Source organism: Gobio gobio (assembly GCF_949357685.1).
Source record: "Gobio gobio genome assembly, chromosome: 8".
In the NCBI taxonomy this organism is placed as follows: domain Eukaryota; kingdom Metazoa; phylum Chordata; class Actinopteri; order Cypriniformes; family Gobionidae; genus Gobio; species Gobio gobio.
The window spans coordinates 32,052,907-32,629,622 of NC_137114.1; the positions used below are offsets into that span (position 1 = coordinate 32,052,907).

Here is a 576,716-nt window from a genome sequence, read left to right on the forward strand (position 1 = left end):
ACAAAGGCAATTTGCAGTACCTGCGAAACAAAAAGAAGTCGCACAGTCTCCGAACGCAAATAAAATATGATGATAAAGTAATCAGAGCTTTAAAAGGTCTAAGAAAACATCCTCGCTGCAGTCTACCGGGGCCTGATTTCTGCTGGGTGATACGCTAAGAAAGGTGAAAAACTCTTTTCTAGACTCAATAGAGTGTGTTGTGTTTACTTCAGTCAGGGAATGTAAGATTGCTCCAGTCATTTACATCCGATTGCTTCACAATTGTGATAAAAACAAGCTGTTATTTTTAAGCTGCTCTTATTGCTACCTTAAGAAAGACCTGTTGTGAATTAGAAAAAGCAGCAATGGTTTTGTTGAGTGTTGTTGAAAGTAATAGTGATTGCTGTGGCACTCCAGTAACTTTGAGTGTATCTGAATAGCTCTAACCGTTAAGTTCTATCTTTACAACGTGATGACAAGTAATACAAGCACAACACTTGTTCCAAGATTACTGGCGAAATCTGGTTGTACATATTCTCCAAGGTCTGTTCATATTAAAGGCTCTATCAGTGCTTTGGTTATCAATATCATAAAGAGAGTTTATCCTCGCTATTTGAACTGTAAGTGATGGGCTTCAACTGATTAAAAATGACTGACTAAATTAATCAAATAACTAAAAGAAAACTAAATACCTAAATAATTGACTAAATAATACAAATAAATCAAAAAGTTAAATATATATATAAACATAATTGTGTGTGTGTGTGTGTGTGTGTGTGTGTGTGTGTGTGTGTGTGTGTGTGTGTGTGTGTGTGTGTGTGTGTGTGTGTGTGTGTGTGTGTGTGTGTGTGTGTGTGTGTGTGTGTGTATGTAACACTTAATAAATAAAACTTTGTCATTTTATTTTTTTCAAATATATTTAATCAATTAATCAATTAATAAAAAACATATATTCTAAAATCATCAATTTTAGTAAAATAAATGATATAGCTTACCATGCGTATGAATGGATCATAATTTGGCAACAGGTATATTAGGCCGGTGTCACTTTAAGACCTGATGCACGGATCCATTACACTGTTACACATGCGTTTCTGTTTATATTCACTTAAAACTGGTGCTGGGCAAACTAACGCGTTAACGCGGGCGATTCATTTTTTCAGTTTAACGCATTAAAAATATTTAACGCAATTAACGCAGCGTCTGTTTTTATATCCATTTTTGCCCAGCGAGTTCTCTTTCGTGCTTGAACAAAAAATAACAACAACACAGAGAATTTTGCCAAAATGTCAGTTTTGTTGAGTATTCTCATATTAGGAGTCTTAAATGAGTTAAAGGATTAGTTCACTTTTAAATAAACTTTTGCTGATAATTTACTCAACCCATGTCATCCAAGATGTCCATGTCTTTCTTTCTGCAGTCGAAAAGAAATAAAGGTTTTTGATGAAAACATTCCAGGATTTTTCTCCATCTAATGGACTTCAATGGGCTCCAAAGTGTTCAAGGACCAAATGACAGTTTCAGTGCAGCTTCAAAGGGCTTTAAACGATACCAAATGATACCAGACGATGAATAAGGGTCTTATCTAGCGAAAAGATCAGTTTCTATTAGAAACCAAACAGTATTTATGCTATTATTTTACCTCTTATCAGATGAACGTGATCATCTCTGAGCTCCGCCATAGCTTCCGCTAAGTGAGGTCAAAATACGAGCGTGCTAATGAGGCATCTACGTATACATCTATGACCACGCTCGTATTTTGACCTCACTTAGCGGAAGTTATGGCGAAGCTCAGAGATGAAAACGTATCGTTTAAAGCCCTTTGAAGCTGCACTGAAACTGTCATTTGGACCTTGAACCGTTTGGAGCCCATTGAAGCCCATTAGAAAAATCCTGGAATGTTTTCATCAAAAACCTTAATTTCTTTTCGACTGCAGAAACAAAGACATGGACATCTTGGATAACATGGTGGTGCGTAAATTATCAGAAAAAGTTTATTTAAAAGTGAACTAATCCTTTAAATAACGTCTTAAATGAACTTGAAAATTTAAAGAAAAAACGAGATGTGTGGGACAGCGCGTCAGATCCGTGATCCGATCTTAAACTGACAGCAGCACTGATGAAACAATTGTAGCTTTAATGATGATTAATCTATATTCCCTTTATTATTTATGCAGTTAAGAAAGGTGTTGATAACTTTATTCAATTTCTGCATGTCTAATAGGGAAGGCTATGGGTAAATATAACATTTATTATAATGGGTTTATGTAAAGATTGCTTTAAGTTCAATTAAATTAAAAGTTGTTATTTTTTAAAGCCTAATAAATGTTGAAATTGGCAGCTTTCAGTTATACTGTAATTTAACGTCATTAATGTTTCAGAGACATTAGTATCAGTGATACTGGCCTTCATTCATAAAATGATGCCATAACAACAAATTTGGAGAGTAACTGAAATTATTACAATATCAAAATATTAAAAACTCCAATGTTTTTTTTTTAATGCGATTAATCATGATTAATTACAGAAAAAAATTGATTAAATTCGTTTTTTTTATTTTATCGATTCACAGCACTACTTAAAACATAACTGACTGTGTTTACATGAATACTCTGCAAAACTGGCATTATGACATTATTTTGTGTTTTAATTAGGGTAACTAATCTGTAACCTATTACATTTCCAAAGTAACCTTCACTGCGAGTGAGTGAGGGGAGGCAGGTTTTGTGTGTCAATTTGCTGTGGGAGAGATGAGAGAGCAAGAAAGCGCAGCTAGTATCGTGTATCTATTCTGCAGAAAGTGAGTATTGGAAGCATTTCAGATATTTCACTATCAATATGTATTCGAAAAATCTTAAATTTTTGACAACACTACATTGCACTTACTTAGTTTATTATTTTAGATGCCTTTTTAAAATACTACATTTGAAAAATGTATATAATATAGATAGCCTAAAGTTCAACCCACCAAAGTGGCTAGTAGGAGTGACTGTCTTACACGGCACTGCTGAAATCCAACGGCGTTTGGCGGGCTGGCGGGTGTTAATGTCAAGCCCTGCTTACCAAGTAGCAAAAGTAAAGTACAAATCTCTCTGTAAATCTCTGCAGAGCAATAGCTATAAATCTATACTTATACATATCACAGTTCTGTCTTCTAGCTTCTAACTTTCTGTCTTCATCCATGATTTAGAGTCACTGAACTGACAACTGTTCCACTTTTTACTGTCACTTCCCCTTGTCACTTCTGGAGATGTCTGAGGGTTCACCTGTGTGCTAGATCTAAAGGTAAAGGCTGTGCCCCTTGCTACACACAGCAGCGCAGGTACCGCTAGTCCTCTGTACTTGTCCTTTCTTCCATTCTGCACACCAGAGTGGAAAGGTCACTCTCACATCTCCATAATGACCAGAGACAAAGAACAAGCAGGGCGGATCAATGCAAGGACACCTGCTATCAGTGGCTGCTTATCGACCAGCAGCCAAGAGGAGCCAGTGATGCACTCAGGCAGGCATCACCTACTCCGTCCCAGCGGAGAAACAGAGAGAAAGACAGAGAGATAGAGCACTACCCAGCCGATGTATTGATCTCCTTCCCCTTACCATTTGTAAAGACAATCAACAAACCAGAGCAGAAAGTGAGAGTCAACGTATAAAGTGACAAACAGTGTTAAGTAGGAACACACAGCTTATAAAATTAACAAAATACTGTCACGAGATACTGACTTTGACTTATTCACCTATTTGAACTTGTAAGATTAATATTTTGCTTCTGAATTACGTAGCACAGTAGCATTGCTTTGTTACTAGCTGGTTCATAAAGTACCAATATTCCTAATATAATATAATATAATTAATCTAATATAATATAATATAATGAATATAATATAATATAATAAAGCAATAATTTTATGAAAATAATTATACAAATTGCTCATACATTGAGAACTTTTCTTAAGATTACTTTTATATTATGCTTTTGAATGAACACAATTAAAACTATACAATGGCACAAATTATATTTTTATTATTATTACAATATTCAATAATTTCCCAAAAAAAGATTAAAGAATTTTTTCACTTTAGTTAGTGTGTAATGCTGCTGTTTGAGCATAAACAACATCTGCAAAGTTACGACGCTCAAAGTTCAAAGCAAAGGGAGATATTTTCTTTTAAAGAAATCATTTTTTAAGGACTACAACAAACGGCTGGTATGGACTACAACAAGCTTATTCACGGGTTAGTGACATCACTAACCCTAAAATTGACATATCCCCTGCCCCCGGGAACACGCAACAAAGGGGGTGAGGCCATGTTGAGAAGAGGAAGAGTTGTTGAAGGCATCTTACAACAGTTCCCACAAGAGCGATTTATAGATTATCATGACAGAATATGCTAATAAATGACTTGAAGATAGTTAGCTGAACATCAGCTACATAAATTCATCAACTAATCATTCAGAAACGTCCTGTTGGCTTCTACATGTTGTCACTTCTTCTTGAGTCTCTCCATCACTATGCGACTATGGTTTGAACATAAAAGGCTGAACAGTTTCTGACACTTTCTGTGTGTGTCTGCTTGAGATAATCGGAGCTGATAACTCGAGCTCCGCCCTCTTCTTGACAGGGGGTCAGGAGCAGCAGCTCATTTGCATTTAAAGGGACACAAAAACGGCGCATTTTTTGCTCACCCTCAAAAAGTGACAATTTTAACATGCTATAAAAAATTATGTGGGGTATTTTGAGCTAAAACTTTGCATACACACTCTGAGGACATCCGTGATTTATTTTTACATCTTGTAAAAAGGGGCATTCAATAGATTGGATCATTACAAGCCAGGCACAAGAAAAAATAATAACGTAAATAAAAGTATGTTAAATATGTTAACAGCATGACAGAATTTAAACAGTAGCCTAGCCTAATCTTAATTTTAATCATTTAAATTCTACAAAAGCAGGGAAATGTCTTTGACTGAACTGTTATTCCAGAGGTATGCATTTGTTGCATGGTAGAGCTAATTTGTCCATACTGAACAAAGCCTGGCTGATTTTCTTCTAGGGGTCTGTCCTTATGGTATCCCTCAATCTAATTGTACTTGTAGTTTATCCTGTGAGCACTCTAGTTTTTGTCCGTAACAAAGTAATAATCTTGGCACAAGCATGGCTGCGATACAATAAACAGAATCTGATTTAAAGGTCCCGTTCTTCGTGTTTTTTTGAAGCTTTGATTGTGTTTACAGTGTGCAATATAACATGTGTTCATGTTTCGCGTGTAAAAAAACACAGTATTTTTCATACAATGTACTTATCTGTGTACCGCTGTTTTCACTGTCCTAAAAACGGCTGGTGATTTCCTCTTTCTATGAAGTCCCTCCTTCAGAAACACGTAACGAGTTCTGATTGTGCAAGCGCTTACCGTGTTGTAATTCGACCGCAGCTTAGCGCACGTGCCAGCAGTTCCTGTGTTGTGATTCGACAGCAGCTTAGCGCATGTTGGAAAGGTCACGCCTCTTAACGGAGAGATGTATGCGTTCAATAATCTCTACAGCGTCCCTGGGAAAGCCAAACAAAGGTGATTTGACTCCTGGATGAAAATAACAGCGTCTCGACGACATGGCGATAAACACACTCAACGCAACAGTTCCTTTTCTCCACGCGACACGTCCGCTTCTCCACGTGGGACAGCAACAAGACCGCGCCCCCTTTTTCGCGTTTCTTTGTGGGCGGAGGTTAGTCTGTTCTACTGCTCTACTGACGTAATTAAAGAAGGAAGTACCAGGATGTAGTCCAAGCCAGCCGTTCGCTGTAGGCTTTGAAAGGGAACTTCTGTTAAATAAAATATCTCGCTTGGCATTGAACTTTGAGCTTTATAATTTTACAGGTATTATTTATGCTCTAACAGCAACATTACACACTAACTAAAGTTTGAACAATGGGATCATGCGGAATGGGACCTTTAATGCTTGGCCATTGCTTATAAAAGAGTCTTTTCAGACCAGCTCCATTGTCAGTAGAAACTTCATTGCAATGACTGATGGGAATGTGTCGTCTGCAAATGCTACAGATGCACTCATCTCCCTAGTTAGTTCTTCAAATGGGGAGAGAAGAGAAATTATGTTCTCAATTAAACCCCAATGGAGGGCACTGAATGTCACAGGCTGATCATAATCTGCAGAGTAAACCGTGTGTGCTCATGTTTGCTTTAAGAGGCTTTTCAGCACACAAAACATGCTGTTCCACCTTGTTGTGACATCTTGCTGTAGCATCATTGGTGACATTCCCAAATAAATGTACGGAATGACTACAAAGAGTAATGGAGCATGCTGTTCAGGGCTCTTTTCAGATGGCAAATTGAATTTGAGGGGTTGAATGTGTTTACTATACTGTGTATACTGTATAACTGTATATACAGTATATGTATATATATATATATATATACACACACGTTCATATATACACGCGTTGTTCACCCGCCTATAGGCGCATATTACTATCGCACCCTTTAAATAACACAAAAAATACTGGCCTATTGACTTTAGACCAGGTTTTTATTGGTCAATGGCGCAGTCGATTTCAGTTGGCTCAAAATAGCAACGCGCCTGAACACACCTTGTTTTCAGACCAGCATGGCCATGGGCGAACAGATGGGCGCGAGTGCCTTTGCTATTTAAACAATGATAACTGCGTCAGGCTAAAACTAGCAAAAAACACTTGCATTGCACCTGGTGTCTCATTGCGCCGGGTGTATGATAGGGCCCATAATGTTCAAAGTACAAAGTGACAAATGATTGCATTAGAAAGTTACCAATTCTAATCTGTGTCTACTAATCTCTAACTCTTCACAGTCTTTAACTTCACCAAGAGACAAGAAACACTACCCACCAAAGCCAACCCAGAGTGTGCATATCTATTCTAATACTGCAACTGAGGCAACAGAAGTACAAGATATAAAATATCAGCATCAGACATCATTTTGAGGTACAAGACCTCAATATGTCACATTTCTGAACACGGCAGCCTTGAGCAGATCATGGTGAAAATTTGATGTGCTGCCTAAATAGGAATAAACAAACTGTCAGTGAGTCAAAGAGTCTGTCTAAGCTCACTGACCTGATAAAACCCCAAATCAGAAGTGTCCTGACCACAGCGTGTTCGTACACAAGCTTTCAAAACAAACAGCTCGGACTGAGAAAGCTCAAGGGGGACAGAGATTCCAGCCAAAGTCAGTGTTGTTGTGTCAGACTGGGGAAAAGACGGAAAACTGGATTTGCTCTGCTGGGATATAAAATATAAAAATTAAGCCCTTTAGAGGCAGTCATGAGGGCTTAAGAAGGGTTTGCATGAGTTGATCCTGGAATTCGAGAACATAGAAACTGCATAATCAATATAGTATAATAATGCATGGATCATTCCATTGTTTACCATCTAATATGTATCTAATCTAGTTGTATGCAACTGTACCGTCTCTTTTCCAGAGTCTGAATTTTAAAAAAGCAAGATATTTGATATTATCAACAGAAATAAAAATCCTCGCTTTGTGTTTTGATGCTAAACATGCTCCTTAACAAGGAAGATGCCCTATTTACACTACCTGACCAGTCAAATGATGAGCATTAAAACTCATAAACAAAAACAGCTGTGATAAATGGCCCCCTTTCTATCCAATTAGCAGCCCCCAAACAAATCACTTTCTTCACCCCATTCACTCAGCTCGTGCATCTCCCTTTGCACCCCGGAGACTTTCGTTCCAATTTATTTAGACCCTTCCTGGAATACAGGTCTTTTGTATTCCTGCTTAAAAACTGCCTTTTGTTTGGATGCAGAAAACATTCACCCTTGAGCAACAGATTAGCAGTGCTGGCTCTTTGTGAGGCTGTACAAAGCCAGAGCAATTAAGACTCTTCTTCCCCTTAACAAGCTTTAATCCAGACATGCTTTCATTTCATTTCATCTTTCTCTGCTTGTGCCAGCAAGACTGGGAGATGTTCCCCTGTGCTTCATATACAGTGCCAATCGACAGGCGCTGCTCTCAGAGCCTAATCCGTGTCATCTGTGTGCCGAGGAAAACTGCGTTTCATTAAACCGAGACATCTGATGCTGTAAAGTTTTACCACAGAAACTGTCATGGTTATTACATGCTTTACAGCCTATTTTATGGAAGTTTCTTATTGGTATATTACCTTGAAATGCATGATTTATGGGTTAAATCTATACTAATAAATAATACTTTGTATTATTATGGTAGTAACCAAACCTTAAGAACTACATTTTAATTTTCAGACTAATTAGAAGAGGTATTTTTCTAAAAAATATAAAAATATATTATCAAAAGTTCAAAATGTAATTAAATTGCATAGAATTACACTACCGTTCAAAAGTTTGTGGTCTGTGCGTGTTTTCTTTTGAAAGAAATTACTATTTTTATTCAACAAGGATGCATTAAATTGATCAAAAGTGACAGTAAAGACATAAAGATACAAAATATTTTTCTAAGTCTAAAGTCTAAGCGCTGGTGTAGGCAGAGGACCGGCCGGTGAAGATGAATACAAAATAAACTTTATTAAAATGAAAAAGCAAACCATAACTAAACTCAGGGCGTATATGTTAACGACAACCGACAAACAGAACTGAAAACTGAAAACAGGAACAAACAAATGACAAACAGCTGAACAGAAAGACTAATAGCATCAGTAACCATGACAACTCATACTGTAAGTGGCGGGAAACTAGAACAAAGGAAACATGTGACTGAAGATAAACAAACTAAACAGAACCGTGACAGAAGAAATGTTTCTTGAGCACCACATCAGCATATTATAATGATTTCTGAAGGATCATGTGGCACTGAAGACTGGAGTAATGATGCTGAAAATTCAGCATTGCCATCACATCAATAAATTAGGCCTACATTTTAAAATATATTAAAATAGAAAACCACTACATTAAATTGTAATGCTATTTCACAATATTACTGGATATTATTATTTTTGATCAAACAAATTTGGTAATTTGGCCTTGGTAAGTGTAAGAGACTTCTTTTAAAAACATAAAAAAATCTTACCAACCCCAAACTTTTGAACAATAGTGTAAGTATTATAAAAAAGAAAATTCATTATTCCAAGACCAAATTATCAGAACTATTCAATGTCTGTAACATTGTGGCTGTGGCAGTAATAATCGCACAAGGAGGGAGAATTCAACAAGAACAATTTTGAACTCAGGAACACTCATAGGCAATAAAGCACAACCACATAAACCAAAAGAGACGGAACACTGAACAGAGAAAACACACAAATGAATTAACAGAACTAAGAATAGGTGTGGAACTAATGAGTAACTATGGAAACTAACAATGACCAAGAGCACAGGCAAAACGAGAACAGGGTAAACGAAACTAAACATAACCCGGACAATGTCAACAATTCAAATCAATAAGTCTCATGTGTATCTATTTTTGTTTATCCTAGAACTTTTATGATAAATATCTTAGATAATATTGATACACATTCTGTACAGCTGGCTTTGTTATACCAGTTTATTTCAGCAATTATAAGATGCAACCCCTAAAAAAATCTGTAAAATCCTCCAGAGGTTTATTATGGCACAGGCATGATCCATGAAGTCATTTTAAAATGATCTACATAATACTTAAACATCCAGTGCACTACATCTACATATTTTACAGTATATACTTTAGACAATGTTTTTAAATGGCAGCTGGTGTCAAAGATTACAACTATGCCTTAACAATACCAACATTATGTATATTTGTGCACAGTAGGTTTCCACAAAACACTAGCAGCATATCAATGGAGTGCTGGAACACTTTGCGATGGAAAACAGGCTAATCAGCCTCTTCAGGCAATACACAGGAGGAGACGTTGAATGACATTAGACTCTAATTTCCAGCCGTCATTATCTCATTACTCTGAGAAGGCAAAACAGAAAAACAAGATCCAATTTCTCTCCAATCCAGGGTTACGAATGCTGAATGTAGCACTATCTGCTCCAATAGCTCATCTGCACTTTCTTTGGACTTTGTATCTGAGGGGTGAATTCACTATACAGTTGCATCACATGCATCATCACTAATAGGGCTGAATATCAATACAGATTTCCTGATTCAATTTGATTCCACTTCACAAGCTCTCAATTGGATTCATTTGTGTATAAATCAGTTATGTCCACTTTGCTTATATATGAAAAAAATATCTCAGCTAAAGCTGTAAATTATAAAGTGGAACCTCCCATAGTGTTTATTTAATAATAATAATAATAATAATAATAATAATAATAATAATATAGTACAAATTAATAAAAAATGAACAACATGGCCCAAACTATGCAACTGGTAAATGAAAGCTCTAGCGTAAGTTCTGCCAGGAAGATTCAATGTTACGTCACTTATTACATTCATACCTAACCAATCATGTCCTAATACTCGGAGTATAAAAGATCGGTATTTACACATGTCTGAGTTCGCAGATGCTGGCGCCAACATTTAGTCCTGGCTGGAACCAATTAATCTTATCTATTTCAGTTCAAATACACAGCTATCATAGCTCATGCTAACATAGCTGATTTAACATGTATATTTAAGATATTGTGTCAATGTAGTGTTCATGTATCTACCCTTTAGCACAATGGTAACCACAAAAGCTTCAACATAACAGAAACTCTTTTAAATGTCAAACATGACAGCATTAAACACTAACAGATCTTTCCCTTCACTAAAAACAACAAATGACTTGCAAAATGTATTTTTCCTTATCCAGTCCTATGCAAAGCATGCTGGGAAATAGAAATCCACTGCCTAATTTCCGAAGTTATCTAGACAATTTCATTACGTTACAACGTAATAAAAAAGCCAATTACCGCAGAAATTTGAGTTTAAATTACAGACGACATTAAGTTGATGTAATGATGAACATAATTGTGTCAACACCACAAAATTATGTTTTCAACTTAAAAGGTTTAATTAAATTCGTTTTTTTTTATACTTGCAACCATGCATTTGTTATTGCACAAGGAAGTTTTTATGCAGAAGTTGTGGTAACAGGTCCCCTGAATTACTTTTTAGAGTGTAAAATTATAATCTCATGAACACTTTTTGAATGATTAATTAGAAAAAACAGCCCATAGGAGTCATTTGTACATGAATCTGTTTTGATTCACCCATGTTTTGATTCACCCATTTAAAAATAACCCATTTAAAAGAGTCATTTGTTTGTGAATCAGACTACACTAGTATTACTGCATGCTTTTGATTCACTAAAAAGAACCACTTTAAAAGAGTCATTTGTTTGTGAATCAGACTACACTAGTATTACTGCATGCTTTTGATTCACTTAAAAGAACCAATTTAAAAGAGTCATTTGTTTGTGAATCAGACTACATTAGTATTACTGCATGCTTTTGATTCACTAAAAAGAACCAATTTAAAAGTGTCATTTGTTTGTGAATCAGACTACACTAGTATTACTGCATGCTTTTGATTCACTAAAAAGAACCACTTTAAAAGAGTCCTTTGTTTGTGAATCAGACTACACTAGTATTACTGCATGCTTTTGATTCACTTAAAAGAACCCATTTAAAAGAGTCCTTTTGTTTGTGAATCAGACTACACTAGTATTACTGCATGCTTTTGATTCACTTAAAAGAACCCATTTAAAAGAGTCATTTGTTTGTCAACCAAGGGTGTGTTTCCCGTACAACGACGTAACTCACTGCTTAACTACCATAGTACTATGCATCGTTGACGAAATCAACTAGCTACTGACGACTGTTTCCCGAAACCGTATTGTCGCAAATTTGTCATTCAACCCCGTTGGTTAATGATGTCACGCAGGTGGTGGAGTAATAACTTATTTGAATGAATCTGTTTAAAGGTGCCCTAGAATGATTTGAAACATAATTTCAAATTGTTCTCTGATATCTACATAGAGGGTATGGGGCTTATTTGAGGTCAAAAATTGTCAAGACACGGTTTTACAGGTCAATTTACAACCCTAGAAATTGTCCCTAGAATGAAATGGTCTGTTTTTGCCTTATTTGGAAGGGTCATGAATATTAATGCGGAGTTCTGCTCTGTTTCACTGCGCGCTCATTTCAGTAGCAGCAAACACATCTATACTGTCCGTCATGACAATGGAGAGATTATGCATCCAACCTTATATGTTTGATCCTGTTTCCGACGAAGATGCAAATTTTGAGGAACAACCAATTGTTTTGAGATTGGAAATGGATGCTTCTGAGTGGTAAGTTCAATCTTTATTTTCAGTAAGAACCTGCAAAACGTAACGTCAGTGGGCTACTATACCTTCAGCCTACATGTGAACTAGCATATAACGTTAACTTTACACGTTAACTCATAACGTCAGCAGTCACAACTTTGTTTTTAGCATTGTGAAAATATTTGAATCATTGTAATGCGTCATCGTATGATTTTACAATGATAGCTTCTTCACTTTGAATCACGAACTCTAAACAGCGAACTGGGTAGCGCGTAAATATGTTGTTTGTACAGTACAGTAACATTTTTTTTTTTAACAAATTGACTAGAATCCTTGTCAAATGACTATCGTTTCAACTTAAGTGGTAGAGAAGGTGCTGTTAGCTAGAAGGATCGAGTGAGCTATCTTTAAGCAACTAAAAGTAGTTAGCTCCTGAGTTATGTGTTGATGATGAAATATAGGCTAAATTATAATTCTATCCGATAAAAGGGATTGTCATATGTATACGGTTGTATTTTGTAGATTTATATGACAACACTGGCAGGAAATAATATTAACATTTGTCATACTGTTGTATGCTACTTGGAGTTTCCTATTGTTACCGTATAGCATCTTGCGTTGGATCTAGACAACTCAGGGGATATTATCGTTAATGTTGTCTCACTAAGAAACTTTCAATTTAATTAGAAATTGTTTATACAGTCAACAAGTGGATAAAATCACTACTTACTGCTTGCAGGAATAAAGTTGCAATTGCCCCTTTCTTCAGTATCAGACGCTGAGCGAAGCCTGCTTGATATTAGGAAAACTGTCCGTGGTGAAATGGGCCGAGCAAACGAACATCTTTGAATTAATTTGGTGCGGTATCCGGTTATAGATAAACATCAACCATGCCTGTTGACAGTTTTGTGATGTGAGAAGTGTATGAAAAGTCCTCACGTCCCCTGCACAGCCTGGTACATAACATTTATTTCCATGATCTGCCATTTTCACTATCCTCGCGTGACACTTGTTCACAATACCTGCAGAACTTCCGATGATTCGGCTGTGCAGTTCTGCATGGCCTTGAACATGCAAATGTTGAGGGCGTACATATTAATGATCCCGACTGTTGCGTAACAGTCGGTGTTATGTTGAGATTCACCTATTTTTCTGTGGTGTTTTTCACAAACGAGATTTACATATGAAGGAGGAAGCAATGGTGTTTGAGACTCACTGTATGTGATGTCCATGTACTGAACTCTTGTTATTCAACTATGCCAAGGTTAATTAAATGTTTCATTCTAGTGCAGCTTTAAGGTTGAATTAATGCTAGATTTTTTTTACAATAAATTATCTGAGGACTAATTCTAATTTTTCTCAGTTATTTTGCTTTATTTCCAGATTCAATCATTGGCTCGTCCTTACGTACTAGAGCACATGCGCACTCTTTAAATTTGCTTTAAATCTCTTGACAAACTAAAAGACGTAAATTACATTTGTATGTATTATAAATAAAAGCTGTAGGTTGTACCGAATGTCAGCTTGCTTATGTTGCTCAAGATAAGGATTTCTTAAGTCCACATGTTATGCAAACAAGAAACTATGCTTCTAACCACAGGTCGAGAGCTGTCGTTCCAACCACTCAACTTTGCGATGCTGTTTGCGAACGTTCGTTGAAACTATGGTTTCGGGAAACACTGACTCGTTGAACTATGCTGATAACGACGGAACTTGCGACCATATTTGTTGGCTAGCGATGCTTTCGGGAAACGCATCCCAGACTAGTCTCACTGCATGCTTTTGATTCACTAAACACTAACAACCAATTAAATAGAGACATTTATTTCATGAATCAAATTGCATTGGTCTTGCTGCATGTTTTGATTTATTAAAAATAACCTATTTACGGTATAGGTAATTTTTCCGTGAATAAGATCTCATGCCTTTATTAAAAAAATAAATGGATTAAAAGAGTCACTTGTTTTGTAAATGTGACAACACTGACTGGTTGTGCTGTATGTTTTTATTTTCCCAAAAAGAACAAGTTTATTAATTAGTTTGTGAATTGGACAAATCTACCCTTTTTTTTATATTGGGAGTCCTTGTGTTGGAATGGGTGGGAGTCACTGGGCCTGTAAAGGTCCACAAATCCTGCTTTAGTGAATCGGGTACTAAAACAAATGCAGATAGGTAAGAAATGGCACATTCTTAGCGAATTCCCCCCTGAATATGCTAAAACTGTTCATGGATGAAAACACATACGGCTGCATTTAATTCCTCTTTCCTTGTATTTTAGAGCGCAATTAAGCAAAAAGCCACAGAATGCAGCATCTATTACATGATGACTAATGAGAATGTCTATTCTGCCTCCTTTGGTTTGCAAAGGTCTTTGGATTTTGCCAGGTGGCTAGTCCGTGCCACCTGACGCCATGTTGCCTCAGTCAGCACACTCATTTCCCTTCATTAACAGCTGCTAAAACAGCACTTTACACTCCGTACGCACACTTCTCATTCCAGCTCACTAGCACGGCTCTTCAGGGACTGACAAATAACTGCATCCTAATGGTTCCAATGTGCTCATTTTACATGACCTTTTGTTAATGCCAGGAAACCACCTCCTAAACGCACATTAGCATGATGCAAGTTGTCGCCACTGCTACCCTTCAAAGCCTGCCAAATATCCATCCCCACGGAATAGCTTTTACTGCTGCTGTTAATGAAGATGTCCTACTAAAAATCATCGTCTCAAGCAGGGTGCCGAAAAGGTAACGAAATGTAAAAATACTGCAAAAGAATCGCATCCTTTCGAGGCCTAAAGCTGTGGACAACCAGTTCATTCAAACGTATCTATAATGAAGTTATAACAAAACAGCTCTGGCTTCAAAAGGACTACCAGCACATTCACAAATGCAGAACAATAGCGCAGTTGCATATATGTATCAAACTCAGCAATCATTGGCAGATCGTCCTCTTCTCTCCTCCGTTTCGGTCACAGTCCAGTGGCCAGGCCACAGAGATCAGCCATCCACCTCATATGAGTATCTCACGCTTATGCTTCAGTCATCGCCTCTGTAAAAGTTAATGAGTTTATTCAGAGAGGGCTGCCAAAACAGCATTTATGTTTTAATCAGGATTAACAGTGGCATGGACTCCTGCACTGATTTTTTATTAATCGCTCTCTTTACACTTCATTACCTTCTCCCTGGCTTCCTTTCAAAAGCTCATTTTCCCTCCCAAACCCACAACTACACAACAGAGATATTTGTTAGAGGACTTGGGAGAATATGGAGCTTTGGCCTTAAAAGCCAATTTGGAAAAATGAATTAGCTCGCGTCTTCTGAATGTTTCAGAGCACAGACAAATTTAATTATATTCAATACCAAATTTGACAAAAAACATGAATCTACAAATTACATTGTTTTCAATTTTTTGAAGTGCATTTCTGAAAATTCATCTAAAGAAAACGCTGCAACTCAACTATGTTATCCACATTTTGAGGAAGCCCGTTGTAATTTTGTTTCATAAAAGCAGCATGTTGTCTCCTCAATCGTCCATATTTGTTGTGAGATGGAATTTCAACATTTAAAAACCATAAAATTTTGGTACAATTATAGAAAATCTAGCGCATAAACACATATCAAGCAATTCTGGTCACTGTTCTATATTGACTATTGCATTTGCATGATAAAACAAAACGGTTTGCTCTGTATTATTTTCTCATTAAAAATGTATACCTCAAAGAAATGAATAGTACTTTTAAAAACATGTTTAAAAAGTAGTACACTCATGAGATGATATGAGACTCCAGTCAGTAGACTAATAATAAGAACGGATCGCCTCATAGATGCCGCCATACTGAGATCACATGACCGGCAAACGCTACTCTATTTATCTCATTATCTAGTCCTATTATTGTACACTTTTGCTTACATAAATGAATTATGGCTGATTGGTAATTGCACATTTCTATGCAGACCTAAACATAAAGCATTGCTTTTGTATTATGCTACATCCACACCACTAGGTGCCAGTATGTCCAAGTTGACCGTCAACCAATGCAACACAAACAAAAAATGACAGAGTATGCCTTTAAGTGATATGCAAACAAACAAAACATTTATGCATTATGCATAGTCACAGTCTGTAAGTGGTATGCCTTGTTTTCTTTCTGACATCGGCTCTCTCACCTCTCCTCTGATACAGACATGGATTCTATCAGCAGGGCCCAAATAAAAATGAGTCTTCCCCTCTCTTGAAAGCTCATTACTTATGACAGCGTATGCCCAGACACTTTAATGCTGATAAACACGTTAGCACACGCTGCTAGCGCTGCTGAAACATAGCCAAGCAGACGGCAGATGGAAAGTGTCAGTGAAGGAGTGGGATGCTGGAGGTAAAGGCAGCACAATGCCGCTGCCTGTCAAAATTACTACACACATCACATATCACACTGCACAAGCTCTCTCGCTCTTCAACCACGCAATGACGGCATCCTAAACACACAACGGCACAATGCTAAGAGACAGAAATATGCACGCTGTCAATTTGAAAGGGAAATTACCCCGGTGGTTATTCAAAGTTATTGTAATGGTTTGTTTTAAAAGTAGTCATGTTAAACTGCTGTGTTTTGCCTTGTCGCTTTCATGTCTCCTGAAAGAGCAGTTCCGCTGTAAATAATGTTTAAGGTAATGTGCTGTGAAAAGACTTTAGTAGCATCAAAATCGCATAATTGTCACAGCACACATAGCGTCCTTGCTAAAGAAGAAAAGAAAAAAACAGCTTTTGCAGGCTAGTCCAGGCTGGTTAATACTTGCTAGTTAAAAAGACTGCAAGGAGACCAGCACACCAACATTTCTAGGTTGTGATTTGTTTATTGTTATATTAGCTTAGCCTACTTGCTAAAAATACAACTGCGATTGTTGGGCACTGAGAATGAACATGTTTGAATATAAAGTATGTGGTTAGTGTGAGAACTGAACAGGTAGTCAATCACAACACTTAAAGGGTAACAACAGCGTCAGATTATGGTACTTTCCCCCCTCATATCCCCCCATTTTATTGCTGGATAAAATCCTCCGATGACGCAAATATCGTCATTTTGCGTCATCAGAGGATTTTTTGGCCAGAGGCTAAAAACTATAGCCAGTAGAAGGAGCTGTTCCGCATGTTTTCAACCCGCCCACAGGGGAGGGATCTCACTCACAGAATGTAAATGCGCTTGGCTCGGCCTCGGGCATTCATAATGGAGCGCTGCAGAGCAAAGTGAGTGTTTCAACTTTCCAATGAATTCCTATGAAAGTTTAGCTTCCACATGCGATCAGAAAACGCACCAGACTGGACACGCACTGAGAATGACTGCCGTGCTTACCTCAGCTCTGCTCAGCTCTTACTTCCCTCTAGTGCTGCGTCTATGCCTGACTTTCGTTGGGCTCACTCACACTTTATTGAAAAGACAAGGTCAGTTTTTAATTGTAGTGTTTATTCTCTAACTGAACGAAATGATTGTATTATTATGAAGATCAAAACGACGCTGGGGCGGTGTAGGGAGTGGCCTCGTAGGGCAGCGAAGCAAGTGCATTCTGGGAGTTGTCTTTCATCCACATGAGACAAAAAAATTTTTTCTGTCTTTTCTCAGTCTAGAAGGCACCAAATTCAAAAATAATTTCACATTTCTACTACATAAATGACGCAGTTTAAATACGCATTCATCTTCCCAGCGCTGAAGTGCCCCTTTAATGCTAGCACATTTAAGAGCTAACTTTTGTGAGGAGTTTAAAGAGAGGAAAATAATTTTGTACAATCTTGAAGATAATTCTGTGGAAAATTATACATTATAACCTTTAAAACTAATGTGCTTTAAATGGCTGTGAAACATTTATGCTATATTCAAGAGTGGGCGAATCATTAACTGCATTTTTTTCTGGCTGCTAGATAGATGACTAGCTGCTATATTGAAGCAGAAATAAAAGAGTGTGTGTCGCTGGGTGAACACAAATCAGTCTGAAAACAAAAGTACATTTTTGAGCATCATCTCAGATCCCTTGACAACTTTTCAAAAACTTGACTCAAACACACCTGAATTTCAATATGGGATTTGGAATGAGCGTTCTCATATGCATACTAACAAAGGAGGTTTATTCACAAGGCACTCGAGCTCTGAAGAATTCTCAGGGCTGTAAATCTCTTCATCGGTTCAGTGGATTATAGATGGCAGCTTGTGTTATATAGGAGTGATAATGTTAATGTACTTACATTACTGGACTATAATATCAGAGGCTTTTAGGATTACAGATCACCTCAGCAGAAAACCGTTCCTCAAACCACCAGAAAAATTAAGTGCATTTTGAATATTCATGTACGATTAGTTTAGAACATAGTATGATTAAAGTCTTAATGAATTCATGCAAAAGTTTAAAGAGTTGCTTTCAACTTTTAAACTGCTTTCAACATGAAATGAAAATGAATTTGTATGTTGTTTCAAGGGGGAAACAAGCGCTTTGAAGGAGTATCAGAGAAGTAACTTCCAAAGCATATTTTACGCAACACAAAATGAGACTTGCTGCCATTTTTCATGTATTCAAAATATTATAAAACATGAACTGTCATATGTTCTCTGTGTTTGTCTATGGGCTTTTGTTATATTTCCTGTTCTCTGTTCCATGTGCCTTTTTGTAGTCAGTTTGTAGTTTTTCCCCTTCATTGTATCTTGTTATGTCGTTACCTTGTTAAGCTTGTTACCCCCTGTGTATATATAGCCCTTGTGCTTCCCTTGTTCTTTGTCAGTTGAAGTTAGCTGTTCCGTGTAGATGTTTCCTGTTTCCTCAGTGTTCCTTCGTTATTGGTTTTTGTTTATGTTTGTTTGTTCAATAAAACACCTTGCAAATAGATCGGTTTCTCACCTGCCATCTCAGACTGGACGAACGGAATTACCTAAATATTTTGAAAAGGACAATAGGGTGATTGAAAATAAATATGAAATGGTTCATGAACTAAATCAATTCTTTGTAAATGTAGGACCTAGCTTAGCAAATGAAATACCAATACCTAGTGATCAGCTAGGGGGAGTCTGGAAAAGGGAAAATAGGATTATGCAGTCAATGTATCTAGGTGAGGTGACTGAAAATGAAATATTATCTGTGGTTTATAAGCTAAAAAACAAGACCTCAACGGATAGTGATGGTATTGACATGAAAATAATAAAAAACACAATTGATTGCATTATTAAACCATTATATTATATAATTAATTATTCTTTTACAGAAGGAGTTTTCCCAGATAGTATGAAAACAGCTAAGGTAATACCTTTTTTTAAAACTGGAGATAAACATATTTTCAATAACTATAGACCAGTATCTCTCCTATCTCAATTTTCCAAAGTGTTTGAAAAACTCTATGTTAATAAATTAGACAACTTTATTGAAAAACATGAATTATTAAATGAAAATCAGTACGGATTTAGGTCAAATAGGTCTACAAGCTTGGCTAACATGAAAATTATTGAAGATATTACAACCGCAATAGATAGAAATAAATACACAATAGGAGTGTTCACTGATTTAAAGAAGGCATTTGACACTATAGATCATCAAATTCTCATTTCTAAATTATATACTTATGGAATTAGAGGAGTTGCACTGGACTGGTTAACCAGCTATTTACAACAACGACAACAATATGTTGAGTTTGACGGTTATAGGTCAGAATGTATGAATATAGAATGTGGACTACCACAAGGTTCAATTTTAGGACCCAAACTTTTTATTTTATATATAAATGAGATTTGTGAGGTTTCAAACATGTTACACTATGTATTATTTGCAGACGATACAAATTTATACAGTTCAGGAAATTACTTGAAAACCTTAGCTAATAATATTGAAGATGAAATGATTAAATTAAAATTGTGGTTTGATATAAATAAATTATCTTTAAATTTGAATAAGACAAAGTTTATGATATTCAGCAATAAAAAAAGGAGGAAGTCTTAAAGCTTATCTATAAACAATGTAAACATTGAGAAGGTGTCTGAAATCAGATTTCTAGGAGTCACCTTAGATGAGAAATTGACGTGGAAAAGTCATATATTGCATGTAAAAAATAAGATGGGAAAAAGCTTATTTATCTTGAATAAGGTTAAATACAGTTTACCATATAATACAATGAAAATGTTATATTGTTCAATGATTTTGCCTTATTTAAACTATTGTGCAGAAATATGGGGAAATACATATCATAGCAACATTATGCCTTTACTTATTTTACAGAAAAGAGCCATTCGCATTATTTTTTTTAAAGCAGGATATAGAGACCATACAAATCAATTCTTTATTAGGTCAGGATTATTAAAACTTAAAGACATTATAGAATTACAAACTCTATTAGTGATGTTTAAAGCTAGAAGCAAAGCTCTTCCACATGACTTACAATAGTTATTTATTTTTACTTCTGAAGATGAAAATCACAGACGGCCGTACGACTTTAAACATCAAATAGCAAGAACAAATTTGAAACAAATTTGTCTGTTGCTGGAGTAAAAGCATGGAATTCTTTAAGGAAAGATTTAAAAAGCTGCAAAAATATTTTGGAGTTTAAAAGGAGTTATAAAAAGAAACAACTTGAATTATATCAAACTGAATTTTGACTTGTTTGTATGTGGTCATTGTAAAACGTTTAAATAAATATCAGATATGTTGGAGTGTGGGTGATGGTGGAGGGAAAAATGCTAATGTTATCTACTATTTATGTTAATACATTTTTGTGATGCTAATGTCATCTATTATTTAGGTTAATAAATTTTGGGTGGTGGTGGAGGGAACAATGCTAATGCCATCTACTAGTTATGTTTATAAAGGGGGCAGATAAATATAAGAATATTATTCTTCCATCTGCTCCTTTCTGATCATGGAAATGTAAAGGGAAACTTCAAATGAATTTTATGTGCCTTGTACAAATAATCCATTTTCATGAAAGGAATAAAAGAGAAATGAATGAATCTCTTCAGCTTCCTGCCTCATTACATGAACAAATCAGTAAAAACTGAAATATTACTGCAATTTAAAATAACTGTTTTCTATTTTATTCCTGTGATAGCAAAGCTGAATTTTCAGCGTCATTGCTTCAGTCTTCAGAGTCACATGATCCTTCAGAAATCATTCTGATATGCTGATTTGCTGCTCAAGAAAAATTTCTTATTATTATTATCAGTGCTGAAAACAGTTTTTATGGAAACTGTGATATATTTTTCAGCATTCTTTGATGAAAAGAAAGTTAAAAAGAACAAATATAAAATAATTCAAAATAAATATTTTGTAACATTATAAATGTCTTTACTGTCATTTTTGATAAATCCAATGTCCTTGGCAAAGAATTTAATAAATACATTTCTTTCCAAAAACAAATCTGACCCCAAACTTGTGAACAATAGTGTACATTATAATGTTGTGATGCCTAAATTCACTTGTACCGCTTACAGCAAGTATAATTTAAATACCAACCATACCATAAAAAATAATTATCAGTTTGAAATTGTAATATCTACGCATCCCTATAGAAAATGAGAAAATATAATATCCTCACAAAATTGCATTCCAAGAACCAAAGCCATGCTGTCCTATCTAGTGAGGTACATCAGTCATGCCACAACAAATGACACTATGTAGCAGGTCAGTGATGATCTACTGTCTGTGACTGAGTCAGAGAAAAAACAGTAGGCCATGCATAAATACCAGCATAGCCTGTCTACCACCATTCCATTCTGTCAGCTTCAATACCAGCTCCCCTTATCACTGCTCAGCAGAGGGACATCCCATAATGACAGAGTCCCATCACCAGCTTTACATGCCTCAGTAAATGGACAGAGTTGGCAGGATGTGGCAAGGCCACTGGGCTGTGTCCACAAACAACTACATATATATACAGTGGCCTCTGCAAATGAAGAAAACTGGCTACCTCAGGACTCGGGCTCTGGGGGAGATGTTGCCTGGGCTACAAATTGGATCCTGACAGGCCACAATCCTATTAAATGAAGAAATATGGAGGCAGGAGAATGGAGATGCAGTAGTGGCTGGCAGCTTCACGGAAGATCAAGCAGCCACGGCTCCCTCTGCTCGCTGTCCCCTCCCTATTCCATCCAGGCGGTTGATGAATTGTCTAAAGACGCCACTCTGTTTTGCTAAAATAAATGGAGGTGCTGTCACCAAACACGGGATCATCAGCTCAGAGAGACATTATATCTCAGATGCATTCAGATTCAGTGCATTTCAAACGCCTTGATTGGCCGAAAAAAAAACATTTGAAAGCTTTTGCATTATATAACAAAATAAAACTTAAACCAAGTGGAATTTATTTTAAAGATTTACGAAAGAAGAAAAAAATACGATTATGGAATGACCTCTTCAGGTTTATACAACACAGCACTGTAATGGCTTGTTGTATGTGCATATGCATGTGGTCATAAAAAGTATTTGAAATAAAGGACATAATACATACTTAAAAACCTAAACTACAATGTTAGAGAATCACAGTGAAAGGTGCCACAACATGAGACACGAACAGCACAACATAACCTTTAACCACTCGAGTTAGTGCTCAGACTGGATTCTCAAGTGAGAGCAGGAAAAATTCAATATGGGGCTTCCACACAACGTCCAGCACTCTTCACGTTCACCGTAGTGTGATAGCACAAGAGTCATTAATTTCCAAGAAAGAGTAGGAGATGAGAGAAGGAGAGAGTGGCCATCTTGCCTCTCCTCACCTGCTCCCCGCGCACGCAGCCTCTCCGACTGCCGCACAACCAAAAGATAGCATCTCTGTGCCACTGAAAGCAATTTCTCCCTGCCATTAGGAGATGGAATGGAGGCTTTTGCCGAGGCAGAGGCCATTGGAGTGCATCTATACTTTGGTGTTTGCTGTGGCCGTCCTGTGAAAAGGTTCAAGGAGGGACTGTGCAGCTGAGCCATATTTTGGCCAAGATGAGGAGATTCACTGAAGGACTGGGGCAGTGGAAGCATGAAACTGATTCTGAACACAGAGTTTCTGTCAATGATATTTTCTGTCAATGCAATTTTTTTTACTTTATAATTAAACTAAAACGTTGAATTATATATATACACACACCGATCAGGCATAACATAATGAAGTGAAGTGAATAACACTTCCTCACGGCACCTATATTAGGCAGCAATTGAACATTTTTGTCCTCAAAGTTGATGTGTTAGAAGCAGGAAAATGGCAAGCGTAAGGATTTGAGTGAGTTTGACAAGGGCCAAATTGTGATGTGGGGTGTTCCTGGTCTGCAGTGGTCAATATCTATCAAAAGTGGTCCAAGGAAGGAACAGTGGTGAACCGTTGACAGGGTCATGGGCGGCCAAGGCTCATTGATGCACATGGGGAGCCAAGGCTGGCCCGTGTAGTCTAATGAAACAGACGAGCTGCAGTAGCTCAAATTTCTCAAGAAGTTAATGCTGGTTCCAATTGAAAGGTGTCAGAATACATTGTTGCGTATGGGGCTGCATAGCCGCAGACCAGTCAGGGTGCCCATGCTGACCCCTGTCCACCGCCGAAAGTACCAACAGTGGGCACGTGAGCATCAGAACTAGACCATGGAGAAATGGAAGAAGGTGGCCTGGTCTGACGAATCACGTTTTCTTGGCCGGGTCTGTCGGAAACTAGTTATTTTAGTTTAAAAAGTTTTAAATAAGGATATTTTTCGTACACAAATGCATCGCTTCGCTTAAGAAGGCCTTTTTTAACCCCCCGGAGCAGTATGGATTACTTTTATGATGGATGGATGCTATTTTTTGGACTTCAAAATCAGGACCGCCATTCACTACCATTATAAAGCTTGGAAGGGACAGGACATTTTTAATATAACTCTGATAGTATTTGTCTAAAAGAAGAAAGTCATAGACACCTAGGATGAGTAAATTTTTGGGTAAACTATAGTTTTTCCAAAACTATATTTAAAAAAAATAAACAACTGCACTTGAAAAGCAGTTATGCAGTTATGTTTTGTTGGGTCTCAGCTGCAGAATTCTACATTCTTTGAGGAATAAAGGTAAAATGGTTAAAATCATTGTGTGAAAAAGTGTGGCAGTATTCAGTACTGAATTGACTCATTCTGTATAGTCCTCTTCTTTCCTTTCGCATAAACATGTCAATTGTCTACTTACACATAAGCATTCTTAAATAGGATAACCAACACTTTTGGCTAAACAGCACACAAGTCTCCTGTAGTTTTGTTTTTGAAAGCTTGCTGCTGTGTAATTTGCACTCCTGTGCTGTGAGACCACCTGGATTTAAGTGCTGCTGTTACAAAGGAGAACAGAACTCCACTCAACACTGCAATTTTTTCCAGGTCCAACAACAGGCTGGAGGGAAGAAAATGAGTGTGAGACTCCATACTCCGTAAACAGTGAACACTGAATCAAATATAAATTCCTTTAAAGTTCCAAGAAACAGACATCAATATCTCAAACCGTATGGACCATGAAAGGACAATGAAACAAACAAAACAAATAACAGCAGCATACCCTTCACGTAATCACAAAATACACAAGATCAATATATGGTACAGTGTGACAAAAATTGTTGTGCTTTTTGATGTGGTGGCACATTTAAACAGACTTCAGAAAACAGACAGCCACGGAAAATGAAAATGTATTGCTCCAGGTAGAAGTAAAATCAAACCTGCAGATGGCTCTCTGTATTCTAATAAAAAGTGGTGAGTAAAAATATAGAAAAATAAATAAGTGTTGTGGGTGCCATTTGTGCTATAATTCCTTTTGAAAAGGATACTGATAGCTAGATCTACAGATGGAGATGAAATCATAAAAAGCATAACATCCTGTAATATTAGGAAGCTAAATGTAGTATTCTGTTAATTATATCAGTAGCAAAGCATCATTTAACTGCCCTTTCTAAAATAAAAAAAGGGAAACACGTGAATGGGTTGCTATATTACAATACAAGATCATTTAAAAATAGCCTAGAGGTAATGGTGTTTCACATTAAAGTAAAAACGGCATGAGCAAAACTGCTAATGTTCTCAATATTGGTAATATTAAACATGCTGAATGTAAAGGCGCAAGGTTACTTTACATTTTATAATAAGCTATTAAATGACAGATAGCCAAAGCTATGGTTTGTCGCATGTCAATCAACCTTTAGCCAGCCTCTCCATACATGGCTAGCCTCAAAGGGAGGCAGTGAGATGTGTTAGCACTCTGTGTCCACCTTACAGGGGTGGCAGGTGTGAAATCTGTGTGTGCAGTGGAGTGGAAGGAGGGAATATCAGGGAGACGTCAAGTGAAATGACAGGGAGACAACCTGCAGTCTTTAAATATGAGCAGGACAGCAACCTTTGAACTTGAGGAAGTATCAGAAATATAAGAGTCCAACTGAGAAGGAAGGAAGCTGCTTTGTTTCTTCTTTCTCTGTCCTTTCAAATTTCTGTCACTCTTTTCTTCCTTTTGTTATTTATTTTCTTCCATTCTTCCTCTTTCCTTTCTTCCCTATTTTTGCTTTTTTCCCCGTTCTTCCTATTTTCCTTCCTTTCTTACTACCTTCCTTCCATTTTCCTTCCTGGACAAGAAAGCAAGAAAAGAAGAAGGAACGATGGAAGGAAATAAACTGGGAGAAATGGAAGTAAAGAAACATAGAAGGAAGAAAGGAATGGAACAATAAAAAAGAAAGAAAGAAAGAAAGAAAGAAAGAAAGAAAGAAAGAAAGAAAGAAAGAAAGAAAGAAAGAAAGAAAGAAAGAAAGAAAGAAAGAAAAGAATGGAAAAGAAACACTGTAACAAATTTCTGTAGTTTTCACAGCATTATTACTGTAAAATGAGCAAATACTTACTGTAGAACCTGTATACAGCATGTTGCTGTAGATCTGCAAAGCATCATGGTCTTTTTTCAACGGTGGGTAAATTCTACAGTAATTTTTTTTTCCCTGTGAATCACAATACAGCAATTTCTAGAAGATTTTTTTTCAGCCAAGGAAAGCTACGAGATTTCCCACTTTCATCTGCATTTTTTACTTCAGAAAGGTAACATAATTTATTTCCAAAGTTTATTCTTGTAAAGTCACCTGTTTGTTCAACTTTAAGAGTGCACTGAGAGAGAAAAGAGTAATGAGCAGCACACTTCGTAGTAAACGTCTCATGTTGTGTGCATTTTATAATTTTATTACCACAAATATATATTTCTGCATGATTTCGATATATTTTCTAGTCTGGCAACATTTGATAACGTCATTAGTTTATAGCATTGTTAAATAAAAATTAAATTGGAATTGTGTATGTGATCTCTTTTGGTACATAATATGATCACTTTTTTTTCTGTCACCACTTGCGCGTGAGGCTGCGGCAGTGAGCCTAGCCTGCCGACTCTCGACGGTCTCGAGCTGAAAGAAAACGCAGCTGAGGTACGTTAGGCCTAATACTTAACCTATTTTTCATAGTGATTCATCATGATTTTTCTGAACGTAAACCAACGAGATTGGTGAAATGCTTTTCAAACTTGTGGGAGCATGGCATGGGCTGTACTGTATTAAGATTTGTCTTATCCGGCAACATTAAATTTTTAACGTCTTTAATTTGATTAAAGTCTAACGTTAGCATTGTGAAATGACATTAATTTAAAATGGTGTAATTTTTTGTATTTATTGGCGCGGTAGCCGTTTAATAATCTCTCGTTTTTTTCTCTTGCTTGCTGTTGCCGACTGAGGAATCAGACATTGAAGTTAAGCGGGCCGAGAAAACGCAGCTAGAGGTAGCCTAACGTTAACGTAGCAGCTAAGTTACGTTACTTAACATATTTTTAATAATTTCATGATTTTTCTGAACTTCATTGCCTTCAAGCTGCAGAAACTATAACGTTAGATTGTTAATAGCCTAATTAGAAGTGCCATTCCCGACTTTTGGGAGCATATATTGTATTAATATTTGTCTTATCTGGCGAAATTACATTTATAACGTCATTTTTTTTTTTTTTTTCAAAGGTCCAGATTAGCAGACGAACTGGGAAGGTGGTCTAAAAAAAAAAACGATTGCCTCAATCCACACGTGGCATCATTCATCAGGGACTTCATTGAGTATGACTGGCAGAACAACTAATACCAGGTGAGACTTTTAATTGTTACCTTGGAATAACTGGAAGCCAGTTTGGGTGGGTAGTTGGTGGTTGAAAGTCAGAGGTGGCCCGCAACTTGTCTATTAAAGGGATAGTTCACTTTAAAATTTACTCTCAAGTTGTTTCAAACCTGTATGAATTTCTTTCTTCTGCTGACCACAAAAGAGGATATTTTGAAGAATGTCGGTAACCAAACAGTTAACTGGAGCCAGTGACTTCCATAGTAGGAAAAAAAATACTATGGAAGTCACTGGCTCCAGTTAACTGTTTGGTTACCGACATTCTTCAAAATATCCTCTTTTGTGCTCAGCAGAAGAAAAAAATTCATACAGGTTCGAAACAACTTGAGGTTGAGCTGAGTATATGATAATAGCATTTTCCTTTTAAAGTGAACTATCCCTTTAGGCCTGCCAAGCATCATTTTCAAATCATGCAGTTTTACAGCGTCAACACAAGGTGATTCAACAACACTGACATGAAAAACAGGTGGAACATTGTGTGACAACACCAGCCAGTTAGAATATTTTTCCATTCACAACTCACAAACATTTACCATAAATTTCACAGTTTTATCTCTAACTGTAAACATGGTATTGTGGCAGAAATGTGGGATATTCATGTACAATTTTATAATATTAAGACAGTTATTAAATATTAAAGTAATGGCAAATGACAGAAACCAATACTGTCTAATAAGAGTCGAATATAAGAATATTTACATTTTATCTTTTAAAAATAGGTTGTTATTTTTACAGATGTTACAGTTTGTGTTAACGAAAATAAATTTACATTTTACATCTTTATTCAAGCTATAAAATAAAGATGTGGGGGATGCTACTCCACAAACCACCAACAAAGCATATAAAAAAATACTAATATTTATTTAAAACTTTTATGTATATGTCATCAACCCATCTGTCTTGCTTTTAAACTTTTATATTAATAATGAATTTCTTCCTCTACAGGGTAGAAGACTCCAGCCCAGGAAGTCCAGGTCAAGTTTTAAAAGAATAATAGTTATGAAGAAAAAAAAAACTTCTTGGAGAAAAACAATATTCAGGTTTGAAATCCTGCTATTTTTAAAGGGATAGTTCACCCAAAAACGAAAATTGTGTCATCATTTACTCACCCTCAACCTGTATGAATTTCTTTCTTCTGCTGAACACAAAGAAAGATATTTTGAAGAATGTCGGTAACCAGACAGTTGATGGGTCCCATTGACTTCCATAGTAGGAAAAAAAAATACTATGGAAGTCAATGGGACCCATCAACTGTCTGGTTACCGACATTCTTCAAAATATCTTTCTTTGTGTTCAGCAGAAGAAAGAAATCCATACAGGTTGAGGGTGAGTAAATGATGACACAATACAAATTTTTGGGTGAACTATCCCTTTAAATCATTTAATTTTTATAGATTTGTAATTTTACCCAAACATTTGAATACATATTGATTGTTTTGTTTGCTCAGAAAAGCGTTGAAATGAAATGAATTGTTCACAGAGAAATGTTAACTCATTGAAAAAAAATTATATGTTCAGAAAATATATAGGTTTGAAATCCTGCTGTTTTTAAATCATTACATTTTTATACATTTGTAATTTTATCCAAACATTTTAATAAATATTGATTGTTTTGTTTGTTCAGAAAAGTGTTTTTTGTATGTTCAGAAAAATGATTAAATTAAATGTTCACAGAAAAATTGTAACATTGAAAAAAATGATGCTATACTATTTTTATTTTATGAATTTTTGAAATTAAAAGTGAGAAAATAAATGGCATTTGTGACAGTGTCTTTATTTTACAGTACACAAAATTAATGCAGTAATCCCCATTACAGTAGTAGTTATGAAATACAGTACTGTGATTATTACTGTAAAAAAATTTACAGTAATTTTAAAGTTACTGCGATTACATTTACAGTAAGAATACTGTGAAATGAAATACAGCAACTTACTAGCTAATTGCTGCCAGCAAGTTACTGTATTTTTCACAGTAATCTTTTTACAGTGAAGGAATGAAGAAAATTAAAGTGGAGGAAAGGGGAAAGGAAGGAGGGAAGGAAAGTTGGAAGGAAAGAAAGAATGGGAGAAAAGAAACAGCAAGAAGGTAGGGAGGGAGGAATGAAGGAAAAGGGAATGATTGAAAAAATCTAAATCAAAGAGAAGGAAGAAACAAAGGAGGAAGAAAATAATAAAAAAAGAAAGAATGGAAGGAAACAAAAAGATTCAAGAAAACAAGGGAGGGGTGAAGAAAAGGAAAGTGGAGGAGGAGGGAAAGGAAGGAGGGAAGGAAATATAGAAGGAAAGAGAAAGAATGCAACAAAAGAAACACCAAAAAGGAAGGAAGGAAGGTAGGAAGGAAGGAATGAAGGAAGGAATGAAGGAGAAAGCATGGAAGGAAAGAAACACCAAGAAGGAAGGAAGAAACAGTAGGAAGGACAGAAAGAGAAATAATTAAAGAAAAGAAACAAAAAGGAAGGAAGGAAGGAAAAACAAAGAAGGAAGAAAGGAATATAAGAAGTAAAAAGAAAGAATGGAAGAAAAGAGAGAAATATAAACAAAAGAAGAAGGGTATGAAGAAAATGAAATTGGAGGAAGAGATGAAGGAAGGAGGGAAGGAAAACTGGAAGGCAAGAGAATAAATAGAAGAAAAGAAACAGCTAGACGGACGGAAGGAAGGAAGAAAGGAAGGAAGGAGAAAGCATGGAAGGAAAGAAACACCAAGAAGGAAAGAATAAACAGTAGGAAGGACAGAAAGAGAAAGAATGAAAGAAAAGAAACAAAAAGGAAGGAAGGAAGGAAGGAATAACGAGAAAAAAGAAGGAAGAAACAAAGAAGGAAGAAAGGAATGTAAGAAGTAAAAAGAAAGAATGGAAAAAAAGAGAGAAAGATGAACAAAAGAAGAAGGGTATGAAGAAAATGAAATTGGAGGAAGAGATAAAGGAAGGAGGTAAGGAAAGCTGGAAGGCAAGATAATAAATAGAAGAAAAGAAACAGCAAGAAGGAAGGAAGGAAGGAAGGAAGGAAGGAAGGAAGGAAGGAAGGAAGGAAGGAAGGAAGGAAGGAAGGAAGGAAGGAAGGAAGGAAGGAAGGAAGGAAGGAAGGAAGGAAGGAAGGAAGGAAGGAAGGAAGGAAGGAAGGAAGGAAAGCAAAAAGATGGGAGTGATGGAAAGTTGAATGAAAAGACACATCAAGAAAGAAACGAGGAAGAAAAGAAGGAATAATGGAATAAAAGAAACAATGAAGAAAGACAAAAAGAAAAGTAATGGAGGATGGAAAAGAAAAGAAACAAAGCAAGCAAGAAAGAAACAAAGTTGAAGGAAGGAATACACCGAAGAAAAGAAAGAAGGAAGGGGAAACGGAGGAAAGGAAAGAAAGAAAAAGGAAAGAAAGGGAAAGGAAGTTTTGTCATTTTAATCCGGTGTTTTGTTTTCCTGTCACAGTTTTGCTTTCTCTTGATTTCCCAAGTGGAAGTTTAATCAGTACAGTGTGAAGAAAGGAAAATTGACCATGGGAATAATCCAATAAACACGCAGCAACCCCTCCCCAGAAACTACAATGTCTGAGGGCGCTTTATGGAAGGCTGATGATTAGAAGAGAGAGAAATAAAGGAAAAAATATTCCAGAAATGTGATTAAAACTCCTGCTCAAAGTTTGCCATGCATCAGAAATAAGAACTAAATGACAAACAATATGCTGGAACGGTAAGAGCACACCCTCGGGCGGGTATTACCGCTGCCGTAATTTCGGCGTGACTGTGTCTGTGTGTTATCTGCATAAATTCAGAACAACATTCCTCTGCACGTCACAGGAAAAACTGACTATGAGAGGGGATAAAACTGTTGAAGATCAACTTATCATTGATTAAAAAGTTTTCTGAATGCAGCACTTAATATCTTGTCATCCGTCAGGAGATGAGGGACAGGGTCCCATCGATGTGGTGAGGTGTAATTGTGTCATGTGGCAGGCAGCCGTGCTTTATCTGGCAGACAGACATGAAGGACAAGCGACACCTGCGAGGAGAGAGGCCGCGTTTCCCCGACACATCTAGATAACCATGACAAGCCCAGAACTGATTCAATCACAGATTTCCTCACAGTCATCACCGCAAACCTCTATCCTTCAGACGTCTGCACACCCATGGGTGGCAAAACACCTGCAGATGAGGGAGCTCTCGACTGGAAGGAAACTTTTCCCTCTCGCCGCGGTCGAAAAACATCAACCGCCGTGATATCTCCCAGTTGGAACGCAAATTGACAGTGCATCTGATTATGGATGCCAATCTGCTGAAGTGTCAGAACAACAATATAGGCTGTTTAATTCGCCGGCGCTCCTGGCTTCGGCAGAATGCCATTCATCTTTATGGATTGGCTTTGGACTCACTGTTAATTTGACACAAATGAAACTCCAGGGACAATTTCTCAAATAAGGCAGTTGCAAAACGCAGAGCCTCTGGTGACATTCACTAAAGGGCCCCACCTGGATGTAATCCAAATGTCATCAGAGCGCGATCGATGGTTTAGCCTGCCCTTGCCGCAGCACGGGGAAGTCACAAGGGAAGAGACTCGTCCGGAGAAGTTAGAATATCGGATTTAAAAGCGATGCTGCAGAACTGATTGTCAGAAGCAAATGCGTTCTTGCACCATAAACACGTATTAATCGTGTTATGCTTGCAGTCAGCCTAGATAAGGATGTATTTAAAAATGTTCCAGCCAGTCTGTTTCTGAAAAGAACCCACCGAAAAGTTTCACCAACCTTTTGATAAACCCACTGAACCATTAATGTTTGCTACAAACGTCAAGAGAAATAATTGAAGTAATCTTGTTTTTAATGAAAGTGCTGGGCTTATATCTACTAGTAATTATTCTAATGGGAAGGCATAAAACTCAAGTGCCACTTCAGCAGACCAAATTCCTTACTAAAAAGCATATTATGACTGAAGGTACACTCTAAAAAAAAAAGGTTCTATATGGCACCAAAAATGGTTCTTGGCTCGTAATCATAGGGGAACCTTTTTTTAGTGCTATATAGCACCAATTTTGGTGCTTCAGTGGTTCTTCAGAGGTGCTATATAGCACCTTAGTCAAAGAACCGGTGAAGAACCTCTGAAGAACCGCTGAAGAACCACTGAAGCACCAAAATTGGTGCTTTATAGCACTAAAAAAGGTTCCCCTATGATTACGAGCCAAGAACCATTTTTGGTGCCATATAGAACCTTTTTTTTTTTAGAGTGTATGGCGAGAATTTTTTCTTCTTGTGAGTATAGCTATGTTTCAAAAAAATTGAAACATGTATTCAAGTACTGTAACAAAAGTATTTGTAATTAGTTACTTTCCACCTCTGCATTTATGAAATGGAATGTTTGTAATGTTTGCTAAATTGGCAAATGGCCTGCCCGTTGTAATGAATCACAATCTTATCAATCAACCCATCAAATTTGAAAACCAAATATATATCATCACAACTCTGAACAGCAGCAGCTACATCAGTACTGTAGAAACACGTTTGTATTTTTACAATACTTTGTTTTTTATTTGTAGAAATGTGTTACATGTAAACTGAAAATTCTCATCATGGAAGAGCAATAGGAAGATGTGTAAGAATATTATGTATGTGTTAGAGAAAGAAAATAGTCAAAGAGTGTTTAAAAATGAACAAGCAACTGTAAAAATATTGTACTGTATAAATACACATTCATTTTCTTTTTGTGTACTACAGTATTGACTTTTCCCAGAACCTGTCTGATCTGTATTTTAAATTTGTATTTTAAATCTGTATTTAACCCTTAAATCCATACCTCGGGTCTTTAGCGACCCGAGACGTCATTCACTACCCTCCTCCTCATTCATTTTTTAAAGTTAGACATCAACCTTCTTAATATTCTTCAATCGATCCATTTTAAACAATATAACAAGAAAAAAATATATATAATTGAATGCTTATTTTTCCACAAGTTTTTGGTCAAAATTGTATAAGGTCCCTAACGACCCGAGGTGTGTAAGATTGTACGTGTTTTTTTTTCTGCACAATAATAAATGAATCTATAATGACGAAATAACTGCAATTCACCTTTATTCCACAAGGTGGCAATGTCTGATATGATGAAGTGACGTTTCACTCACACTTACTGCAACTGAAAACGAAACAATAATAATTATAATCTGCAAACTTGAAATGGCTCTGCGATTTACTGCAGAGCAAGTATTGAACACATTCAAATATTAGTGTCACTGTCACTTGATGATGGATCTGGTGAAGGAAGCTGTCAGTGATCAAAATATTTATTTTCAAGACGTTGAAAATGAGTTTTGAGAAAATGCGTGTGATCGCGAATATGATCCAGATGCAGAATGTACTGGGAAATTAGTTCTGATGAGGACAGTGATGATGGTATAAAACATCTGCTCAAACTGAACCCTTCCAAGCTCCAAAAGTTGTCAGGAGTTTTATATATTATCGCGACAGGTATAGATCTATCCATGTTAGATGTAGATCTGGGTCGCTAAAGACCCGAATATGTAAGAATGTTTGGCGAAACAGTCATGCATTTAAGGGTTAAAATGCTCAGTGATACACAGACACAACTGACATTCTTGTATAGCATAGGAAGCAGTTGGTCAACAAAAAAGTCGGAAAAAAACCAACATTTTTATAAAACAAACATTTCCATGGTGAAAAACATCTAAATATTTTGTTACAACAGTTTAGCAAATGTTAGTGAAGTTCCTAAACGTACACTCAAAAAAATGACTTGTTGAATTTACTCAAAAAAGCAGCGTCAGGTGGTTCCACACAACTATATTGTTATTTTTACAAATAACAATTTAGTTATATGAACAAAAGAAAGTCAAGTAAAGCTGACAAAATGTCTTTAAGTAAATACAAACCATTTGAATTTGTCACTGTTACATACTATTTATATGTGCAGTTTACTTAATAATGTTATGTTAAATTGATAAAAGTTTATTATTTTAGGTGAACACATTTATCAATTTAATTTACCTTATTAAATTAACTACTTGCTCTACAAGTGTAAGTTGAAAACTAACTTTAAAGAAACAAAAGGCAAAAATAACTTAATGGAGGGTAGGAAGTCCATCCAATAAATGTGTGTATGTGAGTGCCCACAGCCTAAACACAGGCACCACTCTTCTGCATAATGGTAACCACACAATTACAGAAACTCTTCTAAATGTCCAACATAGCTGAAAATTAAACACTAACATAAACTAACAACATCTTTCCCTTTACTGAAAAACATAAAATAACACTTTAATTCCTAAATTACTCTCCTAATGCAGTCCCTTGCAAAGCATGCTAGGAACTACAGATACACTACCCAGTTTGTTCGTTTCACTCAGCAATGTTAAGTTGACCGAACAAACACTTATTAAGTAAAGCTGACAATACTCATTTTTAGTAGAAACTCAGTCAATTTAAGTTCATTTAGTTACATGAGTTTTTTAAGTAATGTGAACAAGGATGATTTGAGTGCAACTAACAACAGTGAAAGTTCATTTTTTGAGTGTAATTAAGGGAGGAGCGAGCCCATCTAATCGTCCAATCAACAGCCAACAGCCAGAGTATATAAGCAGCTGCTTACCTCTCCTCAGTCTCAGGTGTTTCAGCATCCCACCACCTCCCCAACTCCACCTTTATCTTTTGGTACCTACCCTACATAATCATATCCTGTATTTAGTCACTATGGGGGTATATCAGAGCTCAAGTTGAAGCTACTTCATCGAGCCCCTCATCAGTGGACAGCAAGCCAAATAACTTTAACCTAATATCTTAAATCTTAAGATTATATTTACTAAATTTTTAATTCTTACACTACGTCTGACGACATTGCACACCAGTTACGCTCTTCAGACGTAGCGTAAGCATTTTGAACTACGAGAGGCACTACACTTTTTCCGTTAATTGAATACAGAAGACGGTCCGCCGGAAGCTAAATATTTTACTTTATAAAGTTTTAAATATGGATATTTTTCTTACACAAACGCATCGCTTCAGAAGGCTTTTATTAACCCCCTGCAGCCGTGTTGAGCAGATATGATGGATAGATGCACTTTTATGGATGTTTAATGGAACAGCAAAATAGCACCAGGGATTGTTTGCGCCGGAACACGCCTCCTTTTTTGCGCTGAACCGCCCAGGGAGCGCAAGTTCATTCACTAGTTTAGCGACGTGCTTCTGTGGAGGAAAAGGCGCGCTTTGCGCGGGTGCAAAATAGGAATGACACATGCGTCGGTGTACAAAGTCAATTGCGCTGGGTGCAAGATAGGGCCCAGAGAAAAAGAGAGACAGAGAGATGAGGCACTAAACTAGAGATTATAGGAGCACAAACACTTCTCACACACGGACACAGGCCCATTTCACTGGGAAGATTGCGCGTCACCTCCTGTTTGTGCGCGTGCCCTTACCTACGGCCTCAATTAAAAGCGACGGAGGGGAAACTCTCCGCGGGATTGTTCCAAACATCACGGACGGAGCGGGAAAAGAAGGCTGAATAAATAAACAGAGGGAGAGGGGTGATGGAGGAGCAGCGGCGGGAGCTGGAGCGCTGACAGTAAGTGATGTGTGGTTTACTCTCCACAAGCGGCTGGGAGAAGAAATCACTTCCCAGGAAATAATAAACATGATCTGCAGCCCCCAGTGCCACTTCTGCAGCTGCCCTCTCCCTCTCGCCAATAGAAATGTCAAGATGTCCAGGCAGGGGAGGTTATTCCAGAATAGAAGTGCACGGGTCTCACCTCATCACTTTATTACAGCATACACACTTAACCCAAACGCCTTTGTCTTTCATCGGCAACACAGCTGTCTGCGCCTCTATGGATGCATGCTAATTCATATTCCTGCTGTCTTGTCTTAAAACTTTTACTAAGAGGAAAAAATTGTCCACTACAAAGTACAAAACAGTCAGCCTATAGCAACAATACTGCAAAAATATTACAGTAATATTACATGAAAGTAGTGCAGGTTTCTGAATGATTCGATTGATTGATTTTCGGTTCTCTATAAAACCTTATAGACCTTATTAAACCTTTTCTCTATAAAAAAAAATATGTAATTTTAGCATAATTTATATACTATTATAGTTTTTGTTCATATTTTGAATTAGACTTTATTTTTATTATATTTTGTTTTATTTTTATTTGAGTCATTTAGCTTTTTGTGTGTTTTGTCATTTTTATATTATTTTTGTGAAATATGTCTATATAGTTTTAGATTTTAATTTTGTTTTATTTTGTTTTAGTTATTTCAGTAGCAATTATTTTGGCAGTAATTAGAAATGTTGCGGAAATAAAATGTAAATATACTTATTTTTATTTCAGATAATGATTATATTTTATTATATTATACTATAAACACGGTATGTGACACGGTTATGGGGACCAAATGTTCCCACAAGGATAGTAATACCAGTTCCTTTTTACCTAATGGGGACATTTTCTTTTGGTCCCCATAAGGAAAACAGCTTATAAGTCCATGGGAAGTCCCTATAAAACATGGAAACTTGTGTGTGTTTGTATGATCAATTATTGGCTACAGAGAGCATAAAACAATCTAAATTAATTGTTCATTTATTGCTTATGAACTATGAACCGTCTATAGCAGGGGTTTTCAATCTCTCTAATCACAAGGATCCCTAAATATGGCAATTCCCCTGTGTGATAAATTCTTTAGTAATATAATATCATATAATATAAACGGACGAATGCGCCAATTGGCCAATCAGTATCAAGTATTCCAGAGCACGTGTAATGAGACACTATAACCATTGTGCTCTACTAGTGGATAATGAAGCCTAAATGTCATACAAGGATGATAAGACTCTGATTAGCTTAAATAAAAGGCTCATTACGGTAATGATCTTTCTGAATGGCGAAAGTCTTGTGAAATCATTAACAGCTAATAAACAACACACTGTGATGATGGTTCTAAATTATAAACTATTATCTTCACAGTGTGTTGTTTATTGGATGTTAATGATACAAATTTCTTGACAAACATCTATTGTCCAAATACAAAACTGGTGGCGTTCACACACACAAAAATGACTTAATTCTCAAATGTTACTGCGCAATATGAGGCTAAAAACCAGTGGAGTACCTGGAGTTTTGGTCACATGTAGGCCTTGTGTTGTTTACCCATTAGTAAAAGCAAATAACGTAATTAACAATCCCAAGGTTTAGCTCAAGACAGTAAACATAGTTACAAATCCATTTAGTCACTCCGATTAGCTCTGATTCGTAATTACCCAGCTTTGCCCTGTCTCCATGTTTAGCGTTTATTCAACAAAAGTTTTTTGTGAGAGCTGACTGACAGATGGCACTTTGCAGTTTGGTGGCAATACAGGTGCACAGCCTTGAAAATGTGCCACATGCCTCAACACTTTCACTTTATATATCGCCCTTCAAAATCTTCTCACAGACCTGTTGGAACTCTCCTAGCACGATAATATGATCTTGTGTGCATTTTGCAGTGGATTTAAGACTGCATTATTCTCCCTCTGTCTCAGAAAGCTTAGCATTTGTATGACCTGTAGCTTTATTCATGAATTTTTAAAAGAAAAAGGTTAAAGTTGGAGAGAGAGAAGGAGAAAGAGACACGGAAAATAAAAGCAAGACATCCAGACATGCGAGCGCAAAGTTTCCTTCGCTCAGCAGGCCTCATCTCGCTAGCATGCGTGATTATGTGCGCAGGGCTGGAGTTTAGTTTTCAGTTAGGAGATTAAATTGTTGTAGCACTTCCAGTGCCGTCCTCAGCTGTCAGCGATAGCCGTGAGCTGCCAGCTGAAGGTGAGGCAATGATTTGTGGTTTAAGGGAAGTAATTTCATAGAGGGCCGAATCAGGATTCTTCAGAAAAGCATAGGCACAGACGCAGAGGCCCCATGGCAACCATTTGATTAGTTTTGCCCTTGATGTGGCATTTTATACAGCGCATTCTAACCTCACTATCGTGTGGATGGCCAAAGTAAGAAAGGCGGGATAAATATGGAAAATGTGGCATGTACTGTAGATGTTTAAATTATAGGGCAGTTTGACACTCTGACATTAATTTAATAAAAAAAACCTGTAGATGAAAAGTTCTGGAAAGACGAGGTGTGAAAGTTGCAATTCAAAAGAATTTGTAATGAATTCACTCACCTGCTAAGTTGTGTCCGCAGGCATTCATGAAAAGAGAGGGAGAAAAAGAGAGAGATCTTATTAGCTTCCCGAATGCTGGTGGAGTCAAAAAACTGAATCTAGTTTATATTCAAACAAAGCAAAAGGATGCTTAATGTACCCAAAGAAGGCAAGCGTGCTGCTCACATTACAGTAAACACTCCCTCAATCGAAGAAAGGCAACATATATTTAACTCCTCCATAAATCATCTCATATTGTGGATTCAAGCACTATTACCATCATTTGTGATATTGGGAGACTAGACGTGGTGAGCCAATGAGGTGCAAAGAGCAAGAGCACAATTGAGCCAGAGAGGAGGTGCGTCTCATCTTTGTGCTTTTCATTGTTCTGAGGAATGCCATCTTGAAGCAAAGAACTTTAAAGGGGTCATGAACTGAGAAACAAATTGTCCTTGAAATTATGACATATAAGGGGTCATCATACTATAAAAATATCCTGCAAGTTTCAGAACTGAAACTTCCTTGTTAGTCCAAAAACAGCTTTTATCGTTACCAAGCCCAGCGACTCGTTGTGGAATCTGCCTATATAAGTGAAAGACTACTTCATCATTGCAACTTTGGCTCCGCCCACTGGCATGTTAGTGAGATGACAAGGAGAGAAGAGCGATCAGTGGTTCACTAGGCTAAAAATAGCATTACCTTCCAAACGATCCTAATGCTAGGAATGTGGTTATTTATTTTCAATAATGTAAATGTCTCAGTTGAGCATTGTTTATTTGCATTCATACATTTCACTGTGGATTCTTTGGTAAATCAGTCGGAATTTCGGCACAGGCTTTGCAAACAGACTTTTTTTACGATATGGACTCGACAGTAATGTGACAACATGCAAGTAACCGTGTTAATTCTAATGCCTGATCTGTGATCAGTGATTTCTGATGTGTAATCATTCATGTACAGTCAGATGTTGTTTGTCTACAGTATGTGTCAGTAAATCAAACCAGTGACTAAACGTCAACTTCACATAGTTTCTCTTAGTAGGATGAAAAGAATCTGGTATTTAAACTGATTAAATTATACATAGAAAGTGATCAAAGAAAGCTCCCTTTACATTTGCTGGAGCTGTCAATCAAACAGCGTGAGTTCACTGGTGACTGAGCTCTGGACTTGTGCCAAAACTCCCGTAATAATCAACTAATCTCTTATTTACATTGTTATTCTCACATTCGTGAGAGTGCAGAAATCGAGTTGCAATGACGAGATCACTGCATTCATGCGCTCAACATGTCTGTGATCGGCTACAATGCTCATCACTGCAACTTTTCATGCCACGATCTGAATATAATGCCATAGATATAAATATAATGCTATAATCAACACTTTTCACGATTGGTTAACCTTGAGAGCTGTAATAGTAAAAATGTGCTAATACTATAGCTATTTCATATGCAAAGACATTAGTAAATCCCAGCAGTGGGTGTTTACAATGAAGTCTCACAGCAGCCCCTTCAAACTGAGCGTTCAAATCAGAGGGCTAAAATATAGAAAAATGCCTTTTATTTCTAAATTATGATTTTTTTAAATGTAAAAATCATACTAAGTGCACCACAGGAAACATTATAAAACAATGCAGTTCATGACCCCTTTAACATACACGTATGAAAAATATCTGTCTGCATAATTTTGTCGGACTGCAAATGAGTCTTTCATATAAATAAATATTTTTCTGCAAACAAGAGCAGGACAAAAGGACTTTAGCTGCTAAAATGTTTTTTAATTTGTTGTTGTTGTTGTTTTCAAAGAAATTACAACTGGGTCATTCTTTGTCAACTCAACCAGAGGTTCTTGGCTAATTTTAATTTTGATTAAAAACTTCTGCAGAAAGAGATACATAAATGAAGAAAAAAGCTGAAATATAAAATGTCATGGATGTATATATTTATTGAGTAATCCAATGTTTAAGCCAAATAACTGGGGATGACATTAGAAAGACTTTATGGCAGCATTATTAGTGGGTTACTCAGTAAATATACATCCATGATAGGACTGGACGATTAATCGAAAAGTAAAACGAAACCGATACAGAAATTCAGAACCTCTAACCGAAGTCATTTTCCCATGTCGGTTATTTTGGTTTTTTTTATCCTGCCAATACTTTCCCCTAATGAGCAGTTTGGATCGCCAAATTTCAGCAGTTTGGCGGTTTGACACGCGATCCGAATCATGATTCGACTCACTGATTCATAACGCTTCGAAGCTTCATGAGGCCGTGTTTTGAAATCGTCATCACTATATAAGTCGTTATTTAGGGTTTTTTTGTGCACAAAAACTATTCTCGCCAATTCATAAAGTTATTGTAGAACCACTGTAGTGAGATGGACTTTGTAACGACGTCTTTAGTACCTTTTAAGGGTCTTGAGAGTGAACCGTGCATTGTGCCAATGCAGGCCTTTCAGAGCCATCAGATTTCAACTAAAATATCTTCATTTGTGTTCCGAAGATGAACGGAGGTCTTACGGGTGTCCAACAACATGAGGGTAAGTAATTAATGACAGAATTTTCATTTTTGGGTGAACTAACCCTTTAAAAACATACTACTGTGTGTGTAGTCAGCTCCATGGAAGCAACATGGAGGCTAACTCAAACAGAGTCAACACACATACAGTGAAGTTCACGTGTGCAGAGAAACATTCAGGAGCGCAGAAAGTCAATGCTGTCATGATTTATAACTAAAGTGGCGTAGAAATTCAACATAGCATAGGTTTTTCTACTTTAGAAGTAACTACAACCCACAGCTTCAGCCACAGAGCTGTTAAGTACAAACCTTGTCAGTGAATGAGGGCAAAAATAAAGAAAAAAAATTTGATCATTAATCGTAATCGAGGTAAAATGTTTTGATTTTAGGTCATATCATCCAGCCCTAATCCATGACATGTAATATGTTAGCTTTCATCACTATTTGTCTTTCTTCAGAAAAAAAATTAACAAAATAAAAAATTTGCCAGGGAAGTTTCTGAAATTTGGTTTATTTCACACAGAATGACCCAACTATTATTCTGCAGGGATGCATTGAAATATTATTATTTTTTTTTTAATTGTTCTTTTGAACTTTCTATTAATCACTTTCACTTTCATCAAAGAATCCTGATTTTTTTTTTTTTAATCAATCCACAAAAATATTAAGCAGTATATATTAGTATGTTAGAGTTATTTCTGAAGGTCCGAGTTAAACGGAAGACTTGATATTTGCCATCATATCATATTTCACAACATTAATGCTTTTTCCCTCTATTTTTGATCAAATCAATGCAGCCGTAGTGAGCATAAAAAACATCTTTTATGGACCCCAAACTTTTGAACGGTAATGTATATATCTTTTAGAAATAGTTATTGTTATCTGAATCACAATTCTTTTTTTTTTTTCAGAAAAATCTTCTTCCAAACAACCCTTTAAAAAAAAAAACGAGGCAGTGACATTTGAAAGTGGGAGATGAAACCAGAAAGCATGTGATAAGGCTCATATGAGTTGGCGAGGCCCTTGTGTCAGGCTGGAAAATCAGACGTGGAGCCTGAGGAAGTCCACATGTGTTAAGCTTGAAGTAAATGAAAGTAGCTGAACTGATAAGCTGATCGATTCTCCAGATACACTGACCGGCAGATGCCCTTGAGTGATGTGATTTGATAACCAACGTATTGGATTTTCAAGGTTCCTGATGAAAACAACCTGACACACTGAGTCAGTCTAGAAGCAAACAAGTAACAATGAGATGAACATGGCCTGTTTAGACAACCATGAACAGGATTGTAGGCTTTGAGACAGTGCTTCTCTAAGATTTTAGGCAAAGCATCAGTACAAGCAATCAATGTTTGTTCTAATTGTAAATAAAAACTGAAATAATTTCTTGTATAGATATGTACATCTTTTTCTTCTATTTTTTTTTTGCCAGACAATACAATGTATCATTTCAGCATCCTACTCATTCACTTCAGTGTGTAGTACAGTACATTTGAGACATTCTGCAGAATCTGATGTGTAACTAAAAAAGAGAAACTGTGCTTTTCATTCACCCTCTGATGTGTTTAAAAAACCATAAAGTGAGACCTCAATAATCTCTGACCGTCCAGAACAGCTCAAGTACTTACTAATAGTTCCTGTCAGGGAGGCAGGAGATAATTCACCCTTTTAACCTTTTCAAATGCTTTAAAAATGAGTACAGCACTCAGTTTATAGAATGATGATCTGCTGATTAAAAATGAAAGTATATGGTCAGCAAAAGCAGATTTTTATTTAGCACTTTTTGGAGCTTGTCAAGGTAATAAACCAAACCAAAACATTAAAATGTGCAATAAAATAAAATATGCAAGTTCAAACTAAATATTCTCAAACTGACAACAATCTGCTTCAAATCTTAATATACAAAAAAATATTCAGATATAAAAATAAAAAAACACAAATAAAAAGCATAAAATAAAATACAAAAAAGCAGGTTAACTACCTGCAAAATCTGCAAGCTTTTAACCAAATACGATTGTCCTCAAACCTGCTTCAACTTATTCAATTGTGATTCAGTTCTGATGTCCTTGCAGTCTGCTTGAGCATTTGCTAGCATTTTTTGTTCTGTTTTTCTAAACAAAGAACAATGACTTTCCGCTCTCAGTTTGTTTGCTCAGAGATCAGAACAGACTTTGGGAGGATGTGACCTGGAGCTTCACCTACTTCGGCCGCTTCACCCCTTCTGGGGATTTTAATTTCTCCTCTAAGATTTGTAAATACATTCCCTCTCCTTGGCTTGAAGCAATTATGTTTCGTATTAACCCACACCCTGTAAAGGCTCAGAGACAGCTGTGTGGGTCTAGAGGCAAGAAGCCGTTGCAAGAAGCGAAATTAATTAACACGTAGTTGCTCTGCCATTTCTACGCTTATGTGACTCACTGAGGCTTCACGTCGCTGAAAAACTCAAGTCATTATAAACTAAGGGGAGATGCCATTAAATTCAATAACCAAGGACAATTTGTTTCTTTACTTAACCTTTTCCCTGCTAATGTTAGTAGGTCTCATAAAATGCCATTTATACTGCCCTCCACTTCATGACAAAGTTAGAATCTAGATATTTACACTGTGTGGTTTCTACTAAAATGTCACTAAGGCGCAAAATGCCCTTCCCTCCAGAGTCCATCAAGGGTGTGTTCAAATCAGAAGCATAAATTTCGGTGACACTACCCCTCCCCAACCAGGGTGCCGTCCCTGAGGTGGTAATGGAGGCATTACAGTGAGTAATGGCCCAGCTCACTCTAGTACGTCATATTCATCATTATTCCGACAGACTCAAACGTCCTGTATAGGTGTCTTCGTTTACTCAAGCTAACCTTCCCTATCCCAGCATTTGGAAGTTTACTTAGGGGTTTTAAATGCAAATTCTCCAGTTTTCCTGAGCTGAACCACCATATAAGAGTCACAAAGACTGGAGGCCAAGCACCTGGCTGCTTCCAACCACAGCTCATCCCATTCACTGATGCAAATATGAATTTCTTCCAGACTGTGCAGGAGATTACCAGACTTATACCATGTAGCAGTTCATAAGTGTGTGGAGTTATGGGATCTGAAGCGCTGCCAGTGTGTAAATCTGCTGTAAATAAAGGATCGAGCCCCAAATGTTCACCCACAGAACCAATCCAATCTGATTTGCTCCGTTTTGCTTCTGGTATTCAGACCTTGCTAAAAGCATTGCATTATTATTTTTTCAAACCACAATTATTAATTGAATTTTTGTAAGAATCTATAGGAAACAACAACTGAGAGGAGAGTCTGGTACAATGCAGTTAAGTGGGGTATAATGTACAGTCAGGCAGTCATTATCGCAAATTAAACCCAGACAAAGTGGTCTTGTATTATTCTGAAAGGGTTTATTTTGCAAAAAATACTGGCTGGCTATACATTATCCTCTACTACACTGCACTGCACCAGACTCTCCACTCAGTTTTTGTTTTCTAGATTCTTACAAAAAAGAATGTATTAATGTTATGATATAACTAATAATAATAATGCAATGCCTTTACCTATATCATGCAATTTTAAAGAAAAAGCAAGGTCAGATAATACATTTAATACTAGACATGTGCCTGTATGCGGTAATATGATATATCACAATAATAAATATGCACAATATTGTTATCGTGGGCAGTTAAAAATACTGTGAATAATTATAATTTCAAAATTATTTAGATTTTCTGAATACATTTTTAAGAATACTTTTCCCATCAACTGGTTAAAATACACAACACCCCCGCTGTATGCTGCGTGAAACTGGCATGCGTGCACTCTGATGTGAAAAAGCCTAGCAGGGACGAGAAGCGCATGGCGGAAGGAATAAAGGAATGCACATTCACTCACTGACAACAGATGGCACTGATGGAACTACAGAAATGCAGCCGTTACCCGGTAACCCTGTAAACAAAGCTGCTGCACTATTTTCTGTTTCTGAACAGATATTTAAATATTTCCAACAGCCATTCACATTTTTGTATTTACAATGGTGTTCATCACAGCACCAAATACTTAAATACTTGAATTTTGTTTTTTTTATTCTTTATGGTTCGGTCACACTTAAACTTAAACCTCCATTATTAATTAATATCAGTTAGTTAAAATAAACTAAAAATAGATAATTTCAACATTTAACTATTAAAATCAAAAGTTCTAACTGTATTTAATGGACCTGAGCTAACATGAACTAACAGCTGTATATGTTAATAATAATTTCTGTAACAAGCTAATGCATTAACTAACATTAACTAACAAGACCTTATTGTACAGTGATACCTATAGTTCTTTATCATTATTTTGCACTTTACTCCATTTGAAACATTTGTTTACTTTATAAATGTTTTATGTATTGCTTTTTTGTATTTAAATGTTCAGTTCTTTATGATATAAAAAAAAGTTATTAAACCTGTTATATTATGACACTTAAGAAGTAATGACACTTGAAAATCAATGCCTATTCAATACATGAATACATAGCAAACAAGTAAATAAATGAACATGAAACATTCTTGACAAATTAACTCCATCAAAAATCATTAATCGCAATATTTTAGAAAATAGATTTGCAAATAGTCCTTTCTAGTCATAGAAACTTCAATGACTTGGTCAAAATTTTATAATTTCCATGATTTTTCCAGGCCTTGAGAACAAAAATTAAGGAAACGGAAAAAGAATGCATTAAATTGATCAAAAGTGACCCTGATAATAATAAGAAATGTTTATCGAGCTCCAAATCAGCATATTAGAATGATTTCTGAAGGATCATGTGATAATGAAGCTTAAAATTCAGGTTTACCATCAGAGAAATAAATACTATTTTAAAATATTTTCATTAATATTTCACAATATTACTGTATTTTTTATTAAATAAATGCAGCCTTGGTGAGAAAAAAAAGAGACTTTCAAAAACATTCTCAGATGAAGTTGTTGATGAAGAGATTTTCCCATTTCCACTAAATGCCATAATCCTCAACATAAGGAGAGCCTCATAAGCGCTGAGGTGTCTATGGGGCTGTCAAGGCCTTGCCGTGGCAACGCGCATCATATCCAGTGAAGTTTGTGAGTGGGATCAGTGATGCAGGCTGAGATAATGTATGAAGTCACACTGTGATCGATGACAGCGTGCTAATCTGCTTGTGAGATAGTAAGCCCGCTGCCTTCCCTCACACCCGCTCCCTCTCTTCCACTCCCTTTGTTTGAGGATCACATTATCTCCGAGGGCTTATTGCATCAAGACAGAGGATACAAAAACATGTCTGATTCTATAGAGAGATTCAAAGGTTGATTACATTAATTTCTCAAAGTTTTTTTTTTTTTCCCAAGGTCCTGCGTTTGAGATTTATCAATATGAAGAGGTGTACTTCAGTACTCATTTTCACAGGACGATTTGACACAAAAGCCCACCGCAATCATCTCAGTCAATTACATTGACCGTGTCATTTTACACGTTTGGACTGTGAGAGAATGAGATCGATTAGATATTATAGAGTTCTTCTGGTGAATATGTATACATTTCAAAGCATTTCCTAAAACTATATTGGCTGCACAAACTACCCAGCCCTGACACCTTGCTGAAATAAACTAAGCAATCTTTGAAAGAGAGATTTTCACTGAGCAGCTCTCCACTTCATTTGCACCTGACACAGAGAGACGCCACACTGCTGGCTTTGATTATCCACATCTCCTCCCACCGCTGTACCTCTGACCTTGTGCCGTTCACCCTCTGCATACACAAGATGCCTCCTGATGTCTATCAGATCGCTGCAGCGCACTCTACGCCTCCACAAGCAGGAATGATAGTCCCAACTAGCACACTTGACACCAAAGGCTTATTAATCATAAAAAGGAAGCAGATTGCTTTCATTTGTAAATGATTATAAATGTGCTCCAAATCACAAAAAGCTGGGCATTTAAAACGTGATGAATTTCTACCTCAAAGACTTGCACCTTCTAATGTCTAGCTTGACCCACAGCAGGAATGATTCCTTCAATGCAGGTCCCAGTGAATGATTTTTTTTTTCAGCAGCACAAGTCCAGACACTATGCCAGTATGCCTTATTTAATCCCCATTTACACTGTTAAGAGAAAAAAAAATTGAGCGAGAAAATTTTTTGGATAAGCTCTTCTGCCCTGGCTTATAGTAATACCAGTAAATATACACAAACACGCTCTATGAGACGGAATCACGAAACTGCTGCATCCAATTATTTACTATATTGCCAAAAGTATTGGGACACCCCTCCAAATAATTGAATTCAGGTGTTCAAATCACTTCCATGGACACAGGTGTATAAAATACTGTGAAAGAATGGGTCGCTCTCAGGAGCTCAGTGAATTCAAGCGTGGAACCGTGATAGGTTGCCACCTGTGCATTTGTGAAATGTCCTCACTACTAAATATTCCACGGACAACTGTTAGTGGTATTATAACAAAGTGGAAGCAATTGGGAACAAAAGCAACTCAGCCACGAAATGGTAGGCCACTTAAAATCACATAGTCAATATCTACAGACCTCCAAACTTTGTGTGGCCTTCAGATTAGCTCAAGAACAGTGCATAGAGAGCTTCATGGAATGGGTTTCCATGGCCGAGCAGCTGCATCCAAGCCTTACATAACCAAGTGCAATACAAAGCGTCAGATGCAGTGGTGTAAAGCATGCAGCAAATTCCCATAACCACACTCCTAAACCTTGTGGACAGCCTTCACAGAAGAGTTGAAGCTGTAATAGCTGCAAATGGTGGGCCAACTCCATATTAAACCCTACGTATTAAGAATGGGATGTCATTAAAGTTCATGTGCGTGTAAAGGCGTCACAGAACTTTTGGCAATATAGTGTATAAAAATAGAACAAAAATTATTTGTAATTATATGTCACAGTGTTACTGATTTACTGTATTTTAATCAAACGAATTCAGCCTTGGTGAGCTTAAAAGACAAAAAAATAAATAAACAAATAAATAAATATATATATATATATATATATATATATATATATATATATATATATATATATATATATATATATATATATATATATATATATATATATATATATATATATGTATGTATATACTGTGTGATGTGTGTGTGTGTGTGTGTGTGTGTGTGTGTGTGTGTGTGTGTGTGTGTGTGTGTGTGTGTGTGTGTGTGTGTGTGTGTGTGTGTGTGTGTGTGTGTGTGTGTGTGGAGTGTGTGTGGAGTGTGTGTGTGTGTGTGTGTGGACTGGTAATCCCTACGTTATACAAAATGTCCCCACAAAGATGGCAATATCCGAAATCCTCGTCCTTGTGAGGAAAACAGGAAAACATCTTATAAATCAGACTAAGTGATGTTTTTTGAAAATGTAAAAATGCAGAATGTCTCCTGTGATGGGTAGGTTTAGGGGCAGGGGCAGTGTAGGGGGATAGAATATACGGTTTATACAGTATAAAAACCATTACGCCATAAAACATGAAAACCCTACATGTGTGTGTGTGTGTGTGTGTTTGTGTGTACCTGGTATTCCCTACATTATGGGGACCACAAGGATAGTAATACCAGTAAATATTGACGTTATGGGGACATGTTTTGTCCCCATGAGGGAAAACAGCTTATAAATAAAAATCATACTAAATAAAGTGTTTTGAAAATCTAAAAATGCTGAAAGTTTTCTGTGATGGGTAGGTTTAGGGTTAGGGGATAGAATATACAGTTTGTACAGTATAAAAATCATTACGTTTATGGGAAGTCCCCATAAAACACGGAAACCAGTGTGTGTGTGTGTGTGTGTGTGTGTGTGTGTGTGTGTGTGTGTGTGTGTGTGTGTGTGTGTGTGTGTGTGTGTGTGTGTGTGTGTGTGTGTGTGTGTGTGTGTGGGCATGTTTTCGTGAAATATCAGGACACAAATGTGTATAATGACATGGGTATGACATAGGTATTACAAAAAGAGGGTGAAATATGAGGACGTTCCCCATGTCCTCACTTTTCAAAATGCTTATAAATCATACAGAACAAGTTTTTTTTCACAGAAAGTGAACTGCACAGTCTCCTGTGAGGGCTAGGTTTAGGGGCAGGGGCAGTGTAAGGGGATAGAAAATACGGTTTGTACGGTATAAAAACCATTACGCCTATGGAATGTCCTCACATTTCACAAAAACAAACATGTGTGTGTGTGTGTGTGTGTGTGTGTGTGTGTGTGTGTGTGTGTGTGTGTGTGTGTGTGTGTGTGTGTGTGTGTGTGTGTGTGTGTGTGTGTGTGTGTGTGTGTGTGTGTGTGTGTGTGTGTGTGTGTGAGTGTGTCTGTGTGTGAGAGAGAGAAAAATATAAATATATTTGAGAAACATTTCCCATAAGGGATAAAATTACAGCTGAAAAAGGAATACATTTTAAGGAAATATTTATCAAACAGCATGGTCTTTATTACATTCTTTCTTCCTTTTGTTAACGATTCACAAATCTAGCCTGAGCCCTTATCTACACTGGAAAAGCATTTAGAGATTTTTAAAGTGACTGAATTCCAGATCAAGATTACAAAACTCATCAAAGATTTAAAGTCCAGGGCCCGTATTCATAAAGATTCTAAGAGTCCTCTCAGAAAACTCCTAATTTAGCTTAAAAACTTTTGGAGTCTTAGCTAAACAGCTATTCGGGACCGATCTGAGAGCAACTCTGAGCAAGGAAAATACAAAAACTTTTATCTTAGTGAAGAGGCGGGGCTGACCCCGTTGCTACGTATGACACAGTCTTTTGAAGACTGTGATTGGTTGGTTGTCCAAAAAGGTGAAAAAAGGAGCGCTTTTAAGTATAGGGTCTATTCTAAGCCTTCACTTTGAAATTACATCGCAAATTGTCCTATTTTACCGTTCTCTCTCACTCACACACACACACACACACACATTATATATATGTACACTGAAAAAAATGATTATGGCCCGATTAAATTAAGCATAATTAATTTGTGCTCGTTTAAATAATTTAAATGTAGTTTTTTGATTTTAATTTGAAAAAATTAATTCGTTTTATGGGAATTGCATGTGTTTTTGTTTAAATTGAGATCAAATAAATTGATTGTGACCACTTACGATAACATTTTTTAGTAAATTCAACAAATAATTTTTTTCAGTGTATATAAATCCTTTTATTATTTACCAAGCTGTTAATTTCCTATAAGGTATTTGATTGGCTTAGAATTATAAACATTGTTCCACTCTCTCCAATTACACTGATTGCTGGCATGTCTATTTAATTGTTTGTTTGAAAGTTGGGTTTAATGCAACAAACATGATCCCTGCACGATCTAATCTATAGCGTCTTATTAAGTCACTGTTATCCATTGTCTGCAACACATTTCTTCTCCCTCTTCGTCTTTCTGCCATTTTCTCCGCTACTAAAGAAACTCTTAAGCCTCTTAAAAGTCCCCATCTGTGCTCTTAACAAATTTGACCTTAAGATCTCTTTTAAGGGTTAAGATGCTTTCTGAATTACTTTTTTCTTTACTAGGATTTTTTTGTTAATTTTAAGAGTAAACGAATTTTGTCACTAGGAGCTACTCTTTGCATTAAGATTCTTTATGAATACGGGCCCAGGTCTAAAGCAGCTAAGTGACCTAATTACCTCTAATAAACCAGCTGATCAAAGGGCCTTCTTAAGCAGATGGATTGAACTTTGGGTTCCATAAGGAACCCTATCTCCCATCTAAAAGATTAAGCAATTAAGGTAACACATTCATTTTCAAATCAGAACTTGTTCCCTGTGTTTTTTCTGAGAGTCGAGCCGCCATATAAAGGCACAGTTTCTATTGTAGTGTATCAGATTGTGTTTGAAACTCACTGAGAGCCTCTGAAGAGGGAGGAAATTCAGGCTCTTTCAACTTCCACACAATTATAATTACAGCCTTTCAGCTCCTAATCCACACCACTACAGGATTTGCCTTCAAAACTGATGAAGACACAAAAGTATAAAGCCGAGATAAAGCAGAGAAGTCTGAGAATGGGGCTAGAATGGGAAGGAGCCCAACAGTCCGCTACACTTTGGCTAATTATCTCAATTATTACTGTCTGCTTGGGTAAATATTGCAGTCAGACTGTATTTACGCCACACATGGGCCTTTCTGTCACATAATTGGTCTACCTTTCTCAGGTCAACAGGCAATCTAATACACCATTCCATATAATGAGATCTGAGGCGTCTGTCAAGAAGGGGCTGGGCCTGTCATACAAAGGTGAAATAAATGCAGTTCATTAAAATTATACTTCAGAGAGTCACTACAAAGCACAATATTAACTGCCTAAAAATCTCTTGCCCTGTTTTTCTCTTTTAACTGATTGTCAACACACAAGCAGCTTGAATTCACAATGTGTAACCCTGGGTGGCACATCTGTACGGGCTTTTAGCCATCTCAGCGAATACAAGGAGGATCTGAGCCTAAACACAGCAAAGCGTTGAGTTAAGAAAGTGTTTTGTCTCAGGAAATATAGGCGGCTTAATGGGATTTTACAGTTATTCTCCTGGGGCAGATACTGCAAATCTCCTCCACACCCCTGCGGCAAGACCCAAATGATAATGACTCGACCGATGTGACTCTAGCTGCATGCAAAGACTCACTTGAGCTGTCTAAGCCAAAAGCTAACTTTATATGCTTTTTGCTAACACTATGATCATTATGAGTCATTACAGAAGTGTACATTTTTGAACAACAGCATAATTTATCTTCATCGATCCCATGAGGGTAAAAATTGAGAAATCTTTCAGACAAGGGGAAGAAAATCAATTGGCATCATTCTGTGTGCTTTATTGCACACTGCAGCCGTTCACTGAATTATAATCAAAATTTGTGTTCTCAAGAAAGCCACTGGGAGATGTATTTCTGGTTTATGACTCATTGTTTTTAGAATTGTCAATTTAAAGGGATAGTTCAACCAAAAATAAACATTCTGTCATCATTTAATAATCCTCATTTTTCGTTTCAAACCTGTATGACTTTCTTTCTTCTTAAGTATAAATGTCTTTTTATTCATGTCCATTCAATGAAAGATGTTGTTTTTCCCCATTGACTTTTATTGTATGGTCAAAAACAGTCAATATCAATATCTTCTTTTGAGAAAGGGTGAGTAAATTATAACAGAATTTATTTTTAAGTGAACTATCCCTTTGAAATCCCACACACACACACACAAAAAATACATATCTGTGCTTATAAAAGAACGTATGCTTTTTTTTACATGTCCAATAAGTAGCTGTGTAAATGATTGGATTTCCTCTGTTTGTGCTTCACCGAGCAATAACTTGTTGGGCGTCTCTGCTTGGCTATGCTAATTAAAGCATTAATGCATGACTTCAGGATATCCGCTCCAGTGGAGTCTCATCTCATTATGTATATAGCGAGTGCTACAGGGTTCCACTTCCCCCCTCTATTTGTTTGCCTAACATGCTTAAAAAATAAGACAGCGCAGAGCCCTAGCTGTACACTTCTCCCTTTCTGGCTGCATGAACATGTAAGAGCAGTACGCTAAAACTAATGCTCTCATTGCTGGAGAGCTGCAGTGATGATGATGATGAATTATTCTCATTTTCGTGCCTTCTCAGAGCAAAGACCCAGGGATAGATGGGGCTCACGCCTCACACTGACATCTCCAGTCCTCACTGGGATTAGCAGAAAGGCACTACGGCCCAGCCTGGGCACGACTGGCCTGCTTCTGCAGCTTAATCCTGCTGACATTTCAATGGGCTCCATCCCGACTCAGGCCCTTTTGTCAAAAAAAAGATTAATCATTAGGTTGTCGCCTGTCAGTGGTGCCGGCTGTAGTTGAGGTCTGCAATTCACTGTAATTCTGTTTTCCAGAGGTGCTTTCTGTCATTATTCACCACGAGCGACACCAGAGAGGCAGATTAGAAGTGGGCCGGCTGAGAGATATTCTTAATAGAGGCAGATTTCTCAATCGGCTTTGCTGGTCGGGGGGTAAGATGACTTACTCATATCGTCAGCCTCTGCTGATGATTAAATTCTGCGGCCGGGGGAAGAGACTGAACATAAAGATGCATTACACAGCAGATGTCAGTGTTAAAGCGTGCTTGTGTATGGATGTGGGACTACTCATCTCCGAGGGCAGATTCATTTTAGCAAATCATTTAAAGGGATAGTTCACCTAAAAATTAAAAATCTTGTCGTTCCACATCTGTATGACTTACTTTCTCCTTGCTGAAAGCATCTCTCTCTTTGTCCCAGAGAGATATCTCAAGGCTTTATAATGATTAAAACACCTTCGATAGAAGTTAGAGGAGCTATCATACTCTAAAACATTAAGTAATGACTTCCGGCTCGCTCTGCTGGGCAATGATTTCCCTTAATTAAACAACCTCTGGAACCGGCCGTGATTCCCTGGGGAGGCTGGTCTTTGCCGACTCACACGGAGGCATAAGGCAGAGATCTCTTAAACTTTATGAATACAGCTAAGTCATTTCCTCATCTCCCTGAGGGCTATTAGGATTTAGCTATACTTATTTCCCCTCACAGTCCTATTCAGCCTCAGGATAATCCAGCAGGATCCGGCTGCCCTCATGACTATACAGATGGGAGCTTTTGGTGTCAGTGACAATGATCCGGAAATATAAGAATGTGTGATTAGTCTTGGTCAGCGGGTGGTCCATGGGCGTGCTGTCCGAGTCTGTCTTATAACGCACACAAAACTGTAAAGCGTTTTCTTGATCTGGCAAGCTCTAATCTGATTGGTTGATATTACGTAAAGTTATCTAAAACCAACCAATCAGAATAGAGCTCGGAAAGAGGAGGGCACTGAAAAAAATGTGGTCTAGAAACAATTTTCACTCGCTAGTAAAAAATTGCTAGTAAATTCCACAATTACAAAGAAAGGACAAGTAACACACTGAATGAAATTTTGAAGTAAAAAGAGTGAAATAAATATTCACCCGTTTCTGTTTGCTTTCTAGTTTCTGTTTATTAACAAAAGATCGGTCAATGTATTTATCTGAAATATTGTCTGAAATATCTTACCCCATATTGGGGGGAGGGGTGGGGGCACATAAAAAAAACTGTGATTGTTCACTACACACCAATTAGATGGCTCTTCCTTTCTAAGTGATTCTTAAGATTCTAAGTGATTCTTAAGTGGTTCTTAAGTTACAATGTGGACTAGATATGGACAGCGAAGTTCAGTCAAAGGTCTGGCTATGCGAGACTAATCAGATATTGACCTCTGTAAAGACTATTAAAAGCCTCAGAAACAGAGATCACATGTGAGGAAACAACAAGTTCATGTTTAAATGGAGATGCCCTTTCCTCTAATCAAGCATGGTCTGGGCTATACATCATTCCTCAGGGCATTCAGACAGCTCAGCTCTACCACACAGACACACTTGGAAGTCTCATCCACCCCCTTCTACTGCCTCAATCAAATTCCCAAGCAGCTGTCAGGACCTGTTCAGAGGGGCAATGAAAACATCTGACCTTCAGCTGGCAGTTCCAACTAACGCACAAGAGAGGGGCAGGATGAGATTCCCCTCCTATAAACCTCCTCTCAAGGTCTATAACTGACAGCCCTCTGCATACGTGCCTGTGCAAATGGACTAGAGAAAAAAAAGAGAAATCATTCAATAAAACCTCTATTGACACCACTGGAGGAATAGTGATGTTTTATTTTTGATAATAAGATTCCCCTCCTTATAAGCAATATCCTTGACAACACTATCCATTCACTATCCATCCATTAATAATACACACATACATTATATATATATATATATTAAATCAATATAAAAAAATTATAATACAGTATATAACCATGTTGCCAGGAAACTGGAGACAAATACAAAATAAAAATCTATAAAAAATAGAATACAGGAAATTATTATTATATAGTTGTAATACAAGTACAAATACTATATTATAATAACTCAAATATCAAATAAAATGAGCAAATAACTAAAAGTAAAAATTTAAAATAAAGCGTGTGTGTGTGTGTGTGTGTTTGTGTGCACATGTTTTTCTATACCAGTGGGAACATATACCTGAATGCACACAGATGCATGGGGACTCATGTCATCGTGGGGACCTAAATTGAGGTCCCCATGAGAAAACAAAATTATAAATCATACAAAATGAGTTTTTTGAAAATGTAAAAATGCAGTGCAAATTTTCTGTGATGGGTAGGTTTAGTGTAAGGGGATAAAATATACAGTTTGTACAGTATAAAAACCATTACGTCTAGGAAGAGTCCCCACAAAGATAGCCAGACGTGTGTGTGTGTGTGTGTGTTTGTATTTGTGTCTAAAATTGACCCAATTGTTATTTGCTGATAATTTTAACACGATTTTCAGTTACTTTTAAGGAGAAGAGATAAAAAGCCAATAATCAAAGGAAGCCAATCTGACCATCGCTATATTAAGAACCACTCATTTTTAGATGGAGAACATATCGATATTAATATTCAGAACCAAAGCCAACTGGAAGAAATTGCTACTAACGTGGCCTAATAAATCTAATACGGTTCATTTGATTTCATTCAGAAGCAATAGTGCAGGCCCAGCAATGGGATGCTGCTAGATTTGGACAATTTTCTCATATCAAAAGATCTTCAAATTTAAATCCAATTCAAATCACTGTCTCAGTAATTGTTCTTCCACAGTACCCACAGCATGCAAAACATTTTAATTGCCTGTGGAGAAAGCAAAATAGGGCTTCATTCCTCACTCGGTTCATGCGCACATCCCAGCTTGGAGCCGCTCATGTATCACCCTGATGGAAACGAATGCCGTCGTGGAGTATTCGCCATCTTCAGCGCAAATTGGAACCCCCCTGCAGTTATTAATGAAATGCCCCGTAAATATGCAGCATTACTTATGCTCAACATATCATAATCAGGATGTCGCTGATTAAAAATGCGCTGCTCCTTTTGAAATGAGGTCCTCAGGATTGCTTGAATAAAATACGTGCTGCATGCTGAAATGCAATTATGTTTGTTGTGACTCTCTTAGCTTTTTCGCAGTATAATGACTCCACTGAAACTGCAATTAGGTTTAATCTCTGAAAAGCCTAAAATGACCCACTGTGCAGTTTAAAAACACTCATGATCGCTATGGTGTCAGAATTACAATGTTTATATTATTAATAATAATAATGTTACATATTTTCTTTATTATTTATTATATTTTATTTATTTATTTACTGAAGACAAGTATACAATGATAAAGAAAGCAAAAGCAAAGAAAACAAACTACAATAGAACAAAACACAAATTAAATAGACCTACCTGAAAAACTTCAAGCACTAGAAATAAGAAATACTAGGCTACATAAAATGTATTGAGTAATCAAATGTATAAAAAAAAAACCACAAAAAAAAACACTGCATTAAATATTAATGTTTTCTTATTAAAGGGTTAGTTCACCCAAAAATGTAAATTCTGTCAGTAATTACTCACCCTCATGTTGTTCCAACCATGTAAGACCTTCGTTCATCTTCGGAACATAGTTCGCGGGAGTGCCACGACGCATGCGCGAGAACTGAGATTACGGCGTTCTTCTTCTACTACTACTTGTTACTGGCTGCTCACTCTTTCGGAGTAGGGTTAATCTCAGTTCTCGCGCATGCGTCGTGGCACTCCCGCGAACTCTCGTCAGAGGCTCAAATTGAACAACAATAATAGTGGTATAAAGTCGTTATTTTTGTTGTTTTTTTCCGCTCAAAAAGTATTTTCGTCGCATGATAGACTTAATACAGAGCCACTGTAGTCATTTGGACTCCTTAAATGACGTTTTTACTTACTATTCTGGGCCATCAAGTTTCATTCCCTCTGAAAGCCTATGGAGGAGTGAGACAGCTCTCAGATTTCATCAAAAATATACTAAATTATGTTCCGAAGATGAACGAAGGTCTTACATGGTTGGAACAACATGAGGGTGAGTAATTACTGACAGAATTTTCATTTTTGGGTGAACTAACCCTTTAAAGGGGTGATGAATTGAGAAATCAACTTTCCCTTGAGCTTTTGATATATAAAAGGTCATGGTAATATAAGAATATCCTGTAAGTATCAGAGCTGAAAACTTCCTTGTCAGTCAAAGAAAAGCTTTTATTGACACCAGGCTCAGCAAACGCTCGATCTCAGAATGTGCCATTTTGGAATGTGTATTTTTAATGAATATCCAGCTCACGTGGGGAAGACTTTGTGCGTTTGTTCCTTCATTTCTGATCACGGATTCATTTGTAAACAAGAGACTGGATTTGCAGACAGGATGAGATTACATGAATGAATGAAGCAACACACTAATGTGAGTAGAACATGTTTTTTTATATGTGATAGTATTGCATTGTTACAGATTGTTTGATATAGATCTATTGATTGTGTACGTGTCTAACATACCTTAGCACGCTGTCAAAGGCTGGAGAATCCTTTATTTGTGGTTCTTGATGTGCGTTGTTCACTCTCTTGACTTGATATTTGAAGGAAAAATTAAATCGCGGAAGTTTTGATCATGCAGGCTGCAACGTACTTGGCGCGTGCCCGCATGCGTGTGTGTTTTAAGTGTGTGTGATGCACGGTCCGTGCTTATATCCACCGATCGGGCAGGCCAAGTAATAAAAAAAAAACATTCCAATCAATTGCGGGTGGATGAGAGATAAATCATTGTGTTTGTTTGATAAAGACGTTTTGCGAGCCCTGTGGGACGAATTATTCCGGTTCCCATTTTCCCACATGCTTCAAAACAATCCCTCACAGTGTACTCCCGGGGAGCCGAAGCTCATTAAATATGCAAATCTTATCCAATCCTAGCCGTGGGCGTTTACTTCCAAGTCTTCAGTGCGGCACACCCATAAAATCCGAGCGTGCAGAAGAGAGCCTCAAAACCAGGGTAGAAAATAGCCTATTACTTATTCATTATGATGTTTTTGTATGTAAAAACCACGCGAACGTCATAAGTTGACCTCAGACAACAGTATATATATAAAAAAAAGCCAGTTCATGACACCTTTAAAGTTACAAAAGTGATTCAGTAAAGAGCAGTGAGAGATTTTGTCTCTTTTGTTGTTTGATTAAAAATAATGACAGTCGATAAAATTGGATGCTGTCATTTTAAAACCGACTGCACAGATCCATTGTCCAATAAAAAGCACTCAGTTCAGTTATCACGCGCTCTATGAGCAGCGGCTTCATGTGCATGCGTCTCTCAGACAGCGCTGAGAAACAGTCTTTAGCACACGCATATACTGAAATGAGGTCTCTTTCACTGCTAATTGCATTTCAACCAAGGAGCAACCTCCCGCGGTCTCTCTTGAAGCCAATACGGAAGTGACTTAAACTGCAATTCATTGACTGGCCGCTAGAGACTGGCTCCAAAAGGGAGTCAAATCTGTATTCCTCCCATGTTAAAATGTCCAACTTTACAGCCTGGTACAAAAAGTGGTTTTGGTCTGTACAGCTAATTTTGCCCTTCATGAAAACTGTGAGGGGGTGAATTTTTTTATAACTCATCCGTTGAAATTATATTAAGCCTTAAAGTTCTGCATAATTAAGGGTGTGGTCACTTGAGTGACAGGTGGATTGCCAATATGGTCGAGCTAGGCGGGCGTGGTTTCAGCAACCAGGTAACTCAGCACCACCCATGGTCCACCTCTTTGCCCATTTTCAGTTATCCGGGAGTGACACGCTACCAAAATGCAGATGGTCGGCTCCGCCCACTTTAGGCTTCAAAAATTCTCTTCAGAAACCTATAGGTGACGTCACGGACACTACGTCCATATTTTTTTACAGTCTATGGTTTCAACAGTTTGAAATCACCTGTTTTAAAACCTAATGCTTAAAAATGCATGCAATTGTTAGTGACCGCACAGCAATGTCACATGAGCCTAACCGCGATAGAGGCGATAGCCCACCATGCCTACCGGTATATCGCCCACCCCTATAACACACTGATCCGACAAAACTCGATGAAGTGTCTGTAAACTACGAAACTACAGTGCCTTTCGCAATCACTTTCACTAATATCTCTCAATATTTGCAAATAAAACCATTCCTGAGCCTTTCTTGAGTTTTCTACAATCACTTAATCTCTGTGGATTCATTTCTAAAGGCACATGCATGCTTTTATAAAGGTTTCCCAGGGCTCCAGACTGTGACCAAATGGTTGCATTTTGCGACTAAAATTTGAGAGTGTGCGACTGAATTTTACATCCAGTCACACATGTGCGACCAGTAAATTTGCCTGCTGTCAGTACTGGAGAAATTAAGAAAATACACGTACTATTTATAATTGATAGACGTTATATCTGGCAAATTCTATCTTTGCCATCCGTTTCTATATGAGATAATATTAAACCATTTGTCCGTGATGCATTTTTGGAGAGAGCTCTTTCACGTGGAGCTACAGCGAACACAACACCACAGTAAGCTTAATGAGGGACGATGGCCAAGAGAACTACACAAAAGTTTAGTCTGCTTAAACTTTACGGATGTGCTGTGATATTAATCTAATTTTATTTTCGATTTCGGCTTCCAAGAAGAATTATAAAAAGAAGATATGAGGTAAAACTATTCCTTAGCCGTGTTCGTCGAGCTCATCCTTCCCTTCACAGCTGCGCTGTCATTTCTCCCTAAAATTAAACTTAACGTCAGAATCAGTGATTGTTGTAAACTGCAGTCTCTACTGTTGCTAAACTGCGGGATGTGTTTGATAATAAAGAGCTATTAAATGCACAATAATCCGCGCAAGAGACGCTGTTTCCAACTTCAAGGCGGCTTATGTGTGTGTGCTGCGAAATGGACCGACTTGCACTTTATATTTTAGGCTTCGTGTGCGCGTCTAAACCATCAAATAAACAACAAATAGCTTGTGTCAAAATGACCGGATTGGAGAGTAGTTACTTTAACAGTTTATATCTTAAATGGGCGTAAATAGTTTGGAGAAATAGGAGAATATATTATTAGTTCTGCATTCGGTCTTAAAGGGGCAGCGTCTAATAAACCTGCTGACGATTGAGCCATTAATGTGAATCAAACAAAAGGCAAGTAGAAAATATTCACATCTCTTGAATGAATAACTTTAGCTTTTATAAGCATCAATCTATCAATTTATACAGTGAAAACTATGCAGTGTTATTTTACATTTCATTACTTTATTAGATTTCTTTGTAGGTTTGTTCTTTCTAAGTAATATTAATGTTAGCAGACCTTCTGAATGCCTGCACACTGGTCCATTTACAAATAGATGTTTTATATTTTTGTTAAAACATTGTTTCTTTTGCTATAGATATTTTACTTTTCAGATTATAAAGCCATGTTAATTATGTTCTTAATTGTTTTGTTTTTTTTCATAAAAAAAAAAAAATACAGTATAATAAAAAGAACCGATAAAAATACAGTTAAAGTACCGGATCGATAAGCAGTATCAGTAAGAGTAGTAATACAGTTAAAACCTTAACGATACCCATCCCTATTAGTAATACAGTGGAAATTAGTAGATTTGGTTAGCATGTTGATTTATGGTGTGCGCCCCTAAATTTTCTGGTTGTGCCCCTAAAATTTTCAGCTGGGGGCCATTGTGCTCCTAGTGAAAAAAGTTAGTCTGGAGCCCTGTTTCCTGCTTTGTAGTGGCTGCGTAGACAAAAGCAGACAAAAGACTCTACTCCCCTGTTGTAGGCCCACTGTCGTCATGGTGGAGTGGGTGGTATACCACACTCTACAGTAAGTGTGTCAGATCCCTGCAATAAAATCTAATTATAAGCCTGTGTGGATGTGTATGTGTGTGAATGAACGTCTCTAACACAGATGTGTCTTCACTGCCAGAAGCTGTCTCGGTGGGACGTGGCCCACTGAAGGCATTTTGATAAACGGCCTGTTCACTGGGCATCCGAATCTCTGCAGGGGACTCAAGAGACCATGTCTGTCTCGAGGGGTGTGTAGAGACATCTGTGTGTAGACGGAGAGGGAGGGAGGGGGACGTCTCCTCCGCACCGTACCACGCCTTTGTCTTGATTATAGCCTTAAGACAGAAATTACTCTGAGGTACAGTACGAGGGAGGAGTGGATCAGTCTCTTTTTCAACACAAGAATCTCATTTACAAATTCAAGTGTAATATGTTGCTACTCATGAGAATGGCTCTTTAGGTTTGTGTCTCCTTGTACATCATTTGCAGCACCAGCCAATCTCAGATGCTCGGAATATCACACTACTCTTACTATACACTTACTGCAGTATGTAGTATGTAGTATGAATACTGTGCATACTATGCAAATGTTTTGTATGACCTGGATAATATACTTCATTTTAAAATAACAGAACAAACTGCATGGAATACTGTATTAGAGATTATAAATGACCAATATTTTTTATGTTCACACTTTTTTTTATTATGGATTATTTAATATCTAGTCTACCAAAATGGGTCCATCTGGTGGGTCTAAAGAATAGCATTATATAATGTAATTCACATGTAAAGTAACTAACCCTAAACATAAATGTGGTGTAGCTTAACAATTAAATATAGCCCAAAATGAAGATAAAATAATAAAGTGTTACAGCTGAGGGAATTTTTTTAATATAATTTTAATATAATATAATTAATATAATATAATATAATATAATATAATATAATATAATATAATATAATATAATATAATATAATATAATATAATATAATATAATATAATATAATATAATATAATATAATATAATTAATATAATATAATATTATATTATATAATATTATATAATATAATAAAATCAATATGTTCTTTATTAATATCTTATTTATGGCCTGAACACTACACTACATTTAGATCGCAAAACAAACTTGTATAAATAATAACAATATTAAATACTACTGATAATAATACTTAATTTAATTTTAAGTTTAGTTAAATTGTTATTATTATTTATAATATGAATGACATAAATAACAAATATTCATATGCATTTTTTTATTGTAGTACTAATTTTATTGCTGTTATTATTGCATCAAAATATAAAATAGCACCTAAAAGTTGATTTTGCATATCAGTTGCATATGTTTTGGTATTGGATATAAAAAAAAATTCACAATATGGCCAATCAATATACTGTATTCCACAATGCAACGCACTCAGTTATTGAAATGGTTGAACTTTACACATTTCCAAAGTGATAAATGAATCATGTGTGATAAACAACTCTTGTTAACTCTTCTATTTTGCATTTATCATGCTGAACATGTGAATCTGTCATCTGATGTGACAACAATGTAGTATACTACAGTTTGAAATATTAACCTGTGAATTGTACACTATTTTTAAAACAGTTGGCAGAATGCAGTGTATACAGTATTTAGAAAGCACTAAGCTGGTATGCAATTCCGAACACAGCCAATGTCAAGACAGACACATCTTTCCATGTGTAGACGTGGACATAGGCATCCCAAGAAGTAGATTAGCTGACAAGCGACATGAGTATGCTTTCATGATAGCATGATTGATGTAAACAGAGGCCTTTGACATTCCTGACATTGAATTAACGTTCCTCGTCATAGGGATTCAATTTTGTTCTGCTGCGTTAATGGACAAGGCTCATTTTAGCAACAGCCAACAACATTAAACTGCCAATACAACCTGTAAGCGAAGATTACACCCGTAGATGTTGTACCATTATTATGAAGCTCATTAATTAACTACAATGGCCTCACTGTCCATGAAATGTGCACATTCAAGAGCGCATGTTCATTGAATCGCATGTTCTCCATCGCACGGTACAAACAATACGCTGAGAGGATGTCATTGCCCATATCTCTTCGCCTCTGTAATCATGCTGTTCAGCGCTATATTAAGAATCAGGCAGACTCAAATGCTTTGTTCTTACTACAAAAGAACAAAACCACTGTCATCCATTAGATATAAATTCATATACTGAGGACAATGTTTAATAATTCCCCTACAAACCTAAAAAAAAAACAACCCTCAGTCTTCTCCGTAACCATGCACTATATCACATTTACATTTACATTAAAAAACAACATCCAAATCTATAAGCAATCATTTTCTGTGGTCAGCGAGCTTGACCAGAGTGAATTAGATTCTCAGTTTTTTCCCCATTAATTGAATTATAAAGGCCATTTTATCTCCATCTCTCATTTCCTCTAAAAAGGTTTTCCTATTATAGATAAAGTGCGAGGTAAAAGCCCAGCTCCCTTGTTTGCGAAGTCGGGCACCTTGACTTCAATCAGGCAGACTGCCGCCCTCTCCAAGCGATAAAGGGGTTATTTGACGATGTTAATGTTCCAGTTGTGTTGCGGTCTTCTGCAAACATGCTGAACTGAACACTGCATTGAACACTAAAGTGGAGAGGAGAAAAGGGCAGTAAAAACATATTATGCTAAGACGTGATGCTACATTAACCTGCTATATTAGCACAAACGCGCTGTGCTAGCAGCTCTTCGCTCTGCTCAGTGATCTGCAGCAATCATTCTTCCAAAATAAGATAATGTATGTGCCCCTTATTTCTCCTCAAGTGTGTGTTTTACCCGAAAGCTTTACTCCTGAGAGTGTAGTCAACACAGTCCATTCAGCCGCGTCAGATTGAATTAGCTCTAGGACGCTATTGTCCAAAACTATAGCATCGGTTCTTGCTTGACAGGAAGTATCTGGATCCAGTGTTGGAGTTTGCAATATCTGCACGTAGAAGTAGCTAAAGTAGTCTAAAACAAATGCTATTAGATACGACAGAACTGCTGTCTTTCTATTATTTAATTTATATTAATTAATATAAATAATTCAATGCCCTAAAAAATCTGCAAAGATGAATGCTAGCACTGCCGCACACATCCAATTTCTTGGTTATATTTAAATTGTGCAAAAGAAAGTGAAATGAGGAATTGAAACTAGTTAGATTGAAGTGATGTTCTATCAAAAACAGAAATCCTCGAGGTCAGTTAATGAACTTGAAGCCAATGAAGCCAAATAGTTATAACTCATGAAAGTGTTGACATAGTAGCGCGTGGGCATGCAGAATAATGACCTTTTAATTATACATTTCACTGACAGTGTTTTAGATTTATAAGTCTAAACAGAATGATGCCGTGTAATTACATCCCCATTCATTATATATAGCTTGAGTGCATCCATTTACGTGAATTAATTTGAATCAATTTCCTTCCAGCATCTGGTTATTTTACCATTATAATTGCAAGCTTAAGGAATCAGATAAATGACTTAAATCATCCCATATAAAATGACTAGATTAGTGGAAAGCAGCACAAGAATATTATTACACACAAAAAAATAAATCATTGACACAGATAATCTGTAATTTCAGATATTACAGACAATACTTCAAGTTCAAGCTTTAAACCTGATCAAAACCCTTTACGATGTTATTTAATTTAGCAATAATGTACACGAGGCTGTGCTATATATATATATATATATATATATATATATATATATATATATATATATATATATATATATATATATATATATATATATATATATATATATATATATATATATATATATATATATATATTTATTGAAGTATCTTATGATCACCACGACTACATTTATTTAATCAAAAAGAAAAAACAGTAACAGGAACAATACTAGGGTACAATGGGGTTAAAGGCTCCACGGGATAAAATGGCGCCTTTGATTTTATTTTCTTCTAAACCACTAGATGGCACAAAAACTTGCAGCAAAAATTTCCAAAACACCCGCTTTTCAAGATGCACGAGGAAATTTGGCTGATCCTTGACGTGATCGCCGGCAGCAGCGCAAAGTTGATTCTGTGCTAATTTGATCTAATATTTGATGTTTTTTTAAAATGTTGTAGATTTAAGTAGCAAGTGAGAATATTAATCTGTACGCCTGCTTCTGTAGCCCCGCCCACCGACTCGTGGAGCTAAACGGATCGCTACCAAGCAATAAACATGCCGAAGAGAGTAGTATATTGTGCAGTGCCTGGGCTCGACAGTAATGCAACATGTAAGCAACTTTTTTCATTCTAATGCCTGATCTGTAGTGGTGCAACGGATCACAAAACTCACGGTTCGGATCGACTACGGATCATGAGTCACGGATCGGATCATTTTTCGGATCAGAATAAAAGGGGGAGGAGACTATTTTTATTTGCTTTCCATTTATTCCATGAAAACTTTTGGTGGTAACATAACCTATATGGTTTATAGGTTAACAAGGAACTTTTGGTGTTAACAAAAATAAAATAAATAAATAACCATCTGAATAAAGCAAATTTGACTAAAAACAACCTGAGACTTTTTTTTTTTAAGATTAGGATGTCAACATTCTCAGGGAGAGTAGACCTCTCACACTTGTCAGCATTGCAATTCTCTTTGTAGGCCTATACACTATTTTATAGATATCATGTTTAAACGCACTACACTTAAACAATGTTTTATTTAATTCATTACTTTGTATTTATATAGCCTAATAACTATTTTAGATATATATATTACGTTGCTCATGCAAATTGCAAAACAGACGATAGACTATGTTAAAATAAAAAACATTTTAAATTAAAACTACGCTTTTCTTTTGTTTTTAAATCTTTTGACAAGAAATCCTGCAGGTCATAAAATAACTTTGTTTTCCCACCTCCAAGAAAGGACAGGTACTCTCCATTATTTCTCCTTGTTTACTTAAAGGCCGTTTTCCTTGCTTTACTCGAGGCAAAAAGCCATGTGTTGACTTTAAAACCGAGTGGAATTACTAGATTTTCGCATCGATACATGTTTGTTTTAATTTGGATGCGCTGTCACTTTAATTCAGCGCCAGCACATCAAACAATAGACTCTGTGCGGAAATGACCGCAGCACAGCTGTATGGCTACGCGCTCCTGCACACACTGACGGACCGAAGCCGCGTGCAGTGAAAGCTGTATCCGTTAAAGGTGAACTATGTAGGATTTTTGCAGTAAAATATCCAGAAACCACTAGGCCAGTGTTATATATTTTGTTCAGTTGAGTACTTAGAATATCCCAAATGTTTTCAACTATTTGTAAATCGTGAGAAATTTGCTATTTTAACCACGGAACCGGGACGTGTGAGCTATGGGTGTGAGGGAGTCGCCTGTCGATTGCGTCATATCTGCGTCACCCTCGGTCTCCGGTTTTATTCAGTGAAACACTTTACTTTCACTGCAGTGGAACAAGTGTCACAGCAGCCGCCGAGCGAACGTTATAACTTCCTTTTCAACACACTCAGATATATCTAATACGATAAACAGAGTTGCGTTACCTCAAACTCATAACTGGAAGTGGCTCCGGCAACCGTGTCATAATAAAAGTCCCGCCAGCGACTATGCCATAATAACAGTCCCGCTCTTCAATCGCTCCTGCGGCCTTGCTCAGCTCCACAACACTCGCTCCTGCTCTGCTTCAGACTACAGTAATGTTAATAATCGCATCCATGAACATGATTTCTGCCCGAGTCCTATCCTGACTGTTTCCCACCGGCTGTGAGGTGAAGACCACATGTCCCGAGATTCTGCGCTCAAACGTGGCGTCATCAAACTACGCCTTTGTTTTGAACAGGCGACCTCTAGTGGACGGAAAAGTTACATAGTGTAGCTTTAACATGGGTACGGAAAAATACGCACCGCATACGCACTGCAAACGGAGTGAAACGGGCGTCAGCAGGTGCCATGCTCGATGTATGCGCCACTTGCATACGGCTTTCTCGTGCCACAGCATGGGCGTGGTAGTGGGGGGAAAAGCGGACCTGACTACCCAGGGCCCCGTCTAGGGAGAGGGCCCTTTGAAAAGTCTGGAATATATTTTAAAATGGAACATGGGGGCCCATCAGGACTGCCTATGCATAGGGCCCAGGATTTTGTGCTACACCCCTGTGCCACAGTGCCTACATAATGTTACAATTTTGTCCACACCTTTCTTCCGTCATCATTATATTTTACAGGGAAGCCAAAATGCTCCCATACACGCGATTTGAATGATGCGGGAGGCTTTTCAAGTTCTTCTGCTTCTCCGACACTGTTGACTGATTAACATGCCCTGTTCACGTGAACGCATGTGTTTCTCTGAAACTCTGCATCGAGTTTAAAGGAACGAGATTACTTAAAAAGCAATATCGGCAGAAAAACTGTATTTAAGTCTGTGATCGCTAAACAATTCAGATTAATCCACAAGTTTAAAAAAAAAAATAAAAAAAAATCTGCGGGTCATGTGCGTGCCGAACCGTAGGTGGTGATCCGTACGGATCACGGATCAACTGCGATCCGTTACACCCCTACTGATCTGAAATGTAATGATTCATGTAGTCAGATGTTCTTTGTCTGTGTGTCAGTAAATCAAACCAGTGACTAAACGTCAACTTGCGTTGTTTCTCTTAGTAGGATGAAAATAATCAGTTATTTAACGGTGATTAAATTCTATAAAGAAAGCGAACAAAGAAAGCTCCCTTTGCAATCATTGGAGCGAGTGCACGCAGGAGCTGTCAATCAAACAGCGAGAGTTTATCAGTGACGCGTTTATCAGTGACTCCCGTTTTATTCAACAAATCTCTTAACTATACCACGCTTGCACTGTCAGTGAAGATGAAAGCATTTGTTAGTGTACAGAAACTGAGTTGCAATGATGAGATCACTGCTTTCATGCACTCAACATGTGTGTGATCTAAATATAATGCCATAGATCTAAATATAATGCAACACTTTTCATGATTAGTTAACCATGAGAGCTGTAATAGTAAAAACGCGCTAAAAGAGAGAGTAATACTATTTCAAATGGAAAGACATTAGCCAATCACAGCAGTGGGTGTTTACACTGAACTCTCACAGCAAACACGCCCCTTAAAACAGAGCGTTCAGAGCAGAGGGCTAAAATCAGGGTAGGAAAATGCCTTTTATTTATAAATTATGACAATTTTTGATGTAAAAAGCATTCTAACATTATAAGTGCACCCCAGGAAACATCATAAAACAATAAAACAACGCAGTTCATGACCCCTTTAAAGCAACAGTTTCTCAATAACGGAAGAATAGGTAAAAGTATAGTATTTGGGTTAAATACACCCCTGCTGCGGAGAAAGGCACAAAAATTAACATGACAATAAATATCTGGCTGACTTTTCCATTTGTTCAAATGACATGGTTAGATTCAGATGGTAAATATCATATATTAAGTTAAGAGATAATTGCCATATTTATAATGAAACCATCATATTTAAAAATATGACATTAATCATAAAAAAATATAATTTATTGTTAATACTGTAAATCTATTTTAATATGGGATCTCCGCCAATGCTTTCAGAATATTTACTTTTTAAAATATATTTTTATATTAACATATTTTAATGACAGGACATTTAGAGAACAAAAATTATTTTACTTATCAAAATACACCAAAATAGTACAACAAACTTAGCTAAAGTGATTGTTTTGAACAAGACATTATTAAAAACATAATATTTAACTAAAGTATTTGTATCAATAATGTGTGCCTTTTGCCCCAGGCTGGTGAGCTTTTGTATGTGGGGTAAAAGGCTTAACACTCTTATGATTTATTTTCACACAAAAAATATGCTGCTCTATAAATGTTAAATTAGATCATTTTCTGCAATCATACACAATGGGAGTAGTGAAAAGCACAATTTTTATAAAGGTGTGTGTTTAGGCCCATTGTACCCTAATTTTGAGAAATATTGTTACAATTTAAAATCAATGTTTTCTATTTTCAAATATTTAAATGTCATTCATTATCCAAAACTTTTGAATAGAAGTACTGATTGTACTAGACTGTACTATGTTGAAAATAATGCAGATGCATTTATCAATAAGACAAAGTCTTATAAAAGCAGATGACCAGGACTGTGAATTACTATTTGTGTAATATCCTGAGATATCATAGTTCACAGATCCAGCTGAAAATCTAAAGACCACCACATCTCTAACGATCATTTCTAAATGTGTTGTTTCAACCCAAAAGAAGCACTGCTTGACCATTTTCAGCTGAATTTAAAAGTAATGCATATCTAAAACAGAACAGCAAGAACCTGAAAGCTAAAAAAAAAATTGTGTTGTTTTGCTCGTTTTATTTACAAAAAAAGAACCTGTGAGCATACAGCTCAGGGGTCTAAAATCCATGCCAAGCACACGATAAGTGGCAGACATTAAATGAGGTCCCTGTAGACTGGCAGTGTCACAGGAAGGCCATGAGGGGGCAGCCTGCAGAGGACCAACATCACTTAAGGTCCACGTAGGAATGTTGAGCACTGGCTGATTGCTGCAGTTGACAGGCTCGCTCTGCACCTCAGGTGCTGCCATGAATCTGTCAGCTGTCTCATATATCCAGTGCCATCACTTCACACCTCATACATTAAATTGTAGCCATAAGCACTTCCATGATCTACAGTAAATAATTCAGATGCCTCTGACTCTGGGGAACAGAAATCCTGAGCAGTCAGCAAGCTTAAGTGGCGAGCCATCTCATGTTCCAGATGCTCAAACGGCACTGTAATAGATTGCGTATGATCACGGTACACCAAACTGCCTCCGTTTGATCAGCGCTGTGGGTAAAGCTCCAGTTCAAAGAGTTGGGTTATACAAAGAAGTCATTTCTATGTCAGTCTCTCTGCCCTCCCTCAGACTGTCCTCCCCTTCCCAGTCTCCCAATCCACAGCTGCTCTGAAACCAGCCGCTTTGATCTAATGGCCAACTTGATCTTTCCATAGTGGGGCCGGCACCACAAATGGAGATCAAGAGTCAGCTTTACCTTGAAAGTCATTGAACCAGCACAGGAGCCACTGAGACTGTGCGCAAAGCTCTGCTCGCTTTGATAAGACCTGATCTGTTCCTTGGGACCTTTTCCTCCAATTACGCTCATCTAAATCTGAAAGGACAGACAGTTAGGATGACATGCTTGTTCTAAGGCTGATAAATAATAACCAGGATTTAAAAGTTGACAGCCATGGAGAGTTGACACTGTATTGATAACCTTAAGATCAAGATCATATCCTCCCATAGACTGCTATCCTCCTCAACGAAGCCATTGCTTTGCCTGAGACAACTATGGGCACTTGAAAAAGCACTTGACATGGTGCATTTATTTGTAATCAGAAAAATAAATGAATTTACAGTGCAAGTTGCTTTCGGTTAAACCAGCTCAAACTGGCATTTTAGTCTGAGACTAGGTTTCAAATAAATAAAAAAATGTGTCTATTCATTTAGCTTTCTGTTAGCAAGCTAACAGCTTAGTCGAGCTTAACCTTTTCAATGACCCATATCATGTTATATTATAAAGTTAAAAACGAGTCACGCAATTGACCTATTCTCATGCTCTCATACTACACTTTTTTTTTTACACAGTATAAAAATTTTGGACACTGAAAACGGACCTACAGACAAGCCGGTGCAGGTTAATTTTGATATAAAACAAAGTCTCAGCTTTCAAATTCTGTAAGATTTATTATGAAATTCAAATTATAAATACGATTTTGCCACTCTTTAAAGTCCCCATGAAATCAAAAGTTTTTTGGCTAATAGTGTGAATATTTTAGCCTCAAGGTTATCTATAACTAGTGTGCTCCAAAACAATGACAAAATTCACATTAAGAAAATGTAGGCATACAAAACTTACAGTCTCTCTTCTGTCAATATGGATCATTGATTGTGATGACATTCAGCACTTCAGCTTCTAATCAGATTTTCTGTCCACTCAAATGCTTTCTAGAACCTGAAGCGTCCCGCCGCCTACACTATAAATAGATGCTGAAGCTGAGGCTGAAACTGGTCACTTGTTCACACAATTACTAATTTCTATATGATGAATGGAACATAACGCACTATATAGGGGACAGGGAACGATTCAGTGTAAATATGCTTTCCATTGGGGAGAATAAAGTCTGGTTTCACGTTTAGTGTCACCACCACGGAGTGCGCACAATATGCTCCGGACCAGAGACACAATAGCACAGAGCGGATCATATGATCGAGTGGCACAGACCACGAAACGTATAAGACCCATTTGAATTCTACACAGAATGCTATGTTTTAAAGCAATATGTAGGAGATTAGGGGGAGAAACGGTTAGACTATGCATTAGAAACAGCACTGATGAGTAGAAGAGATAACACCAGTGCCATGCACCAACATAAATTACACACTTTTCAAACTACACATCCTCAGCATGATTATTTTCACGGTTTTGCTTTAGTAACAGTATCATATTAAATCTAAAAGGGAAATCTATTAGACTGTGGCTGTCATAAGCTGTCAAATGCGGCTTTGCCAAGCTGTGATATAAACAAAAGGCTATAAAATATATAGATTTATATCATACTATATATTTAGGAATATATCCAAATGAATCATATTGAAATATGAATTATTATTTCCTCTGCAGGAATTATTCTCACTCCAAGTTGAACTCAAATGTTGGCAGCCCTGAAAGTGATCAAATCAACATGTCCCTTTATTTTTGTTTTCAGTTAGCCTTCGGTTAGCAAGCTAACAGCTTAGCCTAGCTTAGCCTTTTAAAATAAATTACATATCATAAAAGCTAAAGAATAGACAAATTAAACATGTCCCCTTCCTTGTTTTCAGTTAGCAAGCTATATAGCCAAGCTTAGCATTTATACCACATATTATATTATGAAAGTTAAAAATAGTAAATTGAAACATTTTACTCGTCCTGTGTTTTACATAATATTTAATTAGCAAGCTAACAGCTTAGCCATTTAAATTACCGTTCACATATCACTTTATAATATGAAAGTTAAAAATGATTAAGCAAAATGTATGTTTTTCAGCTTTTAGTATGAAAATGTTAGCATTAAGGTTATGAATAAGCTGGTGTGTTCCCAAACAATGACAAAATTCGCATTTAGGAGATATAAGCACTCAAAACAGTCTGCTCCGGTTCAGAGACAAGATAGCAGATCACATGCACGAGTCAGCGCAGACAACAAAACATATCGGACCCATTTGAATTCTACACAGAATACTGTATAGAGGAGATTATGATGAGAAACTATTAGAGATTAGGAGGAAACTGTGGCTTTACCGAGCTGAAAGGCTCTAGTCAAACTGTGATATAAACAAAACGCTATTGGCTGTTTTAAAAAAGAGGAGGAGCTGCTTGATATGTCCCGCCCTGTCTTCCTGTTTCAGGGAAAATTACGTCAACACATTAAATAAAGGCAATTCATTTTGAATATAGTTTTGAATTACATATCACATTATGATATGAAAGCTACAAAAATCGTCAAATGAAACATTTTCAATTCTTTGGGGTTTCTTTTATGTAACCGGGGCAGGAATAGCCTGATATTTGATAAATTCTCCTGGTGATTTGCCCTTATGTTTGCTTTGATTCAGCCGTGCGCTGTCCCCTTTAAGGGTGTGTGCATGCGCAGATGAGTGGGAGCGCGTCAGACTGAAAGAGAGCGCAGTTTGAGACAGAGTCACACAGAGGGAGTTCACACAGTTTAAATAGTCGATTAAACTGTTAAAGAGAGAACATTTCCAGTTTGATATTGACTTGTGAATCTGTGGTGATAACAGTCGTGTGATATTGTCGAGTGTATGGTTGATTTCGCTGCTCATACGAGTGTGGTGTTCCTGCACGTGAGAGATCTTCCGTGTGAAAGGAAATACAGAGACGTTGGGGAAGATTGAGCGTGAGTTACTCTGTAATATGTTATAAAAAGTTGTTGAAAGGTTAAATAACACGGTTTATTTCATATATTAATGCAACTTTGAGTAATTATTGTTCTTTATGCCGTGTTAGAGGGGAGAACAACCACACGTGATATTGCACGTGCACCAGCTGCCACGTGAGCTTTTTCTGTGCTTCAAAGTCTCAATAAAAGTGAGTTTTGATTATTTTATTTTCCTAAAGTGTTAATGTATAAGTTATAAAGAATATTTGTGCCTTTGTTCAAGTGTATACTATTTTTCTTGAGTGTAATTACTGTTTGATTTGAACAGAAGGGGTCAAACTGTGGATTATAATGTATTAATGTGGTGAAATGTGCAGATTTCTCATGTATACTGTTTTATTTCTTTCATTAGGCACATACAGGCCACTACCGTTGTTTTTGGCACTCATTTAGTTTGTTTCTGAGATTATCAATGTGAAAACCACCTTTTCATTTGTTTTGTTTTGCAAGACTCTTATTATTTTGTTTTCTGCACTCATTGGAGTCACTTTGATAGTTTATTTTATGCCAATTTTACTTATTAATTGGAATGTTTTTCTAAAACTGCTTTTCTCTTGAACAAAAACATACATTAACGCTGTGTCTCATTTGAGGCTCAGTCAGGAATAAAAGAACCCCTTTTCTTTAGATGTTATGGCTGTGTCTTATTTGCTGACATAACGTTTGAACGGCCACATCTAATTTGGTACCAGGAGTGGGGTTTCCGTTTTTTTTTGTTTGGGGATTGGTTTATTTTTGTGATAAGAGTGCTAAAATAGTAGGGTGCAAACAACGGTAGTGGTTAAGGGCGGCTGAGTGCTATAAGGACCTGCAGAATATTGTGTGCCATCCTGAAAAGAGCTGCAGGAGGACCAAGGGCCAGCAAACCTGGACTGCTGCAACGGAGGAGATTGTGAAGGACGGTGCTTATTGAACTGTTTGAGAACTGAGACTTTCTGCAACTGTGAGTCATGGACGCTGAGGACAGGGACGATGCAGCCTCCCAGGGTGAGGACATTCAGGGTGCAGGTGCTGCAGCTCCGGAAATGGACATTGAGGGAGGTAACCCCATCTCGCAGCTACAGTCACAGATACTGGAGTTGGGACGTAGACATGACCAAGTAATGTCAACGCTTTCTAACATGACTAATGTACCTACTAGATCTTATGTGTATATCCCAAGAGAGAGACAGATTGTACCTTTCAGTGGGGATCCGGGTAAAGATTGCCAAAATGTTGATGAGTTCATCGAGGAACTTGAGAGAGTAATCAGAGTTAGGGGTTTAAATACAGAGGATCAGGTGGATTTTATCCTCTCCCACTTAAGGGGTTCCGCTCTAGATGAAGTCAGGTTGTGTATGGGAGGGGAGGATAAGTTACCTCAAGACATGTTCTCCTACTTGAGAGCAGCCTTCAGGGAAAAGCGAAGCACCCCCCAGTTGTTACATGCATTTTATGCACGGAAACAATTGGATGGTGAAGATTTCCGTGATTATTCACACGCCCTGTCCTTGCTGCTCAATGCTGCACTCCAGCAGTCACCCCATATTGTTCCGAACATGCAGATGGCATTGCGAGATCAGTTTATAGAGGGGGTGAGGGATTCAATTCTCCGTAGGGAACTGCGTAAGGTGATTAGAGAGCGACCTCACGCTACATTATTTGAAGTCCGTGAGGAGGCCCTTATGTGGTGTTTGGAAGAGAGACCCCGTGCAGCTAATCTTGCTAGAAACCGAAATCTAGTGGGTGTGGGGGAAAATGTAGAGCATGCGAGAATGTCTGCGACCGTACCAAGTGACTTGAGTGTAGCCCTGCAGGAAGTAATTAATGTAATTACACAACAAGGGAAAGCAATCGGGGAACTTACCAATGCTGTCCGTGACCTCACGATCCAGAGGTCTGACTCAAGTGGTGAGAAACCTAGTAAGGCCAGGTTTAAGCCAAAATATACCCGTGATGGCCAACCCATTTGTTTAAGATGCGAGGGTGTTGGACACATAGCCCGGCAATGCACTGTGCCACGCTTCCGTGAAAACCCTGTGCCAGCTACGCCAGAGTCTCAGAGTCTTCAGGGAAACTGTGCGCCTCCATTGCGAAGAGCCGAGCAATGAGAGGTGGCACTGATGGCTCAAACAGTGGCACCCTTACCAAAGAGCGATTCCTGGAGCGTGCAGTGGGCAAGTGCCCAGAAGTCGAAATTCACATTGGGGGGGTAGCTGTCAGGTGCCTATTGGACACTGGCAGCAATGTGAGTACTTTGACAGAGAGTTTCTTTAAAGAGCATCTTCATGGAGAAGATAAAGACATGCATTGTACGACCAAGTGGTTGAAGATTACCGCTGCCAACAGGTTGCCACTTCCCTACCTTGGGTATGTCGAACTTGATATCCAGGTAATGGGTTTGACTATACCTGGGTGTGGGTTCCTGGTGATTCGTGACCAAGAGGAAGGGGCAACCGACTCAGCGCCCCCAGGCATACTTGGCATGAACATAGCGCAGCGCTGTAAACAGTTGATTCTGGCTGAGTTTGACAATGCTTTGGAAGGGACGTTGGATGCTGACTGGAGAGCCGCCTTTAACAAGGTGCAAGAGGCTATCCCAGTGGAGGCGACCTCTATGGTTCGGACAATAGGCACACATAAGCTGTATGTACCTGCAGGCTCAGTTGCTACAATTCAGGCTAAAACACACAAGGAACTGATTGGAAATGGGGGCTTAGGATTGTTTGAACCAGGTAATACATCATTGCCAGGTGGCCTGGTCCTGGTTCCTACATTGGTGTCACCTGGTAGTCGAGTGTTCCCAGTGCAGGTAGTAAACTTGTCACCAGAGGATGTGTGGTTGCCGCCTAAGTTGAAACTCGGGATACTTACCCAGGGTCGTCGCTTTGAGGGTAGCTCCTGCGAGGTTACATTCCATCGTATCTCCGCAGATCATGAAGAAGTTACCGTCTACCAGAGATCAATGACAGGGGTTGGGAGTGACCTGCAGTGTCCATTGGATAAAGTGCGGATAGGTGGTACCCCTACACAGCAGGCAGAGCTGAAGGCACTCCTGATGAAATACTTGGATGTGTTTGCCACCTGTGACGAAGACCTTGGTTATGCTGACCTGGTAAAACATGAGATTCCCCTGAAAGATGACCTCCCTGTCTCACAGCCATACCGACGAATACCCCCAAACCAATTTGAGGAGGTAAAGGACCATATCTCCGGATTACTTAAGAAGGGTGTCATCCGAGAAAGCTCCAGTTCGTATGCTTCTCCGGTGGTGTTAGTTCGTAAGTCTGATGGGAGTCTCCGACTATGCGTGGATTACAGGAAGCTGAACTCTAAAACTAGACGTGACGCATTCCCATTGCCACGAATTGACGAGAGTCTGGATGCTTTGAGCAAGGCCAAGGTGTTCTCATCTATTGATCTTGCGAGTGGCTATCATCAGGTGGCAGTTCATGAGAAGGATCAGAACAAAACAGCCTTCATTACACCATTTGGGCTGTATGAGTACCAGCGAATGCCGTTTGGACTCTGTAATGCGCCTGCGACATTCCAGCGTCTCATGCAAAGCATAATGAGTGATCTGGTCTTTCAAATGGTACTTGTATACTTGGACGATTTGCTTATCTATTCAAGTACATTTGAGGGACACTTGGTGAGGCTCGAGACTGTGCTAAAAAGGTTGAGGGAGGCTGGTCTAAAGGTAAAGGTGGAAAAGTGCCATTTTCTGCAGTCCGAGGTAAAGTTCCTGGGGCATGTTGTATCAGCGCAGGGGGTGTCTACAGACCCAGACAAAGTGAGTGCAGTGAAGCAGTGGCCGATCCCTAACACTCTAAAGGAGCTGCGATCTTTTTTAGGGTTCTGCAGTTACTATCGAAGATTCATTGAGGGTTTCTCTAGAGTGGCGGGTCCGCTTCATGATGTGGTTAACACTTGTGTTCACCAGGGGAGTGTGGTTCAGGCCAATAAGTTGTTCAAGGGCTCCTGGACAACAGAATGCCAACAGGCCTTTGAGCACCTCAAGGAGAAGCTTACCTGTGCGCCAACGCTGGGCTATGCGGACTTTACCCTACCGTTTGTGCTGGAGACTGACGCCAGTAACCTGGGATTAGGCGCTGTGCTATACCAGCAGCAAGGAGGAAGGAAAACCGTGATAGCGTATGCAAGTCGGAGGTTGAGGGGTGCAGAGCGAAATGACAGGAACTACAGCAGTATGAAGCTGGAGCTCCTGGCACTCAAGTGGGCAGTGGGGGAGAAGTTCAGGAGTTACCTGCTGGGATCGAAGTTTACTGTCTTAACAGATAACAACCCTCTGTGTCATCTCAACACGGCCAGGCTGGGTGCAATTGAACAGAGGTGGGTTGCACAGCTTGCAGTCTTCGATTTTGACGTGCAGTACCGTCCTGGTCGGTGTAACACTGCAGCCGATGCTCTCTCTAGAAGACCAGGGCTAGAGGGAATGGAGGTGGTAACTGAAGATTCGGAATACGACGGCTGTGTGGCTATTTGCAGCGGGCTCCGCACCGGAACGGCAGTGGAGGCTGATCTGTCAGGGCTAATGGAAGGGCCTAGAAATGGAGGGACGATACAGCTACAATCAGCCATCGTTGATCAAGGGAATGAAGAGGGACAACTCCTGGAGAATACCCCAACGCTACCTGGATATACGAAAGATGAGCTCCGTCAGTTCCAAGAGGAAGATCCGACCATCAGCACGTTTAAGTGTTTCTGGGACAAGAAGAGGAAACCCACAAAGCAGGAGAGAAAAGGCTTGTCTCGATCTGTGCGCTTGTTGCTTAAGCAGTGGGATAGAATCCAAGAGAGAGAGGGGCTGTTGTTTAGAGTCATTGACGATGTGTTCAATGGGGAATGCCGGCAGTTGCTGCTCCCTGCATGTCTGGTCAAGCTGGTGTTGCAAAGTGTCCATGACCAGATGGGGCATCAGGGCATTGAGAGGACGCTGGGCCTGCTCAAGCAGCGTTGTTATTGGGTTGGGATGAGTGATGCTGTGGATAAGTGGGTGAAGGAGTGCCAGCGGTGCGTGTTAGCCAAAATGCCGCAGCCGAAGATACAAGCACCTTGGGCCCCGTTCTTGGCGTCACATCCATTAGAGGTGGTTGCGATGGATTTCACCACACTAGAGCCTGCATCGGATGGGCGGGAGAATGTCTTAGTTGTAACCGATGTATTTACTAAGTTCAGCCAGGCGTTCCCCACCCGCAATCAGAAGGCAGACACTACAGCTAAGGTCCTTCTGAAGGAATGGTTCCTTAAGTATGGTGTGCCACAGCGTCTTCACTCAGACCAGGGGAGGAACTTTGAGAGTGCCGTTATTGCAGAACTCTGTAAGCTGTACGGGGTAAGAAAATCCCGCACTACGCCACATCACCCCCAGGGAAATGCGCAGTGTGAGAGATTCAACCGCACTCTGCACGATCTCTTGCGTTCATTACCACCTGAGAAGAAACGGAGATGGCCAGAGTACTTACCTGAGCTGGTGTACGCCTACAATGTGACTCCCCATTCTTCCACCGGTTACTCTCCATATTACATGCTGTTTGGGATGCAGCCACACTTACCAGTAGATGCTTTGCTGGGTCAGGAGACAGGAGGGGAAATAGAGCCTACCTGGTTGTCTGTCCATAAGGAACGGCTTCAGGATGCACACTCCAGAGCACGAGAGTATGCTGAAAGAAAGGCAGTGGACCGTGTTGCCAAACGTGAGAATGTGGTGTATTGTCCAGAGGTAGCAGTGGGTCAGCATGTGTATTTACGATATCGTCCTCCAGGAAGGAACAAGATCCAGGATGCCTGGGCTCCCACGGTGTATACGGTAGTTGAGGTGCATGGAACAACCTACACCGTGGAACCGGTGGGAGGTGGTCCTGCAAAAAGAGTGCATAGGTCAGACATCAGGCCCTGTCCAAGATCAGTCCCAGTGCCGATGCCTAGGAAAAGAGTGACACCTGTAAAAGTTCCTACCTCGGAGTTGGTGGAAGGAATGCCTACACTGGATGCAGAATGTGTGCTGGTGGAGGAAACCAGATGGACTAAGGAGGATCCAGTGGACGAAGTGCTTGGGAGATTGCAGCAGCCAGTGGTGCAGCCAGAGGATGATGCTGAAATAAGAGAAGTGGAGGACAATGATGGAGTGCAAGTAGATGATGAGGCGAGTATTGTAAGACAGTTCCCTCAACCCAAAACAGAAAGAAAGGATTCAGCATTGGATGTGGTGGTGAATAAACCAGTTCCTGTTCCCCGAAAGCCCAGGGCAGAGAGTGCCCAGGTGGATGTACCCTGTCCTTCACCACGCAGGACCCAGCGGCCTACTGCTGGGGTTCATAGCAATCCAAACAGGCTGCCTAAATCGGCTTGCAATTCTGTGTCTTTTAGTCCCGATGTTCTTTCCCAAGTGTTAGCTGGGATAGTTTTGTATACATCTGGAAAACTACAAGGAGTAGTGGATGATTAAAGCATGTTTGAAGTCATCGAGGACGTTGACTGTAGGCAGGGGAGAGTGTAACCGGGGCAGGAATAGCCTGATATTTGATAAATTCTCCTGGTGATTTGCCCTTATGTTTGCTTTGATTCAGCCGTGCGCTGTCCCCTTTAAGGGTGTGTGCATGCGCAGATGAGTGGGAGCGCGTCAGACTGAAAGAGAGCGCAGTTTGAGACAGAGTCACACAGAGGGAGTTCACACAGTTTAAATAGTCGATTAAACTGTTAAAGAGAGAACATTTCCAGTTTGATATTGACTTGTGAATCTGTGGTGATAACAGTCGTGTGATATTGTCGAGTGTATGGTTGATTTCGCTGCTCATACGAGTGTGGTGTTCCTGCACGTGAGAGATCTTCCGTGTGAAAGGAAATACAGAGACGTTGGGGAAGATTGAGCGTGAGTTACTCTGTAATATGTTATAAAAAGTTGTTGAAAGGTTAAATAACACGGTTTATTTCATATATTAATGCAACTTTGAGTAATTATTGTTCTTTATGCCGTGTTAGAGGGGAGAACAACCACACGTGATATTGCACGTGCACCAGCTGCCACGTGAGCTTTTTCTGTGCTTCAAAGTCTCAATAAAAGTGAGTTTTGATTATTTTATTTTCCTAAAGTGTTAATGTATAAGTTATAAAGAATATTTGTGCCTTTGTTCAAGTGTATACTATTTTTCTTGAGTGTAATTACTGTTTGATTTGAACAGAAGGGGTCAAACTGTGGATTATAATGTATTAATGTGGTGAAATGTGCAGATTTCTCATGTATACTGTTTTATTTCTTTCATTAGGCACATACAGGCCACTACCGTTGTTTTTGGCACTCATTTAGTTTGTTTCTGAGATTATCAATGTGAAAACCACCTTTTCATTTGTTTTGTTTTGCAAGACTCTTATTATTTTGTTTTCTGCACTCATTGGAGTCACTTTGATAGTTTATTTTATGCCAATTTTACTTATTAATTGGAATGTTTTTCTAAAACTGCTTTTCTCTTGAACAAAAACATACATTAACGCTGTGTCTCATTTGAGGCTCAGTCAGGAATAAAAGAACCCCTTTTCTTTAGATGTTATGGCTGTGTCTTATTTGCTGACATAACGTTTGAACGGCCACATCTAACTGGTTAAGAAAAGCTGTTTTGATTAGTTAGAACATGATCCGATGTTTTAGATCAGGAATTGAGGAAGTTTCTGTAGCCATAAGCCAAAAATCTCTCAATTGAACGTATTACAAGAGATGAGTATAAAACTGAAAAAATTGTCCAGAATAGAAGTACAAAACGACAGAAAATGATATCTGAGGGAGTATCAGACCATATGAGAGAAAACATTATAGCAGACTACAGCAAGAGCTGCCCCTCCATTTCCTTGTTAGGTGTAACAGATGAAAAGAAAGTGATACGAGTAGCATTTTCGGACAAATGATTTTGTAATGGGGAATTGATGGAGCTGTTTGTCCCCCCAATCTGGGTGGAGTACATGTTCCCAGAGCCCTCCACCCTCGTATAAGCACGGAGCCAATGTGGCGTGAAATGCAGGCTAATTGCCGTTTGGATGCAAGTGGGTAAAAACAGCCATTATTCCGCTCCGTCCTCCCTTCAGCACTGAGCTGAGGGTTAAATGTGCCGTGTGCCAGATGACAAGAAATGTAGCATGAAATACAAAGACAACTTGGCCATCATCCCTCAGACGAACCAGCACCGTCGGAAAACATCTCCCTTAAGACAAACATAAGCATCATAATGTTTTTGTTAAACAGGCAAACTGTCTTAGTCATTCTTAAATTATGATGCTATATCGTTCATTCTGAACATACGTATAAGAGGCGGGAAAGCATCCCATTTTATTCCACAATATACAAATCAACCGAAAGAGCAGTTATGTCAAACCAATATTCTACAAACATTTCATTTCCAGACAGGTTTACATGCATTTTGCCTACAGAAAAAAATTTTTTTACACACTATGATTATTTTATGCAAGCAGCTTCTATCAAACTCACATGAGCATTCAGAGCAGCGTAGCATCAAAGGAGCCCACATGAAGTGAGTTTGTGTTATAAACGGATTGAAAGCTTGCGTTTTGACAAGCTTCGACCCTGAACATCTTGAAGACTGTGTAGATAATAGATGTGGAAACCGCAATCTGTACAAACGCGTTCTTTTCACAGATATTGCAGTAGATTAATATTTATTCTTATATGGCAAACACTAGAAAGCATGAAGAATTCCACACCGCATCAGCACTCCTAGACTCGCGTGCTTTCCCATGTCCAATTTGCAGATATTTCTACCAGGCTTGACAAAATACCTGTTCTGTACTTTGCATATGGAGTACTCTGGGGACCATATATTTATAGGCTGGTGGCAGGCGGGAAACTCAGTTGTTTTAATGTAAAAAAAAAATCCTTCCTGTGCATTTCATACTTATGGAGACTCAAGCTGTTTTCATTATACTATTATTACAGCCACTGTAAACAAGAGTCACAGGGTAAACACCGCAAGATGAACTCCACAATCAGCCACTGGAAAAACCAAAGAAAAGCAGTACCTGTTTAAGAGAATGCTTGTGGGTTTGTGTCTATAACTGCTAACTTTTGGACGAGAGAGTCTTTGTGTGTAGTAGGGCTGTTGTGATCGTGACATTTTGACTTAAGATTAAATGTCAAAAAATTTGTTATGAATCTTTTCTGTTAAATTCACTTACAGTGTTAAAGCTTAATACACATACACCTTAGGAAGAAGTTATTTAAATTCACATTAAATTTGGATTGTATTTGGCTATTACCAGGGCTTGACATAACCTTTTTTGCTCACCAGCCAGGCAGCCACTGTGGCTAGTGGTTTTCCAAAGTTACTAGCCAATCAGCATTTTCACTGGACACAATTTTGATTCCGATTCCATGGGGAAAAACTGCCATTAAGATATTTTAGTAACACTTTGGTATGAGGAAACCCTTTTTCACTATTAACTACGATTTTTGCCTCAATAAACTCCTAATTTACTGCTTATTAATAGTTAGTAAGGTAGTTTTTGTAGCGTTTAAGTTTAGGACTTCGGTAGGATTAAAGGATTAGTTCACTTTTAAATAAACTTTTGCTGATAATTTACTCACCCCCATGTCATCCAAGATGTCCATGTCTTTCTTTCTGCAGTCGAAAAGAAATTAAGGTTTTTGATTAAAACATTCCAGGATTTTTCTCCATTTAATGGACTTCAATGGGCTCCAAACGGTTCAAGGTCCAAATGACAGTTTCAGTGCAGCTTTAAACTATACCAAACGATACCAGACGATGAATAAGGGTCTTATCTAGCGAAAGGATCCGTTTCTGCGAGAAACCGAGCAGTATTTATTCTATTATTTTACCTCTTATCAGATGAACGTGATCATCTCTGAAGTCAGCCATAACTTCCGCTAAGTGTCTTCGCAAAAGCTTAATCTCAACAGTCTTGTAGTCTCTTTCCTCGTCAGGTCAGAAACTCAGGACGTGATGTGTCTGTTAGTGTCTCCTTCCCCGTCGGGTTAGAAACGCAGAACAAGGGTGTGTCTACCCGGGGGACATATTTATCCCTTTCCGATGAGGAGGAGATTGAAATCCGGCGCCTTTCCGATCCTGGAGTGTGATTGGCTACTGATGTCCGAAGTAGCCCCGATGTTTCCCACCCTAATGTGGAACTCATTTGTATAGCATAAAGTGGCATGTCAAGACAATGTCTTTAATGTTTTACCCATGCATTATTTCTTTACCAAACCTCTTTTAAAATATAAAAGGCATCATATGGAACAGATAGAGACCAAATATGATAAGAAACGGTTAAGTCATCGTCCACACATTTGTTTGTCTGTTAATGGATCTGTCCCTTGGACTGTTGTGTTTACAGTCTATGACCCTTAACATAAACAGTGTTTGGTGTGAAGATGAAGTGGATGAGTTGCAGTTTATATACATTTAAGGCCTCCAAACATGTGTATGAATGGATTTAGATAGATCTCTGTGGCCTCTCTTTTGCTGCTGCATCCAGGAGGTCCTGAAGGAATTTTTATGGCAGCTCTTGCCTAAACCTTAGGAATGAGTTTGGTGGTTAAAGTCAACTTTTAGACCAATGAGAGTCCTCTCCTTGGTGGTGGTGGGTGCAGAAGGTCCCCCTTCCTGCCCAGTAAGAGGTGTCTGGCAGTTGTCTTGGCATCTTATCTGATGTTGCTGAACATTTGTTTATGTTCATTCACCAAGGGTCCAATCACAGTGTGGCACATCTTCCGCCACACCGGTAGTTAGAGAGGGGCCTTGCCATAAACTGATCTCTGGAATGCCATCCTGCCTAATGTTCACCACAACTGCCTGTGGTAGACCACCTAGAACCTCCGCGTCCCGTCCAGGGACCAGACATGGAGTTTCCAGAGGTCTGGACGCGGGTGCCATAGAGTGCCCCGTCCCTGAGAAAGAAGGTCCCTCCTCAGGGGGATCGGCCAAGGAGGGGCTGTCGCGAGGAGAGTTAGTTCTGGGAACCAGGTCCGGTTGGGCCAGTAGGGCGCAACTAACAAGACCTGCTCCTCGTCCTCCCTGACCTTGCACAGGGTCTGTGCAAGAAGGCTCACTGGGGGAAACGCATAATTGCGCAGGTCCCGGGGCCAGCTGTGCGCCAGTGCATCAGTGCCGAGGGTGCCCCCGGTCAGGGAATAGTACCACTGGCAATGGGTCGAGTCCGGAGAGGCAAACAGGTCTACCTGTGCGGCTCCGAAGAGATCCCATATCAGCTGGACCGCCTGGGGATGGAGTCGCCACTCCCCCGGAGGTGTCGACTGGCGAGAGAGCTCGTCGGCTGTCTGGTTCAGCGCACCTGGGATGTGAATGGCACGAAGCGACCTCAGATGCTTCTGACTCCAAAGGAGGACGTGGCGGGCGAGTTGGAACATGCAACGGGAGCGTAGACCACCCTGACGGTTGATGTACGCAACGGCCGCAGTGCTGTCCGTACGGACCAGTACATGCTTGCCACGTAGCGGCCCCTTGAGGCGGCGCAGTGCCAAGTGTACCGCTAACAACTCGAGGCAATTGATATGCCTATGCAATTGAGGTCCCGTCCACAGACCTGAAACTGCATGCCCGTTGTACGTGGCCCCCCAGCCCGTGGAGGAGGCATCCGTGAAGAGCACAGCATGCCTGGACACTTGTTCTAAGGGCACCCCGGCCCGGAGAAACGAAGCGTCGGACCATGGGCTGAAAGTTTGGCGGCAGTAAGGAGTCACTGGGACCCGGTACTGGCCGCTCTGCCACGCCCACCTCGGGACTCGGCCATGGAGCCAGTGTTGAAGCGGTCTCATATGAAGCAATCCGAGCGGCGTTACCGCGGATGCAGATGCCATATGCCCCAGGAGCCTCTGAAAAAATTTCAGTGGGACCGCTGTCCTGCTCTTGAACGAATTAAAGCAGTTCAACACCGACCGGACCCGCTCTTCCGTGAGGCGCGCAGTCTGGCTGACCGAATCCAGCTCCATACCGAGATAAGAGATCCTCTGCGTGGGACAGAGTTTGCTCTTCTCTCGTTGACCCGAAGGCCCAACAGGCTGAGGTGACTGAGCACCATGTCCCTGTGTTCGCACAACTGCTCTCGAGACTGGGCGAGTATAAGCCAGTCGTCGAGATAGTTGAGGATGCGAACGCCGCGTTCTCTGAGCGGAACAATGGCTGCCTCTGCGACTTTCGTGAAGATGCGAGGCGACAGGGACAGCCCGAAGGGCAGGACTTTGTACTGATATGTCTTCCCCTCGAACGCAAAACGTAGGAACGGTCTGTGTCGAGGAAGTATAGAGACATGAAAGTACGCGTCCTTCAGGTCGATCGCTGCGAACCAATCTTGGGGACGGATGCATTCGAAAATGCGTTTCTGCGTTAGCATCCGGAACGGGAGCTTGTGCAGGGCCCGATTCAGGATACGCAGGTCCAAGATTGGCCGTAACCCACCCCCTTTCTTGGGTACAATGAAGTAGGGGCTGTAGAACCCCGCCTTCATATCGGCTGGAGGAACCGGCTCGACCGCGTCCTTCGCCAGTAGCACATCGATCTCTGACCGCAAGACCTGGGCATCGCTGCTCCGCACGGAGGTGAAGAGGATGCCCCTGTACTTGGGAGGCCGGTGAGCGAACTGAATCGCGTAGCCGAGTCTGATGGTACGGATGAGCCAGCGAGACGGCCTGGGGAGCTGAAGCCAAGCCCCCAGAGACCGTACAAGCGGGACCAACGGCACCACAGACGTACCCGGGGTGGGGCAGCGAGGTGGAATAGACAGACCCGACTCGGGAGGCCCGGAGGCGGCCCGGAGTGTTGTCTGAATATTCCAGGGTGGGGCAGAGTGTGGGTGAGAAGGCCCGGGGGCGTTCTCGGTGCCCACACTGCTGCCCCTGGCGAGGGGGAGAGGGGAGGAAAGGAGTGGCAAGGCCCGGGGGCGTCGCGCACTGCCAACCTAGCCCTCTTGGGGCCCAGGGAAAATGGAAACTGCTCTTTTATTGAAAATGTGGGTACCGCTGGACTCCGGATGGCCAGCGGCAGAGATGTTATACCAGTCGGGGCCCCCCGGTCCTCCTCCGGGGGGTGGGAGAAGGATGCGGACATCATCTCCCTCAGAGCAGCTCCCGTCTTCCCTGGGCTGCCCGTCTCAGGGCCGCTTCCCCTTGCGCTTGCCGGCTGGTTTAGCGGGGCCCTGAGCGGGTTGGGCGCCTCCCTTACGTCCGGCACCCTGCTTTCCCGGTGGAGGCTGCTGCTTGGGTTTCGCAGGGGCGGAGGCGGATGCAGGGGGACGCCCTCGGCGACGAGCAGGCGGAGGTGCTGCCGACGACGACTGGGTGGAGGCAGCAGCGGGTCGTCGGGGCAGGATGTTCTTGATGGCCTCCGTCTGCTTCTGGGCCACCGAGAACTGCTGGGCGAAGCTCTCGATGGCGTCGCCGAAGAGGCCGGCCTGACAGACAGGGGCGTTGAGAAACCGGACCTTGTCGGAATCACGCATGTCTGCCAGGTTCAGCCACAGGTGGCGTTCCTGGACCACTAGTGTGGACATCGCCCGACCCAGGGAGCGTGCAGTGACTTTCGTCGCCCGAAGAGCGAGGTCAGTCGCCGCACGCAGTTCCTGCATAACACCCTGGTCGGAACTACCCTCGTGCAATTCCTTTAGCGCTTTGGCCTGGTGGACCTGCAGGAGCGCCATGGCATGCAGAGATGATGCGGCTTCCCCACAGGCGGTGTAAGCCCTGCCCGTGAGACCGGACGAGAACTTACACGCCCGGGAGGGGAGACGCGGGGCACCCCGCCAGTCTGCAGCGGTCTTGGGACACAGCTGCATCGCCACAGACCGCTCGACTGGGGGGATTCCCACGTAGCCCTTAGCCGCACCACCATCGAGGGTAGTGAGGACGGAGGAGTCAGTCGACCGTGAGCGAGCGTTGTAAGGCGCTACCCACGATTTCGTGATCTCCTGATGCACTTCCGGGAAGAAAGGAACCGGGGCGGGGCGCTGAGAACCAGCACGGGCCGTCCCGAGAAACCAATCGTCCAACCGCGAGGGTACGGGACACGGTGGAGGGTTCCACTCGAGCCCGACACTCGCGGCGGCCCGGGAAAGCATAGCCGTAAGCTCTGGGTCGGACTCGGGCAACGCTGTCACACCCGAAGGGGGCAGCGCAGCCGAATCTTCATCCTCAGAGCCCATTAGCTCGTCCCCCGATGCTGCAATCGACAGCATGTCCTCAGCCGGAGCCCCAAAAGAAACGCCTGGGACCTCCCGGGGGAGGCCAGCGCGCTCTTCTGGAAGCTCCACCGGCGCAGCGGAGGGGGGAGGGGCCCGAGGAGCCATTTGACCCGTCGGGGAAGCCCTCACAGTAACCCTCAGGTCCCCACCAAGGCCATCAGCCAAAGTAGCAGCCCTCTGCTTTGCAGCGGGAGGACCACTAGATCGGGGGATGCGCAATGGTGCTCCGCCTCTTTCGAGGTAATGGAGTCTGGACCGTAAAACTGCGATGGTCATGTTCCCGCAATGGGAACATGAGTCATTCACGAACACAGCCTCAGCGTGCTGAACGCCCAAACACGTGAGACAACGAACGTGACCTTCAGCTGGGGACAGATATCGACCGCATCCAGAAACACACGGTTTGAATGACATCTTGAAAAAGACGCAGGGTCAAACCGTGTTGCTCTTTTAGAAAGGAAAAACTGCTCTTTTATGTGCTGAAGCACTCAGGGAGATGACCGCGGCACCACACAGTACAAAGGTGCAAGCCTGTGTGTGCACTCAGAATGGAAACGCCCAGCGAACCAACAGCTGATCTCCGTCTGAAGCGGCACTCGCTGAGACGCGCTGTCACACCCGCACTGGAAGCAGTAGATCCTCTCACGAGACTCGTCTTGAAAACACTCTTCGTAGAAACAGGAAACATTCGCTGTTCGGCTCCGAAGTAGAAAGCAATGATCAAGCATTCCACTTCCTTATTTATACCCGCGCTGCGGGGCGGTGCGTGGAATGCGTGGATCGCATGCCAATCTCCATTGGCTCGTTTTTAACACACTCGAAGTAGATTGGTCTCTGAGATCAGATCCCAATTCGTCGGTCAGTTCTGACGTACGTCGAACGTGACCGACTGAAAGGGAACAAAGATATTTATTCACATCACTTAAAAATATAAGTGACGTGATCACAATGCATATTAAAATATTGAAGCATTGGTTTTTATTTCTGCATGCTTATCACATACTTTAGAATTTCATTTGGAGCTCTTAAAATGGCGATATGTGGCTGAAATTTAAAGTGCACAATAATCGCAGTTATCACAAATAATCATGATTAGATCAAATAATCGCGACAGCTCTACTGCGTATGGCACGTAATGTGTAAATATATTTCCTCAGCCAGAGGCAGCAGTCCTCAGATGCTGTCGACAGAATCTAATCACAGCTGAATCCCGTCCTTTTTTAAATTAACAGCTCCTGGTAATTGCTAAAATAATGGAGTCAGTGCTCTCTGGGCCTCGGGTTAACTTCCGCTTTGTGGCCCGCTCCTTTGGCTCTCTGACACACCGATGGAATTAACAGCCGCTCAGCTCCAGCTTAAAGGTCAGGCATGGGCGCTAGTTGTGAGAAACTGCTGATAATACAGAAGCATTCTTAGCTACAGTTCACAGGAGGATAAGAAGTGCCAGACAATAACACAGACCCTCAGTTCATTAGTTTCATCGTGCCTTTTCCATTGTTCTATTATGATGATGCTCCCACTCGGGAACATGAACATCGCAGCATTTGACTCTCATGAACCGCATAATGGTGATCACCTCTCTATGCAAAAGCATCTTTTGTAACGTCAGTGTCACTTTCCAAATGCTCCTCTTTTTTGCCAAGGGGTCAAGTTTTAATTGGTTAGATGGTATAACTTCACCATTTGGAATGAAAAAAAGCATCTTTCTACATGAATGGTCCTTAGCTGTATTTTTTGTAAGCAACATTTAAATCATAATATAATATGAAATAAATTAACATATATATTAAAATATGTAAAACATATAAAAAAATTATTATAAACATTTTTTATATTCTAGTAAATATTTTGGCAGTAAAAAATAATATGAACATAAAATTGACTTCCAGCGTTCTCTTTTTTTGCCCACTATGAGCAGTATTCCTCTAACAATGTATATTTATTTTCTTTTACAACTGGGCAAATGCCTGAGGTGTGAAGGGCTGAGATTTATTTAAACATAAAATACCCTGGACACTGTCTGGCTAACTGGTATACATACTAACCTGCGATGTTTGGAGCCTCTTGACATTGCTACCTTAATTCAGCAGGAAGCTATTAATTTAAATGACATTATGAGGACAGTGTTGGCACGCTGAGTAAGCGTGTGCACGCTTTTCTCTATCATTATGAAGTGCTTTCAGAGCTGAAGAAGAGAAAAGGGATGTGCTGCTGTATTAAAGTCTCATCCTAGATTAACCATCAAGCTACTTGGAAATCTTGTGGTTTATCTACAGCCTAAACCCCTTGTGTTAGACATATCTACTGTCCATTGTTAGAGAAAAGACAGCGTTCACCACAGCAGGGATATAGCTCCATGGGACTGGACCACTGTCAGGATGGGATAAACTACAGCTCAACAAAGAACCACTAATCCGCATCTCTGGCAGCTGTTGGCCTTCAGAATATTAACTGCTTCTCAGGCTTTAAATAAAAAATAAAAAAAAACGTACACACACCAGCGTCAAATGCATGTCCGCAAATGAAAGCCACAATATGGAGTGTGAAAAAGTTTTGCACACAAGGTCAGCAGCTCGCTCTCGTATTCCCCCCACGCACCGTGATAATCCTCCACTCTGAGTGGGGTCAGAGGGTGAAATGGTTGTGTAGGGTGCAGAGGCAGGGCTACAGGAGGAACCAATACTGCCTGGACTACACAAGCTTAAGGCCAGCAAGGCTAGGCCAAGGGCCAGGGAACTGCTAATACCACCCCAAATTGTCTGCTGCTCCAGATGCTTGCATTTCAAGGCTAGAGAAGAGAGGTGAAGAAGTCAAGAGAGGAGGAAATGGAGAAGTTCAGATCAGGAATTAAAGAGAAAACTTGCTCATTGCAGAAAATACTTCCACTAAAATGTCATTAAAAAAATGTGGTATACTAACAAATAATCAGTGTGTTCTATCATTTTTGGATACTTTCATAATATCACATGGCGGTATGTGTTTGTACAATAAACAATAAACATAAGCATAAAATCCTCTAGATGCACAACCAGAACCCCAAAAAACATATTTAATCAGAAATAATATTACGGTTTTTCTCAGTTGCTTTGGTGCATTTCTCTAGCCTGGCAATTTTCATTTTCCTTCAGTACTCCGTCTGGGACTGCGGAATATTCTTAGGTTTTCTCCGAACAAATTTTGACCGGTCCAATCAGCGAACAGAGGGAGTGGCTGAGAACGATGACGTTGATGTTGTGCGCTAGTTTGAGTTGTAGTTCAGTAATGGCGGTGGAGAAAGATGCGAGCGAAGCCATTCATTCCGTTGTGGCACCGCTGCCGAATATCCAGAAGATAAAAACCTTTCCAGCTCGCTCCGTTAGTGGTGAAGGAGTTGGCTGAAGCCCTATTCGGACAGTGATTGTTTCTCGTGGGGTTGGAAGGTATTGTCATCATTTACAGGGGCTAGTCAGTGATTTTATTGCCGTATGTCTCCCACCAACCGCGTAAAAATCCCAGGCCGAATTACCTACTGTTTTAGGCAAACACCAAGGTCGTGTGGTAATTTAATTGCTGTCCGAATCCACATCTTGAGTTTTCAAGAATATATCACTTAAAAATTCACTTTTATATCCTTTTTGACCACTGCAGAGCACCGTGCGTTGCGCTTCGCTGTAATTTGGATGCATTTCTAGACTTGTATTTCTTTAAATGCTGGCAAGTATTTACAAGAGCAATATATTTAATCACCGCTCAAAAAATAAAAAGAAGAAAAGCACGTAAACATTTGAATTGGGCTGTTAATTACGGCAGCATTTATTCTTATTATACCAAGCATTTGACATTTTATTTACAGCAATCATGTTACGGACCACGTGAGCAGCGCGTTCCCGATCACAAAACTCTCCCCTCCACTGTGAATAAATCACAATCCGAATGCACAAGTTTTAGGTTTTATCACTAAGGTGGCGTGCAAAATCTGCACAGTTATTTTTACGGATTTCCATGTAAGAAACAGAGGCGAACGGCGCATGACATACGTCGCGACCAAACGTTAGCGATTGGTTATGGCAGATCCAGACTGGCTCTGGGCAGATCCAATAGTTTAAAACTTCAACAGAGTACCCGCCTTCAAGGAAGTAAACGCTTGTCAATGGAGAGTGGCCAGACTCTCTGTACAAATGAAATGTACGAGAGTCTGGTAAGAGCAGGCTGGCATTTCTAAGAACACAACTGAAATTCTCGAAACTACTTCTTTAACCTCCACATCATCTAGTCACTTGAGCACATCATAAAAGCAATTTCTCAATCTTTTGATCAAACTGCAAATGCTTGGGGGGGTGGGGTTTATTCCACCAGCGCCGTTCGGTGCATAGGGCAGTAAAACTTTTCCATCGACTTCGATCAGCAGCGTCGATTTTAGACTTGGGAGAGTGCTCGGCAGGTGATTTTAGGTCATCCTTGTTTTTGTTTGCCTTGTGCCGCCAGAGCAGGGCTGTAACCACCATAGACACTGAGGGGGACAAGTCCCCCCAAATAATTAGAAATTACCAAAATCCCAGACGATACACCTTTGCCACGGTTCGGTTCATGTCACGGTTTTGGAGCCACGGTTCGGTTTGGTTCTGTTTGCTGTGGAGTCATGGTTCATGGAGGGCACCAGCAATAATAACACTAGATTCACTTTTAACTTAATAATAACAACAGCAATAATTTAACTTTATACATTGGCTTCACGTTTTCTTTAGAGCAGTTAGCATACCTGGGTAAAATGAAATAAATGAAATAAATGTCTGCACTGTAGACTAGTCAGAAATAATCTACAAATTTTACCATTTACCATAATGTTAAAAAAGCACATTTATTATAAAGCCGTCCTTCTCCCACCACCCGCGTAAAAATCCCCGGCCAAATTACTACTGTTTTAGACAAACACCAAGGTCGTGTGGTAATTGAATTGCTGTCCGAATCCACATCTCTGTGTTTTCAAGAATATATCACTTCAAAATTCACTGTTTATATCCTTTTTGACCACTGTAGAGCACCGTGCGTTGTGTCTGCACTGTAGACTAGTCCGAAATAATCTACTCATTTTACCATTTACCATAATGTTAAAAAAATTAATGACACACACAAGTAATGTCCCACTGTAGCCTACTTAACAAACACATTAATTGTATGAATATGACTAATACTGATTAATAAATAGGTCTATAAGTTAAAGATATTAAATAGCAGTTTTTGTTAATACTATAAAGTAGCCACCACACTAATTTAAAAATAAATGAAATAACATAAAGTGAAAATAAAGTGGCATTTTGTGGTTGTGCAAACAACAGTTACCTTGGCGAATACACAATACTTCATGAACTGTTAATGAAACATGAAAACTGCTCCTGATAAACAGAATGCACATCATAACTGCATGCAAATCCTTCCCAGCTAACACACGTGGTACCAGTTACATGATTTATTGGTACTTTACTTTTATTTCATGACTAACTGACATCGTAACGTTGCGTGCTCGTAGTTTCTCTTGTGCTTATAATATACGGCGTGATAGGCCGCGCTAAAGAGTGTGTGCTACGAGTGCAGTATAACGGCTGACAGGACAGGAAAGCGTTTTTCTCAGGTGAGAGAGATTTTTTTATTTTGTAACAAGCTACGAAAATGACGATGTTGCTGAGACTCCAAGGTAGCATTTTGCCTACCTGGCTAAATGGGGAAACTGGTTCTCTTTGCCCTTCCATGAAGCTTGAGCGATCGCCCAAGTCACGTGACATGCACTTGGAAGACAAAAGTTAGTGTATACTTAGTAAATAATATTATTATAATAATATTTAGTAAAAATACAGCTCTTATTAGTTGTTAAAAGTGTACTAGTTAATATTTAATGTAATGTCAAGGAAGAAAAAAAGAATTTTGTGGCATAAAGGGAAGTGAGAGCTGGGCTGGGGCAGCAGGGGGCGGGGTGCGTTCGGTTCGACATGAGAGTATCGTGGTTCATACCGTGGGTAGTGTATCACGGTTTTTCGGTTCGGTTTGAATATCGTTACACCCCTACAATATATTCAATTATTGCACTGCTCTGCTGCACTTCATTACGCAGCACTCTGTATGTTAGGATGACATTTTTTTTTTTTTTTGGTCTGCCTCAGTGGTCTAACAGCGCTCGTCAATGTCAAAATAATTGAGATGGCCAATCAAATCAAAGTAGGCGGGTTTACGTTCTCTTTTGCCTCGTGCATGTCATCACAGACGTCAATCTATCGCTTAATGCCATTGTGGAGACTCTATTCTTTCCTGTGAAATCACAAAATAAAACAAAACAAAAAACCTTTGACACTGTTTACATAACAAAATGTTATGACAGACAGACAGACAGACAGATAGAATAGATAGATAGATAGATAGATAGATAGATAGATAGATAGATAGATAGATAGATAGATAGATAGATAGATAGATAGATAGATAGATAGATAGATAGATAGATAGATAGATAGATAGATAGATAGATAGATAGATAGATAGATAGATAGATAGATAGATAGATAGATAGATAGATAGATAGATAGATAGATAGATAGATAGATAGATAGATAGATAGATAGATAGATAGATAGATAGATAGATAGATAGATAGATAGATAGATAGATAGATAGATAGATAGATACTTATTAAATAGTATGATTCTCTGAAGGTTTCATGCTAAAGAGTGCACAAGGCTTAAAAGACAATATGCTGGGTCTGAACATATTTTATTTACTCAGACTCTCAACACTGCTGGATTAAGCCAAGCTGAGAAGATTTGTACTCGCCCTGTCTAAGAGGAGCTCATGGAGGGCAGGGAAGAAAAAAAACCCCAAAGAGACAGAGAGCACGCAAGCGCCAGAGTTCAGGAGCCCAACACACAGCTGTCTCTTCTGCCTTCACCTCCAGCTCCCTGCAGAAAAACAAGAGGCTGCTGGTCCAGGGCCAAGAGCAGCTCAGCAGGTAGTGTACACTTCATCAAGCTCACTTATCTCTCATGAGCACACCCATTCACCTCAGCTCTGACAAAGAACCCAGCTACAGATTTAATGAATTTTGGATAATGTTTTGCTATGTGTTGTATGGCAACTTGACAATGCGGCTCTAATACATAAGTCCCAACAGCATACGGTACCTCTATAAATAAAGAGACAAGTACGCATATACTGTATGAGGTGAGATGGCAACAGAAAGTGACAGTGAGCAAAGGAGAGAGAGAGAGCATTAAAAGACTGTCAGTCTTCTTGTAATGAGTTTTGTACAAATGGCAGTTATGTCAAACGTACGAGGTTGTTAATTAAATGTGAATGGTTGACATCCATCCAGGCTGCTCCGCGGCCCAAGCCATTCACCAACAAATCCCTCTAGCGAGTAAAACACTGGAGTATTTCAAAATGAAGCGTACAGTAAATCAAAACAAGTCTGTGAAGGCTGAGGGTGAGCAGAGCGGCATAGTGGGTCAGTTTCTGGGTCGTCTCACGCTCAATGACTGTCTCTTTAATCTGCCCCACAAACAATAGAGAGAGGGCGATTTTATGGAAGCAATTGCTGAGATGAGCTGCAGAAAAGTTGCCTGAGAAATACATTCAGCTCTTTCTTTCTTTCTTTTCTTTTTTTTTCTCTTTCTGCTGACCTTCTATGTAGGAGGCACTGCCTCATTCTCCTCAGTAAGATTGCTTTTGGCCTTTCACAAATTGATTAAAACCTGCCCACTCAAGAAGGGCAGCCTGGCAGTTTTCCCCTGCTTTACAATACAGAACAGTGTGATGGGAGAAATTCTATAATTTAATTAGGGTTTGGCATTGTTTTGCTTCTAAAAGCTGTAAAACTACTTTAAAATCATATTTTTAAACATGCGAGACATTTAACAACTACTCAAACAAATATTTAAAAGCCATTTCAGCGTAACTTAAATTTACAGTAAAATAATTCATATTTTATTATCTGATATAATGTTAAAATACCAAAGTCCTAAAACTTGATGTATATAAAACCCTAATTTACTAAACTGATAATTTTTTTTTTAAATAAAACATGTAAATAAATAAAAAACAATGTAAAGTGTCACAAAGGGAATTTAATTTACAATTTTCGCTGTAAATTCTATGACTTGCTATTTTTCACTTTCAAAAACTATACATTTAAAAGTATTTTACTGTAAAATTACATGAAATGTCCCATTAGGTCTATTATAGTTTTTCATCGTATATAATATAGGTTACCAAAATTAGGTTTTTACTGTAGCATTTTTATAGTCTTTTAAGTGTACACTGAAAATGACCCCATAATGTGTGTAATTGTGTATTCATTTCTTGTTATTTATTATTAGAAGTGTCCTAACCAGTCATTTGTTGAAATAAATACAAAAAAAAAAACAGTGTGTCGATCTCGGTCTGCTGAATGTGACCCTCTCCGATTCTCCTCCGTGGCCATATGGGAAAGTGAATATTTACAATGACAACAATAAAACTTCAGTTACATTTCACCTTTCCAACAAAGAAATGGATCTACTTCTGTCGGCTTGTTGAACACATTTTTATCTGGACATTTCTACCTTATGATGGCTGAAGCACCAGCGAGTGCCCAGTGACATTCAGTACATTTACATGAACAATACTCCGATATTAACCTGATTAAGACAATATTCTGATTAAGAATCTCCCATGTAAACAACGATTTCTAATTACCTTAATCCGGCTAAAGTCATACTCAAAGTAAACACTAATCAAATTAAGACATGTGGAGTATTCCTATTTAAATCGCATTATCGAAGTGCATTATAGACATGTACACTGTAAAAAAAAAAAAAAAAAATTGAGAAAACTTAAAAGTTTAAGGCAACCAGCTGCAGAACATTTTTGAGTTTTCTCAACTTAGGGTCAATTAGTTGTACAAACTTTTTTCATGTTAAATAGTTGAATAAACTTTAAAAGCTGAATTTGTCATACAAAACATACGTTTTTTACAGTGTACACACCTTAATCACACTATTAACGTTGTGTAGGAGTTTTCGCTGCATTTTGCGACAGGACACACGACAGGAAACACCCAAAACTGTATATGGTACCATAACGAAGACAAACTGCTTTTTAGTACGTGAAATTCTGGAGGGAACGCTGAACTGCGTAGCATGGAGACGCAATGACGTGTGCCATTAATCGATCTATGTTCTATAACATGTAAAACAGGGAACATGAATGGAATATTCTAAAAGCAACTCATGTAAACACCTTAATCAGAATATTGTCTTATTCAGATTAAGGTCAATAATTCGATTACTGCTGTCCATGTTAGCGTAGTCACTGTTTTCACGGTAACCAGATCAACATTGTGAACAGAATTCTACGAAACTTCAGTGAAAACATCAAATGATCATGCAATGGGATAAAATAGCTTCTCTTCCCTGCAAATGATAACATGAAGAATGTGAATATTTAACCATGTCAAAAACAAAACAAAAGGTAAGCAGGTATCCATATTAATTTCAGTATCAGCAGATGCAGAACCCCATTAAAAGGCAACAACTTTTAAAGTTAAAAAACTATAAAAGTTATGTAAACGATAAAAGCTCCTTGTGGTTCCTCAATTTGATCAATTTTAGCAACCATAAACAACGCAAAATTAGCAGTATGAGTTTGTGATAGTGCTTCCTATGTAGAAAATCGTCTCCTGCCCTCCAACTGCATTTTGCGCCACAGCAATGCAGTACCGTGACGTCACGTGCAAACAAGCTATTTTGTGGACAGACACATTTCTCATAGATAGACTGCTGTATCATGTCTGGTTGAAAAAAACAGAGTAAAGCGGTGAAACACCAGGCAAAACAAGACAGTCAGTGAGGAGACGTTATATATTAGTCCCGATTCAGGAGTTCTGGGCCAGTGAACAAACTCTTAAGGGCAACGTGTCACCTCATTTCCTCTCTCTCATTCTAGCCCATTCAAAGCCATGTGCTCCAGATCCTCTGAGCATCACTCTATGTGAAAGACAAGCTTTGTCTCATCCTCTCAGGTACAAGGACACAGCCCACCGGGGGGACGCTGCACAAGCAAATATGTGCAAGTACAAAGACAAAACACTTAGTGAATTTGCTTCTAAGTGCTTTTAAACACAGCCCGGCCCACTCAACCAATGCAGAGCGGCAGGTAAGCAGGCAGAGACGGTGTGCCTGTGAGGACAGTGCAGAAGGCAAAAGATATGAAATATTTAGAGAAAAGCAGTATTTTTCGCTTGCTTTCTCTGAGTCATTCCTTTGAGTGCAGGAAGAAGGGTTGTGAACCTATGTTGTTCGGTTATACTGAAGGTCTAAGCCTGTTACGGGGGTGTAGTGTTGGATTTTCACCTCGGGTGAACAACATATTTTATTTTTACACTATTATATATGAAGTATATTATACTTGTCGGTTAAAGAAAGGAAACGCAATTTCTGAGAGGCTTGCAAGTTTCAACCAGTATAATAAAGTTTTTATGTATATGTATATGAAAAACTTCAAGGTCTTTTAAAAGTTAAACTTATCTTATTTCTCGAACACCGTGCCATGCACAAGAAGCTGAAAAAGACCAGTCAAACGCGTCCATCTAGCGTTTTTACATAGAAATCCATTCCACTGTGGTAATTTTCCATCATTTTTCTACGTAAGCACGCACTAGACGAGCGCGTTTGACCGTTACACTCACATTTACATTTATGCATTTGGCAGACGCTTTTATCCAAAGCGACTTACATTGCATTCAGGGTACACATTTTAAATTTTTTCAGTTCTTGCTTTCCCTGGGAATCGAACCCATGACCGTGGTGTTGCTAGCGCCATGCTCTACCGTTTGAGCTACAGGAAAGATCACATCTTGCATATTTTGCAGCGCCTTGAAAAACCCACTCTGTGTGAACGGCCCCTACTAGTTTCTTATATATCAGCACCAGTTTAGAGACTCAATGTGTTCTTATGAACTGTTGAAATAAATACCATCTCTCTCATAGGCCTGTCTCGTGCATGTGGTACAGCTTTATTCCAGGTCTCCCTGATCTCGGCTCTGGTCTAATCTCAAATTAATCCTCAGATCCAGCCATACTGTCATCCTACAGTACTGGCCTGTTCTCCTGAGCCTCAGAGCTTTACAGACCCTCTGCACATTCTGAAGAACTCCATTCTCTCTTCTTATTACAGCAGCTGAGAAACAGAGAGAAGAGGAGAGCGAGAGCAGGAGAAAGCAAAAACTGTCGTGGCTAAACCCACACAGAATCAGTCAATTTATTCCTGACTTTTTCTAAGAGAAAATCAACAAAAACTAAACGATACATTCTTATTTTAGCTTATACTGTAAGTATTGTCAAATAAGCCAAAAAAATGTAATAAATGAAAAAACACGAAGGGCGGAAGATATGCGGCACTTCGTGATAGATGGCCACTCAATTTCTGTGGAAATCTGCTGAGCTTTTCGTGGAATTCTGTGGGCAAAAACTGTGCAATGGCCTGTTGTAATGACCAATTTATTACTTTGCGTGCAGTCTAGACATCAATTTAGACAGTCCAGATCGGTCAGCATGACATTTAGCGAACCACATCTGCCAGAGCAAACCCTCCAGACAGCAATAAAGCTAACTGTGGCAATAATCTCAACCACAAAACTGACAAGACTTAAAAAATCATCCACTGTACTGAACGCCAGAGAGAACGACAACCCTACAGCGTCAGCCGCCCCCTCTGTTCGTACTGATTACGCCAACACAATTGGGTTTGGCGGGGGTCGCTGCAGAGATGGCTAAGGGTTGACAACGGACACATTGTTTAATGGAGGTTCTAGTGGGGCAGGCCTGGGGGGTCTGCAGCAAGACGGCCAATTTCCCTGTGAGCTGAACTGTTCAGCCCCTGCATTTCCAAAAGCTGCCCGGGGTCAGCTCCAAGCCTCCTTTCCTCCCAGCGCACAACAGTGTTACAAGCCCAGTGCAACATATCTACAAACTCAAATCACACATGCATTATAACCCTCCGATCTGAAGGTTTTCATCAACCACTTTGTGCTGTAATGATTTCTCCATTTTCGCTACGGCGCGCTGTCAAAGTGAGTCATATTTAAGCTGACGTATGGAAAAGCAGTACACGACAGTAATAGGATTTTTAAAAAAACACACAACACAGCAGTGTGGTGCTCCAGACATGAACCGTTCATGCATTGAATATCTTGGGCATCTCGTTAATGTTAATATGAAAACATCCCCATCCGATGCAGCGTCATGATGTGGAAGAAAGGAGACAGAGGGTGGTGGAGGGCAGCACACAACACAGTGATCTACATACTGCCATCATACCCTGAAAGTCTTCCTTTTTTACCCATGAGTGATGGCATGTCAGTCAGAATACATAAGACTTCTTGAATATGGCTGATTTATTCAGACACAGGGTGTTGTCAATCAGCAAAAAAACTTGTCAGACATCTTCCTTCAAAAAAATATGAGGTAACATTCTTGCACCAGGCAAATAAGCAAACGATTGCTGGAGAATTGCACACAATATCCAGCATAACAGCAATTAGCCACTGCTGTGTAAGTGAATATACAGAGATAAATGGGTGAATCTCACAAAACATTTCACAAATAAAAAAAAATGATGACAATTAAAGGGGTACTTCAGCGCTGGGAAGATGAATGTGTATTTAAATTGGGTCATTTATGTAGTAGAAATGTGAAATTATTTTTGAATCTGGTGCCTTCTAGACTGAGAAAAGATGTGGATGAAAGACAACAACTCCCAGAATGCACTTGCTTCGCAGCCCAACTAGACCACTCCCAAAGCCACGGCCACTGGTTATCACTTGCCCACCATGACACCGCCCCCACCGTCATTTTGATTTTCATAGTAATAAAATCATTTTGTTCAGTTAGAGAATAGACAATACAATTAAAAACTGAACGTGTCTTTTCAATAAAGTGTGAGTGAGCCGAACGAAAGGCATGGCACAAACACAGCAGGAGTCAGATTTCATTCATCACGAGAGCAAAGAGCGGAGCAGAGCTGAGGTAAGCGCGGCAGTCATTCTCGGCACGTGTCCAGTCTGGCACATTTTCAGATCATGCCTATGGAAGCTAAACTTTCATAGGAATTCATTGAAAAGTTGAAACACTCGCTTTGCTCCGCACCATTATTAATGCCCGAGCCGAGCGGCTGTACGAATTTACATTCTGTGAGTGAGATCCCTCCCCTGTGGGCGGGCTGAATGCGGAACTAGCTTCTTCTACTGGCTGTAGTCTCTAGCCTCTGGCCAAAAAATCCTCAGATGATGCAAAATGACGATATTTGCGTCATCTGAGGATTTTTTCCAGAAATAAAATGCATAATTCTCTCGTCTCAGGTGGACCTCAGGAGGGGGGAAAGTATGATCATTCGAATATACTACCGGGTTTCTACTGATACAAAGCTTAATGCTAATCGCTGAAGTAACCCTTTAAGAACTGAGAAAAGTTATTTTCAAAATCAGCAGCACCTCAAACTCACGCACACTATTCAGAACATTCAACTCTCTGCTCTGTCCTCCTCCTCCACCCCCCACCACCTCCCTATCTCCAGACGACTTTGCACAATTCTTCACAAACAAAACAACAACTATCAGCAATCAGTTCTCACCCCCACACACTGTGGATTTTAGATCAGCCACTTCCACGACCGAACATACTCTCTCCTCATTTTCCACACTCACTGAGGCCGAAGTATCTAAACTTCTCCTCTCCAGCCATCCTACCACCTGTCCTCTCGATCCCATTCCCTCACACCTCCTTCAAGCCATCTCTCCTACTCTCCTTCCTGCACTCACACACATCATCAACACATCGCTCTGCACTGGCACTTTCCCTACCACTTTCAAGCAGGCTCGGGTAACTCCACTGCTTAAGAAACCCACTTTAAACGCATCACTCATAGATAACTACAGACCTGTCTCTCTCCTGCCATTCATAGCAGAAACTCTTGAACGAGTTGTTTTCAACCAGGTTTCATCCTTCCTCTCACAGAATAACCAGCTGGACTCGAACCAATCCGGTTTCAAAAGGGGCCACTCCACAGAGACTGCATTACTGTCGGTCACCGAAGCCCTGCGGATAGCTAAAGCTGAGTCCAAATCATCAGTCCTTGTCCTCCTTGATCTATCTGCTGCCTTTGACACGGTAAATCATCAAATTCTTCTGTCCACCCTCTCATCACTAGGCATCACAGGGACTCCGCTCCATTGGTTTGAGTCTTATCTCACAGGTAGGTCCTTCAAGGTTGCCTGGAGAGGAGAGGAATCCCAAGCGCATCAACTGACCACGGGGGTTCCTCAGGGCTCAGTGCTTGGACCTCTCCTTTTCTCCATTTACACTACTTCATTAGGTCCCATCATACAGGCACATGGCTTCTCATATCACTGCTATGCTGATGACACTCAGCTCTACCTTTCATTCCAACCAGACGACCCCACAGTAGCTGCACGAATCTCCGGCTGTCTGGCTGACATCTCTGCATGGATGAGTAAAAATCACCTACAGCTCAACCTGGCAAAGACTGAGTTCCTCATCTTTCCCGCCAGTCCCATTATGCAACATGACTTCACCATCCAGCTAGGTGCATCCCTGATCTCCCCTTCAAAATCAGTCAGAAATCTTGGAGTTACATTTGATGACCAGTTGTCCTTCAGAGATCACATTGCTAAGACAGCTCGCTCTTGCAGGTTTGCGCTCTACAACATCAGGAAGATCAGACCGTTCCTAACAGAACACGCAACACAGCTTCTTGTCCAGGCCCTGGTTATTTCAAGACTTGACTACTGCAATGCGCTTCTGGCTGGACTCCCCTCTTGTGCAATCCAAACACTTCGAATGATCCAGAATGCAGCGGCACGTCTGGTCTTCAACGAGCCCAAAAGGACCCACGTCACACCACTCTTCATCTCTCTGCACTGGCTACCACTCGCTGCTCGCATCAAGTTTAAGTCGCTGATGCTTGCCTACAGAGCCACCACGCACTCAGCTCCTGCATACTTTGACTCAATTCTACGTCGTCACACCCCCACCAGAAGCCTTCGTTCAGCTAAGGAGCGAAGGCTTGTGGTACCATCACAGAGAGGCAAAAAATCCCTCTCCAGAACATTTTCATTCAACGTTCCCAGCAGGTGGAATGATCTGCCCACCGCCATCCGAAATGCGGATTCATTGACAACATTCAAAAGTCAACTAAAAACTCATCTCTTCCGTGAGCACTTAACCTCCTAAAAAAAAAAAAAAAAAAAACTTTCCTTTCCTCTTTTCCTCCTCTTTCCCGCCCTACTTTAGCCTGTGCTACACTGAGAAATGTACACGGACCAAGTATTTCAGGCACTTGTTGCGCTCACTCGACTCTTCACGACCAATCGCTTATTGTACCCCCAAGTTGTAAGTCGCTTTGGATAAAAGCGTCTGCTAAATGCATAAATGTAAATGTAATGTAAATGTAAAGAACATCCACCCCAAATTCTAAGTACTGTAATGGCTTAATGGCTAAGGATATTTGAAGTGTTTTTTAAATGGGGATTTAAAAAAAAAAAAAAAAACACTACTATGGTAGGCCTACTATGAATAATTTAAGAATATATAATTGTTTATATCTTTTTCACGTTACAAGAGAAGAAAGATTTAATTTGCACACAAAAAAAATCAATTTGCATAAAATCTCAATGGTCCTAAAATTTTGTCTTGAGTAAAATATAATTTCTTATTTCATTCTTTTTATTTTTTAGGGTTAAATATAACCCGTACATGTTCAGTTTTTATGATAGTTGCCCATCTATACTGTATACGTCCAAAAACATAGGAAACACAACAGGGAAACAAGAGAGTGAGGTTGAAACAGAATGAATATTTTAATCAGGTCAATATTTCACTGGTCATATTTCCATTTTAGAAAAAATCTAAGACAACCATTTTAGGTCCTGAGACATTTTTCACAACAGAGACTAATTATAAAGATCTCCGAAGCAGAGACAAAAAAAATCCTCAAAGCACAAGGGCTCAAGGACATTTCAAAAACAAAATAAAAACTATTTCTCCCTCTATCCTGGTTGCACACAGTCATTCTCTCTTTACTTTTAAATAGTGTCATTTTTAATAGTGTCTCTCTGCATTTGTTTGTGCCAGTGTGGCATATTATGTGAAAAGATGCATCACCCTCACAGATTTTATTAAGTGCAGTGTCACCAGAACTAAGCGGTTCACTCTGATAGCTGTCATCCTGATACATTGCACACTGTTCAATATTATTGCATCAGCAAACACAAAACAAAGTGCAACAAGGCTAAGTGCTAACCCATCCATTCAACTTGTTTTGCTCCCTTAATTCCATCAAGGCCTTGCTTATTTAGAAACAAAACAATTCATACACCATTTACTGGATTATCTGTACTGTATCTGTAGCAACTACAGACGCACTACACTTACACAACCCTGTTGTCGAGTTCATCAATATATAGGGCTGCATCTAGACTGAGCTTCCCAAAGGCTAAACAGCTGAGATTTCTGTGGAACATGACTGGCTCCCACAGAAAGGGCAACTACACCCACAGGAAATACCAACCACAGCCTGCTGTTCCTCTGTGAGTCATTAATTACACTTTCGCCAAGACAAAAATGACAAATAAATGGCAAACACCAGGATTAATATTAATGTAGTCATTACTGTCAATGCCACTTCATCATGCCGCTGTACTTACTGCCATTTTACAGTTTCTGAACAACAAAAATGTCTTCATAATGCTGGGATTGGAACAGCGGTGTGAAAACATTGATTGGAGCAGCTCACTGCTCATGAATAGAGGCTGGCAAACCTTCAAACTGTAAGTCATTACATGTGAGATCAGAGCTGCTGGCCACTAACACAATAAGAAATGAACAGCATGGGACGACAAAGGTAATCAATGTGACCATCACTGGTCTGTGGTCTCCCTCGATTCATTAAAAGTCTATAGGAGCCGTGATGTGCTCTCTGGACTCTAAATCTGTCAGCACGGAAAAAGAGTCTGCCATTTTGTTTATTTCCCCCCAATCCGAGGGTTGTCTTGCCTTTCCTGAATACAAAAATGTTAGTTTTCTAAAGTGTTAAAAAGGCCATTCTACCAAATGTTCTTAATCTATTTTGATATCTATCGTTATTACAATTCGAGTGTATACAGGTGACAATAATCTTTGTTATGGGCAAAGTATAGGAAAAGAATAATGTTGTCTAAATAAATATATAAAAAAAACATTGAAATCTGAAATAAATAAATAAATAATTTTAAATTACGGCATCACAGCATGTAAAGTATGAAATTTTTATATATATATATATATATATATATATATATATATATATATATATATATATATATATATATATTTATATATATATATATATATATTTATATTATATATATATATATATATATATATATATATATATATATATATATATATATATATATATATATATATATATGTGATGCCGTAATTTAAAATCATTTATTTATTTGATTCCTTTTTTTTTTGGAGATTTGCCTCCAAACAAGCAAAAATACTGCTTTCAAACAACAGATAGTCCCATCCCAAACTCACACCATTGGTTGAACCAATTTTGCTGTCGGGATAGCATAGTTTTCATAGTGCTTTTAGGAAGAAACAACCTATAAATGGCTTACTTCCAGTTCAATATTAAGATGCCATTGTTAAACGCATTCAAATTCAAATAAAATGAATAAACATAAACATCACTATTAAAGATGCATACATAGTGTCTGTATAGATCAGGCACAAAATGGATACATCAAAACCACTGATTAACAAACATTTAATTGGCAAACGATTGCCCACACGGACTGTGTCCAAGATCTGTCCCCTTCTTGCAGCCAGAAATTTCAACGATTGATTTCAGGAACCGCACATCCCTCACAGGGTAAGCAGAAAAAGTGCCCATAATGAACGGCTGGGTTTGAATGCATCAATCAATCAATGAATAAGTGCTCTAAAGCAGAAAAGGCTCCAATCAGGGCTCACCACGCTGCAGCTGGTTGTACAGTGCAGAGCATTTGCTCTATTCCAGTCTCACATCTGCTCCTTCACAGACTGCACTGCCTGCCGAGTTAATATGGCCTCGGTAAGGGGCAAATAACGCCATTCACCCATCTTCCTGTTTCCTGCTATCTCCTACATAACATAAAACCCTTTCTATTCCTAGTATGCTCAATGATGTGTTGCCTCCCAAAAACTTCTGACACTTGCAAACAAAAGACGTGTTCAGCTGTAATCATTAGAACCGTAAATGGCAGCCAATGCTGCAACCAAGGCTGTTAGTCCTACCGTGCCACAGTGTTTCCTGCTAAGAGTAACGCAGTGGGAGAAAAATCACTGAAGAACTGTCAGATTCGAAGACTTGGTCCAGTCTATCCTTCGACATTTTGCTTTTAAACCTATGTGCAGAAAGTATGTGTTAAAACAGTATGCCAGGAAATTTGTCTTACTTTAATAACGCCATCCCCTCGAAATCCATTTATTTTGCTTTGGCTGCGATGTGGCATCGTTCCCGACAACATAGTAAAGGTAAATAATGAGCGAAGTGATTCACAGCGACGGGGTCCTGTGCAAACACTCCAGATTTGCATGATTTATCTTTATTATGGAAATGTCTGGGACTCTTAAGGGCCTGACACTGGCTCGGTACATACACTAAGTTCATTAGCTAGAGCTCCGCAGGACGAGCTCTATCCACGATCTACAGCAGGATGCTCATTACGTTAGGCTAAAGAAAAGGACTATATAGAGGAGTGAAAATAGACCTTGAAAGCTATTTATATTTGAAAGAGTTTAGAGGGATGATTCACCTCTGCATAGTGCTAGCACACAATATGGTTTCTATCTTCTAAGTAAATACACATTAATGCAGAGAAAAGTAGTGCATTCGGGATTTGCTTCATCTGTGTGATAGATATGGGAGCAGAGGGCAGGATTTATATGCAAGAGAAGAGCGGTTTCGCCTGTGATCTAATAACTTGTTTTAACTGACAGGCATTTTGTTCAGTCGCTGCATCGTTGATGGTGTTCAATATTTTGCGCCCTGGAGCACATCTTGTTACCACCTTTAAATCATCCTGCTAGTGCGAGGCCTGTGAGAGCAAGGGCACAAAGCGATTTGAATATCCTTAAGCACTGGGGGTGCATGCTAGGCACAATCCCTGGCAAGCCATCAATCAGTCCTTTATGGGGAATGAGAGACTTTATGGTAAATGCTAAATGTGATGGGAGGGAAATTACTTTGAGGTCTGCCGTCACCCATGCTAGCTTATAGTTCAAATCCCTCCCTTTCCCTCTTCCTCTCCGTAGAAAAACTCAACTAATGACATATCATTTGTGCCGCATAGATGATCCAACATTTTGAAATCCTGTGAGTGGCTGGCAACTTATGTATTTACAGATATTTTGGGGTGGTTTTACTAAACTGTTTTTACACACAATATTTCAGCACTGAAACCTGGGTCTCATTTACCAACCATCCGCAATCCAGCCTAACCAGAGACAAAAAGCACTGAAATAATGCCATTATGCATTTAAATTACATTTTTATTTTACATTATTCTTTTCGGCACCAACACACCTCCTTTCTTGCAAGTTTGGCTGACTATAAACGGCTTCACAAAATTGCAGTTTGTGCAGCTTAGTAGTCATGGCAATAGTAATTCAATTTTAATAGAAAAAGATTAATCATGTTCATTTAGGGCAGAAAAAAAAAAGAAAAATCTGTCATTTACTCACCCCTTTTTAAAAGAATAAATTATTTTATTTAATAAGGATGCATTAAATGTAGCTTTGCCGAGACATCTTTCAAAAATATACATTTACAAATTTAACGACCACAAAATTTTGAATGGCATGCACTATACCGTAGCAATATACACTAGCAGCCGATATATTTTAGGATCCTTGACATCAAAAAGTTTGAAAATCCCTGTTCCAAGTTATAATTTGTTTCAGAAAATCCACACTCCTATCACAATCAGTTCTCTACAACAGTGTCCACATAAATAGGATGTATGCTAAGACACGTTCTGTTCGATGCTTTGATGCGGAGAAACCAAGGATGCACTCCTGCTCCGCTCCAAATGCTCCTCTTGTGATTACCTGCCGTCTCCCTAACTGCTGCACCCTGCTGGGGAACGCTCTAGATGAAGTAGCTCCTAGATGGGAGCTGGCACTTCAAACGGAGGGAAGGGACGGGAAGGTTGTCGGAGACTTAATTGTGGCGGAGAGCCTGTGGTTCTGCATGCGCCACAGACGCCAGGCCCAATTAACCAGGTGTACACAGTCTGCCAATCCAGGAGGGACAGGAAGCAGCTGATCCGCCGTTTGCTCTCCTCTGACTAATAAATCGATATGGAGACAGGGCCTGGGAGACATACGTGCGGGGGAGAGGCTGACGCACCACCTGACGGCATCCACATGCATGTCACTCCTTTTTTTCTGCTTTATTTTTTCCCACCTCTCACTCCGGCCGGCCTCATTCTGAAATAACTGCAGTGATGACCTTTGTGAAAAAGAAGTGTGCTTAACTGTACTGAAAGTGCACTTGTATTGTACTTCCAGATAATATAAAGCATAATTAACAGTCCATTTTAATGACTGTTTCTTATCACACTTACGTACAATATTAAAAAAGTGCACTTTACAATGTCAAATTAAATGTTGCAGATAATATAAATGAAATAAAAGGCCACCTAAGTGCACTTAAGAGTTCACTTTCATGATTTTTAACACACTTAAGTATAATGTCAAATTAACACATTTGAAGAATTTTGCTTTAATATTTTTTGTCATTCTTTAAAGTACACTTATTTTCATGTGCGGATTGATATACTAAAGCCTAAAAACTGTAGTATGTTACTAAATATATAAAATGTACTAAATTGCAACTTCATCATTACAATTAAATGTGTATTTAAATACATGACAAAAGTTTCAATATAAATGACACTGAAGTATATTTTAGTTTACTGTGAATGCTTGTCAGTATATTTGGCAGTACACCAATCATATTTCAAATAGAAGATATTAAGAAATTACATAAAAAGATGTACTTAAGTGTGTTAAAAAAGCACTCTTAAGTTCAACATACAGTAATTTATTTTTTAAACTATAATGCAAACCATTTTCATTTAATTGTAAATAACATACAATTAAGTGTCCAAAAACATTACATTCAGTCTGCACTTAAGTATATTCTGTAACAGTTTATGATTTCAATAATACATACTTTTGTTTTTTTTTAAGTATGCTAAAATGTACTTCTTTTGCACAAGGGGAGGGAAGGAGAGAGGTGAAGCAAAGGTCTGGATCAATCTCACAGATCAGAGATCAGCGGACTCTCTGTCCGTCCATCAATACTGCTAATATAAAACCTAGAAGCAAAGAACCACAAAATTTATGAGTGCAATACATCACCAGCATAAGCCAAGCGGAGATGGGCTGAAAAATAGAGTGGTGGACACCAGCCGATGGCGTGGGAGATTGGCTTATTGATTTGTAATGAATATCCACCAACTTTCCTTCCTCCCCTCAAGTGGCTTGAAAGCCTTTATTGTGGAGTTACAAATTAATAGCATCCCGCTAATGTCCCACAGTCCCTTTACAGGCGTCACCGGCGGCTTTGGTGAGACACCAGCTGTGCGTCTTGGTGGACAAGGGAAGAAATCTAAATGAAAGGAAAGCAGCGGCTCTGAAAAGCGGTATTGACACAGAGATGGCATTTTGCCTGCTATCAAGACTGCCGCAGATGGGGAGGTGGCCATTCATAACCTGCCCTACTGGAGAAGCGTAATCATTTCACGACGTGAGCTGCTGGTTCAATGATATTCAGTTCGGGCTTTTTAAAAAAAAAAAACAGTGGAAGTGGAGATCAAATGAAGTGGAAGCTTGTCAGAATACAGAGGCTGAGCGGGCATGCAGGTGCTTTTGAGCACGGCAGATGTTTAGCGCATCAGACAAGCTCTTGAGTGAGATGAGGAGCAGGAGCGAAAGGGGAAAAGGCATATATACACACATGGCAAAACGCAAAAGGGCTTCTGAAGCGAACGAACACAACCCGAGAGAAGCGGCGCTGGGGAAAAAGCAATTGGGATACACACTTCACAAGGCTGTGGAACCGTCAGCCATGCCTCAGAGACTGGCAGAGAGAAGGAAAGAGAGAGAGAGAGAGAGCGTGTTAAAGCTTTACCATCGCCTCGGCACCTGGAAACTGTCAAAGCCTGATTCACAACTTCTGTCCTAAAGGAGGGGCAGACACACAGGCACAATAACACTCATTTTCATGCGAGCGCTGGGTTTAAGGAGGGTCTTCATGCACTGAATGGCTCTTGATGAGAGTCTGAGGCACACTGCAATAGGTTAATCACTGGTAATCAAAAAACAGGTGTTGAATATTTGCAGTTCCTGCACATGATCATCAGAACTCGGGTGTGTGCGGTTTAATTAATAGTGATGTCCCTCTCTCGCAAGTTTTTTCCCTCTCCCTTCTGTTTATTTTTGCTTTTTTTTTTCAAACTTTTTTTCTGAAAGCCATGAAGCACAACTGATTGCATCGGATCACCAAGAGCAAATTGCTTTTCCTCGGCAGAAGAGACAGGCGGAGGTGGGGGTGATGGGGGGATAGAGGGAGTTTGTCGTTTATCAGCGGCTCAAAACATTTGGGGGCCCTTCAGCTAGGTTTGGGAACGGCAGTAAAGACATATTTTACGTCTAAAGCCCAAACACACTCAAAGGTCACTTTTCAAACAGAGAGGAAATACTGGATATTACACAAACAGAAGTTTCTGAACGTGTTCGCAATATATATTTCACACGGCTCTAGACCAAAAACAAAATGACTATGGAGTTATTGGCAATGTATAGGAGCCAAATTACAGATTCACTCGATATCCATGCGGCCTGTTAGAGAATTTTCTTTTTTAATTTTTCCAACAAGTATTGTGACTCCAACATGCCTCCCTTACAGTTGATTCAAACGTACAATTGGACGTTCTGTACAATAAACAATAATATGCACCTGAATATCAAAATATCATTATTACTTTATACAACAAAAATCTGCTGTGAATATCTATCACTGCCATTTAAAAAGAAGTCACTAAACAGACTAATTGAAAGTCTCAAAAACCTTATACAACACAAAAATGATTCCTGGTTCATTTCGAATCGGACGTAACCAACAAATGACTCGTGGTTCAGTAAAAGAGTCAGTTGTGAACACCTCTTAATGATTCACAAAACTAGTTCAAACTGCTAACTAAATATAAAAATGACTCACCAAACAATAATTCACCAAACAAGTCTGATTCAAATTCCTAACAAAAGGCTGTTTAGCAAAACTTTAAACTGACTCTTCAAAAAAACTGCTTCATAAGAGTCATTTGCTCACCTGGATATTGCGGCTCATGCACACGATGATATCTCGATGAAAGGGCATTTTAGTCAGTCTGGAGCCCTGTTTCACTGCATAAATACAAATGACACCATATTTGATACCTAATATGATATCTAATATAACATTTCAAAATCTATTTAAGTTTAATGTATCTAAATATTTCAGTTGAAATCTGTCCTCATCTGTCTCATAATACATCTGCCATCCACGGTTAATCTATACAAACATAATCTCGCCACCCATGACATATTACCATGTGTGTATAATAAAAGCTGGGGGAGGGGGTCCATGAATTCAATCAGCTATGAATAAGACTCTGGATTTATTTAATAAGAGGTTTAATCTATAAAACATGCTCTCGTTGGCAATTTGCACCCATTCATTTTCTGGAGAAGGACAAGACTGAATTAAATTGTAAACCATAATGTGCTTCCTAGAATACCGAACATGATGTAAAAAAGCGGGGCGGGTTGAGTTATGGAAGGGGCAGGACAAGCACATAAAGCACCATTACACCCCATGCTCCTGCCACGGCCAGAGATTAAAAAGGGCCGTAAAGACAAACACGCATACAGTGTGGGTTAAAGGACGAGAGAGCCACAGCAAGGTCTCCCATTTTTATCAGGGCTAATGGGGAAAACAGCAAAAATGGGCAACAACATTTTCACTCCTTTTTTATGTCAAGCAAGCACGATGTGCGTGCAAGCGCAATGTTGCACTGCAAAACAGCACGGGAATCATTAGGAAAAGATATAGACTATGGCATATTCAGGTCAAGAGCAAACATAAAGACTAGACTGCAAAAATACGCACTTTATAATTAGACTCAAGCCTGTCAGACTCCTGGGCTACATTATGCCTTCTTCTCATCCGTATATAGCCCAGATCTATTATAGTATGACGAGTTCAGTAAGGCAATCGCGTTATTTCAATCCCATCTCTACATCTGAACTCCCTACTTTTCCATCTTTACCATCTGGCCTCTGGAAGCCTGACAAAGTCATTGATCATCTCGGCTGCACAGATGTTCAGATGTAGCCGCTACAACAGAACTTCAAATGCTCTTTAAGTGGGTTAGTTACTATATGATGGTAAGAGGTCATGTAGCACAGGAAGTATTGTGTGTGCATGTGACACGCGGTGTTTTTTAATGTAAATTAATATTCCAGTTAATGTTGACACATTTTCAAGGTTAAATAACTTTACCTGCACTTTCAAAGAAAAGTTTTAAATTTACATTTTCAATTTTACATGCATTTTTGGGGTCATCAAAGCTCTGTAAACACAGGTGTCATGATGGACACACGCAACACACACACAATTTCAGAAAAGCTGATTGTTCACACAAAAAAAACCCTTACAGGTTGCGTTTTCAATTCATTTCAAGTTTCTATGTGACAAAGCTGTGATATCTCTGTGGATGAGTTTATAACTGTATAACTTGTCTTCCCATTAACACCATAATTATATTTATTCATTCAGACCAATGTGCGGCTGTGGGAAACACACGAAAATGCGCAATAGGGCAATCATAGCACAATGGATGACATTGCTTCCTCTCACGTGTTGTTCCCCCCATTCATTCTCCACCAAACCCGAAGCACGTACACCGTTTATGTTACATACGCTGCAACTTAAACCACTGCTGTCGGATAGTGTCACTTTTGCTTATCCACTTTTTAATACTATATTATGCGTTGTTTTATTTTTGTACTTAAGATATTCTTTTACGGATGCATTGCCTCCTGTAAGTGCCAGTTGTGCTGACAGCAGGAGGCTAGGCACCCTGGCAGCATCCAGATTTCTCCCAGCATACTGTCTGTGGAGTGCCGTCCCAGCTGACCATTCATCAGCATTACAGGAGTGGCAGGTCTGCCAGTGTGGCCGTAGGAGGCCATCCAGCCTGGCGGCCGACTCATTTATCAGGGACGTAATAAAGACTAGGAGAGCAGACGCTCCACCTCATAGCTCCTGCTGAACCGAGTGTGCGTGTGGGGGTCAAGGGGTCAAGCTGACAATCACTCCCTCCTCCATCCTTCTTCTCCAGCACTGCCTGGGCCGACACAGGGCACTGATAAATTGCTGATTGAGTGATATTGCTTGATCCTAAAAGACAGGGTGCGAGCCTAATGGCTTATCGGAGCAGGATGAGGTGCTTTGGGAGGAAGTGTGGTCGAACCCTCCCCCTGGAGCTTCAGGTAATGGAGTCAGGCTGTGGCACTCACCCACCTCGAGGGCTGATCTCGGCTGGGTAGACTAGCACGTTGTTTAAGTCGACCCATCACTGACACTCTTATTCTCTCAGTGGAGACCTGGGATGTCTGATCTTACACACTGCCAGAGCACAGACAGCGGCTCAGACGACTGTGTTGTTACTTAGGCTGCTCTGAGACAGTTCGGCATAGTCATTCCTCAAATGTAGATTTTAATGCTGCTGTGTTTGCTAACAAGTGGCTAAATATGGACTACAGGCTTGATGAATGAGACAACTAGTATTGTAGGACTTATACACTGTAAAAAAAAATTTTAAAGTTGTAAATAAAAAATATTGGAGTATGTTTTACAAGAAAATACTATTTATAATACAAGCCTTTTTACTTCAACAATGCAACGTAGCCTACTTTTTAATAATTTTAATTAGAAATGCACAAATTCAGATACAAAACTGGCTGTTATTTTTATGTTATGGCCAATAGCCAGTAAATGGTCAATGTTACAATTCTAGTATTTTGACAAAAAAAAGTATTAAATATAAAACACCAAAAAATAAAATCAATCATTTTAAATGCTAATGCCTAAAAAGTGAATTTAGGCATCACAACATTAATGTGCGGTATGAAAAATGGACATCCATTGTGTATGTTTGAAATTTGCTCAAGATTTCAGTTAACATTGTAATTAAATTCTTAATGTAAGATAATGGTAAAGGTAATCTAAATGTAAAATTAAGGGAAATATAAAAGGGAATATATTTTATATTTAATAGCTATCGATAACCAGTATGAATATAGACTACATCTACTACAAGGACGTAAGTTTACATGTTTGATGAATAAGAAAATCGCCGCCCGTAGTCCTTCTATAGCAACTTTGTTAAAGGAACACTCAACTTTTTTTGAAAATAGGCTAATTTTTCAACTCCCCTAGAGTTAAACAGTTGAGTTTTACCGTTTTCGAACGGTAACACTTTTAGCATAGCTTAGCATAGATCATTGAATCTGATTAGACCGTTAGCATCTTGCTCAAAAATGACCAAAGACTTTCTATATTTTTCCTATTTAAAACTTGACTCTTCTGTAGTTACATCGTGTACTAAGACCGACGGAACATGAAAAGTTGCGAGGATCTTACTGCCATGCCATGGGTGCAGCAGGCGCAATGATATTACGCAGCACCTGAAAATAAGCGAACTTCCATCAACATAAACAACGTGACAACCTGCTTGCACAGGGCGCGTGCTGTGACTTTTTCCAAGGCGCTGTGTAATATCACCCATGGTACGGCAGCAAAGTTCCTTGATTATTACGCAGGAACAAGAATATAGTTCCTAGCCATAGAAAATCGTCTTAGTACACGATGTAACTACAGAAGAGCCAAGTTTTAAATAGGAAAAATATAGAAAGTCATTGGTAATTTTTGAGCGAGATGCTAACGGTCTATTCAGATTCAATGATCTATGCTAAGCTATGCTAAAAGTGCTACCGCCAGACCCGGAGATCGGCTGAATGGATTCGAAAACGGTAAAACTCAACACTCTAGGGGAGTTGGAAAATGAGCTATTTTCAAAAAAAGTGGAGTGTTCCTTTAACAACTTCAAAAGTCATGTTGGAAGTATGAATTTATTTTGTAGAATAAATATGTGCAGCATCCCTAATTTTTATCATCATTATGTCTTTTTTTCCATCCTCTGTTCAAATATTTCAAATAAGAGATTTCTGTCAAAGTGTAAATTTGCTGTAAATGAGAGAGGCCATTCTGCAGCAAAGTTTCTAGAATGAAGCTAGATTACAGAGAAGCAGCTGGTGACGCTGGTAAAGGTTCCCACACCATCTTTACACCAGCAGCTCTGTCATGAGTCATGACAATCGCACTCTAGCTTTCTGTCCATTGTGTATGCAAATCAACATTCATTGAATTATACATGGCGCTGCAATAAAAAGTCTTTGCAAATGCACCATATGCTTAGATAAGCTACTGTACGTAGTGTAGAAACTGCTCTACATTACAAATGTAACCATGAGGGAGCCGTGAGGGTGTCTATACACCAGTCAATCTCATTTAAAAACATTTGTACTTGCTAATGCACCGTTGCTTTGTTCAAAACATCCGTAACATGATTCACATATTTTTTACACATTAACATTTCCTGTGCGCAGGCACTAAATATGTATTTACATCTGCGTCTATCACAGCAGGACAGCGCAGACCCGGGCAAATTGACCCGCTGACCTTCCTGCGTTTCTTGTATAGCCCATCATCCATTTGTGAGTGGTGGGCCCTGCTTTTAGCCTGCTGTCTGTGCTCAGTGTGGAATGATGGAGCTGTGCATTAGTCAGAGTGCTTTTCAAGGTAAGAGCCATTCAGCGCGCAGCCCTGAAGCCTCATCACACCCGTCCTGAAGGTGACTGAACACTCATACACTCATAGCATAAGAGGTCAATGTTCCAATCACCAATATATAATCAATACAGCACGAGACGTAAGATGAGGCAAGATGAGTCTGAGACAAGAGACGGGATGAAAAAGCTCAGATTCTTTCAATCAGTCTCAACTATGGAGAGCAATTTATATGCTGCCACCTAAAACTATGAAACGTATCACATTTGCAAATGAAAGATTCTTCTGGAATGATGAGGAGCTTGTGAGATGATTGCTTTGCAAGTGTCTCCGTAGCAGCAACTGACAGGTGAGTAAAAGTGTAAAAGTACTCCAAGACGGAAATTAGGCATACATTTAAAAACATAACTTGGTTGGCTTGGCACGCAATCAAATTCCTGTTGTTCCTTACATTTTTAAAGATAGAATATTTACGCAGAAAACAGAGTGCTGCACATCTCTCAAAAGAATACTGCATCGAGCTGCTCTTGACAAATAACGCAGGATTATCCCTTGTATTGCTCGCAGAGCTTTTTACAGTAAGACAAAAAGAGTGAGGGGAATTGTCAGACAAAAGCTAAAAACAACACAGAGCTCTGAGGTAGCGGTGTACAACAGCTTTGAGTGAAAATGAAGTGCAACATGGACTACACTGTGCCGGAAAAATGACTGTAGCAGGTTTCAGTGAGCTATGGAACATACAGCAAACTGCAGAGCTACAGCTTTTAGTATCATATATGTATTGGTTGAATTGAAATCAGTGTTTAAATGATGAACATACAGATATAACCTTCAAAATGAATGCAAATCGTGAGACGCCAATGTCAAATGGCAATGTGTGTGTGTGTGATAGTTTGTTATAGAGTTAGGTCCCCTCATTTAAGTGACAAATACTAGATGTAAACTGTACTTATTCTTATTCTATCAAGTTTGTGGTGTAAAGAAACACAGGCCTACAGTTTATACTAGAACTAGGCTAATACTCATCTTTTTTTCTCTGAGATTTAAATAAGATAACTTATTTACAGCGACAGTTACAGTGAAAAAAATGAAGATGCATACCCAATCTTTATCATCACTGAAAGGGCATTCCATTTCTAAATCAGTGTAAATAAACACTGTTACTAAGTCACACCACACAGTGACCCCCAAATTAAAAACCTGTTGAACCTCAAAGTTTTCACCTATAGTTGTACATAATCACATTTAATATACTGATGAGATAAATCTCCAACCAAAGATCTGGGATGCGTACTAACTTTACGTCTAATAAAACTGAATGAGAACAAACTGCTATTATTACACATGAAAAAGGGAAAATGAAAACGAGAGACTGAAACAAAGAGCTCTGGCTCGTATATAAAAAAATAATGCAATGCTTTAAATAAAAAGGAAATCAGAGCGTAAAGCAAATTAAAAAATACACTGTCACGCGCTGTGCTGTCCATCTTATGCGTGCTTTATCATAATTACGCCGATTACTTTGTGACTTGCGAGTCCATCTGCTGTGCAATGTGTGATGAGAGAACATATTTCTGCTCGCGTGCAACCAAAGTACTAGAGAAACGTCTTAAAAAAAACCTCCTCGACACAAAGATGTTTTCTCAAACCGGAGTTTTTTTTTTTCTCCGCCAACAAATGTACAATACAGTGAGAAATGGGTCTCGCGCTCACATCATCTACCCGTCGGGGTCTGTGGAGCTGCGCGTATCCTCTGCCGCTAATCGCGTGGACGGCAGAACAAGTATTTCTGATGTTTAGAATTTTAAATATGAATTCTTACCTTGCCCTCGTGTCATCCCCACGCCAGCAAATACGGCCAGAATCAGAATGACCATGTTTGCTTTGTAATTTCTTGTCGAGTTCATGCTCGCGGCAGTGGGTTCCTATCACAGAATATGTCCTTGTATTAAAACACTTTCCGAATAATTAAAGAGGAGCAGGACACAAACGTTCCGCGAGACCTCCGCCGCACGCGCCGTGAGGGACGAGGTCGCTGCGCGAGACGGGAGCTCTGGTCAGATTTATAATTGTGAACGGAGGAGAGCCAGAGAATGTTCAATTTCTGTCAGCACCTCTCAGACTGAGTCGAGCCGTTTCAGTACCGCGGACAGCTCCTAGCGTCAGCAACTGGAACAACTTCAGGCTTCGCGCAAAGTTTGTACCGTACATAATCTAATAGTGCCCTCAATTAAATGGCTCGAGTATTACCATTTGTATTTCATTCCATCTGCTAACTGAGGCGAAGGGAGGAAGTGGTCGACTGTGCTCTACAAGATCAAAGTGCTCGGATTAAACTGCTTACTGCTATCTAAAATAGTGTGCATGTGTTTTTGCTCTATTCAGTTAGTCAAATATATATTTAATATATAAAAATGAATATTTTTCATACAAAACATGTTTTTGTTTCTGTATTAAAAGTCATTCTGATATATTTTGTGGGTTGTTGAGTGTATGTTTATAACTGTAGAGATTGAAACAAGAAAAGCATCATCAAGAGGCTTTTTTATTCCATAAAAACAAAATTCTTTCATAAATGTTAAAACGATATGAATTATTCGTGCTTACAAACTTTTGTCTGCTAAATCAAAGTCAGTGTTGCATAGCAAACATGAAAGTCAAGTTTTTCGGGGGGGGGGGGGGGGGGGGGGGATATACACGACTACTACCATTCAAAAGTTTAGGGTCAGTAAAAAAAATCCTGAAAAAGATGCATCACAACTGTTTTCAACATTGATCATAAGAAAAGTCTCTTGAACACCAACATAGCATTAGAATAATTTCTGAAGTAATGATGATAAATATTCAGCTTTGCAATCAGGAATAAAAGGAGTCATGACATGAGAAACCAAATTTGCCTTGATCTATTGACATACACGAGGTCTTTGTACCATTAAAACATCCTGCTTTTGAGTTTATAACATCCTCTTCATTATAAATAAAGCATTTATTTAATCAACCTCCAGGGCAACACATCAACGAATAGTTTTACATCGTCGCACCAGAGGCCACGCCCACTTGTGTTCAGTCGCGTAATAGAACACATCATATTCAAGCCCCGAGCACCCAGGGAAAAACTCAAGATATTCTCCATTCATTTTATCCAATCAAAAAAAAAATCAAATGAGATTCTGGAACCTTTCTTATTGGTGGATCTCACATCGGGTCCCGGCGGGTCATACTACACATCATTTTAATTTTCCATTATATTTAGCATAACAACATAACCAAAAAAGCTTGTGCCTTCTGTTTCTTGCACAATGATAAACTGCATTTTATAGGTCCTGTTCTTCGTGATCCCATTTTTCAAACTTTAGTTAGTGTGTAATGTTGCTGTTAGAGCATAAATAATACCGGTAAAATTATAAAGCTCAAAGTTCAATGCCAAGCGAGATATTTTATTTAACAGAAGTTCCCTTTCAAAGCCTACAGCGAACGGCCGGTTTGGACTACATCCATGTACATCCTGCTTTAATGACGTCAGTAGAACAGTTTGTTGACTAACCTCCGCCCACAAGAATACGCAAAAAAGGGGGCGTGGTCTTGTTGCTCTCCCACGTGGAGAAGAGGAAGTGTTGCGTTCGGTTGCGTTTGTAGTGCGTTTGTCGCCATGTCGTCGAGACACTGTTATTTTCATCCCAGAGTCAAATCACCTTTGTTTGGCCTTCAGGGACGCTGTACTTTGAGCACATGCATCTCCCCGTTATGGTAAGAGGCGTGACCTTTCCGGGCAACGTGCGCTAAGCTGCTGTCGAATCACAACACGGGAACCACTGGCAAAATCAGAACTTGTTCATAGAACAGGGAAATCCTCAAGCTGTTTTTAGGACAGTGAAAACAGCGGTATACAGATAAGTAAATTGTGTGAAAAATACAGTTTTTTTTACACGCGAAACATGTTATATTGCACACTGTAAACACAATCAAAGCTTCAAAATTGGAAAAACGGGACCTTTAAGTAATTAACTCCAAAATCTATCAGCGAGAGAGCGACTTGCCGAAAGAATATGTGTTTAAGTTTAGATGGTAATGCATTTGCAGTCCGTGTTTCTCTTCGCGAGGCACAAATAACGCTTGTGTAATGAATTCATCAAGCGCAGAGAAAGACAGAACTCTTGAAAAACGAACACCAAGTATAATTGAGTAATGTTAAAATATTTTATGGGGCATTTACTGTGTATGTGTCCCCTTGCTTAGCTCATGGAGTGTGGGCACACACCGGCAGAAACAAATTGGCACCTATGACTGACGCTGTCTACACTGGATACAGTATACAGATGCCTGCTCACTTTCTGATGTACTCCACGTGCTGGAGTCTGCTGACAAAAGCACAACTGAAAGAGTAAATGAAAGCGCATTGACGCGTCCTGTTTAAACAGCTCATTTGCTCATTTCTGTAGAGACTTCAAACGGATACCAGCGTCAGGAACAAGTGGATGGTTTATGCATAATGAATTGTCTGTAAATGACAGTTTTGTATGGATAATGTTTTTAAAACACTTACGTGCAATAGCGAGTGGGTGCTGATACTGTTTCCTATACAATGACGTTAGCCAATCATAACAGCAGCCGTTTACTGTCATCCCTTGAAAGAACTGCCCCTTAAAAACAGATGATTTCAGACAGAGGGTCAGAATAAGGATTGAATCCTTGGTCAACTGTATACATTTTTCCACATATACACTCACCTAAAGGATTATTAGGAACACCATACTAATACTGTGTTTGACCCCCTTTCGCCTTCAGAACTGCCTTAAATCTATGTGGCATTGATTCAACAAGGTGCTGTAAGCATTCTTTAGAAATGTTGGCCCATATTGATCGGATAGCATCTTGCAGTTGATGGAGATTTGTGGGATGCACATCCAGGGCACGAAGCTCCCCATCCACCACATCCCAAAGATGCTCTATTGGGTTGAGATCTGGTGACTGTGGGGGCCATTTTAGTTCAGTGAACTCATTGTCATGTTCAAGAAACCAATTTGAAATGATTCGAGCTTTGTGACATGGTACATTATCCTGCTGGAAGTAGCCATCAGAGGATGGGTACATGGTGGTCATAAAGGGATGGACATGGTCAGAAACAATGCTCAGGTAGGCCGTGGCATTTAAACGATGCCCAAATGGCACTAAGGGGCCAAAAGTGTGCCAAGAAAATATCCCCCACACCATTACACCACCACCACCAGCCTGCACAGTGGTAACAAGGCATGATGGATCCATGTTCTCATTCTGTTTACGCCAAATTCTGACTCTACCATTTGAATGTCTCAACAGAAATCGAGACTCATCAGACCAGGCAACATTTTTTCAGTCTTCAACTGTCCAATTTTGGTGAGCTCGTGCAAATTGTAGCCTCTTTTTCCTATTTGTAGTGGAGATGAGTGGTACCCGGTGGGGTCTTCTGCTGTTGTAGCCCATCCGCCTCAAGGTTGTGCGTGTTGTGGCTTCACAAATGCTTTGCTGCATACCTCGGTTGTAACGAGTGGTTATTTCAGTCAAAGTTGCTCTTCTATCAGCTTGAATCAGTCGGCCCATTCTCCTCTGACCTCGAGCATCAACAAGGCATTTTCGCCCACAGGACTGCCGCATACTGGATGTTTTTCCCTTTTCACACCATTCTTTGTAAACCCTAGAAATGGTTGTGCGTGAAAATCCCAGTAACTGAGCAGATTGTGAAATACTCAGACCGGCCCGTCTGGTACCAACAACCATGCCATGCTCAAAATAGCTTAAATCACCTTTCTTTCCCATTCTGACATTCAGTTTGGAGTTCAGGAGATTGTCTTGACAAGGACCACACCCCAAAATGCATTGAAGCAACTACCTGATTGGTTGATTAGATAATTGCATTAATGAGAAATTGAACAGGTGTTCCTAATAATCCTTTAGGTGAGTGTACATGTACATTGTACATGAATGTTTAGAGCCAATTTGATTTTTTTTTTTTTTCGTTTTCATCAACTTTACTGTCTCAGAATCACTCAAATGTGTATTAATGTCTCAATTTACCAGTGTGAGTGCCCGTGATCACCACCAGAGGGCACTCCAACCCGGACAGCCATTCTATCATAGACTACATTACCCACAATCCTTTGCCTGGACTCATTAGCACTCACTGTTTACACCTGTGTCTCATTACCTCATTACCTCTGCCTATATATACCATGTTCACTCTATCATTCATTGCGAAGTCTTGTTTTGTTCACACTGCAATTCTGAGCGTTTTCCCTGGTTTCTTGTCTCTTGGTTTTGGATTTTTTTTTTGCCCGTTCTGTGGATCACCCGTTTGCCTTTCTCTCTTGTCTTGTTTGACTTATTGGACTGATTACATGTTATGACCTCTTGCCTGTTTGATGACTACGAGTGTGGATTACCCTTTAATAAAGCTGCGTTTGGATCCTCAACCAGTTAAGTCTCGGAGCAGTACGTGACAATTAATAATGATTACTGATGCCTTTGTTGAATTGTTTTCATAAAATGTTGTTCTCGGCAGCAACATGTCTTGCAGGTAATGGGGGTTGAGTAATGCTTATGTGCAAACTTAATTAGGTACATATTAAAATAATAATAAAAAACATGTCATGACCCCTTTAAAATATATTTAAATAGAACAGTGATTTTAAATTGTAATAATATTTCACAATATTACTATATTTTTGGTTAAATAAATGCAGCCTTTGTCAAAATCCTAAGTTCCTAACAACTCCAAACAGTACAAACAATTCTGAAATGGTAGTGTACATCCCAAACTTAAACCTTCTAATCAAAAAACAACTAGTTCAGGTCAAATTGCTTAGTTCTACAACTCACCCTTATTTTCAAGACTCAAAAATCCAAATGTTTTGACAATTCTATGAAAAATCTTTTTTTTCATGTCAAATGGATTAATTTCAAGAAAGCATCTTGAATGTTCATGGCTCAGAAAGTAGAAATATTTAAATAAATATTTTTGCCTTGAAATATATTTAAAAACAACAATTACTGAAAGTGTAGGAACGGTAATTTAGGACCTTTTACCTGACAGTTACACAGCTTGTTATACCTGTCTCTAACAATAACTTTCCAATTACAGCAATATCACAGCTATTTGTAAGAGACACTGTTAAGACTTTTTTGTTTTGCTGCATTCTTTCCCTTTGGAATGGGTCATTCTGGGGAATAAAAACATCTAATTATAAGCAAACTGCCTCCATTTATAGTGATAATTTAGAGGAATCTAGAGTGGAAAAGGGAAAGATGAAAATTTGAAAACAAGCCTCTCCTAAAAATTACCCATACAATGACCTGCTCATCAGTTCCCAGTATTTGCAGTCCGCAAAGAACTAAATGGTAAGGAAAAGAGCAACACTCATGAAATATACATGAGGTGAGACAGAGGACTTTGTGGCAATAATATAGAAATGTTAAGTGATGCCGCAGAGCGAAGAGTTATGAACGTTAACCACCAAATGTTAATGCAGTCCTCATCTGCTGGCCAATATTGGAATTATAGGAAGCCATCATCACCTTTTCATTTCATTGTATTTCCCTCGGAGCACACTCATGTTTATGTGGAAATGTTCTCTGTCTGTCTGTGTAATAATTACTATTCCAAGCTCAGTGGCGAGACGGAAACTGGTAATTATAATTGCACACTGCAAAAGTAAGAATGCTGAAATTACAACCTGTTTAGACAAACTTAACAAGGAGAAAATGACTGATTTGTCGATTGGAGCTGTGCAGCCTTAACCAGCTACACTGCATGCTGTCTGTTTGAGCGCATATGTTTCACAAGAACGGGGTTATTCCCATGAAGCTAGACTGGGCCTGGGTTCACTGAAGCATTAAGGTTGCCTGTGCCTACCAGTCAGTATCCTGAGGTTAAATCATCTAATGGGATATCACTGCCAAAAAAAGTTTAATCTGTCATTATTTCAATTCAATTCAATTCAAATTTATTTGTATAGCGCTTTTCACAATACACATTGTTTCAAAGCAGCTTCACAGAAAGTGCATTTCATAAATGTACATTGAAAAATGTTAGAAAAGAGAATGTTAAAGAAAAAATGTTAGGATAAGTTAATCAATCATGTATTAATTTAGGCCATAACAACGCTGGCGTTGAGTCGTCTCTTCACAGGCGTCGAGTCGTCTCATCACAGGTGTCGGGGCATCTGAAGTCTCCATCAGAGGCTGGATACAAACTGGAGCTGACGAACTAGTTACCTCGGGACTAGTGTCCCGAGATAACAACAGAAAAGCAGATGGGAAATAATTAGCATAGCTGCTGTTCAGAATATTAATGCTGTTGGTGCGATTTAACTGTAGTATAAAACTTAATTATAATGTGAATGCTTGGCTAAAGAGATGCGTCTTTAATCTAGTTTTAAACTGGGACAGCGTGTCTGAACCTCGAACAATATCCGGAAGACTATTCCAGAGTTTAGGAGCTAAATGTGAAAAAGCCCTCCCTCCTTTAGTGGACTTAGATATCCTAGGAATGACCAGAAGCCTCGAGTTTAGTGATCTTAAAGAGCGCGATGGATTGTAGGGCGATAAAAGATCAGTTAAATACACTGGAGCTAAACCATTTAGGGCTTTATAGGTCAGTAGCAATACTTTGTAATTGATACGGAACTTAATAGGTAACCAGTGTAGGGATGATAAAATTGGTGTTATATGATCATATTTTCTTGACCTAGTAAGCACTCTAGCAGCTGCGTTTTGGACTAACTGCAGTTTGTTTATCGATGATGCAGGACAACCAGCTAATAAAGCATTACAGTAATCTAGTCTCGAGGTCATGAATGCATGAACTAACTTTTCTGCATCAGAAATAGATAGCATGTTACGTAGCTTGGCAATGTTTCTAAGGTGGAAAAATGCCGTTTTTGTAACATATGAAATATGACTTTCGAAAGATAAGTTGCGGTCTAATATAACACCCAGGTCTCTTACTGTAGTGGATAAAGCGACAGGACATCCTTCCAAGTTAAAGTTGTATTGTGAGAGGTTTTGTGGGCAATTTTTTGGACCAATAAGTAACACCTCCGTTTTATCTGAATTTAATAGCAGAAAATTACACGTCATCCAGTGTTTAATATCATCAACACACGCTGTCAGTTTAGATAATTTAGCGTTTTCATCTGGTCGTGATGAAATATATAATTGAGTGTCATCAGCATAACAGTGGAAATTAATTCCATGTTTTCTTATAATATTACCAAGTGGCAGCATATATATTGAGAATAGCAGAGGGCCTAGCACGGATCCTTGCGGCACCCCATAGTCTACTGATGTTATCTTTGATTTTTCCCAATTTAGACAGACAAAATGGTAGCGGTCTGATAAATACGATCTAAACCAGTTTAATGCCTGTCCCTGAACACCAGTGTAATTTTGAAGTCGATCTAATAGTATTTTATGATCTATAGTATCGAACGCAGCACTAAGATCAAGTAGAACTAGTATTGAGATACAGCCTTGGTCAGAAGCTAGAAGTAAATCATTTGTGATTTTAACGAGTGCAGTTTCTGTGCTGTGATGCTGCCTGAATCCTGATTGAAATTTTTCATAGATATCATTTTCTTGCAAGAAAGAGCACAATTGAGCGGACACAACTTTTTCTAGTATTTTAGACATGAATGGAAGATTTGATATTGGTCTGTAATTTGCTAGGTTATTATGATCTAATTGTGGCTTCTTAATGAGAGGCTTTATGACTGCCAACTTGAATATTCTTGGAACATGACCTAAAGATAAAGACGAGTTAATAATATTGAGAAGAGGCTCTTCCACTACAGGTAACAACTCTTTCAGTAGTTTAGTGGGTATTGGATCTAATAAACATGTTGTTGGTTTAGATGCAATGATAAGTTTATTTAGCTCTTCCTGTCCTATAGTTGTAAAGCGGTGTAGTAGTTCTTGAGGGGCGATAATTGCGGTTGAATCATAAGACATCATTAATGATTGTACATTTACAATTTTGTTTCTGATGCTTTCTATTTTGTCAGCGAAGAAGTTCATAAAATCATTACTACTAAACTGTAACGGAATATTTTGTTCAGGCGATGCTTGTTTATTTGTTAGTCTAGCCACAGTGTTAAATAAAAACCTTGGGTTATTTTGGTTATTTTCTATTAGTTTGCGGAGATGCTCAGCCCTGGCTGCTTTTAGGGCCTTTTTATAACGTGACATACTTTCTTTCCATGCGATTCTAAAGACCTCTAAATTAGTATGTTTCCATTTACGCTCTAAGTTACGAGTTTCTCTCTTGATAACATGTGTAGCACTGTTGTACCATGGTGCTTTAGTTTTCTCTCTAACCTTTTTTAATCTAATTGGTGCTACAATTTCTAATGTACTAGAGAAAATGGTGCTCATACTGCTAGTCATTTCCTCTAGTTCATCTGTTTGTTTGGGTTCACTTAGCAGCTGAGCCAGATCAGGTAAGGTATTTGAGAATCTATCTATAGTGGTTGGAAGGATTGTTCTGCCTGGTCGATAACGTGGCGCAACATGACAGATTTCAGCAGTACGCAGTATGCAAGTTACCATGTAATGATCAGTGACATCATCACTTTGTGGTATAATATCTATATCGGTTGGGTTGGTTCCATGTGATATAATTAAATCTAATGTGTGATTAAGACGATGAGTGGGACCAGTGACGTTTTGCTTGACCCCAAAGGAATTTAATAGATCTGTAAACGCAGCCCCTAACGCGTCATTTGTGTTATCTACGTGTATGTTAAAATCTCCAACAATTAATGCTTTATCGACGTTGACCAATAGATCTGAGAGAAAGTCTGCAAACTCTTTTAGGAAAGCAGCATAGGGCCCTGGAGGTCTATATACAGTAGCTAAGGCTAGAGATAATACAGATTTCTTTCTTACATCTAATAGCGTGACATTTAGCACTAGTACTTCAAATGAATTAAACCTGTGACCTGTTTTCTGGGTAACATTAAGAATATCTCTATATATTGTTGCAACACCGCCGCCACGACCAATCAGACGGGGCTCATGCTTATAACAGTATCCTGGCGGAGTAGACTCATTTAGACCGAAATAATCATTTGGCTTAAGCCAGGTTTCAGTAAGGCAAAGTACATCGAAACTATTATCTGTGACCATTTCATTTACAATAACCGCCTTAGGTGTGAGCGATCTAATGTTTAGAAGACCTAGTTTTAGAAATTGTTTTTGTTCACTAATATTGAGATTTTCTGGTTTAATCACAATTAGATTTTTCCTAGATCCTACAGTAGATTTAATGTTTGACCTCACTAAACGAGGAATAGACACAGTTTCTATATAATGTTCTACATTGGTACTTATGTCAATTAAGTTAGTACAAAATTGGTTTTGTTCACTAATATTGAGATTTTCTGGTTTAATCACAATTAGATTTTTCCTAGATCTTACAGTAGATGTAATGTTTGACCTCACTAAACGAGGAATAGACACAGTTTCTATATAATGTTCTACACAGTTATGTTCAGACACAGTTTCTATATAATGTTCTACATTGGTACTTATGTCAATTAAGTTAGGACAGCAAATACTGTTATTTGGACTTTGACTTACTAGTCATATGATGGCGGTGTGCAGCGCTCTGGAGATGTTGTCCGACAGAAGAGCCGCTCCGATTCTGCTGGGGTGAAGGCCATCAGGACGGAAGAGCCTAGGTCGCTCCCAAAACAGATTCCAATTATTTACAAAGAGCAGCTTCTGTTCATTACACCATGACATTAACCATTCATTTAGAGCAAATAATCTACTGAACTTTTCATGTCCTAGTCGGTACGTGGGAAGCGGTCCGGACACGATGATCGCTGCTTCAGGCGATGTTCTGCGCACCGTCTCGATCAGGCTCCTGTAGTCCCTCTTCAGAACCTCCGTCTGTCGCAGCCTGGTGTCGTTCGTCCCCGCGTGCAGCACGACAGCTCCGATGCGCTCGTCACCGTTCAGGATCTCGAGAACCTGCGCAGCGACATCGAGAACTCGAGCACCAGGAAAGCAGTGAGTGATAACCTTGCCTTTACCTGAGGTAGCGTGGACATGCCGGACGATGGAAGTACCGATGACCACAGCGTCGCGTTCCGTCTCGCGAAGAGGGGAGAAGCGGTTCCGGGTGGAGATCTCGAAGACCGGGAGGGGCGGAGAGGTCCTCGCTCTGGTCCTGGCTCGCGTCTTCCGCTGTGGAAACACCCAGGGTCCATGGCGCTGTGTCGGTGCCGGAGTGAACGAAACCAGGGATGATGATCGCGTCCTGGGTGCTTGGGTCCTGTGCAGAGAAACACGCGGAGTAGACGAGGTCGGAGTCAAAATGTTAGTATCCACTGACTTGTGCGCATCGGCGCGTGATGTTTCAAGCGCCGTTCGCCGCTCTCTCAGCACAGCTTGTCTGTCTAGAAGGCCGCGAATCTGACTCGCCAACGACTCCAACTCCAACTGCACCGAATGCAGCTCGAACGTGTCCTCACCTGCACTCAAAGGTAACATTAGACACACATCCGAGTTATTCGCCATTGTAGCAGAAGTGCTACGATGGCGAATTGTAGCTATCAGTGTTTACCGGGTGTAACGTTAAACAAGTTACCACGCGTGCAAAGCTAGCGGGCTACGGCTAGTAGCGGAAGTTCGGATATAAGTAGCGATATCAAAGCAATCCGATTGTTTTTTATAGAGAATCGTATCGGAGATATGTTCACACGCTGTAAATAATAGAAAGTATTCGTTTGTAAGCGAGTATTAAGAAGAAAATCAAGGATTTATGAATCAATTTGACGGAGCTCAAACACAAACAACGCGCTCACAAATTATTTAATCACCTTCATTTCATTCCAAACCTGTATGACTTTCTATCTTCTGTGGAACACAAAGGAAGATATTTTGAAAAATGTTTCAGTTGTTTTTGTCCATATAGGGTCCAAAACAACATCAAATGACTAATTTCATGCATACAAAAAAAAGGGAAAAAAAAGAAAACTTCTTTTAAAAATCCTACAGGTTTTTACACCCAATCAACTTTGGGTGAATTATCCCATTAAATCAACAATCAGTGAAAACTACAAATAAAAGCTGCATTTGAAAATTGCATAGTCTCTTGAGTAGGTACTACAAGGACCAAAAAAAAAAAATTCTAGATAAAACTAAATTAATACACTATATTGCCAAAAGTTGTAGGAAGCCTGCCTTTACATGCACATGAACTTTAATTCTTGGAGTTGGCCCACCCTTGCAGCTATAACAGCTCTTCTGGGAAGGCTTTCCACAAGGTTTAGGAGTATGTTGATGGGAATTCTTGACCATTATTCTAGAAGTGCATTTGTGAGGTCAGGCACTGATGTTGGACGAGAAAGCCTGGCTTGCAGTCTCCGCTCTAAGGTGTTCTATCGGGTTGAGGTCAGGACTCTGTGCAGGCCAGTCAAGTTCCTCCACACCAAACTCGCTTATCCATGTCTTTATGGACCTTGCTTTGTGCACAGTCATGTTGGAACAGGAAGGGTCCATCCCCAAACTCTTCCCACAAAGTTGGGAACATGAAATTGTCCAAAATGTATTGGTATCCTGAAGCATTAAGAATTCCTTTCACTGGAACTAAGGGGCCAAGCCCAACCCCTGAAAAACAACCCCCACACCATAATCCCCCCTCCACCAAACTTTAAACTTGGCACAATGCAGTCAGGCATTCGGTTTCCAGGCAACCGCCAAACCCAGACTCATCCATCAGATTGTCAGACAGAGAAGCGTGACTCGTCACTCCAGAGACTTTAGAGTTCAGTGGCGGAGTGTTTTACACCACTGCATCCAAAACTTTGCATTGTACTTGGTTATGTAAGGCTTGGATGCAACTGCTCTGCCATGGAAACCCATTCCATGAAGCTCTCTACGCACTGTTCTTGAGCTAATCTGAAGACCACACAAAGTTTGGAGGTCTGTAGCTATTGCATGCGCTCACCCCGTTCTGTGATTTTACATGGCCTTGCTGTTGCTCCCAATTGCTTCCACTTTGTTATAATACCACTAACAGTTGACTGTGGAATATTTAGTAGTGAGGAAATCTCACGAATAGACTTATTGCACAGGTGGCAACCTATCACAGTACCACGCTTGAATTCACTGAGCTTCTGAGAGCGACCCATTCTTTCAAAAATGTTTGTAGAAGCGTCTGCATGTCTAGTGCTTGATTTTAAACACCTGTGGCCATGGAAGTGATTGGAACACCTGAATTCAATGATTTGGAGGGGTGTCCCAATACTTTTGGCAATATAGTGTATGTGTAGTGAAATTCAGATGTTCTACATCCGCCATTGTAATGACTGTTGTGTCCCAGAGATGGTCTTATGCTGCGTTAATGCAATGTTGTAATTACTGTAAGATGACAACCAGTGACGTTCTACTCGGTCTCAGTTTTTTTTTCTTAGTGTAAAGATTTTTTTTTAAATCTAAAGAACCTTTCTCCACTATAAAGAACCTTTGTGGAATGGAAAGTTCCCTTTCGAGGGAACTCCCACTGCATCGGTAACAACGAATTTGGGGACACTCCCTAAGCAACAGCGCGTCTGAAGTATGAATGAAATCAGGCCAATCCTGATTGGTGTTGCGTCATGACGTAACTATGACGGCATACCCGGAAGATACATATAGGGCAGCCCAGGCATAGTAATGGCAGTTATCGCTCTTCAGCATAGCGCTCTTTGTGAAATCTGTCTGTCTATTTATTGTTGTTCGTTGTGTGAAAAAGAAAGTGTGTGAGATGGCGACTGAGAAGGCAAGGGACTTCAAGCAGTGTGTGCACCCGTGTCCCCGCTACATGTCGGGCTCGGACACACACTCGCTTTGTGTTCAGTGCCTGGGTGTGGAGCATGCTCAGGCGGCTCTCGAGGGAGCCGCCTGTGAACATTGTGAGCGGCTCACACTCAGGCTCTTGCGTTCTCGGCTGGCCGTGTTCGATGAGGCCGGCCAGCCTCGTGAGCCCTCTGGTTCTGGACCCGCTGTTGCCGAGGCAAAGCGGCGTCGCAGATCCTGGGGCTCACAGCGGGATCTGTCAGACAGGTTTGGGACTGCTGAGGCACCTTCCCAAACTTCGTCTGATGATTCCGAGATTCTCCCTCCCCGTGTGGAAGCCCGCGCTGCGGCTTCTTCCCCCGGGGTGGAGAATCCGATGTTCATTCTCTCTGGTTCCGAGGAACCAGATGAGGTGAACATCGAAGCGGGCGGTGAAGCACCAGATGAGTCGCCACTTCACCCACCCGCTCAAGAGGAACTGGTCGAGGTTTTGACCCGTGCGGTGGCCAAATTAAGATTAGATTGGCCACAGGAAAATGAGGAAATCCAGCCACCAAGCAGGCTGGATGACCGATTCCTTTCACGCCGGGCTCAAACACCTCGCCGGGGTTTGCCTTTTTTCCCGGATTTGCACAACGAGTTGTGCAAGTCTTGGAAAAAGCCGTATTCGGCACGCGTTTCCAATCCCCCGGTATTGGACTATTCTAATGTCCTGGGGGCGCGTGAAGCCGGATACGGGACGATGCCGCGGGTGGAAGATGCGCTCGCGGGCTATCTTTCTCCCGAATCGGCATCGTCGCTGAAAGCCCCGGTACTGCCCACCAAGCCCTGCAGGGACACCTCAGCCTTGGTGGGCAGAGCCTATATGGCGGCTGGGCGGGCTGGTAGTTCCTTGCATACACTTTCCATCTTGCAAGCCTACCAGGCCGACATCCTGAAGGAGTTGGACGAGGGTGAGGGTCCCTCTCCGGGGGACATATTGGAGCTCCGGAAGACTGCGGATTTGTCTCTCCGCATCACCAAGGAGACGGCCCGCGCTGTGGGCCGCTCTATGGCATCCATGGTGACTGTGGAGAGACATCTATGGCTGAATTTATCGGGGATGAAGGAGAAGGATAAAACCTTCCTTCTGGATTCCCCGATCTCGCCTTCTGGTTTGTTCGGCGACGCTGTTAATATCGTCGTCGACAGATTTCAGGAGGCGAGGAAGCAGTCAGCAGCTTTCCGCCAATATCTCCCTCGTCGCTCCAAAGGGAAGGCTGCCTCCAGCGGGCAGCCTCAGCCGTCCACCAGTTCCTCGCACCGGCAGGTGCAAAAGCAGAGCGTCGCCTCTCGAGCCCCTCCTCCTGGAGCTTGGCAACAGAGGCGGCGCTCGCACCAGCAGGCTTCCGCACCTATGGGCGATTTGAGAAACGTCCTTCAGGCTAGGAAGGCTGCTGGGAAGAAGTCCTAGCTTCGGCTGGACTTCAAAGAGCGGTCCCCCCCGCGCAGGAACAACCGAGGTTGTCCCCGCCGCGGCGCTCTCGGGAAATCGATGTGGTAATCCCGCCGTCACAGACGCTTCGGGCCACATCGGTTTCCCGCGGACGTTCACTGCTCCAGCCGCCTCCGGGAGGACTTGCGACTGGGCAGTTAACACGTCCGTACACCGAAAATTGTCCCCAACTGCTCCCTGCCGGTTCGCCGCTTCAGGGGGTTGGGGACAAGGCTCGGTTGATACCCGAAGCCAGCCTCGAGAGGCTGGTTCCCTTAGTAGATTATCTCGGCGCGTGGAAACGCCTTCCGAGTATTTCTACGTGGGTCCTGCGTACTGTAGAAAAAGGTTACAGACTGCAGTTCAGTCACCCTCCACCAAAATTTTGTGGAGTGACATGGACTGTGGTGGAACCAGAGCGGGTTCGGGTTATGGAACAGGAAGTAAAATCCTTGCTGGTAAAGGGGGCCATAGAGTATGTTCCCCCGCCAGAGAGGGAGTCCGGGTTCTACAGCCGGTACTTCATAGTTCCAAAGAAGGATGGAGGGTTGCGTCCTATTCTGGATCTGAGGTATTTGAACCGATCTCTGATGAGGTTCAGGTTCAAAATGCTCACCATCCCCACTATCGTGAGTCAGATCCAGTCCGAGGACTGGTTCGTCACGATAGATCTGAAGGACGCATACTTCCATATATCCATCCTTCCATGTCACAGGAAGCTCTTGAGGTTCGCTTTCGGGGGCGAGGCGTACCAATACCGAGTGCTTCCCTTTGGTCTAGCTCTTTCCCCACGCACATTCACAAAGTGCATGGATGCAGCTCTGGCTCCAATGAGACTCCAGGGCATCCGTGTACTGAATTATATCGACGATTGGCTCATTCTGGCCCAATCGTACGATATGGCGGTTCGGCATCGAGATGTCGTTCTGGCCCACATAAAGTGCTTGGGGCTGAGACTCAACACCAAGAAGAGTGTGTTGACGCCATCCCAGAGAACAACGTTCCTGGGAGTCGTGTGGGATTCGACTTCGATGCGGGCGCAATTAGCCCCCGCACGAGTCAAGACCACGCGGGCGATGGTCTCAGGATTAAGGCTAGGCCACAGCATCACTGTCAGGCACTTCCAGAGGGTGCTGGGTCACATGGCAGCAGCGTCCAACGTAATACCTTTTGGCCTGCTGCACATGAGACCTCTACAGTGGTGGCTGAAAACCAAGGGGTTTTCCCCCAGGGGGAACCCGTTCCGTATGATCAGGGTAACGCGCGTTTGCCTTCGTTCCCTAGCCATATGGAAAGAACCTTGGTTTCTGTCCCAGGGGCCAGTGTTGGGAGCGTCCTGTTGCCGGAAATCCGTTTCAACAGACGCCTCCCTCACTGGTTGGGGCGCGGTCATGGACGGCCGCTTTGCTAGGGGCCCTTGGGAGGGCCGTCATTCCTCCTGGCACATAAATTGCCTGGAGATGATGGCGGTCTACAAAGCTCTCAGGAGCTTTCTCCCGGACCTCGGCGGTCACCATGTCCTGGTACGGACAGACAATACGTCTGTCGTAGCGTACCTCAACCGGCAGGGGGGTCTCAGATCGCGCCCTCTATGCAGACTGGCGCATCAGATCCTCCTGTGGGCCCAAGGGAAACTGTTGTCCATCAGGGCAATGTATGTCCCGGGGGTCCAAAATCAGGGAGCAGACATCCTGTCGAGGCAGGGGCTGAGGCCCAGGGAATGGCGACTCCACCCGGAGGTGGTGGAGGCCATGTGCGAGAGGTTTGGCCCAGTGGAAGTGGATTTATTTGCGTCTCGAGAGACGACCCACTTCCCACTGTGGTTTTCTCTCACGCATCCGGCCCCTCTGGGGCTGGATGCCATGGTGCAGACATGGCCGAGGCTACGTCTGTATGCATTTCCCCCGATCGCTCTGCTCCCGGGAGTCCTGGAGCGGGTCCGTCGACAAGGCGCCAACCTGCTTCTGGTGGCGCCACGTTGGCCGACTCGGGTTTGGTTCTCGGACATCATATCTCTGCTGGCAGGTCAACCCTGGGAGATTCCTCTGAGGAGGGATCTCCTGTCTCAGGCAGGGGGCACGATATTTCACCCCCGGCCCGAGTTATGGAACCTTTGGGTCTGGCCCCTGAGGGGGCCAGATACCTAGAGGCTGGCCTGCCGGCCGATGTGATCGAGACCTTACTCAGTTCCAGGGCTCCATCTACAAGGAGACTGTACAGCCTCAAGTGGAATGTGTTTTCCACTTGGTGTAGAGAGCGTGAGGTGGACCCAGTTAACTGCCCAGTGGCTTCAGTGCTGGAGTTCCTCCAAGATCGTTTCTCTGCAGGGCTTACCCCGTCCACACTCAAGGTGTACGTGGCTGCCATTGGGGCTTTCCACACACCGTTGGGTGATGGGCCTTTGGGTAGGCACCAGTTGGTTGTACGGTTCCTCCGTGGGGCTCGGAGGATGAGGCCTGCGGCTCGGTCCAGAGTCCCAACCTGGGACCTGGCAGTGGTTCTCGAGGGATTGGCTGAGGCCCCCTTCGAGCCACTAGAGTCAGCAGACCCAAAGAGCTTGACCCTTAAGATGGCCTTTCTCTTAGCCATCACTTCTCTGAGGAGGGTGGGGGACCTTCAGGCCTTGGCGCTTACGCCGACTTGCCTGGAGTTTGCCCCTGGCGAAGTGAAGGCCATCTTACACCCTAGGGCCGGTTATGTGCCCAAGGTGCCATCAAACGTGGTCAGGCCTTTGGTTCTTCAGGCATTTCATCCTCCGCCTCACGTGACGGCGGAAGAAGGGAGGCTTCACCTGCTCTGCCCGGTCAGAGCCCTTAAATTATATGTGGAGAAGTCTGCGCAGTGGAGGAAGTCTGAGCAGCTATTAGTGTGTTTTGGTTCATCTAAGAAGGGGCTGCCTGCGTCAACCCAGACTATTAGTAACTGGATTGTCCAGGCAATAGCCACGGCCTATCAGGTGCGCAACCTGCCTTCACCTATGGCCGTGAGGGCACATTCCACCAGGGGCATGGCCTCTTCGGTGGCCCTCCTTTCTGGGGTCCCCTTGCAGGACATTTGCGAGGCGGCCGGATGGGCTACTCCACACACCTTTATTAGGTTTTATAATCTGCACCTCCCTGCGACGCCCGGTGCTAGGGTACTCCAGTCCTAGCTGTGCCCGGTTTCCGGCTTCACACTAGGACTGGTACTACCGTCGGTGTGGCCTAGTGGGTACTCGTTCCCCAAATTCGTCGTTACCGATGCAGTGGGAGTTCCCTCGAAAGGGAACGGCTCGGGTTATGTATATAACCCTTGTTCCCTGAGAAAGGGAACGAGCACTGCATCTCGTCGCCACACCTCGGCAGGCCTGGAGCGCATGCTTCATCGCGATAACTGCCATTACTATGCCTGGGCTGCCCTATATGTATCTTCCGGGTATGCCGTCATAGTTACGTCATGACGCAACACCAATCAGGATTGGCCTGATTTCATTCATACTTCAGACGCGCTGTTGCTTAGGGAGTGTCCCCAAATTCGTCGTTACCGATGCAGTGCTCGTTCCCTTTCTCAGGGAACAAGGGTTATATACATAACCCGAGCCGGTTTCATGGATGTCAAAGATTCTTCATGGAACCATAGATGCAAAAAACATTTTGAACATTACTAAAATTACACAAAAAAATTTTGAGCACTAGCAAATCTGAAACGAATTACGCCGTATACGCTGCCATTTGCCTGCATTTTATGTCAAAGACTGATGAGAAAATGAACATGTAAAATACTCCCCATAAAAGGTATTTGTGCACTCTTATCATACTGAGGACATTTTTTCTTTTCAATTTTAATCACAGCCATTCAACATTACAGTATAAATGAAAGCTCATTTTGAACATTTATTAGGCTTTAAACATTTTTTAACAACTATTAATTGATGTAAAAGAGAAGCACGGACTGCAAATACATTATCAACCAAACTGAACACATTCTTTCTGTGAGTCGCTCTCTCGCTAATAGATTTTTTCGTTAATTCCGTAAAATGCAATCTTCATATAAACCCAAACCCATTATAATATATCAATATATCGGGGCTCAATTTTTTTTCTATTGGGCCAGTCAGATCAGTTCAGATTTTTACTTGCCCTGTCAAAATGCACAAAAAGTTATTGTTATTAAACCATGTAATCTTGTAAACAATGCTTTAAGATTTTCAGGTAGGTCTAAAAGGTAGGAAATATACAGAAATTTAAGTTACCAAACACTTCACAATCTTCACTGTATACATTATAAATTAAATATAGATTTATCCTTATTAAAGCTACAAAAGTTTTTCAGTCAAGAGCAGTGAGTGATTTTCTCTTTCTCTTATTCTTTGATGAACACCACAGCAGCAGGTTTATTAGGCTGCTGTCACTTTAAGACCTGCCCCTGTCACACATGACATGTATCTGACACGCATCCTTTTTTCACACAACTCTTTACTAGGGCTGTCACTTTATGTTTGAAAATCGATCGGACCAACCAGCAAAAGTTTCGAAAACGAAAATAGGGAATCAATTTTAAGCAAATATGAACACTATTCATTTTAAACTAATTAACAAATAAAAAATATAGATGTAACAAAACTCACAAAGAAGCAGAAAACGAAAACAAAGAATTCCGAAAGTGCAGTAGGTATTGCGAAAGCTAAAAAGAAAATTCTTTTTACGCGCCTATAGTATCAATCGGATGCTGCTTGTGTTTTGCCCAAAAAAAATGGAGGACAACGCCGATCAACCTGTGCGACATGAGAGACAAGTGATAACCCCTAATAACTTGAAGAGTTTGATATGGAAACACTTTGGGTTTTGGACAGTAGATCAAACTATGAAGAAGGACAAATGGTATGCAAACTGTGCGATTGTGAGTTCCCATAATCACAAAATGCAGCCCTGTTGTAGACTGTGACAGATGTTTCTAGTCTACTGTCTGATTTGGAGAATGTATCGACCCTGCGTTTTTATCATACACAAACTTCACGTTCAATGTAGGCTAGTCCTTCAGTGAATTTTAAAGGTTTCATGAACTGATCAACGAATGACGTTCGCATGGTTTTTACATTCAAAAACATCCTAATGAATAAGTAATAGGCTATTTTCTGCCTTGGTTTTGAGGCTCTCTGAAAAACACTCAGTTTTGATGGGCGTGCCGCACTGAAGACTTGGAAGTAAACGCCCATGGCTAGGATTGGATAAGATTTGCATATTTAATGAGCTTCAGCTCCCCACAGTACGTGTGGAAACTGTTTTGAAAGCGTCTAGGGAAACGCTCACAGGACTCGCAAAATATCTTTATCAAACAAACACAATGATTCATCTCTCATCCACCCACGATTGATTGGAATGTTATTCTGTATTAATTGGCCGGCCCGATCATCAGTGACAGTGAATATAACCAAGAACCGTACACAAACACACGCGCGCAAGAAAGGAATGTTATTTCATTGAGTGAGCTGGAACCGGCATGTTTATTGCTCGGCGACCTGTTTAGCTCCACGAGTCGGTGGACGGGCTTGAGGTGGAGCTTCTGCATTCTATGACGTCAGTGGACGTCTATTCTGAGATCTCTCGTTTTCTGGGCCTGGTGTCAATAAAATATTTTCTTTGACTAACAAGGACGTTTTCAGCTCTGAAACATACAGGATATTCTTATATCACAAACCTTTATATATCAAAGGCTCAAAGGAAAGTTGATTTCTCAATTCATCACCCCTTAAAGAGCACCTATCATGGAATTTTGAAATGTACCTTTCATGTAGTGTGTAACATAGATCTAAGTGAACAAAAACATCCTGCATAGTTTGAAATATGACAGTACACCGTATATAAAGTTATTTTCTTTCAAAAGTAAGAGTCGACTCTGAGTCATTTTTAAGAATCGTTAGAAGACCGAAGCTTTTTCTCTGACTAGATGACGTCAACTTGTCAAGTTATTTGAATACGATACGCCCACTTATTGCGCTCCAAGACGCCAGTGAAAACTAGAAAACATCATGGCGACGAGACCCTGTGTTCTGAAGTGCGGCTCAAAAGCAAACTTCTTTCATCTGCCCAAGGATGAGCATTTGAAGACTAAGTGGCTTGAAGACCAACCATACATCGTCGCGATTGAGTGTTTATTAGTCGTCAAATGTATGTTTCGCGATCTCAAGAAGCTTTTATTATGGACTTCTATTATGGCACATGGTTCTTCTTCGTCTGTCTGTACATAGACTACATGTGCACAGAGCGCCCTCCGGCTGCCAGTATGAATTGAAAACAACACATAAGAGACTCAATCGCTCATGATTAGGCTATATCTGCGCATTTTGAGGAAGTATTGAATAAAAAACACTCCTCTGTTTAGAAATTTGACACAGACATATGAGAATCTATCAATATGTCTCCTCATCTGCACACTTTTGAACTAAAAGCCCTGAGGGATGTTGATTTGTCGCGAGTCTTCGTGAGGAGAATAGAGGAGTTTTTTTATGAATGAGATCAGCTGAGGCTCATATTACAATCAAACGGTACTGACGCGGTTTTCATATTCATAACTCCTGACACATATTAACAAATTACTGTCACTATAAGACTTTGATGGGCGTTCTGCACAGAAATATCTGCACAGACTATACCAATCACAACTGACTGGGTCATCGGACCAATCACCGCAGATTAACGCCACGTAAAGGCGGGGTTTTGAAAAGTGAATCACTAAAGGAATCATTTGAGAATCGCTGTCAAAACAGGTAAAAATAAATGCATATTATAAGAAAACTAAAGTCTTTTTTGTCATTGCATGCATGCAAAACTGTTGTTGGGGACTTCTAAAACAATATTTGGAACATTTTAAATGCCATGATAGGTGCTCTTTAAAGTTTTATTTTCAACCTCTCTTCATGGGCTACAATCGCCTACGTAGGCAAAATTTGTCTGACATTTCTAATCGTAAACACAGCCATGTTGAAGCATGCAGTAATGTGTTTCATTGTTATGGTAGTCCACTCTGCTTATTGTTTTTCGAGAATGTTGCACTCCTGTTTGTCATTGTGCATAAAACTTCACGCCAATAAATCATCAGAAATATTGCTGACTTGTGCGTCTCAAGCGCCCTATTTACGTTCGTCCTAATGCCTGTTAGTTGTCCGTGGATTGGCCTTTATTTGCCGTTGAAAATAGAAACATCTATAGACATGGAAAAGCTATTTTACAATCGATTCAATGAACACTTCGAACAAAAAATCGAACAGGATTTTATCACAAAAGTGACAGCCGTACTCTTTACATTCATCTAAGTCTTATTTAAGACTGTGCTTAAGAGAATAAATATTAACTTATAGGTGGTTTTCATTTTTCAGCACATACCCCAAGAACTTGCCATAGCAAATCATATAAATGAAATACTACTTTTGATAAATCTTTTTTATGAATAAAACTTGCAAAAAATTCGTACTGCTCCAATTTATCTTGCAGTTCTGACAGAATTATTTAGATAGTCTTATGTGTATGGTAAATTCTTGTGTCGTAGTGATTTGTATGTTATTATAGTATGTCTTTTTAATATCGTTCAGTAATGCTCAATAGCTGTGCATCAGTTTCACTGTATCTGAATATTCCTACTACAAGACCTTGACCAAAAATTGACACACCTCTTGATGGATACATTTTTTTATCAAGATCTTCTTTTGACAATGCAAAAGTCAAGCACTCTGTAAAGTCTTCTCCAGCACATCTCAAAGACTTTTAATAAATGGTCTGGACTCAAGAGTTGCCAATTCATGTGTGAAAATGATTCTTCATGCTCCCTCCCAACCATTCTTTCACAGTTTGAGCCTAATGAATCTCGACATTGTCATCCTGCTATGAATGTGGCTCTGCACCTGGGTTCTGGGTTCCATTATGAAAACTACTATTTAAAAGCTAGGTCTATTAATTAATATTTCATATCTTGCTATAAATCATGGGCAACAACATTTAGCATTTATCTAATTAACTCAGAAGTCAAACACACCCACACTAATCTACACTTTGGATAATAATGCATGCAAATTAAATATTAAGGTCATCAAAGGCAAGCAATTCTGTGCCTCACACGCAGCTGTAAGACGAGAAGGAGGTCATGCTTTACGGGCTCTGGATCGCTTCAGGGGAGAATCACAACAGTCTGGAGGTTTATATTTAGTCGTAACTGTTGAATGGGTTTTTATGTCCATGCTAGCGGCTGTGAGCTTTATCAGGATAGAAAGTTACCCATCAAATGTGCAAACTAATGAGGGCAGTTTGTGACTTATTTAACACAAAGCTTGAGATTACTCAGAAGTAATTGTATTCGCCTGCTGTTTGCAAGAAGCTAATGGCAAGAAACAATTCAGACGCCGTCCGTATTTCAGGACCTAAGTCATACCACTTCAGAGAAAATACGCTCAGACTTGTTTTTTCTAAAAAGTATATCGGTGTCATTGACGGTAGAGTAACTCGGAAACTTTGATTGTCTGTAATTTAGTTTAAATAGCTGGGTCACTTGTTTCATGCTACAAAACAATATATCTTCCCTTCTAAAAGAATTTGCTTGCTTTTTGAGATTATAGCTAAATAAATTGGAGAGTTCAGGGTTTAAACGAGTTTAATAAGAGTCTTTTCTACGCCGCTGAGCCAACCCAGATAGGATGTGGGCCTCATTTCCTGCCTGCTCATCACCTGCCAATCACCCTGTCGTTCAGGGCCAAGGTCTGAACACCTCCCACTGTTTGCAAAGGAGATGAGCCAACACAAAAGGAATGAGAGACACTTGACACTTCCCTTTTTTTCTGAACTGTAAATATCTGAAATCTCAGATTTAAAAAAAATATATTACAAAAGATCACTTTATTTAGAGATTAACTCTAGAGCTACTCTGGCATAGATAGTGTATCTAGTTTCGTTCCTGTTCAACAAAGCTTGTCCCGACATGCCGCAAAAACAAAACCACAATCATCTTTTTATCATCCGGGCTGAGAAAGGCAATAATGTACTTTCTACTTCAATCGTAATGAAATCTGTGTTTCTGATCTCGCCACAATAATTGAGAACAGGATCTTGAACTGTCAATGCACTACGGTTCTATTCAATCCCAGCTTCATTCACAGAGCAAATCAACTCTCATCAAGCCTGACCACCAGATCTTTCTGTCGAAAGCCGCTAAGCTATTTAAATTATTTAAAATGCGCGTCTTCAAACTCTTTCAGTTAATTTCATGCAAAAAGCAGAGATTTCTCTTCTCAATTTTTGTAGGACATAGTGTACCACAAACTGAGTCGATAGCAAGCTTTTCTTGATGAGGTAATTCTTCCCGCACAAGCCATCTGGCAAAGCCACAAAACCAAATACAAACAACAACCTTGCAATTCAAGACCTTGTTTTGAGCATTATGAAACAGTGTGATTCTTTGCATATTTGTTCTTTCTTTATGCCATGAGAAAATGGCCTCTCTCGTTGTTTATGAGACACAAGCCTGCATGCATCTGCATTCTGTAAACTACATTTATTGTCTTGTGGATCCTGAGGCTGATGGAATGACTCACATCCAAAACATATGGAAATAATAATTCCAGTGGCTACTATCTAAATATACTGGATAAATTAAACGTAATTTTGTTTTGAGCCTGGATTCAAATTACAAAAAGACTATATAAAGTATATTTTTAAATAAAAACATTCATTATAAGTCACTGTACCTTAAATCTTTTTTTAAAAATACAATCTCTTGACGATATCTTACATAGGAGTGAATTAATCTGAGAAACTCAAATTACATATTCAATTCAATTCACATTTATTTGTATAGCGCTTTTCACAATGCATATCGTTTCAAAGCAGCGTCACAGAAAAAAATGCATGCGTCTACATTACAATTTAAAGGGATTTGTCCACGTTATGCATTTCAGAAATGCACATATACAAAGCACACAGATTAGCTAACAATGTATTAATTCATATATATATATATATAAATAATTAAGGCACAGAAATAAGTGAAATAAGAATACATGTTGTTAATTAATAGGGTAGATACACTACAGTTCAAACGTTTCATGCCATTAAGTTTAAAAAAATATGCATTCAATTGATTAAAATTAACGGTAAAGAAATGTATAATGTTACAAAAAATATCTACTCAATATAAATGTAGTTTTTTTTACTTCAGAATCCTGAAAAATATATATATTTTTTTAAATATTAAGCAGCACATATGTTTTCAAAATTGATAATAGGCAAGGTAAGGCAAGTTTATTTATATAGCACTTCATACACAATGATAATTCAAAGTGCTTTACATAGAAAAGGTATTAAAATATTGATAGAATAATCACAACATATGCATAAGAAAGAAAAATACCATATAAGAAAGAAAATAACAATACTAAATTCGGAGCTCCCCTGTCTGAACAGAAGAGTCAGAGATTTTCGGTTCGTGAGACACACTAGTAGCAACCCGGCTTCCTAGTGACCTCCTGCCCTTCCAAGGACCCAGTGTTCCACACTCACGTCTGAGTGTGTACCGTCTCACTTTCCAACTCTCACAACTCTCTCAACCAGACAGCACTAACCAAAAATTTATAAAATCGTAACTAAAAATAAAAACAAGGTTAAATTAAAAGTTATAAAAAGAATTAAAAGAATAAAAAGATGATACATAGATAAGATAAAGTGCAATCAGTCGGACATACAGTGGCACAGTGCTCATTCAGTAAATGCAGAGCTAAACAGATGTGTTTTGAGTCTGGATTTGATCTTTCTTGAGCACCAAATCATCATATTTGTGTGCTTTCTGAAGGATCGTGTGACAATGAAGACTTGAAACTTTGCCATCATAGAAATAAATTACATTTTAAAATATATTAAAGTAGAAAACAGTTTTTTTAATTGTAATAATATTACATGTTTTTTTGATCAGTGTATTTTTGATCGATTACATGCAGCCTTGGTGAGCGTAAAAGGGGGCATTTACACAACACTGTTTTCAACTAAAAACGGAAAACTTTTGGCTGTTTATTTAACAAGGGCATTTTGGGCGCCTAAAAATGCTAACTTTTGAAAAAGGGGGGTTTCAAAGTGCAAGTTTTTGAAAATTATACCATTATCGTCTCTGTGTAAGTTCAGTCTATAGGCGTGTAGTGTTTCATTACTAAGTGACATTGCCAACTACTGGCCTGGCATGCATAATACAGTGTTTTTTAGTACGTCGTTGTCGTGTAAACATACCCTTTCTTTCAGAAACATAAAAAAATTCCAACCTCAAACATTTGAAAGAAAGTGTACACTATAGGACATAAAAGGCCTCATGTCCTTTACATGTCCTAAGTGCTCAGTAGCATATCTAAACAACCTCATCATCCTTAAGTTGCATTCTGTGCTCTCTGGTAGTTCTGGTGGCCATGTCAACCGAACAGACTGAGGCTTGAGCAGTCACCGCAGCTTAGACAGTCTGTGGAGCCTTGGTTTGCGCTACAAAGAACCCACAGACCCAGCGGCCATTCAGCCCCACTGGGCAGGGATCTATCAAGCAGTCCACCTGCATGCTTGGTCTTACACATAAATGCAAGGGCAAGCATAAAGCATTTAGCTTGAGGGGAAATGAAAGCCTTGCACCATGGTGACATCTGTCTTAAAGAAAAATTGTCGCAAGTGGCATTTCTGTGTGTTTCTGACCACTTTAAAAAAAAGACCAACAAAATACAGCGAGTAGGAAATTAAATGGAGAGCAAAAAAAAAGAAAAATCAGTGAACCTGCAACTTCAGAGCACAAACGCATGTGTTTTACAGAGGTCCTATACTTCAATATATTAATTCCTAAACTTGCTTCTCCAAGCAGAAACAGACTATCATGCTTCAGAAAATCCCTTTATCTGTCTTAGAACTCAAAAGCTTCACAAAAAGATCTGCCACTTTAAACCTGCCTAAAACAACATTAAGCTGAATTTTTTTGTTGAAATTTTAGTGTATGAATATTTAAGAGTAATGAATTCAGGCAAAAATCCCTGGGGCTGCAATAAGAGCATAGAAGAGAGAACATAAACTGCACATGATTGTATTTCTCAACCCATCAGACTCCGGCCTACAGTATTGAACTGTCAGAAGACTATATTCCCTCTATAGTCCCTCCCTATTTATTCAAGCAATACATCTGTGAGTAGATAGTGACCCTAAGCTCCTTAAACTGCAGCCGGCAATGCACCAAAACATATAAACCTCGCATCAAAAGTTAAAGGGCAACACTCAGCAGAACAGATAGGAGTGCAGTAGGGTGAAGGGACCAGACACGCTCTTTTACTGCTCAGCCGATGTTATGGTCTTATTCTACAGAAGACAGAGCTTCAGACTGCCCCCAAAGAGTAGCCTCTGCCCCCTGGGGTCAGTGGGACCTAGACTGTCTCTATTATCTGAAAAGACTATAGGATGAAGCTGACTATAAACCAGCGGAACAGGAGATATAGGTGTATGAAATAAACTATTATTAGACTGAAAAGTAAAAAAACAATATGCCAAACTGGACACAAGACAAACGTCTGTGTTGTAAGCTGAAATAATAGCAGTCAAAAGTTTGGAATAAGATTTTTTAATGTTTCTGGAAGAGCTCTCTTCTGTTCACCAAGGTTGCATTTATTTGATCTATATCACCAGACCAAATCTTTTAAAGGGGTACTTCAGCGCTGGGAAGATGAATGTGTATTTAAACTGGGTCATTTATGTAGTAGAAATGTGAAATTATTTTTGAATTTGGGGCCTTCTAGACTGAGAAAAGATAGAAAATGTATTTTTGTCTCATGTGGATGAAAGACAACAACTCCCACAATGCACTTGCTTCGCTGCCCTACGAGGCCACTCCCAAAGCCACGGCCACTGGTTATATCACTTGCCCACCGCGGCACCGCCCCCACCGTCGTTTAGATTTTCATAGTAATACAATCATTTCGTTCAGTTAGAGAACAGACACTACGATTAAAAACTGAATGTGTCTTTTCAATAAAGTGTGAGTGAGCCGAACGAAAATTAGATTTCATTCATCACGAGAGCGAAGAGCTGAGCAGAGTTGAGGTAAGCGCGGCAGTCATTCTCGGTGCGTGTCCAGTCTGGCGCGTTATCAGAAACTAAACTTTTATAGGAATTCATTGAAAAATTGAAACACTCACTTTGCTCCGTACCGCTCCGTCATGAATGCCCGAGCCGAGCGGCCGCCCCTGCTTAGGGCTGTTCGGTCCCTGTACGACCGGAGCAAGAGCTTGGTTCGCATTGCCGGCAGTAAGTCAGACCCTGTTGGACTCTGGCAGGGCTGCCCTTTGTCACCGGTTCTATTCATAATTTTTATGGACAGAATTTCTAGGTGCAGCCAAGGGCCGGAGAGTGTCCGGTTTGGGGACCATACGATTTCGTCGCTGCTTTTTGCAGATGATGTTGTCATGTTGGCCTCCTCAGACCAGGACCTTCAGCGTGCACTGGGATGGTTTGCATCCGAGTGTGAAGCGGCTGGGATGAGAATCAGCACCTCCAAGTCCGAGGCCATGGTTCTCAGTCGGAAAAGGGTGGATTGCCCACTTCAGGTTGGTGGAGAGTTCCTGCCTCAAGTGGAGGAGTTCAGGTATCTTGGGGTCTTGTTCACGAGTGAGGGGAGGATGGAACGGGAGATTGACAGACGGAGCGGTGCAGCTTCTGCAGAAATGCAGTCGATGTACCGGTCTGTCGTGGTGAAGAAGGAGCTGAGCTGTAAGGCAAAGCTCTCGATTTACCGGTCAATCTACGTTCCTACTCTCACCTATGGTCATGAGCTGTGGGTCATGAACGAAAGGACAAGATCCCGGATACAGGCGGTCGAAATGAGCTTTCTCCGTAGGGTGGCTGGGCGCTCCCTTAGAGATAGGGTGAGAAGCTCGGTCACTCGGGAGGAGCTCAGAGTAGAGCCGTTTCTCCTCCACATCGAGAGGAGCCAGCTGAGGTGGCTCGGGCATCTATTTCGGATGCCTCCTGGACGCCTTCCCAGGAAGGTGTTCCAGCCACGTCCCACCGGGAGGAGGCCCCGGGGAAGACCTAGGACACACTGGAGGGACTATGTCTCCCGGCTGGCCTGGGAACACCTTGGGATTCCCCCGGAAGAGCTGGAGGAAGTGGCTAGGGAGAGGGAAGTCTGGGCGTCTCTGCTTAGACTGTTGCCCCCGCAACCCGGCCCCGGATAAGCGGAAGATGATGGATGGATGGATGGATGGATGGATAGAGATGACAATGACAAAATGACAAAATTATTTTTAAAAAAATTTAAAAAAATGTAATATAAAAATGGAAAATATAAAAATAAAAAAGCTAATTCAAATGATTAATAATACACAATATATCAGTATATAAGTAATAATAAAATAAGACTGGATGGAAGTCCGGGAGTCTTGCCATCCTCGGATGGTGTAGTTGTGTGAGCAGTAGGTGATTTCACCCCTGAGATACTTCTAAACGGTGCATGTGGAGACTGTGTGTAACTGAATAATTGAAGACACTCACGCATTTCATTTAAGGATTTGGCAGCGCAGTATGTGGGATCATGTTCCCTCCACTGCATTCCTTACATATAAATGTACATTCAGTACACTGTGAGTCAACTAGATACATATTTACATGTAAGGCCTACATATACGCATAAAAAAATACATGAAGATTTATGAAAAAGAAAGGCCGTTGTCTGCACACGTGAGAGATGATATATCATTTACAGGGGATTTGCAATCTGCTAATTTAAATACACAATCTGTTTGGTAGATTTATCAATAAAATAAAAAAATTATTCAATTAAATAAAACGAATAATACAAAGGATATATATATATATATATATATATATATATATATATATATATATATATATATATATATATATATATATATATATATATATATATATATATATATATATATATATATATTATATAAATAATAATACGAAGGATATATATAATAATAATAATACAAAGGATATATAATAATAATAATAATAATAATAATAATACAAAGGATATATATATATATATATATATATATATATATATATATAATAGTGCTGTGAATCGATTAAAAAAAGTAACTAATTAATCAAATTTTTTCTGTAGTTAATCGCAATTAAAAAACATGGGAGTTTTTAATATTTTGATATAGTAATAATTTCAGTTACTCTCCAAATTAATGAAGAAACAATTTAAATAAATTTGTTAAATATTTGTTGTAATGGCATCTTTTTAAGAATGAAGGCCAGTATCACTGATGTCTCTCTGAAACATTAATGACGTTACATTACAGTATAACTCAAAGCTGCCAATTTCCAAATGTATTAGGCTTTAAAAAATAACAACTTTTAATTTAATTGAACTTAAAACAATATTTGCATAACCCATTATATAAACATTATAATAAATGTTATCTTTACCCATGGCCTTCCCTGTTAGACACAGTCTACACAGAAATTGAATAAAGTTATCAACACCTTTCTTAACTGCATAAATAATCAATTAAATCTAGATTAATCATCATTAAAGCAAAACCTTTTTCTTTTCCCGTTGTTCTTTGATGAACATTAATGACAGACATCATCAGTGCTGCTGTCAGTTTAAGATCGGCTGCTGACGAACATGACGCGGATCTGACGCGCTGTCCCACGCATCTCATTTTCTCCCAAGTTCATTTAAGACGTTATTTAACTCATTTAAGACTCCTAATATGAGAATCCTCGACAAAACGTTTGGCAAAATTCTCTGTGTTGTTGTTATTTTCTGTTCAAGAGCAAAAGAGAACTCAATGTGTGCACGAGACTGGCAAGCGCTGTCAGGGTGTCCCTCTATCAGCTCCCTAGCTTCCTAGGTGGTGAATCAGTATATAGTGTACATAAATGTGGCCGACTCCCTGATCAGTGCCTGGACTTCTGCACTAGGGATCAGATTGAGAGATGCACCCACACAGACAGGACATTGACACACAGCGCGTTCTCTTCTGTCTTGTTTTAAAAGCATTTACATGAATAAGAGCGTGATCATATGATGTAACACTGGACAAAAATTTATATAAAAATGGATGCTGCGTTAATTGTGTTAATATTTTTAATGCGTTAAAGTGAAAAAAACGTATCGCCCGTGTTAACGTGTTAATTTGCCCAGCACTAATATTATATATATATATATATATATATATATATATATATATATATATATATATATATATATATATATATATGCACAGAGCGGGGTCAGCACATGCTGAGCCGCACAGTGTGCAGAAGTCGCCAACTTTCTGCAGAGTCAATATCTACAGACCTCCAAACTTTATGTGGACTTCAGATTAGCTGAAGAACAGTGTGTAGAGAGCTTCATGGGATGGGTTTCCATGGCAGAGCAGCTGCATCCAAGCCTTACATCACCATGTGCAATGCAAAGCGTCAGATGCAGTGGTATAAAGCACACCGCCACTGGACTCTAGAGTCTCTGGAGTGACGAGTCAAGCGTCTCTGTCTGGCAATGCAATGGACAAGTCTGGGTTTGGCGGTTGCCAGGAGACCGGTACTTGCCTGACTGCATTGTGCCAAGTGTAAAGTTTGATGGAGGGGGATTATGGTGTGGGTTTGGGCTTGGCCCCTTAGTTCCAGTGAAAGGAAATTTTAATGCTTCAGCATACCAAGACATTTTGGACAATTTCAGGCTCCCAACTTTGTGGGAAGAGTTTGGGGATGGCCCCTTCCTGTTCCAACATGACTCCGCACCAGTGCACAAAGCAAGGTCCATAAAGACATGGATGAGTGAGTTTGGTGTGGAGGAACTTGACTGGCCTGCACAGAGTCCTGACCTCAACCCGATAGAACACCTTTGGGATGAATTAGAGCGGAGACTGCGAGCCAGGCCTTCCCATCCAACATCAGTGCCTGACCTCAAAAATGCACTTCTAAAATATTGGTTAAAAAAATTCCCATAACCACACTCTTAAACCTTGTGGAAAGCCTTCCCAGAAGAGTTGAACCTGTTATAGCTGCAAAGGGTGGGCCAACTCCATGTTAAACCCTACGGATTAAGAATGGGACTTCATTAAAGATCATATGCATGTAAAGGCAGGCGTCCCAAAACTTTTGGCAATACAGTGTATATGTATATATATACACACAAAGAGAGAAAATTCTTCGAACATATGATAATCCCGTTCTCCCTGGGTGATCACCGGCACAACATTTTCTTGCAACAGCACAGCCTTTTTAAATTGGCACCAATGAGGCCACGGAGAGATTAAATTGTTTAATCCTACACCAATTCATACACAGCACACAGTCAAATGAAGTCATTAGCTCTGCGTTAACAGTGGGGAAGCCAATTACAAACGGCAGCAAGAGCTCATAGAAACATTACCTCTCGTGACTACGATCTACCACACAAGAACTCCAAATTCAATTCGGTTTATTCTCCAAAGAAGACCTGGAAAACCTGAAGCACCCACAGTAATGCAGCCACTCTTAATGCATTATTTATAGGTCTTAAGTTATTCATTAGACAAGACTGGGCACCATCCCATACTGTAGGTGTGGAAGACCATGAATATTAACAAGGGAGACTTGATATTTAAACATGGCGTGGAATAAATCGCTGCAAGTAAATGCCAAGTAAATAGCACAGCACGTTAGTTACAGTGTGCTGCTGCTTGCCAATGCCTGTTGTTATTCTTAAAGCATGACCTTTCCATTGCAAGATTGCTACTTCTTTCTCTTGGTTTTTGAAACACTTTGGGAGTAAAAAAATGCATTAATAAATAAAATTATGAATAAAAAACGAGCTGACCCAGGCTGAGTTATTTCTCCACAGTCAAACAGTAACAATAGGCTCAGGCCATAGAGCTGTAGGTCCATATGTTAGCCAAGTCAATGTCCTAAAAATAATGGAAATATCTCCTTATCTTTAAAGGGTGCAAAAGTCAGATACCGGACGCAAAAATTAAAATTTCTTTAATTTTCTCCATCGAGAAATTACATTTTAACAGCAAAATACAAACCTTTCAAAGAGGCCATATTAAGCCCTTTTTCAAAGTCTTGATTTTGTTTTTGGGGTTTACTAGAATAGGTTTTCATGCTTGAATGTTAAAAAACACATACTTTTTCACATATTTTAAATTGTTGCACCTCTTTTCCCAGACTGTCAGTAATGCTCTGTTTAGTTCCGGTCTCTATGAACTGAAGCACCTCCTTCTGAGAAGCACAATGTGCTCTAATTGGTCAGCTGGACCACTGTGTTATGATTGCTCAACCGCTTCAAGTGTTTTAGAAAGGTCACGCCTCAAGTGTGTTTTGTCAAATGTTCCACTTTGCTTTTAGACATACACTCGCAAACTTCCCTTACGCACTTCACCTCAGGGGAATCCCTGCCACCATTTTAAAGTGAGTTCCACTTTGTCAAGTGGGCGAGTTAAGTTTATGTGGGTAGGCCCTTATCCCCTCGATTTTGACTGAGGACACTTCAAGCAATCCCACAATTCAACTTGATTGTGACGTCACAGCAGATCGCGCTAAACTGTACTTTATGATATATTAATTATTTTGAGAATTAATCTCATAATAGTGTCTCAACCCTCTACAATGCGAGTAAATCACTCGCATATGCAACTAAATCTTCACTCTGGGCGACTAAATCATGTCTATCATTAGCCATTGGCTAATAAATTCATAGATTTTACTCGCCAGTGTGTGTTAGAGGCTAAGTATAAGTTTAGCATAGATATATTTTCACTCGCTGAACACCCTGACTGAGCACTTGAGTTTCGCTCTTCATCAAGTGATCTGTAGGCCTACTATTTCGATTCAGCTCAATGGATGCACAGCTCACCTCTATTTGACGAAAAGTAAACTCTAGTGTGAAGCCACACGACTCATCGTCGCTTGGCTGAGAGCGCTGTGTTTCTCACACACACGCAAAGAGAGAGAGAGAGTGTCTTACATACCATGCAGAATCGACGCGCTACATGTAAATTATATTCTTTGTTAATAATAATTTGGAATTATGCAGCTTTTATGAACAAGCAGAAGATATGCCGGTTTCTCCGGTAGTGGGCAGAACTAATGCGCAAACGGAAATCTCAGTGGCGGGCGCTCATTATTACCGTTTTGATTTAAAGGTCCCATGGCATGGCATTTTTCTATTATTTTATAGTGTTTTCTGAGGTGTACTTATATTATTAGTATGATTTTTACATCATAAAATGTCATAATTTAGAAATAAAAGGCATTTTTTCTATACTGCTGTTTGCCCTGTGGCTGAATGCCCTGCTTCAAGAGGCGTGTCTGCTGTGAGACTTCAGTAAAAACGCCCACTGTTGTGATTGGCTGACATCTTTGCATTTTAAATGAGCGGAGGGGGCGTGGTTTAACGAGGCACGAGCAGGCACGAGTCTGCCAGAGAGACGGATGGACCTGTGTTCACTTCTCATCAGTTCTCTCAGCATGTCTCAGTTCAGGGTGAACTGTTGTAGTTACTAGCATATACTTCAGGTTATTAGTTTATTTCTAGTCGGAGGGGCTGTCACTCATGTCAGAAAGTTAGTAACTTTAGTAAATTATGGATCAGCGCTGACTCGAGACGCGAACCGTTTAGAACGATTCAGTCCGATTTGGTGAACTGGTTCGGTTCACTAAAAAGAACCGATTCAAAAGAATGATTCGTTCGCGAACCGGACATCACGGAGACGAAGCGATTGCTAACAAAGTTATTTATAGTAACTACTGAGTTATGAGAGCGCTGTCAGTCAGCGCGAGTTTATTGTGTTTGTATCTGAGAGTTCTGAATAAACACGAGTCCCAGTCACACCGAGTCCTCTTCATCATTATTCTACCAACTTTGTAACACATGCAATGTACCATTACAGCGAGATGAACGAGTTAGTAAGTGTTGAGTATAGCATTATTTCTAGATATGTTCCAATCATATGAATAGTGTCATTGACGCGCATTGAGTAACGTTACACAGAGCAAACAAAGACACAACAGCTGTAATCGAATGTAATGTTAATCCAGTTTATTGTGGGGAAAGCTGGCTAGCCTAGCCGGATACCCTCACGCTTACCCCCCTTCTGCTTAATCTCACGCCGCGTTTGGCTCCTCCGCTGTGGGCCAGATGCAGTACTGGGGGTCGGGGATGTTGGAGGCCGAGCTTCGGCGTGCGTGAAGTTTATCTCTAAAGATATGACTGCTGATGTTAAACAGAAAAGACTGTATGCACATTTTAGAACAGATAGACGCGACAAGGACGTACAACAACACTGACTCACAAGATAGAAAACACGAAAACACCGTTCTGTCGGGAGAGAGGGAAGCCGCTGCGTGTCCACAAATAATAAATAATAAGCTACACATAAGAAATCAATGATCACAGATCAGAAGGAACTGAAGAAAGACTACTGTTTTCATTTGTACATAAACACTGAGAAACTGCCAGTGTTCACTCGTTCACAAGTAACGTTAATGATCTCGAGTGTTTGCATGGGCGTGCCAGATTCTCTGGGCGGGGGAAAGGGAGGAAACCGCTCCTGCTTGGACGTCAAACCAGGAGACTTCAGGATTGGCTCGTCTGGCCTGTCATTTTCTCAAAGGCAGAGAGAGACAGCCAGAACTCGGGTTTACACCGATCAACATTTCTATCCACTTGGGGACAATATTCAGGCTAGGGGAACTCATATTAATGTTGAAATACCTCATAAAATGAAAATTTCATGCCATGGGACCTTTAAGCAAATCAGATCGAGCAAACGCTGACCACGTGATTAATAATTATGAACCCTGCAGCTCATCAATCTTTAGTGCGTTGTATATTGTTATTAGTAGTAAAATTAGTAGTAGTAGTAGTATTATCTTTTAATTACAAATACACCGAATGACCAACAATATCTTAAGCACCATCACCAGTCCTAAGTTCATTTAAAATGACAAATATGCATTCATACAGTTAGTTTTAGTTCTAATTACTAAAGTTCTATCATTAAATAGTGCTTAATTATCATAATATCATAAATTCATGCTTTATTGACTGATGTTAAGAGGGCACGTTCAGATATTTATAAAGCTGTGCCACTTACAAATATAAGTTGATTTGTGTATATTATACACAACCCTATTTATACACAACCCAATATAGGGTTGTGTATAATATACTTATTATGTTGAGATGTAATCGCATAATACTGGTTGCTACCTTATGTTCACAGTCAAAGTTTTTTTTTTTTTTTTTGTAAACTTTTTTCTCCAACAGCGCATATACCTAGAGGATTTTATATATTTTCTCCAACAACTTACATGCATATATAATGGTGCATTAAACAAATTCATAAGTAAAAAAATCAGCTCCATTGTAAATTCAAGGGCTTAGGGCAGGGGTCTCAAACTGGCGGGATGATATTTTGTGGCCCCCTAGTTGACATCAAAGTTTAGTGTTAGTGCGGCCCGCGTGTTGTTCTGAAAAGCACCTTTTTGCTGAGTCGTTGCGTGTGCCTCCTTTGTGTGTGTGTGTGAGAGAGAGAGAGTTGCCCCTCCGTTATGCAGTATAATTGGTTGACACCGCGTGATTGACAGGAACAGACGAACTAAGCTGATCAGACAGTCGAAACGAATGTGGTCTAACAGCGCTCGTCAATGTCAAAATGATTGAGATGGCCAATCAAATCAAAGTAGGCGGGGTTTACGTTCTCTTTTGGCTCGTGCACACTGCACAGTCTTCACACACAGACCAGCGCGTCAATCTATCGCTTAATGTCGTTGCTGAGAGAGACTTTTCTTTCCGGTGAAATCACAAAACAAAATGCACACAAAAGTGTCCATGCTCTTAATATACAATCATTGATGAACATCTTTGATTTTAATGAAGAAAAACTATATGAGAGCGGATTAGAATCCGGAACCTTTGACATGGTTGACAAAAATTCTACCACCAGACCTCTAGAGAATTTGAAAATTGAAAATAAACCTTAAGAATATAAGAAAATTAAATATTAGTTAGAAAAATATTTGATTCATACCATTTCCCCGCAAATATGTGTCATATACCGCTCTGCGCTTTGAGAGGAATGTGGGACACAAGCTGGATAGACACCTTTTCGAATCTTCGTCTTCATGTTTTCTCCTGATGTTGTAAAGCAACACTTGTTGTAAAAGGTCTGAAGAGCGAATTTTATCTTCCACAGGGTCAAGACATTTAGGCAGTGTGTGATTATTCACTGCCAGAGAAAACAAAACTAAAATCACCGGTGTGTGTGTGTGTGTGAAATGCGCTATTCAAATAAACCAAACTTGACACGCCTTACCAAGTTTAATAACAAGAACAAACTGTGTTAAATAAAATTTGAAGTAAAAAGGTATTCGTCCTACAGTGTTTTTTATACTTTCCCACAGTAAAGGATGTGAATAGTTATAATAGACTTCATTATAAGCAAACGAAAGGAAGAAACGTTTATAATACCCTGCGAAAATGGGTGCGACGTGAGTGAAGATTTGGGAAAAGAAAGATGTCCATGTCCATTGGGATGAAATGGACTAGGCCCTTTTGTTCAAATTCACGGAAAATCGAGTGACCAGATCGCAAAACAGAATAAAGAAGTGCTATCTGACCATTATTTCCGTTCTAGGCTAAACAAAGCATTGTGCTTCACTCCTGTGGTAATATTCACATGAAACAGCATTCACATACAAAACACTGGGTTAGTAAAATAACGACATTATTTTTTTTAAGTAGAAAATAGTATTTATGTAAAGAGATATATTAAAATAAAAAAAGCTCAACTCTTAAGTGGAAGGAAGCTATTGTTTCCCCCTCACGTGCAACCTAGCGGATGAGTCATTATTTGGGTTAGTAAAAATAACGAAATTATAGTTTTAAGTAGAAAATAGTATTTATGTAAAGAGATATAGTAAATGTTCTGAAGAACCGTTCATGTTCAGAAGAAACATTCATGTTGAAGAACTGTTAATAATAAAGATTGAGAAGACTGAATCTTCTTTTTTGGAATACTTGAAACACTTTTTATGTGGAATACTTGATGCGGCCCAGCCTGACCCAGAGTCTACCTCCAGCGGCCCCCAGGTAAAATGAGTATGAGACCCCTGGCTTAGGGTGTTCCATTTAAACACATTGCAAGGTTTTCCCCAGTAGTAGGCACTCGTGCAACGTAAGCAATGACGCACATCCAAGTCCACGAAACAGAGGGAAGTTAGCAAGTGAAGGGCATAAAACTACTAATGCAACTCAACCAGACCTTGCCCCTTTTTTGTGTGTATGCATTGGGCAAGAATTATTTAAATTAAGAATATTGTGCCTTGTACGTTCCTGGAAGAAAACTAAAGACTATTATCGAGGCATTTCAGAGAGTTCAGAAACAGTGCACACTGAAATGGAGAATACTGTAATTTCCTTCAGAGTGGACTTTGTGCTTTGTAACTTTGCAGACCTTTTTTATGCTCAAACAGCAACATTACAAAATAAAGAAAGTTGAAAAAGATTAAATAGGTCCTCTTTTTAAGACAGACCAAAGAGGTTGTTAATGGATGGTATATGCTTTTGTTGAAGCCATACACACTCACCAGCCAATTTTAAAAAGGTACACCTTACTCGTACCCTTTGCCTTCAGAACTGCCTTAATGGGTGGAGCAGAGTTAGAATATCCAACCACACCTTAACCCTACCCACAACTCTACCCCTCCACCCCAATGGAGCTCCAGAGAGGAGCTGAATGTCATTTGACTCTGCAGTGAGTACCACTTGTAGCATCACGCAGTTGCTTGTCCAATTATTGGTGAGCCCGAAAAATTTAAAAATTTTAGCCTCAGTTTCCTGTTCTTAGCTGACAGCTAAGAACGGTGTGGTTTTCTGCTGCTGTAGCCCATCTGCTTTTTCATGTTGTGCATTCAGAGATGCTCTTCTGCATACCTCGGTTGTGAGTGTTTACAAGTTAATATTGCCTTTCAGCTTGAACCAGTCTGGCCATTCTCTTCTGAGCTCTGGCATCAACAAGGCATTTTCGCACACAGAACTGCCGCTCACTGGATATTTTCAGTTTTTTTTAATCATTGTCTATAAACCCTAAAGATGGATCTGCGTGAAAATCCCAGTAGATCAGCAATTTTCTGAAATATTCAGACCAGCCCATCTGGCACCAACAATCGTGCACGTTCAAAGTAACCTTTCTTCCCCATTCTTGCTCAGTTTGAACTTCAGCAGATCATCTTGACCATGTCTACATGCCTAAAAGCATGATTAGCGTTGCCGAGCAGTTGAACAGGTGCACCTAATAAAGTGGCCGGTAAATGTGCATATACAGTATATACATTATGACCACCTTCCTAATACTGTGTTGGTCCCCCTTTTACAGCCAAAACAGCCTTGACCTGTCGAGACAAGGACTTCACTAGACCCCTGGAGGTGTGCTGTGGTAACTGGCACCAAGATGTTAGCAGCAGATCCTTTAATTCTTGTAAGTTGCGAGGTGGGGCCTCCATGCATCGGACTTGTTTGTTCAGCACATCTCACAGACGCTCAACTGAATTGAGATCTGGAGAATTTGGAGGCCAAGTCAACACCTCAAACTCATTGTTGTGGTCCTCAAACCATTCCTGAACCATTTTTGCTTTGTGGCAGGGCACATTATCCTGCTGAAAGAGGACACAGCCACCAGGGTATAACATTTCCATGAAAGGGTGTACATGGTCTGCAACAATGCTTAGGTAGGTGATACGTGCCAAAGTAACACCCACATGGATGGCAGGACCCAAGGTTTCCCAGCAGAACATTGCCCAAAGCATCACACTGCCTCTGCCGGCTTCCCTTCTTGTCATCGGACCATACGGTCCAGCCTTCACTCCCCACATGCATCAATGAGCCTTGGCCGCCCTTAACCCTGTCGCCGGTTCAACTGTTCCTTTCTTGGACCACTTTTGATAGATACTGACCACCGCAGACCGGGAACACCCCACAAGAGCTGCAATTTTGGAGATGCTCTGACCAAGTCGTCTAGTCATCACAATTTAGCCCATGTTAAACTAGCTCAAATCCTTAAGCTTGCCAATTTTTCTTGCTTCTAACACATCAACTTTGAGGACAAAATGTTCACTTGCTGCCTAATATATCCAACCCACTAACAAGTGCCGTGATGAAGAAATAATCAGTGTTATTCACTTCACCTAATGTTATGCCTGATCGGTATATATTATATATATATATATATAAATATATATATATAAATGTAATAGAGTCAGAATACTTATATATAAATATTTGTGTGCATTTGGTTTGGTTTGGTTCAGGACTCTATAACTCTTTAACAAAGACCTTTTTAAAATCCCTATGAGAAGAATTAATGGGCAAAATACTTCCAGAACCAAGGTAGCTAAAAAGTGGGCGGCCACTGTTACACTCTATTAATAGATTACATAGATATATATAAAAAGAAAAGTACAGATACATGCTGAATAACACAGCCTATATCACTATTTATTTTTGGTCAACAAATGTTTTCCTATCCCTGCGTGGAATTTGAGTTTACCTTTCCACTGAGCTAAGAAAATACTGCAATTCCCTGATGAGTCTGCATCGCAAGAAGTGGTGTGACAGCACTTTTATCCCACAGGCAGTAAAATCTTTGCAGCATCATTTTCTCCACTCAAATAGTTATTGATGTTGAGACATGGTGATGTTCGTGAGATTGTCCTGACACTGCAGTTTAAACACTGCTGCCAGGCAGTAAACCCTTAAAATGCTTAAGAAGCCTGTCATACATCATGTCACAGGAAGACTGAACGTGCCCACACCACAAAAGGAAATAAACTTTCACTGCCAGATGGTGATTCTGGGGTCCCAGCAAGGCCTTGGCTCATAAAGAGCACAAGGCACCATCTTATTTCACTAACTGTGTTTTCGCCCAGCTGTGGGCCCAGTCAGCAGGCTTTACGGTCACCGATGTAATTATACAGCAGCTTAGCAGCTCAAACAATGAAACAGCCTGTTCACCATTTACAGCCTCCCAACTCCCACTCATAAAATAATATGCCAAAATCAATAAGCTTCCAGATATGTCTCGGAAGGCTGATACATCTCGGCGAGAGTACCGGTCTGATGGAGCACAAATCCAGACTAACAAGCTGAGGGGGAAGAGAGGGGTTAATTGGCATGTTGGAGCCGTCCTTCAAAAGCTGGAGAGTGAACAGAATCAACTAAAGATGAATGAGACTGAAGGGGTGTCTTGATCACGCAGAGATGGCGTAACAGCAGAATAGCTCTCTGTCAGATGCATGTCTTTCTGCCACGAGTTTCCAGTTATGGTCGGCCAATCCTAATTAGCTAAATAAATATCTCTAATATGTGGAAATCAAATCAGATCTGATTGTATGCAGTTGTCAAGCATTGTTGTATTGGCAAGGAAAAGCAATTGCCATACCTCCATCAGAACCTGCCATACTGGACAGGGCTGTTTTTAAATCATTTCTATAATGCCATAAACAGATTCCTAACTAATGAAATCAATATACTATATCTTCAGTAAACCTATTTGCATACTAAACAAAAAAGGCACTCTACCAGCATGTCTGTGGGGAAGATCAGACATCTGTCCATGACAGGCCTTGGTGGCAGGGGGCAGGACCATCTGACCCTCTCCAGACCTGACCATCCACAGGATCCATCTGCTCAGCCCACAACTGACTCCACAGTGCCATGTTACACACATAGGAACCCAGTCACAACCCTGCCAGACACAGCACTCTCTTTTTGCTTCAGCCTGATCTCATATTTATCTGCTAAACAAACTAAATGTACGGCATAACAGAAAATGAGTCTGACCCATTCACTCTTATCTTACTCACCTCCATGTCACCTGTCCCTTCTGTCCTGTTACTCATCTCTCGTTCTTTGACCTGACTGTTAAAACAAACATTCATTATTACAGATATAGCCTACTAACAGTCAGTTTCTCAACACAAGCTAAATGTATCTGTTTGTGGTCAGTTTGTCACAACAAACAAATAAACAAACTGCTATTTACATTTTTCTTGGGCATGTAAACCATAAAACAATATCCATCCTTTTTTAAACATATTAAAGGGATAGTTCACCCAAAAATTTAAATGCTGTCATCATTTAGTCACCCTCAAGTTGTTCCAACCCTGTAGGCCTATACATTTCTTTGTTCTGCTGAACACAAAGAAAGATTTTTGGAAGAATGTTTGGAACCAAGCAGATCTCATCAAGCCTTATGCTTATTATACGTATATGCATTATGCTTATAGTTGTGCTATAAACTAGTCTAACTCAAACGTTCTGGGAAAATGTTTTGAGAAAAAAGCTGAAAGAGTTGTGACGGTGGCGTTGAAATCGTGGGACCGTGGTGTACTCCATTTATAGCCTACCTTTAGCCTTTTACTTTTGGCAACTGCATTTAGGCTTCACAATTAATAAGTTGTGTTCATCTGTGATAATTATCTTGATGGGCAAAACATGTACATATTATAAACTTTTTTCGATCACAGAGCTTGTTTTTGCGATAATCCAAAAGCCTATGGGAAAATCCAATTGGAATTGGGAACCAATGCGATGCTACTGCTGGTTGGCCTACAAAGTCATACCTGCATCACTCTATGGCTATGACGGAGATCTGCTTGGATCTGCTTCTGCAGTCTGACGAGGAACAATCGTAAAGGACAATTATAAAATCGCACAGTGTACACCCGGCTTTAGTCTCTGATGCTGTTCACGTTGTAAAGACAGTGCAGTGCTTCTGGGTTCTAAGTCCGAACGCCGCCTCATGCATGCCTCGTAATGCTCATGTGAACAGCATCGGAGACTGACACAGAAGAGAAGAAATTGTTAAATACATTTTTGTTTGTTTTTTGCGCACAAAAAGTATTCTTGTCGCTTCATAAAATTGAGGTTGAACCACTGTAGTCACTCTAGACTATTTTAAAGGTGTACTTCAGTGCTGGGAAGATGAATGTGTATTTAAACTGGTCATTTATTTAGTAGAAATGTGAAATTATTTTTGAATTTGGTGCCTTCTAGACTGAGAAAAGACAGAAAATGTATTTTTGTCTCATGTGGATGAAAGACAACAACTCCCAGAATGCACTTGCTTCGCTGCCAGGCCACTCCCTACACCGGCCCCAAGTTGTTCTCATCTGCCTAATAATACAATAATTTCGTTCAGTTAGAGAATAGACACTACAATTAAAAACTGAATGTGTCTTTTCAATAAAGTGTGAGTGAGCCGAAAGTTTTCATTCATCACGAGCGAAGAGCTGAGCAGAGCTGAGGTAAGCGCGGCAGTCATCATAAGCACGTGTTCAGTCTGGCGGGTTTTCAGATCATGCCTATGAAAGCAACTTTCATAGGAATTCATTGAAAAGTTGAAACACTCACTTTGCTCAGCCGTGCGCATTTACATTCTGTGAGTGAGATCTCACCCCTGTGGGCAAGTTGAAAACATGCGGAACAGCTTCTACTGGCTGTAGTCTAGCTTTATTATTATTATTATTATTATTATTAATGCCATAACCAGAACTGTAGTCTATAGCATAGACAGTAAAAGAAATGGACACAGCGACCCCATAGGCTTCGACGGGAAAATTTGAAGTCAGGTAGAAGCACTCACTTCCTGATGGCTGAGCGTACTGCGCAGCCTCAGACTGAGCTTGACGACGTAGATGTGACGTAAGCAACCTGTCCGACAGTGGCAAGTCTTCTAGTAGTTGTGCAACGTAAAATCTGAATCACCGAATCTTGTAGAGACAGAGAGGGTGAGCAGGAGCAACTTTTGATGAATGAAGCAGGATTTACGACATCTCTATCGGCGTTATGCCTCCACGTCCCTCTGATTGCCCAATAGACAGTAAAAGATTGCCTACAAGCTTCTCCTCGGGTCTATACGGTACAGCGCGACAGAGTTGCGTGGTTATGACGCAATCGCTAGCCTACTTTTTACAAAAACGGCTTCTACAGGGCGATAGTGTAAGATACAAGGTAATGGAGCATTTTATACATTGTCGTGTTCGTTTAGAAATAAACAATGGACAAATGGAGTCTTTAAACGCCTCAGATGTAAAGATATTCGCTGTCAAAGTGAGGCCAAAAGGAATGGGAGTCAATGGGATGCTAACAGCAGGTGATGGCTTGGTTAGCAATGGCTGCCCCTATGGAAGGTACGCCAGGGGCTGGATTACCCTCTTGGTCTATAGCAGGTGTCCAATCCTGCTCCTGGAGGGCCACTGTCCTGCAGAGCTTAGCTCCAACCCCAATTAAACACACCTGTACCAGCTAATCAAGGTCTTATTAGGCACACCAGAAACTTCCAGACAGGTGTTGAGGCAAGTTGGGGCTAAAATCTGCAGGACTGTGGCCCTCCAGGACCGACTTTGGACACCCCTAGTCTATAGCCTCTGGCCAAAAAAAAAAAAATCCTCCGATGACGCAAAATGACGATATTTGCGTCATCGGAGGAATTTTTTTTTTTTTTCCAGAAATAAAATGCACAATTCTCTCGTCTCAGGGGGAAATGAGGGGGGAAAGTACCATAATTTGAATATACTACCGGGTTTCTACTGATACAAAGCTTAATGCTAAATCGCTGAAGTTACCCTTACTATGTCTATACATTTCTGAAAGTGGTGATACATTGCGGTCTATGCATGCGTGGTCAGTCAGCTCTCGAATTTCATCAAAAGTATGTGTTCCGAGGATGAACGAAGCCGGTCTTATGGGTTTGGAATGAGGGAATTAATGACAGAATTATTATTTTTGGGTGAACTAACCACCCAATTATCCCATTAACCACCCACAGCAATGCTCTTGATAGTATTTCTAAAATCATTCATGTTAAATAAAATCATACAAGCCAGTGTTTGCTTGTAAAAGTTACAATACATCCACATATATGACTATTGCTTTAACAAAGTATTTTTGAATAAATAAATATAGAGGAGGTTATATACTACCTTCAGACAAACAAGCAATCCAAAAGCAATAACTTCACTCCAGGTTTTCCATTTCTTCACTATTGAGGAAAAACTTGCTCCGAGTCCGACCGAAATCAAAAACAGACGCTGGCTTTCCAAAGGCGGATCAGTTCCGCTCTCTCATAATTTAGAAGTGAAAAAGAGATATAGGCTAAACAGTGAAACATCCTAACAACGAATCACGACAAGTAACGTTACAACAAACAAATATATCTGTAGGCCTAAAGTTACGTCTGCCTCCCACCCCCTAGGTTTGATCCACTTGCTTGTGGTGTCCGATGAACGAATCTTTCTTTTCCATCATTGAATCATCTGTTGAACTGATTAAAAAATCTGTCTGAATTATTTGGACCGAATCGATCCGAGCACATGGTCAAACTCATAATGATGAGCTGAGAACGACAACTGAACTGATCAGGCTACTGCTATGTTGACGAATGACGACGTGATTACGATTATGATACTTCAACAAACATAGAACAGAGTAAACAAATAGCATTTTATTACAACCTGCATGGCCCTGCAAAACAAGTAGGCCTACACTTTTGAATTATGTAAAATTATATTTGGGTTAAAAATTATTTCGTTTTTATTAGTTAAATCAGGATGCAACAAACTAAAATCATGGCAATAAGCATCATTATTAATAAAAACACATTGTAACCTTTATTGTAACGTTTTTTTAGTAGAACATAGTATACAACTTAGTCCATTCAAAATCTGTACAAAAATGCGTTCTTAGGCTTGTTTGAGTTGAGCGAAATCTGCGCAGAACCGATCACCGGTGATCAGCGCGAGATGCATTCCGGTTAGAAAAGTGTCCGAGGGCGGTCCGCCTTGCTCTGATGTCATGCCGACGTATGTCAAAAAACTCTCGCGAGCGAAAGGCGGATGTGTCGGATTCTGCAGTTGAGCGCAGCTGCTCTCCACCGACTGCGCTGAGCAAAAGCATGATGGGAAACGACTTCCTGACGACACAGCTTAATGCTTATTGGTTTAAACAACCGTGATGTATGGTTCTTTTTAAAAATGTTTGATTTTAAAACTCTGATATCATGTTTTTTGGTGTGAATATTCCCAAACTCTCTAAAAAAGGCGATCTCTCTGTGGGTTATGTGATTGTTGTCATATTATATATATATATATATATATATATATATATATATATATATATATATATATATATATATATATATATATATATATATATATACAAACATGTATGTAGGCCTAATTAAAGTAAAATGATTGATAAACACGTCTTTCGAATGGAAATAAATAACAAAAACTTTGGGTGTCTTGTTCATAATATTTATTTTCATATAAAAGTAACAGAAATTAAATTACATCCAGTTTATCAGCAACAAAGCGCACGAGTGTGAATCCCGCGATATCCGCCTTTGATCTCGCAGGTGTCGGATCCACTACGAGAAGAGAGAACTGTCCGTCTTGCCTGCACTTTTTTCACTCCTCCCCTCACTGCAGCCGCCTAGTCTCGGCTGAACTGCAGGCGAGGCGAGGCGCATCTCAAACAAGCCTCTTGTCTTTTTATACGCCATGGGCGTTTTTACTGTACGTCATGACGTATAGCGGTTCTGGGTGGGGGGGGCTCTCCATTCATCACTAAAACTTTAGTGTACTATAAAGCCAGAAGGCGAACGGTTCGTACGTTCAGCTGATCATGGTTACATAAGTGAAACCGGAGAACTTTGAACTACGAAAAGTAGGTCACGGAAACTTCATCGTGAAGAATATCACGAGAGAGAACTAAAGCTGGAAATGTCGTCTGAAGTGTACGACTGTATCGTCATTGGCGCAGGGATCCAGGGGTCCTGCACTGCCTATCAGCTGGCCAAAAACAAGCAGAAAACTCTACTGCTGGAGAAGGTCGGTTACAGCATGATTTGCAGACATATTCATTCCCAAATGACAGCATAAGACAAATGCTAGAAAGTACATGTTTAATCGTGTCAAGGCAGAATACTCACCTAAGGAAATTGTAAGACAGCATTCATTTTTGCATATAACATTTGCGACCCTGGACCACAAAACCATTCATAAGGATTTTTTTTTTTAAATTGAGATTTACACATCATACATAAATAAGCTTTCCATTGATGTATGGTTTGTTAGGATATAGGACAACATTTGGCCGAGATATAACTATTTGAAAGCTGAGGGTGCAAAAAAATAAAAAATTGCCTTTAAAGTTATCCAAATTAAATCCTTAGCAATACATATTACTACTAATAATAAAAATTTACAAAATATCTTCATGGAACATGATCTTTACTTAATATCCTAATGATTTTTTGGCATAGAAGAAAAATTTATAATTTTCACCTGTACTATGTATTGTTGGCTATTGCCACAAATATACCCGTGCGACTTATGACTAGTTTTGTGGTCCAGGGTCACATTTGGACTCTACTGTTGTTGTTGTTTTTGTTTTTTATTAAAACAAGGCAATGCACATCCAGTGGGATTATGGTGTTCTTTGAATTCCCCCTTTTCCCCAGTTTGTTCTGCCCCACTCCAGAGGGAGCTCTCATGGCCAGACCAGGATCATACGGAAAGCCTATGAGGAAAATTTCTACATACAGATGATGCAGGAAAGCTATGAGCTCTGGGCTCAGCTTGAGGAAGAAGCAGGTGTTGAGCTGTACAGGTGAGTGCGTGTAAGCGTCTAAGGAAAAATGATGACATTTTCTTTCCCCTATGCAACATGTAGACGCTGTACATTCATCGAAACTTTTCATAGCTCTCACCATAACTTTAAGGGAGCGTTTTCATTCTAGTCCCTGAGCATCACCCGCAGACTATGGTGCACACTTGTTTTTCCAGTGTCTGAGAGGTGTAATGGATCACAAGTGGATCAAGCCCACTCAGCCTTGATGCAGAATCAGTGGCCTTCCTCTTTCAGTCGCCGCTATCCATCTCAGCTCTCTGACGGATGGGTCCTGATGAGAGGCCACCTGTGCCCTTGAGCATCTCAGAGACTGCAGGGCAGGGACTGAAAAATGGGTGGAAGGTTTTGAAGAATGCTGGATTTGTTCCTTTCTTCTTATATAGATATGTGCACTACTTAGATGGCACCTGCTTTCCAAACTTAGTGTTCACTTAGGTGGGAGTGTCTGTTGGGTGAGGGTATTATGCAAAGATAATTGCGCTGGATGCGTGTGTCACAAAACCCATCAGTGTCTTCCAACAGTGTCTTCCACTCAGTGTTCAGTGTCTTCCAACAGTTTAAAAACTATTAAGCAAAGTGCGGTTTTGGACAATAAATCTGTATAATTTTTTGGAGTAAATGTAATAAAGTGGATTGCGATTATCATTTAAGACCAGCAGTTAATTATTTTCTTTTTAAATGCATATGGCAACAATGGCAATCAGCATTAACTTAAATGGAAATATTCACTTTTTTAAACTAAATATATTAAACTTTTGGGGTTTAAATCTTTTTGAAATAAGTATCTGATTTTCACCAAGGCTGCATTTATTTGATCAAAGATACAGTAAAAACAGTAATATCATGAAATATTATTACAATATAAAGTAGTGTTTTATATTTAATATACAGCATTTTAAAAAGTTTATATATTTTTAAATGTACAGTAATTTATTCATGTGAAGGCAAAGCTAGGCAGCAGCTATGCTTTAGTGTCACATGATCCTTCAGAAATCAATTTAATATGCTGATTTCTCAAGAAACATTTATTACTATTATCAATGTTGAAAACTGTTGTACTGCTCGATATTTTTGTGCAAAATCTTGTAACATTATAAATGTTTTTACTTTCACTTTTAATCTATTTAATGCATCCTTGCTGAATAACATATAAAATCTTACTGACCCCAAACGTACACATCAAAGTCAGTTGTTATTTTCTGAAGATTAGTCCTATTGATTAATATCGGCACACCTTTATAGATTTACTGTTTGCCAGTTAAGGTTATTATGCATTAGACCAACTAGAAAACAGTTTAAAGATGCTTTATTATAATCCTAGTCATAGTATGTATTGAATTCACTATTGTCATAGTGTGTGTTGTCCATTTATCATTGCAAAGTCCTCACAAAATCATATGGATTTATGCTGATATTGTGCAAAACCCTAGGGTGCACAACATTGCATAGGGTGCTTCCAAATACTACAATATTATGCATATAATTAAGAGATTGAATTAATTAAGGTGAAGATCATATCTGACACTATTACAGTTGCTGTTCTGACTCTTTGTTTTGATTAATTTTCTTTTTACATCAGATGTGATGCCAGCAGCTTGAACCACCAACTGTTATTTTACCCAGAGAGCTGCCAAAAAGATCAAATTCATAATAAAGCTGTGACAGACAGCACAATGATAAATTTAGCTTTAGCTAAAGTGTGCAACCAAGGTCAAAATAAACGGGGATTCTGCAATTACAGACGTTCCTAACTAGACTGCATTAGATAGAACCCGGAGGTAGTTAAAAACAGGCAATTTTAAGGTTGTGTAAAAGAATTCTATGCATATTTGATTAGGTCAGTATTAAAATGACAAAGTTAAAGTACATTTTTGAAACACTATCCACCGGTTTCACAGACAAAAACTGAAAGCAACTTGCACTGATCTTAAAAATGTCAGTTCCATTTTTTTATCTCAAGATGCACACCAGTAATGTTTTTCCTTCGGGAACGTTTTATAAAAGCTACTTAAATGTCCTAATTGAACTAAGGCCTAAAAAAGGATCTTGACCCACCATGATCTAACTTACCATTTTTGCTAATAGGGATAAAGGGCATTGACAAACATGACATTGAGTCTTTCTTTCAGTGTCCCAAATCAAACACACACACGCAGTGGGGGATTCAGTCACAAAAATCTCTGATGAATGACTTGGACCTGTGAACTCGTGCTGCCCATGCATCATGATGGCTGGCAGATGAAGCAGGCCTTGAAAAACAGTATCCACAGAAAACAGCACGACCATCTATCACACATTGTTGATTTAAAACCTGTGTTCCCAACCTCTCATCTATAGTGCCATAACTCCTCACATTAAGACACCTGCATCACAAGCAGGCGCATATGGCACTTTGCACAATTTACACATGCCTCAAAGCCTAAAAAGCCTACTTCCTCCTAAATCAAGGTGCAGCTGTTCAACATGGACATGTAAATCGTCTTATGCACTTCCCTTCGCAGGCGCACAGGCCTACTGGTTATGGGTCCAGAGAACGGCGAGGGTTTCTCCCGCCTAAAGGCCACGATGCAAAGGCACAAGATTCCCACAGTAGTTTTGAAGAAGCAGGAGTTCAGCCAGCACATTCCCAATGTGAATCTCACCGATGGGAACGGAGCTCTGATTGACACCCTTGCCGGCGTGCTGTATGCGGACAGAGCCCTCCGAGCTGTACAGGTCAGCTGATCATATACACTACAGTACAAAAGTTTAGGGTCTGTTTTGCAAGAAATTGATACTTTTACCCCTGGTTTCACAGACAAGGCTTAAGCTAGTCCCAGACTAAAATGCATGTTTGAGCTTTTTTAACTGAAAGCAACATGCACACATATTTTAAGATATGTCAGTGCAAGTTGTTCAAACATTCATTTTAGTCTGGGACTAGCTTAAGCCTTGTCTGTGAAACCGGAGGAGAATGTTACAAAAGATTTTTATTTGAAAGAAATGCTGTTCTTTTGAACTTTCTATTCATAAGAATTCTGAAACAACTTATCATGATTTATGGTCAATGACATGACATATATTTGTGTCCGAATTCATTATTTTCCTTAAAAAATATTTATATATATAAATACATGTCACATATCAAATTGATCTACAATATTTCCTTTATAAGATACTCTTTTTTTTTGTTTTATAATTCAATTGACTTTTTGAGTTGTGGTGTTTCAAAGACCTAAAATGTCAGGTGGTGCGACCAGCAAATTTACATTTAAAAGTATCAATTCCCACTGCAATTGCAAAATGAAGTAAGAAATATAAATGTAAACCATTATATAATGTATACAAATAATAAAATAAAAATAAAAACTCCTTATGGAAAAGTGTCCGTTTATTTGAATTGGACTAAAAGGCAACACATAGAAAAGGGAATTTACCATGTGGTATGCATTTTACAGTGATTTATATGTATATTGTATATGTATATGTAACGATATTCCACTGGAGGCAAGTTGAGAACCCAAGTGCAGTTTATTTACAAGGTGAAACACAGAATCCAATGGTGACTTGAACTGAAACAAACTTGACTAAAAAAAAAAATGACAGACAGACAGACACTCACCAACAGCGGTTACACATAGTAATACTCGACCAAGACACATGGCAAACATGAGGGCTTAAATACACACACTAATGACAAGACAAGTGACACCTGTGAACAGTGATTAAACAATGAACCAATGACAGGACAAGACACAAGATCACGTGAGGGCATGGGAGTCACATGACAATGAAACACATGACAAAACCAGGAAGCTGACAGAACAAGACAAACTTAGAAACATGACAGTAAACATGAACTAAAAACATGAAACATGAACGAACACCAAAACACCCTGTGACAGATCCCCCCCTCTATGGGCGGCCCCTGACGCCCAAACAATACCAAAACACCACTAGCAACAGAGAGTCTCTACAAAAAGTCTTGGGGGGGCGGTCTTGGGGGAGGGATGGTGGGCCAGGCCCGTGCACCGGACCCAGACATGACCTGGACAGGCCTGGGAGCGTGGGCGGACCAGGACCCTGTGGCGTGGGCGGACCAGGACCCTGTGGCGTGGGCGGACCAGGACCCTGTGGCGTGGGCGGACCTGGACCCTGTGGCGTGGGCGGACCTGGACCCTCAGGCGTGGGAGGACCTGGACCCTCAGGCGTGGGAGGACCTGGACCCTCAGGTGTGGGAGGACCTGGACCCTCAGGCGTGGGAGGACCTGGACCCTCAGGCGTGGGAGGACCTGGACCCTCAGGCGTGGGAGGACCTGGACCCTCAGGCGTGGATAGCCATGGCGGCAATGGTAGTTCATCAGGCCATGGCGGTAACGGCAGTTCAACAGGCCATGGCGGTAATGGCGGTTCAGGGGGCCACAGAGGCGTGGCCTTCGTGGCCTCCATGTACCCCTAGCCCAAATCTAAAAATGTCCTTGAGGGCATGGGAGTCACATGACAATGAAACACATGACAAAACCAGGAAGCTGACAGAACAAGACAAACTTAGAAACATGACAGTAAACATGAACTAAAAACATGAAACATGAACTAACACCAAAACACCCTGTGACAGTATATTATTTTAAATGAATATATGGTCGCACCACCTGACATTTTCTGGGTGGTAAAATCAGAAATCTTGATTAATAATAAAGCTGTAAAACCAATGTGAATCAACACCATACATTTTTTGGACATAAAAATGCATTTTAAAACTTATTTGTCATTGACCCTTATACAAAAAAAAAATATTTATAAAGAAAATAATAAAACTATTTTTAATATCTATTATTTATCATGTTTCTTGAGCACCAAATCAGCATATTAGAATGATGAAGGATCATGTGACTCTGTAGACTGGAATAATGATGCTGTAAATTCAGCTTTGCTATCACAGAATAAAAAATAAAAGATATTAAAATAGAAAACAGTTATTTTACATTAATATTTCATTATATTACAGTGTCTGGCTGTATTTTAAGTAAATAATTTATTCTTAGTGCACATAAAAATCTATCAAAAGCATAAAAAGACTTTTTGAACGGTAGTGTAAAGTCTTACTTGTTTTAGTGAATCATATTAAAATATTTATTTAAAGAAATCTCTTGGAGGCTGTTGGAATGTCGCACGTCAATCTTATATTTATACTTGGCAGCTCAAAGCTATCAGATGCTCATCTAATTATGTATGCGAAATGAATACATTTGCAACCATTCCAAAACCCCGCTTTGGACCGATTGTGTTTTATCACATCCTCATAGAAGTATCACTGAAATGTTCTCCTCGTGGGAGCCACTTCATCAGTTTTAGCTCACTGCAGCGGTTGGCAAAGAGGCATACAGACTGAAAAAGGGTTTTGGGTATTATTTAAAGTTTAGACAAGACATTTTATTTGACATTTAGATTCTCTTTTTATGATAAATGCTGTTATAATTACTCAGATTTTCATTTTTGTTGCCAGATAAGAGAATTCAGCTCCGTTAAAGCAATTCAAGTAGTGTGAATTTCGGTGTACTGTGGAAATAAATCTCTTAGTTTGTGACTCCTAAACTTTCAGCATCATTGAGCAATGCTCTTTATGTACATAACTGTACTTCAATGTTGCCTTCACCGTGCTTTTTTTTAAAGCTCTCGAAGATAAGATATGGCTGCAAACTTGCTTGTTAAAGGCTCCTTACACCCTCTCTAGGGAATATGGCCATGCACTTTTATACACAGCGCCTCACTGGATTCAATAAGCTCTGCCTACAGCAGCTACAGAGTGCAGTGATAAGCTCCCTGTTGGCTCTCACTGAGGAAACTCTTTTATTATCTGTTGCCCGAATCTGACCAGCTTTTTCCAGTTTTAACTGATCCCCGTTGACATCTCTCTGTGTCAAACTCAGCCCCTGTTGGATTTTCTGTCATAGATGAGCTGTTTTGAAGAAGCTTTGTCTATGCAGGAAAGTTGAACACACTGTAGTCAGATTGAATTGATTTAAATCTGCTTCTGCATGTGGTGTCTGTGTTCTTTCAGAGGCTCGTTCAGTCCAGTGGGGGTGTGATAAAGGACGGGGAGGAAGTGATTGACATCGAACCTGGTGCCGTGGTCACTGTAACCACAGGCTCTGGAGTCTACAGAGGGAGGAACCTGGTGATCACGGCCGGACCCTGGGCAAACACACTACTGACACACACTGGACTGCAGCTCCCGCTCAAGGTGTATACATCCAGTCATCTTCCTTCATTCATGTACTCACCCTTTTCATTCATTATTCATTCATTCAGCTACTTTCTTTCTTTATTTAATTTACTCACCTACTTTTTTTTCAACCATTCACTTTTCATGCGTCCATGAATTATTCAATTACTTAGCTAATCACATTATATCTTTCATCCATCCATCTATTTTCTCACCTTCTTTTTCTTTCTTCCTTCCTTCCATCCATCCATTATTTCATTAATTATTTCTCACCGACATAATTTCTTTCTTTGTATCCTTCAATTATTCACCTAATCACATAATTTTTTATCTTTCCACCCATCCATTTGTTTTCTTTCTTCACCTACTTACCCCCTTCATTTCGTCTGTTCCCACGTTTACTCACTTTTTCCATCCATCCATTTAATGTTTTTCACCAACATAATATTTCCTTCTTCACCTACTCTTTATATCACCTCTTTGTTTAATCTGTTCATTCATTCTCTTATTTACTCACTTTTCCATCCATCCATTCATTCACCTTCTTCCATCCACCCACTATTTTTCTCACCTATATACTTTTTCTTTCTTTCTTTTTCTTTCTTTCTTTCTTTCCTCCACCTAATCACATTATCTTTCATTTATCCATCCATTTGTTATATTTCTTTCTTCAGCTTCTTACCCTATTTATTTTTCTACATAATTTCTTTCTTTGTTTCTTTTAATTATTCACCTAATCACATTATTTTTCATCTATCTATCCATTCACCTTCTTCCATCCATCCATCCACCCACTATTTTTCTCACCTATATACTTTTTTCTTTCTTTCTTTCTTTCTTTCTTTCTTTCTTTCTTTCTTTCTTTCTTTTCACCTCTTTGTTTAATCTGTTCATTCATTCTCTTATTTACTCACCTATATACTTTCTTTCTTTCTTTCTTTCTTTCTTTCTTTCAAGGCATCATGGAACAATATATCATGTGTGAAATGTCTGGGTTTGGAAAACAGGTTCTGAAAAATGGAAGCTTGGGAATATATAAAGCATATTGTCTACCAGCCATAGCTAGTGAAACACACACAGCCACATATAGATTGATCTGGATTACACCCCTGGGCAGAATGAAAAGTGAGTTATTTGTGAATGTACAGAAACCACCCTATACTCACCTCCCAATCCTATAAACAGCTCCCAGAGACTCCAGTCCACAGAGATCTCTTATGTGTCACATGCCACGGGAGAAGTGATGGAAAAAGTATTCTGTGTTAGTTAAACTCCGAATTGGACCTAGAATTGGAATTGCATTTTTCAGGATAGCACAGGCTTGAAAGTCTGCGCTTGGGTGAGCACGAAAATACATGAGCAATGAATTTGTGCACTGGTGAATTTTTATGGTCTCTGAATGAGAAGACAGGCTGTGGACTATTCTGAGCTACTGATTCCTTATTACATTTACCCTGATGTGAGTTCAATATCAATGTTTATATTAATTTTGAATTAACATGCCCCAGTGCTGTTTTTTATCTTTAATTTGGATCATTTCTTTCTGTGCAGGTTGTAAAGATTAATGTATGCTACTGGAAGGAGAAGATCCCAGGCACCTATAGTGTCGGCCAGCGTTTTCCATGTGTTTTACAGATGGAGCCGAAAGAAGGGGAATATGACATTTACGGCCTCCCGTCCAATGAGTATCCAGGACTAATGAAGGTGAGTGACAGGAGGGTTGCTGTTTTTAAAAGAACAGGTTTGGTTGGAGCCACAGCCAAGTGGTTAGTGCTCAGGTTGAAGTCTGGCTAAAACTATTAATAATAGTTTCCATTCAATGAAATAAAGCTGAAATATAAAAATGACATGAACAACTTAAAAGAAAAAGAAAATTGGCTACTGAGATATCTTAGATAAGACTAAAACTGAAATAAAAAATAAATTAAGGCTAAATATAAAAACATAAAATGAAACTAAAATGTAAAAAATGAACATAAAAGCTAATTTAAAATATTAATACATACTATAATAGTATATAAATAATACAAAAATAACTGATTCCTGTTTCACAAAAAAAAAAAATCTTACATCTAAAAATCTTAAAACTAAATCTTTAGGGACCGTTCACACAGAACGTGTTTTTTCCATTGCACTGCGTTACTTTTCTATTGTTTTCAATGTAAACATGCACTAGACGCGTTTGACCGTTGCACTCGCGTCTAACATCTTTTTTGTCTAAAAATGTGCCACTCAAGTTAAAAGTTGTTCAAATTTGAAAAAACTCATCTCAAGAGCTTGTGGTGTTTTTTTTCTTTCGTTCCACTGACCTGTGTTTCTTGTTTTTAACTGCAAAAACACATTCTGTGTGAATGGCCCCTTAGCCTGCTCTTTGTGTTCCATGTTGTCTCATGCTCTATTCGTCCTGTGTTTTTAAATAAAAAAGCACTTCTCCTTGGCAACAATAGATATAGCTTAAACCACCATATCAATATGTACCACAGACCAGTGCATTAATGTAACCGCCTGCCCACATCTCATGAAAAAGCCGCAGAGATTCAACACAATTGAATCTCATAATTGATAGTTTTCATCCTTTGTTAATTAATCCACAATTCACTCATGCATCAATACTGTACACATCCCCACTCAGAGAGCTTTTAGAGAATCCGTGATTCTATAGCTCTCCGAATGGATAGACGGTCCTTGATGCTTTTACAGAAGAAGAGAAGCAGCACTCTCCTCTGGTCTATGTTCTCCCGGTACTAATGGCTCTGTTTCAGCATGCGGGAGAGCCCAGCAGGAGTCTTCAGTCTCATCACACTTAGCAAGCCTGAATGGGAGAGCACAGATGGCTGTGTCATGTTAGATGCATTATGTCTGCTCTAGACGCTGGAGCCTGGCTTCTGCACGTATATCTGCTGCTCCTCCAAGCATGCCGAGCAGTGGATCACAGATCCGTAATGTATCATAGGTCAGTTTGGCTTTATGGATCATAGTGTGCGTGCATGTGTCTGAGCAGGTGTGTTACCACATGGGCAGCGAGACTGAACCGGATGAGCGAGATAAACAGACGGATAGAGGGGACATCGATATTCTCATGCGCTACGTCACCCGCTGTCTCCCTGGGCTGGTGCCAGTGCCTGCTGTGGTGGAGAGCTGCCTGTACACGGTGAGTGACTTCATTGCCTGTCCTTAGGTGCCGTCACCGATCTGCCACTGTGTGTCCCAGACCAAACTTTCTCTCACTTGAGGAGAGAAGGATATTTGAATGCATGACTCATATTTTACTCTGACGTGCCTTTTGATTGAACGGTTGCTGGAATTGAACCAAGCCCTTTATTTCAGTTCTACTTGGGTTTGAAATTGATTTTTTTCTAGACACTTGGAATTACACTGTCTTAATCAGACACAGCCTCATATGGTGAAAAGTGATAAAAGCTATTTCTTTCATGGAAATCAGACTTTTGTCTTTTGTCCTAAAGACCACGACAGGATATTTTGTGGGATGCTTGATTTCTTTTTCTAAGGCCCGTTGCCATATTATAGAGCCATCTCACAGTCATATTAGAGTGAACTTCAAAAATGTTTTAACCCCACCCAAACCTATTCTCATTGTAATGCAAAATACCACATTTTAAAGACGAGAGGTCTTTGTTTATTATGAGGAGAGTGTTTTTAAACTTTGAAACTTGCAAAATGTTTTAATGGTACAAAGCATTTAACAGAGCTCCATAATCAAAAAACATATTCTGTTGGATATGCGATGTCACACAGGCAAATACATTTGCATATGACTGCCTCTAGAGCAAGACATCAACAAATAGTCTTACATTATCAAACCTTAAGCCCCACCCACTGACGTTCAGTCATTTAAGGGGTTAACACCTATAATCCCTAAGCACGTTTACATGCACACCAGTACGCTGATAAAAAAAACAGCTTATTGAAATAACCAAGACTACAAGACTTTATCAATAAATCAGGTTATTTCTTGGTAGTGACGTCAAACCTTATAATAATAATAATTTGCATATCTGACTCAGAGTATTTCATTTGTTATGTCAGTGGTGATGTTAAATAAAGCATGGAAAACCAAAGTAGAATTGCAACATGTCAGCAGGAAACTTACGGCTCATATATTATCCTCTCATGCAGTTACAGATGAGAACACTTTTACATTTTTCTGGGTCAAGTAAAAGTCTTGAGTTTGCGATAAATTTCCTCCTCCCTTACTGCAAGACGCTCGCTCTGTCTGGATGCGCTTAAATCCACAGTATGGACGCCTTCCTGTCACATATCACACATGCGCACTTCAAAGCAGGTTAATGCCTTTACATGCTTGGCAAAATCAGCGTAAGGGGCAAAAATCTAGCTGTGACGATCGGTTTATGCTTAAGCCGTTTATGACCTTACTCCGATAAAAGAAAATGGGTTAACGCGTTTACAAGGTCACACGCATTGTCAGCTTATTAAAGGGATATAGTTCACCCAAAAACGAAAATTCTGTCATCATTTACTCACTCTCATGTTGTTCCAAACCTGTATGAGTTTCTTTGTTCTGCTGAACATATAAGAAGATATTTAGAAGAATGTTTGTAACCAAGCCGATAGAGCAACCATTGATTACCATAGTAGGGAAAAAAATACTATGATAGTCAATGGTTGCTCTATCTGCCTTGTTACAAACATTCTTCTACATATCTTCTTATTTGTTCAGCAGAACAACGAAACTCATACAGGTTTGGAACAACTTGAGGGTGAGTAAATGATGACAGAATTTTAGTTTTTGGGTGAACTATCCCTTTAAGCATAATTGGGTTAACGTGCATGTAAACCCACTCTGTCTACACTGGATTCAGAAGTCCATTTAATTTCTGACATTACTTTAGCCTCCTGACAACAGGACAAATGGAAGAGTAAAGAATGTTCTGATTGGCTGTGAATGTTTCACCTCACCCTGCAGATTTACATTCAGGTTGGGACCGACCAATTGCTTGTCGCTTGAAACTTGTCACAACACATCTGGGTGGGTCACAGTGTTAGCCTCTCATTTAAAAGCACAGTATGTAATTTTCACCACTAGAGGTCGCTTATTCAAAACAATAACAAAGGCATAGCTTGATAACGCTGTGAATGAGCGTGGAATCATGAGATTTGGGGGGGGGCAAGAGCTGTGGGAGTGGAATGAGGTTGGTGGAACGAATTCTAATGAGAGACGCCTGCGTGACCGGTCTCGAGTCCCATGGAGGAGCTCCAGAGATTTTATTATGCTGCAGTCGGCTGCTGCCGCTTCTTTTGTTATGTTTATTGAACAATTAAAGTTGCAGGTTCCCTCCTCCGTCTTCCCTGAACTTTAACTTTGTTACAGTTACATTTGATCACTTAAAATCACATTATTGTATTTCAAAACTAATGAAATAGCTGCAAGTGCTGTATTACTACTCATACAGATCACTTTATTTGACAAATTAATATTGGGGCTGTAACTCAACGCTGTTTTACTTGGTTAAAACAATCTTACTAAAAATATATTTGAGCGTGTTGAAAGTTATGTTATAACATTCCTCTACTTGTTGCACATTGCAGTAAGCTAGATCGATATTAGAATATAATTTTAAAGGGATAGTTCACCCAAAAATGAAAATTAGCCCATAAATTACTCACCCTCAAGTCATCCTAGGTGTATATGACCTTCTTCCAAGCCTGCAGCGCTCCTGTGAGAAACTGAAGCTTCCGCGCCTCGGTCGCCCCCCGGTGACTGGTCCCAGTATAGCTCCTAAACCCCACCCCTCCATGTATTTGAATGGAGAGCGAGACACACTAAACAATTCAATTACACTTCAAATAATTGTTTCCTAAAGATGGTTTCTGTCATTTTAGGCAGTTTTTATTAAGATGATTTCATTTCAAGTGTTCGTTTTAGTTTAGTTTTAGTGAGTTATGTGATGCTATAAAAACGGGGGGTGTGACGTCATGATTGACAGCTGAGATTGACGGCTTCTCTGAGTGAAGTTGTAACTGAGGCACTAACGGACTTTTTTCGGGATTTTAGGGAGAAGATTGGAGCTTTAGCTTTAATTTCTAAATTTCTATAACTGTTTATTTCACACCAACATAATTAATTGTTATGCATCTGTGAGAGTGTGGGCGGGCTTTTGATAATCGCGCCTCTACTTCCTGTGCTCTACTGCGCAACACCGGTCCCGAGATCGCTACTGCGCAGACTCGGTCCCAAGATGTCAGCGCCGTGAGCGGGCCTACGAAAGCTTCAACTATGGTCAGCGGAAGTCAATGAAGTTGCGTCGTCCATATTTTTTTACGGTCTATGCATTCTTCTTTCAGACTAATAACATCGGAGTTATATTACAAAAGTCCAGGCTAATCCAAGCAATAGAATTGGATTTATAGTTGCTCTGTTTTTGAATCCATAAAAAGTGCTTCTGCCCATCAAATAACGTGCTCCACGTGGCTCTGGGGTGTTAATAAAGGCCTTCTGAAGCGAATCGATGCGTTTGTGTAAGAAAAATATCCATATTTAAAACTTTATCAAGTAAACTGTCGGCCGACCGCCTTCCCTGTTCAATTTATGGAAAAATTGTTGAAAGTTCACCTGCCGATCGAAAGACTAACGCGACCAGGTAGGCTCGTCATGACGTCACGTACGCATCTTGAGTTTCACTTTCAAAATTCAACACTTTTCCACGGAAGGCGGTCGGCTGAAAATTTACTTGAAAGAAGAATGTCATATACACCTAGGATGACTTGATGGAGTAAATTATTGGCTAATTTTAATTTTTGGCTGAACTATCCCTTTAACAAAAGCTGGATGACTTGGGTTGCTAAATAGCATGCAATTCATTTTAAAATATATTGTATGGTAGAGAAAATGCTGTATTAATGTTACTAAAAATAAAGCTCTTTCTGATTATGCTATGTTAGCAACAAAATAGTGTTGTCTCTGAAGCATGGTACTGTAAGATTACAAATGTATTAATTTTTGAAATATATTGTGGTACAGTTTAAGGCAAAGATTGACTTCATTCTAACATGATCAAGTTAATCAGCCCATGGGTTGGAGACATTAAGTCTTTTGTCTTTATGCACCTCCTGACCATTTAGCATAACAAGCTCAGAGCACAATATCGTTTGGCTGATTGGTATTAGGATTAGTGATACTCTGTCTGGGCGGTTTTTCCCAAAACTTGTATCTTCCCGGCCAGTTCCTGTTCTCTTCATTGTAAGTAATATGAGCACCATTTGTCTTTAATGGCTCTGGGATGGCTCTTGGAATTGGAGTTCCTGGCCAGTATCAGCATGCAAATAGTTATGCTGATTCAATGGGACTGGTAGGGCTTTCATAGTAGGGTGGGTCCTTTTACCTATACAACATTTGCATTGTATTGTTCAGAGTGTCTCCTCCCCTGCTGTATAATCCCTCCTCCTGAAATGTAGATAAATTCCTTTAGTTAGACTTGAGACTTGATGACCTCAGCGCAAAGACAGCACGTTTTTCTCAATAAAGAATCCTGCTGAAAAAACCTATCCAAGTTCTCCTGGTCTCTACTTCAAGAAACAAAAGAAGTTCACAACAGTACAAACATGGTCCTCATGGTAAATCAAGAAAACGAGATCCCAACAATAAGACTAACCGTGTTGACCTATATAACAATGATTAGATTTCTGGTATTGTTGAAAAACATTGTTCTCAAAGTCAACAAAATATATATATATATATATATATATATATATATATATATATATATATATATATATATATATATATATATATATATATATATATATATATATATATATATATATATATATATATATATATATATATATATATATATATATATATATATATATATATATATATATATATATATATATATATATATATATATATTTTGTTGACTTAAATTCTGTCAGAGCAGGTTTTCATTTTTAACATCTGCATGACCAAGCAAAGTTTCCATCCAGATGGGGAAATGAAAAAATCATTCAAACACAGCTTACAATCACATCAAACATGAAAAAGGACAACGATGATGCAACACAACCTAAATCCTTTATAAACTGCCCTTGACTGCCCTGTCAGGAGATCTGCAGAACGCCGGTGAGCACACAGAGATAAAGTTCAGTATTAAAGCAAGAAACTGAGTGGAACCGTATAAAGCAGTTACCTAGAAGCATTCTGCACAGAGCTGTCGTTTTCGATACAATCTACAGAACAACATCTCAGTCAGCCAACCACAGTATCGATTATTTTCATACTTCAAAGGAAAAATATACAAGCGGCTCAAAATGAATCAAAGCAATCATTTCTGCTGAACCGGTCTCTGTTTGTAGTAATCAGAAATTACATTTGTTTAGGACGAAGCGAAAAAGCGTCTTTAGAGACGAAACAACTTTTTTACACTACTGTTCAAAAGTTTGGGGTCTGTAAGATGTTTTTTTTTAATTGATACAGTAAAACAGCTAAAATAACAGATCAGTTTTCTATTTGAATATATTAGCATCATTACTCCAGTCTTCTGTGTCACATGATCCTTCAGAAATCATTCCAATTTGATCAATTTATTAAAAAAAATTCCTTGCTGAATAAAAGTATTAATTTCTTTCAAAACAACCTTTGAACGGTAGTGTACTGTACGATGAAGAAGTTAAAGTAAATGTTTGCGATTCCTCAGTTCATTAGCAATTTCAGGCATGTAGTGGCTTATCTCTTAAGCTTTAATTTTTAAGTTCAGTTCAAACAGCGCTCATAATTCATGCCGTGCGCATGTTCAGAGTACGAAAAGGTCAAATATTTGCAGAAATAATTACAATCTAGACTTGATGTTTAACATTCCCCTGCTTCGTTGTTTGTAGGTCACACCAGACCACCACTTTGTCCTTGATTCCCACCCAACCCACGGCAACATCATCATCGGTGCTGGATTCTCGGGTCAGTATACAAGCTCTAATGAACTCTGTACACTCGTGTCCCTGTAAAACACAGACACACAGTCACATAGACTCAGAGAGGTGTCTTAACTTTTTAATGAGGGAACGGAACAGGGCGCTGGTGAAGGACAGGAAGCGAAGCCCCCAGTGCGGGGGTCTTTTATCGTTTAATTAAAGGCGGTTGCTGGTTCCCCAGGCTCCTGCATGCTCCCGAACCCGCCTCTCAGGGGGCCAAAGGGTTCACCTGGCATTTGTTCCATCTGTTCACATCACCTCCTCCTTAGACTAATTATGGGGCTAATTAAATTCCGCTGGTAATCACTTCAGAGAAGCGCTGGTTAGCAGCACGGGGCGCGGATAGTGGCGTTTGGTGGAAGAAGGGGTTAGGAAGAGAGATACTGTACAGCTGAGCGGTACTGTGTAGCTATTCATCTTGTGATGCATTGTCCTCAGTTAAAGGAGCTGCTCTGGAGGTGTCACAGGAAGCATTGTGTGGTTGCCTCACTGTACCGGTACCGTCCCATTGCTCTGGCACATCGCACGCTAATGATTTATGACATATATTCTTCTGCCTTAATAATACATTACGACTCTGATAGGAGCAGAGGAATACTCACTATTAACCTCTCCCTGCCTCTTCTCATTTTATTGTCTGCCATAATGACAGCGTTTCGCCTTCCCGCTGCTCTCCTGCCCTCAGCGCAGCTGTTGTATTTGCAGCTTGGGAAAAACGAAAAGGGTGCGAATTGGATCCGTTTCAGGGGCAAACACACAGAGCACAGAGCTTGGGTGGGAAGTTGCCCTTCTTTCCACTCGGAATTTGTCTCAAGCCAAGCTTCGAGCTCAAGGCCCTCCGGTTGCCATGGATACCCAGTCACATCAGTGGGGTTTAAGCAAGAACAGAAGACCCTCCACGCGCACATCTGCCGGTCAAAGCCATATCCACTCACAGACCAGCCTTGCAGACTTCAAACAACCACCCAATCCACAAAGGAGCAGAATGCAGTGCATTTTAAACATCTCACCCAGCTCCAGCTCCATCTCCATCTCTTTCTTAAAGCGATAGTTCACCTGAAAATGAAAATTCTCTCATTTACTCACATTTCTTTTAAGGAGCACAAAAAGAATAGATTGTGCAGGTTGTTCTTTTCCATGCAGTTACAATAAACGGGGACTGTAGCTTTTCCAAAAACATGCTAACGTATTTTAAAAGCAAACAGACTGAAATTGAATCATTATTCGCTCATGAGTTGAATTTGAGAATCATGGTTTGATTCATGGTTAGTTTTGTGAACCTAATCAGATTCATTAAAGGTCCCATGGCATGAAAATTTCATTTTATGAGGTATTTCAACATTAACATGAGTTCCCCTAGCCTGATTATTGTCCCCAAGTGGATAGAAATGTTGATCAGTGTAAAACCGAGTTCTGGCTGTCTTTCTCTGCCTTTGAGAAAATGACAGGCCAGACGAGCCAATCCTGAAGTCTCCTGTGTTGACGTCCAAACAGGAACCGTTACCTCCCTTTCCTCCACCCAGAGAATCTGGCACGCCCATGCAAACGCTCGAGAGATCAAGGCTTGTGAACGAGTGAATGCTGGCAGTTTCTCAGTGTTTGGATGAACAAATGAAAACAGAAGTCTTTTTTCAGTTCTTTCTGATCTGTGATCAGTGATTTCTGATGTGTAGCTAATTATTTATTATTCGTGCACACACTGCGGCTTCTCTCTCTCCCGACAGAACGGAGTTTTCTATCTTGTGAGTCCATGTTTTGTAAGTCCTCGTCGCGTCTATCTGTTCTAAAATGTGCATACAGTCGTTTCTGCTCAACATCACCAGAGTAACATATTTAGAGATAAACCTCAAGTAAGGTAAGCGTGAGGGTATCCGGCTAGGCTAGCCAGCTTTCCCCACAATAAACTGGATTACATTCGATTACTGCTGTTGTGTCTTTGTTTGCGCTGTGTAACGTTACTCAATGCTGACACTGACGATTTTCATATGATTGGAACATATCTAAAAATAATGCTATAATCAACACTTACTAATTCGTTCATCTCGCGGTAATGGTACATTGCATGTGTTACAAAGTTGGTAGAATAATGATGAAGACGGACTCGGCGTGACTGGGACTCGTGTTTATTCAGAACTCTCAGATACAAACACAATAAACTTGCGCTGACAGACAGCGCTCTCACAACTCAGTAGTTACTATAAATAACTTTGTTAACAATCGCTCCCATTAGTGATGTCCGGTTCGTGAACTAATCATTCTTTTGAACCGGTTCTTTTTAGTGAACCGAATCAGTTCACCAAATCAGACTGAATCGTTCTAAAGGGTTCGCGTCTCGAGTCAGCGCTGATCCATAATTTACTAGAGTTACTAACTTTCTGACATGACTGACAGCCCCTCCGACTAGAAATAAACTAATAACCTGAAGTATATTCTAGTAACTACAACAGTTCACTGAACTGAGACATGCTGAGAGAACTGATGTGAAGTGAACTCCGGTCCATCCGTCTCTCTGGCAGCAGCTCGTGCCTGGTAGACCTCGTTAAACCACGCCCCCTCCGCTCATTTCGAATGCAAAGATGTCAGCCAATTACAACAGTGGGCGTTTTTACTGAAGTCTCACAGCAGACACGCCTCTTGAAGCAGGGCATTCAGCCACAGGGCAAACAGCAGTATAGAAAAAATGCCTTTTATTTCTAAATTATGACATTTTATGATGTAAAAATCATACTAACAATATAAGTACACCTCAGGAAACATTATAAAATAATAGAAAAATGCCATGCCATGGGACCTTTAAGAAAATATGTTTATTCATCAATAAGATATTATTCTCATTCGCAAAGGGGAGTTAGGATGGAAATCAAGATTTTCAGTAAATATAACTTAAATTTCAGTCTGTTTCTTACAAAACTATGGCTTCAGAAGACTTGGAATACAGTGCATATTTCATTATTTTATTATTGTGCTTTTGAGTTCTTTAAGAAGCTTAAACATCTCTATTCAATGTAATTACATGGAAAATACAGACGAAAGAGCTAATACTTTTATTCAGGTAGGACAGATTGATCAAATGTGACAGTAAATACATTTATAATGTTACAAATTCAATTTATATTTCAAATACATGCTGCTCTTTTGAAATAATCTATTCATTTCAGAATCCTACAAAAATGTAAGCCACATATTAGAATATTTAGCATATTAGAGTTTCTGTAGGATCATGTGACAGTGACACTAAAGACTGGAGTAAAAATTCAGCTTTAATTTACTTTTTTTTTTAAATATATTTATACATTTACTGCAGCCTTAGTGAACATAGACTTCATATAAAAACATTGAAAGATCTTACTGACCCCAAACCTTTGAACAGTAGTGCATATTATTCCAAATTTCTGAATGAAAGGTGGGTATGGAATGACAGGTGAGTGAGTAATAATGACAGAATTATCATTTTAAGCTTAAGCTATCTATTTAACACAACAGAAAAGTCTGTGATAGGGGCTTTTTCTTCAATAAAGGAGAGCAGCTTTCTTAATTTACTGTACCATTTTGCCAAAACCCACCCAAAAGAAATGAATGTTCATGATAGTGGGTGTGATAGTGCCAGCATGACTGCGTTTTTTTCGCTCCCTCTATGCTCTCTCATGCAAAGGCTTTCTGAGTCAGACAATGGACGACAGATAATGGCTATTTATAGAGGGCCGTTGTGCATTTCCGTGAGGTGCGGTTCTTTTACCCCAGTGGATTGAATGAATGTAAACTCCATCCTATGATGATTCACCTCTCAGTAAATTTGATTTTTTTTCCCCCTCATTTTTTCTCCACAGGCCATGGCTTCAAGTTCGGCCCTATCATAGGGAAGGTGCTCTCTCAATTGGCCATGGGGCAGGTTCCCTCACACGACCTCTCACCTTTCCGTATTGAACGTTTCCAGTCCCACGCCAGATCTTCACTTTAAGTCCAAGACCCCAATGACAAATCTACATTTAAAATAATAAAACAGAATGTTTATGTCTGAATAACTGTGCTAATTAACCAAGATCACTGTAAGCTGTGGTCACCGTGATTTAGCCAAATAAGACATGTTGACAAATTTTGTTGATCCTGGAACATTCCTTTCGGAAAAATGTTTAGTCCTAACCCTATCCCTACCCCTAAACCTAACCCTACCCATAACATTTCCCAAAAATCAGAGGGAGATGCAGTGAATAACACTGATGTAGAATAACCCAACTCTGGTTGTAAACCTAAACTTGACATAAACTGTAAACTCAAATCTCTCAAATCTGATTGGTTGATTGGAAAGATGTTGATCCAGGAACACATTGTACTTGGTGAAATCACATTCACCAAAGAGGTGTACATACAAAATACACGTTTTTTCTAATTGTTCAGTCTCAAGTTAACATGAGACTAAAAATGATCTTAAGTATACGACTTGCAAATAGTTCGTTTTTATTATTTTAACAGGTTAAGAAGCTGACTTCTGCCACCTTATTTTATCACAACTTGTGAAATGATAAAACAAAGTACTATATAGGCTATATATAGATACAAAGATTGTGTTAATTTTGTTCCTAAGCAATAGCCAATTTTTAAATAGTTTCTATGGTCAGGGTGAGTCAAATTTTTTCACATTTTGTATTTTGCTCATTAAATATTTCAAAAAGAGTAGGGTTTGTGGGTTTTGTAACCATTATTAATGATTTAATGTTTGCGAATAAAATTTATGTCAGTCATCAATTAAAACATTTACATAATTAAATTAAAAAGTAATCGATTACTTGTTTTTTGTGTTTGTTTACTTGACTCTGGGTTCTTATAGTTAACTAAAACCCTTAAAAAACATTTTTGTTGTTTGAAATAAACATTAAATGAAATAAAATGTTTATTTTTATTTAATCATTACTCATTTCATCTGGTTTAACTTGATGTACTAAAACAACTACAAAACTAATAAAAATAAAAAGTCAAACAACACAATTACTAAAACTTGGAAATGGAAAATAAAAAATCATTGGAAATATCAATAGAAACTGTAATGGTATCTTAATTATACTGAAATAACACTGACTCGACTACAAATTTCTCTGAAAAAGATCTGAATGCAAAAATATGGATTATATATTATACCACCCTAAATGTGATTATATGTAATGTGATTAACCATTTTCTAATAAAAATAAAATGAAAAACCTGTCTGTCCAGCCTCATCATCTTCTTCTGTATCGCAGTATTATTGAACCAGTTCTTCTGTATGGTGCCATCTGTTTTTTGATATGCTTTCAGTCACTAAAAAGCACAAACTTGTAAAGCTATTGATGTTGCTACTTCCAGTTTATCTGACTGTGTTAAGCCATTCATGATCCGTAAAGTGTTGACAATTATGCATGATTCTGATCATCCACTTCATCAATATTTTACCCCCCTCCCTTCTGGCCGTAACTTAAGTACAGCATACCCATGTGTAGAAAGGTCCGTTATAGTAGAGCTTTGTGTATAGTAGTGTTTATTATTGCATAAGTCTGAATGTTCTATGTGTCTTTGTTGTATGCACCACTGTGGAAAATAACTTCCCCTTTGAGCACAAATAGATGCATCATCAATTAAAAATGGCTGTTTTCACCATTAACGTTCATGTAGAAAGCCTGCTGCGATTCCTTTAACTTTCATGAAAACTCAATGCCTTCAGGAGAAGGATGACGAATCAATAACCTCCAATGCTGATCGCAAGAGTAAGTCCGCCATGTTTCAGCATCTGCTACACTGACAAGGGAGCCATTAGCCTCCTGCAATGAGTTTGTACCAGTACCGTCTGATACTGTCTGATTGTGAAGGCATTCATCTGTGGCCAACAGCATTAAAATTAAAGTGCACACTTGTCAGTTTTTATGATTTTACACATTACTCCTCCTCGACGCCTCCGAGAAGGAGGTCTGGTGGCAAACGGGGCGTATTGTTAAAAAGACATCAGCCGTTGAGCTATTTGTCTTGGAGAAGTTAGCGTCATTTGTTGACTTGCTGCCTGGACCCATTTTCCCCCGTAAACATGTTAATCACTAATCAGGCAGCCTTTTACTCTAGACGTCCACCGGCACCATCAAGGGGGAATGAGGAAATTATACAATGTGACAGCGGGTTACCAGGGGCCATTCATCCTCTTGGTTAGAAGTTAGTGTGCATTGATAGTATTAGTGTATTGATGGCCGTATTAAAATGCCATCAAACATGCAGGAGCTAATGTTTATCACCTCTGATGAGAGCTAACCTGATGCCACGAGAGTGTCAGGAGTTATTGTGAAGGCGAAGGCTTTTAATGAATGCAGCTGCAGGCCTCTTCATTGGCCCGCTTATGCGTGGAAGGGTCATTTCCGTGGCTTGGGTCTAAAGGAGAGCTTTTTTTCCTAGAAAAGGCAAAATAGCTCTCCAATGATAAAGGGAGTTTTTTTAATGATCGGGAGAGAGAGAATCAGTCTGCTCGCTCTGAAACAATGCAGGTGCAGGATGCCCGAAGGAAGGCGCTCTGCACACAAAGGAATCCACAGAATCCGTTCATAAACATGAGGCGCTCGTATACAGTAAAAACACTTCTGGACACTCATTCATCTCTGTCTTTTCATAGCAGATAATTCAGTAAAGTCCTCCACTTGTGGTTTGAGTTGCACTTGCAACTGGATTCAACCGCTCTTAACACTGACCTCGCTGTGTTTCCTAAAGTGACCATGAAGTGTCTTTATCTTTAAAAAAGAAAAAGGTCATTTAACTCTCTTTTGCATGACGAAGGATGACTTAACAACAACAAAAATCCTTTGCAAGCATGATTCATGTGCTCTAAGATGGCAATACAATGGTTAATAATGAAGGGAAATTAAGTATAATCCTGTAAAAATATGATTTACATTTGTTTGAGTATACTGATCCTTCAGAAATCATTCTAATATGACGATTTTCTCAAGAAAATGAAGACATTTTTTGTGGAAACCAGGCAACCATTTTGTTTTTTTCCAGGATTCTTTGAAAGTACAAAAGAACATAATTTATTTGAAATAAAAAAAATTCGCAGTTATCATTTTCACTTCCAGTGCCAATAGCAAATGCACTCACGGCCATCTGTTTGCCCATGGGCATGCTGGTCTGAAAACGAGGTGTGTTCAGGCGCATTCTTGGCATGTTGCTATTTTGAGGCAACTGGCACAGTATTTTTTTTATATAAAGGACGTGTTAATAATATGCGCCTATAGGTGGGTGCACAATGCGCGTACAATCTGTTTGTTACACACACAGGGATGCGCAGCAGCACACAAACATTTTAAATATTAAAAATAAAAAGGATTCCTCTCTGGAGAAGCGCTCAGTCTTTCCGCTCACAAATTCTGGCACAGAGCTGCCAACTCTCACGCATTGGCCGTGATACACACGCATTTGATTGGTTTCACACGCTCACACCGGTCGGTCAAATGCCTGAAAGATGAGTTTATCTATAGATCTAACTGTTGAGCCACTCATGATCGACTAGTTAGGCTTTCGGTGAGGGGGTTCAAGATAAATGTGCAAATAAATACGGTGTAGTGCGACCAAAAGCTACATTCCGTTTGGGTTCTGACGAGAACGAGGCTGTAATGAGCGATGCGGTGCGGTGTGACGCTCAGCTCAATAATCTGCTCTATGCAGGCGCGCCCCACTCATGAACCATAGACCGTAAAAAAATGAACCGGTAAAACAACGCTTGCTCAAATCCTGCTCAGACATGGCATTTATCTGCACTTGTTGTAGCCACTAAACAATGTATTTTGTTTCATATTTATGTTTAAATATTATAAAGCTATTTTAAAATTTCATCTAGGCTATTATGAAAAGTGCAAAGATGCGTAATAAGCCTATATGTCAAAGACTTCATTAAGTCTTGTTTTATAGAAAGTAAATTTCGTTTTGTATAGATTGGATCTTAATTTTAACCAATGTTTCAATTGCCTGGATTTAATAAATAAGAAGCAAATAGGCTATAGCAGAAAATAATCGTGAGATGGAGGCGCGGGAGCTCGTATTGTGAATTGGAGCGAGTCTCGTAAATAAACCGAAACTCAGCAGGCTACTTGCCTCACAGACATCAGAAATATGTTTATATAAAGCTTGAAATGTCCACTTTTAAACGAAACAATTCGAAACGAAAAGAAGTAGTCAAGCAAAGCGCACTGTTCACGCGAGCAGCTCATGAGGGGCATCTCGGAGCGTTCAGAATACTGCGCTGCATCACTGCATGTGCTGTGAGTTTAACCTGCATTTTTAGACTAATCCTGACTCCTGAGTATTTCATTTAAGTTGCATACATTTTGTTCTTGCACTGATGTAAAATGTGTAGCCATTTTGCACTTTGACAGCCTATATTTGATTATTGTGTGTATCGGATAGTTTGATTCTGAGAGTTTTTGCCATTGAAATGATTGGGGGGAAAAGTGTCCCAATAACCCTGAATTCACCCCATACTATTTGAAATCATAATTACATTGCATTATGCTGTTTTAAATCCCAAATATTTTAATATTCTGTTATGTTATTGTTGTTGTAAAGAAAAAAGAAAAGTAGTTTCAATGTAGCTAGATACTTTTTGATAGAAACAAGTAGCTTGTAAGTTAAAGTAGTTCTATTCAGACAAAATCATGCCTCTACATAGTGCTTTAAAATAGTGTGTGTCTATAGGATATACTGTATATACAAAGCGTCATATAGATGCATTTTGTCTTAATATAGAGAATTAATTATCAACCTATACTTATCAAAGGCAAAAAAGAAATCAACAAAAAAAAAAAACAATACTACCCCATTCAAATGCTGATGCAGAGAGAGTGTTTTCTGTGGTGAACCACTGGTGTGTGTGTGTGTATACATGTATATATATATTATTATTTTATTTTTTTCTGTGTACGGTAATGATACTGAATGAGACAAAAAAATTGTTGCTTTGTACGCAACAATTTTGGTTGGCCCCACCAAATCTCACTCATTTTTGGAAAAGTTGGCAGCCCTGCTGGCATGTAAATAGCGAATCCACCATGGTGCAAGTGCAACTGGCTTTTAAAGGGAATGGGAGATGAGACTCTGATTGGTTTATTGCATGTTATGCCCAAAACACACCCATGACTCATTACAACCAGACTAGGAACAACCAAGCCTCCAAGCACTCCTGTAAATAACTGAAGCCTACGCGCCTCGATCGCCCCCAGGTGGTTGGTCCCAGGATAGCTCATTGATTTTGCGCCTCTACTTGCTGCTCTCTACTGCGCAGATTCCGGTCCCTAGATCACTACTGCGCAGACTCGGTCCCAAATCTGCGCAAGATGTCAGCGCCATATTCGAACCTCCGGAGGCTTCACTTACTTCAGCTGAAGCCAATGAAGTCGCATCGTCCATTTTTTTTACGGTCTATGGGTACAACCCTTTTGGACCATGTACCAGGCACGCCAACCGTTTTTTCCGTCGTTAAACTAGCAAAAGTGAATTCGGTCATGCCCTATGCACTTCAGACCATGTACTTAGATTGTTAAAATAGGGCCCAAAGTCTATTACACTATCATTGCTCCTGAATATATAACAATCTTTTAGTATTACATAATTTATTTCAATAAAAAGAAATTTCTTGATGCATGCAATAGAGTGTTTCAGCTGAATTCTGATGCCAATCTATCAAGGTTTTTTTATTTATTTTATCAGCCACCAGTAGAGGATTTCATAGCAGAGAGGATGACGAAGGCAACCGTAACTCAATCTCAAAACTGTGTTTCTCAATCCCTCTCAAATATTGCCCTCTCCGGGGAAATGCCAAAAAAATTGGCCTTCTGGAAGTTGTCAATGTATCGAGTTGACATGCACAAGGATGAAGAAAAGCGCACATTGACTGACAACAGAGACAGAAAGACCTGTGTTGCTATGGTGATGAGTGATGTTTACCAACCTCTGTAAAGGACTGGCCAGATTGGGCAGGGGGTTTCATTTAAGCACAGAGCTCAAACCTACCTGCCTGTGATTCGGACTTGTCCTTGACTGAGGATGCATCATGATATTGCATCATATAAGCAACACATCTTCTCAGAAAATGAAAATGAATAAAAATTGTAGATTTATTTTGAGCTGTCATATTTCTCTCTTGCTTGGTTTTGCATCATTTAGTAATGACTATGAATTTCTTCACTAAGAAAGCATCAGAAATACAATTGTAAATGTACAACCTTTGACAGCGGTTTATGATTCAGCCTCAATTATCGCCCCTCAAGAACAACTGAAGTGCTTTACACTTTTAGGACAGGAAGAGCTAAATAAACTTGTCATTACACTTAGACCAACAAGCTTACTAGATCAAATATACTCTGCTGAAGGAGTTGTTGCCTGCAGAGAGCCCCTTCTCAATATTACTAACTCATATCTATCTCTAGGTCATGTCCCAAGACTGTTTAAGATAGCAGCCTCTCATTTAGAAACCACAACTAGATCCAAATGAATTGGCAAATTACAGACCCATTTCAAATCTTATATTTTTGTCTAAAATACTAGAAAAAGTTGTGTTCGTTCAATTGTACTCTTGTCAATTTTTTTTTCAGTATTCAGGCCCCATCATAGCACAGAAACTGCACTTGTCACTTGTTAAAATTACAAACACTTGTAGCTTCAGAGCAAGGCTGCATCTTGATACTATTTTTTTTTTATTTGATCTTAGTTCTGCCTTCGACACTATATAGATCATGACATACTCTTAGATCGACTACAAAATTACACTGGTATTCAGGGACAGGCATTAAGGTTTGTTAACTTAAACAGGGAATTATACAAGGTAATGTCCGTAAATTATGGAGTGCTGCAAGGATCTGTGTTAGGCCTTCTGTTATTTTCAATATACATGCTGCCCCTTGGTAATGTTTTTAGAAAACATGGAATTAGTTTCCACTGTTATGCTGATGATACTTCATATATTTCATCACGACCAGATGAAATCTCTAAAGCCCTGTTTCCACCGAAATTACCCGTAACAATTTGTCCCAGGAACTTTTTTCCCCCCAGACCTACTGCTGTCTGCGTTTCCATTACGGTCTAAAGTACCGTGAAGATTAGTCCAGTGACGGAGGACTGCGTACGACTTTCCAGTTCCCGCTGGATTTCATACTCTGCATATTTACTTAATAAACGTAATTAATTACTTAAAGCCTGAACCTCGTGGTTGAAATAAAATGCTGTGTGAACTCAACCAATAAGCATGTTCAGTGCCCAAAAGTTCCTGAACTTTGAAAAAGTAGGGGGGAATAGCTTCTCCCTGAGGGGGGAAATATTTACCCGGAATTCATTTAGACCCTGGTCCATGTGGTCGAAACACACCGAGTACCACCCTAAGTTTCTAGTTTCTGGGGAAAGTTTCTGAGGTGGAAACGTGGCTTAAATTATCCAAGTTGACAGTGCGTTTAAGATATAAAATATTGGATGACCAGTAATTTACTTCTATTAAATTCGGATAAGAGTGAGGTATTCCTTATTGGACAAAAAGCTGTACGCAGAATATTTTTGAATACAATTTGCATCTAAGTATGAACTGTTACTTCATCCTACAGTCAAAGACCTGGATGTTATATTAGACAGCAACTTGTCTTTTGGAAAATCATATTCCATATGCCTTCCATACGCCTTCTTTCACCTCAGAAACATCACTAACCTATGAATTTGTGACCTCTAGACTGGATTACTGTAATGGATTATAGGTGGTGATCTGGCATCCTCAACAAACAAGCTACAGTTAGTCACATCTCTTTAGCCAAGCATTCACATAATACATCTCTTTGTACTCCACTGATATCAGATCAAATGTACATGGTTATATTTTGCTTGAAATATTATGAACAGCAGCTATGCTAATTATTTTCGATTTGCTTTTCTGTTTTTACCTTGAGGTACCTTTACCATCCTGAGGTAAGACTACACCAGCTCCAGTTTGGATCCAGCCTCTATACGAAGATTTCAGTAGACCCAACCCCTGTGAAAAGATGACGCTAACTCCTGCGAAGACTTCAGATGACGCCAACTCTGAATTAACATACACAACTGCCAAATGTTCTATATTTTGTAGTCATTATGATCATAACTTGTAATAACTGATTTAATGAGATTGTTTCTGCCTAAATGAGAGCATGATATTAGCTAGAACTGTGTCCATTTCTGGACATATGGAAATTACTGGTAACAAACTCTAAATTGTAATGTAGAAACGTGCATTTTCTGTCAAACTGCTTTGAAACGATATGTACTGTGAAAAGTGCTATACAAATAAATGTGAATTGAATTTAGGTTATTCCAGGTACATCAGCAATGTTTTACAACCCCAAATTAGAAAAAGTTGGGACAGTATGGAAAACGCAAAAAAAAAAAATGTTTTTCATTGCAGACAATATGAACACAAAATATTTCATGTTTTGTCTAGTCAACTTCATGTCATTTGTAAATATGCATCCTTTCCTGTCATTCAGACCTGCAACACATTTCAAAAAAAGTTGGGACAGTAAAGCATTTACCACTTTGTAATGTTGCCATTCCTTTTCACAACACTTAAAAGACGTTTAGGGACTGAAGACACCAAGTGATGAAGTGTTTCAGGTGTAATTTTGTCCCATTCTTCCTGCAAACAAGTCTTAAAGTGGGCAACAGTACGGGGTCTTCGTTGTCGCATTTTGCGCTTCAAAATGCGCCACACATTCTCTATTGGAGACAGGTCGGGACTGCAGGCAGGCCAGTCAAGTACCCATACCCTCTTCCTCCGCAGCCAGGACTTTGTAATGTGTGCAGAATATGGTTTTGCATTGTCTTGTTGAAATATGCATGGACGTCCCTGGAAAAGATGTCTTCTTGAAGGCAGCATATTATGCTCCAAAATCTCTATGTACTTTTCAGCATTAATGGTGCCTTCACAGAAGTGCAAGTTACCTTTGCCAAGGGCACTGACACAACCCCATACCATGACAGACCCTGGCTTTTGGACTTGTTGCTGGTAACAGTCTGGATGATCCTTTTCTTCTTTGGTCTGGAGCACATGGCGTCCATTCCTCCCAAAAAATACTGATTCATCTGACCACAGTACACGTTTCCACTGTGTGATGGTCCATCCCAGATGCCTCCGAGCCCAGAGAAGTCGACGGCGCTTCTGGACACTGTTAACATAGGGCTTCCTTTTGGCACAGTACAGTTTTAACTGGCATTTGTGGATGTAACTACGTATTGTGGTACTTGACAAAGGTTAGCCAAAGTAGTCCTGAGCCCATGTGGTGATATCGCTTATAGATGAATGACGATTCTTGATGCAGTGCCGCCTGAGGGATCGGAGATCACGGTTGTTCAGCTTAGGCTTGCGCCCTTGTCCTTTACGCACTGAAATTCCTCCAGATTCCTTGAATCTTTTAATTATGTTATGCACTGTTGAATGTGAAATATCCAAATCTCTTCCTATCTTTCTTTGAGGAACATTGTTTTTAAACATTTCAATAATTTTCTCACGTATTTGTTGGCAAACTGGCGATCCTCGGCCCATCTTTGCTCCTAAAGGATTAGACCTTTCTTGGATGCTGCTTTTGTACCAAATCATAATTACAATCACCTGTTGACATCACCTGTTTCAAATCACATCATTATTTAACCATTTTACCTCATTACTAGCCCTAAATTGCTCCTGTCCCAACTTTTTTTTAAATGTGTTGCAGGTCTGAATGACAGGAAAGGATGCATATTTACAAATGACATGAAGTTGACCAGACAAAACATGAAATATGTTGTGTTCATATTGTCTGCAATGAAATACAAGTCAAAGTAAATTTAGAAATCACTTCTTTTTTTCTTTTTTTTTTGCATTTTCCATACTGTCCCAACTTTTTCTGATTTGGGGTTGTATTACTTGAAGTCAAACTGAGGTTAATTAACAATTATATTTAATTTTTGGAAGGTTTTTTTGCATCACAACAACACTCCTACGCTTTTGTGAGAAATATTTTAGATGTATTCAAGTTAGCTCCTTTTTTCACACACAGACACACACAAAATGCTAGTTGCTTTTAAACAAGTGTGATTTTAAAATATATTTGGACATCATAATCTCCCCCCAAAAAAAGTACCGTGCAGTTTTTCAATATTAGCGCTTCTCTCTGCTGTCAGTGTGTTGTTCACTGTAGATGCCACCTTGTCTTACATCATTGTGTTTTTTATTAGCCATCTGAAATACAGAACAAATGATGTTTACAGCACAAACACCTCACTCATTTGAAATCTATGACCCTGCACCTGCTGTGGAACCTGAAATCGAGTATCATGAGCTCAAAGCCGTGATTTTTTTTTTGCCTTCTGTGGTGTTTATATCCACAGATGAGTGTGTAATAAAAAGCAGGTCAGGCCTCCCTGACCCCTGCCAGTCATACCCCAAGGTTTATCTAATTCTGCACACCCTGCCTCAAGAGACGGGCATTAATTAGTGGCTGTCTACCAAAAACACTCGCTCCTTTAGACTTAGATAGCAAACAAAATGCTCGGTCCCTGGAGTAATCATCCTGCAGCACACTGGCTGCCCGCATAAACCCCAGAGGAGCTCTTTGCGGGAAGACATTGTGAGGGTCAAGAGGGCCAGGATTCATTCCAGCAGAGGGGGATCAGAGAACATGGCAGCACAGACTATGATGACAGCACCAGTAAAGATCAATATCCCTGGGTTATGACAGAGCAGAGTAGTGTAGAGCCAGCATATGAGTCCCTTGGGGGACGTTTTTTTTTTTTTTGACAAGAGTTTGCCTTTGGGGTTCAACTGCAAATATATATAAAATAGTGGATTACTGCAATAAATGGAAATGGAAATAAAAACCTGTTATTTGGTCAACTAAGTTACTATCCGTGATGAAAATATTTATTCATTCATTAATAATTAATTGTAATATACATTGATTTCACAAGACAATAAATGCCATTCACTGTAAAAAAAAAATATATTTTTAGAATATACTATAACTAAGTGATAATATATATTTAAGAAGACAATACGCTTGATTTGGAAAGTAAAAAGAATGTCCAAAGTAAATGTTGTTCCTTAAAGGTGCACTGTATAATATTTATGAGGATCTATTAACAGAAATGCAATATAATTTACATAACTATGTTTTCAGTGGTGTATAAAGACCTTACATAATGAACCGTTATGTTTGTATTACCTTCGAATTAGCCATTTCTATCTACATCCACCATGGGTCCCATTACAGTGAAGTCACCATTTTGCGCCGCCATGTTTCTACAGTAGCCCTAAACGGACAAACTGCTCTACAGAGCGCTAGCTACTCTCTGCTGTCCCAGACGACGACATCTTTGTCCTGTGTCGGCCACCATATAGCTTCTCTATTCGCAACCTCACCACAAGATACCGCTAAAATGTACACACTGAACCTTTAAGCCATGTTTGATTTGATTATCTTTTATGTAAATGGATATTCGATTCTAATTATACAACTGTTAGTTCTGATGTGATTGGTCGAGCGACTGGGACTTTTCATTCTGCTTACTCCAGACATTAGTGAAGAGGATTTTTCCACGTTACGTCGTTACACCACTAGGTAGCGAGAAAGTGACTTTATGAGTGAGTCTAGGGCCCGGTCCAAAATGGCACCCTAAACCTTCGCTGTCTTCCTCCGAGTCCGCACTTTCATGACGTAACGCTGCTTTGACTGTAGGGAAGAAGTCAGTGCGAAACCCGCACCAGTGCGGGCTCGGCAGAAGTGCGCATCGACGGCGCATATTGACCGCAAAGGGGGCACTTGCGAGCACCCTTCTGAGACCTATAATGACAAATGGGACACGGCCTTGTGGACTTAACGGACACGCGCACGCAGTGGCCATTGTAAGTCCAAAAGACTTAAAGTGCACATGAAGTGTGCCATTTGGGACAGGGCCATTGAATCATTTACTTAACTGATTCGTGCATAACTCTGATTCATTACGGAACGCAACAATGTGAGTGAATCATTTACTCAGCCAATATGTTCAAAACACTGATTCAGTAGTGAATTGCTCGCAGCTGCAGTTTACTTTCTTTGTTTGGACTATTTTAATTATTTTCAGTGGCTGAACAAAAATAGACGTGTTTGGTGCACAGATAAATCATTTATAATAGGCTAAATACTGCAATGTTCCATAAGAAAATAAGAATTGTCAATTTTGATTACATGGTGCCTTTAAGCACTAGCCCCCCAAGAGCCTGACAACAACACCCCACACTCTGATGTCCATTTACTTCCATCACTATGTGAACTACCTGCTGCTTTCTGATCCCGACATGTCGCAAGTGTGTGTCAGTCTTGGGGACGCTGTCCTCAGGGATCTGGGAGAGAGGTTATAGGATGTGTCAGTTGCATTTGGTAGTGTAATGAGCCTGGTGCCAGCGCTGCTAGGAGGAAACACAGAGGGCATCACATGTCGTTACAGCCTCTCCTTGTCACATGTACGCTGGGGAGAGGCAACACTTGCATCTTTGCCCACCCTGTGTTTGTACCTCCACCTCTCTTACGACACACTGCAGCCCAGCAGGGTAATAATGGCTACCCATGAATATGACATCGCTCCTTTCATCAGAGGATATTACAATCCAGATATAGAGTCAGACAATTGTATCCTACAAAGTGGAAGTGGCCTCTGAGGAAGGAAACATATACCTATAATGGGGGGGGGGGGGGGGGGGGCAATACTTCTCTCTCTTTTTTGTAGAAAAAAACAAAAAGCTCTATAAAACCATCTTACAATCCATCCCATTAGTTTAACTGTATTGTGTATTATGTAAAACGTATGCTAATAAAAAAATTCTCTACTTTGATTTTGCACGTCATTGGCGCGAAATGCAGATGGAGGGCAGGAAGCGATTTTCTGCATTGGAATCACTAACACAAACTCAAAATGCCTATGTTTTGCGTCGTTTATTGTTGCTCAAATCAATCAAACCGAGAAATCACAAAGAGCTTTTATCGTTCACATAACTTTTATCACTTTTTAACTTTAAAAGTTGTCGCCTTTTAATGGCGTTTTGTATCTGCTGATACTGAACTTAATACGGATATCGGTTTAGCTTTGTTTCTGACTTGGTTAAATATTTACATTGTTCTTTGTATAGTTTGCAATTTTTTCATAGTATACAATAATATCCTTTAAATACTGGAAGGGGACATATTCGGTTTACTTTGTAGGCCAACCAGCATCGCACTGGTTCCCGCCATAAAAACCCAATAGGATTTTCCCATATAGGCTTTTGGATTATCGCAAAAACAAGCTCTGTGATCAACACAAGTTTATGATGCTTACACGTTTGTGGTAAAAAAAAAAGTTTGGTTTGTGATACAATTTTAACATTTTATACAATTTGATCAAGAATTTATTAAAAGTTTAACAAAGATTACTTGTTTAGGACCCTACGAAATACATTTTAATAATTTTTAAATACATATTTTTAATCAAATTCCGTTTTTTTTTAAACCAAATTCTGTGTTTTCTGGATTCAATTGTAATGGTTTAATTAAATATGAATCATCAAAAAGCATGTCTAAATAATTGAATTAAAAACAACAATTTATTTTTAAAAAGTTTACTTTTTTATTTCTATGAAATTTTGTTTTGTGCATTTAAATTTTTAAACATTAATTTATCTTTTAATCATATGAAATTAAACAAACTTTTTTGTCAAAGTGCTGCACAACAGAGCTTTACTGTTAAAATTAAAACATGGAAGAACAATTGTGATTATTCCTTAAAAAATTAAGTTATAACAACAATCTATTATTATTATTATTATTATTATTAATATTATTAGTATTATTATTACATTGAGACATAGAAATATATTACAGTTGTACAGTAGAATTTAGCTGTCACAATTTCAAGTTAAACCGAACTTTTATTTTGACCACAATATAGCCTATATGTGACCCTGGACCACAAAACCAGTCATATTGGTAATTTTTTTTTTAAATTGAGATGTATACATCATCTGAAAGCTGAACAAATAAGCGTTCCATTGATGTATGGTTTGTAGGATATTTTGACCGAGATACAACTATTGGAAAATCTGAAATCTGAGGGTGCAAAAAATCGAAATATTGAGAAAATCGCCTTTAAAGTTGTCCAAATGAAGTCAAACATATTTTGAAATAAAGTCACACTTAGCAAAACATATTACTAAAAATAATACATATATAAATACATATAAAAATATATACTATATATACTTAATATCCTAATGATTTTTGGCATAAAAGAAAAATCAATAATTTGGACCTATATGTATTGTTGGCTATTGCCACAAATATACCCGTGCGACTTATGACTGGTTTTATGATCCAGGGTCACATTTATAGTTTATTTATATACAGTGAGCTCCACCCCCTTTGGTCACTGTTGCTAACAAGCTTTACAGGTCATCTCATAGGAATGAACAGGAGTTTTTCACAGCCTGATTTTGAGTACAAGTTCTCTCTCTCTCTCTCTCTCTCTCTCTCTCTCTCTCTCTCTCTCTCTCTCTCTCTCTCTTTATTATTATTATTTTTTTAAGAATTGCACTGTTATAATTATTTGAATAATAAACAATTAAATATTTGGAGAATGTTTGTATCTTAGAAGAAATAATTTAAAAAAAAAAACGCCAAGATAACAACAGTTGCTATGGTAGGATTGGTCTGTAACATTTTAAAGGTGGCAAAGGCTCAATTAAAACAGAACTATATAATTTTTATATCATATATGGATTATTCTGATTATTATTAGTAAATGTATGAATCATTAATGTCTTTTATCTGTTGGTGCCTTATTATAAAAGAAAAGTCAATACTCACTTTCACTCTGTGCCTTAAAGACACTTTGCCTGAGGAAAAAAACATCCTCTTGTGGCTCATTTTGTACTGGAGACTTTTGTTTCTGTACACATATAAAGAATAATGAGCAGGACATTGTACAGATTTCATGACCATATATACAGGGAGTGCAGAATTATTAGGCACGTTGATTTTCTGATCATATTTTTTTTCCAGGCACATTTGACCAATTCCAAACCACAGTAATCCTAATAACTACTATTAATTTAGTATTTAATAATGTATAAGTGATATATAATTGTTCATGAAGGCTGGAAATGAAAAACACCTTATATTCAGGTGTGCAGAATTATTAGGCATGTTTTCTTTTACAGATAAATTGAGCCAAAAAAGAGATTTAACTCAGACTGAAAAGTCAAAAAGTATTAAATGCCCATGAGAAGGATGCAATACTAATGCAATACTAGACATTGCAGTTAAGGCATGACCATTGGACAGTGAAATGCTCGTTGGGTCAGCAGGGTCAGACTAAAACATGTGGCGGAGAAAAGACACCTGTTAACTGCAAAAGAATTAAGAATTAAGGTGAAGAATTAAGGGTGAAACCATCAGGAACCCTTTAGTCTCCAGCGCCACCATTTTCCAGAGCTGCAACCTACCTGGAGTCTCCAGAAGTGCAAGGTGTCAGGATCTCAGAGACTTCAGTTAGGAAAAGAATCCTAAAACATGACCCCCACTAAATAAGAATCATAAGCTGAAGTGTTGTAAAATACATGAAGAAGGTTTTTTTATAGGCTTTATGGACAGATAGGTTGAGAGTGACTCTTGAAGGACCAGCACCACATCCTCTAGTACCACTGTTTGAAGAATTCATCTTCCAGAATCTGGCAGTACGTTTTGGGAGTTCATTTTTAGTCCATCTCTGCAAAACGGACTTCAGGATGGACTAAAAATGAACTCCCAAAACGTACTGCCAGATTCTGGAAGATGAATTCTTCAAACAGTGGTACTAGAGGATGTGGTGCTGGTCCTTCAAGAGTCTTTCTCAACCTATAAAACCTATAAAGCCTATAAAAAAGCAGCCTTCATGTATTTTACAACACTTCAGCTTGTGATTCTTATCTAGTGGGGGTCATGTTTTAGGATTCTTTACCTAACTGAAGTCTCTGAGATCCTGACACCTTGCACTTCTGGAGACTCCAGGTAGGTTGCAGCTCTGGAAAATGGTGGCGCTGGAGACTAAAGGGTTCCTGATGGTTTCACCCTTAATTCTTCACCTTAATTCTTAATTATTTTGCAGTTAACAGGTGTCTTTTCTTCACCACCTGTTTTTGTCAGATCCTGCTGACCCAACGAGCATTTCACTGTCCAATGGTCATGCCTTAACTGCAATGTCTAGTATTGCATTAGTATTGCATCCTTCTCATGGGCATTTAATACTTTTTGACTTTTCAGTCTGAGTTAAATCTCTTTTTTGGCTCAATTTATCTGTAAAAGAAAACATGCCTAATAATTCTGCACACCTGAATATAAGGTGATTTTCATTTCCAGCCTTCATGAACAATTATATATCACTTATACATTTTTAAATACTAAATCAATAGTAGTTATTAGGATTACTGTGGTTTGGAATTGGTCAAATGTGCCTGGAAAAAAAATATGATCAGAAAATCAACGTGCCTAATAATTCTGCACTCCCTGTAATGCACTCACACACAGCACAGGCAAACACTGCACCCAGTCGAACACGTTTCACACCTCCAAAAGTTTGATGATGATGGTAATTCTCAAATGATACGGTCTTAAAAGAGGCAGAATTTGACCTAGAAACAGAAAATGTGCATCACACTTCCTGCATCATCCGTCACGCCATTACACACAGACACATCCATGCAGAATTACATCCTCAGCTCCAGTCACAGAGACGTGCTTGCATGCCATAATTGGAACACACACATAAAGCTGTGCCCCAGGACTGCTGGAGGGTGTGCAGCTCTTTGAGTTAGTGTTCACGTTCAGGACGCCCATGGGTTATGAGTGGGAAGAGACTGACAGCTGCTGTTTGTTACACAGCTACAAAGGACAAAAAAAACTGGGGTGGAATTGCTATAGTGTTGCCACCACAACCATGTTTAAACTTGGTTAAAGGGTTAGTTCACCCAAAAATGAAAATAATGTAATTTATTACCTCATGCCGTTCCACAACCGTAAGACCTCCGTTCATCTTCCGAACACAAATTAAGATATTTTTTGTTGAAATCCGAAGGCTCAGTGAGGCCTGCATAGAGACCAAAGCAATTTACACTCTCAAGATCCATTAATGTACTAAAAACATATTTAAAGCAGTCCATGTGAGTGGTTCAATATTAATATTATAAACCGACGATCATATTTTTGCTGCGCCAGAAAAAAACTGCTTAGGCTATAAAAAAACGACTTATATAGTGATAACCGATTTCAAAACAATGCTTCATGAAGCTTCGGAGTGTATCGAATCAGCGAGTCCACTGAATCGACTCGCTGATTCGATAAACTCCGAAGCTTCATGAAGCATTGTTTTGAAATCGGTTATCACTATATAAGTCGTTATTTAGTTTTTTTTTTTGGCGCACCAAAAATATTATCTTCGCTTACGGGTCTGGAACGGCATCAGGGTGAGTAATAAATGACATTATTTTCATTTTTGGGTGAACTAACCCTTTAAGTTAAATTACACGGTTCACATATTTTGACCAATTCATGACTATTGTTTGTTTGTAATTAGTGGATAAAGATTAAATGATAATAATAATAATAATACAGAAATACAGATTGCAGAGGCAAATTTACATTCGTATGTCAACCCTCTCTCTCTCTCTTTATAAAAGAAAAACAAAAAATGTCCTCAAATTTAAATACAGCCCTATGGAGGATTCAGCGTATACAAACACTGTGTTAGCTAGTCACTTGGGCACCCCAAAATACAAATAATAATAATAATAATGATCATTATCATCATCAATCAATTATAATACATTTAGGGTCAGTGAGATGTTTAATGTTTTTAAAGAAATTACTTTTATTTAGCAAGGATGCTTTAAACTGATTAAAAGTGACAGTAGAGACATTTATAATGTTGTCGAAAGATTTGTATTCTTTAAATAATCCAAATTTTATTCAATCACGGTTTCGGCAAAAAGATGAGCAGCAAAGCGGTTTTCAACAACAGCAAATCAGCATATTGAATGATTTCTGAAGAATCATGTGACACTGAAGACAGAAGAGTAAAGATGCTGAAAATTCAGCTTTGCCATCACAGGAATAAATTATATTTAAAAATATATTCCAATAGGAAACAGTTATATTAAATAGTAATAATATGTCACAATATTAATGATTTTACTGTATTTCCGATCAAATAAATGCAGCCTTGGTGAGCAAAAGAGACTTTTTTCAAAAACTAAAATCTTACTGACCCCCAAACTTTTAAATGGCATATTGTGAAATTAAAAAATAAAACATTTTACAGACGGTTTTGATGTGAAGCAAGTGCCTCATCTCATCTATAAATTCAATTTATCTGCACAGCGGGTGTTTGTGTAACAGAATGCAAGGACACTTCTGTGAGAAGGCCGCAGAACTTCTAAATTCAGACTGTCGCCGTGTTTTAAAAGAGCACTATATCTTATGCAAGGTCATATAGTATTGATTTGTACTGCTGTCATGTCTTCATTACAGTCCATTATAAAAAATTCAAGCTTACATTCTGCATTCATGGCTATAAAGGTCTCAGCGTGATTCTATAAGTGCTTCTCCCTGAGCCCTGCACATAATCCAAAAGGCATAGAATACATGCAAATGTGCGCTAAGGATTGCAATTAATTATTGAATAGGTATAGTTGAAATATGGAACATAATTATTATACGTCTAGCTTTAAGAGAATTGTGGCTTATGGTTGCCATTTATTTTAATATAAAATAACGGGTTTATTTTGCAGAGATCTGCTGTTGGCTTGAGCTCCTTCTCTGCTTTTGATTGGAGCCAATGGAAAGCTCAAGCTGCGCGGCGTCCAGTAAGCTGCCTTTCCAATTGTTAGCTCATAGAGATTACTGCAAGCCTTCCTATTGTGCAATGGAGCAAACAGCCAATGGAAAAGAAAAGCTTGTTGAATGGGAACCATAGACAGGGATTTTCTACTCTGTGTAATTTGGCTGCACATTTTGTGTTTAAATGCTGAAATTTGAGACTCCATTCAGAGGTTTCCTCTGATCTTTCAGAAACATAAAAGACAACACACACTCAGAAACTGTTGCTCTTATAGATGATGAATATGGCAGGTGTTATCTTTCTACTAACATGATTTATTAAAATATAAAAGTTCTGGATAAAGAAAAAAATGAAGGCTGCTGTGTGTAATTCCTTTGCACTAAAACAACATTAATATGGGGTTGAACAGAGAGATTTTTATGCTTTGTGCTTTCAAAATTGTTTGATTAGCAACAGCAATGATGGTTTCGGTTTTCAAAACAATGGGACATATTTGAAAAATGCTTTTATTGCGATAAATATATTATTTTTAGGATAAACCCCTTTATGTATTGTTTAAACATTATTTTTGGAAATCTATTTGGTGCCACTAATGGTTCAAAAAATATACACTGCAGCTTTAAAATGTAAGACAATGGTGTGTTGAACATGCCAAAAGTCTGATATTTAAAAAAAAATAAAAAGATGAATTATGAAATAAGCATATTGAAACATGTCTAAAACAATCACCAACATTTATTTACAATATATTAAACTGTAATGCAAAATTTGTACTTATATCAAGTGGTCATTTATTCAATAAAGAAAATAAACATTAGCTATTTTGAGAGCTAAAATGAATCATACAGATATTTATATATTTTTATATTAATGTGTACAGCCAGCAAATGTTATGTATCTTGAAGCAATGTGATTTAATTCGCCAGAGACATCTTTTTTTTCCCATATTAAAATCAATATTGACTGCATAGAAAAGAGGATAAAGTGGTTGACCTTTGCAGAGGGTCTATAAAACTAATACACATGTAAAATACACAAGCTGTCTCCCTTTAAAAATCAAAGAGAAGCAATGAGATCCTTTCATTGCTATTATGCTGTTGTTTTATATTTTGGCAGCTTCGCTCAATCCATCAATGCTAGATCATAAATACTACAATGAAAGCAGAACACCAAAACAACAACGGAAGGCAACGACGGAAATCGGAGGGGTGCGTGTCCGACTGTCCGTACGGGTTCAAGTGAGTCTCAAAGCCATTAGGTAAGGCCAAAAAAATACTGATGAATCCAATGTGACGACATGCTGTAGGGAAGCTGGGATTTCACAGTATCGGTTCTGTCTCCATCTTGAGCTTCGGGTTGCATCACATCAGCACGAAAAGCAACTTTGAAGCGGTTTGTTTATCTAGTATCAGTGGAGTTGGGTGAGAAATTACCACAATGCCCCATATACCCAAGAATATAGGCATTCCTTTGGGAAATCCAGACATCTACGATAACCAAAACAAACAAAAAAAGCCTGAGAACAACAACGACCACAAGAAAGTGTGGGGGAAAAAACGCTGAGCCATATAACACCTACTATGAGCAAGCACTTAGTTAATAGAGTCAGAACAGAAAAAGACAAGGCATATTATGGAAAAAAGGCTTTGAGAGTCCAGACCTGAACACCCCAAACCACTGCTCACTTCTCGTATCATTGACCTGATCACCTTTTTTCCTCTAGTCTACATATAAAAGTAAAGACCGTGAGGAAAAATGGGCTCTATTTTCATCGCAAGGCATGGCTTCCTCTCTCACTTATTCGAGCAAAAAACATGAATCCTTCACTGTATGAAAGCGAAGAGGCAGAGAAAGATACAAAAAAAAAAACATGCGTGTAGAGATGGAAAGGAAGTGGTCTTAAATCAGTCCCACCTCAACTCCTCCTCTGACTTAAAAGTCAAGAACGAAAAACTCGTTTGCTCACGTACCCAAAACAAGAGCTTTTTTTTTTTTTTTGGTAATACAATATTTTCTTTGCCTTTTTTTCTCTTGGTTTTCTTTTCTTTTAAATCCAACAAAACAGTAAAACCCAGGCATTTCTCGTTTACATAATGCGATGTATCTTTGGCTCAGCCCATGCAAGAGGCTGGAGCACGTTGCCCCAAGCAATAACCATTTACGGAATCCTGACCGGGGTGAGAATGCAAGCACAGCATTTGCTTATTTAGAAAGGAAGAGGAAGAATGTCAGAAGTAAAAGCACACAAACAGGAAAGAGTCAACAGTGCCGTGATTCGTGATGCTGTACAAACCCTTTAAAGCTCTAAACACAAAGCACATGTAAAATAATAATACTAAGAACAAGTCGAAAGAAATGAGGGGTATATCTTTGCCAGAGTGCGTCCCATCATGCTCCTCCTCGCTGAAATCCTCTCATCTGGATGCAAGTTTATGGAAGACACTGATTTGAACTCAAAAGTCTTCCTTTCTGTGAAAGTGAGTGCATGTGAAAGTGTGTGCGCGGAGGCGGCTACGCAGTGGCCTCGCCATCGCTGTCGTTCAGGTAGCTGCTGCGTTTGTAGCGGGAGCGGTAGGTGCTTCGGCCCGCGCTCCCTTCCTCTTTTTCTTCTTCCTCTTCCTCGTCAGATCTGTCAAGGCAGAAGCGTCTGCGGCTGGAGGGTGGGCTGGAGGGGGGAGATAAAAAAAAGCTTTGATTAGGATCAGCATGTGGAAAGAGGGACCAAAGAGGATAATCTCTGAAGGAATGTTGGCCTATCAAACTTATTTCATTTAGAATGTGGGGTAATAATATTTAACAGATCCTAGAATTCAGTATCATCTTTGGTGATGCGTTAGTGGTGCAATACACACAAATCACATCCAAATCACACCAGGTGGAGTGCCATGAAACATCACCTTATCGGATAATTGTTAGTGAAGTTGTACAAGCAAACAACAGTTTCATTAGGTTACTAAATTACCATTAGATCAACACTAAAAGGAAAAAAAAAAATACCATGTTGGATGAGCATCAATATTAAAATGGCCGATAATTATTTTCATGGTATGGCCGATAACTGATACATGGTTGAAATTCGATAACATTGTTCAAATTTGATAATATATTGTCTAAATGATTAAAAAAATTAAAGAAAACTCCAATAAATAAGTGAATTTAGGCATCACAGCATTATAATGTAAAATATGATAAAATGGATATTCAATTTGAGATTCGCTAAAGAATACATTTAACAGTGTTAAATTAATTGATTCATTAACTTTAGATAACAGCAAAGGTTATCTAAAAGTAAAAAAGTGGGAAATGCGTATGAACCATTAAATATCTATTATCGACCAATAGCGGCAAAGCAAAATCATGATAATAATTTAAATCGGAAAATAACCAATATAGTACCGATATATTATGAACAGTGTTGGGTAAGATACTCTAAAAGAGTAATTAATTACATCTTCAATAGTGTAATTAGATTACTGTACAAATTACTCTCTCCAAAAAGTATTTAATTACTAATTACTTTCTAAATCTAATATGAACCTCGACTAGTGATTCAAGGATAGACATTAATTCAAATAAATAATATGTGACCATGGACCACAAAACCGTCATAAGTCGCACTGGTATATTCGTGGCAATAGCCAACAATACATAGTATAGGTCAAAATAATCGATTTTTTCTTTTATGCCAAAAATCATTACGATATTAAGTAAAGAACATGTTCCATGAAGATATTTTGTAAATTTCCTACCGTAAATATATAATTTTTTTTATTATTATTAGTAATATGCATTGCTAAGGACTTCATTTGGGCAACTTCTCAATATTTAGATTTTTTTGGACCCTCAGATTCCAGATTTTCAAATAGTTGCATCTCAGCCAAATATTGTCCTATCCTAACAAACCATACATTAATTATTCAGCTTTCAGATGATAAATAAATCTCAATTTCAAAAAGTTGACCCTTGTGTCTGGTTTTGTGGTCCAGGGTCACAAATAAAACTGACCAAAGTATTACAAATGTGAGAAGGTTACATAAAATCATGCATTTAAAAGTTAGGCTTTAAATGTTGATGTTAATTCCACTGTTGTATTATATATGATTGTTCTACAGTCTCTAAAAAGTATTTAGTTCAATTACATCAGAAGTAACTGTAATTAAATTACAGAAAAAAAATAAGAGTAATCCCTTACTTTACATTTCCATGGGGAAAGTAATTAAATTACAGTAACTAATTACTTAGTAACTAGTTACACCCAACACTGATTATGAATCCTCGTACTGACAGTACTGGGTGGATACAGAAGCGTTTGCATAGTCAAGACAGTACAGAGTTGAATGCAGATAAAGTCTTTAAAATATCTACTGCTATAAAAATCTATGGTTCATTTTAAAACAACCTGTAATATTCTTGGTGTCTACTCATAATCTTATCAGTGAATTAACATATAAATGAACTGTGTCCTTTAATTATACAAGAGCAAGTAGAGAGATGTAGAGAAAGCATGAAAACCTCACCCTCTTTAAAAAGTCAACGCTAACTTTGTGTCACAGAGTCTTATCTTCCCTTTGTCATAATAATACAAACTTCAGGTTAATTGCTGGCAAGCAGTCCTAATCGATTTTCTGTTTAATTACGTCTAAGACCGGAGAAAGAATTTCAAAATGACTTTAGTTACACCACTGTTGTATTGAAATCACAAAAACATTTCAGTGAATGATATAGAACAGTGCTTCTCAACCAGGGGGCCGGGACCCACTAGGGATGCGCCAAAAAGTCTTACAATTATTTAAATTTAGTTATTTTAACAAATTCTTTATGAAAATGGTAAGCAACATAGGAGGGGTTTCTAGTATTGGCCTTAAAGACAAAAAGGTTGAGAACCACTGTTATAGATACAAAAATGACTGAAAATGTGTGTGTGAGTAAGAAAGTGAAAAACACAGTGTAAAGAAAAAGTAAAGTAATGGTAAAGTGCAATGAAAGATATCACAGTACTGAGGTACTTGAGTATTTAAGGATTAGTTTAACACCATGCTTGTAGCATTCCTTCACTCCACACCAAGTATCACCTACTGCCATCTTTAGTCACTGTCAGGCCTGTACAGGTACTTCATCATGAGATTGTCTACTTTCTTCTTCCTCTTCTTCTCTTCTTTCTTAGACCTTGGCGGAACTCCTTCAGAGGGGCCTTCAGGCTCTAGCTCGTCCTCAGAGCCTGAGGCCTGCCTGCCAGGGGCTTTCTTGATACTGCTGGAGCTTCTGTAAGAAATAGTGGATGCTCCTGAACTGGAGTCCGACTCTGTGCTAGACTCAGAATCCGAGGATGAGGAGGAAGATGAAGACTCTTTCCTGGACTTCTTCTTGGATTTCTTGCCCTTCTTCTTGGAGCTCTTCTTTGTGCGGTTGTCGTCAGAGCTGTCCGATTCTGAGCTGTGGCTTTTCTTCTTCTTACTCTTGCCCTTTTTGCTGTGGCTGCTGCGTGTGCTGGATCTACTGCTGGATCTACTGCTGGAACGCATGAAGTCCACGGCTGAAGCAGAGCGGCGGAGGCTTGAGGAGCGGCCACTGTCTCTGCCAGACCTAGAGCTGCTGACGCTCTTCTTTTCATCCTCAACCTCGCCCGGCTTATCTTTCTCCGCTTCAGAGTCTTCCAAGCTGGTGCGCTTGAACTTAATGGGTTTGAAGCTCAAAACTTCATTGATGGCAGCCTCCAGGTCAGGGTCAAGGTAGTTGCGGTGACTGACTGGCTTGACATCTGAGATGTCTGGTGGGCTGGAGTCAGTGGTCCGGGCTTGCGGAGGCATGGAGAAGCTTCGGCCAGAGGTGGAGTGAGGGCTGTAAGCGCTGGAGCGAGCCTCGCTGAATGCTATGCTTCGGGCGTCATCATCCACATCAAATTCACTGAGGCGACAGCTACGAGACAGTGACATGCGGGAGTCGGCACGACTCATGCCGCCTGGGCTGCGGCAACTCAGGCTGGGGCTGACGGCTGAACTGTATTCACTCTGGCGATCGTCGAGACGAGGCATGCTCCGACGCCGGCTTACCGAACTCATGTGACTCACGCTGGAAATAGCATCGTCATCTAGATCCATCGCAGTACGACAGGTGGAAACCCGGCTCGGGGCTATAGACGACACAACCGACTCCTTATCAAAATCAGACCAGCGGCTCTCCATGCCCTTCCTTGCCCGACTGGCTGCCTCCGAGTAGGCCTGAGAGATGACAGAACCCCGATCGTCAAGATCATCTCCTGCCTTTCTCCAGGAGCTGACAGAGTAGGAGTCATCCTCAGCTTCTTGCTTGGCTTTGTTCTTGCGGAAGCAGGAGAGGTCCTGGGAATCGGATTGTTCTTTGAGAGTGTTGAGGAGCGAACTCTCGTCTCCCTTGCCTCCTATGGAGTCCTTCATGTTGGAGCGCTTCCTGTAGCTGAGGGAACTCATGACCGATACAGGCCTGCTGGGTTCTAATTCTTTACCTTTGCCATTGTCTTTCCATTCTTTACCCTCTTCCCACTCTTTTCCCTCCTTTCCGTCAACATTTACAGCATATCTAGATGGAGGGGCAGAGAGGGTGTGCACAGCGTAGAAAGACAAACAGATGGAGGGAGGAGAGGATAGAGATGGAAATATGAGAATGAAAATTAGAAAAAACATGAATAAAAACTTAAAAGATGACTGACACCCAAAAGGAGAAATAGCAGTAGAGGTATATCCAAGCGGACAGGGCAGAATATAGATGAAAGTTTGACAGCAGAGAATACAAGGCACTTAAGACAGATTATAAAGCTTCTGTGATTCAAAATCAATAGTTAATCCATAAGCTCAGGTATCTACATATAAATGTAGACATAAAGATCCTTTTAGCCGGAAATATTTTAGGGAATTGCACAAAAACTGGTAATGACACTGACTATAATTCCTAGCAGGATGATTTATACTAGTTAGAGTGCATCTTACAGATATAACTGAAATGATCAAAATGATGACTACATAGTTCTTAAAAGGCACACAAACCTCAAGAGCCAAACTTAAATCTTCTAGTAAAAAGAATAAACAGGGGAAAAAAAGTGTCCACTGGTGGGAAGACCTATTCATCTTCAGCAGAAAGGCACAGGTAGGCATGCCAACTGGCCAGTGGGCACATCCATTAATCTGCCTGTGAAGCCATTCCCTTCTATTGAAGCCTCTGTAATCAAACTGCTGACAATGGGGAGAATAAGCTAGACAATACCAACAGAAAAGTCCCTTGGCGCTAGCTAATTAGCTTTTCCAAACACCTTTTTCTAGCTTGCTGCATTGGGTTTCGGTTAAACCATTCTGTGGGGTAACAGAGGGAAATGGGATTGCAGTACTGACCTTGAGCTCTTCAGACTACCATCATCTGACAGATTCTTGGCAGAGCCCTTGTTTTTGGACAGCCATGACTTCACCCCATCAACACGGTCCTCCACCTCAGAGTCGGTATCGGAGGCGCCCTCACTGTGCAAGAAGAGGAGATGGGATATCAACAAAATGAACAATCCGAATCTGTACATAAACGGTGTTAGTAAGAGGAACAGAGGGTTTTGCGGTGGAGACACAACAGTGCAGATACATGCGCCTGATCTCTAGTAACCTGGAAAAGGCCTTTGTGTTAGTAAGTCAGATTCATAGTCCAACAACAATATCCTGCAGCGAGCTGGCTCTGTATAATGTGTGAGGCATCCAAAAGGGTGAGGTCAGTACAACTCCAAGCCAAACCAGAAGAAAGGAGAGCGTTGAAAAGAGAAAACCATTCAGACTGTAGCTAAGCAGACAATAGCTCTGTTCCAAAACCTAGGTGGCTGCCTATGCAGGCAGCATTTTGAGGGACCATCGACCCACTTCCAATTCGAAGGTGCTCAAAAAAAGGCAACTTAAAATGCCTAATTTTAGCCAACTATAAGGCAGCATATCATAGAAGGCAATCCCACAATGCATTGCGACAAGCTTCTTTAATGCTGAAATAAAGTGTAATTAAACATTCTACCCATAATTTGTTTGCTATGTATTTTTATGCTAATTAGACCATCGTTCTGTTAGCTTAGCAACATGCTAACACCAAATCAAAATCAACCATGAGACAAATATGTTGGTAATAGTTGCCAATTTAAAGCACACCAAATCAGTAATTGATAAAATTGCATAATGGGGCCTGTGCCTTGCCTGAGCTAATCTCTTTAGTTACCTTTTATTATAAAAAAATACTGATATTTATAACTGAACAAAAACCGAATTAGGAATAATAGGTAGTGCAAAGCTTGTGAAAGATCCTTACTTAACAAAAGGAAATGCTGTAGGCTAATATAGCCTTCGACGACCATGTTAAAGAACTGCATGACGGAACGGGCTATTTTAGGACTGCAATTAACTTGGTTCACCATGCTAGCAATACCATGCATATCTGGATACAAATGGGTTTGGTAGGGAAGTGTTGCGCTGTCAATAAGAACGAGTAAACACAGGCCGAACGTCCCTGGGAGCAGATGCATTAACACCTCACACAGAAAGCAGCACTGTGAATCCCAGCCCTGTTTGCTCATTTCTCTGGACCAGATAAAACCATTGAATTTATGTTTGGCTGGATTTGCAAGTCAATGCTTCCCTGCCTCTTTAGATTAGTCTTATCCTTTACTTATCGCAAAGCACACCGCACTGAATAACTATGAATTGCCCTTCAAGGACCTAGAGAGCTAAAACATCTCCAAATATGCACAAGAGAAGACCTTTAGAGAAGATTTTGTGACTATGAACTACGCCTTTTTCACAATTTTGTTTCCATTTAAATTGTAATAATCATAGTTATTGTCCTCCAGCACTGCAGGAGTCAAATATCTCCCAATGAAATTATACAACATACAGTAGCTCATTATCCCAGGCATAGAAAGAAGGTTAACTCTGAAGCAGCAGCTGCTTTTCTCTGACATTAGAGTTCCGGTCTGCTTAGCTCTCCGTTTGTGGTATTATGCATATGAGAATATTATATATGCATGGACCCACGAGATAGCACAGATGTCACTAAACACTAACTGTACACTCACAGTCAGGGTGCTGGAGAGAGTCTAAATCAGAAGATCTGATACACTAAAGCGAATACACTCGGTACAAAAGAATTTGTTGTCAAATGAGTAACGCTCTGACGATATGGGTAGGCAACTTACGAGTGTCAGAGTGTGTATTTCTTCAAGAGCCCTTTTGGCTCTTGTGTAAGCCCCAGCGCCCTGGAGGTAAACTGAGGTGAGAACGTTGTGTGAATAAGCCTTGAGCTCTGCTAGCCGGCCCATCACTAAACAGTGGGACAGCAGGGTCTTTGTAATGAAGCGCTAATGCAAAATGTCACACACAATTTATGTCCTTGACCATATACCATTAGTTAAGCTGCACCTAAGCCCAGGGGAACAAACAAACAACACAGTGAGGGAGGAGAGACATTAATTGTCTGTGACAACGTGCCTCCATTGGCTGTACATCTCTGTTACAGGCTATTACATTTATCATTAGCACCTACAGAACTCTCTCAACCCTTCTATTTTCCTCCCTAGTCTCTGTCTCTCTACACTGTTTTCTTTCTCTATCCCCACTCGCTCTTCTTGACCCGTAAATGGGCAAATTTTGACTTTTATATAGTGCAACAGTTTCTGGGCTTCAGTTCAGCTCTGACTATTTCTTTACTAATTAAAGAGAAATTATAGAAAAACTCTAGAAATGTCTATAATCTTTAGGATAAATATAAAAGAAAAAAGGAAGTTATTTACCCTCATGTCATTCCAAAACCATGACTTTCTTCTGTGAAATACACATTTTTCATGGCCACACTTTTGACAAAATAGAAAGATATTTTTGAAAAAATTAACAATACTTGAAATATTTGTGACTTATTGCAAACAATTTGATTAATTAATCACTTAATGATAGAAATGTTAAACTGACTGAGAGCTCTACTTGAATATACCTAATGTTAAAAAAAAATCAATTGACACCAAATTCCTCGTCGCACACAAGTCTGACATCTATCTACACCAGGGTTATTATTGTTATCAAAAACAAATTATTAGAATTCTATTATTATTATAATTAATACAACTATTATAAAAAAATTTGTTAACTGAAATACAGCTGAAATAAAACAAATATATGAAAAACTTAAGCTAAATGAAAATACGTAAAAAAAATAATAAAAATGGCAAAAAGCACATAATATTTCTGAAAATATAAAATATAAACTAAAAATATAACAATAAAAGCTCATTATAAAGATTTAATAAAACTATAACATATAAATAATATTAAAATAACCCTCACTCTGCACAATATACTTGTGTGTTTAATGACACTTACAGGTAGTCACTAAGACACAAAACCTTCCTATCACTGATTAACCAATCTTCATAAATATTTCAAATAATTCATGATATATTGTAAACAAAGTTTCAAAATGATGTCACTGAATACAATATACAAGTAATGCTCATAAGAGGGAATGTGGAATAACTCCCCTAATTATAGCTCCTTTCAAAATATCTACTCTTCTCATTTGTCATTCGTTATGCCCCGTCTATTCTCTCATTTGCTCTGGGAAAATCAGAATAATAGGTTCTCTACTAGTGCTCTGCACTAAGGTTTGTATTTAGCTAACAATCCTCTCAGCTAACAAGTCTCATTTACAACAATGCAACATGAACTCCCCAATAAAATGATCCGACCAGAAGGCTCAACATCTCTGCATGAAGTCTGTGAATCCAAACAAACATTTCTGGAACATATCCATCTAAACCTGATAAGTAATGCACAGACTGTCCATTAGCTTTTAATACTTTCTCACATGATGTAATAAGTGGTGCTTAGAGCTTAAGGGTTTTTAGAACTGGAAAACGCTCTAAGTGGTGTACAGTGCAGACCAAGGACTATTGACAGGGGAATGAAATGGCTTGACGCCAATGGCTGGTACTTTGTTGTAGGCCATTGCCAGATGAGTTGGGTGGCTTTTTGTAGGACATTTGAGGGTTATTCATTATTTAGCCCTCATGGTTGAAAGATTGATGAGGAACACGCCTTTCTATCCTGCCTTAAGAGGCTGCTAAGTCCCAAGAACAGAAGTGTGAATTATTCAAAAGAGTGAGAGAGAGAAAGAGAGGTAAAGGAAGGCTGAGAAGGGAGGGGGGGGGCAGAGCAACCCCCTCGCAGATGTTTGTACAAGGCCCTGCAGCATCCAACAAGTCTGCATGTGGAACCTTCTGGCTCTCGAGTTAGACAGCCAGGGGATCGCCCATGGTCTGGACCCTGCGGACATGTAACTACACCTGACCTGCACTCATAATGGTTCTTACCCGTCACTGGACGCCAGTCCCACAGATGAAGCATAAAGTATCCAAAGGTTCAGTGTTACAAATCAGGGGGTTACAAATCAGTGTTATCGCCTCTGGGGAGGGTAAATGATCAGGAACCATGCTTGGCTTGGAAAAAGCATGCAGTTTGTAGTATGCATACATTATGAGACATTGTGCATAAATAGGAGAAAACCATATTTGTGATGTTAGTTGTCATGCCCGGAAGGGTGATGCAGTATAAACATGATGCTTCCAATCTTTTCTTGAGTCTAAATCGAGATTTACAATACAGAATATTGCCTATTCGGTATTACATTTCTCAAAAATCACTGCATGTTTACTGCATCATCTTCCTATGAGGGCAAAGGAGAATCAAAATATATCAAACTTTAACTCCTCACAGCTTGTTCTTTCGTTTCTGATACTTAGTCACCATGTCTTGTAAACTGGAGGTAGGAGGGGAATGAAACAGAAACACATAAAAAACAAGAAGCAGAAATAAGTGAGTTTAAAATGGAAACTAAATAAACATGAAAAGAACAACTGTATGGAAAATAAAAACAAGAAGTCATGGTCTTAAAAGCACAGCTTGTGATTGAATATTTATCATATCTGGTGTAAAAGGTTTCTAGGCTAGCGCTACAAATTGCTCAAGATGTTTACCCAGAAAGCTGACCTTTTTCTAACTTCTGCTCTGCGTACGCTTACGGAGTGTGAGCGCGGCGCTATTTACTGTTATTAGGATGACTGGAATTCTTCCACGCACATAAGCAAGCAAATAAACTAAGCTCAGTAAGGTGTGGGTCACTAAGAGAAGCAGAGCGATGCAGAATGAGGGTGAACGGAGATGACTTCCTCTGACAGATGAGACCAAGTACATAAAAAAGAAGCTCCAAATTATGTGCGGCAGTTTTCAAGGCATAAATATTTAAGAGAGTGTGAATAAGAGATGACTGAGACTGAGACTGGCTCACTGATTGCCATCTCCAAAAGCTCAGTGAACAGCGCATTCATCCAGATACTGTCTTCCCTCTCCTTCTATCTCTTTTTTTTACCCACTTATGCACATGGAGAAGCTCTCCTGAGGTCTGCATTAAATAAAGAGCCCTCAGAGCAGCAAGTGTTACCTGTTGATGAGATCCTCATTGTCGTCACTCTCCATCTCATCCTCGATAGCAGCCTGGAGGTCTCCAATCCTCTTGAAGGCCAGCTTGAGGTCTGCCTGGAGACTCTGGTTGGCTGCTTCCAAACTCTCAATATCCATTTCCTAAAGAAACAGGGTTCAATTTACAGCCCAACTAAGGAGGTACTCATTTCTGCCTTTTTCTTTACATTTAGATTACGTCATCTAATGCTCACCTAATGTTAATATTTAAAAACATTATTCATTTATATAATAACACTGTCAAATGTAATCTTCAGTAAATCTCAAAATGAATATCCATTTTACTTACTGTACATTATAATGTTGGAATGCCTAAATTCACTTTTTTTGTAAACAAAATAAAATAGAATTTTAATACGGACAATTGATCAGTTGTTGGGGACAAAATAAAAAACAATTGCAACTAGTCTGTATTAGCCAGAATGTATGTATGCATGCTTTGTGCACAGGTTCCCTAATATTATATGTCTGAATTGATTAAATAAAATTCTGCATTAACCAGCCATGGTGGCCGTGGGCCAAAAAGTTTTTTTTCTGACCCTGACCCTGACCCATGAGGTCAAGCAATAATGTCAGTAGTCCTATTCATACCAATGGGGTTTAGGTCTGGACTTGAAGGCCAATCAATTTCTCTCTCACCTCATGTCATGTTGGAAGAGAAAAGAGACTTCCTAAAACTGCTGCACACCATTTTTTTATGTCATTGTTTGGTGTAATATTAAAATCTGTCTGGAATTAAGAGGTTTAATCAAACCAGATAATCAAAAGGGGCGTCCACATTTAGTACAATTTGTGCTTTAATCATTTGCCTAAAGGGATAGCTCACCCAAACATGTAAATTCTGTTGTCATTTACTCACTCTCATGTTGTTCCAAACCTGTATGACTTACTTTCTTCAATGGATTGTTTTTTTTAATGGGTCATATAGTGGAAGTCAATAGGCTTCAATATTATTTTGTTCCCAACGTTTTTCTAAATATATTCTTTAATGTTCCACAGAAGGAAGTCAAATCAGTTTGGAATGACATGAGGGTGAGAAAATGATGACATAACTTTCATTTTTGGGTGCACTATCCCTTTAAGCCACTTCAGAATGAGAACATCAGTGAAGTAGAACAGCAGATCAGCCCTCACCAGCTCGTGTTTCTTGCGGCTGGCTTCAGCTTCCTTCTTGGCCAGCTCGGCCATCTCCTCCTTGACGTCTCGAATCTGCCTGAGGAGACGCTTGTTCTGCTCTTTCTCCCGGTTCTCACTGGCACTGCGTTGGTCTCGTTCCTCAGTCAACTTCTCAAGATTCTCTTTCAGCCTCGCTACAAGACTCTGAAGAAGATGTAATCACTTATTTACCACATATATGCAGCAATAACATGCATCTCTTACGTGTTTCTGAAGCCACTGTGGTTGTTTATCACATACAGCAAGTCTAGCGCTGAAATAATGCAAGATTGTCAAGCTATGCATATGGTGTGAAACTCCAAATAACTTCCATAGCAACTTTTCTGTGATTTTTCACACCAAAGGTGGGCTGCACTGGCATGGAAACAGAAATAACTAAATATTAGGAAAACAGAGATTCTTTACAGCTACGGATGGCATGGTTTAAACAAGCTGCCCCTAGAGATAACATTGCCCAAGCCTGCGCTGAGTTGCGTCTAACAAATCAGTAATAATAACTCTTTTTAAAGGGCTTCTGTTGACAGATTTTGCTGTGGGCGCAGTAGACGTTTGTAATTTGTGCAGAGTGCCAATTGTAATTCTGCAGGTGAGCAGGAGCACCCAACAGAGATGAACGATGAAGAGGACTGGCTGGTGGAAAATGTCACTTAAGGAGCAAAAAATCCATCAAACCAAACAAAATACTGAAATAATGTGCATTAGAGAAAATACATTTTAATTACATTAGCTGTGTACAATGCAAAAACAGATGACCTGCTGCCTCTAGCAACAAAATATATCAGACATGAAATTAAATGTAGATTTCCTCTAAAAGGACTAACACTGTTGATTTGGAAAAAAAAAACAGAGAGGGGACAGAAATAATCCACATTCAATTTGTATTGCCATTTTTTTTTTATAGAGAATTGTAAAACACTTCTAGTACAAGGGTTAAAGGTCTATAAAGGCCAATGGGGAGAGGCCTGGTGGGTGTGTATATTAATTTCATCCTTATCTGACACTTCAATGTCTGCGCCCTGACCTTTTGACGTGCCCTGACCTTTTGACACTTCCAGCACCCAGCCTACTCAGCCCACATAGGCACATGCATCCGGCCAACTTACCTCCAAGCGTTTGACCTGTGTCTTCTCGAACTCCAGCTTGGTCTCCAGCTCACGGATCTTGGCCTCCTGCCGGCTGACCAGAGACTTGTCCACCATGGACTGCTCTTGGAACTCTAGCTGACTCTGCAGGGCCGTGAGCTGCCAAACAAACACAGAGTGAGAATTTACACACATACACTGAGAAAAAAAACGAAAGCAACTGAATACCAATTTGAACGGCTAAATACAACTTTAATCTGCTAAGATTAAAGCCCCTCTCCACCACGGGGTGCCTTTAACAAGGCCCTACACCTGGTTTATCAAACCTTTGAACTAGCTCTGCCGCTATACATTGAGTGATAAGTCCAACCCAGTTCGGACCAGTATAGAGGTTATGATACTTACTCAATTACACAGGTCTCAAATCCATTATTCAAACCCCATCACCATGTTTTTGAATTTCTCTTCTCCTTTTCTGTATACAGCCACAGTCGTTTCAAAGAGTGAAAATATTCTGTGCTAAAAATAATTCCGTTTTTTTTTTCTGAATACACAGGTGGCCAGATAGAGTTCTTGAGCAAATTACTCAAGTTTGAATTTTGTGAGGGGGAAACCAAATCTTCCCTACAGTACTGGATTTTGGAAAAAGTGTGCAGAGAGAGCAAAGTCTGATCCTATCATTAAAGACTCAAATGATGAGAGGGACGGAGTCTGATCCTATTATAAAAGAGTAAAATGCTGAAGGGGTGGAGTCTGATCCAATCATTAAAAACAGAAATGCTGAAAGGGCGGAGTCTGATCCTATTATTAAAGGGTTAGTTCACCCAAAAATGAAAATTAGACCATGATTTACTCCCCCTCAAGTCATCCTAGGTATATATGACTAGGTTACTCTTTCACCGCAAGTCGACTTGCGTACCCCTGACCGCTGGAAGCTAGTTATTTCAGTCAATATGTGATGTTATATGATGGATAGATGCACTTTTATGGACTTAAAAATGACCCAACAAGTCACTGCCATTATAAAGCTTAGAAAAGCCAGCACATTTTTAATTTAACTCCAATTTTATTTGTCTGAAAGAAGAATGTCATATACACCTAGGATGACTTGAGGGTGAGTAAATCATGGTCTAATTTTCATTTTTGGGTGAACTAACCCTTTAAAGACTCAAATGCTGAGAGGGGCAGAGTCTGATCCTATCATTAAAGACTCAAATGATGAGAGGGGGTGGAGTCTGATCCTATTATTAAAGAGTCAAATGCTGAGACGGGAGGAGTCTATTTCTATCATGAGGTGCAGAGTCTGATCCTATTATTAAATAGTCGAATTCAGAGAGAGGCGGGGTTTGATCGCATCTCATTACAGAGACCAAAGCTGAGAGGGGACGGAGTCCAACCTTGATCTCATACAAGAGTAAACAGTTGAGAGGGTCGAGCCTGATCTTGAACTCATGAAAGAATAAACTGTTCAAAGAGGAAGAGTCTGAATATTATCTCCATACTGTAACTTTGCAGAACTAATTTGACCTTAAGCACCTTAGCTCACCTTAAGCAGAAATTAAACAAAACAGGAGCTACTTCAATCCACTTGCAAGTAACAGTGTTGACTTTGTGAATATTCATTTCTGTTTGGAATCCAAAGTGAATTCACCTTTTCCTGGACGTCCTGTTTCTCCTTCATGGCCTCCTCCAGCTGGGCTTGCAGGTCACTGATCTGGGCCAGGTTCTGTGAGGACTGTACAAGAACACACCCAAGAGGGGTCAGAGTCTTCTACACACACACCATAGGATCAAATTCCTTTATTTTTATATAACTGAAGTGATCTAAACATATTTTTATGCTATATACATGATCTGTGAGTATGCACTTTTTCTGTATGTATGAAATATTTAGATGATTATATACAGCAAAATTCACCACAACAACTGATCTTCTATTTCATTGTTTATAAAAAGGTGGACATTTATTTCAAATAATCAGCAAAATGGTGTATTATCCTTTATTTAACTGTGTATAGAGTCCTATATACACAGTGGAAGTGGGAAATATGCATGATGGCATGTTATTTTGGTGATATATCTTACAGCACATTGCAAATCATTTAGCTGCTGACAGACAAGCAATCGTATGGTCTGTTAATGACATCTCACAAAAAATGGCATCATTAAATGGCATGCTAACAGAAGCATGAGTGAAATGTAGCCTCAAATGGAATATGAATGCCTCAAGTATGAATGTGGCCGCATTTTAAAACCTGATATACCCATAAATGAACCATAGAGCTGGTGAAGTAAACCCAAGGGAACAGAGCTGTTCCATTGGAGAGGATCTGTTTACTTAGAATCTGTGGAGACACATCACTCATCTGTACATTGCTGCCATAGCAGCAAGCTGTGTTTAAAACACTCTTAATGACAATCAACCCACACACTCAAATAAATGACAATCGCTCCAGTGACACTTTCCCACTGGCACGAACGACCAATCAAAGGCAGAAATACAAAGTGGCCCATCTGCACACACTAAATGACGCTGTAGATTTGATTTACATGATGAAAGCATGTTGCTGAGAAACAGCAATGAATCATACTGGAAAATGTCAGATATGTTGGAATGATGTAGCATGCAATGCGCTCCGTGTCAAAAAAATAAATCATTGAAAAGGACAACATGACTGTGAACAAAAATGCTTTTTAGGCCTGTTTCACAATGCCGTGATTGCTGTGAATGCTGTAACCTGTTAAATATGTTCACCAAAATAAGTACACACTGCTTTTATTTTGCAGCGTGCAAATAATTTAATATTTATATATACTATGAGCTCAATAGAAATAAACCTGTTATACATCTGAGACAGCAGAGAGTAGCTGGTGCTCTGTAGAGCAGTTTGTCTGTTTGGGGCTACTCAGGGCTGTTTCTAGCCATTTTGACACCCTAGGTGAAATCCTTATTGGCACCCCCCAGCCAAATCTTAAAAAGCAACATGGTATTACTGGTATTAATTTTAATCCTTATTAACAAATACATACACACATACCATTTTGGAACTGTAATCCTTATGAACAAATATATACAAGTACAATTTGGAAACTACGTATAAAAGCTTGACCAGTCACATGAAAGTAAGAATAAATATTGATTCAGTGCGGTCTTTGTTTCTCATTGACGCTTGAACTTCCCCTTTAAATAACGCAACGCTATGCCCAGTACGACACTATTAGAACTGAATGAATCGATTCAGCATTCAACACCATCCGTGCATTAAATTCGACAAAGCGGTTTAATAAAGGATGTAATAAATATTGTGAATTAGCACATTTTATTATACTATTTTTAATTGGCCGTTAAAGTTTTATATGGGACAATTACACACTGATCCTTTAACAATGCATTGGCGCAAAAACGCACACCTTTTGAAGGTGCAAGTAAGAGAAGAGACTCTTCATAGAGTCAAAATATTATAATATCATGACATGCTAAAGTGACAGTGGTTAGCCTATATCTTGCCTCTACAATACACATCGAGCAATATTACGCTATCTGCCCATTTCACAGCGTGATTTCTTGACTGCCACAAATACGGCCCTAACAAAATACAGATTTGTGCACTTTTTATTGTACCTGTTTTTTTAATTGGCCTTTGAATTCAGCTTTATTGTGTGGTTAAAAAAAAGCTTTACCTTGCCAAAGCATTGACCGAGCTCTTTGATCTAATGGTGTCGAGCGCTCCAAATGCAAACTTGACATGCAACAACAGTAATTGACAGTACTCTGATCCAATATAGGAATCGTCTGATTGACAGTACTCTATCCCAATAGTGTTAGGGGAACCAGTGGGGGTGGCAATCATATTTCAGGGTGGCCGTGACGCCCTTTACACACACCACTGATTTGCGCTCATTGGTGCCCCTTCAGCTGATGGCGCCTATGCCTAAAAACGGCCCTGGGGCTACTGTAGAAACATGGCTTTGCAAAATGGTGACTTCACAGTGAGGGGACCCACGGTGTATGTAGATAGAAATTACTCATTCTAAGGTAATAAAAGCATTTCTGTCAATAGATCCTCATAAACACTACACACTGCACCTTTAAATGTACATGTACAGACACATCTACTCTGTGTGTGATGATGAGAGAAAGGCTCTGTACAGCTCTCTGACAGGCATGAGTGCTGGAGAGAGTTACCTGGGCAACCGCGGCTTTGTGTTTCTTCATGAGTTCATTCATGTCCTCCTGGTCCTCCTCCATGCGAGACTGCAGGTCATTCTTCTCCCTCTGCAAACGACTCAGCTGCTCCTCAAGCTGCACAGGAAACAAACAATAGAATAAGACAAAAACTAATATGACTGCAAATTGAAATGGAAAAAAAAAGGTCTGAAAAAAAACAAAACAAAAAAAACACTGATAGAAATGCTTGGCTTACTTTGTGTTTTATTTCTTTGGTAGTAATGATGGATTTAAAAAAAAAAAATTACGCTTTGTAAATTACGCATTGTATTAGAAACGGTGTTTCTAATACAATGGCTTAGGGAGTGACAGCAAATTTGACATCTCTCGAACTCTCTTCTTTGGGAAGTCATTGAAACGCTATCCCAGATTTTTCTTTTGCTATTGGAGCAAATGGAAATACAAAGACTTTTGCTTTCTGACCCCAGAAATATAAAAAGGGTCCTTTTGAGCTATTTTTATTGATACAGACAGTCAGAATCAAACCTCACTTTTAGTTTGAAACTGAAAACCTGTCTCCTTCTAATTCCTGAAAGAGATAATTTTCCTGTCACCTTGTCATTAAACAGTAGCTGCTTGCATTGTATAAATCCCTGAGAACACAGCACAGTCTCCCAATTAGAGACGAACACTTCACTGCCTGCTCTGTCAAACAGTATCAGAGGTCTAATTCTATTCAATAATAATTACCTCAACAATACAAGCAGCTAATCTCGGAGGAATAACTTTCAAATGTGTTAGTAAAAGCGCAAAATGTAGACATCACACATTACTAATGAAGTAGTGAGCATGAAAGCAAGAAATGAAATGATTTCGTAAAAACATCCCCATAAAGTCAGCTCACATTTTCTTTCACACTCCCTCTCTTTCACAAATCAATGCAAATACATTTATATTAAAGGGGTTATATTCTACAAGTTTTACTTGTTTCCATGATATGCACCAAAAACAAGACTTTTTTGTTTAGAGTTTAGACTAGAGTACTGTTTCTTTTTACGAGTTCTATATGTAAATTACTTCTATTGTGATTGGTTAATCTCTCTGAAAATTACCTTAGCTGTATGTACGCTACTGTTCAAAAGTTTACTGCTTTTTTAATCAAATAAATGCAGTCTTGGTAAGCATAAGAGACTTCTTTCAAAAACAACAGAAAAATCTTACTGATCGCAAACTTTGGAATGGTAGTGTAAATTGTTTGTGGTCATATGATAATATGCTTGTGCTTATGGCATCAATATTATGATGATTTCTCAAGTTTTCATAAAGGATCTACATGGACTGGCTTTGCAGAAGTATGTGTACAAATGAATGAAAATCCTGTTTTCCATTATAAGTTAACACAAGACACTGATAAAAGAGATTTCCTTTTATTCTGTACGCTTCCATTCCACACCTTTAAATGCTGTCTGGCAGGAGTATTGTATCAAACCTATGTGTCACCTTCAAATCCTCTAGTGGAAATCCATGATCTCCCAGGGGGGAGGGTGGGGGTGACAGACAGACCTGAAGCTAATCAGACGGTGATCATGAACAGACCATTTATCACGGTCTTGCTAATCAATGACAATATTCAGAAGAGAGACGGTTTTAGCAATAGCCACAAAAACACTCGACTGCACAAAAACACTCGACTGCACCAAAACAATGCTTCAGCATGGCTACGGCTTTATAGAAAATTAAAATGTTCACTGCACCCTTCTGTCAGAGTGTCTCTTGCTCCAGAGAGCGGAGCAAATGACAGGCGGCATTGACAAAAAAAGAAAACAATATGGAGACAGCGTCAGGGGAACAGCATCTGTAGAATTTGGCTGCACCCGTCTCTCCTGATATCGCTTCATAATACGCTACAGTGAGGACACAATTACACAATTTTCTCCACGCTGAAATAATACTGAATCAATGTCAGAATTATTAAAGTGTAATGTATTTCACGGCGATACATCCTGTTCAAATTAGAGCCGGGATCGGAAACGTGCCATTAAGGGCGGAAATCATTTCCCCATGGTAAATAATTGAAATGACATCCTGGCTGCCACCTATGGTGGATGAAGACAGGTAATGTCTGTGTCCATGCATGCCTCTGACTAATGTAAAAAGTATTACAAAATATATATATTTTTTTTAATTAAGAGTTATTCTTTTTCCAAACACAGGAAGGCTTACCGTCTGCTTGGATTTGGATATGTCATCCATTTGGACATGGAGGTCCTCGATCTCTACTTCCATTGACTTTCGGGCTTTGACTGCAGCAGCGCATGTGAACTCTGATTCCTCGAGCTGTAAAGAGCACACATGCAAACATGCATAAATAAAATGTATGTTTACTACTGGACCTCATGTATGATGTGTTATATCTACAGAACTCAGGGGAGCTGAGAAACAGACCTGGTTCTTGAGCTGAGCGATCTCTCTCTTGCTGGGAGCGTTGTTCTTCAGGTGGTCAAGCATGATCTGGGCATCAGCCAGCAAGGCTTTTGTGCGCTTCAGATCCTTCCTCAGACGCTTCTCTGTCTCCACATCTCTGTGGCTCACCTGAAAACACCAAAGACAGTTTATATTCTCTCTAAGGGTGTGTTCACACTTGGCATGTTTGGTTCGATTAAAACGAACCTTGGTGCACACCAAACAAGCGGACCAGGACTGCTGAAAAGATTCCAAACGAACCAAACTACAAGTGTGAACACACCCTAATGTTTTTCACACTGAAAGCTTATAGGAATGACGATTTTTGGTTGGGTTTAGCAACTGTTACTTTCAGGAAACATACAAAATATACATTTTATTTTCATGACTGTACACAACCTTCACCACAATAGTGTTTTTGTTCATATTGGAAATGTTTTCATATAGGTACAGCCACCTATTTTTTGAGTGATTTTGAAAATCTTTAATCTTAAAAAAAAAAGCCAAAATCAATCAATAGCTTTTAGTTTAAGTCATGAACATTATTTTCTATCATTATTTGCTGCATTTTGTTGCATTTGGTATTAGAGGGAGGGACATTTTCACTTCAGGAGACATTTTATTAAAAAAAATTATTTGTACCCAAAAAAAGAGAGCAAAAAAAAAAAAAGTAATAAGCATTTTTGGTCCAAGATTTACAGAAAGATGTTCAAAAGTTTTTGAAAAGTCTTTTATGCTCACCAAGGCTCATTTATTTGACAGAAACTAGAGTAAAAACAGTAATATTTAAACATAATATTGAAATTTATAATAATTTTTCTATTTTAATATATTTTAAAATCATTACTCTAGTCTTCGCATGATCCTTCAGAAATCATTCTAATATGCTGATTTGCTGTTTAAGAAACATTTCTTATCATTATCAATGTTGAAAACTGTTATATTGCTTAAAATGTTGTGGAAACGTTGATACAGTTTTGAAAAGGATTCTTTCAAAAGAGCAGCATTTATTTGAAATAAACATTATAACATTATAAATACTTCACTGTCAAATTTGATAAATTGAATGCCTCCTTATTGAATAAAAGTATTCATTTCTTTTACAGACCCCATATTTTTTTTAATGGTACTGTATCTGCTAAAAGGAGCACACTCATACATGACTAAAAGCTACAAAAACATTTCAACGGCATTTCATACAGCATATATTAAATCATGTTTCAAACCTTGACTAGTTATATTGCAAGTTTCATGAGTGCTGTACCTGCTCCTGGGCGCTCATCAGTTTGGCTTCTAGGTCTCTTCTCTCTCGCAAGACCTTCTGCTTGTCTTCATACTCCTCCTCCAGCTGTACCTCCATTTGCTTGAGCTGCTCACACACACAAAACATAGTAACAGAACATCATGGAGGGCTTAGTGAAGTAGGTTGGCCCTGAAGAGTCAATGCAATTATATACTATCATTCCAGACATATAAACACATTCCTTAAATGTGTCTTTAGATGCTTCTGAGCACCTTCAAGTGTCAATCAAGGGACTCGCTCGTGAGAAAGAAGGGTAATTATAGGATGCACTGTACTGGCAGCTTGATTGGTTAAGTGGAGAGGAGGGAAAGGTGAAATATACGTGAGGAAAATAAAACAGGCCCATGAATTATACATCAAAACAAAACTCAATGAGTTCAGCTTATCTGCACCTCCGCGGCAAAGACACTCCACAAATGTGAAGTCGCTATCTGCAACATGAGCTAGTTGAACAACACTGAATGAAAATTCTTATTCAACACATGGCCGAATGTGTCTTGTTTATTTATGTTGTACAGGAAGCAAAGCGAGCTCTGCATAAGAACTGAACATCAGCAATTAAAATGTTATAAATTGAACATGCTTGAACTTCTGAAACCAGAACTGAACTCAAACATGCATGGACGCTTTAGAGGCCAGGCATTTTTTTTCTGTCTTGGTTTGTCATAATTGTCAAAATTGTTGTGATTTTGACATCATAATAAGATTTTTCTGAGAAATCAACAATTTTGTAGTGACCTAAACATAACAAATGTTGTTTTGTCAAGATTGTCAAGACTCAAATGTTTCTTTACATTTATGCTATTACAATAAAATATATATATTTTTTACTTTTTTTTGTAAATATAGTAATGCATCATTTTACAGTGAACGGTGTATCTTTCCCTAAATACTTATATTTACTGTACTTTAAGACTGATATTAGAGTATACACATATTTCATATTATATCATATTTTTGAAAATATTATTTTAAGAGCTAAAATCCTCACTGTGCATTGTTTGTAGAGCTGCATATAAAAGAAAATTATCAATAATAGTAATAATAAAAATGTACATATAATTTACAATAGTATTTACAAGCAGCTCTACAAAATAATTGCACATTAAGGATATTAGCAAATTAATATATAAAAAGAAAAATAAAGAAAGAAAGGAAGGAAGAAAGCTCTTATTTATATAAAAAAATGTGTGTAAAATAATGAAAATATCATACAATGATGCCAACATGCCAAAGGTTGCATTGACTATTAGCAGTTGTATAGTGATTGGTGGATGTATCGTACCTTCTTGCTGCAGGACTGTCTGATCTCCTCCACCTCGTCGTCTTTGCTCTCAATCTCCTTTGAATGCGTCTGTCTCAGTCTCTCCATCTCCATCTCCAGACGGAGCTTGGCCTGCAGGTCACAACATCAACATCTCATTGAATACAAATCTACACCTTCTGCAAGCACGCATGCATTGAAACACAGTTGAACATACGATATGTGCATACAGATGCATATGCAAAATAGCCCTGCCGCACAGGCCAATAAAACTCTTCTTAATTATTATTATAATGTATGCAGACTGGGAGTATTGACAGTTTCTTCATACCAACGCATCAGCTGAATCTACATGAATTAGCATATTACGCATGACAGGTGAAAATTGTGTGCATGGAGAATATGCATCATTCCAAGAAATAATACATTAAACATCAGGCAGCTCAATCCGACGTACTGTATATATCCTCATGAAATGATGTATGGCTGGTCAGAGAGTGGCTTTTGTTTACTTAGATACAGTGTGTGAAGACAAAACTGTCGCAAAGGACAGGTGAAGTTAAAAAAGTCCCCACCAAGATAGAAAACGTGATCGTGTATGTGTGTTTGATTACCTGCTCCAGCATCTGAATGGTTCCAGCCTGCTCATCGAGTTCTTCTTCTTGATCTTTGACCTTAGCCTCAAGGTCACGAAGCTGCTTTTTAACCTTGGCCAACGACGCCTCATCCTTTGACTCCTGAGAGTTCAGATCTTGAAGCTCTGCCTCCAATTGCTCCAGCTTCAGATTGACAGCACATATCTCCAGATCCTTATCCTGCGAGCAGAGAAAAACTCATTTAGAACAACATAGTCTGGACTCGGCACACACAGACACATGTACGTCACAGCCAGGAAAAGTCTGTGAGTGAGAGACAACAAAGGGAGATGATATAAGAGAGGTTGCTGACCTCCAGTTGTTGTCGAAGGCTGAACACTTCCCCGGTCAGCATGTCTTTCTCTCTGCTCAGCTTCTCCCGCTGACCCTTTTCTCGCTGCACCTCCTCCTGAGCCTGAGTCTGCTCTGAGTCAAACCTGCAGACATTGCATGCATATAAAAAACACACCTTAGTCAACGAGCTTAATCTCAGGAAAGAGGAAACAAAAGTACAAAGCCATTTTCCAGAGGCTTTACGCTCTCTGTTCCTATGTGGTGGAATTAGCGGCCATCTTCCACCCAATCTCCTTTTTTTTTTGAGATGGTCCTCATTTATATGTCACTTTGTATAAAAACGTAAATATTAAATGTACAAATTTTAATTAGATGTACTTAGATGTAATTAGATGGTAACAGCCATGATATTTGCCAGTTTGATATTATTGCACCAGCCAATAACGTGACAAAAGTAAACGGGATCGCTCACCCAAAAGATAATTTATTCACCCTCATGTTGTTCCAAACTTTCTTTCTTTTGTGGAAGACAAAAGAAGATATGTTGAAGCATGTTGGTAACCAAACTGTTTTGGTTATAAAATTAACTTCCACTGACATTTCTCAAAATATCTTGTTTTAGGTTTCACAGAAGAAAGACAATTATATGCGTTAAGAATGAGGGTGAGTAAATGATGTGGGTGAACTATCCCTTTAACCAGCCAAGCAGACAGTAACAAATTCTTCAGAAAACAATGTCAATTGATAATTAATTTTAATATTATTACTTATTAAAGACATAAATACCCCCCACATACTTTGAATAAAAATCCCATAAAAAACGGAAAACAGACTGTCAATGCTGGCAAATCTTTATAAAAAAACTATGTTTTTGCAGTGACAGTGTATGGAATTTTTCCTATTTTTGCTTTTAATAAAAGTGTATATTATTTGCTGCCATTAAACGGCATTGTCTGCAAATCTGATTTCATGATATCGGTGTTAATAATTGAAAAATCAATTAGTTGACCATTAGTCAAAATACTGTATGTACAATGCAATAACTAAAGGTAATCGCTAATTTCTAATCACATGAAACACTATAATTAAAGCACAAGTCTAATGACAAAAAATATAAATAAATTAAAAAAACATACCTCCTTTTCCTAAAATTGTTAAGCATAGCAGAGTGTCGAGAAACTAAAACTCCTCTAAGCCTTACAGTATTGTGTGTGACGCGCGTGTCAGGAGGGGCATTAGTGGAAAGCGTTCTGATTGGGTTAACTAAGTGGGTAACAATGTGTGAGGAGGGGGGAGTCGTGATGCTTTGGGGCAAATCGGTTCATTCTTTTTCTCTTTTTCTAGTTCTCTCTTTCGTTCTCCACCCCCTTCTCTCAGAGGCCCTGTTATGATCTCGTAAATGAGTTATGCAACCCTTCGCGTTAATCCTAGCCTCACAGAGAATTGAAGGACCACTCTCCTTGCCCTCCCCCTATCCCTCCCACTGGCTAAATCTGCCGTCACCCTGAGCCTCAGGCCGATCATTACATTTAGAGTGGACTTTCACACATCCCGTCTGCAGTGACAGGCACAGCCTCCGCCAGTGTTTACTTGAGAGTCTAGAATGGCTTAGCTGCAGCACCTTTGCACATTAACCACCGTCGCTCCGTTTAGGGCATGCCACTAAGAGTAATGATAGTCATACATATTTCATTTTGAGAAGCTGGTTCCTGAGGCACTGGTGGGCTACTCTTAAGGTTTGTTCACACCAAGGACAATAAGCAGGCAATATAGCAGACAACATAACTTACAATAATAATAAACTGTACGTATAATAAACCAATCGGTTGTTGTAGTTACGCATCTTAATAGTTATCGTTCTTGGTGTGAATGGGCCTTAACACAGTGTCTAAATCAGGCAAGCAGTGTCACGTATTCATCGTCAATTAATTATACCATCCTCTAAATAAAAAACTGTGTGAAACAATAAAATCACAGCCTGTCAGAACATTTTTGATGTTTAACATACTTGAGTTGGGTAAAAATATAGATTTTATAATTAATTGTGATCTTCATCTGATATGGATTGAGAGCATTGTTTGAACCCTGTTGTTAATGTTTAAAATGATTATTTTCATGATATACCAAGTTAGAAGGTTCCCTGTGTCATGTTTCTTTCCCCTGCTGTAGAATCTTCAGCACCATATCAGAAATCATACTTTATCTGAGGTGTGAATGCGAGTTTGCAGTCTGTATAGAATGTGATTCAATAAAAAGCTTAAAATAACGGCAATAAACGTTGTTGTATTGTTTAACAAACATACAACACGCCCAGTGTAATCCACTGGTAGCAAAATAAGGTAACTTATTTATTTTACAGTGTCCTTGTTACATATGTTACATGTAATTACCATAGTAATAACAGTCAATTTTGCATAATTACATGCAACTAACCCTCAACCAAACCCTAATCCTATCCTAATCCTATAGTATGTACATGTTGCTAATTAATATTACTCAGTACTTAAATATATAATTACACTGTAACAATGACACCTTAAAATAAAGTGTAACCCAAACTAAATGCATCTTACTCCGTGTGACAACACAATTTTTTTTTGCTGTTGTTTTAAATAGAAAAACATTAATGTAATTTGGAATTAATAGAATTACTTTTAGGAATTTCACTGTTTTAGCTTTTTAGAGAAGCTTTTGAGTTTTACCAGTTTTCATAATGCAGAGGGTGTGTTAATTTATGTGAGATTATAAATCAGGAAACTCAATAAACCATGCGTATGACCTGACATTGTCTTGATTTGTGCTTATAGGTGAAAGTGCAATAATTCTGAAAAATTACTATCATGATTAGCTTTCATTGACTAAAACTACTACACATCCTGCCATGACAGAAATAGACATAGAACCAACAAAATATCTTGCTGCGCCATTAAGTGCTCCATATAAGAGATACAATTATCCAATATCTGTTCTGACTCACTTGCGCTGTTTCTTCTCCAGGTCATGATTGCGGCTCTGCTGCCCCTCCAGGTGCAGTTTGGTGTCCTGCAGCTCAGCTGTCAGTCTCTGGCATTTCTTCTTTAGCTGCTGAGCCACACGCTGCACCTCTTCATTGTCCGCCTGCAGGTCTGTCAGCTAAACACACAGATTCTCAGTGAGTCTATACAGGTGGATCTGTCCATCCAGTGAGCATCTTGTCTAGATGTGTGAGTTGCAGCTAATACATTCATGTTTGAGACAGTACATGCTGTTGTGTTGGCCCACACTGACAATACGAGTGAATACTGAGTCTTTATGAGGTGTGTGTTAGTTTGGTAGAATAATATCAACAGCAGGGATGCACTTTTATTCAAACTCTGTACAATACCAATAAGCTGATAATTATTGTTATGTTATTACCAATAAATTGGTTTTAACTTTACTTTGTCTAAATAAAATTAAAATACAACATTTAAAACAATTGATTTAAGTTGTGATGTTTTAAGTGAATTTAGGCATCAAAACATTATAATGTGAAGCCTGAAAAATGGATATGTTTTGAGATTTGCTAAAGGAAACGAGCAAATAACAGCCAATAAAATGTCTAAAATAATATCGTCTGAAAAAACAGATATGGAACTAATATTGTGAATCCCTAGTTGACTTGAAGGCAGTGGCAAAGTGACCTGAGCTGTTAGCTTTTAAGTGCAAAAAAATGTTTTTGTGTTTGTATGATGTCCTTACCTTTCTCTCCAGCTGCCTCTTGTTTTGCTGCTCCACCTCTAGTTTGTCATCAAACTCTTGCTGAAGTCTCTTCTTGGTGAACTCGATCTCTCTGATGGCCCTCTCATACTTGAGCCTCCATTCTCCTCCTGAACACAGAGTTAGTGATGATTAAGGCCGCACAGTTCATTGTGAGATGGCCTTGTGTGATTACTAGACTGCAAATTGCAGTGATTTCATTAAATAAATGTGCAAGTGCTTCAAAGCAAAGTGGCAGCACTCTGTTTTGTCTACTGCAAATAGTCCAAACACACTATCTCAACTGGATCAGTGCACTTGAAGTTCATGGTGCAATTTGAGATGTCAGATGTTTTTCATAATGCAGTTAAAATCACATGATTTGGCATCATAATTGCAATATGATTTTCAAGGTGAAACACCACGGGGCAGATTTTTCTGTGGTCATTCCCTAAAGAGAGCCATGGTTTAAACTCTGGACCTCTGCCAGGGAAATTTCACTAGCAGCAAATACACACAAATTAATTAATCAAATCAGATCACTGAAATGCTCTGAAACATACAGTAGATATGAGAGTTGGCTTTAGTGATGGGATGCAGAGTGGAGCCGGTCAATGCCATGTTACCATTACAGAACGAACTGTAATTGCTGGAAAGTGTAATAAATCAAATGTTCAATGTGTAATGGCATTACGTCTCAGAGATCAGCTGTGTGACACAGAGGTGAGAACAAACCGTCACCAGTCTGACGTGCATTAAAATGAGTTCTGTTCATGACAGCAGTGATTCTAATAAGAGCACTACTGAGTATTATCATGCTCAGGCTTTCACAGAGAACACGTTGCTCACCATCAGGAGAAGAAATTAGCAACTATTTATTTTTCAATAAATTCATAGTGAAAGAAAGTGCTCAAAATATTGATCATTGATCATCAACCTCAGATAATCAAGGTAAACTGACAGTTTTGTTTTCTATTAATTGTCTATTACATTTGCCATTTTTATACCCCATTTCCAAAACAAAGAAACATTTTAAACTAAACACTATAACAAATACTAAATAAAAATAATAATTTTTAAACTGAAACTGTGATGCAAAACTGAATTTTCAGCATCATTACTCCAGTCACATGATCCTTCAGAAATCATTCTAATATGCTGATTTGGTGCTCAAAAATAATTTATTATTATTATTATTATCAATGTTAAAAACAGTTGTGCTGCTTAATATTAAATTTAAAAATACATAATTTTTAGGATTATTTCATGAAAGGATTATTTCTTCATGGAAAGTTTCAAAAGCAGAAGAGACAGAGAGAGACAGAGAGAGACGGAGAGAGAGAGCGCATGTTTGGTGTTTTCACTGCCCCCTGGCATTTCCATATAAACAGCTTAATGAGGAGCAGCAGCTCTGATGCTACAGATTATTTTCTCATTTGTCTGGAGGTGCCACGCTGAAACGCTCAGCACACCTGAAGCTCTACCCCTCACCAGAGAGTCATGGGCCATCAAACTCATGGAAATCCTCCCAGATAACCCTTCAATTCTGCCAAAATGATTCAGGAAGGCTCTGATAGTTTTTGCTCAAAGCTCAGCTATCATAAGGGAATCCCTTCACTAAGATCCCATTATGCATTTTATTCCAATCTTGCTCTGTCCAGGAAGTGATGTCACAAGCTCACCGGTGTCATCGTCATCCATTTCCCCGTTGAGCTCCGATGCACGTATGAGCCGTGCCTCCATCACTTCCATCTCCATAGACTCCATCTGCTTCTTCATAGCGTCAAACTTGGCCTGAAACGCAAACACACACAGACGCAGAGCACATCATCTCTCTGTTCTGCAGGGAAATGCCCAGACCATCTGCTCACACAGGCAACCCTGAGCCTAAGAGACACATAAAAACACACAATACACACACACACACCAGGCATACAGAGACAAATACCTGTAGTCGCTGGCTCACACACACTGTCTTTCACATGGATATTTAATATGAGATGACACAATTTGTATACGGCTCACGCTCTGCTGCATGGACTGCATTGTCTATGCTTTGGTGGAAAATATCTATTTCAGGCATGAGGAGATTCCTTACAGAAAACCATCAACTCAAACTCTATCTCTGTTCAGAAGTGTGTGTGTGTGTGTGTGTGTGTGTGTGTGTGTGTGTGTGTGTGTGTGTGTGTGTGTGTGTGTGTGTGTGTGTGTGTACACACGTTTATTACATTGTGGGGACCAAATGGGAGGTCCCCACAAGGATAGTAAAACCTGAGATCACCTACATTGTGGGGACCAGCAAGCAGTCCCCACGTGGGAAATGGATTACTAAATTATGTTTTTTTGAAAATGTAAAAATGCAGAACGTTTTCTGTGATGGGTAGGTTTAGGGGTAGGGGACAGAATATACGTACAGTTTGTACAGTATAAAAACCATTATGCCTATGCAGAGTCCCCACAAAGATAGCGAAACCGAGCAAGTGTGTGTGTTACCTGTAGATCTTTCATGTCTTTCTCTAGCCTCAGCCTCTCCGAGGTCTCGGACTCCAGCAGCTGCGAGGCAGACTCGCCTGTGTTACGCTCATCTGCAAGTTCTGATGACAGTTCTGTGATCTGAAACATACACATAAGCAGCTAACATAAAGCGTACGTCCACTAGATGTGGGTGGTACACGTGCTCTATTCAAACGAAAAAAAATTAGTGTATGAGCTCATCTAAAATATGCAACACTTCACATTTATATCATCACTAACATATTTCACATAGGAATGAAAGCTTTTTGCTATTGTGTTAAGATGGTGACGGTGTGAGGTCTGGGTGTCTGTGACTGTATGTGAAGGTGTGATTTTGTACATTGATGTAATATTAACATACATATAGTACCACGTTGTAGAAATGTATTATGGATGCCTTAAAATGGACATATATAAATCTAGGAATGTATTATATTTTGGTTCAACAGGAAAAAACCCTAGATATGCAAAATATTGATTTGCACATTAGAGAATGATGCATGAATTTATTCTAAAATATATATCCTTATATATTTATAATAATATATTTATTTAGTAATCTAATCTTTTAATCTAATTTACTTTTTTTGCTATTACTGAATGTTTACTCAAACACAAAAACTTTTAATTAAATTTTTTAAAGTCAATTTTGTTTACTTGAATAAAAAACATTATATATTAAATGTTATATTATCAAATATATAATTTTTTTAAAATATATATTACTGTTTAAAAAACTATTTATTATAGTTTTATTTAATTCATAATTTTAATTTGTTAATATTAACAATATGTTCATGAACTTTTTAAATAAAAGAGGCATGTTAATTAGCGTAACCCAATTGTTTTTGCGGTTATCTCAAATTTCTTATTGAGAATCATAAAATTTTCATTGGCACTTGCATCATTTACTGAAACTTTGGTATGGAACACCCCACAAGCACGTATGCACCTGTGATATGCTCAAATGACTTCAGCATAACTTTGTGTAAACAAAACAATAGTTTCTTTGAATTGAATCTGAACTGAATTGAATTCAAACACTAACCTTGCTTTCCAGTCGGTCACTATTGAGTCTCAACTCGTTCCTCTCCTTCTCCACTTTCTCCAGCCTCAATTTGAGCAGCTGAATTTCCTCCTAGACAATCAGAACAACACAAGACGACAGACAGAAAGGCAGGATGACAAGAAATTCAGCTGATATGTAAAGGAATAACCACAGACAGTTACACATTCGGACACAATGACAGCTACTATATTTAGCGAAGTATAGAGATAGACAGGTGAGATAAATTAGAAACTGTAACGGAATGAAAGACGGGAAGAAAGCCTGCCCTCTTTGGAGCCTCTGCGTCTCCATTACCGCAAACCTCCTCCTACTTTCTTAAACTTTTCTTTAGCTAGCTCGAGAGAACTGCAGGCTACAGCCAATCGGTTGCAGCTCTGAAGGCTGTTTGTGCAGAGGAGATAGTGACTCCGTGTTTGTTTTTTAAAAGCAGGCTGTTTGGCGGCAGTGTCAGCACCCTTCTGTCTCTCGCAGGAGCACGCCTGACTGCATGGCTACACAGCACTCAGCGGGATGTGGCCCAGTGGACGAAACTCGCATGCACGCGCACACACTCTGTGACATGCTAATGCACTCCCCGCGGGAAGCAGAGTTGCTTTTGATCCAGCATGCTACATGGGTAATGTATGCATACACACAACCCTGCCACTCTCCACACACACAAACACACACAGGACTCTACAAACACATGGATTGAGGTGAAGCCTCAGAGACAGTAATCAAAGAGACGGGCGATTTGGGTGCGACTGAGAGCTGCAGCTGAATTTGAGAGGTACCCCGTGGGGCGGAGAAACCGAGAGGGGCATTAAAAGCCACACAGATGGGCTTTGAATTCAGCTGTACTATTGTCAAAAGGCAAAATCTGTACATGACATGCCGAATTACAGCATTTGAAGTGGTTAGTGAAGAAGACAGGTGCTTACGTCTTTGCCGCGGATCTGCTCCTCTGTCAGCTGAACCTCGATGAGTGGACGGACGGTGGTGAAAACCTTCCACCACGGCCAGCCCTTCACACCCCGGTTCTTCTTGATGTTTTTCTGGATGCAGCGGATTGCCAAGTCCTGGATCTGAAAAAAAAGGACATTGTGTTTATGACTGTGTGTGCTTTCTACCGCTGTGCTAGTGAGAAATTGTCAGGTCTTTAGGTCTTGAGCTTGTGAAATACAGTAGTTCAAACCAATCAGAGCCCAGATGGACAAAAGCAGGCCTGTGTTTGGAGGCCCAGGGCCCCACAGTCAAAGAGCTTCCCTTGGGGGAACCAGCTCTGAATGGACCTTTTCAACTCCGGGATGTCCACAGTGCGGTCCGCAATAAGCCTGAGGGTGGGACTCTAAACTTCAGGATCCTAATTTTTACATTCTAAGAACCACCGAGAGAAGTATAATCAATCTGAAGACCCAATAAAAGTTTGGTAACACTTTACAAGGTCCAATTAGTTAACATTAGTTAATGCATTAAATAACATTAACTAACAGTGTGCAATACATTTGTTACAGTATTTATTCCTCTTTGTTAATGTTAGTTATTCAAAATACTGTTCATTGTTAGTTCACGCTAGCTCAGCTCCATTAAATAATATGACAGATACAACATTTAATTTTAATAATGTATATTTAAATGTTGAAAATCAACATCATCTGAGATCAACAAATGTGTTATTGTCTTTTCATTGTTAGTTCATATTAATGAATGTACAGTAGTTAACTAATTGTTACATTGAGACATGGGCTAGCCTACGAGTCGATTTTCTTTTATACTTCTGCGTCCTTGCCCGTGTTGACGTGCAGTTACACATGCAGAGGGATCACGTGTACCCCTGAGGGAGGGGTTCTGGCAGACCAATCACACCAGTCACAATTTTGGAAAGGTGCACGTCAGGGTACGTCGTATCCTACGCGTGCAACACACAGCCTACAACGTAGCTACGGCGTACACTCGACGCAGAAGTATAAATTGGGCATAACCCTACCAGTCTACCAATACTCTCTCTTACTAACAATCTAATGAGAGTAAGTAGACATGTAGGTGCAACGTTACATAGTAAACAGAATGTGTTAAAGGGACCATTAAAATAAAATGAAACCCTTACATTTTTCATATTTCTGATGTGGCATGAACGTAGAGTCATCGCACACATCTCAGTGTGCAACCCACTTATTTACACTCAAAGTTTGAATAAACGCTGCTCTACTTCATTAAGTGGACGTTAACACAGCTTACATACTCAACCTTAGCAAAACACCCATAACTGGTGTTGATCACAGGAAGAACAAACACATTTTCTTCAAAGAGGCTGTCAGAAGGCTATACAGATGAGGGATTCTGGAGTCGTACCAATTGTGTAGAAATGCAGCTGGAAGCAAAAGCCCCAAGCCCCTTTGAGTAATTCAATTAAACTTCAATACTACTTGGCAGCTGATTTAAACCCTGCATAAGATTTACATGCTGCAGGAACAGGGACGATTCAAATAATAGAGGATTATCTGGAAACCCAATTAGACAGGCCCAATTCAGCACATTAACGGGGCCGAGTCTGTGCACGTTGCGTTCAGACTATGTCTAATTTGTCACGGCGAGAAAGCTTCGGCACAGAACAGAGGCGGCGCGTGGCCGACATATGCACTGCAGCTCATTTGCCACGCTTTGACCATAACAAATGCCACAAACAGCCATCTAAACAGCTTGTAAGAGACGGCGAAATCGGGAAGAGCTTCCTAATTAAAATGGCCGTCTGGAGGAAATGGTGCCTGTGAGCCCTGGGGCCTGGCAGGAGGAACTAAGTGTTATGTACAAACGGATGCGATGCCAACAAAGTCGGACACAACCCCTCCAACAGGTGTGCGGTGTGAATTGCAGGTGGCATTCATCCGCACGTATGAACACAAGGACATTTGAGCGCACTCACACGTGACTGCAAGGGCACCTGTTCACACTTGGAATGAAACTTGTGTCTTAAGGCAATGAGTTAATTAGAGACACGATTGGCATTTGTGAAATTCCCAGCTCCCTCTAGTGTCGTTTCCATTGAACGTCAAAGAAAATTTGGAAGGAGCAGGCCGGCGTGCTTCAAAGGAGCCCGCGTGGAGTTCTCTGTTCAGGCGCCCCCCAACAGAGACAAACAGAAAGAGGGAGAGAGGAAAGACAGAGAAATCTGGGGGGACTAAGGGCTTAGAACACACTCTTAGATAGTCTAAAACTGGAACAGACTTCAAGGTGCTGAGATCCCTCAATTATCGATCTGAGAGAGAAACAAGCAAATTGATTTTGCATTGTGGCAGCTGTGGTCTGTAAGAGGAAGTCTGGTCCCACTTGTCTGTCTCTCAGGGATCTACCGTAACGATTCAACTCAACACTTCTTGTCTTGACATTGTTAAATACATCCTACAACACAAATGACTTCAGCTCACGCTTGGGTCTTTCCACTTCCACTTTCCACTTATTTTTTAGATCTGGAAGAGGATATGATACTGAGATTCTGTTCAAGACTGTCTTCATCACTAGGTCAGGGGCCATTGTCTCACATAACCAGACATTTATTTTTTTGACACTTTTTGTCGAAATTTCAAATTAACTTGAAATTAAAATATATAAAAATAAATTAAATAATACTATAAAATAAATGGTACATATATGTATTGTATATACAATACCATTTAAAAGTTGGGGTCAGATGTTCTAAAAATGTTTTTAAAGAAGTCTCTTATGCTCACCAAGGCTGCATTTATTTTTTATTTTGAAATATTATTACAAACTAAAATAACCATTTTATATTTTAAAATGTACTTTATTCATTTTCAGCAGCCATTACTCCAGTCTTCAGTGTCACATGATCCTTCAGAAATCATTTTAATATGCTGCTCAAGAAACATTGATACTTGTGCTGCTTATTATTTTTTTGTGGAAACTGAGATAGATATTTTGAGGCTTCTATGATATTATTCAAAAGAAGCATTTATTTGAAATCTTTTTTTTCCCATTATAAATGTCTTTACTGTCACTTTTGACAATTTAATGCACCCTTACTGAATAAAAGTATTTTGTGGATTCAAAAATCTAACAAACTCCCAAATTTTAAATGGTAGTGCATCAATAATAATATTAATAATACATACTTTAAAATATGTAATTAAATAATAAAAAAAGATTTAAACTATTAGACAGACATGTCAGTTTGTGGCAGGTTGCAAACAAAAAACCTAAAAAATTAAAATGTACGAATTATTTCACCAACTTAAAAAACATGGCATAATGTACAATTCTATTCGTGGACATTTAAATTTAGCAACAGTCCCAAACAAATTCCTTGAATATCTTTAAAAAAACTGATGCCACTTTGACAAATGTGATTATTTTATTCTCAAAAACACTTGCAAACATTGACAAGCTTTGGTACTGTAAGTGCATGGGCGTCTGAGGTTACGGCCCATGAGGAGACTTTCTACGGATACAGTCCAGTACAAATCCCTAGACGGATTTCTCAGTCTAGCGTGAAGCATAGGTTTCTGACAAGCTTGACAAAAGATTTCTTTCTAAGGAAATAAATTCCTCTGGGGACAGGTCGCTGTGATTCAGAGGCATCCAGACAAGGCTCTTTGTGGGGACAATAACTGTACAGAAAGTAGAAAATAACAGTGAACCCTTCAACAAATGGCAAGCTGCAGTCCAACTTCGTCAAAGAAATCAAACAAAGTACACTTGACTTCTTTTATGGCTCACCTACAAATCAGTTACAAAAGGCGCCTTACAAGGAGCCCTGCTAAACAACAGAGACAAAAGAACGTAACACAGGATCTAAAGTAAGAAAACAACCCCTACTAACATCTATGATACCAACTACAGCCAACAAGAGTAAAAATACCTTATTCAAACTGCTTTTACTTACAGCAAAACATCCAGTAAACAGTCTTGACTCCTGTCAGGAGCTCTGAGGTAAACTGAAAACATAGTCTCGCCAAGAAAAGCCTTCTCTGTTTTTGTGCAATACTGAAAGAGGAAGTGGATGTTGATGAAGTTGTATTGCCAAGGCAGCTGACCACCGAGGGCCAACAGCAGTGTGAGGAGTTGCATCGAGCCCACCTCCTCCATTCACATGAGTTTTACTGAGACAGGGGCCCAGTCTTCTCAGGGGAGAGAGACAGAGTCACAGGCAACTGTAGGACCAGCCCTCACATCCTGAGCCAATCCCACTGAGGGTAGCATGAGTGTGAAAGTGAGAGAGCAAGAAAGGGGCACAAAGGACCAGAGATTGAAAGAAAGACACAAGGGCAGAATAGAAGGGCTTCAATTCAAAAATAGACGGCGTGAGTGGCAAAGCAGATATTAATGGACAGAGATGGGGCAGGCGAGAGTGCAAGGCACGCAGTGGCGGGAGAATCAATAGGCCTGTGATGGAGGGCAGTGGGGCAGGTGGCTTCCTCCCCGGAGATGCGCTGATTGAATGTTATCTGTCAGTGAAGGCCACAGGCAGAGGGATTTTTTCAAGACAGCAATGACATTTCTGATGGACTCTGAGACAAACCTCACGACAAATGAACTGAAGTACGGAGTGCTCTGATTGAGAATGGGACAGACGCCCAAAAACACAAAACATTTCCATTAGGTGGGACAAAAGGTGGCTTACGATGTCTTAAATGTTCCAGGGGTATGCATGTTGTAAATTATTTATAGTATGAATTCTTTTTTAAGAGTTACCTTCCTCTTCTTGAAGGCCTGTCGAGCCAGGTAGCCTCTGCACGCAGCCTGAAACAGGGTAATGTTGCGTCTGGTCTGGATATCTCTGTGCTCCTCCAGCTTAGGCAAAACACCTGCTCTGAAGAACACCTGCAAACAGACCACTGCTATGAGATATATGGAAATACAACAAACTTTCTCATAATGAACATTCACTGAATTCATAACATGTGGTTAATGGCACACTGTTAAAAACAATAATAGTAATATTGTATAATATAATGTATTCATAATTGAAATAAAATAATTATTTATATGTATAAGATTAGTTTAAAAAAAAAAAATTTTATTCTTGTATTATTGTTTTACATTTATTTATTTATACATGTTATTTATATGTAACATTCATAGTCATAGATTTTCCATTCTGCAGTCACCCTGTCTGAAATCGTGAGGAGTTCCTTTAAACTGCTGCCCATGCTCTGTTTACTGGTAATTTTCCGCTCTGTGGTGGGGGTGTCAAACCGAGTTGGATTAACACTTCGGAATCCTACTCCATTAGGCCATTTAATCAGAGAAATTTGAGGGAAGTGGACCTTGCGTTTTTTCCAGATGTGCATTCATCAAAGTCTGTGGACAAGGTCTAATTGCATTAGCATTTTATTAGTTTTAAAGATGGATTAATGTAGATGAACAGAATCCTAATTAAAATGGCACCAGATTTGTGGTGTACAGGAGGGTGTGCTGCAAAGTGTTGCTTTGGAAAATTGTTTTAAAGCATATATATACACATGCTTCTACAAACATTTGTGAAATAATGGGTCACTCTCAGGAGCTCAGTGAATTCAAGCGTGGTACCATGATAGGTTGCCACCTGAGCAATTCGTCTATTCGTGAAATTTCCTGACTCCTAAATATTCTACGGTCAACTATTAGTGGTATTATAGCAAAGTGGAAGCAATTTGGAACAAAATCAACTCAATCACAGAGCGGGGCAGAAGTCGCCAACTTTCTGCAGAGTCAATAGCTAGAGACCTCCAAACTTTGTGTGGCCTTCAGATTAGCTCAAGAACAGTGCGTAGAGAGCTTCATGGAATGGCCGAGCAGCTGCATCCAAGCCTTACATCACCAAGTGGATGCATTGGTGTAAAGCACACCGCCACTGGACTCTAGAGCAGAGGAGATGTGTTCTCTGGAGTGATGAATCACGCTTCTCTGATTGCCAATCCAATGGACTGTCTGGGATTGTCTCCAGTCTGGGTTTGGCGGTTGCCAGGAGAACAGTACTTGCCTGACTGCATTGTAAAGTTTGGTGGAGGGGGGGGATTATGGTGTGGGGTTGGGCTTGGCCCCTTAGTTCCAGTGAAAGGAACTCTTAATGCTTCAGCATACCAAGACATTTTGGACAATTTCATGCTCCCAACTTTGTGGGAAGAGTTTGGGGATGGCCCCTTCCTGTTCCAACATGACTGCGCACCAGAGCACAAAGCAAGGTCCATAAAGACATGGATGAGCGAGTTTGGTGTGGAGGAACTTGTATGGCCTGCACAGAGTCCTGACCTCAACCCGATAGAACACCTTTGGGATGAATTAGAGTGGAGACTGCGAGCCAGGCCTTCTCATCCAACATCAGTGCCTGACCTCACAAAAGCACTTCTAGAGGAATGGTCAAAAATTCCCATAACCACACTCCTCCTAAACCTTGTGGAAAGCCTTCCTAGAAGAGTTGAAGCTGTTACAGCTGCAAAGGGTGGGCCAACTCCATATTAAACCCAACGGATTAAGAATGGGATGTCATTAAAGTTCATGTGCATGTAAAGGCAGGCGTCCCTAAACTTTTGGCAATATAGTATGGAGGGAGGAGAGAGAGAGAGAGAGAGAGAGAGAGAGAGAGAGAGAGAGAGAGAGAGAGAGAGAGAGAGAGAGAGAGAGAGAGAGAGAGAGAGAGAGAGAGAGAGAGAGAGAGAGAGAGAGAGAGGATGAGTCCACTGCTGCAATTACTACTCATCTGAGGGAATGGCAACAAATGCCTCTTGATTGAGCCTTTATGTGGAGCTGCTCTGTGGTATAATCTTCCTTTTCACATCAAAGGCAGCCAGAGCCTTTCAGTGATGTAGAGCCTCAGTTATTGTTATTACAGGAGGCAATCTCTCTGAGCTCCAAGCATCAGATCATAGGGGAGAATGGAGTGTTATGAAATGATTTCATATTCATGTAAAGTTTGACAGCTTTCAGACCCTATGGCATTCGCTGCCAACCCTACGGTACCACAAATAAAAATAAAGGACAATATGTTTACCCGAAACGCTCCCAACAAACCTTTTACAACCTCGCAAATTAGAACATCAGGGCTGAGCTACCTGCTGGGCAGCCAATACACACACACACACTTATCTGCTTTCAGGCAGGTATAATATCAGAGTGGGACCTCTCCACCTCAGGAGAGTAGCCAGGGAAAATTGAGTTTCATTTCTCAATGTCAGTGAAGATGTGCTGGAAAAAAGGCCTGATATCACCCGAACGAGAACTTCATTCATGGTCCTCTTGAGTCAAATGTAAGATTAGGCGGAGATGCTAAAAGACATTATCCACAGCATCACGGAGCATGTGTGAAACGCTTTTTAACACATCATCCTAAGAGACTCCGTTGGATGTGTTCATTTGAAGAACATGAAGATAGTTCTGTGTTAGTAGAAATGTCTGTTGCGTGCAGCTTCTTATTAGCCATGTTGCCCCTTGACATTCACCCAGCAGGCCTGTGATTCGCCAGTCTTTTCCACACAAGAGCATCATAGGTCAGCATGGTGGAAAGGTCTTTTCATGGGGGTCAAATGGCAGCGTTTTCCATGGAGACGAAGAGAATGAAATTCCTCACAAAGAAAAGGGGAAACAAATGGCAATGGAGGAGTGCAAAGAGAGGAGCTTGTGTCTAAGTCTGTGGGGGAGTCTGTGATTTAGACGGATGTATTGTACTAAGGTGGCAACTGAACAATGACTTGGTTCAATAAGCAGCAATGGGAGTTCATGATTGGTTAGGATCTTGTTCCATCTACACTGGCTGCAAAAAAAGTATTTGGACACACAAGACACGCTTGAAAATGTCTGAATGTCACTGCATTAGATACAAAACATCAAACCAAGTGACATCTTCAAACAAATTAAATCTGTAAAAAAAAAATTATTCAAACTATATTTATTTTATAAAATGTATGTTTTTTACTTAGTAAATAATAAATAAATAATTTACATAATTTTTTTTATGTCATTTAATAAAATAAATAAATAAAAATAAAATCAGAGGTGAGCTACATATACAGAATATGACCACATATTACATATACCATATATGGATTTTATTTTACATGTATTTGCATTTTATTTTAATTTGTAAAAATTAAGCAAAAAAATGTATAAAAAAAAGGGGTGAAACTATATATCAGAATCACCATATCTATACTGAAATGGCATTCTAAAATGATGGCTGTCAACTAATAATTTGTGCATTTCCTGCACACATTTTTCTCTATTCCCATTTATGTAATCAGCTATTTATCAGAATGTGATTATTTATTTTGGCTCTCTCTCCAGGCTGCTGTTCTTTGTCTGAAAGCGCAATATCTTGCGGTGCTGATTGGTGTTTGTAGTGAGTTATCGGCGAGCACCAAGCCAGAGTAAACCGAACAAAGCAAGCCAGTGCCTCGCCAGAATCAATCTCTCGTCTACAGAAGATGCACAAAAGGATTTCTGCTTTAATCATTCGAAGTGTAGTGAAGAGACCCTGAGTGCAATGGCACAACCTTCCAGCAGAGCTCATACAATCTCAGAAAACCTCACAATAATTGTCTTCCTCGCTCCAGCATACCCACCAATGAGGCCTGCCAACGGTGCCAGCCATGTCCCATCTGCAGCTAAGCATTCTGGGTAAAGCATCGGCGCAGAGCAGAGAATGCTTTACGACAGGAGAGGAGGAGATGACTCTTTTTGGCCGAAGCCCACTCTGCCAAACTTTCCGTCCAGATGTGAGCACAGCGGCAGAGCGGATTAAAGCCTGTCTGTGTCTAAGAGGTGTAGAAGAAGCGAATGTTTCGGCAATCTAAATGGAAATCATGCCATCTGTTTGGAACTGATCCTCGTGACTCAGGCCGAATCTGTATGCCACAAACTGATTCAATGCACTGATCCATAACATAGAGGGAGTGAAAAAGTGAAGTCTTTTTTTAGATGACATTACAGCTTTATGATTATGACTTGAAAAACCCAATTGTCAATTTCTAACCCTGATATCGTAAAAGTAATTAATTAGATTAACAGTTCCGCATGAGCGCACCAATTGTCAGGAGTCGCACAAATGCTCCCATTATAATCAATGAATGAAATGCACAACAAATCTTACTGTATTGGCTGGGAGCATTCTAGTTTTGTTGACTCTCTTGCTTGCGGTGCGTTTTTGGGTGTCAAAAAAGCAGCCCAAAATCTAGCAAACTCCAAAATTATTCAAAATTTCCAATGATACTTTTTGCTTCAGTTCTGAAGCCTCATTATGCTAGATCGTGTTTCCTTGGCGCTCATTTCTTGTTGTACCACGAACAAAAGTGAAAACATGCACCTATAAATCAGGCTTAAATGCTCTTAAATTGGCTCAACGTTTCACGATGGCATTCGTGCACTCAACAGACATGTCTGTGATTGGTTACAATGCTCACTCACACTCAGTATAAAACATGTTGTAAGTAGATGCAACCAGAGTAGACCTACATGGAATATCCATCATCACTTTTATGAAATCGCAATCTTGGGAAGGCTGCATTGGGATTGAGATCCCGTGAGTCCCAACACAAATCTCATGGGTGCCAAGAGTTTTACCTTTGCTGTGGGTGGGATTGGGCGGTCAAAAAATATAGCGCGGGTCCTGGGATTTGGACAAATTAAGTTGAATGGCGGATGTTAAACAGAGAGTGATTTTCTGCGCTCTCAAAACTTGCATGTTTTATTTTGAGCATCCCTGCATCCAAGGCTCGAGCACCTATGGAAATGGTAGAGCACCCAAGGAAAAACCTAAGATATTCGCCAATCTCCATTCATTGTAACCAAATTAACTGCAAAAATCATAGAATATATCTGTGAGAGAGCGACTCAAGACAACACTCATGGACAGAGTTTTGTTATGTTGGTAATGTATTTGCAGTTCATGTTTCTCTTCACGAGACATGAATAACTTTTGTGTAATGAATTAATTAAGCGCACTATCGAATGGGGAAAAAGGCAGTACTCTTGGAAATCTAACACCAATATATTTAATTATTGAGTCATGTTCAAATGTTTTAAGGGGCATTCGTATGCGTATTTTTTTATTTGTTTAATATTTATTTTATGTATTTATTTATTTTATAACTAAATTAAATATTGTGCCTTGTTAGGTTAATTACTGTTAGGTGTGTATTGTTACACTAATGTTTAAATATGTTTTTTAGGCTCCGCTAGTTGTGATGTTTTGTTTTAAAAGTTGAGTTTTAGAAGGCTATTAAAAAATTGGCCAACTGTGTTTGTCATGTGTGGTGCTTTCCATTAGTATTACCTTATGGTCAGTTTAATTAAACAAAATGTTTTATTTATTTTGTCTGTTATTCTGAACGTTTAGCATAGCCCTAATATTTGGAGTGGATACAAAAATTGCAGGTGCAGGAACAGCCACATTGTGGGAGAATGTGGTAACAGTCCGAGATTATTGCTGCAAAATTTTGCTACAATACCGGAGGCTGCAGTTTCAAGTTCTAGGACCGCGTTTTCTAGGACCCTAGTTTTGTGTAACAGCACCATCTAGCCATTCTACTCCAACAGAGGAGACCAGATTCAAACTTCAAACAAACAGATGCAGGCGCAGTATTTGTTTTCAAATCATATTTGTTCAAACTATTTTTAATTTATGTACTTATACAGTGTTCCCAACCCTGTTCCTGGAGGCACACCAAGAGTGCACATTTTGGATGTCTCTCTTATCTGACCCATATATTGGAGTCTCTGGTCATGCGCTGATGAGCTGAATCAGGTGTGTTTGACTAGTAAGAGTTTGGAAATGTGTACTGCTGGTGTGCCTCCAGGAACAGGACTGACAGAAACACTACTAATAAACACACTAGTTTGTAGAGCAAGTTTTACCATTTACTTAACTTTAGTAAGTTAGTAGAATAGTAGAATAGTAAGTGCTATAAAATTGTATTTAAAAAAAAACTAGGGTCCTAAAAAATTTGGTCCTGAAACTGCAGCCTCCGGTATTGCAGGAATACCCTACTTAAGCAGTACCCAAAAACCCTCACCTCGGTTTGGTGAAATGAACTGTACTCCGTTAATAAATGATGAGAAAAACTTAAATGAGAAATATACTTTGCTTCAATAAATAGAACAATAATTACATTGTTAATAAAAAAACAACAAAATAGAACTATTTTGGTTGTTGTTGTTTTCTGGATAGCATAAGTAATGTTGACACATTTTGTTGTTGTTGTTGTTTTCTGGAGAGCATAAGTAATGTTGACACATTTTCAGGTTGAATAAATAAACATGTGTAAACATGAATTTATATATTTTTAAAAAAAAAACAGAGAACCTGCCTCCTCATTTCAGAACACCACTGTACACCACTGAATTTGAAAAAATGTTGGCCAGAGTGAATAGCTTGAGTAATGCAGCTTATGAGCCTTTTCTAGGTCTAATATCGCTAGCTACATTATCATTTTTAAGGTTTAGTTTAGAGGGAGAATGTAAGTATTACTTACTCTGCTCAAGCCCATGTGATAGCTGCTTTTTTCCAGCTCAAGAGACTCCAGCAGCTCTTCGACAGCCTGAAACACACAGAGAGACAGACACACATGTAGAAAACAGCAAGACAGGCATAAAGATCTAGTGTGCCAACCACTTCAGAGCACCAAGAGGACAGTGTGCTGACTGGGGCGCTCTTTCTGTCCAAAAGCTAACCCAGCTTGGTGAAACTGGGTCACAAACAACTGTCTTAATGTCTGACCTCTCTCTTTTACTCACCCATGAGTGCTTTCTTCCTGACAGGATGTCAGGCAAATAACAATATGGCAGGGGATTAAAAAAATCTCTGTGGACTGATGAATAATGGCTAGAGTTTGAGCTAAAAGCACAGGGATGTATTGAGCGCACTCTGCAGGGACACAGGGCCCGACTGGTGAACCGGTTCGGTGAGAGATGAGCGAAAGGCCACGCCTCAGACTGAGCAGCTGCAGATAGATCACAGGTCTAATGGGCAATCTGCTGATGTCTGGTTACCACAGCGTGACCTCAGTAAAACACAGCTAAAGCAACATGCAAACAAATAATCGTTCTCCTGAGATACATTTTTTTGAGCCAGTAACATGTTTGTATTCTCAAAAATATAAAACTATTATCTGTGACATAAACAGATATATAATATACATACAGTATCAGTCAAAAGTTTGGACTCGTTTACTCATTATTTGTTACTATTTTTCATAGTCTTCACTGAATAAATTAAATATAAATGAAACAAAAGTTAAAGTTACAAAAGTTATTCAGTCAATAGCAGTCAGTGAGTCCTTTGTTGTTTGATTAACATTAAAAACACAGACAGGAGCAGGAATATGAGGCTGTTGTCACTTTAAAACACAATGCACGGATCCAATATACTGGTTACACATGCATTGTCTTTCTCGACTGTTTATGTGCAGCCTGCCACAATATCAACATTGACAGCCACAAATCTATTTCAGTGCTTCCCATTCATTAAGTAGACTGTGGTGGGCCGAAAATATATTTAAACATCTCCTAATAACACAAAAGGTCTTTAATTACGTGTTTTGCATAATTGCTGTTAAACAAACTAAAATCGAAAGCTTGATAAGGCTTTGTCCTTTTTAAATAAAAAAAGACTGTATGTTTGTGCTGCGTTAAGAGAAGTGCTCACGTGATCAGCTCAGTGTCTCTTCACATGTGCTCTTCACATTTTCAATGTGATGAATTGTAAAACTAAAAGTTTAAAGGTGTAGGCAACTGTGTGGCAAACAAGCACTATTATTTAAAAAAAAGACATGAATGTACCACTATAACCAGTAGATGGCGGCAGAGGAGCACTTATTGACTTATTAGCAATTTCCACTGCCTAATATATGGACAAAAGTAGGAAGTTACAAAGTCTCATGAAAAACTTTTATTCATATTGTGACTATATTACTCAGAAAACAAGTAAAGAGTGCTCTTTTATTATCACTGAAGCTGTCGGTCAGTTCAGTGTGATACTATAGAAGAACAATGGTAGTCTACATTTAATAAGAGTAGAATACTTACATTTTCCATATATATATTTTTTTTGGGCATTACTGTTAATAAAAGTAAATTTTATCTGCATATCAATTTATAAACCTTTGTTTGACTAGATTATTTGGAACCCGCTCATCAAGCACTGCACCGAACCACAAGTAAATTCTCAACCTATGGGAAACACTGGACATTGTTAGTTCAAGCGCAAGACGACACGAAAGAGAATTCAATTTAGTTATTCGCTGTCTGAAAAGCAGCTTTCTGGGCGCATGCTTCGGATGTGTCTGCACACAAAACTTTTCACACACAGCGTGCGAGTACTGCACCGAGTTCTCATTCGTGTCTTTGTGCACTTGAATGTTTAAATTGGCGAGGCTTAAAACGCGTGCAAATGATAAACTTTCTTGGTGACCCAATCAGGATAGTGACCGTTCGGTCAACGACAGTGCTTCAAGCTCAGCAGGCAATGGAATTATATCTGCGATAAATGTATACAGGGAGTGCAGAATTATTAGGCACGTTGATTTTCTGATCATATTTTTTTTCCAGGCACATTTGACCAATTCCAAACCACAGTAATCCTAATAACTACTATTGATTTAGTATTTAATAATGTATAAGTGATATATAATTGTTCATGAAGGCTGGAAATGAAAATCACCTTATATTCAGGTGTGCAGAATTATTAGGCATGTTTTCTTTTACAGATAAATTGAGCCAAAAAAGAGATTTAACTCAGACTGAAAAGTCAAAAAGTATTAAATGCCCATGAGAAGGATGCAATACTAATGCAATACTAGACATTGCAGTTAAGGCATGACCATTGGACAGTGAAATGCTCGTTGGGTCAGCAGGATCTGACAAAAACAGGTGGTGAAGAAAAGACACCTGTTAACTGCAAAAGAATTAAGAATTAAGGTGAAGAATTAAGGGTGAAACCATCAGGAACCCTTTAGTCTCCAGCGCCACCATTTTCCAAAGCTGCAACCTACCTGGAGTCTCCAGAAGTGCAAGGTGTCAGGATCTCAGAGACTTCAGTTAGGAAAAGAATCCTAAAACATGACCCCCACTAGATAAGAATCACAAGCTGAAGTGTTGTAAAATACATGAAGAAGGTTTTTTTATAGGCTTTATGGACAGATAGGTTGAGAGTGACTCTTGAAGGACCAGCACCACATCCTCTAGTACCACTGTTTGAAGAATTAATCTTCCAGAATCTGGCAGTACGTTTTGGGAGTTCATTTTAGTCCATCCTGAAGTCCGTTTTGCAGAGATGGACTAAAAATTAACTCCCAAAACGTACTGCCAGATTCTGGAAGATTAATTCTTCAAACAGTGGTACTAGAGGATGTGGTGCTGGTCCTTCAAGAGTCACTCTCAACCTATCTGTCCATAAAGCCTATAAAAAAACCTTCTTCATGTATTTTACAACACTTCAGCTTGTGATTCTTATCTAGTGGGGGTCATTTTTTAGGATTCTTTTCCTAACTGAAGTCTCTGAGATCCTGACACCTTGCACTTCTGGAGACTCCAGGTAGGTTGCAGCTTTGGAAAATGGTGGCGCTGGAGACTAAAGGGTTCCTGATGGTTTCACCCTTAATTCTTCACCTTAATTCTTAATTCTTTTGCAGTTAACAGGTGTCTTTTCTTCACCACCTGTTTTTGTCAGATCCTGCTGACCCAACGAGCATTTCACTGTCCAATGGTCACGCCTTAACTGCAATGTCTAGTATTGCATTAGTATTGCATCCTTCTCATGGGCATTTAATACTTTTTGACTTTTCAGTCTGAGTTAAATCTCTTTTTTGGCTCAATTTATCTGTAAAAGAAAACATGCCTAATAATTCTGCACACCTGAATATAAGGTGATTTTCATTTCCAGCCTTCATGAACAATTATATATCACTTATACATTATTAAATACTAAATCAATAGTAGTTATTAGGATTACTGTGGTTTGGAATTGGTCAAATGTGCCTGGAAAAAAAATTTGATCAGAAAATCAACGTGCCTAATAATTCTGCACTCCCTGTATTTTGCTTCATACTTTTCAAACTCAAACTTTTTCATGTTTTTGAAAGTAGTCTCTTAAATCTCCCCAAGGCTGCATTTATTTGATCAAAATACAGCAAAAACAGTATTATTGTGAAATATTTTCACAATTTAAAATAACATTTTTCTAATATATTTTAAAATGCAGTTTATTCCTGTGATGCATAGCTGAAATTTCAGCTTCATTACTGATCAGTCACATGATCCTTCAGAAATCATTCTAATATACTGATTTGATGCTCAATAAACATTTATGATTATTATCAATGTTGAAAGCACTTGTGTAAAAAAATGTTTTTTAGGATTCTTTGATGAATAGAAAGTTCAAAAGAACAGTTTTTTAATCTGAAATAGAAAGCTTTTGTAACATTGTACTACCTTTGGGGGAAATAACTTAAAGAAATGAATACATTTATTCAGCAAGGATGCATTAAATTGATCAAGTGACAGTATAGACATTTATAAATGTTGCAAAAGCTTTACATTTCTGAAAAATGCTGTTCTTTTGAACTATCTATTCATTAAATAGTCCTGAAAAAAAATTGTACACAACTGTTTTCAACATTGATAATAATAAATGTTTCTTGAGCAGCAAATCGGCATATTAGTGAGACTCTAAAGACTGAAGTAATGATGCTGAAAATTCAGCTTTGAATCACAGAAATAAATAGCATTTTAAAAATATATTCAAATTTTTCACAATATTTCACAATAATACTGTTTTTGCTGTATTTTTGATCAAATAAATGCAGCCTTGGTGAGAATAAGAGACTACTTTAAAAACATTAAAAAACCTTAATGTTTCCAAACTTTTGACTGGTAGTCTATTTATATTTATATTTATACACACACACACACACGAAGTTGACATGAAGACATTTCAGGTCTTCGTAGGCTCAATAACAGAAGCGGGTCAGTGATAGGACAAGATGCCACTGATAGAGTCGTCACTCTGGGCCCTGATTAAAGCCTTTATTGCCCTGTCACCAGAGCACAGCCGAGATTAAGAGGGAAAAGATGTGTACTACAGCCCATTAATCAACAACACAGCTCTCTGCCCTGAGCACTGTCATAATCAATTACATGGAAGAGCAGCTCATGAAGGAGGAGCCAAACAGCACTCGGAGAAACAACACACTCACAAACACACACATAAAAGAACACTCACCCTTCTCTCATCAGTTACAATGTAGTTCCGCCCATGCTTCTTCGTCAGGTGGGGAGTCAGCACATCAAAGCGACGGCGGAACTCCGAAAAGACTAAATGATCGGGATAACCTTGAGGATGGGAAGAGCCAAATGACAGGAGCATTACAAGAGAAGGACGTGTGAGATTCTAGAAAGCTACAGGGCTTGTGTAGGTTCAGCAGAGAGCAATGATGAGGGCATTGGTCAGTCGCTTATCTTAAGAATGTTTTGCTTATTCAGGGCTTTGGACTGAAATGTGCCAAAACATTTTCCAATGGCATTTTGCTGATTTTCTTTTAAAGCACTGAACAAAATAAGCCTATGAATGTCTCAAAAAAATTTTACAAATAGAACACTAGGCAGTTCCTGACCACATAAGCCCTAGAAAACTCCAAAGGTCAACAAACCCTGGGAGAAAAACACGTTATTCGGAAAAGTCAAACCGGCATGGTAAATTTGAACTTTCAAATCTTTCCTATCTTCATAGATTTTTCTACATTCTTTTCAAAATAAAGGTCACAGATCTATAACGAGGGTCGTTTACTGTCTTTATCTTGCGTTTTTAATGCCTGGCTTTTTAAACTCTAACCTTGGCGGTAGATACGGAGGGCGTCGAGCAGTTTGGAGCCACGGAGCTGTGCCCGAAGCAAGCTCACATCCAGCTGCATGAGGCCGTTGTCACAGCTTTCTCCGTGTGCCTCGATCTCCCCAGAGCGAGGTGAGGGTCCTCCTAGCACCTTCACATCCCCAGTCAAAGTCTCTGCTTTAGGCAGCAGACAATGCACAAAGTGCACCCTGGACCGCCTCACTGTGTCAATCAGAGCATCCTATGAGAAAACAAACAACATACTCACATTAAGTTCAAAAAAGTTTTTTTTTTGTTTGACCACATTATATTTTCTGATGTGAGGACCTATACTAATGGATCATGAATAGTGGTCAGCAATATAAATCGTCAAGGCCAATATATTGGTTGATTATTGGATGATACGTTTTTCAGTTTGGCCGATAAGTGGAAGCAGGACCTTTAGCCTGACAGCGGCATTCTCCATCTTCCCTAGTTTACCATTTCTGCTTAACAGTTGTGTTGAATAAATTATTCAATCTTAAAGAAAGTAAGCGCTATTGGAAAAGTATGATGTAATATATCAGCTTTATATCAGCCATCAGCACTCCAAGATATTGCATCGGCCATCAAAAATATCCATATTGGCCATAACATTTTTCTACATATTGTAGTGGTGGTGTTTTTAATTAGCATGCTGAGTTTTAGTTCTAGAGTCTCTTGAGAACCCTGCATTCTGTTCCAGTAAAGGGGGTCTATAATAGGTTGCGCTCTGTCTAACTCTTTTGAATGCACTAGTATATGGATATAATTTTCACATTTTAAGTAATTACCACTTGTAGTTTAATCTGGATGCAGAGGGATTTCTTTTTAACACCGGCCACGCCAGTGGTGAAGGTCTTCCTCATGCTTGTGGCCCTGCGCAGGGCGAGCTGTGATCCGCCCTCAAGCCCAGCAATAGAACCTGACAAAACCGTGGCTCCTCCTGAACGTCCCATAAACAAGCTACTGATATTCTTCCTGCAGAGGAAGAATTGTTTTGCTTTTAAACATTAAACCATAGAGCTTTTATTTTAGTGGAAAAATGCTGGGAGACATTAAAGCCTCAGATGTATTACTGACTTATAAATGTTTCACATTACAAATTCACAGTGTTTGCAGAGATGGAGTAAATTTATGTAACAGCAGGCAGATATTATTAGTTATTTAATTATGAGGGTCTTACTTCTGAGAGTCCTGCAGTAAAATGGTCGCGTTCTGAGAGGCAGGGTTCTGTTTGGCATGGCTCAACCATCCCCGAGCATCATACTCCACCCAGTCAGTCCCATGGCTGTGACCCAACAGGAAGTGATGTATCTTCTCACTCTTCAGCAGCAAGGAAGGGCCTGAGAGATGCATTGAACACATGAGGTTGCATGAACATGCATAAACATATATATAAGAATTGGTATGTTTGTGGGTGGGCATTTGAGAGGTGTATTGTGTTCTGACCTTTGGTCTCTCCATCCACAGGGCTGTAATAACTGAATAGTCTTTCCAGCAGAGTTTCCTCTGAGCCCCCGGGCTGCAGAGCTTCTTCCTCCATCAGCCACAGCAGGCCTCTGGCCTCATCTGTCCTGGCCAGTGTCCGTACCTAAACCACATGGATATAGATGCACATGCGACTGTAGACTGGGGTCTGTATATAAACTGGGCACATACCCGATTCAAATCCCGGACAAGCCCCCAATTTAGGCCAGAGTGTAAATAATTTTCCTGACAGCCTGACAAAATAGCCAGACAAATGGAACAGTTTATTCAACATTTAGACAATGTGTTTTTGTTGAGTATTTTATTTGATACATCAGACTTTTATAGCTCATATAGTATGATATAGTGAGAATACGGAGCTCATACTGGAGGAGAAAAAAAAAACACCTTCATTTTATTTAGAGGCCCAAATTGGCTAAATATGCAAAAATATGCAATTTGGTGCAAATGAAATTCTGAAAGCTTGTAATGTAAATCAATGAGTGCTGTATAGCAGATTACATTTATAAAATAAAATATTTTATAAAATATAAATATATATCAGTTGTCACTACATCTCCCAATAATATGTCTAATATGATGATATTTATATTAATATTTAAATGTTTTGTTTTATGATTAATCGGCATGATTTTTAACACAATGTTGTATGGATAATCAAGTAAACCTAAGTTGTTTTAGTCCAGTAAGTTTTCATCTTGAAATATTATTACCAATATAAGTTATATTTATAAAAGCAGTATAGATTTCATAGCAGTGTACTGTGAACTGAAGGGCTATATAAACTAAACTAAAAATAAACTATCAATCAGACAACAGAAGGTTTTTCAGTAAAGTTTTGATCATGTTGATCATTTAGAGGCATTAGAAATTTGTGTATCAAATATGATACAGCAGGCTTTACCAATGAAATAAAGAAACCTTGTGTAAGCAAGCATGCCAATGTGTAAGCAAGCATGCATACATAAACACTTATCCACACACACACACACACAATATACAAACAGTATTAACGCATTTAAAAAGCCCCTTCAGACCTTATGAAAAAAACACTACCAACTCATTCCTCTCATCACTCTCTTCAAGGTTACGCCACATTTTTGGAGATTCTTTGCCAATGACATTGTTCAAATGAGTCATCAGTGTGACTAACAAGACATTAGACTCTTATGCACATGCTCAATCTCTCTCAAGAACTTTGTTTACTCACAATTCAAGCCCATTTCATTCATCAAGGCTGTGCATTTTTTGTTTCATTTACTTTTCATTTAAAATTTCGATAATGACCTCAAACACAACATTAGTCATTACATGAAAGCAATTACTATCCTTTATACAATAAGAGAGAAAGGGAAAACGAGGGGGGGAAAGATGAGCTATTAGTCTTGGGCTCCTCATTAAAGGCCTGTATTAAGTAAGAGCTCCAGGGCAGCCAGGCAGGCATTTTTAAACCTTACACTCTGCCTGTCTACTTAAGCAATTAATACCAGTAATGGCTTCTCCCTTGTTCTGCATTACTGCACTGACACTTTGCAGGCTGCGGAATAACTGCAGCTGAGACCAGTGCAAAGAACTTACAGCAATTACATAGGCTTATAAATATACTTAGAATATGTCTTTGAATATTACTTTTCACACTGATGAGACCGTCATCACTATGCCTCAGTACTATTTCCATCAGGCACAAACTGGCTAATTAACTCTTCAGGGTTGTTTTAACGAGTGCTTTCAATTACTTAATTTTTAAAGTGCTCATTTGACAATTTATGAATTTCTTTCAAAACTTTATTAAATTGAAAAAGTAGGGAAAGATTATATGACTGCACAGGCCTGTGTGTGTGTTTGTATATCTACTATTGCAAGGGTTTTCAAACTGGGGTACGGGGACCCCCAGGGGTCCTCCGGAAGGTTCTAAGGGGTCCCCAGAAAATTTCAGAGAATAAAAAGACAAAGAAAAAATGGTTAAAGTCTACCAAACATTCTAACGGTTTCATTTCTAAATGGGTCTCACCTTTCTTGCTGTATACATACTTTTCAGAATTGTTTGTTTGCTTTGTATCTTTAGTGAGTTTTTTCTCACTATAATCCCCTTTATCTTGCTCACTGGGGTGGTAAGGCATACATTTATTGTGAAAGTTGCTTATACAAATAATTTTGATTTACTTATTCAGGTTTATACATCCAACATCAAGTATAGCCAATTTAAGTTTGGAAACAATATATTGTATTTATAATGTTGCACTTATTATTTATCTAACAGTTTAAATGTTTTTTTCATACAAAAAAAATATATAGATGGATTTCAGGATGGGGGACCCTCATAAAAGATTCATCATATTTGGGGGTCCTTGGTATCACAAAGTTTGAAAACCCTGTAACTATTGTATATCTAAGTCGCAAATCTGAAATTGGTGACCGCAACCACTGGGGGCACTCGAAACACTATATAGTGATACTTCTTGTCAGAGAAATAAATAACACACTCATTTGACGTCCATTTGTAACAGTCTTTGCAAACGGTCATGTATCACTCACCCATTCTAATATAAAATTCTTTTTTAAAGAGGTCATGAACTGAGAATTCAAATTCAAGTTCACCCAAAAATGAAAATGACCCCATGATTTACTAACCCTCAAGCCATCCTAGATGTATAAGACATTCTCCTTTCAGACGAATACAGTTATATTAAAACATGTCCCGGCTAATCCAATCACTATAATGGCAGTAAATGGCAGTCCAAAATTCGAAGCCCAAAAATGTGCATCCATCCATAAAGTACTCCACACGGCTCCTGGCGGTTAATAAAGGCCTTCTGAAGCGAAGCGATGCGTTTGTGTAAGAAAATTATCTAAAACATATCTATAACATGACAAATATTTAACATGTTATAAAGTAAAGTATCTAGATCGCCTTCCGTATTCAACTTATAAATCAAGCCAGTGACTAAACGATCAACTTCACATAGTATCTCTTAGTAGCATGAAAATAATCTGTTATCTAAATTGTGATTAAATTATATACAGAAAGCGATCAAAGAACACTCCCTTTACAATTGCTGAAGCTGTCAAAATACACAGTGCAAGTTTATCTGGACACAAAACTCCAGTTATGTAATCAATGATGTGGTTACACTACACAACGAAGCTCTTACTGCATTTACATCGTGTTTGCATTATTCATGGTGAAAGCATTCATGAGAGTGCAGTAATAACATTGCAATGATGAGATCACTGCATTCACACGATCAACAGACTGTCGGTCATCTGCTCAAATGCACATCACTGCTACCTTTCATTTAATGGGAATAGATCTAAATATAATGCAATAATCAACACTTTTCACTTTTCGATAATCCCGACAGCTGTAATAGTAAAAACGAAGTAACAGTATTCGAGAGGGTAACACATGTAATACTTATTTCATATGCAAAGATGTTAGCCAATCACAGCAGTGGGTGTTTACACTGAAGTCTCACAGCAGACACACCCCTTCAAACAGATCGTTCAAATCAGAGGGCTAAAATCAGGGTAGAAAATAGCCATTTATTTCTAAATTGTGATTTTTTTATATATTATATAATTATATAAAAATATAATTATATAAAATATATTATATATTATCTCGTATTAACATTATAAGTGCACCTCAGGAAACATTTTAAAATAATTGTAAAAAATCCAGTTCATAACCCCTTTAAGCAGAGGATGCCTCTATAAGTCTATTAATTCAATCTTTTTAAGTTAAGATGTTTACCTGAGATACTAATGAAAATTGGTTGCTGCAATCTCTAGAAAATTACTAAATAAAATTCCCTATCCTATGAGTGTATTTAGTATAAAGCTGCCAGTGCTGAGAAAAATACTCATACAGGTTCGGGCAAGAATACACACTACAGTTACTATTTTGCACTTAAGTTAAAGACATTTATGAACAGCATTTTCTATTATTAAAAAGATCCTGAAAAAAAAACATCACAGGCTAAAAAAAACATCTAGTCTACCGTTCAGAACTCTGTATTTCATAACTGACAAACATCTGCAGGAGCATTTCCACTCATGCATCACTAAATCTCACATTTAAACATCATTATACGGTGAGTGTGCCTTTATCCCATTGTAGCTCATTTAATGTGCTATATATATTTTACACAATTACATACAAAGAAGAAATGCGGCCAAAACTATAGTTTCTATTGTCAAATCAAAGAATAAAAAATAAATATAAAAAAATATCTAAGCTAGAAATATGCACAAATCCTCATATATGTGTCTGATGCCAATACACTTTCTATTTGACGGGACTACTTAGCAAAATCCCAACCGTTTGTGAGAGAGACAATGTCATCAAAAGTGCTTTCATTAGCAAAGATCATGAACACTGTGCCTTAGGAGGAGGGGGGGGGGGGGGGGGGGGCGCTTCCCACTCAATACCCATCCCCACACATACATGCATCTCGGGTCTCATTAACATCCCAGAAAGTCACGTTCCTGACAACGACTGGCTAGATATGACAATATAATAACTTGTCGCCACAGATAACAACTTTAAGGTAGAGTTCACACTCAAATGACATACTAAAGGACAAAAAAAAGTCACAGACTAGAACTTTCAGGCAGTCAAAATTAATTTTCCCCAACGTTGTGGGAGACAAGGGAAAACATCAGCGATTCAAGTCAGTGCAGAGACTGAAAGCACACATTCTCCAGATAAAGCCCCTTTGGGGACAGGCTGGGATGCACTACAAAAACCTGAAGAGGTAAGAAGAGATGAGGGGAGGAGAGAAAGTTTCTTACCAATGCTTGAGTTGAGGCTTGGTCTATAGCTGCTACAGACAGTGATGTACTGGACTCTATGTCTTCTAATGCAAGCTCTATGTTCTCCTAAATAGAGGGATAGAGGGAGTGTTAGTCAGCTATGATTGCAAACTGATTTCAGGTTAAAAGTTTCAATTTTTTTCAATAGTCTAATAATTAGAATATCTCTTGTTCTATGATTTTACAGGCTTTTGGACCCCCAAAAAATGCAAGAGGCTTACAATCAGAATCGATCAAAACTCAAGCATGAAAATAATTTCAAGACTTTTGATTAAAGGTGCTGTAAGAAACATATTGTATGGAATGGCACTCAGACATCTCACTGAATTCAGTGTCCTGAAATATCAGGCTGGTCTCTGTGAAAAAAAACCTTTTTATATTCATTAGTTGATTGGATTTTGAGATGTGGGTGCTGCACTCTAAAATTAATGCGAGCTTGCAGTCGATTGTGAAGGGGCGGGGTTTAAACCAATGAATTGATTGGTATGTGTCACCAAAGAGAAGTCTGCCATAGTCCCCAAAAGAGTGAGCTATGACATTGATTAAAAATTACAAGGTCAAAAAACTGTACAAATAAAACCTACATGGATAAATCATTCACGATAAGATCTATACCATGTATTTACAAAAATAGATTTATTTTCATTTTCTTTAAAGTCTGTTGGGAGTTCCAGAACATTGCTTACAGCACCTTTATCTCTATGGAATCTATGATTGGCTCATGTATTTTGAATTAATATTGATTTTGGTAACAAGGCAAGCAAATTTGATTATGACAGCTTAGACAAACATGTTAATAAAATCAACATTGATTTCTCGGTCGAAATGAATTGAGAGTATAATTTAAGGGGGGGAAAAAAGGAATAATTTGATGGGTGTAACAGAATGGACAGCTGCACCTCCTTGTAGCGCTCCATCTCCTGTACAAAGGTGCGTTCGTGGAAAAGCGTTTGGAGACGCTCCTGGGCGTAGTTGTGGCACAGCTCCTCAAAGGTGGCGCCACGGTCACGCTTTGCTAACTTTGGGTTCTGGAATCCTGGAGTGTCCACAATAAGCAGAGAGCACAGGGAATGCTGACTCGACTTCAGCGCTCTAAACCAGCACAAACAAACAACAGATACATATTTAATGTAAGTTAGAGTCCTAAAACAATACAGGTCTCCTTTTTCACAATTGAATGGGATGTACTGTAGGCAATTTAAAAGCCTATTCCTACTACTAATATTTAGGCTCATTATAGGAAAGAGACATTATTTGGCCTTAAATGTGACAACTAGTGCCACCAAACAAAATTATAGTAATTTTTTCAGCAAAATATAGTTTTTTTTTAACATTGATAACAAATGACGGGCAATCAAAAGACAATTTAATTAATTATTTAGCTTGTTGTATTTTGCTTTTTTTTCCCCATTGGTTAGACCTTGCACTAATGCTTAACCCAAAACTAAAACATCCTTAAAAAAAATATATAATATAAAAACTATAAAAATGTCAAATGGTGTACCAGTTGAAAGTGACAATGGCATTTTCGGGCACTTAATGCTTTCAAACAAACAAACAAACAAACAAACAAATACATAAATAAATAAAATAAAATAAATGTGCAAGAGTACAACTATTTCATATATTTTTGAATAATGACTAATATATGGTGTTTATTTACTGTCTAAACTCGTTTTTTATTACAAAAAAGGAAATTTTTTTGAGAATGACTCAACTGTTTTCAAACATGTTTCCCCATTCCCCTATCTGCCACTGGTTGGGCAAACACATTACGTTGGTTGAAAATAAACCAGGTTTAGTAGATTAATAAAAAGTAAATTAATGTCCTGACCATGAGAGGAAATAAACGTTACCGGTTAACAAGTGAGATGACCAAAGTAAAGAGCTCAGAGTACAGCCCAGCAGCCATGGCCTCCAGACACTCCAGAGCTGTGATCTTTGGAGCTGCGAGAGAAAACATCCACACCAGTTTCAGTATTAACCCTGCCAAAGCCTTTTCATTTGTATCAGCGCTCTTGTATTATAAAAGATATTACCGGAGTTGTCTCCTGTCCCAACATCATCTGGTCCTTGGCGGAATGAGGTTGATCTCTGCAACGTTCCTTTGGGCTGGTGTTTGAAGATAGCAGACGAGAGCTCTTCGAGGGTGCAACCCAAGAGGTAAGCCGCCTTTTGGGCCCACTCATGACGTGCAAATTGCTTCCGGCCCGCTGTGAAATGCACAGGGACATGATGAGTACCATGTCAAGTGAAGCAGCACTGATGACTGTGGGGCTCTTACGGTATCTGAGGGAAGTCTTACACAATTTTGCTGATTATATAATTTATGAAGTTATATTATCTCTAGAATATAGAATTTTAATATAGAAGCATTTTTAACCAAATACTCTTTGGAAGGACAACAGCAGTGGTTTTCAGCTGGTGGGTTACTACCTTAAAAAATATTGCAGGTTTGTTCAGGCCGTGGACAATACAATGCAACTTACAGTGTGATTATGCTTATTTAGAAATTTTGAAAACGGGAGGAGAAACTCTTCCCACGTATTTTGTTCAGTCAATCTCTGTGGGATTTTCATACAAATCCATTTGTTACTTGGTAAATGCTTTCAGAAATATATTTTTTTACATTAAATGTCAGGGTTATAAATTGTGCATATCATTGTCCTTATACAGCTCATGGTAATGTTAATAAATAAAATGATTTGACTTTTTAAACATAAATATTAGATTAAAGGAATAGTTCACCCAAAAATGCCCCCATGACCCCAAAAATGACCCCATGATTTAATCACCTTCAAGTCATCCTAAGTGTTTATGACATTCTTCTTTCAGACGAATAAAATCGGAGTTATATTAAAAAATGTCCTGGCTAATCCAAGCATTAAAATGGCAATAAATGGCAGCCCAATTTGAAGCCCAAAAAAAGTGCATCCATCCATTATAAAAGTACTCCACACGGCTCAGGGGGGTTAATAAAGGCCTTCTAAAGTGAATCGATGGGTTTTTGTAAGAAAAATAACCATATTTAAAACTTTATAAAAGTAAAATATCTAGCTTCCGGTGGACCGCCTTCCGTATTCAACTTGTGAAAAAAAACGTAACTGATGTGACGTTGGATGTAGGGTTTTGAACTGCGAGAGGCATTACACTTTCTTCATAAGTTGAATACAGACAAATACAAATATATTTTATGATGTAAAAATCAACAATAAATCTAACAATATAAGTACACCTCAGGAAACATTATAAAAATTATTTTAAAAAAACACGTCATGGGACCTTTAATATAACTCTGATTGTATTCGTCTGAAATAAGAATGTCATATACACCTAAAATGGCTTCAGGGTGAGTAAATTATGGGATAATTTTCCTTTTTGGGTGAACTAACCCTTTAATTTAATCAAATAAGATTTGGTTGAATCAATTTAAATAAATGTGGGGAATTGTTTTTTTGATATTTAGTGTACATTTTGACAACCACTGTTGAGAACCACTGACTGTAAAAAAAAGTTTCACAACTGTCAAAATTGGTCTGATGATGTCTGTGCGTTTTAATAGACATCAAAAAAATGTGTCAGCTTTTTAAAATCCTTCGAAGGATTTTCAAGTGTTTCCAGCAGATATTGCTCCGACTGACCCCAGAGCAAACCACAGAGTTATACACAAAAAGAGTGACACGCAAGCTGCAGTGAAGTTGCCGCAAGAGAGAGAGAGAGAGAACACAACGCAGGCCTCTGGTGGAATAGATGAATGCCAAAAATAAACAAGAACTGAGAGCGAACAGGCTTTTTATTTGTGTTTGCGTCTTAACAACAGAAAAGCACTGCAGAAATGAAAAGTCTACAACATGGAGAAACATCAGAGAGCCTGGGCTTTAAAAGACAACAAAGTTACGACGCTCCCCACCCCCACCCGCACATATTCCCACCAAAGTTTTATCTAGGCTTCAAGACTAAGACATGGTTATAAACCTCTGAAAGAAAAGAAGCCCAGCAGAGAAATGAAAGTAGAAAGAAAAGAAGACAATAAGAATGCAAATGGAAATGTCTGGCAACCATGATAACAGCATAAAACCACACACGCATACACAAATGAGGTGTTTGCTTGTGCTGATATATAATATTCAAGCTCTTTACCTTCATCAGTCTCTGCTTTGTAACAGCATGCAACATGCAAGTAGAGAAGAAGATGTTAGAACATGAAAGATATTTTTCAACCAAGAATGCAATGGTTAGCACAAACTCTCGCATATACATACATATTATTGGCTCTTCCATGCATTTTCTCATGACACATTTCCACTTTAATTAGTTGTCAATTAGCAATCGACGATGCATGCTTTTCCTGTCTGATAAAAATATTGCAGATGATGTCTATAGAGCAGAGTGGCCAATGGATGATATAATGCCATATATCAGGGCTAGTATTAGACTCAAACAATTCATATATTGTAATTAAAATTCTTGTAAATTTTTATATATTTTATAAATTACTTAAGTTATAATATATAATTTAGATAAATCCAGTATTATTATCACTAGTACTATTACTACAATCCAAAAGTTGGGTCAGTAAGATTTCTATATTCTTACTGAGCGCAAAACTTTGAAAGAGAGTGTATATCGAGGTGCTATGAAATAAATATTTTACAGTCTTTTACCAGTACTTACTTGCCTGTACTGAGAAGAATAACAAGAGACTTGACCAAAGTAAATACAGTTCCCAAACATGACACAATAAGCCAGAACAACACTGCCCCCTGCTGTACGAACAGCCAAGTACAACTGAGTGACAAGACAAAGACGTCTTATAAACATTTAAAGCACTGTTCTGAACCAGTTGCTAAAAAAAAAGAAGCTTTATCAGTTATTACGTTTTGTGTCAGGTAATGTTAGTCTTCAGTACCAACTCAGGGCACTGAAGCAGTATTAGTAACTCCTGTGAGAAATAAGGCTTTCCCGACCGCATTTGTCTGAAAGAGATACAGGGGAGACATGCAGGTACAGGAAAAAGTACCAGACTAGAACGAATGGATGCATTGCAGATACTGAGGAATTCAGTGACTGCAGTGGCGATATATCAGCAAAAAACTAGAACACATCGCATATAAATCAAGACAGACAGAAGGCCATTTATTCAAATTCAAGCCCACACACACACATTAGGGGTTAATTACTGGGTAATCCTTTATAAATAATAATTTTATAGAAATTTCACTCACAAAATCAGCAATTTATAGCCAAAGAAATATTTCAGAGCAATGAAAAAAAGATATATCATCTATAGAAATGTCCATGATGTAAGATTTCATTAATTTCCAGGAAAATTCCCCAGCTATTTCTGAGTTTGCCATGACTGTGGACTAGTAGACAGCATGCAGATAGTACAGTTTGGAGTCTGGTGATTAAAAGGTTCATTAATACATCATCCTCTGACTGCATGAGGGGGAAGTGATATCACAGACTGTGAACACTGAGCCATCCATCCTCATTAGAGCTAAAGAAACGCACATATCTCTAAACTCCTCAACATCAAACTGTTTCCTGAGCTGCTTGTCTGTTCTCCGTTTGAGCTCAGTAAGCAGACAGTAAGTCGGCCTTAATTAATAAACTTTGTTTCTGTGCTTGTTAGGCGCTTTAACTGCTTTATCTCATTAATGCTCTCCAGTTCTGATGTGTAAAGAGAAAGTTGTCGAATACTTCTGTGAACTAAATTAGCACCGAGACAGCAGTGCAGGGCTTAAAGGGGAGACGTAGAATCAAAGCAAGAAATTAAAATGTATAAATACGCTTTGCTAAGGGGGGTTTATGCTTATTGGTGACTTGGGTTTGCTTGAAAGTAACTCCATGATGCATCCCAGTCTGATTGGGTTAGTATTGCATTACCTTTGGTGGCCCCTGCTGCTCCAAGATGATATATGGCCCCAAGGATGAGCCACAGAGCTTTCTGTTCATCAGAGGAAATGCCCAGCACCTTCATAGCTGCCTGCAGTTTAGTGAACTGTTGTGATGCCTTTTGCTTGTCCTCAGGCTGTGTACACACACACCCCAAAAAAAAAAAAATCCTTTTTTTTAATGATTTTGTTTCTGCTGCTGGCAAACTCCATCTATTTAAAACTAACCTTAGATTGAGGCACAATCCCAAAAGCACTGTTCTCTGCAAAGTGGTTAAAATGCAACTCCGTTCTGCAGGAAAATTGAAATACAATCAAGCAATTAAATCATACGGTCATTATACAGATGTCTTCAATAGTGCAAGCTTTCTGAGAGCTCTGAAAGCCTTCTCATTTATTTTGTCTGGGTTCCAGACAAAATAAATGATCAAATTAAATAGCAAAAGTACACTGGTTTCAATCTGCATAAAATTATCAGTTCACCTGAGTGTGCTGTCTGCTCCAGACATCATGTAGTAAAAGACATTAAAAGTGGACTCAGTCTCTGGTCTTTTCACCACCCTCAGCTTCTCCAGCAGCATGGTCTACATATAAAAGAAAGAAATGTATGAGTCCTAAAATGTGCAAAGTTAACAAAACTTTACAACTGAACAGAAAAAACAAATGTGTAATATATATATATATATAAAAAGGGTGATTTTTAAAATATTAATACTGAGATTATTATTAAAACTATTAAGGTTATACTATATTATGTTTTCAATCAATTTATAAGACTACTAATTTAAACTAGACTACTAAATCTAAGTGTTAAAAAATTGCATTGTGCCAAATAAATATCCATCTACCCACCCTGCCACCCTTGTTTAAGTAATGTTCTTTTCTTTTCTTTTATAAAATTGGCATATTTATTTAGTATGACCCAGTACTATGTATATCCACAAACCTGGATGGAGGCAGAGGCCACCTGACCAGTCTGGTCAAAATCCAATGAGACGATCTGGGAAAAACGGCTTGCGTTATTGTTCATGGAGGTGGCACTGTTTCCAAAGGCCTCTAGGATTGTGTAGACCGCTTGCCATTTCTCAGCTGGAGGAGAGACAGATTAATATTTAACCGTTAAGGACTCACTCCTTAATGTGACTGCGCTAGAAGAGAGGATCTGCATTGAGAGTTGAACACATGCAGATAACATCACGGCCTCTTTAATGGTATAGTTGATGAGCACTGTAGTCTTCATTAGGTCATTATTGACCAAGCAGGGGCTGAGCAGGCCTTGATGATGGCTAATTATCAGAGTGCTTTAGTGGGCATCATTAACACAGCCCTCATCTGTCACCCTCTTCCCAGCTCTCTCATCCTCTCCATGCTGTACGAGCTCATTTCCAGTGACCACATGAAACCCTTCCATTCACCCTTTACCACAGGCTGTTCAAGCTTTTCAAGTACATGGTGAAATAATATGTAGTTAAAAATGGGACTGCTCAATATTATATTGGCCAATATTAGCAATTCTTAAAGTATATTGTTTTCTAAGCTCGGTCACAAAAAAAACCCTAAACAGTTACATATGATTTTTACTCTAAATTCTAATGCTTTTACACCTGATTTCACTTGAAATTTATTTTAAAAATTCAGATTGGTGAGTGAGTGAGTGAGTGAGTGAGTGAGTGAGTGAGTGAGTGATAGAGTATGAGTATGAGAGAGTGAGAGTGAGAGTGAGAGTGAGAGCGAGAGAGTTTACCAGTAAAAATCTTTCCGGTGCTTCCGGCGATGGACACCAGGTACTGGACTAAATGTTGGCAGTTTGTGGTCTTCCCACTGCCGCTTTTTCCCAGAAGCACAATGGACTGGTCCTGTCTTGTTGTCAAAAGGTTTCGGTAGGCAGATTGGGCCACTGCATATATATGGGGGGCTGTGTCTTCCCGTCGACAGCCTTTGAACATGTGCATTACCTTAAAAGACAGGGAGAAAAAATTAACTTCTAATACACAGACAAACATATTAATTTTCTTTATTCCTCGTATCCAAGAAAACAAAAGCATGTGGACAAGCTTAATGAAGATCATTGTGGGAAAAACAAAAGCAAGGAGCTTAGAGGCCAAGCTAATCATCTAAGAATCTTAATGTGTTACAGAGAGTTCATTTTCTGTACAACAGAAAAATCAATAATGAAAGCCTCAAATGTAAACCCACAAACATTAATTTACCAATGAAGGGAAATCAATAGCTGTTCATTTGAAAAGAAAGTTCGTGTGAACCGCCTCTCCAGCACAAGTGAAATTACATTTTCATATATATCATAGTTTCAGCTTTAGAATGCACAAAACACTCATCACGGCATATAATCAACTTGATCCATAATGAAAAATCACTTAATTAGGACAGATGACCGAAAGAAATTCTATTCTGTATTGTAATTACATTTTATGGCTAGTACTTTATCTTGCATGAAATCCAATAAAGCTCATTAGCAGATTTCAGTTGCCGGTTTCCTATTGCGTTTAACCAAACGAAGGGGCAAGTTGTAGAGTTGTATAAAATATAATACCCATGGTGCATTGCATTGCTGCCACAATGAATATCTTTGTCCACAATCGCATACTGTAATATAATGAACTGATACGGAGTATGTAATGCATTTGATGAAGAACTAGGTGGTTATGTGAGTGTTTTCCACCTTCTGTTTCATGAATATTTTGTATTCGGATACTATACAATAGGAAAGTAAAGGCCCGGGTATACTTAATTTTCCAAGTCCGCCCCGTCTTGAGCAAAGTTCAGCGCGTAAGCCTTTCAAAGTAAACTCATTTAGCCGTGATTGCGGAAAGATGCATTTGACGGAAAATCTAGTGGATTTTTTTTTTTTAAATACTCGTCACTCGCACATGCGTAGTTGCATGCGCAGCGTCGGCACGGCCACAAAAATCAACAGGCCCTACTGATGACCAAAATTAAGTCACTCAGACAGTACAGGACCGTCATGGAACACGGACGGCTGAAGTATACTTTGGGCTTAAGCTAATTTAGATGCGAGGAGTGTGAAAGATAACATGCAAAGGCTCTCACCTTCTCCGAGTACATGGAGGGGGCGCTGATAGGGTTGATGATCACCATGTTGGGCCCCGCGTGTGTGTGGATGAGGTTTCCTCCATAGCGCTGGCGCAGAGAATGCATGACACTGGACTCATTCAGATAGAGCAGAGCTGCCAAGTCCTCACAGCGGTCAAATGACGGCGGGTTCGCCTGGGTTGAGGGAGTTGAAAATGTTAACGGTCATAGAATGCAAGAAATTAAGAATATGAAGAGTGGAAAAAATCCTTAATAATGGCAAGAGAAAGAGAGTGAGAGGTTTTAAATTGAGGTGCCTCAACCATAATAACCTCAAGACTTCATTGCCAAGTGTTTAATGCAATTTAAAACTTGTCAAGCTCAACTCTGGATCCAGATTTGCAATTCCCTCATCAAACAGATAGTTCAAAAGTTTGATTTGAGGTCAGTCTTTACATTATGGAAATCATCAGCTCCGAGCTGCCCTTCACCGGGAGGTATGCAAATTTAACAACTGCGCCAGGCAGGAAGTGAACTGATAATATCTCCCAGCATATGTCTCGTCAAGGCCTAATGGTACAAACTCTGAAAATGGCAACGCTGACCTGCCAAACTATTAGACTTGTATCTGTGTCTCTATTAGTCAATCTGTCCGTTTTAAAAACTGGGCCAAATCCCACCTGTTTCTCTATGACCCATATCCTGCCTTCAGTTTCTCCCACCCTCTGCATGTGCCGAGGGCCCACCTGTGCATGCCTAACCCTCTGGATTCAGGCCAGACAGGAGGAGAATTCTGCAAATAATCCTGTGCACGAGCACTGCAGACCTCAAGATTCGTTAAAATACATCTATTCTTCTTCTCTCCACAGTGCCACGGTAAAATGAATCATTGTTTTCCATTGTGAGTCTGCAATCTGAACTGTAAATGATGAAATTAGATGAGATGAAAAGTGCATGTTTTCTACTCTATTTCCTGGCAACACTCAAAAAGCACCGCATTCTGAATTGGTTAGAATCAGATCTTTGACTGAATCAGAAGTCATTTTCAACACAAAATGAAGAAAGAACTGTTTGTTTGTGAAACAAATCGTAATAAATTCTATTTTAATTATAATAAAAACATGAAACGGAAGTAATGAAACATGCATGGAGGAATTGTTCACAGTAAGACCTGTAACATGCATTTAGAAAACTATTTCATTTCAACTTTACACTATAAATAAAATATTTTATTTGCACACACTGAGATGGACATAATCAGCCTGTACAACTAACCTTTTCTACATCATCCTCGTCCACGTCCAGTACTGTCCCATCTTGCTCCAGTTTGATTTTTACTTTCCCCTCTGGTAGACTGCCAGTCTCCGTCTTCACCACAGTTGCTGTGAGAATACCAGAGAACAATGTGAATGTTTTTATTTCTTTTGAATGAGTAATTGCCCAAAACATCATTGTGGAACAAAATTACAATAGACTTCTAATATTGCAGTGCCATTAAAGCACTCCTTATTTCAATAGTAATGAATCTCGCAAGTTAAAAATGACAGAAAATCAAAACGGGCCCTATATCCTTTTGTAATAAACGTCCCTGGTGTTATTGCACAATATTCTAAAAGAGAAAATGTTTCCATAATCATTCATCGAAATGTAATAATGTTCTCCATCTCTAAAATGACTTTCTCTTCTACTCTAGCTCAATTTTTTTCCACACAGGAATAAGTCAAATTACAAAAGATAAATGAGCAGAGAATGCCATGTTGTCCTAAACATAAATAACATAGTTTGAGTGACAGAGTTCAATTTTCATGGCTTTTGTACTAACCCAGAGAGAATCCATCCTTGTGGACCAGCCACACTTTCTCCGAGCCATACCATGCTTGCTCTGCAGCTATCTGCTCCTCCGTTTTCACCTGTGAAGAGAACAACACCAGTCATTAATGGTACACAACTCATTATTTGTGACTTTACATAGGCCTTTAACAAGAAACATCACTGACACACTTCAAATCCACTGCATGCATTAGTCCACACTTATGGGAAAAGGACGGCTATCATTTAATAACATAAAAGTGGTCTGATGTCTGAGACATCTGCTAACAGAATAACAATTAGGGTACAAACAGTTCCCAGATCAGCCCAAAAAATAGCATTGCTTCCCAACATCTATAGTGGGAAATGAGCTTGAAATGCTGTGGACTGTCATGCAAGATGGGGTGAGTTGAACTGCAGGTGTAGATGAAGCCAACTCAGGCTTCAAATGATGGACAGGGTCAGATTACAAGCCCGATGTTCTGGTTGTCTGGGCATGTCTGATTCCACTGCACTCATGCTTGACCTACACACACTGGTCTGAACATGAACTCTACCGCTGTGAAGGGCTGACAGTAGGAGATAGTAGATCAGTGATCCATTGATGGGATGGAGTTGTGTTCCAGTTCACATGCTTCTATCCTCTGTTAGTATACGATGTTATGATTGTAGATAAACCAGTACACTCTATAAGTACAGCGGCACATGAGAAGGAAGTGTAGGAAACACTACAGCACAACCACTGTCAGTGCAAGTTAATAACAATCCAATGCTATTGAAATGTTAGATGAACCCATATAACTATTTGCCAGATTGTCGGTTTTGCTATTATGTTATTCCATCTCTCGTAATTATGAGCTCTACGGCTGGGGACTTTGTGTTGTCGATGAAATGGGATGGGTGCGAACACAACACTCCACAACACAATGGCAAGTTTGACACAGCAGGTCAAGGGTGGGATTAGGCAGGTGAACTACAGTAAACACACAGCAGAAAGCAGACCTTAGGATGGGCGGCAGCAGCATGGTCTGCCTTTAGGATTGCCACGGGATCCTCCTCCACCTGTCCCTGTGAGACGGCAGGTCAGCATGAGGGGGCAAGAGCAGCGTTAGACATCGTAACACTTTATAATGTGCATCTCTCAAAAACACACTCATTTATCAATTTAATAGCCTGCCTCAGCTACACACACAGAGCATCTAAAGCATCCTGTGAATAAAAAGGGTTATTGATTATGTGATACAAGGCACTGATCACATTCTGGGAGGTATTGGGTATGAAATAAACATTCAGCTGTGATAATCTCATAAAACCTGCCGAGAAAAGGTCATAATTAACCTAAAAATAAATAATACATTTATATATAATAATATATTTATTATATGTATTATTATATATAATTTCACATTATTCACCCATATACTAGATTTTTACATCTGCATTAAATTAAATTATATTATTATTATTATTAATAAATGTTCCACATGGTGTAGTATACATATTAAAAATGAAATAAGAATCTCTGAACATACTACGATTGATGCAAACAACAGCATGGTTTCACAACACACAGAGGTGATGCAAAGATTTAGAACTATGTTAGTGATACGAGGTAATGCATACATGAGATCAGAGTCTGAGGCATGAGACAGCAACAGGCAACACTCATAAATCAAAGTCTTCATATCCACTGCTATTCACATAAGTCGATCAGCTGGATAGCAGAAGCAACATATTGTCCTAATTTTTTTAATTCAGTTACAACTAACCCTGAGCTACCATGTACTGTAAAAACAATGGCTTAGAATTATCATTCATAAGCAATAAACAAGCAGGCAATCCACAAAATATACATGATGTGTGAACAATGGGGTTCAGTTAGCCAAACTACCAACATATTTATCATTAAAGTCATGAACCTTGATAGAAAATGTAAACATCTCTTTTTGGCACATAAACGTTGATAATGCAAGCACAAAAGTCATGAATGGGGGTGGGGGGTGAGTTAGAAAGAAGAACAGAGGGCTTACACTCCAACAGGCCACACGAGCACACACTCCGGCCAAGCCATAGAGGGGCGCAGTGGGGGAAGAACCGCCCCCAGAGGGGCCCTGTACCTGAGACGACGCAGAGGCACTGGCCACAGGTTCCAGCTACACCAGCCAGCCAAACAAATCACAGCCACAGGGACAGCAGTGGATGAGAGAGAGAGAGAGGTAAAGATGAGACACGTACCCACAGATGAAAAGGACAGCAAGCACATGGAGGTGAGATGGGCATGCCTAAACCATAAAAACCTGTTTGCTAAATACTAAAGCTGTACTGCTCCACATGGCAAATGGAAAAGTGCATGAAATTGTGATAAATAGGACAAAACTGTTTATAAAAAAACAGGTATGGGGTTTAAGAGACCTATCAAAAACAACAGCAACAACCACTAAGCTCAGTAGACATCAGAGCAGAAGGCTGAGCTACAGTGTTTCAGAAGTATTTCAGAGGGAAAAACATCTATTTGGTGAGTCTTGTATCAGAGCAGCCCATAATACATAATACAATACAATACAAGCTCTATTCCAAAACCTAGTGAGTTGCCTTGTTGTATACTAGCAAGATAGCTACCCTCTAAGGGAGCATCCTAAAAATATGCAGTCTTGAAGTTGATTGAATTGAAACCTTCTATATGGGGCAGCAATGGTCACTCAAACACAACATGCACAATTGCACATAAAGAAATAACAAATAGCACAAAGAAAACATAGCTTGGCATCACCAATTGTCGCTAAGCTATCTATGCTCTATGCACAAAAAATAAATAGCATAAATACAAAGTTGGGTAAATTGTTTTTAAATGTTTTTTTTAAATAATTTTTATGAAAATTATTACAAATAAACATTCATTTTATTCTGAAAAACACAAAAATTAAGTGTTTCTCTCAAATTGTGTGCCATTTTGAATTGGGTTTCTCCCCCTTTTTTGTTAAACAGGGATCAGAAACCATTGGGAGAAAAAACACAACACAAATCAGAAGACATTTTTGTCTTAGGCTAGCTTGTTAAAAACAATGCCTACAGCTATTTTTAAACACGATTTTTGGAACTGCAATTACAGTGTCTAGGTAGGCAGTTCACTAGAGTTTGGAATGTAGCCATAAATTATTTCTAAAGAGACCGAGTTCAGAATCATTAGATCTGAAGGCACTATGTAGTCGCTCTACTCACATTAATGTCCTTAAAATCCCTTTTCCCCATTAACAATGTAGTGTATTAAACTATTTCCCCATGAGCACTCAGTCAGCGTAAGCGCTGTAAGGCTTTAAAGTGCTTTATTTATAGGCCTACAGCCAGTGCAGTGAGAGCCACATACTGTAAAACTGGATAAAGCATTTTAGCAGCAGAGAGAGAGAGAGAGAGAGAAAGAGAGAGATAGAGAGAGAGACAAGGAAGCAGGAATGACGACATGACAAGAGAGGAAGAGGAGTAGGAATGGACAGGCATTACAGATGCAGCGAAGATCCTCTCCAGCCGTCTCTGTGCTTCTTCAGTGGGACTCAGTGGCGGACTCTCCTATAGGTCAGACCACCAAGAAGAGGTGAGTCTAACTCAGACTATGCACATTGCTTAGTTATTGAGAAATGTTATGTAGCCAACACCAATTTATTCAAAGGATAAATTGTAAAAGCTCTACACAGAACCTGGTTGAAAGCAAGCAACATCACAAGTGTTTATGTTAGCCATGCTGCATTCCCTTCCTGGAGAGCTAAACAGGCATGTAATCTAACCACTGCAGAGTGTGAACACACACCTTTTTGGACAAGGTTGGTAGAGTGGGTTTAGAAATGCTTCCAGCAGAAGGTCTCCCTGCTGGAGTTGGTGGCACACGTATGGCCGTCTTCACCTTCACATATCACGTCCAAACCACACACAAAGTCACAAAAGTCAAGTTGTTTATGGGATTGAAGTCAGTAACCATGCAACCAAACACAAATTAGTCCATCAGTTTCTTCTGGTCTCAAATTCCATGCACAGAACCAAACCACTCCGAACCAACTATCCAACGTCCACAACACTATACAAGTTCAAGTATCTAATCCATCTGTGTAAATTGCTCTGTGGGTCTCTGAGGTGACTTGGTCTAATTACAGCCTTTATCTACACCCTTTATTTGTAGGATCAGCATATTAAAGCTGGTTTTAAAATGGTAACATCCAGGAACCATAAGCCCTGGCCTGAACTGTTTCCAGAGACTAGAAGGGCAACTTAGAGAGAGTAAGAACCTCAGGAGAATGGTGCTATCACACAACTAAAAACACTTCAGAGAGCTACAAACTACAAGGAAACATGCAGATAAAGTGTTTTGAGCAAAAAAGTACCAGCTAAAATGTATTTGAGCAACTTGCGCACTTACAAATAATATAAGGTGGAACATAGTAGTACTAGTGGTACACGGCATACACGTTAGTGAACTCCTCACACAGCAATCCATGCAGCCAAGTAATCACTGTGATTAATACCTCTGGTATCTTCATAGACATCTGTTTATGGGTAGGAATGAACCCTGTTGGAGGGGCAAATGGATCTGTTTTGAGGGCTGGGGGGTTAACGGTGTTGGATTTACCATGAGCGGTTGGAGCAAAGACAGCAGCTGTTTTAGGAACAGCAGGTGTAGTACTGGGGATAACAGGCATTGTTTTGGAATCTGGAATAGAAGCTGAAGGTGGAGAAACAGTAGGAGCTGTAGGAACAAATCCAGCAGTGGTCATAGGAGAAGATTTTGGAGCAGGAATAAAGCCTGCTGGAGGGGAAAGAGTGGGTGGTTTTGAGATTGGGACAAAGGGTTTTGGTGTAGGAACAAATCCCGATGGGGGAGAGAGTGTATTGGGTTTGGAGGCTGGGATGAACCCTACTGGTGGTGAAACAGGAGACCTATGTGCTTTTGAGGTAGTAGCAGAAGCTGAAGTCTGTTGCTCTAGTTTTACAGTCTGAGAGGCCTCTAGTTTCAGCACAGTTTTATTCTGTGCTGGTCCAGTAATGTCCTTCTCTTCAGACTTTTCTACAAGTTTCACATCTTTTTCAGCAGGCTCATCATTGCGGATCCGATGACGAGGTTCCCTGGTCCTGCCTCGTGTCATCAAGTTGGTTAGTCCAGCAGAGATATCATCTCTTTCTTCCTTCTTTATAGTATCATGTTTGAAGGAGAACACAGGCACTTTCATGACTTTTGGTACAGAAGCTGGTTCCGGTTTTGGTGGTTCTAAAGCTGGTTTAGGTGGTTCCGGGGACTTGGTTGCAGGGATTGTTGCCGTGTCTTCTTCAGTAGGAAGTACCCTCCTAACCACTCTGCGCACCACCTTCACCACCTTCTTACGGGTCCCCCCCTGCAAGTCCTCTGTGAGCTCTGGCTGGCTGGCACTTGCAGTAGTCTTGACACGGCCATTGAGAGCACCATTCACTTTGCTTTCTCCATTCAAAAAAGGTTCAGGACTCAAGGGAGCTCGGGGAGGCTCAGGGCTTTTGAAGCGCTCTGGCATCTTGGGCACTTCAGACAACCTTCTGGTCGCCATTTTGTCTCTGTTGGGTGAGGGGCTCTTGACCCGCCTGAATTGAGACTGAGACTGGATCTCCGTAGGTGTGTCCGTAGGCTGAGGACTCTTGGCACGTAGTAGGCCTCTGCCAGGTTCCAGGCTGGGCACTGACTGGGAACGGCTACTCAGGCTGCCATCGCTGTCAGACTACTCACCCGACAGATACATGTAGAAAAGTCAGTGAGGAAGGATAGAAAGAGGAAGGATTCAATCATTGAGAAGACAAACAGATTGCTAAATCAATGTATAACACTTTAAAATTACATATGATCTCAAAACACTCAACCAGCAGATCATGCAATGCGGTCTTGTTTCCGTTTACATATTCCTGATTAATTTGCCGTTCTATGACTAGGGCCACTTGGCACCAATAATGGTAGAGTAAAAAGATCTCAGAATCTAAGAACTCTCTTAGGAAATGAAACCTCTCCAAATGTTTCAATGGTCAATTTAATGCTGCAAATATTGTATCTTCAAAAGACAAAGCAAAACCATTTCGCAACCAAACACAAACTAGGTGAAGGGGAAGTAGAATGCTGGTTTCTATTGTCATATTATACAAACGCCTTGTATGCAGGAGATAACCGAGATTGCAAAGGTGAACTGTCGCATAAATACACTTCACTTTTTGCTCTTAAAGATTCTGCACGCAGCACTTCTCAAAGCATGTATTTGTACACTAAGACTGAAAGTACACCTCATCTTCCACCCTCCCATGCGGTCTCTAATACACACCAATGCACACAAATTCCCAGTAGATTCCGTCAGTGTATTATGAGACATTCTGTATATAAACAATGTCTATCTGTCAGCAGGTTTTGCACATACCTCACTGCTGCCCAAGCCATTTTAACTCTACAATATAAACACCATGTACTTTACCAAAAACCTGCTGCTTTCAAATTTAACAAATGTCTATTATTAAAAGAGAACACAAATTAAGCCTGTTGTAAAAAAAAATTGATTACGGTGCTTTACTGATATTTAGTAACTTTACTTAACCGTGAACCTCTCACTCAAAGCACAGTGTACAACAGCTGCAAGTCAATCAACAACAAAGAATCGAACAAACGGTCTCCATCTTCAAGCCAAGATAACACCATATAGAGGCAAATTACTATGCAGCAGGTGTGATCGTAAGGAATCAATGGTCCATATGTGTTAAATAAAAGATCTGCTAGGAAATGATTTGGCTATTCTTAAACACTCTCTCAAAAGAGGTAATACTGAAGCAGCCACTCAATCAGGCTTCCTGTGACAACAATTCTGCATCCTGTGTCAAAACACGGGACTTGTAACTGACAGCATATTATTCTGAAAATAACTGAAAATATGCAATAAGCACAAATAAACAGAGTGCTTTTCAATTTGCATTTCTTCTCTTTTTATAAGTGCATCTCTTCTCTGGGAGAGCATTATAAAAGAGCTGTAATACTTAATTTGTTAGTATGCACAATATCTAGGCACTTACATTGTCTTTTGAACCCTTTGGCTTGTTCTCTTCTTTGATCTATAAAGGTCCACGTAAAAAGGTCATTAGCATTTGATTCAGGACAATATGTTTATGCTGAGGCTATTATGCAGATGTATCCAACACATTTCATGCAGGACATTGTTAAGGACTAAGTTCGACAGAAAAATGTAACATCTTTGAAGCATAATTAGACACCAATTTACAGTGCTTTCCATTTTAAGCAGTAGCATTAGTATACTGCTATGTTCCAGCCAGTGGCAGCTTTTCAAAATGTAATCAAAAGAGCTATGGCAGAGAGCTGGTGAACTACATTCTCCCATGACACTGAAGCACACTGATCATTTTCACACAGTGATCTGTGTTTTCCATCTGCCCAGAACACACAAATGCACACACGTGCCCTGAACAGAGGCCGTTAGCAACTGTGCGGTCATGAACCGTGCACACTGCACCCCAGTGCATTGCTACAGATAGATATAAAAGTGAGATCAATGGTGCATTTCATGCACACCACCCATCTGATGTCACACAGTGCAGAAAAATGAGAATGGAGAATGGAACATCACTTTCCTTTTGCTCCCAGAAGGAAAAGCGTGATGAGAATGCCATGCTGGCAACGCTGCTGTCATGGGCTGGGCCGGGTAAGGGTTTGATGAAGGAGGGAGGGCGGGATGGAAAGATGAGTGACAGATGGAGGGACCAGCAGACAAGAAGCTGGCACAATGGATGCTGGTCTTCACAGTTATGTTATGTGAGGTCACAAACTTCAGGTAAACAAGACCCACAATGCTGGAAAGAAGAGGATGTTCTTGGCTCTGTTGGGTAAAAAGAGATGATTAAACACTCTGCCTTAACTTGCATATTAAGGTTATTTATTTAAATATGATTAAAAAGGATCCTAAAATGAAGATAATTCGTAACTTGTCGGCATATTAGAACAAGAGACATATAACAGACCTATGGGGGGGGTCAAAAGAGGGCTCATTGTATGGCTGCAGTCTGACTTCTATCCAACTGAAGCCATTTGAACTGAAATATGCCTATTTACTATGGAACGATTACATTTAAAATGCAAAAAAAACACAAAACTACATCAGTGATATGATGTGCAAGTCAACTATGCCCCAATCCTCTTAAAGAAACCATACACCCTACGCGAATTCATATTTGCATATATTCGAATGGCGCATCATTTTCACACAAGCACAAAAAACGAATATAGCGCACAAATCATATGGACTATTTTATGGTGCTTATTTGTTCTTTTGGAAGCTTGAAAGCACTTTCATTTAATTTTTTTAAATGTTTAATGTTTTTTAAAAGTTATTCAGGTTTGGAACAATATGAGGATGATTAAATAACAGAATCTTCATTTTGGATTGAATCTTCCTTTTAAAAAAATGCCAGAGAGCTTTTGTTTGTAAACACAAAGCAGTTTCACTTCATTGTCACACTACCACATTGTACAGCATTAGCTGTATGGATTACTCTGGGATCTCCCACTAGGCCGGTTGAATGTAGCTGCCGTTCTCTAACTCTATATCCAGATCCCCACTCTGAACTCCCCTAAAGCCCCTCATGCCACCACTGACCCTTCACCAGGCCTTCCAGCCATCAGACACACTGCATCTATAAAAAGTTACACATGGCATGCTTATCTGTTAACAGAGCACTGTGATACTGACAGCACAGACTTTTTTTAAAAGCAGACACATGGGCAAGAAGTAGCTCACATTATAATACACACAACAGACTAGATGTGCAAATAGTAACAAAACCAGAAACAAATTGAAAACTTTGGGTTATGAAATGGATAAAAAAAATGGCCACAAAAATATCAACATTTAATATGACCAATATGATGTTTCTTCTTTTTGTAAAAGCAAAAACCAAAGGATTTAGATTCCCTTAAATATTCTATTCTCATATGCAAACAATTTCTTGTATTAACTGGTGGACTAACCAAACTTTGGAATTAACATTGTTAATGGGATAAAATACATAATTTGTCCATGTATAACAAGACTACCCATAGCATATATAAATTAAAGTGGTCTTATCCCTCAGCACAGGACTGGTAGACTCAAACAGCTCTCATTCTAGAAGTTTCTCGATGACACATAAAGTAACAAAAGGATGGAATTAATACCATGGTCAATTTAGGCATTTATGGAGATTCAGCGCAATTCACCTAAAAAAATTTAATTTAATTCAATTGAGAAATGAAGAAGCCTACACCGAAACAGAATAAATTCAAGCCAGCAACAGCAATTTAGCACAACGAAAGGAGACATAATTGAACAGCTGAAAGTTTATGGCCACATCAATAAAAGCTTCTGCAGACAGACTGGGAAGCATATGATCCAATGACTGTATACACAAAATAACCCACTGACTTCATCTATCAAACACTTGACAGTCATAGAATAGTTCAAAAGTGTTAGAAAATAGCCACAGAAGTCCTAATATAAGACCTATTTGAAACATTCATCTCAACTCTCAAGAGTACAATAACCAAGACATGAATGGCTGAAATGGCACTACCTTTTTCCACAAGAGCATCTCAAAAAAGCCTCTATTGAGCTTGATGGACTTCGGCACTTCACATCAGAAATGCCAATCCAGGGCTCCATTCTAGTCTCAAAATACCAAATTGCACAGCACAATCCAAACAAACCAGCCATGTTAACACACTACAGTACAAGAAAACCTTTAATTGAATTCACATTTTCAAGTGAAATTGTAAAACTCATGGAACTTAGCATTAGCACTTGGTAGCCCGGTCATTGCTCCCGGCGTGCCATCACACTCAAGCCTAAAAATAGTTGACAGAGCAGGCCCGAGTCCAGACTGCAGCAGAACTCAGAGCCAACTGACTCCTCCACAGGTCTAGATCTACAAATTCCCCCATCCAGGACCAGGAGCAACACCTGCCGCCTTACCTGAGATCCTCTGCAGCAGCTCCAAACAGTTACCGTCGCTCCCTTACCAAGATCAGAGATGAAGTAGAGTGGCAGGCGAAAGCGGAGAGACACGTTTATGTGTGTGTTCAAGACAGAGAGACAGTCCTGAGAACCAGCAGTCTTGTGTCACACTAACCGGCAGCCGTAGTTTTGAGAGGTGCAAAGCGATAGGCTATTCCTGACACTGCTCTGTCAGAGAAGGAGGAGGAGAAAGACAGCTGTCGTGGTAGAGGGTCAGGAAGAGGCTAAAAATAAAAAAACCCAAGTACCACCGCTGCAACACTACTGCCTTCTCCCCACCCCCAAAAATGTAGGCTGGGAGATGGACAGCTCCACAGTTGCTTCTCCTGCTCAGCTGCTCCAGAGCAAACGTTGGTCCAGTGGAGGCATGCACATGTGAGGGTCTCTGCTGGTTTCAAAGAATGCAGGTCGTGTCGAAGCTCTCAAACTTTTGAACGAAGGTGTAAACTTTGTTGTTGGAAGATGTGGAGCGAGCATCAAGGCCTTGAGTGCTGGCTTAGCGTTTTTCTCTCTACGGAGAGACACAGAGGTGTAGGGCGGAGAGGGGAAACAGAGGAGAAAAACAGAAGCGCTGAGAGAGACGGTTGAGGAAATGACGCAAGGCCTTGGCACTTCCTACACAGAGCGATTTCAAAGTGCAGAGCACACTGGAAATAAAAGCTGCCGTGGCTAACACCTAATCAACAGATTTATATATATATCATTTATATATATATCAGTGTGAGAGACTCCACCAAAGACTCACCATGATGTCATTCCAAACCCATGTGCCTTTCTCTCTACTCTGGAAACACAAGAAAAGGTAAAGTTTTGAAGAATAACTTTTATGTTAATGGAGACTGGAGCTGTCAAACTCAAAAATTACCAAATAGTAGTCCACGACCACGAGACTTACAAGTTCGGGGTCAGCAAGGATGCATTAAAATAATGAAAAGTAACAGTAAAGTAAAGACTAACATTGTTACAAAAAATATTATATAAATAGTATAACTAAATGCTGTTCTTTTCAAATAATCCTGAAAAAAAATTATCAGGTTTTTCACAAAAATATTAAAGCACAACTGCTTTTAACATTAATAAGAATAAGAATAAGAATAAGAAGAATAATAAGAAGAAATGTTTCTTGAGCAGCAAATCAGCATATTATAATGATTTCTGAAGGATCATGTGACACTGAAGACTGGAGTAATGATGCTGATAATTCAGGTTTGCCATCACAGGAATAAATTACTTATTTTAAAATATATTCAAATGTAAAACGCATTTCAAATTGTAATAATATTTCGCTGTTTAACTGTTTTTACTGTTCTTTTGGTCAAATAAAAGCATCCTTTTAATTTTAAAAACAGCTGAAATTACAATAAATACATATAGTAAATGGTTTAGTATATTTTAGTTTTTTTTATTTTTATAAAACATATGATAGCTTTGTGTTGGGAAAAGAGCAAAACCTTCCCTCTGAATTTTTGTATATGGTTGAAATATACAAAACGGTAGAAATCTGTATATATTATATGGTAGAAAGTTGTTAAGTTAAAAAAAAATGTGTTTTGATATTATTTTGTATGTTTGTCAAAGTAAGATGAGAAAATAAAGAAAAAGTATGATTCTCTGTTCAAAGTGTTTCTTCCTAAAGCAACAGGAAACTGCAGTGCACAGCTGAGCTCAAACTGTTCTGCACCATTCATGGTCTTAGCCAAGAATCACAGCCAAAATCAATCATTTCCTCTATGGAGAGAGGTGGGGAGTGCCTTTTCATAGCTGTAACGTCATAGTGTGCCACTAGGAGGGGAAAATTCCTATTTCAATTCTCGCTATATTGGCATTCACGCACAAGAGGGCGCTGTAGGCCTTCTTAAAAGTAGCCTGAAGCCAGCAGTGGTCAACACACCCTGTCAAGGGAGGCTGATTGTTTTCACTAGTGTACTTTTCACTCCCACTATCATTTTCCAGGTAGTGCAGACAATAGCCTGGAGATTCGGTGTCGTGTCTTGCATATAGAAATCGCCCTGCAGGAGATAGAGGAGGAGATAGCACAAGCTCTGCAGATGGTGCTGGTACAGGCCTGTGGCGGCTCGGGGTGTGGTGCAAGGAGTCTATGCTACGGCACGTCCTGAAGAGGACACAGCACGCCCACATGTGTCTGTGTGGTGGATTAAAAGACCACTATGGCGGCATGCACGGCTGTGTGGGAGAACACGATGAGGGGGAGGGAGAAACAGACTGAAGCAGAGCTGACACTGCAGGCCAATCTGTGGAAGAGACAGAGAGGAAGAGGAGAGGAATGTGAGCTATGAGGCTGTCAGCCGGGGATAATGAGAAGAGTATGCAACACAGAACAGCCAGGAACAAACGAGAACACTCTCACCTCTGCCCAAAACTGTCACACACTCTATCAGCACCGGCAGGACAATGACAATGTCAGCATGCACTCTGATCCCTGTAGACCTGAAATGTATTCTGCAGCCTGTCCCAACCAGAGATTCCACAGAGCATTGAACAAAATTGCAATGTTACTTGGCTCACAGATATTGAGATTTTATTAATATGGTATCAAGTGCTAAGATGCATTTACATTTATCATCATTGTCTATATTGCCGATTTATTGATTCATCAAGTATGATAACAAAAGATTTCTATTTCAAATAAATGCTGTTCTTTTGAAATTTCTATTCATCAAAGAATCATGGTTTCCACAAAAATATTAAGCAGTACCACCATTTTAATAATAAGATAATTAACAATATTTAATTAATAGACATTAATAATAAGAACAGCTGTTTCTTGAGCAGCATATTTGAATTAATTCTGAAGTATTATATGACACTGAAGACTGAAGTAATGATGCTAAAAATTCAGCTTTGCCATCACAGGAATAAATTAACACTAATATAAATATATTGCTAAAGAAAATAGTTATTTTAAATTGTAATTTTGATCAAATAAATACAGCCTTGGTGTGCCAAAGATACTTCTGACACATGAAACTTTTGAACGGTAGCATATATAATGTATATATAGGAGTTATTAAATCTTAATAATTTACATTGGAACGCTAAATCAACCCCTGCACTTGATTGGAACATTACTCCTGCAATGCAAAAAATGAGGACAGACTTGCAGTATTTTTTACATTCTAATAACAGAGTTTTTGTTTATAATTAATATGTTTGCTGCTGACAAACTTCTATGCTAGCCAATGCTAACTAGAGGCAATACTATTAGACCCAAACCGAAGAGGTATTATTTTAGAAAAGTACGAATAAGGCAAATCAAAATGGACAGGTACTTTCATCAGATATTTTGGATGAAACAATATCTTGACAGATTCAAGGTTCACGTGTAAAAGATGGACATGTCATTTTTATGTACACTTTTGGGATCAAGGCATTGGAAAACCAGAGTGAATCCAGACACAAAAATCAAAGCCAAGATTGACTCTGGGTAGCAGGTCTCAGTCCAGCCATCAAGATGAGCAAGTTTACAGGTCATGCTTTATGTTAAATGCTTTATGGTACATTATTTGCTACAGAGCAAACAAATACATTTTCAGGGACAGTGTCTCGCCAATGAAGGCCCTGACTGAGATCATCAAAATGAACATGGTCAAGAATTAATTAAAGCTTTAGGTTTAGTACAGAGACTGTATAGTTTACTGTATAATCTTGCACAATGCCCAGAGCAATTACAGTGGCACTAGTAAAAACCACAAAAAGTGGATTATGCTCTCTCTCTCTCTCTCAAACACACACACAGCTGCAAGCAAAACTCTACCACACCCAGACAAATCCTCTATATCATAAATGCAAATCATCTTCCTGTCTAGATAAACGCATTAATCACAGCCCAGACTGTACAAAATCCCCTCAATGCAAGAAAACACACGTCCACAGAAAAAATATATATATATCATGAGTCCCTAAGTTAATGACGTGATGGCCAGTCCAGGGTGTGACTGTACAGAGCTCAGCAGACCTTGTCAAAGATGCTGACATCAACCTGAGTCATACAAGAGCTGCTTATAGCCAAAAATAACTGTAAACCAAGATCAGTAAAACCCCTGTGCGGACACGCAGTCAGCGGTTAGGGAGGGGGGTAGAATAGGAGCAAAAGTACCTGCTGCAGCATCAGTCCATAAAGTGAGAAGAAAGAGTGCACATAGAAAAGACAAGAGTATCTGAGAGCCCGTCCAGAGATGGAAAAAACACATACCACCCACCCTTACATAACCAATGCCAACATTGGCCTCATTTTCCCCGATCATTACTGCTGGACATCCTCATTACTAAAAGATTCCTAGAGGAAGTGAACTCAAGACTGGGCAGCAAGGTAATACACCCATCTTCTCTTCTGCAGTCCCAGCAAAGGCAAACTGAAATGTGACCTCAGAACACAACTGGGTCAAACACGAAGCACAGATATCTTACACTTGATGAATGTCTAATCCTTCTGATCTTATCCTTGGGTGTTATTTGACAACTGACCAGGGTAAACCATCCATTTGTCATCTAAACAGACACATTTACCCCAAACAGACTGAGTCAATCCTTTTGCCACAAACAGAGTAGAAGTAACGGTTGTGCATGCATGACATGAATGCTGCAAAATGAATGAAGCATTTTTATAGCGCTTTACTACGTACTACTGTAGTCTACAGCCAAATGGCTTTGCAATCATATCAGGGGGTCTCTCCTCAAACACCACCGGTGTGCAGCATCCACTTGGAAGATGCGATGGCAGCCACAGAACAATGGCGCCAGTGCGCTCCGCTCACCAACCACCAGATAGGTGGAGAGGAGAGAGAGTGATAGAGCCAACTGAAATCATTGGGATTAATATTACGATGCCATGATTGATAAAGGACAATGGAGGGAATTTGGCCAGGACACCAGGGTTACACCCCTACTCTTTGGGATTTTTTTAATGACCACAGATAGTCAGGACCTCAGTTTAACGTCTCATCCGTTGGACGGTGCTTGTTACAGTCCCCATCACTATACTGGGGCATTAGGACCCACACAGACCACAGGGTGAGCCCCCCCTGCTGGGCCAACTAACACCTCTTCCAGCACCAACCTAGTATTCCCAGGAGGTCTCACATCCAGACTCAAACCTGCTTAGCCTCAGTAGGCAACCAGTCTTGGGCTACAGGGTGATATGGCTGCTGGCAAAAAAATCTATCTACACTCTAAAAAAAAAGGTTCTATATGGCACCAAAATGGTTCTTGGCTCGTAATCATAGGGGAACCTTTTTAGTTTTTAAGTGCTATATAGCACCAATTTTGGTGCTTCAGTGGTTCTTCAGCGCTTCTTAGACTAAGGTGCTATATAGCACCACTAACTATGGTGCCATATAGCAACGCTACCATATACAGAACATGTTAAGATATGGTGCTATATAGCACCAAAAGTGGTTCCTCTATGATTACGATGAAGAACCATTTTTGGGTGCCATATAGAACCTTTTTTTTTTTTTAGAGTGTACAATCGAAGCCACATGACTGAAGCCATTTACTTTCCCGGAATACAGTTTAACCAAAGCCCACTGCAAAGCATTACTACAGGCATGCAGATGGGAGCACAATATAATTAGTGGCCTGATCAGTCACAAGGCTACACAACCTTGTTGAAAAAAGAGAAAAAAAACTAAATCAAAACAATAATCATCCAAAAACCAAAATATGAAATAAGCCCTCACCCCCTACCAGCTACTAAAGCTTCAAATTGGCTTTGTTTTCAGGTGAACCATTAAAGAACGAGACACACACGTCTCCCAGAAATCCTGTAGAATTCAACAAATCAAATGATGACTACAAAACTCCTGAAGTGTTTCCCATTTTCTATGCCATATGCATTAGACATTCAGCCAATGGTCTGTGGGTGTGACATCTGAGGCTAATATTACATTACGCCTAACCCAAGCATACAGCAAATGGAGTGGAAGCAGAGTATGAGTGTCAGTGAAGAGGAGAACATGAGCAGCAGTATTGAACATGTTCAGCTTCGCTTCTCTTCCCTCCTCCTTCTCAGATGCCTCCTGCCACTCCCTTCTTAAACATGGGCAGATTTCTGTTTATCCATGAGTACTTTAGAAGGAAACTGTTGTATGAGTGTTAATGTGCTAGCAGAACCAGGTTAAACACACCTCACTGAGCCAGTCATGTCTTGGTTGTGCTCAAGGGTACTAGCTGGCACATCTGGGTCACTGTTACAGACAGACCCTCCTCCTCTCTCACAGGATGTGACTCAAAATCTTGGATGCCTTAAGACACACAGACACACACTGAAGTAATACCATCCATTTATAAAAACCTGTTGCTAAATTAAGCCAGTGTTTCCCCTACCATTGTTTTGAGGGGGGGGGGGGCATAAAATTCACTGGTCATAATGTTATGCCTGATCGGTGTATATTATATCAAGTGTAAAAATTTTACCAACCATTAGAATCATGTTAAATATATAAGGAGAAATAGTTTAGTTCAATTCAAATTGATTTGTATAGTGCTTATTATATATAGTTCCTCAGATACCAGTTTGAATGTCTTCAGTTCAAGTTTTTTCATGCCAGTTCTAAGAGAGATTCACAAATCACCAGATCGAGCGCCAGCACCAGAAACAGCACCATTTTGGTGTAAAAGGTGTATGTGTGCTTCTAGGAAGGGCCTATGAAGAGTGCCAGACTCTTTTCCTGTGCACTACATTAAACACAGGCTGTGTAAAGTGTTGATTATGTGATGAAGAGCAGATCCGTGTAGAGCTGCTTGACAGTAGCCATTAGAGCTGACATTAAAGGTCAAGAAAACTCTGCCAAGGCTGCCACAATTCATTTCTTCACCTTGACCCACTTTACAGTTCCGGTTTGATATCTCAACCCAAATTAAACATAACTGAGACTTGTTTAGATTTCGTTACTGTAGAACATGGTCACCAAACTTGCTGAGTCGCAGCACTAGAAGCATCCAGGCCTGCATGGCAAGCCTCTTTACAGCCACAATCAACATTTGTTTAGCAGCCAGGCTAATTCTGTCTGTATGTGCTAATCTTCGTGGAATGCAGAAGAAATACGGCTGCATTTACACAACTTAAGGAATTTAGCTGGCCTTTCACCCCAGCGCCAGGTCGAAGGTCAGGAATGAATTGATGAGCGCATCAGGAACCAATCAAAAGTTCAATAGAGCATGGATGGGTTCTGCCTGTAATGGGTCTACTTGAGTACCAAACATTTGTATCAAACAGACAGTCCATCGACTGGAAACATATTGAACTCGTGGTATTACATAAACGCCTCTAAACCAGTGGTTCCCTGTGAAGCATGCTAGCACATGTGAATTCCTGTTCAAGAGCTTTCGTTGGACTCAGGAAACGTCCGCTTGGAAAGAGTTCTTCTGTTCTAGGAAAGAATCTTCCCAATGTTTTGAATAACAAAGCATAATGGTATTACAATGTTCATATTCATATACACATCATTGTCGAAAGACCATATTCACACAAAAGTGCCACTAGTGTAATTGTTTGTGGAGTAGCTTTTGCTCTGAATGTGCCCTCAGATGAATAAAGAGCATTTAAACTGTTTTGGCTGGACTTAAAATGTCAGGCTTTTGAACTGGCACTGGGTCCAAGATGACAACACTGTTTTTTGAAGCCAGGGTCAGTTCCGCTCTGAAGCTAAACCACACCACAGTGCCCTGTGCCTGGAGCCCATTGCATTCTGGGACACATAGCTGTGGTTACAGTAATAGAGTGAGACATTGCAGAGCTCTACACTTGAGGTCTACAAGCTAGAAACACACGGTTCATGTCCTGGAAGTTCATCCTAAAGATGTTCAATGGGGTTGAGGTCTGGACTCTGTGCAGGCCAGTTCTTCCACACCAAACTAATCCAACTGTGTCTTTATGGACCTTGTCTGTGCACTGGGGCACAGTCATGCTGGAATAGAAAAAGGCCTTCCCCAAACTGTTCCCACAAAGTTGGAAGCATAGCATTGTCCATAGCATTGTCTTGGTATGTTGAAGCATTAAGATTTCCGTTCACTGGAAGTAAAATACCATTATCCCTCCTCCATCAAACTTTACAGTTAGCACAATGTAGTCAGGCAGGTACCCTTCTTCTGCATGGCATCGGCAAAACCAGACTGCCAAACAGAGAAGCACAATTCATCACTCCACAGAACACATTTCCACAGCTCCAGAGTCCAGTGGCAGTGCGCTTGGCATTGTACTTGGTGATGCGAGGCTTGCATGCAGCTGCTCACCCATGAAAACCCATTCCATGAAGCTCACGCCACACAGTTTTTGTGCTGATATGAATGCCAGTGGAAGTTTGGAACTGTTCAGCTATGGAATCAGCAGACCGTTAGTAATTTTTACACATCATGCGCCTCAGCACTCGGTGAGCCCGCTCTATGACTTTACGTGGTCATCCACTTTCCAATAATACCACATTTCTTACCCAAATTTAATTTAACATTTTTCACAAATGTTTGTACATGCAGACTGCATGGCTAGGTGCTTGATTTCATATACCTGTGGCAAACGAGTCTAACTGAAACAACTGATTTTAAAAGAACACGCCTACTTTCTGGGACTTAAGCTTATTCACCCGTATCCCCCAGAGTTAGATAAGTCCAAACATACCACTCATCTCTGCGTGCCATAACTCTGTCTGATGCACCCACAACTAGCCTAGCTTAGCACAAAGACTGGAGGTAAACGGCTCCAGCTAGCCTACTGCTCAATAAGTGACAAAATCACGGCAACATTTACCTATTTATAATATGGCTAGGAACTAGTGTTAGGGCTGATTTTTGCAATTTTTACGTGTATCGGCCGATACAAGGCTGTTGTGTTTGCCAATATTTTTTTCCCTGCATTATTTACAGACAGGCGTCCACAGGCAGCTCTCACCGTCTTGCTCTCCCTCCCTCGCGCATATTAATCAAAATCAATTGAGAATTGACATGATGGTAAAAGGTCGAAAGACTGAAGTTTCACGTGGAGCATTGGGAGATTTTTTCCTGAATCACCGCTGGTGTTGCTCTACAAGAGATTAAGTTAAGTGCACCTACACTCTAAAAAATGCTGGGTTAAAAATAACCCAAGTTGGGTTGAAAATGGACTAACCCATCAATTGGGTTGTTTTAACCCAGCAATTGGGTTGTTTAAGCAAACATTTAACCCAACTGCTGGGTCAAAACAACCCAATTGCTGGGTTAGTCCATATTCAACCCAACTTGGGTTATTTTTAACCCAGCATTTTTTAGAGTGTAACCATTAAATGACTAGGTTGTAAATAGTTTTAAAATTAAGTATAGTACAGTCAGTGTGCACGTTATTATGCTGCTTGCTTGTTGATACTGTGTGCAATAGTGTAATTATTTTATTTATGCTTAAATATTTATTTTCAGAATTTATTTTCACCACTGAACTCTTTTTTTTCTTGTTCTACCTCACCTGTTTTTACTATTTGTTATTGTTTATTTAGTTCAATAAATGTTCCTTTTTTAAATTGTAAATTTTAAATTGTTATCATCATGAATATTGTGTAATTTTTATGTTGTAAATTGAGGCAGCAAATGCAGTATCGGCTCCAAATATCAGCTCAAGAAAATCGGCAGCCCGTATCGGTCATCGGCTAAGGCTGATGAAAAAAAATAATAATCGGTATCGGCACTAAAAAAAATCCATATCGGTCGATCCCTACTAGGAACTATAGTCTCTTTGTATGACATCCTGGCTAAAAAGTATGTCCACACAATTTGGCATGTTTCATTGTGTTGTCACAAATAAAACAAGTGACTCCAAGCACAACTACTCAATGTGCTTACAAAATCTTTAAAGGGGTCCTATAATGTCCCCAGAGTGTACCCCAGATCATTTTTATAGCATTTTAAAATTGTCACTTTTTAAGGGTGAGCAAAGTGTGTCCCCCTGTAAATGCAAATGAGCTGCTACTCCTGGCCCCATTTCAAGAAGAGGGTGGAGCTCATGTTAGCTGCTCCCATTATCTCAAGTAGACACACTGAAAATGTCAGAAACTGTTCAGCCTTGTATGTTCAAACCATAGTCACATAGTGATGGAGAGACTCAAGAAGAAGTGACAACATGTAGAAGCCAACAGGACGTTTCTGAATGATTAGTTGATTAATTTATGAAACTGATGTTCAGTTAACTATCTTCAAGTAATTGATTAGCATATTCTGTCATGATAATCTATAAACCGCTCGTGTGAGAACTGTTGTAAGATGCCTTCTGAGCCAGAGAATATGCTGCATGAAGATAGACAAGGTAGAGTTTAATTACGGTTATAACTTATGGTGTCATCCTGCTTTTATGACATGCTATTGCATTTGTGTTATGTATTGTATTGCAATAAATGTGAAAAGACGGATGCGACAGCTTGAGCAAACTCCTGAATGTGCTCTACTACAACAACTCTTCCTCTTCTCAACACGGCCTCACCCCCTTTATTGTGTGTTCCCGGGGGTAGGGAATATGTCAATTTTAGGGTTAGTGATGTGTCAGAATGTTTGGATTTCCTTGTGATGGAAGCAGAAATGTCATAGAATGTGACAGCACACAAACAACCAGTGGCTTACCGAAATGCATGGCACATCTCCATTTCTCTTAACCTAGGAACAACCATCCTCTGCAAGGACCTTTCAAAACACACCCATCAAAGCTCATTCAAACTGAACAAAGCCACAATTACCATCATAATTACATTTCACCACCACACGGCCACCAACCATCTACTTATTGTGAATAGGCTTTGAGAAAAAGGATGCCTTTATCAGACAGCAAACACAAGACTCCATTAAAGAGAAGAAGCCTTGCGTCATCCCTTTTCCACAGCATCTCCAAGCATGACAGAAGCTTTGCGCTTTAATCCATCAGTAAGATGACACATGGTCTCTTTTCTTGCTCAATGACGGCCTTTTGTCCACATGTAACCGACTCATATAGCCGCCATCTGGCATTCAGGGTGGTTTCATGCCAGCGTCTGCTTAGGCAGAGAAATTGGCATTGAATCTAGGCATAACCAACCACTTCAGGCTTCACATTCCCGCAATGAAGAGCTGAAAGGCACTACAGAAGCAGTTCTCATAAGTATTTGATCAGCAGCCATTGGAAAGGAAATTGTAAAAATGTAATAATTGAGGGCGTTTACGAGCACAACTGTAAAATATAATATAAAAAAAGAAGAAAGAACAAAGGAAAATAAAAGCATAAATGAATAAATTAAAAAAACATTAAAAAAAGAATAGATAAATAAATAAACCAGCTCTTAAATAAAGATGATATATAGCAGTAAACCGAGATCACAATGATCAATGAAGTCGAACTTCAAAACAACATGCTATTTTGTTCTCAATTGATCACACCGGTGGATCTGCCGTGAATGAAAAGAATCCTGCGGCGCAGTGCCCTCAGGCATTAATTGATTGGCCTGGCTTGCTATGCCAACCACTGTGGTGGCTGCAATATCCAGCAACTGAGTAAACACCAAATATCAGCATGATCCCAGAGCCCTTGTTGCAAGCTACTGTTGCCAAACAAACACTGAGGAACTTTATTTGTTTTCCATGAGAGGGAAAGTGAATTTGTGTGCTCTGCTCTGTATTCCTCCATTTGAAGTTGCCCTCAAGTGACCTCTATGGGCTGTTAAGGGTTTTGCTTTGTAACCATTCCAGGTTATGTTACAGTGGCATGCCTGTGTCATAAACAGGAAGAACACCTGCCGGTTTCTCAATCCTAGACGACAAGCATCACAGCCAGAATAGAGGAACTTCCTGCTCAGGCTGAGATATAACAGCCAACACCATTCGCATAAACCAATCCACTCTCTGCCTCTAAACGGCAATACAAATAAATAAATACTGGCAGAAATTTTATAAAAATTAATTCAGGGTACAGGCAGCCCATTATTTGCTGTTTATAGATAAGATAGAATGAGATGATCCAGGGAATACAGTTTCCATGAAAGGGTGTACATGGTCTGCAACAATGCTTAGGTAGGTGGTACGTGTCAAAGTAACATCCACATGGATGGCAGGACCCAAGGTTTCCCAGCAGAACATTGCCCAAAGCATCACACTGCCTCCGCCGGTTTGTCTTCTTCCCATAGTGCATCCTAGTGTCATGTGTTCCCCAGGCAAGTGACACACACGCACCCGGCCATCCACGTGATGTAAAAGAAAACGTGATTTATCAGACCAGCCAGGCCACCTTGCATGGTCCAGTTCTGATGCTCACGTGCCCACTGATGCCGCTTTCCGTGGTGGACAGGGGTCAGCATGGGCACCCTGACTGATCTACGGCTATGCAGCCCCATACGCAACAAACTATGATGCACAGTGTATTCCGACACCTTTCTATCAAAACCAGCATTAACTTCTTGAGCAATTTTAGCAACAGTAGCTCATCAGCCTTCGCTCCCCACATGCATCAATGAGCCTTGGCCACCCATGACCCTGTCGCCGTTTCACCACTGTTCCTTCCTTGGACCACTTTTGATAGATACTGGCCACCGCAGACCGGGAACACCCCACAAGAGATGCAGTTTTGGAGATGCTCTGACCCATTCGTCTAGCCATTGTCAATTTGGCCCTTGTCAAACTCGCTCAAATCCTTGCGCTTGCGCATTTTTCATGCTTCTAACACATCAACTTTGAGGAAAATGAGGAAAATGTTCACTTGCTGCCTAATATATCCCACCCACTAACAGGTGCCATGATGAAGAGATAATCAGTGTCATAATGTTATGTCTCATCGGTGTATATACAAATACATTTTATATTAAATTTATATAATATATAACAGTGGGTGTCTGCTCCATCAATCAGTTCAAAAAGGATTTCTTGGTCTGAAAAAGACTGAAGACTCCTGATCTAAATGATAATTACATTTTATGATTAAGAACAGCACAAACTGTTTGGATGCCACACAAGCACATAAACATCATGAGTAAAGTAAAAGCATTAGCCTGAGCAGGTAACAAACAGCAAAAGGATAATCGTTCGTGTTTTGGCAGTCCCATTCATTACTGTGCCGTGTCATGTATCAGCCGGCGGAGAGCTGCTCTCAGCACACAAAAGCCCTTCATTAAAGACGACCGCCCCTTACTCAACATGGCGGCAATGTTGTTGGGCGTCAACAAAAGCTGAAGTGGTCCTACCGGAGACCATTTATAAGAAGTGGTTAATTACGCACACAATCCTATAACTCCTGTTCCTAATTTCCATAAGTCCAACTCTTTTCCACCCTGTTCCTCATAATGCGGCATGCGTGCCCAGACTAGCTCTTTCATTATTCAGTTTGCCTGTAGCAGGTCTCTTTAAATAATTGAAAAATAACTGGCAAAGACAAAAGCATTACGTTCGAGACAAAGCGAGATCCAAAAGGAAACTGCAGTGCACAGTAAAACTCCATAACCCACTTCAACCAGACCACCAAGCCTCACCCTCGTTCAAAAATGAATCCCGGCTACAGATGCACACCCTTACTGAGATATGCACGTCCCCATAATGGCCCTGCCCCTGATGCTCACATGGAGAACGGCAGGCTGATGGAGTACATCTAACATTGGTCGGTCATTGGGGAAGGTTGGGTTTGTGCTGGTAACCCGGTCTGCCTTGCGGAGGTTGGCGACTCACAGTGTGGGTAATGGTTAGCCTGTGTGAGGGTGGTTTTTCCTGTACCCAGAGTGCACTCGTTCACCTCCTCCAAACCTCAGGTCTCACCACTCCAACATAGCATTTTAAGTTTTCCGAATTTAAGGAATTTCACCATCAAGAGTAATTCATGGGAGTGATGCACCGAAATATATATATTTTTAAGTTTATTTAATAATCAATTAATGAAATTGATTTAATAATCAACACTCAAATAAAAGCTGAGTTGAATAGAATCATTTAAATTGCAGGGCAGTTGTTATATCCACTTTCAAATCTTTCTATTCCAATTCGGTATTGAACTATAAAAATTTTTTTTAAGACAACAGGTTAAGTAAAAATATAATGAACATGTATAATATGGTGCATATATTTATCAAAATGCTATTGTTTTTTAGCTAACTATCGAGCTATGGTCATCTAATGGCCTTCCTGAGGTAAATGTAATGTGACATTGTTTACAAGCTTTTCTTTCTTTTTTCTTTTTTTTCACTGACTGAGCGATTACATGAGACATGATACATTTCAGGAAGTTGTAGTTTCTTTCAACACACCTTCTGATATTCATTCCGTGCTATAACTAGCTTATCCACATTGTGTGTACAAAAAGAGTCACTGACAGAAACGCTAATTAAACATCACAGTTTCGTTCAATGATTTCGGCCCTCCAAAGCTCGAAATCAAAGAAGTCGGTTGCCAAAAACACGCTGCCATATATAAATTGCTTTACAAATTATGAATATAAATGATATTAAATATTGAATATATAAAAAATATAATATATTTTAAATAAAAGAAAAAAAACTTGTTGGCTAGTTTCTGGGTTAGCCATGAGCATGTTTCACTGTGAAGTGGCCTGTACAGTCATAATAAACACTTAGTCAGCAGTACTCGTTGTCTATAAATGCTTAAACGAGGATTTCCCGACTCGAAATCACTCTCACGGTCAGTGGAACATCTGGAAGATAATCCAAATAAAGCTCGTTTCCGTATTAAAACTGCTTTACGGTGGCTTATCTCTGTGGGGAGGGCCTTCCTCGCTTACAGATTGTGCCGTTTTCCAACTGTGATGATAAAGGCCTCTGTTAGTGGGGTAGACTGGTGGAGAATGGTGTTAGAGAGATGCCAAGACTCACATCGCTCCCTCCCTCGGGTGGACATTCGGATAAAAGGACTTTTTCAGGCCTCTCCACAGTCCCATGATCAATGGTAATGGAGTGATGTAGTGAGCAGCATCCATAATAAGCCATTGGAGTCAGCACAGGATATCACTGACACGCAGTGCGTTTAATTTTAACCAACACGGCCAAACGTATGAGTCTTGGAACAACATCCAGAGAGAAACAATAAACCATGAGCCATCAGGAATCATTGGTATTTCAGCCCAGACCACAACCACGCTGGACTGCATGGAAAAGAATAAGCCCGGGGCAATGAGCATTCCTTTCTCTACGCTCTCTTCAAATTGCTTCTATTTCCAGGGGGTTATAAATTACAATTTATAGGACAGAGCGTCGGTTAACAATCCGTGAGGCTTTTTACATCAAATTAAGTCATGACTCTATGGGGTTTGATTCGGATTCTGTGTATAGGGTTACTAAATACACATTCTGTCACTGATACTCAATTCGTGGCCAAATGAAAATGCATGTATGGCGTGCTGCTGGATAAACCCCCTGAGAGCCTTTAGAGATATATATTGCTGTGAGAAACCACAGCTTTAGATGCTGAGAATGGTATGATCCGGCAGTCTCAACTAAATCCAGCCTGCAGTAAAAACAGCAGAGCTGATACATGAGAGGCTGTGGGATGTGGAGTGGAAGGAAAAAGAGGGGAATTCTCCTCGTAGAGCCGTACAGAGAGGCCTTTCTCTGGGCTGGGGTCACAGCCAATCAGAGCTGTTTCACCAAGGCCCTGTGCTGAGTGGGTCTGACCATGCAGCACATGCAAAATGTTAATGTCTATAAAGTGGGCTTTCAATGGAGCTCTCTGTTGCTTTTTATCTTAGGCATTACGAGCAGGCAGACCAAACCGAAGGTAAAAGTAGGACTGGGGGGGGGGGGGGGGGTAATTATTTAAAAATGTACGATTATTCAGCAAAAACTAATAAAATTGATGAAAAGCAACAGAAAGACATTAATCATGTTACAGATTAAATTAAATGCTGTTCTTTTATCTATTAGTCAAAGAATCCTGGAAAAAATTAATGGGTTCCACAAAAATAATCAAGCAGCTTAACTGTTTCCAAAACTGATAATGATAAGAAAATGTTTATTGAGCACCAAATCTGCATATTAAAATAATTTCTGAAGAGGATTATGAAGACTGAGGTGATGTCTGCTGAATAGTTTTTTAACTTTGTACAGTAGTGTATACTAAGAAATCAGAATTACTTTGAATCTACTTTTTTTTTTTTATCTTAGAACAACCACCCAACAAAATTGCTCCCATATGAATTGCAGAATGAATAAATGTGGCTTATTTATTGGCAGTATAGTATTTTTATTCATAATTTTTACATTTGAATTGAAGTTTTTTGAGGACAAAATTAAGACTTTAAATATTACATTTAATTTCCTACAATTCTTATTCTGCATCAAACTAATATTAATGCATCATTTTGCCTTTGCTCACTTCCTGTTTTACAGTGTTGAAACTGGAAAAGAGGGTCAACAGCATGGGAGGGGTCTTACTGCAGCAGACCACTGCAGGACCACTTTCACATGACATCGATGAAAGGTCCATCCTGACAGGAAGCATCTCCACTCTAATGAGCCCTGAGCCAGGGTTGCACAGCTCGTCTAGTCTGCCCCATTCTGCTCTATCCCCTTCCTCTGGAGACTTCCTGTCTAATTGTGACTATGGTGAGTGAAAAACCAGGTGGCATGGACATCGAGAGCATTAAGTGTTAACATGTAAACAATGAACATGGAAAGTGGGTACCAAATTACAAACAAAAAAAACTGCATTTGAGTAATCTTCTAAATTATGGATTTAGAGGAAACTAGGGTGTAAAATACCCAGTCCCCCAACATACTCTAATTGAAAGCATCGCTACATCCAACATGGCAGGGCTGTACTGAATCAATGCAGGACAAATGTAAAATAGCTTGATGTTATGTAATCTATAACTGTTAAAACAAAAATCCATGGAATTGAACATTCCCATAGAATGACCTCAAGCATAAAGATGAAATATGCCGTTCTGGCCCCACCTCTTTCAAATGGACTCTGCTTTCTCCAGAGACCCAGTCAGGAAGTGTCATGTTTGTTCCGAAGCAAATTCCAAAAATACCAAGAATGGAACTTTAGGGAGGAGAAAACAACTCCAAGCCCTTCGTAGAAACAAAGGACCTTAAAGGGACAGTTCACCCAAAAATAAAATCATTTACTCACCCTTCCAAATCTATATACAAATCTTTCTACTGCGCAACACAAAATAAATTATTCTTAAGAACGTTGGGAAACAAACAACTTAAATATGATGGTGTGGTAACTGCAATCTATAGCAAATTACTTTACATTGGTAAATCAAGGTATTTTACCCCCAGAATTTAAATAGAAATGTGCTAGACATGCATGACTTCTCCAAAAGTAAAAAATGTTTACGGAGAAAAAAAAAAAAAAGATACACATCTAAAATGCAGACCACTGAGAAAAGAAAATGAGGAAGGAACACTGTAAAGGCAACACGTCATTTTATTCACATGGGATGAACGGCCATTTAAATCACTTAAAAGCTTATCTCAAATGATGTGACAGGCACAGTAAGTAAAACTGGCTCTTTATCCCAGTTCCTGTGCTAGGACTTCCTGAACACGCTCAATTACTTCCCTCAGATCACACTCCTGCCTGGCACACCCAGCATTATGACACATGGCACTCTGCCCTAAAGGTCAGCAGTCAAATTATAACAGTATTACTGTTGGGGAGTAACTAGCTGAAGTGTGACAAAATACTACATCGCCTTTTTCTGCCACACTGTATTATGCACACAGCTTTACAGTTGAGAGACCTATTGCAAACATGTATCTCTTAAAATATACGGGATCTCCAATTCATTTGTTTAAATCGCTTCATTTAAATTTTTTTTTAAAAAGAGTAAGTCTTTTTTTGAGCGTGTTCAGGAAGTCCTAGCACAGGAACTGGGATAAAGAGCCAGTTTTTACTTACTGTGCCTGTAACATCTTTTGTAATATGCCATTCATCCCATGTTATTTAATTAAATTCTGCTGTATGATCACCATTTTTTTTTACATTTACTAACTGGTTCATAGTTTTATTTAATGAATTTCACTCTTATTAGTTCTCAGTTGATACAATAGGCATCATGAACTAACAATAACATTTTTACTTAAAAAAACAAACAAAAAAAAAACTGTTTATTATTAAATATCCAATACATTTGTGTTAATTTAAACTTTTAAACTATTTTAATTTAAAAACGTTATTAATATTTAAGGGTACTATTATAATTGTTGTTGTTCTTGTAATTGTTAATGTAGGATTAACAAATTAAATGCTGCAAAATGGTCATTGTTAGTTTATCCTTTATCATACCTCAAGTGTGTGATTTTGGAGAGGAGGAAATAAAATGTTGCAGAGGTCCAGAGAAAACGAATGTTTAACTTCAGAGATCAGAGATGTTGAAAAGATTGAGATAAAATGAGAGCCAATCAAATCAGAACAGCTTCCTGAACAGAGCTTATGGTCTTGTGGAGTAAAATAATACTGTAAGGGCCAAGAGCTACAGTGCCTGTACACTCTGCGGAGGGGTATCAATCATGAGGTGTATGTGTGCCTTCCATATCATAAAATACCTTACATTACAAAAAGGCCGGTTGTGTTTCTAAAATATGGTAACGTCTGGACACATTCAAAGACAAAAAATAGCCAATATATGCTATCCATGCACCTGTGACTGCACGTTGAATTCACCAAACTACTTTTTGCAATTGTAGTCATGGTTCATACAGACAAGCCAATTTTGGGATTAGTAGTAAAACTCACTATTATGCACAGCCTCTCATGGCTTTAGTTTAACCGTCAACACTGAGAGCATACATCCACAGTGAGGCCAAAGTCCCCATGGGAACAAATAATGATAATTGATTTTTTTTTTTCACACAGCACATCCATTAAAAAAAAAAGAACCTAGGGCACATACATAAACAATTTGTTCTCTCGAAGTAGTATGTGAACATCACACATACATGTTTCCACAATACACATGCAAAAAAAAGCATGTGCGAAAAATTACAATGAAAAATGAACGTTAAAGGTGTAGTTCACTTTAAAATGAAAATGTTCCCTGATTTACTCACCCTCAAGCCATCCTAGTTGTATATGACTTTCTTCTTTCTGATGAACACAATCAGAGTTATATTAATAAATATCCTGACGCTTCCAAGCTTTATAATGGCAGTGACGGAAGTAAGTTTGAAGCTCAAAAAAAACACACCCATCCATCATACATGTACTCCAAACGACTCCGGGGCGTTAATAATGACCTTCTGACACCAATCGATGCGTTTCTGGAAGAAAAATATCCATATTTAAAACTTTATAAAGTGAAATATCTTAGCTCCCGCCAGACCGTCTTCAACTTATCTGCATATCAATAGAACGTAGTGCAAGCGATTTGAACTGTGAGAGGCGTTACACTTTCTACGTAGGTTGAATACAGAAGGTGTTCTGATGGAAGCTAGATATTTTACTTTATAAAGTTTTAAATATTTCTCTAAAACCCCACTGAAGCCTTTATTAACCCCCCGGAGCCATGGGGTATGTTTATGATGGATGGATGTGGTTTTTTGAGCTTCAAACTCAATGGACCCCATCACTGCCATTATAAAGCTTGGAAGCGTCAGAATATTTATTAATATAACTCCGATTGTGTTCATCAGAAAGATGAAAGTCATATACACCTAGGATGGCTTGAGGGTGAGTAAATCATGGGGTCATTTTCATTTTAAAGTGAACTACTCCTTTAAATCTGGTTAAAATTCTGAACTCAGTTTACACAATAAAAAAAGTTATATTATCCATGGAGTGGTAACTATCATCGTTGGTCAAGGGCCAGTACAGAGTTGAAGATTTCCAGCCTCTAGGATTTCTGATGTTGTTATTTTACATACACTTACATACACATATGAAAAACCTAACTTGGTAAAATTGCTCACAGACTGTTCAGAAGCAATGCCAAGGCTACAGAAGTACCAGAACCCACAGGCAGAGAAAGAGAGAGAAAAAGAAACAAAGAGAGGGAGGTCATAGAGGGAAGGTTTCAGCTGAGGAGCAATTTCTCAAGTTAAAATGGATGTTACTAAATGATAGAAGGGAAAAAAATAGCCAAACTCACTTAATTTATCACAGATGACTCCATTCAAGTACACACTCTAAATCCAAATCATCCTCCTGTTAAGGCGTCCATTTTTAGCGCCTGGTATGTGATGCAGAGGTGTTTGTCAGGGTTGAGATTCAGAATTGAACTGAAAATGCCTTTTAAATTCAAATTCAATCTGAAGTGAATTTGAATTGAAGTACCAAACAAAATTGTACTACAATAAATTAAAATTAATTAATTTTTATCCATGACAGACCAAACAATAGCCTGAAAGACCGGCTGACCAGATAGACAGATGGAACAACAGACAGAAAGAATGAAGATAGACTGATAGGGTTTACAGCAGACGAGAGTCTGGTTAAACTGGATTGTGGGCGGTTAGTGCGCTGAAATACAACAACCAAAAGTGCCACAATCGTTTAGTGAACAGTTTTTGGTAGAAAACAATAATTCACTGACATCTCTTCCACTTGAGGCTTTACTCTAAGCAGAGAAGAAGGGAAGTACAGCAGTGTGGTGCAGAATGTCCCTGGGGTGCTGTGGGCCAGTCCTGCGGCAGAGATGGAGCCAGTACGGCCCTGTGTACAGAGTGAAAAAACTACAGTACAAATCACAATGTGCTAGGCATTGCGGCTGGTGATTACTGATTACAAAAACATACTGCAAACCTGACATTTAGGATTGTTTATATATTGTGATGAGAAGTACTGTAATTAGCCAACTACAACTTATTTCAACATTGTTAAAAGTGTGTATGCGGGAAGGACTCCTATACGAGACCAGTATGTTAATGAAAGCATATTTGTGGTCTTGATGCAGCCTTGGTAATGATGGACTTCTGAGGTTTGTTAACTGCAAAGTCATGCTTTCACATTGCCTGTAAAACAGCATGATGGCACATTGAGGCTGGGTGTCAGAATGTCTGCATCAATCGGTGTGTGTATGCGGGTCTGGGGGCATCTGGTGCACAGCTGTAACTATTCAGCAGACAGTGCCATGGAGTGCAACCTTGCTGGAGGTCAGTCAGGCATTATGAGTTGCCACCCATGACGATGCCTCCACAGTCAGCAAGAAATACCTGTACTAATGGCAGACCTATTTACCTCAAATATATTTTTCTAAAATCGTTGATTATACCACAAAAAAATATATTTTGACTCCTCTCTCGTGTCAAGGTTACTGTGAGGCACTTACAATGGAAGTAAATGCATGGTCCCATTTTTGGAGGATGTAGAAGCAGAAATGTAAAGCATTGTGCTAAAAAATTTAAAAGATTTTCTGGATCACACATAATAAAAGAAAATGATTACATTACTAATATTACTAAAACTGAAATAAAAATAAATGGTAAATTGAAATTGAAAAATGACTAGAGATGCTCCGATCAGCATTTTTGGGGCCGATCACCGATTACCGATCACCAAGATCATGATCTGCCGATTGCCGATCACAGAATGGCAGGGGAATGGCAATCTTTTATCTATAATCTTGCAGAGTTTGCACCATTTGTAGAAATTAAACTAACTGAGTCAAGATCTTGAAGAACCACCAAGTGTTTATTTTTGAAAATGAAATAACTTAAGGCTGGCTACTGTAGGCCATCTTTCCCAAATAAATGTATATTAAAAAAAATTATATAATTATCTCACCTAAATATTTGATCATGCAGTGCATTTTTGTTTTTAAAAACAATTTTTCAGGTAGGTCTAACATTAGTATTGAGGTAAGAAATACTAAAGACATTTAATAAGAAATCAAATGTAAATTAATATTGGTCTTCCCTGAATAAATTAAATTAGTTTAATCCTTACACTTAAGGTTGCAAAAGTTAGTCATTCAAGAGCAGTGAGTGTCATAAAGGTTCATCAAACAACACAAGACAAAGAGAAATTCAGAGACAGCAGCAGTTTATTCGACAGCTGTCACTTTAAGAGCGAACACGGATAGGTTACATGCAGTTGCACAAACGTTCACTCGCGAGTCACGACGGGGTTTACTTGCATACTCGTCAAGACGGTCATTTAGTACATACATTTGTATGTATCTGACCCTTTCAGCGCAATTTGTACTCGCAAGCTTTTTGTGAGATGGCCTGTGTGTGTGTGTGTGTCTCTCCAGGCCGTGCGCGCGAGTGCTGAGCGGTTTGAACACTGGCAAGACTTAAAAATAAATGCAAATGATAAACTTTAGTCACGATGCGACACTGCCTCGATTGTGCAAAGTGGCAAATCCTGTGTCAACTGAGCAGCAATTTTAGTGCACATGCGATGCGCTGATGTGAAGCCATTTGAGCATTTTGAAAGGGAGAGAGAGCGCACGCGCGGGCACGCGGTGATTCACGCGCGCTGTTTGTGAACTTACGTCCCACAGAAAGTTTTCAAATAACTGCGTAAGTTATTTAACCTTAACCTTTATGTACCTCACCTTCAGGATTATAATTATTTTACCCGCGCTGGAAAGAGAATGAGACGGTGTCGCTGCATGTCATGCCCTAGCTCTCACGGCAGGTGCGGGTTTATGTGTCGTCAGCATGCGATCGGTTCATGAGATCGGCCTTTTTGGAGACCGCCGATCAATCATCCCAAAGCGATTATCGACCGATCGAGATCGGTTGCCGATCAATCGGAGCACCCCTAAAAATGACAAAGCACATAAGTAAAGTTAAAATAAAAAGTGAAATGATAAAAATAACAGCAAACTTAAAATATTAATAAATACAAAAATATACAAATAAAAGCCAATTCAAAATGTGAATAAATACTTAATAGCATATAAAAAACTAAAATAACACTGGTTAACACAAATCTTGCGGCTATTTTATTGAAACAGTGAATACTTTCACATTTACAAATTGACTCCATTCACTTCCATTGTAGGTTCCTCACTGTAACACAGAATTTTTTTTTTGTTTTTTTTATAAAAGGAGGGACAAGTGGAAAAATGTCATTGTTGTTAATCAACATTATGCCACACATGCTGTCAATTGAGTTTAACTGTACTGATTTCAAAATATATCAATGATACTAACCTAATAGCAAATAACAAAAGATATTGCCTCATTTCACTCCCTCATTTTGCTGTTTACAGTGGGACAGCCCTAAAAAATGTCTGACTGCTTAGGAAGTGCACCAACTACTCAACTAGAGAGCTGATTAAGACACACCCTATGTGTTGGACTCAATAACCAAAAAAATTTGCTTCCAGGCCTAGTTTTGTCTTGGCCGAGACAATCTGACTAGACCAAGAGCAGCCTGTGTGCTGAAAATAGAGCGTTTTACCTGTTTGTTTCAGCGGGGTCTGTAGTACTGTCTCTATTCTGGCTTCCTCATGGCCATCTCAGGACATCCTGACTACACTGGTCAATGCCTAGAAGAATAGAGGGCTTCCTGCATGTTTGCTGTGCTCTCTTCTAAGGAATAGGGAACAGCGGGAATAACATACCATTCTTCAGCCACTCCAAAGACATTCCTGCAATGAAGGGGAAGTTCCTATTTGCGAAGTTCCTATTCTGCCAAACTCAATTACAAAAGGACGTCAAAAATATTTCCAACAATCAAAATAGCGTGTGTATATAATTTGTCATCAAATTACCAAACAAGAATAAAGAAAAGTCTGTTAAAATGGCAAAAATACTGTATATTCAAACCAAAGGAGATAAAGTCATCTGTATAAATATCATTGAGACTTGGGGACGGTTGTTTGACTTGGATCAACAGCCACCTAGCAACCATAAAGCACTCTAGCAACACATTTTTAAAAGCAAAAAACAAAACAGTTTTCACTATCAAAGCAGTACCTAGGTCACCAAACTTTGTCCTGAAAAACATTGCTAAATCTAAGACTCAAAAACTGCACAACTGAGCCATAAGCTATAGAAAGTAAAAGGTCAATCAAGATGACTTTCAATGAAGCAGCAGACCCCAGCTGTGCCTGACTTCATAACATATGCCTGCTGGAGGAGACCGTCATGAACTCCCTCGCTTGGCTTTTGTTTGCACTGGGACATGGTCGTTTTACGGCTCTTCTTTATTTGGATTGATGATAAAGCTGTTGCTATTTGTTTTCCGAGACAATGGGGCCGAGAATGGCTCCCGCTGCTCAGTGAGGCCCACAAATCAGTACAGCACTCCAGACATCACACAGGCAAACCTAGATCCTCCACAGACACGTGCTACAAAACACGACTACCCGAGACCACATTCACACCAGAACAAAGGTCCAGCTCTCCACTTCCTGTTTGTCAAATCTTCTTTTCCACACTTACTTCTATAATAGGAATGCGTTCAAAAATAGTTCAACTTTAGGAAACATGTTTTAAGACTTGTTCCATTCACTTGTGCTCCATGTAGCTGTTTAAAAGAACTCATCCTCTAAGCACGTTCCCCAAACACTCCCTAAACATTGATGCAAATTGCTGTCTGACAAATCAAATTGCAAGGCATCACTAGAAATGACAAACCACAAAATAAATAAAAAAAATGAGGCCCATTTATGCCACTTTTGCATTGAGTATTGCTTTGCATTTGAAAAAAGGTCAAATGCAAATTAGTGGATGACAGTTATGGATTTCTCAATGGTCAGCAGTCATATGAAAAGCTAGGGTCAATGTATTTTTATATACATAATACAATTCAATAAATCACACAAGATGAACACAAAAGTCCAGTGCATATAGAGATTGTGTCTCTTCAGAAGACTTTGATTAAACCACTATGATTCACATTTACAGTTTTTAATTACGCATTAAGTTTATTACTTAAGTAGGTATTGGCAGAGAACTATCCCTTTAACATTTACTTGATTCACAAAATTAAAAAAAAAAAAAAAAAGAAAAGAAAAAAAATTATCAATAGAAATTTGAAAACAGAAATGCTATCCACTGACAACGACTAATGTCAGTAGAATTTGGAAATGATAAAGTGAATAGAAGAACACGTCTGTTATTCGGCAAAGTGGGCATAATGTCCAAATATTTTCTGAATAATCTGATTGACCTATATGTCCCTCTATCACCATTTTAAATATTGTGTTTTAATAAACAATCACTGCTGTCACTTCCATTAGTACTTCCCGCCCATCTTTATTTTAAAACAGCTCCACAACAAAAGCAGCCCAAAATTAATACTCTCAGAGGACATATTAGATGTTCCAGACAATGCCTGTAGCATAGCTTGCCAAAAGACCGAACAGATTATGATCGGTGTCCGAGAGAGAGACGGGGGGGCGAGAGTCAGGGTGACACAGAATACTCCCACTGACCTGAGGCCATGTAATGAACCATAATGAGTACAACGGGAGGCTGACTAAGAACTATGCAGCAAAGTAAGCCCCTCTTGTTTGTTGGTAAAAACCCAAAATAGCACAGCAGACCCGGCTATGAGATGGAGGTGCTCACCAATGACCAATTTGCAGAAGCACATGATGAACTGTTCTAATTGTTGCGAGATGGTCTGTCACTGAATCACTCAAACCTAAAAGTTAAACAAATCTTAGATTTCCTGAAAGTGCTTAATTTATGATGCTGCCAAAGTTAAAACCGTTCCATAGGAAAAACCATTAGGGAGTTCTATACAAACGTGTGGTTGCATCAACAGGCAGGGCTGATGATCGCTTTATTTTTCTAAGCCCATTACAGCGGTATAGTACCATTAGCCTGATGTTAGTGCTTGAGCTAAGATTTATTATAGACACAAATGCTGAAGCTGAGAGGCAGCTTTCCTTACTCTAGGCTATACAGATCATTTACCATCATGTAAATGTAGTAATGCTGAAGATGAGAAAGATGAGCAAGTCTTTGTGCTGTCAGGCACCTGTAGGTCCATACGGCCTGCAGGAGTACAGCTGCTCTTCACCTGCAGACTCTGGCCAAGACTGACTACAAAGAGACCAGAGTCTGTTTCAACAAGTACAAAAACACTTAACACTCTATATTCCTCAACCCAAATGTTCCTCAGGCCAATTCATCACAAAAGTCTAGTCCTTTTTTCCCATTTAGAGGTTTTGATTGAACCATAACTGCCATTTCTTAGCCGTAAGAATAGCAGTTTGAGCATGTATGAGTTAGAACGCTCTGACATAAGAAGTCTGTGCTGTCAAACAGTTTGAAACAATCACAAAGTTCTAAAGGAACTGACACAATTGCTTCGTGATTATCTGCGGTTGTGGAAGAAATGTCATTAAATTGGATAGACGCTGAAACAAATAAATAACGTATTAACAGCTGTCTGAATGGAAGCAATAAAGAAAAGAAAAAGAAAGCAGTTACACGTGTAAATAGCAGATCTGATTGCTGGAAAACAGGTTTAAAAAGTATTATGTGAGAAAACGGCTATCACCTGTAAATTGTAAACTTAAAAAAAAAAATACAAAAAATTAAAAACCTAAGTAGCTTCACATTTAATAAATGCAATTAAGAAAAACTACATTTAAATTATTTATTTTATATACATTTTTGAATCCATTTAATTGAGTATTGCATTTTTAGCACAATCTTGCTAACCCATGGCAGTTTACTAATGACGCCCTCAAGGATTGTGAACCCCCAGTTGGGAAACCCTGTTTTAGGCTAATGAAAAATATTGTAGTTGCAAAGGGACCATTTAAATTTGTATTTGTCAGCCAGCAGAAAACTGAAGGAAGTAATTATTAAACAGCCTACACCTTTTTTCCTACACAAACACCATTTAATGATTCAAAACTCTGATTCACTGTTTCAAAACTCACTTGCGTGTCACACCTCTTTGTTGTGCGCTCTAAAGTTTAACAGATGGCTCATCGTTTAGCTTCAGAATACCTTTTTACAAATTACCCAGGGCTCCTAACTGCATGTTACCGACCAGACGAGTATGTTAATTGAATGTACTGCTCTCCAAGCAAGCAAACAACATTGCTAAATTCTAGGAATCCAATGAGTAGTGTAGTTATCAAGGAGTCTTGCACAATGTTCTCAAGCAGTTACTGTAGGAAGAAGCCTTGTGAGTGGTCTCAGCGTCAACATGTGCAACTTGGCACGACTGCACCAGATTGGATCCAGACCAGTAGTGGCACACATGCTAGTTATTGAAGACACAACCTCCGCCCATTCTAAAGGAAATAAAACATTTACGCAAAAGTGCCATTCTTATCGGTTATCCAACAAGGATATAAAAGATATGTTTGAATGGTTTCCCTCTGTCTGTCAAAGAAAAAAAAAAACGAAAGAGCTTTTCCACCCATTCGTCACACTCATCTCACACAAGAAAGTGTGCCTGACCAGCCTCTTTCTCTTTTTCTATCAAGTGCAATTTATAGTTGCATACCAAATCTAAACTGCAAACTGTGTGCTGTAGCATGTGAAATTTCCATGGGAAAAATTCTGAATTTACTGTCGCACTGTGTCTGCACAGCAAACTGTGAAGAAAAACACAAACAAAACAATTTCAAAGCCTCTCATTAAAGTCATCACTTGTGGAAAGCTGGAGGAAGAAAAGATTCTGTTAGACACATTGTGACAGATGTTCATCCTGGAAAGGAATCCGCTTCCTGTTGCACAAGAACATGTTCATCTTAAATGATGTGCTTGTATTCTCGAGAAGAGCCAATTGGCTCTACATGTGCAAGAGCTGGGCAGGCTTGTGGGGAGTTGCCTGGAAAGTCTGTGATCATGAACGAGAGAAGAAAAGAGAAACAAAGTATGGACTTACGTCAAATGCTTCCCGCCGCAGCCCCTCAGTGTTCCTCAGCCAGGACCGGCTCAGCTCGCTTAACTCCAGAATGGGTTGAACTTTAAGGCGAACCGTGTCGCCTGACTGCCGAATCATCTCCACGATCTCATCCCTGCTCTTGTTCTCCACATTTCGCCCGTTGATCTCCACCAGCCTGTCTCCGGGAACCAAACCAAGAGCCAGGTCCTTGGTGCCAGCACCTGGCTCCGCAAAGTGGACTACTCTGCGATAAACCTTTCCATCCGTGCCGCGGTCCAACATGGTGGTGCGCCGCAGGGAGAACCCGAAATCTCCGGTGTTCCGCCTCTGGAGAACCAGCTCCCGAACTTCGGGCGTCTGCGGTGGCACGACAGCAGGCAAGCGGAGGTCCGCAGGAAACGTCTTATCCACAATCTCAGGAATCTGCACCTTTTTCCCAGCAGGAGGCTGCTGCTGCTGATGTTGTAGACTTGGCTTACGTTGGGGGTCAAAGATCTTGGTTTCTACCTGTGGCGACGGGGCAGCAGAGTTCTGCCCAGACGGTGTGGATCCTTCGGACGGACTTTCATCTTTATTCCTCTGAGAAAAGGAGAAGCGCTTCATGATGGAACCCATTTGTGAGTTTTGCATGGCGAGGGAGCCAAACCTAGCTGCCCGCTCCTTGACAGAGCTCCGATGGCCATCTTGACTATAATCACCCTTCAGATCATCACTGGAACTGGCCGCGCTGAGCTGATCTGCATCCAGGACCATGCTGCTGCGGTTACTGAGGCCGTCCGACTCAATGTCAGTCAAGTTGAGCTCAGTGCTGCTGGCAACTTTAATAGGGATCGGGTTCGAGATCTCCAACTTGTTCTTGGAGTCCCGCTTGGAGCTCCGGTTGAGGTTGAAGAAGCCCCGCCTCATGCTCATCTCATCGAGGCTTCGGAGCTCAGCTGCAGACATCCGTTCCCTCCGGTCTCTCTTGTCCTTTTTCTCCTTCCTAACTCCATCTTTCTCCTTGTCTTTTTTGATCAAGTTGAACATATTGTCCCCAAAAGTAGGCTACGTCCCACTACAGAAGCACCAATGTTTTCAAAAGTAAGAGATGTTTCCATACATAGAGAGAGTGCCTTCTGTACTTCCAGAATGGATTAATTATGGCTCCCTGGAGAGAGAACAAAATCATAGCATCAATAATTGTATCATTTTTAATGTTTCTTTGCACAATGAGAATATTTTGGATTCCAGTCATGTCATAATTTCCAACTAAACTATTGCAATTACTTTGTGAAACGGTAAAGCTGCGTTATGTAGTTGAAATCACTGACTGGCCTTCACACAAGAAAACTTCTGTACCATAATGTGGCATGATAATATCCACCGGAACAGCAAAATTAACTGATTTTAATGTAAGGAAGACACTGTATCATTATTTCACTATAAGGATGTGAAACAAACAGGGTTTAAGGCATTGGGGAGGTGCTATGAAAGCCACGGGCCTCTAACATTCCTATTTTCCCACCAGCAGGAGACTTCATCATCCAAACAAGTTCCATTAACAAGGGGCCAAATTCTTCCCTATAATACAGGAAGGCAATTCTTCCCCATAAAAGGCTTGATTTAGCCTTAATGCAATACTAAATGATACGACCTAATACTACCACTATTTATAATTTGAGTTCAACAATAATATAAAACAAATACTAGTAAACCCTAACTAGTATAAACCATATAAAAGACAGTGACATTATGATAATAATTATGATTAAAAATGAATATAAATGGAAAATGTTAACGACATTGCTTGAGCCTGAAAGCCCTAAAGATGTCAGACTCCTCTATGCATTAGCCTAACGAGTTATTTATTCTCATTTTCGTCTCTTTATAGCACAGGATATTCGCTTCAAGAGGTTTCCATGAGGTTTTTGAATATGCTCAGCATGTTTGAACAAGCATATAAAAGTTAAACTCTCTTGCAAAAATGTACTCAGGTAACCAGTTTCCTCCAAAACCCAACCGTATTTGACATGACACGTAAAGCAGTGACATCAGTGTCCAGCAATGTGCATGATATAAACTTCATATACATATAAACTTTTTCTCATTCATTTACGATTGTCATACATGCAGTTTTGATGGCCTCATAATAATAGATAGACAGTATGTGTTTACATGCATTACATGACAGACGTTCATTATCTGTGAATAGTCCCTAGTATCTGAGAATGTATTGTGTAACATGAGTATGCTAGTATGCTATGAATTGCATTACTGTTGTTAATAAATTGATTTATTAACCCCCCATATGCACTTGACCACTGACATGAAAGGAAAGTGAGGGCGACTCTGAGCACTGTCCTCCCTCCTTCACACCTATAATGCTGCGATATAATTAAGCGTTCTGTTACAACGTAGCTTTTAAAACTGCAGTTCGCGACAATGTGTCATTGACGCATTAAAGGCCAGAGAGATAAAATCCAGGCGAGAGTCACATAAAAGGGAAACACGTTAGGACAAGAAACCTTATATAAATTGCCCGGTCAGTCAACCGGAGCGGCGAGAGACTCGTCAGTCATCGGCAGCAGGAAAGCCAAACGCTAACGCTGAAGATCAGCCTCTAAGCCTTTAAATTAGCTGTTACTGTTAAACACAGACCACCAGAGTATACAAATTTCAGCGTGAAACTACCAAACCTATAAACCCGTAAGGTAGCTAATGAACAGTGAATGTAACAATCCTCCGGCTACAGTTAGCAGGTCAGTTAGCATGAGTAAGTGGCTGATAAGGGTCCTTTCTTCGCCTCTATATCCAGCAGCGGACTGCTGTTGATCCCATGCTCGCATCCCTGACATGGGATTTTTACCTCCTGAAAATAACTGGATGTTATCTTGTTTACAGAATTAAAACATAAATAGATAAATACATAAAAGTCCGCTGGACTCACCGTTGTGAGATATCCAGGTTTTTGGTAGGGAACGGTATTGTTCCTTCTATCCTTCTATCCTCTAGATGGGCGCAGCTGAACGTGAGCAGGCGAGCGCTGTTGTAAATATAGTGATAAAGGCGGTAGGTTGGCCTCATGCTGCTGCTTATTGTTCAGTGAGAAGAAGCGGCGACATCTGCCGGCGGCGTTAAGAACTGCAGCTGCAGAAATCAATGGCAGACCCGTTCAATGGAATAATAATCTATTGTCTAGTTTTGCTTTCGGTGGCCGTCAATTGGTACTGTAAATCATTTCAGAACATGCCTAGATATATATAAACCTGACACTGAAGGGTCTCAGTAAGAGCATAGCTTTGGTATGGGTCAGGGTTATTATTGGTAACTAAAACATTTTTGTTCATTGAAATAAAGCTGAAATAAAATGTAAAAATTTGATGCACTGTTGATAAAATGTTGCCTTGGTAATTAAACGAAATACGGTTTTTGTAGCACTAGAAATATGAACTGGTAATAAATAAAAAATACAACTGAACTAAAAACCTAAATAGTAATATTTTTTTATTATATTTATTATAGCACTGTATATGTTACACAAGTTTGACTACATGTGAGGACTTTTTTTAACTGCTTTTGATCATTAGTATAATGTGTTATTAATCATAATCATGTACTATATTTTAATCATAGTACTCGTTGGTCTACTGTTACATTTATTTAATAGGATAAGTTTGCTTGGTTAACTGAAAAGTCTGTTTTTATAATAGCCCAATAAAAAAAAGAGAAATTATACACAATCAAGAAAGATTACAATTATACTACTGAGATATAATACTCAAATAAAAATATAAAATAACCATGTGTAGGATACATCAGGGGTTTTCAAACTTTTAGATGCCACGTAGGCCTACCCCCAAATTTGATCATCCTCGTGTGAAAGAACCCCCATCCTAATATTTTATTTATATGTATCTAATTGTATCTATTTAATTGATTAATAGCTATTTTTTAATCTATTTTTTATTTTAATCTAATTTATTTATGTACCAGTACTTATTTATTTTATTTATTTTTACCGTTTTTCTCTGGACTTTTCCACAGACCCCTGTCACTCTCTTGCTGCACCTGGGGGTCCCAGGACCCAAGTTCGGAAACCCCTGGGATACATGATGGGATACAAATGAATACATAATCTACATTATATGAGAGAGATAGTTTGAAATCTAGTCAGATAAATATAATTTCGAGTACTGGGGTGCAACAACATGCAACAACTGAGATTTCAAAGGATTTCAAAGGAAGTTTTGAGCCATGGGTGTACAGAATGCCAAAACTGGCTAAATAAGAAATAAACACATAAAAAATATTTTTAAAATGTAAAAAATAATACAGAATAAAGAAATGTAAAACAAAAATAAATGTGTATTTAAATACAAAAAAAAAAATTATGTGTATTTTATTTCCTTATTTATGTGTAATTGTTAATGCTGTCAAATCGATTAATTGTGATTAATCCCATCTAAAATAAAAGTTTGTGTTTACATAATATATGTGAGCTGTGTATAATTATATGTAAATAAACACACATGCATGTATATATTTAAGAAAAATATGTTATATTTATATATAAAATATATAAATATAACATAAATATAACATAAATAATGTGCCACACCACAGTGACACATTATGGTGAAACAAAATGCAAGAGGTGCGTGGACAAGTGGAAATAATCTATAAATAAATAAATAAATTAAAAATAAATAAATGTGGGAAAATACAATTTCACATAAATAAGCAAATAAAAGTATAAATACACATTTATTTATTTTTACATTTCTTTGGCTATTTATTTATTTATTTATTAAAAAAATTATACCATCTTTGGCATTCCATAGATGGTATAGCCAAGGTTATCTCGCAATGGATGGAACATTCACAATGCATCTCCTTCTATTCTATTCTATTCTATTCTATTCTATTCTATTCTATTCTATTCTATTCTATTCTATTCTATTCTATTCTTCTATTCTAAAATATTTTTATATTAATGAAAAATAATAAATATTTAATCGGATCTCTAACCCTGCATGCAGAAGCCTATGATGTAGGCCTACATAATATAACCGCGAAAACGTGTTAAACAAGTAGCTACATTTTATACAACTATTTTTGTCAACTTTTTTAATGAATATTTAATTGTAGAGAGCTATTTAGATTTGTAGTAGTATTCCCAAGGGATTCCCAGAGATTGTCAGAGAACCCCTTTGACCTTAAATATTTACTTGAAGTAGGCTACCCCCTCAGATTTTAAGTTAATATTTCAAGAATGTTTATGGTTCTCTGCGCATGACGACGTATAAACGAATTCAATATTTTAGTAAGTGTTTTTTTATTATTATTATTGTTGTATGAACTTTTGACAAAAATCTGTTTAGTGCAGGATGAATTAGGCCTTTCAATCTTTTCGGTCCATTTTCCCAGAAAAGAAAGACTGTACATTTTTAAAATGTATATCTGCTAAAGGTTACTTTTGCTTACTGACACATTAATAATACCACAAAAATGTGATTAGCCTACTCTTGAGAGGTTTCCGTCGTCCTCCCAGCGGCCGTTATTTTGAACTACAGTCAAATGCGCGTTCACTGAGTTCGAGCGGAGCACTAGCGCTACGTCATTGCCTAAAGTGTCATAGGGTGGGCGGGGCATCGCGATCGGGATGAGCTTTAAACATGAGAGCATAACCTTAGGGTTGTGTTCCTTACAACAACAGTCCGTTTCAAACTCAAAAAGCGCTTCCAGCTGCGGGGGTGCATGAGTAGCATCAGAGTAAAGCGTTTTACCTCGATCAGGTAGCGAAGGAGGTAAAAGTAGGAGTGGAAGAGGGGGGGCTGTGGTTGGATTTAGTGAAAGAAAACAATATGGCCGCAGTGGAGCTGGAATGGATCCCTGAGACCCTGTACAACACCGCTATCTCAGCCGTGGTGGACAACTACGGCCGATCGCGACGGGACATCCGCTCTCTGCCTGAAAATATACAGTTTGATGTGTATTACAAGGTAAGAAGGACAGTGTGTGAGTTTAGTGCGGAACGAACGTCAAAAGCATCTGACACTTTTCACTAGCAGCTCGGCTAACAAAAACTGAACCAACCAACCTCTCAGTGGAGCGCTAACGTTAGTTAGGAGAGACTCGAGCTACGAGACGATTTAACCGGTTTTCTGGTTTAAGAGTACCCTCATTTTCTGTGTGTCAGTTTAGGTAAAGACTGGTTGAAGTGGACACTATGTTCCAGTTATCTTAGCCTGTAGCTTATCTGCTCCTGTATGAGATATAAGTTAACTCTCTGGGTCAAGACTAACGTTAGTTAAACATAAAACACTATGACATCTCACTTTTTACCCTGTTAACCTTATTTATGAGTACTGACTAAAATGGCATGTGCGTATTTAAACCATAACTGTGTTTCTAATGAATTCCTAAGTTTTATATGACATAACTGACATCTGTAAATATTTGTGGCTGTTTTGAATATGTTTGGATGGTTTGTCACCAACTACTGTGAAAACAATTAATAGACACCTTAATAGACACAAGTGACACGGGTCCATTATTTAACTACAGTGGTTAACATGAACTAATAATGAACTGCACTTATAAACCATTTATTTATCTTTTAATGTTAATTTCAACATTTACTAATACATTATTAAAATCTTGTTAACATTAGTTAATGCACTGTGAACTAACATGAACAAACCATGAGCAGCTGTATGTTTATTAACTTACATTAATAAAGATGAACAAATACAGTAACAAATGTATTGCTCATGGTTAGTTCATGTTAGTTAATAGTAATACATTAACTAATGAAACCTTATTTTAAAGTGTTACCAGTGACACATTACAAGGCTCCATTGTTAACATGAACTAACAGTGAAAAGTACTTCTAAAGCTTTTATAAATCTTAGTTAACGGTTTACTTGTTAATGTAAATATTTTATAATTTTTTACATTTCAAATGACTTCTTGACTTTAGAGAGGGTTTTTTGGAAAAAGAGAAGATTTTCTACAACCACGTTAACTAATGGAACTAAATCACGTATTTTACCTCATATTTATCTATATGTAAAATGAAATATGCTCAATATCAAATATTGCATTGTTCATGCATTGTAAGGCCATTTAGGGTGACCTGTTTGACATGTTTAATCTGATTCACATTTTTGGACATTTAAGTTGGAAAATATGTTATTAGACCAATCCCACTGTTTTGTAAACAAAGGCTCTCAGAGTTTGTTGTGACAAATGACTTTAAATCTTTCATCATTCCTCAATCATTAGTCAATAAATATTTTGCGATTTCTGTATACCAAACTGAGATTGAGAGGGGGCTGTATTTATTATTTGGTTTGTAGATATAGTTGAAATGACACAAATCAAGTTTAACTGGAACCCATGAAACCAGAGAAAGTTTATTGATGTAATTGTTCTTTCTCTGGGAATTTTGGAGACTTAGAAATTTTTAGTTTAGAAATCTTTTTTTAATTTTAATTATTATTATTATTAGTTTAAATCTTCTTAGGATATTGGTTCTAATCAGGGGGGCTCAGCAAACGTCCAAGCGGGTGTAAAGACTTAAAATAAGCATGGAAATAAGATAATTTTATATTACAAATAATTTTATTTGAATAATTAGTGTTCCCACTATATATATATTTTATTTATATATATATATATATATTAGTCCTTATACAGTAAATCAAGAACAGAGCTGGATATTTATGGGGTCTTTGAATATTATTGTGGACAATGGAGTCAAAACACTGACTGAAGATCATAGATTTTAGCTAATTCAAGCTATTTTAGATAATTCAACAATCTAATCATTACATTATATTTCACTGCTTTTTAAAATGAGTCAATTTGATGACGAAGACCAGATGTGCCATAACACATGGTTATTACGTTTTGGTCTTGCACAAACTCCCCCTAATTGTACATTCTGTCTTCATAGTGGCTACTTTTCCAGGTTTTTTGGCCCTTGGCACCCCCAAGGGAAGCTTGAGTTGACTTTGTTGTGTCACATGTACAATAGGGTCAACAAATGTCACATTTCTTCATGTGTTCCAGCTTTACCAGCAAGGCCGGCTTTGCCAGCTGGGAGGGGAGTTTTGTGAGCTGGAGGTCTTCGCTAAAGTCCTCAGGGCCTCTGACAAAAGGTAACTGACAGCTGAGTCCTCTCTTAGTCTATCTGTCAAGGTAATATAGCTCAAAGCCATAGCTTAGTTATGTATACTACGGTATATATGGCCACACTGTATGATATTGTGTGTCTGTGTGTGTGTTTATTTTGCTCTGATGATTCAAATCTCCCATGATGCATATGGCGTAATTTATGTAGTGATGCAGATGCAGAAACCAGCTAAATTTAAATGATCTAATTCAGCTGTCAAAGCTGAATATTCAGCATCATTACTCCAGTCTTCAGTGTCACTTGATTCTTCAGAAAACATTCTAATATGATGATTTGGGCCTCAAGAAACATGTCCTATTATTATCAATTTGGAAAACAGTTGTGCTACCTAATATTTTTGTGGAAACTGTGATACATTTTTCTCAGGATTCTTTAATGAATAGAAAGTTCAAAGAACAGGATTTATCTGGAACAGAATGTAAACAATGTAAAAAGACTTGTTCTGTGTCAGAACAAATTCATCTTGATAATGTCAGATAACTTTGATAGAAAGGTATGTAATGGATTACCATCAACCAATCAGCTGTTAAATTTAAGGACACAATTAGATAATACCAATTTAGGTCAACCAATGACCAAGCAATGCTTAATTTTGTTCAGTCTGTGGTGTAAAAGGTCGCATGAGCAATTAAAGAAAAAACACTTAAGCAAAACATGGTCAGGTCAAAGTGTCTGAATAATCTTGGTCCCGAACTTTTATCAGTTTTACTGGTAGTCCACTGTATGAAGAATTTTGGGGTATAATATGTCAGTTTGCTATCCTGACGTGCATAAGTTAACTATAGTGTCCTGCACCCACTAGTAAAAATATTATCTGGTGTCTGAATAATATTTGGTTTGACTGTATATGGCCACACAGTATCAGAGAGAGAGTGTGTGCGTGCATGTGTGTATTTTGCTCTGATGATTCAAATCTCACATGATGTATATGACACAAGCCTTCACTGGCATCTTTGCCAGATTTTGTCATGATGTAGAAACCAGCTAAATTTAAATTCTCTACTAATTTAGTAAAGCTGAATATTCAGCATCATTACACCAGTCTTCAGTGTCACATGATCCTTCTGTAGTCATTCTAATATCCTGATTTGGTGCTCAAGAAACAGAAATATACTACTATAATATTTATCAATGCATAAAGTTAAAGAATCATCCCTATATCCTTAGCTCAGAAAAGGCTACTAAAATATATGAAACATATTTTTAGTCACTTTAAACATTGACACATTGAATAAGAACATATTTTCTTCCACAGGCACCTCTTACACCACTGCTTCCAGGCTCTGATGGACCACGGTGTAAAGGTCGCTTCAGTCCTGGCCAACTCCTTCAGCCGCCGATGTTCATACATCGCAGAGTCCGATGCGCATGTGAAAGAGAAAGCTATACAGTTTGGCTTCGTTTTAGGTATGGTCCTCTGGCTCACTTTTCTGTTCTTCCAGCTTATAATAACAAGCTGCTGTAATAATACTTTTCTTCCATCTCAGGTGGCTTTTTATCAGATGCCGGTTGGTATGGAGATGCAGAGAAAGTCTTCCTGTCTTGTCTTCAGCTGTGCACATTACATGATGAGGTTCTTCACTGGTATCGTGCAGTGGAGTGCTGTGTGAGGTGAGTAAACGGTCAGCTTGAGTCTCTTCTAGCTGTAAATGGTCAGTTAGTCATATTAACAGTGTTATTAATATCTTATTAATGTGTTATTGCGTCTTTGTGTGCCAGGTTACTTCATGTGCGTAATGGCAACTGCAAATACCACCTGGGAGAAGAGACTTTCAAACTGGCCCAGTCTTACATGGACAAACTAGCCAAACACGGCCATCAGGCTAATAAGGCTGCCCTGTATGGAGAACTGTGTGCCCTGCTCTTTGCCAAAAGCCACTATGATGAGGTAAGTCCCATTGCAACAATACCAGAAGTCTGTTTGGTGAACGGCTGCTCTACACTTGTTTTCTTTCTGCGTTTTAGGCTTATAGGTGGTGTATAGAGGCTATGAGGGAGATCACTGTTGGCTTACCTGTGAAAGTAGTAGTCGATGTTCTCAGACAAGCCTCTAAGGTCAGTGGTTGCTGGATGTTGGAGTTTTTCGAAATAGATTTAAACTTCTGATCCATTGTCACATTACGTTATCATGAAAATGTTCCCTGCAGGCTTGTGTTGTTAAGAGGGAGTTCAGGAAAGCTGAACAACTGATCAAACATGCAGTCTTTTTGGCCCGGTAAGAGCCATCATGCATGTTTTTTTTAAAGCGTGGGTGATGTTGAAATGATGTTCGGTTTGACAGCGATGAAATGCGCTGCTTATGTATTTCCACATTTTGTTTTCAGGGAACATTTTGGGCACAAGCACCCAAAATACTCAGATACACTACTAGATTATGGATTTTATCTCTTAAACGTGGATAATATCTGTCAGTCAGTGGTCATTTACCAGGTAAGCTAAGAATTACTTAAACTTTGGGTTCTTTGCATGCATACATTTTCTCATTCGGTGAAAGACAGTGATTTACTTATGATTGGTGTGTTCTCCCTTCAGATTGCACTCGATATTCGGCAGTCCGTATTTGGAGGAAAGAATATTCATGTTGCAACTGCACATGAGGACCTGGCGTATTCGTCCTATGTCCATCAGTACAGCTCTGGAAAATTCGATAACGCACTGTGAGTGGCTCAATCCTGTCCTGGGTGCATTAGTTACATATTTAGAGAATTATGATAATGCCTGAGTGGGTAAACAGACTATATCAGTGATTCCTGTACTGCTACTCAGATGCTTCTAAATCAAATTATAAAGAGCACATAGATTCATGAACAGATTACTCTTAAAAGGAAATCTTAATTGTTATCCGTTTGAATCGTTCAGAATAAATGCTTCATTATATTAACTTTTGTTTTATACAAAAAAGCTTGGGTGACGTGGGACTCAATCACTCCAAAAACAGAATTCACTAGGCAACACTGAAAAATACATAATCGGTCAGACAAGCATTCCTATTATTACGATAACCATGAAAATATGAATAATTTAATTGGTGTCTTGAGTCACTTCTTAAAAAGCAAGCTGCCACTTTCCAAGATGAAACTGTATTTTTGGTTGCTACTAATCCCGTGCGAACTTTTATACCATTTCACGCGTCCCTCGAGTGTTAAGAAGTTCATGACACAGATGTCCAGTAGTTGTCCTAACCTTTAACACAATTAAGTTGTTCTTTAGTATTGTTTTTTTTCATGGAAATGTTTATCGAATAACGTACCAGTTTCATATTTTGCTTTTAGATTCCATGCAGAACGTGCCATAGACATCATAACTCACATTCTCCCTGAAGACCATCTGCTGCTGGCCTCGTCCAAGAGGGTGAAAGGTGAGACTAGCAATTTGAAAAGCTTTCATAACTCCCCTCATTCACAGCTGCATTACTTGAATGACAACATTAAGATGGCCCTTGACAGTTCGAAGTAGCATAATCTTTTTACTCTTCAGTTTGTCTAGGTTTTAGTTTTTTACTTCATTAAAAAAAATCATGTTACGTCAAGCTAATTTGTAATTCTGATGTTATATCTCAAGCCCTAATCCTGGAGGAGATTGCTATCGATTGCCATAACAAAGAAACAGAAGAACGTCTCCTGCAGGAGGCCCATGATCTGCACCTCTCCTCCCTCCAGTTGGCCAAAAAAGCCTTCGGAGAGTTTAACGTTCAGACGGCGAAACACTATGGCAACCTGGGCCGCCTCTACCAATCCATGCGCAAATTCAAGGTTTTTATTAGTTCCTCCTTATTTAAACCTGTGAGAACGTTACCATTGTAATGATATATGGAAATCGCCACAAGATCTCCATCTTTGTCATTGTGGAACCGATCATTGTGAAAGCCATGTGTTTTTTCTATTGTGTAAGCCAAACTCAACTCAACGAGTGCTTTTGAGGTCGCTGTTGGTCTGACTGACCTTTCCATGGTGTGATTTGTAATGCAGGAGGCAGAGGAGATGCACATCAAGGCCATTCAGATCAAGGAGCAGCTGTTGGGACAGGAGGACTATGAGGTGGCTCTGTCAGTGGGACACTTGGCCTCACTCTATAACTACGACATGAATCAGTACGATGATGCTGAGCGCCTCTACTTGCGCTCCATCGCTATTGGTGAGGGTTACTTCTTTCTTCTTTGTTATTGCTGTTTATTTATTTATTTAATATTATATGTCGGTTGATATTGGATATACAGTGGTGGCCAAAATTATTAGAACACCTGACAGATCTGAAAATATTGACCTTTTTTGCCTCCAAATCATGATTTCATTTCATAATGTTCATGAAACACGCAGATGGTTGCTCTGACCATCAAATATCAGATGAAGTGAGTCGTACTGTTTTTATCCACTTTCAACTTTAATATTTGGTATGTCCACCTTTGGCAGCAATTACAGCAACACATCTCTCTTGCATAGTGTCAATATATTTCCTCTGATAACTTCAACACTAATGTTATCCCATGCCTTCTGCAACTGAAGCCAAAGGCTTTCCTTTGAATGTACAATATATCTGTCCAGTTTATTTTCCAACCTGGCCAAAATGTGCTCGATGGGGTTGAGGTCTGGACTTTAAGGGGGCCAGTCCATAATTTTCAATGTTTCAGCAGATTATATTCTTGAAAAATAAATCCAGTAAGACTCCCAGATGCCTAATAATGGTGTTCTAATAATTTTGGCCACCACTGTATATGGTGGCCAAAATTGGTAATTTGGTTATGCTCATTTCCACAATTTTTATATTTGATTTGCCTAATCTAATGATCTAATGCTTTTTTTTTTTATGTTGCTTTTAATTCATTCATTTATATTTTTACATTTAAACTGTTTAATTTAACAATCTTTTTTTGAAAGTTTTCCAAAGAACAGCATTTATTTGAAGTAATCAATTGTAACAATGTCTATACTGTTACTTTTGATCAATGTAATGCTTTCTTGCTGAATAAAATTAATAATTTCTTCTCCAAATGTAGAATCTTGTTCTTAACCTGAACATAAACTATTTGTCTGTTTCCTGCAGGCAAGAAGCTGTTCGGGGAGGGTTACAGTGGACTGGAATATGACTACAGAGGCCTGATAAAACTGTACAACTCAGTTGGAAACTACGAGAAGGTCTTTGAGTACCACAATATTCTTTCCAACTGGAATCGTTTAAGGGACAGGCAGTTTGCAGTAGCCAACGCGCTGGAGGACGTCAACACGAGCCCCCAGGTCACAGAGCAGGTGGTGCAGTCTTTCCTGCTTTCCCAGAACCACGGTGCCGGACGCTCCTGCTTGGGCTAATGGCTGGGAAGCCCATCCCACTGCCCACCTGAAACATATAGATGTGCACACCCACCCATTTCACTCCTTCACACCCATTTATTCACAAGTAGTCAAGATGGGCAGGGAGTGTGATTTATCATCTTGAGCTTCTCAAGCTCTTGGACTGTCAATTCACTTTTACCAGCAACTCCCCATGCCCATTTTCCTTAAAATGGGAGAAAAACCATGACATCTTTACGACCATGCGAACACTCTAGATGGATAAGCAACCATTCATTGAATTTGTTCACTCTTCTCGCAACTTGGAAGAACCTGACCATTTCTCTGACTTCAAGTGGAGGTGAATTAAAAAACATCAGTCCAACAAAGACCGAAAACACACCCTCTGTTCTTTTTTTATTTTACTTTGTATTTAAAGGAGAGATGCTCCACACTACAGAAATACTTTATCAACACATCATCTATTTGTGGAAGAAAATGCACCCACAGAAGGAGATTCGACAGGGGGGAAAAAAGCTCCGTCGTTCCTATAACCGAGTGAAGGAACATCCGTAGATGTCCGTGTCCCCATTAACACAAGGATTAGAGCTTGACTTCATGTAATGCAAAGCTTTGCATTTGAGGATTACCTGTGTGCTCTCTGGAAAATGAGACCAGCCATGTTACATTATGGACCATTGTGTTTATGTTTGCTTTTTTATTATTAATTAATGTCATGTGTGGAATTTATGGACCAGTGGGTTTACGAATGCTCTAGATACCTTGTTTTAAGTTCTCTTTTGGTTTTGTATTCCCTTAGTACTGACATAGCTTATTTTAAACTGCCAATAATTTATATGCAAGGTATGCTACAACTAGTAGGTGTAACGTTGCAAACAGATGAGCCAAAATGACTTCTGTTAATAATAATAATACATGTGACCACAGCAAATTGCCATAATATAAACGAAACCGAGTGGGAGGACGAGTTCACAAAGCCGGCTTTCTGTCATAGCAAAGCCTTATTCACGCATACACACACACACACACACACACACACACACAATATAAGCTGGAGTGGTGATAGTTACGGGACCAGGTTTCCCAGGTCGTTGTTGTTTTCTTTTCAGAGCTCGCCCCCGGGTGGCCTAGATTAACACCCCTGGCCCACTGCCAGCCGATTGGACACACCAAAAAAAAGGGCTGAGCGCAGCACCTGTCATTGTGAAGAGGCTCCCCTGCAGGGGAACCTGCGGTATACTGCGCAGGGGTGTGAATCCACACACGATTGTGTAGTAGCAGTGCAATATTTTGCTGAATGCACCTGTACCACTCCAAATCCAAGTCTGACTCATTTCACTGCCGCTACTCTCTCAAATATCCAAAAGCCACACAGACTCGTAACCAAGTTGTCAAGGAGAACATTTCAAATTAAATGAGGACTGTTACGATTAAATTGGCAGATTTTTTTTCTCACACCCCATAGAGAACTCATTGTTTTTTTTGCAGAAACAAAGCCTTGCTGCAGGCTAGTCATGTAGAATGTGCTGTTAATGTTTTGCAGCTTTTAGCCCTTGTTCACGGCAGCAGCTGCAGCACCAGGACCCCAGCTCGAGCTGAAGTCCCAGCCTTAGTCTTAAAGGACTCTCAGCTGGTGGGGATCTAATTTGTCAGCCTTTTTCAAGTAGCTTGCTTTGGCCGAAACCTCCATTTGCAAAATTTCAAACACCTTTCGCCCTGTAAACCGAGCAAGAGATCGGCTAGAATATGTGAGGGATGTTATTTTGCTCATTTCCACTCCGTAAAAATCCCTTTATTGTTATGGTTGAGGTTTGATTGTGAAGAATCAGGCGCTCTCAATATATACATGAGGCGGCAAGGGAATGACGGGAATTTGCCTTGGTTAGAGAGATGGAATATTGTAACAAATAAACTGTGATCTTGCAAACTTGCTGTAAGTGCATTTCCATTGGGTCCATTGGAAAATGGAATGAATTAGTGGAGTTCTTATATCAGATGGTAAGTTATGAGTTTGAACATCAGATGTGAAAATAATGCACATGGGAAATAAGCAAGCTTGGTGGATGCTGAAAGAATTTATAACGTAGCTCTGATTGCTTCCTTCTGAATGTCGATTCAAGGGCTCATTCGTCAGCCTCAAGTGGCATTTCATGGTTAAAAAGATGGTTGATCACTGTTGATCACATCCATACTGTTTTTTTCAGTTGGAATAGGCCACAGTCCCCCAAAAAACAAAGGTGCTTCTGGGTCAAACGTTCTCTTTCTTTGCATGTTTTACTAATTGTATATAGATGTAGATGCATAGCTTACAAGTGGTTATTGTCCCAGTGAGCTCCATTGTGACAGAAAAACAAACTTATACAGAGCAGTTAATAAATATCCCATGTAATAAGAGAATGAACTTTGCGACTCAAGTGTTAAACTGATCACAGAAATTAATAAATAGCATCCTCTGACAATAAAAGCAATCCTGTCACTACAACCCTTCATTTTTCTTCTAAATCTGCCCTCAGAGAGTTGGAGAATGTAATTACGGGTTGATGACGATAAAGCGGGGCCTTTTTTATGCTAATTATCTTAATAAAGTCCTCAGACGTGCTGCCACCTGTAGATTGTGATTTAGCCAAAGTGCTGTTTCAGATGGACGATGGCGATCCTTGAAGTAACTATGAGTGGATATGATCTTTTTACGATTTTGTTTTAAAGACCTGTTTGTGTCTATATCCATTGGAGACACTCTAGGAACGTTTTTGATCAAGTCCAATGGCAAAAAAAGAGGAAATATTGTGTTGTTTAACGTTGATACTGACTGTTACCCTGGAAATGTCAGTAACCTGTGCCACAGTGAGCCTCTGCTTGGATATTCTTCAGTCATTGGCTTTATGTAACTCACCCCCAGTAGACTCTGCTGTACATTGTACATCTGTAACCACCAAATCATTATTAAACTCATTTGTATCCACCATTGTGAAAATCTGTAACTACTTCTAACACAAAAAAACAATATAGAGCTGTCTAATAGACTACAATGAGCAATACTGCTTCTGAAGTATTAAAATTGCTTTATTTTTTGCCTTTACATGATTATTCTCCACCTCTTTCTGAAGTCAATGTGATGTTTGAGTCTATGACTTGAATGCGATGGGATCCTACAAAAAACACTCTTTCGGGTGGATTGGTGGCTGAACAAAAATTTGAATAAAAGACTGTACTCGGCATGTGTACCTCTGAACGATATTTACTCATGGAAATGAATGACCAGGTTTTTCATCAAAATCGCTCCCAAATTACTGTATCCGTCCTAAAACGTGGCTAATGAAAGATTTTATGAGAAGTATGTTTTTTACATTTTTATTAAACATTTCAACAGAACAGGTAACAAAGAGTAGTCCAGGCATATATAAGACATACCCTCGGTTTCACAGATGAGGCTTAAGCTAGTCCCAGACTAAAATCCATGTTTGAGATGTTTTAACTGAAAGCAACTTGCACTGACAACAAAATATGTCAGTGTCATTGTTTTGTCTTAAGATTCACACCAGTAATGTTTTTTCTAAGGCACGTTTATAAAAGCAACTAATTGCCCTAATTGTACCAAGGCTTAATCCTGGCTTAATCTAAGCCCTGTCTGTAAAACCAGGGCACAGTGTTCATAAATTACAAAGAGAAGGTAAAAAAAAATATTTTTTTTATACTTGTATTCTGCAAAAAAACATTTAATTGATCAAAGATGACAGTAAAGACAATATATCAGTAAAGATATATTGTTCAAACATATCTATTTCAAATAAATGTTATACTTTTGAATTCTCCATTCATCAAAGAATCACAGTTCCCAAAAAATATTGAGCAGCACAACTGTTTTCAACATTAAAATTTAAAAATAATTATTCTTGAGCAGCTAATATTGATTAGAATAATCATGTGACACTCAAGACAGAAGTAATGATGCTGAAAATTCAGCTTTGCCATCACAGGAATAAATAACATTTTTAAATATATTAAATTAGAGAACAGTTATTTTGGATTGTAACAATATTTCATAATATTACCAGTTTACTGTACACTTGATCACATTGCAATGGTGAACATAAAATACACAAAAAAAAAAAAACGTATTAACCCCAAACTTTTGAAAGGTAGTGTATATTATATTACTAAATAAAATATATTTTATTTTGTTACATTTATGCATTTGACAGATGCTTATTTTCAAAGTAGCTTTCACTGCATTCAGGGTGTACATTTAATCAGCTCATGCATTTCCTGAGAAGCGAACCCATGACCTTGCCTTTGCTAGCACCATGCTTTACTGTTTGAATGACAGGAATGCTATATTTACTGCCCCAAACAGTAATTTCAAAATAAATACATTACGTGCAATTTTTACATCAGAAACAATGTAACTATTATAGTGCAAATAGCTTCCTTTCCTAAACACTTGTGCATTTAAAGGCTCTGGCATAAATATGTATCACGTTATAAGGAATAAATAGATGCAACATTACACCCTGGTAAACTGATTTATATTTTCCATAAGAGCAGTAATTCAATCTGAAACCCTTACAACATCCTAGATGTAATTTAGAGATCCCTAGTTCTTCTTTTCTTCCTCTTCATCCAACAATAAGAATTTCAAATGGGTTACAATGCACCACATCTGCAAAATGACACATGAACAGTACTGTTTACACACAAATGCCTCTATTGTGACAGTAAAAACATTCATATTGCTGCCATAATTTATGACAACACTGAGTAAACATGCTCCTTACCTCAACTGCAAAGCCCAGCAAGCGTCCTGCTGCCAGCACCAGAATCCCCAGAATCTGTAGCCAGTTTGGGGCATAGAGAGCCTGAGACAGCACCTCATGCTGGTAGCCATAAAGCCACACAGGCAAAACATGGAGACCTGCTATTGTCAGAATTCCCAAAGGTGTCTTGAAGCCTGCGTGAAGAATAACACTATTCATTCTGTGCTTACAAAAAACGCAATGTTTGAAAAGAAAAAAATAACTTGTCATACCTTTTGCCATCACTGCCTGCACCCAAACTGGGCTCTCGGTGAAAGTGTTCTTCCACTGGGCACCTCTGGCATTGTGGTTGCACACAAATACACACCACTCTACTGAAGACACCAGCCAGCCCCACTTCACGAGCACAGAGTAGAAAGTGAACATTTCTAATACAAATATGTTGGGGATAAAAAAAGTACTGACTGAACTTACATCATAAAGCATGTTCCAGAGCATGCTACGTCCTACGTTGTCAATGACCACATCCAGCCATGCACCGAACCTGGAGGTCTGCTGCAGCTGGCGTGCCGCCCAGCCATCCACCCCTGGCACAAAGATAAAATACTAAATCAATAAATGTAAATACTAACATTTGTTAAATATACCTAAACCAATAACTGAACAAGTTTTGTGTGCCAAAGGTTTACCCTGCAGTGACATTTGTCAAACATACATTTGTCAGACTGAGGACAAAGGGCAAGAGAAGTTCATGGTTTTCATCCAGAGTAGTAACTACTGATGCATGTTACATGTTGCATGTATATATTTTCAGCGGAATAATTTATAAAATAATATGCAAAATAAGGGAAGTAAAGCATAAAATACAAATAAAAGGATATAGGTTGAAAACATATTGGTTGCAGTTTGCACTTAATTTTACAGTACATGCACTAACGTGTACTTACATAAGAAAGCACTGGGTAATATGAGGTAACAACATAGGTTAGTTCACCCAAAAATGTCATTCAATTCTGTCATTAATTACTCACCCTCACCCGTAAGACCTCATCTTCAGAGGCGTCCATCTTCGGAACACAAATGAAGATATTTTTGATGAAATCTGTGAGGTTTCTGAACCACAGCAACGTCATTGCAACTTCCAAGGCCCAATGTTAAAACATTGTTAAAATAGTCCATGTGCCTACAAACCACTTTAATTCAACAATCTGATTGTTGATTGTTGAATAAAGTTGTTATTTTTGTTTGTTTGTTTTTTGCGCACAAAAAGTATTCTTGTCGTTTCATAACATTATGGTTGAACCACTGTAGTCACACATGAACTATTTTAACAATATCTTTACAAAAATTTCTGGGCTTTGAAAGTTGCAATGATGTTGCTGTCTATGTGTGGCTCAAAAAACTCTCGGATTTCGTCAAAAATATCTTAATTTGTGTTCCGAAGATAAACGAAGGTCTTGCAGGTTTGGAATGGCATAAGGGTTAATAATTAATGACAGAATTTTCATTTTTGGGTGAACTAACCCTTTAAGGTTATGTTTAGGGGTAGGTTCAGGGTCAGTACCCAGTTATTACCCTGTAATTACAATAATAGGTACATAGTATGTACATGGGGAACAGGGCTGCAAAATAAAGTGCTACCAATATACAACTAAAAGGATATAAGATGCATGAAGACAAGACCCTGTTGGAAGTTTCATAGCTGTGCCATAGAACTATTTTGGGAACCATTTTGACTAACAATTTGTGGAATGAAAAGGTTCCATGGATGCTAAAGGTTCTTCATGAAACCTTTATTTTTAAGAGTGCATATAGCTACTTATAATTTCCCTAGTTTTAATGTAAATAATACCTACCATCCAATATAATTGATAACACATACAAGGGTATAAAACTCTCTGGGTAAATATACAGAATCCAGGAAAGGAGAACAAGAAGAATCCGGATATAACCTATAAAAAGAAACATGTTCGCATCACATACAGGTACCATCCTTAGGGTACGTTTACTGATTAAATGTGTCATGAATGGAGTGACATAATATTTTTGATTAAATGAATGCTGCCGCTGGAATACATGTATAGAAGTCACGTAATAGCTAATTACTCACCAATTACATTGGGCACATATAGACAGACATGAAATCCCATATCACAAGTAGTCCTCTCTGCTGCTGCAGCCGCCGCGTGTCACCGTCTTCTGTGTAGGAAATAACTCGTTTATTATTTACATGACTTCGTATGCGCAGTGCACCTTATGGTAAATTGTAATCTACTTGAATATGGCCTAATCAAAATTACATTATAATCATTAACGTGTATCAATGCAAGTCCACCATCTCTCCATGACCATGTGTGACATTTATGTCTCTTCCGGTTTATGACAAGCTGTACAAGCGTCATTGCAACTATGGTTGCAACACACTAAATGCCATCGTGGGGCGCTAGAAGATAAGCGTCTGGAAGCTTGTTTTTAATCGGTGAATTAAAGTGTCCACACCAAGTATGTAAACAAATATTTGATATATATCTCTCATCATTTACTCACCCTCATGTTGTTTCAAACTGGTATGGCTTTCTTTTCTTCTGTGAACATAAAAGAGATTTCAAAAAAGTAAATTTTGTATTTATTTATTTAGTCTTTATTGTGGAACTCAATGGGCACATTCTTCAAAATATCTTCCTTTGGGTTATGCAGAAGAAAGTCATACAGCTTTGTTTGGAATGACATGATGGTCAGTAAATTTCATTTTGGGGGTAATTATCAATTTAATACTGGTAGGAACCAAGGACTTTGATAATTGGTTATCAAAATTAAGATCAATGAAAGGTTAGCGCCAAATACATGTGCACTGATTTGCAAAATGACTTGTCAGATCTGATTTTGTATAACGTTAGATTATACTTTCCTTAAAAATATTAGTCAAAGCGTTTTCGTTAATTGAAATAAAGCTGAGATCGAACAAAATATAATTATGCCTATTGGTTAAAATGTAATAAACTTACCGAAAATTTGAAATTTTGCCATGGAAACTAACTGAAATAAAATAGGTTGAAGTTTAATTACTAAAATGAAAAAAAAAAATGAAAAAACAACAACAATAAAAATGCCAAAGCGCACAACTAAATGATCAAAACGTTAAGCAAGAGATCGAACAAAATTTAATTATTGGTTAAAAATGTAATAAACTTCACCGAAAATTAGAAATGTTGTCATGGCAACTAACTGAAATAGGTTGAAGTTTAATTACTAAAATGACAAACAAACAAAAAAAATGGACAATTAGACGTTTAAAAATAAAAACAATAAAAATGATAAAAGCGCACAACTAAATGATCAAAACGTTAAGCAAGACCAAAAGATGTTTTGATTCATTTTACTAGAATAAAATAATGCTGCTTCAAGGTAACAAACTTATTTAAGCATTTTTAAAGCATACAAATAATTTATATGACTCAGAATGTTTTAAAACTACCAAATAACACATTTGACTCATATTTTTGGTGGGTGATAAAAATTAATAAAAATGTACTGCCTCCACACAGTGCACTGTGCACAAAGATTTTAAACTGACCACCAAGTAAAAAAGCAATTTATTGGTTTATCAAAGTCATCATCCTTTCACTATTTATTAACCATTTTATTGCCATATACACCATGTGCTGGCAAAGTAAAGAAAATGGTGTTATTGTGCTGATGCAACACGGTGCAAATTGGTTAAACTGGCTCCTCACAACCACGCCAATAAATAATATCATCCACGGATATTAAAGTCGACGACTCGACAGCCAAGCTTCTATGCGTCAGCGCTGCGTTTCTTGCGCGAAGCTGACGCTCATACGCCCCCTGCGTTCTGATTAGACAAATGTCACGTGATCAAGTATGGAGGCGTCGTCGCTTTGGACGCGTCACTCGTTGATAACGCAAAACTCTACCGCTTGACTTGATAGGAACACCAGAGAGAGAGAGAAAGAGAGAGAGAGAGAGAGAGAAAAAAAAACAAAACAACCGCAAACAAGGCAACAGGCACCGGTCACACTCTGCACATTTCTGCCATTGCCATGAAATGAGGGCACCATGGGCGCCAAAGAGTCACGGATAGGCTTCCTTTCGTATGAAGAGGCCGTTAAAAGAGGTAAGAGGTTTGAGCTTCAGCGATTAACGGCGGTCAGTCAGTTACGCGGCAGCGCTAAGCTAGCGTTAGCAGCGTTAGCCAGCTAGTTAAGCCCCCATATTAACTCTTTATGCGAGCTAACAAGCCTCAACCTGTCATTTGACAGAGCTGTTATGGGATGTTGCTGTTGTAAAAGGCTTGGGAGATGAAGGTGGGGCTGTTTGGACATGTCTTTGTTTTATTGGTGTAATGTTGTTGTCAGTGGTTGTGTCCCAAAACATAGTCAGATGTCTACTTAGATTTTTCTGCATCATATTTGCATTCCCAAGCAATCAATTTGGCCTAAATCGTCGGAGAGTGGACATCTCACTAGGTTTTGACACACAGCCAATATCTAACTAGAAGCCGACTGGAAGTGTAACTAATCTGGGTGGTGCAGGAGCGTCCACACTCACTGACAAACAGATTTCACTAATCTGTCAACATTTCTCAACATCCCCATGGTTTTTATCAAGTACCCTATCGCACTTTATCCGCTCTCTCTTCCTAAGCAGACAGTGGAAGTGCTTTCCCTGACACATTGAAATCAGATTTTTTTTTCGCTCTCACAACTAATCAGTGTATGTTCCGCCTATTTACCTTCAGTTATTGTTATGATATTTGGTGTTACTTAAGGGGGATTTTTTTAGGGATGCCTTTTGTGATTTTTTTTTTTTTAAATAAAGGCCTGTTGACAAGGTAATGACAGCTCCTATCTGCTGTTAAAGTGTCCTCACCAAGGATGTAAACAAATATTTAATATATCTCTCTCATCATTTACTCACCCTCGTGTTGTTTCAAACTGGTATGGCTTTCTTTTCTTCTGTGAAACATAAAAGAGATTTCAAAAAAGTAAATTTTGTATTTATTTATTTAGTCTTTATTGTGGAACTCAATGGGCACATTCTTCAAAATATCTTCCTTTGGGTTCTGCAGAAGAAAGTCATACAGCTTTGTTTGGAATGACATGCTGGTCAGTAAATTTAATTTTGGCAGTAATTATGAATTTAATACTGGTAGGAATCAAGGACTTTGATAATTGGTTATCAAAAAACCCAGAATCTGAATATTTAAGGGGACTGTCTATGGCGGTTTACATCTAGAGCTGTGCGATATGGACAAAAAAAGTATCAAATTTTTTTTTATCAATATTGCAATTTTGATTTTAATCATGATTTTTGAGGCAATCTTTCCTTCCACACATACTTGTCTGTATAATTTATTTGGAAGCCAGCTTTATTAATGATATTTGCTGGCTCCATAAATGATACGTGGTGACGTTGGTTATTTCTTTATGCCTTTTTGAACTATTTTTGTATGTTGTGCAGTTTGCAAATGCCAGTATTATTGATTTTTGTTCACGTGATTCGGAATGTGCCATTGTTTTTCTATGTAAACGCACTAGAGGGACGTCTTTAACCATTGCAGTCTTTTGCAGCATATCGCACACGACACCGCATTCTACACGGTGCTTAAGTTAAACTTTAAAAAAATAAAAGCGTTCATAGACCTGTCTCATGTTTTTAACTGCAAAAACGCATTCTGTATGAATGGCCCTACTTTGATTTCCCGCAACGATAGTTTGACAGGTCATACACATCATGATACATCTCCTTTCCTGTATCCAAAACCATGAATGTGTGTTTTTTTTGTAGTTTTTTTTTTTGGCCAAATCATTATCTTGCCCTGAATTCACCTTCCCTGTTTTCACGCTAGATTTAGGCGTGCTTTCTGCGTATTAGCAATCGTTCACAATTTCAGTTAATCGCACAGCCCTATTACCATCCCCGCTCTTCATTTTAGGCTATATTCGCATTTGTTGAAACTAGGGATGTTCAAGACTATTCATCTAGTCGATTAAACGAGACTCCTGCTAGTTGACTTGAAAATACTAGTCGTTTACATTTAATGTTTTACTTTTAACTTTTTCTAATGCTACGTTTAAATTGCCATCATGTTAGTTACATTTTAAAATGAATATATTATTTTAAAAAGTGTATATCTGGAGCGGAAAATAAAATCATTTGATTTAATTTTAGGCTTGTTATACTACCGGATATAAGGGGCAATACGATATGAAATTTTATATCGGAGAAACATTATGAATGAAACTTACTTTACACTTGAACAGTTGCTGTATCAACATTCTAACAAAGAGAATGCACTTTAATATTGTATCGTTGTCAGTACGTGTCAAGCTTTTCTTGTGATTTTGCCACCTGTCATGTGTACATACTTTTCATACACAGGAAGCTCGTTCAAACCATAGACTGTAAAAAAAATATGGACGTAGTGTCTGTGACGTCACCCATAGGATTCTGAAGAGCCGTTTTGAAGTGTAAAGTAGGGTCGAGCTGGCCGTTGCCATCTTGGCAACGCGTCATCGCGTGTCACTCCAGGATAATAGAAAATGGGCAAAGAGGCGGGATGTGGCCGGAGCTGAGGTGACTCGATGACTAACAGACAGCGGATAAATCACTATCCACCTGTCACTCAAAGTGGCCAAGCCCTTAATTATGCAGGACTTTAAAGCTTTATATAATGTAAACAGATGAGTTATAAAAAAAAAATGACCCCCCTCACAGTTGTCATGAAGGGCAAAATTAGCTGTATAGACCAAAACCACAATTTGTACCAGGCTGTAAACATGTTTTTTTCTGCTGTAAAGTTGGGCATTTTAACATGGGGCTCAATGAGATTCTGCTCCCTTCTGGAGCGTGTCCCTAGCGGCCAGTCGATGAATTGCAGTTTAAGTCACTTCCGTATTGGCTTCAAGAGAAACTGCGGGATTTGCCGCTTGGTTCAAACACGGGACGCAAGTTGTTGCCGTGGTAATGAACAACAAGACCTTAACATGCTGACTTATGTGGACTAACTTTTATATGAGGACATTTGTTTAAAATAGGCTAATAGGTTTGAACTTATTGGTCCTAAGCTGCCTATAGATTCAGTTGATTTGAATAAATATGTCTACAATGGCTAACGTTGCTTAAGTGAACACTTTAATATACAATGATTATAATGCAAGGCAAGCACATCGCATGTATCTGACCTATTTTTTGCGGCGTTCATTATAGGATTGACAATATTGACTGTTCATAGATTAAGTAGTCCGTTTCAAATGGATCGCATATACAGACTCTGGGAGGGGGGAGGTTTAGACTAGACTAGTTTAAACGTTTATGAAATTAGTCTTTGTGCTCTTCCCTAGTTGAAACAATAAGGTGCAGTCACATTGCCCAATGATCTGCAATTTTTCTCTGGCGAAATCTAGTCATTTCAATAGGTATAGGGAATTCTAAGAAGATTTACTGATGCAGATTTCGCAATGGGTTCAAACTGGACATGCAGATTCTCCTTGTTTACCAACAAAAAGCTGCTTGGGTTTGAAGTGACATCTGTTTGAGCTGTTCGTCATACATCGCTACACTTCTGACAACAGACAAGTCTTTGCCCACGGAAATGAACAGAAATTCCACTAATGTGATGCTTCTTTAGACTCACAATGACATGTTAATTCATCAATGACATGGCATAAACATCACATTGGATTTGCTTTCTCAATACCAAGGTGGTGCATCTGTTTCTGTGGAAGATTGTGTAAATGAGGATGTATTTTCAGTGTCATACTCTTAGATTGGATATGTAATGTTTATCTCAGTGTACTCTTGAATTTTTATGGCAGTCATAATCACCTAACTGCTCCAGTGACCTGACCACAAGTTTGGTTTCAGGTTTCTGTGCGTTTATGACGTCCAGTTTAGATCTCTGAATCTAAAAACTGGATGGCAGTGTAGTCTGATGCTGGCAATCAGGCTGACAGACCTTAATGCTGGTGTGTTTATGTGTATTTAATGATCGGGGTGTTGAGAGCAGATACTGGCACCTGAGAGATCATCGTGTGCGTCAGCATTGCTTATCTTTCCCCACCTTGATGAATAAGCAGAATATAGCTGTTGCTTTGCATAGGCATTATTTGCATCCTTGTTTCTCTTACCAGGAAACCACAGGCCAAGATACATTATGGCCACGTCTGTAACAGCTACAGAGGAATTTAGTTGTTGTTTTTGTAATTATTTTTTTGTCACTTCATCTTGTTGACATAATTGCTGTTTCCTAAAGCTAAAGCTAAATAGGTCTCTTGTGAGTCACCTGGCTGAGAGCGTTGAAGGGTTAAGAGATTGTGTGATTTTTATCCTACAGTTGTGTGTGTGTGTGTCTTCTTGACGTGTGTGTATGTGTGTTGGTGGGGAGAGGGAGTTAGCTGGCCCCGAGCCCGTTAGTAGAGGTAGAATTACCCTAATTGTTCCAGCTGCACCCACACTGTGGTGGCACATTTATTGCAGCTTTTTGTGCCATGCTGCCCAATAGCCAGTGTTGCTGACATCACTTCATCACAATAACGTAGTGTTAAAGGGGAATGGCATTCACGTCAGCATTTTATTGTTTATTTTATTAATGGCTTGTTCTCTATCGTGTAAAAGTTTTTTTTAAATCCATCATTGTGTAGTATAGACTATATTGAAATAATATCCAGGCTCCATTCATTTATTTATATATATACAGTAGCAAGAAAAAGTATGTGAACCGCTTGCAGAATCTGTGAAATTGTGAATAATTTCAACAAAATAAGAGAGATTATACAAAATGCATGTTTTTTATTTTATTTAGTACTGTCCAGAATAAGATGTTTTACATATGGTTTTGTGATGGTGTTTCTCAATTCCCTTGTTTGTCCTGAGCAGTTAAACTGAGGACAATTGAGGAACTCAAACATAGGGGTCATGAATTGAGAAATCTGCTTTCCCTTGAGCTTTTGATATATAAAAGGTCATGGTAATATAAGAATATAATGTAAGTTTCAGAGCTGAAAACTTCCTTGTTAGTCAAAGAAAAGCTTTTATTGACAGCTGGCTCAGCAAACGATCGATCTGCGAATGTGCATCCCCGTGACGTCAGAGTTTCAGCCAAAGTCAAGAATAGCACAACGGTGAGTGCGTCGAGTATAAACACATCCCCAAACGAACGAGGCGCGCTGTCAGTGGAGGAGCCAGACGAAGGTTTTAAACAAGGCATAAGGTGGTGAAACAAGTTTGTGGTTATTATTACCAGTCTTGGGGGTGACGACGGTCTTGACATTGACATTGGTCAGATTTATACAATACTAAAAACTGCCACATTGGCGAGCTGACTCGTTTTCCTGTTTTAACAATTTCCTCACTCCCTGCGGCACTCATTTTCCACTTATCACTCCACGCCGGTTCTGTTCTTGAAGAATCCAACACGAGACACGATATGGCGCAACCAAAGCTGATACAGTAACATGATTGGCTGTTAGCCTGTCACTCCCTACGTTGCTTGATTACCAGAGAGCGCCTTTGTTCATGCAACCAGACTTGCTTCGCAACCTCTGGTTTCTTCCGACGAAGAAAAAAAAAGATCGAACGCATTTTTTGTTGATATCGATTACGTGTCTATCGCGATACATACCATTATCGTTTTATCGCCCAGCCCTAGATGTGTTTATGAATTCAATGACTTAAGTAGCTAGTAGCCTACTATTTACTGGTAAATGTTAAGGTATACAAACATCACAGACAATGGCAGACAGCGACCAAGGTAGCTCTGGCATAATGTCAATAAAAATGACTTACAGTTTCTTTACACTTATTGAGGTAAACATCCCTAAAGTACCGAAAAAAGAATTTCAGGTATCGGTTAAAATGTGAACGGTACCCAACCCTAATGCTGACCCCGGTCCACCGCCGAAAGCACCAACAGTGGGCACATGAGCATCAGAACTGGACCACGGAGCAATGGAAGAAGGGGGCCTGGTCTGATGAATCACGTTTTCTATATATTGGACAATTATAAATATATTTTCTGTTAAATATTGTCTTAAAAACATTTTATGTTTTTAATTTACAACTGGACATTTTACAGCCGCATTGCAACAGCTGTAAATTCATAAACACTTTTACAGGAAAATGATGACACACATGGTTAGGGCTGCAACCAACGATTATTTTGATAATCGATTAGTTGGCAGATAATTTTTTCGATTAATCAATTAAAAAACACATTTGTTATTTTATTGTCAAAACACACTATTCCAAATCCTGCCCAATGCTCTCCTTCAAACAAACGTGTCAGCTGAGTGCTATGAACACATACATGGTGAATATATCTACCATTACATAAATTAACCATGGTTTTACAATGAACAAAACAAAACAAAAACATTAATAATAATAATAAATAAATAAATAAATAACAAGGTTATTGTTGTTATTCAATGCTAACCACAAATTAATTAACCATGGTTTTGCTTCAAATCTATAGGTTAACCATATGGTATTTGTGTGGTTATACAAATGGTAATCAATATGCCAAAAAACATGGTTTAATATAATGAAACCATGGTTAGTTTGTGCTATACATTATGGGCAAAAAAGTTAGTCTACTAAGCAAAAAGACAGTTTAAATCCCTACATTAAAATGATATTAAAGAAAAACACAAACCCAGATAAAGAGGATGTTCTGCAGGAACTCGCACACATTCGCTATGGACACAATAACAGTTACTGTCATTTCTTTATCCTGTAAATTGGCTCTAAGAAACGTCTTACATTTATACTCAATTACACGCTGTTACTACTCTCATAACATACGTGAATTACATGTTGACTTTTAAACCTAAATTTAGCATCCAACAGCAGATATTTCAGCTAAATGAGTGTGTTTGCGCTGAATATTACTATTGAATTAGTAACGTTTACAGATGAGGATATAACCTTTAAAATGAAAATTTTGCTCTGAGGACGCACACGCATCCGTCTAAGCTCATGATACGGTGTGTTAAACACTTACACAGTGTCCTAACTACACGCGACGCGACGCCGCGACACACGATAAAGGGTATCTTTTCCATGGTGATTTGGAGTTTTTGTCCTAACCAGCCGCGACGACGACACGCGATGAATCTATTTTAGAGACGGTTTCTATTTCTGCGACGTCGCGGCTGAACAACAACAACATAAAACATATTCTCAGGTAATGTTTATGTGCTTTATTTAATGTTAAAAGTGTGTAATGTGACTTTGAATATCATTGTGCTCCCAGCTTTGTCTTACTAAAAGCAACAGTGGATAATTCACCTCAGATCTTGAAATTAAACAAATGGAAACAAGAACGTTCAAACTGTGAAAAAATTGTTTGCCGCGGTAATCTTTAATCAAAATCTGAAAAGTAACTTCCGGTCTTGAATGGAGTTCCCTTTCCGATGACGACTGTGTGACGGCTTGGGTTTGAATACCCTTAACCACTCCCCTCCATCCGTTAGTCTGCTATGAGCGCAAGATGGAGAGGAGGAGCGCTGAAGTAAAACCCTGCCCTCTATTCAATATTCCGTTTCACTTGGAAATACGTCACAGCACTGAAATAAAGTCAGTTGCAACTTCTGGTTCACTGGGACTTTAATCTTTAGTGCTGTGCACTTGCCGCGAGAGCCCGCCCTCATGCTGTTCTGATTGGCTGTGGTTTTTGATTGATTTGTCGCATCTCGTAGACGCGCCGCCTCTGGTGTGGACAGACAAGTTGCTTGTCGCTGGAATCTTATCGCGTTGCGTGTAGTTAGGACACGGTGTAATACATTAGCTTGAAGCTTACAATAAAGAATCCTCATGTTTTGCACAGGTTGGATCACTTACCTTTCCTGCAGCAGCTTACTGTTTCCATCCCACTAATTTTAGATGCTTTTTGTCCATAAAAATGCGTTATTCTTATTTAGTGCTGTTATTTGGCGCAGCCGGTGGAAGTTTTCCCATGGAACAGTCGTGGCCTAATGGTTAGAGTCGGACTTGTAACCCTAAGGTTGTGGTTTCGAGTCTCAGGTCCGGCAGGAATTGTCGTTGGAGGGAGTGAATAACCAGCGCTCTCCTCCACCCACAATACCGCGACTGAGGTGAGACTTTTGACCAAGGCACCAAACCCCCAACTGCTCCCCGGGTGCCGCAACAATATGACTGCCCACTGATCTGGGTGTGTGTTCACTACTGTGTGTGCACTTGGATGCGTTAAATGCAGAGCACATATTCCAAGTATGGGTCACCATACTTGGCCACAAGTCAATTCACAGAGGGTAATCTGATTTAGACATTCTAACAATTTAAACTGACTATAAGACCATCGCAAATCATTCTTCCAGTTTCAAAATAAATGTACTTTTTTGACCTTTCAGCAGAATCTGATCATTTTTAAGTTCAAAACATCACATAAACCTGAATATTGAAGTTTGCAAGCCATAAAAAAATACCCATACATGATCAAAAAAATGAAACCGAAGAAGACCCTGGTCTTCATTTATTAATACTCCTACTTTGTCATTATTTAAAAGGTTTGGATTGGAATCATCCATAATGTACTCATTCATTAGTATGTAATTTGCAGGTGCAGTGCTCATCCTCAAAGGTTTTCAGTGGCTTTCCTCCAAGATTGAACATTCAATATACTGTTCAGTTCAGTATTCTAAAGGAGAGTCTAGTGTCCCAACCCTGTCGTCTGTAGCCCACTGACAATGCTGCTACGGGAAGCCCAGGCATTCCCCTGTCAGCTTGACTGAGAGAAGGTCCTCTGAGATTCCAAGCCATCGAATCCATCTGAGATAATTAAGTCTCGTCTTCAGGAATTCATGTTTATTTATGCTGCTTACCTATAAGGGTCAGGCATCTCATTTGCACTCAGGTCGTCCTTGGAGTCCTCTGCCTAGAATGTAAGGTTGCCACCACCTACAGACCTAATTGTAGTAGTTACTAGGAACTCAAAGTAGGTCATGTTTCTGGGTAGTAGCGCACCGAAATTAGTTTTACTGTAGGATACAGTGTTTCCTGCAGGCTTCCATCAGTAACTCAGAGCTTTATGGATCTAGCTGTCTCTCCTCTGAGGGGAAGCACTCTGACTGGACGAGGAAAGGGAAAATCAAAGAGGCTGTGAATGCTTTAGCAGTCTGTGTTGCTGTGCTATTTCAAAGAGTCGACCTGTCACTGAGCTCCCCAGAGCAAGATGATATTTGCATTTCCTCATTTCTTTTTCATCGCCTTAACATGAACGTCACAGAATGTGTTCGTTCGTGTTAGAAAAGGCTTGTGTGTTTTTCTTCTTTTTGGAGAAGAGTTTTTGCAGTCAGGTAGATTGTAAAGTGTAGGCAGTGTTATTGGAGAATAATTGAGTCGGTAGATAAGAATAAAGGTTACTTTGCCTCACTGCAAATACTGTGGCTCATAAAAAGGAGATCTAAAAAGGAGATCTTTAACTAGTCCTTGGCTTGTAGTGACCTACTTTTTACTCCAATCATTGCTTTTCCATTTCCAAAAATAAGTATTTAATATTTCTTTTAACTTATTTTATTTTATAAAATTATAATATTAAAATAAATGACGACTAATTCTGGAAATTTAGTTAACTGATTCCAATGTTTCATCCCCTTCATGCATATTTTATTAGCTGCACTGTTGTGCTATCACTCAGTCTCCCTTGGGAAACCATCTTATGGTTTGCAGATATTACTTTGGCACCTTTGCAGAGAGCAATTTGAGAATTGCTTAATAGAATTGTAATGACCGCAAAAACTGGTCAGGAATTCTTTCTGCACATGCACAGAAAATGTCTCCAGCATTTAGCATATCACTGTCATTGCCTTTTCAGTGGAACATCTGGTGCCATGGTTGTGTTTATGATCTTGGGATGTTGTTCACCTCATCTGATGCTTTTCTCTCACAGAACATTATACAGAATAATTATGCTCCCTCCAGGTCTATTAAAATGCCTGTGGAGAGCCTGCAGAGATATATTAGAGCGCATCTGCTGACCTGTCGACTTTGAAACATCTCAGATGCAGTGGCCTACTTCACGGCCATGTCTGTGCATTCTGTATCGCATGAAGAGAGAGAAACCTCATTGACTGACCTCACCTTTCCCCCAGCAGAGTGTCTTTGTCTATAGATTGTGACCTGGGAGAATGGATGCCATTAGTCCTGAGGAATTTTTATGATCCTCAGAGCTCTAAACTGTTTTCTCAGGCAGTCCCTATGGTTCACCCTCTGTCAAGTCCAGGAATATCCACAGTCTGTTTCCTGTCGTCATATCTTCACAACACAGTATACCCATTTCTTCCTGGTATTATAAAGACTGTGCCGCTAAGCACATTTTCTCAATAGGCAAGCCAGAGCGATATATTGGTAAGACTGAACTCGGCTGATATTTGGTTATATTGAGTCCTAAAACATTAATAAGTCTATAGAAATGTGGTGGAAAAAATGCCAAACAGTTTTATAAAACTCAGACTTTGGGAGGAGAGGGTGACTTTTTTTCTTCATTGATTTTTTTTTAATCGCCTTTTTTAACCTTCACTTCATTTTAAAAGGTCCTGCAGTGTATGACATGTCACAACACACTACATGTCAACTTTCCAAAAGTATTGGATGTCAACTACACTGTAGGATGTAAACAATATTTCTTTCCATTGACTCATTGGAAGAACCTGTTTAAGTTTGGTGGTTTGTGGGAATTCTTTTTGCATCTTTCTGTGATTGGTTAGTATCCTCATTATTTGTCTTTAGTGATTTTATGCAAAAAGGATCCTAAAATAGACAATTGTTCTATCCCAGAGATGAAAGTGCTTTTTTTAAACTTCCTTTCAGAAACCAAGCATTGTCTGTATGAATGCGATTTGCTGCCATATGCATCTCTCCAGATCCTTGATACAGCTCACGGGCTTCTTGCAGTGTTCTGGCTCAAAGTCTCACTTTTGTGCTGAAAATGTTCTTTAACAGTATTCCGTCTGAGGCTTCTGTGTCATAATTACTTTCAGCATCACTGAAGTCACATCGCAATGACATGCCCTCGTACGCTCAGCACTGACCAACCAATCAGAATGAACCTTTTACTGAACGTCATTGCCACATAAGTGAGTAATAAAGGTGCAGTTATTAGGATTTGTGAACTTCTGAGAAAAATGGGATTTTTTTTTGTGTGTGTGTGTACAAGTTTGTGGCAATGTGCGTATACTGTAAAAATGGAATATGTTAAAATTTTTGAAGAAAACTGAAATGTTGGTTCATTTAATTCAGTGTTACTTTCCATTTCTTATTTGTAATTGTTTGGGAAATTTACTAGCAAAGTCTGAGTGAAAATTATTTCTACACCCATTTTTTCAGTATAGCTCTTTTTTTTGTGGCAGCATAATCTTAGAATTCAAAAGATCTAATTAAAAACAAGAAGAAACCAATATCCTAATTTTCAGCACGTGATGGTGTAATCCGATTTATGAACAAATGACTCTTTATGAACCAATTCTTTTTAGTGAATCAAAACATACAGCGCAACAGTGTAGTCCAATTTATGAACCAGTGACTCTTATTATGAGCCAGTTCTTTTAATGGATCGTGTTAAAAAAAAGTTTACAAATCCTTCACTGAATGAAGTCTCTGAATAAGTTAGATGAGTTATAGCATGGGCGTCGGAACCATTGTATGTGGGTGGGACAAGACCCACCCACTTTTTACGATCAATGAGATTGGACCGACTCACTTTTATCGTCTCTAATCCAGCACGTCTGTTTACGTACCCCTAACCGATAAACACTTATTATTAAACGCATGTTAGATGCTTTGTTTCCACTGTTCTAATATTTTCTTCATTTTTATTGAAAATAAATGCCTTTCCGATATGTGATGGGAAAAGGGAGTAGAGCGAGTTTGGCAAAAGGCGGATTCAAACCTCGGGTCGATTTGCGTCAAAACTTTATGCCACGTGTCTTACCCCTACACTATTGCCGCTCTCAATGATACGGTGATTTCTGTAATTTTGTCTTGCCCAACCAGACATTAAGCAAACAAGGCGGTATATTTGTACTTAATGTAAATGCCATCTACTCCAGTCATTTTTCTGAGAGGACCCACCCACATTTTTTTTGCTTCCGACGCCCATTTTGTGTGCTCAAGGTTTGCACATTTTAAATTGGTACTATTTGTTCATATGACATTTGCAACAAATTTTTTTATAGTAAACAATATTTTCATTAAAAATGTGATTATCTAGGACAAAAAGGGCAAGAAAACATCAGCTGCCTTATTGTGACAACACCATAAGAGCCATCAATGCTCAAAAATGGCTCCAGTCGTTCTGCTTCAATGATATGCTAACAACGGTTATTGCAATGGACTGGCATTTGTCGCATGCTTTTATTGCGGGTGTACTATGTGCCACATAATTCCAAGCATTCTTAAAGGGATAGTTCACCCAAAAATGAAAATTTGTTGTTAATGTACTCGCCCTCAGGCCATCCAAAATGAAGGTGTCTTTTTTTCTTCAGTAGAACAGTAAAGAAGATTTTTAGCTGAAACCGTGGTCCTTGGTGATTTATATAATGCAGGACAGGTTTACTCCGTTACTACACAGATCTGGTGAGAAAGCATTTGAATTTGCCACAGTATTAATAACGGCCCTCCTAAACCATTTAGTCTGGAAACCGGAAATGGTTTCGCCCAAAATGTAGGTGCATCGCTATTTTGAAAGTCCATTCTGTTTTTTCACAAAAGCATTACTGGAAATATTCCGTTTGCAGAGAGCATGGTGTCTTGGCCCTTTGCTCTTGGTCTTGACCTGTTATGGATGGGTCCGATAGGACAGTGCTGTGGTTTATGAGCAGGTCTGTGATGTATTGTGCTAGGCAGTACAAGGCTATGCGTGGAGAGAAGCAGCCCTGGCCTCCTGTAAGTGTCTGGGTTAAATACAGGCTGCAGAGGCGTGATGTTTTAAAAGGGATGAGTGTGTGTGTGTGTACGTGTGACAGCGAGATGAAAGCGCTCTTGCTGTAGTCCCTCTCTGCCACATAACTCAACATGCTCTGAGCTAGATGTGAGAAATGTGGAAAGATGGCAATGACTTTGACTTATAAGAAGTTTGCTCTGCAGTCAGAGCTACCTCTCTCAGGCCTAAGGCCCTGTTCGCACCAGACATGAATTTTCTGCATAAAAAACTGCATAACAAGTAAATCGAAAGATTAACGGCTAGACACCATATATAGTGTTAAAATATAGTGTTTGAAGTTGTGTTGAGGATGACAAAGAGCCTTATACTCACATGGATTTTGAATAGGGCATCATGCATTATGCCCTGTTTTTTTATCCTTCAACCTTTCTGTTTATTAAATTTTTAAATTTTAATATTTAATATTTTTAATAGCAAATTATAATAATATATTCTACATTTCAAAAGTTTGGGGTCAGTACATATATATATATATATATATATATATATATATTTAAAAAAAAAAGAAAGAAATTAATACTCAGTCTGCAAGGATACATTCCAATATCTAGTGTGTTTGGTATAAAACAATGAAGTAATTTTTATTGATAACCACCTCACGTCCTGTACAGCTATTTGACAACTCTCTACTGTGTTTACAGTTACCGATGTGGAGCTCAAACGTCTGCGAGATGCCTTCAAGAGGACCAGTGGCTTGTCTGTCTATATGACCCAGCAATGCTTCTACAGGGAAGTACTGGGCGATGGAGTGCCACCAAAGGTTGCAGAGGTGAGTCAAGCTTTAATACAATAACATTAACATTATCACAGCATCATGAGCTCTCTCTAGCCGCCCACTGGTTGTTTCAGTGCTGTCTCTACATGTTTTAACAGTTTTGTGCTTGACTGATCTGTTCCCCTGGTTGATTTATGGCAGGCTACAAGTAGTAAAAATTCATTTGACAGTCTATTTACTGTACCTTGGATTAATTTAGATTATTTATACTTTGTTCTCAGACTACATCCACACAATAAAAAAAGAGAACAAAAGATGATACATGATAGACACAACAGCTTAGATAAACTTAGTTACAGCATGTAGTTCCACACTGTTGGATTGGTGCTTTTTTGCTACCGTTTGACTTAGTCATTTCCTTGTTCATGTGTAGTTCTGTTTTGGTTTGCTGATGCTCCAAATACCCACAGTCATGTGGTTACCAATTGTAACCCAGAGAAGCACTAACTGAAAGGGCGGGACTTTATGGTAAAACACCCTCACACATCCTCATCTGACATTTAAAGACTTCCCCATGACCTGACCGCTGTAACCAGTTCATGTGGCCTTCTACCTGTCTCCTGTATTTGTATAGTCTGATCTCTGTGAGAGAAATCATACAGAGATCCCCCTGTATTTCAGCAGAAACCTTTCTGGTCCATACTTCTACTTGTTGTCATAGGAACTAGTATTTGCATGCCAGCTTGGCTAGTTATTTTCGGCTTGTTTTCATGTGGCTCTCGGCCAGTTTTATTGTGAATAATGTATCGGATCAATACTCTTAAGATCGCTTTATGAAGGGGGCATATCTCTTTGAAGTTTTAGTGTCCATTAAAAGAAGTCCTTAAAACCAATAGAGGCCTTTAACAGGACATGACTCTAAAGTCATGAATCTTTCGTCAGGTATTGTAATGAACTTTCAGTCATGGCTGCAATCCAATGAAATTCTTTCAGCTGTATAAAACTGCCACTCATCCAAAATTGCGTAGTTAGGTTTATTTTTAGCTCTTTTCCTACAAGCTTGTACTGCGACTGATCCTGATTTTTGCCAAGCATGTTGTTGCTTTTATTGAGTGGCTCTTAAGTGATTCTTTCTAGCGCACTACACATTTACATGTTACATAGCACTCGATAGTTAGAGATTTTTCTCATATTTTCACCTGGGGCCAGTTGCATAAACATAGCCATTTTGTTCTGTCTTAAGAACTAGTATGACCAACTAGCAGTTATTAAGGGGTAATCAATCTTACTTTTCATGATCAAATTAGATCAATCTATGTTTTTATGTAACTGACTTAAAAAAAAGTTATGAACGCTCTTAAAGGGTACATAACACACAGTTTCTGCCAATCTCATGTTAATCTTGAGTACCTATAGAGTAATATTGCATCCTTCATATCTCCGAAGACTCTTTAGTTTTATCATATTTATAAAAGACAGATACAATGTGCCAATTCTTTCCGAAATCAGGCGTGCAGTGGGTGGAGTTAAAGAGTCACAAGCAGACCCCTATGACACACACACACACAGTAAAACATGGCGTTATCCCTGGATAACTTTCGATTCACTATACATTTGTGTTGTTTATATTATGTGCACTTGCGTGCCAATTGCCAACAAAACACACACAGTTTCACTCACCGCCTGCGGTTTCAACTCATGACAGGGAATAAACAAACATTCTTGCAGAACTCTGTTGCTGCTTCGGGAAAACAAACTGCATCCACTGTTTTCTTAACGCTGGGTTATTTGGGAAGCTGAACAATGTTATCTTTCCCTCACAACCAAAAACACACTTCTTTAGTGACGTTGTTAATTCTAAAAACTAAATGACAGCGCTGCTGATGGCTATCGTAACCTGAATGAAGCTCGTTGATGGATGTGCTCTTGCTCTCGCTCTGGTCGATGTGTGCACACGCTCATCCGGAGAAGTGCCCATACAAGGAATTCCCCCTTTATGTCGTCATACAGGGCCATACTTGAAAAAAACTTTATGAAACTTGTTCGAACTGAAATACTGTCATACGTCCAACTAATTTTTTTAAAATTTTGGCCATGTTTAGCATGAGAACCCAACTCATTAACAGCGTAAATAAGTATGAATGCATGAAATTATTAGCATTAGACCCCCCCCAAAGAAAAACAGTTGATGGCTAACTTCTAAGACTAGTCTTGGCGGTTTATGTAACCGGCCCCTGTACTCCACTCTGTCTAACCATGCTTCAAAATCGATATCTTATTCACTTAATCTACATGCACCCACACATGCATATAGATGGCAGGTAGTCAGTTCCTGTGTCCCGTGGGTGATTAATCTGCAGGCTGCAGGTGACATCTTGCGCTGCGTCCGTCATCGGGAGGCACAGTCAGGAGTAACCCCGAGCTCCTAGCTGCTCATTTCATCGCTTTGATAAGTGGATTGGTTCCCCTGAACTCAGCTCGCAGCCAGCCAACACCTCATGATGATCTTTAGCACCCAGCCTCATTAAATCCCTCGCAGCATCACATCCCCCCCCCCCCCTTTCCTCCCACTTCCTGTCTGTGCACGTGTCAGCTTCTGGAATGCTCTAGTTGATCATTACCTCCACCTTCAGTCACTCAGTGTTTGTGTTACATCAAAGGGCAATGATTACATGCCACGGAAGCGTGCTACATTATTCATTATGAAAGCTGCTTTCAATAAGAATTGCTTCTGTGTTTGTGTATATTATATATCTGTGCAGTGTAGAAATACAACGAAGCCGTTCTGTGTGCCCCAACCAATTTCCATAATGCTTAAACTCCCTGAAGATAGTCAGAAAACAACTGTCTGTGTAAGCTATCCATTTGATATAGCCTACTTAATCGGTGAGTCCCAAATCCCATAGCGAATGCTGCTGAAAAATAGGTCATATACAGTGGGGCAAAAAAGTATTTAGTCAGGCACCAATTGTGCAAGTTCTCCCACTTAAAAAGATGAGAGAGGCCTGTAATTTTCATCATAGGTACACTTCAACTATGAGAGACAGAATGAGAAAAAGAAATCCAGTTAATCTCAATACTTTGTTTTATACCCGTTGTTGGCAATGACAGAGGTCAAACGTTTTCTGTAAGTCTCCACAAGGTTTGTACACACTGTTGCTGGTAGTTTGGCCCATTCCTCCATGCAGATCTCCTCTAAAGTAGTGATGTTTTGGGGCTGTCGCTGGGCAACACAGATTTTCAACTCCCTCCAAAGATTTTCTATGGGGTTGAGATCTGGAGACTGGCTAGGCCACTCCAGGACCTTGAAATGCTTCTTACGAAGCCACTCCTTCGTTGCCCGGGCGGTGTGTTTGGGATCATTGTCATGCTGAAAGACCCAGCCACGTTTCATCTTCAATGCCCTTGCTGATAGAAGGAGTTTTTTACTCAAAATCACACGATACATGGCCCCATTCATTCTTCACTTTACACAGATCAGTCGTCCTGTTTCCTTTGCAGAAAAAATAGCCCCAAAGCATGATGTTTCCACCCCCATGCTTCACAGTAGGTATGGTGTTCTTTGGATGCAACTCAGCATTCTTTCTCCTCCAAACACGAAAAGTAGAGTTTTGACCAAAAAATTATATTTTGTTTTCATCTGACCATATGACATTCTCCCAATCCTCTTCTGGATCATCCAATTGCTCTCTAGCAAACTTCAGACGTTCCCGGATATGTAGTGGCTTAAGCAGGGGGACCCGTCTGACACTGCAAGATTTGAGTCCCTGGCGGCGTAGTGTGTTACTGATGGTAGCCTTTGTTACTTTGGTCCCAGCTCTCTGCAGGTCATTCACTAGGTCCTGTGTGGTTATGGGATTTTTGCTCACCGTTCTTGTGATCATTTTGACCCCACGGGGTGAGATCTTGAGTGGCGCCCCAGATCGAGGGAGATTATCAGTGGTCTTGTATGTCTTCCATTTTTACTTTGGTCCTAGCTCCCACAGTTGATTTCTTCACATCAAGCTGCTTGCCTATTGTAGATTCAGTCTTCCTAGCCTGGTGCAGGTCTACAATTTTGTTTCTGGCCATAGTGGAGTTTGGAGTCTGACTGTTTGAGGTTGTGGACAGGTGTCTTTTATACTGATAACAAGTTCAAACAGGAGCCATTAATACAGGTAACGAGTGGAGGACAGACGAGCCTCTTAAATAAGTTGTTACAGGTCTGTGAGAGTCAGAAATCTTGCTTTTTTGTAGGTGACCAAATACTTATTTTCCTCCATAATTTGCAAATAAATTCTTAAAAAATCCGACAATATGATTTTTCTGGATTTTTTTTCTCATTCTGTCTCTCATAGTTGAAGTGTACCTATGATGAAAATTACAGGCCTCTCTCATCTTTTTAAGTGGGATAACTTGCACCATTGGTGGCTGACTAAATACTTTTTTGCCCCACTGTACATGCAATGTGCATTGATATGATCATTGTACATTAAAAGAAAGTGTTCAATTGATCAGGGTTTGCAAATTTAGACATATTTAATAAAGTTAACTGAATCAATTGGCTCTGCATTACCAGTAAGTACAAACTCAATATTATAAATAGAATTCAGAAAGTTAGTTACCATATATCAGCAATGTCAAGATGTTGATCATTACCACAGACATTGCTTGCACTTGTCCGTGTTAGAACGTGCTTCTTTGTGTATGGAAAGTATCTGTACACATGACGGGTGGCAAAATCATAACAAAAGCTTGACATGTACTGGCAACTATATTGTCGCTCCAGATATGCACTTTTCAAAATAATGTATTTTTAAAATTGTGATATTAATAGGACGGAAAAAATGTAAATGACTAGTATTTCCAATGTCGACTAGCAGCAGCAGTATTGTTTAGTCAACTAGTTTTGCACATTTCTAGTTCTGTAACAAAAGATCAAATTCATGCAGTAAACATATGACGTGCTGTCAAAGCAGAATACACGGTGATGTGGTGTATCAGTTTGCTTCTCATCTTCTCTCTTCCTTGGATGCAGTTTATCATAGTGCTCTAAGATTCATATCAGATTGTAAACCTTTAACTCATCATTGCACTTTGTATAATAGAGTAGCTTGGCCTTCTCTGTCCTTTAGAAGAAAAATGCACTGGTATCTAATTATTTATATATAATTAGATATATTCATATTTAGGTTGTCTTATTCAACAGAAAAGTGTTGGGAAGTATTCCCTTCGGTCTCAAAATTGTTATACTCTTTCTGTTCCGTTTGCTGGAACTGAACTAGGAAAAAGGGCTTTTGCGTTTGCAGCACCGTTTGATTGGAATCTACTCCAAATTAAATTGAAATTACAAACTCTGGTGTCTATGGAACATTTTAAATCAATTATTCGGTCACTTGAAGAAGACTCAATGATGTGCAATTGTTTTTAAGTGGGTTTTTTGTTTTGTCTTGTAAGTTTGTGTTTGTAACCTCTGCCCATTCTTGGCCAGGACACTCCTGTGAAAGAGATTTTTAATCTCAGTGAGATCTTTCTGGTTAAATAAAGGTAAAAAAAAAAAAAAAACACAGGGTTGTCACAGTGATGCAGTGACTTATGTGTGTAAACAGCCCATAAGGAATGAATGGGTTCACACATACCAATATCCACCCAGCAAAAGGACTTTACATAAAGCTTTAGAAATTAAAACAATCAATTAAATGTGACGTATGTTAAACTGGAAGCTTTGTGTGGCAAACTGGAGGCTCCAATTTTTTTTATTATTAATAATGTCTATATTAATAATCACATTATAGTTATTATTTATCGTATCTTTGTTATAAAAAATGAGCACAAAGATGCAAATTACAAACAGTAGAACAAATACAGTATAAGAAACTTTTAATTTAAAGGGGCTATATGCAACTTTTTCCCCAAAATAAACGTAACAATAGCCTTTTTATTTGACCATTTATGACTCAAACATCTCCTGATGAGCATACTGACACCTTGTCCGCTCACAGTGGGTGCACCTATAAGCCTGTATCCTATTTTTCCTATTTTCTGGCGGGTAGGTTTTTCCCGCGCTGTCTGCGGATGTGACGTCACCACCGCTGCGAGAGCGAGCAGAAAATAAGAGCAGTTCTATTTTTTGCCCACAGGTGTCAGTCGCGAGTTTAAGTTTCAGAAAAACGCATATAGCCCCTTTAACAGTAATTTACTTTTACTATTTAACAGGAATTTAGGAAAGAAATAATGCAGGAATCGAATAATCAAATGCTGTTTGATAGAGGCGGCTTTCTATGTGTGGTATGTCTGTCAGTCAGCGTGAGTAATACATGGAGATCTTTTTCATGACTTATTGCGCTTTACGTTTTTTAACATAAAGTACATCCTGCACTTTTTCACATTTGTAAAAAAACCTGAAACATCAGACTCAAGTTCTTTTTATTAATATATAATAAAAGTAGACTACTTTATTTACAATAAATCAATATTTGTAGACCTATTTAGTTCATTTTTACAAATATATTCTTTTGTATTTATGCAACGATGCAGAATCGTGATGCATCATAAAAACAATTAGGCCTATATTCCACAGCTGTAATTCATCATTCATAATGGTAAACTGTGCATTCCCGTCGAGTGCCGACAGCTCCTCCAAGCCTGAGTGCTGACATCCTCTTTGCCCTCTGGCCAAAACTGCAGCCAGCTTTACTCAGACGAATCCACACAGAACTGATGCCAGAGCGCTGGAGATGGATGACAACACAGTGCTCGTTACCAGAACTTTATTTCATTCAGTCTTGTCAGCAGGATCTAAAATTAACACTCGTCCAGTTCTAACTATATACATTTGGGCAAGAATAACTGGCCAGTTGGCCAGTAAATGTACTTTACATTTAGGAAACCAAAAGGCCCCAGACACAAGTTTTGTTTTGTGTTTATTGTATTTTTTTTTTTTTTTTTTTTTTTTGTAAATAAATTAAATGTATATTTTTCACTTTTATGTATTATTTTACTTTTGTTATATAAATAATTAGTAATAACCTATATAATTAGCGAGTACAAAACGACATATCTGGTCAGTTGGCAAGTAAATTTAATATCATACATTTAGCTAGGAAACCAAATGATCCCCATAATTAAATTTTATTTAGTTCTATTTACTTATTTAAAAGTTCCTTGACAAGTATTGAGGAAAAAAAAGTTTATTTTTTTATGTGAAAAGGACCCTGTTGTCCAACTTGTCAGTCAAGACTTATTTGGACTTGGACAGTTTGACATGAGATTTTTACCTGTCGTTCACCACCAACTTACTCAGAATTGCAGGAACATGAATTTTCTTGTGCCTTTTCTAGTAAATGTCTCTTATATGCCGCAGAGCTCTAGGCTGTTTAGTAGCATCAGGGGGTATGAAATTTTTAGTTATATGTGGTGTTATGGGCAAGACATGGTGTCACACCAGGCGTAAAAGTGAATTATGTGTGTGTGAGATGTCTCTGTGGAATAGATCTAGATCAAAAACAGGACAAAAAGCATTTTCCTGGTAAACCTCCTGCTGTGCCACATTTTGCAGGGATATTTTTTTATACATTATATGTAGCCCTGCAGTGTGGGTAGAGAGAGAATGTAATGTTTCCTCTGTATTAAACTAAATGTTGTCAGCTGATTTATGGGGAGATGTGTATCTAGGGAGCATTGCCATTAAGAGTTTGATGTTTCTCTGAATCTCGGTTGAAATCAAAGGTCTGAGATAGCAGCCAACACCAGAATCTGTCTGTCTTAAGCGTCGAACACCAGTAGATTTAGTAATAGTGTACTGATGGGAAGTAATGACCTTCTTTGTTGTGTAACTATAAGTGACATTTAAAAGATACCGTTTTTCTTTCATTTTAGTTGTAGGGTGAGTTGTGTGACTTTGTCCTGTAAATGCCATTATGTGCAATACAACGCATCATTTCCTGTGTTCTGTAAAAAGGGCCATTCACACTGACAACAACTAAATCATTGGAAGTGGCCAAATGTCTGAACTTTCAGTTTCTAGAAAACCTTACTACTTGACTGCATTACCCAACTGTATCAGATGGTGGAAAACAATCTGCACTCCCATTGGTTGTTTCTGCATCGCTGCTCAATTGCATAAGTTGAGTTCAGTGGTAAAATTTAGCTCAGGGCCAATGATTACTGCCACTCAATCACTGGGAACACAGAATTAAATCAATTGTGTGCATTTTAAGGGGCCATATCTAATGTGCTTCCTTCCTTTCTCATCTGTTGTAGGTGATCTACACCTCTTTTGGTGGCACAACTAAAGGGCTACATTTCAACTACCTGATCGTCGGGCTGGTACTATTAACAAGAGGACGCGATGAAGAGAAAGCCAAATGTAGGTGTGCAGAGGGGCACATGCTGTTCACTCAACCCAGCCTTTTTTATATTTTGTTTTGTGTTGTAATTAAATCCTCTACCTCTTTGTTTGATAATTTCTGTTTTTTTTTTAGTTGCTTTATTTTTAGAATTTAAAGCATCAGGTCTAAATCTGCCTCTGTGTGTATACAGTATGATGTTTATTTTGTGTCACATGAGGTGCCTGAGTAATTCCATTACAAACATCAATCTAACAATCACAACTCGGGCTCAGCATATTCAGTCATCCAATGTTATTCAGCTTTATTTTGCTCTGCATTTCTTTAGTCAAACTTGTAGCCACATACACACTCCAATTCACAGTCTGATATTCCCCATAGATGTACTGTCTACCATGGTGTGTCACTGTGTCCCTGACAGCTGTGATTGATTTGAGAGTGCAAGACACATTGCCTGCTAGGCTCTGATAAGGCCCGTGTGTGTGTGTGTGTGTGTGTGTGTGTGTGTGTGTGTGTGTGTGTGTGTGTGTGTGTGTGTGTGTGTGTGTGTGTGTGTGTGTGTGTGTGTGTGTGTGTGTGTGTGTGTGTGTGTGTGTGTGTGTGTGTGTGTGTGTGTGTGTGTGTGTGTGTGTGTGTGTGTATTAACCAGCATGTCCTCTGTATCCACACTTCCACAGACATCTTCAGCTTGTTCGCTAGTGATTCGGGAGCCTATGTGGTCCGGGAGGATGTGGAGAACATGTTGCGTTCAGTGGATGGGGAGGTCCCACCCTCCCTTAGGAAGTGCTTCACTGAGGTCAGTGCAGGAAAACTCACCTGTGTGATTTACCTCCGTCTCACCTGCTTGTCAGTAATGACTTCTCAGACCAATCACCTTGTCATCCAGCCATATAAATTGTTCAAGAGGTTTAAAAAAATATATATATTATTTAAAATTACAAATTTTCACATTTATTGTAGAGACAGGAATTTTTTATTTTTATTATTATTATTTTTTTTTTTACGATTATAACCAGGAAGTTTATAGTATTATCAAAAAGTAATTTGTATATATATATTTATATTTATATTTATATTTATTTATATATATATATATATATATATATATATATATATATATATATATATATATATATATATATATATATATATATATATATATATATATATATATATATATATATATATATATATATATATATATATATATATATATATATATTTATATATATTTATATTATAGCATTATAAAATGTACTTTTCAATGGCCCTATAAACTTAGATTGACCATATAAACTCAAATTACAACACCAAGATTCCAATAAACTAGGTCTGTCAAGCAATGTACATTTTTAATGTAATTATTTGCATGATGTACCAGTTAATTAATCAAATTATTCACAAATTACCTCCCAAAAGATAATTTAAAGTCATTATTGTGTTAAACGAGAAAAGGGTCAAATAGACATTACAAAAAGTAGCTTTAGCAAGAAATATTTTATTTGATTCAACATAGAATTTATTACACAAAAATGTTTAGGCTAAAACAGCCATTTGTTTCCCCAAAAGGTGCATCTGAATTGGTATTTGGATATATTTATATACTAAAACAGTTTGGTTACCAGCATTCGTCAAAATATATTCTTTTATGTTCCACAAAAAAAAAAAAACGTCATACAGGTTTGAAACGACATGAGGTTGAGTAAATGTAAACTCTAAAACTAAATAATGCTCTAAATAAGACCCTAAAACTGCCAGTAGGTGGTGATAAGTGTCTAAAATGAGTAAGTCATTGATTTATTTAATTTGTTAAAACAGCTGATTCATTCAGGAATGAGGTAAATGGCTCTCTTTATAAATGGGCCACAGAAATGAAACGCCCCTGTGTGTTGCTTTGAGATGCGCAACACTTCTGCTCTGGCTTTACAGGTAATATTTTTGTTGGTGAAATTGAGCAAAAACGGATAATATTGTGACTAAAACACAACAAAGTATTGACTTCTTTTTTTATTGAACTGTTGTATAAACTATTCGAGATAAAAACAGTACTCATGTGATATTGCTTAACTATATCGTATGATATAATTTTGAGGCAAACTCATACAGGGTCATTTTTGTCCCAATATCTTGAATTTTAGTGGCATTCTAACTGAGGCTGCATTATTGAGTGAGCTGTTGAATGAAATGCTACTGTATGAAATGACCTATGGAGGCCTGGGCTGGGGCGGGTGCACTAAATGTATTAAATCATTTGAATGTGTTATTTTTCCATAACTAATTAATTAAATGAACACATTAAATCGACAGTCCTAAAATAAAATAAACATTTCCAAAAAGCACAAAAAACTGTTCTTAAACTGTATGTTTTTTATGTGATAAGATGAATTGTATTTGCAATATTAATTAAATTATATAAATTAGACTACTTGGATTGAAACAGCTATAGTCATGTCGTTTTTTGGCTTTCAAGTCAATGGAAACGCAGGCTAGTTTCAAATGGAATGTGTACAAAGTATAGTATTTTGTTCACTGATAAATGGATTACATGCCTATTTAAACCAATCTTTGTCAGACCTATGAAACTTATTTCATTGATTGCCAAATTCTATATATACAGTACCTTCTGAACCGTTTGCCCTATTTAAACTTGTGTTTACAGAGAGAGCTTCCTCTGTATTATATTACACTTCTTGATTTAGGGGAAAGCCACCCAGTGCAGCACTTTTGATGGTTATCCCTTGATAGCGGCTCAAAAACTCTTATCTCTTTACCCAACCCACTCACACAAATGTATCTGCAACATACAACAGAATTCCGTTCATATTAATAATGAGAGAACTTTCCCATCACTAAACGAGGGGAAGCAACTAAAACACACTCCAACTTCTCAATTCTGCACTGTTTTGCAATGCTCTTTATGTTGGTCATGGGTTCATTAGAGAACTGTACTCTGGTAATTATTTATAGTGTTTCTGTCTGTTTCTGTCCAGGGAGAGAAAGTGAATTATGAGAAGTTTAAGAGCTGGCTCCTGCAGAATAAAGATGCTTTCACATTCTCCCGCTGGCTGCTCTCAGGTGGCGTGTGCGTCACGTTGACCGACGACAGCGACACACCCACCTTCTATCAGACCCTGGCAGGTGTCACACACTGTAAGTGTCACTATTCTCTCAGAGTACTCTCTGAATACTTCCTCTCAATACACTCTCACAGTTATGTCTCTTTGAATACTCTCTCAGTCTGGTTCTGAACGTATTTTTGTCCATTCATATTCTTCATAGTGATTAAAATAATTTTTCAAAAGAGCCTTGAACTAAACCAACATCTCTGAGGATTGAATTGAATTGAAAAAAGAGGAGGGTACGAGATCATATACTTGTGTACTTTTTTTAAAGGAACTGATACACTACCATTCAAAATATTTTTTAATTGTTTTGATGTTTCTTATGCTCACCATGGATGTAATTATTTGTTCAGAAATACAGTAAAAACTGTAATATTGTGAAATATTATTAGAATTTGAAATAATTTATTATATTTAGGGCCTGAGTACCAAAGTGTGAGGACCCTCTTGGAGTGGCTCTGTTTATTATTTATTTATTTACAATTTATTCCTGGGATGGCAAAGCTGAATTTTCAGCAGCAATTACTCCAGTCTGTATGGCAAAACATTAAAATATTTAAACATAGATAAGTTGTTTGACAATGTGGAAACTGAATTGATTAAACTGTTCTCGTTTCCATGGCAACAGCAACTTATTTTATTGGTGGATCAAGGAAGATCTTTCTTCAAAATTATGGGTGGTTTAGTTCTTAATTTGGAATTTGGCAACTGTTGAAAATCACACTGATTTGTGGCTTTTGCAGAAGAATATACTGTATATACTATATATCTGTCTCGGAGCTCATGATGGGTCTGTCTTGAAAAATTTACATTATTGTAAAAAAAAATTTTTTTTTTTAATGGAGAATTCTATGGTATTTTTGCTTGCCTGACTTTTGGCCTCCATACTCCCATTTTTCCACTAGTACTCTCTGAATATGCTCTCTGGGCTGCCTTTGTATGGCCAGTGTTTGTCAGTTTAGAGGCATCTGTTTTAGTGAGAAGTGACTTAAAGTCTTTCGTTATCATTTGAATTCACTAGTGACTTTGTACGTCGCTGAAGCTGACAGTAATCTGCTCTCTGATAGTCTATGCTGCAGAGGTTTAGGCAAGTTGCAAGTCTCGTTTTGTCCACTTCCCTCTCCCCCTGACACACAGAAGTCGGCCTGCCCTCCACCGGGAGAGAGGCATCTGTGTGAGATAATAGCGAGTGACAGGCAACACTTCCCACTCAGTGAAAACACATACACACCACTTGCACACACTCAGCCCTGCTGCAGCTGTCACTGCCACCCAGTTATTAAAACCAGACTGACACAGTGAAGGAAACGGCTGCATTCTCTCAGAGACCCCGAGCCTGCACAGTGACAGATTATCTCAGCCCTGGCTCTTCTTATGGAGACGATGATTTATTTAGGTGCTGAAGATCTCCCACCCTCTCAGTCAGTGCTTTTGCTGTCTTGAAATCGTAATGTGGGAAGCCAGTTCTGGGTGTACTGCACGACTCAAGTGGCCACGCTGTGATAGCCATTTATTGGAGTATTTATAATAATAATAATAATATGTTTATTTTTAATGACCGTTTAGGTGCATTTAACTGACAAATTAATTAAAAATAATAAATGTTGTATATAGTGTCTCGATTAATAAGGAATAATAACTAAAATATTTCAAAAATATTCTAATGTTGTTTAAAATAAATCTAGCAACAATATACTAACAATAATAATGTTGTTTGGATCATTTATTTATTTATCTATCCATTTCATTTTTACCCTTTTCTAATATTATCCCAAAATACTATTTTTGCATTTAATTGACCGGCACTGAGGTATCTTTGTGTTTATAAAAACCTGGATAACTGACTGCATTTTCACCTGCCACACAACCAAGCAAAATAAAACAATTATTAGTCAGTATTTATGTTTGGTGTACAATTTTGCAAGGACAAATTATCTTATTTTTAGGATGTTTAGGTATTTTTACTGGAAATGAGGAAAAAATCTGATTCTGAAAACTGCTTTAGTTTGTTCAGATGTTTGAATTGATGATGCTGCCTCTGTCTAGGTAGGCAGCTCAGTAGGCTTTGGAACACAGCCATTAATACTGGGCAGTAGCAAACCAATATTGGCATGCCTGTTCTGTTTGTGATTTAAAACGGTTGCTACAGGTTGCTTTAAACAGCATGCACAGCAGTTGTTTGCCTTTGTCATTAATCAATTGACTGTATACAGGCATTACTGGAAGGTTAATTTATTTGCCTTTCTTTGTATTCGTAAGACCATGATCGATTCTGTCTATAGCATATTTCTCCATTACAGAATGAATGCACAATGTTGGACTTCTTTCTGTTCTCTGTCACCAAGCAAGATACTTTTATTCTCAGAAACAAGATGAGTAAAAAAAACACAAAAGCAAGTGATTATGCAAATGGCTCAGTAAAATTAGAATAAGTTTTATTTGTCAATCAAGGACAGCTTTGGCTCTCCATCTCTGGCCAATCAGAGAAGCTACCTGGGCAACGCACGGTAATCTACGGCCCACTCCAGATTATCCTCTTAGCTCAGTGAGAGGGCTGTGTGTGTGCTGTCGGTGTGAAGTAGTCATGATCTATGTGATCTGTTTGAGCGCATGTGGGTTTATTGGTTCATGCACCTTCCAGAATATGCCTCACACCAGGCCAAGTACGATCAGGCAAAAGGCCTATCAGAAAGAAGAACAGGATGACTGGATGACAATAATCTGCAAGAAAGAAAGAGAGTTAGATTGGATACGAAGATGGAGAGTAACTGTATTTAGCCAACGTAATGGCAGCTTGTGTGGAGTTTATGGTACATGCCATATCTAACAGCCAGAGCCGTAACATGTGCAGTGGAATATGGTATGGTTCTTCTGTTGCCACTCTGATAGAGTCGCTCCTTTAGGTGAGTACTGGCATTTGGAGGTGTGTTGATACAGAATGTGTGTGTGTGTGTGTGTGTGTGTGTTTGTGTGTGTGTGTGTGTGTGTGGGCATGTTTTCGTGAAATATCAGGACACAAATGTGTATAATGACATGGGTATGACATAGGTATTACAAAAAGAGGGTGAAATATGAGGACGTTCCCCATGTCCTCACTTTTCAAAATGCTTATAAATCACACAGAACAAGTTTTTTTTCACAGAAAGTGAACTGCACAGTCTCCTGTGAGGGTTAGGTTTAGGGGCAGGGGCAGTGTAAGGGGATAGAAAATACGGTTTGTACAGTATAAAAACCATTACGCCTATGGAATGTCCTCACATTTCACAAAAACAAACATGTGTGTGTGTGTGTGTGTGTGTGTGTGTGTGTGTGTGTGTGTGTGTGTGTGTGTGTGTGTGTGTGTGTGTGTGTGTGTGTGTGTGTGTGTGTGTGTGTGTGTACATACTGTTGGACACATTATTTGTCAAATACACACCTCCAATACATATATATTCACACATTCACACGTTCACACAAGTTTTTTTTTTATTTTTTATATATTTCTTTGAACGAAGTGTCACTCAGGATGTCAAAATACTGTAAAAAGAGGAATATTGGGAAATATTACTATTTAAAGTATCTGTTTTCTATTTTAACACATTTAAAAATGTAATGTATTCCTGTGGTGCTAAAGCTGAATTTTCAGCATCATTACTCATGTCTTCAGTCACATGATCAGAAATCATTCTAATATGACGATTTGATGCTTAAAAAACATTTCTTATTATCAATGTTGAAAACAGTTGCTTAATTTTTTGTGGAAACTGTGATACATTTTTTCAGGATTATTTGATGAATAGAAAGGTCAAAAGAGCATTTATTATTATAAATGTAACAATCGTTAAATACATTTTTACACGTATAAATTTGACCTTTTGGGGGGGGGGACTAGGGGTTTTCCAGGCATCCTGGCCAAATTTGCCCATTGGCCTCTGTCCTCCTATCATCCCCATATCTCTTCTCCACCAATAAGCTGATGTGTGGTGGGTGTTTTGCCGCACTTTGGCTGCCGTCACATCATCCAGGTGGATGCTGCACATTGGTGGTGGTTGAGGAGAGTCCCCGCTTCCATGTAAAGCACTTTGAGTGAAGAGAAAAGCTCTATATAAATGTAATTTATTTTTATTATTATTATTAAATATTCTATGTAATGTTTCAATTTAGGTTATAACTAAATAAGGGGTTTATCATTGCTGTTATTTTTTTCTTCACTATAGAATGAAATTCCATATTCCCACTGGCATTTAAATGACAAACACTTTTAAAATATTTCATTTTTTGAAGTGCCATCAAAGATGGAATCCATCCCCAAGAGAGATGGCTAATGTTTGTTATATTGAATACAACAGTGTGACATTGTGTCTCAGTCCAGACCTGTAATTGCTTCGTCATGGACTGTATGCACTCTGTGCCTTGTTACAGGACAGCAGGGAAAGTAATGGAAACGTAGCGCAAGTAATGGGTGAAATGGGTTTTGACAGCTTGAGAGGCCTGACAGCATCGTGCTAGCCGAAGAAGCAATGCCTGTTCTCCTGCCTTAATGCATTGCTGGACAAGAGGATATCATAGGCCACAGCAAGCTTGAAATTAACTGCACATGGTGCCTCATTTTAAGACGTGCTGTAAACATTCAGGATGAATGATGGCTGTTTTACTGATCCATACAGTGCATAATAAGTGTTATAGATCAGTAGTCGCTGTCCAGTGCACAAACAATGAATAACACTCAACCAGTTATTCGGTTCTTTAAAGCTATTCTAAACTAATTATTGGTCTAGGTAATAATAATGTTGCTCTGAATAATGATAATTCTTCATCACTGCATTAAGTGGATAATGAAGCTTCATTCCAGAGGAATGAAATTTGTTGTTAAATGTTGTTTGGCAGTGTGCTTAATGCATCTCGAATGTGAAGTGTTTTAGGACTAGTGTCAGACAGATTTCCACTCCTAACCACCTCTGAAATGACACCGTGTTATTGATCGTGTTTCGTGGTGGGTGGGTTTGTACGCCTATAGATCCCCAAACAGTTTTTCCTGTGATTCTGGTCGCTGCAGTCTTTCAGTTTTTGGCCCTCAGACAGTAGACCTGCACTCCCAGAACACTATGGGAAATAATGGCTATTGACCCTATCATTTAGAATCCCAATTGTCCATCAAACCACTGAGGTTTAGCTGTGCTGCAGCAGTCTGAGATAACAGAGGAGTTTCAGGACAATCCAGAGCCTGTTTATTAAGATGCCTTTTATTCCTGTCCAGAGAAACCCCTAGGACATACTTTTGTTTGAATCGTTTGCTTATTTATTTATTTATTTATTTATTTATTTATGCCGTGCAGAGATGTATTGTGTTTTGAATAATAGAGAGGGGAGTAGTCTGAAATGAACGTCAGGCTAAACAAAAGATCAGATTTGTGTTCCTGTGTTTTGACACTTGCCTTATGTGTGATGGTCATTGTAGGAGGGGCAAGATTAATCCTATTAGCCTAAGCTAGAGATTATTGCAAAGCAAGAGGAGTTGACCTAGGTCCTCTTAACAAACTAAAAGACTTGACTATATATGGCTTTGCGGAGGGGGTAACTTGAGTCATGCTTTCACCTAGTAGTTATGTAATCACTTGCCATAAATGTTAAAGTGACCCTATTATGCTAATTTAAAGGTTCCTACTTTTGTTTTGGGGGTCTCCTACAACAGGTTTACATGCTTCAAAGGTCAAATAAAACTTACATTTTCTCATAATATACATTGCATGCATATCACCACATTTTTCAATTATTCTCATATTATTTTTTCGTTGATTTAGTCCCTCCTTTAAATCCCTCCTTTCCACAAGATGGCCCAGTCTGTTATGATTACTGCTTACAGCACGTCGGAAGTGAACGCCCATTATGATAACTGAACTTCAGCTTAGGGGGATTGTACACACTGTAAAGACAGTAACAATGACGTTGATTTTACCATATCCGAGCACGAGTCCGATGATGAAACATTGGGAGAACTATTTATTCAAACCGAACCTCCATTGCAAGAATGACTTTGCAGGATGTTTCTCAGTAATGCGCTACTCAGTTTGTCGTACATTATGAGATGTTGCAGCTGTATATCCACCAACAAACCGATGTGTATATTTCTAATTTATTGCGCTGCACATGCAGAAACTGTATCAGCACTAGGGTTGGGTACCGAGAGCCGGTATGTACCGGACCGAATCTGAATGCAGATTGGGGTGCCTCATTTCGGTGCCACTTAAATTCAAACGTGCTTTCGCGCTTTGGCTAGCGCCGAGCCAGAGACAGACACGCTCAGCGCTCATCACAACTATTCAGTGTTTTCAACCACATAATGTTTCTTATAGGTTTCAGACATTTAAATGCTCATAAGTACTGGCAAAAAACACACACTGATGTCTATGGAAGCGGCAAAAACAATCCTTTCAGACAATTATAACTTGACTACGTGTTTTATTCATATCAGATACACATTATATAGTAACTATATAGTTTACTCTACTCTTCTCCCTGTTCAGCGGTCACTTACTTTCATGTATTTCGTGAGACGTGAATGAATTTACGTGATGTAAATCCGACAGATCCGATTCTCTGAGGCGTAAACATGGTGCTGCCCATCGCGCAGTATAGATCAACTAACTCACATTCACTCACACATATTTGAAAATTAGAATATCAGATAGTTCATGACATATTTTGCAAGTGTGTGAATATTTTGAATAAAAAAGAAATAAAGAAATAAATCCCATACAGCTGAGCTGTCATACAGCGCTGTTGTGGCAGCTGTGTGTCATGTGACAAGCATGACACGTCGCCATGGATAAGGCAATAAGGCGATGCGCTCTAAAATATTTAGCCAGAGAATATGGTCTTATTTCTGCAAAATAAAGCTGAAGCTTGAAGCTGTATCGTTTTAAAAGTATCGGTTTGGCACCGATATCGAAAAAAAACCACTAACGATACCCAACCCTAATCAGCACTAATGTGAATGACAGATGTAACATTAAAGTTTGCAAAACAAATCTTGCTCAATCCTTTATCTTTACTCAAAGTAGTAAGAACAACAGACACTCTGCATTAATGGACACAATTGTAAGTAAAAGTGGCACACAGTTGCTTAGCAGAACTATTTCAGTAAGACGGTAATAACATGAGTTAGCCGCAGACCCACCAAATATAAAACACAAAACTATGTGTTTTGAACACCAGGTAGATTATATCACATCAATAATTATTCATACTTACAGGTTGTGGTTATGAGGAGCAAGCTGGTCTGAAAAAAACTGGGTACTGACCCATCTTTCAAGAGCAAGCGTTTAGCTAATTCCGCGTTGAACTCCCAGTGATTTGAAAAGCAGATTTTGAGAAATTTTATCGTTGAATTTTTTTTAGTCTTAACTACTGATTCTTCGCAACCTCATCAGAAGTGAATATAAAACAAATTTACTTTCACAGTGTCTTCTCGACATGTTAACCACACGAAAAAGCTACAGTGTTTGAGGGCGGGTCAAGTTGTTCGCGGGCAGACAGCGTAAAACATAGGCGCCATTAGGCAAATGTGTTACACGTGTAGCTGTGACGGAAGTGAGATTCAAATTCCTGACGACTCGTTTAGGCTGTTTTGGCAGAGTCGATTCTTTAACTAACTTTATTTATCGTGCACTTTTGGCTTCACAACTTTGCAGAATGTTTACATTCCCAGACAGCTACATTACACATTGCATGAAAGGTAATATTCGAAAAAGCATAATAGGAGCACTTTAATCATAATGAGAGCCCATTTACGGTCTGCAACAGCTAGTTTTTTTATTGTGGAAATGATCCATCCTAATATCCACTTAAAGAATAATTTATTTAGGTTCAAAGTATTTATTCGCCCTCATGTCATTACAAACTTGTATGCTCTAAAAGTAGTGAATATCATCACAGTTCTTGCCATATAACAAGCTCAAGCTCAAAAAGGGACAAAATAGTGCATAGAGACTAGAATATGACTAGAGACTAGTCTGATTTATATTCCAAATCTTTTGAAACCACATGATTGCTTTAAATGAGGAACATGACTATTTACAAGTGGTGTTATTTACAAAAATATCTACTTTTGTTGGAGGATTATTTCAGAATATATTTATCATAGTATTTATTAATATTTTAAATGGCTTTTATTTGTACATTTTCAGTTTGTATTACATTTTTTTGTTTTAGTAATTTATTTGCTTTTGTCATTTTTATTAGTTTTGTATTTAGCTTTATATTTATTTTTAGTCATTTTAGTGCTTCAGCTTCAACTTGAGGGTGAACAACACAAGGGGGAATAAATAAGGACAATTCATTTTTTTTGGTAGACCGTCTCTTTAATGGAGTCTTTACACAGAGATATTGGACTGATATTCAATTACACAAGGACCACATGCCCAACTGATGTTTGACACTGCACATTAAAAAAGATTATTCCACAGAGAGTCTGATTTCTTGTGTTTTCTTTCTTGCAGTAGAAGAATCGGACATTATCGACTTGGAAAAGCGCTACTGGCTGCTGAAAGCCCAATCAAGGACAGGCCGCTTTGATTTGGAAACCTTTGTCCCTCTGGTCTCACCCCCTATTCACGCATCGCTAAGTGAAGGCAAGACAGAATTCATTACAGCAATTTGAAAAGGTTCCCGAATGGATTGAGACACACAAACACTCTCGCATACATCCACCTGCTAGCTGTGTGCTTTGAAAACATTTGCAGAACCCATGAAAGTCACGGTTCATTTAATTTTAGTAGAAGTAGGTCTTTGCTTTTGAAATTTATTGGATCATTTGTGATAAAAGATCTCCAAGGAATCCAATTACTCTTGCTGGCTAATCTTAACACTGACATTTCTCCCATTTTCCAGGCTTGTTTCATGCCTTTGATGAGAATCGGGACAATCATATTGACTTTAAGGAGATATCGTGCGGGCTCTCAGCTTGCTGTCGAGGCCCTGTAGCGGAGAGGCAGAAATGTAAGCATTTCATTTCCTATTTTCCTCTCTTAGTTGTTCCTCTCATTCCACAGCAGATGCAGGATTGTGTTGTGGTGTTTATTAAACATTTAAAAAAAATTTGGGAATAAACTCCTTTAAGGCTATTTTAGCTTGCATATTATGTATTCTAAATAATATTTCCACTATTTTTGCACAAATTATAATAAAAAATGTATTTAAATATTATGGTTTATCTTTAATGAATGTTTAAAAGTTCCCCATCTAAATCTCTTCTTCCTTGTCTACTGCAGTTTGTTTTAAAGTGTTCGATGTAGATCGGGATGGAATTCTGTCCAGGGATGAGATCCACGAGATGGTGGTGGCGCTGCTGGAAGTGTGGAAGGACAACCGTACAGATACCCTCCCCGTAAGTGCAGAGCAGCTGATTGTCTAATCGCAAAGCAATAAGCACATGATACAGTTTAGCTATTTGGTTAATCTTTTGTTGCTAAACAAATTACTTCCTTAGTATTATATATGTTTGTGTACATGCCTATGAGGTGATTTATGCAAATGAGATGCAATTGTGTTTTTGCAGTTATGCACTAATGTGGGATAATACATTTAAATGAAACTCAAATCAATTCATTATTGATTTGTGCATCCTGAGCTGTCATTGTGTTTTTTCTCGTGTAATAGAGTTCTTTCATGTCAGTTATAGATTTCATGATGATACTTCCTGATTAATGTTTCTCTCTGTTTCAGGAGTTTGATTCCAGCGTGTCAGACATTGTAGAGGACATACTGAAAATGCACGACACAACAAAAGTAATTAGACTTACATTTTTTTTGGATGTAGATTTGTAGTGCTAAAAAAAATCAATTCAAATTAATTTTCACCATTGCTGATTACAATTTTGATGCCACAGCAAAACAAATTCTCTTTTAATTAAAATGTTACGTTTTTAAATAAGTATGACCAAATTAAATAAATCATTGGCATGTAAATTACATTGATTTCTCAATTAAATAAAAATTACTTGCATTTGTTTGTTTTTTTTCCCCCTCAGTTTATGTGCTCTAACATTGTCTTGTATTTTACTCCCAGCATGGGCACTTAACCCTGGAGGACTATCAGATATGGAGCGTGAAAAGTGCCCTCGCCAATGAGTTCCTCAACTTGCTGTTTCAGGTAAGATCCTACCTACAGTACTTTTGGGCAAAATAACAAAATACAAAGTGGCTAAATGCTTCAATAATCTGCAAGTAAATCCAGTAAAGTATGTACGTTGTTGTCTTGAATCTGGCCTCAAAAGGCTTGTTAATCTGTTCGTCATCAGGTGTGTCATATTGTCCTGGGCTTGCGTCCTGCTACCCCTGAAGAGGAAGGTCAGATCATTAGGTGAGAGTAGGACACAGCACTTCTTTAGTCACTCTATTACTGTCTGCAACTCGGCTTCCTTTCAAAAGCGTCTCTACTGAGCACTTTCTCAATGTTTTAAAACAAGCCTTATGAGGGCTGTATTGTATTTCACTCCCCCATGATCCTCATGATTAGGCTTTTTCTGTTTATGAAGATCCATCGTACCTCCATTGCATGTAACAGTGTTTTAGGCCAGACAGAGATCGAGAACACAATTTCATTTTCAATTAGATTTTCTAGCAGGACTGACAGTGCTCAAAAAGACACTATAAATACTGTACCACATCATTAACTCCTATTGTTTGGCTATAATGCCTAGGTTTATTATTGATATCTTATGACAGAAGGAGTGTTTTTTTGTTGTTGGTTTATTTTTGTGCTTGTGTATAAATATGATGGTTCTTTTACTGACTGTTTGTCATCCACATTGATTTTGTGTGACGGCACAGGGGTTGGCTGGAACGGGAGAGCAGGCATGGGCTACAGCCCAGTCAGAACTGGTTTCTGATCTCCATGCAGTGGTGGCAGCAGTGGAAAGACTATGTCAGATATGTGAGTAAGCATTATGTCTATGCAGCCTCTACTTAGCAATAAAAATCATGATAAATAAAAAAAAAATTCCTTTCTTTTTTTTTGTAGTGTTTTGTACTATCTAAACATACTGAGTGCATCAAACTAAATTATGACCATTTGTCAAACCTTGTAATTATAATTTGACAACAGGGAAATGAGTAAACTGATCTGGCTCATTTATAGTACACATATCAGGCTAAACTTTATTTCTCTCAGACATCAAATGACCAAAAAGCGTGATGTTTTAGTTTTGTATTGGCCAGTTTCATTTTTATAATACTGACAGTATCATCATTCATGTTTTTTTTATATACAATCTATTGTGTTAAACAGGATAACAAGTCGATTGTCGTAGAGCAGCCATCAATGCAGGGCAGTGGGATGAGAAGTTCTCAGTCTACAGCACCTTTAGAGCCTGTCCTGAACAGAATTGGAATAGTTGTGCGTTCTCCCAGTTCCCCAGAGGAAAAATTCCCTGACAACATCTCCAGCTCATCGGAGGCCTCAGAGAGCACCGGTAATAGTAAGTACACGCTCATTCATAGTTAAGAATATGATTTAAGCTGTGGCCTAGCAGTTATCACATATACATTACTTTTCAGAAGTTTGAGATCCGTTACATCAGTATGATTTTTTAAAAGAAATTAATACTTTTATTTATTAGGGATGCATTAAATTGATCAAAAAAATGCTTGTTCCTGTTGCGTGTCCTTAATCTGGACTTCTCTGAAAAACATTGATAGTGTATGCTTTGACACTTTGAGCCTTGGTTCTCAAAACAAAGAAAAGTGGCTTAATGGGTAGCGCTCTGGTCCAATAAAAAGGCATAAAGGCTGGAAAGATGTGTTCAGCCTCCATTACAGCATGTATTTTCACTTTCTCAGGCTTGACCCCACACATCAGTTCTTCTGCCACAGACGTCTGCTTCGCTCGGCAGCACAACGTCTCTGACAACAACAACCAGTGTTTCTCCAGCGTCAATGGCCATTTGCCCAACAGCTTGGCCACACAGAGGCCCGGTGCCATAGACAACCAGCCTCTGGTGACCACTGAGCCCATGAAGGTGAGTGTACGTGTGCTCAGAACACCCACTGAAACCAGGTAGCTACTGATAATCCTTTTGCCCATCAAAATAACTACCAAAGTGCATTTAATCGCCTTGCTGGGGAAATAACACCTTCAAGTTGTTTTTGTTTTATTCCATCTAATTAAAGCCTTGGAGAGCTCAAAACAACATTGAGATTAAAATCACCTTGAACAAATTAATCCTGTGATAAATGGTGTGTAACATTTGTGTTCTAGAAAATGAATGCCTTTATGTGAAGCTGAAAGCATCTTGTACGAAACTGCTTGCTTCAGTAATGCTTTGTCAGAAACACATTTGCAGTTATGTAATATAACGTCCCATAATATCAGACTCTTTACTCAACACAACACAATACATTGCAGCAGTGAAGTCAAAAAAGGACCTTTTGGTCCTGTCCGCCCCTTCATCCAACCTCCCATTCTCACAGTCAACGAGAGAAGAGCAGGGTGAAGGACGCTTACACCGCCTGTGATTTATTCACTGGTGGTCACCTAGTCGCTACAATTTATCATTGCAAATGGCTGTCAATATGAGCTCCTCTTGAATGTGTGACTCCGTTTTGTCCAGGCACCCACACTGACTATGGAGGGAGGGCGGCTGAAGAAGGCCCAACAGCTGTTGGCTCGCCGGGACTTTGAGACCGTGCCAGAGCCGGTATGGAGGGCACTTTATCACTGGTATGGGGCCAACCTCAGCCTCCCCCGACCGGTATGTATTCAATGTCCCTGTCAGAGGTGCCACCATGGGCATTTAATTTGTGCGTCTTTGAATGTTATTTGCTCTGGCTTTTTTGTTTTGACACACAGTGATCTTGATGACGTGACATGAGGTGTCACATGAACTGTGTCAGATATTGCTAAACCTGTTTCCTGAATACAGATTATGCTTGGCTATTTCAGTTTAACCCTCTGTTGGACAATGTTGCCTGTGGGTATCAGACTAATTTTCTTCACTTTGCTAGCACATAATTCCTTAAAATGGTTAATAATGAAGAGATTTCGTCAATTAAAAAAGTTAAAATATTGTACATGATGCACTATGTAGACTAGAGGATGAACTGTCCTTTTAAAATAATTCCCCCGTAAAAATATAGTTCAGATTTATTATTTTTATAAAATGAAAAATTGCATAAATATTTTAATATCTTTTTTCTTTTCTTTTTTATATTCTGAAATGTCTAAACAATGTAATTTACAAATATTTAATGTTACCTAAATGTTAGCATACCTAAAAAGGAACATTCTCCAAATATTCATGTTTTTGATGTTGGTAATTTAATGCAAGAATAGTTTAATGCAAAAAAAAATTGCATTTTTAATTCAAATGTTTTCGGTCATAATGTATGCAGTAGCGGTTTACATTTTTGACTGAGGAATGGTCATGAAAAGCGCTTTAAAATCTCAGATAAAGTTCATCTTAATTGAGCCTGTGAACTTCTCATTCAGTTTGATTCAGCCAAATTTAGCTTCTCTTTTTAGCAGAGGCACCACTGGAGTCAAGCCTTTTCAAACATTTTACATGCTTCTCTATTCCTTGTGCTTATGCTGTATCTTTCTACTTCCTTCAGGTCATCATGTCTACAGTCACTACTCATCCAGAGCTAGAGCTCTTCCCCCGCTACCTTCTGTTCCTGCGACAGCAACCGGCCACACGCAGCCCTCAGTCTAACATCTGGGTCAATATGGGTATGAGCAGCCTGAGAATGTTCCCTCCACATATGCCCAGAGGTAACGTAAGCCTGCAGCAAGAGAGAGGCTCCCTCCGCCTTGACCAGTTTCTCTAATCTCCTAAAAATGCACCCAGCTCGGTCTCAGCAAAACGACCTGTCTGGATTACTAAAGAGCCAAATCCTGATGCCAACACCCAGAGTCATCTTCTGAGTTCAGCCTAGAATAGAAAATAATAATAAAGAACAAAAGAAAACATTTTAAATGCTACATTTTGCTCACACAAAACTATCATGTAATTCATGACTGCTATAAAACCATGTTGAATGCATAAAAAAAATACATCCAGATATTTTTGTTTGCGAGACTAGAAATATTGTAAGTTACTCAGTCATGGCTGTCTGGCTCAGAAGACTGTTTGGTGTGGGTAAACATGAGCGCGCTCTGGCTGATTTCCTGTAATTGTTTGCTTTGTAATCATACCAATTTTTTTTTTTGTCTTCTATGAAATTAATAATTGCTGTATGAATCTTGTGTGTATTTTTATTTTATTTTTTCACAAGACTCGACTAATTAAAAACAATGATTTTTTTTATTTTTATTATTCAAATCACCCAGACTAATGATTTGATGAATGTTCCCTTTAAAATGACCTTTGCCCTTTCTTGCTGCTACCTTACAACTAATCCTCAGTCTGTCAATCAGGTATTGGTGCTGCGTGTGTTAAATATTGATCTGTGTGCTCCTTGTGACTGGTTGATTTAATAGCATGCATGCTAGGGTATATGGATCAAAATAAGACTGGATCTTCACATTTCTCATCATTAAAATGAAACCATAAAAGTATTACTTTACTAAGTTAGCATAGTAAGTTAAATTACATTTGCATTCTCCATTATTTCTTTTAAAGTTTATTTTGGAATATAAGACAACACAGCAGGTGGAAATACTATAAAAGATTGTATTTATTAAGGGTAAATGTTTTTTAGCATGTGACATAAGGGAATGCTAAAGGCTGCTTCGTTCCCAACATAGGAAATGTTCCTTCTCCGAACGCCCCTCTGAAGCGAGTGCTGGCATACACAGGCTGTTTCAGCAGGATGGGTACCATTAAAGACATTCATGAGTACCTGTCCCAGAGGTTACGCATCAAAGAAGAGGACATGCGCCTCTGGCTCTACAACAGTGAGGTAGGGACCTTAACAGATACTGAATAAAAGAACGTCAAACTCTGATCAAAGACATTCATATGCAAATCGGTCCTCATTATAAAAATACAGATGTCACCTCACAGCAGTGAACTGTGAGCTTGTGAGTGAAATGCTTCAAAATGCAATGTCCTGTGTTCACATATTTCCTATTGAAACTGGTTGTTTAGGTTAATCATTAAAGTGTCAATAGGCTTTATTTATGTCACAGTTAATAGCTGTGATGTAAATAAAGCGTATTGGCATTGATTTAAAAAAAAAAAATCTATTTTACCTATTGATTTTTTTTTTTTTTATTATCAGAATTACCTCACTCTCCTGGACGATGAAGATCACACTTTAGAAAGTTTGAAAATACAAGACGAACAGCACTTAGTCATTGAGGGTATGTCTGTGGCATTTATCTGTCTTAATTAAAGTTTTATCTCACCCCACATTTGCTAAACAGTGTGGATTAAATTGCAAAGCATGCATGACCGTACTGATGGAAAAGGAAAAATGATTAAGATATCTTTCCCTTTCTCCAGTTCGAAACAAAGATATGAGCTGGCCAGAGGAAATGTCTTTCATTGCAAACAGCAGCAAAATCGACAGACACAAAGGTAATGTCAGAGTTCTTGGAAAGTGTTGGAAAAATCTATGCAGATTGGAGGCTGGCCAAACCATCTACAAATGCCAGAATGTTTATCTGAGTTTGACCTTACCTAGATGGCACTAAAGTAAAAAATGTTTTAGTCCGGTTTCTTTTATCAAAGCACATAACAAGTAGATTATTAACACAGGAACAAAAGCAGAAAGAGTCCAAGAAGCAATTACATAACAAAACAATATAAAATCCATATTAACAAAGACATCAGCTTTGACATTTAAAGATTCACTGTTGCCGTCAAACTATGAAATACAGAGTAATTGAACTTCATGGAGATAGTACTCAAGTGGTTGTGCCTGGGAAGTCCAGACCTTCAGTCTCTCTAATAAATTTGTATAAATTTTGTCCCATTTCTCTTGCAGTTCCTACTGAGAAAGGCGCCACAGGTTTGAGTAACCTGGGTAACACATGCTTCATGAACTCCAGTATTCAGTGTGTAAGCAATACCAAGCCCCTCACTGAATACTTCATCTCAGGCCGACACCTTTATGAGCTTAACAGGTAACAAAACATGGCCAGTGCCTTTTTTAATACCAAAACCACTTGTACCTACTTGGTTAACTGAGAAATTTTGCGGGAGAAATCCATCCAATCATTTCAACAGGAATCCACATGAGGGCGAAAATGTTCCCCATCGAGATTTTGCTTGTGTTTGAGTTGGTGACGCCATTTTGACCAACAGAAAGTTGCTTGATTTGAAATTGACTTCTGTGTGAGCAGTGCTTGATGAATTGCTACACCATTAACAATGGACCTCTTTTGCCCACAAAATTCCTCTAATGTGATGCACCTTTATACTTAAAGGGAAAATGAAAAGTAGGAAAATGTTGTATGGGTCACAATCATCTGTCATACTTTTTGACCAATGAGCTGTCTTGCCTTGACAGAACCAATCCGATAGGAATGCGTGGTCACATGGCCAAATGCTATGGTGATTTGGTACAGGAACTCTGGAGCGGCACCCAGAAGAACGTTGCACCACTAAAACTCAGGGTGGGTTGTTAACATCTCTGGAATTATGAGCATCAAACCCAAATGTGTATGTTAAAATTTTTATGCCATTTAAAAAAAAAAAAAAACACTTTTGTAGTGGACGATAGCAAAGTATGCGCCGAGATTCAACGGCTTCCAGCAGCAAGACTCCCAGGAGCTCTTGGCCTTTCTCTTGGATGGGCTTCACGAAGACTTGAATCGAGTGCACGAGAAGCCGTACGTCGAGCTCAAGGATAGTGATGGACGGCCAGATCATGAAGTGGCCAAAGAGGTCAGTGTCAAAACTCCTGTTTTTCAGCCCCTACTAGGCTCAACACATCAGTTGACTGATATAAATGAACCTAAATGGGCACAGTGATGAATGCTGCGCTAATGAAAAGTCGTTTCTTCACACTGAGAACATCTGCGTGATTCTCTTTCACAGGCCTGGGAAAACCATTTACGGAGAAATCGTTCAATTGTGGTGGACCTCTTCCATGGGCAGCTCAGGTCCCAGGTGAAGTGCAAGACATGTGGCCACATCAGCGCCCGCTTCGATCCTTTTAACTTCCTATCGCTGCCGCTGCCCATGGACAGCTCCATGCACTTAGAAATCACAGGTAAGGTCAAGCAGAGAGAAAACACAAACACTTTAAAATCCATCAGCTGATATCTCACATAAAATCTATTTTCATTTGCAGTTATCAAACTTGACGGCTCTACTCCGGTACGGTATGGGCTCCGCCTCAACATGGATGAGAAGTACATGGGCCTGAAGAAACAGCTGAGTGAGCTGTGCAGCCTGAAACCCGAGCAGATTCTACTGGCTGAGGTTCACACTTCCAACGTCAAGGTCAGTTAAACTCACCACATCAGACTCTGTTGTTGATACAATCCAAGTGGCCTGGCTTTTAAATAAATGTTTCTCTTTGATCTAGAACTTTCCTCAGGACAACCAGAAGGTGCGGCACTCTGTGAACTGCTTCCTCTGTGCATTTGAAATCCCTGTGCCTGGCTCACCCACGTCAGTCACCTCTCCAGTGCAAACAGGTTACAAGAATTAATTTCTTCATTCTCGCTGTCTTTAAAAGTAGTTTTGCTTTATCATGGACACCCTTTTTTGCCATTGACCCATGTATAATTTTTTAGAAAAAACTCCTACAGCCAATGGGACAGCAGGAAACAATCACATTGGAAAGTCTGGCCTGATTCCCAATGGCATGCCCAGTACAGTGGTCCCCTGTACCCCCGAGAAGCCCCTCGCCAATGGTATCCCTAATGGCCATGCTGTGCTGTTGCAAGACAGCCCCTTCATTGGCTACATCATTGCCATGCACAGAAAGATGGTGAGCATTCACTTTATTTTCACTGTTGTACTGAAAGGGTTAGTTCACCCAAAAATTAAAAAACAATCATCAATTACTCACCCTCATGTCGTTCCAAACCCTTAAGCCTTTCTTTCATCTTCAAAACACAAATGAAGATTACTTTAATAAAATCTGAGAGATTTCTGTCCCTCCATGAACAGTGACTCTTTTAAGTTTTTGTAAAACTAATCCATATGAATCGAGCAGCTTAATCCAAATTTTCTGAAGAGACTTCACTTTATATCACTTTATATGGTATAAAAATTCATCAATACACACATCAGATATGGTAAACGGAAGCTCAAGCATGTTTTCTTGACCAATTAGGTTAATTCTCGTGTTAATCAGCACAAGAACCAATGAGGTTTGTTCTCGTGCATCAAGCAAGTATGGTTGAGCTTCTGTTCATGTTCGCTGATCAATGTTTATATATTAATAATAGCCTAAATTCAATGAAGAGGAAGGAAGAAGTCTATCAGATTTAATTTAAAATATCATCATTTGTGTTTTAAAGATAAACGAAAGTCTTACCTGTTTGGAACAACACAAGGAAACGAGTAAATGATGATAATGGTTTCATTTTTCGGTGAACTAACCCTTTAACATGATGGTCGTAAACATCCTAAGTGTCCGGTCTTTCTCCTCAGATGCGGACGGAGCTGTATTTCCTGTCCTCTCAGAAGAACAGGCCCAGTCTGTTTGGTATGCCGCTTATTGTGCCGTGCACTGTGCACACGAGTAAGAAGGACCTGTATGATGCCGTGTGGATCCAGGTGTCCCGACTTGCCAGCCCTCTTCCCCCACAGGAAGCTAGCAACCATGCTCAAGACTGGTCAGTGGCATCTGCAGCTCATCGATCATGTTGATGATTAGTTGGGATGTTTGTTTGTTTGTTTTTTTGTCCAAATTTTGAAGTACACCAGTCAAAAGTTTGGGGTCGTCAAGATTAAGTCTCTAATGCTCACCAAGGCTGCATTTGATCAAAAATACAGTAATTTACAGTATTGTAAAAACTAATATTGGGAAATTATATTAAAATATTTAAAATATCTGTTTTCTATTTTAATACATTTTTATGTTATTTATTTATGTGATGGTAAAGCTGCATTTTCACCATCATTACTCCAGTCTTCAGTGTCACTGATTTGCTGCTCAAGAAACATTTCTTATTACTATCAATGTTGCAAACAGTTGTGCTGCTTTGTATTTTTTTTTTCAAGATTCTTTGACAAATAGAAAGTTCAAAAGAACATAATTTATTTGAAATATCATTATTTTTGTAACATATATCTTTACTTGATCAATTGAATGTCCCAGCTGATAAAAATTATTACTTTCTTTAAAATAAAATTGTACTTTACCCAGACTTTTGAACGATTATGTACATTATGATTATAAAATGTAGTAAAAGTTATGGATAGCATTTTTGTCAAGTCATTTCTGTATCCCATTTCCCTCAGTGACAAATGTACTTGTAGTTTTTTTTAATACTTTATAAATGCATCTGAGACCTAGTAAAATGTATTTATATTTTTAAATTTTCAAACTTAATACAAATTATTGTAAATGATCGTATCATAATAACAACTGATAAATATCACAATTCCTTTAGTTCCTTAGTTTAGTTCACATGGCCATTAGTGACCTAGAAAATAGTGCAGAATGTTACTTTTTCTTTCTTTTTTTTTTTCATTTTACATCTTTTCTGTTTAAACATTTTCAAAATCTTACAATTTTATTCATTTTTGTATCAATATATATAAAATCTCAGATTTTCAATTCTGGAACCTGTGTACATCTGTAAGGTAGAGTTAATTTGCTCTGTTATATGACTTTTCATGCTCTCTTCCAGTGATGACAGTATGGGCTACCAGTACCCCTTCACTCTGCGGGTCGTGCAGAAAGATGGCAATTCCTGTGCCTGGTGTCCATGGTACAGGTAAGGCATTTGAGTTCAGCGGTTGTGCATGCACATATCTAACACTGCAGTGTGGGTTGTCGTGACTGACAAGACATGACGTGACTTTGCCAGGTTCTGCAGAGGCTGCACAGTGGACTGTAATGAAGATAGAGCATCTTTGGGGAATGCCTACATTGCTGTAGACTGGGACCCCACCGCCTTGCACCTTCGCTACCAGACCTCACAGGAAAGAGTAAGTGCTTTAAAGAAGTTCAAAGATTTTAAAGGGCATAAAAGCAGCATATTCAATACTTCGGTCAGTGGTTTGTTGCTGTGTAACAACTAGTCTTTCTGTACTGATGCAGCACTGCAGGTCTTGATGTACACATAATGAGTATGTGTACTCTGCCAGTGCTGTCATTCCCTGTGAAGAGATTTGCTTCCATCTCACATCACAGATGAGAAGTCCATTAAAATCATATTGTATGATTAATTGTTTTCTGGGTCTGCTGCCTCTGTTTTACCTCAAGCAAGAGCTCCTGATAAGCCATGAACTGCTATAATTATTTACTACTTGCAAAAGACACTTTTTGAATACATAAGCTAGATGACAAAATGAAATCCCATGGTTTTTGCACCATTTTTATGGTGCATTACAGACCAGAACTGACCTTTTTATAACTTACGATAGTCTGCAAATAATGTTTAATTGTGCTTTAAAAAGAAATGCCTTCAAATGTAACTATATTCTGGTTCTAAATCTTTTAAATAAGTCCAGAGTTCTTAGTGTTTTTGAGTAGCTATGACATTCTGTTACTGTGTCTGTCAAGGAATGAATTGCTAATGTTTATGTGGAGCAGATAGTGGAAGAGCATCCCAGTGTTGAGCAGAGTCGGCGTGCTCAGGCAGAGCCTATCAGTCTGGACAGCTGTCTGAAAGCCTTCACCAGTGAAGAAGAGTTAGGGGAGGATGAGCTCTATTACTGCTCCAAGTGTAAGACCCACCGCCTGGCCACCAAGAAGCTGGATCTCTGGAGGCTGCCCCCTGTACTGGTCAGAAACCCAAATAATTCCTGTTTCATTTTTCTCTGAAATATATTGTTATTAAATTGTGCCCTTGTAGCTCATTTGATCTGATAAAATAAACAAATGTGCCCAGTTTTATTCAATAAAAATAAAAATAAAATGTTTATTTTAGAATAAATAAATAATATTTTGAGTTAAAGCTACATTTAACATGCTGTATAAATGACATTTTTTTGCAAGTTGCCCTTTGTAACATTGTTACAACATTTTTTTTTCTATGTTCTATTTCAGATTGTTCATTTGAAACGCTTCCAGTTTGTCAATGGTCGATGGATTAAGTCTCAGAAGATTGTGAAATTTCCACGTGAGAGCTTTGACCCCAGTGCGTTCCTGGCCCCACGGGAGGTAGCTCAGAGCATGGGCAGCTTGCAGAGCCTCCAGAGCGAAAGCCTGGTAGAGGAGCTCCAGAGGCTAGAGAGAGGAGACTCCTCTGTGTCCTCCGTCTCCACTACTACTGTGGCCAGTCCTCCCACCTCTGGCAGAGGTCTGTCTCTCTTCTCTATTTGCAGACCTTTTAAATTAACACTACACAAGATCCTCTAACCACTGCGTTGTTGTTTCAGGCACCCCGTGCTCCATCAGGAGGGTGGGCAGCCCAATGAGCAGAAACAGCAGCCCTGGCAGCAGCCCCAGGAATACAGGACGAAAACAAGGGCGTCTGCGTCTCCCCCAACTGGGCAGTAGGCATCGACTCTGCAACAGCAAAGAAAACCTGGATGCCTGTAGCAACAGCAAGGAGAGCGAGTCCGAGCCAGAGCAGGGTACAGTGACGGACGGAGAGAATCAGATGCAGTCTGATGCAAATGCGCAAGACACCTGGTCACTGGATGCCTCAAGCAACGACTGTGATGTCATCATGGTGAATGGACTGGGACAAGACAGCAGTCAGACTAATGGACACTCGGAGATCAGCGCAGACCTGGACACCCCTCACCAAAGAAATGACATTGGCCTAGAGCCCCTGTACAATTTATATGCAATCTCGGTAAGTGATTCTTGTCTAAATGTTTCATTTTGTCGTGATTCCTTTTGTAAAAAGCATCTCTGACACCTTAATTATTGTTTTTCTTTAAGTGCCATTCAGGAATAATGGGAGGGGGGCACTATGTGACTTATGCTAAAAACCCCAATGAAAAATGGTACTGTTACAATGACAGCAGCTGCAAGGTAAGATCCCAAATCTGTTTATTCTTTGACACCTCAGATGTTTCCATTATTTGACACTCTTACTGCACAGAGTATATGTAAGGATAGAAAATAGATGTCAAAAGTACCAGTACTTCAGTGTTGATACTAAAATAAAGAAATTGGGCGCTACAGTCTGCAGTATCTGTCATGGCAATTGCCAACTGAATTCGGTATCGCCACACTGACTGGCAGATGCTTTGAATTGAATTAAATCGAATTAATTGATATAAATGTTATTGTAATGCTATTTAAAAATGAAATGAAATGAAAGTACTTTTGAATCAAAATTGTATTTATATTTATTTAATTGGTGTCGACTACTGAAAAATAAAAAACAATACAATATAAAATAAAATAAAAATAGTATTCATTGTAAAAATGTGGTATCAACATGGAAATTTACATTCCTGAAATTTCTCTTGCACTCGTCTCGGCTACTGAAAGTTTGACAACACTAAAACATGTATTGTGCAATACTTAAAACAAACCATTTCTTGTCGTCTCTTCAGGAAGTTAACTCGGACGAAATCGACACAGATTCGGCTTACATCCTGTTCTATGAGCAGCAGGGAGTGGACTACTCGCAGTTTCTGCCAAAAACGGAGGGCAAAAAGATGGCAGACACCACTAGCATGGACGAAGACTTTGAATCTGACTACAAGAAGTACTGTGTGCTGCAGTGATGCCATGCTCTTCCACATTAAAGACACTAGGGGGGTCTGTCAGTATGCCAGTGCAATGAGGACTGAAACGGCAGAGCCGCCCCAGAGGACCATCATTTGTGAAAGCACAAAATATCAGTTAGCCGACAGGCACAACACCGCCGCTGACTGTGCTTTCAGAATAGAGGTACCTGACACTTCAGATACACGAGGGAGAGGGCGAATGAGTGAATCACAGAGAACTGTAGCGATCATGTGATTGTTGCCAAGCAAACAAATAACTGTTAGCCAATCCCTTGATATCACCTTTACCAAACAGGCATAACCGCTCTTTCACATGCCAACACACACAGGTGAATTCAAAAATCACTTAACAAGAGCTTATGCTTCTGTAGTGCTAAATTTCTGAATGATAACGGACAGATTGATTAGGAAGCTGATAAATTATAGAGCCCCAAAGGTTTCTCTAAAGGTTTGGTTGGCTTAGTTGATTTTTTTTTTCTACAGTAAATTCCATACACTACCTCACATCTTTTGCAATTCATTGGCCAACTGTTCATAGAAAATCAATGACAGTATTATATCATCTGAGGGCAGTTGAAATGATTTTATGGACAAAATTCACTTTCCAAAAAAGTTCATTTTAAAGAAAATTTCTACCACTTAATAGAATATCCTCCCACTCCCTGCTGCCAAATTATACATTTGCTTTTTTTGTTGTTTTGTTTTTATTTAAGTTTTGAATCTTAAGCGGGTTATTTTTTTAGAAGAGTAAATGTTTATCTTTTTTTTTTTCTTTTTAATTTTTGTATACATTTATTTTTGATCAAATGTGATTAATTTTTTATTTTTTAAATGCAGTAGTTCACTTTGTCTAAACACGTTCGCTTACAGCTTTAGTCTTAGCAGTCTGATCCAACCACGTCCTCTCTACAATAGCACTGCTTTTTACATGTTTTCCTGTAAGCACTGTATTTTTGGCTTCACTGCCGACCGCAGAGACTAAAAACGGCAACCAGATGCATATCTGATTAATGTTTTCTCACGTGTCCAAGCCGAAGTGTTCTACTGGTCATGTACTTAATTTGTGGGAAGCGTTGAATACTGTTAGACAAGAGCAAACAAGGTCTGTTGTGTGAACAGTATTAGCACGGAAGAATATTTCACAACCCTTGCTTTTCGAGAACAGCATTCTCACTAAACTGCTGAACGTTCTGGGCGTCTGTGTCGGAGGGTATTAGTAGCATTTCTTTAATGACTCTTGAAAAGAGAGCCCACCTTAATTACCACTGTGAAATGATGAATGAAATATTGAATGGCTCTTATCTTTCAGCAACTCATCAACTGATTGAGCTCCTCCTGTGAGGGGACGTTAAACCCTTGGAAATCATCGGGAATCATTCGCCCGCACCCATTTTGCTGCTGTACTTTTCAGATTTCCATGGATATTCTAAATGTTAGCCATCAAAGAAAGGTTTATCCCTGTCAGAAAAAAAGGTGTATTACTGTAAGGAAATGATTAATCGTCACATTGAATAATGCAAATATGATATATGGACCATAAACAGTTTTTAGGTGTTTTAACGTTGAAAGAAAAATAGATCTCCAACATCCAAAATCGAATGATATCACTCGTCTCAAATTAAAATTGGCTGTTTGATGAATTACAATTACAGTAACCACAAACATGCTTTAAGCATTCACTTCTTCTTTTTTTGATACAGGGATAATTTATTAAAATGGCAAAATGATCTCTTTTCAAGTAGTGCAATCAACTACTGATGTGTGTCTTTGTCTATGTTGTTAGTCCTAATTTTGTTAAATTAATTTTGATGAACTGCTAGAGATGTATTAATTTAATGAACTTTATTTTGTAAAGTGTTGTTTAAAGAATACAATTGACATTGCACTGACAAATGTACATAAATGTTTTGTAAATACGCCAATGAAAATGAACTGTACAAATGTACTTGTAGTTGTATATGGAGTGATGATGTTGATCTGTAACAATTATTCAAGAAACAAATTAAATGCAGCCAAATGCGACTTCTGTGTTTATTTAACATGCGAATGATGCGAGGTGTTTCCTTCAACAGCAAAGAGGAAACCACACACCTCCCTCTGTTGGGCTCTGTAGCGTCCAGTGCCATCAGGCAGACCTACTTCCTTGAATTCAAGCCGCATTTGACATTTAAACTAACCTTTTCACAGGACCCCTCCACTCATTTGACAGAATATTTTCCTCTAGAATATTTCCCTTGAATGAAATATACAAATTAAGTTAATGAGAATCACCTCAAAAGCTTTGAGAACTTGTGTGGGTCGCACAGTTTCACATTTTTATATATTTGGAGACAAGCATGCTATAGCCAGGAAGTGAGTCGATCTGCATGCTGTGCTACTTATAGAACTCTGCTCTAAACCGCAAGTGCTGAAGAATTGTGGCTTGTTGTTCTGAAAAACACATTCAACTCGGTGGTCTTCATGCATGCTCATGCAGAACACCATCAGACAATGGTGTGCACAGCATAATGAGTTCATCCTGGGGACCTGCTTTCTGTTGTCTTTTTTACAAGGTGACAAAACATTTACACATTTGCATTTGAACAAACAAGGAGACTTCGCCTGGTTAACCTTTAAGGTATACAAGCAAATAATATGATCAAACATTTGTTTAAATTAAATTTAAAAGGGCTGTGAAACGTGAAATGATGATGTTTGTCTTGTGTCTTTTTCTCTTTTAGTTCTGAAATATCTCTCAGATGACTTTAAAAAAACATGAGATGCTTTTGATTTCATTATGGCTGGGAATTCATCTGATGGTCAGATGAGTATGTTTTTATATACATATAAAAAATTATTATATATGTGTATGTATGTATATATAATTATAAATTAAATAAAAGTTCTGCTTAACTTTAATTGAAAGAGGTGAAAAATATTGGTGACATGCTTCTAAATTTTTCATTTGAAATAAAACCAAATAAATTATACTACAAGTATATGTTGCTTGTCTGTTGCATGTGTCTTTGATTTGTTTTGTTTTTGTAGTTTTTCCTTTAACAGGTCTCGGTGTTCCACACATCGTTCTGATCTGCATCTATGCCGTTACCGTTTTCTTCATGATTGCACTTGGATGCCTTTGCCTAAACAAGTATATTTTACTTTTCTTTTCTTTTTATCAATGGACCCTAATGGACCTCATTTTGATTAACTTTATCTAATTATAATTGTTAATATTTATTTTAATATTGTATTCTTAGATTATGCTGTGAAATCAATTGCATCTAACATAAAAGTTTATATATGTATATGTATTTCTATACAGTCAAACCAAAAATTATTCAGACACCAGATATAATTTTTTACTAGTGGGTGCAGGACACTATAGTTTATTTAAGTGAGGATGGCAAAATAAAGTAAACGTTGACATATTATACCCAAAAATTCGTCATACAGTGGACTACCAGTAAACTTAATAAAAATTTGGGACCAAGATTATTCAGACACTTTGACCTGACCATGTTTTGCTTAAGTGTTTTTCTTTAATTGCTAATGCAACTGAACAAAATGAAGCATTGCTTGGTCATTGATTGACCTAAATTGGTACTATCTTATTGTGTACTTAAATTTAACAGCTGATTGTTTGATTGTAATCCATTACATACCTTTCTGTCAAAGTTGACAAATCTGACATTATCAAGATGAATTTGTTCTGACACAGTTTAACTCTGAGTTCTTGTCATTTTCTAAACTATAGCGAATAAACTGTGATAATATGAGAAAATGTTGAAGGTGTCTGAATAAATTTTGGTTTGACTGTGTATTATGCGCATACATAGACACATATATTTACAAACTTTTGTTAGATGTGAATAATCACGATTAATCGATTTGACAGGTATCGGTCAATGAAGAAGATCATACGGGATCTGAGGCAGGGGAGGATCCCCCGAGTTCCTTCCCAAGATTCTCCTCCTCCATCTCCCAATGTCCTGGATGTTCCTGAACTACCAGAGCGTACTACAGAGAACCCGTTACAGAGACAACAAAATAAATCCAGCTGCAGATTTCCCTGGAAGCCTCCATTACAGGTTCGCTACACTTTTATTTTTAGATATTTTACTCGATAAACATTTGTCGACGAGTTCTGCTCTGGAGAAATGGTAAAATACGAAATAATTGGGCATCACAAGGATGAAATGCGATTGACTGTGCTCAAAAAATGTAACATGAAGAATTGATCTTCAGGTTCCCCGGTTCACAAAAGCAGACCTGAACCTTATTCAGCTCATAAAGGCGGGAAGAGAAGGAGTCTTCTACAAAGGAAGGATAATTAAGGGCACTTGTAGAGGCCACTCACTGGTCACTTGCAAAATTGGAAAAGAAGGTAAAACTATATGCCAACATATTTCTGTTTATTGAGAAAAAAAACAAGTTACTGTTTGCACCAAAATGTGTGAATATCTTAAAGGTCCCATGGCATGGCATTTTTCTATTATTTTATAATGTTTCCTGAGGTGTACTTATATTGTTAGTATGACTTTTACATCATAAAATGTCATAATTTAGAAATAAAAGGCATTTTTTCTATACTGCTGTTTGCCCTGTGGCTGAATGCCCTGCTTCAAGAGGCGTGTCTGCTGTGAGACTTCAGTAAAAACGCCCACTGTTGTGATTGGCTGACATCTTTGCATTTTAAATGAGCGGAGGGGGTGTGGTTTAACGAGGTCTACGAGGCACGAGCAGGCACGAGCTGCTGCCAGAGAGACGGATGGACCTGAGTTCACTTCACATCAGTTCTCAGCATGTCTGAACTGTTGTAGTTACAGCATATACTTCAGGTTATTAGTCTATTTCTAGTCGGAGGGACTGTCACTCATGTCAGAAAGTTAGTAACTTTAGTAAATTATGGATCAGCGCTGACTGGAGACGCGAACCCTTTAGAACGATTCAGTCCGATTTGGTGAACTGGTTCGGTTCACTAAAAAGAACCGATTCAAAAGAATGATTCGTTCGCGAACCGGACATCACGGAGACGGAGCGATTGCTAACAAAGTTATTTATAGTAACTACTGAGTTGTGAGAGCGCTGTCAGTCAGCGCGAGTTTATTGTGTTTGTATCTGAGAGTTCTGAATAAACACGAGTCCCAGTCACACCGAGTCCGTCTTCATCATTATTACCAACTTTGTAACACATGCAAAGTACCATTACAGCTGTCGAGATGAACGAGTTAAAAGTAAGTGTTGATAATAGCATTATTTGTAAAATAAAAGCGTCAGTGACGCGCGTTGAGTACACAGCGCAAACAAAGACACAACAGCAGTAATCGAATGTAATCCAGTTTATTGTGGGGCTAGGCTGGCTAGCCCGGATATGCTCACGCTTACCCCCTGTCTGCTTAATCTCACGCCGCGTTTGGTGCCTCCGCTGTGGGCCAGATGCAGTACTAGGGGTCGGGGATGTTGGAGGCCGAGTCAGTGCAGCCCGAGCTTCGGCGTGTGTGAAGTTTATCTCTAAAGATCTGACTCTGCCGATGTTGAGCAGAAACTCAAGACTGTATGCACATTTTAGAACCGATAGACGCGACGAGGACGTACAAAAACACTGACTCACAAGATAGAAATCACCGTTCTGTCTGGAGAGAGAGAGCTGCGTGTGCAGGAATAATAAATAATTAGCTACACATCAGAAATCACTGATCACAGATCAGAAGGAACTGAAAAAAGACTCCTGTTTTCATTTGTACATCCAAACACTGAGAAACTGCCAGCGTTCACTCGTTCACAAGTAATGATCTCTCGAGTGTTTGCATGGGCGTGCCAGATTCTCTGGGCGGAGGAAAGGGAGGTAACCGCTCCTGCTTGGACGTCAAACCAGGAGACTTCAGGATTGGCTCGTCTGGCCTGTCATTTTCTCAAAGGCAGAGAAAGACAGCCAGAACTCGGGTTTACACCGATCAACATTTCTATCCACTTGGGGACAATATTCAGGCTAGGGGAACACATATTAATGTTGAAAAACCTCATAAAATGATAATTTAATGCCATGGGACCTTTAAAAATGATCCAGCTGATGTTTAGATTTGCTGTCATTTGCAGGTATCACCCCTAAGCAGATGGACAATGAGGTGTCTATTATGCGAAAGCTGGCATATCATAAAAATGTGATGCAGTTGTTAGACTGGAATACAGTGGATGGTAAGACATACAACAGTAAAATATAGACTAGATCTTGCCTGTGCAAAATCAGTTGACAGGGCGTTGCTAATGTGTTTCTTTGTGTTGCTTTGTCGTTAGAGTGTTCTGGGTAGTCTATATGTCATTTTTGTCCCAAAATATGTTTCAAGCCCCTCTTATTATGTTTGTTTGACTGTTTTATGATTTGAGGCATCATTGAGTTACATGTTGAAGTTTAATACTTACAATAATCTTAACAGATTTCACTACTTATACAGGAGAATATAGAAATATAAATTTGTTGTAGCAATATTTGTTAATGAATCCACTTGCAATATAACAAACGTTTACTCTCCACTTCTGCTCTTATTCATTTATCATTCAAGAAAACTTGTCAAACTTGTACTAAAATAATGTAGTTGGGGTAACACTTTATTTTACAGTTTCCTTGTCACATATGTACTTACCATAGTAATATCAGTCAGTTATGCATAAACTAACCCTCAACCAAACCATAATCCTACCTTATCCCTATAGTAATACTCAGTACTTAAATATATAATTACACTGTAACAATGACACCTTAAAATAAAGTGTAACTGTAGTTGTCTCTATCATGTGACCAAAACAGTGTCTGTTTTCACAGCGCCGTATATGCTGATCATGGAGTTCATAAGCTACGGAACCTTGCGCAATTTTGTGCAGAGACACAAAGACGAACTGAGCGCCGACCCTGAACTGCAGAGCCAGTTCACCATTGCGTCTTACCACATCGCCCTGGCCATGGAGCACTTGCGCTCCAAAATGGTATCACAAGCTGGCACAAACATAATACAGCTGTTCTGTTATAGAAACGAGCATGCAGCCATCTTTTGAATTTTTAGTTTAAACTTCCGTTTTAGTGGTAGCTCTGTATATTTCTATGGCATCTCTGTCGAAGAGTTGTTAGCTGGTGAAGTGGATTTACTTACTGTAGAGTTAACGAAAGTTATCATGAGCATTGTGATGTTTTAAGCAGATGTCAATACAAATAACAGTTGACCGGGGAGATTTTAAAACGAGCGGTTCATTCATAAATCCGTAAGATCTTACCTCCATGCTGTGGAAATACAAAGCGCAGTGCTGTAAAGGGGCGGGGCTACATAAGGTCTAACATGAATGGAAAGAATGACTTTGGACGTTTTCTGCGTACCATTCAGGTGGTGCACTGTGACCTTGCCTTAAGGAACATTCTGGTGAGCCGATTCCCATGGGAGGTGAAGGTAGCAGAGTTTGGCCTGGCCCGGGACTTAACCCGCATGAGGAGCAGACGCAGCAGCAGGAAAAAACAACACAAGGTGAACTAATCGCACCTGTTCTTCACACATCTTCATTGACCGTCTGGCTAATATTAATGTGATCTTATAGGAACGCGTGCCCCTGCGCTGGTACCCTCCAGAGTACTTCCGGAACAACTACTACAGCTTTAATGGAGATATCTGGGCGTTTGGGATCGTGCTGTGGGAAATGCAGTCATTTGGTGAGAAATATCTGAGATATTTGGTTGATTTATCAAATATTTTTGATGCATAAATAACAAGTATTGGATTTTATATTTCATAGGCACCTTGCCATATCCAAATCTGAACACATCTGAGCAAGTGGTGTATAGTGTCTGTTCTGGATATAAAAACACTGTCCCCAGTACCTGCCGTCCAGAAATGTGAGTGACCATATTTTTTTAAATAATTTTTATTGTCATCGTAATCACTTACTGACCTACTGTTATGAATGGAAGCTTTCGCATGAAAACATTCATCAACGCACATCAGTTGTGGTAAACGGAAGCTCAAACATGTTCGCTTGACATGCAAGAACCACTGAGGTTCATTCTCATGTGTTACGCAGCACGTTTGAGCTTCCGCAAGAGGTTTGTTCTCTCATGTCAAGCAGGTTTGGTTGAGCTTCTGTTTATGTTATATGTGAATAAAAGACTAAATTCAATCTGTTCATCATATAAAGGGATCGAGTCTCTTCAGAAAATTTGGACTAAACCTCTAGTTTGGAACTACATGAGGGCGAGTAATTAATGACAGAATTACATTTTTGGGTGAACTATCCCTTTAATCTCACACTTGCAGGTTTATATCTCGGAATTATAAACTTGCAATTGCAAAAAAAAAGAAGTCAGAATTGTGAGATAAAACATTACCTTGTTTATTTTTTATTGAATGGTCTAATGCCAATATTTTGAATATGGTGCTTTTGTGTTTCCAGTAATTCATTTTTATTTTAACATGTAGAGAACAGATCATGCAAGACTGCTGGTTGGATCCATACACAGATAGACCTTCATTTACAGACATTGTCAGGGTCCTGGAGAATATTGTGGAGAGTGACGGGGTGGGTCAAATTTGTCCTTGAACTTCTCTTCACTCTTTACCTTTAAACCAGAGATAAGTGATAAAACATTACTGATATGTTGCAGGATTATGTGGACGTTGACAACCAAAGGATCATGAATGCAGAAGAAAAGTGAATTGAAAAAACATAACGCATTGAAATACGGATCAAATAACTTTTGTTTAATACTACAAGAATTGTGTAGCAATTATTTTAGCATTGTTCTCATGTAACACATAATGTTTTGAACAATGATTGTATTTAAGGATTTAATTATATGAATGCCAGCTGATCTAATAGATATATTATAGTTTTTGTACAGTCTATGATCAGCGCGTACGCTGCAATTGAACCAAGTAGATATTACACAACTCTAATGACCAAATCACAGTATGCTTACTGTTTCCATGGATAATCTAAAACAAAGTCAGTGTTTGTTGTCATAAACATGCTTTTTTTTATTACAATGGTGACTAATGTGTAGTTCTGAGAGTTTCAGTAGCAATAAAATCTATTTTATAATAAAACTATAGTTGCCATGGTCATTTTTTTGGAAGGATTACGCTTACGCTCCATGAGCCAATGTGCAACCAGGAATCCGCCCACTTCAGGAATCAACCGAGCCGATGGACCAATCGAAAGACAAAGATTAGAAATGACCGAGTTAAAGGACCAATCAGAAACAGAGAAGTAACGCGCTACTGAACACTGTCACCACTGACGCCGTCCACGGCAGCTGAACGACTGACAGAGGAGGAACTTGTCAAAAACAGTTAAACCGGACAAATAAAATGTTACTTCGCGCTTTAGAAATTATATTTTTCATTTACTTTGCGTCGCACATTCCAATTACTCTCGTGGTTGATCTTCAGGCTTTGCTTCCTGAACATCTGTATCCACCTGAGGTAAGTTTGCACTTTGTGCCGCACACACTCACTTGTGTTTGTCACTAATGGAACCATATAATATCCAAGTTTAGGGCTTTTATGTGTAATTATTTCTCACTGAATAAATATGACTTGTGTTACAGCTGAAAAACCTATTGCACTGGTATGCTGCTGAATTTAAGGATCCCATGATGATGGACCCTCCTGCGTGGTTCAAATCTTTTGTATTCTGCGAAGCTCTCGTGCAGCTGCCCTTTTTCCCAGTTGCAGCGTACGCCTTCCTGAAGGGTCAGTTCTGCTCTCTCGAGCATTTGTGCCAGTGAATGATTTGTGGAATCAGACGTCTTAAATGACACAACAGTGGCATCTGGTGGTGGATCACTTGTGATACCATGGTTACATTATTCCTGTTAATTGATGTTTTCTATTTAATAGGTGGCTGCAAATGGATCAGAACTCCAGCAATCATTTATTCCGTTCATGTGGCCACCACTCTAGTCCCAATTTTAAGCCACGTGTTTTTCCATAACTTTCCTCTGGCACCACATCCAGGACCCCAAACTTTGAAGGAACGCCTGACCCTGGTGTCCATATATGCTCCGTACCTTATCATCCCCGTCATGATACTGCTCACCATGCTCTTCAGCTCAACATATAACTCAACCTCTCCGAAAGGAAACGCTCCCTCAAAGTCCAAGAAACAGAGATAGATGCCAGTTCATCCCATCTACTCATTATAGACGGATGTATTCATTATAACCCACCAGGGTTCCAATGTTATTGCTAATTATTACTGGTAGTATTTGAATATGTACCAGCATATTTGATCATTTTATGTAGTTTATACAGGTTTGTTTACTTATGACAACACTATGACAACACATGTAAAAGCAAAATATATTTTTATTCAAATGTTCTTCAAATCTGTATGAAGTTTGTCAAATATTGAGATTACAATACACCTAATCTAAGCGATTAATGTAAACAAATAAATTAATTTCATATTAAAGTTTTCCATAACTTATACGGAAAATGTTTTGGTGTGGTCCCATGAACAGACAATAAAATTGGCATGAAGATATAATAAAATAAAACTGGATGGGTTCAAGTGACAAACAGCAGTTCAAATAAAAATCATACAGAAAATAAACAATTTACCTGAAGATGTGAATTATTTACAGTAACATGCTAATACTGTATTTTGCTGTTGTAAAAAAAAAAAGATTGATTTACAAACTAATTTCCATATAAATAGTATAAATAACTTATTTTGTATATAAATAGTATTCATCTGAGATAATGAACTATAGTTGGAAGGATTACAAGTATGTGCCCCCCTCCCTGGAACTGGCCATGCAAAAGCACTCAATGTTAACACAATAGAGTCGAGAGGTTAAGGCTGAAACAGACGACTGCTGTCACCTATTAACTGGTCAATTCAATTAACCTACTTTGGGACCCAGCACTTAATAGGAAGTCATTGTGAGTCAAGAAAGATGCATAGCATCACTTGTCCTGTCCAACAGAGAGAAAACACAGCACTCTTATTTCTGCAGTATAAACTGATCGATGAATTCATTCTGCTCTGCTTCGACTTTCTGAAGAGCTTCATATTCTATTCGATACCTGCAAAACAAACAACAATTATAGTCTTGCATATAGTAGAAAAATACAGAGCTCAAATAGTGATTAGTGGTGACAATAGTGATTACTCATTAGTGATAGCGCTACTTAAAAGACAATATTTGCAGTCTGACTGGTTACCTTTCCAGCTGCATTTTCTTTTCTGCAATCAAAGCCTGAAGCTGTTGCTGTTGAGCCTCTCGTTGCTTTTCAACTGATTTCAGCAAATTTCTTGCACCTATGGCCTGTAGAATAACCACTGGGGTCATATAAATCAACATAACAAATCTGCACTGCAAGTTATTTCAAATGCAAGGGTGTACCTTCATTTTTTCAGTTTCGGCCTCCTTTGCCAGTTCATCCACAAGTTCAATAAGTCCACCTACAATTTTCTGAAACTGTCCGATCTCTGTTTTCAAAAACAAATGCCAAGCTTAAGTTATTGATCTGTACTGTGAAAAGAAGCAAAGGAATGCTATTCGGTCAACACAAGAGATAAACTTCACTCCTCAATTAAGGGCCCTCGCACCAGGAAAACAGCAAAATAGTGGGCGACATGCATTTAAGCGGGTAAATAAACACAAAAAAATAGCAACGTCACTCTTATCAGACGTGAAGTTTGGGGCAGATTGGACATTGTATGCCCTAGTTACAACAACTTCCTGTTTCATGGCGAAACATCAAACTTTGTGAGGCCACCACAGACACACCCTTCAGTGAAAACTCAAGAGCTTCACTATTTAACATCGCAAAGGCCTTTAGATTAGACTGACCAAATATGATATTGATCTGAATAAATCTCTAGTAGACGTCTGTTAAAATACAATGTCTGGAAATGGCAAAAACTGCAAAAAAGTTGCAGAGAAAATTCAAAATCTCACTTCCTTTTGGGTGTTCAGATTTTTCTCCCAGGGACTTTTTTGTAGGTATTTGGCTGTTACATGCGTGTACCGAATTTCATACTTGTACGTGAAACGTAGCGCGAACAACGCTTATTTGAATTTTTGTTGGTGGTGCTATTGAGCCATTTTGCCACACTGAATTCTGAAACCCATATCAAATATAAATTTCCACCACTTCTGATGCGTTTGCAAAGTTTCATGAGTTTTCGAGCATGTTTAGGCCCTCAAAAATGCGATTCATTTCGGAGAAGAATGATAGGCCGAGCAATTACACATCATCTGTGCTCGGGCCCTAATAAGATAAAGAGCAAAATAGGGCTGCAACAACTAATCGACATGTTGCTGTCTGGGAAGTTATAATGTACAGTGAACAAATTATTTCACATTGCATTATGTCACTTTTACAATAAAATTCAGTAAAATGTAAGGGTTTTGCAAGTAAAAAGTATGAATTTCATATAATTTACAGTTTACATCTGTATAATCCTCAACTGGAAAAACAAGTACTTCAAATTATTCTTCAAATTAACCATTTTTTTATTTATTAAAATGAAACAAGCCTAGAAGTCTCTGCATGAAGAGTATTTTTTAAAGGGATAGTTCACCCAAATACGAAATTGTTTATCTGCTTACCCCCAAGGCATCCAAGTGTAGGTGTCTTTGTTTCTTCAGTAGAACACAAATTAAGATTTAATTCCAACCGTTGCTGTGTGATAGTCGTATAATGCACGTCAATGGGGATATTTTAGAGTATGAGAGCAATGAGAGTAAAAACACAGACATACGAATCCTTATTAAACCATGTGGCTCGTGGCGACACATTGATGTCTTAAGACACGAAACGGTCGGTTTCTGTGAGAAACCCAACAGTATTTGTTATTTTTTTACCTCTTATTAGACAAATCTCATCTAGTATTCCCAACGCCATAACTTCCGGCAAATAAGGTCAAAATACTGGCACAATCAAAGATATAAATACGTAGTTGCCTCATTCGACCGATCCGTGCAGGCACTAATGAGGAATCTATGTATATATATCTATGATCGCGCCGGTATTTTGCATGTATTTTTACCTTATTCGCCAGAATGTGATGGCGCGGGGACGGCTGATGCAGAGCCATAGAAAAAAAAATGAAATACATTTTTAAATATATATATTTTTCTTACACAAAGGCATCGATTCGCTTCAGAAGGCCTTTATTAACACCCCGGAGCCGCGTGGAGCATGTTATTTGACGGACAGATGCATTTTTTATGGACTTCAAAAACAGAGCAAATATTACTGCTATTATAATGCTTGGATTAGCCAGAACATTTTTAATATAACTCAGATTGTATTCGTCTGATAGAAGAATGTCATATACACCTCGGATGACTTGAGGGTGAGTAAATCATGGGCTAATTTTCATTTTTGGGTGAACTATCCCTTTAAACAGCCTTGTTTTGTCTTGTGTTCATCAGTTATGTGCATTAGGGTGTTCTGTTATATTTATTTAATGCTATTTATTTAATGTTTATTGCATTATTTTAGTGTCACATGTGCTGCACTGATTAGAAGTTGTAAAATATACAGGCATCTAAATGCCATCCCATAATACCTCAAAAACTTTCGTTTTAACTGTGAATTTCTGCCAAAATTATTTCTAATTTGACAATGTAATCAGAAAAATAAAATAAAAACTCACTGTCAACAAAGTCCTCACATTCCTCTTTGAGCTCAGTGGTTTTCTGGCTCACGTCGGGCTCGAGTACTCGCAATTTGTTGAGTTCATCAAAATGAAGACCAGCCTCTGCCAACGGGTCTTTAGCCATGACCAGAGGAGCTGAACCTGCCTGTGTGACTGGATAATACCTGAAAAATCACACAGAAATACAAACAGGAGTAACGTTACTTAAAAAGAAAAGACACGTTTATTTCGTTCAAACTGTGAACCCGTTAGAGCCGAAAAACAACACAATATTGATTTCCCAGCACACAGTGCCCCGTTATAAAGCATATGTCACCAGATCACAATAAGCTAGCTAACCGCTAATTTGACCTACATGTAACTACTACCACTGCCGTTAACCACGTAACCACGTAAACTTAGTTTAAATCAAATAACGTTACATAGATGAGGAAGAACTGCTACTGCTCAAGTTTCGCTTTGTTGCTAGTAAGGTCTAGTTGCTATTGAGATAGATAAACAAACACAGAGCAGCTGGGAACTTTAGCTTAGACATTTTGATTTGTTTTATAATTAGTCGCTCAAATTATTAAACGGAATTACACACTTACATAAAGTTAAATAAACCAGTGAATGTCTCAAACGTATCTGACCTTTATTTGATTATGTGGCACTTTCCTGCCGGACTGACCGACCGACCGCCTCCTTACATCTGTCTGGCTGTCTCTCGGCTGCCAGGCGACGGCCGGTCCACCTCATGATGAGTGAGAGGGGGGCACAAACCCATTTTATATATGTATGTTTAAAACCTTGCATTTCTGTTAAATGGAACAAAGCACGAGTCTATATCAAAACACAATATTATTTGATTGTAATTATGAGAGCTTACAGTAAATGTGTATTTGTGTTTAACTTTTCACACCATCCTCCCTCTTAATATCGTAAACGTCTGTGTATGGACTCTTCCTGCAGTTCTGCATCCGACCACTGCGGTGCGTGCGAGGGATCGTATGATCAACTAAACTCAAAACACCAGAAGAAGAAGAGCAGCGATCACTTAAGGGCGCCAAACTCTTAAAAAAGATGTAAATCTTTGTTTCATATCTATACTCGGTAGGTTTAATATATAAACAAAACATGTAATGTGTATGGTTAATGTTCGTTTTCCCCCACAGGTTAACATCTTGACCGTCTATGTGTGTGTACCATTTAACTAAGTTAGTAACGTTAGTACACTTTAGTGTCATTATAATGTCTCTGTTTTCGTATCATCATAATTTGTAAACAGCTTATATAAGCTGGCTGGTTAGTTAGATGTTTTAAATGTCATTACAGATGCTGACAACGCAGAAACATGCCTCTGTCAACTCAGTCCCAAGCGGACATTGACCAGTACATCCTGATAGCCAGTTTGGATAACGCGAGGAATCTGTCCAACATCCTGAAAGCCATCTCTTTTAAGGACCATGCCATCTTCAATGCAACGCAGAATGGGTTAAAAGTCACTGTAGAGGACTCCAAATGCCTTCAAGCCAATGCATTCATTCAGGTTGGTGTTGTATGACAGTTTCTGACAGGTTCAGTTGTCTGCAGATGGGTGGATCAGTGTATTTGTGTGTGTTTCCTCAGGCTGACATCTTTCAAGAATACACTATCAAAGAGGATGCAGTTGGGTTTCAGGTTAACTTAACCGTCCTTCTGGATTGCCTGACCATCTTTGGGGGGAGCACAGTCCCAGGTGTGTATCAAAATGGTGATCCGGTCTTTCTTTTGTAAACTGTATTTAACTCATTTACGTCTTTTATTTTTCCATTGAGGTGTGTGCACTGCACTGAAAATGTGCTACAATGGCTATGGATATCCGCTGACGTTGTTCCTGGAGGAAGGTGGTGTGGTCACCGTATGCAAGATTAACACACAGGAGCCCGAGGAGCCAATAGACTTTGACTTTTGCAGCACAAATGTTACCAACAAGGTGATTCTGCAGTCAGACAGTCTTAAAGAGGCTTTCTCTGAGCTTGACATGACCAGTGAAGTTCTGCAGATTACTATGTCACCAAGCCATCCTTACTTCAGGTACAGTGACCGTGCACACATCAGATCAGTTTGCCTACACTACCCTTAAAAAGTAAAAGATTTTTTTAATGTTATTGACTTTAGTGCTCGCCAAGCATTCCAATTTCAAATAACTGTTTTCTATTTGAATATATTTTAAAATGTAATTTATTCCTGTGACGGCAAAGCTGAGTTTTCAGCAGTCATGTGTCACAAGATCCTTCAGAAATCATTCTAATATACTGAAGAAACATTTTTTATTATTATCAGTGTTAGAAACTGTCGTATTTTGTAGAAACCTTGATTTCCAGGATTTTTTGATGAATAGAAGATTTAAAAGAACAGCGTTTATTTTTAATATAAATCTTTTTTGAAATTGTCTCTTTTGACAGTCAATTTCTTTTGCATTCTTTTGAATCAATGCTGAATTAGTATTTTCTTTAAGAAAAAAATCTTACTGACCCCTTACTTTTGAACAGTAGTGTATATATTTAAATCAAGGAATTACTAATGTAAGGTTACTAATATATAATGTCAGCTCCTATTATGAGATTTATTAAAGGATTAGTTCACCCAAAATTGAAAATTCTCTCATTAATTACTCACCTTCATGTCGTTCCAAACACATAAAATCTTCGGTCATCGAACACAAATTAATATATTTTTGATGAAATCTGAGAGCTCTCTGACCCCTCCATAGACAGCAATTACCACTTTCAAGGCCCAGAAAGGTAGTAAAGACATTGCTAAAGTGGTTCAACCTTAATGTTATGAAGCGACGAAAATACTTTTTGCGCGCAAAAAACCCCCCTAAAATAACGACTTTCAACAATTTCTTCTCTTCTGTGTCAATCTCTGACGCTGATGTAGAACCCAGAAGAGCTGCACTGTCTTTACAATGTGAACAGCGTCAAGACACTGACCCAAAGAGATGAAATTGTTCAATAAAGTCGTTTATGGTGGTGTGGGGGGTGCACAAAAAGTATTCTCGTCATTTCATAACATTAAGGTTGAACCACTGGAGTCACATAGTTTAATGATGTCTTCTCTACCTTTCTGGGCCTTGAAAGTGGTTGCAGTCTATGTGTGGTCAGAAAGCTCTCGGATTTCATAAAAAAGATCTTCATTTGTGTTCTGAAGATGAGCAACGGTCTTACAGGTTTGGAACAACATGAGGGTGAGGAATTAATGGCAGAATTTTGGGGTGAACAAATCCTTTAATTTGCTCTATTGCTGAGTGATAAATAAATAGTGGGATTGCCAAGTCAACCTTGGCGATTTAATGTCAATACATATTCATGATATTTATTATTTTCATTTTCACCCTAGATTATCCACATTCGGGAATTCTGGAAATGCCCATTACGATTATCCCAAAGACTCAGACATGATGGAGCTGTTCCAGTGTACTAAATTGCAGACCAACAGGTAGGACGACAGCTTCTGTATCTGCGCTAAAGTCAGAACTTCACAAATCAAGCTGCTTATAAATGAACGTACAAAGGAATTCACTTGTAAGTGGTAAAAGAACAATCAAGTTTTCTGCGTCACTAAGATATTTTTTCTCTTGTGTTTATTCTCAAAGGTATAAGATGTCCCTGTTGAAACCTTCTACAAAAGCCTTGGCTCTGTCCTGTAAAGTCTCGGTGAGAACGGACAGTCGAGGCTTTCTCTCTCTACAGTATCTTGTGAGGAATGATGACGGTCAGATTTGTTTTGTGGAATACTATTGCTGCCCGGATGAAGAAGTGGGAGAAGAATAATTGGAAATGCTTCATTTGTTTTACTTCCTATGGTCTCTTCATCTTCATAACTGTTTTTATTTTGTTGTGTTTGATATTTAATGTGCACCGACCTGATGGTTCCTTAATCTGATTCAGATTTTAATTTAAATGAACGTTATAAATAAAATACTTGTGGATTTTGGATTGAATTTGAGACAATACTATGTGTGATCGGCAGGGGGCGGCAGAGAAATGCTAAATAGGCTACTGCATATAATATTAGGAGTCTGGTGTTGAAATTAAGGTTCATATGTATGTGCGAGTGTGCGATATGAGAGAGAGATATCCCAAAGACTGGTAATGTTACTGAACACATTCTTAACATAATGCTATGTAGTCGGTTTATAAGTCCACTCATAATGTTTACTGTACATTAAATTATAAGACAGACGAACAGTTAAAGCTGTTGTCTAAAACATCTAGATTTTCAATAGGTGTTCGTTTTATTACACGAATGCGTTGCGAGGCAAACATGTAGTTGAGCAAAGCAGCTTGATGTTGATGCTGGCTGACGCACGCACTCCTAACAGAAAGTCCCAGAACAGCGCGCGATGCTTGAACTGCCGCCTCGCGACCAATCGCTTCTCCATTCGCAGCTGTCGAGGCAACACTGTTTCCGGGCAGAGGAACATTACAGGAGCAAAACAAGCGCACTTCTGTCACTCTCTCATCTCAGCGGGTTACTGCCCTCAATGATGTATGTCCGTGCCACATGCAAGCTGCTTAGAGACGCTGCAGCAAAACCCACTAAAAACAACCAAAGTTGCTATTAAATTGTGTTAAATCAATTTTAAACAAATTAGAGAGTTTTTGTCTAATTTAATGAATAGCATTCTTAATGAGAATCGAGAAGATTCGTTTAAACCATCACGATATCAGTATCGAGAAATTTGGCTAAAAGGTTATTATTGAATATTAAAGCAGCAACTGGTGTGGAAAAATGGTTTAAAAATAAATATAAAGGCAGCAGGACCATGGTCATATATAGTGTGTGTGTGTGGGCATGTTTTTGTGAAATATCAGGACACAAATGTGTATAATGACATTGGTATTACAAAAAGAGGGTGAAATATGAGGACGTTCCCCATGTCCTCACTTTTCAAAATGCTTATAAATCATACAGGATGAGTTTTTTTTCACAGAAAGTGAACTGCACAGTCTCCTGTGAGGGCTAGGTTTAGGGGCAGGGGCAGTGTAAGGGGATAGAAAATACGGTTTGTATGGTATAAAAACCATTACGCCTATGGAATGTCCTCACATTTCACAAAAACAAACATGTGTGTGTGTGGAGGCAATAGGGATTATGCCAAATTTGTCACTATATAGACGTGTTACAATACAGCAAGATATTTAAAGGGACATTTTTTAGTAGATGGGCCGATGTTTGACATTTTGTATGAACGTCTGGTCTGTATTTTGCTGGTATAAACTGTACATCTTGGAGCTACACTATTGAGCAAAAGTTTGGGGTCAGTGCGATTTTTATTTTATTTTTTCAGAAAGGAGTAAAATATTTATGTTACAGAATTTGTATTTCAAATAAATGCCTTCTATTCATCTGATCATCATCAATTAATTCGGAGAAAAAAATCTATGGTTGTTTCTTGAGCAGCAAATCAGCATACTGAATGATTTCTGAAGGATCATGTATGCTGAAAATTGACTGGAGTAATGATGCTGAAAATGTAGCTTTGTCATCACATGAATAAATTACATTTTAAAATTGAAATTAAACTATAAATTGTAATTATGTTTAACAATATTACTGTTTGTCTGCATATTTGATCAAACAAATACAGCTGTGGTGAGAAGAATCTTAATGACCCCAAACTTTACCGTATAATGTTAGTGTACATTGAAAGTATATACTGGAGCAGCTGTGGGCTTATTTTACACATCTTATACAACAAACCTATTCATCGTAGGAAACAATTCGTTCTTTTCCATCTGCAAACCAAAAAGTATTTTCAAGGCCTTTAGCTCCAACAACATGCTGGCTATTTATTAATCAATGATGTTTTTAAAAAATAAAAATGAACTACCTTGAACATAGCTGAAAATATTAGGTGATATAAATATAAATATTATTAGTGATTGTTTCAGGGATTTTCCAAAAAATCTATAAACTATAAATATCCCTTACAAAATCACCCAATTATACGTACATAAACCATTACTGACCCGAACGGACAACAACAACAACATTCAGCGTAACCAAGTAAACACTGTCCACAGACTGAGACAAGTGTGTATCATTTGATAAGGGTGAGCAACTTGATCCAGCTAGATCTACATCACTCACAGCAGGTGATATCAGGGGGATGGCATCACTTTCTGCACTTTAAACACAAGCTTGCTCGATGATGAAGAAGAGGGTGATCCTCTGCCCGTTCCTCAGATAAACAATCTAGCGCTGACCCGTAGTTTGATGTCTTGACCTACCAGTGAATCAAGTGGTGTCAGGTTCTGGGTTTTGCAAACACAAACTCAGCAATGACCTAATTGTTGTGACACTCCAACAATGAGCAACAAGAGAGCCCATGGGAGATGAGGAGAAGGTGCCCGGCTTTCAGCACACCGTCACTAGGGACAGTGAGTCATCATATTGTCTGTTACACTATAAATTAGAGGAAGAAATGTGTGCACTACGTAACCTTTAATACTGTTAATAAAGAACGCAATGGTTTGAAACACTTGAGGGTCAACATGATAAAAGCTCAATTTTATCAACGTCTAATATGTGACTTTCCACAAAACAACTGACCGTGAAACCGATAAGCCAACAAAAGCGCAGCACCCACTCCTGCCCAGTCAGCCGAAAGGAACCCTGGAATGGGAAACTCCGCAGTGCATAAACATGATTTGAGTATAACATTCCTTCACTTTGTGTTAAAAATACTCTACACCAGCAAGCCATTGTTTGGGGACTGTGGGTGTCACAGGGTCATGTTTGTAACAGCTGGCCTTAACAGCCCCCGACAGTCCACCCCCAGACCCATTAATACTGCTCTCCTTCTGCCTCTGCTTGCAGACATGTGTGAAATGATCCTTGATGATGGAGATGAGGTAATGCCCTCAGCAGCTCTGACATCACTAGCCTTTCCCATCGAGTGCAGTTGACCATCACTTGGACAATTAGCTTTTTGTCTTACACCTTTCATTAAGGAGAAAAGGATGAACCTGTGAATGGTTAAAAGAGCGATGTTAAGCATATATATATATATATATATATATATATATATATATATATATATATATATATATATATATATATATATATAATGGTATTTTTATATTGTAATAATTAGCATATAAAAATAGTCCAGTTAAAAATGACATGGTTATATGAACAATTCTCTAATTAATCTGAATTAGACACACTATAATCAGTGGCATCTTGAAGCACTGACAACAGTTTAATGTGGTTACAAGTAAAACATGTTGTTCTCTTGTTAGTTCCTTTTATTTTTTTCTGTCCATTATGTAAACACCCACAAAAGTGACTGAAACTGGGCAATTGAATGTGCTCACTTCTGTTTCTTTATTGAGAATATTTATGAAAAAAATATGTAAACTAAACTTACGTGTTATTTTTTGCTTGATTTGTAACGATTGTTTCTTTCAGTGTCGGTGATTTGGATCCTTATGACATTCATATTACAAGTAATTTTCAATCTGAATGAGAATCAGGAAGTATGCATATTTTCCCTTTTCTTTTTCCCTTTGGTATCGTGACATGCAAATTGACCTTTCTGCCACAATCCTGGAACTTGGTGCACAAAATAACAGCCGAAAAGAACCACTTTTCACACGGCAGCTAAATGCAAGCATGCGGTCTGGTTGTTTGTTAGCCTTGCAGATAATTTTCCTCGGGTCTGTCACTCACCACCCTTCCATTACCTTGAAGGCTGGCAGCTGCGGCCCCGCGCCACCAACAGGGACTGTTTATCAGACAATTAAGGTGACAACAATGAAAACTAATATGTAAAAACAATGGGATGGGAGGTGAACGAGCGCTGCTCGTGCTCAAGACAGGTTTATCAGATACGGTGGAGTATGAAGGAAGGAGGAGGGGGTAAAGTAAAGGATGATGTCACCGGGACACAGTAAATTTGAGCCTCGCTCTCGTCTCGTGTCATCACGCTCACACCCACGTGGATGTTGTGTTTTGGTAACGTATGTAGCCGTTGCAGAGTCTCACAGAAACATGCACATGATCCCTTCTCTATCAGGTAGTGAACTTTGGTACTCTTGGTAATTAACTTATTGTTCTCAGCTGTCATGTGGACACTGGAGCAAAGGGAAAAGTTATTTATTTACAGTAAAGAGACTTTACTTTTGTGTCATTGTGCTGAAGTGTCACCACAGATGAGATGGAAATAAACATGTAACTTGTTTGACCATTGAGCTTTGTATCAATGGTTTGTGTTTATGCCATAGAGGACTATATATATCCAGTGGCCTAACCTCAGGGTAAAAACACACTGTACCAATAATAAACTAAAATTCATGTAAATAAATATAAAATTATATTTTTGAAAGCTTTTGCTCCCCACGTGCATCAATGAGCCTTGGCCTCCCATGACCCTGTCGCCGTTTCACCACTGTTCCTTCCTTGGACCAATTTTGATAGATACTGACCACTGCAGACCGGGATCACCCCACAAGAGATGCAGTTTTGGAGATGCTCTGACCCAGTCATCAAGCCATCACAATTTGACCCTTTTCAAACTCACTCAAATCCTTACGCTTGCCCATTTTTCATGCTTCTAACACATCAACTTTGAGGACAAAATGTTCACTTGCTGCCAAATATATCCCACCCACTAACAGGTGTCGTGATGAAGAGATAATCAGTGTTATTCGCTTCACCTGATTATGTCCTAATGTTATGCCTGATTGGTATATATATGATGATGATGATATTAATCGTTATTAATCGATTTGACAGCACTAATAATAATAATTATTAAATATTAAAATATTACGTTTAATATATACTTCTAATAATAACAAAATAAATAAATAATAGTAGTTATTATTATGTAAATGTGATGATTCCTGTTTCAGGTTTCTGTTTTTTTTTCTTGGGACTCTTATTTTGATATGTAGTTCCTGTTCTCATGGTTCCTGTGTTTGCCTTGTTTCCTTAGTCCCTGGTTTGTTTCCATAGTTACCCTCATTAGCTACTAATCACTTTCACCTGTTTCTTGTTCCAGTCCTTGTTATCTTATGTATTTATGCTGCCTTCACTATGGGAATTATTGTAAATACTAGTTTTCTAGTTAAAAAAAATGGACATGAACGCCTTCACAAGTCAAAATTACACTAAGGCAGCATTAAACCCCAGTGTTTCCCATGTTGTTACGTGTGCGAGCTGGTTTCAGTTCCGGTTTTGTTTCTGTCTGGAATATTTCAGTTTCTTCCTGGATTTGCTCTTGTTGTGTTTGTTTAAATAAATGTGTCTGCTGCACTTGGATCCAACTCTCTGTTTCTGAAACTGCAACATTACAGTAATATTAATAAATACTATTATTAATAATAGTATTGCTGTAGTCTTGTAGTTTGTATATACAATGTAATTTTACTTACTAACTGCTTGTTTTATATTTATCTATATTCATTTTATTACAATGAAAACTCACAATAAAGAGTATCAGCTTTAATGAAATAATGAATTTGATGTCAACACCACTAACATCCTAGAGCAGTTTGCGTGGGGCTGTATGCCCAGACATGTACCTGCGTGGGGATTCCCCTTCCACAGTCCTTCATCTGCTGTGGGGCAGGACTCGGGAGCTCTCCATCCATATCTATCCAGTTAAGCCCTCCATCATGCGCATGACATCTGCATTTGAACAATAGATGCAGTCGGAAGCTGCTGGACAAAGGTCAAAGGGGATGAAAAGGGGGGATTCCGTATTTAATTAGCATTTATTAGGACACGTTCCTTATCAGCGATGTGCATCGATGATTAGCTAATGTTTGGTGTTAAACAGCAAAAGACGAACGAATTCACTATAGCCTATTGATGATTATTTATATTATGTTTTATTAGAGTAAGAGAATGTTAAACGATATAGACGTATTAAATTAACATATTAGACTTCTTATGCATGACGTATCAAAGGAAGAAACAATAAAAATCTAGTTTTTTTTAAATAATAATAATATTATGCTTATTAAATAGCAAACATCAAAAAATGTTCTGTGGGCGAACTATAATATTCAGTGTGCATATCCTGGACATTTGAGTACATGAAATCTGATATTACTGATAGGCTATATGATAAAAATCATATTATTAATATTTAAAAAAAAATCATTTATGTTTTTCTCAGGTTTCACTTCATTTTCCTCAGTGTTGAAAAACAAACAAAACAAGAACAATACATTGTTTATTGCATGTGAAATTCCGAACTAACAGGCTAAATTAACAAGTAAAAATTCATATTTATTAGCCTATTTAGTAATTTGTCACATAACATTATGACAGCATGATATCATAATGTCAGTCACATAGAATTACCAGCATAGATATGTACATATGTACTATATATATATATATATATATATATATATATATATATATATATATATATATATATATATATATATATATATATATATATATATATATATATAATTACGAGGGTTACACTTTATTTTTAGGTGTCATTGTTACAGTGTAATTATATATTTAAGTACTGAGTAATATTATGTACTTACTCTAGGCTTAGGGTAGGATTAGGATTTGGTTGAGGGTTAGTTGCATGTAATTATGCATAATTTTCTGTTATTATTGTAAGTACATGTAACATATGTAACAAGGACACTGTAAAATAAAGTGTTATGATTACGAGTATAGGGTCAAATGTAATCATAGCTTTTAAAGTGTGGATCAAGCATCAGAGGGTTAAAAGTGCATATGAAAATTGACAATTATGCATATTTAATACATATTTTCCAGGCAGTAGGTGTGCACTGTATTTGCATATGGACCTTAAACTTGTTGCTTTTTCTGAATGTGACTGTGTGTAAATCAATAGTCACACAAATGACTGTTTTAACTATTATGTCACTTTCTTGTGCTCTATGCAATATCGTATGCAAAACAACGATTCCAATAAAGTACTTTGTAATCTGAGAGAATGACAATCATTGACATGATCTCAGTACGTGGTACAGCACACTCAGTACATACTAAAGGATCCCTCCTCGTATTGCCAATAAACAACAGTGGGCGTGTAAGGGCTGCTGGTTCCTGTACTGTCTTGACTGCTCACTCAATGTGTGTGTGTGTGTGTGTGTGTGTGTGACTGTGTGCGTGTGTAAACTCTGACTCTTGCCACGCCCCTGATGATGAGCATGTCAGGACTTGTTATGAGACTCAGAAGAGGGTGTGGCCTAAAGCGAGCACTTCGCGGGAGTGAAAGCAACTTGCTGTCATCATAACCCTACAGTTTACAACCTCACGAGCACACGACTAATTACGAATCCCATGAATTGACAGCCTTTTTCTTCCCTACAGTTTGTGGAATAACATGAACGGACATTTCGCGGAGTGTTTTTGAAGCACGACACATATCTGGTGTCAGAGCATAACAACCCTGGAAAAACATCTTCTAACTTACAACACATTTCTGAAGGTAAGCATACATCTTATTCTAGTTGAACATGCATCTCTTTGTTGTTTGCGGGCATCGGTAAAAATTGGGAGCCGGTAGATGTGGCACATTACGGCTCATTAATAATGCACAAAAATATGATTTAAATGACAGAATCAACCAGACTGCATTAGGTTACAAGAATTAAAATAATTTAAGTGTTAGATCAGGTGGATATTTTAGCCAATTACCATTTTTTTTACAGTTTGTGTAAAAAAATGGGGTTTGATGTTTCCCTCCCCTGCTTAAAAAATTCCAGTTTAAGATGGAAACTGTGTTTTGGAATACAGTTGGTTTCTGGGCTGCTCGTTTGCTCAGGTGCAAGCTGCTAGACCAGCTACCAGGTGGTCAGTCAAGCTGGTTTTTGGAACTGGTAGCTGGTCAACCAACAAATAAACAGCTTGGACCGTCTTAAACCAGCTAAAAACCAGCCACCATGCTGCAAAACAGGGTTAGGGGTTTCTTGTTTCTGCTTATGTTGGAAGACGGGATTTTTGGACAATACGAAACGTTCAGCTGATGTTTCAGTACTACATAAACCGGCTATTTGTAGATGTTAATAGAACAAGCATTTAAACTATGCTGTATAGCCTATCAAAGAACTGCCAGTTTCCAAAAACTTCCACCTCTTCAAATCTTTAACCTTGCATCACTCAACAAGTCACCGGCTGTGCGTTTGTAGGTGCCACTTTTCCGACGGTTCATAATTTCCACGTTCACAACATAAGCCCTTGTTGCCAATTGAGAAAAATCGATAAAATCATAGTAAGTGTCGTAATTAGGAAAATGTATTATGTATTCCAGTGGAATTAAGCCTTTTTAATGCACTGAGTGTTAGAGGGGCTCACTATAGCGTAAGATTGTGTTAAAGCGCGCGAGAAGCTGTGCGTGACATCGCGTGCACGGATTTGTTTACAAACACATCCGTGAGCACGAGGCTGCAGTTTCTGCCATCTTGTGGACGCTCAAAATATAGGTTGCTAGGTCAGATAAGGAAATTTTTTTTTTCTTCCTACATTTACATACCTTCTTATTACTACTAATAAGAATTACAACATATAATATTTGTTTTTATTTTATATAATTATTATAATTAGTGTTATTATTATTAAAAGAATAATGTTTCTTCCATTAAATCTAAATTAGTGCAAATGTATGTTAATCTTTATTTTGGGCTGAGGATGTTTTGATTTATTTGTTTTTCTTTTCTTAAATGTACTTAATTATTATTATTATTATTAATTTATTCCATGAAGTCTAAATAAGTGCAGATTTATTTTAATCTTTATTTTGGGCAATATAATTCAATCATTTTGCCAGCGGTCTCCATAAAATTTTTATTTGCATGCAGTTACATATGATGTCATTTGTGTCTAGTTGCATTTTTAAAACAACCAGGTGATATTCAAACAGGTCAGATGTTTTCTATAACATTTGTCTGCTCTTCTCATGTAAAGGCTGTAACTGGTATGGCCCGACCAGAGATGGAAAGCAGGGTGGATGATCGCATCCCCGGAGCACCAAACAGCTGCAGGATGGAGGCGCTGCGTCAGGATGCCTGGCCGAGCGGCAGCATCATCCAGCCCTGCCACCGGCACCGAACCATTGCCACACAGACCAGCACTGTCTCCTCGCCGCCACCACCCCACGTCCCCACACAAGATGCCTTCAGCTCAGACAGTGTCCAGCAGCAGGACAGTCTACTCAGGGATAATACAGGTAAGGCATTGCAACATAGTGATCATGCTTGTGGACTGATGTTTATGTGATGTGCATTGGCAAAAATCATTAGCTTAATATATTTAAATGAGATTCAGAAGACAAAATCAATGGCTTTGACTCCAAGGGTTAAAATGCAGCAGGACGTGCCCTCCCCTCCCCACCCCAGTCAGAGAGCTCTGTTAGACATGTTCAGACATGTTCTTTGCTGTTGGCTTCCTGTCAAGCGCTGCTCAGTCCACAATGGCTGCCTGTCACAGTGAATCGCGTATCTTCTCAGTGTTGCGGTGTCTCTCACTCCTTCCGCTCTCCATTCCTCATATTTTTAAACTGACTTTAGCTATCATTTAACCTTATCTGACACTTCTGCTGACACTCCTCCTTAAAGGCTTTCCTCACTGGCTGATAGCCTGTCCCTCCCTGTCCTCCAACTGTCCACCCTATCCCAGCCCACCCCTCATTCCTGTCCACCAATGGCTGGATTTCAGCTCAGGCTGCACCGGCTTGCAGTTACCCTGGCAACAAGCCAGAACCCTGCACTCCCGCTTTCTCAAGTCACCTGCGCCGGGGATCAGCAGATTCTCATGGCTGCAGCACTAATCTCCTGCACGGAGGCATTTTCTCAGTGCACAAGACGAGAAATATTTCTCATATACTCACTAAAAGTCCATCTTTAAAAACACCCAATTATTTAGTAACACTGTTAAATGTAATCTTTAGTACATTTAAAAATGAATATCCATTTTTCATACTGCTACATTCACTTGTAGCATTTAAAACAATTGGTTTTGGTCTTTTATATATATATATATATTTAGTCACAACATTACATTAAAGTTTTTATCACATTGTATAAGAATAATGATATTGAAGTATATTTGAGTTAATCCCAAGCTTGTAAAAGTACACTATTTCAAAGACAATCAAAGTAATTATGAAATTACATATATACCCAATTTCACAGACGACGCTTAAGCTAGTCCCAGATTAAAATGCATGTTTGAGCTGTTTTAACTGAAAGCAACTTGCACTGATATATATTAAAATATGTCAGTGCCTTTGTTTTGTCTCAAGATGCACACCACACCAGCAGTGTTGCCAAGTCCGCTCTATTTGCACTTAAATATATTGATCATTTCTGTAATTAGTACTTTTTCATTAAGGACTAACAATGAAGGTTTACTTTAAAGGTACAAGTATGACAGGTGGGCTCTGGGATTTTAAAGTGTGTTAGCTATTCGCTGTTTGTGGGTGTTAAATTAGGTCATTTGGTTGCCAGGTGTCACAGAAGGTTAGGAAGTCCACACTTCATGCCTTAAAGTTGCATGAAACGGATGTTGCAATCATCTTTTCGTCCCTTATTGTGACATGTATCCTAGTGAAATGGTGTCTTGAATGAGGAAAAAAAAAGATTGATTAAATTACGAGAGTGCATTAATAAAAAAAAATGCACAGGTAAATAATTTACAATAAAAACGCTGTAGTATTCCACGAAAAAATATGAATTGCCCATTTTGATTTCATGGTGACTTTAAGAATCTATAAAAGGGTGGGATGTTATGCCATGTTAAAATAGCAGTACTTATTCAGAGGTGATACATATCATTGCTTTACTGCTGTCAAATAAACAATAAGGAATTGAAGTATGATGAAGAGTGGTCATACATTTAATCAGATTAGTACTGATGCTACCGTTACAGATTATGAATGTTAAATAGAACATAACGACCTAATAAAACAACCACTGTGGCTCAACATATGACCTCACATGCTTACAAAAGTTACTTAAACAAATAGAGATTTGGCTCACCAGTGCATACGAAATCTCACTACTATTGTAATCTCTGTTGAAACTGTATTTGGTTAGATTACCCACTCCTTTGCATGTCTGCCTGTTAAATGGTTGTTTAAATATTAGTGACCTCGACTGAACACCGTGCAACAGTCCCATATATATCTCAGTTTTGTTATGAGAATACTGTTAACATTGTGCTAGTGGCAATTTTACTTAAAGTAGTAACTTTAAGTAAACTTAAGCACTAGTTTGACAGTACTATTGTATGCAAGTAAAAAATTAAAGGGTGATATGGAGGAATTCATTGACTATTACCATCGCACACCTGTAGGTAATAGATAGGTGCATAGGAAAGAGGATCAAAAAAATCCCAAAAATCCCACACACTATCGATACTTGCAAAAGATACTTGATTTGTATATGTCTGATGAAGGTCATGAGACCGAAACGTTGCCAATAAAACGTTTTTGATATCTTTTGCAAGTATTGTTAGTGTGCGAGATTTCCTTTAACTTTTGAGGGTGATATGAAGGAAAATATATATATTTTGTCTACCAAATCATAATCATGTGGTGCTGCATGCCAACACACAGAAATATGCGGATAGTGATACAATAATCATAAAGAGGGGACCTCTGCAGACTCTCATGACTGTCAATAACGTCAATAATTTATTAAAGACATGGTTAGTTTATGTTGTGTGACTCCCCCAAAATTATAATGATATTTTTAAATAAAAAATGTACAGTATGCAAAGAAACTTTTTTACTTTTTTACAAATGTCAAATCTTTTTTTGAAAGATTATATACACTCATCTATTCAGGTAATTGTGTAGAATCAATATATTAATTGTTCTCTTATTGTTTTTATTCAGGTACAGAACAGGAACTCTCCAGCCCCAGAGAGAGACCGCTTCCCCTGCCTGATCTTCTAGCGGAAAATCAGGGCTCCTCTGAAGACTCCAGCAGCTCTACCGGTGAGGACAATCTCAGGCTGGAGGAGCAGACCATTGCAAGGGTGGCCATTCAGTTAAGGACGATCGGTGACGAGATGAATGCTGTTTTTCTTCAGGGGGTAAGGATTATGTTTGTCTAGTTGTGACAGTTTAAATATGCCACCGTTTGTGCCGAAGCTTGATTAAGTGTGATAAAGTAAACAGGCGTGTACAGGGCAGTGTCTGTTTGTTAATATGAGCGAGTGTGGCAGGGCGTGCATAAATGTAGCCTCTAGTGGGTCTTCTAATAAATGGATCAATACGATATTCACGACCCTGTAGTGAGTGTTGTGACTGGAGTCGAGTTTCCAGTTGTGGCTGAACTTAATAACCTTCCCTCCCTCTCCCCCTCTCCCTGCTCTGGATCCCTGTTGTATCGCGTGAGGAGCTAGTCTGTGAAGCGAGCAGGAGTAAACAGAGGCTAATCTCCCCTCCCCCCCTCCGACCGAACCCATCTCCCCCTCCTTTCCTCAGACAAACACACGACGTCACTGCCTCTCCACTCTTTTATTTACCTATTTTTAAGTGTGTGCGCCACTTTCCTAGTTTTTTAGTAAGAGTCAATTGCTTTTTTGTTTTTAGTAAGAGTCACTCGCCCCAGATTCCCACACATGCTAACACCTGCGCTGACACACGCGATGCAATAAAACCAAGTATGTCTCATTGAAGCAGCTGGCGGCACGGTCATGTGCAGAAAGTCTGCGACCTGGCGTGTAGGCTCGCTGAACTCTGATACCAGTGTGTTTTTACTGGACGAAGGCTCTGTTTACTGTGGCCCGCAGAAGAATGACAGGGACTTCCCTAAACGGAGCAGTGCAACAAAAGCTCTGCGACTGTGCAGTGTGCATGCTCACAAGTACCGTTCTCTTTCACCGATCTTTCTCACACCCTCCTGTAGTTTAAGGCTTCAGATGTCCAGACACTTTCGCCTAGAGGCTGTAACCATGTCTTATAACATTTTATAAAGCATAAAGAAATGGAACAGCGAAGGAAATTCTAGGTCTAATTCTAGTTGGGAAATAATCATTTTGAACTATTTCCAAATAATATTTGAATTCACCTTAACATTTTCACACATGTATTTTTATTTGTATGCCTAATATTTAAAAAACTTACAGCGTTTCTTGCCTTGTCACAATCAGTTAGGAATTACATGAATCACTTAAATGCATAGTTTCAATTCAAAATATTTGAGAAAAAGTCGAGTAGTTTGTGTCACTGGATGTTACTGTCGGCCGTTTAACATTTCTATCGTAAAACAGTTGATATGTATTAAATGTTTCGCTATTTACATCTTACCGCTTCTTTGAAATGATTGGCCATCTCAATCATTTTAACATCGACAAGGCTAAAACTTTTTTGCCATCCTTTTGTCATCCAAGTTAGTTTAAACAGTGCAAGTATTTCAAATAATTTACCATTCTAATTATTGGCAGAGACTTGTCCCCCCTCAATGTCTATGGTGGTTACGGCCCTGCTTAGACTCTTGCATTTCATCCTCTTATTTTTCATCTTTTTAAAAAATGTATGACAAATTCACATTTTCATAACTATCCAATTTTTTTAAATCATGGAAATGTTGTTTAATGTAATTTCTATAGTACATATAATTTGTTAATAATAGTTTTATTATATTATGGAAATATATTAAACTATTTAATTATATAAAAATATATTTTATAATATAATATTTTATTACAATATTTTATGTAGTTTATTATTCATGGAAATGAATAAAATCTGGAAAAAAAATAAATTTGTTAATATAATTATATTAATCATGGAAATTAATAACATCTTTAAAAAGTCTGTAAAGCTTCTATATGATAAAATATTATATTACATAAAATATAATATTTATAGATAATAATTTAATTTAGCATTTTAGTTCTTAAAATATGATATAATATTAGTCATTGCCAGCATGATTTGTCTTGATTTGGTAACAGATGGCAAAAATATTGGATATGTTCCAAAATATTGGAGCCTAAAAGACATGCAGTTCTCTATTGTGTCATTAAAATTATTTAAGCAACAATATTGACAAGGAAAACACCCTGTTCCTTGATATATATCTATGTTCTTTAGAACTGTTTACTTGTGTTATTACCTGAAGCTATGTTTACTTAATTGACAAATGATTATATTTCAATATATTTTAATTTAATAATCGTATTTAAGCTTTTACATAAACATAATAGTTGGTAACAAAAACTTTTTATTGTGATGAATAAGCATTTTTCATATCAGAAATTCATCTGTTGAAAGATGTAGTAACCCTGACCGTCTCAATATTGTGTCCATATTTCCCATGTAGCACCTTTCTCTACGTTTAGCTCATTCTTTCACTGTCACCCCTTGTACTTGATCCCCCCCATGAAGAGTTATTTTTAGCGGATGACTCATAGCAGCTGTTGACGAGCGCTGTGCTGCCTCTCCTGACTCCTCTGTGCAGACGTTGTCTGTCTGGGACTGCCTCACCCCACCTTGTGTCTGTGCGCACACACGTACACATCTGTGCTAACATAAACTTTGACACACACTCCCACTCAAACATCGTCAAAAAAGTTGAAGCAATTACCTCACAGTAGGATAGAAGAGATGGAAAAAGCTAATAATTACACAAAGCAAAAGTTTCGAAATTCAGTTTCCAAACGAGGAAGGAACTAAGGCACAGACCTCAAATCGACTTTTGCTTCATACCCTTGTGACAAAAAAAAGACGTATTTATAGTATTTACAAGAAGTTATTAATAGTATTGAATGTGCACTTTGTAGTGTACTTAAAATCTAAAGTATGATGTTAATATTAATGAAATAAAAGACCACTCAAATGTATTAAAAGAGAGTGCACTTTCATTGCTTAATTTGTAAGTTTTACTTTAAATTACATTTTAAATCATAAAGTTTGAATAATCACTTGTCATGCTTTTAAAGAGGTACACTAATCATGGAAAATACTTGATTATAATTTGAATCAAGTACTTCAATTAAAAACACTAGATTGCACAAACAAGTTTCAGTAGAAATTACATTAAAGTATATTTTAGTTTACCATAAATGCTTGTCAGTGCATGTGCTTATTTCAAAGACTATAGAAATAATTATGAAATTACATATAAAGATGCACATAAAGCAAGCATAGGCAATGTTTTTCATAATACAGTCATTTGTTATACTGGTTGAAACTTTCTTCACATCCTGATAGCAATAGAAGTGGCCTAAATATAAAAAAATGTACATATATCTTCTGTGGAAGTCTCAGGACCAAAGAAAATGTTCATCCAATCATTGCATTCGGTCCGTACGTTCCCATTTAGGTATCTTCTTTTAAAGTATATAATAAGTATCCTTCTTAAAAGTATGCTAAGTGTACTTTTTTCACAAAGGCAGGTGATTAGAGCAAAATCTGAAATCTAAGTAGGTCGACTGTTTCATTTTACAGTCCCTGAGTGCTTTTTTTTTGTGATTCTTATGTTGCCTTTCACTTTTGTATTGCCTTAAATACATGATGAGTTCATTCTCCTCTCATCTTTGTTACAGAATGCTGCCCCGCACTGGCATAACTGGAGAGGCCTGTACCGTGGGCTCGTCGCATTCGTCGCCGACACCGTCAATGCTTTCTACCAGCACGGGTTCAGATAAACAGACGGGTTACGTCACAGGAAGAGTGCAGGCGCTCTCCTGCCAACCACTTAAAGACTCTGGGACTTTTCTGCAGGATCAGATGTCATGTTTGGTTCTTAATCTGTGTTTGTTTGTTCGTTTGTTTTGTACATCTTTTTTTCATGGATTCTCATGTAGCATAGTGACTGAAGCGTGTGTCCCGGTATAGATGTCAGTAGGAGTGTGTGGCTCGTGCGCGTTTGCATACTCCTTTGCAATTAACTGCAATGCCTGCGAAGTTACATTGAGTCGGATCGCTCTCAAGCAAACAGTGATTAGATCTGCATAGCGCCTCGGGCCCAGAAGTGCTTTATGTGTCATGGGTTTTCCTCTCAGCCGCCTTACAGGAGCAATAACTGCGCTGCACTATCAGTCACCAGTGGCGCAGGGCGCGCACCCGCACACCGTTAATGGAAAACGGGCGATAGTTATCGAGATAATGGAATGCTCACATGCTATATTGATGGAGCACAGTTGGATCGTGCCTTGCTAACACCCTTTTTGAACCCTTCCTTTACTAAAGCCATCAGGGACAATCAGCAGATGGTGTGCGGGTAAACTGACCCTGTTGCCCCCTACCTGAATCTACACTTCGGGACACAAATTTGCCACTTAATTCAAAGATTGGTCACCTCCAATGGAGGTTCAGGAGTGAGGCTGGAAGCCTTGTGGAAAAGCCAGACCACTAGTTAATCGAAATGGCTTGAGAGCAGTGTTAATATTTGTATGGATTAAACATGTACATATTTTGTGAGAAAAAAAGGACAGGATAGAATAAACAGGGAGTTTTGTTTATTATGTGTTTTGTATATTTTGATGAAATGACCTTTAAGTACTTAACATTAAGTTCCTTTTTTCGGTTTCGAATTTGTTTTGTTCTGGAAAAAAATGTTTTTTGGACCAACACTGGAAGCAGTTGTTCTAAAAAATCCAGTGGATTTCTACATACTTGCAATTTGTTTGGATTTAAATATCCGGAGTCCTGTAAAAATAAGTGAAAGTCCCCATAAAATGTACTTTTCGCTGAGAATTCTCAAATAAATATTTGAGAAGCACAAGCTAATTTATTTTGTATGTCCATCATTTGTACTTTTGATAATTCTGATGATTTGTTTTTGACAAAATGGATTAAATAAGCATGGAGATATTCATTAGTGTTGTGTTCTATGGACCAAATATCTCTGAAGGTTGTGAGAAAGATCCATTTGTATTTTCTGCTGTAACTTATTTGTCTACTAAAATGACTAAACTGAGCCAAACTTCAATCAAACTTGAACAAGTTTGTTCTCTATAGCCCTCTTCGGAAGGTAATTGTTTCTCATGGGGATGTAAGCTATTTTCAGCATTTACATGGGTTAGTTTGTGATTTTATGACGTCCGAATCCAGGGGCCAGTTGCATAAACATAGACATTATATTAAGACAGTGTGGAAGATCTAGTATCACCCACTAGCAGTTAGTCAGTGAGCAGTCAATCTTACTTTTAGGTATTAAATTAGGCCAAATTGCAATTTACAATTTATGTAGGCCTACTGACTTCGAAAAAATGTTATGAGCAGTCTTAAGAAAAAAAAATTGATGACTAAAATTGATGATAATTAACTTGTAAAACTAGTCTTAGCAGTTTTTGCAACCCGGTCCAAGAATGTCGCGTAAAAATCCCCGGTCGAATACCTACTGGGGTTTTTGTTGTTGTTGTTGTTGTTGGGACAAACACCAAGCTTGTGTGGTAATTTAATTGCCATCGAGTTTACAAGAAGTTATAGATTCAAAATTCACTGTTTAAATCATTTTTGACAACCACCGAGCACCACGGTAATCGTTCCAAGCGCGTTATCGACACTTGAATGCATTTTAAAGATGTACACTTTTATTACTGAAATGCTGGAAAGTATTTACAAGAACAAAATGTCATCCCTGCTCCACTAAGGCGAGTGAGATCTGTTAAGAAGAATCTGTAAAGAGAAGAAAAGCACATCTGAAATCGGCTGTTATTATGGCAGCAAATTTAAAATATTGTACACAATTATATACATTAAAAATATAAAGAAAGCTTTATGTTTGCCTTGGGTAAAAAAAGAGGTTGCATTAACTTTTGCGAATTTCTACTTTTTTAAATTAACGTACATCCATCATTCTAAGACGAGAAAGAAAACCATTTCAACTATAGCGCATATATTTTCCTATTTTTTAAACAGATTCAAATAATAAATATGATATTATTTTCCTATTATTAAATATAAATGTATTTCAAGCGTGGCATCTAGCTGACAACAATGTGACTAACCACGCGAGCAGCGTGTTTCCGGGTTCGTAGGAACCGTAGTATAGTTTTATACTATCACTGAGGTGCCATGCAAATGTATTTTTACAGACATCCACTAGAGAAACAATGACCTTCCTAATATAGCTTATGAATCATCGTGTCGGATCCAGGTCTGTCTGGGCCTTTTACATAACACTCACTCTAAAACATGCTGGGTTCTGTTCACCCAAATTTGGGTCAAATATAGACAAACCCAGTCATTGGGTTACATTTTTCAATTCAATTTATTACCTAAAAGTTGGGTTTGTCCATATTCGACCCAGATTTGGGTTAAAACAAACCAGCATATTTTAGAGCGCTAGCTGTTATGGGTTTCAAGCACTTCCCTCAGAAACCACATTTGAAAAACTGTGGCCAGTCGGTGGGAAAACTCCTCTAACCACTCATTTCTGTTTGCATTGGCTTTGTAATGCCAGTACAGAGTTCTCATCATGGCATATTGTGGATCAGAGATTCCTTTCCTGTCTCATGACTTCCTGTAAAACAGTTGCGTGGTCTCCTCACCTTCCTGTGGCCACCTTGTGACTTCTCATCGATACACACGTGTTCTCTGATGCAGAAAGGCCTTATTTGTACTGTCAGATGTACACTAAACACGTCAGACTCATTTTCTAGCTGTGTAATTTTGTCATTTGGAATTTTCGATGTACATTTTTTTACAATAATTTTGTATTGTTTTGTTTTTCCTTTACCATTTTCAATAAATACGAGAATTACAAAAGTGTTTTGATGTGTGTGTGTGTGTGTGTGTGTGTGTGTGTGTGTGTGTTTACAGACATCCTCAAGCTCATTTAAAAAAAGGATTCGACATGTTTGACATGCAGCCTTGATGCTGCACAACAATAATTATTTTAAGGCCTTTGCATTGTAACCATCACATCAAAACAAATATGCACATTCATATATTAAATGCTACTATTCATTCATTCATATATTAAATGGTACTATACGCATGTTTTTATAGGCCAGGCCTAAACCACAACACTTACTTTAGTATTAATATTCAGGGTCTTGGTCTCTCTTTTTTCTTTAAGGGATCTGCCTGCATTAAATTAACAGAACAAACCTTTTCTTATGCATGTTTCATCTGATAAAGTGTAAGACTGTTTGACTTTACTCATGCTGAACCACGAGTCAACCATACGTCTTATCTGAAAAAGTTGTGATAGATTGGGATCCTCTGATTTGCGTGTGCTCAGAACATTTCCCATGCAGGCCCATTCAGGCGTCACCAGTGTTCCTAAAAGAGTTGTTGATCATTTGAGGCTGTTCTTTATGTCACATGCATTTCATAGCTGGAAGCAACACATCTGTTCTGAAGTAAGAACGTCTAGCCTTGGGGGTTTCTTCACATTAAGAGGAAGGTTGCTTAATTAAAATGAGGAGCTTAACGCAGAGTCCGTATTAATCCTGGTCTCTCCTCGGCTAGAGAAAGAGCAGTGGATCTTAATCAGTCAGGGTTTCATTTCTCACTATATTGGCACTGGCAGTGATGTGAAGTACTTAAGGAATTGAAATTCATTATATATTTCATTATCTTGGTGAAAGTGTACTTGAGTACCATTTAAAATGAATACTTGCACTCTCAATGACATTTCCAAGAAAAAGAATACTGTTTACATGTTTAAACCAACCAATGAAATCCATTTGAATATAAACTGTTATTGTCCATTGTCATTTGTCTTGTGAAAAAACATTGTGTCATCACATTGTCTTTGACCCTAAAGTGATGCAATTTAATTGTAACCAACTGGATCCAAGTGGCAAATGGACAACTATCTGTCTATAAACACCAATGCACCAAATATAAATCTAAAATCATGACACTTTCAAGTAACCCGTGTACGGATATTGGTTTCAGTTTAATATGTATTTAAGCCTTACATTAGGACTTTAAGAAAAATACACAGGTTGCTTTACAAAGTCATTTTAAAGTAGCAACAGATATTTTCTTCTGTATTATGAAGTGCATTCAAGTGAAATGGGTTAAAATGGACGGAGGCAGATCTGAACGTGAGCTTGAGGTTGATGACTGGAGAAGTCCAGCATATGTCACTTCACTTTTTTTATTAAAAAGGTAAACAAAACAAATAAATAAATAAAAATAAACATGCACTGATGAATAATCCACAATAAGATAAATAAACACGCATTCAGAAAACCGATTTTTTTTTTAATTCATGCTAATTTTAATAAAAATTAAAATTCTTAAATAAAGTTGTTTTTGCCTACTTGTATTTAAATAAAAATGTTGAATTAATACCCAGACATTGAAAACATGTAGGCCTACATAACCGTGGAGGCATCCTGTCTGTTGGAGGAGTTTTGCCTCTCAGTGAACGATAACAGCTGCTTTGTTGTTATTATTAGCAGTGCATTTAAAAATCTTTTCCATACCGATTTAAACCTGCAATGATAAGAATGTTCAAAAAGTTTTGCCTATTAGTGGTACCCGGTGTAAGCTGTTTGTTTCCACTGTCAATGCTTTCCCTGAATCTAGAAAAAATGTACAGTTACTAGACTTGCTTCCACTCCCACTAGCACCTGCTCAACCCGTCTGACCAGTCTCCCCATCTGATTCAGAATGACTCACTGATGCTGTTGTCATTAAAGCACACGTTTATTATCCATTTAACTCTTTCCCCACCACCATTGACGGAATTTTCAAGAAGGTTCTGTCTGTGTGTGTCCCGCGGTACTACAAACCACGCCCCTGCAAAGTTAGAGCAGCCCTCCCGCAAAGAAACGAGCATGGATGTCATTGACTAAAACAATCTTTTGAAGAAAATTATGTTATGTTTTATGTATGAAATGTTTGTAAGACTATCTTATATTGCTTTTGAATCTCGTGAAATATGAAATAGCAGCTAATAAAACCAAGGCCGTGACCATGTCTTGAACATGGATGGACTCTATCGTTCCCCATCCGGACGTAGTTTTTGACAAACAATAGATTTTCTCAGATTTTTGCTCAAAATGCTGCTTTTTAAAAAATGAAACTTACCCACTTTCAAATGTTGCATTTTTTTCGTTTAAAAGCAGAGGGTCTGTTATTTCTTTTGATATATTGCATGTTCAGATATTCATACAACAAAATATTCTGGGGGCCTTGAAAAAAAAAAGTGCTGGCTTTGGCTGGCAACTTTTTATAAAAATCGCTTGCGGGGAAAGAGTTTAAGGCCTGACGTCCTGATTTTGCATGTCTGCTCACAGTCACAACATCATAATACACCTCTGTTGTAAGGCAAACAAACAAGCGTGACACATTTAGCACTGTTTGTTCTATTACACAAGGCTGTGGAATCCCTAAGCAAATCAATAGTAGGCTATCTATCAATCGTACCTAAAGTTACATTACGTCGTTTTACGTAACTGGACTGGCAGGAATATTTCCTTCTACGAAAACATAAAAATCAAAACATATGAGCTCCTACTTGCCTCGGGGTTATAAACCCTGCAGTACCAGTCCAGTAAATGACATACCTGGGCTGAGCTAATAAAATAACTTCCCGCTATGAACGTCACCCAAAAAAAAAAAAAAACCCTACACCTGACAAGTTACGTCAAAATATGCCTCAGGCTTTCAATACAATGTCAGAATGATAACAAGTGTCAAAAAAAATATCACCTGGCCTCATTTCATTTCAGAGTGGGAATAAGATTTTTTGTTGTTTCATTTTCTGAAATGAATGGCTCAAGGGAGCATTTTCTGCATTCATTTGATTAATTTTTTTTGCATTCTAGCATAGAAAAGAGACCTTAGGCAATAGATTAGAGGACATTATTGAAATCGATGACTGGAGAAGCACAAAACAATCCAAACCACGTTTATTTCCATTGGCCTTTTATTAATACAAAACATAGAAATCAAATAACCCTGCTGAAAAACGTGTGTGCATGAATATTTAAGAGTGTGTGGACAAAATGTTCTTGTTGCTCTTGGCATCAGTCGACGTGTGGCATAATGCTACGCAAAGGTACCGTCCAAAAGACAGATTTTAATGCCTGCGGCCACTGGCAGAGGATAAAATCCATGGTGTTTGGAGCGCACACATCTCTCCGTGTTCTCTGGAGGCCACTTATTTGGATCCGAAGTAGTCGACCACCCCACTGCCCTTCAGGCCGTCGAAGAAGAAAAAGTTCCTGTGCGGAGCATCTCTCTGAGACAGCGCCTGGCAAACACATGGAAACACATTAGATGCTGCAGACCTAGAATTCTGTAATGAACTGCTTTGATCGAATGCGTCGGACACATTGTCTGTTGTGGCGACGGAGACTGATGGGCGAGGGGCAGCGAGGAACAGAGAGCCATATGCGAATTGCAGCCTGTTTCATCATGCAGGGAGATGGCGAGACAGCCTGGCTTCACTCCACCGCCATGTGGGTTCAAGGCCTGCCCAGCCACCGCCTCCGAGACCATGGCGCTCACTCCATCACCCCACACAGCCCTTATCCCCACCCTCGCAAAGACCCCACCGCATCCCGGTCTGGGCTATGACATCACCCTCTAAGAGAGATATTGACGTTTAGCGTTTACTGTATTCCGTTGTGTGTAACTGAAATGGTTTTTGTACTTTTACATGGCCTACGCAACAGGAGATCCTCTTTCTGTCCATAATCCAGGTGTAATTATCCACTCTAGACTGACTGATTACATCACTACGCTTTGGCTTATTTAATCTTGTTCGGTTTATGGAATCATATGAGAAGATTTCAGCCGCTCTCCGCTGGATTTCATCAGTGACCGGAATATTACCTCGTCATTTCTGGCATTTACACTGTCAACAGATAAAACTTTTGGATTTAGCCCAGATTCTGATGGAGAGGGCAGCTGCCATACGCTTCTCACTGTGCCTCATCAGAAAAGTCACTTTCGCAGCTAGTAAAAGCGGATGGTTTTGTGAAGAATCAGATTGAAAGGTAATATGGTTGAGGAAAAAGCACCGTATGTATAAATGGAACAATCAAGACTTTAGGCAAGCATGGGAGTCCTACCCAGATTGCTCAGGCCACTGCTCATTTTGGAAAGGAAGGTGAACTATTTGAGGAGATGGCATTCTGATAACAGTGCAACACAGGCCGCAGCGGTGGAGGAGCATAAGCTAACAAAAATACGGCAGGCTATGATCCTGAGACAGAAAAGACGTCAGGCGGACATTGAGGTTAGAACGGGTTGCAAGTGGTTAGCTGACAGAAAATGGAGGGAGGTGGAGGAGCGCCAGCATCATGTTGACATTGTCGGGTTTAAATCAACAAAACATTGAGGAAGGGGAGAGCCCGTTTTCTAACCTCAATGTCCGCCCTTAACTCAACCAAGTTGGAAGAAGGTGTCTTGAGAGAGAAAGAGGGGATAGCGATGTCAATGGCTCGCAGATGGTGCAGTGGGAGTAGGTACATATTTTGCATAGACATGTAAATGGATCAAAATCTCACCTTTACTATCTCTTGTCCAAGAACACCTCCGACTACAGCGCACACAGGGGCCATCTCAGAGAAACAGTAACTGTGAGAAGAAAAGCCGGGGGTTGTAGTTAACTTGAAGAGAACAGCACAAAGTACAATTCAGTTTTTATGCGTACGAACGCATATACTCCACTTGATAGTGTGCGTGAACACAGGTGCTCGATACATGCACACTAGAACGCTTAATCTTTGTCCAGTGTCTGTGTTATATCTCTCCATAAGTTATAATTGATAAAAAAATATCTTTGTTCTCATTAAACTAAAGTTGCGCGTTTCTCTTATCCACCCTACTCACACAACATGGGCGCTTTTGTTACTTTGTAGTTGTTCAGTCTAATCCGATTCTTTTTTGATTGTGAAACAACAGACTTGTACCTTGTGAACACTGTACCACCTGTCTGAGGACGTGCTCTGTCGAACATCATGGGTTATCTCGTAATTACGACATGGCGTGAATGCCATGGATATGTATATGTAGGTGTCACATTCTGCTCCAGACATGTCCACCATCTTGGAACGGTTAACTTTTCAGATGCTGTTGTCACTCACAGTAAAAACCAATGAGTTTTCCAAGATGGAACAACATTGCGCAGCCTCTGGTTGTAAAAACCGCCGGGATTTAAATTCCCAAAGAAATGGGGTAACCTTTCACAGGTAAGAATGTGTTAGTGTGTGTTTTATATGTATTAACTCAATATTACAGGCTGTAAAACTATACTAACTTTTATTAGTTTATCAATTATAATGTTTGATTAACTAAATTCTATGGAAACATTTGCTGAAGTCTATTGTAGATATAGATATTTGTACATGCGTATAACTATGGTTTCAAACGCAGCTTGCTCTTGTTCACCATTCCAATATGGTGGATTTCTTACATATAGCGGCCCATAGAAGAAACAGCTGCTAATGAGGCATCTATGTATATGTGTCTATGGTGAATGCAGCATGTATACATACCCTTGTGTACACCGAAGTATACTTTGGGCTAAACTGAGAGGATATCGGATTAGATGTCTTTTGATGCTACATTGCCTCTCCTTTTTTTAATGCCATGCCTGCCTCTGTGGCAATTTACATGGTGTTGTTTTGAACATTGTGTGTTTAAGAAGACGTGACTAGTTAAAAATAATTTGTCTTCTAAAAATGCCCACATTCGGTTCCATTTCGTTGCACTCTGTTTACTTAAGAACCTGGTCAAGGTCTGGTGAACCCGAAACCAGACTTAATTATCTTGGTCAACTAGTCGTTCACCAACTAGATTTTCACATCCTTGTTTGGTAAGAGAAAAAGTTGTTGAGGAAAATGAACGTAAACCCCAAGTTTCTGGGTCAGTAAGTACCTGACAAAGGTGTTGGGGAGCAGCTCCGAGCTCAGGCCCATGGTCTCAAGAACATCATCACGGATTTGCAAGAGCAGGTGAGAGTCTTCACCAAAGCTTTCTGGTTGAGGATCACGACCTTTATCTGTGCGAAACTTCAGAAGCACTGTTGGAGGAAGTAAGAGAAATTGAGTGGGGAAAGAGTGGGTTTTCCACATTAAAACAGGACATGAGTGGAAGAAAGATGCGTTTGAAGATTTGTGCAGCATGTGAAAAGGCATTCAGCCCCTTTAGGCTATTTTCCAAAGTATCACTTCCCCTTTTTGACTGCCCACCAACTACAACACAAAGAACCTCAGCCCACTGCATTTCCACCTGGCAGCGTAGCACACACACGTACATCAAAGAAACACGCACCCACTCATTCATGTTATCGCACTCTACATGGCACATAGATTCAATTTCAAGTTTCATAGCTGAATTTCTTTATAGAATTTTCTCCAGATTGTGAAAACAACATCTGAGAGTTTGGAAAAAAATCATTGATGTAATAGTCTCACCACTGGGGTGATAAAACCTCAAATAAATCAGTGAGTTAAGACAGAGGAAACGGCTCTTCCTCAAAAGCTGTTTGAACTGATGTGTGGTATTTTTGAGCACAGAAATGTATTTAAAGTCTTGCTTCGGTGCACAAATAGGAAGTGTTATTTTTTCCATAAATGTAATACTAGATGTTGAGGGAGGGGCAGAGGTGCAGTCAGAGTCTGTTATAATGATAGAGAGGTGCGGAGGTGGCATGTTTTGTTTTTGAGAGCCACTGCACATGACTGGCCATGGACAGCCTGTGATGGAAAATGAGCCAGTCTCGGTGAGGACACCAGGTGAGCACTAGAATAAAAAGAGAAATGTTGACTATAATTACACAGATCAACAGGCCCTCCCTCTGATAACGGTGTACAACAGACTGTCGGAAGAAACTGCAATGTGTTCAGTCGCCTAAACAAACGCAAACAAATTTAACCACTTAAGTCCTTGTTTGCACCTGGTATCCATCTCAGGTGATACAAGTGGTCAGCCAAATATAATATAATATAATATAATATAATATAATATAATATAATATAATATAATATAATATAATATAATATAATATAATTAATATAATATAATATAATATAATATAATATAATATAATATAATATAATATAATATAATATAATATAATATAATATAATATAATATAATAGGCGGGTACTCTGTTGAAGTTTAAAACTATTGGATCTGCCATAACCAATCGCTAACGTTTGGTCGTGATGTATGTCATCTCAAACTAGCGCACAACATCATCATCATCGTTCTCAGCCACTCCCTCTGTTCGCTGGAGCCAGGCTAGTGACACTGAACTAATGGCTGCTGAATTCAGCTTTGCCATCACAGGAATAAATTACATGTTAAAGGATTTTTATTTTATAATGTTTCCTGAGGTGTACTTATATTGTTAGTATGATTTTTACATCACAAAATGTCATAATTTAGAAATAAAACGCATTTTTTCTATCTTGATATTAGCCCTCTGGCTTGAATGCTCTGTTTCAAGGGGCGTGTCTGCTGGGAGACTTCAGTGAAAACGCCCACTGTTGTGATTGGCTGACATCTTTGCATTTGAAATGAGTATTAGATTATGTGGTTTAGCGAGCTCTGCAAGCACTGCCAGAGAGAGAGATGGACTGCATGTGGACCAGAGAGATGGAGAGCTGGAGAAAGATTGCTGAGAAAGTTATATTGTGCTGAGTTGTTGAGAGCGCGGGTTTATTTTGTTTGTATCTGAGAGTTCTGAAAAAACACGAGTCCCAGACACGCAACCCTGTCGCCTTCCTCCTTATTCTACGAACTTTGTAACATGTGGAACCCCTCTCGAATACGTTTACTACGTTTTTTTAACCATTACAGCAGTCGAAATGAACGAATCGTGAAAGTGTTGATTATAGCATTATTTTTAGATCTTTTCCCATCACATGAAAAGCTGCAGTGATGAGCATGGAGTACACAGGCAGTCTGTTGATCGCGTGAATGCAGTGATCTCGTCATTGCAGCGCGTTTTCTCTCACAAAATGCTTTCACCACAACTAACAGCAAACACGACATCGATATACAGTACAAGCTTCGTTGTGCAGCATAACAGCATCATTCGTTATAACGGCGGTTTGGACAAGTGTACAGATACACTCGCAACGTGTGATTCACAGATCCGAACATTATAAAGAGAGTGTTCTTTGATCGCTCTCTGTAGTTTAGCACACTTTAAATAACAGATTTGTTTCATGCTACTAACAGAAACGATGCGAAGTTGATCGTTTAGTAACTGGCTTGATTCACTGATGAATAAACAGCATTAAACATCTGTGTGAACGTGAATGATTAGCTACACATCAGAAATCACTGATCACAGATCAGGCATTAATGAACACTGTTACTCACTGTTTGTGGCGGTGCTGTCGAATCCATATGGTAAATGTCTGTTTGTAAAGCCTGTGCTGACATTGCGACTGATAAACTCAATCCATTTTTTTCCAAATTCTCTGGGCTTGCAAAGCAGAGGAAGGGGAGGTAACCTTTCCCTGTATGACGGCATACAGGGAAGATTCCAGATCGGCTCGTCTGAGCTTTCATTCTCTCAAAGGCAGAGCAGGACACCCAGAACTCGGTTTACACCTATCAAAATTTCTAGCCACTTGGGGACCATATACAGGCTAGGGGAACTAATATTAATGTTAAAAAACCTAATAAAATGAAAATTTCATGCCATGGCACCTTTAAAATATATTCAAATATAAAACAGTTATTTTTAAATTATAATATTTCACAATATTACTGTAATTTTGATCAAATAAATGCAGCCTTGGTGAGCATGAGAAACTTCTTTTAAAAATTAAAAAATCTTACTGGCCCCAAACCTTTGATCAGTAAGTAACGTATATTTATGGGTTTTTCCAAATCGTTTCTATCCAACAGTTGTCAACAGACAGACATAACCGACAGAGTATAACACTCATTGTTTTGAGTCTGGAATGTAGTACGGACAATAAACCTGAAGATCAATAAATTGCACAATTTAGGAAGGAAATGTTTCAATCTTTTATCAGATTAATTGAATTTGAATTATATTTAAATAATCCAAAGGTGTACCTTGCAGAAGAAAGTAGTCTACAGGAACACGCTTTAGATTGCTTTTATCTTTCTCACTAGTCCAGTCAACCTCCAGGGCTTCTTTGAGAGAGCAGAAACTGGCAGTCTACATAAAGAGAGATGGAGGGGAGAAGTTAAAGCATTAACTTAACTTTGAAAGGTCATAGACGTGAGTGAAAACTGAAAAATATAGTTTATAGACATCAAATCTACCAACAAACCCACCTTTTTCACCATTGTAGTCACATTGGGGTCGACTTTTGGTTTCTTTGCCTCAGGACCGTCATTGGCCTCATTAGACCTTTTCACGACTTTGGGCTTTTCTCTGGCAATTTTGAATAGGAACATAAGTTATTTCACATGAAAATCAAACACAAACACCTTTTTCCATCTATGTTTCCTGACTTACTCAACATAGTGATGCTCCTGGCCAAGGTCGGAGAACATGTATCCATGGTAGCCAAACACGTCTCCACAGAAGACCTTAATGTTCCTGGAGGCACACAGCTGGTCCACTCGCACCATGAGGTCTTTGGAGCACCTGGTCAGACAAATCTGAACAAAACCACATGCATTAATATGTGACTGTTTTCAAAACAGGGACCTTGATGGATCCTTAAAAGGCATCTTGCAACCAGAAACCTGGAGGAACAAAGCTTTGGCAATGACAGGCAACTGACCAGAACATTAGTACTCTTATCCAAGGTCCCACACCTCTCACACCCCCTATTTTGGGTTCGAGATAAGAATGGGGTGGCATATTAATACCCATCTGAGATACCAATGGCACGTGCCATTATGCGTTAACTGGGTGTATCTTGAAGGACAGCTGAATTATCATTTTATCTGCTGACATGGGTTTGTTTACCTTCCTTGTCAGAACAACATCTGTGACTTCATAACTTAAAGTACACCTGAAATGAGCTGATTATCTAAGGAGGCCTTTTAAAAAGATGTTCAAAGGTTACACAATCCACACCTGGATATCAACAACACTTCTCAGAAATACTGTTGCAATGAAGTAGTGCCCTTAGGAGTAGCACCTTCACTACTGTTCAAGTTCATCTGGGACATTATGAAACATGTGGCGAGACATTGTCTTTTGACACATTCTTCCTGTGAGCATTATGTGCCTCCAGGCAGCCAGACGAGTCCAAAGAACACATCTTTATCAAGCAGTGACCCCTAGAGGATGCAAAGAAGAAACTAATCATGCTACAGCGGAATATCAATCAGAGCTACCAGCATATGTCTCCGCTAAATAGATGTCACTTGTCATTACATGAGGTCAATGCTGGGAAGTCTTTAATTCAGCTTAGCTGTTTTTGTGAACAGCTTCACATGGAAACCTAGCCTACTATTTGCAAAATAATAATAAAAAAACACTATAAAGTATCATAAAAGCCGTCTATATGACTATATTCTAATTCTTATGAATCAACATGATAGCTTGTGAGGAACAGACTGAAAATTAAGTTTTATGGACTTCTATGCACTTTTGCATTATTTCTGAAGCTAGAAATGTCCTGTGACTATAAATGTAATTATGGAAAAGAATGAACAGTACATTATTTTCTCCTTGTGTGTTCTACAGGAAAAAAAGTAAGCCATGCAGGTTTGGAACGACATGATGACATTATTATCTTCTACTTTTCCTCATCAGGTCACTGATGTTATGTATCAAAGCCCATTTACACTACATAGAAAAATAAATACTGATTTTATAAATCATAATTATGAGATTAATTTTTTTTTAATATATGGTATACTAAGATATAATTGAGATAAATCAAAATTAAGATACTTACATGTCCTAATTTAACTAATGCCTAATCCTGGCTTAATCTAAGCCCTGTCTGTAAAAACCAGGCCAAAAAGTCTAAATGATGGCATGTTAATTCATAATTATAAGATAAGCCAAATTTATGACATACTAAGTCATAATTATGAGGTAAACATTTGAAATTATGACAAGTAATAATTTAAAGACTTATAACTGACAAGAAATTGACTGTCAGATTTGACATATCATAATTTCAAGTTTTATCTCCTCATTGTGACTTTTTATGTCATTAATATAGATTTCCCAAAGAATGATATGTTTACTTAAGTAGCAGAAATGGGCTTCCATACATTTTTATCGCTTATTTATGATTCTAAAAATAACATTATTTTACCTCAACACCTGCACTAGCAATGACCTCTACTTGTTGCACAAAACATTCTAGTACTTGTTGTCTCAAATGATCATTTCATGTATGTACAGGTCCTGATGATGAATGTGTATTGTTGGCTTCCTCTTTACTAAACATGTAATTTCTTAGAAAATTGCATGTAAAAAAACACCACACATAGACAAGAGAAGACAAAGACATACACACGCAATGTTTTTTGTGCAATTCTCGACTAAATATCAAGAGAAGCAGATGAAAGAGAATTGATGATGTTAAAAACCCCCTCCTCTTTCTGTGTCCCACCATCTCTTCCCCCTCCTCCTGAACTCTCACTAGCACTCCCAGAGGGAGAGTTCAGACAGCTCCCAGACAGAGAGAAGATGAAAGACTGACTGTCTGTGCTTTGAACAAGGTATGCATGCTGACTGCATCTTCCACAGCCATCAACAGATTCCTTATTTAAAGAAAATATGGCCTGGAACATATCATATGCTTGGAAAAGAGCACACGCCTGGAAAAGACCAAACTCAAAGTCTCAGATAAAAGTATGTGCCAAGATCTGATGTTGGTTGTTCATAGATGGGTTCATTCTGAGGTTAAGGGAAAAACAAGGCAAAAAAGTAGCTATAACCACCCTAAATAAAAATGATCAGTTGTGTATAGTGACATCTAGTGGACACGAAAGGCAAAAAGTAAAACAATCTATCATTAATTAACCTCAATCAAGTCAAAAAGACAGTTCCTGTCCATCAACCTTTCCATTGAATTATTATATTTATTATGGGATTTTTGTACAAAAGGATATGTATTGTTATTGTAATATGTGCAGTAAAGTTGCATAACAAATTTGGTCCAATGCTGTTGGTCCTATTCTATTTACAATACTCTTTTGTCTCTAAAATATTTGTGTGTCATTTTTTAACCTGATGACCAATAATCAAATAATAGTATAGAATACAATAAAAGATTGTCTGTCTTTTGTATGCAATAGGTTTGTCAAATCTGCAGACTTTTTATTCTGGCACTCACCGCATCAAACTGGAAGAAAAAGTCATCCGGCTTGCTTTCCACGGGATCGGTGTCTGCCTTCACTTCCACCATTGGGTTGAGGAACTGAGCTCTCTCCAGAGAAGCCTGAGCCTGGTTCTGACCATCTGCATCCACAGGAATCAAGAACTGAGCACGTCTGGACTCCTCTGTCACCTGATTGATGGAAGTATCATAGAAAATACCACATAGTTATGTAGCTGTTATAGGTATAGTTCACTCAAACATGAAAATGCTGTCATCATTTGTTGAACACAAAAGAAGATATTTTGACTAATAGTAAATAGTAAGCAACTAGACAGTTGATGGTAGCCATTGGCTTCCATAGTATTTTTTTCCTACTATCGAAGTCAATGGATGCCGTCAACTGTTTGATTGACAATATTCTTCAAAATATCTTCTTTTGTGTTCAACAGAAAAAAAGAAACTTCAGGTTTGGAACAACTTGAGGCTGAGTAAGCGATGACAACATTTTAATTTGTAGGTGAACCTTCCCTTTAAGGTGCTGTTATGAGCCTCACCATTCAATTTTATAGCATGTCTTTTCCATACAATAAAAATGTATGCCTTACATCTCCTTTTCCCTTTCACAGAAAAAAGTCAGATTTGGAAGAGTATGTGCACAAATGATGATAACAATCCCTTTAAGTCAGTCTAATTGATACCTGCTCATGGTCCAGGAGAGTCAGTCCTTTGACTCCAGCCAAAATAAGGTTCTTTGCTACTTCTGCTCCAAGACCCCGGAGACCAACAAGAAGTACACGTGATCCCCTAAGTCTGAAAATGAAAAATGTTTTTACACATCATATATTATGTTGCATGATATTGTATGTTACATGGCATGATACTTATGCACACCTAGTCCAAAAATGAGTTCGTGGGGTGGCCCTAATACACAATTTTTATCGAATGTGAAAGATACACAAATAATTCATATGAAATCATGTTTAAGATTTCTGCTAGAGAATTATTCTTAAACAGTCGAAATAAATGGCTTAAAATAACATGAATACATTTGTTCCTTATGTACGTTCTCCACTTGTCCACAAACCTCTTTTGAGCATCCAGACCCCAGAGGCGAATCTGACGATCATACTGTGCAGCCTCCTCCTCGCTGATAATATTGTCTTCTTTTTCGATGGTATCAATCATTTCAAAATATTTCCGTTTTTAATAATAACTTGAAAGGAATTGGCTGAGAGGTTAGCTTAACTATTCTACACTCTGTTTTTCCACTGCCCATTCAATGGGACAGAAGTGCCGCTTAGTGCTACTCGTAAAGGCGCTCAATGATGACGTGTGAGTTGGGTAAAAGCGCCAGATTCAGAGCACAACAATGGACATGGATGCATCTCTCTCTAAAGCTTTGAAATCAATCACATCATGAAGTGGATATATGTTTGAATTAAAAATTCAAATTAAATGATTGTGCACTGTGTATATCCCCATAGAAATGGGAAAGAATATGGTTTCCTCCCTTATAAGCCAATATTATTTGTTTTCTCCAAATATCAAGAATGTTGTCCTTTGCCATTCTGTTATAATCTACTTACATATAAATAGAACATAAGTCTCTTTATAACATGCACTCATAAGTCACATTAGAAATTGAATAAAGTTTATTTTTAATTATTTGTAAACAGCTACAACATAGTAATAGTATTAAACAACCTTAGAGAGATAATAAAAAACATGTAACACAAATATGTTTATTGGAGTGTTCATCACTGTTTATATAATTAAATGATTGTTTCCTTGGTGCATGCTCAATATACAATCAATATTTTATTGTGAAACTGTGATATTTTAATCCAAGACAATATAGTTTAATGAAGGATTTTTCAAATCAGTTTTGCACCAAGGCAATACTATTTCATATTACAGAATATTCAGCATAGTTTTTTTCTGGACTGTACATAATTTATATTTCAGGAACATTTGATCGCATCACTATAGGCTAATCAGAATTACTGTGTTGCTGTTTACTGGCGATTTAAAGCTTAACCAAGCTTCCAAGGGGCCCCAGGCCAGAATGACTTAAAATGATTTAAATGATTGTTATTGTAACAATAATTCATATTAATAATACTACCAATATATAAAACCAATATAACTTTTTCTTTAGCTAAAAAAGAAAAAAACAACAAAACAAAAAAAACACACACTATCATAAAACTGAAACCAAATATTTTTTCCTCTCAATAACGAGAGGATTATTCAAACGTGATATAGAATAATCTGGAATTAAAAAAAAAAATCCTATTTATATGGACAAAAATGTCTTCATGACCCGATCGGTCATTTCCGTGACAGACGACGTCACGTCACATAAGTCCGCCCCTTCTCCTCGGAGAAGAAGCGTCGCCATTTTAAGTGCATGAGTTTCATTTCACATCGCAACTGTAGGACGGAGAACCTCAGGAACGTTTTCAACCTGTTTCTCTTTTAAACTGTTAGTGGGGAATTGACTACTATGAACTGAATCTCTTCCTAAAGCCAATCAACAAGTAGATCAAAGTCAAGTAACGCATAAGACAGTTGATTTTTTGCACTGAATGTAGTACGTTAGAGGAAATGGCTGTGGAAAGCATGACTGTCCATCCAAACTCCCCAACAGCCAACCACGAACACAACAGCCTTCTCACTGACGAAAGGTCGAGTAATATCATCATATTTCTATCCAACTATTGATTTGTCCTTTGCTTTTTTCCAAAAACAAAAGCACGGGCATTTGCTTTTTTTCTTTCAAAGGGATTAAAGTCGCCTTTTCTGGGAAACGTACAGAGGTAACGAAACGCCATCTTGAAACGTTAAACAGCGCAACCTGGAAGGTCATAAGCGAATCAGGAAAACAATCAGAATATGATCAAATTTACATTTTCATTCACTTTCCGAAGCTTTTTAAGTGATCGAAGACCAAGGGGCCACACTACGCCAAAACATTGCTCCAGTAACTCAATGTTTTCATCACAGATAAAGAACGGACGGACAAAAGAAAAAACCTATAGTAAACTAGATTTTGGTTATTAATATAAAGTTAAAATCTTCATGACAAGCGCAAATTGTACGTAGTGTGGTGTAGTGTAAAAACCATCCCCGGTAACGCATTTAGGAATTTGTATATTTAACCATCGCGAGGCCCGGACAAAGCTAAAGCTAACAGTTAGCCGAGTAAGTAAAATGCAACAAAAACACGGCTAACGGAAGCTAATGAATAGCCACGGACTAGCATGGATTATAACTTGACCGCTTCATTAACAATTCTTTCTATTCATTTAATTAGTCATCGAATACAGTACGATTCAGTTTATCTTAATGTAATATCATTATTTAAGCTAGGCAATGTTAATTTGTCACCGTTTAGCACTTAGCATGTGTGCTAAGTGTCACGAGCTACGCACATAGATTTATTGAAACGTCACTAATAAACTGAAATAGATGCTTATTCCTTTAGGGTTTTGAGTATTCATTTTAACGTTATAAGTCAGTATTTAATCATATTCATACCACTATATTTTCAAATAGCAAGTTCTTGGAGTGTACTATTATTTTATAAAATACATTTAGTTAGTAAAGTTATTTTTTTATTATTATTAATGTCTATTATAAAATTTGATTTAACATGAGAAATGTTAGTAACAGTACGACATTTTAATTGGAACTATCAACGAAAATTATTTGTTTACTTTTTTTTAATGGCTTTTTTTTTTTTGGCTTCCTTGTTGGGTTAAAACGGTCCCTTAAGCCTTCCAAGTCAGCTCAGTAGAAAACAAAAGATAACATACTGTAAATAATCTGTAAATTTTTCCACAACAGGTGCCCCTGGTTTAACATATTCTAGTTTTTTTGAAAACTAGTTAGCTTAATGTGCACATGCATCCCTTATGAACCAGTACTTTGTCCAATGTCTCAGAAGCATTCAAGGTCTTACCAAAACATGAAGCAAAACACAAAGGTTCTTAAACATATCACCATTGTCTGCAAATGCCCCAAATGCAACCTCTCACCTTCCATGAAAATCATTTATGCATAAATTAATATTTTGCTCGCAGTAAGTATTTTCAGTTCATTACCAGAAATTTGAAGGCCAGTATACTATTTTGTCGTCACATTTGTTTTGTCTTTGCATGATATTGTATAGTATTACTTTGATGCAGTGAACTAAGTTGGTTAGTACCTTTTCTTTAGTAAAATTAGAGGTAGTTCCCGAGCTGTAAATCTGCCAAGATTTCCTTGCAACACTTAATATGACTAAGCAATCATTTCCTTTGTTACTTTGGCACTCTTTCTTTTGGCAGTTGTTTTTGAAAGGTGTTAGACAAGTAAATAATACAAGTGTGGCCTGGTTTTTGTCAGACCATATTGTTTTGGCACTTCAGCATGTTCAAATAATAGCAAGACTGAGACTCACTCTGTTGGATAACTGCTGAAGCTTGTAGATTTCTATTTACAACATGGCATAAATGCTTGTGGAGATTGTTTTAATACAGACGGGGGGATTTGTAGTTAATGCAGTGATAATTCATCAATTGATACCTCTGTAATACTTTAAAGACATTCAATGTTCAGAGGAGCAGATGACATGAGTTTATCCTAATTTAATGCAAGATCTTGTACACACAATCCATTAAGAAAAGAAGTTTGTATCTTTATTGTAATTGTTAAAAAGCTTTGGAAAAAGCCTGAAAAATAGCTACATAGTTGGAGGATTTGAAGTTCAGTAGAATAAGTTTTGTCTTCTAATATAAAGTTTAGAGGAATGGGTGGATTAAGGACCTTCATCCAGACTTGATACTGATTGTAAAATGATTGAGAGTATTACATTGTTGTCTTACTGATTGCAAATGGTTGCAAGTGTAGCTTTTTTGTACTAGTTTAAGAGACTGAGATACATTATAAGCATTATTTAGATGTGTCAGCTGGTTTAACTTCTGTGGTAATATTTATCTTTTGAATCGTATCTCACATACAGCTTTGCATTGCAGTTTGTCTGGTATCACACGTGCACTTGTCAGAAGTTGCATAGCAGGGACCTGTTGGTTTTATAGGCCAAAGTTGAGAGGTTAGGCGATAATGTTTTGTCAAGGCACAATTTAAAAGTGCAGTAATTCTTCTATGTCTTATGTGGCAACTCCTTATCTTAGTTTTAAAGGGCAGTCCTACCTGAATGTAACTGTATGTACTTACATGTTAAATCTTCAACAGAGCGGCTCTGTAATGACTCTGAGTTGTTCTCAGCAGGTGACAAATGAGCAGTGAACATTTGACACCACTGGTGTGATGCTTCAAGCAACTAAATTATAGTATTGCGTCTGTAGATTGGCAGTCCTGTTGATCTCTCTTGACCTTCAGCTCTACCCTCACTGTCTAGTCTGAAAGTTTGAAGATCAAATGCTGTTATGACATCTCAATTTGCTTAGTTATCTACACTGTAATGACATGTTAATTGTTAATAGCCAGACCAGCAGAAGTCGCCGTGTCAGAATTAAGAACGAAGGCCCACCTAAAAAGCAATCAATAGAGGTGATGTTCTGTTCTGCACAGCTTTAGACAACAGTAGCTTTTGTGCAACTAACCAGTTATCATAGACCAACAGTTCTTGAATGGCAGTGAGTCAAAAAAATTACATTATCTGGTGTAGTCCTGTTCAGAGTTGTGATGTTCTTGCTGTGTTTTCCATGTCAAACAGGCAAGAAGATGGGGAACTGGAGGAAGGCGAGTTGGAGGACGATGGTGGAGAGGCAGAGGTGCCCAGCGGTGAGGGAGCTGATCCCCAGGATAAACCTCGCCGCAGCAAAGAACGTCATGCCAGTGAATCGGATGAAGAAAAGTCACATCGGCGCAGGAGAAAGAGAAAGAGGGAGAGAGAGCGTGAAAAAGAAAAAAGGAGGGCCAAGAAAAAGCGTAAATCTAAGCACAAGGTAAGTGTTTGTGTTGATATTGCATTTATTTGACCAAAATACAGTAAAAACTGTACTATTGTGGAATATTATTACAATTTAAAATAACTTTTTTTATTTTTAAATATAATTTATTCCTGTGATTGCAAAGCTGAATTTTCAGCAGCCATTAGTCCAGTATTCAGTGTCACATGATCCTTCAGAGATTTTATCTAAAATGCTAATTCATTGCTTAAGAAACATTTCTTATTATTATCAATGCTGAAAACAGTTGTGCTGCTTAAACTAAAAAATATTAACCGGTAATATTGTACTAAATATTTTTGGTAGAAACGGTAATATATATTTTTTCAGGATTCTTTGATTAATAGAAAGTTAAAAAGAAAGAACAGCATTTATTTCAAAGAGAAATCTTCAATAAAAATAAAATAAAAAATACGGCTGCTGGACCGACAACAAGGTTTATTGAGCATATGATATATATATGATACATCAATGTCCGTAATAGCTGATAACATGTTGTCTTATTTTAAATCTAGCTCGACAAGCTTTCAGAATACGCTTTAGTATCAGTGCTCGTCTCTTTTCCACTGTTTTGTTAATGACCTCTTTAGCAAACCAATACATAACCAACAAAAGCAGCACAGCTTCAATCTCCTCTATACTTGTTATTGTTGCAGACAGTGTCGCACAAAAATGATTACTGTCCGTCAATGACTGGGTGGTGCAGTTGCGCGCAGTCCTACGTCATCAGACTATTTGCCTAATCTTCACGGTACTTTAGACCGCAGTGGAAACGCAGACAGTAGCAGGTCTGGGAGAAAAAAAAATTCCTGGGAAAAAAGTTCCTGGTACAAATAGTTCCGGGTAATGTTTCTTTTGATATTTGACGATAATGATCCAAGTGATTGACAGGTGATGCCAGGCGGCATATGACAGGTTGGGTCAAACCATCCTGGTATGGGGGAGACTCTGGTTTTTAGGATAATGAAATTGAATAGGCTACTGAATATAGATTTCATTTTATGAACTTATACTTATATTTTCCTGAAATATTTATTAAATAATTATTTGTAAAGGATTTTTGCATGGATGCTACTTTTTAAATATATGTAGGCTATATTTTAAAATCTCACGTACCCCCTGGAGTGCCTTCACGTAGCCCCAGGGGTACGCGTACCCCCATTTGAGAACCACTGCCCTAAAAGACCTGGTCACGAGAACTAAGATTATGTTAACATTCACACATAGTTTGACTCTCAGTAGGAAGATCAAAGACTGACAAAACCCCCTCACTGGAATCTGTATTGAATCTAATCAGTAAATTGATGCCATCATGATGCCACTTTGAATGCCCAATACAGTGTAGTTCACCTTAGTTTTTCATGTGATGTTATATCAGGTTGTAGGATCAGCAGATCTTAAACTGATTCTTAAATGTGTAATCTCTTACATTATACATGTCTTTATTGTCACATTTGATCAATTTAATGTGTCCTTGCTGAATATATTGGTTTTTAATCCTGCTGACAACAAACATTTGACCGGTAGTCTATATCATCTGTATCATCTTATCAAATGTATTTGTGTGTAATTCAGCGTCACGCATCCTCCAGTGATGACCACTCAGACTACAGTGATGACTCCGATTACAGTCCCAGTGAAAAGAGGAAGTATAGGGAATACAGCCCTCAGTATCCTCCCACTGTGAGTAGAACATCATTTTGGTTCTCTTTAAAATAACATTTATATTAGTAAAACATTTATATTTGATTTATTTAAAGTAACACTCATAACACAACTAGATTAGACTGGCCTGCCAAGCAGATAAGGTTTTAATCCTAGTCTATATTTTGTAGTCTCAAGGAGGTTACCCTCCTGCTTCCTCTGGTCATGGAGGTCCGATGCCAAAGAAAGGCAGCTATATGAAGATGGACAAGCAGGGCTATGGTGGATATGATGACTATGAGGAGGAAACATATGAAGGTGAAGAGGAGGAGGACATGGGTGATGATGACTATGATGATTTCACCAAGGAATTAAACCAGTACCGTAAAGCCAAAGAGGTTGGAGGTGGTCCACGTGGCAGAGGTGAATGTTAGTTTAAAAATAAGATAAATTAGGTTGAATGGTTTTGGCTGAATGCAGATCAACAGAAATAGGGTTGCAACTAATGATTATTTTGATAATCAATTAGTTGGCCGATTTTTTTCGATTAATCTGATAAAATAACCACTTTTTTTACTGACAAAAACAAACGTCTCAGCTGAGTGCTTTGAAAACATACATAGTCAATATACCTTACAAAAATGAACCATGGTTTTACAACGAATGAAACAAACAAAAGATTATAATAGTAATAATAAATAAATAAATAAAACAGGGTTATTGTAGTTATTCCATGGTAACAATAAATTAACCATAGTTTTGCTTCAATCCATAGTTTAACTATGGTATTTGTGTGGTTATACAAATGGTAATCAGTGTGCCAAAAATGTGGTTTTTACAATCTAATAGAACCATGGTTAATTTTCGTAAGTGTATATCTGTGCTATAAATTATGTGCAAAAAAAGTTACTACGCAAAAGGACAGTTTAAATCCCTACTACATTAAAATTATATTAAACAAAAACACAAACTCAGTGTTACCAGATAAGAGGAATGTTCTGCAGGAACACACACATTCGCTATGGACACGTTCATCATTTCTGTATCCTGTAGAAACGTCTTACATTTATACTCAATTACACGCTGTTATCCCTCTACAGTTACTACTCTCATAAAGTACGTTAATTACATGTACAAACCTAAATTCAGTGTCCAACAGCAGATATGTTTTTGTGCTGAATATTAATTCCCTCTCGACTGCGTTCTGTCAGTTTGACGCGCATACGCGTGCCCGCCGCACTTTTAAGTTTGAAGCTTAAATGCTCAGTTATACTCATGTTTGGACGCGAACACGGACCGCTGCGGACAGCAGCTTGTATTTATACTACTGAAAGTTTATGCAGGGGTCTGCTCGGATACCTCACACAATCGTGGGCGCGGAAAGTATAACACTAGCTTACAGACTGTCAGGACGCGCTTTCATGCTAAATGGAAATACTCGGGTGAATTAGAAACATTTACTATATTAGTAATTTACTATGTATACTATAACATCCGCCATATAGATCAGTGGATATAACCTGTAAAATTAAAGTTTTTCGCTGAGGAGACACGCATCTGTCAAAGCGCATGACAGGGTATGTTAAATGCTAATGCATTCGCTTGAAGCTTAAAATAAAGGATTCTCATGTTTGGGGTGCTTGGATCATGTACCTTTCCTGCAGCAGCTCGCTCTGTTTCCTTCACTATTTTTAGATGCATTTTGTCCATAGAAATGCGTTATTCAGTGCTGTAATTTGGCGCGACTGGTGGAAGTTGGTGGCAGACCCGACTAATCGATAATGAGAATCGTTGTCGATGATTTTCATTATCGATTATTATTGATTTTATCGACTAATTGCTGCAGCCCTTAACAGAAGTGCTATACATTATCTCTAATAATGAGCAGGTAGACGTATGGAGTTTATTGTTTAGTTGCAATGTCATAAGTATGACAAGTATCTGCACACTTCATTTCTTCGGCTCAGAGAAGTGTGTGATTCACACCAGTGTGTCAGTGTCTGTGTGATTACATCTGCTGAGCCTTTTTGCTTTCACACAGGTGGCAAAAACCGCATGAAGAACCAGAGAGGTCGAGGCAGAGGAGGAATGAGGGGACGTGGTGGGCGAGGAGGAAGCAGAGGGAGAGGACGGGGCAAAATGGGAGGAGAGAATGATGATGGTGATGGCATATATGGAGAAGAGATGGAGGTGAGTCATAGTTAACAAGTTTTTTAGCACTAAACCCAGCTTATACAGCATATCCAGTGTTCTTATAGTCATGGAAATATAAGGGAATTTTAATGTTGTGGTTTCCAGGCCTCTAAAAAGATTTCTATATCAAATGTCATTATTACTATGCAAGCTATACATTAAATCAGTCAGTTTGTCTTTTAATTCCCTAAAGCATGCATGTTTTCTTTGACAGTATGGAGATGATGACTATGAGAACATGGGAGACGATGACTATGATGACTATTCAAAAGAACTAAACCAGTACAGAAAATCGAAGGACAGAGGGCGGGGTGAGTTCTGCTTGATTAATAGATGTTGAGTTAAGCATTATTTATTTTTGAGTGTTTGTCATTTCTAATCTTATTTTTGTTTTCTATAGGTGGAAAAGGTGGACGAGGTCGCGGGAGAGGGAAAGGAGGTCGAGGAATGAACCGGGGCAGAGGGAGAAATCGAGGGAGGGGCCGTGGAGGAGACCAAGGTCCTGATGAAGATAACAACGGGGAAATGGACATGGGTGTAAGACAGTTCTTCAGATTATCCGCCTGGTTCATATTTAATCAGCGGAATATAAATTAGCATCTGAATTATTTGTTCTCTGACTGCTTTAGGATGGATCTGGAGGCCCAAGGAGACATGAGCAGGAGAAACATGGGCCAGACAAAAAGGGCAAAGCCATCTGTAAATACTATATTGAGGGCCGCTGTACTTGGGTAAGCACAGTAATCCAAATTTGGAAGATGTTGCAGATAAAATTGGTTGAAACAATTTAGATGTGCCTGTTATTTCTGAGTATTAAAAGAAAGTATTGTAAGTTTAAATAAACATCTGACTAATAAGATGATGTAAAATCAAATATGATTTGTTGACACCAATATTTCTGTACTAATGCTGTCAATTTATCATCAGGGTGACCACTGTAACTTCAGCCATGACATTGAGCTACCTAAGAAGAAAGAACTCTGCAAGTTTTACATCACTGGCTTCTGTGCACGAGCAGAGAACTGTCCCTACATGCATGATATCCTTTGGTCATTTTGCTTACTGTTATTGTCATATAAGCTCTTATTATCTATACATCTATTTATATCTAGATAAAAATAAGTGTTTCCACACGTGTCAAAATAACTCCTTGACTCCACTGCACGTGATTTCCCTTGCAAGTTGTTCCATACCACAGGGAACTGTGTGAATGGTGAGGAGTGCATGTTCTCTCATGAGTCCCTAACAGAAGATACTCAAGAGCTGCTGGATAAGGTAGTCATCGCAGATATTTTAAATGTAGTTGTAGCGTTGTTGTTTCTGTTCACCCTGACTAACATCACATGTTTTTTTTCCCGATGAAGATGCTGGCAGAGGATGCAGAAGCTGGTGCAGAAGATGAGAAAGAGGTCGAGGAACTGAAAAAGCAAGGCATTAACCCTCTTCCAAAACCACCCCCTGGTGTTGGTCTTCTCCCAACTCCACCAAGACCTTCTCCAGGGGATTCCTCCACGCCTATGGAATTTGGAATGCCTGTTCCCCCTCATGGTAATATGCCTCCAAGTGGTCCACCAGCTCCAGGCCCTGGTGCTGGCCCAGGTCCTGGTCCTGGACTTGGGCCCTGCCCAGGCCCTCCTCCTCCCTGCCCAGATGGAGGCACCTTCCAAGGCCCTCTAAACCCCAATGGTCCTCCTCCACCACCTATGGGTCCACCACCTGCTTGTGGAGGAAATGCTGGGAAGAAGATTCCCTCCTTGTTTGAGATTGTGGTGAAGCCCACAGGACAGCTAGCACAAAAACTGGGTGTCAGGTTAGCTATCTTTTTCTTTCTATCAAGTCATTTAAAACCCACTTTTACTCCTTGGCCTTTGACACCTGACGTTGACATTTTGTTTAATTTTATTGTTTCTATTAGGGGTGTAACAGATCGCAGTTGGTCTGTGATCCGTACGGATCACGACCCACGGTACGGCACGCACGTGACCCGTGGATTTATTGCGCATTTTTTTAAACTTGTGGATTAATCTGAATTGTTTAGCGATCGCAGACTAACAGACAGTTTTTCTGCCGATATTGCTTTTTAAGTGATCTCGTTCCTTTAAACACATGTGTTCACGTGAACAGGGCATGTTAATCAGTCAACAGTGGCTAGCGGAGAAGTAGAAGAACTTGAAAAGCCTCCCGCATCATTCAAATCACATGTATGGGAGCATTTTGGCTTCCCCGTAAAATTTAATGATGACGGAAGAAGGGTGGTGGACAAAACTGTAACATTATGTAGGCACTGTTGCACGAGAAAGCCGTATGAAAGTGACACATACATTGAGCATGGCACCTGCTGACACCCATTTCACACATACTCGTTTGCAGTCCGTATGCGGTGCGTATTCTTTCCGTACCCATGTTAACGGATACAGCTTTCACACGGCACGCAGCTTCGGTCCGTCAGTGTGTTCCAGGAGCGCGTAGCTGTACAGCTGTGCTGCGATCGTTTCCGCACAGAGTCTATTTTTTTATGAGCTGGCGCTGAATTAAAGTGACAGCGCATCCGCATTAAAACAAACATGTATCAATGCGAAAATCTAGTAATTCCACACAGATGCATATAATGTAAAGTCTACTCTGTTTCAAAGTCAACACAGTTTTTGCCTCGAGTAAAGCAAGGAGAAATAACGGAGAGCACTTTTCCTTTCTTGGAGGTGGAAAAACAAAGTTCTTTATGACCTGCAGGATTTCTTGTAAAAAGATTTAAAAAACGAAAGAAAAGAGGAGAGTCTGTTTTTGTCTATCGTAAGTTTTAATTTAAAATGTTTGTTATTTTAACATAGTCTATAGCCTGTTTTGCAACTTGCATGAGCAACGTAATATATACATCTAAAGTAGGTTCTAGACTATATAAATATAAAGTAATGAATTCAATAAAATGTTTTATAAGTGTAGTGCGTTTAAACATTATATCTATAAAATAGTGTATAGGCCTACAAAGAGAATTGCAATGCTGACAAGTGTGAGAGGTCTACTCTCTCCCCTGAGAATGTTGACATCCTAATCTTAAAAAAAAAAAAATTGTCATTATAAGCTCAGGCCCATATTCATGTCAGGTTGTTTTTTACATGTTACGCTTTAACAACTGGAAAATTTGATTTATTCAGATGGTTATTTATTTATTTATTTTTTTGTTAAAACCATATAGGTTATTTTTGTTAACACCAAAAGTTCCCTGTTAACCTATAAACCATATAGGTTATTTTTGTTAACACCAAAAGTTCCCTGTTAACCTATAAACCATATAGGTTATGTTAACACCAAAAGTTTTCATGTAATAATGGAAAGCAAATAAAAATTGTCTCCTCTCCCTTTTATTCTGATCCGAAAAATTATCCGTAGTGTGATCCGAACCGTGAGTTTTGTGATCCGTTACACCACTAGTTTCTATGGTATCGCGGTTTGTCTTAAATCTGTTTTAGTTGTATTTTATGTATTGTGAGTTGTGGATTTTTTTTGTTGCTGTACAGCACTTTGGTCCACTTCGGTTGTTTAAAGTGCTTTATAAATAAAGTTTGATTGATTGATTGATTTTGGTTTACTTACTAGCCACATACAGAATCTACTGACACAGATGTACTCTTTTACAGGGGACCAGGTCCTGGCAATGCTGCTGCAGGTGCCGCAGGACCTCAGGGCCCTCCTGCAGGTCCCCCAGGTGCACCTCCACCTCGCTTTCCTGGTGCTCCGCCACCAGGACACATGGTTCCAGGCGGTCCTCATGATATGCCTCCTATGTGCCCATCTAACATGAATCAAGGCCCTCCACCAGGTCCGCCAATGATGCAGAATTTTGGCCAGGGAGAAGGGCCACCAAACCCGGGCATGATGCCTCCAGGTGGTGGATCATCTGGTAACAACTTCTATGATAACTTCTACCACCAACAGCAGCAAGGCATGTCAATAGATGGAGGTGGAAGAGATGGTGAGTTCATATTGTATTGTAACTTTGGTTTTGTAAATTTGGAGCACGCAAAAGCAATATGCAAAAGGCAGTTGCATTTAAGCATTTGTTAGATGCTTTTATCCAAATTTATTTTAAATTTGATCTGTACATGCATTCCCTGAGAGTCGAACCAATGACCTTGTTATTGCTAGCACCATGCTCTACCAGTTGAGCGACTGTGAGCTGCTTTATTGTGCTACTCTGCTCTATTTCTGAAACATTAGTATTCAGCCTCATTCTTTGCCTCCCGTACAGGTGACAGCTTTCAAGGGGTAGGTGGTGGAAACTTCAATGATCAGTCACCTGGGAACCAGAACTCTGGAAGTGTAGAGGGTGCAGCTAATGCAGGTCCAACTAACCAGCCTGGGATGGCAGTGCCAGATTTCCTGCCCCCAGCACAGCGTGTGCTGTTTATGAGACTCCAGCAGAAACAGCAAGAAGATGAGGAGAGAGCCAAGAGGCTGGCTGAAGGAGGAGGACCTGAGAGGGAGAATGAAGGTACTACTGCACTACTTCATTACTTGCGCTGGCAATATTCAATACAATATCATATAACATATTTTCTGTTGAAACAATATGCATAGCTTTTATACAGGAATGTTCCCTTTTTACCCAAGTACCTTACAAGGGAGATTTTTTATTATTATTATATTTTTGTCATACAAATAGCTGAGGTTTTCAAAGTGCTGACTTCAAATGTATATGTTGCCAAGGCTATTTCTGGGAAGGAAACATCTCAAGGACTCTGCACAGAGCTTGACCCAGCCCAGGACTTCATAATACTGTAAACATCCTCTGGCCTGGGGTTGCGCAATCTCACCACAAAAATATCTTGTCCCTCCACTAGATGGTGCTTTATTGCACTAACACTACTGAAACTAACAGAGGCTGATGTTTTCAGATGAGACTTCCAGCAAAGGAAAATCAGATTCAGGGCTTGAAACTTTTTTACTTTAGGCACTGGTGCTCCCAACTTTAAAAAGTTATGTGATAGAATGGTGGACTGGTCGCTGTCTCACAGCTGGTACATACTGTGCAGTAATTAGCAAACATTTTGTAGAGAAATTAAAACAGGTCGCACCTCAACAACTATTTGTATATTTTGATTTGTCGCACAGATTCAATTTCGGGAGCATTTGTGACCAAAGTCGTCGCAATTTCAAGCCTTGAGATTGAGCTCTAAATCTGTGCACTTTCTTTTACTTACAGGAGATTCAGCAAACTGGTATTCCAGTGAAGATGAGGATGGTGGTGGCAGTGTCACTTCCATTCTCAAAACCTTGCGCCAACAAACCCAGACCCAAGCCCCTGCCAAGCAGGATGGAGCTCCCAGTGACCCTCGTCTACAAAAGTCTCAGCCCGCAATGGCACCCAGCCGACCAGCAGACCCCCGGCTGGCACGAGACCCACGTTTGTCCCGGAACACAGACTCTCAGGCACCCGAGGCCAGTGCTTCATCCTCCCTATCTCCTACACCTTCAGACCCCCGACTTGCCCGGCATGTAGCCGCCCATGCCCCTAAACCTGAGCCTCCACTTGTTTACAAACCCCCTCCGTTGACCGCCCCAGCCAGTAATGAGGAAGAAGAAGGTGAGAGGATGCTGAGGGACAAGCCCGTGCCCATCCCTCTCGACCCTTTAATGGGCATGGCTTTGCGTGATCCCCGCTCCCAACTACAGCAGTTCAGCCACATCAAAAAGGATGTTGTCCTGAACAAGCCTTCATTTTCTAAGGCGGTGCTTTGGAGTCCTGAAGACCTCATCCCTATCCCCATTCCCAAACAAGACTTGCTCCCACTGCCCCCTGGCATCCCTCCAGTTACCGCCATGGATCCTCGTCTGTCTCGCACCCAGCACCAGCCCCAGCACCAGCATCACTCCGCTTCTCTTCCTCCTACTGCTCCTCCTGCTGAGCAATCGAATCAATCCTCCTCTTCCCTTCCAGACTTTGAGCTACTCTCCCGCATCCTCAAAACTGTCAACGCCACTTCATCCAGCCCCACTCAAGGTGCTTCTACAGGAATCTCTTCACCTCCGTCCATCTCTGCCGAGAAGCCTGTTGACCCTCGCATGGCACGAAAAGCCCCTGCTGACCCCCGACTCCAGCCTCAGAAATCTGCCCTTAAGTCCACCTCGGAGCCACCTGCTCCTCAAGGATCTCCCCCAGCTGCCTCCTTATCTCCACCTTCCTCCAGCCCCACCATCGCGCCCTATGACCCTCGGCTGCTATCGGCAGGGGGGTCGGTTAGAGGGGTGGGATCTGGCGGTGGAGGTAGTAGTGGTGGGGGCAGCAGCAGCAGCGTGCTGAGTGGCATCAGTCTGTACGATCCTCGGACTCAGGGCTCAGACAAGGCAGAGGGTTCAGGGGCAACTAGAAACACTAGCCCTCCCCCTGAACCAAAGTCAAGCGAAAGTACAGCAGCCTCAGCCAAGCCCAAATCTAAAGAGCCACTGTTTGTGCGCAAGTCTGCACTGGACCAGCCGGAACCAGAGAAGAGCTCGACGGAGCAGACTACGGATCGCTACAACAGCTACAATCGCCCTCGACCCAAACCTTCACCTTCGCCCAATGCAGGGACTGCCGCAGGGGCCCCTGCAACAGGTGGTCCATCCGCAGCTGGTCAGGGCCCTGCTGGTTCTGCAGAGCAGCCAGCAGGGGTCCACAACCTCCCTGTATCCACACTGTTCACCATGGTAAAGCAGGTCAACAAACCAAGCGGCACCGGCAGCCCGTTTGGTGGCAATAGCCCCGCCCAGCCTGACACGGCTGAACAGGACAATGCCTCTCTAAAGGACGTTTTCAAAGGCTTTGACCCCACAGCGTCACCGTTTTGCCAGTGAGCTGCTGTGCTGTTGTGAGCTGCTTTAGGACTTTTAGGTGTGCAGATTCACCTGATACCTGATTATATAAAGATATTCACCCCTGCCAGGTTACACACCACAGTATTCACATATATATTTCTATTGGACGGTTGGGATTGGAAGGGATTAAGTCTGTGCTAGTGAGGGAAGATGAAAACGAAATGTCTATTTTAAAAACCAAATAAGAAACGTTTAAATAAATGTTCGTTTTAAGGACCTCTATGGGTGTGTACATCAAGAGACACTGAATTACATTAATTTTGGCATTGTAAAAGACTAACATTTTCCTCAGCCTACACCAAACAGGTTTGTTGGATTATGGCCCATTAACCCCGCTACATCCTCCTGCTTAAGTTTGCCGACTGACTTACTCCACCTGGCAGTAGGGAGATTTCATTTACTGCCACTCCCTCTGCCTCCTGTGGTGGAACTGAACTAGTTCCTGTTGCTCATTGTCACTTTTCATTTGCTTCCCATCAGTGATTTAGATCCTTTTAATGAATTTTAGCTATATTTCCTCTGCTTAGACTAGTTAGCTCCTTTTTCATGTCTGTATGGATGCCCTTATATTCCTATCGGTTCAAATTCGTGTTTAGTCTGTTGATGCCACTCCACAGATAAGACCTACTGTTGTACGTGTTTGTCACATGTGAGATCATTTTAATTTATTTTTTATACTTAAGCGGTCTGCTATTTTTTTTTCTTCTTTGTAACGTGGCTGTCAAATTGAACCATTTTATGAATGTGTATATATATATATATATAAATATAAATATATATACATGTGTATAGTACATATTCTTCACATTTGGTTTGTAAATTACATTGAATTGCTCAACAGCTGATGTTGATGGAAAATATATCATGTCTTTCTTTTGTTCTTACAGCTCTGTCACTCTTTCCCCGAAACATGGTATGTCTCATTGACTGCTCTGAAGTATCTGGGTTTTTGTTTTTGGGTTGCCTCTCTGCAAAATGACAGCTTTGTAAATTGAAAAGTGTCCATATTTGACTAAAGGTAACATTTTGTAACCATTCATTGTAGGTGAAATTGTGAAGTATTTAATAAAGGCAATACCAGATTGAAATCTAGCAGGACCTCAAACAATGGGTGAATCAGCGGTGGTGGTTGTATCTTGATTCATTCTTCCAAGTGTCTGTTTGTGTGAGCTTGAGCTGACTCATTTCCTCTAGATTCCAGGTCTTCAACATTCCTAACTCTGACTGTTGGTATGCTTTTAAAAAGGTATGGCAAATGGGCTAGTTTGCAAAAAGAAAAATCTGACACCATTCACTCATCCTCATGTCGTTCCAAACCTGTAAGACTTTCCTCTGCAGAACACAAACAGAACAACAGCGTCGGTTACCAAACATATCAGGGTCATTCTATAATTGCGGGTACATCTCATGCCTGTGATGTATATTTTTTCATGTATTTCCATAAATATAAACCCAAATTGCTTATTTTCATAGTACAAAAGTATATTTTCCCCAGTCACACTACTACAAGTGGAAAAACCCTTATCTTTTGTTAAAAAATTAGGTTCATATCACATAGAACCCTGGTTTTCAGCTGTCCGGTTTTGTAAAGTTGCTCATTCTACTCTGCATTTAAGCATGGAAATTGTCTCAAACATAAATTAATTTTATAGTTTTACCTTCACTTAGATTAGATAATCAAGACATTAGGTTGTGCTCTTCAAAAATAAGTGTTTATTGTGATATACCTTATTTTATGTGTGTCCGGAAAAACCACTCACCTAAGTTACCCACTAGGAAAACCCCCTTCAAAAGAAATGGATTGTCCCAATCTTGCATAATTTGCATAGTGTGATGTCATTTCATCATGAAGCACAGGGGTGAAAGACTAAAAGTTGGGTCCTCTCTCTTTTCCATAATATTAGTTTAAAAAGCAAACCTGTGTCAAGAGTGTATTAATTCACCGTCCACAGTGTTACATAAGTATTACTGCTGCAAATTTTACAAAAACCTATGTGTATGAAAATATGTTTCTAAACATACAATGTTCTCAGTGGTTCTGGGCTTCCATGTTAAATATAGGCCCAAAATGCTAAAAAAAATTTATCTAAGTTACGGTAACTTAGTTAACATTTTTTTTTTTGTATTTTGGGCCTCGACTGTGTTACCCAGTAAAGTTAACATAGTGGACAGTAGCAAACTTTTACGCATGGTAAAACTCAGGGACCAAGGCGAGAGGATCCAAATGCAGATAAGTTTTAATAAATTAACAGGAACCAAAACAACAGAAACCATGAACAGGACAGAACCAAACACATGAGATCCATCAAAAGACATAGAACATGAGCAAACACTGGGATATTTGTACACAAGTTAACCAGGGGCTGAGGTCAGGGGTGTCTGATCCTGGAGGGCCACTGTCCTGCAAAGTTTAGCTCCAACCCCAATTAAACACACCTGAACCAGCTAATCAAGGTCTTATTAGGGATACTAGAGTCTTCTAGGCAGGTGTGTTGAGGCAAGTTGGAGCTAAACTCTGCAGGACAGTGTCCATCCAGGACCGAGTTTGGACACCCCTGGTGTAGGTGATTTGTTTACCCTTAAGGCCAAAGTAAATTTTCGGCTTTACATCTTACACCTTGATATGATATTATGTATGATCTTATCCTGGACCAGTGCGGTTTGGAAAATGGATGAATGGGTGATTCAGCTGCAGTCGCCATTTTCTGGTGAGAGGCTGGAATTCATTCAGCGTGCAGCTATCACAGTGCATTATGGGTATTCTCTAGCCGTTAAGCGTTCATCAGTACACTCGTTATTGTGGTGCATTGTGGGAGTGAATAAGTGCACTCAATAAAGTCCACAATAATTTTAGACACCACTACAAATGTCTGTCCCCTCAAATAGTGCCCTATTTAAGGGTATAGGGGGCGATTTCGGACAAAGCCAAGGACAGGAACTAAACAAAGGAAGTAAACATTTCTCATGTCCAGTCAACTGTGTTACCTTTGTCAATGTTTCCGTGTGGTCAACTGTCTTACTGCTGAGTTTTTAATTTTCAAAAATACCCAGTTGCCTACTGTACAACACGTTTAGTGTTATGAGATTACCAGAGGTGACCTTTGTCCATTAAGGTTTTTATCTTCCAAAACAATAATATACAAATTCTCAAAGACTTGTTTGAGAAAATGTTAGGACCATTTAACTACTTTTGTGAAAATAGAGAGGTATTATAACTCTAAACATTTTTTCCATAAAGTGTTAATGATTATCATTTTTTTATTTTGGTAAGTGGATATATAATTTGTCAGTCAGGTGACTATATAAATTGTAGGTATTTTTCCAAGCTATGAACAAATACTTATTTTGTCCATAACATTCACTACATAACATTGCATAACATTGACCGTTGACTGGAATATATCTTGCATCCGCTTTTTTGGAGGGGAAAAATCCAAAACCAGGAAACCTGGTTTCCACGAGTTTGCCTAATAGAATAATTACTTGATTTTAAGGGTTTTATGTAAGGCCCTGTTTGTGTTTTGGGGAAAAAGAAAACTTGATTTCTTCACATTGTCAATTTCCAAATGCACCCATCAAAATATATTTTATGTTTCGCAGAAGAAGAAAAAAAACATAATGACACGAGGGCGAGTAAATAATGACAGAATTTTCATTTTTGGATAAACTATCCCTTTAAATGTCATGTAGGTTACCTTTATGGCACTTCAAAGACCGGTTCATCACCAATGTCAAATGAGGAAAATTTTAAGTCAACTTAAAAAAACAAAATGGTGTCCATTTGTTTTTCAACTCAACAGTATCATTTACTGTTAGGTTGAACCTCCCTAAATGAGAAACCCCAGAAAAGATCCTATTTGACTATGTTTTACATTTAGTCCGTTTATAAACACATTTCTATACAGAGCACCACCACACCCTGCTGTTTTTATAACTAGAGTGGCAAGAGTGTTGATTTTCTTTGGCAGGGGAAACGGCCCTTGATTAAACAGAGGCTAAATTTGTGTAATGTTCTTATAAAGTAGCTTATTTTAGCCCAGCGCCTTTGTTTTAAACAGAATGCAAAGCTTTTCTCAGAACAAAACTACAGCTACTTGTCACGGATGTACCGTCAACACTAATTGAAAATAGAAGAGTTGAATGTTTGAATTTTTTAATCACTAATCCTCTTAAGGCAAGAACTACATTTAGGCTTGAGTATAGTGTCCCTCATATTAACCATAAAAGATTTTACAAGTAGCCTAGTTTTAATTTCTTGTATAAAAAAATAATAATTTTGTTTTATATTTTAAATATATAGGCTAGGCCAAAGTAAAGTTCTCTGCCATTTAATTCACAGCTAAAGCCTCACAATTAAATGATTTATGTGGAAAAAAATGTCAGAGACAACCGATAAGAACATTTTACTGGGAGCCTATTTTTAGTTTGACTTTAACTGGAAGCCCTGCTGCCAATCTAGAATTGTTTAGGAGGTTAAGTCGTACTAAACATCATGCCAAATTTCTACAGCGATCATGTTTGCGATTCCCATGTGGTCACAACTACAACCTTCTCTTTGGTCCCTCCACCCTATTTCCTGCCCTCTTTGAGGAATTCCACCCAGTGCTCTTTTTTTCTTGGGAAGACTGATCTGAGTCCGGGACTGGAGCAGGAATGAGATGTCTGCTTAAGAGACCTCAAAAACAAAACTAGCTTCCTTTGGAAAAAACAGATGGGGAAATTCAATCAGTCAATGAGTGGAGCCTTCACTTTCTTCCTATTCCACTGGATAAAGGGGAAATAACATATTAAAATAGACTGTTATGTAAAATAATATTCTGTCTGTGACAGAAATAGCATGGAATATTCAAAGTCCTTTGCTTTAAAAAACAAAAACAAAAAAAACACTATCATGAAATGCAGTTTAACTGCAGTCATTGCAACTTTTTAACCAAGCCATTTAATGTAGGCTCCATGCAAATAACATTGGACAAACTCAATTTAATTGAGGGCAGGTTTTCCATCCAATAAATTTGTGTAGCCCCAACTCATAAAAAACTAATTAATGCAATGAAATGTATCCAATTTAAATGTACTTAAATACTAATAAATACCCAAACTTTTTCAGCTATAATTTTAAAGGTGAAAATATTTTCATATCATTCAAAATAATATACTTGTTTTAGTCGGTATTCTGTTTTCTTAGGGTTACTCCATTGGATCTCAACAAAATGTTTGGTCAAAATGTTGTTGTTTTTTCCCCCTATTATGCTATTTTAAAGGCTCCAGCAACAGGTTTAACAATCACCACATTTTTCAATGATTCTCAAGCGACTAGATGGATGAATCAGCCTCTTTAAATCCCTCCTTTCTGCGAGCGTGCTCTGCTCTGATTGGCCAGACAACCCAATCTGTTGTGATTGGTCTACTGCTTACAGCGTGCGTTTCAGAAGCTAAACGCACATTACCATAACTGAACTTCAGCTCCGGAGGCTTAGCGATTGTACTCACAGTAAAGGCAATGACATCGATTTTACCAATCCGAGCACGAGTCCGATGATGAAACATTGGAAGAACTATCTGTTCAACCCGAACCTCCATCGCAAGGATGACTTTGCAGGATGTGTCTCAGTGATATGCTACTCAGTTTGTCGTACATTATGAGATGTTGCAGCTGTAATTCCTCACCATCAACATTAACAAGACCGATGTTTGTTGGTGGACATACACTTGTATATTTCTAATTTATTGCGTTGCACATGTGGGAACTGTATTAATAGCGACCTGTACGTTAGCCAAGCACTAACGTGAATGAAATCTTGCTCCGTCCTTTATCATTACTCAAAGTAGTAAGAACGACAGACGATCTGCATTAACAGACACAGTTTAGTGGCACACAGTTTCTTAGCAGAACAATTTTAGTAAGACAGTGATAAAGTGAGTTAGTCGGAAACTTACACAACATAAAACACAAAACTACGTATTTTGAACAACCGATAGAAAATATATACATCAATAATTAATCATACTTACAGGTTGTGGTTCTGAGGAGCAAGCTGGTCCGAAAAAAATGGCTACAGACCCATCTTTCAAGAGCAAGCGTTTTGCGAATCCCACATTTGAAAAGCAAGTCAGTAAAATGATGTTTGAGGGTGTGTCAAGTTGTTCGCGGGTGGCATTATGCAAATATATTTTCTAGTGAAGTAGAACCATCACACAGTAGGATTCGAAATACAAACGACTCGTATAGGCGTTCCGAGTTGAGACAATAATTCATGCACTTTTGACTTTACAACTTTGCAGAATGTTTACATTCACAAACAGCTATATTACACACTGCATGAAATGTAAATGGTAATATTGGAAAAACCATAATAGGGGCACTTTAACATGAGGTTCTAAAAGTTTTCTTGTCCCATGACGTATATGGCTGTGGATGTGTCACACTGAGGACAGTTACACCATCATTAACCATTGATGCATGATATACCAAGTAAGCAACTTTCAGTTTCAACTCAACATGCATTACGTGTGTCTGTGTGTGAAAGAGCTGCTTAATTATAATTACCGCAGTGAATTCAAATCTACTGAGTTCCCACAGCAGCCTCTCGCCCCTCTGGGAACTCTCTGCACTAAATGGGTCATCCGGTCTGTTTATTTCTTTTCCTGCTGAGCTGTGTCTTTTAGGTCTGCTCTCATTAAATTACTGTAGTAAATCACACCAATTTTTGTGACATACAATGTGTTAAAAGTGTTAAGCTATTTTAGACTCGGCTAAAGATAAATATGTAAATATTTTATTTGTCACTCTTTGTTCTATTTAAGTCCTTTGTAGTGTTTTCTTATCTTATTGTATTCACCCACACATGGCAGCAATGTGTGAGGAATTCCTAAACAGGCCATGAATGGAATCATGTATTGTGACAAACTGGTTAAATTCTGTCAATTTGTGTTTATGGCATGCAGGCTTTTAAAACACTCTTCCACCTTTCAAACTTTAGTTACAATTTAATTTGTCTGTACACACTGTAAACCCTAAGGCTCAAAATAATTAATTGGTTTGAGTAGAGACAACTCAAATTAGTTGAGTATTTAGAACTTTCTTTTTCTTGAGTTCACAAAAAGGAAACATTTTTAGTAATCTGAATTGTTTCGTTATTTTGAGTTTTATGAACTTGTTTCAAACTCTAAATTTCTTTTGAGTGTTTCCACCTTATTCGGGTTTACAGTTCAGTGATTTATCAAGCTCCAACTACTGTATTCAACATAATGTTATGTTATTTATTCTATAGGCAGAACAAAATAAGCACTATTATGTACTAAAAAGTCAATTAGCATTTACAGACATCAATAGACATCAGTAAAAGACCCAACTGTTGAGTGTGATTTCATAGTGGAATTACAGCTCTTTTTCCATCTCAGCTTAGTGTGTCATCCTCCCAGTATGCCTTCTGACAGTCCAGTGCGCTGAACACTGTGAAAACACTCAGAGCACTAATGCAAACCACATGTCATATCTCGAAATTCCCAGAATTCCCGCTAGTAAGGTCACTTAGCTAGTCAATTGTCCTGCAAAATGGGTCTCTCGTTCAGCATTCCCGATTTACTGCCCATTCATACAATATACACAGTAACATCTTTGATGGATTGACGACTGGCAAGGGCCCCCGCTGAAGGGGGTGCTGGTTGACCCGTGGGTTCATCCTGGCCCTCTGCGTCAGAGCTGACCAGTAACTGAACCCTCAAGTGCTAAACCACTCATTAATTCAACCAGAACAGACATTAGACCTGCCAAGGAATATGTGGAGGAGGACAGTCTTAATCCTCAAATGGTTTCTGCAGTAATCTGTGAATTGGGTGTTGTAACAAATATATGTGACCTTATTGAAGACTCCACAGTTTCACAAAACATCACAGAAGTATTTATGCCACTACAGTTTTGTCTGTCAGAGGAGAAAGGGGAATTTCTAGGTCACTGAATCATAGTCTAAGGAAATTTTTCACACAGATAATGAGACACTGTGGAATACTATTCAGACAAGTGGGTCAACACTATGATACATAAGGTGAAATGATGTTGAAATTTACAGGAAAAGCTCTGAAGACTTATTCCAACACACTGAATACTGAAACCATATTATACTGTGAAAAACGGGTTTGAATGCGGTGTGTTAAAGTTATAAATGTCAGTTCTGTGAGTGTTGTAAGTCTGATAATAATTCCAGAGGTAGTCGTTGATTTGAACATTAACTGGAGCTTAAACCCACAGAGCCATAAAACAGAGACCTCTTTTAAAGGATGGTTTGAGAGGGCCTTGTATGCATATTTGTAGTCTGAGATCAACTTGGCCCATAGTAAAACTACGTAGACTGTGTCAAACAAATGTTTCCAATTTGGAGAAAAGTTATTTAATAAAAGTTGGTTGTCTTTGCGGCTTTCAACATATTTTAAGGTGCGCACGTTTGCATTTTTGTCTTCAAATGCTCTGATGATCTGCTAGTCAGTCACATAGCTATTCATCACTGTTTCAAGTTAAACACACATCAACTGACTCATCTGATTTCTTAGGAAAGGTGTTAAACAATTATGCCATAAACGATAAACTTCCGAAACGATAACCAGAATGAATAAAGTAGCCTATAGAGTTAACGTTTAATAACACTCGATTCTTAAAAGTTACTTTAGCTGGTATAATGGATTGTAGCCAGATTGATTTATTCACATTAAATAATATACAGTATTTAACTTACAAATACACAAAACCAGTTAAAGCCACAATCATTTTTATATTTGAATGAACTTTTATTTTAAACAATTTTTTCATTTCAAACTTTTAATGCTTGTCAATTAAAATATATAAACAGTTTCATGATTATTTTGTGTAGACCTGTTCATTTGTTCAAGGATTATTTTTGAAAAAGGTTAGGCCGAGTGTTACCAGTAAAGGGGGATTACAACATTGTTTCTGTACTTATGCAACCTGTCTTGCTTTGTTTTTAGACTATTTATGAGACCTACAGGGTAGGGCTCGTCTATCTCATGAGTCAAAGCAGCATATGCAAAAAACATTGCTATGCATATGCTCAGTGGTCTGAAGGTTGAGCAAAAGTTCACCACTGAATCAAACTTCTGTTATCATTTACTTGTTGTCATGTCATTCCAAACCCATCTGACTTTAGTTCTTCCGTGGAAAGCAAGAGATAAGAGATAAATTATCCACAGGACACGTTTACCATAATGTTAGAGCTAATGAAAGTGGATGGGGACTGGGAATGTCAAGCTTAAAAAAAGATACCAAAACACCATACAAATAGTCTACTACTGAAACACCTAAGTCATTTGATAACTTTGATTGAGGAACAGATTGAAATTTAAGTTGCTGTTGACTAAAACTTGTGTTTGACATCCCTGGTCACCATTTACTTTCATTGTAAAAGAGCAGCGTAGGCATTATACTATAAATAATGAATAAGGGAAAAGTGATAAGAGTTTCGAAAGGAACGGGATTAAGAAAATGGTGTAAACATTGTTTTGAAGCATTTACGAGTGAACTGTCCCTTTAAAAATAAATTGACTGAGAAACCGAGCCCAAAATATGCTGTGCCTCAGCCTATATTAGTGCGCACTTCATTATACATCTTAGAAAAAGATAGTCACCGTACAGTGGTGCAAACCTTCATTTTAGGCTTCCTCATACTGCCGAAAAATGTCATTATTCACGAGCATCATGAGCGCACGCCCCCGTCCCTGCCCTTCTGCAGCTCGTCACCCTCAGCTTCAGCTTCAGCGGACTTAAGAGGTTTATAGCAACCCTACCGAGAACGCGCACAGAGAACAGCTTATCCACTAACACCCCGGAATAACATACCAGAACAAACGAGGGTTTCAACGCAAATATCAAAGGCAAGTACAGATACTTTCACATGAAGTTTTGAGCATTGTAATTTCAATAATATCAACTTGTTAAACTCTACGTCAGTGCAGAGATTTACTGTCAACAAGATGTGCCAGGTTATGATTAGCCTACTTGGTTGACTCTGATACATTGCCATTTAATTTGTATTATAAAAACTCATTAACACTGAAAAGTTTGCTTTTTTAAATGTTTAAGGAAACTTGTTATTTAATTTCTGATTACGAAAACTGAACTGAAAACTCTCAGCTCAACTCAAGTAGACATGACAGCCAATATTATAAGCACACATAGGCTATTATTACATAGTGATGAAAACAGTGGGAAATGGCTTTATCATTTCACAAATCAGGATCTTGGTAACTGTAAAAGCCCTTCATTTTTATTATCTATAGCCTACATACACAAGGTTTTAGTCTCATCCACGTCTCAGCTAAATGCAAAAAATAAGTAATTTTAATTAAACTGATTTAAAAATAAATAAATAAACTGATAAAATAACCATTCTCTAAAGTCTGAACACCATGGTGGGTGTGGACTGAAGTCTCGGCTATGCTAAAGCAATGACACCATGTGGTTCACTAGGGAAATCCGGGAATTGGCTGATCTCAAGGACTAGCAGTTTAACCATTACATAATAGGAGTGTGTCAGTGTAACTGGTCCAAGTGTTTTTCTGAAGGTCACGAGGACGCATGTCATATAAGAGAGATACATTAGGGGATGCTTCTGCTCACCATTGACAGAACACACAGCTTTTAATCATTCAATATATATTTGTGTCTTTCTTTTAACAAACATGTTTTCACAGTTGCGTCACACTGTGAACCTAAATGGTGAAAACATATGGTTCTCATAGAGAAACAATAACAGAAAAGTGCTTGTTTTAATGCACGCAGTGCCAGCAATGGCGTAATTAACTTAAGTCTGCTGGGTGAAGCAAAAAATAACCACTCTGATGCTGTCTTTTCCCTGTCTATGATCTGGATACATTTGCAGTCACATAAACAAGAACTGGTCGAAGCTTACCCTCAGACTAAACCAACTTACTTACTTATATATATATATATATATAACATGTAGCCTATATAACATTTATATATCATGAAAATGTTTTACTCCAAGTAAATAATAATACTGTGCTGTTAGTCTTTTGTATTCAGTGATGGAAAGAAAGGTTGTGCAATCTTCACACTCTTTAAATGTTGAATACAATAGTATACATCAGTGTGGATGTAATTTAATGGCTGGAGTTCAAAGGAGAAAAAACTGGGGATTTCTAATCTCGCTTTCTGCTTCCAATAATGTTCTGGGGCAGTCAAAATATACTCATAAAGGCATGCAAACAACATCTTTTCTATTATATCTTATAAAAAATCCAACAAATCCCTGAAACATGTTTTGGAATAAGTGAAATGTATGAGGGTTTGTAATTTATAGGTAAGTAGCTGCAGAGACCAGAGAGAAAAAATATAAATCACTTCTCAGGGGAGAAGAAAAACAGAGTTGTTTTCTTTCTTGGTTATATTGCACAATAAACATGTGCTTTTCTCCCTCTCTCTCTCTCTCTCTCTCTCTCTCTCTCTCTCTCTCTCTCTCTCTCTCTCTCTCTCTCTCTCTCTCTGTGTGTGTGTGTTTTAATTCTACAACACACTCTTGACTTTCACAGGTTGTAAATCTTTCTTCTCCTTTTTTGTTCCTCAGATCTGCTGTTGTGATGATACATTCCAGGAGCTGCTGAAGAGTTTACGTAAGACATAAAGGACGTCGCTTCCAGCTGCCATTTGGGGATTTAAAAGTCAAATAAAGGTGACCGACCAATCAAAACGTATGAAAGAGCTAATATCAGACTGAGGACTAGGTTCCTCTTCATTTCTGCTACAAATATAATCACAGCACAGACGTTTCACTCCAAATACTGGGAAACAGAATGCCAGCGAAGACACCCATATACTTAAAGACATCTACACCAAAGCGAGGCAAGAAGTTGAAAATACGGGACGTTCTATCAGGCGACATGATAAGTCCGCCGCTGGGTGATGTTCGTCACAGTGCCCATGTCGGGCCTGAGGGAGAGGGGGACATGTTCGGCGATGTGGGATTCTTGCAAGGCAAACTTGACATGCTTCCAGCCCTCAATCAACCGCCAAGCTCTCGTTCTCACAGCATGGACAGAAGGATGGATGAGATCTTTGATGTGAACTGCAAGAGCCACACTTTCCATCGCAGTCATAATTCCCATCACAATTCTCTCCTCAAAACCACAATCTCCATGCCAGTATTTATCGCGCCAGTGCAACCTCCTCCTAAACCCCCCCGTTTGCATTTAGACGAGCAGTCGTCTCCTGGTCATCAGCAGCAGAATCGCCATCACAGTCCACAGCAGCAGCGCTCCATGTCTGTGTGTGAGGAAGGGATTGGGAAGTGCAGGGACGACCTCAATCTCTCTGCCTCCATCCCAGTCCTGCCACACCTGGTGCCTTCCACAGGCTCTTTATCTGAGGTTTCCTCGGACGACTCCATTTCGGAAGGCTGTGGTCCGTTGGATCCAAAACGAGGCTTGAGCCTGGACTCTGATACAGGGCTCAGTAATGAGGACCTGCGGAGCGAACACTGTGAGTCTCCGGCTATTTCACCCAGCATGTCACGCTCAGAGTCCCTAATGGGTTTGGACCTGGATCTGGGACCATCCATTTTGGATGATGTTCTTAGCATCATGGACCGTTATAAGACTGTGGAGGAGAGACATGAGATATAAGGGGATCAGATACTATGAAATAGGTGTCAGGTCACCCATGCCATCTTATTATGCCTGTTTCAGAGGACAATGAAAGAACTGTGATTAAAGATAGCAATAGCTGGTTGTGTCACAGATGCTGCAGAGTTATGGCACATTTTTAACCACATGTAATAATGACAAATAGGCAATAATTGTTGCAGGTTCAACTCTGTGATGCTGTCATTTTTTAAAATACAATGATCAATCGATCAATTAATTTCCATAAGGTGATCAGGTCATAACACAACAGTGTTAATAGATAACATTACAAGAGCAGTGTTTTCCTGGGTTTTGGTCATTCTGACCTAACTGGAGATGTCAAAAATTCTTTTTTATATTTGCTGTTACTTATTAAGCTTATTAAGCTTTTGCAGAGAAAGACATTGGGATTTTGGCTATATAGTAAATATTTCTTCAAAATGTCACAAAAAAGTTTAATAAAGTTTTGGGGAAGGTGTCATTTTTAGTTTGGAGCATATTATCAAGGAATGTAATGTATGAGTAAATCTGCGTATGCAGATATGTAAAATATTGTATTCTGTCTAGCCTGTGATCGAAGATACTTCTTTTTCGCTGCCTATGAGTACAAAGGAAATCACTTGGTAATGGTTTATCTTTGTTGGGGTATAATGTATAAAGTATATTTTATTGCATTGTAATATATTAAATAAAAATGTTCATGTAAATAAAATATTATATAAATATATGCCTCTGGTGTTTAAAAAAATCTTTCTTTCTGTCTTGCATTTTTTATGTATTTATTCTTGTATTGATGTTTACTATACAGAATGGTCAAAATATTAAATATTTATATATTATTGTTATTTATATATATATATATTTAAACATTTACTCTAATCTCTTTCTTTGAAATAATTGATGCTAGTGAAGTACAACTAGAATATTATTTTTCTAGTGCAAGTTTATTCCGGACTTCTTTTTGATTATTTAGGTCTAACCCCATGGTTATAAATGTACTTCCGCCAAAATGTTTGAGTGACATGCGTATCATCCAATGAGATGAGAGCCTGGGGCGGGTTGTCAAGTGAACAACCAATCACAGAAGCAATATACTTTACGTGTTTTATTAGCGACAGCTTTTTGTGCTACTAGGAACACCCGTGTTACTCGATAGTAGTCTTTTGTGTAATATACACATGACAGTTATATAGACAGATATAGTATTGTGTAAAATGATAGAAAACTGACCGCAAGAAGTGTTACAGTGCTGCAAAGCTACCAGCTAACATGAAGTGAGTAAAACCGTAAAATTTCAATATGGACTAGTAGCATTGCTGCAAATTTACCAGAAGTTTTCTGCTCCCCAGAAGTCTAATTCCCCTTTCATCCCTTTAGGCTGAATATCGACGGGTTATTAGTCTACTTTCCGTATGACTACATTTATCCCGAACAATACTCGTACATGCTTGAGCTGAAGAGGACGCTGGATGCAAAGGTATGTTATAATACGTTCATCCATTGAGACAATTTCGTATATATAAAACATTAACATTATGGGTTATTGTCATGACATTTCATGCAGTGTTACATGCAATACTTCATAAATAAAATAAATAAAAATACAACAACCCCCCCCCCCTCCTTTTTCTATTACTTTACACATAATTACTTATTTTAGAATAATCTGCATACAATATCTGTAATCTTATATTAACTAAGACTGAGACCACATGAGGTATTTATACTTTTACATTTGTGTCACAACAGGGGTGTTTAAATGACCTAGTGAAAGTTAAAAAAATCTAAATATACAACATGTGTATTTGACTGTCTGTCGAATTGTTTCTCCCTTCTATTATGTGTGCAAAGGGTCATGGAGTTCTCGAGATGCCCTCAGGAACAGGAAAAACAATTTCTCTTCTTTCCCTCATCGTTGCTTACCAAAAGGTCTGTCTGTGTTTTACAATCGGAAGCTTCACTGTTCTGACAGTTTGATAACCGTGCACATATCTTAATTTATATTTTCACGTCTTGCAGGCTTACCCTTTAGAAGTCACCAAGCTCGTCTACTGCTCTCGCACTGTGCCTGAGATAGAAAAGGTATTCAATAACTGACATTATTTACATGTTTACAACCCATTGCATAACGTTTTTATTTAATTTCTTTTCATCAGTTAATCATGTATGTTTTTTCTGCATCCTCTCTTCTCCTGTCAGGTTGTGGAAGAGCTAAGGAAACTAATGGACTATTATACAAAGCAAACTGGAGTAAAAAACGACTTTCTCGCACTGGCACTTTCCTCACGGAAAAACCTGTGCATTCATCCTGAGGTAGAAGCTGCTCAATGAGCAGATTTGTGTGTGGTTTCAGTCAAATTTGTGTACGGGTGAACTCATTAAGTGAAAGTGAATGTATGATTACAGGTGAGCTCTCTGCGTTTCGGAAAAGAAGTAGACGGAAAGTGTCACAGTCTGACAGCATCGTATGTTCGAGCGCAGCATCACAGTAACCCGAGTCAAGCGGTCTGCCAGTTCTATGAGGTATGAAGCATTTCCAGAGATGTATAAAGTACTAGAGACACAGACTTGAGTAAAAGTACAAGTTCCTTATCAAAAAAGTGACTTGAGTAGAAGTTAAAGTGCTCTTTAAGCACACTTAAGTAGAAGTACTAAAGTATTCAACATTTTTTGTACTTAAGTATTGCAAGTAGTTTATTTTAAAATGTACTACTCAAGTACTGAAAGTAAAAGTACAAGTATTGTGTTATGTAGTTATTAAAGAAAGTAGTCAAAAGTTTGAACATCGAAAATATGTACTGAAGTAAAAGTGGAAGTAGGAGGAAAAAATAATACTCTAGTAAAGTACAGATACTGCCTTTTAGTACTTAAGTACAGTAGTGAAGTAGTTCTACTTCGTTACTATACATCTCTGAGCATTTCTCAGGTATATGCTGTAGCATTTGTCCTTTTGTTTTGTTACTTTACAATCCTGGCACAGTTTGTGTCATTTAGTCATAAGTCACTCTGAGTCTTTTAGGTCTGATTCCTTGTATACAGGGAATTACAATATATTTTATTGTATTCTAGTATATGAAATATAAATTATGTACATATTTTTATTTGTAATGTTTTAAAATAGTAAATATTTATTATGATTATTTTTTACTATTATTATCATTTTATTTATTGTAATTTGAACTGTATAGTCTTTAATTACTTGCATATTTAAATGATTTTCCTGTATGCAGGAATTTGATGCAGTTGGCAGACAAGTGCCCATTCCCCCTGGTATATATAACTTGGATGATCTGAAGGACTTTGGGCGTAGAAAGGGCTGGTGTCCGTACTTCCTGGCACGATACGCAGTGAGTACTTTGCTAGATTTAGTATGATGTTTTTTGTGCATGCAATTGATTGTTGTTGCTTTCATATGTTGCTTCATTCAGATTCTTCACGCAAACATAGTAGTGTACAGCTACCATTACTTGCTAGATCCAAAAATTGCAGACCTGGTCTCAAAAGAGCTCGCAAAGAAATCTGTAGTCGTGTTCGATGAGGCTCACAACATCGGTGAGTAGCAAATCGCAGTGCTTGTCAATGTTATCCATATCATGCGGACAGATCGTGGTTATTTAAGCTGATATTGTTCCCTCTAGATAATGTGTGTATTGATTCCATGAGCGTCAACATTACCAGGAGGACGCTGGATCGCTGCCAGACTAATGTGGAAACCCTGCAAAACACCATTAGCAGGTGTGACAATATAGCGGGAGAGTAAATTGAGTATCTTATTTATTACTAAATGGTAATGTCTTTAATTTCCTGCATTCTGCTTGTGGTCTTTTAAAGAATTAAGGAAACCGATGCTGCCAAACTTCGAGAAGAATACAGGAGATTAGTTGAGGGTCTTAAAGAAGCAAATGTCGCCCGAGAAACTGACGTCTATCTGTCCAATCCCGTTTTGCCAGATGAAATCCTCCAAGGTCAGTTTTTATTATCTACAACGACCCACAAAGTATTTGGACATTTAAGCCACACTTAAAAAGATGCCTGTCACTAAATTAGATACAAGATATCAAACCAAGTTGCATCTGTAAACACATGTCATATTTCTGAGGCATTTTAAGTTATGACTTTCAACCACCTGTTCCCATTGTTATACTTTTTGTCTTGATTTTGAGCAATACAAATGCTATTTATTCTATCATATGACTTCTTTTGTGAAATTTTGTGTTTTAAAATTGCAATATTTTGGTTTATAAAGTAAGGACATTCATACATTTGATATGTTTGGCACATGTGACTTCCACTACAGAGGCTGTTCCTGGAAGCATCCGCACTGCTGAGCACTTTGTTGGCTTTATGAAGCGCTTCCTCGAGTACCTGAAGGCACGTTTGCGGATCCATCATGTGGTGCAGGAGAGTGCTCCTCAGTTCCTCAAAGACATCTTCGAGAAGGTCTGCATTGACCGCAAACCCCTGAGGTGAGAAAAAGGAACAGTCTGTATCTTCTGTCATCCCGTACTGGAAATACTGATGGTCATTATTAAGTAATGAAGCCACATTTTCACCCCAGCCAAAATGTATATTTAATCCACTTCCAGATTTTGTGCCGAGAGGCTGCGCTCACTGCTGAGGACGCTGGAGATTGCAGACATCGCTGACTTCTCAGCCATTACCCTGATCTCACACTTTGCCACACTTGTCAGCACCTACAGCAAAGGTAGGAGCTGATGGTGCAGTCATATTTACCCTTGTTCTGCGAATTGACATGGAAATTCAGTCATTTCAATTGGAATCCAGTATCGTAGTTTAAGTTAGACATGAGGAAACGCCACAGTGACCAATAGAAAGCTGTTCTACTTATGATTTCCTTCAAAAGTGAGTTATTATGAGTAATTGTTCTCTTTTAGGCTTCACCATCATCATTGAGCCCTTTGAAGATAAAACGCCAACAATAGCGAATCCTGTTCTTCATTTCAGGTGCATTAATTCTGCTGTAATACAATCATTTCTATTAAATGTCTATTAATTTCAGTTTATTAGAATTATCACTAACTTTCCCTTTCTCTGCAGCTGTATGGACCCCTCTATCGCCATAAAGCCAGTGTTTGGGCGCTTTCAGTCAGTTATCATTACGTCTGGGGTAAGCTGTGCTCCTCAATCCATGTGCCGCTATCTTTGCATGAATATTAGATTACACACGCCCTGCCTACTAATCTCTTCATTATAATCCCACTGTAACACTCATGCCATCTGTGTAAGACGCACTTCACTTTCACCTTAAAGTGTGCAGGCCGCATTTGAAATGGGTTTGCTTGAGCTTGCTAATTGGTTTAAAGGGCACCTTTCATCAAACATCAGTAGCCTACACTCCTACATCATCCGTTATTCTACGTTGTCTACTTCTGAAGCTATTCATTTTAGAAACTTCACTATTCTGGGTTAGCAACTTTTGGATTTAAGATAATTTTTTTTAATCTCTCTCCAAATAGACACTCTCTCCACTGGACATCTACCCACGCATCCTTGATTTCCGCCCAGTCACTGTGGCGTCCTTCACCATGACACTGGCACGAACCTGCCTGTGCCCTCTTGTGAGTTATGACTGCGGCAATGTCACCAAACTCTTTGTGTTGTTTACCGTTTGAAGAAAGCAATTATGCAAAATTTGCATATTTAATTGAAAGTTTTAAGTGAAGATATGCAGGACGGGTGTCTTTTAAAGACAAACTTGCACAATTTTCAAAGGTCCCCCAAAATAGACCAGATATTTTCAGTATTTTTGCTGTAATTATGACAATATATTAAATTAACCACAATTATTTTCTTGATTCCAGAACAGTAGTTTACGTCTTGTATTTGTGTCTTTTACTATTTTAATTTAGATTATAGTTTAATTGTTTTAATATATTAATAATTATTTATTTACTTAAAGGGTTACTTCAGCGTTTGGCATAAAGCTTTGTATCAGTAGAAAACCGTAGTTTATTTGAATGATGGTACTTTCCCCCTCATATCGCCCTGAGACGAGAGAATTATGCATTTTATTTCTGGAAAAAAATCCTCCGATGACACAAATATCGTCATTTTGCATCATCTGAGGATTTTTTTGGCCAGAGACTTTCGTTCGGCTCACTCATACTTTATTGAAAATACACGTTCAGTTTTTAATTGTAGTGTCTGTTCTCTAACTGAACAAAATTATTTTATTACTATGAATATCAAAACGACGGTGGGGGCGGTGCCGCGGTGGGCAAGTGATATAACCAGTAGCCGCGGCTTTGGGAGTGGCCTTGTAGGGCAGCGAAGCAAGTGCATTCTGGGTGTTGTCTTTTCTCGGTCTAGAAGGCACCAAATTCAAAAATAATTTCACATTTCTACTACATAAACGACCCAGTTTAAATACACATTCATCTTCCCAGCGCTGAAGTACCCTTTTAAATACTTTTAAGTCATCCTGTGGTTGAGAACCACTGCATTAAGCAGTATTATTAATTTTTTTAGACAATTTAGTTTTTCCAATTTTTTTTTCAGATTGTTGGCCGAGGGAATGATCAGGTAGCGATGACCTCCAAGTTTGAGACCAGAGAAGATTTTGGTAAGTTGTTTTATGAATTTTGTTTGCGAAACTGGCTTTATTTTGGAGTGCTGTTGAAAGATACCCATTTTTACTACATCCCATAGCTGTGATCCGGAACTATGGAAACTTGCTGCTGGAAATGTCTGGCATTGTCCCTGACGGAATTGTGGCATTCTTCACAAGTTACATTTACATGGAGAACATCGTGGCCTCCTGGTATGAACAGGTATGAAGAAGCAACTCGATTCCTTCTCAGATCATTTAAAGTACTGCTATTATAATCATGACTCATTCACTTGCTGGATTTTTAGGGAATCCTTGAGAACATCCAAAGGAACAAGCTCATTTTCATAGAGACCCAGGACGCAGCCGAGACTAGCATGGCCCTGGAGAAGTATCAGGAGGTCAATAAACATTGGGTTTTTAATGCTCTCTAATCCTATTTCCCTTAATCGTGTTGTGTAATGTTGACTTTATTTTAAGTTTCCTGTATTAATGTAATCACTTTTGTTATCTTTCACTTTCAGGCCTGTGAGAACGGCAGAGGAGCAATTCTGCTCTCAGTGGCAAGAGGGAAAGTGTCAGAGGGGATTGACTTTGGTAGATACTAGTCCCTTGATCAATTTGATGCTGTCTTAAAAAAAAAATGGAGTAAAAACTGATCCACAAGAGGTTTTCTTTTTAATCCCCAGTTCATCATTTTGGTCGTGCCGTTATCATGTTTGGAGTGCCGTATGTTTACACCCAGAGCCGAATCCTCAAGGTTGGCAGAACTCACAGATCAGGATTTCTTTCTAATACATTCTGTAACTGATAAAAATCCTGACCTGTCTTCTTGAATCAGGCACGGTTGGAATACCTCAGAGACCAGTTTCAAATCCGGGAAAATGACTTCCTGACGTTTGATGCGATGCGGCATGCGGCTCAGTGTGTGGGTAGGGCCATCCGAGGCAAAACAGACTATGGCCTGATGATCTTTGCAGATAAAGTAAGTAAACTGGTGGGACAGTTGCACGTAAACCTTTCCTTGTCGTTTAATTGTTATTTTTCCCTCAGCGTTATGCACGAGCAGATAAGCGAGGAAAGCTGCCCCGCTGGATCCAGGAACACCTCACAGATGGAAGCCTGAATCTGACCATTGACGAGACGGTGCAGTTATCTAAACACTTTCTGCGACAGATGGCTCAGCCCTTCAGACAGGTAAGGTCAAATCATGGGTGACCACAATCATCCGTTCAATGATCTAAATTCATTCAGTTAGTACTTGTATTCTTTCAAAATTTAGAAGCAGCTGAAATAGTATGCAAGCAAAAAGCGAGAGCGTATGAAACGTTAGCAGGGATGAGTTTGCGAGGTGCATATTCTCATTTATGTTGAACTTTGTGTGGCAGGAGGATCAGTTGGGTTTGTCTCTGCTGACCCTGGAACAATTGCAGTCTGAGGACATGCTCAAGAAAATTGCCCAGATTGCGCATCAAGCCTGAGGTCTCTCACAGTGGAAAGGAACAAAATTGAGCCTGTGTATATATATGTATTTTTTTTATGATGCTTTAATATGGTGTTTTCTACAACAATCCCAGTAGCATTAATAAATGCTGTTCTTAAACCAGTGTCATTCTGTACTGTTTGAAACTTGCCGTCTCAGAAGCAGCTGTAGAGGGCACACAAGCACATTAAATCACCACAGTTAGGGGAGACTACTGGAAGACACCAGGGGCCATTTATAAAACGTGCGTATGAACAGATGTACACTAAAAAAACCACACCAACATTCATATTTATAAAAAAGTATTTTACGTGGAAAAGTCTGAGCAGACGTATGACCATTTCCTTATGGCAAAGAGTCGGAGTACCTCAGGTATTTGGAAATCCAAGGATTTGGATGTTGACTGTTAATTTGGGGGCGTTTACAAGGCCGAGATCTGAAACCATTCAGCTACACACAATTTCAAGATAATTTGCGTGTATGTTTGTTCCCTGAATCATACATGCGCACATTTGAAGCATGTATTAAATATTTTATTTATGCTATAGAAAACAATTTGGTCACTTGATAAAAATAATGAGGCAAAAAGCACAGAATAATCACTTTGTGGGACAATCAAAATATGTTTTTGACTGGTTGGCACAGGCAGTCGTCCACCCATACAAAGAGAACAAGCTTGCCAATTAATGAAGTAACTGTGGCAAAAGTGTTGGTAAGATCCTAGGAAGAGAAAAGGGAGGAGAGCACCTGCAAATGAGATCATTGGTTAAAAGACAAGTTCAGACGTCCTACAGGCATCTCGGCTTTGTTGCTTTGTTCAATAAAGTCTTATTTTGACTTCTGGAACTCTGCCCCTTGAGCCTTATTTGCAAGAATGGGCCAAATCAGCTGTCATTCACCTATTTATCAGACAGTACACATTTTGATTAAGACAGAGGTAGAACAATTTTATTTGGTTCATCAGCAACATTGTGTACATATATATGTGCATATGTAACATTCAACCATATAGCATGTACAACTGTTTAGATTATGTAACAACTCATTGATTTCTATGTGCAAATGTCTTTACCTCTAAATAACTACTTCCACTAACTCGATTCAAGTTATATACTGTATATTACTTTAGTACCCTCAAGTTCAGCTATAAAATCCTTCCTATTGTGATAGAAGTGCTAAAACTAAAACAACAGTACAGCATATATCGACTATATACACACAATATGTGCTTGAAATTGAAAAATAAAAAGTCCCTTATTTTATAGGCACAAGTAAGTACCACAATAGTTTGACATTACCTCAGAAATGTTTCATTTATCTTGGAATGTAACATGTAGCTTTAATTAGGAATTTGAAGTGCATTTAGATCAGATTTTAAGATTTATGTGCAACTGAAATTGTTCCATTCCAATACTATAATTTTACTGCATGATGGCGTGAGAACATGGAATTGATTTCACATAATGCTACAATATGTTAAGGTGGAGTCACATTAAGGTGGAGAAAATTCATGAGCCAAAAAAAAAGGTTACTTGTCTATAGTGTAGCGATGCATGAAGCATAGTTCACACGTCACTTTCAAATCAGGCAGAAAGTTGGTCAAAGCAACAAAATGCGCGTCCAACGTTTTAGTCCTTGCCTGATCGTGTGGGTTCCTATTGAAATGACTATTTCGCCTGAAAGTTTTTGCAAAGTAACAGTAAATCTGACCGCACCTTTAGTGAAAAAACTGTATCCTGCTGAAGGTTGCGGTAAAAGTATAGTAATTGTAGGAATTCATATTTATTAAAATTGGATAGTACTATTAGCAAAACCACAAACTGGTCTTAGCTTTGGAATGCAATAAGTTAAGATTCTCTGTGACTTTTTATATTGCAACTGGTTTAAATAAAAACAAAAAAGAGATCCAAAACCTAATCCAAAGTGTGCTTCCCTTTCCCAGAAGCACTTTGACAGACTGCTTTGACGTGTGTGCCTCAGGGAGGCCTGCATTCATTGTCACATACTATTTCTCATATTATTGTCAGATAGGATCTCTGCGGTTATTACAGACCATTCAGTTGACGTCATATGGTGTGGCTGAAGGTTAGCTGTCTCCACCCAGAGACGCGCGGCGGGCTAAACTCTGCGTGCTGGAACTCAGACCCCGTGTATCTGTTAGCCTCTTGGGCATCTGAAAAGACAAAACTAGGCTTTAATAATCCATTAATATTGATCTAATTCCGGATTAGTGAAATTATACCCTGCCGTTCAAAACTTTAGGGTCACTAATTTTTTGTTGTTGAATAGTTTAAAATACTTTCATTCAGCAAGGACACATTAAATTGGTCAAAAGTGACAGTAGACTTTTATGAATAACTGCTGTTTTAAAAAAAAAACTTTATTCATCAAAGAACAGTAAAAAAAAAAAAATTCAACATTGATAATAAGAAATGTTTTTGAGCACCAAATCAGCATGTTAGAATGATTTCTGAAGGATCAAGTGACACTGAAGACTGGAGGAATGATGCTGAAAATTCAGCTTTGCATCACAAGAATAAATTACATTTAAAGATGTATTAAAATAGAAAAGTTATTTTAACTAGTAATAATATTTCACAATATTACTGTTTTTACTGTATTTTTCTGATCAAATAAATGCAGCCTTGGTGAGCAAGAGACTTCTTTCAAAAACACTAAAAACTTTGAAATTTACTAGCACACCTCTCCTAAACAAGATTTGAGGTATCATACATGTCCAAACCACAACCGGTGGGAAACAAGTTGAATATTTATGGTTAGGGGTCTGTTCAAATCCTAAACCCAAAGTATAATAAAACTATGAGGATTATGTGTGAAATACTTGAGAAAATTTGAAGAGAAAAGACTCAACTTACCATAGCAGCCTCTTGATTCTCTTTAAGACTCACATTAAGCACATTGAGAGAATTGGCTCTCTTCATCCTTTTTAAAAATAGAGTAGTAGTTCAAAATTCTGCTCTATTCTACATAAAAAGTGATGCGAGCTGAACAAAAAGCAGAATATCATTACCCAGCAGCTCGAGGGGCCGTTTCTTCTGTTCCAACTCCTTTCAGCTTCCGAACAAGCTTTTCGCTGCTTCGTCTTATGGATTCTCGGAGCTTGGTAAATGATCCGCTGCGCTTTAGACTTCCCAGACCATCCTACAGTACAAACACACAGGAAATAAACATAAAAAGCTATTTCTCCTTATAAAACATATACAGGGGCTGGTCATATAATTAGAATATCATCAAAAAGTTGATTTATTTCACTAATTCCATTCAAAAAGTGAAACTTGTATATTATATTCATTAATTACACACAGACTGATATATTTCAAATGTTTATTTCTTTTAATTTTGATGATTATAAATGACAACTTAAGAAAATCCCAAATTCAGTATCTCAGAAAATTAGAATATTACTTAAGACCAATACAAATTTTTATAAATCTTGGCCAACTGAAAAGTATAAACATGAAAAGAATGAGCATGTACAGCACTCAATACTTAGTTGGGGCTCCTTTTGCCTGAATTACTGCAGCAATGCGGCGTGGCATGGAGTCGATCAGTCTGAGGCACTGCTCAGGTGTTATGAGAGCCCAGGTTGCTCTGATAGTGGCCTTCAGCTCTTCTGCATTGTTTGGTCTGGCATATCGCATCTTCCTCTTCACAATACCCCATCGATTTTCTATGGAATTAAGGTCAGGCGAGTTTGCTGGCCAATTAAGATCAGGGATACCATGGTCCTTAAACCAGGTACTGGTTGCTTCGGCACTGTGTGCAGGTGCCAAGTCCTGTTGGAAAATGAAATCTGCATCTCCATAAAGTTGGTCAGCAGGAGGCATGAAGTGCTCTAAATCTTCCTGGTATACGGCTGCGTTGACCTTGGACCTCAGAAAACACAGTGGACCAACACCAGCAGATGACATGGCACCCCAAACCATCACTGACAGTGGAAACTTTACACTGGACCTCAAGCAACGTGGATTGTGTGCATCTCCTCTCTTCCTCCAGACTCTGGGACCCTGATTTCCAAAGGAAATGCAAAATTTACTTTCATCAGAGAACATAACTTTGGACCACTCAGCAGCAGTCCAGTCCTTTTTGTCTTTAGCCCAGGCGAGACGCTTCTGACACTGTCTGTTGTTCAAGAGTGGCTTGACACAAGGAATGCGACAGCTGAAACCCATGTCTTGCATACGTCTGTGCGTAGTGGTTCTTGAAGCACTGATTCCAGCTGCAGTCCACTCTTTGTGAATCTCCCCCACATTTTTGAATGGGTTTTGTTTCACAATCCTCTCCAGTGTGCGGTTATCCCTATTGCTTGTACACTTTTTTCTACCACATTTTTCCCTTCCCTTCGCCTCTCTATTAATGTGCTTGGACAGCCAGCCTCTTTTGCAATGACCTTTTGTGTCTTGCCCTCCTTGTGCAAGGTGTCAATGGTCGTCTTTTGGACAACTGTGAAGTCAGCAGTCTTCCCCATGATTGTGTAGCCTACAGAACTAGACTGAGAGACCATTTAAAGGCCTTGGCAGGTGTTTTGAGTTAATTAGCTGATTAGAGTGTGGCACCAGGTGTCTTCAATATTGAACTTTTTCACAATGTTCTGATTTTCTTAAGTTATCATTTATAATCATCAAAATTAAAAGAAATAAGCATTTGAAATATATCAGTCTGTGTGTAATGAATGAATATAATATACAAGTTTCCCTTTTTGAATGGAATTAGTGAAATAAATCAACGTTTTGATGATATTCTAATTATATGACTAGCACCTGTATATTTGGATTGGAAACATACCTGTCTAGAGCTTCCCTCTTCTGTATGTATCCAAACCGGCCGTCCGTCCCCTTTATAGATGTGAAAATATTCATTTACTATTGGATAGGTATGTTTAATAGGCCAAACTATGGTGTGTAGATAATTCTTTGAAGGCAGATATAAAACAAATTTTACCCTCCACTGAGCCGAACTCCTTCTCATGAGCACGAGTCAGAATCTCTTTATAAAGAGCCTCAGCTTGCCTGTATTTACCCTGCTTGAGGTAGCAGGAGGCCTGAGGAGCACACGGTGTGTTATATAACACATAATATAATACTGCTATCATTATTAAGTAACTCATTGCCTATCCTCACAAGGTTGTTCTTCGTCTTTGCCACGTTGGCATCGTCAGGACCCAGCTGGCTCTGGTAAATGTGCAGGGCGCGTTCATAGTACTGCTCCACCTCCTGGTATTTGCCCTGGTTCTGGCATAGAAGGGCTAAGTTATTCAGCTGCTTGGCTACATCGGGGTGATCCATCCCAAGCACCTGTCACCAGACAAAGATAGACAAGATATTTAGAAAAGACCAGTGGTTCTCAACCTTTTTGACTCCAAGGACCCCCAAATGTCCACAACCATATTTAAAGGCCCCACAACTTTTCCAGTTGTTCTTGATTTACTGGATAAATATTAAAGGGTTAGTTCACCCAAAAATGAAAATTCTGTCATTAATTACTCACCCTCATGTCGTTGGACACCCGTAAGACCTCCGTTCATATTCGGAACACAAATGAAGATATTTTAGTTGAAAGCTGATGCTGAGAAAGGCTTCACACAGGCCTCCATTGGCATTCAGTACATTGACACTTCCAAGATCCATGAAAGGCACTTAAAACGTCGTTACAAAGTCTATCTCACCACAGTGGCTCTACAATAATCATACAATGCGACGACAATAGTTTTTGTGCGCAAAAAAAAATCAAAATAACACCTTTATCCAACTTGTTCTTGTCTTCCGTGTGCGCCTCCACGACGCATGCGCGAGAATATGACGTAGCGCCGGTGTTCGGGAATCGATGAAATACACACTTAAGCCCCATTTTGAGCACTACGCCGAGACCTAAAGCACGATCAATGTAGAATCCAACAGCTTAGACACGCGCGTCTTCCTCTGCTCGTAAACAAATCGCTTCTGGGTCATATGTCCGAACGCCGGATCTGCGTCATATTCTCGCGCATGCGTCGTGGAGGCGCACACGGAAGTCGAGAACAAGTTGGATAAAGGTGTTATTTTGATTTTTTTTTGCGCACAAAAACTATTGTCGTCGCATTGTATGATTATTGTAGAGCCACTGTGGTGAGATAGACTTTGTAACGACGTTTTAAGTGCCTTTCATGGATCTTGGAAGTGTCAATGTACTGAATGCCAATGGAGGCCTGTGTGAAGCCTTTCTCAGCATCAGCTTTCAACTAAAATATCTTCATTTGTGTTCCGAATATGAACGGAGGTCTTACGGGTGTCCAACGACATGAGGGTGAGTAATTAATGACAGAATTTTCATTTTTGGGTGAACTAACCCTTTAAGGATATTGACTATTTATTTTAATATATAATTTCCGCCCGATAAAAAAGAGCAAAGCTAGAAAAATATTTGTTCGTTATAAAAATGACCATGTAGCTATACGATTTTATTCGTTTACATGACTACAAATCAAACATATTTCCAGGTTTTCCAAGATTGTTGGAATCCTGGTTCATCAAAGACAAAAAAATTGTGTCCCATTTTAAATCATTTTAAGTCATCTTCAGGCCCCTAGTTGAGAAGCTGTATGTGCATGTAAAAATAATAATAACAATAAAAATATATTTATTTACACAAGATATTTAAATGTATATAAATAAGGGTGGTAATGTACACTAGCATTCATATGTTTGTGGTTGGTAAAAATGTATGTTTTTGAAAGAAGTCTCTTATTTTCACCAAGGCTGCATTTTTGCATCAGCAAATCCAGTAAAAACAGTCCTACTGTGAAATAGTATTACAATTTAAGAAAGCTGAATTTTCAGCATCATTACTCCAGTCTTCAGTGTCACATGATCCTTCAGAAATCATTCTAATATGATGACTTGGTGTACAAGAAACTTTTATAATTATTATCAATGTTCAAAACAGTTGTACTGCTTAATATTTTTGTGAAAACCAAGATTTTTTTCTTTGACAAATTTAAAGAACCGTAGAACAAATAGAATTTTTCTGTAACAATGTTAAAAGTCTTTACTGTCACTTTTGATCAATTTAATGCATCCATGCTGAATAAAAGTATTAATTTCTTTCAAAAAGAAATCTTACTCCCCAAACTTTTGAACGGTAGTGTGTCACAGATTCCCCTGTGTTTGTGGGCTTTTATGTTATTTCCTGTTGTATGTTTTGCTTTGTAGTTCTTTGTAGTTTTTCATGCTGATTTAGTTCTCCAGGTGTTTCCTATCTGTCATGCCCCCTTGTTACCTTGTTTAGCTAGTCTTCCCTGTGTATTTATAGTGCTTGTGTTCCACTCATGTTTTATCAGTCATTGTACGCATGTATTAGCCTGGATGCTAGCCGAACTTAGCCCCGCCCACAACATTTGAGTTCAGGAAGTTCGGTCATTTACACTCATCTTCTTCTACTTTTTCCAGCGTGCATGCAGTTGAGTTCTGTTGACAACTCTGCGTCGCTCAACACTGATTGGTTGTAGGTCTATCCAATTGAGTGCGGAGGCATTTTCCTTCCTGGTTCGGTTGAAACATTCCCCATAATCACAGCCCAATGGAGCAGAATCAGACTCATATTCTGACTAGAATCTGAGTATGACGTATGTATGGATGTGGTATTATGAGTTCCTTGTTTCTTTTTTAGTTTTGTCATTAAATGTTCCGGCACTTAGATTCGCTTCCCTGCCTGCTCGTTCCACACTCTGCGTTACATAGTGTAAGTGGATATGATCTGACAGTTGGGATTACCATTCTTCTATTATGTCAGTACCTTTTCTCTGATCTCCAAAGCTCTTTTACACAATGGCTCTGCCTCTTTGTACTTCCCCCTTTTCCCATACAACACAGCCAGATTATTCAGAGTAGCTGCCACCTACAAATACAAACACATAAACTCAAGGAAAAGGATATGTGAATTTTTTTACTTCCTAAAGAAATCAAACTGTGCATACTGCTGGATGGTCCATGCCTAGTGTCTTCTCACGGATGGCCAATGCATCATTCAGGAGATTGGCAGCTTCCTTGTATTTGTTTTGATCCCTTTAAAGCATAAAATTAATAAAAATCATTTAATACGGTTATCATTTAAATACAAATATTGATTCTGTAAATGATAAGTTACATTTTTATTTGATGTTCTATAAAACTGACCTGTACACTAAAGCCAGAATATTGAGCATGGTAGCAACATCTGGGTGACTGTGGCCCGAGGATTTCTCCAGGTCCTCCAGAGCTTGCTTGCAGAGCGGCACGGCCACCTCGTAGCGGCCCTGAGAGGCGTACTGGATCACCAGGTTGTGGAGCGTTCGGAGTCGGGCAGGGATCTCATATCCTCCCTGCTGGGCAGCGGCGGCGGCACTACTGTGTGGCCGAGACACTGCAAATACAAGAGCTGCGCTGAGACGCATGTACACATGCTCCAATAGACGGTTCATGTGTTCAAATCCATCTTGTGACATTTCTCAATTTCCTGTCCTCTACCCTTACCTCAATAAAGAAGGGCAAAAACAATCTTTCAGGAGTTTAAATTCTAGTTGAGGTTGTACTAAATTCTAACTGTGCTTGAAATCAAACACCGCCCTAAACCTATCTTAGGCCAACCTAGCAGCTGACATGGCAAAAACTCTGAAAACAAATGTGTAAAGGAACAGCTGTGGTCTGTGAGGAATGATGTACTGTGTGATTGCTCCTCTTCTTCAGTAGGAAAGAGATCATCAAGGGATTCCTTCCCTGAAGAAGAATCTTTATCCTCCTGCAAGAAACAAATACAAGAACATGTCATGAGTGTATTATTTAATATTTTGGAAAGCCTTTAGACCCGTGGTTCTCAACCAGCACACTTCCAAAATAACTTAGAAATATTTCAATTAATAAATGATTATGCAAGTTTAGGGTCCAATTCTCGCTATTTACTAGTTGCTTATTAGCATGCATATTACTAGGATATTGGCTGTTTATTATTACGTATAAAGCACATATTAATGTCTTATTCTACATGACCTTATTCAATATCCCTTAAAGGTCGTGTTTTTTTGAAGCTTTGATTGTGTTTACAGTGTGCAATATAACATGTGTTCATGTTTCGCGTGTAAAAAAACACAGTATTTTTCACACAATTTACTTACCTGTATACCGCTGTTTTCACTGTCCTCAAAACGGCTTGAAAGATTTCCCTGTTCTATGAAGTCCCTCCTTCAGAAATACGTAACGAGTTCTGATTGTGCCAGCGGTTCCCGTGTTTTGATTCGACAGCAGCTTAGCGCACGTTACCCGGAAAGGTCACGCCTCTTACCATAACGGGGAGATGAACGCGCTCAAACTACAGCCCCTGAAGGCCAAACAAAGGTGATTTGACTCCGGGATGAAAATAACAGCGTCTGAACGACATGGCGACAAACACAACCGAACCGAACCGAACGCAACACTTCCTCTTCTCCACGAGGGAACAACAAGACCACGCCCCCTTTTTCGCGTATTCTTGTGGGCGGAGGTTAGTCGACAAACTGTTCTACTGACGTAATTAAAGCAGGATGTACATGGATGTAGTCCAAACCGGCCGTTCGCTGTAGGCTTTGAAAGGGAACTTCTGTCAAATAAAATATCTCGCTTGGCATTGAACTTTGAGCTTTATAATTTTACAGGTATTATTTATGCTCTAACAGCAACATTACACACTAACTAAAGTTTGAAAAATGGGATCACGAAGAACAGGACCTTTAATCCTACCCAATACCTAAACTTACCAACTACCTTACTAACTATTAATAAGCAGTAATTAGGAGTTTACAAAGGCAAAAGCCATAGTTAATAGTTAGATAATAGTGAGAATTGGACCCTAATCTAAAGTGTGGCAATGATTATTAATATATTAAAATAATCAAATTGTAGTAGCTTTGTCATAATTGCAGCAGGAATACAGAACAATTCTTTGCCTATATGGAGGTCTTCGTCAAAAAGTTGTGTATCTTTAACTTTGGGTATTTGTTATGTCAAATACCAAACCGGGGGTTGATTTTTACTAAAACTAACAGATTTCAAATTTATGAAGGTCAAACTGACTTCTAACCAACTTTTTGCCATAGCATGCATTTATTTTTCCAAATGCCTTTTTGTATGGATAATATGAAAATTCCTCATTAACATATGAAATACATTACGTTTAAAACTATGATAATCCATACAAAAAATAAAGTATACATAACTATACAAATATAATATATCAGTTACAACTGTCCCACTGCTGTGTGGTGTTAATTCCACAGCATATATTAAAAAATATATGCCTGATATGAAATAAGAAATGTAATGTGTGAATAAAAAAAAAAGATACATCTCACTTGTGAGCAAAATATTGTTTTTGTCAAATTATTCAAGTATGATAATTATTTAATTGTGTGCATTTCAGATGCATAAAATGCTTAGCAAGACAAAGGAGCCATTTTAATATTCAAAAAAGTAATTTCCACCACAGAATGCTATTAAAAACAACTTGAGATGTGGTGTAAATGACACTGAGGTGGGAATTGTTTTATTAATGTTTGTTTAAATATTACCAGGAAGCATGATTGAGCAAACAACAATAGAACCACAAAGCTAGTCTAGAACAAAATGTTAAGCCTAAGAATCTAATATTAACTGTAATGAATGTTTTCAAAATGAACCCCTACCAGAGGCGGCTCTTCGTGGTCGTACTTGCGGATGCTGCTCATGAACTGCAGGTGCCTGTTCTGCTCCTCTAAAGTAACCACTTCCTGTTCCCGCTCCTGTAGCTGCTGCTGGGCCCGGGCCAGCTCGTCCCTCAGCCACTGGTTCTCCTGGCACAACCTCCGCACCTGAGCACGCAACTTCTGCTTCTCGGCCTCCAAGGAGCCCAAGTGTGCTGACAGCGCCATCATTACCTGGATGAGCGGGAAACACACAGCTAGGGTGAGTGGAAATGCTCTTAATGTGACAGGTGAATGAAGATGACTGTGTTGCTCACTTGTGCCTCTCCTAAGCCCAGCTCAATCCTCTCCAGAGACTCTAAAATGATGCCGGTCTTCTCCTGCTCCAGGCTGCCGCTCTCGCTGGACTTCTGGCTCTGGAGCGTTTCCTGCAGGCTGTCCAGCAGCGTGCGGTTCTCTCCACGCAAAGCCTCCAGCCCTGCGATCACCTGCTGGGTGCTGCATAGGATTTCCTCCCCTGACAACATGTCTGACCTCCTGGAGAGGAACATATATGTATTTGGTATTTATGTGCATTTATTGTGCAAATGGAGCATGATTCCAAGGACCTTTTTACATGCAGAAAAGGGGGAACATTTACAAGAAGTTCAAACTTTGTTCTTACATGAGGAGAAGGGTCACATTTACACTTAAATTTTATGAAGAAATTAAAACTTTTATTCAGCAAGAATGCATTAAAATGATCAAATGTGACAGTAAAGCCTTTTACACTGACACAAAAGAGTTCTATTTCAAATAAATACTCTTTTTTAAAACTTTATATTAATCAACAAAATCATGAAAAACATGCATCACAGTTTCCAAAAATATATAAAGCAGTTTTTAACCCTGATAATAATTAGAAATGTTTCTTGAACTCCAAATCACATTAGAATGATTTTTGAAGGATCATGTGACACTGAAGACTGGAGTAATGATGCTAAAAATTCAGCTTTGCCATCACAGCAATAAATTACTTTTTAAAAATATTAAAATAGAAAAAAAACTATTTTAAATTACAATAATATTTCACAATATTACTGAGCATGAGAGACTTATTTCAAAAATATTTTAAGTATAACTTTTTAAGTATCCAAATGGTGTACATGCAAATAATTATTCTGCATAGATCAGAACCCAAAGTGTATCTAGTGTATCACTGGATTGTGTCAGATGTACTGATTAGAAAGCCTAACTTTCATCAAGTCAGAAAGTCAAAAGTAATATTTATAGTGTATTTCCACACCATATTTTATAGTTCAGCGCAAAAAGGCTGCTACACTGCGGCTACATAAACTTACACAGACATGACAGGTGATTTGTCAGCCAGAAAAACTCTACACAAGCAACTACTAAACAAGCAGAAAAGGGTCACAGGTAAAATTACATTACACACACAGTATAGAATATCAGAAACTGACCTTAATTCACACTTAAAGCACAATATCCTTTGGCAGCAAAGAAAGAAAAAGCCTCATAATAAAAATGCCTTCTCTGATGGGAAAACAACATGTAAAAGTAACTGCCCTAACAAAACAGCACCATGTGTGATATGTTCAAATGGGCAATATACATGTTTTTCAGTAAGAACCAGAGAATACAACTATTTTAGTTTTAAGAGACTAAGAGCAAAGACCCCTTATAGCTTTAAAAGACTGAGGTGAAGTGAAGCTTCTTTGCCACCCCAACAAGAAAACAAGCAGAAGGGTTGCTAGGTAAGAATCAGTTTACATGTAGGAACAAAGATCCCTCTGGGGAGGTAAAGGTCTGAGATAATGTTTACGCCAGACTGATGAGGTTATCATACACGTGATACGTGGGTTTTAATGGTAATTAATCGAGAAAATAACAAAACAATGATAAATGATGAATTAGGTACCAGTTTGGCATGTTTAAAGGGTGGAGCTGGATAAAGGCTAAACAAAAAAAAGTGTCCTTATTTACTCACCCTCATGTCATTTCAAACTGTGGGACACAAAAGAGAAATTTGAACATTCGCTCTTTATCATGCAATTATAATGAATGAAGACTGGAGGTGTCAAGACCATCATAAAAGTGTCATAAATGTCTGTTCATATGTCTAATGTGCTATATTCCAAATCATCTAATTCAGAATATCAGTGAATGACAAACTAAATGTCAGTCTGATTGTTATAAAAGGAATTGTATCGCTTCAAAGGACAGAACAAGAATCACATTTTGTCATTTTAGAGGTTGACAAACCCACTAATTGTTTACTTTCAGTATAGTGAAAGGAATGGCTAAAATATCATGGCAGAAAGAAAGTTATACAAGTTTGCATTGACAGGAGGGTGAGCAAATAATGACAAAATCTATTGGATTTGATTTTTGAATACTACAGAGATATATTTACATATAAATATAGATGCATGTATATATACTATATATAACCTAAAATGAATGAACTGAATTAATATATTCTTATAATAAACAGGCTATAAGATGGGCAGACCCTTAAAAGGTGATTTTTAGTGGTGATAATTGCAGTCGACTTAATAAACATGCCGACTTTCATCAGATTAGCAGTAGAATCGAAGGATAATTCAGGAAAACAAACACTGACCAAGAAACGAGAGTGTAACAGTCTATCAAACCGCACAGTAAAGCTGTTTATTCTCCCAACTCATTAAAAGAGACTATCGGTCAGTGAGTGTCAACAGCTGACATTTATTTACCTGCAGTAACTCGGACAAGTGTCCGCGACGCGTCCCAACTTTACAGCCAGACAATTCCGACTAAAATATTCCACATCACATCTTTATTTCCCTGATGTAGTAGCGATAAATGACTAAAGCCGTCGCGGTCATTCATTCACCTGTTGTGGCGTCGCAGACGGGCTGAATTAACAGCGCTTACCTGATCCGTCATTGCACACCATGTACGGCGGCTGCGCGCGACCACACAGGCCACCTATCCGTGACAGCTCTGAACTGCGTCTGAATGAGCACCATCATCATATTTTATTTAAATAGTTTTGTTTTTATTTTTTGTATTGGGTAGCCTACTGTGAACTTCTGACAGCCACAGCTGCCAGTATTTTTTTTTACTGTAAATGTAATGTTATATTTTTACAGTGAGTAGGCTATAATGAAACTGACTGACTATAAGTGAGTCAGTGTATGCAAAAATTTGAGCTATGATTCCAAAGCCTCACATTACAAGTAATGTTTAATTAGATTGATTGTTTTGTTAAAGGGGCTATATGCAACTTTTTCCCCAAAATAAACGTAACAATAGCCTTTTTATTTTACAATTTATGACTCAAACATCTCCTGATGAGCATACTGACACCTTGTCCGCTCACAGTGGGTGCACCTATAAGCCTGTATCCTATTTTTCCTATTTTCTGGCGGGTCGTCTTTTCCCGCGCTGTCTGCGGATGTGACGTCACCACCGCTGCGAGAGCGAGCAGAAAATGAGAGCAGTTCTGTTTTTTGGCCACAGGTGTCAGTCGCGAGTTTAAATTTCAGAAAAACGCATATAGCCCCTTTAACGCAACATTAGTGAGGCAGCCCACTAGTGATAATAACAAAATACAAAAACTCAACAAAATATAATGAGTATGTATCGGCAATATTTAATGAATAGGCTAGGCCTATGTACTTATGGTGACTAGCCGTCTAGGTAGAGTTGCTCTTGGCAACAAAAACATTAAACAATGCTTACAATGTAAATGTCTGTGTTAATCTATTTGTTACATCACACAGTCACAAATCAGTCTAAACAGACTGGACATGCACAGGGAGGAGTTTTTCTGTGACGCCACATTGGCATAGTTTCAATAAAGCCGCTTAGGGTGAGTTGAGGCAAGAGGGTGGGGTTGTTGTCTGGGTCAAAAAATAAGCAGCATTAGCTTCAGACCCGTCAGACGGGCTTAACTTAATGATAGGAACCCTACAGATCAGGATGCATCTTGGAAACATGTTGAGTTTAACATACAAACTTATCAAAATAAGACTGTGCAGAATTGAGAGTGAGGAATGGGAGGGGTCAACTCATTCAGAATGCAACAGACAAAGGGAAAAAGCTTATACTGGCACATTTTGCAGCATGGAAAGAATAAAACCAGCGTATGATTTAGGAAGAAAAATGAGTCGAGGGATATAAAGTGGAGCGTGATGGCGATGGGCAACTGTGGGCAGATATATGAGACTGGAATGATTAATGGTTCAGCTGCTAGAGGAGCTGGGGGCAAATATATTCCCAATAAGGGCAGCTTGGCTGGGCCAGAGCAGTGCAATGTTCTCAAACAGGGAGGGAGCTAATCTATATCTCTAAATGTGATGAGGCCAAAGTCAATAGAACCACTAAAAACCCCTTTTGATCTCTTGCGCTCTCTCTGTTGTGTTAGCTCAACCACACTTTATGTGGCATGACTGGATTTAATTTGTTATGAGGACACTAGACAACGTCTGAAATTGTCAGGAAAAAAAAGCTAATTCAAGAAATATAACAAATTCAGCAATGCCTTTCCAATTATTACTCCCCAACAACAGAAACAAACAATCACAATTCTTAAACTATTACCTTCAAACATAAAGCTTTAGACTTGCAAAGTAGCAGTAGGGATGTATTGTTACTAAAACATATTATAATTTTATATTTCTAATTATGATATTAGTTTCACTGGCTCATAAATGGCACATTATTGGGAAAATAATAACATATGACATTTCAACATTTTATGTGTAAAGGCCTGCTATATTCATATTTTATGTCTGTAAAATGACGGCCTTTATACAATATTATTATATATTCACATTTATGTGTAATAATAATATTATTATTATTAATAATAATGTATTATATTATTAGGGCATAATGAGAGAAGCAGAACTTAACAACACAATGGTAAGTTTATTTATGAAGCAGGATCAAGACAATGCAGGTGAGAAGTGACTTGATGGTATAGTGTAGAGGATTGAAAGACTGAATGATACAGTAAATGTGGGTTCTTATCTTGGCAGGCAGGAGATGATGCGTTCATACATACACACACACACACACACACACACAGGGGAGCAGACAAGACGAAGATCACGGACACCAGGAGACAAGGAGATGATCAGGAGATAACTTGGAGAATGACGTTGGAGATCGTAGAATCACAGATAAGTTTCACAAAGTGGGTATCGAGGTAAGAGAGGGTCTGTATCTCCTGTTGAGGCCAGAAAGAAAGTGTGTGTGAGTGTGTGTGTGGGTTTGATTGGTGTGCTGATGAGGGAAATGTGCAGGTGATTAGCATACTTGGGAAGGTACAGGGGAAATGTGACAGGAAAAATTTGACATTTATATTATATTAATAATAAAATATAATAATAATATACAACAATACATAATATATTTACAGTTTTTGCAAAACAACAAGACTTATTTTTCCTATAACAGAGTTGATATAGTCAACTTGATGAGGCCAGTGATATAAACAATGAAGTACTCACAGAGACAAATCTGAAGAAAATTGTGCTGTCAAATCGATTAATCGCGATTAATCACATCCTAAATAAAAGTTAATGTTTACTTACAGTAATATATATGTGTGTGTGTAATTATTATGTTTATATATACACACACACACATGCATTTTTAAGATTTTTTTTATATATTCATATAAATATATATACAGTATATACATGCAAATATTTATTAAATATATACACGAATGAGTGTACTTATATATACATAATAATTATACACAGTACACACACATATTATGTGAACGTGAACTTTTATTTTGGATGCGATTAATCGCGATTAATCAATTTGACAGCCCTAGAAGAAACCATTATTTTTAAAGAAATATCAGAGCGCAACAGAATTGAAAAAGTGATGCAAAGAAAATTAATAAACAATTTTAGAAAAAAATCTCTATATAAACAAATATAATAGATTTTTTTGTATTCTTTGTAATCAGTTCAAATATAATGATAATGAATACAGATATACAAATATTACATTTATCAATTATTAGAATTTCTATTGCATTAAAAATATCAATTAATGTGACTAATAGTACAGTTTCTTTTAATTATACCAATATTCAGTCATGACGACACAAATTGTGCAGATTTTTCCAAAGAATGAGGCGCTAAGTATTTGTTTTAGACAAGCACCATTAAATGAGGCTTTGGTCAAAGTGGACAGGTTATGGAGAGCAGTGCTAAGCACAGAGAATGCAATGAACATTTCTGTGGGAAGCCCCTCCACACCTCAGGTGACACACACAGCACAGCTGTTAATTCAGCCTTTATAGCTGTGCTTTCAAGGAGGAGAACTGTAACAGCGCATGAAGTAGAATCTGTGAGCAAGTTTTTGGATTGATTGTATAGATTGTATAGATTGTATAGATTGTATAGATTGTATCTCCGAGGATCTGACCTGGACTACACACATCCAGACACAGGTGAAAAAAGCCAGGCAAAGACTGTACCACCTGCGCCAGCTGAGGAAATTCAGGGTTTCACCAGCCATCCTGAAAACTTTCTATCGAGGGGCGATAGAAAGTGTCCTGACTCAGTGCATCACAGCGTGGTACGGGAACAGCACCAGTCACGACTGCAAAGCCCTGCAAAGAGTGGTGCGCTTATCCGAGCGCATCTCAGGCTCAGCTCTCCCGCCTCTGCAGGACATCTACACCAAACGCTGCAGAGGTAGAGCTACTAAAATCATCAGAGACATTAATCACCCTGCAAACTCTCACTTCACCCTGCTGCCATCTGGTAAGCGCTTCCGTAGCCTGATGGCAAAGACTGAAAGACTCAGGAGGAGTTTCTTCCCCCAGGCCATCAGACTCCTGAACTCAGTCACGTGACTTCACTTCACCCCCGCACACGCATAAACATACAGTTTAAACATTAACATCCACATACTGCCATTGCACTGCACTTTACGTTCCTATTGTTACTGTGTAACAACCTGTAATAAACCTTGCACATTATACTTATTTATATATACATATATATATATTTTATGTTAACCACTTATTTTTAAGTCTACAGTTTATCTCACTTATCATATCCACATATTTTTTATATTTTTATTTTTATCTTATTTCCTATTTTTATCTTTTACTTGATTTATTTATAATTCTACTTATGTTAATACTTTTTATTCTAATTTTATTCTATTTCTATTTTAATTTCTTGTAACTGTTATTTGCACTGTCCATGGAGCGGACCTGTTTACATTTCACTGCCAGTTGTATATTGTGTATATAACTGTGTATGTGACAAATAAAACTCTTGAATCTTGAATCTTGAATCTTGAATCTAGATGTGGGAGATATGATGCTATGCAGAGCCAGCAGAGTGTCAGTTCGTGAATCAAATGCTCAATGACCTTTTCACTGACAGTAAAAGCAAAGCGAGAACATATCTGGCACAGTAGTGCTAAACCATGTGACTCGATGTCATCCAGCGATGTTTATTTTCAAAAAGATGAAGGCTACAGACCCATACTGCTGCACTAGAAAAACATAACACATATGGGACATCAAACATTCATTTCACATGCATAAATACATTTTGGTTACGGTCACTCTAAATACTGGGGGCAGAGGTCATTGGACAGGCAGAGGGAGGGACGGACGAACGGAGGGACTCATAACTGAGTCAGTGCAATTCAATCTGGCGAGATGGCATGGGGAAAGAGACAACCTTGCAACCTAGCACTAAACATAGTGCCTGTAAGCCAGTTGACCAACTCTGATTTCAACAGAAGAGACTGCAGCGGATGTGCATGTAGGTGCATAAAAAACTCTCAAAACTCTGCTTTTTATAAAATATAAAACAATCAAGAACATATTAGCGCTAAACCATGTGACTCAATGACAAGCGGGGAAAAAAGATTGGTAGAAGTATTGTAAATGTAGCCTAAATTAAGTTTACTAGCTTGTTTGGGGCCAAATTTTAGTTAGGCTAGTAGTTATTGATACTTTAAACTAACTTTTGAGATAAACTTATTTCCTGTAATTAAAGAAAATATTTGTTTGATAATTTTTTCTGTAGTCAACACTACAGACCGTGTAAAAGATTTTAATCGTCAAGCCGGCCAAAATTACCATTTTACTGTACAGACATGTTTAAAACGATCAACTTTTTATGCTACATTAATTTCATGTTAGCTAAAAAAAATCATGGGACACCATTTTTCTGTTTGTAGAAAGTGAAATACATAAAGGTCACATCTGCATCAGTCCAGCACCTTGGTCATGGGGTCATGGGACACACGTCCCACCTCTACTACTTACGTAAGATCAAAATGGAATAAACTTGCTGTCTGTTAATACCAGGCTGTAGCTCAATTACGTCTCTCGTTACATCTGCCTGGGACCCAGCAGTTTGCCGCTGTCTGCTAATGTTAAATGTTGAGTTGGCTGGGTTAAACTTTTCAAACTTGAAGTGGAGACCAAACTGAATTTGAATATGTATGTCACATGTCAATTTGTTTGAAAGCATGTGCATCGTACAATCCTGAAATACAACAGCTATCGAATGGCAAAAGACCATCATACACATTCGGCTAAATATATCTCAAGGTAATCAGCTGACTGAGTTATATAACAATGTGCAGACAACCTAAAGTAAAATTCGCAAGGCATTTATTATCAGTGAGGTTCACTATCTTTTATGGTCATAGATAAAAAGAACAATTGTTCTTAGAACCATTTCAAATATTAAGTTAGCAGAGCTTGTCAAGTGTGGTTATACTTTCAGAAGTTGTGCCCTACGCATACATGGGGTCCTAAGAAGGTGCCATTATAACCCGTCTACACACCTTCTGTCTAAACAGATGGAGACCCTAATTTTTAGAAGGTTCTCTATGTCCAATTACTCTTTTACCCTTCTATAAATGTTGTCAAACGTTCCCTAGAAGTATGCAATCGTGATGCAGTTTTAAAGTGCATGCATGACATGCTACTCTGCATGTAAATTGTACAGCGACCCCCCACCCCCTATAATTTCCTAAAAGACATTTGCGTATGCTGTTATGAGATAAGGGGGTTTTCTCTGTTCACAGGGACCCCCACACACCCTGCTATGCCCACACTCTCATGGCTGGTGGTAATGCTGTTATGTGACTGTCCTCTTTCACTGCATGCTATGCTGTTGAATGCATGGCTGCTAATTTTGGAGTAGCCTGTGAGCTTGAGTTTTTTCCTTTCCCCCTTTAACCCTTGACTTCTCCACCAAATCCAAAGTCTCTCCTGCACTATATAAGACAAAACTCAAATTGCAAAGATATTCATATCAAGTGAAAACAAGAAGTTTAGATCACATCAGTGTCTAGATACAAATAAGTTCTGGCAGATAAGCAAGAAGTGGATAATGGTTAAACTAATTTTGTCACATTGGGACACAGCAGGGGTGCAACTGTGAAACTGGACACTGGGTTTTTAATATAGTGTAGGGGGATGGTTGAGTTTTGTCCTCTTCCATCTTCCTGTACTGTACACACACCTTCACAAACCTGTCGCTTCACTGATGTTATAGAGGTTTTTTTTTAACCCCCTCCACAGGGTTGACCCTTGTGCCTATATGCTCATGTGCTCTTAAAGCATTTATGGGAAACGCTAATAAACCAATGGATGCACACTGGAGTTACTTACTCATAAAACTCCAGAGTGTTTTTCTGGTTTACTTCCAAGACCATCAGGCTGTGGATGTGTCTGTATAGGCAGCTGGCTTCTGTCTACACTGCAAAGAAGTAAAAGTGTCTTTCCTAGTCACTTTACAATACATCATTTACATACATAACAACATAGGGCAATAACAGCAATATAGACGATATTGAGAAAAAGTTGTGGACACTGGTTTCAGATTGACCTCTGAGGCACCATAGCATCATGTCTAATAATTTAGAACAAATTCAAGCTTTAGAGAGAACTAAGCAAATGCTTATTTCTGAGCAGCAATGGAATAAAAAAAAGTGAAAAATTAACTATTTAGAATTAATTGAATTGCTCCATCACACCAAACTTTATGTATTGTGTTATATCATAACAATATCTCACTATAACGTTATATAACATAATCATAGCTGCCTTCAAAAGCAATCAGATGAAAACATTATGCCAACCACATAAGTGTTGTATAGGCATACACATATTCTCTTGAGTCAATTAATCTTTAAAATTATACCATAGTCACAGTTATGTATTTTGCATGCAATGGTTTTAGGCAGTAAAGCTCACTACTGGACACTGAGAACACTAGTGTGTACAGTACATACTGTCTTCACCTCAAGGAACACATGATGCCTTCTCTTACGTTCTCTTAGTATATATTACAAGACATGGATGAATATAGGGCCAACTACTATTTTAATGGGAACCGTCATTAATGTTGACTATTTCTGTTTACTATAAGTAAACAATATTTTTTTAGGCTATTTAACTCGTACATTCAAAACAACAATGAATATTATGATTCATTTTGGTGGGTTTTGTTTGAATTCTAGTCCTTTTTCATAATTTCCTTCAGAAAACGGATTAAGCAGTTTTAGGCCTCAACACAACAGTACTATATAAGTAATAACTAAATGCATTATAATTAATTCAAATGAGTAAATAAACCATCTCTTTGCTTCTGCAGTGCCTTCGAGTTTATTTCATAACTGAACGTGGGGGAACAGGCCACTGTGAGGGGGTGAGGACAGCTGTCCGCCCGTCTCGGGTGTTGTGATGCAGCTTCTTTCCTTTTAGAATCTGAAACCCGTATCAAGGAGTGCAGCTGTCCAATCAGGTTTAAGCATGCATGAGCCGAGCAGCCAATGGGCAGCAAACATCGAAGTATATAAACCAAGGTCTGACATCTTGCAAAGTTGGGCAACCCCTACATTGGCTTGGTGAACAGGATCTGATCCCAAGGACTGTTACATTTTCTCCCATACAGGTAAACTAATTACGGTTCAGAGATTTTACAAGGGTGGGAATAAGGGGTACTCGATGAAACATGACAAACTTCAGACAAAAAAAAGGATGTAATACATTGCGGCTTTCAGTGTGGTTGATCCAAATTTTTTCCCATTCAAATTAAACAAACCACATTGGTGTTTCCTCATGTACTGGATTCTGGATTCTTTTGGAATTACTATCTTGATTGGTGGAATGTAAAAAATTCTCAGTTTCATATTTTTGGAACTGCTTTGCAGAAAAGCTTGTCCTTGCCTGATAAGCTTCAGAGTCATAATGCATTGGAAAGCTAATAAGAGAGCAGTCTGGAGTCTGTTGTCTATGGCAGGAATGATCTGTTGTACTTTGGTGCAAGGTCATGCCATCTGGGGTTCATAGCTTGTACTCAAGTCTATTCATAATGCCTCAGACATTTCATTCTTTTCGTATGCAACTATATGCAAAATCTGTGAATATGGACAAATAGATTCCTAAACTGTAAGCATTTTTGATATTTCGAATAATATTTGAAATGAAAATGTACAATACCATATGGGGCGAGTGTACATGCTCCACCCCCATCAGAAACTAGAGAGGTGAATGCTATCTGCTGTGAGTGTTGGGAGTGAGTTTGCCAGCCATGCTAAAAATATCACCTGCTGTCTGATGCATATAAGCATGCAAACTATGCAACCACCACTTCATGTAGAAATATGAGGTGCCGGTTAGAAAAAGCAACATATTCTGTTACTAAGAGATTGAAGTTTACTTGGGACACGACATATAGCATGCATTAACTGTGTCTGCAACTGCTGGCATTTTATTCTGGAAACTAGTGGGGCTTGTCCTTTAAATGCAAATGCAAATTGGTAGCTGTTTGTAATTCTCAATATCAATGTCAGCGAGCAGGGTCGTTGGTTCCCCTTCATTCCTGGCTACAATGAGTATGCCACACCATAGAAGACCTTAGTAGGCCTGCATGGGACAATGTTCCTAGTTGTCCACCATGACAACAACTCTGCCGCCAATAGTTGTAGACTTATCTCAAAAGCAAATTGTAGGTGTCAACTTGCCTTACTCTTGTCTTGTGGCAGATCGTCGGAAAAAACTGCAATCATGACTAAGAACTGCCATAACGATTACAAGATAAAATTCCCTCTGGATGAGGAGTACCCTGACCTCTCCCTGCACAACAACCACATGGCCAAGGTCCTGAACAAGGACATCTACACCAAACTCAGGGGCAAGTCAACTCCCAGTGGATTCACCCTGGATGACTGCATCCAGACCGGTGTAGACAACCCTGGTAAGCAGAACATACATTCCCACATAGTAGCCGATCTCTCAGATACCACAAGTGATGTTTTATTTGTCCTTGAAGATATATAAAGCACTTCCTTTTGATTCCAACTCAAGGCCACCCCTTCATCATGACTGTCGGCTGTGTGGCTGGTGACGAGGAGTCCTACGAAGTCTTCAAGGAGCTGTTCGACCCCATCATTTCTGACCGTCACGGTGGCTACAAACCCACCGACAAGCACTTGACTGATCTGAACTGGGAGAACCTGAAGGTACTCTAACGTTCTTTACATGATCATGGCTGTTTTACTTGTACTACGGCTGATGTTTACCTGTGCGCAGGGTGGTGATGACCTTGACCCCAACTACGTTCTGAGCAGCCGTGTGCGTACCGGCCGCAGCATCAAGGGATTCACCCTGCCTCCTCACAACAGCCGTGGTGAGCGTAGAGCTGTGGAGAAGCTGTCCATTGAGGGTGAGTCTCAGTCACGTCATGTATTGACATCTACAAAGCAACATGCCTGGTCTTACTGGCGTTCACATTGTTCGACTCACAGCTCTGAACAGCCTGGCTGGGGAGTTCAAGGGCAAGTACTACCCTCTGAAGGACATGAGTGACAAGGAGCAGGAGCAGCTCATTGCTGACCACTTCCTGTTTGACAAGCCTGTGTCCCCACTGCTGTTGGCTGCCGGCATGGCCCGCGACTGGCCTGACGCAAGAGGCATCTGGCACAACGACAACAAAACCTTCCTTGTGTGGGTGAACGAGGAGGATCACCTGCGTGTCATTTCCATGCAGCAGGGCGGTAACATGAAGGAGGTCTTCAAGAGGTTCTGCGTCGGCCTGCAGAGTGTAAATCCCATTATTTACCACCTAATCACGCTGTACTTTTTATCTTTTGTTCATCTAATGCAAAGATAGGCAAACAAATGCCTGACTCCTTGTTGTATATTTCAGATTGAGAGCATCTTCAAGAAGCACAACCACGGTTTCATGTGGAACGAGCATCTTGGTTTCGTCCTGACCTGCCCCTCTAACTTGGGTACTGGTCTTCGTGGTGGTGTGCACGTCAAGCTGCCTAAACTCAGCACACACGCCAAATTCGAGGAGATCCTCACCAGACTGCGTCTTCAGAAGCGTGGCACAGGTGGGCTTGACATTATTGAACGTATGAAATGGCAGAGTGTTGCACTGTGATCATCCATTTGAGCGACTCTTTGTACCTCTATTTTCCAGGTGGTGTGGACACTGCCTCCGTCGGTGGTGTGTTTGACATCTCCAACGCTGACCGTCTGGGCTCCTCCGAGGTGCAGCAGGTGCAGCTGGTAGTCGATGGTGTTAAGCTCATGGTTGAAATGGAAAAGAAACTGGAGAAGGGCGAGGCCATCGATGGCATGATCCCTGCCCAGAAGTAAAATGGCAAAAGTGCTTTACTTTTTTTTATTTGTTCTTTCATGCAGTCATGCCACCTTGACTTTTCTAAGAGACACTCCCTTTTTCCTACTTTTTTCCTTCATTTCTTTCCTGTCGTCTTTTTTTTCTTGCACTTTTCCTCATCTTCCTGTTCCTCCTGTAACATCCTGGGATCAAACCTCCACATAGCTAGAAAACCCTAGCTATGTTGTATTCACACAATTTTTTTTGGTTGTACAAAGTTAATAAACGGCCCCATGTAACAATCATCCTGTTTTAAGTCTTTCCATTCTTTGCAAGTCTTGGTTTTTACCTCCAGACGCAGTTATGAACTTACTGTTTATGTATGTAATGTATAACACTGTTGTGGGGAATCCATTGCGAATTCTCAAAGCTGGACGTCAATATATAATTGAAACTTTAAGCACACTTTTATGAATACAGTCAGCTAAGCTGACCCAACTGGCACTAAAAGATGAGTAATTTCAGTCAAAGAGAGTCAACAATAATTCAAGCAAGCATGATTAGTCAATTCTTTTGGTTATTATGAAGCCAGATCCATGCTTGCTTGAATGATAACATGTCAGTTTATTTGAAAATCATATGAAAATGCAATGAAACGCAATAAATTAATTTGAAATTGCTGGTACAATGGTAACCATGCCTTTTCGTGACTGAAAATATGAATTGTTAGTTATTAATTTAAGTGTTATAGATAACAATGCCTTCATTGTTATATATTCCTATATTTGAACATTTCCATTATGCAAATCTCTTTGTTACGTGTAAAACTGGTATCCACAGAATGCATTTGCTACAAAAATCAGACGGTTTAAACAGTGAAACCAACACTAAATCTTTGGAACCACGAATACAACAATTTTAATTAAGAGTAGGCTTTCTTTAAAAGATAATTTAGCAGGTTTAAGCACTTAAAAATATTTAGCTTCTAAATAAACAGACATACAAATCACTGGATTTCAGACAAATGTATTAATCATTCTTGCATTTTCTCACATTGCACAGCTCTGACATATTCCAATCTTGACAATGAGGACTTACTATGTCAAAATCAGAGATAAACAAAGTCAACAGTCTGTTTGTGGCCATTCAGCAGAGTGCACTTCCGGCAAGATAACAGAGGTTTCTCATCAGCGTAACACACATACAAGAGCAACACAAAGAGCACTGTATCGCGACTTGGCTCAATGGGGTAAATTGCACCATTTGAAGGGAGAACTGCTTTAAAACAGGTGATGTTGCTCACTCAGCCCTAAAGTGCTACGGTGTGACCATGTAATATGACGAATCTAAAAACAAGGAGGCTCAGGAAAGCAGACATCACCTACTCAACCTGCATCACTGGCAAGTTTGATGGCTAAAACAACCAACAAGGACAGATCATTAAAAAATGAGGAGAAATTGCTATCACTTTCAGCACTTGCATTGTCAGCGACTCCGCATGTTGTCTACGGTTCGAAATGGTGTGGCGTTCACATGTGTTTTTTTGTGAATATGGTCATTGAAACGAGGATAAAATAAAAACATACTATTCTCGCCGGCGCAGCAGAAGAATAGAAATCAAAAAATGAGTTAAATAGCAGCAGTTTAAAAGGAATGACAATGTACAGAGTGAACACGCAAACAAACAATCTGTGTTAAAAATAACATGGCTAAGATACCAGGTAAAATCAGCGGTAAAACAGACCCGGCAAAGGGAGTTCCTTCAGCAGGGCTTTTGTGTGAGCAGGTGCCCAGTTCTCAAAGTGTTTGTGCCAGTCTTTGTAGGCTTAGAGGGGGCGGGGGTGTGGGCGGGGCTTTTACTCATCCCATCTTTCTGTCCCATGCTTTTGTCCCTGCCCTCCACCCCCTGTCGCCCTCAGAGTTCGAGTTCTTTGGACACTTTGGTGGCGATGTCCCGAAAGGCAAGCGGTGCTCCCCACAGGCGCTTAAATCGAACACCGCTGGTCTCTGCGGGGCCGTTGGGCAGCTGGCAAACCTCCGCTTCGAAGGCAACGCGGGAGCCAGCGGCTCCGTGGGTGCAGGAGAGGAGGAAGGGCCCGGCCTGGTGGACCTGGCAACCGCAGCCCTGCGCCGCCTCCCGCAGAGCCAGAACCACCTCGGCCGGGTCCCGCGGGCTCCTCACCCTCACATCCCAGCCGCATCGGGGGGTCCGGGGCTCTGCCGCTTTTTGATACCCAGATAAATAGCGACTGTGGAGGGAGGAGGAGGTGAAATGGGGGAGAAGTGGGAGGTGGGCGGTGATGTGTTTGGGTGGATGGGGGGTGGAGGGGGAACAAGAGAGAAATATATTAGAAATCTGTGAGAGCAAAAAAACACAGTTCTTAATGACTGACTAAACTATGTGTAACTAAGCTAATTACTGTAATTTCAGGGATCAGTAAATAGAAAGGTAACCCTTTACAGTAAGGTTCAATTAGTTAACATTAGGTAGAGCTAGAAACAACTTTTTTAATCTAATAGTCATAATAATGAAATAAACATTTAATAATCAAGGTCATTTGTAATATACACTAACTAACATGGATGTTAATTCATGTTAGTTCCTATTACATTAATTAAAATGTAATTAAAAAGTGTAAACTGAAATTAAAGTACATCTTGAAATGTTAAAAATGTATTATAAGAAGAAATTAACTTTAACTTAGATAAATAAATGAAGAGTTCAGATGCAAAAGCCTCTAAAAGCCACTTCGGTCAAAAATGAGATAACGATACTGAGTGAATGCTCTCCGCATATAGTATAAGTTCATAAAATACTTTCACTTCAAACCCACTAAATCTCAGCCTCAGTCCATTCAGAAGTACCGGTACTTAGGTAGAAACCTATACATAGAAGCCTGACAAAAATGCTTATTTTAAAGAAAAACGTCAGACGGACTTGGAGGCTTTTGCATCTGAAGTCTTCAAATGCTTTAAACGTATTGTACATTGAACGTTTATGATACAAAATGCGTTAACTAATGTTAAATGAACCTTGTGGTAAAGGGTTACCAATAAAATAATGCTAAATGGTTTGAAAGAAACATCTTAAAACAGTTTGAAACCCTTCTACAATCAAAAAGGGAGGAAATGTTTAGATAAAAGCTAAAACCAGTTACCTTGCAGGAGACACTGGAGTTCTTCAGGATAATAAAACCATTTTTAAAACCAGTTCAAATCTAAGCATTATTTAAATTCAGTGTTACTATCAGCAAAAAGCTGTAGAACATTTGCCATTCATTTTTAAAGGTGACTAGAAGTAAACTACCGTTCAAAAGTTTGGTGTTCAAAAGGGTGCGTTTAATTGATCAAAAATACAGTAAAAACAACTATATTGTAAAATATATCATTTTGAAATCGTTTTCTCTATTTGAACATTTATTTTAAATGTTTTTTTCTTATGATGTAAAACATTCCTCCAGTCTTCAGTGTCAACACGATCCTTCAGAAATCAATATAATATGCTGATTTGGTGCATCTTAAAAGTTGAACTGCTAAATATTTTTGCAGAATCCATGACATTGGTTTTTCAAGATTCTTGGATGAACAGAATGTTCCAACATCATTAAAGTCTTTACTATCACGTTTCATCAATTTTAAGCATCCCCACTGAATAAAAGTCTTTCAATTACAACAAAAAAAATAAATCGTACTAAACCCAAACCTTTGAACGGTAGAGTAAAAAAAAAAAACATTCAGGCACATACAAATATAGAAAAAATAAAAAAAAAATCAAGCAAAGTATAGAAAAAAGTATATAGGTAGAGCACTATGTGTATGCTGAATTCAGCACAACCTGTGCAGCCAAACATGCACTTCATATGCCTCATACACATTACCCCTCAATGTAAATCTCAACCGAATGTAAACCGCATTCCAAATACATTCAACTTTTTCCAGTAATATAGATTGAGATTAGCTGGTCACTATTAGCACAGAAAATAAAAAAATGTCATTCAAACATCCATGTTTTAAAAAAACGGAAGTGTGACTTTCGAAAATGCAACAGCCAACCACTGTCAATGAAAATTATATTTTGAATATGAAAAAGGTAAAGGGAAGGACAAGTACGAATCTAAACAAACTCTACATACAGTATACCTAAGCTAGTTTTGATGCACACAGTACACAGTTCTATAGCAGTCACATTCTGATCAGTCTGATCTCACATGGCACGCAGCACATGCTAGAAATTACCTGTGTTTTTTAGCCTGACTTTTTGTAGCTGTTTCTGTAGCTAAGGAGAAGTAAGATAAGTTAGAGTGTGTTTTTAAATTTTTTACCGAGCAGATGACATTAGTTAATTTATCTAGATATTCTTTATACTATTATTTTTCAATCTCCTCTACCTATTTTCTGTCTTTCTTCTGTTTGAGTTGCTTGCTTGTTTTCTGTAATGAAGAAAATGGTCCAGAATTGGGAGATGGATGGCTTACTTCCAATTTATGTATTAAAAAGAATGGAAACACTCACCTTGTGACCGGAGATCTGCAGACTCTCTCAGGTTCGTCTGTGACCCTCAAGAAGAAGACAAAAAAGGTTCATGTTAGGAATCCATCAGCCAGTTGATCCCGCCCTCCACAAATAACCAATCACAGACGTGCACCGTTACGTCACCTTCAATCCACAAATATCACCACTGACAACAAAAGAAACTGATGGCAGTGATGGATTTAATAGGGTAGGATTATGTATTTTCTTAGAGAATATGTTATGTTTTTGATTCATAATCATCACACGTTGTATCATGTCAGTGTAACACAATTTAAAGAAACATTCACAATAATATCCTTACAATCTAAAACTTATTTCTTGTGTGTCTGCTAATTTGCTTTTGAGTTTATTAATCTAATATTCTACATGAGATGTTAGTAGTTATTAATACAGCTTTAAACAAAGAAAGTGCTAGTTGACTGATGTCCACATGAGGGCGCAACGGTTCAATGCTGCTTTTACAAACACTTGTGAAACTTTCCATTCACATTATGTAGCAAATGAGGTGGACAGTGTATTCCCTCTTAAAGGGACAGTACACGGCCATCTTCCTCAAACATTACAGTGAAAATGAAGGGCTCTCTGTTGGGTGTGAATAAATCATATCTGGACAGAAAAAGAAAAAAAAACATGTGGTAAGCAGGGGAGGCAAATGAGCTTGGCCAATGGTGAGTCGGATTTGGCATGAGAGGATAAATACAAGTTACATAACTAATCTGGGTCCAGATGAAATTGTTTTTACAAAGCTTCTTCTGCATTTTTCCATTGCATTAAGAATCACTAGAAATATAAAAAGGGCACACAGTATTCTTCAGGCCAAGCTAAATGCCATTCCTGTGAATGAGTAAAAGGTGAGAGAAATGCATCAATGAGTGCATGAAAAATGTGATGCATGGATGGCGCTACGGTGTAAAAGACCTTTTGAGCATCAAACACAAAGAAAGCACTTTCTAAAATATTAAAATATATATGCAAAAATGTAGTTGTACGAAATGCATTTACAATAATAATCAAAATAGTGTTGTTCACCTAAACAATCATTTGAAATAATTTGCTTACCCTTGTGTCATTCCAAACATATATCATTATTTTCTTCTCTTCACAATTAAAATATTTGGCATAACACCCAAATTGGGGCTGTCATCTTGTGGAAATGACAAATAAAGTAGTGTGAATTTGGCCCATACGATTTGTATGCAAGTCTTCCCCTTAGCTGTAGCAGTAAAAACGTATTTGATTCATATATGTTTTAATTGATGTGATTTCACAGCAAAAAGGATGATTTTCTGTTAAATAAGTTATCATATGACTTCAGAAGACTTGCATTAGAGTGTACCGGTGCCTTCTCAATAGAGATTTTTAACAGAATGTATAAGACATTCTTCTTTCGGAGTTATATTAAAAAAGCCCTGGCTAATCCAAGCATTATAATGGCAGTGAATTGTTGCCTCGTTTATGAAGTCCATAAAAGTGCATCTATCCATCATAAAACAGCTCCATACGGCTCCGGGGGGTTAATAAAGGTCTTCTTGAAGCCAAGTGGCGTGTTTGTGTAAGAAAAATATCCATATTTAAAACTTTATAGACTAAAATAACTAACTTCCGGTGGAAAGCCATACGCAATTCGACTTATGGCAAAAGAGTAACCCCTGACGCAATGTATAGAAGCATCGCAAACTTTGACGCCTCTCGCGGATAGTGCTGGGCAACAAACTTAAGCCCCTCTTCTATTATATCGAAATCTTCCGCCATTTCTTTGTAAAAATTCTTGTTTTAGACTCTAATTCATGACCGATGTTTTGTTTTGCTCTATCCTCTGCGCTTAAGCTTTTGTCAATACGCATGCGTCAAGGGTTCAAGTTACTCTTTGGCCGTAAATCGATGCGTATGGCAATCTGCTGGAAGTTAGTTATTTTAGTCTATTAAGTTTTAAATATGGATATTTCTCTCACACAAACGTGCCACTTGGCTTCAGAAGGCCTTTATTAACCCCCCGGAGCCATGTGGAGCAGTTATATGATGGATAGATGCACTTGCATGGACTTCATAAACGAGGCAACAATTCACTGCCATTATAAAGCTTGAAAGAGCCAGGACATTTTCAATACAACTCCCATTTAATTCGTCTGAAAGAAGAATGTCATATACACCTAGGATGACTTGAGGGTGAGTAAATAATGGGCTAATTTTCATTTTTGGGTGAACTAACCCTTTAATGGCTTCAACAAAACCATATACTATCGATTAACAACCCTGAAACTGATTAGGTCTGTTTGGTTAATAAGTTATCATTCAAAATCAATTCCCCTATGGGAAAAAGTCAACCGAATTTTTACCTCCGGAATCCAACTGTAGCAAACAAGAAATATTCTACTTTTCTGGTGCTTTTTGGAGCTCGACAGTATTCAACATCCCACAAAACCATACAGGTTTGGAATGACATGAGGGTGAGTAAATTTTGAATTATCTTTGAAAGCTCAAAAGAGGTGCTCTGACACCCAGCGCCAACACAGGTGCCAAAGAGAGCGGTGAGACTGTGAGTATCTTGACAGACTGAGAGATGGAACAAGGCCACAAACAGTAAGAAAACTTACTAACTGTTTTTGATCCCTGTGGCAGAGTGCAGCCCGAGACTGACTTGTTTGAGCTCTGGCGCTTAGAGGGGTCAAGATTGACCCTAAGAGTTGATGAGGGGAAGGAAAAAGAGAAAAGGACACAGTGTGATAGACAGAAAGAAGGAGGGGAACAGGAAGATCGAGAGAGAAATAAGATTGCAGCAAGGAAAAAAAAGCAAAGAAACAAATAAACAAAACAGAAACCCAACAACAGCCAAGACCAAGAGATAGAGGGACACAAGGGGGAGCAGGCGCTTGAAGCTGTCGGTTAATTAGAGAGGAGGCTTGAGGAAGAGTTAATGCAGAGAGTACATATGCAAACTTATGCGGAAAAAGGACTTTATCCATTGGATGTCATCCTAGATAGGTGCTTAATCTATGCGTGAAGTTTCTTTTAAGAGATGGAAGTGTTGCTCTAATCTAATAAAGAGCTTCTAGTTGCGCATCTCTGCAAAAGTCATTCTTTCTGGCGTTTGGCCCAGACAGGCATAAACAATTTCACTAAAGGATGCTGAAGAGCAAAGCGCTCCATCAGCGTTACTACTTTCTACTGAATATCTCAATCACATTACGGACTCCAAACGCTCCCATATCTAACTACATTACCTCCTAGGATTCCACAGGACAATGGGCACTAAACCAAATGTAAGATGACTTTGTAAACTGATTGGCTCTAGTGGTGGAGCCTGTGTCATTTTGATCTTATGCGGCTAAAGAGCAATTCACATCAAGGACGATAACTAAAATGATAACTATGACTATGAAGTCCACACCACATATAATGATACCAACACAAAATCATTGTATTATAACAATATTGTTGTATTCGCTTTCAGAATATTTTTTTTCTCCAGCAGATAAACAATAAAAACATTGACATTCAATCAGAATCCACTCTGACATTGAAAAGCTTGAGCATTTAAAAAGGTTTAAAAAGGCAGACAACATAATTGCAGCACGCTTATAATGAACAGAATATTATCGTGCATTGGTGTGGATGCTAATATAGTTATCATTATAGTTGTTTTTATAGCTATTGGTGTGGATGCTAACAAAGTTATCGTTATAAATATTGTTGGTTGGTGTGGATGCTAAAGTAGTTATTGTTATAGTTATTATATCTGGTGTGAAAGCTAATATACTTATTACTGTAGTTATCTTTATTATTATCGTCCTTTGGTGTGGACACTAAATAATATATATTGTTATTATCGTTATAGTTATCTTTATAGTTATCGTCTGGTAGTGTGGGTACTAATATAGTTATCTTTATAGTTATTGTTCTCGGGGTGAACAATAATATTGTTATTGTTACCTTTATAATTTCCGTTAGTTAGTGTCGACACTGTTCTTTATAGTTATTGCTCATGCTATCGTTATTGCTATGTTTATAGTTATAGTTGGTATATAGTTGGTCTGTTGTTATGAATACTAATATAGTTATCATTTTAGTTATGTTTATAGTTATCGTTCTTGGTGTGAACGGGCCTTTAAACTTCTTCAGATAGCACGATGCTTTACTAAAAAGTAGAAGATTTGGGAAGAGTATATTGTTAATGTCGTTATAGTTATTGTCTGGTAGTGTGGGTTCTAATATAGTTGTCTTTATAGATATGTTTATAGTTATTGTTCTTGGGGTGAACAATAATATTGTTATTGTTACCTTTATAATTTTCGTTAGTGTCGACACTGTTCTTTATAGTTATTGCTCATGTTATCGTTATTGTTATGTTGATAGTTATAGTTGGTATATAGTTGGTCTGTTGGTATGAATACTAATATAGTTGTCATTTTTAGTTATGTTTATAGTTCTTGGTGTGAATGCTAATATAGTTATCATTCTTGGTGTGAACGGGCCTCAGATAGCACGGTGCTTTACTAAAAAGTAGAAGATTTGGGAAGAGTAAACTGATGATGTGGAACTTGAATTTATTTTGATTTATTTTGATCTATAATCTTTAAATGTTTACTCTCACAGAATCATTCTGGTTTACAAGATGAAACCGTCGCTCTCCTCTTACCTGCGGGTAAGTTTTGAGGTCAGCTTAGAGAACAGGTTTGTGGTGGCACGGCTACGGGAGTGTGGCAGAGGGCTGGCTTCATGGGAGAGGGTGGGTGAGGTGGGGGGTGCGTGGGTAGGAGGCCGGTGGTCCCTTAGCTGGCCTCCGTGGAAGGTGCTGCGGATGGTGGATCCCCTCGACAGCCGAGAACGTTCTGAAGATGTGGAGCCGGAGGCCCCGGCCCCGGCCCCGGAGATGCTGTGGGTGGACGGGGAGGCTGGAGGTAATCGATGTGACAAGGAGCTGAGGAAAGAGACAAGAGACAAGAAAACATGGATGGAAAGCAAAAAATCTAACAAAAACTAGTTTGGTACATAACTCATCTTGCTTTTGCTCCAGACAAGAATGATATCTACCAAGAACAACCGTAGCAGCATGCTAACAACCACCCATAGCACATGAGCAACAGCATAGCAATGGCCTAGCATAATGTTAACAACCACTTTATCAATGGCATATTAATAAAGTGAAACTGTTCACATCCACTTTTTCAGCTGTATCTTTACCATAGGGATTTAAAAAAAAAAGTATTTATTACAGAGTTAAAAGCCATAAACCAAACCAACCAACTACAAGGTGAAGCACAACACAAAAAAGTTTTTTAAAAAAATCTGACAAAATGACAAAGGTACAAACAAGTCTATCCTTTACCGCTTTAACGAGGGAAAGAATTTGTTTTATGCAATTGTATTATGCATTTTCTTTTTTGCATAACATTCATGCAAATATTTAAGTTGTTTGATAGCGCAAGGAGAGTGAATAGGGACATTGTGTCATTCACAGTTCATCATGGGAGTGGCCGGGCGCTAAAGTGTTATTTGAGTGTTTTGATTCTCTGAATGGTGGTGATGTCTTTGCAGAATCATGGGTAATGTAGTAGGGAATTTCACTGTTAAACAAGATTATTTAAAAAATAGTTTAAATAATGCAGGTTGATGGCTTCAACAAAAGCATATGCCATCCATTAACAACCTTGCAGCTCACAGTAGGTGAGCTTTAACGGTTTACAAGTTATTGTTCAAAATCAATCGCCTATGGACAAAATGCCTATCCCTATAGGGTTTTTAGAACGCCTTAGCAAAATAAGTTTTGCACAGGCAAAGACTTCTCAAAAATCTGCCACAATCTTACTGCTGTGCTGTACGTTCATTATTCCCGCTCATTGGCAGGAAACTGGAGGCTACTTTGGTGGCAGAACCTAATCCATAAGACACAGTCCAAAACGTACCACAGTAACAGCTCTATAGCGATACGATTAGACCGATATCAGATCTGGACGCTTGAAGAGGCAGCTCTCGTTGGGTTTAGTTGAGCGTAAATGTGAGGCAGGATGCTGCTGAGTCACTGAGGCATGAGCTCTCTTGTGTTCTTATTCCCATCTCAGAAACAGCCACTTAAGGCAAATTAAAATTGAACCCTTAGCGGAAAAAAGCTTGCACACGACTGCACATCTCAACACCGGAGACAGACAGAAAAGGCGAGACTAATCACTCTACTTTCTGTTTATCAAAAATAGTCCAAACCCAGGACAAAGGACAGAAAGTCAAACAACATCGAGAGGAAAAAAAGAGCAAGAGGAAAAGATGATGACTCAAAACTCACACCTATAATTCTACTGGCATTACTAAGGTGTTATTAATAGTAGATAACATGTTGCTGTGCAATGGGAGAGTGTTCTAGGTGGTTACTAAGGTGTTGCCAAACAATTGTTGTGATGTTCTAGGTGGTTACTAGGGTGTTGCTATGCAGTTGCTAGGTGGTTACCATGGACTACTTGATTACTGTTGAAACCTGATGTTGTCTGATCACAGTAGCATCTCTCCTTTTGATTAGCAATAGGAATAGTGATGCTTTCCATAGCAACCAGCACTAATAATCTCTCCGTTCAGATGGGTTCACTTCGTTGACGTGCATCTCTTGGCATCGGACTGTCTCTGTCCCCTCCATCTCGCTCAGTTTTGGCATAGATCTAACAGATCTCACATGCTGCCTCAGTCTGCCCACTGGCCTGGGGCCACTTCACTTAACGCTCTAAATAACCCTGCGCTGATGGACCTTACACACACTCACACGCAGGATTTCCTATAACAGGGTTTCACATATTAGCTTCCCTTGGTCAGCCACACTGCAGTCATTAATAGCAGTGCTGGGCAGAAAATTAGCTTCTCAAACAACATGACTGGGTTTGTGCATACGGTACACATACATATAGTGTGTATATGGGGTCCATAACATTTGAGACTAGTCTGGGATTTAAAATATAAACACATAAATATGTTTTTTTTTAAGTAACTAACCAAATAATAAAAGTAAATTTATGACTTATTAATATAAAAGGTGAAATATTAATATAAATTCAATTTTAATCCAATTATTATAATACCACTTGTATTAAGTTATAAAAATAATTTCTCAAGATTTCACTGTGTATTTGTCAAATATGGTGATGGTGATTTTGCGTGTATAGACACGTGTACTGTACTGGCCGGGTTCGGGGGAGGGAGGATTCTTTAGGTCAACCAGTCAAGCAGACTTGTGACCCAGACAATCCACGTGCCTCCTCTCATTCTCTTTAAGTCACATGACACCCAGTCTTTGGACCTCCCCCAAAGGGGGGGGGGGGGAATAGAAGGACAGCTAAGCAGTCACCATCTGCCACTGCTGAAGCATAACAGACCAAATCCATCTCAATAAACAAGTACACAGAAAAAAATTGTTTCAGCTTCAGCATGTACATCAATTATAAAACTTCAATACACATAGATGATTCACATAAAATACAGACACACATGTACCTGTTCTCTTTCCCATTCTGTAGTAAGGCGTGTCTGTCAGTGCTGGTGCGGTCCGTACATACATAAGTGTTCCTACGGGTCATGGCACTGGCAGGGATGTTGTTCTAAAATGTTAAAGAGAAGGCAGGCATTGAAAAAAGATTGAAATCAGCACAGACATATTTATGTCACTAAGGTTAGCTAAAAATATCCAGCGTTCCTGATACAGTTGTCCTCAGAAATCCATGCATTTTGTCCCATGGAACATTTTAGGAACAAGCTGTTTGCATACTAAGGGAACATCACTTTATGACCAGAGAATGCCGATAACGAATCTGAACATGTGCCATTAACTCCCAGGGGATAAGTTATTATTGATGTATTTGGTGTATTTCGAGAAGTTATGCAACAATTTAATGGGCGACGCTTGAATTGTCATCAGGATGATTTATATTTATTATATCTATTAAAGGAAATGTGCATCCAAAAATGAAAATTCCGTCATCATTTACTTATGCCTTTCAAAACGGCATGATTTTCTTTCTTCCGTGGAACACAAAAGGAGTTATTTATAGAAGAACGTCCAGTTTCCCTTTTCCATAGCAGGAAAGTGAATGGAGACCATGGCTGTAAGCAAGGTTAATGGCTTGAATTTCGGTCCATTCCCCACATAAATCTATCATAAGGCTTGAAAAGACTTGGAATATAGTGCACAAGCCCTAAGACAATCAATGAACAATAATTCATATTTCCTGTAACTGTGTGCATGTGATTTCCTGTGCTTGATTACCGTTGTTGCATTGATGTCCTTGCGGCGGTCAGGGATCTCGGCCTTGTTGGGGTTGTTGGCTGTGCTGACCATAGGGCTCGATGGAGGGATGCTACGACTGCCCACCACACTGCTGCTGGCCTTCCTTGAGGGCAGACGTTCCTCTTTTAGATCCCCCTCTCCTGTACTGGTGGGGCTGCGCTTGGGCTGGGTTACTGGCACTGATGGCCCACCTGACAAATAAACACAATTACAAAACATAGTTCATAATAAATAATTATATTTTGTATTATTATTAATATTATTACTACTACTAATAATAATATTAATAATAGTATTATATTATAATACTATTAATAAGAAATGATCAATGACTAACTAACAAATTGTTACCAATAATAATAATAATAATAATCGTAAAATATAATTACTATTAATATGATTTATAATTTATCATTAATAAATGACAATAATAATAAAATAATAATAATTTTAATAGGTAGTATTAATAATAATAATAATAATACTTATTGTTGCTAATATATATATATGTGTGTGTGTGTGTGTGTGTGTGTGTGTGTGTGTGTGTGTGTGTGTGTGTGTGTGTGTGTGTGTGTGTGTGTGTGTGTGTGTGTTAATAAAAGGCCAATAACAACAATCATAATAATCATGATTTTTTTAAATATAAATTGATATTAACATATGAATATGTTTCATAAATAAATAACAATAATTATTAATAATAATATAAATTTTACTATTAATTGTTAGAAATATTATATTATTCATGCAAATTTTTATTTTCACAAAAATATAAATTTAAGATATAACTATAGTATATATAATATTAAACTATAACTGGCAGACACCCCAGCAATACTATCATGGATCACCTGTGAAAACCTCTGATCTAGGCCATTTTATAAATATGAAATTATCCTTGAGAAGTGTAGAGACTCACAGAAGTCGCTGTGCCTCCTCTGGCGGTGGTATGTGGAGGCACTGCGCTGGGGTTTAGCGTGACTGGAGGCAGAGGTGGAGCTGGAGGAGGAAGTGGAGGAGTGTTTGCTGGTGCCGTTTGTGATGGTACTGGGCCTCACTCGTGCTAGAGACAGACTGCTGCTCGACCGGGACTCCATGCCATCCTATATGGGAAACATATGAGATATTACACACTTACGGGATAGTGCACAGGCTGCTCTCAGGTCAGTGGCAATCCCTATCTCACCTCATTCTTGCGACTTAGCAACAGATATGTGGCAAATATCTCATTGTACTTCTGTGTGGTCAGGGCGTCTTTGATTTCATCACGAGAATAACCCATTCCTATCATTACATCTGTATGAGCAGAGGGAGACAAAAAATTGTTTAAGTAAATAAGCAAGTAGCCATTAAGGAGACGATTTTAACCACACTTTGAGCAATCTGGGTTTAATTGTCTTGCTAGAAGGGTTTAAAATTACGTTCTGGTTACTACAATGCGCAAAGAAAAAACAACATTTATTCTTACTTTTTAATCAGTAATCTGCCTTCTTTCATTTTTTAAATATTAAGCATCTTAAAAATAATATAAATTTTCCTTTGAAAAGCAATATTTGCACAGAATATACACAACAAGGACACATTCAATTGTTCCAAAAGATTTCTTTGAATGATTTCTGAAGGATCACGTGACACTGAAGACTGGAGTAATGGCTGCTAAAATTCAGAATTGCCATTACAGGAATAAATATATATATTTTTTTAAATATTAAAATATATATATAAAAAAAAGATTAGATTGTAATAATTTTTCACAATATTATCGTTTTACAGTATTTTTGATCAAATAAATGCAGCCTTGGTGAGCAAAAGAGACTTCTTTCAAAAACATTAAAGCATTAACTCCAAAGTTTTAAACTGTAGTATATTAAATTGTTTATTTTTCTTACATAATTTGCAAATTGATTCAATCATTTAGCAAGGGGAAAAACTATTTGGCAATGGGGTAAAAGAAAACAATATATCTTGATTTATTCCTTAAATCAAGGTATACGTTTGAAAACAAGATAGCAAAATTGTGCAAGATCTTGTTTTAAAAGATGTTTATATATTGAAAAACAAGACAAAAATACTGATATTTTCCAAATGTGTCAATTTTCATGTAAAAGTGCCAAATGGGAAAGATTGTGGCTACATTTCTTACCTATACGGCTGGTGTCATTATAATCCTCCACCGGCTCTATATGAGGCTTCAGCTCATCGCTTTCATACCCGACATTCAGCCACTTATCCTTCATGATTTGCTGAAAGGGAAGACCAGCAAGTCAGATAGAGTGAGCCAAAGGCTACAAGATCAATGTAAACTCAATAAGACGTGTTATCAGCTGTGATGGTCGATTGCGGGTCGCAGTTGCTCCTCCTCACCTCCAGGGTGCAGCGCTTGGTGGGGTTGAGCACGAGAAACCGGCGCAGGATGCTCTCACAGTCGGTAGACATGTAGAATGGCACCCGGTATTTCCCCCTCAACACACGCTCACGCAGCTCCTGAGGGAACAACACAGACTTCTATTCAACACCTAATCTTATTCTGAACCAGTCAGCCACTGAATCGCCCCCACGGCACAGAGAAACAATCACAGCTCACTTGACATACTTCAGAGCAAAGCATTTCATAAGAGCACTTGCTGCACGTGAGGCGCCTTAGATAATGTCTCAAAATGTTGCCATAAGACTGTTTGGAAATGACACAAAAGAGATTTTACATTGAATATTAGCGGTGACTAGATCTTATAATTTTTTTTTTACAAAAGTAAAAAAAAAGTGTCTTTACAATTAAAGTTGAAACACACTGTGGCACACATTTAATGTAGTTGAAATGTTTTATCCTGAATAATTATCATAGTATCTACCAATTGCGTTTTCTACTGAAATATAGATGACAACATGCAGCCCTTACAGTGATATTCAACAAACAGATAAATACTTTTATTGGCCAAAGCTATCATAGTTTTTGCAAACAATAAAAATCTATAAATAATGCATAATAAAAGGACATTACAGATTTTATTTATCATAATGGTTGATATTGGATATATTTTGGCCAATACTGGACATTTAATTGTGTGCATGCACCCTATTTTTAGATGTGAATTTTTTTTGTCATCACCTAATGCTCACAGATGTTAAGCAAATCTCAAATTGAATGTCCATTTTTATACTGTACGTTATTATGTTGTGATGCTTAAATTCACTTTTAGCATTTAAAATGATTTTAGCTTATTATTAGCTTAATTATTTACACAGAATAGTACAGAATGTTAATAGCGGCATTTATTGATTATCGTCCATAATATAAAGATAATTCTTGGTTTATCTATATCAGTGACAATTTTAATATTGGGGCATTCCTACCGATCACAGTTTAAAATATTAAAACCAAAATCTAGATAAACATGGTTGGTGAATGACATTTTTGACATTTCTTGCCTTTCTTTCTTTCATATACTATACTTTATAATTTACCTTGAGGTTCTGTCCATCAAATGGCAGTGATCCGCTGACCAGCGTATAGAGAATAACCCCCAGACTCCAAATGTCCACCTCTGGCCCGTCATACTTCTTCCCCTGAAAGAGCTCTGGGGCGGCATAGGGGGGGCTGCCGCAGAACGTGTCCAGTTTACTGCCCAGCGTAAATTCATTACTAAAGCCAAAGTCAGCAATCTTGATGTTGGAGTCTGCATCAAGCAGGAGGTTTTCCGCCTGAGTGAGGTATAAGATAGGATGCAGTATATGACCATGAGCGGGAATTTAATAGTTTTATGCTTTGGGGGTATTTTAAAAGGGAGCAAAGTGTGTAGCCTTTACTCTTTTATGAAAGCTTGAGAGGTAATAAAAGGATGTACAAGTCATGAGAAAGAACAATAACCTTCAAGTCCCTGTGAACAATATTCTTCTGATGACAGTAATGAACCGCAGACACAATCTGAAAGGGAAACAATGACATTGACATATTTGAACAGGAAGTTAAACAAAAATGCATAAACTTTAATACATTAGAAACAGAAAATACAGCTCTGTTTTGCTCCTCTAAGATTTGTATTTTATCAAAGGTGAAAAAGTTTCAAGATTTATAGCTATAGATTTATAAAAATCGTCTGACGAAGACCCTGCGTGCTTGAAACATTACCCGTGTGTCCACTATTAACTATAATTATTTTTGTTGCATTTTTGGAGCCTTGGTGTGCCAATTTTTTGTCTGTTTTTTCTTATTTCCTTTGTCGAGCACCCAATTTGTGCATTTTTTGCCGGTGATGTGCATGCTTTGGTCCTGTTTTAGATAGAGATTTATAGAATTTATGATATTTCTTACCTGCCGGAATTTAGCACGTGCCTCCTTTTCCTTCATTCTCCCATGGGATACGAGGTAGTCAAATACTTCACCTATCACAGAAGAAAACATGTAGAATTTTTTTTAACATAATACAAATATTGTCCAAAATTATTCATAAAAAAATTCAATTAACTCTTCCTCCAGGAAATTTTTGAAATAAATCTTAAAACGACATAAAACTAAGCCGCTAAATTATTTATTTTTATATATTTTGCTTGATAACTGGTAAACAGCCAATAATAAAATTCTACACTATATACAGTGCATCAAATTTTTTACACTTTTTGTTATGTTTCAGCCTTATTCCAAAATGGATTAAATTCATTTTTTTTCCCCTCACTTCTACAAACAATACCCCATGAATACAACGTGGAAGAAGTTTGTTTGAAATCTTTGCAAATGTAAAAAAAGAAGAAAAAAAAAAGTCACATGTACATAAGTATTCACAGCCTGATCATCCTTGAGATGTACCTACAACGTGATTGGAGTCCACCTGTGGTAAATTCAGTTGATTGGACATGATTTGGAAAGGCACACACCTGTCTATATAAGGTCCCACAGTTAACAGTGCATGTCAGAGCACAAACCAAACCATGAAGTCCAAGGAATTGTCTGTAGACCTCAGAGACAGGATTGTATCGAGGCACAGATCTGAGGAAGGGTACAGAAACATTTCTGCAGGTCCCAAGGTCCCAATGAGCACAGTTGCCTCCATCATCCGTAACTGGAAGAAGTTTGGAACCACCAGGACTCTTCCTAGAGCTTTTGCGATTGGGGGAGAAGGGCCTTAGTCAGGGAGGTGACTAAAAACCCAATGGTCACTCTGACAGAACTCCAACGTTTCTCTGTGGAGAGAGGAGAACCTTCCAGAAGAACAACCATCTCTGCAGCACTTCAACAATCAGGCCTGTATGGCAGAGCGGCCAGGCGGCACATGAAAGCCTGTCTGGAGTTTGCCAGAAGGCACCTGAAGGACTCTCAGACCATGAGAAACAAAAACCGGTCTGATGAAACAAAGATTGAACTCTTTGGCCTGAATGGCAAGCGTCATATTTGGAGTAAACCAGGCACCGCTCATCACCTGGCCAATACCATCCCTACAGTGAAGCATGGTGGTGGCAGCATCATGCTGTGGGGATGTTTTTCAGCGGCAGAAACAGGGAGACTAGTCTGGATCAAGGGAAAGATGAATGCAGCAATGTACAGAGACATCCTTGATGAAAACCTGCTTTGGACCTCAGACTGGGGGGAAGGTTCATCTTCCAACAGGACAATGACCCTAAGCACACAGCCAAGATAACAAAGGAGTGGCTACGGGAAAACTCTGTGAATGTGCTTGAGTGGCCCAGCCAGAACCCAGACTTGAACCCGATTGAACATCTCTGGAGAGATCTGAAAACCGGTGTGCACCGATGCTCCCCATCCAACCTGATGGAGCTTGATGGTCCTGCAAAGAATTGGAGAAACTGCCCAAAAATAGGTGTGTCAAGCTTGTAGCATCTTCCTCAAAAAACTTGAGGCTGTAATTGGTGCCAAAGGTGCTTCGACAAAGTATTGAGCAAAGGATGTGAATACTTATGTACATGTGTTGTGTTTTATTTTTTTATTTTTAATAAATTTGCAAAGATTTCAAACAAACTTCTTTCACGTTGTCATTATGGGGTATTGTTTGTAGAATTGAGGGAAAAGATTATGAATTTAATCCATTTTGGAATAAGGCTGTAACATAACAAAATGTGGATGCACTGTAGTCCAAAATGAATTATTAATTAAAATTAATTAAAATTGATCTAAATCAATTTTAAATGCTACAACATTATAGTGTACAGTATGTTTTTTTTAAAAGATTGAATTTAACAGTTATTATTGATATTATTAAAACAAATTTACCTGAGTATTACATTCATTAAACAATCTCTAATATTGGACGATAATCTATTTGGTACAGATATATTGCACATTCCTACATAAAACTACATTGACGTAAGGGTAAAGATTAAAGTAGACACACATTGGATGGGTAAAGGAGGTCACTAATATAACTCATTTACACAAGTTATTAACAATCAATTGGGAATTGCCTGATTAATGAAGCTAGCTACTTAATACCCAATGAACATACACAATGTTTCATTCCGCTCCACATTCACTGACGTCAGAATGAGATTCATTAGAGGAAGGGATGGATAATGAATACGTTTCCAGTGAGGTGTAAAGCAGGGGGAGGAAACAGAAAAGGCAGATTGCCGATGTGTAGTATAATCTACTGCTGTATATTAGTGTCCTTGCGCTCGCACATACATCAGCCTCATCAGATAGATTAGGAGTGTAAACGTGTGATTCATTAAGAGAGCAGCCGATTCAAGCACCACGAATAGGATGGGCTAAAGTTAAAATACGGGTAAGCCTGATTTAACTATGAGCATCTTTACTAGCTGCTCTAATTGCTGAGCTGTGTGGCTTCAGTGAATGCACATGAAACCTATAGACGAGCCTGTGCAGCTGCGTTCAGCTCAGAGTCTGATTGATGCGACAGTCACACACATGCAATTTTACGTGTGAGCAGTTATAAAAACTGGAGACACGTGTGATTATTCATGTAAAAAAGAAAAGAGAGAAAGCAAAAATATAATTACTTTTTTCATGATTAACAAAATCATGTCATTTGCTACTTTTAAGCAATGTTTTCCAACACTGTCAGAGTCCGTGTGTGTATGTTGAAGCGGGGAGGAATCATACCTCCACTGGCGTATTCCATCACAAGGTAGAGCGTCTTCTCCGTCTCAATCACTTCAAAGAGCTGAACTGTAGATGAGAGAAAAAAATCAAAAATCATATTACTATGTACAGAGCATAAAACATAATGGTAATAAGTGCATTGAGCAACAGAGGATAAGCGCAGGTTGCTGTATGATTGGTTCAAGGAAAACCTAAAAATATAAATTATGTAAAAAATGTAAGTTTGAGAACTATTTCGAAGAGAACAATTTCAGTAAATAAGGATTTAAATTATTATCTGAAAATGTTCCCTGCAATGTAACCCTCAAATCTAATTGACGCTAGCAAATATTCAAATATGACACACCAGATTTGTGTGCACCGGATTTGTCAGACAGTCTTTTCAAATATACAAATTTAAGACGAAAACTAACTGAAATAAGTTGAATAGTAAAATTTATTAAACTGAAATAAAAATAAATGAAAACTAAATAGATTATATTAAAAAAACACATCATAACAAAATTTATAAAACTTCAACTAAAATTAAAATGAAAGCTGAAAATATAAAAATAAAAGCCAATTCAAAATATTAATGAATAGTACATAATAGTATATAAATAATACTAAAATAACACTGCTACAAGATGCAGATTAAATAAAGTAAAAAAAGAGGCCTCAGGTGTCAATATTATCCTGTGTGAAGGATGAAATGAAGAAGGCTGACATTTTTACTCAAAAACATCTAAAATACTCACCTATGTTCGGGTGGTTGAGACCCTTCATGATTCGTACCTCTCGAAAGAGCTGAGGAGAGATAAAATAATAAAGTAATCAGTAAAATCAGCTATACATTTTTGAAAAATGTACATAGAGAGTATAACAATCCATAATATACAATTTAAAAAGAAATATAATTAATATATTTTTATGTACAGTGCAAAAACATAATCGTAATAAGTGCATTGAGCAACAGAGGATAATATATATATATATATATATATATATATATATATTAAATCATAATATAATCTGAAAATAAATATAATCAACACAATTACACATACATACATATACATATATATATATATACATACACACACACACACACACACACACACACACACACACACACACACACACACACACACACACACACACACACACACACACACACACACACACACACACACACACACACACACACACACACACACACACACACACACACACACACACACACACACACACACACACACACACACACACACACACACACACACACACACACACACACACACACACACACACACACACACACACACACACACACACACACACACACACACACACACACACACACACACACACACACACATATATATATATAAAATTAATGTTTATTTTACATTACTTTTCACCCAAATTGTTATGCTGATCATATAATTTGTATTAACCTAGAAATAAATACAAAATAAAAAAATTCTCAGGCCTATTTCAGTCATTGATTGTTTTGATAAAACATCAGAAGCTACAATAACTCTGCAAAGATGGGTATACAAATCCATAAATACCATTTACACCAAAGTCCATGATAAATACGAAACACGGCCCACACTCTGTGATGCAACGCATGGTGCTGCTCGGAGACCAGCCTGTCCTTTCTAACAGCTGTTAAATTGAACGGAAGAGGGATCAAGCCAAAAAAAGACCCGTATTGTGACCAATCTTTCTTTCTGTTGTCTAGAACATCAGAGCTATGCTGCAGCGCGTCTGCTGCTGAGAATCATGGTCTTGCGGTACAAGGTTGAATCGCTGTTATACACACAAGGAATCCTTCTCATTTTGTAACATATCCATGTTTTAAAATTGAATGAGGGTAAATAATGACAGTATTTAAATTTTTGTGTGAACTAGTTTAAGAAGTCCAACCTAATGACCACAATGAAACAACAAACAAGGTGTGTGAGAAGTGTCCGTCTGCTGTTTGAAAGCAGAACTTGATTGCTGCAAGGACCTTGTATGACAAAAGGAGAGGGGCGGAGGGACAGAATCAAAGAGAGAAGTGACCAAGAAAAAGCGTGACTGAAAGACAAAGAGTCACGAAGCGTACTACGAGCGTACATCTGAATCTGAGAAACAGAAAGGGAAGGTAAAGAAAAGAGTGCAAACGCATAATAAGTGGAATGTGTCGACGACTGACAGACATGACACCGTTAGAGCTAATTCTTCCCAAACACACTCAGTCACCCTGGGAGAAAGTCCAAATGAAATAGAGAGAGAGAGAGAGAGAGAGGCCATGTTTTCATTTGTCCTGTTTTTGTCCTCTCTCACTGCCCTCTGTGTGTCCCATTGGTTAGTTTCCATTTACCATTCGCTTTCAATTCAGGAGCCTGTGCAGCTTCACTTTCCCACCCCTGGGCCAAAATCATAGGTTGACAAAAAGCATCACAACACAAAGCTCAACAAACTGATACGGAATCAGGGCCAAGTTTACTTTTCAATGCAGTAAAAACACAATGATTATGAACACAATGGCTCTGTTCCAAATCCCAGTGTGCTGCCTACTGAGGAAGCATTTTAAGGACCTCACAACACAAAGGCAACTTTATTTCGCTCTTATACTTAGTTTTGGACACATTTTAAGACAGAATCCTACATATTCTGTGGAGAGGACAATTCCAGAATGCATTTTTGCATTTTGAATGCAATATATATATATACACACACACACATACATGTATATAGTAGTTTTTTATTTCAGTTAATGTTAATTGAATTTCAAGATATTACATTTTTCGTTTTAGTTTGAGCTAACTTTAAAAATGATGATACAGCATCACATTAGCTGTTAAAACTTACGCAGAACTATCAGTTAAAACAGTTCAGCCGATCATATACACATTGTCATGTTGTTAGCTTAGCAACATGCTAACCTAACATGCACCATTGAAATCAGTTGTAAATCAAATCTCATATGCGGAGTTATTTGTGTACCAAGCAGTTTGAGTTGTTGCGTATGTATTGTAGATCCCTCCAAATCAGTCATGTGTAAGGTCCCATGAAGGATAGAATGCCTAGTAGTTTTTTGGAAAAGAGCTAATGATTATCTAAATTTCTTAATTGCTAGCAGAGCTTGAGAATGATGAAGGCCTTTTTTGCTGACTTAATTTCCTAAACGTTCGTATTTCTGTCTCTCCTGAAAGGCCTTTTCAAGACAAACGACCTCAAATGGCTTTATATTTGGCTGCTTTAAAGAGCAGGAAGGAATTCCAGTGAAGTTCTTTCTAGATTTATACTGTCTGCATGCTGACAGCCCCCCGAGGAGTTTTGTTTTGCTTCTCGATGCTCATACGCTCTACCTTTGGGCATAATTCGTCAGTACAGAAGCAGGTTTGCCCTTTATACATCAGACACATTCCAGATAACATTATGATCGAATTGCCATTGCATGTATTTTGAGAAACATGAGGCCTGTTCGGCAAAATCAAAGAGATAAAAGATCTTGGCATGGTGTCAAAAGCAAGTAGGACTAGTTTTTAGATACTAGAAGTAAAGATATATTTCAAGGGTTGACAACATGAATTGGACCGATTATGATCACTGAGGTTTCCTGTATGCATTCTGACAGAAATGACGAAACGATTCTTTTTACATTTTCAGAAGGCACACGGTTCACTTCAAAGGAAAAAATTGAGATACTATAGCTAACACGGTTCTGGTGGGACACACCAACAGTATAGGCATCTGTTTGAGGTCACTAATCTGTTTGTTTTACGCATGTAAGGCTGGCACACACAAACACAGATGCTCTCAAATGCGAATTGAACTGATCGAGGCAGACAGGTTACATAATGACCCCTCTAATGCGAAAGACTCTGAGCCAGCAGTACAATCACTGTACACAGAAAGGAAATCGAATCCACTTTCTCATCCCTTCTATTACAGAGACTGAGTGCTGAAACAAAACAGAGCTGTTACATCACTAGTATGCACAGGTTATTTAGATTAATCAAGTCCAGTGTGCCTCTGTTTTCACAAATGCTGTAAAAAAGACAGATACACATTAAAAGTGTTTTTTTTTTTTTTGCAACATGCACACGTGACCATGTCTTTTCAATTTGGAATGTGGGAGTGCATTTCTTTTGCTTTTATGAGCAGTCATATAAGCTGAGTGATCACATGACATCAGGGGTATCCTGAGACATCAAACGTCACCTGGCACACACATACATGAACAGCCCCTTGAGAGCGTCTCTAATTGAATTGCACATCAGCTGTTCACCTGAGCCCTATAGATAACCATCAGATAATCCAGTCCATCCCTCGCTCTCTTTTCTCATGCATCTCTCCTGCTTTTCCTCAAAGACAGGACTTCCTGGTTCATTTCCCCGGCTCTGGCCTCACGTCACGGTTGCTATGGTGACCTGGTATTAAAGCAGGGACTTATCTCACCCCCTAAGTCAGGCAACTCTCCCTCAGCACCTGATGGAAAACCTGCCTCTGCCCGTACATTACTGCTCTATTTCTACACTTCTCTCCTGTTTCTATGGTCCATTTTTTCATGTTGCTGACTTCCAGAAAGAGGTAATCAAACCCTGAGTTGATCTCCTTAATTTTTTCTTCTTATAGAGAGAAGAATTTGCTTTCAAAATATCCCTTTCCTTTCTCGGTTTCCCTCTGAATGGCATCGTGGGTGAATGAGGTCGTGCTGGACGCAAACATTTGTCGATCCCAGAGCGTTGTTTGAGCAGGACCACCTCACCTTGACCCCACTGCAGGCCTCCCACCAGTTAATCCAGGCCTTGTGCTGAAAGCCTGATTGAGCAGCATTTACAGATGCAAAAAGCGAACACCATAAAGGCCCGTTCAAACCAAGGACGATAACTATAAAGATATAGTTCTACAAACCGCTCTCTCAATATTAAAGAACAGCAGAGTTCACACCACAGCTGTAACGATAACACACAGAGAAACATTATTGTTGGAATCCCTTTCAGAATGATTTTATCCATCTGATGAATGATAAAAACATTGACAGCCAATCAGAATCCATCCTGCTGTAACAAGCTTGAGCATTTAAAGGTGACAGGCAAGCACGAGCTTAGAATAAACAGAACGATATCAACCACTGGTGTGGACACTAGTATAGTTATTGTTATTATATTGTTGTCTTGGTGTGAACAGGCCTTAACTGTACATTTGCCATTCAGTAATCATGCTTATAAAGAAACGCACAGGCAAAAATAATCTAAATATACATAGGAGGGTTTACAGCTGAAAGAAACACTCAAGTAGAAAAATGTATGAGATTAAGCCCAAATATGTAGAGACACCGCTTTATGCATTACAGTAAAAAAATGTAAACCGTAAGATTGTTGGTTTACAGAAATAAAGTCAGCTTGTGAAATATAAACTGGCACTGTGGTGTAAAGCCGCAATTGCAGGATGTAAAGTGCTATTTTAGTATTCTTTTTATACTGATCATAGTATTATTCATATTTTGAATTAATTTTATATTTTAATTTTCACATTTTAGTGTATAAGTTTTAGTAATTTAGTTATTATTTATCATTTTTAGTTTAGTTTTTTATATGTAAATACTTTTTTTTATTTTACCTTTAGTTTGAATAATTTTAGTACTTAGACTGGAGTTTCATTTAAGTTTCTTAACTTTAATTTTTTCATCATATTTTTATATTTTATTTCAGGTTTATTTTAATTAACGAAAACAACTTTAATAGTTTTAGTTAACAATAACAACATTGATTTTGATAGTCTCACTTTGTGAGATATAAAAATATAATGATACAAATTTTTTTTTAACCCAGCCAGATCTGCCGGCGATTTGATTTCACCCTGTACATCTTTTTATCCTGCCTGTTACAAATTTGGGGGTACCAATCACAAACCGGCTTATCCACCTGGCGCGCTATTGGCGGGTTTAACACGATGACAGAGAGAGAAGCGATGGATCGTTGGTCTGATTGGTTGAAGGACTATCTAATTGCGTACAGAGACATTTGAACTATGCCCCTTGATCATGCCTCTTGTGGTCTGATTGGTTGAAGGACTATCCAATTGTGTCATTTGAACTATGCCCGTTGTTCCGGCCTCTTGTGCAGTAGAAAATACAGAGCAGACTCCACAGACCAATGTTCAATCTTAAAAGATTGAGCTTGGTCTGGTGATATCCAGACAAGTTAATTATGGTTACACAGCCATAATTATTGTGACTTTTTTTTTTGGAGCAAAATGGCTATCAAACAAGAATAAAATAAAGGCCAGGATGAGATTGTATGCCTTGGTAGCAGAATGAAGGCAGATCTGATGTGGAGCAGTAGCCTAGAAATCTAGACGCACCCTAGCGGCAGAAAATTTCGGTAGACCTGAGAGCTGGAAAAACCAAACTCTGGTCAGGCCAATCACAGCGTGTGTAGAGTCGGTGGGCGGGCTTAACATAATGACGGCACGTCACGGCAGAGTTGCGGAGGTTCTGCGTGCTACTCGTAAACAAAGAAGCCAACAAACAGCTGTCTTTTGAATCGGCTTTGGCCGCGACTCTGGAAGACTTGGAGTTAAGCTTTTCTTTGAGAAAAGAACAAAGAACGGCACTGAAGTCATTCTTAAGAAAAGAAGATATGTTCGAAGTTTTGCCTACCGGATACGGCGAAAGTCTATCAACTAACGTTAGCTTGGCTCCACCTTCTTCTTTGCTCTGGAAACCAAGCAAACGAGATAATGTCCTGGCGCCTTTTGTTTATCATGTACAAAAACACGCATTTACATGGAAGAGATATCTTTAATCCTATCACATCTGGTGTTAAGACAAGGTGTGACACTTTACACTGAGGCAATCCTTCAGTATTAGGCGTATTTCTTCATTCATCAGATCACTGAAAGTGTCTAATAACCTCAAGTTTGCCCTTATCAAGCTCATCAGCCAGACATCAGCACATCACAGCCGTCTACATCCCACACGGAATCATTTTTCATCTGCTTCTGCTCCTGTCCAGACCGTCCTCTTTCCACACCATCTCCAACTGCTCCACGGAGAGGGAGTGAAATATGCAAATCGGAGGCTTGACATTTTTGCATGTCTGAGCAAGAGAACAAAAATGCCCACGCAACACTTCTGACATCAAAAAATAGCAATAACAATGAATATTAGCATGTGAATTATCCTTTGCCTCTTATAACTGTTGCGTAATTCCACAATTAAAGGGATAATTTACTTAAAAATGAAAATTCTGTCATAATATTCTCATGCTCACATCGTTCAAACCTGTATGACTTTATTTCTTATATATAAATATATACTTGGAACATTGGGGTCCAAAAAATATTGTTACTACCATACAGGTTTAGAACAGTGTTAATAAATAATATAAACAAACGTATTGTATTTCAGCTAGTTGCCAAAGCAACATTTCTCATTTTCATTTAGTTTAACATAAGGTACTAAAATAACTAAAACTAAAAAACAAATATGAATGAATAAAAGCTATATAGACATATTTAAAAAACTAATAAAAATGACAAAACACACACACACACACACACACACACACACACACACACACACACACACACACACACACACACACACACACACACACACACACACACACACACCAAAACTAATAGTATATCAATGATACTCAAATAAGACTTTTGGAATGACCCGAGGGTGAGTAAATTATGACAATTGTCATTTCTGGGTGAACTATCCCTTTAAATATTATGCAGGGATGCAACACAACGGCTTATTGAATCTTCCATCCAGATGAGACTGTTCAGAATCTTTAAACTGGATCACGTTGTGGGAGGCGTTGACAAGGAGCTTACATGGGTGCCACATTATATCCAAGTCTATCTGAAGGCATTGTAAGAGCCTCTCAAGTGGGAAAGAACGGTTCTGCATTGCTGCATATTCTACTTAAAATCTGCAAGACTTAGAGGAATCATGTCAGTCTGACAGACAACTGCTACAATAATTTCCCAGCAGTGGCTAAACGTCATATTGGTAATCCCTGCTTCTACATCTTTGGCTCATTCTGTTCCCAAAGGGCAGGTTTTTTCAGGGTGATTGTCAGTAAGCTAATGGCATCCTCATATGACCGCAGCCGGCTGTCTGTCTTTCTCTGTATACCATCTCATTCTCACCTAAAGAAGTCTAACATTCGGTCAATCCAACAAACACACATACACACACGCACATGCGCAGCCGAGCCCTGAAAGAATGTACCATTCAGATGAGAAAACTTTCTAAGTATTTCTATGGCTCCCAGGCATTAGTGCTCATGCCCACGCCATTTTCCTAGCATTGATCTGGAGCCCGCTGAGTGACAGAGAGAGCTGGATCACCACAGAGAGCAAAGCAGATGGTCTCATCTGGGCACACCAACAGCTCAGGTCAAAGCTGCCTCTGGGGGGGCCGAACATCAGGACAGGAAGTGCCAGAGGGAAAAACTTTGGCTTACCCAGAAGCCTCATGGTGAGGGGGCATGTCCCAAAGGAATATTTTATTGCTCAGTGCTCTTTCAAAGCTCTGGAGATTTATTGGAGATCTCAGTTTTATTTGTTTACTTGGTTTATTTATGCATCATCTTGGTGTGAATTCTTTAGGAGAAATAAAAACATTCCAAATATATGATCATTTTGACTTGGAAGAATTTGGTGAGAAATTCTATAAGAAAGACTTTTGAATGCACACTTTGGTATCTTTTGAGACATTGCAGAGATTTTTTCTGAGTGTTTTGGGCTCTTTTTCTCAGAAACATCTAAGAAACTTTTGCTCATCTTTGCTCATTATTTGTAAATATAATATTAATATAAATATGATTCATGTGATTATATCATATTGTTTAAAATCACATTGTTACAACCGAGGTATGCAGCAAAGCATTTGTGAAGCCACAACACGCACAACCTTGAGGCGGATGGGCTACAACAGCAGAAGACCCCACCGGGTACCACTCATCTCCACTACAAATAGGAAAAAGAGGCTACAATTTGCACAAGCTCACCAAAATTGGACAGTTGAAGACTGGAAAAATGTTGCCTGGTCTGATGATTATCGATTTCTGTTGAGATATTCAGATGGTAGAGTCAGAATTTGGCGTAAACAGAATGAGAACATGGATCCATCATGCCTTGTTACCACTGTGCAGGCTGGTGGTGGTGGTGTAATGGTTGGGGGATGTTTTCTTGGCACACTTTAGGCCCCTTAGTGCCAATTGGGCATCGTTTAAATGCCACGGCCTACCTGAGCATTGTTTCTGACCATGTCCATCCCTTTGTGACCACCATGTACCCATCCTCTGATGGCTACTTCCAGCAGGATAATGCACCATGTCACAAAGCTTGAATCATTTCAAATTGGTTTCTTGAACATGACAATGAGTTCACTGTACTAAAATGGCCCCCACAGTCACCAGATCTCAACCCAATAGAGCATCTTTGGGATGTGGTGGATGGGGAGCTTCATGTCCTGGATGTGCATCCCACAAAATCTCCATCAACTGCAAGATGCTATCCTATCAATATGGGCCAACATTTCGAAAGAATGCTTTCAGCACCTTGTTGAATCAATGCCACGTAGAATTAAGTCAGTTCTGAAGGCGAAAGGGGGTCAAACACAGTATTAGTATGGTGTTCCTAATAATCCTTTAGGTGAGTGTATATATATATATATATATATATATATATATATATATATATATATATATATATATATATATATATACACTGTATATTTTAGTGTATATGTATAAATGTATACATCACTTTTTTCACATACGTACATATATAAAGTTGCACAATTAATGTAGTTAAAAAAAAAAATCGGGTCGGTAAAATCTTTCATTTTGTTGAACTCCCTTATGCTCACCAAGGATGCATTTTATTTGATTAAAAATATGGTAAAAATGGTAATATGGTATATTATTACTATTTAAAATATCTGAATTCCTGTGATGTCACAGCTGAATTTTCAGCATCATACTCTAGTCCTCAGTCACAGTGTCACATGATTCCTTCTAAAAATCATTCTGATTTGTTGCTCTTCTTATTATTAAAATCAATGTTGAAAACAGTTGTCCTTTTTTAACTGTGATACATTTTTCAGGATTCTCTGATGCATAAAAGTTTAAAAGAACAGAATTTACTTAAAAAAAATAGAGATCCTTTTTAACATTATAAATGTCTTTACTGTCCCTTTTGACCAGTTTAATGCATCCTTGCTAAATAAAAGTATTAATATCTTTACAAAAAAACCCTGAACCCAATTTTTTGAACGGTATATAGATTGGTATCCGAACCCGGATTCCTTTGTTCAATATTGTATCAAGTTATACACTTGCATATAGCACATACACTTGTACAACACTACACATTGATGACTGCGCCCGAAAGCTGAAACATGCTGCCAAGGAAGGAAGGCATCAAGGCATGTCTGAATCCAATGTCATCTTCACTTCCTGTTTCCTAAAGCCAGGGACACACCAAGCAGACCTCAAATAGCTAGCGGCGACAAAAGCTGACCGTGTTTATACCTCTTGTCAGCTGCATCTAGGCCTAAAAACTGAGCTTGAAAACACCAAAAGGACTAAAGGTAACTGTCAACTAGTATGTGTGTTCTGCACCTGCATGTAAGTAAATAACTGTCTATATCAGCAGGTATCAATATTTTATTTTCGAAACTAGGACTGCAGATATGCAAACCGTAAACAATGCAGCGCTTGCTTAGCATTTTGAATATCAATCAAGCTGATCAATTTCTTCATTCCAATCGGCTCATGTTATCGTGGAAATATTGAAGCATTCGAATGCTCAGGTAAGATAACGTAAAATTATAACAGTCTTCTGTCTGCACCATCTTGACTTCTTTGCTTGCTTTCATCACTTTTGCTTTTATTTTTGGGCACTGACGTGAGTTCTCTCGCTCACCAACGTCCCGACGCTGATTCAACAAATCAACATGCTGAATCTGCCCTTACAACTCCAACGAAACTATGCCAACGACGCTCAAAAAACGACCCGACATTGCTCGACAGCCGACCGTTGGCTTGGTGTGTCCCGGCCTTATGATGCATTCATCTGATTGATTTTTGAAGGCAACATAGATGTATCTTTCGCTGCCTTTGATATCCCACAATCCTGTGCTTTACATTCTGTGACAGTTGAGCTAAAAAAAAAAAAAAGATACCGTCTGAAAGTTGCACTTGGTGATCAGTTTGTGTGTAAATGTACAACAAGTAGGCTGCCTAAGCTTTCAGACACAGCCGATGTCTCTCTCATCTGATACACCTCATCTGAGGTCTTGGGCTGAATCCGCCCCCTAAACCCTCAATCACAATTCCCTACATTAGTCCACTACTACAGTTAACTTGAAAGAGCGAATTCGGACAGCCATTGAGTGTACATCGGCTGTGCACTTGTTATTGCGGTGCATTGTGGGATAGAATGAGTGCACTCGATTACGTCCACTATGGTTTCAGACACCACTACAAATGACTGTCCCCTCAAATAGTGCCCTATTTGAGGGTATGGGTGCAATAACAAATTCAGCCTCGGAGTCTTTACTAATGAGCTGATGAGTTGAATCAGGTGTGTTTGAAACATCTAAACTGTGCAGAGCTGGCAGTACTCCAGGACCAGGGTTGGGCACCACTGTCCTAGATACATACAACACACAATGCCCTACAGTGCCAGAAATAGTGATAATCTCATAATTGATGGAGCTTACATAAGTAATCCATGAGTATTTGGAGTTGATCAGAAATAATCTTAAAGTGTTAGGCGGTGATGCATCCGCAGCGTGACTCATAAATGTCAAGTTTACTTCATCTTCTTTTCCCATTGGAGTATATCGGCTCTGCCTGTTAGTGCTCCTCCAGCAACTGCTCTCATCGGTGATTTAACAGTTATAATGACTGCAGTGCACATATTGATAATGTACACTAAACTAAAACGTTTTTAAGAAATTCAAGTTACTAATAATTCTAGCTTTTGTGGGACTGAGGAGTCACAATCATCCAGAAAGATGTAAACTGACTTGCCCTAAACACTGTAAAAAAAAAATCAGGTCTCCAATTGAAAATGTTCTAGTGACTGATCACATCTAAATTTTTCAGTTGGCCAAATTGAATTTCTGTGAATTGATGCAATTTAATTCACAGAAATTCAATTTGGCCAACTAAAAAATTTAGATGTGATCAGTCACTAGAACATTTTCAATTGGAGACCTGATTTTTTTTTTTACAGTGAAGAGATATTTCACCACAAAATGAAAATTCTGACATCATTAACTCTCCAAACCTGACTTACTTTCCTCTGTGGAGCACAAATGAAGATATCTTCACAAAAACATAGACACAACCTTTTTTTTTGTAAGTGATCTAATTAATAATTCATTCTTTGATACAATAGTCATACATCAGTACAATAGAACAACACATTCAAAGTAAACCAACTAAACCATGTTAAAATCAGGGCTTTTCCCCTTTCTGATATCATGTTATAGACACTCCTCACTTCTCTTGTATGCAAGCTTGCTTTCTCAGGATCTCTGCTCCTGTGCTACGGCCCCTCTGGAGTCCCCCACCCCCTCCGGGTTCAGTTGCCCCCATTGTTCTTATGTCTGGAACGGCGCTCCTGGCTGCAAGAGACTTGAATGAGGGACACCCAACCCCCTCTACCCTTCTTCACCCACGGTCTAACTCTGTCGCCCTCCCTGAAGGTTTTTTTTATTATTAAAGTAACACCGTGCTCTTATGATGGGGACCCAAACCTCCATGATCACGCCCCCAACCCTCACATACATACACACATTCAAATTCCATGTCTTTCCCGGCCCTTCTGAAATCCAGCTGCTGGGAAAGTTCATGGTCAGCTGATTGTGCTCTGCCCCCCTCTGTCTCTGAACAGGATTAAACTGAGAGGAGATCGGAGAAGAAGAAGAGAAAGAGCCTGCTGGCAGATCTCCAGTGCTGTGGCCACATCAGACTAAGAAAACCTCTTGATCTGCGCTAAACATGACACTACAAATTAGGAGCAGGGCCGTAACCACCACAGACATCAAGAGGGACAAACAATTTTTAGATTTGGTCCGCAATTTTGAGTATTCGATTACATCTTGGAGCTTGTCTATCATCCCCATGTGTCATAGTTTTGGTGAAGGCTTAACATCATGCATATTAATGAATCAATGTTCATAGTACACTAGTTCCAGTGAAAGGAAATGTTAATGCTTCAGCACACCAAGATATTTTGGACAATTTCATGCTCCCAACTTTGTAGGAACAGTTTGAGGATGGCCCCTTCCTGTTCCAACAGCAAGGTCCGTAAAGACATGGATGAGCGAGTTTGGTGTGATCAGTGCCTGGCCTCACAAATGAGCTTCTAGAAGAATTGTCAAGAATTCCCATAAACACACTCCTAAACCTTGTGTATTAGTGCATTAAACCCTACGAATGGAAATGGGATGTCATTAAAGTTCATGTGCATGTTAAGGCAGGCATCCCAAAACTTTTGGCAATATAGTGTATATGTGTGTGTGTGGTCAGTAAGATATTTTTTTAAAAGGACAATAATACTTTAGCAAGGATGCATTAAAGTAACAGATAAGACATTGATACTGTTTAAAATATGTATATTTCAAATAAATGTTGTTCTTTTGAACTTTCCATTCATCAAAAAATCCTAAAAAAAATTAATCACCGTTTCCACAGCAAATCACGATGACTGAAGTAATGATGCTGAAAATTCAGCTTTGACATCAAAGCAATATATTCTATAAAAAAAAAAAAAAAGGAAACTGTTATTTTAAACTGTATTTTTTTTCAGCCTTGGCGAGCATAAAAAAAACAATAAGTGAAATGTTCGTGTTGTGTACTGTATATACATATTATATAATTTGAGAGAACTTCGTCCATATCTGTCATTGTCAGTCATAGGAATTTGTAGGCCAGATGAAGAATGCGGTTGACAGTTGAACAAAGGTTAGGAATAATAACATGTGAGTGGGTGAGTGAGTGAGAGAACAAAGAAAGAAAGAAAGGAGGAAGAGGTACAAAAATATTCTAAACGGAAGTGTCATCTAGTGTGCTATACACCCATACAGAGACCACAAACACCTTCGGCCCTACCTAGCACAATATACTATAGTACACAAGCCTCTGACCTATCATTTGCATTTGGATTCGACCACATGACATCACTCACCAAAACATCACAGATAAACTGTTACCAACAAATATAACTCTTACTATTAGTTTACCATCACATCATCTAACTAAAACTTGCTGTCACATGCTTATTTTATCTTCTTGACAGTCATATGTAGCGTATCACTCTTGGATATCCTGGAAGAACTTCTAGAGCTTAGAGCTAACAACAACATACAGGACTGAAATGCTTTGTTAGCAATAACAAAACTTCCGAATGAAGTAGCACACCATACTTCTCACATTTAAAAGTGTGATCATCACAGATTCTCTCACACTACGACAAAATTCCCCAGTCATCAAGCCATATGCATTATAGCTAGGGATATTTTGCACTTTGCATCTAAGATGGATATATCTTAATCATGATTCAATTCATGTGATGTACCTCAGACAACATTCAACAAATACTAAAGATGAAGTTAGAAACATAATTTATTCTTTTTAGCGTGTTATTAAGTACGCAAACTTCAAATAGACAAACTGATGTAATATTTACATGTAGGGATTATATTATCTCCACAAAGACAAATCAGCTAAAAACAAAAAGCGCAAAATAATTATACTGTGCCTATAAAGAAACAACATCTTCATAGCTCCATCAAATTCAACAGCGTTCTCTTATTTGAATTGCTTATCTTATCTTTCCTGCCACTTTCCAGTGAGTTAATATACTTAGCTGCAAACGAAACCAAGGACAAAAACAGCTCACTGTTGTATTTTTCAGATTTCACACAGATAAAGTGCTCAGACCGCTCCAGGAATATTACAACAGCATTAGACCACAGTCCACCTCAAAGAACAATGGTGGCAGATCAAAGCCATGGGGTCAAAATTCACATTTTTACTGACCACTGCTAAACAGTGTCTAATCAAATACAATTTGACCAAAACAAGCTCCTTGATATGACCTTATGCCTCGAGCACTGAGTGCAGATAAACATAAGCACGCAAAGACATAATTAGGATCACAAGCTTACAAGAGTGCAGCGGTTATGACCTAGTTCCTACCTTCTGTAGGCTTGTAGGGTTGAGTTGGGTTTTGTCAATGATTTTTATTGCAACCTGAGAAAACACAAGGTTAAAAAATGATCAGAATGCAGCTGACACATTGACTTGACAACTAAACTGCATGTAAAAGGAGCAATCACCTGGAATATTATGCTAACTGTGCACACCTCAGAAAGTTGTTAACATAATTGCTTTTGGTCAGAGTGTGAAAAAACTGGATGAGCAAATGTAAAGTTTTTTATATACGTATATTTCTCATATGTTTTCTGGCTCAAAAAGTAAAGCAGAGGCCGGTCTGGTCACAAAGTAAAACGACTTGACCAAGAAGCTTTACCTAAGAGTCAATCAGAAGAACCTTGCAAATCTTTATTCATTTAATTCCCCACATTAATATAGTCATCTATGGACGTCTTACCTCCCTGCCGGTCAAAATATGGCGAGCCAACTTCACTTTGGCGAAATTGCCCTTGCCGATGGTCTTGAGCAGCCGGTAGTTGCCGATGTGAGGCAGTTCGTCCGAGCAGGAGGCGATGGAATTCCGGCAACGGGCTCCAAGTGAGCGACTCGACCATCCTGAGCCCTTCTCTGAACGACTGGCTGAGAGAGAGGCATGCTGGGGGTTAAAGAGAAAATGTTACTAATGACCAAGATCAATAAAAGGCAATGTTATTTTAGTGTAGAATATATTGCACGTGAATAATCCGTCATCATTTACTCATGTCGTTCGTTCCAAACTTTTATGATTTATTTTCTTTTGTGAAGCATAAAAAGATATTTTGAAGAAAGTTGTGGTCTATACAATGAAAGTCAATAGGGTTTAAAACATTGGACCTCATTGACTTTCATTGTTTGAAAAAAACACATTGAGATGCTGATTTTTCAAAATATCTTTTGTATGCGTGTTCCACAGAAGAAGGTCTGGATCAAAAAGAGGTGCACTTAACTGTTGTTATAGTTAGCTAAAACTTGATTTAAATAAAGCTGAACTTAAATAAAATATAATATTAGATGAAAAACCTAAACCTAAAAAAAATTCTAATTAAATTAAATACGTTTAAGTTGAAGACAAGTACCACAATTTCTTAAAATTGAAATAAATATAAATTAAAACTAAATAAAAATGACAAAAGGCAAAGCTCAAAACAAAATGACCAAAACTTTTTTTTAAAAAGAAGCTATAAATATATAAATATCACTAAAATATAACACTGCTTCACATCTCAACATATTGTAGGCATACGTTTTTGTAGTTTCTCCAAGAAAAGCTAAAGTCGGCTTTGCTATACATTGCTGACATGTTTCATGTCTGGCTGTTCCAAGATCTTAAGTCTTAAATCTAATCTATCCAGGAATGCATTGCGACACTAAACTGCACTCGCACCTTGATGTGATGTGACGCATGTGGCATTCTTAGCCGGACGCTGACTCTATCATTCTATGCGGGAACCCCACATAATAAAAAAACAAATACAGAATCCATCTTATAGCTATATCTTGATTTATTGCTTGTACATTCTATATCTACAGTATAAGGATATATTACATATAGTACATCTTTATGAGGAGATATATTTTCTATAGTTTCATGATCTCAAATCTTAGCGATGGCTACATATCTTTTCACACCAATAAGGCCTTTTTAGTGACTCTACATCCCCACACCTCCTATTCCCAACAGTTTTAACCATTTTATGCTGATACAGACCTCATCGCCTGTCACCCACCCATCCTCCTCCACCACCGCCCACTGCCCCACCCTGTCCAAGCCACACACATTGATTGTTCCACTGCTGCTCTCTGTCTGATTGCCCTTGCAATTTATATGAGAAAGTGGGGGCAGGGGTGTAGATGAAGAGGGTTTCTCAGTGAAAGCAATATGCCACTCAAATAGATGGTTTAGATGGGGGAAGAAAGCACATTGCTATAGAGAACAATAAATGATGATGCATTTAGATATTCAGTTTCCTCCCACTGAGTGTTTACATGCACTTTAAAAGTTTGATTGAAGCAATATTTATTATTATTAAACAATTTTAACGTCATGTAAAGGCTTTATTGCACCCAAATTCATACCAGTCTGATTTTTGCAAAATTTCACAAAAATTTTGTAGTCAAAAAATATCCATTATCCACTCTATTATCCGGCTAAGATATTTTGTAATAGATAAAAAAATATCTGTTATCGATTATCCATAGTGTAGGAATGCATAAAGCACTGCACACACGAGTCACTTTCAAACCAAGCAAATTTCTGTGTGAACTCACATAACCAACTTGAACAGAACATTTTCAGGGGGAACTTCTACAACCTCATGCGAAATTCTGAAAAACACAGAGGTGACTTTTCTTTAATTCTTCAAATATTCGGTTATGCAAGCGTCATGTATATTTAGAGATGAAGTCTGTAGTTCAACAACAACATTCTGTCATAATTTACTCACACTCATCTTGTTCCAAACCCGTAAGACTTTTGGTTGATCTTCGGAACACAAATTGGAAGATATTTTTTATGAAATCTGATTTCCGCTGACAGCTACACAACTACCACTTTAACAAAAAGTTTGTAAAGAGAAAACTAATCCATATGAATTGAGCGATTTAGTCCAAATTTTCTGAAGAGACATGTTCACTTTATATGACGAACAGATGGAATTTAGGCTTTTATTCACATATAAACATTGATCAGCGAACGTAAACAGAAGCTCAACCGAACCTGCTTGACGTGTGAGAAGAAGCCTCAAGAGAACTTACTTGCGCTACCGTTTACCAAAACTGATGTGTGCGTTGATTAATGTTTATATGTGAATAAAAGCCTAAATTAAATCTGTTTATCATATAAAGCGATCATGTCTCTTCAGAAAATTTGGACTAAACCGCTCGATTCATACGGATTAGTTTTACGATCTCTATATAAAATTTTTGAAGAGTATGGTAGTTGGGTGGCTGTCAATGGAGGAACAGAAATCGCTCAGATTTCAATAAAAGTATGTTCCTTTGTGTTCTGAAGATGAAGAAAGTATTAAAGTTTTGGAACAACATACGGGGGAGTAAATGATGACAGAATTTTCATTTTTGGATGGTAGGATTATGCAGTTCCCAAGACATAATTCCACATAACATAATTCTAAAGTCACCCCAGACTGAGACAATAGACCGCCTATCTAGCCAGCAACTAGCTTGTGATAGGATAGGAGCACATGTGAAGGGGGTAGAGATGGGTCAGGGTCAATCCATCCATAAACACATCCTGCTATTGCATCTTATGACTTACTCCCAAAATCCATTTACAGGGGTGTATGTCCTTTCCTGCCCTGTGAAGCTTTGAATTTGGCATTGCTGCAAACCTGCTTCCTCTTTGCTGATTTCTTTCACAGTGTTTCCTTGAAATTAATGCGCAACAATGAGTTTTAGTCGTTCACAACATCACTATGCAATATTGTGTTGATGTGAGATAAAAATGTGTGGGGAAACAGGTGTACGCCTGAGCCAGGTGTGAAGAGCCCTGCCAAAACTCAAACTTGCATAGTTTCCTGTCTTGAATAGATCTTGTGCTATCCCCTTGTTGTGGCTTCTAGAATAAATGCTTGCAACAAAGCTTAAGGCTTCTTAAACAGGTTTATTGGTTTGTTTCCTCTTTATAAGTTTATGTTAACTGATATGGAAATAAAACAAACAATACTTTTTACCACTTTTTGTAACGTCTACTCAAAGATTTACTTTTCTGCCACAAAATATTAACAGGATGCATGCAAAAACAAACATACAACCCAACCAATGGCCCAATTCCCGAAACGAATGACTCTTGTGAGGTGTTTCTTTTAACAAATAGTTAAAAAAGCTTGAATCAGTCACTGCCCTGCATGATTTGCAGCATTAGCAGAGAAATAATTTATTTATTATGCAAGCAAAGTGGACATGAAATATACCTGAATTAATAAAGAGCTTGTGAATCAGAATCAACGGATTCTGGAAATCTGGATCAGTTCCCAGCCATGCATATTAACTACTGTAATTAATTATCCAGCACATCATGCAATTAATTTGACAACATTTTAACTGAATGACAGTCCTACTTTGACAGATTAATTTTAAGAAGGATAATTCACATGGTTGATTGAACTGAATCAAGCTTGTGAATCAGAATCAAATTGAACATGGATCAACATCCATTCCTGGCAATTAATTGTTATTAATTATTCAGCATATCATGCAATTAATCCGATACCATTTTGAACTCCAGTACTACCTTAAACGATTAATTTTAACATGGATATTGTACATAGTTATTGTGAGTTAATCAAATCAAGAGCTTGTAAATCGGAAATTAAATGTTATCTGGAAATCTGTATCAATAATATCCCACCCTAGCAATTTACTGTGATTAATAATAATAATAATAATATAATTATTATTAGCATATCCTACTATGACAGGTTCATTTTAAAATGGATAATTTGCATGGTTATTGTGAGATTCATATATTTAAATGAACATCCGATCTATTCAGCATATAAGACACTGCATCAATACCGACTCATGCCTTGTGACTGAAATGCCATTAGCCCTTCTGCTACTTGTTACCCTTTAGTAAGTGTCTCTGCCATGAGTGAACCATCTGAATAACTAATGGTGCAGCAGTCACAGACAGGCAGCAATCCTCATGACTAGAGCAAAAGTCTCACCTTGGCATCAGATGAGAGAGCCAAACAAAAAGCCCCAGCTGAGGCCCATCTGCTAACTGCACTCTGCAACCCCCCTCCCCACCAACTAGTAACATAACCCCCTCATGCGGGCGCACACACATTAGCCAAATACACAAGGAGACAACATCAATATCAGTTGTCAAGAGCAACTATTGGCGTGGCAACGAAACAGGGGTTGCCGCAATACTTCCACAATGACTAGCACAAAAACATGCTGATTGTGTGATTGTCGCTCATGGTCTAAACACACCCTCTTGATTCGAAAACATGCTCAAACTCAGAGTTAAAAGGTTCGACTAGATAAACATGTTTACTTGTAGTAGCTGGACAAAACGAAAGATAACTGCCTTGTGGTGGACAACAAAATATATTAATTTAGGCTATCTTGAATACTGTGACATCACTGATATACTGGACTGTATATTTACCCCAGTAAACATCACAACAAACTAGTAGAGCTATGAAAAAAAACATGCCATAGACTTAAGACCAACCAAGAAGCAAATGCTCTTTATAAAAGATTCGACTTCAATTTCAGTTTCTTTGCTTTCTTCAACAGCAGACACAATAACCTCTTTATTCAGACCATGAGTGTCTAGGCCCAGGTTACACTAGTTCCTCAGAAACAAGCCACCAGGCTTGTGGTTCCCCTGCCTATCTGACCTCCACATTGGATCGGCTTTCCTGCTTCACTGAGGAACAATGAAAAACCAATCCTCTTAGTGAATTTCTTTTGGCTGAAAGTCGAGGTATAATGTCCAGTTACAACTATCATTTAAAGGGTGTGATAGTGTGTTACTGTTGGGTTTTTTTTTTTTGTTACTGTATTTGAAAGACTTTAACAACCATTTCCACCCTTTCTCTGGCCTTTAGATTTAAACAAGCTGTTTGTTGCTGCTGCCCCTTTTTCTATGAATTGTCGGGTGCAATATAGTTTGCATTACTCCATCGTTCAATAAAAATCAGTTAACAAAGTCTTCATTAAATTGTCACAGGCTCATAAAACAATCAAATTGTTACTATCACATTAAAATGAAGACCGATCTGATTGAAAATAAACTTCAGCCAAGACTGGGATGTGGGATCCTTCAGAATGATGCACAGAGCGGTTGGTGCTACACAGGCAGTAACAGCACATGGTTTTGCAGACTTAAGTTAATCATCTTAAAGGGGTGATGAATTGAGAAATCAACTTTCCTTTGAGCCTTTGGTATATAAAAGTTCATCGTGATATAAGAATATCCTGCAAGTTTCAGAGCTGAAAACGTCCTTGTTAGTCAAAGAAAAGCTTTTATAGACGCCAGGCCCAGAAAACGAGAGATCTCAGAATATGTTGACCACTGACGTAGTAGGACGCAGAAGCACCGCCTCAAGCCCGCCCACCGACTCGTGAAGCTAAACGATGCGGAATCGATTGTAAACAAGATAAGAGGTCGAGACTGGATTTGCAGACATATTGAGATTAAAACACAATGCTGTGCCTTCTATATTGGATCCGACAGAAACGGTGCAACACAACTTATGTGAGTAAAACATGTTTTTATATGTGTTAGTATTGCATTGTTAGAGATCATTTGATATCTATTGACTACATACCTTAGCACACGGTCACATACTGGAGAAGGTGTTATTGGTTAATTCGTGATCAGAACCGGACTTGTAACTCCAGCTCGCAAAGCCCAAAGTCCCGGGGCTATGTGCTTTTCAGACGGGCTCGCACTCTTGCGCGTGTGTGTGTGTGTGCGGTTTGTAGTTATATTCACTGATGATTCAGCGAAATGATACAGAAATAACATTCCAATCAATCGCGGGAGGATGAGAGATGAATCATTGTGTTTGTTTGATAAAGACATTTTGCAAGCCCTGGCTGTGGGCTGGGCGATTCATTCCGGTTGCCGTTTACCACAAGCCGTCACTGACAGGAGAGCAGAAGCTCATTAAATATGCAAATCTTATCCAATCCTAGCCGTGGGCGTTTCCTTCCAAGTCTTCAGTGCGGCACGCCCATCAAAACCTCAAAACCAAGGCAGAAAATAGCCTATTACTTATTCATTATGATGTTTTTGAATGTAAAAACCACGCAAACATAATAAGTTGACCTCAGACAACAGTATAACATTTTTTTAAAAGCCAGTTCATGACACCTTTAAGGTGCGCTCACATTAGCGAAGTTTCGTGGGCAAAAAAAGTCCTTTGTCCATTCATCGTTAGTAGTAGCGATACATGAAGCACCGCTCACAAATACGTTACTTTCAAACCAAGCCGATTACTGTGTATTTGTATATCTGTGACTGCACCTTTACTCAGGATGCACAATATATCAGTACATCAGTTATCAGCCAATATTAGAGATAACGTTTTTAGACAAAATAGTACAACGCAGTAGAATTCCGTTCCATTTATCAGCTCATCAGAATTGTCCAGAATTTTAGGAATCATATTCTTATCATAAGCTCTTTTGTATTTAAGAATAATACCATCTATCCTTTTCCCCATTAACTCATGGTGACCGTAGGGGCAAATCTCAAAAAAAAGAATACATGTTGCTATGTAAATGATGTGTAAGAGTGTAAAATCATGTAACTGATCAGCAACGAGGAAGTCGAATGCATGGACAATTACGCACTTACTTTACCAATCAGTTTCCTCTTTTGATGTTTCGACACTTCAGCATAAATGACATGTCCACAGTAGCTAACACGTGATTAATTATCGTTTCACGCCAGAGATTTTTAGCTGATATAGACATAGGCCTAATTTAAAGTGTCTGCTCCTCTGTGAAAGTTGCAAGCTTCAACACATAATTAAAATCAAAATTTGCACAAATTTACAGAGTTTAGGTCAAGTCGAACAGGATGGTGCAATCTTATTTTCCACCCGTATACCATTTTCTTTGGGTAAGCTGTTACAATGTGATGGTTATCAAGATGGCTGCAGTTATAGAACAAGTTTAACATCACAAGTGAACATGAATTCATTTTCATATAGGCCTATGTCCTAAGATGTTCTGAACATTCTGGGCTTCCTTCTCTAGTTGACCCAGTCCTCTAGACTAGCCTTGCGCAACTTGTATTTGAGAGACATGATGTTTCTCTGCCCTACATGGAATCTGTGGATTCACTTGCAGGCTCTTTGTTTTGACATCATCATCCCACTCTTGTTCCATGGCTAGACAGAGAGTTTTAATAACTTCCCAGATTGGTAGACACATTTCCTATTGTGTTTGCTTTGTGTTCTTGCTCGCTATCTCATCCCTTCACATCAGCTCTCATCGTTCTAGAAAGTCTCACGTGCCTCTGTGTGCCATGCCACACTGTTGTGTCTGTGCTGGTAGAGGCGCTGGATAACTTACTGAAGCACAAAATATGCATATTTTTCATTATCTTCAATCATTCACGTATCCAACCACTCCTTTTTCTTTATGTATGCTTCTTTATCTTTCAGTCTATGACCATCTCCATTAAGTCACTCTTTAGGGATCCCTTTGTGTGTCAATAGTTTTTGCATAACGTTTAATCCGACTTTAGATGTAACAATGTGTGCAGCAGATGTCTTTCACATCTCCTAAAGAACTATTTAAGACCCAAGCCAGGTAAACGGACACCTGACATCCTGACACACCTGACATATGTGTATAAAGAGCTTTGGTAACAATAAGTACAAAAACAAAAAGTTATGTGACAGTTTGAGGAGGAAATAGTGACAGCAGTTCTTACAAAATGTGTGAAAGCCATATTTGCAACAGTCTTCATGATTGGCCACGGATAAATACTTGTTGCTGTTTACCACGATCTTACCACATTATGCAAAAAATTCCAGCCACATATCTTATGGAACCACATTTTTTTAAAGAGAAAATTCTGCCATCATTGACTCACTTCCAAAGCTAATTTCAGTCTTTTCATGACTTAAAATGTATAATATACAAGTCAATTACTTTTTTTTATAAATAAGATACACTGATATACAAGTTTGCAAGTAGACAAAAGCCACAAAGTTTTATAAACTGTGTGTGCAAAAATAAGATACTGACCTAGCCTTGCTACCTTGCAAACAAGTTGTGTTGTTTTGATATGCCCTGTGTTGTTCAGAATGTTATAATAAGATGCCGGGCAACTGTTCACATACGTTCACATGCACAATGCACATCATAAACCAAAAGCAACTTTTCAATTACAATAAAACCAAAAGGAAGCATAATTATGCCACTCAATACAACAAAAAAAATGCAATAAATGTTATTACGCATATGTAACCAAATATTCCAGATATATAAAATGTAATAAAACTGCCCATTGATCGAGCACTTATCTGAATATTTGTGGTTATTATGACCCTGTTTATGGATACAGCTTGGCCTCTGAAAGCTGAATTCATACTGACCATGAAAAGAAGTGGGTTTGCTTGGCATCACGTACAGTAGGCCTAAGATTTACCAAGAACATTTTGCACCAAGAAACGAAAAACATAGATTGCAAATGATTCACCCACAAATTAAACGCTATAGAAGGTCTGTAAAATCGTCCATTTCTCCATAATCTAAATGACAACAACGTTGTAGTCTAGATAGGCTATGCCCTCAATCGTGGCGTGTCATTTGTGACAGTGTTTTCAGGGAGTGGCAGAGGACGTTGTTAATCTTAAAATTTATGTTTTAGTCAATCAATGTAACTCCTTGGTTTATGAATTAAGTGACAGCCCTGAACACTAATGACAACTACAGCTCCATACAGATTACTTCTCAGTGCTCTTGACAAGCGATTATTAACGAATATTTCTGTAGACTCGAATCTTTTCAATGAATCGGCAGAACTGGTTCGGAAAATCGGTCCGACTGATTCGTTTTCTTGAGAACCGATTATTCTTTCTCAGTCCTGTCTGACTATGAAGTACTGATAAGAGCATTTGGAATGGACTTGACAAATGAGCCAATAAAGATACTTTAGCCGAATAACAGAAAAATCACTAATGCACACATTACGTGTTTTACTTTATGTCACAAAAATATGACTGTATGGCAGTTTTATCCACACAAAGCAATTTTTTTTAAATAACATTTTTGTTTTTCGTAACATGTACTTTTTTCCTCATCCAAATGAATTGTTCAACGTCAATACAAATGATAGGCCTATTTCGTTTTTCAACGACTCTTTATGAGCTGAATCGTGGCTGCAACAAACTGAACTAGGACACACAAATTACAATAAACACCATTCATTGTTGTTAAAAAAGAATAGGAAAAAACGTAATAAACAGCAATATGTTACTAAACACGGAACATTTCATATGTCATGCCAGAATGTCATAATAATTACGTGATGACGTAAAGGAGTCGCTAAATATTTTGAACCATTTCTTTGAAGCGAACGGTTTCTAAAGAACCGATTCGCATAAATGAGTCTCACCTCCCACCACTACTTTTAACGACAAACGTTTTGACGTAAGAAAGCTTGTAACTTACGTGGTCTGCATTCCTTTCGTTCCCAGGCTGCAGCGCTGCGCGTGAGGACATCGTCCCTGGAGCTTCAGCCTAACTTACAGCAATACTGGGTTTATTTCAGAGGTCCGTGTACAGTTGCTAATTGAATCAGCACAGACAGGAGAAGCAGTCCGCAGCCGAGCCAGTATCGCGAGGCTATCGCTGCCCTCTCCGACCAACAAATACAGCGTTTTCCTTAAACAATCCTCATTTTTGGTCAAGTTTACTTGATTTTACACGCAATGGTGATGGGATGTGAACAAAGACTTTAAAAAAGCTATATGATGCTCATGTCTGTGTGGGTTTGGCTAGCCGGAACAATAGATCATTTTGTACCTAGCTAAACGAAAATGTTCCATCCAACAGCAACAGTCCATACACAGTGTCTGTTTTGCAGAAATGTATGTTGAATCCTCAAGGATACCCCGTCAACGATTGTAGACTACGAGACAGACAGAAAGAAAACAAAAGCAGGACAGAAGAGGAAAAGAAAAAAACGAGCTACCGTAGCATCAAACAGGGAAAAACAGCCCCATTTTTTTCAATGAGCCTGGCTTGTCCAGAGAAAATAAACCACTCCCACGGACGCAGCGTCCCCTTCAAAGAGTCATCTGTGTACATTTCCAGGAAAACAATATATTAATAAATAAACAACAGCGGATAGCCTACAACACGAAATCAAATCTATTAGGCGTATCTCGAGCACACTCCCGTCTCAGCAAAGACCAATGAGCAATATCCTTTTCGAAGATGCAGGGAATGTCAACGTTCCCAAACATAAAAACTGTACAGTCGCTGTAAAATGTTCATCCCCAGCAGCAGCGTGTGACACTGGCATCAAGGAAGGACGTCAGGAGAAAGAATAGGCTGGGCAGGGCTGCGGCGGACGCTCACACACACCCTTCCCCCATGGTCCTAAACACACTGCCTGTTCATTCATTCATGTAGCAGACCCAGCGCCAGACAAACAGGGTTGACAAATAAATGTGCACCACTCCTCCAGCTGGTCACTGTACGCTGGTACAATCTGGTCTTGGAAACTTGATTCAAAATGCATCTGCATAATATCATAATAATCTGCATAAAATATGTAGCCTATGAAAGTTGATGGATCTTCTGCATTGTTAAATAAAAAAAAAATGAAGATATGAACAATATTAATATAACCCCATTGACAAAAGATTCTATTTAAAATAAATGTATCAGTTTCCAAAAAAACTATTAACTGTTTAAACCGTTTTTAACACTGATATTAATAATAACAAAATTAAAAAAGTTTCAGCACCAAATTATGATTTCTGAATGATCATGTGACACTGAAGTAATGACTGATGAAAATTCAGCTTTGTCATCACAGGAATAAATTACATGATATATTAAAATAGAAAGGTATTTTTTAATTATAATAATATATCATATTTCATAATATTATTATTTTGCAGTCTTGGCAAAAATATTGGCTGTGACATAGCTAGATTTTGTGTTTTGCAAAGTTTGCTGCTTCAGTATTTGTACACTCTAAAAAAAAAAAAATCTGTAAAATTAGGGCACAGTGTAGCCTACTGTATTAATTTGATGGAATTTTCTATATTTTTAAAAATCATTTTTACAGGTGTTTTACCTGTATTTTGAACTTCATTCCGTTGAGTTTTGGGGTTAATGGAAATGCCCGTAAAAATACTGTATAACGTCCAGGTAATAAGCTGCCCGTACTTTTCTGTTATGTTACAGATTTATTTTACAGATTTCTTTCACGTTTATGGTTTTGTAGAAAACAATGATAAGCATTTGATACATTTTAAAGGCTTTTATGTGCAAAAATATTCAATATATGCAAAGAGTCAATATTAGTGTTGACCCTTCTTCTTCATATCCTCTGCAATTTGCTCCAGCATGCTGCACATCAGCTTCTGGGCCAAATCCTGACTGTATCCATTCTTGCCCAGACAGCAACATTTGTCACCCAGATCCGGCCCACATCCGGTACACAAGGAATCCACATGTACCAGATGTGGCCTGGATCTAGGCCCAGTGGCGAAGCCAGTGGATTCCCCTGACGTCTGACTGCTGGGTGCCACCCCAAAATTTAGATTGCTACTTCAATTTCACCTCCTATTGAAAAAAGCATTTATTTTGAAGTGAGGTGGCGCGGCATATTGTTCACGTATTAACGTTGAATATCAAGAGAATATTGACGTTAGTTGCCAAACAGACGATTAATAATAAAGGGGGTTGTGCATAAGCGCAGTTGTTCAACATCCTGTCGCGCCATTTACATTGTTTTCCATTAAACGTCACAATTAATCTCAAAACGTTGATATCAGTCTTCCCCAGGTGTGTCTTGTTAACTTGCCACGCTTGTTTGCCCCTGTGTATTTAAACCCCTGTGTTTCCTGTGTTCTTTGTCAGGTCTTGTCCTTCTATGGAGGTTAACTTGTGTGCGCTTGTTGTCAGTTTTGTTTGCTTTCTTTGATCGTGTCTGGATTTGTCAGTTTTGCCTGGATTTACTTTTATTATGTTTGTTTGGATAAAAGTTTGCATATGGATCCTACTCTCGTTCCTCTGAAACAGCCACCGTTACAGAAGACCTGACCCAACATGGATCCAGCAGTATGCCTCGTCCGTCTACGCCAAGGAACTCACTCACTCAAAGGACCACATCAGAGACTTTCTGAACATCGCAAACATCACCGACCTCGCGGACTTTGTTTTGATTTACTTTTTTTTCCCACAGACTCTACAGTTACAATCCAAACTCATCCGCGATGGTCCTCGAGGGTCCCTGAGTGAGTTCCTGGATTATGCACTTTTGTTGGCTGGTTCAAATTTGACTGTGGGGTTTGCGGACAAGGAGCCTTTGGCCAAGATGGCAGCCGCTATGACTGAGCCAGCATCCGCTGGCAAGGTGGTCGCCATTCCAGAGTCTCGTCCCGTCATGGCCGCCAATCCAGTCTCGTCCCGTCATGGCCGCCAGACCTGAGCCCTCAGGCAAAATGGCCACCATGCCAGATTCTCCATCTTCAGAGTGTGCAGCGCTGACCATTGTGGCCACAGCTATGTGGTGTGTTTGGGCAGCACACGCATCGACTCCAACCCCTGACCAGCGTCCAGAGAGGGCTCCAGCCCGTGAACAGAGTCCAGAGTAGACTCCTTCTCCTGTCCAGAGTGGACGTCGTCCCCTGTCCAGGGTCCAGAAAGGACTTCAGTCCATGAACTCTCTCCGGTGTCAATTAATTAAATTGAGTTTGTCCAATGAGTTATTTTTGCATTTTGTTTCTAAAAAATATGCTTGCTTGCTCTAGTGTAAGTTTTCCACTTACACTAGAGCAAATAGTTAATTTAATAAGGTAAATTAAATCGATAAATGTGTTCACCTAATAACCTTTTATAAATTTAACATAATATTGTTTAGTAAACTGCACATATAAATATTATGTTACTGACAAATTAATTCAAAATGGTTAGTATTTAGGCCTACACTCTAAAAAAAAAGGCTCGTAATCATAGGGGAACCTTTTTTAGTGCTATATAGCACCAATTTTGGTGCTTCAGTGGTTCTTCAGCGGTTCTTCAGAAGTGCTATATAGCACCTTAGTCAAAGAACCGGTGAAGAACCTCTGAAGAACCACTGAAGCACCAAAATTGGTGCTATATAGCACTAAAAAAGGTTCCCCTATGATTACGAGCCAAGAACCATTTTTGGTGCAATATAGAACCTTTTTTTTTTTTAGAGTGTATACTCAAAGAAATGTTGTCAGCTTTACTTGAATTTCTTTTGTTCATATAACTAAATTGTTATGTGTAAAAATTACTCAATATTGTTCGCGTGGAACCACTTGACGCTGCTTTTTTTAAAAGTAAATTCAAGTAATTTTTTCTGAGTGTAGGCTATGGCTATTGTTGTGTTGCACAAGTTGATGCTTAACAAAACAGGGTGACAGACTTACTACCTTTATACCTGTCAAATTGCTGATAAAATTGCTTTCTCATTGATAAAAGTCAACCAACTGCATCAAGGCTTATTCATCTTCATGAAGTTTCTTTTACCAGTAAATGTGTTATTAGCTTAAAAAAATAAGACTATTTAATCATGAGAATTTATTTACCAATTGTTTGTTTTTGGATGCGTTTTGGTGGATCGATGTTTAAAACAAATTAGGCTACTGGAATAACTAACCTGGAAACCATAGTCTACACAATCATTTTCAGTAGAAATCAATATTTTTGTTTACAAGCAGAACATTTTAGATTTGTTGGACATTATTTGAAAAAAATATATATATTGTATCTCTTATTTCAAAATATTTATACGGTTCTGTTCTTACATTGTGTCAGGAACTTGCTTTTGAATTAGCAAAAGCTATTGTTCATCTCAACTACGCCATCTATTGCTTAATATTTTTAATTATTGCTTATTTTTTCCCATGATTGGTTACCCAGCTATGAGGTGGTTTGGCTATGAATAAAAAAAATTCAAATAAAATAGGCCTGTATTTAGAACTGTATTCATCCAACATATAGGACGAAGGCCACTGATTCTTGAGATAAGGGACAAAATGCCCAAACACAAAAGCCCTATTTCTGTTAAAAAGTAAGAATGTCAACACAATAAAAATGCTTTAAAAGTTACATCTAAGGGAAATTTGTATACTCAGGACATTCATTGCTTATTCTTTTAAATAATTTCTTTAGTATTATTTTAAAAGCACACTCTATACTTGGAAACACATGTAATTTAACCTGTCCTCAGCATGAGGTCACAATGTAAAACTGCCAAACAAAGTGTTTAAAAATGCAACAAATAAAAAAATACACCGTTATATTAAAAGGTGGAGATCTTTAAGATATCAAACAATACAAAAAGTAAATATTGAATTATATTTCCATTAAAAAATAGCTATAAAATTTGTGACCTCTCACTTTACGTCAACTCCGTCAGGATTTTTTATAATTCTGAATAAATCAGGCAGTGTCATGGGCAGCTTTAACTCTGAGGATCTCTCATTTTGGATCTCACAGTAGGACACATAGTCCTGGAAGTTATATATTGTTTAATATTTTAAACAAACAATATAGAAGTCTCTGTGGTCACAGCCTTAACATGTCAACTCTGTCATCGCAGTGTAATAATTTCTGTAAATAGTTGTGGGATAAATCTTGCCATTTTGATATGTTTATTAAGGAAGCTAAAACTGAGGAAAATTAATTAATTGCTTCACTGTACAACACGTGATTAAGGTGGAAAAAAAATTTAATTTTGTAAACTCTGTCAGACGTCAACTCCATAATGTTTTATGTCTGATGAAATAGTTTGTTATATGAGTTCTCTAAAGTTAGTTATATACAGACAAAAAAGTCTGTATAATGTGATTTAATACGTTTTTTTGCATATGGGGAATTCTTCTAATGCTGTTTTTATGATTCTATTTACTGTATATTTGGCATCATCCTCATTTGTCAACCCCGTCAATAATTGACAACTCCATCTCTATTTTACACCATCAGGTGAAGGTTTTTGTTAATTTTGAAAGAAATGTCTTATTCTTTTTTCAATTTTTTGTGTAAAACTGTTAAAATATCAATGGAACTACATGATATTATGTCTTAATTACCTAAGAACATTGGTGATATATATTTAATATTAAAAGGAGGGAGGAGAATTAAGAAACTGGGTTGTTCATAATAGTATAAAAACAAACAAAAAATAAATAGAGAATATATTTTATGATTTAGATCCTTTACTGAAAACCAATATTATATAACTAAAGATTTTACATTGTTTTTGGATGGATTAAGTTATGGAGTAAATAAATAAATAAATAAATAAATATATATATATATATTTTTTTTTAATAAAAATAAGCCTGTTCCCTTACATGGTTCATTATCTGAGACCTTTGTCTACAAAAAATATATATTTTTTAATAATGTAGAGCAAGTTCTTATTTTTTAACATCTAAAACATGTTTTGTCCCTTATCTCAAGAATCAGTGAGGCTTATTGTGTAAACCGTGTTTGTGTAAATTATTTTTACAGGATGTAAGTGCATTCATCTATCATAAACGTAGCCTAGATGTTATCTTTTGTTTTGCTGTAAATGAATCACTAACACTAAACTGACAATAATGTAGGCCCATGGGAGACCGCAGACGGCTGTCATTCACTGTATTGCATGAATAGAAAGCCAGGTAATCTAAAGATTTGTAATACAAAGTATTTTTTTAAAGTTTTAATAGTATGTTTCTGCCGTGACCGTGGGTGCAGGAACATGTATGACTGTCACAATTCACCAGTGTGAGTGCCTATGAGAACCACCAGAGGGCACTCCACTCCAGACTGTCACTCCATCAAGGACTACAACGACGATAATCCTTTGCCCGGACTCTTCAACACCCATTGATTACATCCACCTGCACCCCATTACCTAATTAGCTCACCCTATATAAGCCTGTTCATTCTGTCAATCATTGCTAAGTCTTGTTTGTTGTTAACTGCATTTCTGAGCGTTTTCCCTGGTTTCATGTCTGTCGGTTTTTGGATTTCTTGCCTGTCTCCCGGATTACCCTTTTGCCTGTCTCTCCTGCCTTGTTTACCTGTTTGGACTGCTTGCCTGTGTATGACCTTTTGCTTGTTTTTGACTACGATTTTGGATTACCCTCTCAATAAAGCTGCGTTTGGATCCTCAACCTTCTGACTCAGAGCAGTACGTTACAGAAGACTTAGCCATGCACACTTACTAGACCGTCTCATTGTAGACACTAGCCTACAAGCCTCTGAAGGACTGGACTAGGATGGACGCAGTCTCGGTAGGATGCAGCCCTCCAGGAGGGGGTGGTATTGACACAAATTTCATGATTTGATTCATAAGCTTGTGGTTCGAGTTCGATACAATATATTAATTTGGATATACAGGTCCTATATATCAAGGAACAAAATCAAACAGCAACATGTCTGCCCAGATCTGGTCCACATCTGGTACATGTGGATTCCATGCGTACCAGATGTGGGCCGACACTATACAGGAACCCTGTCAGCTGGTACATTATTATTCGTATACAATTGCATATAAGGCAGTTTTTATCATACTAACAACGCTATAATAATAACAACTTTGTAATGGTATTAGAGTAAAAATCATAATGAATGTGTAATATAGTGCATATTATTTTTGCCAAATGCTTTTTACAGTTTGTGTAACATGAGTCTACTGAGGTGAGCATTAGGGCTATATATGCACAAAGACTACTGAAACAAAACCCAAACTAAACATGACAGATCTCTGTGGATAAGGCGGATCCTGACACCTAACGTAACACCCACCCCAAAACAAAAACAAAGTCTTGGGGTCTTGGGGGAAAGATGGAGGGCCAGGACTGTGAAGGGGGAAAGGACCTGGATCATGGCTTGGACTCAGTGGTGGGCCTGGGCCATGGAGCTGATGAAACTGACAAATTGATTGACAGAGAGGTTAGGGTTGGCCTCAGGGGCCTGGTCAAAACAGGCAGGGAGTTTAAGGGCAACCTCCATGGTTATAACGGGACAGGCAATTTGACCTTGGTGTGTAATCTCAGGGCAGACAGGAAGTTCATGAATGACCAATAAGAACATGACCAACCAGTAAAAACATGACACATGAGACTAGGGAAGAACATCACATGATCACATGAGGTGATGAGAAAGGGGGAGACTTGATTGTGTTTAATATTCAATTATGTTGAAATTATTAGAACAATTTAAATTGCAGTTGGTTACCATTATGGAGAAGAGTGGAGCATTTGCTTAGGCTGTGGACTAATACAATTAATGTTATAATGGCTATGCTAAACGAGATTTTAATGCTTAGTATTTAAGATGCTAATGTGTGCTATTGCAAGCTAAATGTTTGCAACTAGGTAGGGCAGTATTGTAATTCAGATGTGTAACATTAAAATATATGAAACTGAAGTGGGTGAATGAATATATGAAATTAAATGCCTGAATCATGTCAGGGAGCCATATAAAATTCACTTTGAGACTACTTAATTGAGTCACCTAAAATGTATTCATTCCATAATGTTGAAGTTACATTAATGAAAGGCTGTGAAAACTTACATAACGCCAGATTGTCTGGTGAAAGACAATTACTCACTGGGAAGACACTTTTCGCAGACGAAGTGATTCAACTGAGAATGGCATTAATTTACATGTTTCCCACATCCGACTCCACTTCATGCTGAGTGTAGGTTCTCACTGTAGTGTTTGCAGTTTACTATATGTGTTTGATATCGTTTCAAATGTCTCGGTGCGAATGGTAAAATAAAACTCATAACCACATAAGTATACAAGAAGTTAATATGAGTTTTTAGAGATATTTTACTCATGACGATGGGTGTGGCTTTTGGAGCCATTTGGTATCTTCTTCCAATCCAGGCAAATGGGAACTTGATCCAATTTAAATTCCCTTTGTTATCATGTATTTCCATTTGAAAGAGGTTTAGGTATGGTCTGAGTTACTTAAAGCGATACAGCAATGATTTTGGGCGCAATACTATTAACAAGGTTGGCTCGTAACACAGAAAACGCTCTGTTACGTAATATTCAAAAAGTCAGGAAATCTTTCACTCTTTAAGCTAATTCGGAATATTTGATGTTATGTATGAATTATCTTTGAATTGATTATGTAATTGGCATTATACGTTTACCCGACTGTTAATAAAATTGTTACATTTTGATCCTTTCTGAATTACTCTGTAATTATTAACAATCTCTAGTACGGAACCATATAATTGCAACAAAAGGTTCAAACGGAATGATTAAATGTATGAATAACTATCAAATATAAAATGACCAAACAACCAATTGGCATTCTCTTCTAAATGCGACAATTATGATAAATGGAGTCAGATTAAAGATATATTAGTTTTAAATCCATTCTACCCAGCTGGATACATAAAAGCGACCTTCACCGCGGTTTGTTACCGATCCTTGGAGCGAATCCAGTGGCCTTACATTAACAAATTATATTTGTTTAACTTAATTCCTTCATGTGGGACTGATGTACACAATTAAATAATGTAAATCCAACATGCTTTTTTTCAGTGTACATCTGCTTGTATAATCAGGACTCTACTACTACTACTACTACTACTACTACACCCTAACTGACTGGTGTCAAAACTTGCTAAGCTAATGATCTAGAGCAGTGGTTCTCAAACCTTGAGTTGAATCAGGTGTGTTAGATGAGGGAGACATGCAAAATGTGCACTGGTGGGGTCCCTAGGACAGGTTTGAGAACCACTGATCTAGAGCACAAGTGAGTTTCCATGACCGAGCAGCTGCATCCAAGCCTTACATCACCAAGTGCAATGCAAAGCATTGGATGCTTTTAACCATGAAATCTTTAAAAGGGGGAAGTTCAAACTGACCGTCAGCGATAATAAGAGTTGTGAGGTTTTGATGAGGGCCTTGATAACAGTCATAACTTCTTAAGGCTGCACCCCAGGATATGTCCAAGTATAAAAAGCTTTGTACATTGTTTTTCGGGGCCGTGCTTCGGGTGAAGACTTGCACATTGTTTTGTTATTTTTGCCTTTTTGGCAATTTCTTTTGCCTTATTATTGTCTTCATATTATTCTGAAACTTTTTAAGTAAAAACGGAAACCATTCTGTGGTTATTCGTACAAACTTTTCAATTAAGTCTCAGAGTGAATTTTTCCTGAAAACATCTTTATTGGTTGTAGTTTAGATATTTATATTAGCAACCTGCCCAGTGCACTTGAACACCACCAAGGGCTATGAACCAGCAGGTGAGAACAATTTATGATTGTTATAGGTTATGGGGATGTTTTAGGATGTTACAGCAGTATAGAAATACAACACCTGTCATGTCATAATGTTATGCCTGATCGATCGGTGTGTGTATATATATATATATATATATATATATATATATATATATATATATATATATATATATATTTTTTTTTAATGTTTTTTTTATATATATATATATATATATATATATATATATATTATTATTTTTTAGGCCTATAACAATCAAGTATTTCATTAAAAACTGGCAGTTACTGTCAAACAATTTTAATTTCCCTGTTCGTATGGTTTTGAATTGTATACCTGTTGTTTGTTGAGTTTCCCCAAGCTGTGGTGAGATTTTAGTTGCGTCCATGTGGTTAAGATGCTTTTTTTTTTTCTTTTTTTTTACAAGTATCGCATGTGACATCATAGATAGGATGGGATCTTTTAAGCTCAGTTGTTCTGCTGACAGGTCATTTTTTACCCTATGCTATTGCGATACGGGGCATTTTACCACTTTCGCAACTATTGTTTTGCAGGTCGTTTCTTTCTGCAGGTAAGTGTGTCTACATCCATTAAGGAAAACTTTTAAGAAATATCAAAGTTGCTGATACATAAATTGTGTGTATATAAACATAGAGGCACAACAAGTAAATAGATTAGTGACATTTAAATGTGTGTCACCATTCAACATTTCTATAATTCGATTTTGTTATATAATACATAATTGATCATTTCTAAAAAAAAATAGATAACTGATAGCTGAGAATGGATATAATATTTTATTTTATTAAAATGTTGCATCTCAGCATTAAAAAACACTTTCATTCTGTGTCATAGCTCACTCTCAGCTGTTTAAAATGAAAGTGAGAAAATTTGAACATATACCCGGTTTCACATTGTCACAATGTAACTTGTGGGTTTCTTTAGGTCTTGCAGATCACATCACTAAAATGTGGCCCTTGTCAAATTGGCCTTTGTCAGTGGTTCTGGCTCTCATCACATTGGTTGACGCCTGTCCGATACCATGTAAATGTGGTGAAGATACTGACATCATAATATGTTCAAGCCAGAAACTTCTGGAGGTCCCTCATCTGCCTCAGGGTACCAGGCAGTTATATGCAACACACAACATGATTCAATCTCTCCCAAAAGAAGGTTTGGAAGAATTGTTGGTTCTCGACCTCACTAAAAATGTCTTCAATCTGTCAATGAATACCAACTGGCAGAACATGAGCAGACTTTCAAAGCTATTTCTGAGTGGAAATGGACTGACTACATTAGGACCAAGACAATTTCATGGGCTGCTGAACCTCCAAGTGTTGGATCTCAGTGACAATTACATTAAATCTCTACCTCGGATGTTCCTATATGGTCTGACCAAGCTTCAAATCCTCAATTTCAATATGAACCAGATATTTAGTTTATCTTATGGGGCCCTGGAGGGAGCTCCTTCCCTTGTGGACCTCCAACTGAGAAATAACAGGATCGAGATGATCGAGGTGGATGTATTTGAGAACTGCACCCATCTAGCTAATATCTATCTGTCAATAAACAACCTAAAAAGTGTAGGCAATGGGAGTTTTAAGGGTGCCATAAGGCTAGATCACCTGGATCTTAGTCGAAATGGACTAGATGCCTTACCTACCGGTATCCTTCAGGATGCTCTGAACCTCACTAGCCTCTATCTTCAAAAAAATTCCATAACTTCAATTCCTGAGGACATTTTCTCAAAGATACCCACACTGAGGCATTTGGATATGAGTCATAATGCTCTTGATTCCATGTCTGATGGTTCCCTAAGAGGTCTTTCCCAGTTGGGCGCATTGGATTTGAGTTACAATCAGTTGGAGTCACTTACACCATATGCGTTTCAAGACTTGGGGAAGCTCGAGAACCTTAATTTGTATCACAACAACCTGAAGTCGCTTCCGAACATCGTGTTTAAAAACTTAAGCAGGATAACTGAGCTCCTGCTGGACAACAATAATATTTATGCTATTCCACTGGACCTCTTTCACCCACTTTCAGCATTGCAGGATCTTCAATTGGATAACAATCACATTTCGGAGCTCCACTCACACACATTTATGAAGCAGAGGAAGCTTAAGCATCTCGATCTTAGCAACAACAACCTTGTGAAGATTCCCAAGTACCTCTTCAGTAAGACACATCATCTGAGGGATCTCAGTCTGGAGAACAATCATATCCACTCCATTCCTAAATTGACTTTTAAAGGTTTAATCAGATTACGGCATCTGAAACTCAGCAAAAACCACCTTGCAAGTCTATTCACAGAGCTACTGACTAGCCTTAGTAGATTACGGGAGTTATGGCTGAACAACAACCAGATAGAAACCATCCCAAATGGATTTTTCACAGGTCTTATGGAGCTTAGGGTTCTAGATTTGTCCAACAATAAGTTGAATTCCATCTCCTCCAATATCTTCAAAGATCTGTTCAAATTGAAAGAGCTGGATCTGAGCTTTAATAGTCTCAATCAGCTTCCAGATGACATCTTCACATCTTTGAGAAGTCTCAAAATGCTCCACTTGCAAAACAACCAGCTGACGCACTTGCCTACCAAAGTGTTTTCTGCTCTAGCCAAGTTGGAAGAGCTCCATTTGGACAGAAACCATCTCCAGCATATTCATCCAGCACAGTTGCAAGGCTTAGTGAAATTACACGAACTCGATATTAAATTTAATCAACTGCGCTCAATGGAAAATGGGACTCTGATGCCTTTAGGAAACCGAACACTTGTCCATCTTGATGGGAATCCATGGGATTGCTCTTGTGTGTTCATTCTGTATCTAAGTCAGTGGTTTAACAATAATACTCAGTTGGTAAAACCTACACCCATGTGCTCCTCTGGCCAAAATCTCTCCTACCCAGCTCTTTTCCCATCATCATTATCACAGCATTGCACAAGTGCAGCCCGTTTCTCTTTAAATATGGAGAAACTAGCAGTCCTCGTTGTTTTCTGTCTGGGTTTTCTGTTCTTATGAAATTGCTGTGCTATGCTAAACTGCCATATGTGTGGTTAAAGTGTTGAGAAAAGAAACCACCATTGCTTGTGCGCAAAGGATTTATGCTTTTATCATATCTCAAATGCAAATGCTCATTAGAGAACATGACTATATTCCATAAAACACTGAAAAAGTATGTATCTGAAATGTAATGTTTTACATTATTATTCCATAAAATAAACTGCTATGCTGAATACTTGCAGCCTATTCTCAGAGAGCGTGTGACAAGACAAAGTCTTTAAAGAGGCCACATTCTAATGCTGCAAAAGGGGATTTCCTTTTGCTCATTTCAGAACACAGAGAATCAGATTCTTATGCATTCACTCATCGGGGTGTTTCTAAGAACTCAAAGCAAAGATGTACGACCGGCTGTAAACTGTGGTTGATGTTTTTTTGCAAAACTAGGTTGGCTCAGCTTTGTCTTCATAGATGTTTTTTTTTAGATTTCTTCATAGCTATTTTCTGTGTGCTTCTTCGTTTTATCGGCCCTAGCTTGTCAATAAAATATGTTCTAAGGATGACAAGAAACTGACAACTATGATATTAATTCGTATTCATAGATTCATTAGAATAAAATTGTAACTTGTGTACATCTGACAAATGTTTTGCCTGTTTAGTCTACCCCTTTTTCATAATAAAATCACTGTAGTTTTTAAGAAATGGATAGAAATAAATGTACAAGTAACATGTAATAACTTTGGTAGAAGTTCAATGGAAGATGACTAGTCTATTCAGGAAAGGTGGAAGATAAGGCACATCTATATCTAAATTATATTTTACAAGTTATTTTTGTTTTTAAGGTTCTCAGTGTGGAAGATTTTCAAACAATGTGGAAGCAAATAACACTTTTAAAAATAAAAATAAAGTGGAATAACTAAACATCTAGGAAATGAATATAGAGAAAGTCAGAATATCCACTACCAACAAATGTTTTGACTTTTGTGTGACCAAATCAGTATTATTAATACTGTATTGCCTTGACTAATATTCAAGCATCTAAATTCAAAATGAATATGGGTCAAATTAATACAGCACTGTTGTTACAATCCATGTAAGCAACTACAACCAAGACAAGTGATCTAGGCTATATTGTATTATGTAAATAAATCATATGACCCATTTAATTAAAACATTGCATTATATGCATGTTGCTCACATCCTTAAACTTGTTGATTTGTTCAGAACAATTTCACAATCTTACCACAATTATTTTTCATGTTGGTTTTAGCAAGTTATGGAGCAGTAAAGCCAAATTAATGTCCCTATTTTAAAATACAGCCCTACAAGGTAACAAAAGATTAAATAATGCATTAAAAAACACACACATAACATTTGATTTATTTGTCACAACAAAGAGCTTTACAGTTAAACAAGATCTTTAAACAGATTAATTAAAGGTAACTGGTGTACTGAAATATTTATATCAAACTGAAGAAATCATCTGCAAATTAACAAAGCACAGAGATCACAAACAATCCTATCTGGAACAGTTTAACTGTGTAACTTAAAGGGATAGGGATTATTCAATATCATGTGGTTCCATACCTGTATGATTTTATTTCTTTCTGTGGAACACAAAAGAAGATGAGATTGTTTATTTATTTATTTTTTTGTCAATCGAGTCCAAAGGTGGGTGTTTAAAAAGACAAGAAAAGCTGTATCAAGAGTAAACAATGACAAAATGTTCATTTTTGGTGAACGGTCCCTTTAAATCTATACACATTTATGGCACCTCAAATTTCTTAGATAGGCAAAACTCTTCCCACACTTGTCACACATGTATTGCTTCTCCCCAGTGTGAATGTGCATGTGAGCTTTGAGCGAATTTGACTGGTTAAATTCCCGCCCGCATGTGTCACATCTGAACGGCTTTTCTCCAGTGTGTATGCGCTGATGTCGACGGAGATTTCCCAATGTGCAAAAACGTTTTCCGCACACATCGCAATTAAAAGGTCTTTCGCCGGTATGCAAGGTCAGGTGAGCTTTAAGGCAATTCTGCTGCCGAAATGTCTTCCCGCACACGGAGCAGCTATAGGGCTTCTCTCCCGTATGAATCCTCTCGTGAGCTCTTACACCAGCAACACTCTGAAAGGACTTCCCGCACACATGACAGCTGTATTTAGTGGCGACGGTGTGTTTGTTGTGATGGTGAGATTTCAAGGTGTTAATGGAGCTGAGGGTCTCTCCACACACTGTACAGGCCACCGGAAACTGTCCCTCATGAATAGGGAGATGCGCTTTTAAGGCGTTTGTGCAACCCAAAACCACCCCGCATACAATGCAGCCATGTCCGGCTTGTCCTGTTTGCTGTCCCTCATGCAGCCGAAGCATCCACTTCTGGACAAAGCCCTGACCGCACAATTTACATTTGTGTGGTTTCTCGCCGGTGTGAGTTAGTTTGTGCGCCTTTAGCGAATCGAGCTGGTTGAAACTTCGTCCGCACGTCTGGCAGGTGAACGGCTTCTCGCCCGTATGGATTCTCTGGTGCCGAAGTAGATTGTTTCGAAAGTGGAAGTTCTTCCCACATACGTCACATTTATGCAGCTTCTCTCCCGAATGCACGACCAGATGCTTCCTGAGACCGTAAGCTTGATTAAAAGACTTCCCACAAACTTTACACATAAAAGTCTTGTCTTCGTTATGAATCCTCTGGTGATGCATCAGCTGTTTGTGTTCGGTGAAGGTCTTGCCACAATGATTGCAAGCATAAGGGCTCTTGTCAGTATGAAGCTGGTAGTGTACATCCAAACTGCCTTTACTGCCAAAACACCGACCACACTGCGAGCAGCCGAAGGTTTTCTCTCCCACCGCATGAATGACCCGATGAGCTCTCAACAGAACAAGCGAGTCAAATTTCCTTCTACAGTGTTTACAGCTGAACACTTTGGCTTTCTTCCGAGCCCTCATCCGAGCATGTCTGCTTTTTAAAATGCTCAAACTTCTAGATTCTTCCTCATCATCTTCGTCATCATCCACACTATCACTGTCCAGGAACTCCACGAACTGAGAATGGTTGCCGTTTTCTGAACAATCAGCTGATTTCTCATCCTTATAGATAACTGTCTTCTGTGTTTTAATGGGCTTTTCAAAACAGAAAAAGAGAACAATTTAGGTCAACATGAAAGAAATATATTATTGCGGTATACACTACCATTGAAAAGTTTGGGGTCGGTGAGATATTTTAATGTTTTGTAAGATTGTGTAGTAAAGATTTTCTATTTTATTATATTTTAAAATGTAATATGTTCCTGGGATGCCATTTCTCGTGTCTTCAGCGTCACATGATCCTTCAGAAATCATTCTAATATGCTGATTTGGTGCTCAAATTTTTTTTTTTTTTAGGATTCGTTGATTAATAGAAAGTTTAGAAGAATAGCATTTATTTGAAATAGAAATCTCTACAGTATCACTTTTGATCAATTTAAAGGAATATGCCGACTTTTTGGGACTTTAGCTTATTCACCGTATCCCCCAGAGTTAGATAAGTCCATACATACCATTCTCATCTCTGTGCGTGCCATACCTCTGTCTGACGCACCCACCGCTAGCCTAGCTTAGCACAAAGACTGGAGGTAAACGGCTCCAGCTAGCCTACTGCTCAATAAGTGACAAAATAACGCCAACATTTTCCTATTTACCTGTTGTGATGTGTATAGTTACATCGTGTACTAAGAGCGACAGAAAATGCTGATTAAAAGTATTAACTTCTTTAAAAAAAAAAAATTATAATCTTCCACACCCCAAACATTTAAACGGTAGTGTACAATTACAGCATTAGGTTATGAAAACTGCTAAATTCCTCTTGTGTAAAGTACAATAAGAACCACTTTTTTCAGTGGCCCTGAATCCATAAGTATTATTTTTATCATTCATCTTCTCCAAGGATTTAAAAATAACAATTTGATAAAGCGTTCTAAGACTTGAACCAAACCAACGAGCTCTGAGATTAATTACTTAGACATTATAAACTTTGATTGTAACTGATTGTAAAATGTTATCAAAAATTATAAATTGTCATCATATAAAACTACTGTCTTACAGTCATAGATTATAAGCATAAAAACTATTTAATTTAAGATAATCGCAAACACAACTCGCAAACTCTTTCACACAACAACTTGTCAGTCTGTCTTGTCAGTCTATCACACTGTCAGTCAATAACTTGTCAGTCAATCACACTGCTATGTGGCTTTCACAGAAGAATATAACCTCTAAGATTATGGTAGATCTGTTTGGAATGGATAGGTTTATATGGTACTGATCAAAATCTATTTCTCTACAATCAAAGAGATTTTTACTTTTAGAACAAAGCTGTTGTGCTCTATTATGTGTGAATAACTTACTGTTTTCACATGCTCAATGTCTAAGATCTCCTCCTCCTCCTCCTCCTCCTCCTCCTCCTCCTCCTCCTCCCCCCAGGTCACAATGATTTTCTCCACCGAGACTGCAATGGCACAACGGATCATTATGAATCTTAAAGATATGCTCTAAGAAGCATAGTGATGAGCTAGTGAATTTCACCAAGAGTAAGTTGGTCACTGGACTGACTTCCGAGGGGATCGTCGTCGGTTAGATTAGTCTCTCCATGTAGAGTCTCCTGCCGTTTCTCGAGTTGCGTTAGTGTTGTTTTCAAGCCATCCTGTGCACTCTGACTGGTTTCAAGATGCTGAAGTGCAGAGAAAAGCTGGCATATTTTCTCCACGGCTTCCTTTGCGTTACGTTCCAACACGCAGTTCAGATGGGTCTAAAATATAAGAACAAATCAATTATAAACTAACGTTAGCCTAATTAGGCTAGCTAGTTTGGGACCAAAAATATTTGATGGATATTTTTTTCTTACAATATGGTTAAGCTTGGCTAATGCAGTCAACACTACAATTGATAAACAAACTGAGAATATGGAAAGAGATGATTTATTCTAAATTATGTTATTAGGGTGCTACAATATCAAGGATTTTATCTGTGAAACTTGTATTTGATTGTGCGGATCTGGTGCTTTTATAGAAGTCACTGAACACATCTGATATATTGTCATATCTAATTAAACCATGTAGGTTATGATGTATGGCTTAAAAACAAACGTAGCAAGCAAAAAGTCTTACTGTAAAGTCCAGGGTGGCAGTCTCGTCTGCTGTAGTTTCTGTCAGTGGAGGTATGTCGATGAATTTAGTCATTTCTTTTACTGTTTCCTTCACAAGCGTCTCCAAAACAGAGACAACCTCAGACTCCAACAACGACATTATTCTCCTGCTGCTGTTTTGGTGACAGATTATAATTTCAATAGAGCCATTACAATCTTCGTTAGCTGCTGTTCTCTTCTCTTGTATTGAACAGCGTTGCGGTTGTGCTGAGCTGCTGCCCCTCACTGGACTGGAGTTTATTTGCAGCACTGATATTTGCATTTTGAGGGAACATTTATTTGAAAAAAGAAACAAAAAAAACATTGTGCGTGTTTTCGTACAGGGTTGGCTATACTTGTGAGGGCCAAATGTCCTCACTTATATAGTGCAATATTATGACAACAATACGACATTTTACCAATCCTTGGTTAAAAAGGTTTATAAAGCAGCCAAATCATGTTTTTATTTAAGTCTAGTGTGTGTGTGTGTGTGTGTGATTATATATATAGAATATTTACTGAATATATCAATATTTTAAATGATAGTACAAGCAGTAAAATAGTGTTTTTAGCCCCAACTACATGGGGCTAGCAAAATGATATTGCTCTAAATATATATATGATTTGGCTGCTTTATAAACCTTTTTAACCAAGGACTGGTAAAATGTCGTATTGTTGTCATATATATATAATTTTTTTTAATTTTATTTTTTTATAAATAAATGACGTAGACTCACATATCCTTAAGTGGAGCTGATGATATTATGTAATAATACATTTGATTTAACACATTGGTTTTTAGTATCCTTAACTTAAAACCCACATTAAACTGTAATGTTCCACTATGTCAGAATTTATAGATGATAAAACAGACCTAAAATTACATGGAAAAACGTTTTATTTTTTGGATAAATAAATAAATACAGTTAAGCATTTCTTGTAATTTTCACAAAATTATTTACAATCCTACATAGAATCCGGGGACCTGTAGGTAAACATTACTCAGTTTAGTTATTTCAGTTCAGAAGGCTGAAATCTTTTAAAGTGGAGCGCATTTGTGATCTTTGTAATTTCTCTGGTAGGCAAAACTTTTCCAACACTTAGTGCATGTGTACGGCTTGTTGCCAGTGTGAATGTGCATGTGTGCCTTCAAATTGTTGGGCTGTGTGAAACTCTTCAAACAAATTTCACAGGTAAACGGCTTTTCCCCGGTGTGCACAAGCCTGTGTCTTTTCAGATTGGCCGATAAATGAAACGCCTTCCCACATGTTTCACACTTGTGAGGTTTTTCACCGGTGTGAGTGCGTATATGCATTTTCAGAGAGCTTGATAGCTTGAATCTTTTCCCACAAAATACGCATTTGTGAGGTCTTTCTCCTGAATGCAGAAACATATGGGTTTTATACGAAGCCCTCAGAGAAAAATCCTTAGCGCAGATCTCGCACTTGAAAGGTTTCTCCCCCGTGTGAAGCTGCTCGTGCATCCGGAGGGAATGTACGCTGCTGTACTTCCTGTCACATAACGTGCACGTAAACGGTTTGCTGTTGTCCGAATGCAACTGCAGGTGAGTTTTCAGTGCGTAGGCAGAGCTCAGGAACTTTCCGCACACGTCGCAGCGATGAGCGTTGCTCTTATCTCCCGGACTTCCAATTTGATTGTGTGTCAGAATGTGGTTCCTTAGGACGTAATTATACTGGAAGGTTTTCCCGCACATTTCACACATAAATCGCTTCTCTCCGTGCACTCGCATGTGGCCTTTGAGAGTGCTTCTCTGATTGAATCTTCTACCGCACACCTCGCAGACGTACGGCTTGTCGCCAGTGTGAATGAGGACGTGGCGTTTCAGAGTCCCGGAGAGCGCAAAACTTTTCCCGCAAATGTCGCACGTGTGCGGCCTCTCGCCCGTGTGCACACGGAGGTGGTGTTTCAAAAGTTTATGATACTTGAAGGTCTTATTGCAGTGGCTGCACTTTATGGGCCTGTCGTTTGAATGAATTCTCTTGTGGTAGTTTAACGTGCCAATCAGGGAGAAACACTTCCCACAGGTGTCGCATCTGTATGGTTTTTCGCCCGTGTGCACCCTCTGGTGCATGTATAAACTTCTTTTGATTGTGAATCCCTGTCCGCATATTTCACAAGTAAATGGTTTGACTTCTGCATGGACCAGTTCGTGCGCTGCGAGATCCCTGAAGCTCTTCCCGCACGTGCTGCAGGGGAATTTCTTCTTCTCGAACTTCTGTGAGTGTTTGCGAAGGTGAGTCTCTAGCGCTCTCAGCAGTGTGAATTTCTTCCCGCACTTTTCACAATTGTGTGGCCTCACGATTGAATGCACACGTTTGTGCTGCACAAGAGAAAACATCTTTGGAAAGGCCTTTCCGCACTGCTCACATTCAAAAGACTCTTTGCCTTGTGGCTTTTCAGGTTGCTCGGCTGACGTCTGCAACATGCCTTCCTGATCTTCAGACCAGCCCATGTCATCAGCAGCTGGCAAAATGAAAAACATTACATCCACATCAATCAAAGTCTATTCATATATTCACAGTTTAGCAAAACGCATGCTGAGTAAATTGTTGGCCTAAAAGGTTTTATTTAAAATGGTAAACAATAAGACCAAGAATGTGCCAAAAAGTCAGTCACTTTTTATTTCAGGTTGACTTTCAGAAATTAATACAGTTCTTTCTAATCTATAATAAAGTTCTATAATGATATGCTATTAATTATATAACTATATATAAATTATATAATAATATATTTATATATTAAAATTTGATAGATTTTTTTTTTATTGAATTGTATTAAATTTGAATTCTTTATTTTTATATTTTCATTCCTTTTCATTTTAAATAATGTTGTTATGCGCTTTTGTTATTATTAATAGCTTTTTGGGGGTTTTATTCTATTTAGCTTTACTGTATAATATTTCCGTTTTAGTATTTCAACTTATTTTGTCAAAGTTTTTCATCTAATAGCGATTCAATCTTGATTTCAGCTTTATTTTAATTAACAAAAATCATTTTAAATATTTAAAAGTAGGGTAGGCAATTTCAGAGATGCTATCTATGGCAAGCTATAGCTTTGAAAGCATGAGATCCCACCCTCCCTTCCGAGCGCTTTCTAAAGCCATGCTTCATCCAAAACACATTAACACACACAGCCAGAGAAGAGTTTGCAAAGTGTAACAAGAGACAGCATTAAATTACCTCATGTCTAATCTGTACCACCTGACTGCTGCAGATTCATTTTGGCATTGATAATGTTTACATAGAAAATCAAAAATGCGAGTCTGAGGACATGAACATCACGTGTTGCCATCTTGTAATTATGGTTATGACATGGTGTGAACGCAGCATAAGCTCTTTGTTTTGGTTTAGGAGAAACTGTAAATGGCTGACGTTTGTTTGTGTTGCGTTCTGTGACTGTCTACAACTCTGCATAGCCTAATGGAACGTGCTGATGATGTGTGATGTCTGCACGAGCAGGGTGCGCGGAGGTATGGGAATTTTTTAGCATTGAAAGGGTGGATTCCGAAATCCACTGCCACTTCAATACATCCTAATTAAATTTATAATCAAAGCATTCATCAATATTTATCCTCCTATATTATTATAATGATTTTTAATGATTCTTTCCAGTTATGATATTTAGGGATGCACCGATATGAACATTTTGGCCGATACCGATAACCGATAATTCTTAATATTTGAAAGCCGATAACCGATATATTGGCCGATAAATCTAAATACAAATTTTAATAAACTCTGAGAGTCTGATTACAAAAACAAAAGGCTCACCATTAAAAGCCATGTCCCAAACACTTCAACATTAATCAAACCTATACACTACAGTAGCCTATTTGAACCAGTGTGAGATTCCTTACCTTTTCAAATTAATTTTACACTCCTATGGCCAAATTTTTTTTTTTAACACTTTACAATAAGGTTTAATTTTTGTTAGTATTAGTTAACCAACAATGAATGAACAATACTTCAACAGGATTTATTAATTTTAGTTCATGTTAATCTCAACATATTCAGACCCAAAGTTGTGTCTTTTAACATTAGGTATGAACTGTGAATGGACTGTTACAAAACACAAACATTTTATTACTAAAAGAAACAAAGGTTATTGCTCTCTGTTTGTTCATGATAGTTAATGCATTAATAAAATGAGACCTTATTTGTAAAATGTTACCAAAAATTATATTGTCTAAAAAATACAAATAATATACCTAAATAATGCAAACAAGTAATTGAACAGCATTAGCTGCATAATAAAGAATCAGAATGCAAGTGCATGAAATAACCTCCGCACAGACGATAAAGAAATGGTTTTAATCAAACCATATTGTTGATGGAAATGATACGAGAACAATAAAAGTGCTAATTATAAAAAATAATGCTTCTGTGTTTTTGAAAAAAAAAATATGTTTAATATTACTGTAATAGTAAACATCTGTAATATTAGTCTAGTCTATTAGGAATAATGTTGCTGTTTGAGAGCGCGCTGAAGCTGGAGAGAATGAACGAACAACCATAAACTGAAGCGCTTAGAAGTTTAATTAACAACTAAACGCATCATATATGAGAACAATCAGATATTTATACAAAATAAATATAATATTACAACTTATATTAGCACAAAATCACGCATAGGTGAAGGGTTATAACTCCTGTGGATGCTCTTCCCCTGTTTGAGAGCGCGCGCTGAAGCTGAAGATGATCACCGGTACAGTGAAGCGCTGCGGGTTATTGACTTAACGAAACACATCCTATATGACTTTAATCAGATGTTTATACTACAAAAACGTAATATTACGACTTACATATGCTTAAAATGACGCGAATGCACAAGCGAACTTGACTGTGCTGGTCAGAATGCGTTGTTGACGCTTCCCACAACAGCGCGCTGAAAAACAACTAAACCCAGAGAATTCACTACGTTTTATAACAGAAATATTCTCATTGCAGTGTTATGTATAGGACAGTCCCAGTAGTTATTAATGCTGTGCATTTCTGTTTGAAATGCGCGCGCCGGTACAATGAAGTGCTTTACTGCATCGTTAATTAACTCAACCAAACGCATACTATATGGGATTATATACACAAAATAATAAATATAATATTACAACTTACAATGGCACAAAAGGCTGTGAATGCACAAGCAAACTTGACTGTGCTCGTCATGAAGGTGTAACTCCGTGGGCGCGCTCTGAAGCTAAAGACCGGTACAATGAAGTGCTTTACTGCATCGTTTATTAACTTAACCAAACGCATCCTATATGATATTACATACACAGAATAATAATAAATATAATATTACAACTTACAATGGCACAAAAGGCTGTGAATGCACAAGCGAACTTGACTGTGCTCGTCAAGTTGTAACTCCGTGGGCGCGCTCTTCCCTCAACAAACGCGCTGAAACACAACGCTCTTTTACAGCCTATTCTATTCTCATTATCATTTTATGTAGATTATAGAAGACTTGCGCTGCACATGTTGCACATAACTGTATTTTCCTTTTCGAAGTGATTCCAAACATATTTAGAGCAATTCAAACCCATCATGGTAGACAGCGCGTCCGTCTCAGCTGAAGGAAATAATACATTATCTATCGGCTTGACTATATCGGTCAAATTTTCTTATTGGACCGATAACGATAACATCAAAAATAATCATTTATCGGCCGATAACGATATGTTGCCGATATATCGTGCATCCCTAATGATATTACTTAATCAATAGAACCACTGATTGTTTATTGTTTCTTCATATGTTTTCTAAAGTTTGTATTTGGTCTCTGAGGAGTGACTGAGGGTCTGTCCTAGGGATGTGTGATGTGTCGCTAAATACTTGATAGCAAAACATGTTGTCGTTTGTTTGGGTTTTGGAGGTATCACACACCCCTAACATGCCAGGAGTGCAGTAAGAGTGCATGCTCACTTAGCCCAGCTTCCAGAGATGAAATATGGATTTGTCTTTCATTTTATATAATTTTATATTTCCTTTTACTGAAAAACTAAAGAATTATGTACATGAATACTGTCTGTGCCTCTTACTGAGAGAAAGCACATGTTATCCGTATGTTTTGGGAAACTTTTTGGTCAGAACTGGAGCTTGATCAACTCCAACCTTGGAGAAACTGTGTATCTGTGTATGTGCGCAGTATTCTGTGTTACAGATCAGTATTGGAGGTGAATTATGGGCATCCTAAGTGATGGGTGGACGCGTTGTTCTGGACAAGCTGGCGCCTGCTCCAGACCTGGAAGGTCACTACGTGCCTAATTCAAAACGTCAACGTGCCTAATCAGTGAATCTGATTAACTGACAATGTGTGGAAATTTACCATGACTGTCTATCTTTTTTTCTTAGCCAATCAGAATCATTCAACTTGTAGTAATGACGTGGCTAGACCTTGAAAAGAGTATAACTGTTGAGAAATTGTATGTACGAATTCTGGTAGAGAGGGAGCCCGGCCTACGAACTCCTCGTGAGACTTGAAGCTGGCTTCTGCTGATGAAACGGCAAAATATTTTTCTGTTAATTTCTCTTTAATTAATTGCACTCCTGACTCTTGGTCTTCATTTTTCATAACTGGTCTTGGTTCCTAAACTGTTTTACCCTAACAACAGACAGGTAGGACATCCTATGATTGCCTTCAGACTGAACGCAATGATTGGACAAAACATTTTTTGGTCCTGAGAATTCCACAGAAGATTTATGTACATGTTTTAATATTTAGACCACTTATATTATTGATTGCTATCAGTATGTGAGTATAACAAAAGGTGGTTATACAAAAATTGCCTACCCAACCTTTAACAATAACAACACTGACATTTATATACTAATAATGCATTTAAGTGTTGGTAATGTACAACAGCAGCAGTAATGATTTAGACGTTCTCGAGACAATGAATGATTGCAAATGGTAAAGAGGCCAAGTAATTTCATACAGAAAGTTGGGACTCCAACTTACCGTCACTGATGTATATTGTCTGAATGGCTTCTTCTGCTCGGTCCTCCACCATAAGACACTGGCTTACATTACTTTCCTGAGCATGCAATAATTCACATTACATGTAAATGTTTCAATCAATATTTAACACCCTGTAAGTTATATCCTTAAAATAAATATTCACCCCAATGCTTGAAGGTTGCTGTTGAGACATTGCTGTAAACTCATTCAGAGGATTCACAGAGAAAGATATGGCATCTCCTGTGAGAGAGGAACAAAACAAAAATGACCACAAATACTAAATATAGAGAGTGTCACATCTGCAGGTCTCTAGTGTGGCCTGATATTGAAATCAAGTACCCGGAAATTCTTGGTTTTGGATACATGCTGCTCCACTGAGCAGGTCACGTCCCATCTGAGATGAAGTCTTCCTTAGGTCATCTCGGCCATTCAAAGACATTTGTGGTGGAACTGGTGCAACAGATGAACAGTATCTGAAGAGACTGCAAATCTTCTGCACTGCTTCTTTGGCAAACCTCTCCATTAGGGAATTAAGCTGCATTGATACGAGAAAAATACTATAATACTGAATTAAAAAAAACAACAACTTAAAATGATGTTTTAAAAATGTAAACACAACGAACGAAAAGACAGTTCTCATAGTCACACACTAGACAGTGTGAGTTAGCTTTCAAAAGAACAAAAACAAAAAGCATTATGATAATTATTATAATTAAAACAATTAAAATTGATTTAATAGAAACAGCAAATATCTAAATAACGTCTTGACTTAGAAAATCGAATAAATAAAAATACATAACTAAATTTAAGTTTATGAGCTTTAGAGGTGGCATGCAAAGATTAAAGAGTCAGTCGTAAACCTTAGTATGGTCAATTTCATGTTTAAATACAATATAAAACAGAAAATTAAGTATAAATAATACTATATGTTAAGTACCAGGCTGTAAACAAAATGATTATCTTCCACTATTTTAATAACCGACCAATTACAACCACACACGTTAAAGTTCTAACAACAGACTTTCTTACCACATGAATCTGAGTATCGTTTGATTTGATGGTGAGATGAGATTCATCGTAGCTGAATGTAACGTCAAAAGCCTTTCGTATCTCCTGCTTAGCAGTGTCCGTCAGTAACGACATGATCAGAGTGGTTTGACTCTGAAAAAGCTCATACCGGGCCATAGTGACCACAGTTAAGAGACGTGCAGCAAACACAACTCAGTTTGTGTTTGACAGCTAGCCTGAATCGAAGGAAAATACACAAAACGTTGAACTCCCCAGGTAAAGTTGCACTAGGGGGCAAGTACTTCCTCTTTGTTTATTTTATTTTAAAATAAAAGTACCTGAATGCTTGTCATTCACATAAAATGTGGTTATGATTAACAAACAAAACTTTAGACTTAAAATCGATGTGCGCTAAATTGTTGAGGGAATTTGACTGTTTTGGATGAATTTCATCGTAAAAATAAGACCCATTATAGACCTCATTGACGGGAACTAATATACTTCAGAAAGAGATGAGACAATTACAAAATAAAAGTCTTAAACGCTATTCGAAAGATGGATGCTCCAGCTGTAAAGTTATTACATTTTTCTTTTAATTTTCATGTTTAAGGTCAATGGTTTAATAACAAGTGCCATGAGGATTTTATTCCTTCAGAAAACAGTTTTAATAACCAAGAGCCATGAACGTTTTTTTGACCATGGCATTTTCTGTATTTTGTGATGACTGGATAAGGGTTTTTTAAATACTTTCATCAGATCAATTCTTTTAGGAATCATAATCTTTTTGAATATTCATTGAAAAGCATTCATCAATAACATTTATTCGCAAGCATCGTCACAAGACCAGTGATTCAATAATTTATATCAGAGCATTACTTATCTATCTAACATTTAGATTCACAAAAATGTTTATAAAGTTTAAGATTTAATTATTTTCAGCGACTTTCTCAGACCTGGAACACACAATTTCCACAATATAAAATGTCCAGGTTTTCCATAACCATGCCAAAATGTACATAACATAATCACTCTGTGAAAGTACCCTGATAATATGCATCAAATCACTTGATATAGGTCCAAATGATTGAAAATGCAACAATAAAATTTACAACAGCTTTTTAATGTTTTCAAAATGGTAATATTTGCCAAGGAAATATTACACTATTTCTTTTTTTACACAGGCTTGCATTTGTGATCATTGTAATGTCTAAGGTATGCATAATTCTTCCCACACTTCTGGCATGTGTAAGGATTCCGTCCAGTATGAATCTGCATATGTGCTTTAACATGGTCGGGATCTCGAAATGTCTTCTCCTCAGTATGGACATGCTTGTGGCGCTTTAAATTTCCATACAAGCGAAAGGTCTTTGCACAAATCTCACATTTGTGCGTTTTTTCATCAGTATGAGTCTTCATATGCATTTTCAGAGAGCCAGACCACTTGAACGCTTTCCCGCACACTATGCATTTGTAAGGTCTTTCTCCTGAATGGCACAACATATGCGTTTTTAAGGACTTCCTGAGTGCGTAGGCCTTACCGCAGATCTCACACATGAACGGGGTCTCCCCAGAGTGAAGCTTCTCATGTATGCGGAGATTATAAACGTTGCTGTAGCTCTTCTCACACAATTTGCATGTAAACAGTTTGCCGTTGCCTGAATGTGGAGAGTTGGACTTCAGAAACTGGCCATTGGTCTTATCTCCTGAATCTTCAGTCTGTTTGTGTGTTAACATATGGTTCTGTAGCAAAAACTCATGCTGGAATAGAATCCCACACATTTCACACTTAAATTGCATCTCTTCATGCACCCGCATATGGACTTTCAAATTGCTTCTCTGGCGAAATCTTTTTCCACACACCTCACAGATGTACGGCTTTTCACCAGTGTGAATGAGGATGTGGCGTGTCATAGCTTCATGATGCGCAAATGTTTTACCACAGATTTTACATGTATATCGTCTCTCACCGGTGTGCACAGGAAGGTGTCGCCTTAAATGACTCTTGCACTTGAAGCTCTTGTTGCAATGGCTGCATTTTATTGGCCTATCATCTGAATGAAACTTCTTGTGACAGTTTAGGGTGCCTACAAGAGAGAAACTCTTCCCACAGGTATCACACGTGTATGGTTTTTCGCCTGTGTGCACCCTCTGGTGCATGTATAAACTTCCCTTGACTGTGAATCCCTGTCCGCATATTTCACAGGTAAATGGTTTGACTTCTGCATGGACCAGTTTGTGCGCTGCAAGATCCTTGAAGCTCTTCCCACACGTACTGCAGGGAAATTTCTCTGTATGTTTGAGGAGATGAGTGTCTAGCGCTCTTAATTGTGAGAACTTCTTCCCGCATTTTTCACAACAGTGCTGCTTTAGGACTGAATGCACACGTTTGTGTTGCAGAAGAGAAAACATCTTTGGAAAGGCCTTTCCGCACTGCTCACATGCAAAAGACTCTTTGCCTTGTGGCTTTTCAGGTTGCTCAATTGATGTCTGCAACATGCCTTCCTGATCTTCAGAACAGCCCCTGAACAGATCAGCTGATGAAAAAATAACACAATAATACAAAATTAGTGTTGAACATATATGTCATTATGATTTATCGTGACAGAAGTGCTTTAAAGACCCCATGAAATGCTTTGATAAGCATTTTCTTTCATTTGATAACGTTTCCTATTGAAAAAAGAAGTTAGAGACATTTCAAAGGGCTTTTTTAAAAAATAGCCAATAGCCTACATCTATATCAGTGGTTCTCAACCTTTTTGACTCAAAGGCTCCCTGTTGTCCAGCACATTATTCAAAGGCTCTCCGATATAGTCTATTTCCAGTATTTCTGCTGTAATTGACAAAGCTGCTTGTTTTAAAATGTTTTGATGAACAGATAGTGGGAGTATATATGGGATGATTTATTGACCCTGTAAAGCCTGACATTTGAAATCATAGTCACAACCTTTAAACAAAATATTAAAAAAATTCTAAAATAAAAAAATGCTTTAATGTTTTATGTTTCGTATCATATTTGATACATCAGGCTTTTATGGCTCATATAGTATAATATAGAGAGAATATAAATCACCTCAGTTTGATATTTATATGGGCAAAAAGTAAGATTACAATTTTGACAGCTAAATCAATAAGGTCTATTTAAAGGGGTGGTAAAACACATTCTTTTGAAGGCTTGACTGTGTTTGTGGAGTGCACTGTAACATGTGTTCATGCTTCGTTTTAAAAAAAATTGCCTTATTTTTCATATATTTGACCTTTATTCTACACTGCTCTGTTCCTCCTTGTAAAACGGTCTGATGCTTTCCGGGTTGTATGAAGCCAGTCCCCCAAAAATACGCGATGGGCTCTGATTGGTTAGCTGGCCCAGTGTGTTGTGATTCGCTAACCGCCTAGTGCACGTTTGTCGGAAACGTCACGCCATTTACCTTTACCGGAGGCTGTGCTTTGGTCAGTATTAGAAACAACGGCGTCAATAAAACCATATGAGCCCGAATCAGACCCAGAACATTTGAGTGAAGATGATCGAGCAGAACCTGTTCAGTCCTCAAGAGTAAAGACTGCGGATCTATAATGATCGCTACTGAATGGCACTTTAACTTTTGTATTTTTAGAACGATTATAGCCAAATATCTGTCGCAAGAACTAACCCAAAACGAACACTAAGCACTGGCTTAAACTAGTAAGTTAGCCAAATCACACACAGAACCATGTTTACCATGCCTGTAGATAAACAATACATAAAAGCTCTAATCAAAGAATCATTTACACTAATGCCAGGTTCGCTGTTGAGATTTTAACGTTAGTGTTTGTAACGTTAGGTGTTCGTCGGATAACGTTAAGTATGAATGAGCATTTAACAGACTGGTTTGCAGAACAGTGTTGTCATCTGTTTACTTCCTTGCTACAACCTATTACAGGAAAACACATCGATGAAAAATAAATCAGATTTACAGGTTGTGGCCCGTAAACAGCTTCTGTTTGTAAATCCAGCTTTCAGGACAAGCCGTGGTGCATATCCTGTATTGAACTCGCGAAGTTTGTGGAAGTTGTCCTTCGTGAAATGTGCAGCGCGCGCGTCGTGCATCCACGCACTGGCAGTGTTTTTTTCACGCAGCTGACGTTGTGCAAATCCGGCATTGAAATCGCGAAGACGGTGGATGTTTTCCTCCGTGAGATGTGCTGCAGGGAGCCCCGCACGCGCCTGTTCCCCGCTGTCTCATACACACGTGCAACATGTTGTATGTTAAACACTCTGCAACGCACCCCCGTCCCAAGGAAGGCTGAACAGAGCAAGTACCCCAGATCTGCAATCCGGATGAAAATAACAGCGTTTCCTTGGCATCGAGGCAACACCACTCCAGCCTAACTATACCACAACAGCGCCGCGATACAAAATGGCCTCACCCCCCCTTATTTAATATTCTCGGAGGAGGGGTTTATGTAAATATTGAGCCTGTTGATGTCACCAACCCTGGAGGAATGTGTGTAGTCGCCTACTGGCCGTTTGCTGTAGTTCTTAGAAACTGATTTCTTTAAAAGCAAATATCTCCCTTTGCTTTAAACTTTGAATGTTGTAAATTTGCAGATGTTGTTTATGCTCAAGCAGCAACATTACACGCTAGCTAAAGTTAGAATAGTGAAATCGTGGTTTACCACCCCTTTAACAGACAGTATAGCACACTACTTTTATAAAATGCATATAAATATCAGTTGTCACTCTATATGTTCCAATAATATATCTTAGTAAGATATTTAAATGCTTAGTTTTGTGATCAAATTTCTGTAGTTTTTATTATGAGGGGGCGCACAACATATAATCCAATGCAATGATGAGAGGTGATTGAGATGCACAAAAAAACTTTAAGAAGCCTGTTGTATCATATTTGATATACACATTTTAACATGATTTTCCTAAAAAATAATTGTGTATGGATAGAGAATCTGATGAGTGACAAAATGAGTAAGTGCAGTCATCCATTTTTTTAAAGGGTTACTTCAGCGATTTATCATTAAGCTTTGTATCAGTAGAAACACCGGTAGTATATTCAAATTATCGTACTTTTCCCCCTCATGTCCCCTGAGACAAGAGAATTATGCCGTTTATTTCTGGAAAAAATCCTTCGATGACGCAAAAATCGTCTTTTTTTTTTTTTGCCCAGAGGCTAAAGACTACAGCCAGTAAAAGAAGCTAGTTCTGCATCTTATCAACCAGCCCATAGGGGTGGGATCTCACTCACAGAATGTAAATGCGATCGGCCGCTCGGCTCGGGCATTCATAACGGAGCGGTAAGGAGCAAAGGGAGTGTTTCAACTTTTCAATGAATTCCTATGAAAGTTTAGCTTCCAATGAAAGTTTAGCTTCCATAGGCATGATCTGAAAACGCGCCAGACTGGATATGCGCCGAGAATGACTGCCGCGCTTACCTCAGCTCTGCTCAGCTCTTCGCTCTCGTGATGAATGAAATTTGACTCCTGCTGCGTCTGTGACGTGACTTTCGTTCGGCTCACTCACACTTTATTGAAAAGACACGTTCAGTTTTTAATTGTAGTGTCTATTCTCTAACTGAACAAAATTATTTTATTACTATGAATATCAAAACGACGGGTGATATAAGCGATATAACCAGTAGCCGTGGCTCTGGGAGTGGCCTCGTAGGGCAGCGAAGCAAGTGCATTCTGGGAGTTGTCTTTCATCCACATGAGACAAAAATACATTTTCTGTCTTTTCTCGGTCTAGAAGGCACCAAATTCAAAAATAATTTCACATTTCTACTACATAAATGACCCAGTTTAAATAAACATTCATCTTCCCAGTGCTGAAGTACCCCCTTTAAGTTAAATTTAATATTTTAAGACTGTTCATTTTAAGTGTGTGAAGTCTGTTGACTTTTAGGGAAACACTAGCATATAGATCCCCTAATGGGTTAAATAATTAGGTTAAAAAAAAAAAACTTAGCACAATAAAAGCAACAATTGCAGTCATCACAAAGAAATAGCCTTACTATACACTACCAACATGAGTTGTACTTATTTAGGCCTTTATGTAAATTACATAAATAATAATGTGAGCACGAGAACTGTACCTTACCATTACAGGTGACTACAGTCTGAATGTCTTCCGCTCTGTCCTCCACCAAAAGACATCTGCTTTCATTACTCTCCTGTGTAGGCTACAATTGGAAATGTAAATGTAAAATGGAAATGGAATGGAAATATAAATGCAAATGTTTTATACTGCTTGAGCACTATGTATCAAGAAATATAATAAATATGTTTTTGATTCAGTAGAGAAAATATCGATCTATATATCTATCTATAATGACTGATGGGGAATGATACAAGCTATCCATAACTATTCCATTTTGCTAACACTTTACAATACGGTTTCATTAGTTAATGTATTAACTAACATGAACTAACCATGAGCAGTACATTTTTTACTGTATTTGTTCATCTTTGTTAACGTTAATTAAAAAAAATACAGCTGATCATGGTTTGTTCATGTTAGTTCACAGTGCATTAACTAATGTTAACAAGATTTTAATAAAGTATTAGTAAATGTTGAAATTAACATTGACAAAGATAAATAAATGATTAGTTCATGTTAACTAATGAACCTTGTTGTAAGGTGTTACCTCAATTTTTAAAAACAGAAATTCTCACCACCTGAGTCTGAGTGTCGTTTTGTTTCATATTGAGATGAGGATCAACAGAGCTGCATGTCTTTGGTGTGTCCGGCATTAATAAGATGAATAGAATAGAGTAGTTTGACTCTGAAAAAGCTCATTCGTGGACATAGTGACCACAATTACGAGAAGTGCAAAAATGAGAAATTGTGTTTGAAAGCCGTTTCAAAATAATATTTCTGTAAGATTTAGAAGAAGAAAACGTTCTGCTTTGGCAGCCAGTTTGAAAACATGCAATCAAATGATCGCCATAATCATAACAGATCTTGCATTACAAGTGTTCTCAATGTAAAGCTAAACCATGATATTCTTAACTATACGTGTGGAATGCAAACAAACTCCCTGGAAAAGTTGCACTCTGCGATAAACCCTTCCTCATTTATGCATGAACATTTCAAATTAAAAGTATGCGCATACGCGCCATTGACCTTATTTTAATCATATTTTGAAGATTAACATGTCAATAAATTAAATACGACCTATTATACAAAACACTATTTATAATAGCAAGAGCCCTTTCTGGTTAATTTAATAAATAGGTTTGTTTACTGTTTTGTGTAATGCAAACTCCGCTTTGAAATGCAAATGTTGAGAACCTGTTTCAAGGAAAATGGACTTGACCGTCCATGAAATGGTCAGTTCCTTTACTCCCGAGGAAAATTTTTCAAAATAAAAGCAATTTAACATGAAATATAAAAAGTCAATTTGCACTGGAAAAGTCAAACGTAATAACAATTCAACCATGTACAATAATTTATCTGCTTTATTTATAGTAAATATTACTATTAACCACAGGAATAGTTGTGTTTTTCCTACCAAAAAACACTGTAATGAGGAATTCATACTGTACAACTATTGATTTTGCATATTAATAATTGGCTAAAAATAATTTGAATTCAGACCCAATTCATTAATGTATCTCTATGGAATGAATGAAAATTTGTTTGACACTTATCCAGAATGTGTTCTAAGAAGGCAAATCAAGGTAAAACAAATACACTTTGCTATTGTACATATGCTTGTCCTTAACAGATACTGAAACGTCATGACACTTCCAATATAACGTAAATATAACAAAGAAAATGTCACTGCAATTCAGCTCAAAACAAAAGCAAAGTTTTTCACACAGGTATACATTTGTGATCATTGTAATTTCTACGGTATGCGTATTTCTTCCCGCATTTCTGGCACGTGTAGGGTTTCACACCAGTGTGGATTTGCATGTGTGCCTTCACATGGCTAAGTTGTACAAACTTTTTCCCACAGACCTCACAGCTGAACGGCCTCTCGCCAGTGTGGACCCGCTTGTGACGGCTTAAGTTTCCAGATAAGCGAAAGCACATTCCGCACGTTTCGCACTTGTGTGGCTTTTCACCGGAGTGAATGCGCATATGCAGTCTAAGACTGTAAGGAAGTCCAAATTTGCTCCCACAAACAGAACATTTGTAGGGTTTAGCTTTGGTATGAACAACCTTGTGCGTTTTCAAACCAATTCTCTGAGTAAAAGTTTTATCACACACACCACACTTGAACGGCGTCATCCCTGAATGAAGTTTATCATGTTCCTTCAGCGAATACATGCTGCTGTAGCTTTTACCACAGGTTTTACACATGTACGGATCTGTTTCCGAGTGGAGTCTCTCATGCATTCTGAGCAAAGCGGTAGAACTGTAGCATTTTCCGCATACATCACACGGGAAAGAGTTCTTCCCATCTCCAGATTTGCCATCCAGATTTGCTCCAGATTTCTCGCTATGTGTGAGTAAGTGTTTCTGTAAAGCATAGTTAAAAACGCTTCGGTTACTAACGTAACCTCGGTTCCCTAAGATGAGGGAACGAGTATTGCGTTTTGCTAAAATGCTTATGGGGGGAATTCCTTTCCTCGAGATATTGAAGCAAATTTTTATCCAAAAATACCTTTTACACGCAGTGCAGCTGCACAACTCTCAGCAGGAAGCAGCTGCGTGCTGATTGGCTGTGCCGCAGCAACTGCAGCAACCTATAGCGAGACCACGGGGCGGGACGGACCAATCAGGTCCTTCTAAATTCCCGCCACAAGGGGCAACAGAATTTGCATAGCCAAGGGTATATAAGACCCTGTCTCGCAAGGTTAGTCAGATTAATTCTTCTTCAGCGACTGCTATCGCTGAGCTCCGGGTCGAAGCCTGCTGTCGGGATGCCAGACCTGCCATTCCGCCTGCATGAGGAGGTCTCTCCTCAGCGGGATCGGCCACGGAGCTGCATCTGCCATCTGACTCAGTAGTGAGAACCAAGGTTGATTTCTCCAAAGCGGGGCTATTAAAAGCACAGCACATTCGCTCTCCCTGATCCTCTCTATGACCTGAGGTAACATTGAGATTGGGGGAAAAGCGTAAAGAGGAAGGTTGGGCCATTCGTGGGCCAACGCATCCTTGTGCTTGGAGAAATATATTCGGCATTGAGCATTGTCTTGTGGGGCAAAAAGATCCACTTTTGCCTCTCCAAATCTGCCCCAAATTGTCTGAATTGTATGTGGGTGAAGAGACCACTCTGCAGGGGACACTTTGCCCCTGGACAGCATGTCCGGACCCAAATTCAGAATGCCTGGCACGTGAGTCGCTCTCAGTGAGCTCAGATTGTGCTCTGCCCATATTAGGACTTCTTCCGCCATTGTGTGCAGATCGATAGATTTCAGACCGCCTTGGCGATTTATATAGGCTACCACCGACCTGCTGTCCGTTCGGACCAGGACATGGTGGTGCTTTATGTACGGAAGGAAAGCTCTTAGCGATCGCGTGACCGCTTTCATCTCTAGACAGTTTATGTGAAGGCTCTTCTCCGAGTCTGACCAGAGACCGGAGATTGGCCTGCCCTCTTGAAGGGCTACCCAACCTAGGTTGGATGCATCTGTCGAGATAACTTTCCACTTCGTAACAGTGCCCAAACTCACTTGTACCAGACGGGATTTTTCCAAGGAGCCAGAGCCAACACATAGCTTGATTTGCAACCGAGAGCCATGCGTGAGCTGGAACGCGGCAACTCAGCCAGTGCTGTAGGGGGCGCATGTGTAACAGACCTAGTCTGAGAACTGGCGCCGCCGAGGCCATGAGACCCAGCATCCTCTGAAAGTGTTTGAGAGGAATGCGTGCACCGGACCTGAGGGAAACCGCTCGGTTCTGAACAGAGAGCGCGCGCTGTGATGTCAGCCGCGCGCTCATCTGCAGTGAGTCCAATACTGTTCCCAGAAACGAAACTTTCTATGTGGGAGACAATGAACTCTTTGCCACGTTGATTCTGAGTCCCAAGCATTGTAAATGGTTGAGAAGCCAAGATCTGTGGTTTAATAACTGTATCTCTGACTGAGCTATTATGAGCCAGTCGTCGAGATAGTTGAGAATTCTCATTCCCCGAAGCCTCAGCGGGGTTAGCGCCGCTTCCATGCACTTCGTAAACGTGTGGGGAGCCAGAGATAGACCAAAAGGTAGCACCTTGTATTGGTATACTTTCCCCTCGAAGGCGAATCTCAAGAATGGCCTGTGATGAGGGGCTATTTGTATGTGGAAATAGGCATCCTCTAGATCCACAGTGAAAAACCAATCTCCCGGGCGAATGTGCACGAGGATTTGTTTCGTTCTCAACATTCTGAACGGGCGCTTCATGCGTTGACTTTTGCCGCTTCTCACCGTTGTCTCTTCCACGGCGCGAAAGCGCGGTGGTCTGCGAGCAAACTGTAGCGAGTAACCTTGTTCTATTATGTTCAACACCCATCTCGAAATGCCGGGAATGGCCTGCCAGGCCTCGGCCTTCGAAGCCAGGGGCTGAATTAATCTGTGGGGCGAGTCGCTGAGTAACAGGGACTCGGTGGCCCAATAATTTTGCGCCAAGTTGGCGCTTATGAGGGAAATGTTTCCCGCCGCCTGAGTGCAGGGGGCCGGGGGGCATAGAATATTGGTGCTTGTGTACAGGCGAGCGCGTTTGAGTACGGACTCGTTGACTGTGAGAATAATGTTTCCAGCCACCTGAGAGCTGGGGAATGTTTTAGAAGAGAGCGAGGTGGTACACCGGCCGAAGCGGGCGCTATCCACCTTCTCTTTATACCTCTGGCTAGGACGGCTTCGGAGGCTCAGGTTTCGACACATTGCTGGGTCGGGGACCTCGACGCTCCGGCGGTCTGCTGCGGCTCGTAGAGCGGGAACGCTGACCGGGCTTAGAAGCCGCGCGAGGCTGGTGGGCTGGTGAGCCGAGGTGGTATCCGACCACCCGCTTTCGGATGCAGCAAGGGAAAGGCTGTCATCCTCTTCCTCCTCCGGTCCGCCGAAGGAAACAGTAGCAGCCGCCATGCGAGGGGAGCTGTGCTGTTCCTCGGCGAACAATACGGGCGATGGCAAGGCACGCGGGGACATGCCCGGCGTGTGCTCGTCAGAGCGCTCCGGGGGCCTCTGGTCGCGACGTTTCTTCTTCCGTGGCTCGAGAGGCTGAGAGCAAGGGACGGGATTCGGGTCGAAACTGGCGAGCCGAGCCCGAAGGGTCTGCAGCGTCAGTTCGTCGCACTCCGGGCAGCCGCCCTGGTTGAGTGCAGCCTGCGTGTGGTCTCGTCCGAGACATGACACGCAGATGATGTGTCGATCCTCGTCCGCGATAAAACCTCTGCACGAGCGCAGGAACGAGACATTTGGAACAACGTCTCGGCTCTTTTTGAATGTGTAAAACACAGAAGGTATTAAAAAGGATATGTGCCGGATGGCGCAGCTGGAAGGCAGGCTTAAGGCGGAGAATCCGACGTCCTCAGGCTGCAGAGTTCCGCTGGGTGCGTGTCGACGGCAGGCTTCGATCCGGAGCTCAGCGATAGCAGTCGCTGAAGAAGAATTAATCTGACTAACCTTGCGAGACGGGGTCTTAGGCTGCGTTCACACTGCAGGGCTTAATGCTCAATTCCGAATTTTTGAAAAAATTCGATTTTTTTGCAAGGCCGTTCACATTTCCAATTAAATGCAACCTTTTGTGATCTCCTGTGTGAACGTGAAATGACCCAGAAGTGACCCGCATGCGCAGAAGAGTACTCAACGGTCAACGACGTCACTTGTTGTTTACGGAAGTAGCCAAATATGGGTGTCAGCATTGGAGTTCGTTTAGCTTTATTAAAGTTATTTTCGCAACGGAGCCAGCACCATTACAACCTTCTCATGTTAAGAAGAAAATTAAAAAAGAGGAGGAGAGCAAGGTTTTTGGCCATGGCGTTTTGTGGAGCAGTGGTAGCAACGTCGGTACAGAGAAACGTGTGGGTGCGGAGCCGCCTACTTCAACGTACAATGATGACGTTTGTAGCGTATCAACGACGTGCGGGTCGGATACATGTGACCTGGCAGTTCAGACTGAAGACGCATTTCAAAAGATCGGATATGTATCGGATTTGGACCACATACCCAAGTGGCCTGGGTCGCATTTGAAAAGATCGGATCTGTGTCGTTCAGACTGTCATGAAAAGATCAGATACAGGTCGCATAAGGGCAAAAAAATCGGAATTGGGTCGTTTCAGCCTGCAGTGTGAACGCAGCCTTATATACCCTTGGCTATGCAAATTCTGTTGCCCCTTGTGGCGGGAATTTAGAAGGACCTGAATGGTCCGTCCCGCCACGCGGTATCCCTAAAGGTTGCTGCAGTTGCAGCGGCACAGCCAATCAGCACGCAGCTGCTTCCTACTGAGAGTTGTGCAGCTGCACTGCGTGTAAAAGGTATTTTTGGATAATAATTTGCTTCAATATCTCGAGGAAAGGAAAGCAAAACGCAATACGAGAGTACTCTCGTAAGGGAACAAAACCCTTCCCACATATTTCACACATGAATGTCTTCAGAGCTCCATGTATTGCCATGTGCCTCTTCAGAGATTTGCTCTGATAAAACTGCTTGGAACAGATTTCACACACATGCCGTTTCACACCACTGTGCACAAGGAGATGCCTTCTGAGGTTTGTAATGTGGCCAAACTTCTGCCCGCATACATGACATATGTGGGGTTTCTCTCCTGTATGCACAACCTGGTGCAAATGCATTTGGTTTTCTGTTTTGAAAGTCTTGTCACAGAGGCTGCATTTCCACGGTTTCTCATTCAAATGAATAATCAGATGGTTGGTGAGGTTGCCAGAGTGTGAAAAGTGCTTCCCGCATGTCTCACAGCTGTATGGTTTTTCACCTGTATGGATCCTCTGGTGTGCCAGTAAACTCCCCTTTACGGTGAAGCCGTGTCCACATATGGAACAAAGAAACGGCTTCACCTCCAGGTGGACACGTTCGTGCATCTTAACATTGGCGAAGTAATTTCTTCTCGGCTGAATTGTGATGGAGCAGGTGTTTCTCCAATCCTTTTAAGAATTTAAACTTCTTCCCGCACTGCTCACAACTGTGAGGCCCTTTTAATTGTCCACATTTGTGCTGATTTAGTGAGTGTCTCTCTTTCCACAATTTCTTTCCACACTCATTACAGTCAAACGATATTGTCTTCATGGTTTTCTTGGACTTTGTAGTGTTTTGCTCTGCCTGCGAGATTACTTCAGGTTGCTGGTCTTTAACAGAGGCAATGTATTCAACTCCAAAACATTAACAGGGTTTCAGTTACTACAAGTTACTACCACAAGTATGTATGTGCATGTTTGTATATCAACATTGATAATAATAAGAAATATTTCTCAACTACCAAATCAGCATATCCCAATTATTTCAGAAGGATCATGAGGACACTAAATTTAATTATGATGAAAAATCAGTTTTGCCATCACAGGAATAAATTACATTTTAAAATATATTCAAACTATACACTGTAATAATAGTTCACAAAATTACTGTTTTCAGTAAATATAATATTTTCATAAAAAATCTAAATAAATTAAATGTATTATAATTGACACCAAATTCATTAGATAAACGTAACTGTCTAGTAAATTTCAGTGAAATAAGAAAAAAGTAATAAGTAAAAAAATATTTTTTCAGTACATTTAAATAATAAATATTATTTTAGGTTTTATCTTAAACTCCCAAAATGTCAGATGGGGCAAGATAACTATTTAAAAGGTGTCTTAAAGTACAAAAATTAATAAATATTTTTAATAAACTATAAATAAATTATTTATTAATTAATAAATTAATAAATAAATAAATTATAATAAACATTTTATAAATATCAGTAGTTTTAGAACTGTTGAGATAATTGAACTAGTTTTGTCCAGATATTTCTATATTCTCAAATGTCAGGGTGGAACAATGGCAAACATGGCTCTTTTATTATGAATTGACAAGGTAATAACAGTAAACATGATAAAGCATCATCCAGAGGACCAAGTATGGGTTGGTAAACTTTCCATGTCAGGTGGTACAACTACAGTATACAACTATTAGGCTGTACCACCTGACATAAAAACAAACAGTAAAAAAAAAGAAGTAACGCAGTGAGCAGATTCGGTCTCTCCGGAGACACTGATGGAGCTACAGCAGCAGAATCTGAGAAGAGGGCCAGAAATTAGTTAAAATTGTAGTGGATTTAGTATTGTTAACATATGGCATTAAATTAAAATACAGGACATCTTACCAGGCACATTTTTGACAGTTTGATTGTTTTTTCTTTCTGGTTTCTTCAGATGCTCCTTCACCATCTCTTTCACATTCACTACGTCATCATAGTAACTTTTTTAGAACCCTTCAGCTGAGTTGGCTTAAGAGCAAAGCAATAACTGAAGACTTTGCATATTTTTTGAACAGCCACGTTGGTAAAGGTCTCCATTAAAGCTGTGAGCATTACCTGCAACAGATATTAACTACTGGTTGTTTTTCTGGACTTCTTCACCTGCTTCAATGTTCAGTTTTTGGAACTAGCAAAATGGAGATGAACATTTCTTTGAAAGAATGAAATATAGTTACTTATTATAGTGTTAAACACAGAAAACGACTTGATTAATCATATAAAATGTATCTTAACCTTGAAATAAAAGACTACACAGAGGACACGGAGAATATCTGCAAAACAAAAAATAAACGTACCAGCCTGCGTTGTTTCTCATTCATTTCCAATATCGGATCTCTGTCACAACCAATTTCAGTGTGGGATGGGCGACATTCACAGTCAAAAACTTTCAGAATTTCGTCTCGAGCTGTTTCTGACAACAGTGTCATAATAGACACAGTTTGTTTGCGAAATAATTCATATTCCACCATTTTGCTCATACAAATATTGCAATTCAAATCAAAATTTAAAATCATTGCAATTTCTGATATATAAAGTGAATTCTTACCTTATCGTATAGTGTGAGATCTCAGATCTTAAATTACTTTAATGCAGTCTTAGAACAGGGGCAGACTTGGGTTACACAGCGTTCTGCATTCATTCAACAGAGCTTTCAAACAGGCGCGCGCAGTTTGCGTGACTCGAGCGCGCGCACACACAGATGCGTCTAGCGCAGGGGTGTCCAAAGTCTGGCCCGCGGGCCAAATGCGGCCCGGGGATGAATTTCAAACGGCCCGCAGCGTGTCTATTCAAAAAGTATTACATGTGGCCCGCCACGGATCATTTACAAATCATGTAGTTTCACGATGTCACCGCAAGGTGGCAGTACTAGACTTTAGGCCAGGGAAACAGCGCCCAAAGCGGAACGAAACAGCGCTGCTTGTGCTCTGCGCAACTCGCGAGCTCTGACTCTGAACAAAATGTGTTTACCTGCCGAGTGTCTCGATCACGCGCCCACTAAACAGCCTTCCGAAGCCCGTGAGAAGTGTTCGAGTTCGGCGCTGAGGTCTCCGGTACTGAATCTCTCTGTGATTTGATTTAATTTAAATCCAGTTAAACAGCGCTGACTTAATAAACAACGCTGACGTGCAAATCAGCTGAGCCGATTCAAAATCATTTTCAAACAACAATTCGCTTTTCGAATTTATCATGGATTTACTGTGGTAACACCTGTAACCATGGTTATTTGTCAGAAATGTAGGTTAATATCAAATTTTATTTAATTTGTAATGTAGACATGTATTAAATGAGTAATAAAGGCCAAATTGCAGACACTTTTTTGTCATTAACTTGCAGTTTTGTGTATTTGTATTTATATGTCGGCTCTGGACTAAATACCATTCTAGATATAGAAATATATATATAATGTATGTATTACTTTTTGCCTTGTGTGCACTGCAAAAAATGCTGTCATTTAGTATTTTTGTCCTGTTTCTAGTCTAAATATATCTAAAAATTCTTAAATCAAGATGTTACGAGATAAGTTAAATGACATTAGATATTTGTTCTTGTTTTCTGGAAAATAAAATTTAATTGAAGTGAGTTTTTGTTTAAAACAAGCAAATATATCTGCCAATGGGGTAAGAAAAATAATGTTTCTGTTTGGAATATTTAAGGAAGATTTTGGAAGATTATTTTTCTAATCCATTGGCAGATAATTTAGTTTGTTTCAAGCAAAAACTCAATTCATTTTGATTTTTCCCCCCCAGGAATCAAGAAAAAATATGTAATTTTCCTTAGTAAAAGCATCTTGATTTAAGACTTTTTTGATATTTGGAGTAATAAACGAGTAATAGTCTAATTGACTTGAATTTGTGATGTTAGACTTGAATAGTCAATATTTGTATATGTCTGATATTAACTGAGAATTATGTATAAAAAAAATAAAAAAAAAATAAAAAAATAACTACGTGCTTGTTAGTAAAAAGGTTGTGAACTAGTGTTCAATACGGTGACAAGTCACGTGGTAAAAGAACGAATGACTCAAACGTCAAACCCGAAAGACTCGTAAGAACTAATCTTTTCTGTTTCCGTTACTGACAGCATAGACTCTATGGGACTGACAGGAAGAACGAAAGACTCAAACCCGAACTCGAGACTCAAGACTCGAAAGATGAACTAATCATTTTTGTTGTTTCCAGTACAGATTCAGCGTAATGCGCATGCGCGGTCAACACAAAATGAACGAATCACTCTCTGAGACAACTCGGTATTCCCGAGTCATATTAAAGAGTTGTTCAAAATGAACGAATCGTTCATGAACGACACATCACTAATATACATGCATAATAGTCACGTGTATCAGTTGTAAACACAATAACAAGCTATGTCGAAGGCTATTTGAATGAAAGTCCAATAATCAGTGATTTGATGCACTCCATATGTGACAGTTTGTGACAGAGAGTTTGCTTGGAGTTTTAGCGGTGTCACGTGGAGTTCATTTACCGGTCATTGAAAAGACAGAGATCTGGTTTGTTTCTTTGTCTTGTGATCACAACGAGTCTTTTGTCCTCTTTGTCTAAGTTTTGGTAAAAAGTCCATAGGAAATCGAGTAATTATTATCTAAAACTAGTAGCTCCGGGCAGAATCGAGCCTCCATCTCTCTGGTGATAAATGGTCGATTTCCTGGGGTCTGGAGCTGAATTGGCTTTGTAAAAGGGATGTTCATTTGATCGAATCATTTGGAAGATTCATTCATCTATATGTCTGCGCCCACAATTACTACACTTCCTTGGCAGGATGAACGGCTCCACTTCAATGAGCTTCGGCAGCTCCACCCGGCCGTATCCTGGCACTTTGCTGTAATCGTGGTCGTCGATGAAACCAGCGATCTTGGTTCGGATGACCTCTCCGTCTCTGCTTGCTTTCAAGTCAAACACGACGCGCCTACTCCCGCGACCGCTTTGATTCTCCTCGGGTAAATCGGCAGCGAATTGTCCGTAGTGTTCCGAGCTGAGTGCGTGGATGTTCTGCTCTCCCATCTTGGCCGGCTTAGGTCTGTTGCTAACACCTTCATTGAGCTTGCTTAGGGTTGCCCTTTCTCTTCTGAGCTGGCCCCGCAGTTGTACCCTCTGCGTTTGCAGCGGCCTCAGCAACTCACCCTGACTCTCCTGAGGTAGGTTAGGGTCTTTAACGATATTTATGCGTTTGCCAACAGCTTGAAGTTCGGTTTTGGTATTACTCATAGAGGTTTCCACGGCACGGAGCTCTTTCTTGGCCGCGGAAGACTTGGCTGCCAGTCGCAGTTGTTCTTCAATGGCCTCGGGACTCAATTTCTCAATGTACTTCTGAGCTTGTCGGATTTTCTCTTGATCAGTGGAATCCGAGATGTCGTCCAGGATCTCCTTATCCCCTAGCTTGTCATGAAGCACCTCCTTGCCGCCTTGGACTTTGTATGTTGCGCCGGCGACGACCTCGTACCCTGCAGATGTGGCTGCCCTGGTCCCGACATTAAGGGCCAGACTCTTGCCATCCACTTCACCTTCGGTGATCAGCTGACAGGTGGCGTCTATTGCGGCGGTACCGGCCGTGTTGACAGCTACTTTGGTCACGCTGCGGATCACTCCAGGGGAGACCTTATTGGCGACGTTGCCAGTGAGATGACCTGCTCCGCCGGTTGCGGCACCCAGTGCAGCACCTTTGAGGATGTTCGCTACGCTGAATTCTGCATTTTTATCGTTGAATAAATTGGCGCTCTCTTGGATTACGCTGGCTGTGGCACCGGACGCTGCTCCAACCGCTGCGCGGCAGCCAAGCTTGACAGCACCTTGCTTGATCCCTTCCGTTCCAACCTTTGAGGCAATGGACGTGGTGGCGCTCACTCCCCCTGCACCGATAGGGCCCGTAATGGCGCCAACGGTGCTGCCGA

General features: G+C 38.8%; 20 protein-coding genes across 54 annotated transcripts; 12 read left to right on the forward strand and 8 right to left on the reverse strand.

The window, feature by feature from the left end:
- The first annotated feature begins 162,650 nt into the window (after nucleotides 1–162,650).
- pipox (pipecolic acid oxidase) lies at nucleotides 162,651–184,200 on the forward strand. Its single transcript, XM_079823593.1, has 8 exons — nucleotides 162,651–163,046; nucleotides 163,679–163,827; nucleotides 166,350–166,563; nucleotides 169,889–170,071; nucleotides 171,605–171,757; nucleotides 173,055–173,204; nucleotides 178,910–178,985; nucleotides 182,827–184,200. The coding sequence occupies exons 1-8, from the start codon at nucleotides 162,939–162,941 to the stop codon at nucleotides 182,955–182,957; spliced, it is 1,164 nt and encodes a 387-aa protein (XP_079679719.1). The 5' UTR covers nucleotides 162,651–162,938; the 3' UTR covers nucleotides 182,958–184,200.
- Nucleotides 184,201–202,588: 18,388 nt separating this feature from the next.
- On the reverse strand, nucleotides 202,589–309,711 carry myo18ab (myosin XVIIIA b). 16 transcript variants are annotated; one of them, XM_079824577.1, is made up of 49 exons: nucleotides 278,942–279,121; nucleotides 276,570–276,814; nucleotides 275,997–276,035; nucleotides 273,455–274,672; nucleotides 272,746–272,838; nucleotides 272,442–272,507; nucleotides 271,061–271,096; nucleotides 269,946–270,011; nucleotides 268,957–269,044; nucleotides 268,410–268,516; nucleotides 267,153–267,329; nucleotides 265,828–266,038; nucleotides 265,030–265,172; nucleotides 264,567–264,667; nucleotides 264,312–264,375; nucleotides 264,076–264,220; nucleotides 262,327–262,341; nucleotides 260,226–260,399; nucleotides 260,043–260,133; nucleotides 259,086–259,278; nucleotides 258,166–258,252; nucleotides 253,333–253,474; nucleotides 253,067–253,226; nucleotides 252,675–252,861; nucleotides 251,866–252,103; nucleotides 251,257–251,366; nucleotides 246,512–246,577; nucleotides 239,760–239,888; nucleotides 234,992–235,135; nucleotides 234,051–234,140; nucleotides 232,982–233,101; nucleotides 232,171–232,282; nucleotides 230,492–230,619; nucleotides 229,749–229,903; nucleotides 226,791–226,914; nucleotides 226,457–226,657; nucleotides 225,864–225,974; nucleotides 224,540–224,644; nucleotides 223,258–223,404; nucleotides 223,036–223,149; nucleotides 220,831–220,947; nucleotides 218,296–218,379; nucleotides 216,666–216,803; nucleotides 215,521–215,706; nucleotides 214,349–214,488; nucleotides 213,623–213,667; nucleotides 209,233–209,355; nucleotides 206,944–208,426; nucleotides 202,589–204,536 (listed from the first exon to the last, which is right to left on the reverse strand). In XM_079824577.1, exons 2-48 carry the CDS (start codon nucleotides 276,606–276,608, stop codon nucleotides 206,956–206,958), a joined length of 8,040 nt encoding a protein of 2,679 aa, XP_079680703.1. In that variant the 5' UTR covers nucleotides 276,609–276,814; nucleotides 278,942–279,121; the 3' UTR covers nucleotides 202,589–204,536; nucleotides 206,944–206,955. The 16 variants fall into 16 exon arrangements, with proteins under 16 accessions (XP_079680703.1, XP_079680698.1, XP_079680690.1 ...); XM_079824572.1 differs by having other exon boundaries at nucleotides 206,948–208,426; nucleotides 270,974–271,096; XM_079824564.1 differs by having other exon boundaries at nucleotides 270,974–271,096.
- A 2,569-nt stretch (nucleotides 309,712–312,280) lies between these two features.
- Nucleotides 312,281–323,362, forward strand: appbp2 (amyloid beta precursor protein (cytoplasmic tail) binding protein 2). The gene is made up of 13 exons (XM_079823137.1): nucleotides 312,281–312,663; nucleotides 314,738–314,826; nucleotides 316,117–316,268; nucleotides 316,349–316,472; nucleotides 316,581–316,749; nucleotides 316,827–316,916; nucleotides 317,009–317,076; nucleotides 317,186–317,291; nucleotides 317,394–317,518; nucleotides 318,134–318,219; nucleotides 318,423–318,613; nucleotides 318,830–318,995; nucleotides 319,902–323,362. Exons 1-13 carry the CDS (start codon nucleotides 312,526–312,528, stop codon nucleotides 320,162–320,164), a joined length of 1,767 nt encoding a protein of 588 aa, XP_079679263.1. The 5' UTR covers nucleotides 312,281–312,525; the 3' UTR covers nucleotides 320,165–323,362.
- A 129-nt stretch (nucleotides 323,363–323,491) lies between these two features.
- On the reverse strand, nucleotides 323,492–327,284 carry LOC307130196 (uncharacterized protein). 2 transcript variants are annotated; one of them, XM_079823138.1, is made up of 7 exons: nucleotides 327,201–327,284; nucleotides 327,011–327,099; nucleotides 326,757–326,852; nucleotides 325,375–325,487; nucleotides 325,173–325,296; nucleotides 324,922–325,094; nucleotides 323,492–324,806 (listed from the first exon to the last, which is right to left on the reverse strand). In XM_079823138.1, exons 2-7 carry the CDS (start codon nucleotides 327,048–327,050, stop codon nucleotides 324,741–324,743), a joined length of 612 nt encoding a protein of 203 aa, XP_079679264.1. In that variant the 5' UTR covers nucleotides 327,051–327,099; nucleotides 327,201–327,284; the 3' UTR covers nucleotides 323,492–324,740. The 2 variants fall into 2 exon arrangements, with proteins under 2 accessions (XP_079679264.1, XP_079679265.1); XM_079823139.1 differs by lacking the exon at nucleotides 327,201–327,284 and having other exon boundaries at nucleotides 327,011–327,110.
- Nucleotides 327,285–328,817: 1,533 nt separating this feature from the next.
- On the forward strand, nucleotides 328,818–378,809 carry usp32 (ubiquitin specific peptidase 32). Of its 4 annotated transcripts, XR_013817103.1 has the most exons (35): nucleotides 328,818–329,035; nucleotides 342,523–342,650; nucleotides 350,838–350,943; nucleotides 351,601–351,719; nucleotides 353,914–354,073; nucleotides 362,523–362,654; nucleotides 362,914–363,021; nucleotides 363,294–363,409; nucleotides 363,748–363,810; nucleotides 364,091–364,174; nucleotides 364,323–364,384; nucleotides 364,855–364,957; nucleotides 365,312–365,501; nucleotides 365,863–366,041; nucleotides 366,633–366,773; nucleotides 367,633–367,750; nucleotides 368,768–368,922; nucleotides 369,244–369,325; nucleotides 369,468–369,542; nucleotides 369,952–370,090; nucleotides 370,477–370,582; nucleotides 370,680–370,853; nucleotides 371,007–371,181; nucleotides 371,263–371,414; nucleotides 371,500–371,611; nucleotides 371,711–371,907; nucleotides 372,576–372,760; nucleotides 373,781–373,867; nucleotides 373,961–374,081; nucleotides 374,689–374,880; nucleotides 375,145–375,397; nucleotides 375,477–375,898; nucleotides 375,988–376,080; nucleotides 376,611–376,950; nucleotides 378,097–378,809. XR_013817103.1 is itself a non-coding variant. In XM_079824180.1 (34 exons), exons 1-34 carry the CDS (start codon nucleotides 328,978–328,980, stop codon nucleotides 376,782–376,784), a joined length of 4,761 nt encoding a protein of 1,586 aa, XP_079680306.1. In that variant the 5' UTR covers nucleotides 328,818–328,977; the 3' UTR covers nucleotides 376,785–378,809. The 4 variants fall into 4 exon arrangements, 3 of the variants coding, with proteins under 3 accessions (XP_079680306.1, XP_079680305.1, XP_079680307.1); XM_079824180.1 differs by having other exon boundaries at nucleotides 376,611–378,809; XM_079824179.1 differs by having other exon boundaries at nucleotides 328,841–329,035; nucleotides 367,633–367,792; nucleotides 376,611–378,809.
- Nucleotides 378,810–378,889: 80 nt separating this feature from the next.
- Nucleotides 378,890–385,845, forward strand: LOC307130956 (fibroblast growth factor receptor homolog 1). Of its 3 annotated transcripts, none has more exons than XM_079824297.1 (12): nucleotides 378,890–379,404; nucleotides 379,508–379,594; nucleotides 379,815–379,917; nucleotides 380,665–380,857; nucleotides 381,015–381,153; nucleotides 382,866–382,964; nucleotides 383,590–383,750; nucleotides 384,143–384,280; nucleotides 384,351–384,462; nucleotides 384,546–384,645; nucleotides 385,226–385,325; nucleotides 385,411–385,845. In XM_079824297.1, exons 2-12 carry the CDS (start codon nucleotides 379,564–379,566, stop codon nucleotides 385,459–385,461), a joined length of 1,227 nt encoding a protein of 408 aa, XP_079680423.1. In that variant the 5' UTR covers nucleotides 378,890–379,404; nucleotides 379,508–379,563; the 3' UTR covers nucleotides 385,462–385,845. The 3 variants fall into 3 exon arrangements, with proteins under 3 accessions (XP_079680423.1, XP_079680424.1, XP_079680425.1); XM_079824298.1 differs by having other exon boundaries at nucleotides 379,212–379,339; XM_079824299.1 differs by having other exon boundaries at nucleotides 379,229–379,404; nucleotides 379,508–379,585.
- A 180-nt stretch (nucleotides 385,846–386,025) lies between these two features.
- On the forward strand, nucleotides 386,026–387,337 carry tmem97 (transmembrane protein 97). The gene is made up of 3 exons (XM_079824303.1): nucleotides 386,026–386,230; nucleotides 386,356–386,500; nucleotides 386,648–387,337. Exons 1-3 carry the CDS (start codon nucleotides 386,117–386,119, stop codon nucleotides 386,920–386,922), a joined length of 534 nt encoding a protein of 177 aa, XP_079680429.1. The 5' UTR covers nucleotides 386,026–386,116; the 3' UTR covers nucleotides 386,923–387,337.
- Nucleotides 387,099–391,137, reverse strand: ift20 (intraflagellar transport 20 homolog (Chlamydomonas)). 2 transcript variants are annotated; one of them, XM_079824304.1, is made up of 5 exons: nucleotides 391,058–391,137; nucleotides 390,423–390,589; nucleotides 388,159–388,244; nucleotides 387,977–388,080; nucleotides 387,099–387,838 (listed from the first exon to the last, which is right to left on the reverse strand). In XM_079824304.1, the coding sequence occupies exons 2-5, from the start codon at nucleotides 390,547–390,549 to the stop codon at nucleotides 387,757–387,759; spliced, it is 399 nt and encodes a 132-aa protein (XP_079680430.1). In that variant the 5' UTR covers nucleotides 390,550–390,589; nucleotides 391,058–391,137; the 3' UTR covers nucleotides 387,099–387,756. The 2 variants fall into 2 exon arrangements, with proteins under 2 accessions (XP_079680430.1, XP_079680431.1); XM_079824305.1 differs by having other exon boundaries at nucleotides 387,701–387,838; nucleotides 391,016–391,093.
- A 270-nt stretch (nucleotides 391,138–391,407) lies between these two features.
- rad1 (RAD1 homolog (S. pombe)) lies at nucleotides 391,408–394,392 on the forward strand. Of its 2 annotated transcripts, XM_079823544.1 has the most exons (7): nucleotides 391,409–391,489; nucleotides 391,580–391,621; nucleotides 391,740–391,953; nucleotides 392,034–392,142; nucleotides 392,222–392,480; nucleotides 393,789–393,887; nucleotides 394,045–394,392. In XM_079823544.1, the coding sequence occupies exons 3-7, from the start codon at nucleotides 391,759–391,761 to the stop codon at nucleotides 394,220–394,222; spliced, it is 840 nt and encodes a 279-aa protein (XP_079679670.1). In that variant the 5' UTR covers nucleotides 391,409–391,489; nucleotides 391,580–391,621; nucleotides 391,740–391,758; the 3' UTR covers nucleotides 394,223–394,392. The 2 variants fall into 2 exon arrangements, with proteins under 2 accessions (XP_079679669.1, XP_079679670.1); XM_079823543.1 differs by lacking the exon at nucleotides 391,580–391,621 and having other exon boundaries at nucleotides 391,408–391,517.
- A 7,247-nt stretch (nucleotides 394,393–401,639) lies between these two features.
- bbc3 (BCL2 binding component 3) lies at nucleotides 401,640–413,133 on the forward strand. Its single transcript, XM_079822971.1, has 4 exons — nucleotides 401,640–401,892; nucleotides 403,368–403,629; nucleotides 406,300–406,499; nucleotides 409,962–413,133. Exons 2-4 carry the CDS (start codon nucleotides 403,380–403,382, stop codon nucleotides 410,061–410,063), a joined length of 552 nt encoding a protein of 183 aa, XP_079679097.1. The 5' UTR covers nucleotides 401,640–401,892; nucleotides 403,368–403,379; the 3' UTR covers nucleotides 410,064–413,133.
- A 3,087-nt stretch (nucleotides 413,134–416,220) lies between these two features.
- On the reverse strand, nucleotides 416,221–426,897 carry sae1 (SUMO1 activating enzyme subunit 1). Its single transcript, XM_079824301.1, has 9 exons — nucleotides 426,652–426,897; nucleotides 426,266–426,377; nucleotides 425,583–425,756; nucleotides 422,789–422,934; nucleotides 422,605–422,704; nucleotides 422,380–422,485; nucleotides 419,215–419,359; nucleotides 417,843–417,912; nucleotides 416,221–416,581 (listed from the first exon to the last, which is right to left on the reverse strand). Exons 1-9 carry the CDS (start codon nucleotides 426,750–426,752, stop codon nucleotides 416,489–416,491), a joined length of 1,047 nt encoding a protein of 348 aa, XP_079680427.1. The 5' UTR covers nucleotides 426,753–426,897; the 3' UTR covers nucleotides 416,221–416,488.
- A 1,152-nt stretch (nucleotides 426,898–428,049) lies between these two features.
- zc3h4 (zinc finger CCCH-type containing 4) lies at nucleotides 428,050–442,312 on the forward strand. 4 transcript variants are annotated; one of them, XM_079824286.1, is made up of 14 exons: nucleotides 428,050–428,254; nucleotides 431,290–431,521; nucleotides 433,100–433,207; nucleotides 433,360–433,591; nucleotides 435,210–435,358; nucleotides 435,576–435,672; nucleotides 435,762–435,898; nucleotides 435,991–436,092; nucleotides 436,289–436,400; nucleotides 436,527–436,636; nucleotides 436,726–437,171; nucleotides 438,997–439,331; nucleotides 439,608–439,850; nucleotides 440,562–442,312. In XM_079824286.1, the coding sequence occupies exons 1-14, from the start codon at nucleotides 428,175–428,177 to the stop codon at nucleotides 442,190–442,192; spliced, it is 4,014 nt and encodes a 1,337-aa protein (XP_079680412.1). In that variant the 5' UTR covers nucleotides 428,050–428,174; the 3' UTR covers nucleotides 442,193–442,312. The 4 variants fall into 4 exon arrangements, with proteins under 4 accessions (XP_079680412.1, XP_079680413.1, XP_079680411.1 ...); XM_079824287.1 differs by lacking the exon at nucleotides 428,050–428,254 and adding an exon at nucleotides 429,499–429,651; XM_079824285.1 differs by lacking the exon at nucleotides 428,050–428,254 and having other exon boundaries at nucleotides 431,137–431,521.
- A 9,650-nt stretch (nucleotides 442,313–451,962) lies between these two features.
- On the forward strand, nucleotides 451,963–455,588 carry LOC307130986 (cdc42 effector protein 2). Its single transcript, XM_079824349.1, has 2 exons — nucleotides 451,963–452,095; nucleotides 453,808–455,588. Exon 2 carries the CDS (start codon nucleotides 454,034–454,036, stop codon nucleotides 454,859–454,861), a length of 828 nt encoding a protein of 275 aa, XP_079680475.1. The 5' UTR covers nucleotides 451,963–452,095; nucleotides 453,808–454,033; the 3' UTR covers nucleotides 454,862–455,588.
- Nucleotides 455,589–455,959: 371 nt separating this feature from the next.
- On the forward strand, nucleotides 455,960–463,037 carry ercc2 (excision repair cross-complementation group 2). Its single transcript, XM_079824084.1, has 23 exons — nucleotides 455,960–456,135; nucleotides 456,239–456,338; nucleotides 456,713–456,790; nucleotides 456,881–456,943; nucleotides 457,061–457,174; nucleotides 457,268–457,384; nucleotides 458,092–458,208; nucleotides 458,290–458,413; nucleotides 458,500–458,596; nucleotides 458,693–458,826; nucleotides 459,159–459,327; nucleotides 459,448–459,566; nucleotides 459,757–459,826; nucleotides 459,920–459,989; nucleotides 460,339–460,440; nucleotides 461,381–461,444; nucleotides 461,531–461,652; nucleotides 461,738–461,830; nucleotides 461,954–462,026; nucleotides 462,119–462,189; nucleotides 462,271–462,414; nucleotides 462,483–462,626; nucleotides 462,818–463,037. The coding sequence occupies exons 1-23, from the start codon at nucleotides 456,131–456,133 to the stop codon at nucleotides 462,908–462,910; spliced, it is 2,283 nt and encodes a 760-aa protein (XP_079680210.1). The 5' UTR covers nucleotides 455,960–456,130; the 3' UTR covers nucleotides 462,911–463,037.
- Nucleotides 463,038–463,427: 390 nt separating this feature from the next.
- On the reverse strand, nucleotides 463,428–476,551 carry klc3 (kinesin light chain 3). 4 transcript variants are annotated; one of them, XM_079824087.1, is made up of 14 exons: nucleotides 476,332–476,539; nucleotides 475,057–475,083; nucleotides 473,914–474,133; nucleotides 473,600–473,830; nucleotides 471,609–471,684; nucleotides 471,084–471,309; nucleotides 470,885–470,972; nucleotides 470,704–470,805; nucleotides 468,054–468,227; nucleotides 467,875–467,974; nucleotides 467,719–467,768; nucleotides 465,944–466,074; nucleotides 465,789–465,855; nucleotides 463,428–465,085 (listed from the first exon to the last, which is right to left on the reverse strand). In XM_079824087.1, exons 3-14 carry the CDS (start codon nucleotides 474,121–474,123, stop codon nucleotides 464,999–465,001), a joined length of 1,542 nt encoding a protein of 513 aa, XP_079680213.1. In that variant the 5' UTR covers nucleotides 474,124–474,133; nucleotides 475,057–475,083; nucleotides 476,332–476,539; the 3' UTR covers nucleotides 463,428–464,998. The 4 variants fall into 4 exon arrangements, with proteins under 4 accessions (XP_079680213.1, XP_079680214.1, XP_079680212.1 ...); XM_079824088.1 differs by lacking the exon at nucleotides 475,057–475,083 and having other exon boundaries at nucleotides 463,805–465,085; nucleotides 476,513–476,551; XM_079824086.1 differs by lacking the exon at nucleotides 475,057–475,083 and having other exon boundaries at nucleotides 463,805–465,085; nucleotides 476,332–476,551.
- A 7,697-nt stretch (nucleotides 476,552–484,248) lies between these two features.
- On the forward strand, nucleotides 484,249–487,529 carry ckmb (creatine kinase, muscle b). Its single transcript, XM_079823096.1, has 7 exons — nucleotides 484,249–484,548; nucleotides 485,642–485,853; nucleotides 485,964–486,118; nucleotides 486,189–486,321; nucleotides 486,404–486,699; nucleotides 486,805–486,994; nucleotides 487,084–487,529. The coding sequence occupies exons 2-7, from the start codon at nucleotides 485,664–485,666 to the stop codon at nucleotides 487,260–487,262; spliced, it is 1,143 nt and encodes a 380-aa protein (XP_079679222.1). The 5' UTR covers nucleotides 484,249–484,548; nucleotides 485,642–485,663; the 3' UTR covers nucleotides 487,263–487,529.
- Nucleotides 487,530–489,055: 1,526 nt separating this feature from the next.
- mark4b (MAP/microtubule affinity-regulating kinase 4b) lies at nucleotides 489,056–533,341 on the reverse strand. 4 transcript variants are annotated; one of them, XM_079823094.1, is made up of 18 exons: nucleotides 532,469–533,322; nucleotides 522,720–522,917; nucleotides 522,305–522,358; nucleotides 507,824–507,872; nucleotides 507,087–507,152; nucleotides 504,327–504,397; nucleotides 503,883–503,939; nucleotides 503,480–503,716; nucleotides 502,382–502,501; nucleotides 502,161–502,260; nucleotides 501,204–501,313; nucleotides 500,937–501,120; nucleotides 499,997–500,208; nucleotides 499,228–499,331; nucleotides 496,394–496,675; nucleotides 494,356–494,434; nucleotides 491,737–491,781; nucleotides 489,056–489,473 (listed from the first exon to the last, which is right to left on the reverse strand). In XM_079823094.1, the coding sequence occupies exons 1-17, from the start codon at nucleotides 532,517–532,519 to the stop codon at nucleotides 491,764–491,766; spliced, it is 1,992 nt and encodes a 663-aa protein (XP_079679220.1). In that variant the 5' UTR covers nucleotides 532,520–533,322; the 3' UTR covers nucleotides 489,056–489,473; nucleotides 491,737–491,763. The 4 variants fall into 4 exon arrangements, with proteins under 4 accessions (XP_079679220.1, XP_079679219.1, XP_079679218.1 ...); XM_079823093.1 differs by having other exon boundaries at nucleotides 494,352–494,434; XM_079823092.1 differs by lacking the exon at nucleotides 494,356–494,434 and having other exon boundaries at nucleotides 532,469–533,341.
- Nucleotides 533,342–542,776: 9,435 nt separating this feature from the next.
- Nucleotides 542,777–545,499, forward strand: LOC307130110 (uncharacterized protein). The gene is made up of 2 exons (XM_079822987.1): nucleotides 542,777–542,834; nucleotides 543,209–545,499. The coding sequence occupies exon 2, from the start codon at nucleotides 543,232–543,234 to the stop codon at nucleotides 545,284–545,286; it is 2,055 nt and encodes a 684-aa protein (XP_079679113.1). The 5' UTR covers nucleotides 542,777–542,834; nucleotides 543,209–543,231; the 3' UTR covers nucleotides 545,287–545,499.
- A 1,403-nt stretch (nucleotides 545,500–546,902) lies between these two features.
- LOC307130368 (uncharacterized protein) lies at nucleotides 546,903–558,650 on the reverse strand. Its single transcript, XM_079823332.1, has 8 exons — nucleotides 558,434–558,650; nucleotides 557,744–557,939; nucleotides 557,568–557,644; nucleotides 557,405–557,480; nucleotides 551,478–552,910; nucleotides 549,856–550,051; nucleotides 549,651–549,751; nucleotides 546,903–548,388 (listed from the first exon to the last, which is right to left on the reverse strand). The coding sequence occupies exons 1-8, from the start codon at nucleotides 558,587–558,589 to the stop codon at nucleotides 547,021–547,023; spliced, it is 3,603 nt and encodes a 1,200-aa protein (XP_079679458.1). The 5' UTR covers nucleotides 558,590–558,650; the 3' UTR covers nucleotides 546,903–547,020.
- A 555-nt stretch (nucleotides 558,651–559,205) lies between these two features.
- LOC307130062 (uncharacterized protein) lies at nucleotides 559,206–565,748 on the reverse strand. 3 transcript variants are annotated; one of them, XM_079822927.1, is made up of 3 exons: nucleotides 565,079–565,748; nucleotides 564,501–564,582; nucleotides 559,206–560,946 (listed from the first exon to the last, which is right to left on the reverse strand). In XM_079822927.1, exons 1-3 carry the CDS (start codon nucleotides 565,151–565,153, stop codon nucleotides 559,586–559,588), a joined length of 1,518 nt encoding a protein of 505 aa, XP_079679053.1. In that variant the 5' UTR covers nucleotides 565,154–565,748; the 3' UTR covers nucleotides 559,206–559,585. The 3 variants fall into 3 exon arrangements, with proteins under 3 accessions (XP_079679053.1, XP_079679052.1, XP_079679054.1); XM_079822926.1 differs by having other exon boundaries at nucleotides 559,210–560,946; nucleotides 565,076–565,463; XM_079822928.1 differs by having other exon boundaries at nucleotides 559,228–560,946; nucleotides 565,048–565,494.
- Nucleotides 565,749–576,716: the final 10,968 nt, after the last annotated feature.

What these genes read in the sequence shown, in the direction of transcription:
- LOC307130196 (XM_079823138.1), bottom strand. Translation starts at nt 327,050, where the DNA reads ATGGGATTTCATGTCTGTCTATATGTGCCCAATGTAATTG. An exon ending in GCAGGCAGTGATGGCAAAAG is followed by an intron (nt 325,095 to 325,172) that starts GTATGACAAGTT and finishes TTCTTCACGCAG; the next exon opens with GCTTCAAGACACCTTTGGGA. An exon ending in TGCTGGGCTTTGCAGTTGAG is followed by an intron (nt 324,807 to 324,921) that starts GTAAGGAGCATG and finishes GTCATTTTGCAG; the next exon opens with ATGTGGTGCATTGTAACCCA.
- mark4b (XM_079823092.1), bottom strand. Translation starts at nt 532,519, where the DNA reads ATGTCCTCACGCGCAGCGCTGCAGCCTGGGAACGAAAGGAATGCAGAC. An exon ending in ACCCTACAAGCCTACAGAAG is followed by an intron (nt 507,873 to 522,304) that starts GTAGGAACTAGG and finishes ATCTCTCCTCAG; the next exon opens with CTCTTTCGAGAGGTACGAAT. An exon ending in CACGTGCTAAATTCCGGCAG is followed by an intron (nt 503,940 to 504,326) that starts GTAAGAAATATC and finishes TTTCCCTTTCAG; the next exon opens with ATTGTGTCTGCGGTTCATTA.
- rad1 (XM_079823543.1), top strand. Translation starts at nt 391,759, where the DNA reads ATGCCTCTGTCAACTCAGTCCCAAGCGGACATTGACCAGTACATCCTG. An exon ending in TGGGGGGAGCACAGTCCCAG is followed by an intron (nt 392,143 to 392,221) that starts GTGTGTATCAAA and finishes TTTTCCATTGAG; the next exon opens with GTGTGTGCACTGCACTGAAA. An exon ending in ACTAAATTGCAGACCAACAG is followed by an intron (nt 393,888 to 394,044) that starts GTAGGACGACAG and finishes TTATTCTCAAAG; the next exon opens with GTATAAGATGTCCCTGTTGA.
- myo18ab (XM_079824572.1), bottom strand. Translation starts at nt 276,608, where the DNA reads ATGGCATTCTCATCACGCTTTTCCTTCTGGGAGCAAAAG. An exon ending in TTTCCTTCTGGGAGCAAAAG is followed by an intron (nt 276,036 to 276,569) that starts GAAAGTGATGTT and finishes GGACCTTTATAG; the next exon opens with ATCAAAGAAGAGAACAAGCC. An exon ending in ACAAAGCCGCGGTTGCCCAG is followed by an intron (nt 218,380 to 220,830) that starts GTAACTCTCTCC and finishes GTTCTTGTACAG; the next exon opens with TCCTCACAGAACCTGGCCCA.
- pipox (XM_079823593.1), top strand. Translation starts at nt 162,939, where the DNA reads ATGTCGTCTGAAGTGTACGACTGTATCGTCATTGGCGCAGGGATCCAG. An exon ending in GAGCCCTCCGAGCTGTACAG is followed by an intron (nt 166,564 to 169,888) that starts GTCAGCTGATCA and finishes GTGTTCTTTCAG; the next exon opens with AGGCTCGTTCAGTCCAGTGG. An exon ending in CATCGGTGCTGGATTCTCGG is followed by an intron (nt 178,986 to 182,826) that starts GTCAGTATACAA and finishes TTTTCTCCACAG; the next exon opens with GCCATGGCTTCAAGTTCGGC.
- LOC307130956 (XM_079824297.1), top strand. Translation starts at nt 379,564, where the DNA reads ATGGCTGGGAATTCATCTGATGGTCAGATGA. An exon ending in GGATGCCTTTGCCTAAACAA is followed by an intron (nt 379,918 to 380,664) that starts GTATATTTTACT and finishes TCGATTTGACAG; the next exon opens with GTATCGGTCAATGAAGAAGA. An exon ending in TTGCAAAATTGGAAAAGAAG is followed by an intron (nt 381,154 to 382,865) that starts GTAAAACTATAT and finishes TGTCATTTGCAG; the next exon opens with GTATCACCCCTAAGCAGATG.
- LOC307130986 (XM_079824349.1), top strand. Translation starts at nt 454,034, where the DNA reads ATGCCAGCGAAGACACCCATATACTTAAAGACATCTACACCAAAGCGA.
- klc3 (XM_079824085.1), bottom strand. Translation starts at nt 476,524, where the DNA reads ATGACGGATCAGGTAAGCGCTGTTAATTCAGCCCGTCTGCGACGCCAC. An exon ending in GGAGTTCGGCTCAGTGGAGG is followed by an intron (nt 467,769 to 467,874) that starts GTAAAATTTGTT and finishes ACATCTATAAAG; the next exon opens with GGGACGGACGGCCGGTTTGG. An exon ending in AGAATCAAGAGGCTGCTATG is followed by an intron (nt 465,086 to 465,788) that starts GTAAGTTGAGTC and finishes TTGTCTTTTCAG; the next exon opens with ATGCCCAAGAGGCTAACAGA.
- LOC307130110 (XM_079822987.1), top strand. Translation starts at nt 543,232, where the DNA reads ATGTGGCCCTTGTCAAATTGGCCTTTGTCAGTGGTTCTGGCTCTCATC.
- sae1 (XM_079824301.1), bottom strand. Translation starts at nt 426,752, where the DNA reads ATGATTGATACCATCGAAAAAGAAGACAATATTATCAGCGAGGAGGAG. An exon ending in CAGGAGCATCACTATGTTGA is followed by an intron (nt 422,705 to 422,788) that starts GTAAGTCAGGAA and finishes CAAAATTGCCAG; the next exon opens with AGAAAAGCCCAAAGTCGTGA. An exon ending in AGACTACTTTCTTCTGCAAG is followed by an intron (nt 419,360 to 422,379) that starts GTACACCTTTGG and finishes TTCCTCCAACAG; the next exon opens with TGCTTCTGAAGTTTCGCACA.
- zc3h4 (XM_079824285.1), top strand. Translation starts at nt 431,204, where the DNA reads ATGGCAGTGAGTCAAAAAAATTACATTATCTGGTGTAGTCCTGTTCAG. An exon ending in ATCGAAGGACAGAGGGCGGG is followed by an intron (nt 435,673 to 435,761) that starts GTGAGTTCTGCT and finishes TGTTTTCTATAG; the next exon opens with GTGGAAAAGGTGGACGAGGT. An exon ending in GCACAAAAACTGGGTGTCAG is followed by an intron (nt 437,172 to 438,996) that starts GTTAGCTATCTT and finishes ACTCTTTTACAG; the next exon opens with GGGACCAGGTCCTGGCAATG.
- ift20 (XM_079824305.1), bottom strand. An exon ending in ATGTGAGGACTTTGTTGACA is followed by an intron (nt 388,245 to 390,422) that starts GTGAGTTTTTAT and finishes TTTTGAAAACAG; the next exon opens with AGATCGGACAGTTTCAGAAA. An exon ending in AAGAAAATGCAGCTGGAAAG is followed by an intron (nt 387,839 to 387,976) that starts GTAACCAGTCAG and finishes TTTGTTTTGCAG; the next exon opens with GTATCGAATAGAATATGAAG.
- appbp2 (XM_079823137.1), top strand. Translation starts at nt 312,526, where the DNA reads ATGGCCGCAGTGGAGCTGGAATGGATCCCTGAGACCCTGTACAACACC. An exon ending in ACAGTTTGGCTTCGTTTTAG is followed by an intron (nt 316,269 to 316,348) that starts GTATGGTCCTCT and finishes CTTCCATCTCAG; the next exon opens with GTGGCTTTTTATCAGATGCC. An exon ending in GGAAAATTCGATAACGCACT is followed by an intron (nt 317,519 to 318,133) that starts GTGAGTGGCTCA and finishes TTTTGCTTTTAG; the next exon opens with ATTCCATGCAGAACGTGCCA.
- bbc3 (XM_079822971.1), top strand. Translation starts at nt 403,380, where the DNA reads ATGGCCCGACCAGAGATGGAAAGCAGGGTGGATGATCGCATCCCCGGA. An exon ending in TCTACTCAGGGATAATACAG is followed by an intron (nt 403,630 to 406,299) that starts GTAAGGCATTGC and finishes GTTTTTATTCAG; the next exon opens with GTACAGAACAGGAACTCTCC. An exon ending in ATGCTGTTTTTCTTCAGGGG is followed by an intron (nt 406,500 to 409,961) that starts GTAAGGATTATG and finishes TCTTTGTTACAG; the next exon opens with AATGCTGCCCCGCACTGGCA.
- LOC307130062 (XM_079822926.1), bottom strand. Translation starts at nt 565,153, where the DNA reads ATGCCGGACACACCAAAGACATGCAGCTCTGTTGATCCTCATCTCAAT. An exon ending in ACGACACTCAGACTCAGGTG is followed by an intron (nt 564,583 to 565,075) that starts GTGAGAATTTCT and finishes TTCCAATTGTAG; the next exon opens with CCTACACAGGAGAGTAATGA. An exon ending in GACTGTAGTCACCTGTAATG is followed by an intron (nt 560,947 to 564,500) that starts GTAAGGTACAGT and finishes TTTTTTCATCAG; the next exon opens with CTGATCTGTTCAGGGGCTGT.
- usp32 (XM_079824179.1), top strand. Translation starts at nt 328,978, where the DNA reads ATGGGCGCCAAAGAGTCACGGATAGGCTTCCTTTCGTATGAAGAGGCC. An exon ending in CCTGGCAGGTGTCACACACT is followed by an intron (nt 354,074 to 362,522) that starts GTAAGTGTCACT and finishes TCTTTCTTGCAG; the next exon opens with TAGAAGAATCGGACATTATC. An exon ending in TTCACACTTCCAACGTCAAG is followed by an intron (nt 371,415 to 371,499) that starts GTCAGTTAAACT and finishes TCTTTGATCTAG; the next exon opens with AACTTTCCTCAGGACAACCA.
- ckmb (XM_079823096.1), top strand. Translation starts at nt 485,664, where the DNA reads ATGACTAAGAACTGCCATAACGATTACAAGATAAAATTCCCTCTGGAT. An exon ending in TGAACTGGGAGAACCTGAAG is followed by an intron (nt 486,119 to 486,188) that starts GTACTCTAACGT and finishes ACCTGTGCGCAG; the next exon opens with GGTGGTGATGACCTTGACCC. An exon ending in GGAGAAGCTGTCCATTGAGG is followed by an intron (nt 486,322 to 486,403) that starts GTGAGTCTCAGT and finishes TTCGACTCACAG; the next exon opens with CTCTGAACAGCCTGGCTGGG.
- ercc2 (XM_079824084.1), top strand. An exon ending in CGATGAGGCTCACAACATCG is followed by an intron (nt 458,414 to 458,499) that starts GTGAGTAGCAAA and finishes TGTTCCCTCTAG; the next exon opens with ATAATGTGTGTATTGATTCC. An exon ending in GAACCTGCCTGTGCCCTCTT is followed by an intron (nt 460,441 to 461,380) that starts GTGAGTTATGAC and finishes TTTTTTTTTCAG; the next exon opens with ATTGTTGGCCGAGGGAATGA.
- LOC307130368 (XM_079823332.1), bottom strand. Translation starts at nt 558,589, where the DNA reads ATGGCCCGGTATGAGCTTTTTCAGAGTCAAACCACTCTGATCATGTCG. An exon ending in CGACGACGATCCCCTCGGAA is followed by an intron (nt 549,752 to 549,855) that starts GTCAGTCCAGTG and finishes GTGCCATTGCAG; the next exon opens with TCTCGGTGGAGAAAATCATT. An exon ending in ACATTGAGCATGTGAAAACA is followed by an intron (nt 548,389 to 549,650) that starts GTAAGTTATTCA and finishes TGTTTTGAAAAG; the next exon opens with CCCATTAAAACACAGAAGAC.
- tmem97 (XM_079824303.1), top strand. Translation starts at nt 386,117, where the DNA reads ATGTTACTTCGCGCTTTAGAAATTATATTTTTCATTTACTTTGCGTCG. An exon ending in AACATCTGTATCCACCTGAG is followed by an intron (nt 386,231 to 386,355) that starts GTAAGTTTGCAC and finishes CTTGTGTTACAG; the next exon opens with CTGAAAAACCTATTGCACTG. An exon ending in AGCGTACGCCTTCCTGAAGG is followed by an intron (nt 386,501 to 386,647) that starts GTCAGTTCTGCT and finishes TCTATTTAATAG; the next exon opens with GTGGCTGCAAATGGATCAGA.